Here is a 576,716-nt window from a genome sequence, read left to right on the forward strand (position 1 = left end):
TATGATTGCCAAGTTGCAAGTATCAAAAAACCTGAATATGACACCTTGCAATCATGAGATTTAAAAATCCAAAATTATATCGTGGCTTCTCTTCATTTGTCTTCTGGGTTTTAAACCTTTAGAGTGTACACCTCTGAGTTAACCTGAATTAATTACAAGGACCAGGAGGTTTTTTGGAGTGAAAAGCTATCTGACAGCAAGAGTGGGGAGGGGTTCAGCAAAAAAGTCCCTATTATTGTGAAGCTTGTTTGGCAACATAGAGGTATCTATTTTCTTTTCCACCAACTGTAGCTACTGTTGTATTCGTAATCCTCCAAAGGGCACAAGGAAGGAAGGAGATCTGATCGCCAGGGGAGAGGACAGCATGTTGCCTCTAACTATTGGGAGGCACAGTGGGAATGTTCTTCTTCAAAACCTCCTGATTCACCTGCTGAGATGAAGTCTTGACCTGAACTTTTATTTATACTGAATTCTTCCTAAAGATAGAATAATGCCACGAAATAATGTGCTTTATGGAAGCAAGAAACAAAGAAATCACACCAGGGGCATGATCAATTATAATAATCCATATAAAGTCATCTCAGACTGATTCAGCATTTGTTAAGTGCTGGGTTCAGAAACACATGAAAATATCAAGGAAATAAAAACATGGAGGAAGAATTTATACAAGCGAATATCTTAAATCTATCTGAGACATATCTTACATTTTGACAAAAAAAATGTCAGTAGGAATTAAAATGAATTCCTTATGTACCTCCTGAAGTCTTATTAGATGGCTTCTTTCACAATATAAAATAGAGGTCAAAACAGGCTTGCTGGATCCATTGTACATAATCTGCAAGGGCATATTCACTCCACCACAGTATTTATGTCACTTTCTATAGACTGCAAATGCTGCAAATTCCAGAGTAAATGTACTGGCCATGTGTTACAAATGTCAACTTTTTAACCAGTGTTCATATTTTGCAGTTTAAATAGCATTCGTCTTTTACTTCCTTTGTATTATTTACAAGATCTGAAGAATAAAAGTGATATATTTGCGCTCTGTTGACATTAAGATCCATTTTTCCAAGAATGGGAGTGGCAATTATTTGCACAAATCAGCCAAATGGATATTTAAATAAAGATAATTACCAGATCTGAGGCCAAAAATGACCATGCTATTGTACTGTAGAATTCATATTTATTCAAGTAAATTTTAAAATAAATCCCAAATGTATTCAAATCGGCTTCCATTAGGCTGGTGAAAACTGGTAATAAACTGATGTGATAAAAATGTTGTAGGTCTGAAGGAAACAGAGTTACTCCAACACACACTGAACCAAGTAGGAGCACATTATGGATCAATATATCACAAAGTCACTGGTGCAGCTATTTCCATACGACACCAAAACAAGACAAGGAAATCGCCTGTAATTTATGTGGCTTCAAGCCTTTGCAATATGAAAGTGCTCTGAGACTGATTTTTGCCGTCATCCAGCTCATTTGTACACGATAATACGATGCCCTCACGTGCATCCAGGTGGTAGGTGCCCCGTAACCCACCACCAGCAAAGACTGCGTATCTTAGCCTGAACATTCGGGGTTTGTACGCTTGACTTGCCGCCCAGTCCACCCATTCAGCAGCAGGCTGAGGATGTAGAAGAGCTGGGAGGAAAACCACTGCGGCTAGATGGAGCTGGAAGCCCTGCTCAGGGTGGACACCGCGCGGAGACAGCGTGGAGACCATACGTGTTATTGCCCCGAAGGCCCTAGGGGAACGTTCAATAGACACGTTCACCACCAATTCTGAAGCAAGGGGAGCAGGGTCTCTTGCTGTAAAGCCAGGCACGGCGCCAGCCTCTTCTCCCCGTGATTCCAGTTTGGAAGCAGGCTCATTCCCCTCACCCAAATCCAGTCGCTACCCACATCCTCGCCACGCTCGCCAGGCCAAAGACGGTCGTGACCGCGGGTCCCCCCCACAGCGCCGGGGACCGAGCAGTAATAGAGCTCACCGCAGCTCTACTTTCAACTTCCCTTTACCGCGGACCGGCAGCCTCAGCGCGTACAAACCGGAGGCGCCAGCCTGGATAAGGCGCCGCCGCGGTTCGGCCCCATCTTTTGCCCTGCGCATGGGTCCTGCCCCCCCCCCCAACCCAGCCGGACCAGTGAGATCCGGAACGATCCGGAACGATCCGGAACGAGCGGGAGGTGAAGGAGGTGGCTCTCGCCTGTGGCCGCCTTCGCCTCTGACGGCGGTGACAGCCCGCAGCTGCCTCATCCCTACGCCCCCGCCACGTTCAAAACTTTGAAAAACTCCACAGAAACGACCGAATTCAGCATAGCCAAACCGGAGCGGGGAGCCGCGGTGCCGAACTTCAGCGTCCTGACTTACCCCCGCAACAGCTCCGTATAAATACCAACACCATGTGCGAATCCTGTCACAAACATGTGGTGATCTGCCTCTCCCGTAGCAACAGGAAAGGAGTTCCCCGCTCATCTCCCCCGTCCGTTTAATTTTAAGCGAGTTTGCTAAGTTTGAGGACGTCCCCGGGAATCCTGGGGCTTATCCTTACCTCAGAGCTTTACCTCGGGCAGTGTCCTTAACCACCGAGCCCTTCGCCTGCCGTGGCTGTGGTGGATAACGAACCTTTTACACGCATGTTTGGAACGAGTTATTTGGAGGGACCTTTCCCAAACAGTAAGGTTGGACCCAACACCAGTTTAAAAGCGCTGAATCGTGGCCGAGGCATTTTTATTTTTCAGGCCTAGAGGTGCAAAGCAAGCTGTGGGGGTTTTTTCCCCCCCAAAAAAGACACAATAAGCCACAGAAACTTGTATCTCTCCAATCAGGAACACCATGACTATCTAAACTACATCTGATTGGCCTCTTTAAAATGCTGGGAGTCATATAATGTCCCCATATTTTTGTATTCTATAGTTTATAGAATAAACTGGTATGATACGCTGAGAAAATATGTGCATTATACCATGTATTCTGAAACTGCTCCAGTAGCTGGAGATATTAATAGACACAAGCATAGGCTAAGATAAAACATGAAATCATTTTCCTTTTGCTAGTAAAAATAAGTAAATTATGTATCATTTAGGAAGTGCTATAGAAGCAGACTGCATGATCTTCAGAAAAAGAGAACAAAATGCTCATTGAAGCGAAGCTTATTTATCACTTTATCTTGCAACCTGACACAGTACATGCTCAATCTATTTAATTACAGGAACGGAAAAACATCAGAAAGATTTGTACACATAACAGCAATGTTTCCAGTCCTACCTTGGTCGTGACAATGCACAGACAATCCATTCTGTAAATCTCCACGGGAGTATATGTAAATCATAAAAACAAATCAGCAAGGGTGAGGAAAGGCTTTTTGAACAGCATGAACAGAACCGGAGGCTTGAATCTGCACAGCCTGCTTTTCCAAGTGGGGCCCTCATAAGAAACTCGAGTCCTCCTCCACAATGCTAAAGGCAGTCATGATGCTCACAGGGATCAGAAAACCCACTAGAAATCGTCTCAAGCAAAACTTCCAGGTGGCTTATCAGGCTTGATTGCTGCATTGTTCAATCTGTGATCAAAATACTCTGTTGAATAGTATGCAGCGCTCTAAATGGGAAGATGAGAACCACAACAAGCACAAAAGAGCAAAAGCATCACATTTCAGCTCTGGCTCTCGTTTCACTATTCTGATCTGCTGTTTCAGTATACCCATAAGATTTCCTTTGCCAAGTCTCTCTCTCTCTCTCCTCTCTCTCCTCTCTCTCTCTCTCTCTCTCTGCTTCCCTGTCTTTTTTTTCTCCCCCCTCTCTCTCTCCCTCTCCCTCCTCTTTTCTACCAACTCCGAGCAGGCACAACACATACAACTATCTGGCCCATCTATCAAAGCACTGTCACTTCTCTGCCAAAACAACTGCTTTTGGTTGTAACGGTTTTTATTAAGAGCATGATTCCTACAAGCGTATATTACTTGAAGTGCATGATTGAAACATTAAGGTGTATGCGATAGCTCATGCGTCACATCTACAATCACTCAGAATTACTAGGTCAGACTCTGATTCAGGAAGTGAATATAAATAACAGCTGGATAAGGAGAACTTTCAGAAAGTATAAAAAAAACAGTCGAGGAAAAAACAGCAATTGCAGATTTATACATGCACGCAGCTCTGTGAAGCACAACGATATATTTTACGATCCATAGAAAAAAAACACACTATATATATATACAAAGGTGGAGAGGTGCATCCTTTTTCCACCTATGAAAAATACATCAAAATTTTAATTAAAAGAGTTCACCCCAAATAGCAGAGTTTAAAAACTCCTTAAGCTCTCTCCCAAACTTTTTCTGCCTCTTTGACAGATCCACAGACTTAACTTATTTTATGTTAGGTATCCTTTACTAAGAGTTTCATAAATCTTAAGAAAACTATTTAACCCCCAAATCCCTAAACCCCTACCTTTCTTGCAGTGATGCTGGTGCAGAGCTTGCCTTTCAGGTGTCTTACATGAATCATTCTGAGTTAAAAAGCTTACTGTCAGCTCTTAAAGTTGTCCCTCTCTTACAGATAGAGAAAGAGAGAGAGCAGAGAAAGAGGGAGGGAGAGAAAAAGAGACACAGAAGGAGAAAGATATGTAAAATGAAAGCTCTGGCCAAAGAGAGAGGAAAATCAATGCTCCTATTCACTGGAAAAAAAAATACAGCCAACTGGACTGTTGACAGCAACAAGAGGAAACGTCTAGACACCCATACATTACAATTCACCTTTTCAACACACTGGACAGCACAATTCCCCCGGGGTGCTTTGCTGAGGATCTCTCATTCTCTCTCAGAGCTAAAATATGTTTTCAATAAAATAAGCCGTTTCGAGAAAATAAAAAGATATTTAAGAATCATCTCTCTTCCATAAATTACTTGGGTTATAACCCTAATATTCTCATGATTGCTAAAGCAGCAAGAGGTTCAGTAAATGACACACATTATTTTGCCAAAATGAGGTCACTGCTACCAAAGTTACAAAATCCATAGTGAATCAGATATGTGGTCAGAGAGCAACCAACCCTCCCCCAACTATTAAAGTCTTGGAGGATATAACATCTTAAAGAGAAACTCTCCAGAGCACTTATGATTTTCTCTAAAGCTTTAACTCACTCTGAGCAACCTCATGTGTGCAAAACAAACTTGATTTGTATTTACACACTGCAGAGGAACCTACATGTTTTCTCCCTGCTGTTCTTTACTCCAGTAGCCAAACAGTCAGACAATTTTATTAAGCTACAGATTATATGAATCATGGAACTTTTCAAACATCCTTCAAGTCACTACCAATTAACTGTCCACTGAACAGCTAATTAATTCATTAAGATGATCTAACCAAAGCCATGCTTGTGTTCTGGGTATGATAGAGTAAAAGGGTGTCCAGTCAAATCTGTAATCAGGGGAGATTTTAACACTTAAATGTAAAACCTCCAACAATTCCTTCCCTTGTTCTCTGATTCAAGCTGATCTAGTAAGGTGTGAAATATTTCCACACAAGTAATTACTTAATGACTTGGTTGTAAAATTTCATATCATACTACAAGTTGGCAGATGGGGGTATATTTTCAAACAGCTCTCCAAGGGCATGATCTGTAAATGTTTCTATTTGCAAGTAGCTCTACTCCAGTGAGTTCCTCACAGTGAATTCATGATCCTATTTACAGTTTTTATGAAAAACAGTGGGTATGAACTATTTGAGGTTGCTTATGTGAGCAAAATGACTTGAGTGTGTGTTTTGGAAAACCAGGCTTTATGAGTGTACCCCAAAGTTTCCTTCTGCAGCCTAGTTTTGGGGTGTAAATACTGCACTAAATCCTATGCCATCACCTCCTTCTGTAAAATGCTGCAGTCAGCATTTAGGCAGGATTTGCCTGTGTACTACCCAAGTTGAGTACATCGTTAAGTGGTGGACCCCCAGAAATACAGCCACGTACATTTTACCATCAGAATCTCCAGAGGAGATCTATGCTTTTGGGGGCAGAGACCACAACACCATCCTTCCACAGGCTCATTATGACTGTCAGGGGTCTTGGTCACAGTTTCTAAAATACGTCTGTCAATGACTACACAAAGCAGTGACTCTGGTACCATAGCATGGTAGTAGATGACTGACTCAATGGGCAAGGATACAATCTCTTGTTTTCTCTAACCTTCCATTCCTAACGCAAAACAGCTTCCAGCACTGGATTTTTCATTACATCAGATATAGCAGGGGTACTAGAGAACAACAGTAAAGAAACAATGAAATCTTTGGGCCGTAACACAAAAGGTGCAGTTGCTCCATTTTCTTCCTCCAACTGGATGGTTTTTCCATTCACTTTGTCTCCACAAACATTTTTGAATTCTTCGAGCTGCTTTCCCCTTCATTACCAACATCCCCTTCTTTCCTAATTTTTGAAGATCATTTTGATGCTTATTTGTAGTTTTTCTCTGCTCTTCCAACGTTGATGTTATCTGTAAATATGATTATGATTGAAATGCACTGTACAATGACTTGACCCAAAAAACAAGCAAATTAAGAAACAGCCATATGGGGTGAAAAGAGATGATTTATAGTTGCTTGTGTAGTTGATTTAGATGGCCAAAAATATCCTTTGGGATGAGCGCTGACTCTCAGGAAGCCTTAATACAGGAAGAATAACAGCTACTTCCCACTGTGATACCAGTGGCTCTGCAGACCAGCATATGAGAACCTCTTAGCTAGGTGACCGCTTCCTTCTACTCTAATCCTACTAAGATCTCCTATTAAATCACACAATTGGAGATTCATGGTAGAAATGTGATGTCTGTATAATACAATAGTGTAGACTGGACAATTTAATCTTCCTTTCTGGCCTTAAAAACCTTAATTTACTGTATCGAGGTATTTCTTCCACTTGTATAACCAAAGCATAGGAATTAATTTAGAACCAGAGCCTGTACATCCAACTGAAGTGAATATTTTGTAAAAGTGAGCTTGTGTAAAACCAGAAACAATAAGGATTTCATGATCTTTTAAAATCTTTCATGACACTGCCTTTTAAAAATTCCTTCGAATTTTTTTGAAACCCAGATATTATGCTGCAAAGAACAGTAAAGAGAAATTGATTGTTTATAAAAGCAAAACTAATTTCATTATTACCTCTAATTCAAGAACCAGAAATTGAAAAAAGTACTATAAACACTATATAACATATACTTAAGAAAGGAGGCATCTACCAGACTGTTAACACAGCCTTAGTAATGTCAACATTTGCAAATTTACCCAGTGACTGTTTAGAGCTCTAAGCACCTACACAGAGAACACATAAACAAACGCATCCTCTTACAAGTGTGAAGAAAGATTTATTTTCTCCTAATGGATCTTAAATTGTGTACTGTGGAGTACTTGTTGATGGTATCAAATTGCCAGTCATTCACATGAGGTTAGCTTCTCCTTCTTGTTTTCAGGTCCTATATTGCACCCAAACAAACTACAAATATATTAAATACTTTCCTGATTACTTCTCTCCTAGGAGGGCAATTGATGTAGTTATGAAATTATGTCTCTTATAGTCAGAGCTCATTTATACTGAACCCAATTTCGTTTACACTCAAACTCAATTCCAGCTAAGTTGCTGTGCATCACAACTGGTTAGTTGGTAGGTCACAACTGGGAAAAAGTTATCTGAGTAATAATATGCTAGAAAGGACATACTCATGAGACAGGCTCTCTATTAGGATTGTTTTGTGCAAAAAAAATGAGAAACTACTAATTTAGCACATCCTCGTGGTTTATATATTCAAAGTCTAAGACTTAATAAGATATGGAGTCAGGAACTATACTACAAATGAAATGTCAGAATAAATCCTGCTTCAGCCACAAAGAGAAGTTAATACAAATTCCAGAAGGCGTCAAGTTCTGCATACTTTACTTGCAGAGAATTTTAATGCAGTTCCCAGGCCGAACCAGTGGCCCATGAGTGCTAGTGTTAATTTAAAGAGCAAGAGATTAGCTATTCTGCCTCTTCTGACTGCAGCAGCCCTAACAGCAGTGCAGCTGCAACCAGCCTAGGGTTCATGAGAGTCTCAGGCAGAAGTTAAAGCAAGAACAACTCCTTTCTCCCATACAAAACAAAGTTCATTGCTGTTTAGTACAATCAATGTTGGCCTGGAGCCCTAGCCAATTTTTCTAGCTAGTAGCTTTATCTGTGAAAAGAAATAGATAATTTTCTTTTCCATAGGGTATCATAGGTCTCAGTTCAACCAGACCTGGCTGTTCTGAAGCCTGCAGATAGACAGTAAAATAGGCATAGGAGAAGTGAACACTAAGCATGTAGCTCCTCTCCTTCAGTACAAAGAGTCAGCACCTGGAGGAGCCACTTTAGCCCCAGGCTCAACAGCTGCCAAGGTTTCTTTTCTGCTCCACATCTGTGGACAGGATTCCTTCTCTTCCTGCCCCAAGCAGGTGACCAGTATCTGCTTTTATTCAGTACATGGGAGCTTAAACCAGCTTAGACAATCCCATGCTGCCCCAGCGCTCAGAGAAGAATTAAAAAATGATGTCTGTCTTCTAATGGAAAATATGCACTTTGGAGGACAACTGTGTGCGGTTTGCCTCAGAAGGTGCTCAGGAAACTAGGTTGGCCACCTCCCTTCCTCTCCAGAAATCAGTGTAATTATCAGATGACAGGATAATTCAGGGTGGGAAGGACCTCAAGGGGCTTCTAGTCCAACGTAGTCTAGCTTAGCAGGCTCAGCAATGAGGTCCAGTCAGGTTATCCTGGGCTTTATTGAGTCTTGTCTTGAAAATCTCCAAGGATGAGGACTGCACAACATCTCTAATAGTCCCTTTCCCACACTCCTCACCACTTGAAAGGCCTGAGAGAAGAGCTGGGAGTGGAGTGTGAATGTAGGGCTGTAGGAAGCACACATTTACAATCACGAGCTGTGGAGCAGAGGGTATAGAAAGGTCCTTGAGCCATCCTACAGTTCTGAAAGGCCTTAGATAAACTAGCCCTTTGAAAACGCTGCAGCCTTTAATATAAAATTTCTGTCTAATATTTCATGTATCTATTATATCCCATACAAGACCATAACTGTTTTCTTCTGCCTCCCCAAATCCCTTTTTCAGAATGAAACAAAAGTGCTTCAGTTAAATATGCTACACTAGCTTTATGTGGGCTAGGATGCTCAGCAGTAGAAACACACAATACTTAAGGGCAATACTTCCTGAAGTGGCTCTCAGCTCTTAAAATCCATGGTGAATTAAGAGTTCTTTTTAATTCTTGAGCATTCTGCCTGGAGAAGTAAATCTAAGACCCAAATGGTCATCAGCAACTACAAAGCTCCGGTGCATATGTTTAAACATGTAGCCAGTCCTAAATAGCTATATGTCACTGTCATAGCAGCGTGCTACTGACAGTCAAGCACAATGACCTGAAAAAGAAATCAGACAAAATGACTCTTTCAAAGGAACGGACACACAACAGTAAATTCAAAGAAATTAAAACAAAGTATCTGCTATCTGCTATCCCATGGTATAGGGAACTGAAGAAAATACCACTCACAACTCTGAATTTCTTAGTGTTTGGCAATGGAGCTGCAAATTTTTGGAGGGTATTTTTGTGCACATGTGCTGGAGAGTTACAAGCTATATGAAAATATTAGTATATAGAATTGTTGAGAAACATGGAGTAGAGAAATTATTCTTTGAAACTGGTGAAAGATCCAGCATATCTCATGATTTATGTAACAGGACAACAATGAATGAAGTACATATATCAAGCCTTTGATAACTCCTTGCACTGATGAGATAATTTCATCCATAAATAAGAGGGCCAGTTTCAATGAGAGTATAAGATCCTGCAGTACACATTTGATCTTTGGATTTGCCAGATACTAACCACCCTTTGCAACTGGGCCATCTACTTCAGTTTTATACTACAAAGAGAATATATTGGTCCCATACCTGAAATACTGAATGCTTTCATATCTGAAAGGATTTCACATCTGCCTTTCCAAACAAAGGATCTCAAGGACATTCAAAGACTCATAAAATCAGCAGATTTTGACTAAAGGAGCCAGTTCTGCTGATCTCACAATGAATTATACTTCAGCTCTCAAGTCCTATATGGTACAAAAGTTTTCTGATCAACTGGGAACACAGTGATACAAGAATATCAGAAAGATGTGATAGACAATTAGTTCTTTTGATCCTGAAAACATATCCTGAAAACATGATAAAATCTCTCTAGAACAGAGAAACCATTCTAGAAATGTACATATAGCCAATGGGAAGGTTTTGGACAATCTGCAAGTTTTTACTGTTTAAAAAAAAAAACTTTTTGAAGTCTACAAGGTATCAAATAAACATGCCAACTCAGTTAATGTCTGTTTTCTTTTCATGATATTTCCGGTTTGCTAACAGTAAAAGAAAACTTAATAATTTTCTTTACTTAGAAAAGAAAAAAATACACAATTACTTCAAGGCTGAAACTTTGCATTATAATATCTAAGCCCAAGAGAATTGTTCCAGCCAAGTTGTGAACCTATGAAAATAATGGAGATGTTATAATGAAACACTTAAACATATATAACTTAATTGCAAACAGCAAGACTCTTCTAAAGAGAATGGAAAAAATATTCTCTTTACTGCAGCCACGAAGTCGTATTGCTTCATGTATTATTCAGCATACATTTATAATAGGTATCATTAAACTGTCTCTATACAAATCATCCCTTTGCTGGCATTCATATTCTTCCTTAATGATTCCACACCAAAAAGAACATGCACTGAGAGGCGGAAAACACCTTGAATATAATTAACTGACTAACTGTGCAACACCTTGGACTTTGAAAACACCCTGAAGTGAAAACATCTTGAGATCAGCATAAAAGTCATCAGCCCTCTAGAACTGTCACCAATTAACATCATTTCTACAAATGGAATAAAACATAAATCTTGTCTAGGATAGCAAGAAATCCATAAGACCAATAATATACAACAATAAATTGTATATATAAGCCTCATTCAAATGCACTAACATACAAGCAGTCATTAAGCAGCAAAGAGTGTAGGAGCTCAGAGTTAATATTGTCTACACATTCACCTGCAGAAAAACTTTGTTAAATACAAATTTTATTATCCATCATAAAATAGTGGACCATACCTTTGTCTTCATGTCTACTGCATAATTTTCAAAAGTCTGGTTCTCCTTTTTGGGTACATCACATTGTCCAGACCCTTCTGATCCATTGGAAGCTGCAGACTAAAGGGAAAAATCAATAAAGTAGTCGGTACATGCACTATAATTCTATTATTCCTAAATGTAAAGATTATCAGAGATACAGAAGGGTACCCTGAGTTCAGACAAGCATCAGGTCACTCCTACATAAGATTTTCACTTCAATATTTTGTCATATAAAAATTTCTGGGTTTAGTCTTATAGCCATTCTTGCGGAACTCTGTGAAAATCTTCATAGGCCAGATCTACAAGATGATGTTTATCATAATCTCTAGCTGACTTCAGAAGTTCAGGGTGCTCTGCAGATCTCAGCATCAGAACATAAATATGAGGAAGGAAATCAGTGCCCAGCTGATGGGTTTTCATCTAGAATAGTTGCAGGAATAGTTCTGGTAATGGCACCAACTGAATTATGTGGTTTGTTGTCTCATTTTTAATTCATGACATTCTTTTAAATGATGTATTTCTGAAAGTTTCATATTTGTGTAGTGACCATATCTGAAAATCTTTTAAATTAAAAAGCTGTAGGGTGGGCATTCTTTTTTTAAACTTTATCTACATAGAATTACATCTGATATTGTTCACAGAAAACTATCATAAAAGACACAGTATTTTTTGAAAAATATCCTCAGTAGAAGGTACAGTAAAAGGCTACATTTGGTGGTTTTTGTTCTTTTTTTTTTTTTTTCACTTTTCCTTCTGGAAATCTAATACATTACTGTAGATTTTGCATTGATGCAACAGATATTTTAAATTACATCTCTGTTTACAATGCTCTGCCCTGCAAAAATGTGTTTGAAGAGTTACCCTTTGAATGAAACATGACTATCACCACTATCTTGGATCTCAGAAAATTTCTGGACACTTTGCAAGATCACAGATAGGAAAGCAGAGTGAATTCAGAGCCAATGTCTTGTATCTATCAGCACGGAGCATCCAAGACACTGTGAGTGATCTAGGCCCATTCTTTTTCAGTCTACACATCGGGAGCACAGTCAATTTTAACACAACAGGCAAGAAGTGGTTAGCATTTTAAATAGACCAACCACTGCCAGTGTGATTTAGAAAACAACAAACCGATGCCACAGAAACAGCCAAATCACATGCACATGTGCAAATGTTTTCTCCTCTGATACTAGCTTGTTTATTTAGAGCTCAGTCCAGTAAAGGACCGAATGCTGGCTACAGTCCAGCAAACTACTTAGACACGTGCTTAACTTCAGTGGAACCAATAGTATTAGTCTTGTGTTCCAGTTAAGAATGTGTTTAAATTCTCTATTGGATCAGGCCCAGACAACTCAGCGCTACATAGGGTTGAGTGCATGGACTCCATGCATGTCCTCTCTAAAGTTTTAACTCCTCTAATACGCTCGCAGTCATGGAGAACCATGTATTCCTTTGTGGGTTTTGTTTCTTATCACAGAGGAGTGTTGCAGTATCCCCCAGTTGCAGTCTGGAAGGGAGGAAGGAAGAGCAAAGCAATCTGCCCAAACTCTTACAGGAGAGCAAGGAACTGAACCCAGGTCTCACAGTGCTGAACATTGTATTTTGCCTTAGAGCACACAAAAAAATCCCAACAGCTCCTTAACTGTGCTCTTTCAAAAGGGGAAAATGGATTATGCAAGGAGGGAAGAAGCATATATAAACATTTTCACAGAATCATAGAATCATAGAATCAGTAAGGTTGGAAGGGACCTCTGGAGATCATCTAGTCCAACCCCCCTGCTCAGCAGGGTCACCTACAGCATGGTAGACAGGGTTGCAGCCAGGCGGGTCTTGAAGATCTCCAGAGAAGGAGACTCCACAACCTCTCTGGGCAACCTGGTCCAGGGCTCCGTCACTCTCACAGGGAAGAAATTCCCCCTCACGCTCAGGCCGAACTTCCTGTGGTTCAATTTCTGCCCATTGCCTCTTGTCCTGTCACACGGGACAACTGAAAAGAGTTTGTCCCTGTCCCCTTGACACCCTCCCTTCAGATACATGTACACATTGATCAGATCCCCCCTCAGGCTTCTCTTCCCCACGCTGAACAGGCCCAGCTCTCGCAGCCGTTCCTCGTAGGGCAGGTGCTCCAGCCCTCTGATCATCCTTGTAGCCCTACACTGGACTCTCTCCAGTAGCTCCATGTGTGTCTTGTCCTGGGGAGCCCAGAAAAATAAAGAGAGGGGGCAGGAGCAGCACAGGCAAGGGGCTGAGGGGCAGAACGAACCACCCCCACCCCTGGCCAGGGACCTGGAGCACAGCACGGTGGCAAATGCTGGTAGAAGTGTCCAAAGCAAGAGCCCCTCACCACTCTGGGAGAGGGATTGGGGGAAAAAAGGGCCTTAGGAGAGGATGGTTTCAATCCATCGACCTCTGGGTTATGGGCCCAGCACGCTTCCGCTGCACCACTCTGCTTCCCTTCATCTTTGCTTTCTTTGAATATCTGATGTAAATATTTTCCATTGTTATTATTTACAGGCAACCATATAAGCTATGCAAATCAATATATTATCTGTTTGCTGTAATCATCCAGACCACACTCTGCCTGATCCTAAAATGAGCTTAGCTAGCTCCTGCAATTCCTTAAAGGGAGACTTGACAATTTTCAACAGAAACTACAGACTACATAGTAACATTTATCAAATGAGTGCAGCTGCAAAATTGGATAAGGTACAACTTCAGTTTGTTTATATTTTACCATTTTTCCTCAAATTTGTCACCATTAGTTGATTCCAGTATTTTGAAAGAATATAAAACAATGTCTTGTGAAATGGTATAAAATATTTCAATTGTTTCCCTTAGGGAAATGGGTCACAGATTAATTGTGAAGAGCAGTAAACCAAGGACATTAGGAAGATACAAACAGCTCAAGGAAGAGCAATAATAATAAATCTAGAACATCTCTCTGTTCCAGTGTATTAAGGTTCAATATGCATTAGCAAAATAATATATGGCTCCCAAACTTGAGCAAAGTACATATTAGCAATTCATCTGAAAACCAATAGTCATTTAGCTTTGTGTTTGGAATAAGCTAGACAGCACAGTGCAAGAGGCAAAAAGGATATTTGCTCTGTCTTGAGATGTTTGTTAAAACGTGGCACTCTTGGGGTCTGAGTCTCTTCGCCTTACTCTTGACTTAGTAAGATCCACTCTAACTAAAAGCCTTTGTTGTCTAAAATTATTTGTATACAATATATCCAAAAGTTGCCTGCTGATGCGAAAACAAAAACAAGCAGGCAAAAAACAACAAAACAAAAAACATTTAGCAGCACCTCAATATTCTTGAACTCTGCAACTCACCATGAGAAGTAGGACTGATACCCCTAGAGTGATACAGTACAAATACAGAGGAGCAGGACTCATGCAGTATACTTGTACCTAGTTATAGGAGGATCTAGAAATAATGACTTTAAGTTTGAATTAGAAACGCTAATAAAAGTCTAAACTTTTTATTTGTTGTCTGTATCTAGAAGGCTGGTATTTAGAATAACTCCATCTTTGCAAAAGAAAATATTATCTTATTCCCCTCCAGCTGGTCAGCAAAGAGATGAGATTTTACAAGCAAATGTTGCAAAAGTAGATTAAAGCATAATTTGATAACTTTGTTCACATGCCTAGCAACCATGAGAATCACAGATCATACCAAAAACAATCTTCCAATTTTATGTATAATTAATGCTAATCTATTTAGATTATAATTAACATGGACTATTTAGACTGTAATGTCTTCGGGGCAATGTCTCTTTCATTGTGCAAACTTACAGCATAATTTAAATGTTTATTAATAAAATAGTAATCACATTAGCTACCTTGTTAATTTTATCTAATTTTAACAATGCTCAGCTACTGCTTTTCTGTGCTTATAATGCATCTTTCCTGTAGCTTATTAGGACATGCACAATTGTCACAGTCAACTGTCAACAAAATTCTTGCTGATATTTTTTGCCAAAGTACACAGCAATGAATTATGAAAGATTTGTCACTGGTTCCACTTTCAGCAGGCAGCCTGTTCTAGTTCATGTTTCAGCCAGGAACCAGCCAGAAGGAGCATCTGCCCTCGCAGGCAATTATGGCATATGAGGCTTCCAAGACTTCCTTTAGGAGGTCTCTCTGTAGAAGCCAAATTCTGTAACAGTGGACGACTCCTCCAGTCTATTTATATAGCTCCAGAATTTACACCTAATATAACAATATGAGGTACTTGTAACTATTCGGAGCAGTTACCGCATGTTTACCTCTAGGAATGAAGACTAACTTTGGAAACACTTTGATTAATAAAAAATATAAGAAACACACATGCAAACTGTATTCTGCTCTGCCATGCTCTTGGATGTTCCTGCCAGGACCCTGAGTTTATTTGCACACACACCTATATGAGATATTTCCAAGGGCACATATGCCGCTTTATGGCTAGAAAAGGCTGATCAGCTTTGCAAAGTGACCAAGAGCACTGGTACGAGTGTGAGGGAGCTACTGCCCACTAGTCTAAATAAATCTGCAACTACCTTAGGGTCCTACAGCAGACAGCATAGGGAGCGCTGTGCTGTGCGTGTGATCTGAGGCTTCTTTTGGCCCTTTGTATCAAGAAAGGTTGCTTTGTTCCAGCCCCATGAGAAGTTATAGATAAATGCCAGTTTGCCCCAAAGTATTTACTTCAAAAGAGGAAAAGTATATAAAAAAAGAGATCTGTTAACTTGTGGATGCCAGCGTCTGTCAACAAATCTATCATCCTGGTAATCAAATGCTCCCAGGAATATATACTGCTGAGAGATACTGCTTTTATTTAATTAACTTTTTAGAAAATAGTCATTTTACAAATCATTAGAACATTTTAAAAGCTACAGGGGAAAAGTAAAATACAAGGTAACATATGCTGGTATTATCCATTTCACAGTACGCTGATGAAAATTAATTCATTTAGCAGCTATCCTAGAGTAGAGAAGCAACCTGAGATGAACTGAGATGCACAGTATGATACTAATATGAGCAAACAACCCAGCACACCTCTACACTAGGTTACAGCCAACTCCACTAGTGATCTACTCAAGCCACGTGTGAACTAAAACTGGATGAAAGTCAAGTTCATCTTTTGCAACATGCCAGCAACAGTAGGAGTACCTTCTGTATCCATGATCTGTCCATCAAAGACTGCACATTTTCGTTGAACCTAGGCAGAGCTGACAAGCTCTCATAAATGTGTTGTGAGCACCTCAGTTTGGGTTTCTTGACGCTGGCAGTCTTAAAGCCTCCCAAAAAGTTGCAGCTTTTGGACAATTTGTGGGAAATAAAGTGCCACTGGGGACTTGAAGAGTTTTTTCTGCAACACCATGCAGAGAAAAAAATCCTAGATGCCATAAGGCATGCTTTCCATGTCTCTTGCTGTCATTATTACAGGAAGGAATCTCATTCAGCAAATTTTTGGCAAGAATTAACTTTTACTCATATCACAGATGACTCAAAACTCACACAACCTTAGACCAGGTCATGCTAGAAACTAAAATCAGGAGTATAATCCTGCTGAAATCAGGCAGAGTTTCACTTCAGCTAGGCCAAAATTTCATTTCAGAGATAATATAATGGGGCTCAACATTGTGGGCTTCTTGCTCACAGAATCCTTTAAAAAAGATGCCTAATTAAGTATTTCTGAAACTCATTGCAAAAGCATAGTTCTTTATCCCCAGTCTAATGATTTAGTAATCAAAAATAATTTTGTTTCTGTTTCCATGCTAGGGTGTCTGGTTCATTATTTGAAGACAAAGTTTTGCTCCAATCCACATTGCATCAGTTTGGTCCTAACAACAATCCTAAATTAGGGTAATGTTGCAGATTGCTACAAGGTCTCAAAGCTAACCCTGTGAGAATTTCACTGCACTAAAATGAATTGAGATGACTAATAAATGAGAATTGAGAAAAGGAAAATATGCATGTGGGTATGAATTCTACTGTACAAATCTCACCAAAAGTGTTTGAATTTTTAATAAAAATTCTTATATTTACAAATAAACACAAATATCACAATAATAATTATTTTACCATGGGATTTTTATCACTACACTTTAGCTAATAGGGATTCAACCTTTTGAAATATGATATGACAGACTTAGTGTTAGAGCTCAAAAACACTTGTGTGGCTGCAGGCTTAAGTTTCAGAAAAGTTAGGATCTGATTTACTACTGCCCCTACCCTCCTAAAAACAAGTCTTACTCTTGGAGTGTTTCCAGATACCAGAATGTCACTAGTGAAGTTTTCATTTACTGGTCCCCAATACAGATTTGTCCTGCAGTCTAAAGATGGATGGTAGTCCCTTTGGGTAGGCTAACACCATGCTTACACTCAAGCGTCATCCCTCTAATTGACCATGTCACATAAATATTCAGTTGCAATCTGACTCAAGCAAAACAACTGACTTTCCAAGCAGGAAATTCAGGCAGGGCAAAGTGACTAGCTCCCTAAGAGCTTTTCTCCTCCCACTCCAGACAATTCAGATGAAGCTGGTTAGGGTCAGTTGGCTCCACAAACTCAAGCCTTGTGATTAAGAGACACACCCAGGAGTTTCATTTTGCAGATCTAGGCTCCATCTCCGGTATCAGTCTTGCAGAACTCTACTTTCAGCTGGAATACAAAAATAAGCCACTCGTTTCTCCTTTTCCAGGGAGCAGAGTATCGCTAAGGTCGCAGACTGGTGGAGGATGCCAAGTGCAGTGGTTCATGCAAAGGGAGAGATTATGACACTGTAAAGCTATGAAAGTCCTTGCAAACACAAGCCTTACAAGGGCAGTTGCTCAGGTACAGTCCCTCTCTTGCTGAGATCTGACACACCAAATACAAGTGGTCGGAAGATCAAAGGATTTGTTGCCCTGCTGCATGTGCCAGAAAGGAAAACTGGGCAAACAGCATTGCTAAGATGAGACCCACTGCAAGGAGGAAGGGAGAGTGATGCACAGACCAGCAGCATAAGAATGAGATTCAAAGCATGAAATTAGACAGATTGGTTATATTTTTCAGGCAAAAATCCTCTCTTGCCCAAGCTCCATGCCAAGCAGCAATCCATACAAGAAATTGAGTCAATTAACTTATGTATGGCTGAGTTCTTATTCTGATTCTGACTGTTTTCCAAAGCATTCTCAGCAACAGCATTAGCAGGCTTTGTAAGGAAAATTCACATTCCTCCTAACATGATGATGAACGAGACAAAAACTTTAAACAAATAAATGTATTTCTCCCAGCTCACGGGAATTCAGTCAGATCCAGAGTCTCACTCTTCTGATTCCTTACCTTTCAGGCATCAGTCTGCACTTTGCTGGACATAAAAAATGAGATGAAACATGAAGACTAATTTGGGATATTAAAGATCTATTTCGTTCAAATAAAACAGAACCCATTACTGGAGTCTCCTAGAGGCAGGAGAAAAAGGACTAGAAAAATTAAAAGGCTGAACATAATTAATGAATGCTCGTTTAGAACTGGCTATCATACAACATCTTGGAAGCTAAATTTACAGCTGTAGAGGGCAGGCTGCCTGCAGAAATGGACTCTGGAATGAACTCCATGTGCACTGTGTCAAGCTGGGGGGGGAAGATAGGGAACTGAGCTTACAGGGAGGTCCCTTCAAGCATGGAGTGATCACATCTGCCAAAAGCCCATCTGAGCTGAAAGGTCAGCTGCAGAAAGAATAACATGTTAAGGCACATGGTTTGATTCCAGTTGTGCCCATCTGCATACATTTATTCATTAGCTTCAGTGGAGTCTCTCCACATTTAAGCCCATTTTACTCAAATCACAGTCTTGCCCTGAAAATATAAGCAGACCACAGCTGGAAGCAAATGCAAACACTAGGAAACAGAAAACAGAAAGTAAGTCATTAATTATGAGAGAAAACATGACTAAAGATTTTAAATTAAGTAATAATTGCATATTTTAATTAGTAATGATAATGTTTATTTTACTTACATAGAAGTAAAATTCTGGATACATAAATTCCAACCTACATATTTCAGTTTCCATAACAACTTGATACAGTTATTCTTGTGTCATTTTTATTGCATCAGTGCTGGTTTTTTAAACAACCAAAAAAACCTCGACTGATTTTGTTGCTATGATAACACAATATTTTTTAATTATTCTTTTCTTTTTTCAGTTCTTCAGGAGACCTGTATGCTGTCCTTTCCCTGCAAAAATGTTCACACCACAGCATGAGAATTTCACTACCAGTTCTGGGGCTCAATGCTGCATTTGCCCTAAGTCTCAAGAATATGTTTAGCTATTCTGCTCAGGCAGTGATCCTGCTACTTTGCTAGTCCCCCTCAGGATATTAGTCAGGATTCAGGATATTAATAGGAGATCCTCCCTCTGCCAACAGGTGCATTTTCTGCTGAAAACCAGTAGCAAATTAAATGAGCACTAGACTTTTTGGAAAGTTGCAGAGCTATAGTTAGATTTTAGGCAACAGTGACAGAAAAGCGAGCTGCAGAGATGCAAGACATGTAAGTAAATCACTGCAATGCTCTCTCATGCACACTTGTGTCATGGGTAGTGAGTGAGGCTTCAGTTTTAGCTAGGAATGGATTCTTAAACTCGTAGGAGTTCCAAGGATTTGGATCACATGTTATTAAAAATCATACAACCAACCTCCTCCTCCTTTCCAGATAGCAGTGTGGTATGAGTGAGCCATACAGCTTGCCAGAGCCTGCTACTGCCCATTCACCTTTCCTAGCTCTGCACCCCCACAAATGGACCCATTTCAATTCAATTGCGATTACGTAACCGCTAATGTTGCATTTCTAGCTGTTGTCTGTAACAGCCATGATGAGAGCTACTGTACTAATTAATAACAATTACATTATGGTACAAGATGAGAAGCTGCTTGGCAACCATTGTTCCATACAGCTGGCATGGAGGGACGTCAGATTAGCGACAGTAGGGCATTTAAGAATGTAAGGTTAGAGTTTTGATGGAAAAGAGCTAGTGCAATAGCTGTTGTGTCAAATCCCGCAGCTACTCCTGTGGACTGCCTTGGCCTTTGGGGGCAGAACTTCAATTATGCCAACTAAATAGCCTCTACTTCAGTCAGCAGAGCTGTGACAGCTGCTTTTAGAGAACTGTCTCCCACCTAGTACCCAAGAAGAGCAAGAGTGTTGACATGTGTGTTACCACACAGAAGATCACAGAATCACAGAATGATTGAGGTTGGAAGGGACCTCTGGAGATCATCTAGTCCAACCCTCCTGCTCAAGCAGGTTCACCTACAGCATGTTAGACAGGATCACATCTAGGTGGGTTTTGAATCTCTCCAGAGACGGAGACTCCACAAACTCTCTGAGCAACCTGCACAGTATTTTGCAAAGAAGGCCGTTTCTCTCTTTTTGTTAGTGGGAGTTAGTGGGATCATACTGTTCTTCATTTAAAAAGTATATATATTATGTTAAAGCAAATGTATATATATTTTATTATACACACACACACACATATATGAACAAATACAGTTATAATAACCCAAAATAGGAGGAACATCCCACAGTGCTAGGTACTGCATAATAACTTTGTAGGAAATATATATAAATAAAAATATCACTCAAATGATGTGATTGAATTCTGATTTATCTCAAGATGTACTGCAGGTTCATGTCAAATCCAAGAAGAGAATCCAGGTCTCCTGTCTCCACCACAGGCCCATACAGTCGCTTCCTATTTAAAAACATCTCCACAGAAATTACAGAGGAGGAAAATACTCCCATTTCACATGAGATTAATTGAAACTCATTTTGTGCCTGCTTTTGTCAGAAGTGGTGAATTTAAGTGAGTCTATAGCAGTAATAAAACCAGTCCAATTTTTTAGAATAGGACTGATATGCCATAAAATGATACTTAGGAAGACCAAAGGATTTTTACACTAATGCAAGGATATAAAGGCAGTATTAAAGGCAAGAAAAAACAAAAATCAAAACCCTAGAGAATATTGTAATGACTTTTACTTCTCAAGATAGTTTTGCTTGAAGCAGTCTAAACTTTAGTATAAAAGAATATTTGTTCAGGCCAGAGCCATAGGGAGGAGATGTAAGTGGCAGGCTGCTTTGCCAAGTCATGGCTCTTGAGCTACAGTACTTATGCTGACATGCAAAAGTACTTCAGCTAAACAAAACCTTTGGCAAAATACAGTGCTATTTCTCTTCATTCAGCATCCCTCCTACACAGCATTACAAATTGCTTTGCGTTCATATATATAAAAGGAAAAGGACTCCAAAGGTAAGTTAAGTGGAATGACTCAGGTTATTAAACTGCAGAATATGTCATCATTCTCCCTAAATGTTGATAAACAGATGACGATGTAAAGTGAAAGGGAAAACAAACATTCCCTAAATACTTTCCAGAGGGTTGAGATTCCTTGGAGTTGCCAGAGAATTCTTTTGTAGTAGCTGTAATGAGCCAAATGTTGGGTAAGGATCTTTCACCGCCTAATGGAGAGATGGCATAAACCTGTGCTTGCACAGGAGGACTTTAACGCTAGCCACTGATCAAGGTTATTACAAAATTATGGACCGTACAGGGATTTCAGCTTCTGTGAGCTTGGGGTTGTAAAAGCATAGGAGTGTAAAGGACAGCTGTAACAGCTCTAAATAAACATCACTGGCAACTGCCTTACGAGAAAAGGAGCAGATGTACCAGGCAATGCCAAGGCACAGGTGGTGGGGAGGAGGTCTACACAGTCCATGCAATAATGCTCCTGCCATGCATACCACCGTATGCACACCATACTGTTCACGCATGTCCCTCTTTGTTTCCTATAGGGAGCAGGAATTTACCATGGCTGCCAGCTAAAGCTGATATTCCTTCATTTGAGAAACAGTGCCCCTCTCACAGCACACTGACACCAAGGTTCAGATGATACTATCAGAATGGGAGCCTAGATGAGGTAATAAATACAGTCTCATTAAAACAGTACTCTGACTTTATAGCACCTTACACTAAAGCTGCCTGCTACTTTATGCATTTGAAATGCATCTAGGCAAGTTAGGGGCCTCATTTCTCCATTTCGTTGTGATGAGTCTACTATCAAGTTGCCTGAGGTGGAGGTGTACATACAGACTTGGAAGAATGCTAGATGAAAAGCTTATTTGAAAATATTTTCAGTGTTGCCAAATATTTGCTTGAAACATCCCCAATCCCAACCTGTATGCACTTGTTAAACTGAATTAAAAAAAAAAAGAAAGAAAGAAAGAAAGAAAAAACAAGAAAAACAAGAAAAAAACCTTTCCTTGAGAGAAGGAAAGAACAGAGATCATGCAGGGAAATGGTTTGAGGCCTTTCTGGAAGAAGAGATTGATTATAGCGAGAAACTGCACCTCTGCGACCTCATTTCTCATTAGTGGGGGCCTAGAAATGGCACTTCAGATTCCAATAGTGGTCAAATTCAGAAGTTTCATAAAAACATTGATGTCTTTCGATGTCAACAACAGACATTTCTGCCTATTTTTTTACATCTTATTACCTTATTGCTACCAGTTCAGCTTTGGATTTCACTAGTTTATACCCAAAGTTGAAGTTAAAAATGATCTTACTGATACAACTGGGTTCATAACAGGAGCCCCTACAAGCCATGGTGAATTTTAATGCTATTCATTGGAAGACTATTTAGAAGGTTATTAGCAAAAATTAAGTTTCTACTATTAAGAAAATATCTGCAACTAGTGGTGTCATTCCACAATTCGGAAACACCACCCCATGTGTTTTCTCAGCTATGGTTAACTAAGAATCTTCCTGCATGTATTTGTGACCAACAGCCTGGTCACAATTCACAAGGACAATTCAAGCCTTTGACATCTTTTGTCTGGACTGCAAAAAAACATGGTTAAGCTGGGCCCAAAGTCTCTTGGTTTTTTGAAGTTCACTACAATTTATAGTACACAGCTACTACGTAGCTGCAACATCTCCCCCACTACTCAGGATGGGCAAGGATGTCGGACCAATTCTCCTCACTCTCTGATGGCTTTCCACAGAGCAGTGAAACAAAACAAAGATTTTTGGGGCGTTCTTTTCCAGGATACAGTGAAGGCAGAATTACTAAATGCCTTCTGTGCTTCAGTCTTCACTCTTAAGGGCAGCCCTCGTAACATGAGGGAGAAAGTCTGGAGAAGGGAAGACTTTCCTTTGGTTGAGGAGGGTAGGATTAAGATCTTCTGGGCAGGCTAGACATCCACGAATCCATGGGCCCTGATGGGATGCACCCATGGATACTGAGGGAGCTGGCAGATGTTGTTGCCAGGCCACTCTCCATCATCTTTGAAAGGTTCTGGAGATCTGGAGAGGTGCCTGAGGACTGGAAGAAAGCCAGTGTCACTCCAGTCTTCAAGAAGGGCAAGAAGGAGGACCCAGGCAACTACAGGTCCATCACCCCTCACCTCCATTCCTGGAAAGGTGATGGAACAGCTCATTCTGGGTGTCATCTCCAGGCATATGGAGGAGAAAGTGATCAGGAGTAGCCAGCATGGAATCACCAAGGGGAAATCCTGCTTAAACAATCTGATAGCCTTCTACGATGGAATGACTGGCTGGGTAGATGAGGGCAGAGCAGTGGGCGTTATGTACCTTGACTTCAGCAAGGCTTTTGACACTGTCTCCCATAACATCCTCCTAGAGAAGCTCAGGAAGTGTAGGTTAGATGAGTGGACAGTGAGGTGGATTGAGAACTGGCTGAAAGGCAGAGCTCAGAGGGTCATCACCAGTGGCGTGGAGTCTAGTTGGAGGCCTGTGGCTAGTGGCGTCCCCCAGGGATCAGTACTGGGTCCCATCCTCTTCAACTTCTTCATCAATGACCTGGATGAGGGGACAGAGTGCTTCCTCAGAAAGTTTGCTGAGGATCCCAAGCTGGGAGGAGTGGCTGATCCACCTGAGGGCTGTGCTGCCATTCAGAGAGACCTGGACAGGCTGGAGAGCTGGGCGAAGAGGAACCTCCTGACGTTCAACAAGGGCAAGTGCAGGGTCTTGCACCTAGGGAAAAATAATCCTAGGCACCAGGACAAGCTGGGGGCTGACCTCCTGGAGAGCAGCTCTGCAGAGAAGGACCTGGGAGTGCTGGTGGATGACAGACTGACCATGAGGCAGCAATGTGCCCTTGTGGCCAAGAAGATCAATGGTCTCCTGGGCTGCATTGGGAAGAGTGTTGCCAGCAGGTGGAGGGAGGTGATCCTGCCCCTCCACTCAGCCCTGGGGAGGCCTCATCTCGAGTCCTGTGTCCAGTTCTGGGCTCCCCAGGACAAGACACACATGGAGCTACTGGAGAGAGTCCAACGCAGGGCTACAAGGATGATCAGAGGGCTGGAGCACCTGCCCTACGAGGAACGGCTGCGAGAGCTGGGCCTCTTCAGTGTGGGGAAGAGAAGACTGAGGGGGGAATCTGATCAATGTGTACAAGTACCTGAAGGGAGGGTGTAAAGGGGACAAGGACAAACTCTTTTCAGTTGTCCCATGTGACAGGACAAGAGGCAATGGGCAGAAATTGAAGCACAGGAAGTTCGGCCCGAGCGTGAGGGGGAATTTCTTCCCTGTGAGAGTGATGGAGCCCTGGACCAGGTTGCCCAGAGAGGTTGTGGAGTCTCCTTCTCTGGAGATCTTCAAGGCCTGCCTGGCTGCAACCCTGTCTAACATACTCTTGGTGACCCTGCTTGAGCAGGGGGGTTGGACTAGATGATCTCCAGAGGTCCCTTCCAACCTTACTGATTCTATGATGCCAAAAAGATCTCCACAAATTGCAAGTGAAGGGCAACATATGACAATTTTAATTCTCAAACAGAATTGTCCACTTTAAGGGTAAAGTTATGTGTCTGCAAGGCATATTTCCTGGGCAAGAAACAATAACAAGGAAGCCAACCAAGAAATAAAGTGATCTGAATTAAGAAACAGCATTAAAAAATACACCCATAAGTGCAGAGATTGACTGTGTCAGGTGACCATTTACTCAGCATCTTGGATACTGAAAGCACTACTTATAGATTTGCTTTCAAATGACCCAGCAAAGATACATTTGGGTACTCTGGGAGCATTTAATGTATAGGATAGCCCAAAAAAAGAATAATGATTACGTAAGTAGAGGCATATGTCTTTTAAGAATCTTCCTGCTCCTTAGAAAGAGGCAAAGTTATGAACAGCAAATTATTTTGCTACCCTAGAAAATAAAACAGATGTTGTTAATTTGCAGACTGAAAATTCTGAAATAGTTTATTCAAGATAATTGAAATTTGTTGGGTTTTTTCTGACCATTAAAGAAATCACTCTATCATCTTCAGTATTAAAATGAAAAACTTTAAATTCCCTATTCAAAGAAACATTTCATTTTGAAAGGGAATTTTTGGTTTTTTTTAATTCCATTTCGGGGTGATGAGTTTAAAAACATCCTCACAGCAATTTGAGAGAATTTCACTTTCAATGATGTGCTTTGCAGTCCTTTTAATTGTATTTAAAAAATACCAGAACACACAGATCAAACTTTTACTGTAGTTCTTATTTTAGTACTTCATTAAAACAATAATAGCCTAGTAATTATCATTACTGTTTCCACCAGACTATTAGTTTCAACAGCCTCTTTCTAAGACAGTGAATTTCAGATCCACTACCTTTTTTACTCCTGAATTAATTTTTTTTTCACCTTGATGCCACAGCTGTTTATCTGTTCTCAGAAAGCCTTTAAGGCAGACACTTGCACTGCATGAAAGTGCTGGGATATATAAAAAAAAAAAAAATGCAGCAAATCAGGTAGGCTCCCCAGAACTGGAGAACTTCAGAAACCTTGGTCGTTTTGGTTTGTCCTTTCAGCAAAGAAACTTTATGTAGCTTTGACAATGGACTGAACAGCACCAACAGGGTTATCACTGTGTACTAACAAGGCTGACATCCTGATAGAAAAGCAGAAAGAAGCACGTTTTATAAGCCAAGCAGAGATTGGCATAATCATTCACATGTACAGAGAGTCATTAGTGGGCTCAGCATTTTTCCCCCATCAGCATTGTCTAGGTCTATGCAGGCTGATGAAAGCATGAGTTTCAGCTAACCTGACAGGCTCAAAATATCTCATGTTTAAAAAAATAAAAACTTGAGTTTCATAACTCATCTGCAAAATCTATTTTCTCAGTTTTAGGGGAATAAGCAGTAATAACGCTTGTTTATTCCAAGATGAGGTTGCAGAGACCCAGCCACAGATTACATCTCCTTTGTACTAGCACATAGAGTCTCTGCTCCACCAAAGTTACAATAGAACCTGGGTAAACATGAGCAAACAGTGGGACAAAATTGTTCAGCAGCGGGAGAATAGCCATGTAAGGGATGATCATGGTTGCCATGACTGCAACCTCCTTTCTTTTGGGGCAGAGGAGAATTTTAAAGATGAAATAAAATAGTCTTTATGAAGGGCTCCTATAGGTTGGAGATGGCAATACCAGGAATGTTCCTCATGGAAAAAATAATGAAGAGCTGATGAAGCAGAGGTGGAGGTCAATAGGAAGTCAACAGGAGAAGATATGTAGAGTAGAGACATAGCATGATAGGCCTTAAAAGTAGGATAAATGTGTTTTTAATGGTTAGAAAGATAAGCACAGAAGTGATCTCCATAGAAGGCTGTTTGGATGGATAAATGGATCGAGACTACATAGGAGAAGGAAACTTGTTTGTAAAGGCTCTTTCAGCAAGAAGGGGAACAGTTAAGAGTGAAATCACTCCTTCACAGAACATGCAGGACGAGCCAAATGCTTTATTTATAATCCACCTAAATCTTAAAATGGAAAAGAAGTGGTAGTCGGTCTCATCTCCGTCCTCTAAACGGGTGAATTTCACTATAACCTGTTAAAAGACTAAAGTGATGCAAGTGATAGGTAAAACAGAGACAAATGTATAAAATATACAAGATGAAAATGCATAAAATCCTGTGGTTTGAGTCATGTCATTTGTAACTGTATCATAGCTCTAGTGTAAAGAAAAATGGGATTCTCAAGTTGACATTTTCCTCAATTTCCCAGGTTGTTGCCTTTGGGATTGTTGTTACTATTTGTTAAAACCTGCAAGTACCTGTCTCAGTTCCTGAAAAAATAAACAAACCAGGAAATATATTTTCCCTTACACATGTATTTCTCTTACTGAGCAGAGATATATGCACCTACCAAAGCAATCATTCCCACAGTGATACTTACACAATCCAGAAGTCTTGGGGTGATATCTTTATTCTTGGGAACTATTTAAGAAGCATTTTAATGAAGAAGCATTTGTAGCCTGCAACACGTAATGGGCTCTTAAACCTCTCTGTGGAGACCTGTGTCCTTTGCACATGGAGGGCAGTGAATTCTCTTGCCTAGCTGCTCAGTTTGGTAGATGATCAGAGTTAATAAATCTGTAAGTGAGACAAATTGCTCTGATATATTTTTAGAGTGAAACTTAGCTAGAGTAGATTCATCTCTGAATATTAATTTTATAGAACTCTTACAGTTTTAAAGGGCGTATTTTTTGATTCATTTGTTTTTCCAGTGATTAAAATATAACTTAGAAACAACGAATTAAATCACATATAAGTTGGAGGAACTACTAGCTTGTGTTAGAAGTCTGTTGGGACGTTCTAATATTTTTAAGCATGTGATTTTTTTGGCAGATTACTAAGACAGCAGTCTGTGTTAAAACGTAGTGTGTTTTAGAAAAAAAGAATAATGTGTTCAAACTGCAAGAGCCTTTTTTAGGTGATATTCTCCTATTATCTTCTACTGCTAGATCTACCACTCTCTTATTTTTGGCCTTGGTACACAGGAGTGGAATTTACTCAATAGGCTGACCATAAAGCTTGTCACAGTGGAGATCCATTGCTTAATTAAAAGTGTGACTAATTTTGTATGCTTGTTAATATTCAGACATATTTTCATTGGGGAAAATTATTATTCCTGGCCCCTAGCAGCTGTTCTGGTCTGTTCCCAATCCTTTGCAGATGTAATAACAAATCCCAGATCAGAAAACTGCCGAGAGGTTGTTTGATAGCCATATTATATAAGTATGAAAAAAAATAAAAACAAACATGCTGTCATAGATGTGACTCTTTCACAATTGCTGATCTAGTTTAGTTTCTTTAATGCAGAAATCCCAGTTGTGCTCTCCACACCGCCAATATAAATAGATAATAATTTTAAAATTACACTAAAAATTTCCCTGACAAAATTTCTCAGTGAGACCCGTAAACTCTTATGCAAGGCACACCGACACAAGTTGTGATGTTAAAATGGGAGTGAGAAGCAACAAACGGGAAAGCTTTGAATGTGATCCCCTCTAAGTCTACACAAACTTGAGCAGAGGGCAGAAGCAGAGCAACATCTGTCTCCGAGGCTTGGCCAAGATGATGGAGAACCTCTGTACTGAGTGACGTGACATGCGCATCACCCTGCTCTCAACATTGTGCCCTCAATGAGAAAACTCTCGTTCTGCAGAAATTTGGAAACACAGAGAATGCTGTATTCCGGACCATTTCCGTCCACAGGATGACACTGTTTTACATATATACAACTTCTTACTTTGAAGTGGAAACATTAGCCTGACCACATTGAAACACACTGAGAAGCAACTCTAAAGTGACATTTAACAGACGTGCTGGCACTCAGGTTATTGACAAGCTACAGAACAAATAACAAATTTATAAATAGAGACTCAGCATGGGTACCCAGTATGGGGCTGAAGCTCGGCTTTAATAATACAATGACTTTGCAGTTACCCATTTCCAAACATTAGTCAAACCACTGGAAAAAGCAGATGTATAAAATAATCTCTAGAAGTAAAGCATACCTTTTTATTCATGTACAGAAAATAAAATTGCTACAATATTGTGTAAAGATCGCCCTAAGGAGCCAGACTTCAGCATTATTATTAAACAATATGTAATTACGGTTGTTATACACTCCTGGGTGCAAAAGGGACACAACTGTAACAAACCCAGAACCAAGACGTCATCTATACTATGGGTTACTCTACCCCTTAAAAAGACTTCTGCTCTCCTGAAAAGGAACTAAGTGCCAAATAGAATTACAAGTGAATTGGCTCTGATACAAAGTCAACCCACAGACACAAACTGCATTTGATCTGAAAAAAGTATACTGTAGGAGCTAAATCTAGTCAAGGAACAGACAGATAAAATTGAATATTTTGAATCCTTCTAATGAAACATTATGGTTGATCATACCTAATGACTCTTGTGAATTAAGTGTAATCACTTCAACAGAATCAGATCAGCTCCTGGGAGTAAACCAAGACTTATAAATTAAAGCTGTACCTGGATACAAACAAAGAAAACGAACAAAAATTTAGATAGGCAACTGAATTTTTATACGTACATATAGAAGGGTCTTACAGGTCCAAGTTTTTTAGACAAGCTGCTAGTGTGAAACAGATTAATGGTTTGATAGTTATTTCAGGCTGAAGAATTTTTAAGTAGGGTTTTACTGCTGGAACTTTTAACAAGGAAGCACTTACTTAAACTAAGGACAGAGAAGTAATTACAATGTTTATAATAGCTGGGTACAAGGATAGCAGGCATTCCTGAAGCAGGCAGGAATGGGAGGATTCATTCTGCCTCCTGCAATTGTTTGTCTTTGCAAAATGAGCCTCTAAATATAAGAAATGCATGGAAAAACAGGAATTAAATGAACTCCAAGAACTGGAATCTTTGGGGACCATCTCAGAGCAATGATCTTGTCCCACTGTGCTGAATGCAGATTGTGCATGTGAGATTGGTGTGCGATGACCAAGTTTGCACAGTAATTGCAAATGATTGCAGTTCAATATGCTAGACATATCTGCACCAGATGCCCTATATGTTAACAGTCTTTTCGTGCTATGATACAAGGACAAGCAGATCTGTGTCTATAAGATTTATATGTAAGACTGACAGCAGTGTTCTTTTTCTTCATCTCAATTTTCTATCTGAATAAGGGTCAAAACACTGCTGACCAGAAATAAGTAGCACTGGAGACCAAACTAATGAAAACAGAGGTTAAAACAAGGGTAAATTTATGTCTTTTAATGAGCATCTGGAGCTGAGCACAAGCAGCTTGTAGCTGTAGCTTCAAGCAGTATTACAACTGTTATAGCTAAAGAGCAATTCAATTTTTGTTTTACCAGATGGATACCTCCATCTAGGTACTTTTATGATCTCCATTATTGTATTTTCTAAGCATCTCACAGTTTTAATTGTATTTATCTACACAACATTTAAGTGCAAGGCATCCTTTATCTAGTGACTTTTTAACGCAATGCAGAGAGTCCTGGGAAGGGAGAACCTTTTCTCCCAAGCAAGTGACCCATTTGCTAAGCCGAAGAGCCAGGCTCAGATCTGTACATCCACTCTCTGACTCCAGTTAACTGCTATTCTCAGCTACACACTTGCAAAACTTTGCTGAAAGAGATGGTGACTACCTCTTCCCCAGCATTATCTTTAACTAGGTAGGGCAAGAACAGTCTCCTGAGTAGCAGAAAATCTGAATTTAAACCCTCAAGCTGAATCCATATCTTTCTAGGAGAAATTTCCTAGGAGTGAGAAGAAAAAAAGTCTCTTTCCTGCAACAGGGACAATTTGGAGCCCTAATTTCAGGAAAGGGCTTCAAGCTGTTAATGCTGGTTTTACCCTGCTTGGTCCAAGAAAGTAATGAAGCTCTTTGGCAAAAGCCAGGCTGTAAACAAACCCTGTCTTCATGATTTTCCATCAGCAGATTGGGCACATCCCCAATCAGCATGCGAGCTGTGATGAATGCTTTGCTGAATGTTTATAAATAAGGTAATACTGAGTTTCCTAGCACTGAATGCTTTCTCTGCTTCTAGTCCAAAGAAATTAAGATTAGACTTGCAAAACATCTAAAATGCCCATTATATATACTTGTCCTTTTTCTTACTTTTCCCTGGGCATCTGCTCCTAGTGCCCCTTGGAGACTAGGTAACAGGCTACATGGGCAAGATAATAATTGCTTCATTTAAGCCAGTGTGGGTGTTTTATTACTGCAGCTTGAAATGACTCAGTTTAAAAGTAGCTGAGATCCTCAGACCTTGGAAGGCATGTTATCTTTGTAGTGTCAGCTTTCCACAGCCACATTCTCAAGGTAGCTGTCCAAAAAGGATCTTGTCTGGATCATACCAATCAGCTACATGCCTAAGCACTGTCAGGATTCACACACTAACTGACGGTGATGTACCCTTGCAACCTACTTAATTAGGTGTACTCAGAAACGCTTCCCATCACAAACCACTAACCCTTCCCCTTCCATGCAGTATGCTTGTGGTTCTGGTCTTCCCATAAACAAGCGGGCTTTAAACTAGGTGTGTGTGGGAGGGTATCATACAGACAGGGTAGACACCAAAACACAAGTTGGGTTGGGGGGCCTGCAGTGGGTGCATGCAGCTGGGGATGTGCGTCTGGGACATGGCTATGGGAGACGCCCGTACACCCTTCCTGGAAAACCTGCAGGCATGATCACCTCTCTGAAATGCCTGTACACCAATGCACGCAGCATGGGGAACAAACAGGAGGAGCTGGAGATCTGTGTGCGATTGCAGGGCCTTGATCTCATTGCAATCACGGAGACATGGAGGGATAGCTCACATGACTGGAATGCTGCCCTGGATGGATATGTGCTTTTTAGGAAAGACAGGCCAGGGAGGCGAGGTGGTGGAGTTGCTCTTTATGTGAGTAAGCAACTGGAATGCATCGAGCTCTGCCTAAGGGTGGAGGAGGAGGAAGCAGTTGAGACCTTATGGGTAAAGATCAAAGGGCAGGCCAACATGGGGGGACACTGTTGTGGGTGTCTACTACAGGCCACCTGACCAGAAAGAGAAAGTTGATGAGACCTTCTATAGACAGCTGGAGGTAGCCTCAAGATCACAGGCCCTGGTTCTCATGGGGAACTTTAACCACCCTGACGTCTGCTGTAAGAACTACACAGCAAGGCACAAACAGTCCAGGAGGCTCCTGCAATGCATGGATGATAACTTCTTGTCACAAAAGGTGGAGGAGCCTACGAGGAAAGGTATCCTGCTGGACCTTGTCCTTACCAACAGAGAGGGACTGGTTAGTGATGTGAAGGTTGGGGGCAGCCTTGGCTGCAGTGACCACGAGATGATGGGGTTCAGGATCCGGCAGGAAAGAAGTAAGGCAACAAGCAGGATTGCAACCCTGGACTTCAGGAGAGAGGACTTTGGGCTCTTCAGAGACCTAATTGGTGGAATCTCGTGGGTTAAGGTCCTAGAAGGAAGAAGAGTTCAGGAGAGCTGATTAATATTCAAACATCACTTCCTCCAAGCTCAAGAGCGGTGCATCCCTATGAGTAAGAAGTGCAGCAAAAGGGGCAGGAGACCTGCCTGGGTGAGCAAGGAGCTCTTGGCCAAATTCAGACAGAAGAAGAAAATACACAGACTGTGGAAGGGGGAACAGGCTACTTGGGAGAATTACAGGAATGCAGTCAGAGTATGTAGAGATGCTGCAAGGAAGGCTAAGGCCTGGTTGGAATTGAGGCTGGCAAGGAAAGTCAAGGGCAACAGGAAGGGCTTCTTCAAATACATCAGCAGCAAGAGGATGACTTGGAAAAATGTGGGCCCACTACTGAATGGGGTGGGGGCCCTGGTGACAAGGGATACGGAGAAGGCAGAATTACTGAATGCCTTCTGTGCTTCAGTCTTCACTCTTAAGGGCAGCCCTCGTGAATCCCAGAGCCTGGATGTGAGGGAGAAAGTCTGAAAAAGGGACTTTCCTTTGGTTGAGGAGGAAAGGATTAGAGACCTTCTGGGCAGGCTAGACATTCACAAATCCATGGGCCCAGATGGGATGCACCCACGGGTACTGAGGGAGCTGGCAGATGTTGTTGCCAGGCCACTCTCCATCATCTTTTAAATGTCCTGGAGAACTGGAGAGGTGCCTGAGGACTGGAAGAAAGCCAGTGTCACTCCAGTCTTCAAGAAGGGCAAGAAGGAGGACCCAGGCAACTCTAGGCCAGTCAGCCTCACCTCCATTCCTGGAAAGGTGATGGAACAGCTCATTCTGGAGGCCATCTCCAGGCATATTGAGGAGAAAGTGATCAGGAGTAGCCAGCATGGAATCACCAAGGGGAAATCCTGCTTAACCAACCTGATAGCCTTCTCTGATGGAATGACTGGCTGGGTAGATGAGGGAAGAGCAGTGGACGCTGAGTACCTTGACTTCAGCAAGGCTTTTGACACTGTCTCCCATAACATCCTCCTAGGCAAGTTCAGGAAGTGTGGGTTAGATGAGTGGACAGTGAGTTGGACTGAGAACTGGCTGAAAGGCAGAGCTCAGAGAGTCATTGTCAGTGGCGTGGAGTCTGCTTGGAGGCCTGTGGCTAGTGGCGTACGCCAGGGCTCAGTACTGGGTCCCATCCTCTTCAGCTTCTTCATCAATGACCTGGATGAGGGGACAGAGTGCCTCCTCAGAAAGTTTGCTGAGGATCCCAAGCTGGGAGGAGTGGCTGATCCACCTGAGGGCTGTGCTGCCATTCAGAGAGATCTGGACAGGCTGGAGAGCTTGGCGAAGAGGAACCTCCTGACGTTCAACAAGGGCAAGTGCAGGGTCTTGCACCTATGGAGAAATAACCCTAGGCACCAGTACAAGCTGGGGGCTGACCCACTGGAGAGCAGCTCTGCAGAGAAGGACCTGGGAGAGCTGATGGACAAGTTGAGCATGAGCCAGCAATGTGCCCTTGTGGCCAGGAAGACCAATGGTCTCCTGGGGTGCATCAGGAAGAGTGTTGCCAGCAGGTGGAGGGAGATGGTCCTGCCCCTCCACTCAGCCCTGCTGAGGCCTCATCTCGAGTCCTGTGTCCAGTTCTGGGCTCCCCAGTACAAGACACACATGGAGCTACTGGAGAGAGTCCAGCGTAGGGCTACAAGGATGATCAGAGGGCTGGAGCACCTGCCCTATGAGCAAAGGCTGCGAGAGCTGGGCCTCTTCAGCGTGGGGAAGAGAAGACTGAGGGGGGATCTGATCAATGTGTACAAGTACCTGAAGGGAAGGTGTCAAGGGGACGAGGACAAACTCTTTTCACTTGTCCCATGTGACAGAACAAGTGGCAATGGGCAGAAACTGAAGCACAGGAAGTTCGGCCCAAGCGTGAGGGGGAATTTCTTCCCTGTGAGAGTGACGGAGCCCTGGACCAGGTTGCCCAGAGAGGTTGTGGAGTCTCCTTCTCTGGGGAACTTTAAGGCCCGCCTGGCTGCAACCCTGTCTACCATGCTGTAGGTGACCCTGCTGAGCAGGGAGGTTGGACTAGATGATCTCCAGAGGTCCCTTCCAACGTTACTGATTCTATGATTCTATGAAGAGTTTGAGAAATATGAACTCATAGCTGCTGTAGTAGAGACCTACACATTAGACGTTTGAAGTGGGGATTTTACGCGTTTCTGTTGACCTCTCCCACTTCCAGATTCAAAAGTATGCAATGGTGACCACGGGAAGGTGGAGGAGGCTTGAGGGAAAATTAGGGAGAGCGGCTTTTCACTTACAAGCCTTCAGCCTTGCCATTTGGGCACTTGCTAAGGATGGAGATTTCCATCCTTGGGTATGCCAAATAAAGCTTAATATACCATACCTAAACACTGATCAGAGCAGGACCAAAGAGAGACTTCTTTCCAGGTAATCACTTTAAGCACTAGGCTATAGAATCAGATACAGTATCAGTACTCTGTCTCAATAAATATTTAATTACTCCATATAAACTGGAATCATCCCAACAAGTAAGAGCAGAAGAATATCTGCTAGCGTAATGTATAGTGCACTCTCATGGTAAGAGAAGCACTATCAACTCCTATCAAGCCAAGTAGGGAACTGGTTATGGTTTTCCTACATCCTTGGAAAACGCCCTAACCAAGCAGCCTCCTCATAAGGAAAACTGTATCAGCAGTGCCTTTACACACACATTGCGGGAGAAGTCTTGCTATCTCCTTGCTTACAGAAAGGGATTTATGATTATGAACTGCAATTAAGGTAAGGTATCTACATCCTTTTGAGGCAGATTTTAAGGAAATGATATCTTGTTCCATCTCTGGAATTTCTTATATGTTAGCTTATAGGTGTTTTCTGACATTTGTGGGCCTTAATATTGGACATCAATTTGTTCCCATGTAACACGTTAGAAGACAGGGTCCATAACTAGTGCCTGGACAAGGCTAGGTACCTCAGGCACTGCAATTCCTGTCCCCCCTTTCTGACTCCATTCTTAAGTCCTCCTCTCGTGGCCTCACACATGGTCCTTCAGAAAGCACACAGAACAATAGAGAATTAAAGCCTACAGTTCCCAAGTCCAAGATTAGCATTTTCACCAGCAAACAAATCTTGCAAAGTAGTTTCCAGGGAAACTATATATATGTGTGTGTATATGTATATATACACACACATACACATATACAAACACACATATATTTGTGTGTGTGTGTGTGCATGTATTTATGTACCCAAATACATACAATGTCTGCACTTTCAAGACTACCTACCTTCCACAGTTCTGCAAAGATTTTTGTTTGGTAATTAGAACGTTCCAAGCCTCTAACCACAGTTCTTTTCAGAAGAGTCTACACCAACTATGTATTTTCTCTCCACAGGCTAGATTTTTCATTAGGACCCAGGATTTGTTGTTACTTGGGCATTTACCTAAAACGATGATTGTACTGAGGAAAAGCAGGTCACACAGGTCATTTGAAATGAGTGAGAGGAAGAAAAGAAGAGAAACTGGAAGCTCCTGTTATTATATGTGATAAGGTAAACACATGTTTAAGTGCTTTTTGGAACAGGGATGAATAAACTGTTCTCCGTGTCTACTAGGAAGTAGACAAGAAATAATGAGTTCTAATTAGAGTGAGCAATATCCCTGTTTGTCATTAGGAAAGACTTTCGAGTAGTGAAGGAATAAGTTACATGGAGGAGTCGTGGACTCTCCATCATGAGAGGTTTTAAAGACCAGATTATGCAAACATATGTCAGTAAGAGTTCAAATGCAGTTGACCTGCCTTGAGGCAGGAGTACGGACAAGAGGATTTCTTTAGATCTCTTTCAGAGCTATATTCTGGGTTCCTACAACATGACTAATACAGAGGAGTTTTTCATTTATTACCTGATATGTCACATTCCCTGCCTGCTATGTGAATACATAAAACAAATAAGAGCATTCACAAGTAGAGTTCAGCAAAGCTTTTTTTAGTGAATAGTGATTTTGCCTCAAAAATAAGTTCATTGATTCTGACAATATCTACCAATTTCAGTTGATTTTGTCAAGCAGGATTTACTAGAGGGAAAAAAACAGGGATAAATTCACACATGCACACAAAAAGTCTGTATATGTCCTCTTTCTTCCTTTTTCACTAACACTCTCCCACTGAAATTATTTTTGTCTATGGCATTTACAGATCTGCCAGATACATTACCACATATATTTACTTTCTGTACTAGGTGAAATGAGAAAATAATATGATGGTAGGAGAAATTTCATTTTGCATCTGGAAATATCAACATCATCTATTATGCTAATGAACAACAAAACTGTTAATGGTGGAGCAAAAATCAAGGGCATGGGTTTTAAATATACAGATTAGAGGTCATAAACCAGGCTGTGCCAAAATGTCCATTGATTTCATCAGGGTTAGGAGTTCATTTAGGGTCGACACCTGAACAGCAAGGAGTTTAACTGGAAGCACACAGGTAAAGAGCGAGGGAAGAGTTAAAACGCAGCAGTGACTAACGCTGAGCTCTAGCAAGTGTTTTGTTAGTGCCATTTTGACAGTAGATGTGGGATAGTATGTGGGATCATTCACACTAATAATTTTGATACAATTTTTGATATAATTTTTGATTTGGTTGTGATATACATGGTGAGCTAATATATTCCCCTGACTTTTCACTTGCCTTCACTAATGCCAGTCCAAATTACAGTCCCTCAGTCTGGGGGATGGCTTTCTTCTGAGGCATTAAGCTTCCCTGAGAATGGTAAGAGGATCAGGACCCTTTCTTCTCTCTTAATTGCTGAAGATCCTATCGCAGTAAGCTGTAAGATCTAGTATTAGCTTATTACAAACTGATAGGGTGAGGACAGACACCTGATGAGAAGGTTTAGAGGCCAGTCATCCCTGTAAAACCAAGGGAGTATTGCAATCAACAATCTAAAAAGTTTTCTATTACTTAAAAGACTACATTTTGGAAAAGCAAGTATGTCAATACAAATGTGGGGCCATAGAATACTTGACCTGGACATTGAAGGCTTCACTCATTTTTCAATAAACAATTAAGATTTGAAGATAAAAAAATAAAGAGAACCAATTTATATGGAAAAAATAATATATAGACAGTCAAGGAAGGTTTCATTTAGAAGTAAGGCACAAAAGAGAGGCAACCTCTGGACTGAATGATCATCCATGGGCTTTTATTACAGAGATAAGACTGTATTAGAGAATGTAGGGGGTGAGGGTTCCACATTTGGAGCACATAATTGAGGACAGAGAAAAAGAAAGTACAATTCGATCATGTTGCATATGGAATAGGCCATGAATAAGAACTTGTGTGATATATTAGGTTATGGAGTTACGCTTTCATAGAGCAATTTCTCATAGAAAGCAATGTACTGCATGAGATTTGTACAGCATCTGGTACATTCAGCATGTGCTAATCAGTTCTGATTCTAAACTGCCAAGAGCATATAGCGCTGTCAAAAGAAGAAAACAAAAGCCTACGCTACTAGTCTGGTGTGCCTAAAGTTGGATCCTTAAAAGCATGCCCAGGTATGGACTGAAAACTTTGTGCTGCCATTATATTGACGGAGTTTGTGGGTAGGCAGCAACTTTGAAAATGAGGGCACTTTGGACTCTGACCATCAGCACCCAGGTTTGGAAAGATTATTCTAATTTCTAATAGTTTTCTATTGTTTTGCTTTGCTTCAGAGTGTCATTTTCCTAATACCAGCAAAGTCTGGAGATAGCTCTATATTTCTATTAATATCAATGTGAAATTTTAAGGTTAAATTCCCTTGGATAGGAGTAGCAGCATATCCTTTAGAGAACAAGGATGTTAAGAAAGATGGGGTTGAGGGTCAAATACTTTGATGAGGCTGGAATGAAAAGAGTATGTGTGATCCACTGTCTTTCTGAGACACTTCAAAAGATAACACGCTGGAATATACTTTCACCTTTTTAAAGCATATTGTTTTGTCTAAAAAAAAGAGAAGCAAGGTTAGCTATCTGTGTCTTCGGTCTAGGATTCAAATTTTAAATCATTCATGGGATATACCCTATATTGATGTTTAGTCTCATTTGTTCTGATTTCACTCAAAATCTGAACAGTTGTTCTCATTAATTCTGAATGCTTCTTTTGCTAATTAATTTTTACAATAATCTTCTTCATGTCTTCAGAGACTTTTTTTCTAGCTGCCTGTAATTCTGATTTATCTTTTTAGAGAGTCACATATAAAATGTTATGTAGAACTAAAATTGGTTTCTGAATTTTTTTACATTTTTTAAAAAAGAGGAAAGTCCTTACTAATAAATTATCCCACCTACGGAAAGCGCTTTGGAATAACTCAAGAACAGAACATTGCTTGGTTTCTTCGGACGTGCAAACATGTGGTTGCCAGGCAGTTAGTTTAGACCATTGATTTAGTTAATAGTTAATAATCTGGAAGCAGATAGAGGCAAACTGCAACCTATGATGTCAAAAAAAAAGACTTCAGATCCTTCCACTGGCTGCAGAAAGAAAGGCAAAGGTGTGTAACCATCTTTTACTTATCTCTTCCTCCTACAAAGATTATTTCAGTTGATGGCTCTGTGCACTTGGTCTATGGAAAAGTTCTGGCTTAATGTCAGCTCCACACATATGAAAGGTCTGATTACAATTTTTAGATAAGATACTATCACTGGAGTATTAATAATTTCAGCTTTTATTAGCAAGTGAAGGACATTTATTCTCTTTTGGGACTAATCACAGACACTAAGAATAAAGTAAAATATAGGCAGGATAAATAAAAAGAAATTTTTTATTCTCCTTTTGACAGATGGCAGTTGGAAGGAAGATGAATTCAGTGACATATTCAAGGTCAGAAAGATAACACTACACGTTTTCCATATCCTAATCTAATTCCTTAATTAGGACCATTCTTTCAATCTTATAAATCATGGCATTGCATTTTTAAGGCTTGAGCCAACTGCCATGTATTTTAAGTAATCATCTGTTAACATACCTCTTGTTTTTCCTGCAGATTTTCATGTCCTGTAGCAGGAGAGGTGGTCTTCTCCCATTTCTCTGCAACTTCGTTTGCTTCTTCTATTTTTTGCTCATAGCTTTTCTGGGAATTTAGCAGTGTCACTTCATAAAACTCTTGAATATCTGTTTGTAAAGAGGAACAAGTGCAAGACATTACTTGATATGTTGCCTTTAGAATCCCCTGTGTTTATCTTTGCCTGATATATATTTACACATTTTCAGAAGATGCATGATAATGATAAAAACATATTACATTTCTAGTAGAAAGCACCAAATACACTTTTTTCCTGAAATATCAATGAGATTCTTGAAAAATATTCTTATTTTAAAAATACACACATTTCAAAGAAATGTATGAGAAGAGAATCAAAGAACATATCACACTCACAAATGAATAGTAAGGCTAGAACAGACCATTATACAGGGATAAGTAATTCAAATAATTTTGATGAGTAAACTAGAAGTCTGCAGATAAGAGAAGTGCTTTCCCTCCTTGAGGCAAGATTTTAGCCATAGTCATATACAAGGGGAGCCATGTGGTCTAACAGATATATTTGACTCACTAAAGAAAAAAAAAAAACTCATATTATTTTCATTAGGAACGACAGACAGGCTTTCTGCTAGACCACAAAGATAGAAAACAGTTTCAGGGAGAAAGATTACATCTCTCTAGACACCCCTTGGGACTTCAAAGGAGGGGCTGGTTGTAAAAATTACCATGCTTTCAAGAGTGGCTCTCTCTAATGAGCGCTACCTAGGGCATAAACAGTGCAGGAAGGCATGAACCTCGACAGGTAGCTGTCGAGAAAGCTGCAGCGAGTCAAGCAGAGGAGAGAGAGAAACCTTTCCAATCTTAGGTGAGCTGATGAAAGGGAAAAAATCGAGCTTATCGTACTTGCACAGTGTCTTTCACAAACACTTGCGACTATGTTCGTTCTTTTTGATTTTGTGAAGAAACGCTTTGTTTGCACACTACCTTATATTAGGTTGAGTTAAAAGTAACCCCAGACAACCAAAAGTCGCTTCTTAATAAAGGCTGTGATGAGTGTGTACCTCAAGAACTGAGACACACTAACAGCAGCCCTAGCCTCCCAGGACACTCCGGCATGTCTGAAAGGAAAGAGTACGTGCCTAGGCAAAGCTTCACGAGCCAGAAGAGAAAAAAGTTCCCGCATTAACCACAGAGTTTATCTGGCAAGCAGGAAAATATTGGGGTTGTGTCTGAACTTCAAAAACAACCAGGGATTTTTCAGATAGTTAGATCATGGGTTAGATCCCACGTCTGAGCCAGGAATACATTGTTTCGAGCTATAAAAAATACCCTACTTTGGAAGTACTTCTTCATTTGTTCTTATATGTTGTCTCATACATGACACAAATAGAAATATTTGCAGGATTTATATTTCAAGTGACTAAGAACATTTATCTCTGCCAGTAAAATTAAGAGCTACTTTTAAAATGAAAAGCTATAGGATAGCTGCAATGAGAATGCAGGTGTGGGGCATTTTTTCCATCATTTGAATGTTCAGAGTAGAGCTGCAAACATTTGTAATATATGGTTTGATGCCAGGTCAATTTATATTGTAACCACAAGTAAAACATGCCAGACTAGTATGTGATTACCTCTAGATAAATATTCGGTAGGAATAAACTAGAAATTGCCCTGTGGCACTGGCGTTGAGCTGGCATAGCCAGAGTTATCGCAGTATTAATTGGGTTGACAGTAGTCAGTCAGGGAAGAGCAAACCAGAGCTTTCAGCCTGACTTTAAAGACTATCTTGCCCTAGTGGGTTCATTAAAAATAATGTGTGAACCATATGTGCATGCGTGTGCATGTGTGCAAAATAAATATAAAAAAGGCAGTCTCTTTTCAAAGGTCTTCATCTTTTCTGAGACAACCGTATGTTTCTTTCACTAGAATAATGATCACTGGTGCGCCGAGAAGAGCTTTTCAGCATACTTATGGAGCTGCACAACCTCAGAAAGCACAGAGGAGTCGCTTAGTTGGTCGCTTTGCTATTCCATAAGCTAAAATCGCAATTTCTATGGAAGAGCAATAACTTGCAGTCAATCAAGGTTAGCATAAAATAGGGTCTACAATTTGCTCTGAGTAAAACCTGCTGCTCTATCCTGTGATCTACATTATATCACAGGAGGAATCAATTAGCAGGAGGAAGAAAGCAGGCGAATACTACTGAGGGTGGGAGAAGAGGTGCAAGGGCCGTGATGGGATCGAGTAGTTATGAAATCATGTTTGGAGCTGAAGCCATGAAAGATAGTTGTGAGAACACCGCAATCACCCTGTAAAACGATCAAAACGTAGTCTGTGTTCTTTTGGGGGCCTGCAGGAAGATAATTCAACCAAAAGACCAGCATCTTACACAGATGAAATTGTATTTGTTGGTACTGTCTTCCCTCCCTCCCGTGGAAACAAGTTCAGATTTCATGCAGAAATGGCAGTATTACTACTGATGAACTTAGTAAGCACAAAACCTCTCTCTCGGTTTGGTACCAGAGGAACTGTTCTACTCTCTGTATCACTCCAAACGTTTTGTCAAGCAATGAATTTATGCTTGTTTAAAGTGTCTGTGAATCTCACTGGATTTTCAGTCCAAGTGAATTTGTTCATTTGCTTGTTAGGAGATTACTTACTTTATTTAATAAACTCCACTTGCTGTTCCCTTAGCCTAGCCCAAATGTTTTGGCAATTTTGCTGCATAAATTGCGGAAGAGAATTCTACATATTCTAATGTGAAGCAAACATAAAGATACCGTGGTAGATTTTATTTTGGATAGTTCTAACACTGAGGAAACAGGAAAATAAATTTTCACTACCTCAGCACTGTATAAAAAACCATCAGTATTGCTTTATAAACGACTGTGGAGTACACCATTCCTGCAAGTGACGGTATTCTGCAGATGAATTCCAAGAACCTCCTCTCCTGTTTTACACACCTTGGCAAGCAGCAGCTAACCTTTATAGATATGCTAGGTAGCAATTTCTCCGGTTAAAATTGGATCCACTTCTCAGTGTAAAGTACCACATTTTTTTTTTTTTTTAATTTAACCATTTAGGCTGAAATCTGAGTTGTGCTCACTCTTCATCTCACTTAAAAAAAAAAAAAGGAAAAAGAAAAAAAATTTAAACCAAAATAATTTAGAAAAAGAATAAGACTGGGAGAAGACGCAATGTCTTACACAGAGGAGAGACCTTTCTTTCAGGCAGCAGTTATGCAGAAAAAAAATAACGCATGATCAGACAAAGCTGAATAGGCTGTCTAAACTGTGTCATTTCCTGACTTTCGAATGATTGATTCTGCAACCCTAGGACCATTATTTCAGTACAGGTTTTGTTCCAATTTTTATGCATCACAATATGCATTCATTATAGGAAAATGTTACAACCCTCATAGCAAAGGGGTTAAATAATATGAAAAGAAAAAAATTTAGAATAGCCTAAACCACTTTCTGTCTTCTGTGACCATGAGCTTTTGCTAGCATTCTAATGAGGAAAAATAAGATAAAGCAATACAGTTCTTCATTCATCTCTAAGCACTTCAGCACCAGAAAGATAGAGGTAAATTGAAGGGAATTCAGACAAAGATGATTAAAGGTCTGAGAGGACTAACTTTTGAGGAAAGATTAAAGGACAAGAATAATAATAGCGTACACTTTTATATTTCCTTCCGTTTCAAAGCAAAACAAGCATTAAGAGCCCTATAATGTTGGCTAACAAAATTGCACAAGGCCTCAAAGACAGGCAAAACCAACAGAGTTGAAGTGTGGAGGCCTGCAAGTGATGACCCCAGGTGTCAATCCCTTTGCAATCAGTGATACAGCGGCTTCAGAATGGCCGGTGGAATCAGGACAATGTTATTCCTTTAAAAAGGAAGAAAAAACTCCTCATAGAAGGCGGGAAGGGTAGATGTGCCTGCACTAGCAAAGCTGGGATAGATTCCTGGCACACAAGGAATGGTGCAGGAACCTGTCACTCCTGCAAGCTTCCTCCTTTATTTCATGGTGGTTTAAAGATAGTCAAAAGAGATGATCAGTTTTCGCTCCTATTTATGCATCTTGCTGCCCTCTTCAGTACTGACCCTGGTCCTTAGCTATGTGAGTCAGGGTAGTCTGGCTGGTAGCCTGAAGGCTGGATCAACGATCAAGTGTGTAACTTTGTCATCTCCATGATTTTCACATGAGCAGGGAAGCACTAGTAGGTGCCAAACGCATCACAGTACTTATATTCAGGCATTGAACCGTTAAGACACGTACATAGCAGTGCAGTGAGCAGGTGGGATTACCCCAGCGTAACTCCTACACACCAGCTGACCTGTAGCTGCACTTTAGATGTGCCTAAATGACGCAAAGGGTTAAGAAGAGGGAATATCGCAAGATGGGTTTTCCAACTGATAGAGTGCAACATGCAGAGAGGCTCAGCTCGAGCTTGTGCAGTTCTACCAGACTGCTGCACAGTGGGGACAGACTTGCAAAGTGTCAAAAGTTGTCTGGATTCAAAAAAAAATGAGAGGCCTAACAAAAACCACAACAGATATGGACAGAAAAATCTTGGTGTTTCTTTTGCATTTCTAAAGATGGGAGAGGAAGAGGAAAGGCTGTGTTGCAGTAACAAACCAGCTGATGCCAGTCTTCCTGATGCCATCTATATTTTATAGAACACAAACAATTAAGCTTAAAAGGATAATCTTGTACATCACTTGGCTTGAAGTTGTACTGTGTGTGGCAGCAAATGCTAGCTAGTTCCCTGGTGATTCGACTATACATGTGACCACTTGTAACAGAACAGTGTAAACAATTATACTCATCAGATCTTATCCAAAGTCCACCAAATTTATGGACACCTACCCACCACAGCATGTTTTGACCTCCAGGAAGAGAATGTACCATGATAACGGCCATTCCAAAATCTGGCACGTTCATCCTTGCTTAGCAGGGAGAATTTCTTTTTGACATAGATCTTGCTGCTACCCTTATTCACTACATATAGATGACATCTTGAAACCATTTAGAAATGGCACCAATATTCTGGTACCTGCAGGTATTGCCTGTTGTTTTTTTCAAGATAGCTGTATATTTTTGCAATTAACTGTAACATCATTAACAGTGTAGAATGTCGTTACTGGGAAGCAAGCTCTCTCTTCTATAGACCCATACTTCTATAGACTCATATCAGAGAACTGGGACTTATATTCTGTAGGATAATTTTTTTTTTCTTTTTCCTCTTCTTCTAGCGGTCCTCAGCTCTGGAATGCATCCTGTGCTGTGCCAGTGCCTTGACTTGCTTTGCAGTAAAACTCCCATCTGTTTTTCCAGGGCATTCAGGGACAAGGTGGAATGGGGATCTAAGACAACATGCAAACACAAGCTGTTTCCTTTCCAGGCAATTTGGGGCAGCCTTTTCGCCAGTATGTAGGATAGAGCCTGAAATGTACCTTCCAGTGTTGTGTAACCCAGCACAAATGGCTACTGTCTGGCAGAGCTCTGCAAATCAAAATACAATCAGTTGTCCGGGGTCCTTGTTACAAGTCCTTTTTCTTTTTATTAACTAAGGGAACATAACAGCAAACATCTAAATGGCATCATTTATATCCTGGGGAGCAGATTATGCTGGGTCAGCTTCAGCCATCTGGTCTGAATTATTAGGTGGGAGTAAGGAGGATTGTGCAGGATGTTGTTCAAGAAGCAAAACTGATTCATAAGTAGCAGGGAAGTGATCAGAGATTGAACCAGTCTGCCAGTAGCGAGCCATGCCCATGGAAACCATCCAAAGAGAGGTTAGATAACATACTTCATTGAACACAACTATGTTTTGTGGCTTTTTTGAGCAAAATGTTTCCATAATGAGTTAAATAGCATTGTTCAGGATAGATTAAATACAAAGCAATGGAAGCAAATGACTTAACTTGAAATCAGATGAAATTTTGACCAAACTAAAACCATGGTGTAAACACTCTGGGAGGGATGGCAGACCGCCAGTTATCAAGCTGGTACATAGCTTTATGAATCTGAGGAGCCCAAACTTGCCCCTATTAGCCTCCCTTGGTACAGCAGCAGCCAAAAATGTCTTTCCGTCTTCAGCTTTATCTCATTTCAAGGGCTCCACTTACATTTGCCTTGGATCTGCATTAACAGAAATGATGTGAGATAAAAGAAAATCTGAGAGTTTACCATTTTCAGCTGGTAGAGGAAACATCAAGATATGCTAAGTCAAAAGGTTTTGGTGCAAGAGAAACCATAAGCTTCTGATGCACAAGAAATGTGGGTATCAAACCAACAATGAGCATTACTGCTGAAGGAAACAAAAGGTCATCTATCATATGAAGGCAGTGAAACAGTGCTGAGGTCTTCTGTCAAATGTCTACAATTGACAAAGGTTCCTAAATCTATTAAAAGCAGCATACTCCAGTGGAAGTACCAAATTGAGTAGTAAGAAATACAATTTCTGTTATTTATCTGTCTGGATTCTTAAGTTTGGACAAATCTCTTCTGGTTAGACTAGATCACCTTCTGAGGTTCCTCTCAACAAGAAATATCCTATGAATCTATGATCTTTTGCATATGTAGACTGTAAATTCTTTCAGGCAGGAAAAATTATTCTGCAGGTACAGAGCTCAGCAAAACAAGATCATTTAACAAAGAAGCTCTGAAGCATTCTATAGGCTGTAATAAATCACTGAAAAGTTATTCAGTACTAACTTTTATGATAGTTAGTTTTATATATATATATAAAACAACTTCTGCACTTTGGGATGTACTGTACAATAGTGTCATTATTGTTTTTGTAATACACTCAAAATAAAATCAGAGCTTTCCTAAACTGCTTGGCGAGGAATCTCTGCTTCAGAGGCAGTTGCCCAAAACCAAAACAGGATAAAGTATTCAACACAGATCACTGAGCACAGAAAAGACAAAATAATTGCTGCAGCCCTTTCTGTGTGAATGACATTTATGTTAACAAGAAAAGCTAGAAAACAATACCTCATAAAATAAAGTCAGTATTTAAACTTGTTTGGTGATGATATTGATTGTATTTCTACAGTTTTGCCTATATATTCTAATTTCTTACTCATAAATAAGCATTGACAATACATTATACTTAACATCTGTGTTTGCTAATTATGTTTTCTATAGAGCAAGAAAAGAAAGTGCTAGAGAGGTTCAATACATGCGTAGAAGCACAATGTAAAGTAAGCTTAACAGATTAAATTGTTAAACACAGCACTCTGCACTGCTCATTTTGTTTCTGAAGCTTAAGTTGCAGAAAAGCCAAGCAACAAACCCAAAATCCTGCAGTGATGTTTCATTTCAGCCACACTAAGCAAGTGCCTGCAGATCAATGCAGAGCTTGCAGGAATCAGGGCAGGCTCAGGAGCTCACACCGGCTGCTTTGCGCCTACTGCTGTTGGCTGAAGCATCATGAACAGCCAGGCATATAACTGAACCTGATTTTTCCACCAGAAAACTATGAAAACACAAAGTGCTGTTAATATGATTAAGTGTTCAAAAGTGACAGCTAAGGAGATGCTAAGAGGCCAAAGAAAGGTTGCATGGGCTTCAGAATAGACCTTTCATAAAATGACAAGGTTTTCTTTGAAAAATGATAGTCTGTATCAAGTTCTTCTCCTATAAACTTATACATGAAAATACTGCGTATTGCTCTGCATGTGGCATTCTGAAACTGTAAAGTTATTTATGAAAGACAATAATATGTACCTTTGGGAAGATACTTTATTCAGTGCATTCAGGGTTGGATCCAAAGCCAGTAGTGGAACGATTTTCCCCTGTGTCAGTGCAGCATTTAGCAGTTATTACTGTTCTTTTCTGATCCTTTCAGAGAACCATGCAGCCCCACTGTGGGTCACAGAAGCTATGAACAGGCTTTCTTCTGAGTGGTCCAAAACACACACTCAAGCAACTCTAATAGAGTTCAATATTTGAACACTGTTCAATTATATCATTTGTTTCTCATGTGATTTTTGTCTGTTGGAAGTGCTCAAGATATGATTCCTTTAAACAGCAATAATTAAGAAAAGTTGTCAAAGTTTAACTGTAAAATAGATTTTCAAAACTGTGGGTATATTTTCATATCTGAGGCAGCAGTAATAGGAAGAAATTCAGATTACATATTTCTTCTGCCTTTTCTTAATTTTGGGAAGGAACCAGCTGCAAAGTCAATTTCCCATAGAACATGGAGGGGAGGAAGCACAAAAGGGTGCATCGTTCTACAATACTTTCTAAATCAGATTAGCTTTATATGCACTTTTCCACTACAGCCTCAAACAAATAGGTTGGGAGTAGGTGTGGTATATAAATGAGCTAGTGCTTATAGCATACATTGGGAATTTCAGGATTTGCGGTAGCTGCAGGCACTGCAGTCCAGCCAGGGGCCACCTCCATCTCCTATGTAGCACTCAGCTTACTGAAACTCTCAGGAACCCAAAGAGTTGGTTAACCACCTTGCCCCCATCAGCGGTTTGGCCCCAGTGCACACAGCCGAATGAGCAGCTGGCACTTTGCAGAAGGCAAAGGATGTTTGCAGCTGATGGCATTTGACCAGATATGCAGCTGCGAGTTGCTAGCCCAGGTTAACAGTGCTGGCTAGTGGCTTCACACTACATGTGCCAGCAGTTCCTCTGGAGAGATCTGAAGCACCCTTAGGAATAGCATAGAAACCTGGGGGGAGGTTAGAAACAGAGCAATTAGGTCACCACCACTTCTGGTGGCCAGGTAGGTTACAGGATTAATCATAGCTGTACGTAGGTTCAACTCCCTGACTGCAATTCCTCCGACATGGTCCCCAAATCATTAGGCTTCTTTGGTGAAAGCAATTTGTTTGTATAAAGAACTTATGAACACCATCTTATGAACAGAAGAGGAGAGGGAGAGGAGGGAACACATATATCTCCTCTAACAGTTGTCAGCACGAGGAGATGAATGCGTCCATGTAACTGAGAGCTTTCAGACACGCAGCAACACAGGACCAACGTGTCCGTCTCCATATCACAAAGGCCACCACAGCTCCAATGCAGGCACAAGGCACCAGAAGCTTGGCAGAAACCTGGTAGGCTCTTTCACATTGGTTTTAAACATGAGGCTGATATCATGAGGGCATCCCTCCAGTTTGCCTGACACAGTGCCCTACCTGCCGTCCGAGGCTAGGAAAAGGCCAGCAGGGGAACAGATTTTCTAATTCACCTGGCTCCCCATTCAAATTCCAATAATCTGACCTTTCAAAGATACTTGCATACTTTGCCTTCTGACACTTGCAGTCACATGGCAAAATTACAGCTCTGCTGTTATGGCACAGCCTGACAACAAATTCAGCATACATTGCTTCTGCATCAGCCACTCTTTACTGTGCCTTCCTATTTACCACAGGTTGCCAGCATCAGGTCCTCCTTTTCCCATTCTAGTTTGGACCCCCATACCATGCAAAATATGTCATCATGAAGCAGCTACCTGCACAGGGCTTGTACTTCAGGGCTTCCTTTAATCCTTTATTCCTCTTTCTTGACCTTCATAAATGCCTTGCTTCCATATACAAGAATTGACTTGCAAATAGAAGACACACTTGTGCAATTGGTGTTCTCCATGCTGAGAATAGACTGAACATGTAGCATGTTGGGATGGACTAATGTCACCTCCAAACACATGAAATGTCACACATTACTGTCATGTCTTTCCCTCTTTCCCCCCCTTTTTTCCTCACTGGGTCTGCTATTGAACAAGTGTAGGAATCCCAGATACTTCCCAGTGTTAAGGAATCCTTAACACTGATGAGCCATATCTGAAAAATGCAATAAATGGCAAATTGGCTTATTCTTGTGTAAGATTTTAGGGAATGGTTTATTAGGAACTGTCAAGAGCAAGAAATCCAAACCAGGCACACTTTTCCAAAGCACTAAAACACTGTAAGAGCATTTTTAGGAAAACCCAACAACAGTCTGTAAAAATATAATAATAATTGCTTACTAGCCTTTTCCTTCTACCTACAAAGGAGCATCTTCATACCCAACCCCTTTTTCCTTAATATTCTTTAATATAAATCTTAGAAAAAACATTAAAACATAGTTGTGTTTTGATATATTTTCTCAGTTCCTTCACCTACCCAGGACAACTTTTTCCCTTCTTTAATCTCTCCACTTCAAGGTCTCATCCAGGAACATCTTTCCCTCTGTCCCTCTTTTATCCTTTCACTGTGAACACTGTAAGTCTCTTTTTTCTGGGACTATACATGCCTGGACAGCCCAGGGCCCTGCTTTTTAACAGGACATCACTCTGTTCTCACTTTTGTGTATCCAACTTTTGGTACCACAGCACAAAACTCCTGTTTGTCCAGTCTGTGGTGTCATGTGCCAGTTGCCCATCAGGTAACATAAGAGGCACTAAGCTGCAACTCAACTTTAATTTTTGGTGAGACACCTTCAGAAGCTGCAACCAACCAACTAAAGCTGCAGCCTCCATCTTCCTCCTCTGCCTGTGCTACCAGTGCAGCGGGTCGACTGCCCACCAGCCAGGCTAACCAGGGCCAGCGGCATGCAGAAGGACCACGGCCATGCAACGGGAAAACACAGTGTGTCAAACAGGCTGCGAGGAATGGAGATTAAAAGTGTAAAGTCGCATGCATAAAACTCGAGAGACTTGTCCTTTTCTGCCCAGTTATATTTAATTATAAAGATGACAAAAGAAAGCAAGCCAAAGATAGGCGGAGAAAGAATAGAGGTCCACATAATTTAAAACCAACCTATCCCTTTGATATGTGCCTAAGCTGCAAAAAAAGCAAGAACACATGTATGAAACTGGGTTAACTATATTCTAAGTCTCACCACTTCAGCTGTCTTTTTCTTCCCCTTCATTTTGCTGGTGGGAAGTGTAATGTAAGTGGTAAAAACATGGAAATGAGAACTTCAGGCTGTGGATTCTATTTGCAGCTTTTCCACTGATTTGCTGTGCGACCTCAGGCAAATCAGCCTCTCTGCACTTCAGCCTAACCTTGTGTAAAATTGAGATACGAATGCTTTGACTTACCTATAGGCTCACAGTGGGGTGTTACACAGCTTAATTAATTAACGACTGTAAACCACTTTGAATGAATGCTTCTATACAAGTTTAAATTATGGGTTGCACTTTTATAAACTCTGGCTTATGACCCTTCAATGCATTTGCCACAATGTCTAGTAAAATCCTTAAGATTGCTACTCTGATGTAATAAATTATGACTTAAATAAACCCTTTCACTGGAGCGACTTTATTCTGTAACTTTCGTTATCTACACTTAACATTTACACCCATTGCATTAATTGGTCTAACCTTGTATTGCAGGTTTCCATGAAACATCAGAAGACTTCACTGGTCATGCTTGAATTTGTTTCACTTTGCATTCTCATGGGTTCAGTAAGAGCTAAGAGACTTCATGTAAATTCATTTACATTTGCTGATCTCCATCTGCAGAAGAAAATCTTGCCTACCTTACACAAGTACATGCAGTCTGGAATCTCTTTATTACTCTCATTATCTTCTTTCTCATGTAATTGATTGATTAACGGAGTTGGTGCAACTTTTTTTTAATGTCAGTAATTCAGATTTTCATTCAACATAAAGGAATGTATTTACTCATTAAATACTTTTCAAGTTTTCTTTCTGTAACTTCTACAGGAAAGAAATTCTGTGATACATATCTTGAAGAGGGCTTCTTGCCCCACTCAAAAAAAATTTTTCCAGTAGGCATCAGAACAGCAGGAGGAAATGTTTTTTAAAATTTTTCCCAAATTCACCATGTGCTATATCAAGCTTGAGCTTTATCATGAGAAGATTAATGTTGTGAGTATAGTACTGTGATTATTAACAAAATACAATTTTTCAAGATAAATCATTCGTAAAGATTTACTGCAGCATCTTTAAAAGAGTCTGACAGAAAAACTCAGGGAAGCAGAAAGGGATATGCTAATTAAAAGGTATTATTTAAATGCTAATGAAAGAAGTGACCCACATCTCATGAATTAGAATATCATATCCCAGTGCCCTACCACGGAAAACGAAGAAAAAAATAAATATAACTGCTTATAATAGTGGGCTGCTCACAGAAGAAGATCCCAGCTCAGCTTAAGGCATAGCAATAGCTCCCACCAGCCAACTTAGGCTGCAGAAATGCTAAAGCATACTGGTTTAGGAATGGACAGACAAGGCCAACATTATCAAACTCCTGACACTAAAACAGTCGGCAAGTTAAATATAGGCTGAAAACTTCAGGGATTCCTATCAACTCTTGCTATGAATTGGGATTTTTTTTTGGAGATAAAGTGAGTTTGTCATATTTGCTGCAAAGGCTGGCCTGGATATCGTGGATGCTGACAGCTGGAACAGCAGAGATTATTTTCCACTCGTATGTGCTAAGTCCTTTGTTAGAAGGCACAGAAGTGCAGAACAACCCGTGACTTGCAGAGTGACGGGAACTCATCGCACATTCCCAGGGGCAGCGCCACGCTGGCAGGCGCACGGACTCCTGCTCTATTCTCATTTTGCAAATGCTGCCTGATTCTCCAGCATCCGAGGGTGGGATTCAAGTAACATAAAGGTGGGCAGTTTCAGTGCCCTAAACATCTGCTGCTATTACAGATCCCCAGAGGGTAGGTAGTTATGACACAGGACTTCCAGAGATCTGGAGACACCTCTCTGGAGATGCAGATGAAGTTTCGACATGACACTTTTATTTAGGCATCTGAATCAAGAACCTAATCTTGAGCCATTAGTCTCCTTGGTAGAGGGTGAACCACAGCCACTGCAAAGACTCCATCAACTGTGTTGACAGGACCTCTATTTATGACCACGGGAGCTTACACAGTGCACGTGTGGACACCTAAGCGCAAGCGTCCTGATCTGGAACTGGATCTCAGTCTGAGTGTCCCTCATGTAAAAAAGCCATTCTGAAACCCTGAGTGGACCCCACAGATTTTGTGGCACTTCCTCCCTTCTAGTGAGGAATTGCTCTTGGGCTAAGGCATGGGGGTTGTGTTTGCATTATTTTTCCTGTATTTATTGATTTGTTCTCTGTGTTAGTTGATAAAGATTTAGGACATGTTTTGGTGTTGCAGGTCATCTCTTTCCATAGCTCCCCAGCCATACAAGATTAGCTTTTAAAGAACTTGCCTTTTAATCAACCTTCTGAAAGCATCAGCATCTCAGTAAAGAAGACTGAATGCAATTAATTATCTATGAATTGTTTCAAAAAAAAATTTATGGACAATCATTTCAAATGAATGATTTCAAGTCCAAGCTAGAGTCTGAGTACAGGAAAGACAGTGTATGTGCACTTATAGAAGTCTGCTGCTAATTCTTTCTGCTGTTAAAACACTAAGCTGTGGAGTGGAGCACGAATAGCCATCATAAGAATGGGGAGACAGTATGCAGTATTGTAGCATGATGCAAATATTGATGCAAAAATTACTTTTGGTTCTTAAAAAACAAAGCATGTAGATATCACTTCCCTGTAACAACACATAGAGATGGAAGAAAAGGTTGGCACTTAATTTGAGCATTGAGAATTGTCTAGAAAACAGACTTAATAGCGACTCTGCCACTAACTCGCTGTATTGCCCTTGGTAATTCACTTAATGTGTTATAAGTACTTATTTAGTGCACAGTAAGGTTGCGAAGATCAATTTGTTAGTATTTCTATCACGCTTTGATGATATCAGGCATGATAGGCTAAGCCGTCTTATTATGTTCCTTTTGGTATGCTTGCCTTAATAAAAAGCCAGGCATTGTTCTAACATGATAATGATATTCTAACAGTTCTTAGAATGGTAAATCATGTCATCAAGTGCAATTCAATTTATTATTTAAAATCATGTCAGGAAGTGAACTTCATTATTTAAAATTAAGAGGAAAGATTTCAAATGACACCTTGGATGTAAGAAAAGAATTAATAAATACTAATTATCTGAAATAAATTATTGAGAAGTTCTCTAAAGGCAGACAAACATAATGAGGACTTGCAAATGTGTCTCTAGACAGCAGGTTCAAAAATCGCTATATGCAGGTTGCAAATTTTTAAAGTAAAAACAGGTGTTTTTATTATCCTCCGTTGACACTAACAGAGGTGGACCTTTTATACCTACAGCACCAAACATTTCCCAGAAGTGTAGAGAGAGGGTTGGGAAGAGCAGATAAAAAATACACAGAAACCTATGGAGAAACAGGCAGGTATTCTCTGTTGCCAAGGGGGACACTGGCGTTCACCATTATTGGTAAAGTCTTTCCAGTAGTCTCTTCAAGACTACTTCCATCTGAAACTGGCAGTAGCCTGGGAGTTAGGAGGTTCATCCCAGTGGCAGTAACGTATGTTTGAATCTCCTCAGATTTTGGCTTAGTCTTTACCTTAAATTCCCCAGGCGAATACTCTCACCGCTAAGCTCTCTCGAGGCATAAATGCAGCACTGTTGACTGAAGGAAAGAGGCAACTGCCACATGGGCTCTCACTCTTGCAGGTTGTGTTAGGCATGCTCAGACCTTCCTGTGGGCATGGGCTGCTGTGTGAGCCCCACCAGGGTGGAAGCTGTTCTCAGCACATGAAGAGACAGAGTGTGTTCACGTGCATGCAGATGTTCAACGCTTGTACTCATTTCTAACTCTACGTGAGCCCTAGGTAGACACTTAAACCCTTTTTGTGCTCCAGTGTCTCAAAAGTGAACATCTCAAAGGGATAATGTGCAAACAAATGTATCGGTGATTATGAGGCCAAGCTTTAGCAATGGAACCCAGCTTGGATTTAATTCACCTGTTTATTTTGAGATGTGATGGCTGTTTTAACTTGAAGGTCTATTGTAACTAATAAAAATTGGGCATATCATGTGGAAGCCAGCCCTTGGCAGAGAGCTGAGATAGACGATGGCTGCTGTGGTCTTGCCAGGAGGTCTGCAGGTGCTATTCAACAGCATAATGGCAAGTGCCAAGTATTCACAAAAATAAGGGGGGGTGGATGGGAGTTTGAGATTTTTTTCAAAATTTTGCAACCCGTCCATACGTAGGGCAACCTGTCCTTGGTGTTGTGAGAAGCTGATTTCTCCCAGTTAGACTCTGTCAAATCATGGCATGAGTCAGGCAGCAAGTAATCCATAGAGATATTTACAAACCCAGGTCAGAGCAAGTCAGACAACAGGAGAAAATTTTGTACTCTAACAAGGGATCTAACAGTGACTTTGACTGCAAACAACGAAGCTGAAGAATGGCATTATGCCTGTATATTTAATTTACTTATAATTTCTCTTACTGTTCAGCATTGTAAATAGAGGAGCTGCACAGTGGTGGGAAAGAACATGCCAGGTGGTTATAGGCTCAGAATTAGCATTTTGTATATATTATGGCCTTACCAATGCAATGTTAATTAAGGTTCAACTGACAAAGAGTGGCCTGCAAGTGTACAAGTTCTTCCGAGTAATGAGAATTTCTTACACAAAGTAAAAGTGCCACAGTGTTGTGTTCAATATGGAAATCTGGGCTTCATTCAATGAATGCATGCAGAGCGCTCCACTGTTAATGGAGAATATGCAATTAAAGCACCCTCTCAAGCCACCTGCATGCAGGGCCACCTAACAGACATTACAGAAAGTAGTGCCTTTCGATGGACTACTATTCTCAGCGGTTTGTTTCTCAAAAAAAAAAAAAAAAAAAAAAAGCCGCAGCTGAATGTTCATGGTGGTGAGCCAAATGCAGAGTGACATAATCCCAGTCATTAAGTCATAGGAACAAGCTTGGCTGATCAATCAACGAAACCCGAATGGCTGCTCAGCGGCTTAACTGACGTGACGGAAAAGTAAAGTAGCTACTCACAAGTTTTCTAGCCTCAAGACCAAGCAGAAAACCCTACATCTTTCTAGTGCAATCCCAGGAGGATCTACCAAGAGAAGATGATCCATTTGCCTCCCTACAAGGTTAGCACCGCTAGAGCCGGCAGCTGAAGAAGAAAGGGCGCTGTAGTTACTGCACTTTCCAGCCCAAGAAATTAATAAAGGGGAAGTCATCAAAGCTTTGCATTAATATGCCATTGCTGCCTTGCTGCAGTGGAGCAGCAGGAATAGATCCTACTCCGCTGTCCTGGAGGCGCACCAGAGGTGGGCATCTCTGCACAAGAGGTGGGGAGAAATGCCTGGAGGCAGCAAGCGTTTGATCTACAGCAGCTATATCTGCCTGTGCGTGTTAGAGCACTAAGAAATTTCAACCGAAAGGCCTAACTGGAAAGATAGTTCCTTAACGAGCAGTGACGGGGAGGATCTGCTTTTATATTTATCAGAATTTCACGCTGTCAGTGGAGAAAAGCAGGCTTTTACACAGACTTTGGTGCTTACAAAGAACCCCTGAAGGCCCCTACAAATTTTGGGAGGGTGATACTCCATGGGAAACAGTCATGGACTGCAAGAGAAGAGTCTGGCACAACGCAGAGCAGCCACAGGTGATTTCGGGTTTCTGAATGATTGGAGAAGTGATGGATTTATCCCACTAAGACAAGGGTCTAGAGGTCTAGGTTTAAATTTCTAGAGAAATTTAAAACTGATAAGAGGCGACGGTGGGGGGGGAGGTTGTTTTAAGTTAATCACAACATAACCTAGTCCGATCACATCCACAGCCTATTTTTGAGGTGAAATACTTCACAAGAAAAACACATAATAAATAATTCCATGAATGACAGACACTTTCACATGAACATTTGGTATGATAAACATAATATTATCTTAGGGCTCAATTATAGCAGCTATTTGTGCACGTAAGTAATATTATCAGCCTGAACTCATTTTTATAAGCTGAAATCCTTAAAATGTTTTCTACTCACTGAAGCAGACTAACCTATGGTTTTCAAGATAAATTTTAAGGGTTTGGATTATAGCAGCTCCTTTTAACAGGAGTCAGCATTTGTGCAAAGGGTTTGCAATGCATAAACTCATTATAATAGATAAGTAAATCTTGTTTTGTTCTTTGATCAGAATCTTGTTTTGCTCTGTGGAAGCACATCATGTTAGGAATCCATACCGAGAAGACAGCGGCGTCTGGGTAAAACTATAGAGAATCTTTATATTATGCCTTAGGTTAATGTACACTGAAAAGCATTTGTATGCAGAAGCGATGCAGCCAACCCTGCCACTAGTGAAAGGGTCGCAAAGCTGTTCTACTTAGATTAAAAGTAAGAGTAAATAGTCTTTTTGTTGCTATACGTACAGCATGGAAGAACTCATCTATAAAGGGGCCAGAGTGAAAAAATTAAGCATGCACAGTGGATTGAAGGAAATTGGACATGAAAAGATTGTAACTGATAACAAGAATGACAATTATTTAATTAAAACTGGATTCTGCTATTCCAAAGCTTCAAGTGTCACTGTTACAGCAGCAGCCACATAAAACTAAGAACATCTGAAATTGAGCTAAGACAAAATTAAATCAAACACTGACAAAAAGAATAGAGAGTCAACTGAGTGGATCAGAGAATCAGTAAGGTTGGAAGGGACCTCTGGAGATCATCTAGTCCAACCTCCCCGCTCAGCAGGGTCACCTACAGCATGGTAGACAGGGTTGCAGCCAGGCGGGTCTTGAAGATCTCCAGAGAAGGAGACTCCACAACCTCTCTGGGCAACCTGGTCCAGGGCTCTGTCTCTCTCACAGGGAAGAAATTCCCCCTCACGCTCAGGCAGAACTTCCTGTGCTTCAGTTTCTGCCCATTGCCTCTTGTCCTGTCACACGGGACAAGTGAAAAGAGTTTGTCCCCGTCCCCTTGACACCCTCCCTTCAGGTACTTGTACACATTGATAAGATCCCCCCTCAGCCTTCTCTTCCCCACGCTGAAGAGGCCCAGCTCTCGCAGCCGTTCCTCATAGGGCAGGTGCTCCAGCCCTCTGATCATCTTTGTAGCCCTACACTGGACTCTCTCCAGTAGCTCCATGTGTGTCTTGTCCTGGGGAGCCCAGAACTGGACACAGAACTCGAGATGAGGCCTCCCCAGGGCTGCATAGAGGGGCAGGGTCACTTCTCTTTCCTATTGTTCGTACTACAAATCTGCAGATGTTTTATTATATTTTGCCTAAAACTGGTGAAGAGCTTGGCCATTAGTGAGCTTAGGGTATGGGAAAAACTGTTTATTAAAAATACCTGTGTGCCGTAATGCTTCATTCCCTTCCTTCGTCATTATTTAAGACTCAATTCAAAATCTCCAAAACTCTTGGTGTTAACGTGCCTTTAATATTTTAGATCGTGTTCATTATGAATAAGCTTCTTCTACAATAATGTGGTCTAAAGTACAAGCTGTCAAAAATCGTTGTTAAATATAAACTGACAGCATTGGAAATACGCTCAGCTGAACAATAGCAAAGTTTAGGTACAAGATACTATTAACAGTTCATGATCTTTCATATATACCGTTCATTTATTAGAACCTGTGGCCTATGAGATGGAGTCAGTTCATGTTTAAAAAGAGATTTTTCTTTAACAGCTTTCTCGAAGCGCCCTGTCAGTGACCGTCCATAACTCAAACAACACTCTGCCACGCAATGGAAGTATTCAATGAGATGATTCAATCTCACATGGTTTTGATTTGTTAGGAAATACCTGCAAAATAGCTCTCACTCTCCCAAAAATCGCACTAATCTTTTGTGCATCCACTGGAGGCAAAATTGTTTCATTTTTTTGCAAACTCATCTGCCAGTTAAGAGTCCTGAGCTGTCTGAGGTCTTTTTTTTTCTTCCATTTTTTTTTTTTTTTTTTTTTTTTTTTTTTAGTTTGGAGACTGTATTCATCTCTAGTCAGCCAAATAATAAACATTTGAAATAGGGCTTTACAGATGTTTCCAAAATGTTTTTCTACAGACAGACCACAAACATATCCTCAAAGACTCAATCATAGACTTAGCTGTCTGGAAAATGGAAATTCATCATCACATGTAATGTTTTTTTCTTGCCACAAATGGCACCAAAAATTTTGTCTCCCCAAGCAGTCCTGAGAATAGTAGAAAATCAAAACCTATGGGAACAAAAATGTAATTTTTTGCTGTCTCACTGTCCAGCAGGTGGGCTGCTCAATGCCCTGCAATTCCCTGTCGCCTCTTCGGCAGGGTGGTAGGAGCCGTAGGTATAGCCAATGCACTGGGTAGCCAGTTACCCGGCCAGTGATGGGGGAAATCGGGATCCCACCAGGCAGCCAGCATGGTAGCACACTATTTAGTGGAAGAGAAAGCAGTGGGGTGAGTGCATAGGTAGGTGCCTGCTTGAGCTGGAAAGAAATAAAGCCAAGTCCCCTGCAAGCAGCTGGGTCATCTGGATCCTGCATAATCAGCATTTTATACCAGAAAAGCTTTCCTCCCTGAAAATTCCCTGTAGCTCTGCTCTCTGCTATTGGCCTCTCCTGGAACTTGTTCTCTATGAAAATATGAGATCTTCATTCCTAGTGCTATGAGCACTTTTGCACAAAAACATGCGTTAAAAAAAATGGATTAAAACATGAGTAAATAGTCTTTTTGTTGCTATAGACTTTTGTAATTGTATTTGGACAGTTGCTCAGTCTTTGAAATGACATCCCTGAACACTGATACAGACTGATTAGTGTATGGTACAAAACCATAGGAAATTAATTTTTTCTTATTTCCGAAACTATTTTCTCTAGTATTACATTTCTTGCTTTCCTTATGTGAGATACATTACTTACATGCCTAACTGAGATTTTCAATTTATAACCTCCCTAACTGCATAGTCTGACACTGGAATCACAAGCTACAGAAACTGAAGGCTAAATCTATGGAAAAGGAGCACTAAAACTCATGCACAATTGGAGCTCTCCAGAAATGCAGCAGGAAACTGAGCGAGCAAGAGTTTGTCAAGCAGAGACAAGAACAGGTAGCTCTTCTTCTGATTATTTCAGTATCAGATGTGCTAGATTTGCTCATTAGCTTGTGACTGAGGAAGAGAAAAATCATTTATCAGAATATGCTACACAAAAATGAAGACTACTGAGCTCCCGGGGGGGGGGGGGGGAAGGGGGAAATGAAACTATTGGGAGAGATCCATTTCATAAGAGAACTCAAAAGAAAGAGGAAATAGTTGAATAATTTATACCAGATTTGATACTGTTGATTCAAATGTGCAATTTTGGAGGGCTTGTGGAATTCCTAATTTTGGAGATCAGATTGTATTGGGAATATAAATCCCAAATCTGAGAAGAAAGAATGTGAGGAATTCCTTATCCAAACCCTGGAAAAAGAGAGAACATTTCCAAGACTTAGAACACAAGGAAAGCAGAGCACAGGCTTCACAAGGAAAAGACACAGCGGACTGGATTACAGAACCTCTCGGGAGGAATCTGCGACTTGCAAATGGAGCCAATCTGCAAAACCAGCGTGGAGAACGGACAAAAAGCACGGTCCTGAACCAGACGTCTCTTCTTTGGAACGAGCTTCCATATTTGCAAGAAACAGAAGCCAGAATGTACTAAAAAGAAGTAAATTGCTGTCATGGACTTGTTCAGGAGGCACTTACCTCCAGTACCTGCAGTGAGCTATCATTGATCAGTTGAATAGGGTTTTGGCTAGTTTAATGTGATTTTACAGGAGACCATCTGCAGAGAAAACATGCTCTCAGTGAATACAGACAAGTAAATGCAGATTGATGTGAAACCTGGGGGCGGGGAGAAAAAGCAGAAATACTCTGACAAAACACTCCATGATGATAACTCCAGAAGTTTTAGATCTATGTGGTTATTAAAATGTTTGTCTATGCTGGAAATGTTTATGTACTAATTTGGAACGACTGTTCTCACTATATAGAAAATATTATTGGAAAATATAAAAATTAAATATATCTATGCATATACATATACATGTATAAAAGACCATATGTATAAAATATTGGGCCTGGCATACCTTTTGTAGTAATGACAAATATTGGCTCTCAATTTGATTGTTTTGAGTTTAAGTGCTTTGCAAAAATTTAACTGCATTATCCTGAATCTAGACCATCCACAATTTAATGGATTTGTGGAAAAAGTTATCAAAAAATCTTAAGAGATACTTAAAAAAAAGCTGGAGAATTAAATTTAGATTTCCATCTGGCATGCCTAATTTACAAAGCAGTATCTTTAATTCTGGGCCTCAGAAGTACTAACCATGTTATATGTGGGGAGAAAGGCCCAGAGCAATTTGCTCAGAACAAGATGCGTAAAACAAGGCAGAGCTAGAACTGAAGTTTTTGGCTGAGTTATTACCTTCATATCCCATGTCTCAAAGAGAAATGGTATCAGTCAGATAATTTCTATGATTATTTTAGAGTATTTTTTCTGAGTTTAATGCTTTGGTTGAGTAGTAATAGCAAGTGAAACCACTCCAAAAATTTAAGACTACTGTTTGTTTGTTACTGTTCTTCTTCAAAACAGGGCTATCTGGCAGCATACCAAACATAATTAAAAAGATATTCACGTCTCTTTTTTTATACCACCATGAAAATAAATTTTAATACTCAATAATGTGTCAGATCACACACCTGTGAGTCCAGTCCCGATTCCGACAGTGATCTGAGTGTGATCAGTCAGAGACGCGCTGGGGGAAGGAGTAAGGCATGTTCAATAGGCAGAGGGGGCATAATCTGTACCCATCCGGCTCTCTGCTGGTGGCAGGCTCAAGCCACGAGGCGCTAGATTGCAAATCCCTTTCCTCAGTAATAATTCTGGGTATTTGATGTATATGTAAAATATTCAGTCTTTTTTTGTTTAAGTTTTTAGCTTGAACTTCTTTCCGTGGCCACTCTCCAGTATAAAAAGAAACACTTCCATAGTTTCTCATTTTTCAGTTTCTAAGTATGTTAAATATCCTGGTTTTATGCCAGAAGGAAAAAAGAATAAAGGCATCCAACCTCCTTCTCGTGGCTTTGCATCCTTTGGCCCATTCCCTTTTATTTGTCTCTTTCCTAAATTAAAAATTGTAATTCATTTAATCACTTCTTATATCAGTGTTTCACTGCCCTTCATCATACACCTCATTCAGCTCTATCATACTCCTAGAGCTCTGCTATCTCATTTTGCCATAAAATGGCAGTTCCTGAACAGTATTAAAATTGGCTTCACCAACTGTTCTATGTAAAAAGGTTTATAGCACTCTTTGTGTTGTTTACTGTCCCATTCCTTAGGAATTCTCACATCATGTCAACCTTTTTTTATTACAAATATGCATGGAGCAGAACTTTTCATTGTTCTGTCTACAAGGATGTCACATCCCTGCCTATTAAAAACATACTCCTCATGACATTTATCTTCTTTTTATTGTGACATAGATTATATTATTCAGATAAACCAGACACATTCGGAATATCAAGGTTCAGCTAAAACACTGCCTGGCAAAGGGGAAATTAGCTGTCAGGAAGGGACCTTACAAAGATCAGAAGCAAATCAAATTACCAAGAGGGGAAGAGAAGACATGGGAAGAAACAAAGAACAAAGCATGAAAATAAATTAACAAGATGAAGCTCAAAATACTTCTTATATTCCGTCTTTGCTTTTCCAGTGAAGAACTAAAAAAACTGAGAATTTGGATTCTCTCTCTTTACATATGCGAGCTTATTTCATTTCTAGATCACTGTTTCTTGTCTATCCCGATCTGATAATGGGGCTATCGATTCATCATCACCTCTTTGCTGCTGAAGGTGTCCATAACATGGGTGGAGCAATCTGCATTCAGTACAAAGTGAGAAGATAGCCATATATGCCAAAGACTCTTCTATTGGAAGTCATTGCTTTTGCTGGCCTATCGGGGGATCAAGCACTGACAAACCCAAAATTTATCTTAGGTCATGTCACATGCAGAAACATTAGCAGATTATGCCTCACCTATTTAAACAATATGGTTTGGGAATGGTTAAGGAAATTTGAATCTGCATTAATGATTTAGGTTCATCTACTAAATGATGTCCCTCAGACAGAAATACTGGGTCCCATCCTCTTCAACTTCTTTATCAATGACCTGGATGAGGGGACAGAGTGCCTCCTCAGCAAGTTTGCTGAGGATCCCAAGCTGGGAGGAGTGGCTGATCCACCTGAGGGCTGTGCTGCCATTCAGAGAGATCTGGACAGGCTGGAGAGCTGGGCAGAGAGGAACCTCCTGAGGTTCAACAAGGGCAAGTGCAGAGTCCTGCACCTAGGGAGAAATAACCCCAGGCACCAGTACAAGCTGGGGGCTGACAGGAGAGCAGCTCTGCAGAGAAGGACCTGGGAGTGCTGGTGGATGACAGACTGACCATGAGCCAGCAATGTGCCCTTGTGGCCAGGAAGGCCAATGGTCTCCTGGGGTGCATTGGGAAGACTGTTGCCAGCAGGTGGAGGGAGGTGATCCTGCCCCTCTACTCAGCCCTGGGGAGGCCTCATCTCGAGTACTGTATCCAGTTCTGGGCTCCCCACTACAAGAGAGACATGGAGCTACTGGAGAGAGTCCAGTGTAGGGCTACAAAGATGATCAGAGGGCTGGAGCACCTGCCCTATGAGGAACGGTTGCAAGAGCTGGGCCTCTTCAGCGTGGGGAAGAGAAGACTGAGGGGGGATCTTATCAATGTGTACAAGTACCTGAAGGGAGGATGTCAAGGGGACGGGGACAAACTCTTTTCAGTTGTCCCGTGTGACAGGACAAGAGGCAATGGGCAGAAACTGAAGCACAGGAAGTTCCACCTGACCGTGAGGGGGAATTTCTTCCCTGTGAGAGTGACAGAGCACTGGACCAGGTTGCCCAGAGAGGTGGTGGAGTCTCCTTCTCTGGAGATCTTCAAGGCCCGCCTGGATGCAACCCTGTCTACCATGCTGTAGGTGCCCCTGCTGAGCAGGGAGGTTGGACTAGATGATCTCCAGAGGTCCCTTCCAACCTTACTGATTCTGTGATTCTATGATACTGAGTTTAATTAAAACAGTAAAAATGTTCAAACTTAGCCCATGCCTGAGACGTTGGCAAAGCCGCAATGACAAAATCTCTATGGCTGTAGGCAAGTGCACACAAGTTTTACTTCACACATGTGAACAGATCTGTTAAAAACAAACAGATCAGCACAGTTTTAAGCTAAGCACAGCTGTACATCACTGCAGAACTGGGTCAAAGTATGAAACTCCCACTGAGTTTAAAAATTGGCAAATACTTTGCCAATCCTGAAAAACACCTTTAGCCTGATAATTTTCACTGAGGAAAAAAAGAAAAAAAGAAAAGAAAAGAAAAACTAGCAAAAGTGTTAAAGAGAGTTCATACGTTTTGACATTTCTACCAACACAAATAAATAAAAGCTATAAATGTCAAGTGTTCATAACACTGAGAGATGCATGTGTGTTCTTCATCTTATCCACAGTGATTCTTGGTTAGTGCTTTTTCCATTATTTATTTTTCCAGTCCAATTTACTCTCCAAAATATGCTGAGCTTTACTAGAATCCTAAGCATGAATTTCAATTTTTTTCACTTCAGAAAGGTAGATAAGAGAAGTGGATAGGGGACCTGTCTGTTTACTTGCCATTTGAAATGCAGATAGAAGTCATGCAGTTACAGATAAAGACAGTCCCTCCTTACCACACCGAGTAGCAGCAGTTAATTGTAATGCATCGTGAAGCATATGCATTCTCAAGAAACAGGCACATTAATCACAGGAAATGTCATTAGGCAGAATAACAAACACTGGTCAATAAAACCCAGATGGCTTTTTTGGTCTGTGGATTAGAAAGGGATGACTTAACTTTAAAAAAAATCAAAAGGACTTATGATTCAGTTTTAATGGCAATTTTTTTCTTTAATTTCAAAATTTAGACTCTTTCGCTCTGACTTTAGTCAGAATTCATGTGCTGTATTCCTGAATCCATTCCAGAGGTTTTGACTCTAATTCCTTTGTTCTGTCTAATCAGGGACTCCCTTCTTCTTTCAAACCCTCCGTGAAACCCATTCCTCCTGAAAGTCCATATCGTTCAGAGGTACGGCACAGTGATGTTCAACCTTGATGAGACTTTCTACGGTCTGAGAGCCTCTGAACTAAAGCATCCAGAGCATGCGGCTGGATCAATGCCATGAGTACAGTATGAAACTGAGGGCCTCTGCAATGAAATAGGGATGTGTTGCAAGATTCCCATCAACATTTGATCACGTTCAGACTCAGATCCAGACTTTTTGGATGATTCTGGATAGAATCATCTTAGGAAAAGAATTATTTGAATTGCACCTAAGACAAAGGGCAAGGTTTTACACTGATTATATTCCTCCATGAACAAAAAGGGATTCTGGGCCTGAAATAAACCTTTCAAGGTGCATGTCATCTATCTAGCTTGTTCTCATGCTCTGGGTAGCTTGTGCTTACTCAACTGAACTGCAGAATCTTTTTCTGAAAAGAGTCATGGTTTTCAAGCTGCACATAATGTCCCCAGTGTTCAGGTGCTGTTCCCCACATTTGGAGGGCAGGTAGACTGATGTACCAGTTACAACCCACCGGTGCAGGAACCAGTCACTCAGAGGTCATTTGCTGTAACTGGTCACGCTACAGAGACTGTTCTTGAACTGCTGTGCAAAACCCACTTGTTTCTCCCACCTGATTCAGGTCCAGGAGAAGCTGTGACAAACACTAAATTACCAAACAAATAATGTGATATAAATCAGAGAGAAAAGTGCTTAGCAGTCGGTGACATTCAACTTGCTAGTTTCTAGGAGACGCCTGGCCTCACCTTAGTTATATCATCAATACTACAAATCTGAGATGAACAGAGTTACAGAGTGGGTTGGGGAGAGGAAGAAAAGGAGAAAGACAGAGTGTTACAGGCTTGAACCTGTTCCTCATCTGTGCCTAGAATGAAGGCAAGTTCATTCCAGTGTCCCTCAGATCACTAGTCCTTGACCAGGGCCCTGTTGGGATAGGTGATTAAAAAGAAGATCCTTGTTTGAAACAGAAAAGATCACAGGCTTGCTGACAGCCAGGGAATACAAGAAATACCAGTTAACATGAAAAGGAACTGCCTTGGCACATTATCAGCTTGTCAAGGTTTTTGCAAGGCATCACAAGAAAGACAGACTTCTAAAATGACTTGCTGCTGGTTTAGAAAGTTCCTTCCAAACGTGAGGGTAAGCATGAGAAAGGTGATGATTTGAAGATGTAATGACAAGAGGAAGGGGGCTGGCATTATCAGCCCATCAAAGATGGAAGCTGACATTTAGAAACGAACAGGAGATGACAAGCCATGTGGGGATGAGACAAGAAGAATGCTGAAAATGAAAACAAGATTATGTTTTATAAACAGAGATAGGGAAACTAATAAAAGAATGCAGGATGGAGGTGATAGTGTCAATGCACTGGGGTAGGAAAATGCCTCTGCATGTGAATTTTGAATCAGATTGAACAAAAGAAAGTTATATTTGTCGAAGCTGCAGAAAAGAATCCTGCGGTCAGTGAGAGGATGAGCTCGAGGACAAGAATTTTAGCTATGTTACAGTTACAAAAAGCCCATATATTTAGCAGAAAGTATGCAGAGGGCAAGATCCAGCCAAACTGAAGGGAGGAAAGCCCACTGCTGTGACCTTGCCACAAAAAGAAACCAAAAGAGACAGCAATGGAAGATGTTAACAGTAGTTTCACGTGTTTGTGCTTACTTGAATTGATATATACATTTCAGTCAAACCTGCCAGAGAAACAATGAAGACCATTGTCTGGACAGAATAAAATAGACCTGGAGTAGAAAAGCAAGTCTGTGAGCCATCAACATGGATATGAAAACATGAATTTGTGTTTGTGGATTAGAATATGAAGAAATAAGGTAAAAAGGAGTAAAAGAAGATTAATGGGAAGGTCTCTTCACAGAAAACTGGAGGAGGTCGGAAGATGACAAAATGTGGTCCAAAATGTGATCCAAAATGTGACAAATGTGATTCAAAATTTAACAAAATATGACAGGGTGACAAAACGAGACTCAGAAGGAGAAGTTAACGTCACTAAGGAGGACGAACATCCTCCCTGAGAAAAGGGTACGGCCAATGGTATCAAGAGCAGCTGACAGGTCAGTGAAGGTAGAGGCATATACATAGGTCTGGCTTGGTAAGATCCATTGAAACTTTGGAGAAGGCAGGTCAGGGAATACAGGCAGGATTAGAGAAAATCTAAATCAGAATTAGAAGAGAAAGTTTTATTTTAAGGCAAAATCTCTCACTTCATCTGTTCTGTGTTCTTTCATGGTTTTGGCTTCATACACATATAATTTCCCACTTCTATAACTCCTAGAAAGTGTATAGATAAAGAAATATCAGTTTTGAGGTCCTGTCACCAGATAAATGCTACTGAATGGTTGTCATATGACTATGCCACATATGTCAGGACTCCCTATAGAAACACTGCGACTACAGTGGTCAGCTAGTGGCAATGTCTTCCTACTCCAGGTGAGGATATCCCCAAGATAAGCCTTATGTTCATAAGGGAGAGGGCTGAGAGCTTGGTTCTGTGCTATAAAGTCAGGCGAAGAAAGCTGGCAATGTGCTTTGCTCATGCTGTCGCCGCTTGTGAGAGACATGGAGCTACTGGAGAGAGTCCAGTGTAGGGCTACAAAGATGATCAGAGGGCTGGAGCACCTGCCCTATGAGGAACGGCTGCGAGAGCTGGGCCTCTTCAGCGTGGGGAAGAGAAGACTGAGGGGGGATCTGATCAATGTGTACAAGTACCTGAAGGGAGGGTGTCAAGGGGATGGGGACAAACTCTTTTCAGTTGTCCCGTGTGACAGGACAAGAGGCAATGGGCAGACACTGAAGCACAGGGAATTTCTTCCCTGTGAGAGTGACGGAGCCCTGGACCAGGTTGCCCAGAGAGGTTGTGGAGTCTCCTTCTCTGGAGATCTTCAAGGCCCGCCTGGCTGCAATCCTGTCTACCATGCTGTAGGTGACCCTGCTGAGCAGGGAGGTTGGACTAGATGATCTCCAGAGGTCCCTTCCAACCTTACTGATTTTATGAGTCTATGATTGTGCTTTCAGCTCTGGAGCTCCCTGGTTCAATATGCAAAGTGTCGTTCCAAGAGAGAGGTTGTCACAGTTGCTGTGCTGCTTCTCTGTGCTGCAGCACCTCAGTGGATAAAGCAGAATCTGTCTTCTAGATTTGTTGCAATTATACCTTTTAGGGGAAAATTGCTAATACAATTCCAATTAAAACCGAAGATTGGCTTTAATAGCTAAATCTTTGTCCTCTTACCTAACTTAATTTGTGAGATTATCTTCTTTTTTTCTGTTAGTCCCACTTTCTTAATCGATTCCTCTAGTGTTGATGGGTTTTCTTTTAATTGAATATGCTCAGGACCACAGTTTCAGTAAAAAAGGAGAGAAACCTTTACCTCTCTGAACATATGCAGAGAGCTTCAGTTACAGTGAAATAACTAATACACACTCATTAAACTGGCATTTAACTCAATGTCTCAATGGGTGTAGTTCCCATTTACAATCATTTAAATGAATAGAGCTGCAAGCTCTGGACCAGTTAATGATGGATGCTAATTAGCAGCAGTTGAACAGAAGAAGCCATCTTAACTAAACAGACAAATCTCTGCACTATAAAATGCCATTGAACTGCCACTTATAATGAAGTTAATTTAAACTCTGTGTTGAACAAGCAATTAACAAAACCAGGCCTCAAGCTTGAAGGAGACACCCAGCTTCCTTCTCCTAATTGCAAAAGGAAGAATAGGTTTTAAGGCGAAATCATCCAGTTCTGAACCTATCATAGACTGGTCATTTAGGTCCCGTTCTTCTCTCACAGTAATTAGCAGTGGAAGTCACTCTGCTCCCAGGTTAGCCTACGTTGCTGATGATAAGCCTGTCACAGAACAGTGGATGCAGACTCCATCTCATGCACAGAAACTTGGATGTTATAGCTCAAGTGATGGAATTTCATCCAGAGAATCTGCTACTGTTCCGTAACTTTCAGCCTTCCTACAACGTCACTTTTCTCCTAAGCTTCATTTTAAGAAACCCTCAAGTGGAGGTTTCTTAGGACATGATGTTAAAAAAATTGGGTATATATACTCAGTCTTTAAGATTTCATTTCTCTCCTAAAACATGACCATCTTCTCTAATCCTTTTAACTTTCTTCTTGCTTGTTTTTTGTGTTTCTGTTTTTTACACCATCTTAATTTCTCCTAGTAATACTGTGGTTTCTGGAAAACTTCATGGGTAGCCGTCAGTGTCTGGTATCACTTTACTCTCTACTTACTTCTTTCACTCTCTTCTCCTCCTCTTCGCTAAGTTTGCTTTTCACAGATCTGTACAAATCTGGCTTGAAGTCAGCCCTGAAGCGCTGTACACAGCCAGAATCAAGCTGCAGCCCTTCCACTCTATTCCTTAGACTGGGAGCAAAACTCCTAGAGTGACGCTGTCAGTGATGCCATCAAGATCTATTCCCAAGCATGTAGCCTGGCCTTCTGACCAAGGCTTAGTAAAATATTCCATTAATGGCACAGGGATAGGACTAGAACTCAGTTCCTTCTCTCAAAGTGTTACTAGATCAACAGGACCATGATGATAAAAGGATATTGGGATTACAATTAGCAGATATGACTCAACATACAGAAATTGCAAGTACTATGAAGAAAAGTTTCTGGGTTGATTTTTCTCTTGAAGACATTTTTTTCTGAGTTTCTGAGCCTTTTAAACTTATCATCCAGTCCCACTCACAGAGAACTTCAGGATTAATGGTTAATGCAGACCTCTAATGAGAAGTTTCCAGAGTTATCATGTTTGTTTTAGTTCTTGTTTCTTGGCGTTAGTTTGTTACTCGGAGGAAGAAAGGACAGACAATTTTGCTTTATAAGATTTGCAAATACAAGCCGGGCAGGTAAGAGCTTCCTCACACTGTCTGAAAAGATCACGGCTGAGAGGAAATACAGAGCATCGCCTCATTGCTAAGCATAAATCTTTTTTGGACTCTCTGCTAACAGTTTGCCATGTGAAAAGCAAACGTAGCTCAACTGAAGTGAACAATATTGTGTTTGTTCACAGCTGTATGCAGAACTAGCAATTGCCTGTCACAGCAAGACAAAGTTCGTGCCAGATGTTACTAGCTCTACTGCAACTGAAAATGAAGTTCTAGATGAAAACAATAACATCTGATTTGAGAAAATATATAGAAGATGTAAGAAGTCAGATTCTCAGTGCTGGGAGCTAACACACACCAGTTTGCAGCAGCTGAAACTCTGGCTCCGCGTCTCTATTTCAGAGGAAAAAATTTGAAAAACTAGATCAGAAACTGATAACTTAGAAGAGGAATGCAAATCAAAAGAGAATGTAAATCAAAGGTTAATAAATTTTGCCACAGGTTACTCTAGTGTTAAAGAAGCTCTCAAAACTTTGAAACAAATGCAAAAGAAGTCTTTGAAGTATCTGAAGATGACTTTCAGTCTGTAAAAAAGCTTATTTTGTACCTATTCAAAGACCTGAACAACTGAGTATGTTTGATACTGAGAATGGGGAAGAGCTGTGTTTCTGCTTGATGGCAGCAAATAGGGAGCTAAAACAAAAAGCAATTTTAAATAGATAAAAAGAAATAAAGAACTGAGGTCCCTTGCTTGTGCAATTCATGCTTAAGATCAGTTAGAATTAAATGATGCATTCTGTTAGAAAATAGAATTTTATGGATTTTTCCATATGCATAATTTGTTATTTCTCCCCAGACATTCCAGGACAGATTACATAGGCAATTTTTAAGTTAATAAACAGAAAACCTTCTCAATACCAATGAGTTCAGGTTCCCACACTCCTGAGAATGTTGAGTAAAAGAGAACTGACCATTTTATATTTTCTAAGCAGAAGATGAAAATAATTATTTTTAGGTGGAACAATATTTGCCATCACAAATTAATTGTAGTAGTAGAGAAAATTCTAGGCACCAATTTGTAAAAGAAAGATGTTTCAGTCTTCTATTTATTTAGGGATAAACTGGTGATTTGATCAACAATGAGGACTAACCAGATGTTTGCTCAGTTACAAATACCTATCAAATCTGGTGTATATTTTTCTCACAGAAAATTGGAAAAAACTCCAAGCCCTTTTGGAAGGGCTAAGTAGAAAATAAATCACGAGGAGAAGGAACAATTAACACTGGTGAAAATAATAAAAAATACGAAGCGGACAGAGATTACAGGCTCAAAAATGTATTGATCGGAGATGAGAGCAGGGACCCTGGATAAAGTACCCCTGCAGCACTTAATGCTCCTGGAAGGTCTCCAGGGATCTGGTGGAGCAGTCAGGGGTGCTCTGCCCAGAGCCCGAGCAAACAAGGCAAGGAAGAAGACCTTATGGTCACCAGGGTCCTCCCATCCTCCTCCTTCTGGCCGCACTGGACACTGCAAAGCCCTTCTGAAGACTGCAGGGTGTTAGAGTCGTGTTGGAACAGGCAGCAAGCCAACCGCCATTTGTGCATCCTCTCCACAGCTCTTGGCTCTTTTTTCATCCTTCCTTTCACTACATTTGCTTATTTACTTGTACTCAATTTTCAGCTAACACAAGCTCCATCTGTCATCTTCCCCACAGCCCATATAAGATGCCTTTAGGTCTAATGCTGTTGTCGCTTATGGCTCGCTCTAAGAAGATGAAAACCCTGTTCACAGCCGAGGTAAGCACTGGGCCTGCATAGAGACTATCCTATATCCTGTTTTCCTTGGTGCTCACTCTACTTCAGCATCCTACGTAACAGTTTCACAGTCATTCTCTGCCAGAGAAATCTGGAGATTACCAAAACCACAAGAGACTCCAAAATGTGTTGTCAAGAACAAAGCTACCTGCTAACCTGCATTTCACCGGCCCCTTTTGAGGACAGGGAATAACACACGGTTTAAACTTTCCCAAGTTGCTCTCTTTATTTCCAAACGGTTACAGCACTGTAATAATTTTTCGGTGCTCTGTTGTTCCACTTGGAGCGTTTCCTTAGTTTGCTCCTGATGCAATTTAATGACAGCTTAGGATCTGACTCTCTTCTTAGACTTCAGCGGCGCTAGACTAAAATTAGTGCAGCACACAGCAAGTCATTTTCATTCTGCCCTCCGCCCAAACCCACACACCTATCAGCGAAGGCTCAGGACCTCAGGTTGTATGGATGTAAAGAAGTACTAGAGAAGAAACAAATTACTATAGCAACCTGTGCTAAAAATGAAAATTTAAATTTTGAGTGGAGAGGGGAAGCACGGGATATTGTTCAAAGAATATAGATCTCAGCCTGTAAACACACATGTTAATCATATGAAAAGTCCCATCTGGGACTACTCGCAATGTCATTACTGCACACACCAGAATTCTGGTTTCTGAGGGTTTTTTTTACATTGCATTGCTCTTTACAAACCTTTTGCTTTTTTTGCTCTTGCGAGGACAAGCATCTTTTGTAGGAAACTTAACATCCTTTTGTTATTTTGTTTGACTCCAGCAGCTAGAGAGTTTACATAAAAACTCAGATCACTTTAAAATGTTATATGCTGTGCTCACTGTTGAAGATATGTTAGCAGGCTCAGAGTCTTTTTTTTTCCAGGTTTTTATGCCTGGAAACAATACCTTTACATTGCCAACGTATTAACATGGTTTTCTTCCAAAGACTATAGTTACCTAGGAGAGTATTTTGGTCACATCGCCTCTGCATTTCTCTGGCCGGTTCTGCTCTCGATTAAAGCCACTTGCACAGCTGCAGGCATGTCAGACAAAGTTTTCCAAGTGCGCATACAGCTGCTTGTTGTCAGCTGCGTGAATTCTTGTCCAGGGAGGTATGAAACGGAGCCAGACACCCAGCCACCTGTTACAATATGTTTTAATAACTAAGGTTGGATGCATCTGCTGTCGAAACAGAAATTCTTGGTTATGTTTTACTATAAAAATGCCCTGGAGATTAGTGCCTGACACGCCGTTATTTCTCTAGGAAGAGCGGATAGATGGAGCTGATCCACTGTGGGTGGAACTGATGAGCAACAGGAAAAGAGTATTAGGTTAACTCTGAGATCAGGTTTGCAGGTATCGGAAACTTAATTCCCTGGAACACTAAAAACCTCCACGGCACTGCACAAACCAGGGGCTGTTTCTTCGTCTCAGCTTCCCAATATGTAAAACGGTGACCTTACTGCTTCCTAAGCGCACTGAGAGATTTGATGCATTAATACAGACGACCCCGCTCGCTCCGTAACGCAGTTACGGCGGTAGAGTCCTGTCCTCCCAGATATTACATACGAGCCTACGGATGCTCAGGTAAACATCACAGCAAGTCTCCCTGCTATCTCTGACTACTCTTAGTGTATAACTTAAGATAAAAACATGGAGTTATCAAAATTCAGAGCATAAGGCTAAATTTCAAGTGTGAGTCAGCCAAATTGATTTCCTGACTGATTGGCATTCATGCATAATTAAAGCTGTTTCTGTTCCAGTAGTTCATACATTTACCAATTATTAGCATTATAGGAGTAAGAATCGCTTCTCCTGGAAAATACCTCCTGAGTCATACAACCAATTCGTCTTTCTCTGCCTCCATCCCATGGGACAGTTAGCAAGAACTAGCACGAGTCAGCGTATAGTCCTTCTGACTTTGCTGCTTTACACCATGTTCAGGATATTTCTACTCTGATGGTATACAAAGCACCTGGTTTGTATGGAAGTGGCAAATTCCTTCTAGAAAACAAGGACAAAATCCACCTGGAGCTGGTTTTCTAGAATGTAACTTTAAAAATACCAGAACTAAATGAAACACATTTTGAGCACTTTTCTTAATGAGTGCATCCATATATGTTTCATGCCTCTGATGGAACAAGTGATTATTCTAACAAAAACTTATACATGACATTTTGGTGAAACAGCATAAAATAAGAAGACCCTAGGATGTAAGCACATTCCAGTCTATCAAGTTTCATACTGCCTAAAAAAAGGAAAGCTCATAAACAAAGGCATGGGATACTTTTTTCTTTTTAACCAAAAATAAAGATTTTAACCCCTCAGCAATTCCACAATTCTTTTCCTGACTCACTTTGTTTGTGCTGTTCAGTGCAGATTCAAGGAGCAGATACTCAATGAAAAGCTTCAGCCATAATTGCAGACAGGCAGTATGGAAAAGCAAGTAACATCATGGCTTTTGAATGCCATGACTGATTAAAATCAAATTAGCAAAAATATAATGTTTCAGAGCTACTTTTGTCTCCGCTTAATATTCTATTTTTCAATATAATGAGAAAATAAATTAAGCCACTTACAGTGAACCAAAACTTCCCTTGTTTCCATGGAAATGTTTAGAAGGCTGATCTGAAGTCAACCAGACTGGTAAATACAAATGCTTTTGTTACCAGCCAGCTTAATCCCCACGGCTGCCTCTTGTGCACACCATCACGCCTGGGAACCTTTTACACTGTGAAACGCTCCTTAGTGACAGCTGATTTCTAATTCGGTGCATGGACTTAGCATGATCCTCTCGAACGAGTGTAACACTGACAGGGGTGGGGAGAGCCACCACGCCTCACACTCGTTACCTAAAAAATTTGGTTGTAACAGTATGTCCTTCTGATATTCTGTAGTTAAAATGATGACCAGGCATCTTTTTATTAAGCTGTTACTTTTTGCCAGTTCTCATTTAACTCCAGCATTTTGCACTGATGCAATGCTTGTCTTCAGTAAAATTGCTTACGCTTTATCCCGGGGAAAGTGAGATCAGAATCAGATCATTTGTGCTTTATTTGTGGAAGAGAGATGGTGGATCACTATTAAAATATCAATACTATTGTTTCCTACAGAAATAGTCTAAGTAATAAATCTGTAATGCACAGCAAGAGTCTTGGCTGTAAGTCTGGTTGCAGGGAAAGGGAATGTAGGTGTCTTCAAGGATTTGTTAAGGGAATTAAATTATCTGAATATCACTACAAAACAACTAATGAAAACCAGTCATTTGTGCCTACGCTAAACTGCAAACTTTATGGGCATATCATTTTTTTTAGCTGTTCAAGACAGGAACCTGGGAAAACAGAAAATGAGAGGCAAGTCCTGCTTGACCAAAGCTTCGGTGCGAGCAGACCTAGTGCCTTGCTGCTACCCAAAGGAGCGGTCCCACTTCTCCATCTCTTCTTTCCCCACACCGCCTTGCCTCCACCCCAACCAGCTTCGTTCCTTGCATTAACTATGGTACTTGCCAGCTCTTTTACTGACAAAATTCAACTCACTAATTTGGCAGGCAATTATGCACTTTTTCTTGGGTTATTTTTCTTCCAACTCAGCAAGGCAAATGAGCCTAGGAAATGACCAGTGAATGCCAGAGCCAACAAGCATGGCCAGAAATGAATGATCACCTTAAGAGCAGAGAACCATTAGTTTGCATCAGTTGTTTATCTGAAATGCGTCCTCACTCATTAAAGCATTCTGTTAAACACGTAAAGTACACATTTAGTCTCTGTTAGTGTCTAAAAATACCTCTGTAACACGCAAAGAGAATGAAAAATGGAAGTCGCAGTTCTACCCGGTGTTTGAGAAATGTTGGGGTTTGGAAGGGAGTACTTTTAATAAATGGGAAGCTCCTCTCCACTGCAACTACTTTAACTCGTTGAGTTAGGTCTGGTTTTAACTTGATCCAATGTACTGCACAAGACTTTCTGTATGTCTTGGACTGCTAAGTCTCTTAGGTGCTCTCGGAAAAATGTTTCGGTTTAGGAAAATACAAGAGTGATGTATGAGTTGATTTCTGGTAATGCCTCACTCAGCATGATCGTTCTTTTTATGTCTATACCACAGATCTTTATCTTAAAAGACTATCATGAGTGGTATAGAACACTTGACTATTTGGTTATTTAAGTAAATGTTACCTTACTGCACCTACAGGTAAATGAGCATTTTCCTATTAAATAACTGAAAAACTCAAAGCATCATGGACAATGATTGTTTTTGCAGCCATCCTTGCACCAAACTCAGATACAGCTAGCATCCACAAGATTTATTTCACAGAATAAGAGGGAAAAGTAGTGGTAAAAATTCTCAGATAAACCATGGATGAGGACTAGATCTACCAACCTGATGCAACAGAATAGATGGCCACCAAGAAAAAACAAGATCCATTAAGCAGTGGATAACTGAAAAAACAAAACAAAACAAAAAACAGAGAACCAGCAGAATAAATGGTTGTGTGTACAAGGATTGAAAGTGGGTAAGCATCTTAAGTCTGGAGGGATTCAAGACAGTGCAGACATATCTGAACAGGATGACTTGTCAAATGTCTGCAGGAGCTAAAAAACACAATTCCTGAAAGTGAAGTAGAATAATGATTTGGGTATTTCTGCTGTGTCACAGGAGACCAAGCTATTTAACATTTGGCACGTTAGAAAATAGCAAAACATGAACTATGTTTACTGTGACTTGACATAGAGCAGAACCCAGCTCTGACAGCAGTTGCACAAGAAACAGCTGGCAAAGAACCTAGATGCCTAAGCAGTCTCGTCTCCTCAGATTATCAGTGTCTCAACTCTTCCATTGAAAATAAAATAAATAGAAGATATAGAAAGGAATTTCTTTCCTGATCAAAGTCTTCTAAGTAGCATAAACAAGAAAAAAAGCTAATATTTCCAGCATGCTGTTACTGCATGCAGAATAAAATTGTGTTTCTTTTAAAATACTTGTCAGAAAAAAAATCTAAAAGATAAGAAGATGCATGTTATTTTAAAATAGCCCACTAATTTATAAATCAATGTCTCTATTGTTAAAATTAGGAAAATAGGAGGACTGAGTGAATCAGAAACTTTCACTAAAACAGAAGATTTTCCCTGAAGCCCCTTTGACAGCCTGAAGTTTGTACACAACAACATAACTCAAGTTTTATATCTTGCATTTGGTTTATAAGTTAAATTTCTACCCTATTTTGAAGTGGTTACTCATGGAACAGGAGTTCAGAGATCAGGTGGATAAAGACCAAATGAGTCATTAAAGTATTGCAGAGATTTGAACAACAAGGAAAGGGAAACTCATACAATGGGCAGGGGATTGCCCACCAGGCTATTTGAGGAGTGAGAGTTCCTATCCTGCACATCCGCTGGGTCCATGAGATCTGTGGATCATTCACACCAAAGACAACATGGGTCCTTGTGTCTCTGGCGAGCTCTCTGGGGCTTAGTATTTCCTGAAAATCTCTAAAGTGCATTTCTCACTAGGAGAGACTGAAAGAACCAGGTTTGTTCAGCTTTAAAGAAAAGTCTGAAAAAGGATCTCACTGCTGCCTCCAAATACCTAATTGCAGGGTGTGGAGAATATGGAGCCAGACTCTTCTCAGACATGCACGGTGAAAACACAGCAGGCAACAAGTACAAATTGGAACACAGGAAATAACTACTCAATATTATAGGAGGAAAAAATCACCATGAAGGTGCTCAAACACTGGAAGAGGGAACAGCTGAAAATGTAGGTAATAAGGCCCTGATCCGATCTAAGTTGGCCCCTCTTTGAGCAATAGTTTGGGCTCTTCAAAGGTTCCTCTCACCTGTATTATTTTGTGATTCCATATCATTAAAGTGAGCAGAAAAATAGTGTAATAAATCTCTTCTTCCTGCCAGTTTCTAGGACAGTAAGCTGGTTTGGAAACCAGCTGTGTTTTACAAGAGCTTTCTAAGACGATACAGCTATAAAGAGCTGCTAGTTTGTCACAGCACCTGCTTCAAAAGAGAGCGGAGATTGCACCAAGCCAATTTGAAACTAATCATTTAAAGCTGAAATTTTGTATTCAGAGTAACTTAGAGAGATGTCTGGAGTGACACCATCAGCATCAGGGCTTCCAACAGAGAAAAATACCCAGGCCAAAAGTAAAAAGCCAATATTCTCCTGTATAAATGTAATGAATGCAGTCAGGTCCGAAAAGCTCATCCAAGGTTAAGAGACTAGGTGGCACAAGTAAGTTGAACGCAGCCTATGGCACTGCTTTCACCACAGTTCTTGCTGCTCAGAATTTTACCACTAGCTTGTCTCTCTGAAAATGCAATTGCATGTCATAATTAGCCTAATCAGCTGCCCTTTTGAAAAAGCACATTCCTGTTACTACCTCTCAGTTAGAGTCTCGTATTCCTGCTGCTTTTCCTGTGCCAGGTTTGGCACGGGTCTCATCCTACAGTGAGCTGACATAAGACCTATATTGGTAGAACACAGGTGAATAATTTTTTGACTATAACTAACTTGGCTCACCGTGGAATTGGATGAGCATCAGAGCTGATACAAGAACAAGGAATTCAGAGAAGACAATGATACTGTCAGAGATGCAGGGAACGACTAAGTTAAAATTTGAAACTGCAGCTTATGACGCTAATAGTGTTCAGTGTCAAATAGCAATTTCAAGAGAGGCCCCTCTAAGCAATACAGAGTGGGACCCTTTCGGTAGTCAGCTAGATGCACTGCAGAATACAAGCTACAGCTGGGAATTGGTTGCCAAAGAGCTGTGCGGGATGGACAGTGGAGAAGTAAAAACCAAGGACACTAATCCCAGGGAGCACAAGTCTCTCAAGCGTTCAAGTAAACATTCAAGTTTAGAGGGACTCGGGACCCATTTAGCCTCGCCTTCATTATCTAGCACTTCAGGGGTTCCCAACAAACCATAGCACTTTTCATCTTAGCGTTAACTACCCACATCAATATCCTGCTCTAAATGATGTAAATGGGAGTTTCATCAGAGTGCAAGAGAGCAGGGATAGATGAATATAGTGACTTGTGGGAACACTGAGAGTCTGCCTGGCTTCTGGCACACAGCCCAGCAATTCGTGTATTCAGAAGAAACCATTAGACCATTTAGCCTGACCTGCTGTATATCACAAGTCATTATATTTCACCATCTCATCCTTGCACTGAGCCCAACAAATATGTATCAGGCACAATAAACTACTGTTCCCTGTAATATTTGCTAGCTTGAATAAATGAGATCTTGTTTTCCAAAAGAATATCAAGTTATTTCCAGTATCCTACAGCCTGTAGTGGAAGGCAGCTTTGAATAACCTGTGAAAGGAAGGGAAACAAGGACCAGAACCACTGGCTTCAGGATCAATGAATGCTGGTAAAAGATGGTGTTTACAAGACCACTATATTTGATTACATTGACTAAGTCACCAGTGGGAATGCTAAGAGGATTGTTTTCAAGAATCCAGATTATGGTTTATGATTCAGTTTACATGGTGCCTGCCTAGCTTATTACAATTTAATTTCAATGCCTGATTAGTATTGCAGCCGTATGCAAGCTGTAGTGATGTATTGTGATTTTGGTGGACTTAAAGATACCCTATAGCAAGGATGCCAGGATTAATATATTCTCTGTCATCAGCCTCATGACTCTCAGACACCCACACTTCTCATTTTCAGTAAACATCTGACTTCTGCCATCCTATGGCTTAGCTTTCTAACAAAGACATGAAGGCCAATGCTTGAGTGCTCAAAGTATGCTTAATATAGAATTTGCAGAATTTGCGACTCTACAAGAGTGACAGTTGCACTAAATCATGAGATGTGGGCCTTATCCCTTCAATAGCTGGCTGGAAGACAGTGTGAATCCTTCATTCTTTTATCTAATTGTCGCTGCAAAGAGACATCAGTAAACACTGAACACAGCATTTTTGCTGTCAAAAATGACCTATTGATTACTCATTTTGCTCATGTGTAGGACTGTGACCATTATTGGCATTATTATAACTTAGACCAGTTGCCCTTGTCTTTCCTATAAAGACTCGGGCTGGGAATTATCTCACCTAACTTTGGAAAAGAATAGCGTAGACAGAAGCAGTTGAATTTGTCACATCAGATTGCTTTCACAGTAAGTGGAGAGAAATGGTCCCTCTGGGACACAAAGCATCTCATCCAAAGGTAGACTGCAGAAAGAGATGGGCAAACAGCAGTCTAGAAGGACCTTTTCTTTTCCACTGCCTATACAGGGAACATGGACTGAGCAGTACAGATGTAGATAAGAGTCCTAAAGTTGAAAGAGAAGAATCCAAGCCAATGTGATTGGAAGTTGGGTCTTGCTTAGCTCTAGACTTTCACCTGGACCACTGTGTCCACTTTTCGGCTTCCTAGCACAGGAAAGACATTGACATACTGGAGGAAGTCCAGGAGAGGCCATCTAAACAGTTAGGGGCTGAAGCACATGGCATCAAAGGAGAGGCTGAGGGAACTAGATTTATTTGGTCTTAAGAAGAAAAAGCAAAGGAAAGATCTCACTGCTGTCTACAGGTAAACTAGGTAGTAGCAGCTGCAGAAAAGATGGAACCAGACTCTTTATACAACTGTAAAGTGATAGGATGAGAGGCAACAGGTACCAGCTGTGTCAAGGGAAATTTCAACTTGAGATAAGGAACAAAAAATTCAAGATGAGGTTGTCAAAACACTGGAATAGGGCACCAGAGCAGTCGTGAAATCTCCTAACTTGCAGACATTCAGATCTCAGCTGGACAAGTTCCTCGGCAACCTGATCTAGTTGACATTGCTTTGCATAAGAGGTGGGACTAGATGATCTCCAGAGTTCACCTCCAGCTAAAATTACTTTGTGACTCTGATTATAGGAGATTTACAGTTTTTCTGAGAAAACTAGAGATTTTCCCATCTGATCTTAGGTTACCTCTCAAAGTATTAGCCTTAAAGGCATGATATTTTAAAACAAACAGACAGACTCCTGTTCACCCATGTGTGATGATCACTAGTACCAAGCTTTTCTCTATTCATGAGAATATTTTTCTTTTTAACTGAAAACTGAAACATCCGTGGAATCCCATCACTTCAGGATATGGTCCCTAAGAATCAAAACTATATTGAATAAATAATGTTATAAGAGTTGGCAACACTAGGGATTTCAATAAGCACTTGGCACTGCAGGTTGCATAGTGCAGTAGTAACACAGCAGAGTTACCTCAGTGCGGTAGCTCTGGTCCTCACTTCGGTCTAGCTGCAGGGTGCAGAATGAATCTACTCTCTTTGACAGGGTGAATTAGTACACGCCGAGCTCAGCAACAGATCTCACAACATTGCCACTGGTATTTTCATACTATTTTACAAGCCACCACACAGGTTTACCCAACACATGCTTTTTGTCTGTGGAGAAGATACAAAAACTTTATGGGCTCCTTGCAGCGGTTTCCATTAATTGATTCCTATTTGCAACAGAATGGCCTTCTCTTGCTGCCTGTTGGGTCTGACAGCTGGCTCATGGTGCCCTTGAAGCGTGTGTAAAAGCTCGAGTTTATTTAAAATACTATCCCCTTTCCTTGGTCTGAGGGGTTGTATGACTGGAGAAGCTCAACATGGGCAATGGAGATGTGCAAAGGAAACATAGTCACTTAGCAGGTCTTAGACTAGGTCCACGAGTGAGCAGAGCTGCGTTTGCAGGCTTTGCGTATGGATCTTTCTCAGTAAGGCCTACAGGCATAATGGGAATATGGTGTTACATGGAATGCAAAAAAAATATTAAAAACCAATTAAAAGCATCACATTTTGTTGAACGCTCAGTATTCCCACTCATAAAACGAGACTATATTCTGCATTCATAATAACTTGAAGCTAATGAAGCACAGCTGCTTTATATGCTTCAGAAGTAGATTAAAACACAACAGGATGTTCAGTAACTACGTTAAAAAAGCAGATTCCTTAATGTAAGTATACCAGTTAATCTGCAGAAGAAACCTTTTGCATGCCGAAACTGGCTCTGCACTCCAGCTACTTTGGTAGTTTCTTTCGACTGACATGTTCTTTTGCATTGTTTTTGAAAAAGTAAAAGCAAGTATGACGGCAGTTAAGCCTTGATCCAAATCCTGTCCTTAACAGTCTGTACGAATGTGCTCTGAGTATGAATTTGCATCCTTTCTTATGCAAAACTCGCACCACAGATGTAATGGGAAAATTCACTTCTACAGGAACTACACAGAGTTATCTAAAATATTGATACTGATTTACAGTGAGTTTATGTTTAAGTCAATGTTATATACTGAAGCTGTAGTTGTTAAAAAAACACAAAAGGACAAAGTATGGTGTTTTCTCAAAATTTTTGAAATAGCTTTAATTTGCAACTCATTTTCCTGACATCAGTGTGGTGCCCAGTATTTACCAAAAATAATACATTTGTTAGTTTTTTTCTTAAAAAGGGGGGGGAATAGAAGGCTACACATTACAAATATTATGAGTAAAGCATTTGAAGCTTTATATTATCATATGAAACAGTCCTGGATTGTAGACATAATACATCTGATATCTGATACTGGCTTTAACTGTTGCAGCTCAGAAACATCGTTTTAAAATAACCTGTGCTATTTTCCAATCATTTTTTTAATCATCTTTCTTTCAATGCTTTTGATGTGCATCATCCACTACTTACGTTACGTCAGATTCTGATCTAGCTGTGGCAGTGTAAATCTCATATTGGTGATGTTATTTAAAGGGTCTATAAACTTACACAGGTCTATTTTAAAACAGAGCTTGGATCCTTGGCTGTATTCATTATCCCTTTTAAACACCTCTGCTTTAAGAACAGGACAACCTGAAGATTTAATTCGGTGTTGCTCTCTATTAAAATGATGAGAATTATGTCCCAGTCCGCCGTAACTAGCGCTTTATTTAGTTTTTACGTCTTTTTTTCCATTAGTAATCCATATAGTTTGCAATTCTATGTATGCTCTTGGTAATGACGTCAATCTGGAGAAGCCCCAGTGAATTCACTGGAGATGCAGGTGTAAAACGGACAAGAAAGAGCAGAAAGAGACCCGGTGTAACACATCTGCCATGCTCGTCTGCCAGACAGGCACACCAACAGCTGTGGTTTATGCACATCTGAAGCAAGACTCAGCTACTCTACAACACGTTATTAGGGATAATGAAGTAGGAGCCTTAGATCCTGGGGGACACAAGGGCGGCGGGTGTTCAATACGCAGAGACACTGAACGAAGTGCTGCGATGAAGAAAAATCCAGAGGGAAACTATAGGGGCTTTCTCTCATGATCACAGGCAGGTAGAGGTGGCATGGCTAAAGGGATGACAGGTCCTCATTCTCCACCCCTCTCCCACCAGTTAATGCCCCTGTAGCAGAGACGGTTGGGAATGGTCTGTATATCCACTGCTCGGACCGTGGCTTTACAGCTGAGTATCAATGCAAACTCAGTGCTGGGCTATAGTCTGCAGTCTATATGCTCCATTCATACGTATATCCCATTCAGCCATTCCTCCAGCAGCTGCAAGCGAGAGCTAGGAATCACTTCTGCATCCTACCTACACCTGAGGGAATGATGAATCAGAGCCCCGGGACTGCTTTGATCCAGCAGGGACTGTGGTGCAAAGCTACAATCATGTTCCCATCATGACAGCTTAATGGTTCGTTGAAATAAGAGTGTTCAGCTCACTATTGTCTTAAAGCAGTGTGGGTGCTCACAGCAGACAGAAACAAATCTATTTCTGTGATTAAAAAAATGAAATATTGAAAGAAAAAATGTTGCAAGAAAAAACAGGCAATTAAAAGTTACATCTTAAATCTGACAAGCCTTTGACTTAGACAGCCTTGCCATAACAAAACCATAAAAGATGCACAAAATGGCTATGGGAACTTCTAGCAGATTAGATACGAGATTTCATTGACGAGAGAGCAAAAACCAACAGATGAATGAAGCTTAGTTCCATAATATTTGGAAAGTCTTTGAAAGTTATTGCACTTTATAAAATGCTAAGTATTATTACCAAAGTCAAGGCAGACAAATCCCACGTGCATCTCCGTTTATGGGAGCGGTCAGATGAGTAACCAGGAAATTAACTTATCAAAAACTAGTAATGGGGAAATGGAAAATTTTCACCGGGGACAATATAATGTTTATAGATGCTCTGATTTAATCTCTGTAGCAGTCCTAGTATCTCTCTCTCCTGCATATTCTTCCACTGCTTTCTATCCTTTTCATTCCCAAGTGGAAGGCAGGCCTGGAAAATAAGTGGCTTGTTCAGTGCCCTAAATATTACACGTTTCTGTGTTTTTCTGAAGTCTCACCAGAGAGCAATAAGAAGGACTACAAATTCATTAGCTGCCCTTCACTCAAAAAGTCCATCATTTCTTTTTATCATTAGAACAGCTGAAGTCAGAAAGGGAGCTCCCATTTCCTATGGTCCAGTGTGGGACTTAGCAGGGTAACAACCTCCTCTCACCGAGAGCCACAGGCAGAAGAGCTGCACACAAGAAATTCAGCAAGCTGCTGCCAGGAGATGGAGGGAAAGATGACCACGAAGGGTGAGAAAGTGCTGAAGACAGCTGAAAGGTATCAAATAGTGGTGAGGAGGCTGGGAGATGGAGTAGTTTGGATCACAGCTCGGAGAGGAGAAGGTAAACGGAGCAGTGGGGAGGAAGGAGGAATATGGCTGCATCGCTGCTCCAGGCTGTATTGACTCTTAAAAATTCACGGCCTACAAGGACAGGCAGTTTGCTCTCTAATGCCCTAGAAACCAGAATTGAAAGTAAAACACTTAACATATTTACAATATTAGAACATCCGGGAGTTCTGGAGATCTGACTCATTTTTTTTTGAACACATAATGATGGCAATACTGTGACATTAACGGCTCCAATTTACTATAATGAGATCCTCACTGGCACATATGGTAGAAGAACACAGCTGCAAACACTTCCATGGGGAATGTTACATGTTTCTTTATTATTTAGGTTGGTTTAATGGCTTAGTCCTGTTTCAGATGAAGATAATGGGAAAAAGAACTCCATCTACTTGATGAGTACGTACCCAGGCTTTATTGAAAAAAAATGATAAAAGGTATTATTAGCCACTTTCATTACTGATCAACATTATCATACCAGAGCATGGAGTAAGCTCCAAATCCATATGAAAGTTTTTAAGTACATTTCGTCCAACTTGATACAGTTGCCATTGATTTTTATATAAGCAGCCCTTAAACATCTGAATGACTTGTCCAAAATTTGATCAAGAGATCCAGTGCTGGATGTAGAACTATGCATATAACCAGATATCAGAAATCAGGCAGGATAATGCTGAGCAGCAACACTTGGTCCCAATACAGCTCCCAGCATTCCCCAAAATTACAGAATTCAGTCATTTGGAGATCCAGGAAAAAAATCTTGTGATATAAAGCTGTAGATAGAATTTAAATTGAAATAATTTATATCCTGTGTTTTATTTTATGCCAGCCTTTAGTGTTACACCATAAAACCTATCCCAACATATACGCAAACACATCAGAATCGCAGAAACATTGCCAACATATTTGGCCTTACGTAGATGCAGCCATTGAAGGACTCCTATCACTGTCACTCTTCCTATGCTAGTCTGCGTGCCTTGCACAGCGTGCCTTGCACTTTGTAACCAGAAGTTCTCTAAAACGAAGCAAAACATCCCTAAAATACCGCAAAGCTCTAATGTAACCCAAAAGAAGATGATGACGAGGAGGTAAGAGGCCGCTGGATATATCGGACGGTGGGAAGTCAAGTCCACTTCGCCCACTGCTTTGACAGCTGCAATTCTCACAGAACCCTTCTGCAGCGTTGAACACAGGGACGTGTTATGATGCTTTTCAAGCAATTCCTTCTGTTAGCTCTGCTTTACAATTCCCACTTAGTAAACTACTGCCGATCCTATTTTCTATCTCTTTTCAAAACAGAGGGATAGGATTTGTCAAAGCAGAAAATAGGTTATGGTTCGGCTGCCCCAGGCTACACTGCAAACCAGACAAAAGACCGCTAAGCTGCCTGTCGCCAAAATCACCCTAATCTAGGAGTACGGCAAGTTAAGTACTCTTCTTCCTATGAAGATTCATTTCACTAGGAAAATATTTATTTGCTTTTCTTAGTTCAAAGTCTGCTATTGACATCACAAAGTTTATTTTACTGTTGTTATAGATCCAAGCTTTAATTTTTTTTTCCTTTAAGTTAATTGGACAACCTCATGTTTTCCAATATAAAGAAGTTTGCCTAACATTTTCCAGAGCATATCCAACCCCAACGATTTTTCCTTTCCCTCTTGTCAGTTAATCAAATGCTAGATACTATGCTTACAAGCGTGCCCAAGCTGCATGCATTTCCCCTGGAGGACACGTGCTGTTGGCTGCCTGTATGTGGGGAACCCATATCAACATCTCCTTGGCCTACGGGCTGCCGCTGAGGCTCTCTGCCTTACATTCAGGGGACAAAAACAAGGAAGCAAAGCCTATGCAACCCTGACTTCTTTGCAATGAAGCCCACAGGGTTGACTCAAGAAGGTTTACCACTCATTCATCATATGATTTAGGAACTTCCCTGCCATCAACACTCAAGAATATCCCCCCCCCCAAAAAAAAAAAGACTTCTGCGCACCTGCACCTCACGGCCTGCTCCCCGTATCTGTGCGTGTCCCCCCCGCATCGTCTTGTCCTCTGCGTACAGCGCACGCACGGTGTGCTGCAGTGTTACAGGTCGTGGTGTTGCTGAGAAGCAGGAAGAACTGCGGTTTTAAGTGTACAAAAATAAAAGAAGGGGAACATAGATTAGGTTTTCTTGACTCTCTGGTCTTCAGCATTTAATGTCTCAAAATAATTGTGCTGCTCATCTGTGCCTCACAGGATGTGTCACATTGCTAAAATTTAAAAGACAAATTCCACCCTGTGGATTTGGTGAGTGAAATGGTCTGTTTGGCAGTGGCTAGGCAACGCTTTCAGAAACAAACATTACGTGTACCCTAGAGGTAATTCTTTATTTATTTTTCTTTTCTGTCGAGAGGAATCTTTTGACCATTTGCTATCTCATATTTTCCTGAATACAAGAGCAGTTTTGCTGCTGCCTCTAGTGAACACACGAAGCTTTGTGGTGCCGCAGTCACGTTTGGGGTGCAGTTTCGAAAGCATCCTCCAAAATGGGTCTGGATTTGTGCAGTGGTACTGCATCCCCCCGCTCCCCAGGTCCCTGAAAGCACTCGGGAGAAATCCAACACGTGCTAATGAACAGCTTTAGCCCACAGCTGCATGGTCACATCCTTGTCTTGGTATGGCATTCAGGGTTTTTTTTTGCATGTGAAATAACACTGAAATGGGAGGAACACATACAAACAAGTGTGACCTAGTAAACATGGGAGGGTTGCCATTAATTAATAAATGGTACATTAAAGTATGTGTGATATTAATTTGCCCAGGCCCCTAGTGATATTCTACTGTTCATTTTTGATACTAACAAGGACTACTAATTGCTGAATAATACAAAAGTCTCTACACAGCTATCAGATGTTAATGACCTTTCCTTACCACTGAGCAAGAGCTGAACCACAGGCTACAGGCCACACACGCATATTAATTCCCTAAACTATCCAGTCCCTTGTAAAAGTTGTAATCAAACAAGGCACCATAGAAACAACTGAAAATCTCCATAGATAGCACAAACAACACAAAGGGCTCCAAGTGGGAATCCTGAATTGCAGGTGGAGCCCATGAAGACTCTGAGGGCAATTAATGGGCCTCACTATCACATACGGTGGGAAAACCAGACGACCTCCGCAGAATTTAGTGGATCCAAGACAGAAAGCAGAAGCGGAAAGAGGGCCAGGATTATCATAGCATCATAGAATCGAGGACAATTGAAAAGAGTTTGTCGCCGTCCCCTTGACACCCTCCCTTCAGGTACTTGTACACATTGATAAGATCCCCCCTCAGGCTTCTCTTGCCCAGGCTAAACAGTCTCTGTAACAACAGGAGAGGGGTCATGTTAGACCCCCTAAATCTCAAAGGGATCTGAACCTGATCCAGGAGCAAGGAGGAGAGGGCTGAGGAAGAATTTTAGCGTCTCTCAGCAGGAAGACACCTCCATTTATGAACCAAGTTTTGTCTGGAAGACCCTGCCTGATGGCAGAAAAGTAAAGCTGTATTTCTGTAAGGGATACAGCCTACGTTTGCCAAAGAGGCAAAGAGGTCAAACTTGGACGATAGTTAAGGGCAGAGCCCCATTACAGCGCCAAAGATCATGTCTTGACCGCCACATCATTATGGCATATTACCCAGTCTAACTGTAAAGAAGCCAGTTTGTAGAAAAGCTCCAACTAAGGATCTCAGCACAGATTCCTCTACCCTCACCCTTGTCAAGACAACATAGCCGGCTCTAAGCGCTGTGCTACTGGGCCACACTCATACAGGTGACCAAGTTACCCCAGCAGCTCTGCAAACAGCCTGCAGCGTACGGTCTGTGCTTCTGCTCAGGCGGAAATTTGTCTGTCATGGGCATCGACCACCTCCCTCTTAGGGCTTTTTCACAATCATACGTATTAGTCTTGCCCACAAGATGTTTTTCTTGCCTATATTCACCTTTACACCTAGCTACGCCCCTCCATCACCCTAAGTGTATTATTTTTCTTCCTTGCTATTTACTGCCTTCAGGTTTTTGTAGAATGTTGCTCTTTCCAACTTGAGTCACTGCCAAGCCATATAAAATACATTTTTAATCTTTCTTGTTTAAGAAATTCTCTCCAGTTCTTTCTCTTTTAACAACACTTTTCTCTGAATTCCCTCCCATTCATCCATGTCAGTTTGCCATAGATATGCCCAAGCCAGAGATACTGTTCCACCTGTGCCATATACAGCTGGAACATAACCTCCCTGGAAGATAATGTTTTTGCCTCTGTGTGTAGCCCCAAAATCACATTCTTTACTGCCAATATAAGCCTACGTCTAATTGGTTTCCCTCTGCTATCTCTAGGGGATTTTTTTCATTTCTAGTGCACTCTAAGTATATCTCTCCTGCAGAATAGCTGAATCTTAGATTATTTTTTCCTCGGATGTATGAGACTGCATTTTCCAAGTTGGATCTTTTCTATTACTATTATTGCCTATTTCTAACCTTTACCTCCCCTTCTACCAGTTGTTAATCTTGTTAATCTTCTTGGCTCTTTGCAAGAAAATCTTGTGCTCCTTTAGAGACACAGCATAAACTGAGCAGAGAGCAAGCCTGGGAACACACTGTGCCTTGAAGTTGACAGTTTGTTCCCTTGTGAGAGGCATCTGTTAGCATGTATAGATAAACGGCAAATTATTTTCCTCCCATGCTTGCTCCTTGCTTCTGGTTAGTATGGAAGGAAACAGAGGAATATAGCTGAAGGTCCCTCTGCCTTCCCTCACTCCCCATGGCACCTAACCCATCTGTGAGAAGGGAACAGAGCTGCCCCACGGATGCTAGTCCTCCTCCCCTCAACTACATATGCTCCCTCTCATATCTGCACGGAGGAGGAGACCATCTTGCCCCAAGCTAACATGCTGCTTACAGCTCCTTACGGTTCACTAGGGAAGCAGCTCTGCAAAAATAAACCAAGCAGAGATCCCAGCGGTCTCTCCAGGACTCCTTCCCGTTTATCTTTTCTCCCTCTGTTTATCACCTTTCTTGCCAGTTTCAGGCCGCGGAGCAGCGCTCACAGCCAAGAAAAATTCTTAAACTTCTTTTTGTGATTCAATGAATCCAAAGCTCTCTTTTGTGAGATAAGTTTTACAGAAAGTTCACTATTTCTATACAGCCTCCCACCGGAGTCAATAAGGTGCAGATGTTTTATTATCTTCATGTTGCCATCTAATTCTCATCAGCTGACGCTTAGTGTTTTAGATAGACATGTTGAATATACCAATTTCAAGAGTTACTTGTATACTTTCACTCTCTTTCTCCCTATCTTTCAACCCAAGGAATAGAGATTTCTCTTGGCAGTTGTTTTCAGGATGGGTCAGACAGCATTGTGTTCACAATACACCAAAAAATGCAGACAAGGAAAAGTTATGAAGTCTAAATTGTCAAAGCACATTAATTCCAAACACCCAGTATTAAACTTTTATCTGTTTGAATTTTTGTGTGATTTTTGAAATCTCACATCATTCCAGGACAAAAGGTAACAAGTACAGATGAGGAGAACAACATACAAGTCATGTCAAGGACCTCCCTTTGATTTCTATCAACTTCATAAAGCTTTTAGGAGTATTTCAGAATTTTTCCCAGAAAGGTTAATATGAAATTTTCTAAAGATTGTTATTTATTTTTGGCACCAAATGTGAGAGTCCTTCAACATGATTCTGAAGGCTACAGGGGTCTTCTAACCTATGGTTCCTGTAGGAGTTCTGGCAGATCTCAACTTCCAACAGTAGACCCCAGCTGTTTGATCAGGTAGTACGAACAGGGATGCCACCGGAGTCAAATGTACCTTTCTGGGTCGTGTTGCCACTATTACTGATGAGAAGGAAGAAGAGCAAGTGTAGGTCTGCTGCAACATTGGGGACAACCCCTAAAAGTGGAGGAGTGGGGGCAGAGCTTAAAGAAGCTGGAGAAAGGAAAGGAAAAGAGTAAAGTTGAAGCCAAGAAGTGTGCTCTGGGCAGAAAAATATCGTACTGCAGGTCCAGACCAAGTACTGCCAGGTTTTTTTCCCTCTGAATTTCAGCCATTCTTGGCTCCTTGTCGCAGGCACAATGCCACCCTGAAATGAGAGCTAACAACATACAACTACTCAAAATGCTAACATGCTGAAGAGAAATACTCAGCTATTTCTACAGATGAACGTGATGCGTGAACGCATCTAACATCAGCACTTTGGAACTGCCTTTCATATCCCTGGGGAAGAAGAATTGCCAGTGAAACCGTCAGGTGTCAGACATCTGGGAATAAGAAGTATGCTATTAATCCCCTAAGAAAACAAACAACAAAAAAATCTCCCTTCTTGCGACAGTAACATGAAGCAAAAAGTATACATAAATATATGTAATATACAGACATACAAACATGCACAGGATCAGACAGTAATGGTTTGCTTTTATAATAAAAAGTGAGGTGTAATAGTGAAAAGAAGAAGGTTAATGAAATTACAAGCATTACTTGGGAAGTGGATGCAGGGAGAGAAAAGAGTGGTCATTTTTCTCTTTTTTCTGATGTCATGAAGGAAAAGATTAACAGAAGATAGAAACAAAAAATCTGTGTGATCATTTTTGATCGCTTATTTGTAGCTGAGTTATGTCTGATGTGCCCCTTAACGCCAGAGCTGGTCATAAATAAAGATTTGCACTCTAAAAGGGGGAGAGAGAGAATGGTAGTATATCAGATGGAGATCGTGAGTCAGGGCAGGATTTATCTGAACAAATGTGGGCATCTATAGTGTGGCCGTGTCCAAGAGAAGCACCTCAAGGGCACAGTTCCTCTCTGTGTGACATACACACCTGAAACGTGGTGGCTGCCTCACCTTGAAAATGGGTCTTTCTCCCTACTGACAATAAAGAAGGTTCCTGCTAGATATTTTATCTGTATCTAAACTGTCTAAAGTTAGCCAGAATGCATACAGACCCCATGTAATTAAATGTCGTGTGGTAGACGACACATGGAGCCAGTGGAAGAGCCAGGAATATTCCCTGGGTCATTCAGGGCTGGTCAGAGAGGTGCTAATTTGTGATTACGAGCCAGCTGTAGGGCAGGGCCAAGGGCAGGAGCAGCAACACGGCACAGACAGGGACTTTCTCTCACCCTGCATCCACGGTAGCTGCGAGAGGGTAGAATAAAGGGAGGAAGAAACACTTGCCCTTTTACAAAACTTGTATTGAAGCTTTACTAAACCTTTCCCCATTCTTCCTTCCCCACCTGCTTGTGGGAAAGGAGGACACCTGAAGCATAAGAGGAATAAGGAAGAGGAGTAGGAAGCTGCAGCTGAGCTCAGGGGTAGGAATCAGGGCTAGATGAAAGAGTGAAGGCTAACAAATGGTTTGGGATTCAATGCAATATTTATTTGACTGGACCAGACTGAAGCAACCTCAAAATAAATCCTAATCCCAGTTCATCATTTTAACCATAAAAGCTGTCTTTCGGCTGTGGACTGTGGCATGCTATGTATTGCCCACATCCATCATTAAATCCTGAAACTTCCCAGGGTCTCTAAGATAAGAGGGACAGCTGTTTGGATGCAAGTGTTACACATCCTGGATACTGCCAAAGGTATTACAGTGCCCTTCTATAAATCACTTGTTCATTCTCCCCTGGAACACTGTGTTCAATTCTCATCACTCAATCTCAAGAAAAATTTAGCCATATTAGAGAAGGGAAGGTTCAGGGCAACAAGACCGATTTGAGAAGAGAATGAAAAGGTTTGGACTATTTATTTCAAGGGAAAAGAAATTAGAAGAGACACAGAGAAATACATAAAATGATGGCTGAAATGGAGAAGACAGATCAGATCAGTCTCATCATCTTAACTAATAACAGATTTGAGATGATAGTTGGTGAGCCCACATGGAAGTGTGGGCTGCAGAAATGGATCTTATGGTGATCCCTTCTCCTTCTCCTTCCTCTACCCCCTCCCCTTCCAATCCCCCTATTCTCTTTTTCCTTCCTTCCTCCATTCCTAGGTTAGTTTTCTGCCAGACTGAGGACTAAACTCCCTGCCTGCACAGCTACCCAGGGTCGACTGCTAACAGAAGAAGGAGAACAGGAATGTGGCTGGGAATGAACAGCCCCTCTAGAAACAACATAGATATAGATTGGCTTAAGCCATCACGAAATCCCATTGCAGGTCCTCCAGAACTGAGTCAACAGTATTGACCAATAAAAAATCCCCAGATTGGTTGGCTCTCAAAGAAGAATCAGACCTGAAAGCTTCCATATCTTTCCGCGAGCAGACTGTGAATAGCCAGAACCCTCTGTGTGACTCTAAAAATGGGACTATTCCAGGGAGCAGGCAGTACTGCAGCCTTTCTGCGTTTCAGGGAAGGGAGCGCTCTAGCACTAGTACAGTTCTGCAAGGCAAAGTTGTAAGCACGGAGGAAAGAAAACTCCGGTATTCATAGCAGAGCTGTTAGTTCCTGTCTTCACAAGTTCCCAGATTCCTTTGCAACTTAACAGAAATTAAAACTATTACCCTCTTGGCTGCGGAACAAAGCCATTGCCGGATTCTCCTGACTCACATGAACCCATCACATGCGCATTCCCCGTAACTGAAAGTGTTATTTCTGAAATTGAGTATTGTTTTCCGCCACACACACACTAAGCAGGATTGAACTGTGGAACACGTTGCTACAAGACACGGCTGAAACCAAGATTTTGTCTGAGTAAAGCAGAGGGTTCTTTGGGGTGTGGGAGTTTTTTTGTTTGGTTGTCTGTTTTGCAGTGTGGAGAGTAAAAAAAAAAACTATTTGTTTGATTTTTAAGTATATTTTAAGAAATAATATCAGTCTCCATGACTCAGGTCTTACACACTGATAGCTAGGAGGAAAATATCTATAAGGTACACTATACCTTAACTGTGTACTGTATGATTTCTGACAATTTTTGCTGAAAAGCAGTTGATATTTTGGCAGAGGATCTGAGATACGAGACTGGACTGCATAGACCATTGCACTGATTCAGGATGGCGGTTTCTGTATTCTTATTGAAGATAATGTTGCTAACAAGACAAATAAAATTCTTGTACAGATCTTTAGATCAGCAGAATATTTTTCAGCTTCCAAGAACAAGTTTAGTCAGCAAGCTGTTTTCATAATGAAGAATAGCATAAGCTTACAGGACTTCCTGATATCTTGCAAATAACTTCAATCTTGCACCCAAATCATTAATATAAAATAAAGCAAAATAACACAAAAGTTATTTGAAATTAAATATGAAACTGCAAATTGAGTAGTTCTTTTTAAAAGTCATTATTCATTTATTTGATGCTTAAGGAACTATGCAATTCGTCTTTCACAGACAGAGTTATGCTTCCTATCCTTCCTGATTTCCTGTGTTGAGATTCTCTACCAATTTGTTTTTCTTCTCTCTGCAGTTCTTTTCTTGCTATTCTTTTTTAGATTTGCCCAAATAATTTTATTTTCCACACTTATTTATAACATCATATGTTAAGTAATTTAGTTTTTCTGAGGAAAGTCTAAGTAACTTTACATCTGAGAACCATTTCTTTTGAGAACAGCAGGACAAAGCATGAAAAGAGGTTAAAATGATCCTGCTCAGCATACCTGAATTGCTCAATATCACAGTGAGTTGCACTGATTTTAATGTGTCTCCACCTGGGAAGAAAATGATGTGATAATTTAGTATTACATCCCATGTGCATTAACACAGATTTCCTGAACAGGCATACTCAGAGGTTGTTGTCATAGACTCAGCAGAATTAAAAAGAGCAGAAACTGAAGAACCAGCATGGTGACTTCTAAGCAGGATAGTTAAGAGAAGCAGAAGGCAATTCAGTCTGGATGGACACGCTAAATTATTATCCAATTCTCAACAAGTCCATTACTTTGTCTTTTGAGGAGTAATACAGAAATCTACTTAAAGTTATGCTGCACAGAGTTCAGGGATCTCAGAAGAGGAAAATCTAAATGATCTTCCCGGAGACTATTTCAGTCCCTTGTGTAAGAAAAGATAAATTGTGGAAGATTTGGAAATTTTTTCCTGCAAATGAATTTCTAGCTGCACAGCTATAAGCACCCAAATGTTTTATTTTGTGTTGGGTCATATTCCACTGGGAAAGGAGAAATCTAACTGGATAACAACTTTCACAGATAGGCTATATTACCAGGTTTCCTGGAGCAGCCACTGAGCATAGAAAAATTTGATTGAAAGAAATGCCTTACTGAGAGACAGTTGAAGAGTTTGTTCTGTCAAAAAAGACCCCTCATTCTTTTATTCGGAAAGATACATACAGCAACAATAAACTGAGTATTAATGAATGCTAATTTACCAAAGAAAGGGCATAACAAGAAGCAATGCCCAGAAGGTGTAACCAGGCAACTTCAAATCAGAAATAAGACATGCATTTTAACCAGGAGAATGATTAACCAAGAAAGTAATGATTACTGAGAAAGTTGATGATTCTCTCTGCTTTGGTATATTGAAGCCAAGACTAAATGCCTTTTTGGCAAACATGCTTTACCCAAACATAAACACTGCTGGGCTTAGTAAAGGCTATTGCATAAAATGCAATTGCCCATGATATATGGGCCATCAGACCAGATGAGCTAATGGTCCCTTGTGGCTTTCTACTTTATAAGTCTATTAACTAGAATTTTGGATTTATAGAATAGAGGGCCAGAAGGAACAACGGTGATTGAGTTTGTACAATCAGTTCCCATGGACTCAATCATGTTCTTTCTGGAATTGCTGGCAAAAAAAAAAAACATTGTACGGGCAGTACTTGCCATAAATCACAACAGAAAAAGGCCCTTGTAAATGAGGGTGAGGAGGCTGACAGGTGAGGAAAAAGCACTTGATAATGGTTAAACCTACAAGCATGCAGGAATTTGTTTCTCTGTCAGTGTTCAGACAATTTAGACTCTTAATTTCACCTGTCCTGATGGAAGCAGAGATCTCTGCTGTGACCTACTGTGAAATAACAAGCACAAACTTTGCCAAATATAAACCCACATTGCATTTCCTGTCCCAATTCTACCACAACCAACCAACCTGAAATTTGACATGCTTCATCTTATCTAATAGGACATTTTATCTGGAAAATACAACCTGATCAAAAAGAAATCTCTCTCAGGTTTAGGAACAGCATAGTTGACCTGTCTGTTACCCCTCACTGTAAATACATATTTTTAACATGCCCTAACATTTCCTTTAATGCCAACTCTCAGTATGGCTTTACCTACAAACGTCAACTCTTCTGTAGTGTTTAAAATGCAGCCAATTTAAAGAAACAAACCACAGCCTGGGGCACCCGTGGAAAAACTCTGACTGCAAATAGTCTTTAGGATGGACAGAGAGATCTGCCTTTGTAGAGCTGAAAGCAGGATCCAAGCCCAAATGCTGCCTATGTGTTCTCCATGCTCACCTTCATCTATTTCTAACAGTGCCAGCAGTAGTGGCAGAGCTACCACTGTCTCCTCTATATTTCCACAGTCCACATTGTCTCCTGGACACTTTGAAATAGGTGTATATACCACTTCTGGATGGCAAAGACAAGGTAGTAGCTGGCAGATTTTAGCACTGGACAATAGGTCCAACTTGGAAATAGAAGAAATAAAGACAGATCAGGAACACAAAGGAAAAAAAAAGAGGCATGTAGACATGGGAGAGTATTTTGGGATGAATGAAAAGCCATCTCAGCTTGGTTCAAAGATGGGAATAAGAATGAAGGAGACCTCTCATTGCAAAGGTGACATGGCTCTGCTCCCTTGAAGTTCCTGGTATTACGGCCCTTGGGTTCCCAGTGCTGTGGGCAGCAGGACTAGTGAGACCCAGTTTCCTATAGATGTGTTCAGCATGCCTGCACCCTTCTGAAATAAACTACTCCTTTCTGCTCAACAAAACAACACGTGGTAATAATTCTGCCTGGTAATAGCTCTCTGTAGTATGTCCTTTGCTACAAAACTCCTGGTTCCTGTTCTCTAAAGAAAGAATAGCAAAAAATTTTTCCCAACCTCCCAGAGTTTTGGTTCATTTGTAACCTTGTAGCCTGGTAATATGGCATTAACATTGTTATTAACAGGCCTTAAGCACTGTACTGAGTTTGCAAGACCTCAAACTCAGGTCTGAGGCTTGCCAGGCTTGCTCTGACCAAACCTTTCTTGACCTACCTGCAACCTTGTTTTACTTGGGTTAGCTGTGACAACAATTTCTCTAATTGACCAGGTGTCTATAGGTAATTTGTTTCATTTTTCTTTTCCTTTGTACGGTACAACTTTAGTTTTATATAGATAGCAGTAACAAGCTGTTATTCTGTGTGGAATGAGATATTTATGACTCTAACACAATGATGCAGTGCAGAGAAACACAGGCCTGACAAGCAGAAGCCTTGAGAAGTGGGGACACAGGATGCACCACGAAGGAGTACAGGCATGGGGTGATAAGAGTCAGGGCACAGGCAACCCCACAGCTATAAACAACTCACCCACGGTAAAAAAAAATGCAGACCTGGAGCTGAACAAACCCGATTTTAGGGACAAAAAAGAGAACTGAGAAATAGTATCTAACATACAGAAAATGAACCAGCTATAATAAATACACATGTGACATAGAGATGCAGAGCAGTGAAGAGCAAAGGTGTAAAGGTATGCTAGCGAATAAAAAAAATGACTGAAAGTGGACCCTCGCAGGAGGAAAAAGAAATTGTCAGCATGAACATTCATATTCCTCCCAGAGAAGGACTCTACATGCCAATGATTGACCAGAACATCACCACGCCACAACTACCAAAAGCACACTTTAAGATTGCTAAATAAATCAAATCAATTATTTCAAAATTAATGCTCAGTAACAGGTGACTTTTGCCTACAGATTTACTACCTTATGCATTTTGTACCTACAGTCAAAATCCTTTCACACACAGGATCTTGACCAGGAAGGGCAGATAGAACAACATCTCTGTAAGGAGCAAAGCTATTTATCATCTCAAGTTTCCATCTCTGCTACTTGCTGTTTTCCCAAGGGCCCACAAGGATTCCAGCCTGCTCACCAACCTCAAGATGACGATTAGAGGGAGAGGAAAGTCTCACTTTGTTTCCTTGCCCTGAAGTTGTTGGGGTTTCCACTTAGTCAATGTAAGACTAGAGACACAGACAGAAAGCAGTACAGCATACTTGCTCATTTCTAGTGTCTGCCTTGCTACAAATTCAGAAATGTTCATTTTAGGGTCTACAAGCTAGTACATAAGTTAATGTAGAGATTATTCATTTCTGTATATTAGCATGATTCTATGATTACGTGTACCTTTAGGAGCAGAAGAGAGATGGTTAAGATCAGAATTATCTCTTCTTACCCTAAAGGGCCGACCTCAAAATCTGTATCTGGTCCAGCTTTTACAACACTGACCTTTCTGTTGCTAAAAAAAAGGGACAGAAATAATGGCATTCCTATTTTCCCACTGCCTTTTACCTTGGATAGTTTCTAAATTCTTTCCTTCCTTCATTACAATAAACCAAACAGTTGCTATGCCCCAAGTGACATCAAACAGCTCCCCCCTCCCTTTTTTTTAGACGAAGGAAAGCAGCATCTCACCAAGCTCAGAAGCCTGAAAGAGCTCTTAGATCTGAGTGAAAATAAAGCAAGTTTCATATGTAATCTTTGACTTCCCCCATGAAAATTTTAATGGATATGCCCAGACATGAGCAGTGAAATAGCTGAAGTAGTAGAAACACAAATATCATTACAGGAATCCCACTAAAAGAAATAGGGTCACTTCATGCATCTCAGAGCCTGAAGAAAAAAGCACAAACACGTTCATACATGGAACACTCTGCCGAATCTATATTAGAAATGTGCTTTCCCCTTTTTGATGAAACTGAAGTAGAGCAGCTTGCTGGAGGACCTTGGGAGAAGTACAACTTGGTAAAGCCCTCCCTGCCACAGCAGCTCCTCGCTGCAGCTTTCACTTCATGTAAAGCTCTGAACTGCTCCTAGCTACCTCCTCTGCCAGAAGATCATGTTCAACTTACCTGGCTAATTTTCCTCCTTGCCTTGCAGTTAAAACTTTCTCAAGAGGAAAGTCAACTCTTTCCTGCACTTAAAGACCAAGTTTAATTCATCTGTTGCAGAACAGTATATGGAATATAAATAACCCCTGGCTGGTAAAGATGCAAAAGCGATTCACGCTTGAGGGTTATTAAGACAACCCCCTTGCAAAAACCTTTGGCCATCAGTAAATGAGTCAGTAAATCTCAATCAGGAGCTAAACAGTCATTTTAGGGAACCAACTGTGATCGCAAAAGCTCCTACTTATGTTACAGCACAAGTGAACTGGGAATTAGGAGCAATAGTAATACTACCTTCAGCAGAAAAATCTCAAAGCACTGCACAGATATTACTGGATGAAATCCCATAGTGTGCTAATAAGATAGATGCTGTCCACCTCTAATGGCAGACTGGAAAATAGCACACAGCAGTTACACATCTTGCTGAAGTCTCAAAATAAGCTGGCAGAGGAAAGCAGAAGTGAACCAAGAGCTTTCAGTCTCCTGCTCCAGTCACTGCTGCCGGTGGGACAATGAAGAATAAAAGTTTCAGAGTTATGCTGTGGCCACAAAGATGACAGTCAGCCAGTTGTCCTGCTAGTGTGAACACGTAAGCATGCACCTGATAGTTATATGCAGAACCCCTTAGATTTCAGACGGGACTCTTCATTTGGAGGAAGTTAGATGGGTTAAAAAAAGGTTCAAAACATTCACTCATCTACTGTGCAAATCACTTCTGCAGACTTGTGATATTCCTCTTTCAAGAGAAACACCAGAGCAGCTCCCTCTCTGCTTTGTCAGAAAAATAATTAATTCACAAAATTGATACTCTTCTGTTTTAAACAAGTAACTTTAATAATCAATTTTCAACATTTCAAAACAACATTTTAACTCAAAGAATCATTATACTTTTCACAAACCAAGATGTTAACAATATGTATCATTTCTTCATTTAAGACAGAAAGGCTAGGGCTTGTGACTTGCAAGTTCATCAAGACTGCAAGTTCATATATCTACATACAAACAGAATTATTTGCTCAAGAAAATGGAAAAACATAAATTGCATGGAACATTAGATTTCTCTGTGCCACCATACAGTCGCCTAAAAATGAGAAATGTTGTTTTAATGCCTTCTAGGCAGCTCATGGACTACACTGTCTCCAGCTTTCACTCCAGAAGAAATATGCAGCTTAAAAGACTTTAGGAATGAGAAAGCTCATACACGTGCTGAGTGATTCCCTATAAAATATGGCCTACTAAGGACTTGGGAAAGATGGAGCTGACTTTCTGAAGAATTTCCATTTAGTACTCTGTCACACATCAATGGCATCTTATAAATATCTGCTTCCTTATATCTCCGTGATTCAAATGAATAATGTTCAAGAAGTATGTCTTTCCCTCCTCTTCAGGGTGTTTTTTTCTGCTGCTGGTACTTCTAAATTATGTTATAGGACCTTATTCAATAATACACAACTCTTTTCTGAGGTGAGAAATAGTTCACGGACAAAAATATGAAGGCTGGTCTTTATGTCCACATTCTTTATAGTGGAAATAATGAGTTCTCCTGGATGTTGAAAAGCACCATGGTGCATCTGATGCAGCAAACTGGAGTGGGCAAGAGCAGTCATAAGGTCCAGGCTGATGATTCAAGCTGAACTGTGAAAAATACCAGAGCAGAGGGAAAACCTGTCAAAGAATAAAAATGATAAGTACATTCAAAATTAAGCACAAAATTTTATTCTCTTAACTAAATAAAGCCAATTATTAGGTAATCAACATATAAAAGATGCTAAATAGGAGATACTTGTCAAAATGATGCATACTTTGTATTTACTACCGGTAACTAAACATCACAAGGTGCTGAGACATGCTTGACCAGTGCAGTTGTGAACTCTTACATCTTATAAGACTCAAGAGTGCTGGGTGACTCCCAGCTGCAATCATTCCCTCTTTGAATGGACTTATGCAGCCAAAGAAGATTAAACTTTCTCTGCTGCTTCCTTTGAGCTGACTTGGAAACACCACAGCCAGATTTCGTCACCCCACCTTCACAAGTAGTCAAGTTTTCTCTATATGAATTTGGGAAGACAGAATTGGAAAAAAAAAAAAATCTTGTGATACTGTGATATTTCCTGATCTGGGTCAAAACTATGGAGGTGCAGTGCATGAGAATGAAAAAGAGAATTAGTAATGTTGACTGTTCTTTATGAAAAACTGACTGGGTAAAAGTCTGAATTTCCTTCAAAGATGACTTTAGAGACTACCAAATCCATAGTCTGTCTCTCCATACTGGCCACATCCAAAGCTACTCAATTCAAATAGGGAACTCAACTCAGGGAAATATTTATGTATTTAAGTAGCTGACTAATGCTTGTAAGTCTGCAAAGGAGTATTTTTGTCATTTTGAAATAGCTCTAATCCTTCTCTCTTCCTTTTAAATCTTCACCAGCCATTTCAAAAGCAATATATATTTTTTTGTGTACTTCTCTCTGGCCAGTAGACCTTGAAATCAATGCTATTCAGTCAGCAAAACAGAGACAAACCCCCTCCCCCCCCCTTTTTTTTTTTTTTAGTTAAAGCTCTTTCCATCTGGATCACTCATTTCGCATTCTCAGGTAAAGTTCAGGCAATAACTGCCTAGCCCACTGCATGATAAGCAGCAGATCGTTCACAGGCATGCAGCCTCAGGAGCTGTGATGTGTGCGGCGAAGCTCCCGCAAGGCCAGGAGAGAGGAAGGGCTCAACCCCATGGAGGCCTGCAGCAGGGCCACTGCTTTTTCTAACCTACCTGCTCACTCTTTAGTCTTTTCTCTGCCTACTGAACTGGAGTTTGGCTTTATAAGTCATCTGAATCTTAACTATGCATGGCATGGGAGAGAACTACTTCTGCTCTAAGCACAGCAACTCCATGGATGGAGGAGGAAACATGAACTGTTTCTCTGGGCTTCTAAGAGTATAAGATGTCTCCTCTGAGAGCGGGTGAATTTGGCCCCAAATGAAGGAAAGTTTCCATACAACACTGTGTCACATGTCTGTAGTTATCCCAAGTTGCAAACTCAGCTCCCACTTTGAGAACTGAATAAATCTTAGAAAGAAGTAGGAGACTGGGTGACACCAGTGTAACTGCCTTTTGGAAATACTGTCAAATAATCCTGTCTGCTAACACATCCTTACTATAACTACAATCATGTTTAAAATAAACACACCTGGCTTCCTCTGGACCAAAACTATTCTAAACAGAGCTTCCCACAATACCGTAAGAACAGCAAGAGCCATCTGCTTTTCCCATGGGATTTGGGAAGAAACCTTGGCCAAATTAACATTAAAAGGAGTTTTACAAAAGCATTCTTAACATTTTATTACTATCAAATTAATTAGTACGGAGTATGAACAGACAATTTATAAAACAATTAAATCTTTGGCTTCTCTGCCTGCATTTGCCAATACAGAATCTGATTATTGACAGTTTTGATTCAGTGGTATGGGCACTGAACCATTAAAAATCACAAGTTAAAAAAATCACACAGGAGAGCTATGATATAGAAGTGCCTTTGATTACTGTACTTGAGGTTATGACTTTTTTTAAAGTTGTCCATGGAAGTTCTGTAGAACATCTCTGAAGGAGCATATCTTTCCCTTTCTCTTCAGTCCAATAAAAAGATATGAATTTGGCAAGCCTGTAAACCTCATTACTGGTATTTCCAGTAATTGTTCTTAATAAGATGTCAGACCTGCAAGCAAATAATAAAAATCAAAAAAGAAAGCAGAAATAACGTTTCCTGGAAGATGTTCCTCTAATTCTAGGAAGATTCAAACTTTGCATGTGGTCCTTTCTAAGAAGTGAATAGGATGTCATGCAAATGTTTATATAAAGTGTGCTGCACGACTGGATCTAATAAAGTTGAATTTGCTTAAAAAGTGAGCTTACTGATTTAGTTTAGAGGGAGGCAAAAAAGGGCCCAGAGTTAAAAGCTTCTGTTGAGCAAATGCAGAAGGCAAACGCTTAGATTTCTTAAAACAAGGACTGAACAGAAGAGTATAGTATGCAATTCTTATCAGAGAACATAAAAGAAAGATCAAAACAAATTACACCCTAGGAAGGAAATAACCTCAAGGATATGTGTGTGTATTGCCTGGGTGATGAGAAATACAAAGGAAAGAGTTATGTTTGGATTTGTGGTACAAACAACCACGAGATACTCTCAAAGCTGAACTGCTGATGCCACCTGTTTACAAGGGATGAGAAAGAAGGATGCTACAGAGCACATATTAGTCAGAGGGACGGGGCAAAAAAAAATGCATGTTAACAGTCTGCTTTGAGACAGGAAAAAAGAAATATTAAAAGTTGTAAGAGTGAGATAGAAAAGTGAAAAAGGTAAGGTTTGAGATTTGTTGCTTGTGAAGACTGCAGTTGCAAATATACCTCTGGAGAGCACGTCAAAATCTTCTGGCACATGTGTGCATTGGTAGCTATAGCTCTAGAAAGAGCGCCAGGTAAACAGCTTAGCTTAAATATGGAGCAACAGCAAAGAACAGTACAGAGCAGAAGGGAATGAAAAAATTGGATGCATAGCAATAAATCATTCACGAAAATAAAGTATCTTTCAAACGAATCATTGCCAAATTGGTAACCACGATAAACAGAACTAACAGAGATATTTACAATAAATTATTCCTCATAGGTCATAAATAAGAGTAACGATTTTTTTCTGAGAAAAATGAGTAATGTATATCACTAAGCTATATCAGGAGTACTAAAGCTGTCTTTTTAGGAAGGAGCTGCATGACTACTGTGAGTCTTAGTTTCCTGTTCACGTTAAGAAAAAATATTTAAGCTGCACTCACTGAACAAAATTACAGATGCCTTCAAATATCCTTACATATTTAAGTATTTAATCTTTGCAATATCTCTAATAAAATAGATGTTTCTTTGTCGCCCCATTTTATGTAGGAGAAACATCTTTGAAAATCTTAGTTTTTAAAAGTGGCTTTGTTTCTTCCAGGAGGTGCTGGAAGCTGCATAAAATCCTGTAGAGATGCCTTTGCAGGTGCAGCTTTGTAGATGCAGACACAAATGTGAGATTTTCAGCATTTTGATTATTGCTGCCGGTCCAGCCAAAATTCACCACTGGCTTCAAAATGTGGATGCAATTAAGTAAAGGAACAAAAACATATCTGTAAATTTCCAGTCCAGTCAGAGGCTCCTTCAAAGTTTAGCCTGGAGAAAAGAGGCCCTGCTTGTGACTGCACACCACGAGCGCTTGGCTGTGCTGAGAGCAGAATTTGCAAGTTCTTGGCACTTCACCTGCAGCTCAATCTACTGATGGATGCTGCTTTTCTGAGCCAGTTTTCCAAGGCAAGGGGAAGGAAGGCAATGGGCTTATTTTTTACTTGGCATTTTGGCAGAGAAAAGTGTATAGAATAATTTGAAAAATTTGCAGCAAGCATACAAAATTTACCCGTAGCTTTTGACCAAAGAATAACTGGATGATCTTAATACTAGACTGAGAAGCTCTGTAAAGAAGAATATAAAAATAACATATCTAGATGGATGAACTTTGATGTTCTTAGGGACATACTATTTCTTCAAGAATGATTTGAAAAATAAGTCATCTGGACCTTAATTAAATTTTTAGAAGTCATGAAATGAAGATGGGCTGGCAAGCAGCGAGAGAGAGAACAAAAGAAAGCGAGCCAGCTTCTGCTCCCAAAATACACGCACACAAATCTGCTTGGGCTTGCTGGGTATTCTGCTTGAGCGCTGAGGGCAGAAGATGAATCTTAAGTGGGATAATGTTTGATCAAGCTTATTTTCAGTAAAAAAAAAAATAAAACAAAGTCATAAAAGAATTATATTATAAGCTTAATATTACTTGTACCAGCAGGACTAGACAGGGCAGGACTATTGCATGTTACAGATATATAGAGCACACACGAAAATAAGCGTCTTATTGCTGGAAAAATACCTCTAAAAGTGCGGTGTGGTACAGCTCTCATGAGACAGACAACGGGAACACTTACATTGCTTTATTGATTTGTGGACTGGATAGGCTCATCAAGACTTTGAAACTTAGGATAAAACCTAATCGACTGGCGAAAAGCAGAAACAGGCAACAATATTCACAGGAATAGTCATAGAATAAAGCACAGTGAATAAAGATGTGGGAATGAGACTTCACAGATTGATATGTAATGCTGAAGAAACACTAGTGAACGTAATTTAGTACATACAACAATTGTAATTCTGCAAGTATTCAACAATAATGAAAGTTCAGGAGAGGAAATATTTGCAGTAGTTGACAACAGTGTAGCAGTTACAGGGGAAAAGATTAAAACAAGTCTGGTTGAATGTCTCCTTCACAAAAATGATCCTCCATGAGAAAATTTAGAAAAAGAGCTCAATAAAATGATTGAAACCACAGGATAAGTTTGCCCAGGAATATTGTTCCAACAGCTCCATTAGGATGTTTTAAAGAACTGCTTATTTTGCTTATCATATTCTTTGTCAAAGAGAATTTTCCATCTCAGAGAATTATTATACCCTCACTATCTATCTGTTCCCCAGCTGAACATCTGACTGGTCCTCCAGTGCCATGGCACCTGTGCAATATGAGGGAAAAACACTGTTATATCAGAATTCTAATCTACTTGTCCCACAAGTAGAATTTTTTGCCCATTTTGTGCTCACCCAATTAGAGCAAGTAATACTCCAACTCTTTTGCATTTCTCAGAAATGGAAAGCAGCCTTAAATGCAGCTTAACTAGCTGATTAATCTGAATTTATAGCTAGTTCGCTTCGTTAGTGTCTTTGCATGGCTGGAGGATAGCTGTGAGGGAATGGAAGCTGGCCTGCTTCCTACTGACGTAAACGATGACCCCAGGCATAAGGCAGTGCTGGGTCTGGGATCTGCTCGTAACAAAATCCGGTGTCTGTGGAGGACTCAGTACCATTCCCGGCTGCACATACCTGTGTTGAAATCTCTGTTCGAAGGGATTTATGACCCTTGTTCTGCTAACAAACCTTGGGCCAGATTTTCAAAGGCAAGTGATAGGGCTAGTGGGGTTTACCAACGCACACGTAAACCTTAGGAATTCAACTCCCACCAAGAGTCAATGCGTGCGAAAATGTTTTATAGATCCTAGTAGGTGCTCTCCGGCCAGTATAAGTGTCCAAACACCTTTGCCAGTCTGCACTGAGGGCCAGATGAGATAGCTACAAGACAACATATACGACAATGGTTTCACACATGGTAAAAACATCTGGAAGATATAAATATATAAGATGTCTAAGATTTGGTCTACAAATCCACTTGAGTTAAACCGAAAGGGCATCTAGGGACCTAAATATTTTTGTGCATCTGGCTTAAAACTCCTATTTTTTGCCAAAGTTCTTTCTCATAACAAGAACAAAGTGACTGCAAATATACTACTTAAAGACAATCTGTTCTAGATTGTTTCTCAACTGTGTGTGAAATATCAGGTTAGTTAATAATAGATCAAGTTTGTGCGTACTCTGTCTTGTCTCGAGACCATTTCTGGAATCCAGCCTGAACTAGGTTGAGCAGTCACACCATCACTGCTTCCAGGTGCTCCAAAAGTGGTGAGATGTTTTCTAGCCCATTTAGTAGTGAACAGCTGCTCAAGGAAGCACATTGCAATCAGTGGTGACACTTTTTAGATAAGATGCAAAACTAAAAAGCTGATCCATTTGTTTAGCCTAGAGTAAACTTCAGAAAGAATTCAGGTCAGTGCTTCATCCAAGTTCCTGAAGCTCTTCCAGAAAATTTAACCCAAGATCTTTATCCTCGACTTTCCAGCATCTTCTAGAAGGGCAAACTAGTGGTCTTATGCTAAGTTTTGAACTTGACTAGGCACCTTATTTTCTGCCAGCTCCTTCTAAAGCAGAGAACTATAGGCAGGCAATTTTGCCTGTGATGCAACCAGCTTTAATCTTTAGCATTCATGAAAGACAGAATCAGGAGAAATAAAGTATTATCCCAGATGGAAAAGACACCGCTAGAAGTCTTCGTCACTAAGCATGTGCTTGGTTAACCTGATTACAACTTCTGAAAACTGTTGACTCAGTATACATCCCCATTTTAACAGGCACAGGGTCAAAGCCACATGCGCTGACAAGAGTGAGATATGAAAAACGCTACGCAACCTTCCCCATGACGTGATTCAAAAGGGCAAATCTGTCCAATGTAACTTGAAAACCAGCACTAGTAAGCACAGACATGACCAACTCGCAGACAGCTCTATCTCAGGACAGATAAAATAGGAAGTGTTCAAAAGCCAATGTTCGCCAAATAGTATCATGTTTTTTTCAGCTGATGCACCCCAGTTATTGAATACAGTGGAAAACAGGTAATTGAAGGTACAGTTGCAGGTTAGTTATGGGAAATGATGACATTTTAAATAGTGGATAAAAACTGAATTGCTTTTAGGAAAATTAACTTTAATTAATTTATTTAAATTAAATCTTCCCACATACGAATTTTAGCAGAGCTTTAAGCTTTCTTGAGAAAGATGCTGGCAGAGGCATAGGTTTCATTTTACTTGTTTCAGTCTGTAGCGAAAGCACTGAAAGGCATGGGGGAGAACACAAGCACAGTATATTACTGAAGGGCATTTGAAGAGTGAAAGCGTAGCCACTTTGCTCCTTGTATAGCTTTGACTTACAATGTACAGAAGGATGCAATCAGAATTGTGAATATAATGCTAATAGGCTCACTAAAGATAGGGGACGGATGAAGGGAAGAAAAAGTGAACACAGGAAGGAAAATTCAATAGCAGAGTAAAAATATAGTAACTGGTTTGAAAAGAGCTGTGCTTTTTGTGGGGCATGCATATGTGGGTGGAATGTCTACCATCAGAAAGCGTTTCAAGCTGATTAAAATATTTCCAGATTTTCTGTGTCCTCTAAATGACCAAAAATATCAAGAGCTCATATATTTGAAGCATTCAGTAGCACATGCACACACAGAACAAAAATAAGTTAGCACAGGCCTGATGCTGCAAGGTATTAAATGTTTGCTAAGAGTCACATGAATACAGACTGATACTAGCGCTGACTGCAGTGTTGTCTATGACGACTAATTCTGTACTCAGTGAAGTTTGTTCTGCATTTGTATCATCATAAGAGGAGAACAGAATTCACTGCACTATTATTCCCAGCTACAACCAGAGAATGACAATATCAGCTCAAAGACACTGGCTTGCACCAAAAATAAATATCCATAGCCTGGACATGCACAAAAAGGCACAGGTAAAAACTGACTGCAATGCCTAGATTGACATGAAGAACTGACTTTGAGATTCCTCTCATCAGTCTTAAAACAGATGAGCCATCCTACCCTATCTATATCATATCAAGTATTGACTCCAAAGCCATCACAATTATACTTCTGCTGCTTCCAGAAAGCAGGGACATGCAGCTAGGGGACTGCAGTGGGCTGATTTTTCTGCTCATAGGGAGGTCACATATTTCAAGGAAGAAAAGGCAAGGAAGTAAATAAGAAGTTATCTTGTCCACAGGAGGTCAGCAGAGCTCCCAAGTGCAAGTTCAGTGGGAGCTTACGGTCAAACCTACTTATCAGTATAGACATATTCCCCAAAATGTGGGAAAAGGGGATCTGGGATGGAGGCAGTCTGCCCAAGAAGTACTGCTTGGTTCACTAGCAATACTGAATAATTTGTCTGGGATTCTTCCAAACACATCACCCTCTCCATAAGCTCAAACAGTGTATTTAACTCTGGTATACATCAGAGGAAAGGGTCAAACAACAACAAAAAACAACTCACAAACTCCAAACCTGGTTTTTAATACTAAGAACTAGCTTGAAGAAGGAAATGCAGTTTTTACTAGGACTGGTCAAAGAGGTGAAATTCTAATTAAAGAGAAAACAATTGTGAAATAGTGCCTATTTTACTGAAAAAAGTTATTGACATTTTGTTGTAAGATTCAAAATAGAATTGTATTTTTTTGGTTTTCAGATTTTTCAAATTGTTGAGAATTTTCTGTTTCATTTCTAGTTATATTTTACTACATAAAAATGTGTCAAGACTCCCAACTGTCAAGATTCTCTTCTCCTCATAGCATTGCATACCGAAAGGTGCAAATGAAAGTTTGACTTTTTCCATGCTTTTTACATAAAACTTATCAAATAAATAGAATGCTTTCACAATTTTAAATGAAACATTTTATTTTGACCTTATGACTATGAAACATTTCATGTTAGCTCTTCTGAAATTAGATTTTTTTGAATTTTCACACCTTTGTTTTGCTTCCGGATGAGATACAATTCTAAAGTTATTCAATCTTTCACAAAATGGAACCTCCTAACTCAGAGAACCACTTTTACAATAGCTCTTCCCAACCCTCCACAGTTCCTATAGCATAGGCTATAACAGACTCTACTCAGACTTGAATTTCTCTGGAGATCTTCAAGGCCCGCCTGGATGCAGCCCTGTTTAACATGCTCTATGTGACCCTGCTGAGCAGGGAGGTTGGACTAGATGATCTCCAGAGGTCCCTTCCAACCTTACTGATTCTATGATTCTCCAGGAAGCAACCTCCTTACAGTTGCAAAAAAAGAACCTAGGAAATGTAAGAATAAACAGTTTCTTGCAGTCTCAAAGGAGTAAGCAGGCAAGTAACTAGTCAACTTACTTTCACAACCCTTCCTGTGGTAGGCAAGTATTATGGTCTCCAAAAGTTTCAATGAGACTAATCAGTCTGAAGGCATGTGGCAGAGGCCAATATGACACATAATGACAGGTAAAAGCAGGATTTTACAAGCTAACTGCCACCCTTCAACTCTGTATGGGATGACTGTAAGAGAAGAGGAAAGTGAGGCTCATTCTCACAACCGGGGCTGATTATGTTCCATCTACTTGGTGTGGATTATGAAAAATGATAACACAGATGCCAAGAAGTCTTAAGAGTATGCAATATGTTCCTCTTCTGCAATTGCAAACAACCTTTATCGAAAAATCCACTTTTATCTCCCAAACGCCTTTTACCCACTGTAAAAAAAAAAAAAAACAAAAACAAAAACAAAAAAACAAAAAGAAAACAATCTGATGTGATGTGACACACTGTAAGCAAACAAAAATGGAAACAAGTGTGATTTGCACACAGAACTCAGTTAAAAGCAAATGCAGATCTTTGGCTTTCACTAAACTTGTGCCCAGTTAAGACATAGTTGCCTCAGAAAGGTTAGATGCAAGGATTTGTAGCAGAAATTACAAAAAGGTACAAGATAGAAAGAATCTTTTTTACATCTTTGCCTATCCTATTGTTTTGGGGGATAACCTATATCCCTACTTCATTTTATTTTGTCACGGCCTTGTCTATTCAAAACTTCCAGACATCCAGCAGCCCAGTCAGACTAGAAGCTGCAATGAGGCCCCCATAATCTTTTCAGCAGGTAGACAGTGATCCCAGAAGACAGTTTCCATCCAGCCTCTTTTGGGAAGCTAAGCATTGCTTCTGAAGCTTATCCAGTTTCTGGCAAGATCTGAAGCAGGCATCAGTCAAACACACCAAGCTGTAGAGATCTACAAGATAACTTTAGACTCAAGAATATCCGTGTAGAGAGAAGATTAATCTCATTCTGAGATGGAAAAGACTGCGTGACTCACACCTTAAAAGATCTTATTCCTTTCCATAGATAATAAAAGGACTGTTAGACAACTAGCTCAGAGGAAGTCAATGCCAACCTCCAAAATCTGGAAAGACGAACCTTACTCTGCATTACGATTTCAAAATCCATCAGTCTCCAGTAAAACTTATATCTTGTTAAGAAGATCCTCTCTCCCTTCACTATTCATCATTGTTCCACTCTATCCAAAGATAATTAGACCACTTACACACACATGGATGTATGCCTATATATATGCATGTGTATATATATATATGTATATATACATACAGTCACTTTTCACTCTCCATTTGTACTATGGCAAATTCTGCTTCCTTTCAAATAAAAACAGGAAAAGTCTGAGAAAAGTAAGTTGTCTTAATTGAGATGATAGGTACAAAAATTCTCATGACCTCTCCTCATTTATGCATTTCCTTTTCATTGATTTGACTTTCCTGATTTCCCAGTACCCTTCATCAAGATGCTAACAGTCCTATTTCCAGAAATCTCTCCTAGTCCTATTTTTTTGTGTTACAGTTGTCTAGAAAAAAGTCTGTAAGGCTTAGTCACCCCAAATCTATAACTCCATCTACACTGGTTAATCACTATCCTAAGTGGTCTCAGAGAGCTGCATGCCTCTGTGTAATTTAGATGTTTGTATGAAACATGTTTTATAGAACGATGCACAGCTTTAAAATATAATGTAATCAAATATAAAATACTCCATGGATTGAGACACTGAATCAAAGAGAAGGTGACCTTCATTAAGTCAAAGAGCTATTGACTAGCCAGTCAACTACAGGAGATGATACTTTGATTTAACATACTAAGACCACTCATTTCAGCTAAATGAGTGAAAAGAGTACTTTAAATTTAAAGCATGAGGCAAAAAGAAGTACATACGTTTTGAAGGTAAAGACTAAATCTGTTCAAGACTCTCTGAGAGACTTCTTAAAGGAAATCACCTCTGTTAAGCTAATGTGTTCTGCCACATTAGCTTTGATGGATGTAACCTGAAACATAAGACATGTAAGGATAGAAGAATTCCTTAGAAGGTAGGAATCAGGAAAGCATTTAGAACAAATCTGCAAGAAAAAGGGAGACAGAGACCTTTCTGATCTAACTTTTGTGTAAGAAGAGCAAGTCTGTTTTTATTTCTTCACTTATATTTCTATGTAGTCCATTTCATAATACAGTTTTATTTGCACTTTATCCTAGGGCATTCTTCCCTAAGAATGCAACTTCAGGCACTGGGACATCTTCGGTGTCGTAGGAAAGGAACAAGCATCTCAAAATGACATAGCAAGGAAGAAAGCACTCTGACACGTAGAAAGACGACAGGAAGCACACCTAAAACAGGAGAATCCCAGTAGGCTTCTTTTCACCACAAGCCTCTTCCAGGTTCATGCATCCCTATTTGCAGATTTTTCCGAACCTCCCATGACTTTTTAGCAATGTCTGTATGACTTCCACAAAACTTCAGAAGGTAACTCTTCCCACTGTGCACAGATCTGTCTTTTCCACTACTGAGAATCTGAATCTATTCTTTCACTGGCTAATTCCTCTGCAAAGAGTAATGACATCCCTTCAAAAAGATGAAATACCACACCTAGTGGCAATTAAGAGTATGAGGAGCTATCTAAAGTGTGCACGCTTCATGCCTATCTATACCAACTTAGCTTGAGCAGTAATTCAGCTGAGGAACGGGCAAATATATAAATGTACCTACACACAGATAAATCTGGAAAATGTCAGTCTTACACTTCAGAAAGGATTTGGAAGAAGGAATAAAGAAAAAGCTGCTGTATCCTGCTAACAGCTTGCATGTAAGTCAGCACAGACATCTCATGGACCACTGTTTCCTGACATAAAGAACAGAAACCTTGTGACAGTTCAGTGAGAAAAGCCCAGTGGAGACTGTTCTACCTTGTTTGGACTTTAGAGAAAACACGTATGTGTTCAAGACTTTGAGTAATTCAAAATCCAGATGTAATCAAACTTACCTTCAGTGTTGACAGCAACGTGCTTAGAATGATAGAATTATTGATTTTGCAGGAATACATGTTTTCCATTAGAGAAAAAAAAAACAGTTGTTTCTTTTTAAGAAGAAGATAAGAGTTGGCGGTTATTAACCTTGCATTAATAAAAATAGAAATGGACCAAGAGAGGGGAATACTTTCCTCAGGTATAATGAGTGTTAATTTAGAAGTTTAATGATCTGGTACAATGATTCTCTGAATTCAAGAAAGGCATGTGGTATCCAGCTGGCCAAGAGTGATTTTGACTGTGTGCCACCACAAATGTAGAATCTCATTTAATGTCTGTGGAACTGCACCAAATCATGAATAAAAGTTTTACATCGATCATCTAGTGCAAAATAGCTGCTTGGTTTCAGGTTTTTGAGTTGATTTTCACATGTTGCAGCTGACAACTAGATACCTTTCCCAATGTCAAAACCTGACCTTATTTCCTGCCCATTCTGGTCCTGACTGAATGAGCACTGAGGTGTTGAAACTTGATCTGATTTCTGACTTTCTGCTGTAAATGAACAGTAACAGAGATTTAGTAATTGGGAGTAGAGGTGCTTTTACCTCAAGAGAGAAGGAAAATGTACCTGGCATACAAAGACTATCATTTGATTAAATTAATAAAAATACTGCAGAAAAATCTTCCAGACTGGAGAATAAATCAAGACCATCAAGTCATAAATTAAACCTGTTTTTCTGCTTTTGGGTTTCCTTTTTTACAGGGTTCTAATTTGTGAAAACAAAAAATGGGTGTAAAGTTCCCACTGACACGTATTCTGTCTGTTCATGCTTAGAACATGAAGTAATTTTAATATGATACCTTTTTTCGTTGGTCTTAATGTACTGCCATGAGAAAACTGGTCAACAGTTTTGCCCCCTCAAGAGCCAGATGTCCCTATTAGTTTGCATAGACTATGACTTCCAGTTTGTCCTCTTCATTTCCATAGAACTGAAAAAGAAAGGAATATCAACTTTCTCACTTGATGATACACTGTCTCCATGAATATATCTTTCATAGGCCTTTTCTCCATTTACTAAATTCATAACAATTTACAGCTGCAAAGAGATTTGTGTTTCAGCGTAATTACCAGAAAAGTGCACTGACACTGTTTACTATTAAATATTGTGCAACTTAGTAAAAGGATGCACTTACCAGGAGCTTATGTTTGCAGACGGAGGAATGTCTTTGATCCCTGTTACATGGTCCAGGTGGATCGGGATGCCTAATCTTGAGCATCCAAGGACATCGCATGCAACAGAAGCTGGTAGTGGAGACTGGGAGATGGTTCCATGTCTGGTTGCTTTCTCTGTGAAGCTATCTTGAAAATGAAGAGATTTCTTTTGCTTTTTTATCACCATCTTGCAAAAAGCACAGATGCAACTATTGGCAGAATTTCTCTTCCAGAGTATTATGATGTTAATATAAGAGTGAATTTTGGATGTACTTTATTTTGTTTCTGGCTTCCTGTCTTTCAGGCTTACTTAAATCCTAATCTAACCAATTCCCATAAGTAGACAACGGGAATGAAAAGAAGAGCAATATAACATCTTGTTTTACTAGGAGTTTTCTGTTCTGTTTATTTATGTTCATCCCCTAGATTTCTTCACTAAGAATCAACCGATTAAAGATGTGTTGTTTAAAAACAGAGAGGCTTAAGTGACATATTTCCTTTGAATATGATTTGTTTGGATGTTATAATCAAGCATTCACACAGACAGATCTCTCCTTTGTCATTCCACAGGTCTGTATTGACTAAGTCGCCAGTAAAATGTCTTGAGTAGATTAACTGTGGGAAGAGAAATCTAAGAAAGAAACCAATGATATAAACATGACGTACAGAAAACATCCATAGCTGTACAGATCTGATTGTGTTACCACATCTCTACTGAACTATCCACTTAGGATCTCAGGAACTTATTTCTTCGAAAATACTTACCTTCTCCTGATTCCTCCCAACGCAGCAAGTCAGTTGCCTTCACCAGCATGATGCCCACACCCACGCACGAGCACCTACGCCCACCTCATTTCTTTTCCACTATAATGTTGCCCTTCCCTCTTAACTTCACCTGGGAAAGATTTTTGTATTCAAGCAATCCAGCACTAAACCACTAGAAGTTTTAATTCTTAGTAGGGCTACACATGAAACAAATGAAACAGGGTGAAGATCAGATGAAACGCAGTCATCCTGACTGGGAGGAAAAGTAAAGAAGCTGATTTTAACAAACATACCAGATTGATTATGCCACAAGATGATAGCTAGGGATAGCAGAACATTTCTCATGGTCAAAATGATATCTAGTGGCACAGGAAGGAGTCAAATTCAGAGGACTTTACTGAAGAACAAGCTCCAGGGGGTTGCCAGTGTGGACCAGGAGACCAGGAGGCTGGTTGCAGAAGTACATTGAACACCATTCAGCAGGACACAGCCTGACTTTGCATTGTCCCTTTTATCTCAATGCACGGTTAGTGCTCCATAACTGCGTTGAAAACAGCATTTACAGGCATATATCTGATAAAAATTTCATTTCTCAACACTCAAAAACAATGGTTAATTTCCACAAGATACAGCTATTTGGTATATTTATAAGCATAGTTTGATTTAGATTTTGTGAAAACCTGGACAACCACTTCATCCTTTTGTACACCTTCTTTAGAGCTTGTCTCTTCTGGAACTGTTTTTCCTTACATTATACTGCAAGTTCCTTTAGTCAGCAGCTTTCAAAGTCATTTGGGTGACTGGTACGTTTTAAAATTTGAGTTACGACCTTCACAGATTAAGAAACAGAGCAAGCCAATGATAGAAGGTTTCTAGAGTCACATAGCCACTTTTGAAAATTTAAGGAGTTTTTTTTTTCCAGAAAATTCTTGGATGTCTTTGGTGTATAGCCAGTAAAATAAATCAGAGAAATACACATATTTATAATTCATAATTACATCAAAAAATAACAGACAAGCATAAGTTAGACATTTCTGCATTTTATTTTGCTTGGAAAAAATGTAGAATAGCCGATCAAATTTAATTAAGTCAAATTACTTAACCTAAAGTAAAGGAGACGATTGAAAATTCGAGTTTCAGAACACAGGCAGAATGGCAAAAACATGATATTCACTGGCTAGTTCAGTCCGTAACACATACTTGTAAACAAGTGGGTAGGTAGAACTGCATTCCTCCAAACAGGAAACCATTTGTCAGCTATTGCCTAGTTCAGTGATATATAAAATGACTTTAATTTTAGCAAAGGAATTTTAAAAGAACCTGAAAGTCTGTCAGGGCTCTGCTTCCTTCAGCATTTAAGCAGCCTTATAAAATGAGGTTCTATAGCATATGGTGTGGACATAAAAATCCATATAAAAATCTTCCCTGATTAGCACAGTGGCACAGTCTTGGGAAGGAGTAAACACAACTTACTGACGAATTTGCCAGGAACGAGACTGAAATATGGACTGAGCAGCACTGCTGAGGGGTGCCAACGTCGCCGGCTGAACAGACTCGGTGGGTCTGAAGCAAGCGCTGGGAATGACCCTGCGGGGAGGTGTCCAGGAGAGGGGAAAAACTTGAAAGCACGAACTGGAAAGGCCCAGGGCTTGTAGCGTTTCTAACCTGGGTGGCAGGGAGCAGGTCCAGTACGGAGGTATGGCCAGAGAAGAGCTGGTTAGAAAATATGAAAGCAAGGAACACTATGGTTTGCTTTCATTCGATTTCTTCAATAATATTGGGTCTAGTCATCTCAAGTCATATTTTCAAATATACTTAAGAGTGGTGGGCAGCTTTTAAAAACCCTACTGGATGACCTATGTGAGCATTTAGATGTCTCAACGCCTGAACAAATTTGGAGTCTGCTTTTCCTGAACTTCATTTTTTCAGTTGTAAAACCAGGTCAATGGTAGCAGAAGACCTTTCAGAAGACCTTTCAGGCTACTATTTTTGGTCTAATTTCATCAGTCCTATCAAAAGTTATGAATGGCATGGGAATGAGAGGCAGACTAACAGATCAGCACATATACTGGCAGTACAGATTCGCAAGCTCTGCTTTCTTAGGAATGTAGCCTTAAAAATTGTTTTGTGTTTTAGCCTTAAAATGAAACATCACTTTTGCTTTAAGGATTGATATGTCTTTCCTTAGTGGGAGGGAGTCGATTTTTTGAAAATACATTTAGCTATATTCTATCAGGAAGTATAGTATTTTAAGGAAAAAGCAAAATTCTTGGTTTAGAAAATGTTGACTTAAATTTTTCATAATGTTTTCTTCTTTTTCAGCCAGCAATCATTGCCAAAACTGAACTGAATTTATAAATCATTTTGGTTTTCAAACTTTATTTTCAAAAGAAAAGAAAAAAAATCATTGAAAAAATTCACCGAGGTCTAACGAGGATTTCTGAAAACCCTCTACACAAGTTTAGGATCAGTTTAAGATCTATTCCATTTCAGTATAAGCAATCATCCTTCAGCTCTGCTCTAGATTGGGTCAATAACCTAGTAACTTCTCTGTCAACCCCTATCAGAGGCAGAGATGCAAGTTGTTCATGGGTCGTCTATGCAATGTGCAGGTATACTTGTGGAACGTGTAGGGGCTCCTACATGTTCTGTAGACCAGTTCAGACCTGAAATGATGCCTAATGAAACCACCATTGACATGATTCGCCCACTGATCAGGCATCGGAAGGCTGCTGTGCGATGCTACAGACTTTCCATGACAGGTAAATTGCTTTTCTTGTCCTTTCCCCGCAGCTTTCCTGACATATCAGGGCTTGTGCAAGAATTTCAGTTTCAGTGAAGACTTGCAGGCAAGCAAACAGCAATAAATTAAAACTGTCAAGAACAGAGTCAGCCGTAAGCGCAGGCGGCTGCCCACGGCATCAGCCCCAAGAAGACCTTTTGGGGTCCTTGCGGTACTTGTTGGAATTCCAGACAATTCCCCGGTACAAAGTCAACGACTGGGCACTGACAGCAGGGCATAAAACCAAACTAAAGCAGAAAGCATGAAAAAATATGGAGAAATAAATAAAGAAAAAATACAAAAAGCAAAGAGAAAGGAAAACTGTGAAAAGAAATGAAAGTCAAAAGGAGCAAGAGAACCAGAGGGAAGACTACAAAACAGCAACTGGCTGACTTTGGTAAGCCCGAGAATAACCTACCCGACCCACAGAATACAATGCACTGCAATGCAGCGCACTTTGCAGTTCAGTTGAAGTATTCTGAGTGTTTTCCGATGCCAAGGAACTTAGAGTTGACTCTACACACGGCAGCATTTGAAATAAACAGTTTTGGCTACACTTTAGAGCTGTTCCTTATTTGCCACAACTTGCCACAAAAGGAGCGCGTCTCCTTTTAAAAGCAAGAGAAATTGGAAATACATAAACAAGTGCAACATCCTGACTCAGGAGGGAAAATCCTGCTACCTGCTATACCATCTGGAGCCATCAAAAGGTGAAGAAATCCGAACATTTCTGGACCGCAGATGTGTTTGATCAAAGTCACAGTTTCTTTGTTACATAATTAGAAAAAAAGAGGTGTGCTTTCAGGCAATCCCCTCCTCGACTCCCAAAAGACTTGCCTTTTCTTGCTCCTTCTACAAACTCTGCCTCACTTGCATTCTTAGACCATCACTGCAATAACATTATTACTGCTGCTATTTAAAATGTCCACACTGAAGCGCACTGAAACTCAGAAAGGGACGCATGTATGTATGGGATTGCTTCATAGCTTACAAGAGTTTTGCAAGGTGCTTAATGGCACTTCTTTCCTTAAGATAGCGTATGGCTAAGCCTTTCTACTTTCTGTTTGCTATGTAACCATGCACGTTTGCAGCTTCGTCAGGGGGATGACGATAAATAAGCATTTACATCATCTATCGTGTTACAGTGGGCAAACGTAAGTTAAAAAACACGCAGTAAAGGAAATCTCAAGAGAACCAACTGTTCTTTCCAGATGTCCTGAGTATTTCCCTTATCTTTACGAGCAAGGAGTCCACCCGAGCAGAATTTTGCAATTTCCATGCTTAGACTTTCACAGGCTTATTCAGAGAAATTCAGAACTTCTGTTTGTCTACACTTCTTGTTCTAACAGACACAAAGAAGGCTGACCATAAAAATAAGCGAAAGCAAGAAAACATATATACTATGACATGATTTAAATTATGTTATAACCTGCAATTTAGCACAGCGTTGCATAATATTGTCCCAGAAGTCACTGAGAGACCAGAGAATATGTTCTAGCATAGTCAGATTAGAATCAATTGGTGTAATGTGACCTTGCAATTCACGTTTTATGCAAACAATACCCATTTGACAGTTTCAATGCAATAAAAAGCTAATGAAATCAAAAATTTTCAGTATTAATCTCTATATTCATGTTTGCTTTTGTTAGCTAAGAGCTAGTGTACATCCTAAAACCACGCTTTTAAGAATCCCAAAGGGTAGCTAACTAACGCTTCTGACTCCAAATATGCCAACATCCAGAAGGAACTACATGATGGTCTGTGTTTCTTTTTAATACTTGATCAAAGATGAACAAGAATTTGCTAACAAGAGTTACCCTAGAATTACCCTATCACTAGGTTTACATCACTGTTTAGAAAAAATACACAATGTCATTATATCATCCCAGGATCAAGCTGGGAAAAGCTACCAGAAGCCCTTTAGAGAGTAAATTGACCCTATCCAAAAAATCTCTTAATTTTTTGATTCACCTCAATTAAATGTCTGCTGCGTGGAAAGTTTCGCTCTTCGATTCAGCGAGCAGCTGCACCACCCGGCGAGTGCCGAGAAGCGACGCAGGCACAAACAGGCTGCAGCAAAGCCGACAAGGAGAGGGACCACTAATAACATTTCTAAAGAGCAAGCAGTGATGGGACTCAGCAGCTCCTCTGCAATGGGCCTGCTTTTGCTCAATGTATATGGCCACGCACCAGGAAGCAAGGAAAATCAATTTCTTATTGTTCGGGTTCAGAGAAGCTATTCTAAAAATAAGCCAAAAGAGCATTTAGGCGCTTACACTTCTGCAGGAGAATTCCTTTGTCCTCTTCTGCAAAACCAGGTTTGACTGGGGAAAATGTAGCTGCTTTATGCACAAAATGTGCAGTATATTGCAAAATGCATACGCAGGAAGGCGTTTTATGGAGAAATATAGTCATACATTTTACTTTCCGTACATAGAGCGTGGACAATTCTTTGCCAGATTATATCACTGCGACCACACTGAAATAATTTGAAATGCACCAGTGAACAGAAGGAAAAATTGGCCTGTTCTCTGGGTAATGTATTTACTTCGGCTCTGAAGCTAGGTGAAAAGAGCAATCTTTCTTCTAAAGTCTTCTTGAATAGAAACTTCATTGCACTCACCTAGCTGAAATGTAACTTAGGTTGATGGTGCCACCTGGTGACAAGTCTCACCCGCTGTTCCCATAACTTGTCAAGCGAGCATAAATTCATAGGCTACAAATCTGCCCGTGGAAAGCAGCCCCCTCCCCTAAAAACTGCATCAGCTGCGATAATGACTCACCCTAAAGAGCACAGGGGGTTGTACACACAGGAGGAGAGAGAAAGAAAAACAATCAATAGGAAAGAAAATACTTATTAGCAGGCTTTCGTTTTAGGAACTAACACACAGTTTGAGTTATTAGATTGTGAAGGGGATGTATTTAATATTTCATGAAGGGAAAAGGGAGAAAATGAGAACGATTTATTTGAATCTTTGGAGTGGGGTCGGGGGGTTGGTCTACCTCAAAAGCCTGTTCTCTGCAGCAGTGAGTGTGTGAGGCTATAGCAGTACACAGCAGGATTTTACAACCCCTGTGACTACTGTCCCTAAACGAAAATAAGCCTTTGGACAACAGGCCTTAGTGCCTTCTCTTTGCTCCTTCCCTGTCAGTAATAACTTACAAGAAATATTAATTCCAGAGCCATAAATTGCCACGCGTGTCTCTCCCAGTGGTGCAATATGACCACGACAATCTAAGAAGACGGTCTCCATGTGGAAGGTCAGCTCTCACTCCACGTCCCCAAGGTAAATCAGGATTTATACTATACAAATAACTGGTACGTGATGGAAGAAGCACCTGGGCCAAGGAGAGTGGCAAGGAGGGTCGGGCAGAGCAGGGCTTTGGAGAGTGGGGCTAGCAACGTTGCTCAGACAGAGGCAATGTTGGGGAATGTGAATCCTGGCCAAAATCTGGGTTACGGATCGCAGCAATGATTTCTCTGTAGCTCAGTCTGTATGCAAAATATAACTTCTCAACAATCATTGTACAACCATAATCTTTATTCCATCGTGATAAAACTTACAGGTGAAATTAGTCACTTTGGAGTCTCATAGCAAGCTTCATTTCTACCCAGCCACTACTATATCCTATTTAATTCTTAAACTGGCTAACCCACATAGCTTCAGCAGCATTTCGTAAGGGAACAAGAAAACACTGGACAACCTTAACTGTATTAACAATATTGTGTGCTCTTGAATAGAGAAAAAATGTATTTCTCCTTCATCTGCAAGACCCTTTTCAGACTGGGACTTCCCTTCCATGGACTCCAATTAAGGACTTCCTTAATTTAACAATATAGGAATATCTCAGCTGAATTATGGACATTCTATCGGTAGCCTCTTCCACATAATACAGTGACACGCTCCATATGCAAACCGTGCAAGTATCCATATGCTTAATTTGTATGAATATTTAACTAAACTGGCATAATAAATATGTCTAGTTAGATACTTACAGTAAGTGTGCAGCTGTCTGGAAGGAGGTACAAAATTCTGGATGATGGTGAAATCCAAACTGCAGCTGTCATTAATCAAGGCTTTGCCCTTGAACATTCATCACTGCAATACCGCTCTGACAAAGTGGACTTTTACTGCCCTTTGGAAGATTTTACTTCCTTAAAATAGTTCAGGTTCTCTAATGGTGCAAATACTTTAAAGGCCACTGTTTACTTGTTTGCTCTTAACAAAAAAAAAAAGCATCGGAAAGATAATCAAAATGTTATACAACACTACAATTATCTATAAAATACTACATATTTAAATGTTGTACTTTTGCAAGGTATGTAGAAAATCCCTATTGAAAGTATTCATGTTGAATGGAAACGAGTGAGGCTCCTTGAGTCAATGAACTGAATATAATGCAATCAAGAAATATTTGATAGTTAGGTGGAATGAAGATTTTTAAGATATTGAAAATGAAGTATAAATAGAGCTTTAGCCAAGCCCAGGTTCTATTTCTAAAGTTAAGCCATTCATTACACCCTTTGATCTGAAAAGAGCGGTGACTGTCAGAATTATTCCCCACTAGACTGACACTTAAGGAAGGGTTTGTATCAGCTCAGTGAAGGAAATCAGGACCATCCAGAAGGAAACCATTTCATATGGTGAATGTGTCCAATACCCATACTGAGGCTTTGCACTAGTTAGAATATGAACCATCTTTCTTCTTACCACAGTCCACTCCTTTTAAAAGGTGAATTAGATCTTTCCAAATAAACTGCTTTTTCTGTAGTAGTCATATACGAGCCTTATTTCACATGCATTGACTTATTGCTAACCACGAATTCTTTGGACAAGCAAATGACATGACATCAGTCCATAGGGACTAATAGCCAGCACCTAGTTGGATCCATTCAAAATCAAATTTAGTCACAAGAACAAAGTACTTCAGCAAGGCCACTGCTACCCAGCATATTATTTAGGTTGGATGAAAGATGATACAGTCGAACAGGATCAATGGCGCCAACTTGCAACATCTGAGGAGGTGTCTGAAGGTGTACTCTGACAAGGCTCACACACTACACACAATAACATCTCTGTCAACACCTCCAAATGCTCTTCAGCTCATCATTCAGATTGTAAACTCAGCGAGCAGACACACAGGGTATGCCTACAGCAGTAAATGAATGTGTTTGGGACCATCTTCGAGCACTTACCCTGACTTCATACTTAAAAGATCTCTTAACCTGCAGAACATGGCAGCAACATCCATGGATTTATGAGGAATGCTTTCTAGGCTGAGAGTTGTTTGGAAAAATGCTAGTTGGATGGACCAAAAACCTTATCAGAAACCATTTGAGCAATTGTACTGTATAGATGATTGAGCCCCCCTGCCTGGGAACAGTCCTGTTCTAATTCACTAACAAAGGCAGATCCAAATAGCTCTCAAATGTCAGCAAATTTTCAGAGTAGTTTACTGGACGGTGAGAGCGTGCACAGGGGCACTTAGTTAACTTGCTGCAAATCCACACAGCTTGCCTTGCAGTGACTTTGTCAGGTAGCCATACTCAAAGTGAGCTACCAGGAATTTACTGACAGTGCTTTTCTCTGCATTTGTGAGTCAGCCGCTTGTATATACTGCTTGTACAAAGACCTGTGCCCTTTTATTGGATGCAGTTTTATTAGAAGATCATTCAGTTTAGAATGAACAGAGATCCCTCGTCACCTTCAGTTACACCATCACCCACTCCGAATTCACTCGCATTGCCATTGACAGCCTTTTAGGATGCAACTCACAACTCGTACCCAACTACAGCGAACTCTAAATTTTTGCTACACCACAAAAGCTGTACTTGAAAGAAAAACACTGTAATTGAAAGAAAAACACCGTAATTTTAGCCAAAAATTATTCTACACCTGTTGTTTAGTGAAGGCCTACCCAAAAACTTTTTCTTTGCCCAATGCTTGTCAAATACTTGTCCGGCTTAGGAAGAAGTGTAACAGTTTGCGACACTGCTTTAGTATTTCAGTAGAGGCACAGATAGTAACAAGCAATAAGTACTGGGCCTGTGATGGACAACTACCATGTCTCTCATGTCCGGGAAGGCAATGAAGTGGAATCAGAATACTCCCCAAGGCTCTTTTGCAGCAAAAGGAAGTGGCCTGCTATAGCAACTACCTCAAACCGTAACACTTCCCCGGTCATCATTGGTTGGCTATTTCTGTACTACTGTTTTTCAAACAGATGATGAGGACTGGCACTGAGGAACCTAGAGGAAGTCGATAATTTGAATGAATAACAATCCTAAAAAATGCATTACAGAATTCTGAGGAGAAAATTTCTATGTAGGAACATCCATATTTCCTATCCTTTGGCAAGTCTTCCGTGATGATGCATGTGTTTGCCTTCCACGATGACACAAGTCCTGTTCCAGAGGAAGTTTCTTCCAGAAACTTTCACATCAAACTTATTTGAGTGCAAAGTTTTGCAGAATGTAAATTCTGCAAGACAGAAAAAATCTTGTAGTTCTTGTGTTTAGCCTTCAAAGCAGCACTGGATGAGAGCACTTTGCCAACACAGGCTCTCACATACTTAGTGTGTCCATATGACATAACTCTTACCACAAATTACTTACAAGTTTATTTGAATATGTAATCTTCTTTGCAAATGTGCTTATTTCACTGAGAATTGAGTATAGGTGTCCTAACATTCCTGTGCCTCCACCGCTAACCCTTTACTTACCCACCCACACCACCTAGCAAAAGTTCAGGCGTGACCCTTCTGTTTACCAAGAGGATCTGCATCACTTTAGAGTTATCTTGATTTAATGCCAATTCCCCATTTAAATGCATGATGTGCCTGGCATAATATATCTCATCATTACTGCACTGTTACTGTATCAGCAGAAGGCCAACCGAGTTCACTTCCTGGACCTCTTGATAATTAAACAGAAGCAAACCTCCAAGGCAACAGAGTACAAAGAGGGAAGTGCAGCAATCCTCTGGTGGCACAGCCTTATTGTAGAGACCTTGACCACAATCTAGGGAAGCTCAAATTCAAGAGGACAATGCTGAGGGTACACTGGTGTCATTCTGGGGCTGAGGAGCAATATGTGATTCCCTCAGAGAGGTACAAATCCCTCCCTACCTCAACTACACAGGCCCAAGGTGCGAATGTAATAAAGTGATGAAGATGGTTGATCCAAAATCTCAGTTTTAAATTTACTAACTGGTTCTACTGATTTTCTCTTTCAGCTGAAAAAAAAAAAAAAAAAAAGAAACAATCTTGAAAGAAAAGGTCACAAATGACATAAGATATAACAGAAATTGCTGCTTGACAGTAAGTCCCAAGCCAGAAAGTATTACATGATAAACAAACCACATAGTAAAACTAGACAGAAAATGCTTGTCCTTTACCTTCCCCAGAGTCTTGACAAAGACTTAACCTAACTAAAGTATTGGATGTTCTTATCCAATGTTTACAATTCCCTTTTTAGGTTACTCTGACAATTTTTATGGTCCTAGGCAAGTAGTCAATGAAAGAATGCATATATTTTCATTTGGATGGAATAACAATGGGAATCTTTATGTTGCCAACAATTCCAGACAACTCCAGGCACCTCACTTAATCCCCGGGAATCACTGATGAATCTTTCAAGAAATCTGGTCTTTCCCACTGATATGCAATTTCTGCACTATACCCAAGACCAGTTCTTGGGTTGGTGCTTCCTATGTCTCCTATGTTCCTATGTCAGACTCACCCTATAAAACATACTGAAAATTGTGCAAAAAATAGCCATTGCACAGCTAGCTATAACGCCACAACTAAAGATGGTTCTTCATTCTTTGCGAGTGCCTTTCTAGACAAATCAAGCTATTTGAGAAGCAATGCCAGCTTTAGACAAAAATAGAGATTTGTTAAAGCAGGTATAACTGCACTATTTGTTTTTACTTTTCTCATATGTTTGTCAAAGTTATTATTATTCTGTTTTGCTTTAGTTCTTGGTCAATTTAGTCAAAATGCCATAATTCAGTTAAACTAACAAAGGCTTCTAAGCTTAGGCAGACAGGATCTCCTGCTTTTAGAGACATCACCTCTTTCCGTTGCCTGTAGCGAATTAGAACTAATAGAAAAGTAGGAATTAAACAAAATCAGTGGAAGCTCATTCACAAGTAGTTGGGATAACAGCAAGTTTGATAAGTATATAAGTACAATTATATAAGCAATAAGTATAATTATATAAGTAATATAAGATCTATTTTTAGTTTTGCATTCCCACCAAAATATTGATAACACTCACCACACTGGAGTTCATGAGGACACTTCACTCAATCATAATCACCTAGATTTCATGTTATGAACAAGTACCACCAGTAGTAAGACTGGCAGTAAAAAGTTTCATAGATGGCCACTCCACTCATAGATAGACATAAATTTGTCCAAACTCATAGATAAATAATTACCAGCAATTAACAGATTTGTAAAAATAATGATTTATCTTAATGCAAAAAACAGAGAGCTACAACTTTATTAATAATTGGTATGTGAACAATAGCTAATCCTCCCCTCCTCTTTTCATATGTTCCCATTTCCAATTGCTGCCCTCCATTTTTTGCCCATTATTGCTATATGTGGATATTCTATCTTGTCTACCACACGGAAGATAAAATCTTGAGAAGAACAAGACCATAACCAGATCTAAATTCTCTCCAAAAGGATGAGTTAGGACAAGGCCTTCCATTATAAATTGAGCTTGATAGTCTCAAAACTAGAAGAATGATCTCATGGTATGATGTAAGTTTTTGATTCCTCTGTAAAGCTCGCTGTTCGGTCACAAGTGTCCAGCGTTGTCTTGGCCGGTCACTAAAGCCTTTGTTCAGCCCAGCTGGGTATTGCAATGCGTAAGCAGAAAGTCCCAGCAGAGCCCTGGAGAGCTGGGAGAAATCTCTAACCAAAGCCAGACTCCTTCAGAGGCTCAGGTGTTATTTAGACATGGACATTGGGTGTCTCCGCCTCACCAAACATGTGCTGAGATGCTGTGCTTAGGTGCCAAATGCAGACACTGAACTGCAGGTGGCCACAGGGTGAGGTAGAACTGAGCACACGAACACCTAAAGCTTTTTTTAATGAAATTGGGACACCAGTATCTCCCTACTCCATGGGCCTGCTGTGAAGCTATAGCCTTCAGGAAAAAGAGACACTTCTCTTAAGACAGGATAAATCACTCAAACTCTATGTGCCTCTTACAAATGTAGGTAGCAAGCCATGAAAATCAACATTGACCTGATATAATATATCCAATTTAGAAAGCTTAACCTTGTGTTATTATGGAAAAATTAACAGTCGAAAGGAGGATTTCTAATTCCCCATCTGATAAGAATCTAAATAGAAAAGTAGCTGGAGTTCCTGTTAATAAACACCTTGCTATAATTATAAGATAAGCAAAGGAATTAGGCATTCTTATCATAATAAATTACCATGCAGAAAATGTAATAAAATCTATCAGTGTCTATATATATTCTACTATGATGATCTGGCCTTTTTATAGTACTATCTATTGTAAAATAGAATGCATGCAAATTAGTTATGTGAAGAGAGTTTTTTTAAGGTTAAGTAGAGCACCTACATTTCTACAATTATTTTACCTTTGGAATGCCTGTCCTAATTATTCAAAGAGGGGGAAAGAGATCAAATCAGCATTATAGCAAGTTTTGTATGATCACTCTCACATGAATTTAGTAAATGGTCAAAAAGGCCAGGTAGAAGAGCTCAGAAAAGAAAAGAAAAGAAAAAAGAAAAGAAAAGGAAAGGAAAGGAAAGGAAAGGAAAGGAAAGGAAAGGAAAGGAAAGGAAAGGAAAGGAAAGGAAAGGAAAGGAAAAACAAGCAATGCTTTGCACAACTGCAATGCCTCTCATCCAAGGACTTCAGCGCATTTGATAAATATTAATTAACTCCCATACTGCTCTTTTGAAGTAGGCAAGGGATATATTTAATATCACTTCATTTGCTACTGAAATGCATTCCCCTCCTTCCATTTTTAAGTAGGATGCAGCAGCTGTTCAACAACACACATGAATATTAAACAGTTTTAGAGAAAAAGTAAGGAATACTTAATCCAAAAGAAATCCCAGAGGGTTTTACATAGGTAGAAAGCAATTACTTAAAGCAACAGCCTCCAAACTCTGTAGGTGACTCTGTTCTTCTTCAGCCACCTTCATTTAAAATTTAAATTTGCTGTGGCTATTAATAATATTTGAGGATCTTGCAGGCAGCCTGTGGCCTCTGAGCCACAAAGAGAGGAACATTCATGTAAAATCTGAGTCAGAATTTGTAGAACCTTATTTTTATTCTGACAAAATGAGCTAGGAGGACTGAACTGACCACAGCAGAGCAGGATCTTGGCTGAATGCAAAAATGAATGTCTGGTTCAGAAGATTCAGTAATAAAGTCCTCAGTTATTCCTTCCTCTCAAAGATTGTCTATCTGATGAGACCTTATTTTCAATACACCCCAACCAGTGTGGACTACAGTACTCGGGAGCAATAGTCATCATCTAGCTTAGAGCTTCTTGCCCTTTGCTTTGGGGGGGCTCCATCACAGGAGGATAAATATAAGATAAGCAAAAGAATTTGGCTTTCTAATCATAAGGCTTGGTTGAGGGTCTCCTGCCAGTGTGGAGAACTGACAGCCTGGAAGTCACTGCACTGGGGAAACTACAGTTTGCACTACATCATCTGAGCTTTTATGTCCTGCGTTATGGTGAACTCTCTTTACGATCTTGGGGAGCATCGTCTCCTTAATATCCAGGTGTCTCAGCATTAAGAGGAAATAAGTTCTTGCCTTGACAGTGAAGACGATTAGATAAGTTTCAGACAAGTAATAGGACAAAATTCACCTAACAGACACTCAAAATTGTTACAGTGAAGTTGCTGTCTGTGCAGCAGAAAGCGATTAGAAGGAGACAGTTTTATTATGAAATATCACCCATTGCTTTGTGTTGTGATAAAACGAGAGACAAACAAGGTCAGCATTTGTACCGTACCTAAGTTCATACTTACAGATTTCTTTACTCTTTCAACACAATCTGTTGGAATGGGTGAAGAAGTGTAACAGGCATTTTCCCAAGGAAAACTTTCAGAGTCATCCCTGTAAGTATGTCCTTTAGATACATTTTGTGTACCTTACACACAATTTCTACAAGTTTTTCCTAAACTGTATTTGAGGACTTTAACCAGCTAGCCCATTGTGACAGGCTACATAATAGATTTGGTTAGTTTTATATCCAATCTATGTTAGCACTTACCATTTCAGTATCAGGATTATAGTGGTTTTCTAGCTTAATTTGTACATAGCTATCAACCAGAAATAATTCTGGTAGACAAGCTAAACATTCAACTTAATTGAAGAAAAAGTCTTTGTTTTTCCTTCCAATTAACAAATGAGGTCACTAGATGGCCCTTTTAGGGTCATCAAGTTAGGCTTCTTAGGCTTAACTTCCCTTGCATGCTTTACTACAAAGCTAAAAATCCTTACTATTGCCATCACAGGACTAATTTGCCCACACTGGCACTCTCAGATGACGAAAATGCCTCCAACAGAAGCCTAAAATATGCAGACACACAATTTTTTCCTGAATCAAGTCTCCAATACTCACGTGTGACAGCAGAGCTGGAACCACACTTTGTTAGCGATAAGCTGTGGAGCGACAGGAGAGGGGCTTTCTTTTGGCATGCATTAATCAATCCATTCCCCTAAAAAGACTTTCATTTTTAGAAAAGCCATGTGTCTCTTACTGAACAATATTAAATCCATTTCAAATCAATTCTACTGAGTGTCCTACTGAATACCTGTCACCAGGTATTCAACCTGGGCACCAACGTAATGTTAACCAGAATTTTATGCTAGTTAAAACTCGATACAGCAGAGGATGAAGATACCTTCATTCTCCTCTCTAAAGCTGAATAGGAACAAACCTTAGGATACCCAGTTTGACCATACTGGGCAGTACTTTGTTTGACCTAACAACAACTCGCCATGGGGCCAGAACTCCCATGGTTTTGCAGATGGCTTCGCAAAAGAGAAAGCAAATCTTACTGTTTTCCAAATTCCTGAGCACTGCTCCTGAGCACGAAACTATTCCACATCCTGACCTTGCACTGAAGAGTTTTGTATTTAGTTCAAACATATTGCACAAAACTACAGTCTGATCAAGTCTAGGCATCTGGATTAGGTTTTGGTTGGTGCCTTTACAACATCAGCACCTTGGAATTCAATCCATTTCTAGGGAGCGTATGTACTATGATCCTAAATGGGCTTATTAGTTTCTGTGTGTAGCAAACTGTCCATGCTACATTACTGAATGTAATTGTCTTTACTCCAAATGGAGCATATCTACTAACACATCAGTGAAGTTTGGCTTGACTTTATCTGTTCCTGACCTTCTGTATATTCTCCATATCCTTGGAATTAATGATATACTAGCAATATGAGGCTGATGATATTTTGATAGCTAATGAATTCACATGAACAGATGTTGAACAAGAGATGTAGCGCTCTTGCTTGTTTTAGCATCATGGCTCATAGAAAAATTTTTCTTAGTAATTCCAAAAGATAGTGTTTAACTCCTGGAATAGCATTAAAAAATCTTGAATTAGAATTGAAATCACTGGGAACTCACAGGTACTCATGGGATAACCTTCCTGAAGTAAAAGAATACCTATCAGACCCCTTATATAGCAATGTTGTCTCAGACCTCACAAAAGCCAAGTAATCCATAAAGTTTGAGAAGAAAACACAATGCTTATTGTGTGCAAAATAACATGATGTGAATTAAAACTAACAGATATGTATATTTGAAACCAGTGTTACCACAAGATGTCACTCTAAACTTTATTTAGAGAAAGGTTTTGACTAAAGTTAGGAAAATTACTTTTTTTCCAAGTATGTTTATTTCCTTCAAAATCGTATTTCCAAAACTTACAACATAAAATTAATTGCCTTTAAGGAAAAAATTACAACCTAAAAAACATGAGAAATACAGTCCATCACTCCAAAATGCATCAGCAAATCCTCTGGGAACATAGAACAAACGAGAAAAGAAACCAAGTCCGTCCAGGTTAGATTTCCATGACCCTTCCCAGAATTACATGCTTGTGAAAGGTATGAGGTGAAGATCCTATTTCCATGGCTATGGGATGTTGCTGCTCCATCTGATTTTATCACATTGCTCCACAGAATTTTAGAAGGAAAAAGTCTGAAGGTAAGTTGCCTATCAAATGACTAAGAGAATAAAAAGGAGCAGTCTTTTGCTTTTGGACAAAGGTTAAAAAAGAATGAAATTACAGTTTTATATTACACTATAACACTGGAGATTCAAACTAACTCAAGGAAAAGCAAGGCTTATGAGAAAATAACCAGGACGCAGTGCAACTCTGGGTCCATCACTCTGCCTCATTGTTTGCCAGCAGGTGGGTTTTCTCCTTCTATTTATTATCTGTTTGGAAACGTACTCCCCCAAACAGCCCTCCGGCTACCTACGTGTACCCAGGTGCTGGGAAGACAGTGGCTATGATAAACTCCCCACTAGACCTGAATTTTGCAGACTGATTTACTGAAAAAAAAAGGAAAATATTTCTACATATACATATATATATATATATATATATATATCCAGAATTCACCTACAGCTTATCCTCTAGGAGGGATAAAGCGACATGGGGACTCTCGATTCACGGTCGCTGCCTACATGCCATGGAGGCAGCGGGGCTGGCAGAGGTCAATCAGCAAAGCAGCTTCAGAGCCGGGAACCGAAAACAAGTGTGAGCCAAGCAGGCAAAGACACCCACTCTTGCACCATCTGCTTTGACACTGCTATCACCAGCTGCACATCAAAACGGATGGTGATCCTCATCCCAGCCCCTCCAAGAAATACATCTCAAATCATCACTTCTTTCGCAGAACAGTCTAATTCAAACAGTGGGAGGGCAAAAATCAGACCCACGGGAGTACCCCTGGGAGCAGCATCAGCATCTCCATTAGTGCAGGCAGCAAAGGCCTGTGCAAAGTGGCTGAGCTTGGACCTCACTTTAAAGCCATGTCAACATCATCACGTGATGCAATCAAGAGAGAGAGACTCTGTTTATTATCCTTAAAGTCTAGGATATAACCACATAAACTTAAGTTGGAAACACTGATACGGTTGTAAGGTTAATGCTCCAGAGGTAGAAAGTGTCACAATTAAAGCTGGACCCCGTTATGCATGTGCTTGCAGATGCAATTTCTTAAGTAGATGATCATGTACTGGTTTTCTCTCTTCTCTCACATTTTATCCAATATAACTGCTTCAGGGATACTGTCTGCCCAACCTTTGTGCCATTCCTCGCAGCAGCTAGAAGGCTGAGAAGGGTAAGAAGGTTTCTTCAAGGCATTTTTGCTCAAGAGCATTCAGTACCACACTGGGCAAGGGAATTCTACTCCTGACTCTTACAGAGACTCTCGGTGATGATAAGTAAGTCACGTATACTGCATTTTTTCAAACCAGTTAGGCATGTTTCAATTTTTAATATGGCCATTCTGGCTGGAATAGTGACACTCCCTGATGCAGCTGGAGCTGCAGTCAGATATGTGCTGCAAAAAGTTGCGTGTGGTGACATATCAGGTCAGAAGTGTCTCCAATCAGGCCTCTAAAATAGGTAAGATATTTTTACTTCTATTTCTCAGGGCTTCGGCATCACCTGTGTAGAATGCACCTACAAGCAGCTCATCACATGCGGTGAGAAAACAATGTTATTAAACTAAAGTTAAATATTTTCTCATGGGCACCACCTCTTTTGCATATTGAATGAAGAAAGATTTCTGAAGGAAAACAGTCTGAAGTCAAATAATTAAGATATATCGCACTAGATATACATAAGTGTATTGAGCTAAACTTGCAGAAGCTACCTTAATTATAGCACTGCCAAACTTCTGACCACAGTTTTTATTATTTTTTATATATCATCGCACACATCATTTGTATGTTTCCACACACATAACATAGATTTCCTTGCTAATTCCAATCCATTGCAATAGCAATTTTTTATTTCTAATATCTGTGATTTTACGCAGTAGTGTCTTACTCAACTACACCAGTAGAAATTCAGAACCAGACAATTTTGATGACAAAATGGAGACAGGAAAGACCAAATGAAAGACACTATTCAGACTTCTATAAAAAGATCTTCAAATCTCAGAACTGTCTCAGTGACAGGTCAGAGTGATGGAGCCCAAAAGCAGGTGCTAAAAATGGACAACTCCACGACTGAATAAACAGAAGATGGGGATGAACACCACAGGTTTCAGGATTTCTTGTCAGGACCTATTTTACTACCCAACAACTCTCCAAAGTACAGAAGCAGATGTGAGCAAACTACAGTATAAGTTTGAGATAAATACGATATCTGCAGTTACATCTTTTTTCTTTAAGATTAGCTAGTCTGCTTTTGTGCATCTTACTGTTCAGTGCCCAATCTTGACTGTACGTAAATCAGAGGGTGTTTATCACTAAGCTCTGATGCTGGAAGCACCTCATTGACTATAATTTTGAAGATAAAAAAAGAGAGTATTGCAATTCTGGAACAGCCAGAGGCTGCACCAGGCAAGAAATTTGGCTCATTTCTAACAGCATTGCATAAGCTATAACAATCTTCAAGGCTAACATATTGCTGTGATTTTTAAAATTACCAAACAGCTTCTTAAAAAGTTATATTTACTAAGCAAAAATCGCATTATAGTTTAGCCTAAAATGACTCTATAGACCAAAATATTAGAGGAGAACAGCTCTGGTATTTTAGAGACAAAAATAAACACTAGGATTACTGATGGAACAGCTTGGTCTAGAGTATTTTCTTCCATTTTATTAGTAGACATACAAACTACATTAGCAGGATATAAATCCAGTCTTTCCCTACTTAATGCAAAAATTCATCTATCTCTTAGTCCCTTTATTTTTCCTCAGCTTGAAAAAGGAGAATGCATAATTAGAAATAAAAACAGATTATCTCAATGCATCTCATAATAATTTGTCTCCAGCTCTCATCACAAACCAATAATAAAGGGCTATCTCTGGTTAATGCAAAGAGAAAGATAAGCTTCACACTGGGAGAGCAGCCATACAGCAACAGCTGCTGCAACTGCGTTTTATTAATTATAATTACACATTCAATCCATATGGCCATGACATACTTTACAAAAGAAAACACTACAGGAACAAAAACAGCCTTTATTCCTTCTTGGCTATTGAAATCTAACAAGCTCAACACTTAGCACATTGCTCATATTAAAAATTGTTCAAATGGTTTAACTCCAATGCCCAATTTTTGCGCTTAAAATGAGAAAAGTCCATAAAGCTTCTGAATCCCTTCTCTGAGAGGTAAATGTTCTCATTCATTGGTTAACAGGCAGCAAAACATCAGCAGAGGGTTGCATTAGGATTACAAGAGATTATGTATTACCTAGGTTGTAGCAGTCCTGTAATCGGTTTCTTCTTGTACACAGATAGGCTGAGAATCAAAATACAGACCTAGGCTGGGATTCAGAATTTTTCAGAGTCCATCAGCATTCACATCCAGACTTTTGGTTCAATTTGTTAAGGAAAAGGTCAACAGCAAGGATGAGATCCTAATCAAAATTCCCACAGGTTTAAGAGGCATTGGAGCTTTGCTTTTGGTTCAGGTCTTTTCTGGTAATTAACAAGCTTTTAGTATTTAAAATCTTTCAAACAAAAACTGATGTGGGATACTTACACAAGATTTGTGCATCTTTGCACGAAGGCAGAAAATATCCAAATTATTTGAACTCCTTGTGGCACTTTCTCCTGGTGCTACTCACATCTCCAGGCTGGTTAGCAAAGACACAGAGCCATGCCCTGGCTCTGTTTGCTCCTCATATATAACTGGTAAGGCGTCACTGTAACACCCAGGAAGTCCCAATAGCAAAAGCAGGACTTCTGAGAGTTTTTGGAAGTACAGAAAGATTCCTGTTCCTCCTTTACAGACACAGCTACAAAACACTGGACAATGTTTTAGACCTCAGTGAAATTATCCTCTGGGAACATCTTTAACCTGACTTTCCTATAATAATGTGAGGTCTGTCCTTTTTCTGTATGGCCACCTAATAATAATTCTGTATGGCTGGTTGTCACCTACTTTGAACCCTGTGTCCAATGTCAACGAAACTTGACGGAAGTGAAAAAGTCTCAGTTCCTGTAAATTTCATAAAATGTAATGATTAAGTAGAAGAAGGGAAAAATCCAAACTAATGCCTTCAGAGAGAGATTACCTCGTGAACAGCAGATTTCTGCTCTGTCTAGCCTGTCACTGCCTCATCAGCACATTTGTAGCTCAAAACCGTCTGCAGCACCTACCACCCCAGCTTGCACTCAGGACACACATGAAGGATCTGCAGATAATTTGGGGGAGAGATAAAGAGCCAGAGAGAACGGAAGATACTGCAAGGGAAATTTCACATCACAGTGGGAGCAAATATGGCGGTGGGATACAAATCTACAAGAAACCTGGTTGCATTAGATCTGCTATTTGTAGGACAAATTGTTCACACTGTACGTGATACCAGACTTTCACTGGAGAACTGCAAGGGTTATTTCCCTCAGCTGGCTGCGACCCAACCCACAGCTCATAAAAAAAGATTACACGACTCCAAATCATCCCAAAGATCTAGCACTGCTACCTTTAGCTCTTTTGAGAGAAAGCACAAATCTGCTTACTAAGAGAATTGGACTTCAAGAATAAAAGCAGCTGCAGCTGTCTTCAGGCAAAACAAAAGCTGCCCTTGAATTTAAATTTCAGTTCTGCTGTAATTTATGCTGCAACAAAGAAAGATGCCAGTTTGGGAAAGTAGGACTCTGTGAGGAGTAATAACAGGCTTCCCCATTGTCAGAGATGTCATTCGAGCGCTTCTCAAATGTGACAAAGCACTGAAGGGCTTTTGCACACTTCTTTGCTCCTCAACATTTGTAATAGTCAGAAATGGTTTAAATATTTTTAGATGTGTCTATAGAAAAATCTTTGTTTCTCAGTTGGGTAAAGTCTGAATATAAATTTCTGGACGACTCACTCTAATGCATGATCCAAGGCAGCCCAAGTCAATGGGAGTTTTTCTATTGACTTAGCGAACGTTGGATTCAGGCCCTCAGCAGGAGAATTGCCTAATGTTACTGGGCCAGATGCAGACTTGGCTACACTGGATTAACTCCTTTGGGATTCAGTGGAGTTATACCAGATAGAAACAGCTTGATACAGTCAGAAAGCAGCTCACTGAGATCATCTTTAGTGAACAACGACATAAGGGATCAGCAACCTCGCATCCAAGAGCAGTTGAAGTAGCTAAACCTGCCAAACCCCAAAACGGGGTAAAACACCTATTGAGAGCAAGCTTGGTGAGGGTGACTAAGTAATACCCAGTTGTTCTTTCCTGCTGAAAGGTTTCCCAGTATAGCAATTTATTTAATGTCCTTTGGGTTCTTAAAATGCGTACACAGCAATACCTGCTGAAACACAACTCTTTCAGCGGCTTGAGAGCGACTGGTACTAGCCAAGGTTACCACCACTTCACAAAGGCGATTGCCAATCACATTCTTCATTTTGAAATCCTCAGCTCTAACAATTTTATGAGCAGCCTTGTGAAACGTGGTGTCTCCTTGTTTTCTGTACTCCCGTGAAGGTATCCATGTTCATTTGAAGGAGGAAATACCTTGCTAGCTTTGGTGGCTGTGGAGAAAAGCCCGAAAATACGACTTCAGTGTTTCTTAAAGACTTGGATTGTACAAGCAACTGCTTCTACACATTATTTTGCAGATTGTTTCTGTGCTTTTTATGCAAATCTCATAGAGACTTTAACACTGGAGGCCAGCGGTACCATCTATGACTAACACTGGATTTTTCAAGGTGTTGCATTATCCTGGCTTTCCTCTGACTTCCATGCTCACTCCTCAGCGCCTGCTTTGGTGCATCCTCCTTCTCCAGCCCAGAACCGTGTTGCAGGTCTCCTGTTCTTCTCACCGTTTATCCTGCTCTTAAACACATCTAATTCCCCCATCTTGATCCATCTCTTTCCACTGGTCTCAGATTTCCTTCTGTCACAATTTAAATGATTTTCCTTAAACTTAACATGCCTAATTAAATTCCTTGTTTCTACCCTCCTCTTCTGTGGGTATGGGCAACAGCATTAATCTATTTCCCAGCATTAAATCCTACAAATGTGTGTGTATGTGTGTGTGGGGGGGGAGGTTATAATTAATTGACATACATGGTTAAGTCTATCAAAATTTTGCCCCCTTTTAATTCTTAGCATTTTCCTTTTGTCACAGGTGCATTTTTCAATATCCCAACATTATTCCTATGACAGCTTCCTCTCCACTTGCTTTAATGTCTAACTATCCTGAAGTTTATACAAAGTTTTCCCATGGAAGTTTTCTTCCTAGCTCTTCTTTCTGAAATACTTGTCCATACACCCTTACATAAGCATTACTTAAAATTTCCATAACATTTATGGAACATTTCCATAACATTTATTATAACATTTCCATAGTTCCACACACTCAAAATTCTCTTTAAGGCTTCAGGTAAAAACTTTCCCCAGGAAAAAAAAAACAAACAAGCAAAAAAAAAAAAACAAACAAAAAACCAAAGATGAACCCAATTTTGAGAGAGACATACTTTAATGGTTTCAAAATATTGTAACAATAATTAAAGCAAATGGAGCCTGCTTACGCTCTCTTAGAGTGGCGAATGGCTGTATTTTATGCCTTCCTTATTATCTCAGCTGTCTTATAGCACCTTCCAGTAAAATAGAGGGTTGCAAGATATAACTAGCTTCTTGGTCATTCAGATACCAATATAACACTGCCACTTAATTTAAAAAATATTTAATAGAAAATAATACGTGATTGCAGAATAATATGATCTCCTTCATGACTTGATTTAAAAGACATAGTGACTCTTTTAAAATGGGTTGTTACAATAGAGTTTATTTGTTGAGATGAATGAGCTGAAGAGTAAAACCAATATCACATCCTAAGTCTCTAAATATCAGCTGTGTCACAGATGACCAGTGAATTACGTAATCCTCACCACAGTGTTTACCGCAGCAACTTTTAAGACAGGCAGATTTATAATATCTACATTAGTGCGTAGATATACTCAAATACCATATGAAAAGAGATGATGATGGAGATTTTAGCTGAAAATATGCCAGTTTAAAATACAGGCAAAGTTACACAAGCATGAGAAAAAAAGATAAGACACGGTTTAAAAGACCCCAGGAAACACGTCACCCTCTAGAGACTGGGTTTATCCAAATTTTAGAAAAAGCTACAGAGATTAGATTTTACCTAATACTGCATAAGATGATTATAGCTATTTGTGGCACTTTAATTCCTGCTAGAAACAAAATTATGTTTTATAGAGATGTATCAGGAAAAAAAAAAACTCACATAAACCTCTTTCATCCATTCTCTTTCCAGAGAATGGCCTTTTAAGCTCTAAAATGATGCACTTTTCTTAATAAAATGAAGACTAGATTAATATATAGCAGAGGTTTTTACAAATCTATTGTACTAAACTGTATGTATTGCATTATAAGTCCTGATTAAGTGTCATAAAGAACAGAACTAAAAAAAAAAAAAAAATGCTTAGTAGTTTTTTACGTGTCCAGAAGACTAGGAATTTTTAGTTTCTTATTACTGTTGCTGCTGCTGTTATTACTACTCTATTTCATGGCTTTCCTCTTTTATCTCTACAATCTGCCCTGCGATGAGACAATCCAGACAAACAAGGCATTTGGATTTCAGCAGGTTTTGTTGAAGGTCAGTTTAATTCTCCCTTCCTTGTAGAGTTACTTCTAAAAATATGCACTCGTATCACACCGTGTGCTACGATTTGCGAGGACCCAGTTGTTTTCATGCCGTCTAGCTATGGATGCCCCTGTCAAAAGCAAAAAATCTTTGTGTGTTCATCATAACGGCAGCGCGAGAACTTACAGTCTCTCCGTGCCATCAGCTAATGGTGCCACCCTTTTTGCGAAAATAATTCGGAATTGATTTAGAGAAACGTTGACATCTAGGTAGGACTTCTTCCCCTTTCACTCCATTTCCACCCACTTCATCACTAACAGATTTTTTTTTTCCTTTTTCTCCTCCATCCTCCTTTTAGAAAAATAGGGCTAGATTTTCAAAGCGTTGTGTTTGAGCCATCCGAGTCTTACGGGACTCCAGAGGCTGCAGTTCCACAGGTCACTTTGAAAAGGAGCCTCTTAGCAACCCCCTCAGCATTAACTATACACAGCAGCCCTAATAAGAAGTCTAGCAACAAGAACAGCCTGAAGGGAGAAGGAGATGCTTTTGATCCAGAATTAAAATCTAAAAGGCCAATGCATCAATAAACCTTCAGCAAATCACTTAGTAAATCACATTACTTCAATATTTGCAGTCACCTTTAGCATGCGTAGAATATATTCATGAAAAATACTGAATCTCTAGAAAATTTTCCAGTATCACATCTTGTGTGTTAATCCCAACATTTAATATTTATGAAACAAATTGAGGATTAGAAAAGGTCATGTGACTACTGAGAGACTATGCTCAAACGTGGTTGCATGAATCAAATCACACAAGCATAAATTTGAGAGCAAAAGGAGCTAGGTAATACTCCAGCTTAGATGCTCAGATTTGAAGCGTTTTTCTAACTGCGTTTATTCTTCTTTACCAGTTCTTGTTACACTAAATTTAAAGATAACCTATGGATTTTTAAACAAATTTGGAAGTTAACTAGAACTGAACACAATACAGTCACTTAAAGGACAGGAATGATTACAACAGCTGAATTTGGTCCTAGAGAAATGCAATTCCACCCAAGCAGTAGGACCAAAAAAACCTGAATTTTGCACATAAAATAATGTTAATTTTATGCCTGGTAGGAACATGCACATCTGCATCCAAACTAATGCTTCTGTACAAAAATCAGATTTTTCATTCACTGTTACAGTCTAAATAACCAAAAGGTCAATCAGTCATGGATAAAAACAGGTGCTGGGAAAGTGTTGAACATTCAGTCTCTGAGTATTACCCAAAATTGCACACCTGCAAGATCAGCAGACATTTTGTAAATATGAAAGACAAAGGAAGATGAGCAGTACAGAACTTTGACGGTGAGTGGAAGAAAATATGACACGAAGCTAAAATAGATGTCACAGAAGTGGGTTTTTCTAAAACAGTGTTTATACAAGAACCTCGCTGATTGTGTAACAACAGCATATTCCACACTTAAAATACTGATGAGAGGTCATGTTTCTGTACTACTGCAGAATCTAGACGAACCAGAGAGCGAATCATCTGTACTAATGACAGACTTTGAACATCTTGCAATTCCCAGATCTCTTTAATAAAAAGAATTGCTGAAGGACAAGGAAAAGATATCCAAAGGCCTACAAATTAAAATTCTTTGGATTCAACCTAAATGTAGCTATAATTACTTGTTCATTTCTCAAATATGTAATGCATCAAAAAATATTACAGTGTAGCCACATACGAAGAACACACATTGATAGACTACTTTGAAGGATTATTTCAAAGTACTACAAAAGTAAATGAACAACTAACACTGTTTCGGAGATTTGCATGTTTCTTCAATACATACTTCAATATTCATGGTTATCTGCATAAAAATAATATAGGAAACTTCCCTTTTTTTTTTTTTAAGTTTAAATCTTCTTGTAAGTATTTGGTAAAACTGCTATGAATTTATGTGCTTTTTTTTATAATACGTAGCCTTTAAAAATTATCTAGGATTTATAAAATAAAGCTTACCACTGAAGAAGCTGAGCAAAATTACAAGTAAAATAGCACGGACATTAATTACTTCCATTTGCAGGAAATGGAGACTGGTAACATACATTTTTCATAAATGCTACAGAAATTACTGAAACTATTCCCAGACCTCCTTCCTCTTCATAGTAATACTGCAATATTGATGTGCTTCTACTTTTATGATGTATAATCAATTTTTTTTCTCTAACAGCTACAGAATGTAGCTCTGCAATGAGCAAAACTAATTCCGGCTTCAAACCACCACAATTTTAAGGTATATTTGTTTCTTAGTGCAAATGGCTGTAGAAATGCTCTCTTCTGTAGCAGAGTAGTCCTGGACCGAATTTACAGATGGTTGTGAAGGAATAAAATTTAGGGGCCAATGCAACGTGAGCGAGGTGGCAGAGTGAGGTGGAGCAGGAATGACACATGGTCAGTACTGCCACCTCCACTGCCTGGCAGCACATGGACTGCACTGGGTAAGGCACAAAAGGGAAGCAACAGCACACATCGTAAACATCTTATGGTATAGTTCAATATGAGTTCAAGATTGTGAAAGCATTATTTTATATACAATATTCTCTGCAACATCAGATGCACTGGGAACATTCTTCAGAAGTTCCACTGTGTCCTTGAGCATTTTCCGTGACTAATTTCTGAGTTCCCTTGACTGACACTTCTCATAAAAACAATGCAAAAGCCACATAGAGACTTTACATATTTTGTCCCAGCAAAGTCAATGAAACTTTGGCTGTTTACTAATGTGGAGGTGGGGTTTCACGTTCAACTTCGCATGAACAATAATATCAGTAATTTTCACAAAACAAAGGAAAGCAGCAAGGTTTAGGAGTAACCAATCAATGTCCTACTTTGCATGACTTTTTGTTACTCTTTCTCCACTATAAATAAGGAAATGCCATTGAAATACCTGGACAACAAGTTCACCCATAAAGAACCTGGAAGGATCTCCTCAATGTGCTCTTGCATTGTCAACACAAGTTAGATAGAGACCAATAAGAAGAAAGTTACTGGGTCTGGCCTTCAAAAGCATGCATCCAGCTTTAAACATTAGTACCTACCTAGAAGTGCTTGAAATAAGCTGCTCTTAAAGATGCCCATCACCTTTCTGATGGCTTTTTTCAGTTGTTGTTCTTCTGGCTTCCTTAGTTTTTTACAATATTCTTCCAGCAGCGCTAAAGCTCGGTCAGTATCTAAACAAGGAACAAAAACAGTCTTTTATTGACTCAGGAAAGCATTCAAATGCTAAGCCCACATGTCTAAAGGCCTCGTTCATGTGTAGCAAACGCTTACACCAAGTGGTGTTGCATTCTGTCGCTGACTGTACACCATGAACAGCATTACAATACAGGCAAAATGGAAAGATTAACTGAACACCAAAATAGGAAGACTATTGCATATCTGAGATATCTCTGCAAAGGGAAAATAATCTTTCAAGTGACATGTACAACAAGTGTTAACTTTTATTTAGCTAAAACTAGCTGGAAGCTGTGTGTTTTTAACCAAATTACAACTTGCAGAAGCCACAAAATTATAGACAGTAATCATTATGGATATCCAGGCAGGAAAATTGGCCTTAAAACATATTTGGAGAAGACCTCTGAATCATGGTTAGAACACAAGGCTTATTTTCCTCTTCTCTGAATAGCAAATGTTTATCTGAAAGGCAGGTCTCCAAGAGGGATCGTACAAAACCAAATATCATCTTTTTATATATAAGAAGGTGCAGGAAGATGGAGAGTCAAACCTCCCCTTTCCTTCTCCCTAGCCTAGCTAACTTCCAGAGATGTCCACATACATATATACGTATGACACGGAATGTCTGCATACACTTTTGTAATCACACTGTCCCCTAGATTTGCAATAAAACTCCCAAATGGTAAAAAAAAAAAAAAAAGGACACATTAACAACTACAATGAAACAAGTGCCTCAGTCTAAATATCTTACAGTAGAGTTCAATAAAAGTGTCATTATATCGGCATTAGTAAGACTCGTTAACTAGATTAAACTCAATGAAGTATTGTCAAAATGCTTGCACAGGCAGAACAGACTGCTTTTATCTTTCTTTTTCTCTCAATCTTTCGGAGGAAGCTTCTTTTTCACTACATGGAAATTGATCCTCTTTGTTCATCCAATGATCTTGAACAAGGTTCAGCACTTGATGGGCCTTGTGTTGTGACAATTAAAGGAGTTCACAGCATGTGAAGAGACAAGCTGTGTATTCCGTATATTGACAATATTCTCAAATTATTAAAAAGAGAGATGCTTAATAATTAATGTTTAAGATGTGATTTCTCCTCTCTGTCCTCTCAGAAATGTTAGCTGATCACATGCATTTTATCAGAGAAACAAAAAAAAAAACATATAACGAATAAAAAAGGAATGAGAACTAAATATATATTTTTTCTTGTATGTATGTTCAGCAGTGAGGAAGATTTTGGAGCAGTGAAGACAACGTTTTACTGAAAGAGCTCGCAGATCTCTGCTGCAGTCCCACCTTGAGGGATTCTAGAGCGGGAAGCCCACTGCTCTACAAAAGCTGCCACTGTGGGAGAAAGGTTTTAGGCAATTGCCTTGCCTCTTTGGTTAAAGTTGGTAGTGCAGTTAAGACCCACTTGTAATCTAGAGGGAGAGATCAGCTCTTTCAAAGGCTTGTTTGGAGCACCTGGACACCTGAGCAGCTCCAAGAGGGAGAAAGCAAAGTGCTTTTAACAGTTTGTTCTGCCAAACCAGACCAATCCACTGTTTTGTTGCTACCAAAATCAAAAACACAGCCTCAAAACAAGGTTCTGGGTCCAAGTATGGTACTTCTGACATGAAATTGTTGGGAATACAGAAAAAATTCTATGCACAAGCTTGGTCTCACCTCTCTTGAAAACCCCAGCCATGCCAGACCTTTTACAGAGCCTGTCCAGCCTGCCTATGTGCCTGTGCTTTTGACTATATACTCAAGAGTTCTGCCTCCCTTTTACAAAAGAATCAGTTAATAGTTAATTGATTGATTGGAATCGGGCATCCACCTTCACCACCAATGCAGACAGTCATTCTTACGTTAGCTCTCTGATGCAACATATGCATGATTATTTATACTAAAGTGAAATAGCAGAGAGTGGAAGAAAACTACTGCAAAGTACCTAGTCCTGGGGCTACTTTTCAGAATCACTTATTCCATCCTAGAAGTGTATGGTTCTTTTTTAAAAGACAGTTACAAACACTTAGAATTAGCATCCTTTTATTTTTATAATGAGTAGTTTTTATTTTAATTCAAATTATTGTTTTTTAATTCAGCACAATGAAAAAAAGCCTACTCTGGGTTGACCCCAGAGCAGTCCGAAACCCTAAAACTGCACTGAACTGAACAGTTACAGAGCACAGCTCTAGTGTTAACTCTAAATCCTGGCTAAATCCCGGATCAAGTAATTATCTGTCTGCCTGATTTTCTTCTCCAGCTTTAATAGGATTCATTATTTTTCACTTCATATCCTTACATAGAGTTGCAGTTTTTCCCCCTGCAACTGCACTCGGTAATAGATTGAGTTTTCCAAATAGTCTGTGAGGTGTTGCACATGCCGGCATAAAGATCACACATGGAGGGAGCAGGAGGCAGATGTCAGCAGTACCACTAAATACAATTACACCGGGCCTCCGAGGGGCTCTGCAGGTTCATGAAGCTGACAGGAAATTCCCTGGCCACCTCCAGCCAGCTCTGCTTTTGCTGAAAGCTACCACTGGTGTTAGGCTATCAAGTGGAAATGTATCTTGGCCAAGAATATTGCAGTGTGTCAGGGCAGCTGTGCAACCACTGTTCCTGGAGCACTCCTGAAAAGCCAAGATGCTTACGGAGACTATTAGACTGTCTAGTCATTTGGCAGTAGAATAGGCATTCAAAAAGCAATTTTCAGCCTTTTGGTCAAACCGTCTTGATTATAAACTACTTGAGACTGGATCTTCACATGAATTTGCACTGTACTTAGCACAACGGGGCTTAGTCCTGTTCTGCACCTCTGCATGGCAAAGCTCAGTGCTTCTGCACGGCAATCACAAAGAAATATGAAAGAATGCAATAATACGGCTATGTTTGAGGAATATTAAGTACTTCCTCCAAGATGATAGCTGTCTTCAACTCTCAGTTACGCCCACAACAGATGAGGACATCCAGTACATTGTCGTTTAGGCTATCTGAAAGCTATGAAGTTTAAGTAGCACCAGGCTGGAAGAACAAACTGCCTGGACTGCAGTGCTATACTTAAATTTAAGTACATTCCCAGCCACACAAATCAAACACAAGTTTCTGACACTGAATCCCAACAGATTCCTCTCACCAAGGGCAATGGCAGACTAGTGGTTTTCAAGAAAGACTGGACCACCGTATATGTGGGATAACAATAGTCACCGGACTACAGTTAATTTTTGGCAGTCAAAATACATCCTGTACCTTACAGTCAGACCATGTCAAGAAACGCAACCAAGAAATCTTCATTCCATTGTTCCAGTACTCTTCAGTGCTTATGCCAAAACGTAATTCAAGCAAGATCAAAAATCTACTAAACAAACAATCTAATATTTGAAGTTTGGAACCTCAGTGTCTTAAGTAGGTCCGCTGTCTACTAACGAAAGACCACTGAAAAATAAATACCAGCTATACTCCATGGCGTCTGCTGGACACAGTTCTAACTTTTCTTACTGCTGCTTTGGATACCATGACACCACTGTTAAATTAATACACTAATCCAAAATGTTAAATAAAACCAAGCATAATATTGATTGGCGTCTACCTGTACAAAGACTCCAATGACTGATCCTATTGGCTTTGAAAGATCACTTTGGTGGGAACCACTCAGATATATAGAGTCCTACAGAAACTCACATATATTCTAGACAGTATCTGCATTACTATTTTCTTTAGATAAGAAACAAACTCATCACATCTTAATACCATAGGAAGAAAAATTTCTTTCAGGATAAAATAGACTTCATCGTCCTACAGTATATTGTCCAAGAGATTACCAGTTAAGCCAAGCTAGCTATCAATTCTGTAAATTTTATCACTTTTTCGTTACATAAATGTTTTATCGGGTTCATAAATGTTCATGATTTATGTTACTGATCAGAGAATGAAAAATTTCTACAATATAGCAAATCAGAGATATATGTGATATTGACAGAAAACTGCAAATGAGTAACTTTGATTATTAGATTTCTTTGGGAATCCACTTCCTCCCTCAAACAATCTAAAATTTTATCTTACAAAAAATGATTTAATTCTTTTTCTTACAGAATGAGCTTTGCTTAATATAATGCATTAATTTCTGATAGATTCAAAAAGACCCTTTCCTTGGAGTTATTATTCTAGATGTGATCATTAGAGAATAATCTACACTTTAAAGTCCCCAGACAGATTTTTATGCAATGTAGATGTATTTTACATTTACACAAAATTACACTAAAATGTAATTTTAAAGCTGCCTAAGTAGACAGCTTCATCACAAACCAAAACATTTGTTGTATCAGTGCTCATACAACTGAGGAAATAAAAAATAAAATGATTTTTGCACAGATAGATAATTATGAACGGGAAACAACAAACTGGAAATCCTAATGGATTTATGTACGCAAAAACTGAATTACAAGCCTATATGGAGCACACACACTACACTGGCATTCTTGTGACATCTCCTCAACTGCTGAGTGAGTACAGAAATGTGTGTAAGTACTATGAAATAAGAATGTCATTATTTTAAATTCATTTTACACCAGTATAAGCAATGACACAGCTACAGCACAAGACAGGAATAAACTCCATAGTATCCTTTGAAATATCTGTACATTAGTTTGACCCTTTACACCTAATGCTCAAATACGCTTAAGCAAAACGGAAACATCCCTGGGAATTTTGCTTGCCTGAAGGCAGCAAGGTTGGAATTCTCTTGCAAGCCATCTGGGCTCATCTAAATACACTTGTTTCAGCACATGAAGTATAGTACCAATATACCAATTCAAACAACACAACTCTGTTGGTGTAGGGGCAGTTATATTGACTAAAAGGTTTCTGATACATGCTGTGTCCTCATACCGGACAGAGATTTTCTAAGTGTGACCTTCTACATTGATAGACCTTCTATACTGATAGAGTACAGAAGACTTCAGTCCTAAAGCTTTTCCCAGCAAAAGCTTTCTGTACCTAACAGTTTCCCCAGTAAAGCATTTCAATCAGGTCCAAGAAAACTTCCACCGCAAATCCTTTAGGACCTACTAAAGGAAAACATAAAGAACGTGCTCCTTGCACTTCTCCACCAGCCAACCAACAGTCATCTACTGGCATATTAGCGCAAGGCTGGGATACTGGTCAGGAAAATAGTACAGATCCTAATGCTGTGCCGAGAAAAGGAAGTGGGGAGGCTGAAGATACGTATCTCTAGAAATGTTGTTGATCAACATAAATAACGGGGGCTTTTTTCATGTCAGATTATTTTAAACCACTCCTGCATTGCCACTAACGCAGCAGTGCCAGCCTTTGGCACATCACGCAGTGTGCTATCTGTGGGAAGCTATAGCATGCAGGGAACTCTTTTACTGAGTATTTCCCAGATGTTACCAACCCATTTAGCCTTTAGATCAACTAAATATAGTGGGTCTGAAGATAATTTCTGGATACCTATGAATTCCAATAATTAAACTGAATAAGATTTGTCTAATAAGACTAATTCAAGCTACACAAGAAAACTCATTCAAAAACCAGTCTCTGAAAAACTCCATTTTCAAAACTCTTCAAACTAGGGTATCTTGAACAATGATGAACCAAAGCAAAGAAGCAGATGAGGGAAGAGGTATATAATTCTGGCAGAGCTGCTGCGGTCCTCCATGGAGGTATGATACTGTCATCCAACCCCTGCTGTGAATCAGGGTAGCTCAGAAGATGGAGAGAAACTCAGCTGGTACTGGAAATTACTGCCTTGCACGTGCAAGAAATCGCAGTGAACTGATCAGCCTGCACCACCACAAGGTAGTATTAGGGTAGCTACTGCCTCTCAGGAAACATCAGATTTGCTCAGAGGCCTCAAATAGCTTATTGATAAATTTAGGGTCGTATTTGCATTTCTTTTCTCCTATCGGCATCAGAGTTGCTGAACTAAAAGACTGGGGTGCAACAGTGTTGTGAAATATTGGCTTAAAATAAATGACAAATATTACTGTTTCATCAGTGAGAAGTGTTTAATGTTAGGTAACCTAATGGGCTTAATAAGATGAAGGTTTTACTTCAATTTGTTGGGTTTTTATAATTATGTCTGCTCCTTCTCCTAAAAAGGATTTTGACCATTTTCTGACTAGTGAAGCCTTTGGCATAGGTGACTTTTTAAAAAGAATGCCAATACATTTCAAGAGAGTCTTTTTTCCAGCTTTTGGAGAACCAGAATTGGGAGAATGTAGGGCACTAAAGCTGGAAAAGTCATGAAGAATGGGGGAGGAAAAAAGCAGCAGCCAAAATAGAAGTGAGAAATGCAAGCAGAACACCAGGAAGGAGAGCAAAGAAGTTTCCTCAGTGAACTTTGATATCTGTAAAAGAATCTCAAACACTACTTTTACTCTTGGTCTTAAAATATTAATTTAGATGACTGGCGATAAACAAAAAAAAGCTAGAGATCTGAGCAAGCACTGTTTCCTGCCTCAACTATTTTAAGATCTCTTCATTTGATCCTCAGCTCTGGAAAGATAAAAAATTTGAATTGTTACAGACCACAGGGAGGGGATCCACTATTTTCTAAGAAATTTTGAAGGAACTTGCATGGGGCCTGATCCAAGCCTAAGCCATCAGTAAGTCATTTACCATCCCTTGTCTTCACAAATAACAGCAAATACAGAGATAACTCCTATTAGCCCACAGTGCCTTTTTTGTAGACCTGGTCTTTACAACTCCTACGTGAGATTGTATTTTAAAATCTGAATTTCTCATTTATAAACAGAAGCCAATTAAATTTTAGAAAGAAACACAGTGTACCGAGATGGCTGAGAAAAAAACAAGTTACAGGCTACAGTGCTTTAAAGGGCTTGAGGACTATGGGAAGACAACAATGATCATAAAAATCTATATTTACAGATAAGTATGAGATGCAAAAAAATCTAGTAGATCGCACAGAAGGACATCAGATAAGGAATATTTGGCCTTACGCAAACCAGAAACCTCTCGGCATCACTAGCCCTTCATACCCGCAACAGGACATTAATGAACTACCTAGCAAAGGCAGCATATGGGTTATGTAACCTTTAAGAAACATAAGGCATGACGTATGTGACAACTACTATCACCGCGTGTGAAGAATATTCACATCAAACAAGCAAAAAGACTGCAAATAGCAGTTCCTGAGAACCCGTGTGGCAAGCACACTGATCTTCTGTCCTGCTAAGGAGACCAAGTGGATAGAAAAGGGGGGGTTAACCGTTTAGTTTTAAGTGATTATCAAGTAGGCCTCTTTCTGTGGTTTTAGTCTTTAAGGAATCGGATCAGCAGACACGGAGAGTGTCACAAAGCTCAGGTTAGCACGCGAAGGTTAATCTTTAGTCAGCAGGCAGAGTTCTTCAGGAAATTATATTTAAAGTTAGGGTTACACTCTCAATTGCTCTGCAGAGAAACAACACACTGTTAACAGTAAGAAGCATAACCTCCCCAAAATAACCTTAACCTATGCTAATTGTCTTCACAGACCGCCTACCTGTAAAACACAAATTTAGGAAAAGTTTAGTTGTGAAGTCATTCTAGACCTTGATGTTGTTAGCAGCCAAGACATGTGCCAGATACTCTGTTTGTAACCGTCATCCATGCATAATAGCAAATTTTACAGAGCAAGGCAGCATTCTGTGCTCAGGTATATTAAGGGAAAACCAGGAATCCAAATAGCAAGCAAAGCTAGAGTAAGAAGGACAAGCAACTGCCTGTTAAACTATGGTAACATGCAACTGTGTTGCTGCAGATCTCTGCACTTCAAATAGTCACTGCAAAAGAGGGCAGTCAAACTGCTGAAGTTGTACAACAGTGTCTTTTCACAGAACATTAGTGGAAACGATGCAACGAACAGGGCTAAGGCTGTGCAAGTAGCAATCCTTAGCAGAGCATTAGCTATGCTATGATCTGCCAACAGTCTTCTGAGCCACTGAAACTACAAAAAAAAAAAAAAATAAAAAAAAAAAAAGAAAAACAAAAAACCCTGAAGGGACTTTTCCAGAGTTTTCTGGTTTACCTCCCTGCTGTGCAGAAGGATCTGGACTTATTTATCATCCCATAAATGTTTGTCTGACCTCTCTGGCAACCTCTTACAACCAGCCCACAAACTCCCTCACTACCTAATTTCAGTGCTTTAAGTTCTAATATTTTTCTTCTAATAGATAATTTCTATCTTTTCTGTTGTAAATGAGGACAATTATTTCTTGTTTTCCAGGTGTGGATGTATTAAGGCATTTGCCATCAAGGGACCACCATTCCCTTTAAAACCTCTTCTGTATCAGGCAATAGCTGTGTTGCCTCTCTCTGCTCAGGCTCTTCTTCATCAAGCTACTAGTGTCAGCCCCTGCAACTCTTGTACATGGTTTACATTTCTGAAACTACTTCTTCTCTTCTGAAGTTCTGAAGAAAGCAATTTATCCTAAAGCACAGTCTCTAAATTCCAGCTGAAGACCCAGGAATGCCACAGAGTGTAGACTGGTAGATGAAGCTGAATAGAAAGAACTGTGAGCTCTAAGAAATATGAATGACACACACAAATAATCAGGGAATAAATGGAAAAAGAGCGCTTAGGTTGTTTTTCATTTGTTTGTTAAAAATCAGTCTGAGTATGGAAAACTAGATCTTTATGAAAATTTTAAAGATCAATGATGAATAACTATGCAAGCTTATTATTTGCATATTTTTGCACTTGATTTTACAACATGAAACTATATATTTACACTGCGGCATTTAAATTCTTTCTAAACATATTTGTCTAAACTCAACTAAATTTACTTACCAAAGTAATATGATACCTACATAAATATCACTTGGTGACTCGATCAGCATAAAATCACAAGAACCTTTTCTTCAACATTTCTGCTTACTCTGAAAGCAAAGCTGCAATCGTACTTTACTGCTTCTAGATCCACCTGAGCAGATGGGAATATCTGACCCTGCAGTTCCAATAGTTACCCCTCCTCTATTCTCTCCTTCCTGTAAGGTACAATTAACCCTTGAAAAAAAAACTTGAATATTTAGTATGTAATCTGTTTGTCTTACGTGTTACCCTTGGCTATCACACAGTAAAAAGTCCACTTATTCCTGCACTATCAGTGGCTCATTTTGGGACCCGTGGCCCCTGGGTTCTTCATACAGAATCTCTTCTTCTTTCCAGGAACCACAGAAGGGCTTTGGCAACTGCTCTGGTTAGCTGCTAATCCCACCTGGGCCGTTCTTTTTTCAACAGAGCTTTTTTTTTCCAGCCATGTTGAAGGTAATACAGGGCCTGCTTATTATTGATCCTTTCTCAGATTTCTTGTCCTGGCTGCACGGATTGTATCTCAGATACTACAGCAAGCAGATGGACTTGAAAGCCCTTTTGTCTGCAGCTTCTGAAATAAGAGAAACCCTATAAATACAATTATCTTCACTTGAGCTTCTTGTTCATGCCACTTGAGCCTGTTCATGCCTGAATGATAAATTTTAGGTGTGAAATGCTAATATTACATCAACAATGCAAACATGAAAACAGAATGAAAAACGGAGCCACAACCCCCCAAAACAGTAGAGGACCAAATTAAAGCTTCTTATTTAGGCAGGAGAATAAACATATGTTAACAATCCCATAAAAATTAGAGTCCTGCTTTGAAGAGCATACAATCTAATTGTGTATAATATACAACACTAGTGGAACTTGAAGTAAAACTAGGAGTTATACACTCATTACAGCTGTAGTGTATTTTTTTCTATAAGAGAACAGTAATATATTAAAATTAACATAGAAGTAAAGATTGGAATGAGGCAGAAAATTAACCAAAAAAGGTCTGTTCTGGAATAAATAATTTCCAAACTCATACAAATATGAATGTACAAATATATTTGTACAAATAAACGTATTTATTTCCAAAATATGCAATATGACTTACATTTTCCCAGATTCGTTCTGGAATTTTTCCTTTAAGTACCTTTGTATCATACCACAGTCTCTGAGTTGATAAACAAAACGCATTCGTCCAGACAACAACAGAAAAGGAATTTTACGTTTCAGCCATCAAACAGTTGAATTTATGCAAAGTTTGCTTGGGGGGTTGTTTGGATTTTTTGTTAAAGCACGGATCAGCAAGCACCTGCAAGACAGGGTTATAGGAGTGCACAACACCTGGGCCTAAAGTTGAAGGTCTCTTCAACTATTCCACTTTTGCAATAATGCAATGCACACCGTACAGAAAAGCACTGTCAAATGTAAAATGCTGGTTTCTACTTGTCATAAAATCGTTTTCCAGGAAAGTCTACCTGATTTCCATTCTCTGATAAATATGTTTTGAAGGGAAGAATACTTCTTCATCCCTAAAGTGAAGACAGATTAAGGGCATTTACACTAATGTATCTTTGCGAAGAGAATTTATTGCCACAGAAAGATCCTCTGAACAACAAACGTTAAAAAGAAAAGTTTCTTCAGCTGTTTTGTCTGTTGCCTGCTACTGTCATACCCAAACAGGTCAAGGTAGCTTGGCTGGCTATTTCTGAAATGAATATTGTATTAAAAATGCAATCTTTATAATGATGCTTGGGACTGTTTTAAACTACAGTAAATACAACAAGATGCCATCATAAAAAGGAGCTTAAATACTTGTGAGAATCAAGCCCTGTCCAAAATAAGAAAATCTGAGTAAGGCAGTAATTCTCATTCTGCTGAAACAGGAACTATAAAATCACCTTTTATCACATTTGGCCACCAGTTACAAATTCAGCTTTTTTGCTATGGTCACCCTCTGACATCAAACTTTGCCATCTGGCCCAGATTCAGAAGGACAGATGGGAGGGCCAGAGGAAAAACATGCTTATAAAGCAAGATACCATTGCTTCTGCTGAGTGCAGTATGCATTTAAAAGGAATGGGGGAGTGGATGCACAGCTGCCTCTTGTCTCCGTTTCAACATTATGGGTGCATCCAGTTCTACACACTAACAGTAAAAATATTTACAAGGCCTCTTCCCCACAAGAAATTAATAGGTAGTTTTAATTTACAGAACTCACTCTCATAAAGATCTCAGGTAAGAAGGTGCCAGTTTCTCACTAAAACTTGCATGAAAAACAGACTTATACGGTCTGAAGAAGGTGAGTTAGGAATGCAGCTACACTATGTTCACTGCACAGTCTAAGGGGAGAGATAACAGGAAGATAGAAGAAGATAGTTCAGATCTTAGGTGGGTTAAAATGCACCTGAAGCTGAATCTCTCTTCTGGCAAAAGCAGCCCCCCAGGATGACAAGATGGGCTCCCTACTTAGGTGAGGCAATTAAAATGGGATGAATCTGTACTAGAGATCTGACAAATACCAGAACAACAGTTGAACGGGGGGGGGGCTGGAATAAATTTCTCTATTTGTAGTGCAGATTCCTTTTATCTTTGCAGCCTGCATTAATATAACAAAGACTTGCTGTGTATTATGTCTGCTTCTACAGTCCATTTTGCGTGCAAAATATCCCACCGTTTCAGTAAGTTTCTCATAGAGAAACTGTATGATTGGAAAAGATTACTGCAATGAAAGCAGGTACACCTTTAAATCAAAAGTTTAAGGCAAAAGTTGGGAAAGTTTAGAGAATTTCTTCCACACATTTGTTTAACTCCCAGACTATAATTGTTCTTTTCACAGTCAGTCTATGAACATAACCATCAGCTCAGCTTTGCACTGCTCCTAGTCAGTTCACTGTAAAAACTGACAGCGAGCGTAACAGAACTTACAGTGAAAAATGAGGCTTTTAGCCATGTATTTATTTGGCAATATCTATACAGCAAAACCTGTAATAGCGATGATTTATTAGAAGGAAAAGGAAAATAAAAATCTCTTACTTTAACAGGTACTGCATTTCCTACTTAATAGGGTATAAGGAACACATACATAACTAGATTCACTACCATTTTTGAACCAAGTATCAAAAGTTACAGGCCTAAATCTGAATTTTGTTATTTAAAACGAAGTTACTAGATTAATAGATAATCTCTATTCAGGGCACAAAAAACTCCAATGCATTAACAGGAACTAGCTTTGTCTGGTCCTTTATGAACTTTGCTTTAAAAATTCTTATAGTCATTTTTAGACCTTTTCCTTTCAACAGATCAGCCACCTAAAATTAGCATTGTCATTACAAAATCTAGCACTTCATGAAACATATCTAACAGAAGATTTTTATAGATGGCATAGGAGTAGTCCACATTGGATCACATTGAGACTTTTTAATTTTTGGTGTTGATTAATAAAACATGTCCTTGAAAGCATTTTTTAATCTAAGACATAAGAGGAAAAAAATGGTAGTCAAATAAAAACAGAATCACTGTCTTTATAAACTAACTCTAAGATAGAGTGGGTCAAGACAATATTAATGGCGGCCCACAGGTTGCATCTGGCTCAAGAGACAGTTGCAGAGAGGGAAAATAGGATGAAGGCAGTGCATAAAATCCAGTATTCAAGGATCTCCTACTGCCTAGGCATAAAATGATGGTGAAGTTAAGGGTGACAAGAGGGTTACACTAGAAGCTCATGGGTAGCCAGGCATTTAGATGTTAGGATTCCTGCTATGCCCATGTGAATCACAAGCAGGGATCCAAAACTGGAATCTGTTCATCCACCACAGTATGGATTTAATTAGCTCTTTCCGTCACTCTGATGTCACTGTGAAATACATGAATGAATAGTAATAATATTTTGGGCTCTTCGGTATTTTGTAAATGAATACAAAATACACACAATTGCAAATTTAAATACAGTCCCTTACAGTTAACAGAAAACAACTCGGTAAGTAATTCAGGGAAGGAGGGAGAATAAATCTAAAAACATACAGAAAGCTGACTTTACTTATTAAGATTCTTCTGTTATAGTACTATTTTATTTTACAGAGAAGCTTTCTTTAAGAAGCTCCATAAATTTGGTATTAATAGTTGTACTGAAACATATCCTAGTTTGTTTGTGAAAGTACAAATTAAGAGAAAATAATGTATCGACTTCTCAAATGTCTTCATTTTATATTGTCTCCACATGGAAAAATGTCCAACAAATTATTTTGTAACTAAAAACCAAGTTTATAGTTTGATTTAAAATTTTAAGTGTACTTAAAACAAATGAAAGATGAGGAACCAAAAAAGCCAAAGAGACAAGTCATTTGTTTAATCATGTAACAGCAGTGCAAATACCCATACAATGTCTCATCCCTTATCTAAAGGAAGCACATTCCACTCCTGTGGGGTACTTCATCCTCCCTTTCCAGCCTTGATTTTTTTTTTTTTTTTTGTTGAGATTGTCAGCAAGCATGCCAGCTTTGTCAATATTCTTAGGAATGCAGAGCCTTATTTGCCTCCAGAAATGGAGGCAACAAACTCATTTCACTCCAGTACATCACACAAAAACAATCACATACTGACACAAACACAATCATAACAAATACCAAGCCTCTTTCTCCACTTCCATAAGAAATCAGTGCTTTCTCCAGGTTATATGCTTTTACTATTAATAAAACTGTTTTTTTTCCTGACAAGCAGGACTGGACTTTAAGAAGAAAGACGGTAGACACTGCTTTAAACAGGTAATGCAAAGTGTAAAGTAGGTCTAAAGCTATATGAAATCTGGAGACCAGTAATGGAAGAGAGAGCTCTTTTTACAGCAATTCTCAAACCATCAATCTTTCTAAAGAACAGTTAATGTAACTGGCCAATTCCAGTTCCAAAGAATGCGGTTTTGGGGAATAGCTTTCAGTGACAAATATCAGGATATTTTAAAGCTAGGTTTTAGAGGCTTCTCTGTCTTGATACTGGTTGTAGGAGAACAATTTGATCAAATCCAAAATAACAACAGACAGAGAAGGAGCGCTGAAAAGGAGAGAGATAATCACGTTCTTACTGCTGCCATTGAAATACATACTTTTGTACAGCCTAGAAGAGAGTATCCCACTGGGATTTCTACAGATTACATGGACTGGGAAGAGAGAATATATGAAATCCTAAATATGTAATTTAGGAGTTCATGCCAGAACGCCAGAGAGGGCAAATAAATAAATAAATAAATAAAATAAGAAAGAAACTAGTTAGATACAAAGTGCTGTCAAAAGCAAAAGCATAAAGCAAACAAATGTGGTGGGAAGCATAGAGAAAAATCCCCTCAATCTCCTTTGGTCACAACAACATTAGGGATTATTTATAACAATAGCAGATTTTTTTTCTAATGGAAGTGTTTTTCAAGTTGCCAGCATGCTTTTGATTAAATTTAGAAAGTTTAAGTCTACACCATGGATCAGACAAATTAAGTAACTGAAGCTAATAGTAGAGTTGCTGATTTGCCAACATTTTTAATCCTTTAATTTTCATGCTTAAACACATTTTAACACCATCTTTTTAATACTTGAACACACTCACACTGGCAACTTTAATACACTGACGACATGATAAGCTGAAGTATTTCAAGGAAGACATTTGGGTCTCTTATTGATGTTAAATTTTAAAACTGCCAAGCACATATCCTTGCAAGACAGATGTAGAAATTAAAGTCTAAGATCTACATTAAGACTGAACTAGACTGTCTTGAAACAAACAGGAAATCCACAGATTTTTAAGGCCAGAAGGGACCGCTATGATTGCCAAACTAACTTCCTGCACAAAAGAGTCCATAAAATTTCACTCCAAAATTGCTGCAGCAAGTATTTTGTAACTGAATTACAGCTAAACATCCAGCTCAGAAACATTCTTACTGAAAATCACATAATTCAGACTCAAGACTTAAAATCTAAAAAGACATTGTTTAAAATTTCACGCTGCAACATACAATACATACAATACGTAAGCCTCATAGTAGAGCAGGGTGACATGTTTATAGCAAACCAGGATGAATTATAAGGATATTCATATTCATTAGGGATGATACATCTCCATACATGTTCCCATTTTACTGTGCATAATTATAAATAATTACATCATTGATGATATGATTTATTAAACCACTTCATGGTTTTGAAAAATTGTTTCTACACTACCATCTGTTAAAATACAGTCACAAAATCCCATTCATTGTATCTAGTGTGAAAATAATTATAGTAATCTGTGTGTTTTTACTGTTATTTACATAGTAAATGTTGATTCATAACTCATACAGAAGGGATATTCCTACAAGGAAAAGAATAAGAAGTCTGATTCTATTCTCACATCTGTTATGTAACATTCACTTCTGTTCTTTCCCCCATGTTTTGGTATTATCAGATCAGGAGCTTCAAGTTCTGGATAGATGAGCTGAATGGAAAAGGATCATTTGCCATTTATTCTATTAGCATATTCTGAAATCTTAAACAACATCCTAAATCAGTGTCATGTTTGCAGGGAAACAGAAATAACCTAAGGTCTACAAGTGTTTTACACCTTCATACGTTCCCCAATTCTTGTTTGAACACTGGAAATCACATTTTCCAAAGTTCTAATCACAAACTGGAGGACAAAACAAGTAAAATGTAAGACTGGTTGTCATTTTTCAAATGCTGCCATACTACAGGCATAAATGTATTACTTTTATATTGTATTAAGGCATAGAATTCTAAGTTAGCAAAAATCACATTAAAAATACATTCAAATCACCTTCATATTGGAAAATACAACTCTTGAAAATTTTATTTAAAGTTGGCCTTGAAATTTTGTTTTGTTAATTATTTATGCTGCTACTGATGGCTAATGTTTATCCGCCAAACACGTAAAGACTAGACAATAGCCTAAAACTATGTTTTAAAAAATCATTAGCATTTGTAAGAGAGGTTTCTAACGATATTAAATGTCAAGATTTTCTCTTGGTGTCTGCTTAAGACCTCTGATGCCTGATTTTTTTTAAATATGCATTTAAGGCCAAATTAGATATGACAAGTCTTAAAACATGACACAAACATGCTTTTTAAATAGATTATTATAAGTGCCTAGATTTTGCTCCCATTTTCAACGCAAAAGAAAAACAATTTCAATCCCCCATTCAAACACTTTTAATTTCAATTTGTAAATATGAAAAAACTACAATCTAACAAAATGTAGATGCAAAAATGAGATATGAAGCTTCATAGCCCACCTTTCTTCTTGACTGGCATTCTTCTTCCTACTTCTGTTACTGCTTGCAAGCACTTATTTACAGGTATTAACGATGTACCAGAGGAACACTCTGCGAGGTCTATCTATTGCAAAACACTTTTACAGTTCAGTTATGAAATGCAGCTTCAATCTTCATTTCTACCAGTACTTGCCGTTTTCCTGCACTGAGCCTCCGATGCTTCCGACAAATAAGAAAAAAGGGGGAAAAAAGAAGCTTTTTGAATTTTTTTAAGAGAGGTTTTCAATTTCTTTAAAATATATTTGAATCTATAAAAATACAAGAGAAAATGTTCCTTGGCAGTATAAAACCCTATTATAACTCCTCTTCTGGCAGCAAATTTTGAAAATTAAAAGATTTTATGCAATACAATTAAGGCACAGTCCATCTCTAGGCAGCTGTCTTAATACTTCACCTTTACATGCTCAAAAGCATATTATTCGCAGGACAAAAACTCCCAAATAATCCAAATAAGGAGGAAGACAAAAACAATCCAAAGTGACTCTTTAAACTTCTTTCACTTCTTGAATGAATTTTGCTAGCTATGTATTAGGTGACTACACAGCAGACTGAAAAGGTCCCTTTTTCCTCACCAGACAACAGCCTTCAAATATCACCCTCTTACCCAACAGAAGTCACCGGCCAGTCACTTTCATTTTTATTATATCCAAGCCACCCAGCCTTACGGTCTTTAACGTCCCTCTGATCCTCCCATGTATTAAAAGAGAGGATTGGAAAGAAGGAAAGCAATCCCTTGACCTGGAATTATTAAAGTGACAGTGCTGCTCACTGGGCACTTTGGCAAAGCAGATTGCTTTATAGAGGAGTACTTCATGCCATTTCTTCCCTTGAAAAGCAGTCACCTCGTGAAAGAGGAGTAAGGAGAGTTAGGAACAGAGCTTCACAAAAGGTTCATTTTCAGGGGTAATGGAGTATTAATGAAACAAAAAAGCAAGCCATGAGATCAGTCCAGAGTTTCCCACTCAGAGGCACAGCTGCTTGCCTTCAGTACGAGCCTCTCTCTCCCCCTTTTTCTGGAAAAAAAAACACACAAAAAGAGAGAAACAGAAAAGGGATAGATTTTCCTCATTTAGCTCGATAAGAAGAAGTATGAAAACGGTGCGCGAGCTCCAAACGCTTGCCTTCCCGCCCGGGGAGCTGCGATGCACATGGCAGGACTTTGCATCCTCTTCTTTGGGAGACGGCCACGGCATTTGGGTGTGTTTGGGGGGGGTGGGGGTGGGGGAGAAGCTCTGCCGCGCTCTTTCACGCTCACAGCTGGGATCTGCCTCTGCCTCCCCTCCCGCCTGGCTCTCCCGCTCCAGAGGGGGCTGCCTGGCGCTCTGTGAGGCGGGACAAGGCGGAGGGGGGCGGCTGGAGGGGACGAGGACGGGCTGCAGGTAAGCTGGGGGGGGTACGGAAGGAGAAGGACGGTTTTCCCCGGGTGGCAGCGGCAGAGAAGGGGCTGGGGCAGGGGGGAAGAAGGGGCGAAGGCAGCTGCACCCGGTGAGGGCTGGATCGGGGCAGGATGGGGGAGCGCAAAGGAGCTGGCAGAGGGGGCGACAAGGCAGGGCCGCGCCTGAGGGGAGCGGGGCGGGAAAGGGCCCGGCGCGGCGGCAGGCAGCGCCCGCCGGCCAGGATGGTAAGAGAGGGTCAGCGGGTTACCCCGAGGGCTGAGCCTCCCCCCATCGAAGGCTCCTCGCTCCGCTAGGGGGAGTCCCCGCGTCCCGGCCTCCTCCGGCTGCACGATCGCCGCTCAGCCCCGTCGCCATGGAGGGGCCGCCACCGCCGCCATCCGCCTCCCTTAGCAACCAGCACCCGGGCCGGGCGCTTGACCCGCCGCCCGCAGCCAATCGGGAGCCGCCGTGCTGCGCCGGCGGGGAAGGCCCAATCAAAAGCGCCCTCTGAAGGCCCGGGTCATGTGGGCGGGCTAAGATGGCGGCGCCCGTGGAGGGCGCGTGAGGTGGGAGGGGCCATGTTGTAGGTGGCGGCGAGGCCGCCGCGGCCGTTGGGGCCTGCTCGGTAAGGGGCGGAGGGGAGGGGAGGGGAGGGGAGGAAAGGAGCAGCCGCTGGGGCCGCGCTGGGCACCGGGGAAGGTCGCGCCGGGGGCAACACGGCCCCGGGGCTGGAAACACCCCTGTAAGCGAAGGGGGCGGGAGGGTGGTGCTGAGCCCTTCGGTGCTGTGCGCTCGGAGCGGGTGTCAGAGGCCGCCGCGACCCCCGCGCTGCGGCCCCGTTCCGTGAGCCTCCTGCAGCCTTCGTGTCCATAGCTGTCTGCGACCGGACCGTGTCCTTCACCGCCAGAAACTTGGCTCTGAAAAAAATAAGACCGTTGTGATTGCGTAATATAAATGTTTATTTGACTTACGCTGCGTAGCTTTGGTTACGTGTGTCTGTTCGCTTGTTCCTTACGATCCAGGGCTGCAAGATGACGGGAAGAGAGTTTCTGGAGTTAAATTCTGCACAGCAAAGTCTACGCTTGGAAAGATTAAAGCAGATGGAAATCATGCTGAAGTTGCTTGAAGGGCTTCCCAAAAAAGATCAGTAAGTGCTGGTAAAATAAACGAAGCTAAGAACATCAAACACTTTAGGTCTTATAGGGGCTTTTCTCTCCTCATACTCTTGTATTGCAAGTCTTCCATGGAGTTACAAAAGCACTGAATTGCAAACATGCTTATTATTGACCACAATATAAAACTTGCTTTGTGTTTCTAAATATGGTTGGCGCACTGTTATCCCTGGTTCTGTTCAGCTGGTTTCTGACATGTGCTCCCCAGTGCTTAAGGTTCTGGGATGGCTGATCAGCCCTAACTGGTTCTGAGTATTGTTACTGCCCTGTGCTAAAGCTAATAAATATCTCGGAAAACTGTACGGTTGGAGAGCACAAGGCAGATACCTGTGTGGCTCTGCAGGAGTCATGTTGTATTCAGCATAACCAGGTAAGCATAAGGCTACCTGTTTCAGCATCTCCTTCTACAGTGCTCCTCTCCTTTCAGGAATTTGATGCTGAGGTGTTGTAAGAGTCAGCAGGCTTGTTACCAGAGGATCTGTGCTGCACAAAACCAGCTAAGTGCCTTCCAGCACCTTACAAACAATATTTCTGTGTTTTGTGATTCTGCATTTGCATGCAGAACCATACTGCAGCTCTGCTGCTTCTGTAAGGGCTGTTTGCGCATCTGCATCTTGGATAGATTTGGCATGAATTATTTAGTTACAGGAAGTGTTTTCTTAATGGGACCAAATTGCTGGATAAGCAAACTATAGATAGTAACAAAGGGCCTTCCCACACAGCTGGAAAAAAGCAGAATGTTTTATCCCACGTTACGGCCAGAGGTGCCTCTTTGCGTAGGCTCTGCTGGGCTAGCAGTTTGTAACACTTCTTCCCCAGAACAGTGAGGGAGCTGAAGCGGAAGCAGACACATCAGTGGTGATGTGGTAGTGTCTTGATGGATAGAACCTGTTGTATGTAAGGTCTGGTAAGCCTGGGAGAGAAGCAGCTGCCAGAGGTGCATATGGGCCTTTATTTGAAACTGCTTCACTGCTTCGGCAGGACTTGCACTTTGTATATCCAGAAGGGAGGTCACCAATGGCTAGAAGGAAAGAGGAAGCATACTGGAGTCAAATTAATGGAACTCTTGTTTGTTGTTCACCAAAGCTTACCTCTCCCCCTTTTTTTAATACAAGGAAACTAGTATTAAAAAAAAATCACTTTTTAAAAATTTATTTATTGCAGTGTAGTACCTCTACAGATTAGTAAGCCTGACTAGATTCTGTTGGTTCTGGTGCATTAATGTGCTTTATTTTGGATTCTCAAATACACTGCAAAATTTTAATCTCAGCCCTCCACATGTATGTATATGCACATGTGCATTCCACAGCCTATGGCTGTAAGTATGCCGTTAAAACAAAATGACTATGTTGCAGAAACTACTCTGGGGGACATTCAGTGAATGAAATACAGTGCTGTGATGACACTGACCTGAAGGCAAATAGGCCTGTTTTTTTTCTTCTTATTTATTTATTTATTTTAAGACTCCTAAATAAGAGCAAGAGAGATGTTTGGCCAAATTCTTTTGCTATATCATCTTAAATTGTTGCTAGCTTATTTTCATGTCTGAAAATATGATATGTATGAAGAATTAAAGTCTTTCCCTATTCAGATTAAGAAGTAATTGATACCATTGATTTCAGATGCTTTTAATGTTTAGGTTTTTTCAGAATAAGCAGCTAAATCTGTGAAGTCTTTTTTTATATGGTTTGTCAATGATTAGTATTACTTTAAGCATTAGAATGTAAAAATGTTTGAAATAGGTGGATTTTTAAAATCATTTATTTTAATTGCTGAATGTTTTAGAGATGTCTTATTTGATTTGCAAATAAGTATGACATTTGGTCTAGGATACATTTTGTGAGCAGTTAAGGATTTTGTTGTCTGCAGAGCTTTAGCCGTAAATCCAACTTATGACGTACTTTGACAACATGCTTTTAGCATAATAATATTGGCACAGCTTCAAAATCAGAGTGCCTTCCAGTTAATTGCTTGCCTGGCAATAGTTCCTATTCTGGGAACTTCAGATTTGTGGAAATCGAAGACTAAAGCAAAGAGTTGTTTCCGCTAATCAACAGATTGTGCCAGGTATAATGCTAAAGATAAGAGCAGTCAACTTACAGAAGGAAGTCAAATGAAATAAATCACAAACTGCTAATCAGGCTTGTGAAACAGGCATTCTTTTTCATTCTTTCTCTTGCTTTAGCTACTGTGATGGGACATACTCCAGTGAGAACTGTTGGTCAAAATAATAAATCCAGCCTATCTCTGACCAGACTGTATTCTATTCTGCTATCCCAGTATTATAGATGACCGGCTACTCCAAACTACTTTAAAAAATGTAATCATTATCAGAATTCAGTCTCTCTTACTGTTATAGAAAATCAGGCTCACCAGCCATCATAGCAGAATCCAAATCTAGGTTCCCACTGAGACAGTAGTTCAAAGCCAAATCAAAGCAAAATAAGTTTTAATGGCACATGTACAGTGCCATTTGCAGCTCGAGCTGGGTGCCTCCAAAGAGGGACCCCTCCCACTGCTTCTTAGTTCTACTTACGCCATTACAACCTGCTCACAAAAACCCCCTTGTCCATAGTCTGACTGTTAACCAGTCCCACAACTTTTACTCCTTTTCTTGTGGTCCATTGGTGCTCTCTGTTGCTGGGAGAGGTTTTTCTAGGTTCTCTCTGCAACAGTTGTAGGTGATGGTTAAAAAACTTCTTTGTTCTGTAAAAGCAGGCTTCAGCAGGCTTTGGCTACGACTTTGGCTGCAGCTTTGGTGATAGTCTAAGGCTTCGGTAAATTTAGCTACTAATGCTAAGCGATTAATTCTAGAAGGCACCAGTCCAACCTTCTTTAACAATCCTGTCTTTGTTTTTATTAAGCATTCCTGCTAATACTTTAAGCAGAGTTCTCAAAGTCTTTTGAGGCATATTAGCACTTTCCATACTATTATGATTGTAAGTAATAGACATAACATGGTTAAATTTAACACCGCTACTGCTGTGTGAAAGGGATGATTATAAATCCCTGTTGTTGTTGTTGACCATCCAAGAAGAGTTTCCCACCAATAACATTCTCCATCTTTTTCACTCTTTACAAGACATGGCATATCTCTTTTGTGTCATGATGAACAGTGATCAGAGGTTTTTGTCCATTATTCTGGATGTGTTCTAGCAGCTGACACAGGTCATCATGTTGTAGTAGTCTTTTCACCAATGCTAGATTCATTCCAGCGGGAGTTGGCAATACATCTTGACTCAATTTATAGTTAGATTGGAGCAATTGATAAGACACAACAGGAGCTGAATACTTAAAGTTGCATCCAATAATTTTAGTGAAGTTGCTAGCACAAATATTTGAATGATTACTTGTATTTACTGTAATATTATCTATAAAAATAAGATCGCAGAAGGTTCTCATACAAACGTGTCCTTTTCCAATATATACAAGTACAGTTTCAGGAGTTTTATGGGGATGTATTTCAAAATGACATACGTTTTGTTCAGTGCCAAGATAAATAACTTGGGCTTTGATGGTGTTACCTTCACAAATAAATCCTTGTTGTTCCTGTGCAACTCATGCTTTAACATCAACAGTTTGTCACTTGTTTCCATTTTGTTAGACCCACGCTCTCTGCTCTAATGGATGGAGCATTGTTCCGTTTGATTTAATCCCAGTGCCATGATTGAGTATATCATGTATAGAAGGAGCACTTTGGCACCTACATCATTTAAGGTTTCCAGTCCTGTTCCTGTGATACTGTTTACATCTTTCCTTGTTCATTATGGAGGGGTGAAGGTGTGCTCATGCAACTGTACTGACCATCTTGCATAGGACGTAATTAGAAATGGTGAATAGGTCAGTTTGATTGTGGAGATGATAGTTTGCGTTGATAGCTCTACTCGTCTAAGAGACTATAATAGATTAAATAACACTTGTTGTTGGCTCATATATTTAAGTAAAGGTCCTGCCTTTGCTATTGTGAGAGTCACTTTGCTCAAGGGTGTCATTTTTGATTGATTCAAGCTAACGCAGGAGACTGGGGCTTCTATTTCTCTCTTGGCGGATATAGATATACAACACTTGGTCAATTTTACACTGTTTTTCACAATAAAAATTTTACACGGTTTTCACAGCATTTGCTTTTAGTTTCTGTCAATACCTTTTCATGTAAATTAACTGACATACAACAAAAGGTTAAATTGAATTCATTTGCTCTTATCTCCGAATAATTAAACCAAACTTGGTTTCCTTTGGTATTATTTTCAGAATAACTTTGTGTACTGTAATCATCTTGTTTTATTAATTGTATCCATTTGGAACTTGTGGACGGAAACAATTTTAGGCATATCCATGGAGCATGTGTGGTTGTCTTTGTTGCTCCATAGTGACACCCACTGTACTCGCCTCTGGGTCTGGCACTCGTTTCATGTATGAATGGTGAATTCAGTTCTCTTTTGCTAGAATTTTAACAGCATAATAAGAACTTTAGAATGCAATATAGGGTCTTTTCCATTTTGGTTCTGATATAGTTTTTTGTGAGAATGCTTTTATCGATAATCTCCACCTTGTTATCATATACTTCAATGTCTGATGGTACTGGCTGAAAACATTGAGCCTGATTTTGTGAAACCCTAAACTACTTCTGTAAAGCTAATATGTGTTCTTGTTCATCTCCATCTAATAAACTGGTTTTAGTGGGGATATAGGTCCCTCATATTGCTAAATGCCTCTTGAAGAGGATTTTTGCTGATGTTAGTCCTATGGGTTGTCATGGAGCATTTCAAACATCTGATAGAGCTAAGTTCAATGCGTCTGGCCATTTTAGACTAGTGTGTGTGCAAATTCGTGCTATTTTTTCTTTTAATGTTCTATTCATTGTTTCTACTTGTCCTGAAGATTGTGGGTGATTTAAGTTATATAATTCTATATAATTGATTGATTGCTGTAAAATGGGTGCCTCTGTCTGAATCAGTGACTTCTGGAATCCCATATTTGGTTATGATTTCTTTTAATAAGGCTTTTATGACCCCTCCTGGTCAGACTTTGTTGTTCAAAAAGCTTCTACCCAGCCTGATAACTGATCTACTATTACTAATAAGTGTTCATATCCATTGGCAGTGGAGCCTTTGAAAAGGGAAGTAGGCCTATGGCTGCCCTCTCAGTTCCAAATTTTGTTTTTTGTCAGAATTTTTGGCAAGTGGGACAACTATTAGTCATATTTTTTGCAGCAGCATAAATTCCTGGAGCTACCCATACTTTTTGCACTTGGTTAGCTAGGCTTCTACTCCTCTGTGGGCTTTATCACAAAGCCATCTAGCCACTGTAATGATACATATTTTTGGTAGAATTGATTTTCCTCCAGTTGTCCATATTCCTTTGTCATCTTGTTTTGCTTCCCACTTTTCCCATTTCTCTTCTTATATAGAGCAGTCGTCTTTGGTTTTGGGGTCTGTTTAATTCAGCCATTCACTCTAGTTCTCCGTTGGAATTGTAACCATGCATTCTTTTAAAGGTTGCTGGGCTGCAGCTTTTGCAGTAGCATTGGCTAAGGCATTTCCTTTGCTAATTTCTGTCATGTCTTTTGTGTGGACTGGGCAGTGTATTAAAGCAATTTATTTAGGCAGTTGAACTGATTCCAGCAAATTGCATATTTCTTCTCCATTCACTACTTTCTTTCCCAAATATGTGAAAAATCCTTGTTTTTTCCTTAATGTTCCAGTTGCATGACATTCTCCAACAGCTTGTAGGGAGTCGGTGTAGATGTTGATTGGTTTTTCTGGTCTGAGGTGTGCTGCATGTGCCAACCCGACTAGTTCTGCTCCTTGCACACGCATGCATGTGGGAAGCAGTTTGGCCTCTATTACTCCTTCCTGGCTGACTACAGCATACCCAGTTCATCGTTGTCTGTGCAGGTAGTAGGATGAGTCTTCTATAAATAGAACTAGATCTAGGTTTTCCAAAAGAACATCAGTTAAATTAGTTCTTGATTTACTTGAAGTGTGCATTGCCTGCTCGTATTGATGGTGTTTCTCACTATCATCAGATGGAGATGTTAAGGTTGCTGGATTCACTGAATGATTGAGGCTGGAAGGGACCTCTCGAGATCATCTAGTCCAACACCTCTGCTCAAGCAGGGTCACCTAGAGCATGTTAGACAGGATTGCGTCCAGGCAGGTTTTGAATATCTCCAGAGAAGGAGACTCCACAACCTCTCTGGGCAACCTGTTCTAGTACTCTGTAACACTTTCAGTAAAGAAAGTTTTCCTCATATTCAGGTAGAACTTCTTGTTTTTCAATTTGTACCCATTGCCTCTTTTTCTGTCACATAGGACATCTGAAGAGAGTCCAGCCCCATCTTCTTGACAACCCCCCTCCCCTTAAGGAATACACATTTGTACTCAATTTGTACACATTGATAAGATCCCCTCTCAGTCTTCCCTTCCCCAGGCTGAAGAGGCCCAGCTCCAGACCTCTTGCTCCTTATCCTTTCTTCGTAAGAGATGTTTCAGTTCTCTAATCATCTTTGTAACCCTATGCTGAACTCTCTCCAGTAGCTCCATGTGTGTCTTGTCCTGGGGAGCCCAGAACTGGACACAGGACTCCAGACGAGGCCTCCTCAGGGCTGAGGAGAGGGGTAGGATCACCTCCCTCCACCTGCTGGCAACAGTCTTCCTAATGCACCCCAGGAGACCATTGGCCTTCTTGGCCACAAGGGCGCATTGTTGGCTCATGCTCAACTTGTCATCCACCAGCACTCCCAGGCCCTTCTCTGCAGAGCTGCTTTCCAGCAGGTCAGCCCCCAGCCTGTACTGGTGCCTAGGGTTGTTTCTCCCTAGGTGCAGGACTCTGCACTTGCCCTTGTTGAACCTCACGAGGTTCCTCTCCACCCACTTCTGTAGCCTGTCTGGGTCCCTCTGAATGGGTCCCTCTGAATGGCAGCACAGCCCTCGGGTGGATCAGCCACTCCTCCCAGCTTGGTACCCTCAGCAAACCTGCTGAGGAGCCACTCTGTACCTTCATCCAGGTTGTTGATGAAGAAGTTGAACAGAATGGGACTCAGTACTGAGCCCTGGCAGCACTGATAGCAACAGGCCTCCAACTGGGCTCTACGCCACTGATGATGACCCTCTGAGCTCTGCCTTTCAGCCAGTTCTCAATCCACCTCACTGTCCACTCATCTAACCCACACTTCCTGAGCTTGCCTAGGAGGATGTTATGGGAGACAATGTCAAAAGCCTTGCTGAAGTCAAGGTACTCAGCGTCCCCTGCTCTCCCCTCATCTACCCAGCCAGTCATTCCATCAGAGAAGGCTATCAGATTGGTCAAGCAGGATTTCCCCTTGGTGAATCCATGCTGGCTATTCCTGATCACCTTCTTCTCCTCCGTATGTCTGGAGATGGCATCCAGAATGAGCTGTTCCATCACCTTTCCAGGGATGGAGGTGAGGCTGACCGGCCTAGAGTTGCCTGGGTCCTCCTTCTTGCCCTTCTTGAAGACTGGAGTGACACTGGCTTTCTTCCAGTCCTCAGGCACCTCTCCGGTTCTCCAGGACCTTTCAAAGCTGATGGAGAGTGGCCTGGCAACAATATCTGCCAGCTCCCTCAGGACCCGTGGGTGCATCCCATCAGGGCCCATGGATTTGTGGATGTCAAGTTTGCCTAGAAGATCTCTAACTTGATTCTCCTCATCCAAGCGAAAGTCTGCTTTTTTCCAGAATGCAATGTATGAATGCAATTCAATGTACTGCATCTTCTTAAGACTACATTATCTGCCATCGGGAGCATCAGTTCCTATTTGTGTGCCTGTTGTGGGGATAATGCTTGGGTTGCATGTTGTTTTAGCAGCATCTCCACTTCCTGTGAGACATAAACTGCTGTAAGGTATCCCAGAACGAAGAGACGGCTTTTCTCTACTATTGCCGCTGTTGCTGCCACTGATTTGATGCAGGCTGGTGCCCTTGCTTCAACAGAATCTGGTGGAACAGAACAGTATGCTGCCTGTCTCTGGTGGGATCCTAATTTTTGTGTTATTCCTCTGCTGGCAATTCCCTTATGTTCATGTACATACAAATTGGAGGGCTTTGTATAATCTGGGAGCCCAAGAGCAAGTGCAGGTGCCAAAGCTCCTTTCACAGTTGCTCTTTCAGGCTGCATGCAGTCGGTTCTGCCTCTTCGTTCTTTGTTGCCTCTGTCAAGCGGGTTGTTAATTCTCTCCACCCAGGAATCCATGGTCCATAAAATCCCACAACTCCAAGAAATCCATGTAACTGTTTCTTTGTTACCGGACCGGGGAGTTTTTATTATAGCATCTACTCTTTCTGGGTCTACTAGTCATTGCCCTTCTTTTAGAATGAACTCTTAAGTATTTTACCGCTTTTTGATACAGCTGTAGTTTAGATGGTGATGCACAGTGACATTTTTCTGCTTAAGCAGTACATAAATGTACAGTGTCTATTGCACAGGTATTTTCATCTGTCCTTGCTATCAGCAAGTCATTTACATATTGCATTAGAGCTGATCCCCTTGGTAATTTGATATCGTTTAAATCATTCCTCAATATTTGTGGAAAAAATGGTGGGAGACCCTGTGAACCTTTAGGGGAGGTGTGTCCATGTTAGTTGTTGCCCTTTCCATGTAAAGGCAAATATGAATTGGCTATTTTGATCAAGTGGGATACTAGAAGAAAAGAAGCGGTGATTAAATCAATTATGGTAAGACATTTTGCCCAATGCGGTATTTGTAAAAGTATAGTGAAAGAATCATATACCACTGGGTGAGGAGTCATTGTGGGTTGATTGATAGTCTGCAGATCTTGTACAAAGTGATATTCCGGATCCCCATCATCTAATTTATTCTTTTTTACAGAGAGTATGGGAGTATTATATGGTAAAACACATACCCCCTGGGCTAAAGATCAGTCTATTTGGTTTTATATGTTTTTCTTGGCTTTTGGGGGAATCGGATACTGTTTTATAGCTGGCAGGGTTTCTCACTTTGTTTTTATGACCACAGGTAGGGTTGAAATTAATAAGCCAACGTCAGTACTATGAAACTCCAGTTTTACTCCTTAGTGCTGTTGGTACTGACTTTAACACTTCGGGTACTTTCACTCTGGAGTTCGGCCTTTCGGTTATCACGCTCATCCCCATAATTACTAAGTCCGTTCCCTCAGACGATAAGTGCAATTCTACAACTAGAGTTTGCAAAAGATCCCTTCCTAGCAAACATGCTGGAGATCTCCAGCTAATACAAACTTCCTCCATACACTTCTGTTTCCTATTGTTACTAATAAGGGTTTTACTTAAATTTCTCTCCTCTCATCCTTTTATCCTTTCGAGATAAAATTTAAAGGAGATAATGTGGCTCTCATATCCACTAAAAATTTGACTGCTTGCCCTTCTGCTTTTCCTATTATATGTCCCTTCTGATCCAACTGAACACTCCACATACTAAAAATCCTTAATTCCTTCATCTCCCAAGAGTTGTTGGAACGTCTTTCCCCTTGTCATTGTGAACAATTTCTTTCCTGCCCTAACTCTTCATGATGGTAATTTCCTTCTCTCGTCCAGCCTCATGGCCGGAGGGGGGCATTCTCGTTGTAAATGTCCTGAATTCCCACAATAATAACACTCTCTCCCTTCACTCCGTTCCCTTGTTTGCTGGCCTTGGCCTGAACCCCGAGCTTGGCCTTCATCTTCCTTGACCCCTTTCACTTGCAGATTTCTTACTAGAGCTGCTGCCAGTAAACTTGCTTCCTGTTCTTTTGCTTTCTTTTACTTGCTCAGCCTTCTGTTTTTCTTCTCACCCACCATAAACAAGTACTGCAAAATCTGTTGTAGTCTCCCTTTGCCAGCCTGGCATAGGCTCTTTAAAATGCTTTGTAGATCAAGTGGGCACTGATACACAAAAAACACTAATTGGGAGTGCATCACTGAAGTTTTATGGGGTCATTCCCCCATATTTTAGCAGGGCTTGCTGAATTTGTCACTGGGGTGTTCGTCTAGCCGCTGTTTACGTTCTTGTACTTCAGTCCAATTTACTCTTAACTCACTGTATGCCCTGGTTGCCTCTATTAAATTTTGGAGTCCTGTTTGGCACATGGCACTATCCCCTGCATTATTATAATCCCAATTTGGATCATTTGCTGGCCAGGGATTTCTATTCCCTTCCAGCTAGTTCTACATCCTTATTGATTATTCTGACCAGAAGAGCAAGACAAAATGATTCCCTCAGAAGAATTTGGGTATCTCCCCAGCTTGGATTGTATCCCGTGCATATGTTAGAAAACAGGTAGGTGCACCACTCAGCATCCTCACTTCACCTTGGTATTTTACTTCCCCACAAAGCTAGGGCAGCCTGGCCAGGGCTCCAGGGCTGGTTAGTAACCACATGCAGCACGGCAGGAGGAGGGTTGGCCCTTCCCAGTTCCTCTGGCTGTGAGGGGAAGGACTAGTCAGCATGTTAGAGACCATAGGATAGAGTCCAGCAGCTGGTAAAGTAGAGGGAGGATGGGGAGAAGGAATGACAGACAGATTGTCAGGCATATTGTCAGGTGGAGTAGAAGTTTTTGGAGCGCAGTCCGGCATGCTAGTATCTGCCAGCACAAGTGTTACCTTTGGCGGGGCTCCTTTCCTCCCTACCATTTATCTCGAATGCTCCTGTGCGCGATTATCCCAAACAGACCAGCAGCCCATCTGAGCTGGAGACCTACCTTCTAGGCGATATCGCAGAAAAGTTAATGATTCCTGATCGAAAGTCCTTTATGGTGGCCACCGTTGCTCTGGATTACCATCTTTTGTTGCGAACGGCTGATCTCCCTGACGTAGTGTAACTGCGCGCCTTTTTGACAAGCCGGCTGTTCCATCAGTCCCTTCCCCAATTTTCCGGACCTGGGCTAAGGGCATCTCTTTCTCCACGCCAGGCACGTTTCCCATTGCCTAGTGCACCTAGTGCCGATCAGGCTAAACACCTTTTGAAAAGCTGCAGCAGGGGAGGGACATGAACTCACCTCTATACTTCCTACCAGAAGGGACTTGAACTCCCTCTGAAGCTCTTTACCAAGAGGGACTCAAACCCCCTCTAATCTCATGATCACTTTGGGAACCGCACTGGGACCCTAGTCTTTGACTGTTAGGACTGCTGTGCCTTTGCAGCAGGAGGCTTTACCAGCTGACGGGTGCCCCTTTTGGTTCCTAGGGCGTAGGCACTCACAGTACCTTGGTGGTAGTCTAAAGCTTCAGTAAATTTAGCTACTAACGCTAGGCGATTAATTCTGGACAGCACCAGTCCAACCTTCTTTAACGCTTGTCAAGGAGAAAATAGAAGCTTCAGTTCTGTAAACTACTGTGTAGAACTTCTGTAGCCCTTAACTAGCATAACTTCTAGCAAGGCAGGACCTTTTATCCATGTGTTCTGTGCAGAGCAAGAAATGCTCTCAGCCCTTTAGGCTGCAGAACCATTAGAGATGGTCCACCAGCAGCTGCAGAGGCCTTTATTGAAAGATCTCTGTTACCATAGTTGTCCCACCTGGTCTATTCTATAAGCTCTTACTTTGAACCCAAATCTATACTTTTGGGTAAGCAGGCTGATTACTGGAGATAGCTAGGATTTGGTGATGTTTTAGTTATTTTTGAGAAAAATGGTGGTCAGGAGATATTATTTCATAAAGTTTCCATTAGTCTTAGCAAGAATCTTGTAGAAAAGGCTTTGCAGATCCAAGATGCAGTTCTCACCAACACACTGTAATCTGTACCTGGGCAGTTAACCTCAAATGTGGGAGACCCAACCTCGAGTTCCCCAGGCAGTTTATATAAATTTATGCTCTTTCTAGAATAGAAATAGAAAATACTGAAGATTTTTTACAAAATGAACTGACATTTTTCTGATATGGAAAGAATAACGAACAGTTTATACAAGTGAAACACTCAGCCAGAGACTTGCAAGACTGACCTTCTAGCTTGGTGTTCTAAACAATGGTGCATAATGTGTGTATTCACATGAAATTCCTGCTTCAAATCCTGTGGGTTTTTTTCCCGACAAACCATTACTGTTATTTTTCCGTCCAGCACTATGGTAGTAATACTAGCTTAGTATTAGCCCTCATATTAGCCCTAGTAAATAAGGGCTTAATGTTTGGGACTCCATTGTACTGGATGCTGTACAAATATTTCGAAATCACACCTTTAATAATAGAACATGGGTAGTAACCCAAACGTGTGGGTGGAGGAGAGGAAGGAGGCTGGAGATCAGGCTGCCAGTGAGGCAGTTAAAGAAATAAGCCAATGTGCAACTCTGATTCAGTTCAGAAGTCATTCTAGTGATCGGTTAATGTATCTTTTGTTTACAGAGTATTTATTTAATATAAGCTTCACTGTTGGCTTAGTTTCTAACAATCTTATTTAGCTTGTGTGTTCGTATTTGTTGAAACTTGTCTCTTGGCTTAGGAATGTCAGAAGAAATTGGCTGATGTGGGCAGACAAAAGGAAGACGGAGAAAAAAATGTGAATTGGGAAAAAGGGCAGAGAGCTTAAATTTTTCTTATCGTGTGGTTCACTCTAACTTACATTACGTGTTCCCTTCATGTGGGTGGGCATACTTGCATTTTGCAGCTAAGATTGCTTCAGCTATTTTTGCCTTTATGTTTTGCCTTGTTACAGTATTTATAATGTAAACTTGGAGGCAAGCATTGGATTTTTATCTGCCATAGAGACATTAGCCTATTTTGGGAGATACCACAGGGTAAGTAACTTCTGTGTCTGCTCTGCTGATAAAAGTTTGGAGTACTAGCGCTCAGCAGAGGTTGAAGACCCATGACATCGGTTAGTCTGGGAGGAGATGTTTTGGGTACATAGATGGGCCACACTCAGCTGAAATAAAATGTGCTGGAAACAAACTTTACCCTTTCCTTTTCCGCTTGCTTGACGGTAGTACATGGGTATATTTGTGTGCACGCAAGTGCATACGTGCATGTACGCACACTCTTCTTGTTCTGACTTTTCCTTGTGCTCTTCCCGTCTGTATCACTGTATTTAAAGCAACAGGATGGATACCTAGCAGCAAACGGCTATTAAGAGGGGAGGAAACTCCCTTTGCTCCAGTAACAGGCTTGCTTTGTGTTGAGGCTTTTGAGCTTCAACAGTTGCGCAGTTTTTATTTCATTCCCTCAGCAGAATGGATGACGGTTGCAAAGACCCATATGGTTTAAAATAGCAGATATTTCACATTAATATTTCTGCTTTATTTCCACATAAAAGGATATGGACCACTTAATTATGTAAGGAATCTCATCACTCCAGCCTTGAAACAGGAGACTGAATTACATCTACCCTTTCCTGTCACCTTGTTATTTAGCTCTTGCTAATAATTCTTTCTTGAATTGAGCAGCACTGTAAAGTAGAAGATATTAATGTTGTTTCATTTCTGAGGCTTGTGTAATTCAGGCGTATAGCAAAGGATGCTGTACTGCTTGCTTTCAAAAGTGGTTAAACGCCATTTTGGATCTGCAAGTGTCACATCTGTTACCTCTTATTGTAGAATATTCAGAAATAAATTATAGCATTGAGTAAACCAAACTCTTTTATGGTTCTCAATTACCAAAGTTATCTTTCTTTTCTTTAATTTTTGCAGGAACCTTTTTAATCATGGATCATACTTCCTGGCAGGAAATTCAAGCATATGCGGCTTAACAGCAAATAATTTCTTCAGACGCACCCTAAATATCACAAAGGCTCCCTTTATATCTGCTTTGCCAATGGCCGTTATACCATTTTTATCAACAGCAGCAGTTTATGAAGTTTTTTTGCGTCAGCCTTTATTTTTAGGTAAAATTTTATTATTCCTTGTTTTTAAAGGGCTTTGCTTTCTCTGCATGATGTAACACTAGAGAACATTTTCCTCTTTGAACAGCAGTGATCTTAAAGTGTTCTTCAGACCCTGCCTTGCAAAGCAAGGTTTTCAAGATCACAACAGCTCAGCTAGTGCATTGGGAGGCAGTGAGTTCTTTAAGTTGTGGGTGGGAAAGATGATACTTCTCTGTGTGTGTGTGTTAAAAAGGAAGTTTTTCTGTGATATGTATCACTGATACTTTCTAGCATTCTTCATCTGAGAAGTCATGTAAAATTTTTATTTAAACTGCAACAAAGTAGTTGAACTTCTGCCATCTCTATCATTTAATTCAAAGGTCAATTATAAAGCAATAAATTACTTATGGATTGGAATGACACAGTAATTTTTGCCCTTTCTAATTTCCTGAATGCCTGTTCAGCATGGCCATTTCTCTTAAGTGGCTGTTTCCACAACGTTGCAAGTAGCTTAAGGCTGATGTTTAGGAACTATGTAAATATTGACAATGTCATATTTTGTTTTGTCATGCAGGTGACCTGAACTGTGAGGTCTGTGCTGTGGTCAGAGGAGGATTAATAGGCGCTGTTGTGGGTGGTCTCTATCCTTTTCTTGTGGCTCTTCCTGTGAATGCAAGCCTTGCAGCCAGGTATGTCTTACTAATTTGCAGTGAGTGAAATGGATTTATGGCGTCAAATCTTGGTTTTCAGTTTCAATTCTGCAGATTTTCATCCTGTGCATACCTATCTTGTAGGCGCTTAGTACAGGGAGAGGGATTTACGTTAAAATAACTCATTTAATCACAGAGCAAAGTTCATAAAAGCTGTGCAAGCCTCTGAAGTGGAATGAAATCTTCAAACTGAGACATACTGTAAAGCGTGTGTTCAGCTGCAACCTTAAAACCTACCCATGATGCACACAGATGTGTTAAAATTTAACCAGCAGAAAGTGGGGAAGATTGCTGCTAGTGCGGTTTGGCTGGACAGCTGAGAGACACTGTGGCTTCAGAGCAGCAGCCAGTACCCAAATGCTATGGAAGGTGTGATTTTGCAGGTTTGGTTGAGTCACAGCGAGGGAAGTTAGAGCTGTTGTCCCAGTAGGTGATCAGCTGCATTGCAGGAGATATTTTATAGAATTTATCAAGAGAGAGAATTCAAAATATCCATGCAGTCTTACAGTTAGAATTTTAAGTATAAAACAGTATATAGTTTCACATAGCATACTTGCAGGCATATTTACAGTGAAACAATGACATATTTACAAATGTATAGCTCTTATTTTTCACTCAGTATCTGAAAGGCTAGTCATACACTTCCTGTAAAAGAAATTCAACTTGTCTAACAATTAGAAAAATTTATATAAGATCTTTTAAATAGCAGATGGACCATAACATAGCACTAAATATTTATGAACCATAAGAGTATTGCCTAATAAACAGAACGGTGACCAAGAGCTATTAACCGCACCTCTGTGGCTCCAGACAAACATCTCCATTTCTGTCATCCCACTTTCCAAATACGTTTTCTCTAAAGTAGTCAAAGGAATAATAGCTTGTGAGGTAGTTCGTCAGTGTAGTAGTTTAATGTTGTGGGGAGTAAGAACTGATGTAAGTTCAGGTTGTCTTTCCAAAGTGCTGTAACAGTAATGTAACAGTACCACCAGCTAAATTTAACTTGGAGGAAGGAGCAGGTGAATATCTGTACTACAATAACTTTTAATTACTGTTTTTATCCGTTTAAATATTAGTATTTATCATTAAAGTTTTTACCACTGTTTATGTTGTTTAGGTATTCTTCAGCTCCCTTGCCAGGGAAAGAGAATCTATTACGCTTCTGGCACAGAGCTTCTCAACCTGTCTTTAAAAAGATGAGTTTTGGTATACTTATACAGGCCCTAACTGGAATTTACCTTGCCACTAAACATCATGGAATATATCTCAAAGTGCTGCAGCAGATAAAACCTAGCAGGGATCCTGAAGAGCTTGAAGCCTGAAGCTGAACAATAAAAAATTCCTAGTTGCCTTGGACAGGTGACCATAATAAACAAAGAAAGAAGTTGTTGCTTGCTGCCTTTTTTTCTTTTTTTAATAGAAAGACAAAATTAAGACTCCATATCAATATTCTTCTCAGCTCTACACTTAAATGCAAATTAAGGTTTTTTTGTTTTTTAGTTTATTTTTCTTTACCATGTCCTACTTGGTATATACAACTTAATAATACATTTATAAGAATAGGTATTTTTCTTTGGAAATGGAAATAAGTAGTCTCACTATTTAAAGTGATACTACATCTTCTGGAAGCTGTAAATGAGGATTATTGAAAAGGGGCATTTTTCAACATAATGGAAACCACAATAACTTGTAAAAAAGGAGAAGGAGATTCAGTTAAGGTTTTTCTAGCAATTACTCAGAATCTGAGTATTTTCTCCCTGAGCTTTCCACCATTCTGCTAGCTTCTAGTTTTCTTTATGCTCTGACCACAACATTACCCTGTTTAGACTGTTTCACGGGACCCACTTATATGCTGTTGAGAACACTGTTACCACAGAGCAGTCAAAAATGATCCTTTTGTGTCTCTGACTTCCCCTGCTAGGAAGAGGTAGTAGGGTTTGGACAAGTTCTGGATGCATGTTATTTGCTAGGCATGAATTACTGATGACTAGGAGAAGCAGTCTCTTTCGTAGAGCTACCGCAACTTACTTCTTGATATCACTCCTATGTAAGTAAGTGTGCAAGTAGGTATACTGTCAAGAAAATGAACAAGCACACGCTTGCAGAATTGCACAGAATTACCAGAATGAGACTGTGTGTGTAAGCTTTGTTATGCACAGTTAGTTTAGCTTTCCTGAGTCCAAAGTATCCCACTGTCATGGTGCTGTGATACCAGACTGCATCTAAACAGGTATCTGGGCCTTGCGTCACCCCCGGTTGTACAAATTCTCATGGAGCAAGTATTTGAAAGACAGGGAAGGATGCTGTCTGCAGGAGAAGTCATGTCATTAGACTTTAACCAACAGAATCACTTACCTTTGGCAATAAAAACTTACTTAAAAAGACTAAGGCTATTACTTTGCAATCGTATATCGACGAACAAAAATGAACAGTTTGGTAAATACGAATATTTAACAAGATATAGTTAAAACATTAAAAAATAACGGCTAGAGTGTTTTTACAGAATGTTTTCAAAACCATCTTCCATTCTGTGTGCTATTTTTGATATCAAGTGATAATTATTTTCTGAGTAGTCAAAAACGCAAGCTGTGTTACTTAATGAGCTGATTCAAGCTGCATTTTTTTAGATCTTAAGCTCTTGAAAAGAGTGAAAAGTTGAGCATTTTGTGTATAACAGGAAGAAATTCATATTCCTCAGCATCTCTCAATGCAAAGCCTAATAATTACTTCCAGCAGAACTGATGAATACATAAGCTGCAAGGTTTTTTTTGGTTTTTTTTGTTTGTTTGTTTGTTTTTGTTTGATTTTTTTTTTAAGTGTTCATATTTTAGGTCATGGCACAGTGGTACAGGCCAGCTACAATCCTTAGGTAAGGAGCTTAAAATCAAGTCCCCCAAAAAATTTTTTTTAAAGGAAACATTTCAATTTACTCCCTGTGTACTTCCACTTAAAACAACAAACTCAAGACTAAGTGAAAGAAAAAGGACTGAAAGTCTTTAAAAATTCATCAGAGGGGCAAGATGCTGTCAGTAACTTCTAGTATGCATGTATATGAAGCAGTGCTTTCAAAGAGTTGAACTAGTATGTTTCCACCTCAATTTCATGGACTGGATACAACATACTTTGTTTTACAACTCTGAAGAAGTCAAAAAACAAGCTTTTACCAGTTCTTGGTAAACTCTTTCCCGCCAACTCTTAACAAACTCATCACAAACACTGCCTCCCTGTTTGAAAAAACTCTGGGTTAGAACAAATCTGTTGTATCTTTTCTTCTACCATTATAGCAGAAATAAACTAGTCACAGACTAGTAATGGCTTTTACTGCATTCTTAGAAGAATGCATGTGTCTAGCACATAAACTATAGTGACGGACTTTGACTACTAGAAGTCTGAACTACTTCCAAAAGGATGCCGAGACTGGCTCTAGTTAAGAATCACGACATACTTTGAAAAGCACCAGTTCTGTCGTCTATTGCCTGTTTTGGTCATTAATCTCAACATTACGATCTATTACAGAGCAGGTGCCTCTGCACATCATAATAAAGAAAAACACATTCTTACAAGTCCACTGCATGACTCCCTGCTGTTTTTTCTCCCCCTCAAGTCCCACTCCTGGCATGCTCCTGCCACAAAGTAAAGGCAAAATTACCTAACCAAATCTTCATCTCATATTTCATTTAAACTGAGTGAAAAATATCTAAAATCAGCTTTAATCTATGTGCAGTTGTATAAAAGTTTTCTTTAAACACAGAGCCTATTTGAATGTCTATCATACTTAATAAATATACTTGAGGCTTTTAGAGCCTAACAACAAATGTAGCATTATAAATGGAGTATTGTTGATTCTAGCAGAAAATTCTCTTTAACTACAAACTTTGGAGAATGTATTATTTTTAAAAACTAGATTTTACAAAAGTCCTCTGTGTTTTACAAAAGCTTTCAGTGTTTCACAGGGAAAACTGACTCTGTCAATTAACATCAGAAATCTGGTAACTCAGAAGTGCTAACAGATGCCAAATTTTGTGAAATGTTCTCCACATTTAGTTTGATACCATCTCTCCAGGCAGTTAGAAATTGCAGAAACACTGTTCCTTCCCTGCCCCAAGATGCTGCTACTGTTTCAAGAAGAGAGAGAGAAAAGTTAATTTACCATGCTACTAAGATTCACAGTACCAGAATCAAACGTTAAACAACTAATGGAGTACTGAGAATGATTTTTTTTTTTCCTAGCTACTAAGAAGTCTTCAAGTCAGAGTGGAGAAATACTGGAAAATAAAATAGTGTAGCCATGCAGTTTAACACAGTTTTTGGTTCTGTGATATGTTTAATTTAATAAACAAATTCTGATGCTCTAGCAGGGTATTCTCTACAACTGGAAGCCAAGAAGGAGAACGTGCCAGTATTCCTTTGAACTGTCCTTTGAACATTAAATTTTTAAGCATTCTTCTAGCTGATTTTTTTAAGCTACAGACTACTTTTATTGGAATACTTGATTTCAGAAAGACAACTAGCAAGCTATTTTAAACTCTGCTATCTACAAAAAAAATGCATTTGAGACTTTCACAGAAAATTAAGACAGCATCATATTGCTCACTCTGGAATGTTAAAAATGCTATGTCCCTTCAGAACCCTCAAACCTTTTGTTACAGCCATCCCTGTTGTTTAATGTGGAAAAAAAATCTAATGAAAGAGTATGGTTTAACTATTAGCTAGGCATCAATATTAGGAACCTAGGAATGGAACAGAAAGGAGGAAGATGCCAATGAAACATGGAACTAGTTACAGAGAAACTCTACTCTTCCATGGTTTATTGATCAAATACATCTACATTAATAAAACATTAAAAGAGAGAAGCCAATGTAAAATAAAAAGAATGGTGATACTCTGGGAAGTGCAACTCCATCCAGTTCAAGGAATGATTTTTTTTTTTAATGCTCACCACAAAAGTTAATTTGAAAGACAGATGAGTAAAAACGTGGTTTCTCCTGGGTACCCTGCTCCATTTTGTCTTGTTTTCCAATGTATGACCCACACAGATAGCAGTAAGAGCATTTTTCCCTTTCTGATTCCCATTTTGTGCAATGAACCACTTCATCAAAGGCAGGCATTAATAAGAAAAAGATGAAAAAATATTTGAGCCCATAAACTGAAAGATCAACAAGTCTGATTTTATTTCGATACTGTATTCTTATCTGGATGGCACATAATTACAAAGAAACAATTACAATATTTTTTCAAGTATTAAGTTGTATCATTTCAAGGCTTCCACTTCAAAAAGCTACATTAATAATACGCTATACAAATAGTACAGTTGGTTAGCATTTCCAATAACTTCCTCTCCTCTATTTGGTTTAAATATGATTCAGTAGGCACTAGAAATGCCTGCAGCCACTTACTTTATCGGGACTTGACCTTCTTGTACCAGTATACCTAATTTTCATGTCATAAAATCAGCTACTCTCAGACACAGCTATTAGATAGTTTTATGACTAAGTGATGTGCAGGTTCCTAACAGAGACCAAAACTGAGTCTCTGACTCCCGTCACTTAGCAGTGATACAAAAGAAAAGAATGCATATTTAAGTTAAGTTAAAACACACTTCTACTCTGAAGTAACCATAGAAATGTTATTGTAACATCCCATACATGTTACATTACTGTTTGTCTTTTAATCAAGCATGTTAAACTTTATAAATAAAGCATGTTTGCTAAGTCTGAGCTAGGTTGATTCAACCAAGCTCAGTCCAGCTCCATTATTTCCATTTTGCATATCAGTTAGTACCGGTCTTGATAGTTAACTCCGATTCATGTGGCATTTGTACAACCCATCAATTACAGCAGGGTTACACAATCTAAGACTGAAACTTTAAGTCCTGTTGATGCCACAGAGGTGTTACATAACGTACATCCCACCAACTCTCTTCTGTGCTGGCACTGTACTCTGTGAACTGACAGAATTCTGAATACACTGCAGAAAAACCTGTTTGATAGGATACTGTCTTTTGAAAAAAAAAATATCCTGGACGACATTAAATGATCTCAGCATTCAACTTTTTTTTTAATTTTTGAAAGAGCAAAGACAGTAAAAGCCCTGTTACCTCTTTATTCTCATTTCTTATACTACCTTTTAAAATAAAGCAGGAAATGTGGCCAGCAGCTGGTCCCGTCTCTTCTGCCCCAACACAGCTGAATCCACTTTAGCATAAAGAAAAACAAGGATGCTAAATACACATATACTTTATCAAACAGTGACGTTTCACAAAGAAAAATCAAACTCATCTTCTATTGGTGTACATTTCTATGGGTCTAGTACCAATAAAGCAAAATACTGGGGGAAAATGCTTCCCCTTCTACTTAGCCTTAAACACAAGATTTAAGGCTCTAAGAAATATGATTTCAGTAACATTAAATGCAGTATTTTTTAAAGAAGTTTAGAAACAAAACTGTTTTAAATAAATCTATTCTTTGTGAAACCTCACTTTACATATTATTTTCACAGTCCTTCTTCCCCCAGCTGACATACATATAAACAACTTAAACATTATAATACAACTGAAAAAGACAACCCACTCATCTTTCATGATGGATAAAAACACTGACTAGTACAAGAAAACACGCACTACTGTTTATCAAATTATTTTTCCTCCTATCAGTTAATTATCAAGCATTTTCAAATCATTAATCTCAAGATACATATTTGTTTATCGCGAAGTTGTGCTTAATTATATAAAGTCATAGATTTCTGGATACTGTAAGAGGCAAATTTAAGATCTCTACAGTAAAATTAAGCACATGCATATACATGCAATATCTTTAAAATTTAAAGCTATTTTGAAGTAACATAGTAATTTCAGTGTGCATGGGCATAGAGATTACTCATAGTAAGCTAAAGTAATGAGTTACTCCGATGCACTGCATTCTTCAAACCGCAATTCTCATTAGAGTTCCATGCAAAAAAGAGACACTTCTGCACTAGGATTCCACTGTACAGATGTAACCGGTATTTAGGTTTTGTTAAATCAGGCAAAATTCTGCAGCATGAATTAAAACAAGCTAGAAAAGGATTTTAAAAGATACTGTGCATTCCTAATACTAGATGTAGTATTTATACCAGTAGGTCACAAATTCTTTTTTTTTTCTCAAAAAAAAATTTTTTAAAAAGCAATTTATTTATACTTTTGGGAACTTCCCCAATGATAAAAGACTGCAAGCATCACATTGCACTTACTACCTTTCACCTAATCAGATATAAAATAGCAAATTTCCATTTCAAATGGCATTAGCATTTATTTCGTAATTCAAAACATAGCCGATATATTAGCTACTATGTTCGTATTACAAAAGGAGAAGAGGAAAACAGCTAATTAGAATGATGCGATTGTAATTTTCACTTAGTTATCATCCAGAGCTAGAAACATTTTGGCAGAGTAGGCCAAATAGTCCAAGGACTAGAAAAACCATTTCCTGAACCAGTCATCAGGAGACTGGAATAAGCAAAGCAAGCTTTCTGTTACTGCATTATGGGAATATATTGATCCTTACCAGGTTGCGAGGTGGAAAACGACTGTTCTTTAACCCCTACACAACGGAGCCTGGCAGGGCAAGCACCTAAAAGAGAAACTGTCAGAGAGGTTTTAATAGTAATGTATAACTGAGATGCATTACAATTTTATATGCATGCTTTCCTTTGCCGATCATTACTATTTTCTCAAGTCTGTCCAGTGACGACATCTTAAGGAAGTTTTGGGTTGGTTTGGTTTTCTAAGCAAGCATTTTCGGCTCCTCAGGATAAGTAGGCTAGACATTATCTAACTCAAGACTGGGTAGACAGCGTTATTTTTACTAGCAACCGAGAAGTGGAACTGAGCAACCTTCATGCATCAGGCCGGCATGAGCTTTTCGCCCAAGTGCTGCAAACGGGGCTCCGGAGGCACCGCCGCATGTATACGCACGCGTCGGTCCGCACGACGGTCAGCGCATGGCCGTACGCAGCTCTGCACGATTCTTAGGCCAAGCAGACTCAGACCACTACTGTCCGCGCACCAGATTTACATGACCTTTAACCAAGGCTGCCATCTGGCTCCCAATATGCCGATGAAGAGATTTAATTTTTGTTTTGGTACCCTGACTGCTTAAGCACCAGGCTCCCTGCTCTGCATCTCCCCCGGTACCACCCCGTCACCACTGTACTTTTTTCTTTTTTTTCTTTTATTTTTCTTTTTCTGCCTCCGCACCATCGCCTGCTTCCTCCGCCACACCGCGAGGCCCCCAGGGCCGAGCACCCCGCGAGTTACTTGCAGCCGGCTACTGGACCCTACATTTTGCAGGCGGCGGCGGCGCGCCGTGCGCAAGCGGAGCAGAACTCCACCGACACCCGGTCCCGCTCCACGTGCAGGCAGATCCCGCCGGCGGCCGCCCACTCCTCCTGCGGCTCCCCCGCCGCCTCCTCCAGCCTCGGAGGCCGGGAGCTGGGCAGGGCGTAGTCGTGGTCGCCGCTCTCGCCGCCGGGCTGCGGGTGCGGGTGGTGCTGGCGGTGCTGCTGCGGCGGGCGGCGGGGGCCGGCCGCCTCCCTGAAGAGGCTGGTGCCGAGCTGCAGCCCGCCGGCGCGGACCCCGGCCAGGCGGCCCAGGAGCTGCCCCAGGGCGCTCTGGTTAGCCAGCACGGCCCGCAGGTAGCTGCTCTCCCGCTCCAGCTCCCGCAGGCGGCGGCTCAGGCCGCGGTTGCGGTCCCGCAGCTGCCGGTTCTCGGCGGCCAGGCCCTGGAGGCGGCTCTCCAGCCCCAGCACGTACTGCTTCTTCTTCAGCCGGTTCAGCCGCGCCGCCGCCGCCGCCTTCAGCCGGCTCCCCGCCCCGCCGCTCCTCCGCCCGGCCGCCGCCGGCCGCGCCTCCGGCTCGCCGCAGAAGCAGCCGCTCAGCTCGGCGTCCAGGTCCCAGTCCGGCCGCGCGGCCTCCAGCAGGTCGCCCAGCTCCAGCCCCGGGAACCAGTCCTCCTGCTCCCACGCCGCCGGCGGGCCCCCGGCCGCCGCCTCCGGATCCGGATCCGTCTCCTCCCGCCGCGGCGGCGGCGGCGGCAGCAGCTGCTGTTTAGCCCGCGCCGCGCCCGGATCCCCCTCGCCGGCGAGCGGCCGCGCGGCGCCGGAGGGGCTCGCTCCGCCCGAGGGGGCCGCCGGCAGCTGCGCCAGGCTGTGGCGCATGGCGGCGGCGGCGCGAGGCGGCGGCGGCGCTGCCGCGGTGCCTGTCGGGAAGCGGGAGGACGGGGCGGGAGGGGAGCGGAGCGGAGCCGAGCGGAGCCGAGCGGGCGCCGCGCGACTGCGCCCGCGCGCGGGAAAGTGGCGACGGCTCTGAGGCGACCGTTGGCGGCTCTGAGGCGACCGTTGGCGGCCGTGGAGGGGGGGCTCATTTCCACGCTGCTTTCACGGTCTGACTGGAGACTGGTGAATCTCCTTATGCCCCTTGCATGGTGAGCATGCCCACCAAATATCTATATGTGTGTGTGTGTGTGTGTATATATATATGTGTGTGTATATACACACACACACACACACACATATACATATATATATATATATAAAAGTGCCTCCGTAAAAATAGGAGTTAAATGACACGTATAAGAGCCAGGAGTAAAACGAAAGTTTTTGTTATTTTTTCTGCTACTTACTTAGGGACTATGTCTGGTTCAGCAAGTCCTTCAGATGAAAATGATCGCAAGCTGGGAGATCCCCTGGGTGTCTAATTTTGACCACTCCGTGTACTGGGTGCAGCAGAGGTTTGCAACACAGCACAGCTGTTTTGTAGATGCTTAAGACCAGCAAGTAACCAGCTAAAATGTTGAGTTACTCCAAATGTTACCCATGGTAAATTTTATCCATGGTAAAAATGTAGAGAATTCTTGAGCTGAATACAGCCTATATGTGGGATATCAGTCAGCCTTTTCTTTTTCTTTCTTTTCTTTTTTCCTTTTTTTTTTTTTTTTTTTTTTTTTTGGTTGCTTGGGGTTTTTTTTGATGGACTTAGTCTGGGGAGCAGCTGCAAGACCAGTAGTTGAAACTCAGCAGCTGCCAAAGACCTCCTGCCTGGCTGGAGGAGGTGCAGGAGAGAGTAGGAAGCCTCCCCAGTCCCCTAGGTTGGCAAGAAAGGGAAATATTTTTGAGAAAATTGCACAAGATTATAGGGTGTTGGTCTGGCATTACTGCTGTTTTCTCTACAGAAAACACCTAGTGCTCAGATAAACTGGCAGAACATCTAGAACTTAAATCTGTTTCAAAAACCCATCAAAATAACCCCAAAGACCCATCAGTTTCTTTTGAATAGAACAGGGATATAAATACTGCTATAATTTTAAATGAGACAAAGACAACTAGAAAAATTACAAAAGTGTGTCTGAGCATTAGGTAATTAATTGTATGATTTTATTGTTTTGGCCTGGTTTTGTTTGTTATTCCCTTTCTTTTTTTGTATTAACTGCAAGTTGCTATTTATACCATAGGTGTTTCAAGGTAGAATTTCTCGGAGCCTCAAAGATACCGGTTAATTGCCCAACCTCTTTTGAACTTCAAGGGAGAATCGGAGAGTAACAGTCTGAGGTTTTGTTCTTCTGTTTGTCTAGGAAAATAATGCATCTTTGACTGCAAAAACTGAAAATCTGTGATACAGGATAGGTTAGGACCAACTAAAACAAACCAAACTCATATTTGCAGATTTTCCACACTAATCCCTCCTCTCACACCCTTTGACTAGTCCAGCAAGCCCTGTTTGGATTTAACAGTGTAGCAATCTTACTTGTTTAAAACTATTAAAAAAAAAGAGAGATAACGGTTAGTCCCTAATGGAAGAATTTAAGCTTGTTAAGTACATAGATACAAATCTGTTAGATTGTCCCAGTGAAGAAGAATAAAAAAGCAGTGGTGTAGGGCATCTGCTGACACTGGAACAGAGGAGAAAGATGAAGTTACCCGATAAAATGACGGAGTTTGACATTCAGCTCTTTTTCTTTAGTCAGTAAGTCCTGACTGTGTTTTTTGTAAGCATCAAACTGCAGCCATAGTTCGCCATATACCTGTTTGCTGCTTTCTAGCTGCTGTTGGAGCTCTTGGACCTTCAGATCACCATTTGCTGCTGCTGCTTCTTTCACAAAGCGCTCTTCTGCTAGCTGCCTAGCTTTCTCTGCAGTCTCCAGCTTCTTCCTCAGCTGCTGAATTTCCTTTTGTTTCTCTTGCAGAGCTTTGCCCCTCTCCAGGGCTAGGTTCAGGAGTTCCTCCTTCTCCCGATATGCCCTTTCCAACTTCGCCTCTAACTCACTGCCCTGAGCCCTCTGCTGACTTTCTTCCTGCTCTACCTGTGCAACAGTTTGCTGATGCTTCTCTTGAAGACATTGCAGCTGTTTTTTTAATGAATCAACTTCCCTGGCGTAAGCGCTTGCTTGTTGAGTCTGAGCTTCTAGCATCTCCTTTTCTCGCTCCTGGGCTCTGTGTCTCTCGTAAGCACATTTCTCCTGTAAGGAATCTAACTGCTGAGAGAGCTCTCTTGCTTGGAAAGCGAGCTGGAGCACTTCAGCTTCTTTCTCCCTCACGGTCTGGCTGAAGAGAGTTTCATTCTCCTGCCTCAGACGCTTATTCTCCTCCCACAGTTGCATATTCTGTTTCTTATGTTCATCCTTGAAGCTGATCATTTTTTCATGGTTGTCAGCCAGGTCCATGAAACGCTCCTCCAAACACTGAATCCGTTGGGTCTGGGCTTTCAGTTTCACAGCATCCTCAGTCCTCAGCTCTTCCAGCTTCATGTTGAGCTGCTCCAGGCCTTTGCAGCGTTTGTGTGCGTCATCTGCTCTTCTCTTCAGTATGCAGATAAGGTGATACTGTTCCTCTATGCGTGTATGTAGCATAGCCTTCTCACTCTTCTCCTCTTCAGGGATCCCACAGAATTTCCACAGGCCCTTATTCAGGTCTTCCGTGTCTTTCTCCATCTCTGGATCATTTGTGGGGCTGGCCCTCCTAGAGTCTCTCTTACCTTCAGCCACGGAGCAACTGTCCCTCACAAAGATGAAAAGAAGTTTATATTGACCATTGACATTCAGTGCATCTCAGCTGTCCCCAGTGGTTCTCCTCTGTGTCCCAACGCACTCCACTAAACAAGCAGAGTTTCTCTAGAACGTTGTTGTATCACCGGTGGAGACCGGGGCGTTCTGAAGCCAACAGCAATCTGCAGCCAGTGCTCAGTCCTGCCGCAGCCCTAGCCCCTGCAAACAGAGCTGCCAACTTCACGTGCATTTGGAGTTAGGCAGGCTGAAGAGAAGGATGCCAGACTTGATGATGTGAAAGCAAAGAAAATAGGCTTACTATTTATGTAAGCCTATTCATTTGTTGGTTACTAGCTTTTGTAATTATTCCTTCTCAATGCACTGCTGTTGTAGCTACAAGAAGTACTATTATACTTAGGTAAAAAGCCAGTAAGTGATGTAAATAATTCCCTAAACAGTCCTCTTCCTCTGCCCTTCTTTTCTCCGATCTACCTAGTATTATTAAAGCAAGTAAAACAGGTCTGTCTGTCTGTCTTCTGACCCTCAGAGGTCAGTCTTCTAACCAATTTACACGTTTTAATGATGTGTTATATTTCTCATTTAAAATAACTGGATAGCCTTGCCTTGTCCTTAGGGATTTGTAATTAAGAGATCTACACAATGCTAATAATTATTGAATGCATTGTGATATAAAGACTTGGTGCCTGGAAAAATAGTTTATAATTTGAGTTTTGACAGGGATTCACTGGATTATTTTAGGCACGTAATTGTAAAAGTCTGTCTTCTCATCTAGAAGATAGGGTAAATATTCATATTATGGTAGCCTCAAAATCAGTACTGGTGCCTAATAATGCTGCATGTTACCGAGATGTATGAAAAGTTAGTCTAGACCTGATCTACATTTTTTTCATTCAGACACAGACCTAGAAATAGGCAGCATGTAAAGTAGTAAGCTGATAAACAGCTTTTATAAACATCTTGAGTTTTAACTGGAGGTAGAATGGGATATCCAACAGAGCCATCTTAGAGAAAGGTACAGAGGAAAAATGAAAAATACAGCAGAAGTAAATTCAAGCTAGGGCAAAGCCTGTGAAGTAGAGGGTATAGTGCAAGGATCCAGTCTATAGTTGCAGAACTGCATAGAGGTGACTTTCAGTAGGGATACCACTTCTAGATACGCCATCCTGCACTCCTCTGCTGCTGCTCCTACTTTCTTTGGCTCCTGCCAAAGTAGTTGGAAAGAATGGGGGGGGGCAAACAGTTTATGCTGTCTAGTGGAAACATTAATAAAGAGAAGGAATTAAGAGGAGAAAAAAGTTATCTTACCAGGTGTTTTCTTTTCTCTGTTTGTTGCCACTCGTACTGTGGGGTTTCTGTCTCCATGGTGATATGACTCCAGGCACTCCAGAGCTGATGCCTTCATCTGCCCTGCTTGGAAAAGGTCCAGCTGGAGCTGGGCCAATCCTAGAACAGCGACAGTAATAACTAGGAGTGTTTTTTAGCAAACAAATGATGTGAACACCCTCAAAATAACCTAGGTTCTGTAAAAAGAACAGGATTTCCAGAAATACAAAGATCTCCCCTCTCTTGGCCTGCATGGTGTGTGGCAGAGGATATCACGTCTCAGAACGTGCTAAATATCCACAGGCTAAAACTAAAGACATGGCCCTTGCCCTAACAAACTTACAATGTGATTCAGGGGTTAATGAAAGTCTGGCAGATATGATGGGGAAGGGAAAAACAAATGCAGCTGGAGGGGAAAATCAGGTCCAGATTTTGCTGATTCCTCTGTCTCGTTTGCTTCTTATCATTTTCCAAAGAGGGCACAGTACTGGATCTTAAATGGGAGTGATGTGGGTCACCAAACCAAATAAGGTTTGTAGGCTTACTTGCAGAAATGGGAGGTAGAGAAAGAAATGGGGATTTTTTTTTCCAGATACACAGCATGAAAGCAGAGCTATGAATGAGCAAAGGAGGAAATGGTTGTGTTTCTCTCTCTCTCTCTTTTTTTTTTTTTTTTTTTTTTTTTTTTTTTTTTTAGCAGAAATGAATGCATATAATGGCATTCTATGAGTTTCACTGCTTTTTTCATAAAGATGAATTGGAATGAGAGCAGAGCTATTAATTTATCGAACTGTACTTTAGTGAGCATCAGTTACATCTTAACTATGTGATTTTAGAATGTTGGCTTTGGATGTCTCTAAAGCCTTTTGACTGCAGAGAGAATGAAAAGAAACTAGTTTCCTAAAACTTTATCTTGGTCAGCTGCACAAACTTGTATTTCTCTATTAGAGTATCTGTTACCAATCTGGAGCATCCCACAGTAGATAGGAATTATTATGAAGTTGATGGAGAACGATATTTATTACACAAGCTATGTTCAGAGGAATATAAAAAAAAACAGTAAATAAATATTGTTAAATATACATTTTCAGTTATTTTAGTTGGGTATTTTCAATATAAAATTTCTGCTGGCTTACACATTTAGATCCAATGATTGTCTTCAATTGTTTTTTAATAAATCAGTATAATATCCTTTAGCAGGAGGTAGAATTTTATTTTTTCTGCTCTGTAGTTAAAAATACGGTTTCCACTGATAATGCCGCTTTGTTTGTAACCCCTCCTTACAATGAAGTTCCTCTCACCAGGACAGCTTTGACTTTTCTTGTGTATTACAATACACCATAAAACAGTAAAAAGATGATAAGCACAGCTGCTGAAGATCTGTAGCTTGATAAAGACTCTACTGAAGGCTAACGGTGATAATAATACAGTTTTAAAATACATAGTGTTATTGTTAAGTGCTAGTATACTTTCCAAAGATACTGCTGTGACTGCCTCTGCTGACCCCCTGTACGTTTGGAAGTAATATAAGGGAGGCTCGTATTTGTTGATGTGATGACTATCCTTGTGTACTGGCCAAAAATAGCCTCTATTTTCTGCACATCTTGTAAACAGCTATTAAACAAATTTAAGAGACTGAATTTTTTGTACTAGAGGACCTGTTTTGGTTATTGAGTTCAGTGTCTTGGTTTTCTGAATGACTACATAATGCTGCTATGTCATTACTTAGTCATCTTACTAATTACAGGTGCACAAGTAAAGCTTGTGTTCAGGTAACTTTTCAAAATTTAAACTAAGTTTTGATATATTTAGTGTAGTAGTAACCACATGATATTAGCCTGCAACTCTAGAGCCTCAAACCCTGTCCCAACTCTAAAGTCCCAAAGCTATTTTAAGACAGTAAAATATTTATATTTCACAGGAGGAAAACAAAGAAACACACACATACTAACCTATTAAATTGGAGGTCATGCTCATAGCAAAGTACTTTTCCAGGTGAAGCTGAATTAATGTAAATAGTGAATACAAAGTGTCTCTTGGTCAGATACACAAAAATCACTATTTTATGAATAGAGAATAATACATGTACTATGCTTCAGAACAAAATACATCTTTACTTAAATGATGTAACAGTTACATGGCTTTTGTATTCTTAAATAGCCAACCCGGAAAGAGTGGTGCCTCTGGAAAAGTGAAGTCTGTACCAGCCACCAATCTCAACCAGAACACCTTGGTTATGGTTTATAACATCAGTTAGTCTATATATTTACTTTTGTATAATTAAGTTCAGCAACCGAGTTGGATGTGATCTGCTCCCTTTTTCCTCTCTGCTCTAAGGAAATACTGTATTTTACCAGCTTCTAGACCTATGCAGTTGCAGCAAATAAATGTGCATTTATTTTAAAAGTTTTTCCTCTTCATTTTTTAATATTCTGTACTGAATTGCTAATACAAAATACTTGAGTTTTAATTAAGCATCGAATTCCTATGTAGCTTTAATAGACTGCTTTTATTAAAAAAACAAAAAAAAAAAATCCAAAACAATGTAATACATTTTGTATTTTATGCATTTAAGCTTTCATTACTGGCATGCATTTCTACAGGTGACAAATTCCAGTCCATTTCATATACTACAAAGCTATCTAAAACAGGACTACCAGAATCCCAGCAATCTCCTAACGGTGGCGCTGAAGAGCAGATAAATTACTTCTTGCCCAAAAAACAAGCCAACAGATACAGGTACAGATACAGGTACAGATAATGAGTATGTTTTATGAGATAAATAGCCATCATATTTGTCATCATTAAAACTGGCATTTTTGGATGCTTTGGAGTAGCATTTAAACAAAACGTTTGACCTCAATGTCTTCAGCATTTAAGAGTAAGATTAATATACTAGCAAAGTGATTAATACATACGTAATCAGACTCTTTATGACTCTGATTCGTCATTGGAATTAACAGTCCTCTACACCCAACCTCAACAGTACCACTTCACAGAATGCTTCTTTCATCATGGAAGGTACTTTCACATCTTAGAAATGTAAAACTACAGGTAAAGGTGGGTTGGTTTGTTTTTTCATGAATTCTCCAGCAGTTCATACTGGAGAGATCTGACATAGCATTGAAGAGCTGTGCACTCACACAAATGAGCATGGACCAACCCCCAATCTTCTGCTATCTTACTAATAATACCTCACAATCCTAGTGATGTGCAGAAAGAGTTGCCCTTTGTTTTTTTGCTGGCAATTTAGATCAAGGAATCAGAAGCGCTTCATTTAGGCAATACAAGCATCCAAATATCACAGCTACCTCTACCACCAAATTCTGTAAGTGCATTCTTTCTTAAATTCATTTTCAGTAAATAAAAAAAATAAAATAACTCCCAAAATTTATATAATAATTTGCAGGCAGCAGTTTAATTCGAAACATGAAGTGACATGCACAAAACAGAACAGCAAGAGAACAGACATCATCAAAAGAATGACTGTGTTAAGTTTCTCCCTCCTCCCTTTAATTTTATTCCCAAGGTTTCTTTTTGGTACTAGCAATTAAAAAGCTGCTTTATTTTGTCAATTTTGCAACCATTAGCATCCTGAGAGGTAGTGTATCTTCTATCCATGTGTTGGGTGAGTTCATCATCTTCTCCCACAGGGCAGTTTCAGCTGAAGTAGAATCCATCCAATCTACTGTAGTTCCATAGCTTTTGCCTAGAAAAATGTCAGAGTTAAGAGAAACATTTAATCACTTAATATGCTTCAAAGTCGAGAGCAGATAATAAAATCTGCCTCTCTACTAAAAAAGGCCTAGTACTTTCAACATCCAATTCTGCATTTTTACACTTCAGCAAGTAAAATGTAATTAAGAACAATTTTGCACAGAAACATCATCATCTTTTTCCTTTTTTTGATGTGTGTTACTATTTTTCTTATTTTATCACAAGCCCAAGAAGAAAGGTAAGACAGGGTACCAAATAAAGGGGTTTGGGCTTCAGTCAGATGCTTATCTTCTGCATAGATGGAACAATATATAAGGGCTTAATATCTGAGAGGAATTAAAAATAAAATAGGCCACTGATTTTGATACTGAAATGTAAGGTTGGCTACTTAAAAATTCAGTCTGAGACTTCCTCCCCTGTTTTTTATTTTAGGTTATGCATGATTCATTAGCAAGAAGTTCCTTTGGGAAAAGTCATTTTTTCCTCACATTTGCTTGAAAAGACTCCAAACACATCCCTCCCCGAGACCAAAGAGGGCAATGAAAGGGACAAACTATAATGATTGAGAACACATACAACCTTTCCATTTATCCACCTTCTTATACCGTCCTCTATGCTAAAAGCTTTTTTGCATTTATAGTAGTGGTATTTTTCATCTTTCCTCTATTCCTTTCAATGTCTCCAAATTTTATCAGGCATTCTCTATCTGTTCTTTTATCTCCACTCAGTATTGTCTCTACATCATGTATCCTGTTTTGCATGTGTAAATTTGTGAAAGGTTGTCAAGATTTTAGATGCACATATCACATACTCTGTGCTTCAAGGGGTACCAGGTACTATGAATGGACAAACACAGGTTTATTTCTAAGATCTCTTCTAACTTGTCGATCATCCTAACCATCATAATACTTCTTCTATTTATATTACAGGATCCAGGCTGAGGAACAGATAAATTAATGAAACTGTAGTAAATAAATAGCTGCAAGGCTGTTCAGTGATCTTTGCAAAAAGAGAAGAAACAGAAAGGTAAGAAAAGGAAACAGACTGTATTTTGTAAAGAAAGGATTGCTCTATCAAGAGCCCAGTACCTGTTCCAAGACCTATCCTGAGACCTCCTAAAAAGTGGTTGGCTAGCTTGTTGTGATCCCAGACCGTGAGTTCTACACAGGCTTCTTTCAAGTCTTCCGGTCTAAAGCCATCGTAGACCATGGTGTGGTTGAATACTGGGTTTGTAGTTTTTGACACTGTTCTTGTTTTCTGGCGACTTTTCCTGCTAGTATCTGGAAGAATGGTACTTCAGAAGAGAAAGCACTGTCAGTTTACACTTGGTCAGCACAGACTGCATTAAACACTGAATAGAAGAAAGCTACTGATTAACACTCTTTGCGAGTTATAACGCAACTGAAGATAAGATGCTTTAGCATCATGGAGATAAGTCAAAGATTGCATTTTCAGTCCCTTCCAAGAAGTACTGGCAGGATGTTCCCAACCACGTGCTTCAAACTATGGAAATGAAGTCAAGGGGGGAGGAAACACAAGAGAGTTTATTTGTTGGATCATCAACAGTGATGGTGAAACCTTTCTGTTGCTGCCAGAGATCTCCCAACCATCTTGCTACTCTTCTCTCTTTACATTTTAATGTGTTTGTGGAAAGGCAGGAATAAGAAATACAAATGTGCTTCTCATTTCTGCCTCCTACTATGATTTGCTAAGCTAAACTATACTCTCGCAATAACTTTTTTTGCTTAAGTGCAGCTAAAAGCAGATATAAGATCTCACTTAGTTTTGACCAGCCATTCAACTAAGCAGCCGAGGAAACAAAATGAAAGTATAAGGACTATGAAGGAAATTCTCTCAGTACATTATAAGGGTGGTATACCCTTAATGCATTGAAGTTAAGTCCTGCAGAACTTAAAATAAAATAAAAATACAAAATGGAAAGTAATCAGGTGTTCTTTAATTTAAATTTTAAAAATATGAAGGGAGGATTAGAAAGCATTATTAGGCCACCACATATTATGATCTTAACCAGTTGTTACCACTTAATAAAAGAGTTGAGCTTGTTGTCCCTCCGAAGAGGAAGGTCACGGCACTCCTTCAGCCAGATGTGCACCTCACCGGTGGATGGAATCCTCTTTCCTTAAAAAGAAAACATACAGCAAATATACAGCAGTACTGAATACTTCCTCCCAATACAGTATTTGGTAAAAACTATCTGTACAGTGAATGAAAGGCAAACAAAACTGAGAATAAAACTCCTAAATAAGAAATCTTTCAAACTTTGGAAAAAAAATTATCATGAAAATTGAGGGCAAGCCTTTCCAAATTCATTTTGGAGACTGGATTACAAAACTGGTCATTTCTTCTGTAATAACAATAAAAGTGACAAAATGGCCTTGGATCCTAAAGTGAATTAATGACTAGATTGACTTAACTCTCAAGATGAATTTATGCTTTTATATTAAAAAATATGGCTGAATTTGTTGAAAAATGCTATTTTTAAAAAAGAAAAAAGAAAACAAGACTAAAATCTCCCAAAGGGCTGACAAGCCCAAAGAAGTAACACATACCTCCAACAGGCTGTGGGACGTACTGGAGAGCTAGTTTCATCTCCCCTCTGTTTTCTAATTCAAGAGCCATTGTTGAAGCCTGAAATAATAAACAAATAAATATATTATAAAACCCAAACCTTGCAGCTCACACTCAGAGTTTATTTGGCAAAGCCTTCCCACAGAAACAAGCTTGACTTCTACAAGAATTTTTTTTTCTTGTTTTCTTATCCTTCAATTTTGCCTCAGTTTACAGGATGCGAGAGATTTTAAAGCAAGCCTAAGCAGTTGACAGTGCTACACTGGACACGTATTCTCATTAGACATGCTGTATATTCAGAGAGCAAGTGCCTTTACACATCTGTTGCAGCAACATGACAACCGAAAAGTAGCTTGAAATTCCTACTCCTTAGGCTTTGAGAAATTTCTGATTACTCTTAAAATAGCCGGCTACTTACTACACTAATAAAAACCCCAGAATTGTAATACCCCCTCACCAAAGAGGTATTTCTGATTGTAAGGAAAAAAAATCCTACTTTAAAGACGTGCAACCATAGAACACAAGGCCTTAATAAACAATCACTTGGTCTCGTACTTATACGGTGAAAAATACAAACCAAATAGTCCAGCTTTAGTAACGTACCCTTGGCTTAAGTGGAAACCAGTTGATTTGTTTGTTTATTTTATCATTCCAGTCCCAGGTTCCTAAATCTAGCTCCACTTCACCAAGGAAACTATTCCTCCCAAAGGTATCATTGTGCCAGACAGAGATATTGAGCCTTTGGTTCTTTAGGACAGCCTTCTCAATTTTATACTGCAAGGAGGGAGAAAGGAAGAAAAACAAAACAAAACATTAAAACAAGTGAGAGTTTCATCAAAGCCATGCCTGAAAGTGGTAAGATTGGAGAAAATATGCCTGGATTTATACAACTAATCATTTCTTCATTTCAATACAAAACGCTTTTTATGTTTTAATCTTTATTTCAAACATTTTAACTTCATACTTGGGTTTGTTTGTAAACATTACAGAACAATGAAGATTGCCATATTCTATTCAGAACACACTATATAGTTACTATCGGTGGAAGGAAATAGGTACTTTCATGGAGCAATGCATCTCATTCTGATAAACAGACGTGTTTTGACAGCATCTGGACTTGCACTGAAAAGTTAAAGTTCTTAATATTTCATGCATATCACCTAGGTTTTTTTCTAGTAATAGTTTGATAAATACCCGCAGTATTTCATTATAGACTGGATTGAAAGTTTTCTTTTTCACAGAGGTCTTCCGTTTGCCCAGCCTGTATTTTTCTGGAAGCAGGTAAGTCTTTACATACCTAAAATTTAAACAGACTGGTAAAAATATTAAGAATATACCCTTCCAACTTCCCCGTCCAAATACACAACTCAGTAAAAAATAAAATACAATGGTTTTATAAAGTAAACTAAATCCATTCAACTAGTTATTATGTTGTTCAGCTTGTGCCATTTAAGAAATGGAAGAAATGGATTAAAAATTATAAAAATAATTCTTATTTTTCCAAAGTGGAGCATAACTTTTCTCTGCCAGGTGAATCTCTTGGAATGTCTCCTCAACCCATGCAAATGCACAGTGTTTAAATACAGTATGCCTAGTTTTAACATTTATAGGCTATTATTCTACTGGACACATTTCAAAGCAAGATTTACCATATAGAAAGTTAAATTTAAAACCTAAAAGTAGAGTTTCATATTCTTAAAAGTTTGACCTTCTAAAGGTAATATATGCACTAATTACAGTGGCAATTCTACATTTATGTCGGGGGGACAACAACTGTGGAAAGCATGTTATAGCCTCTTTGTTCATTTATTTGGTTGTTTAATCCAACAAGTGGTAGTGACTGAAAAAAATCCATTTCTTCATTTATAAGAAACTTTCATCGGGAAAAACACATATAGTGTAGTTATACTTACGGGTCTGAACGCTGTTGCTTAACATCTGCCACTGCCAAGTCTTTACACTGGCAAATAAAAATGTGGAGCTCATTCAGCTGTTCTACATAATCAATAGCAAACTGAATGTTTCCCTTCACATCAACATTGCCAAAATCTCCACTGTAGATGCTCATTAGACTTCCGCTCACCTGTATCATACAACAGGAGGAAAAAATTTCTAAGGTTTTGAATTTGGCCAGATACTTCAAGATCAAGGTAGAAGTTCTGCTCAGAATTCAGACAGTAAAGAAATCAGCTGTGTCCTTTTAAGATGAAATTAAGAAACGTAAGGGAGACTGATAAAAGCTGCTCAGTAAGCAGATTAACAAAGGATATTATTTGTAAGTCTTAAAGGTGTTAGGCCAAACTTGCTATAAAAATGTGAACGTGTTTATGACATTAAGATAGAAGGAAAATTACAGGATGCTCCACAACTGGTGACTGCCTGTGATCAGACATTTTAAGTATCTCTTCAGCTGATCTTGCTCAGAGAAAGCAGAGCCTAGACTTAAAGTCTAGACTTAAGGGGACAAGCCTTCTGAAAATAACAACAAAAAGATTAGGAATAAAGTCTTTATAAGATTGAATTAGGTGCCTAAATAAAGTATATTTGAAAATCAAATCCTAGATGGAGTGAAAAAGAAGGGCATACATTTTTTTTTAAACATCATTATCCTTCCTCCAAATTTTTCTTTTCCCATAAAGCTCACAAGCTAATGATTTTTGGTTGACCAGTCACTGACTTAATCACCATCCCATACCAGTACTGTCTCCTCCTTTCACTTACTCCTTTTTTCTCTTGCTCCATTTCTTAACATCTGCTTTGTGTACATTGTCCCTCATTTTGAGCTCTCAGGGTAAAAGCCATCTTTTTGTTCAGTTTTTCTAGAGTCCACGGCACAGGGGAGTCCTGAACAGGCTCCAGTATATGACTATAGTAAACATGAAATATGATCTATCCAATACTTCTTAAGAGGGACCAATAATCTAACACTTTAAGAAAAGTAGAAACAATTGGTTCCATTTATATACCATAGAAGTGGCTTTGGACATTTTGATTTTTGTTTTGTTTTTTAAGAACTCCATGCAAGGATTCATGTGGCAGACAGAAGGAAGGAAGGAGACAAAGATGCCAAGGAAGGAAAGATAAAAGGAATGAGAAAGCAGGTGGAACACTGCTGAAAAGATTAGTGTAAGCAAAGTACCATTATAACAAGGCTTTGGTTTACATACAGAGGATAAGGAGGCCATGCCAGAAGAGCCGCTAAGATTGGTTAGAGAGCTGGGACTCTTCTTGATTCTGCCAAAGGAGTAACTGCTTTCTGATGCCGTATCTGTCTCTCTGTCATCACTCTACAAAAACATCACAGAAAGAAAGTCTGCGGAGGCACCATGGAGTCACAAGGAACATTTTAAAAATATAAAGCAGGATTTTAATAATGCAGATTGGGACTTGCTAAAAACCTGAATTTAAATTCCCTAGCACTGAAACATTAGTAATTACTAAGTTCTTAAAAAGCTCACTCACTTGGAAAAAAAAAGTTCAAAGGGAATTTTTCAGATGGAAAGTCTTTTTTTTTTTTTTTCAAAAAAAAAGGAGTAATGCAACTAGCCTCTTCTTTAAAAGCCCCAAATAGCAATGGAAAATAAAAAGTGAATTTTATTGAGACAATTAAACTCAACTTCACTACACCATGAGTAAAATTTTGCAAATGGTAATGCTCAGATCTTTCACCAGTCCCTTTCTGCTATATAGAAAATACTATCAATTCTCAAGTCTCTATTAAAGACAGTTAGTTGAGAGGTAACATGCAAAGTAGAAGAGCACTGCATACAATAAATGGCTTTCGAAAAACCCCTTTATTACAAGACAGCGAGTAGAGCCCTGCTTTTTTGCATCAGGAAACTATAGGGTTTACTTGATCAGATTGTGCTCACAACCTCACTCCATCTCTGTTTCTCCTGGTACAAAAGACACAGTGCTTCTTCAACTTCCATGTGTGCTTTGCAGTCTTCCTACACAAACTGTTATCCCCTCATATTCCAACTGTGAACATGTGACAAGGCTTCCCCCCTCCTCCATACAGTTCTGAGCGGCTGTCGCACACCTCCTACTAGCAGATGCAAATAGTAAACAGTATTTTCTACACACATTAAAAGAATATTTATAGAAATATGTCTAACAAACATTTTAAATAAGTCTTCTATAATGTTTATAAACATTTATTGAGCCTAGCTTTTTTAGCTACATCTATACTAAGTAAAAGCAGGCCAGGATTGTTCCCCAATCTGGAGGCCAAAGACAAGGCCCGACTAACCTCTACCCTGCCTAGATCAAGGCTCCTTGAGAGAAACATTGTCTTGGAGAGTGCTATTATTTGGAAGTATCCAAAATAAAACCAGGAGTGAAGTAACAGTTAAATAATGATGATGATCAGGATTTTGTGCTTATCCCTTGTTCAGTCCTGTTGCATGCACACTTTGCAGGGCAGGAAATCCTATCTCTGCTGTAGAGGAGGGACGTATGGTTTGTCTAAGACCATTTTAGCTGTTGTCCACACAGCAGAGTCGGGACTGAACCCAGTTCTGCTCACTTGGAGCTATGCCCTTAATTTACTCATCAAAGCTTGCTCCTTGGATGGAAGCAGTCAAAGGTCTTGTGTTTGAGGAAAGGCACAAAGTTCAGAGACACGGAATTATGCAGCACCGAGGTGACAGCATGCCTCCAGAATGCACTATGCCCTTAATTGTTTTTCTAAGTTAACTCACAATTTTAAATAAGTATATTGTTAGTATTTGCAAGTAAAGAACCCTGATTTTTTTAGGCTGTTATCTCCTTTGAGCAGAAGGATAAGACATTGGCACACTAAGAGAGACAGGTTTATTTTTTTTTCAGTTAGAAAGTTTTATTATCAGAAGAATATACCATTTTAAAAATAATTTCAGAACTGAACCAACACATAGCAACAACAGTTAATTTCACCATGATTACATGGTGTATACAATGCTTATTTCCATCTATTATTTCTATCAGATTGATGTTATCTATTCAGTAGTTTCATACTTGTTATTGACCTGATGGTACATAGGTGATGATAAAGGCAGAACCAGCTCGTGTGAATAAACCTTTATGTTAGGGAAAGGCAATCTTCAAAAAGAACACAATTTATCCTTTTAGTGAAATATTAAAAATTACTTCAAATTAAATTTTAGAATAGTTAATTATTGCTAGTGTACTTTTATTTAATTTAAAAAATAAATATGAAAAGAAGTGTAAATAAAATATGTAAACCAGACGGCCTGTCTTGAGTTAACAAGCTAACAGCAGAGGATGTATTATAAGACAGTATTAAGAATAATCATATTTTTAAAGACAAATTCTGGGGACAGAATAAAGAGATTTAGGTACTGACAATTTCTTAGAATATCAAAAGGGATCATCCTAAAACAGTTTCTACTGCGACCAAGTTGACTATGTACAGTCTATTGTCTTTTCAGTATTTGCCAGACTGTTTCATTCAGAAGCCGCATCAGTCAGTTTTTTAAACTGGCTTCTTCCAGAAGCTTTAACTGGTTATTTTTAAGATGCCCAGCCATGTATTTCAAACTTGCTTTGTATCCCACTTCTAACATTTTGAGCTACTAATCTTTTGATTTGTCCATGGTGCAATGCCCTACAGAAGTTTTCCTCGTATAGTTCGCACTATAAAGGGCATTAGAAGGAGATAATTTTACAAAATCTTTATTTAAAGAGATGTAATTCGTAGATACAAAATGGCTTAGTTTGTGCACTAAAGTAAGATTAGATAAAACTGTAACATTGTATTTTGGATATTTCAAACTTTCAGAGGAAGAGCAGGGAGCACAGTACTGAAACTGACCCTTCAGTCCTTTCAGCCACTTGTTTTTAGAGAAAATATTGACACTTCTGCTGACTGCAGTTACAGCTATAAGGACAGAGGTAAGCAGTATAACCATTCCTCTGGTTAATAGCACAGACATTTCGTATGGCATCTCTGACCCAAGTTCCTGTGTCACAGCTAATACTGTGTCCACTAATCCATATCCATCATTGACAGGACTTAAGTGTTTAAAGCACTAGTGGAAGACAGCATCTGTAACTTTGATTTGCTGACAGCTTAGAGGGCAGGAGATGGGAGTTTCTTGTGCACAATTGCCACAGAAATTCACATTCATACCACTTACTACAGTGCATAAGAAAAATGGAAGAACCTATTGCATTATCTAAATTCAACAGTGTTGAAGTATTTCCTGTTCTCTAGAGCTTCCCATTTCCTGTGACCAGTGGAGAGTATCTATTCAGATATATTCTGCCTATCTACTTCAGATGTTCACGTTAGGAGGTTGGTGCTTGGTCCATTTACAGCCTCCACATCTCTATCCACTGACTGTTCAGAGAATCACAGACAAGGCAGTTCATATTGCTTAACACCCTCAAACCTCACTGTTAGATTGGGAATAAGCTCTGAGGTCACACTCAGATCTCCCAGGCCCCTCACCATGCTCCTTTTTTAAAATGAAGTATACAGACTAAGCTGAGGCGACTTTAAAAGGCATAGTATGTTGTCAAAAGTTCTAAGATTACTTATGGAGAGAAAGACAGCTTGGTACCTGAACCCACACCCCTAAACAGAATGTCAAGCGAATACATCTCTGAGAAGGCTCATCAGATAGTGCCATTATATGTAGTCCTACAAGCTTATTTTAGGCTGTAAATAATGTACGCTCTGAAAAAAAAAGAAAAAAAAGCTTCAACCTCTGAGATAAAACATGCTCCAATGTAGACCTGTACAGTAGGAATAAATCTCTAGTTAACTAAAAATTCTGAAAGATGAATCAACCACAGGCTCTAGCTGTACTACAAACTCATTATCCAAAAGCAAACTGGTTTGGCAGATCCTGAAAAGTACTATCTGGCAAACGCATAATGCCACAGTAAAGGAAAAATTTAGTCACATTATTTCAAATACAGAACTTGCCTCTTCCTGTAGGAATGATGGGACTGACTTGCTCAGTCCTTTGAGTTTTTCAGGATTCGAAAACAGCTTATCGGGCTGTGAAGGCACTGTGGAAACTAAAGAGCAGCAACAATTCAAAGTTTCAAAAATAAATTTATACATCAAAACAGTGAGATTCCATAGCAGGGAATGGTTAGAAACAAACAACTTCAGAAGAAACACATGCACATGCACAACAAGTTTACAACTTAGATGCAAGATTCTTTTCATTGGACTCACAGAAGCTAGGACAGTCTAGTCTGACATCTGTAAAACTGGCCACAGTGCTTTGTCTCGCAAAAGCAGTGTTCACGTTGCTTGACATAATGCACAAACCCACGTGCTGCAAGAAAATTCTGATCTAATGCAATTAAAAAAAAATCAGTTTATCTTCCAGCTTTTCCTCCTAGAACAAGGATAAGTGTACTTATACACTAACCATACATTGACATTAGAGTTGACATTAGAGTCATCATAAGGCTCTTGGTAAAAAGTTAGTATACAAGCCAACTGCTCTCTTATTTACTTAGTCTCATTAATGGCAATAGGAATAGTTGTGTAAATGAAGCAGTGTTTAGACCTGAACAAGGAAGTTCCAAATATTCCTAGGTAGCTATATAACAAAATATTCCAAGATAACTAGATAATACATATCCCATTGATGAGGCAATATCTTGCAGCAGATCTCTTCAACTTTTGTACAGCTCCACTGAACTTCACTTTTGCATTCATTGTTCGTTTCACTGTACAGAGCTTAAGCGCACAAGCCAGCCTTGCAAAAATCCTGTCTGCAGTAAACCCACAATTCTCAGAATTTTCCATGCTGTAACCCCACTCATATTTAGCAGTACATTAAAACTCCACATATTAAAGGCATTTGCACTGTATGCACATTGCAAAATGCACCACTGCTCAGTATCTGCTGACAGAGAATTCTTTGGCAACAACGGCCAGCTATGATGGTACTCATCTATTGTATAAATTTAAACATGGCACACCTGACGGGATTGTTTGCAAGGCGTAAGTTAAGGTCTTCCAAAGTTTTTTGCATTGAAGCTCTAAATGTGTCAGTTACTGTCAGTGTGCAGTTAGATGCAGTTTCCCATTTGGCAAGCATTTAGTCTAGATGTATAACTTGTTAGTTATTACCAAAAATGGATTTTTAATTTATTAGTTTAAATATCAGTAGAGAAATCTCTCCACTGTCTGGTGAAAGAATCCTGTTACTCACTTCCTGCTGCATTTTCACTCCTCTCTTGATGCTGATCAGGTTTCAAATCTGCTCAGCGCAGTATTGACAACAGTCACTCAGTAGCACAAACAGCTTTGCAATGTTATAAATAGTATCAATATATTTTACGTGTGGAAAGTCTCAGCTTTCCCAAGACCCCGTATTTTTCTGTTTTGCATCACTCTCTGAGGAGCTGGATCATAACAAAGGGAATAAGAGTGTACAAGCTAAGTGAATCAAAAACATGAATGGTATTTTCAAGAGACCTTGCCTCATTCTGCTTGCACAGTTAACAGTTTGACTGTGTTGGCCGTTTTTTCAAAACTGCACCTTCAATGAATTTAACTTTAAAAAAAGCCACATTTTCAGCTAAGTAACTTAAATACGGTACATAAATCCTGTTAGCATGTTGGACACTGTGTATCCTATTATACTACAGACCACTAACTCACAGAATGCTTGGAAGCATCTGAAAGATGGTAGTAAATCCTACTATGCACAACTCATTTTTAAAATAGTAGTGCAACAACACAATAAAGAATTGTGCGTTTATTTTCCACCATACTCAGTTATTGATGGTTTTCCAGTGTGTTCATCCTGACATGTTCTTGGAACAGGTTTGCTTTGCTTTGCTTAGATTTGGAATTCCTAAAAGAGGACAGGCACATCAGTAGCTTTATGCACATACCTATGTGTGACCAACAAATTTAACACCAAGGCATCTGTAATGCACTAGGAGATCACTGGTATCAACAGTACCTGATCCAGTGACTCATCTATTGCTCAAGGTAAGTAATTCTACTTTGCTGGATTGAGACTGGAATTTGGAGGGGTTCATTTTCAACAGATGCATTCTGAAGGGTGTTCTGTATGAGCAAAAGTTATTCTGCACCTTATAATGCAACCAATGAGCAGACAAATTCAACATTTAAATGGGCTTGGTCTTTCAACTGAGCTAATGTTCAATGCTCTCAATGATTTCAGCAGTCTTTTCATATGCAAAATGTTCAAAGACTGAAATAGTACACTGGTAGATGGCACAGAGTTTCTACAGGAAACTAGCAGGACATAATGTTAGTATTCAACTTAAGGATAAAATAATATGACAAAATTCTACAAAAGCATGTAAGTCATGCTGAAGCTAAACAAATCTACAAGAACACAATTCTTAAGTTTGGAAAAAAATCTTTCACTAGAAAACAGAACATTGAAAAAAGAATAAACTTCCATGCAGACACAAGATATATTTACCATCTTCAGCACTAAGAGCTAATTCTTCCTTTGGAATATTTATTTTTCCTTTATCTGTGCAGGAAAAAAGTAACACATAGTTAGAAAGCTTGCTGTTCAGTATGATAAAACAGACTGCAGTGGTAGCCACAGAGTTAGTAGGAGTGAGGGTAAAAAAAAAACAAACAAAAACCAGCAGTATCATTGGCACAGTTGAATTCAAGTAATGCTTTCTTCTTAGTACATTACTTCAAGTCTGCCTCCAAGAGGGGATCTCCTATGTAACCACTGACACAGTTTCTATCAGTGTTGTTGTAACAGTATTAGTACATCTATACCTAAAACCTAGGAACTAGTTAGAAGCATGCAATAGTGTAAGTAGTATTAGAGGAACAATTTGTCCACAACAGCCAACACCTTTCAAAATCTACACCTCTAGATTTCAGTTTATAAATATACATTCAGTTTATGTCTTCTCCACTAGTCACGGGGGGAAAAAAAAACACTGAAAACACTGATGGGCAGGATAAAGGGAAAGAGGAACAACAACAACAAAAATCTTAGGGGGCTACAGATGGAGGCCTAAATTTAACTCTAAACACAGTCCCATCTCACTGTATTATCTTAAGGCACATTTGGTTATATTAACTGCTAGAATACACAGGTGAAACTAATAGACTAAGCAGAGCTTTTCATACTTCTATTGTCTATTAATTTGACCCATGCAAGCAGTGTAGAGAGAAGGGCAGTTCTTGCTCATTACTGGTTTGCGTATTTGTCAATATTTTTGCTATATAAGGCTTTCTCACTATCCAAGAAACAGTTCACCAGTGATTAAAATAATGCATTTTTTCCTGCTTCCAATGTTGTTTCAAAATGAACATGAAGAACTGAAAACAAAACTGTATGAGAAAATAAGACATTTTTCAGTACTAACTCTATACTGCTTATTGAGAAGCAAAAGTAAGGCAAAAATATGGATTTCACTTTTAAAGTATTTTGTGTGCTTGTTCAGAAAGTGATTTTCCCGCCAAGGTTCAGTGTCAAGGTATTTAAACGCTATTTGGCAAAGCTGTGTGGAAGAACAGCATTAACATGTTTAAGCCAAACTGGGGAGTCAAAGGAGACACAGACAACTTTGTGCTCACTTGAGGTGGCTGATGGAATGTCCTCTAGACTTTTGGAAGGCATTTTCCTATCTGCACTCCTTTTCAAAGCCATCAAAACAGGGTTTAATTCTTCTTCTGAACCTGTTACGAGACAAAACACATGAACACTGCACACACAGATGTGCCATTTTAAACAGCTCACTAAGAAAACAACTGATTTCTTACAGAATCTGTTCTGACCTTTAGCAAACATAGCGAACATTCAATGAAAATAGAAAATAAATCAGTATCATAGACTGAGGGATGTATTATGTTCAGTTACTCTGAAATTAGAGACATGGGAACAAAAAATTAGCCTAGGCTTTAAGATACAGTCTTCTAAAAATAAGTATTTTTAAGGACCTACTGAAAGAGATATCTAACTGTTTTAGCTTAAAATGATTTAAAATGGAAATCAAAGCAAAGTGAACTGATTATAAAGTTTATGGGAACCAGGTTTAGCATCCAATATTCCTGAAGGGTTTGATTCCATGATGGCAACAGGTAACTTCTCATTACCAGATCATTTTTGTAGACACATATTTTAAGTGATCAGATATTTGTGATCAAACATGTAGTAAAAATGATACACCAAAGGGATTCAGGATAACTGGAATTGGATTCATGCCATTCAGTCAATATTAATCCCATCTCTAGCTTTAGGCTTTAAAATGCCTACATTAAGAATTGGCTCACCCTAAACTCTCTCAGCCATCTGTGGAGAGATACAGGTTGGCTGATTTGCGCTCCATAGATACTTTTGTCTATACTCAGTAATAAGGGAGTTTAGGGCAATATGACACCCACGTACCTTAAAAATAGATGGAATAAACTCAGGTTGTAGCTATTTTGTTCTGAATCAGCACTAAAAAGAATTTAATAGTTTTGGTTTTCCTCTGTGCAAATTTGTCTTTTTAATTTTCTCCCCTGTGAAAATCACATTCTATTTCAATACTTGAACAACAGCCATAAGAAATCAGCTCTGGAGAGATTCAGATTCCTGAAATCAGCATGTATTTGTCTCCAAGGATAGTATCAAGACAGATCTAGCTCCTTCAAAATTCTTTTTTCAGACTCTTTCTTCTTCCTATTCCACTTTTCTCCCCCACCAACCAACCAGCTAGGCCTTATGGACAGTAATACTTTAAACTTTGGTTTAAAACAAAATCTGTTTTATTCTTCCTCATCTGTTATACAGATCAGAGTTCTCACTGACTCCCATTGGCATCTAACTTACATAAAATGCTGAAGAATTAGTCAGAAAGCCTTTCAAAATTCACAAGTTTCTCAATTTCTCCATGTGAGGAAAATATTCCCAATTTAGCCTTTTTAGTTTCTCAGGAGCAGAGTATCTCCTCTACCGTAACATATTCAATGCCTGCTATACTATATACATGGACTAGAGCTGTCATTTAAGCAAATAATGAGAATCCTGATAAAGACAGCACTTCATCCTTACAACCATATATTCTAGTGCAACAGGCAGCAATACTAAATTAAAATAGCACAGAGTTCTCTCTGGAACAAAAGATTTTGGTATTGTCTTCAGCCATTCCACTAAATAAAGAATGAAGTCAGTCAGCCACTGTTTTGGGTGGAGGGTTTTTTTTCTTTTTTCTTTTCTTTTTTTTTTTTTTTTTTTTTTTTTTTTGATGTTTAAAAGAAATACCAATATATGAGCAATACAATGATACAAAATCAAAAGAGATGTCATGGGTGAAGAAGAAAAGGGCAAAGCATGAAGGCATGCAATTGAGTAATGTTATGAAACTCCTCTAATCAAAAAAAGCTTACCCAATGCAGTATATGCTTATCAAAACACTTTCCAATTAAGAAACAAATAGTTGTTGCCCTCACTCCCCCCCAAAAATATCCAAAGCATTACATTAAGAAATAAGTATCGAAGACTTTTAGTTCACATATTTCAAGTTGGCTATTAGAAAAACTGTAGCCAAGTTTAACAACCAAACACTTTGACTTTTAGAAATTAAAACAGCTCACGAGTTGAACTTCTGGTCCAAGAGTGAGAATCAGAGTTTTCATCTGAAAACTCAGAACCCAAACTGGAGCTGCCACCTTCCTCTTCATTGTCATGAGGAGATGTTAGGCAGAGTTGTGTTGCTTCCGGCTTGGGGGAGTTATTTTCATCTTTAAGAGGTGTGCTTGCTCTTCTGAATTTCAACGGTACTTTTAATTCTGGATTATTTTCAGAAGCAACCAAGGACGTGCTTTCGCCTGTCTTTATGTTTTCATTTATCTTGAACAACTTGATTGAAATTGTCTTGGCCTCTCTTTCCAAGGGGGGAACATCTATTGGAGCCATATTTCTCTGGTCCCTTCCCCTATGAAGTGTAACATTTCTTTTAGGGAGATCAGAAGCTTCAACTTCATTTACTACATCATCAATTACCGAAGCTTTGCCATTTTGTTTCAAAGTTTCCTTCCTGATACCAATTTTCATCTGTGTATGATAGGTACTTAAAGCATTATGATAAGGCTCTGCCATTGTCATAGGCAGAGTACCATCTCTGCATGCAGACATAGGACTCTGAAAATTTCCTTGTACACGTAACTCTTTGGATACTGGAGATGAATATTCAGGTGCTTCCTTAAGAGGCTTTTCCAGGGAACTACTAACTTCACAGAAGTTTCCATGAGTTGAAACAGAAGTTTTTTTGATTGTTTCTTTTATTTCTTGAGGATGATCTCCCTCTTGTTGGTATGGAACACGCATACTTCGAACAATCAGTATTTTCTCCTGCATTTTCCTATCTATACTTTTCAGCACAGGAGCAGGCACATTAGAGACCTCTGTAAAAAGCTTCTGCAAATTAATATCAAATATTTCATATTCAGCATTGCTTGGAGCAACAGACCTTTCTACGGTCTCACTGACTTCCTGAGGTGACTCTGCATCATTCCGAGAGGTCACACTTCCAAATGGCGGCTCAGCAGTCCTAGGAACTGCCCTGTCTGAACCCGTTGGTCCAGGAGGTGAAGTTTCAGGGGCCTCCTTCAGCAACTTCTCCAAAGCAGAACTGAACCCACTGGTCTTGGATGGAGCAACAGACCTTTCTACGGTCTCAATGACTTCCTGAGGTGACTCTGCATCATGCCGAGAGGTCACACTTCCAAATGGCGGCTCAGCAGTCCTAGGAACTGCCCTGTCTGAACCCGTTAGTCCAGGAGGTGAAGTTTCAGGGGCCTCCTTCAGCAGCTTCTCCAAAGCAGAACTGAACCCACGGGTCTTGGATGGAGCAACAGACCTTTCTACGGTCTCACTGACTTCCTGAGGTGACTCTGCATCATGCTGAGAGGTCACACTTCCAAATGGCGGCTCAGCAGTCCTAGGAACTGCTCTGTCTGAACCCATTGGTCCAGGAGGTGAAGTTTCAGGGGCCTCCTTCAGCAACTTCTCCAAAGCAGAACTGAACCCACTGGTCTTGGATGGAGCAACAGACCTTTCTACGGTCTCAATGACTTCCTGAGGTGACTCTGCATCATGCCGAGAGGTCACACTTCCAAATGGCGGCTCAGCAGTCCTAGGAACTGCTCTGTCTGAACCCGTTGGTCCAGGAGGTGAAGTTTCAGGGGCCTCCTTCAGCAACTTCTCCAAAGCAGAACTGAACCCACGGGTCTTGGATGGAGCAACAGACCTTTCTACGGTCTCACTGACTTCCTGAGGCGACTCTGCATCATTCCGAGAGGTCACACTTCCAAATGGCGGCTCAGCAGTCCTAGGAACTGCCCTGTCTGAACCCCTTGGTCCAGGAGGTGAAGTTTCAGGGGCCTCCTTCAGCAGCTTTTCCAAAGCAGAACTGAACCCATGGGACTTGGATGGAGCAACAGACCTTTCTACGGTCTCACTGACTTCCTGAGGTGACTCTGCATCATGCCGAGAGGTCACACTTCCAAATGGCGGCTCAGCAGTCCTAGGAACTGCCCTGTCTGAACCCGTTGGTCCAGGAGGTGAAGTTTCAGGGGCCTCCTTCAGCAGCTTCTCCAAAGCAGAACTGAACCCACGGGTCTTGGATGGAGCAACAGACCTTTCTACGGTCTCACTGACTTCCTGAGGTGACTCTGCATCATTCCGAGAGGTCACACTTCCAAATGGCGGCTCAGCAGTCCTAGGAACTGCCCTGTCTGAACCCGTTGGTCCAGGAGGTGAAGTTTCAGGGGCCTCCTTCAGCAGCTTCTCCGAAGCAGAACTGAACCCATGGGACTTGGATGGAGCAACAGACCTTTCTACGGTCTCAGTGACTTCCTGAGGTGACTCTGCATCATTCCGAGAGGTCACACTTCCAAATGGCGGCTCAGCAGTCCTAGGAACTGCCCTGTCTGAACCCCTTGGTCCAGGAGGTGAAGTTTCAGGGGCCTCCTTCAGCAACTTCTCCAAAGCAGAACTGAACCCACGGGTCTTGGATGGAGCAACAGACCTTTTTATGGTCTCATTTACCTCTTCTGGATGAGCAATATCCTGTTGGCCTTTTGAGTCTACACCGCAAATTGTTTGTGATATACTATTCATTGCATCAGATATTTGCATTCTCCTCCCTCTAGATTCAGAAGGTTGATCTGCAAAGGCTTCTCCGAGCAGTTTCTGCAAACCAGCTTTATGTTCATTATGTTCATGATTTGCCTGCACTCTTTTTTTCACAGTTTCGTTCACATCACACTGTTGGTGAAAATACTCCCAATGTTGAAAGCCAACTGGTTTTCCTCTCTTCATGGAGAGTTTCTGTAAACCAGGATTAAATGTGTTTTGATGTTCTTTTGATGAAACAATACTTTTTTCTACATACTCTTTAGCTTCTTGCTCTGGAACACCTACTTTTACCTTGAGTTTTGAGATAAATGCTTTTTTGACCTGTTGGATAGACTCTATATTTTTTGTTTGTGTCACATTCAGATCTTTAAGGGTAGGAGATTTTAATGGAAGTTCACATACTGCAGAATCTAATTTCTCTGTTTTTTCTTTCTCAGATGCTTGGGTTTGCTGTTGAATTAACTCTTGTTTGCTCAGGTTACTTCTGCCTTTTTTATCTTCCTTCGATTCTCTTTGATAGGCTATTAAACTAGTATTATTTGACAAAGAAACATTTCCCTCATCAATGCTACTCTGTAATTTCACTCCAGTATCCCAGAAATTTCTCAAACTCTGAAACTGTGAAGGATTTGAATTTTGATTCTTGGACTTTTCATTCATTTTTTCTTTTAAAGACAAAACCTTGAAGTTAGGCTTCTCTTGGGAACCAGAAACACCTTTTCCTTGAAACATTTCTTTCTCATCTTTATATTTGCTTTCTGGGGAGGATGAAGTCACACCAACTCTTGGCTGTAAGTTACTGCTTTTTGGCAGTTTTGTACCTTCATGAACTTCACTATCAGATGGAAGTATTCTTTCTAGTTTTTCAGCTACACAGCCTGGCTCAAACTCAAAAGAGTTTTGATGTTCATTTCTTGAAGCCTGGCTTTCATCACTTAGTCCAGTTCTTTGTAACATATTGTTGCTTTGATCATCCAATCTATTATGTAAGTATACTGCAGCAGGCTTCATTTTGTCACTTTCTTTGAGGCCTTTTAACATGCTGCCATCTGATGCGCTAATATTGATACCAGCTTCTTTCTCTCCATGACTGGGGATAGTTTTTTCCCCTTCCCAGAATGCTCTTATCTCCCTTATTCTTCTTTTTTCTCTAATTGCCTTCTCTGATTCACACCTCTGAGGTGGTTGCTTGTATTCTTGATGCTCCAAGAGGCTTGATTTTTGATTTTGTTGCATTATGTCTTGATCACATTCTTTCTTTTCAGTTCTTCTACAGTCAAACCCAGTTGGTGATTTGTCATTTTCTTTCTCATTCTTTTCCTCTTGCTTAGGCTTCCTCCTCTCTTTTATCAGCTGTGTGTCTTCCAGAATACACGCTGGAGGTGAAACACTCTTCACTTTTTCAGTCTTTCCAAATGGTAATTCTTCCGTAACTTGTGTTTTTTCTTCTATTCTAAGCCCACTATGTTCTGTAGTAAGAACTGCTGTTTTGGTTGAGAAGTCCACATCCTCTTCGGGTTCCCTGCCTCGCAATCTGGCTGATCCAGTTTTCCTATCCCCAGCACCAGAACGTCTTTTAAACCAATCTAATACTTTTGATATGGACTCATCAGATGCTTTCACAAGTTCAGCAGCATGTTTGTCAGGCCTGAAAGTGGTTTTAGCATCTTGTTCCTCAACAAGATCAAGCTTACCTTGTTGAAGACCTGTAGAATTGGTATTTGACACTTCACGTGCTTCTGACTTAGCAGAAAGCAAATGTTGCTCTGCAATATAAAAGAATTTATCAGAGTTAGGAATTAAGCATAAGACTCAAAATCCATCTCAAAAATATCTCTCAGTTTTTACTCTTTCAAGCAGAGAAAAAGAGTTCTCTGTCCTTGTGTTTCTGGGAAGAACCATACTGCAGGTAATGAACTGGAAAAATAATTCTTGCATTGAGATATCCTCTTGGAAGAAGTCGTATTACTTTCTTCGTGTGTTTTTTTTTTTGGGGGGGGGGAGGAAGAGGAAAGAGGAGGGGTTAATCTCTAATATAAAGGAAATAGCAAAATGGAAGGAGGGGGGAAAAAAGGCATATTTGTGTTTAGTCACAACTGCATTACTACCAAGGACAGTCAACAACAATACACCAAAAATTCTTCAGTTCTCATGTAGACAGAACTACTACATCTTAAGACAGAAATTTTGACAAAGTGCCATCACTTCACCTTCATCATCTATGATAAATATGCCTAGCTAGGATCTGATCTGATTGTTAATTCTTAAAAATACCAATAGAAGATCTTCTAAAAATACTGATTACATTAGAGTATTAGAATATAAACAAGTGGATTAAAATAGTAGTTCTGTAGTATATAGCACATTCCTATTATTCCTGTTTCCTAGTTAATAATTTCTAGACACTAATGATTTGAACAGTAATGAATTTGGACTACATGCTTTTGTATTCTGTTCATTAATCCTATCAGTTCTCTTACCGGGTAAGTTTTTTAGTGACTTTGCTTGATGGCTCAAGAATTGGTTTGATTTGTTTTCAAGTGTCTCATTGACAATCAGTTCTTTATTATTATTTGGCAGCACAGTGGTGGAGGGCTTCCTTGGAGTTTCAAGTTTCTTAGAAGGAATTGTCTTTGTCTGCAAGGTTTCACTAGCCAGAAAGACTGACCTATTAGTATCAGAAGGACTGGATGTCGATGTATCTTTTTGTAAATGATCTATTTCATTTGCTTGTAAAGCTGATGAATAGGTGCCCAAAGGCTTTACAGCAGAAATTTGTTTATTCCCAAGTGAATCTGACCTAATATCATCATTTTCACTACTCTTAATTTCATCAGATTCTAACAACTGAAACTCCCCTATTTCTCTTCCATGATGCAGCTGTGGGCTTTGTGGAGGCTCTCCTTTACCTATGCTTGAAGAGAACCTGACTTGTTTTAGTTTTTCCACTGAAATTTGTGAGGAATCTTCTGCTTCTTCCATAGGGGAGTTTTTTTCAGCTTCTCCTTCAAAAATAGTTGAAGTAGGAAGACCACTCTTAGTCTGAGAATCAAGCATCTGATTAACACGAAGAACTTCAGAATCGGTGGAACTTGAACTTGAACTGCGCTTCAGAATGCCCCTAGGTGGTGTACCAATGCCATTAACCCTGTCAGTCCTTTTAGGCGGTTTTGGAACAATGTCTTCTTTTTGTGACACTGGATCTGTTGCTTTCTGAAATAATTTTCTAGCTTTTGGGACAGGAGGCTTAACTAGACTTCTCTGTGATTGATTAGTAGGTTCTACAGAAGACTTAGGCTTCTCTGTTTCGTTGTTTAGCAAGTTTGGTTTAGGTTGGTTCTCTTTTGAAGGGGACAAAATTTCTGCAGAAATTAGAGAAGAAATAATGGGTTTACATGACATTCATCTACATAAACAGAGGGGTATGACACTGAGTAGATCTAGAATACAGCAATTATATTGATTTGTTAAAACACTTGACAACAAAACATATGAAGAAATTCAATATATATGTTGATTTCAATTGTATATAACAAAGTCTTGACAGATAAAAATCCTCTAGTTAGTCAATATTTCTATGACAATAAACATTTAATGATTCTAAAAATAAGGAGCACAGTATCAATACAATTCCTGCCAGGGAAAAACTCTGCAGGGGAAGGCAACTTTTGAATACACAAATATTCCTTCAGGTTCAGAACATAAACAACACTGTGCAGAGATGAGCAGGCTATTTTCACCTTCAGATGGAACAAGCTAAAACACAGAAGTGATCTACCAGTAAGTGTATGATTTTTTTTTCTTAATGTGCAAGTCTTTTCCTTTATTATCAAGCTTCGTAACAGAAACAGTGATTTTCACATATGAGCCTGTAAATTAGAACTGCAGTTTCAAAAGCCTGAATTATGGTATGTCACCTCCCATATCCTACCTAGCTGCAGAGCAAGATTCTGAAGGAAGCAGAACTGAGAAAATCAAGCAAAAAATGAACAAAGACAGATAGCTAGGTTTAACCCTTATTTGGTAGGGCCAATAGGAACAATGACTAAAGATTATAAAGGCAGTTACACCAAAATCAAGGAAATTTCTCTGTTCTCTGTGTTTCAGGACAAACTAGCCTCTCAAATACAGTGCTTAATGTAGACTAGAAGTGTGGGCAAGTGAAAGAAAGCAAAAGACATTTACTTACATGAACCAGCCTAACTATACATGTTTTGCATGAGGTTTGAAATGAACTATTTGAAAATTCTAAGTTGCACAGTTAAGATACCAAAATCTGTTTCATCTTACAATAAGAAGTGACAAAAGGAAAAATCATATCTATATCCACCATGATGACATTCACATGCATATGAAACACAAATAAAAATATTTACCCTTCTTTGATAGCTGAGGTAGACTAACTGGTCCATTTTCTGATTCCCCATTGTTTGGGTTCTCACCTGATGAAGTGGAATTAAATGGATTTCTCCTTTGCTAAAAAAAAATATATATATATATATATAGACATTATAATTGGAGTCAAAATATTATACCAAATACAGTCTTGAAAAAATAAATGGAAGTGCAGTCACTTCCTCTGCTTCACTACCCTGTCAGCAGAGTCTAAAAGCATGCCTCTTAAATGGGATACATGACAAGAAGCCTAAACAATTAAAACCAATGAACTGTCAGAAATGCTAGCAGTAGCCTAATCCCGCTCTTTCTGAAGCCACCAACAGCAGACATATGCCAACACTTAAAGACACTTGAGAATCCCAAATTGTTCTAAATTAGATAATTTTCTCTCTCCTTCTGTGACTTTAGAGATATTGGAACAGAGCAAGACAATTTTTTTCGTGGCTGAGGAGGTTGTAAACAAGGTCAAATATTCACAGCCATTAATTATAGTTACAACAGCACTTTAGCATTGAACTTCTAGTGGTTTCCATTATCTCACCCAGCACTAAAAATATTCAACTTTTCCAATTTATGATCTTTCTTTTCTCAATTTTCTAATTATCTTTACCACACAAATTGTAGATAATTTTTCTATATTCAATATATCATACCTTTACTGGTGAGACTGGTGCCTTCCCAGATTGTCCCTGTGGTTTGTCTAACACAGAGGTTATTGTTTTAGAACTGCAAGGGAAAAATATGTATTATGGTCAGCAACCACGACATTAAGTCTAACATCACCCCCACCTCTTAAAAAAAAAAAAAAAAAAAAAAAAAAAAACAGAAACCCAACAGAGATTCACTTGCACATAGTTTACTCTCAGTGCCAATAGGGTATATTTTTCCATTCAGTTTATTCTCATCATATTTAGAAGCAGGCTTCCCTCTTTCCATGGCAAGGGGATATTCTTGCTGCTTTGCTTCCTTGCAAAAATGTATTTGCTTTTGAAAGAACTTAGTATAACTACTACCTGACAGGACAGAAATCATCATTCTGATATCCTTTAGGCTTTTAAGCAAACTTTATTGAAACACAGCCACTCTCAAAATCAGACCAGTATTAACATCTCTGTCCTTCTCATACATTAGTACTTCTAGGACTGGAGTTTATGCGGAGGAAAGTGCTAAAATACAATGAAAATAAGGAGTTTTACAAGGTGTACAAGCCAGAAAAAACAGAAGACCACCACTACAGCTATACCAAAGATGTGACAGGCCTCAAAGACAGTTAGATCCCTTCAGTGGTACAGATTATATGCTATTCCTTCAATTAAGATGCCATCAAACCACTGGTTTTATAAATAAGGAAAATCAGTTATTAATTGTGATCCTAATCAAGTACCTCGCAAACTAGAAAACTTTAAAAAGCTAAAGAGATAGTTCCTACACTATATTAAGAGATGTTTGTCTGTCCTATTTGCAAAACAACGTAAAGTTTTTGCAAAAGACTCAGACTACATTTACACTTTGAGTGTTTTTAAACAACCCAGACATATATGAAAAAGCATCATTTTTTGAAAAAGGATGTGGATTTAAATATGGTCTTTGTACAGTAAAAAATCAATCTTGGACTATCCATTAACCACATTCAGTCTACTAACTTCATATAGAACAATGCTGGCATCAATCACCTTACTTTATTATGATTTTGGGTGTGAGGGGAACAGGATGAGGCAGGAAAAAAGGAATATTCTCCAGGTAGGAAATATGACCTGAGGCTAGGAAGGAAAGCCACTAATACATTTTTTTCAGTATAGACATACAAGGAGACTGATACTGAATACTTCCTTGGTCAACAATCTTTGGCATTAGTGAAAATATTTTTGGATATTGATTGGTAAGTAGCAGAGCCACAAGCCAATGCTTTTGAGGGGAGAGCTGGTATCTTGGGAGGAAAAACAGCTCCCAGCTCTTATGAAGTTCCAGGTTTACACAGGCACCTCCTCCTCACATGGAACAAGCTCTCTCCAGTCAGGTGTTTGGTGATACTCTGCCCTGCTAGGGAGGGAACAACTTTCCCAACACCACCAGGTTTCATCACACAACATCTAAATTGGGAAAGAAATGGTCTCGAAAAGCTGCCAGCTCCTGCGCTGCTAAGTATGTCTGAAAAGTGACATTGTTCCCATTTCACAAATAGAAAAACATAATTAGAGAGAAGAGGATCTTTAGGTCTCGATCATGAACACTACAACCTTTCCCTCATTTTAAACAACGGCAATATGTTATGTATTCTGGGCTGCAAGAAACTGATAAGATATTCTTTTGTCTACAGTTTCTATAGGTGGGGCAGCAACCTTTTAAATTCTCGTTAAATGCACACCACTCCACAGTGTTTTAATACAACGATACTTCAAATTTATCATGGAAGAATTAAGGAGTTGCTATTTTGGCATTATATATTGAAAATCCTGTTCTAAAGAAAGCATGAGCTAGAAAAATCATGATCCTAAAGCTGAGTTTCACAACAAAAGGTCTGAAAACATGAGTTTACCCTCAGCCCATACAGATGGGAAAACAGAACAAAATTCCCAGATGTGCTGCATTGACACAGCTAGTCTGACAGAGTGTATTAAGCCAAGCTAACAAATATACACACATGAAGGAATTATTGCACTACAATTCAGCAAGACCAAGTTCTGAGAGACACAATGCAGAGAAACCCAATACAGCCTGAGCTGAACCAGACCCACATTAGCTCCCTGCAAGCTGCACAGAACTGTCAGACAGGGGACCAAGAGGCAACCAGGCTAAGGCAGCAGTGAAGCTGGAGGAAGGCGTTACAGATTTGCCTGTACTTTCAATAGAGTCTGCTCAATTCAACCTCACTTTCAAACAAATAAGCCCCCCTAGGATCATTCAGAAGGCTAGAAAGTCTGGGGCAGAAATTCCTATCTGGAGGAAGTAAAGTTATTGTGATTTAACTGTGCTCCATAGAAATGGCCTTATTCAGGTACCCCAGCACCCCTATTATTCCAGAAAAGAAAAACAGACTGTAACAAAGTAACATGAATTTTAAGAATTAGAGCTTTGGTGCAAATTTTCACCCTACAGAACTCTAGGACACTCGTCATCTCTTCAATATGGTCAGCTAAGAATATTTTCTAGCATAGGGAAGAAAAAGAAGTATGAATCATAATCCGAGAGGCAAAACCACTTCAACACTACCCTTTTTCTGGATTCAGCTTGTAGATGTATGGTATCACTAAACAGAGGCAATATTGACAGTGTGGGTGAGGCACACCATGATACTCATTCTGTGCTAGGTTACACCTTCAAAGACACTTCACACACCCAGCCCGTGAAGGCTCTGGAATGCAAGAAAAGCATTATGGGGATATAACACCAAAGAAAAAAAACTGTTCATAGCTTCATTACTGGAGTTAGATATTTGGGGTATGGGGATGAAGATTACTATCCTAATTTTAAGGTTATAATTGTAGGCTGATTTTCTGTTGTGCCTAAGGTAATACTCTGACCTGATAGTGGTTGAAGAGGCCACAAAGCTGAATTTGACCTCAGCAGTTCACAGACATAAATCTCCCACCAGAACCACACTGTCTTCACATTCAGTAAGAACTTTTTTGGTTTAAGAACGGGATCCAAAGCAAACAGCATCTGGTTAATTTGCTCTCACATACCTTCTGGGTCCAACCCTGAGGTCCAGCTGCTTGGTTCATGCAAAGTCTGCAGGCCAGTGCTGTCCAGAAGCCCACTTTTAAGGGAAGGAGGGGAAATAAAACAAAAAATCCCCACAACCCCACCTACAAACCTACCCTTAAATTAACACTTGAAAATCCGAAGCGCCCAAATCATCTGTATGATTTGGACACTGGAAACTGTTAATTCGCTTTATGTGACAGCAAACTCCAGAATGATGCTCAGTTTCATCCTTTTAGTTCTAGCCGTGTTGAGACTATTGCTTTGCAAGAAGAAGAGTCAAAAGGAATAACTCCTAGCAGCTCTGCTGCCCTAAAGACTGAACCAAATGCTTGCAATGGCTCCTTCCCACTCTAACTGGTGGGGCTATTGCTTTCCCAGCACACTGTTTCCCCTCAGTTCCTAATCAGATGCTGTCATTAGAGAGAGGCATATGGCCATGTCAGGTCAATATAAAGAAAACAGAAAAAGAGTATTTTAGAAATATAAGGTCCCTCCTGCAATTTCCCACATAAATTACTACACAGGATAATCTTAGTTATAGTGAAATAAACCCTAGCTGAAGTTATAAGCAATGTATTGTACACAGTGCTACCACATTTGCATGCTTCAGCTTTGCACATTTCAGAAGCCAGCAGAGACATTTAATCAAGTATTTATGCAAAGTAAATGCAAATAATAATGTCTGATCCACATATTGCAGGTGCCTTTTTAAAATCTACCTCCAACAGTTTCACTATCAATCCTGGACTGTGTCAGCTTACTTCAGCAGGAACATCTTGAGCTATTGGCTGGAGGATGAGCACACATGAATAAAGCATACAGGCTGATGAATTTCTGGTGTAATTTGGAGCAAAGGCCAGAGAGGGGTCCAGGACACTGGACAATATTATCATGCTTCACATGCGTTGGAATCTCAAGTTAAAGACCATGATTAAGTCAGTGACTTTTAGAGCACACTGTCTACATTCGGCAGAGCAGAGAGAAAAGAGAGAGAAAAAAAGAAAAGCCAGACTGTAGTTTGATAATGCTTTCTCAGAAGCACAAATCTGAGCTTATTTGATGAACTTGTTCTTAAACCTTATCATTTTATATTTTTTTTCCTGAAGAGATCATCTTAGCAGTTGTCCATAAATTTCTTACTGCTCACAAATCACACACAGTTTGTTGTGTTGTGATAGTAGGAGTAACATTATAAAGTTGTACTTATTTTAGAGTATAACTTTTTTTCCGTAGTATCCAAGATGACATGCAAAACATTAATTATATATATGTATTTACTAACATTTATTAATTTAAAAACAAATAGCAGCATGTCTTGTGATGCCCATAAATAAATAGCTCAGTAACAAACTTCTAAAGGTAAAAGCCAACTGTTATAAACTACGTCCAGTAACAACTAATTGTAGCAGCATTATTGGCCAACATTTTTGGGAGGGCCTTAAGTTTCCTCTTGTGATGAGCCACTTTAATCATCACTATAGAACAACTTCATTTTGGGGGGAAGACTGTAACAAAGGAGTCTATGTTTGATTTTTTTCAACAAGATTTCACATGAGGGTAAGATAACACTCAGAGTTCACTGAAAATGATTTGTAAAGGATAAGAGCAGTAACACAAGCCAGATTCGTTAAGACTTACACCAACCTTTGGTGCCATTCATCGTGAGGGTGCGTGCCCAGTTTGCAGACCATGAAAGTGAAAGATGGAACTGCTACAAGGTATTGTACAAATGCATAGTAGGAGACAAGCCTTGCTGCGAAGAAAAAAGAGATGATGCACAGAGAAGGGCTTAGAAGACAAGTGAGAAAGTGAAAGGTTACAGAACTGATCAACAGTACAACCAGAAGTCAAACAGTCATCCTAAAAAGTAACTCTGGCTTTTAACTGACTCTATTCACTGAAAGCACAAACAGTAGCTACCTTTGTTACAACCTGGCCCCGGTTTCAATGATTTCTTGTTTCCTCAAACTAGAAGATTATCATTTTCCTTTTTCAAATGCAGGTTTTTAGAAAGCTTTTCATACTGCCAGATAAATTACTGTATGTACGTATTTTAAAGAGAAAAATATTTCCCTTTACCTCAGAAATAAATTCAGTACATTTCTGATCAAAATGGAGCTGTTAGGGATGTTTATAGACTTAAGATGGAATGATTTAAAACAAAATCCTCTTCAGTCCAGAAACTACTTCTCATACAGCTTTCCTGCAACAACTAGACCCATTCAGTCATGCTCAAGCAGACTGTCTTGCATCACTCTGAAAGGAAGCTTCTCCTTATAGAAGGACATTTATTTTTCCTGGTAGAATCAGATTTATTTTTCCTCAAATATCCAGAGGTTCTAGTTCTTCCCACAAGTTCAAAGCTCAGGCTGAATCAACAGTCTGTTCTCCTTGAGTGACTGAATGAAGAGATGCAGAAGTTACTGTCCCCAAATTAGTGACTGTGAAGGACTCAGTGTGGCCAGCAGTTCGAAACAGTAAATTCTGCTCTCACCTGTGGAGGCAGGTTAACTGTGACACAAGAATATGCGTGGGACCATTCTACACATCTTTGGCAATTTTATCATTGTAGAAGTAAGTCAAAGTTAGCTGCATTCAAACACACTTACAAATTCAAACACAGGTAGCAATGCATAACTACGATTTGTCGATCTTTCAGAGGCGTGAATTCCTCAGGCCTTTTCTGAGGAAATATTTGAAGCTCTTTGAAATCAGAAAAAAGACAATATTTTCGAAGAAACTTACAGCTATTTCCCAGGTTCCACCAGTCCTGATGTTCATATGCTAAATGTGCTTGAATTGACAACTTACCTTGAACTAGATTTTACTTCTTCTTCTTCTTGATGTTCCGCAACACCACATAGTTTTGGTGGTATGAAGACTTCTTTATTGACATTGCTCACCCAGCTGTTCTTTGCTTTGTTTGATTTATTCTGATTCACTTCAGCTAAAACACGAAACAAGAATATAGTTGTCTCCTATATGTTCACATAGGATTCCACAACAAGCAAGTACAATTATTTACATCAGTCCTGCAACTATTTCATAAGTCCACTATACTTATGTACACAGTCTGATGATTTCTGAAGAATAATTTTTTTTAATACTAGAAATTTTGCAAACTACAGTAAATACTACATTTAACTGCTTTTGGTATAACATTGGTTTTAGACCTTAAAAGTGATCCTGAATGAGGAAGATTCCTACAATAACTTAGATAAAGACTGATCCTGTAGTTCTTGCAGTTAGACACACACAGAAAATTCAGTGACATGTCATGAGGAAACACATACAATAAAAACATCAAGAAAATTGAAATAAAAAAGTTGAAGTGCAGTAAATGAAGTCAACCACTCCCTCCCATAGCAGTAAATTGGAAGGTGGTCATAGTTTTCATTTAAACAGATGGCTCATTCTTTATTGATAGAGTTAACACAAGAAGGTAAAGTATAAATAAATAAATAAAGCAAACAAATAAAACCCAGAGACCCACATTCATTCGTATACTTGTATAGCGACCATATAATTGTATTTCTTTTCAGAATGGAACAGAACCTTCTTTCAGAGCCAAAACATTAATGATATATTTATTCCTCTATCACTTTCTGTACTTCTGCAATAGTTTAGAAGTCAAGATATGCTCAGTGTGTGTAAGATTTTTATTCCCACTTCTGCTATCTATAACTGCAAGCAAAAACATTTGGATTTTTAACAAGTCATTGGAACGAAACAATTGTGCAGTTCTGAATGTACCAATGTGCTCCTTTGTATAAGTAATAAGACTGGGCGTAATTATCATTCCTTAAAGATAACATGGCTTCAGGTACTTTCCTCTAAGCCATAGGTAAGAGTTGCTGTAAAATCTAAGCCAAACACTAGCTAGAATTTTACAGCTGATTTTCATAACCTTCCATACCGAAGACAGGCAAACCCACAAACCCACTGCTCTAACCACCTGCATATTTCTGTATTCATTTTCATTTCAGTTTTTTTCATGATAAGTTAAAATCCCCAAACCTCCCCACAGCGATCTCAAGCTGACCAAACTACCATTATGAAAACAGTTCCAGCTGCCATAGTCCTAGGCACGTACGCTTCAATGGTTGTAACTACCAGTTCTAATTTATGGTGCCTACCACTGCAATCCATCTGAAGTACTTTTGGTCACCTTAAAAAAATTAACTCTCCGAGGTCTCAAACTGAGCATCCAGAATCTGGAAAATTCATACTGAAAAGGAATTGAGAAATCATTGATTCTTTGCATGATCCAAGGTAACACATAAGGCCTCAGGACTGAAAGTAAGAATGGGATCCAGAACTGGAGGGGGCTTTTAATCCAATGCATAAACACAAGACAGTCGCTCCTACTAGCAGTCAACACCCCAAATTCTCTCTTTGTACATAGCATTGGCTATGTAAGGCTTACAACATAAAATACACAGGAAAACCCTTTTTTGTATAAGTTTTTGCTCATAAAACTATCTTCCTTGGAGATATTCAAAACCCATCTGGACACAATCCTGGGCAATGTGCTCTAGATGCCACTCCTTGAGCAGAGGGGTTGGACTAGATGATTTCCAGATGTCCCTACCAACCTCAACCATTCTGTGATTCTGCGATATTCTTTTTGTATTTCACAAGCAATGATGTCTGAGGTTACCTAAGTAAGAGCATCATCTACACGACAACCTTTCCAAAATAAAATGTAAGGAAAAACATCATAAGCTACATGCTTACCAAGCATGGCAGGCTTCCTTCGCATGGAAGCTCTGATAATATCTGCTCCATGTATCTTATCTCTGTGCCTCTTTGACTTTGCTTCATAAAACCACTGTCCACTCATATTCTTTAACTGGACATCATCTTTGATTTTTTCTGGTAAATGCCTGGTGGGGAGGAAAAAAGAAAAAAAAAGGAGAAAAAAAGGAAAAAGAGAGAGGAGAGAGAGGGAGATTGCTTATTTGTACAAACAGAACAAAAGTCTGCAAAGGGAAATGCTAAATCTGGTGTACATATACAAAAAAGCCAGTATTTTTTCTACTTCTTCATCTTTCTACATTTGTTTAATACAATCACCAAACTGTCTCTTTTATAAATCAGGAGACTGCATCATGATCAAAATCTTTAGGTAAAAGCACTGCTTTTATGATGCTTAAAAGTACAAGGAAAAGGGAAAATCCAAACACATCAGTGACAGACTCTCCGCAGCCTATTCAGATGACAGCTTCTACTTTAAATACAGCATATACTGTTATTCTTACTTACCTGAACTGAAATTAAATTTAAGCATATTTGAGTAGCTTTTATAAAGAGGTATTTCTAACTGGTTTCACTAGCACTCCTCCATGGGCTCTTTATTGCCATGAGAACAATTTTTTGCTTCTCTTAGGAGAAACTCCGATTAGGGCAGCCTTGCTTGCTGCAGGAGAAAAGTTCTCCGCACACTACTAGCAGATTTTGTAAATCCTAACAACGACTGGGCAGAAGAAATGCTACTCATTAAAATACCGGAACACTGCCATTTTGGTTAGCAGCTTGTACAAAATATAAACTGTTCGTATCCACCTCTTCAAAATAGTTCATTTGCTTACATTTCAGGAAGCGTGGCTTAAAATAGCTACTTCTTTTGTCAAAGGCTCTTAACTGTAAACACCAGCATCTTAAACACAAGACATACCTACACCTGCTCTGTGCAAGCTGTACACTAACTGTAGTGGCTGTAGAGCTACCTTCTTTGGCTTCAGGCAGGTCCCTTCGCTTCTAAGTCAGCTGAGTAATTTAGCTCCACAGAAACCAGCAGCTGCCCTTGCTTCTGTGATTCATGTATAATAGTTGCTTAACTAACGCTTTTGTAGTTTAAACTCCATGTGGGTAATACAATGTGTTCCTTTAAAACTTGTGTTGAATTCCTAGCAGGATCAGCTTGGCTCTCCATCCTTCTAAAACCTGAGTTCCTTAACAGTGGATCTTATGAACCAGGACCAAGATCCAGCCTCTCAGCAGACATGACTACACTCTCATGTGGTCAGGCTAAATGGGTATATCCTTCTCTTCCTCTGCAACTTGCTTTGATGTCCTCCAAATGCTGACACTTCCTGCAGCACAGGATCTCCAGTCTGTTTCTCTGCTTTGCCCTGGAAGTGCTTAAAAGATTCTTTTTAAGGTTCCTTCAGCATGTTATTTCCATCCTCTGACCTGCTACTCTCCTTATTCAATTATGGCAGACTACAATGACACTGAGCTGGGGAGGAAATAGCATCAGCTATGTCAACTCTCCAAAAATCTGTTTTGTTCTAAGCCTCTCACATTGAAACATCTCTGGAAAAGCCTCCACTAACTACAGATCTTGATTTCTTCCCCCTGAAGGCTGGTCCTCCGAGATTACAGTTAAGATGAGCTAGCAGGGCAGAATAAGAAATTTGTGCCAAAATTAAGACCAAGGTTGTCTCAGGCTTAGAAGATGCATTTTCAGGCTGTTTATATGGCTCTACTTTCATACACATTCCTCAGAGTGTTCTGAGGTTCCATACTTTCTTTTTGGATACCCCAAAGTCTCTATGTGAACACAAGTCACAAGGGAAGACAGTATCACTCGGGAGAAATAATAAAAGATTGTACAGTTTATTAATCTATAGGTTTCCATCACAAGCACAGTAGATATTTTAAATAATATGAAGCAAGCTTGTAAGGCTTTAAATTCAGTCACCCTACTTTTATGAATCACACTCTATGGAACAAAGAGCTGCTGTGTACAGTTTGAGAGGTTGTTTTCTTTCCTTATTAGGGCACATAACTCAGCATCTGCCTAACATACGACCTGGAGACCAACCTACAGACCAGGAAAGTATACAGAGAGATTTGAGAGTACTTCATAATCAAAAATGAAGTCAAGCTTCACTTGTCTTCTCCATCCATGACTCTTTCTTCAGCAAACAAGCTAACAATACCGCCCAAGGTAGAAAGAAAGACAATTCTACCAGTTACTCAGAGGCTTTAAGGCTAACTACAGTCCCCATTGCTATGTGATGGTGCTATCTTCTAAGGTGCCATCGTCCTTGATGGCCAAGGAAGTCAATGCCAGCTTTACATTGTTCTCAAGTTGAAGAGAAGAATGTTCTAGTCCAATCAAGCAGCTACAGTCACGGTGGTCATTTTATTTTAGGTTGTAGATTTGACCCTGAGATTTTACCAGTCTAGTACAGACAACCATTCAAAGCTAAGACAGGTCATCAGGAGCTGGCCCTAGCCTCCAGGCTAAGAAAGGTCATTCCCTGCTGTTCCTCAGCCTCTCCTTCATCCTTGTGTGGCAAGAAATGAAAAGGCTTATATGAATACATTGGCTACTAGGAGTAGAATACTTAAACTTCTCTTCCAAAGTAGCTGTCAACAGTCAGTTCTTTCTAGGTATAAAACAAGCTCTGTCTTGAATCAGCCACAGGGAGTGGAGGTTGCCAAGCGCTGAGGTCATCACTGTCATTTCTCGTGCCAAAATTCAACAGTCGATAGCAGTACTGGACAACTTAGAATTTAGCCCTCCCTCCTGCTAATAGCCCTGTGCTTCCTCAAGAGCCAAAATACATTCTTCTCATCTGCTGCAGGTCCTCCACGTTGGAGAGGGAACACAGCAGGAGCTTCCCCCTACCCTTAAGCAAATTCATTACTCAGCCATGAGCCAACTCCTCACTACTCATCCAGTTCACGAACACAGCCAGCAGGAATAGTGGTTAATATGACCTGCAAGAACTCTTACACAGCTAATTGCTTCTCCCTTTCGCCTTCTTTCCCATGTGTTATTTGCCTTTTTAGAACAGATGTTCCTTAAGGCTAGAGACTGGTTTTTCAGCTATTTGCACAGCCCCCAGGCCAGCAGAGCTCTGACCACAGCTAGTGCTTCAGGGCAATATGACAATCAATGCCAAGAGAGTTTCTCTAGCAGGAACATACTGAGTCACAGGAGAAGTATTCAATGCCCTCACCTTGTTTGATTCAGCCCTTTACCTTAGATACTGCTAACTCTTTTGCCTTTGTTTTCAATCACTGAAACTAGGGTGTGGTAGGAGAACTTTGCAAGTCAGCTGAAGAAATCAATAAATTGCTGGTAGAAGCGGCTAGTTCAAACCGCAAGGACCACAACCTCTCAGCTAATTTGGGCTGTTTACCTGCTGTCCAATTCTCGGGTCTGCTACTGACAAACTCAACAGAAGTAGGATAGAGAAAGAAGCACGAATTTGTCGTGGCTCTAGACTCTCATTAAATGGCTCTCATTAAACACTTGTAATAACAACTCTCCTTAAATTAACCCTTGGCCAGTGCAGCTGTCCTTTTTGCTGGAAGTGAACCTCCGACACCTGGCTCCCACTCCTGCTTGCTGGCTAGGGAAGATAGTGTACATCAACTCCAAAAGCTCAGCAGGCCTTCCAGAATTCAACAGATAATTAAGCTTGCTAACACAGGCAGAAATTAGGTCTGCGCTTACCCAGTGCTATCTTTAGAAGTGATCAGTCCAGCTGATAGAGTTCATAATTTAAGAAGTGAGGGAAGCTCACTGCAGCAGATTTGCAAGCTGTTTTTTTTTTACCCTCTCTTCTCATCTTGATAGTCTGACCACTTGACCTTTGTTAGCCTGATTTACACCTCTTCTCATCAAGAGAAGTATTTAACCTCTTTTGAGGAGCTAAGAGCAACGTAAACATCATAGCTGTTCCCAGGCTTTCCCCAAACACAAATAGAAAGAGGTAATTTTATTATCAGAAAGACACTAAGCTATTAGCTCTAGCTCTTTTGTTTTGCAAAAACAGCTGCCGGGATTAAAACAGAATCTTTACAGAGGTATTAGAATTCTCAAGTTCTGCTTTAAGCAGACATCAGCAGAAGTACCAAACTGAACTGTGTGGCTGCGTTTCACTGCTATGCATTAGATTTAGATTGTGGTTTCCCTTGAAAAATACAGTGTAAAAGTCAGCCTGTAGCCATTATTTTCCACTGCTGCTTATGCCTCCCGGCATTGCAGTGCTGTACAGGACCAGAAGCTGACAGCAGATTCTGCACCAGCTCTCCCTGTCACCAGAATGGCTAACTAAGCTATGATTACATTATTTGCTCTTGGCAACAAACAAAGTAGTAGGCATCCAGCTTAAGATTCAGAATGCAGGCTCAGTTTGCAAAGTTTGCAATTAGGAAAAATGCAATCATGGCTTTACATATAAAGTAAGCATTTATTCTGAGTCCCTGAGAGGTCTGTTAAAATGCCAGTTACCCTATGTTACAGTTTTCAGAGTGAAACAGCCTGAAGTTATAATAAAGCTAGTGCTTGTTTCTTCTAGAGCAACATTAAACTCAAAGTGAGAGTGCAGTTATAAAATTAACTCTAAAATCCTCCTTTTAAATAAGCTTTGAGTTCTTCCTTTACTTAATATGCTGTTTCCAATATGTCTAGGTGAAGCATTTTTGATGTGGAGAAGACAAAACCTTTCATCTAAGTATGTGCAGTATCACACTGAAGATGCATGCAAAAAAACGTGAGGCACTCTGCAGGCAAACAAACAAAAAACCTACACCTATCAACTGGGCCCTTGCTCCCCACCTCTGTACGGTCTGATAGCCAGCTGAATCACATGGTACCACAGCGAGGCACGAAATCTGCTCTCTCATCTGACCAATCCAAGTAAACTTTTCTATCAGTAAACCCACAACAACTTATCTTGTGCTTTGTAGGCTGGTGTGATAGTTCACTGCATGTGAAGGCAAAGTGATACTATTTCTGTCTCTTTTCTTTTTTTTTTCTTTTTTTTTTATAATAAACAGCATTTAGCAATAGATGCCTGTATTTAACATTGTTCAGCTGCGCCTTCTCAGGGTCTCCTAATTCCCTCTCCTTTACCCCCTTATTCAAAGCTCTTATTATAAACCACCACAGAACAGCAAGATGTGACAACTTCTTTTCATTCCCTTATTCCTCAGCTTAAGCTGAGCTTTTCAGACAGGAGAGTCTGTGCCACGCTGGTGCATGCTAGGACTTCCTGTAGCAAATTAAGAACAACTTAAGATCCACGACTGGCTGAAAGAGATAGAATTTATTAGTGTCTCAAGTACCCAGTTCTAAACATAAGAAAAAACACCTTAGTGGCTGACGGCAAAATGAAGACTTTTTTTAAAGCCTGATACAGTTATCATAGCTATAAGTGCACTTCAAAAACTTCTCTCCTGTAAACGAAATGCCGTGTAGAAGGGGAAAGGAGAGAGAGATTTGAGGAGTTTATCCTCACTTCTATTTACTGCAAACACAACAAAAACCAAACTAGCATAAGACAGACAAAGGATATAGGTTCTGGATCATCTTCCAGACGCTAACAAACAAGATAAAGTTTCTAGAGTACCGCATGCAAGAGTCATTCTAGAGTCATGCGAGAACAGGAAAATTTAGGAGCTGGCATTGTAACTGTCAGGTATGCCAATTCAGTTTTTAACTTCTGTGAGACTGGGAAAGGACTATAAAAGGTTTACAAGGCAAAAGGAGTAACTGTTTAAATACTAAACTCTGTATGAACATGTTTCTTTAGTCTGCATATAATAAAGTATAGAAAAAAAGTCTCTGTTCTAGTACTTGAGAACTACACCCAAAGGATTTATAATGGGCCATTGGGGATACATTGAGTTGGGTATATGGATAGCTACATACATACAAGAGATTCAAAAACTTACTATCTTACTGTTTGATTGGTATATGTGGCAAAGCCATTTAAACTAGTCGAGGGTTTTAGTAGGAAGACTAAAGCAGACCAATGGAATTACGGAACCTCTCCCCATCTCTGTCACCAATCTGATGAGCAACATCCCTTCTAATCCCTGTCTTTGGTGTCTCTTTGTATAGTGAGTTTTTGAGTAGGTAAAAGTAGCCAAGGACATGAGAAAAAAAAGTCAGTCCAGTTCTGTTTTTTGTCCTGTATATATTTCACTTTTGCCCCTACCCTGAGATGTTAGATTTGCTGATAAATTAATCTCAGTTAGCATCTTGCTTTTGGATCCTTAGAGAACTAACTAAGCTATAGCCAGCATGACTCCTTACAACAAACTAGACAGTGACATTTTTTCTGAAGTGGAAAGAGAATTCATGGATGAAGCCAAGCCTGAAGTATCAGAATGACCGAGCTACACACTTGTAGGTGTAGAAAAGGTCAACTGAACGTCTCACACAATCCCAGCTTCTGTGCTGGGCAAGTGCCCATGAAACACACTGGCCAAATTAACCCTGCTGTATATCATTTCCTTGTATATCATTTCCTCATAGAAGATTGACACATTTGGGGCAGACAGATATGTTATCCTTATATTTCCTTTAAATTCTACACACATCTCATCCTCAAGATGGAATCATTCATTTTTACTTACTTTTCTACTATTACACCTGTAGTCAGACTTATCTTCCTATTATTAATTGCACTCTCAATCTTGAAATAAGCTTCATTTTACAAGTATTATATCACATGACTAGGTATTCTCCTGACAGACACAGAACATGTAAGTCTACTTGGGCATTTCTTACCTAGTGGAAGCCTAACTTTAGTACGTTCATGAAATCTGTAGCTTGACTGTTAAGGTTTAAGCATATAGGAGGTAAGCATCTGTCAAGGTCTGCCAGCCTTCACAGTTTCCACTAACTGCAACTGTGTTCATTTCTGTAAGAGCATGTTTGGTTTCTCCGTTTGTTTTAAAGGATTTGCGTGAAGGTTCCCAATGGCTTCCCCTCTCTCTTCACATATAACCAAAACAAACCTGCCAAGGAGGAAAACAAAAACCTTTGCAATGAAGGAACAACTAGTCTGATACACCTTTGGTATCAGAATCAGTCTGAAACAGCAGTACAAGATGACTTAAAGCTGAGATGGACAGATTGATAGAAAGTATGCGCCTTCTATCTGTCCAAACACAAGGACATCACCACTCTACAGTCATTAAAAGCAGGCATATGAAGCATAAAAACAGCCCTAACCGCGTAACAGCCCACAGGATGTATACAAATGACTGTAAACAAGCAGAAGAGCCTGCACCACTGCTTTCTTCACACCACCGGCAAGGACATCTCTGAGAAACTGATGCTGCGTTAAAGAACAGGTTGCATTTTAGGATTTCAAGCTAGCTACAATATCGAGACTAATTTGTTCCAAAGACAAAGGTTTCATTTTGGCCCTCAGGCACAGAACATACAGTCTCAGACACGAGCATGAATTGTACTGCAATAGGGGGACCTCATAAAAGTATGTTTTCTGTTGTAGGGAGAATCATACTTGGTGAGGAAACACTCAATTTAAAGGTTAAGAAAGCTGTATCAGCTCTCAGTTTTTCCCTAAATGCACTCTTCTCCCACTCAAAATAATCAAACCCCTCCCTGCTTCACTAGCTTTACCCAACAAGCACCGTCAAGTCAAATGATCCAAACAATCCCATTACTACTAGACTGGTTAACAATCAATGGTGAGAAGATGAGCCCAGGCCCCACTACAGCTCACTGCCAGTCTGTTACCAAGCCCAAGTCCTAAAAAGACAAGAATTTAATAAGCTGCAAAGGGATATTTTTTTGTCTGTGTTTTGGGGTTTTGTTTGGTTGTTTTTTTTTTAACTCAGTTCCAGAAGAACTGTTGACTCTATTTTATTATTAGCTTCACTTGTTTATTTCTAGACTAATTTGAATTAAAAAAAACACTGAGACCTAACGATGACACCACTCCTACCACAGGAACCTCAGAATCGTGTTGCTAGAGGGGATGTTCTGACAGAATTTTAACATATCTTTAGCTCCAAATTTAGAGAAGTCAGTATTATTGTCCTGATGGCCTTAGTCTAGAACCCAAGCAGGCTTTCCAGAAAGCTTCACTCTGGTTCAGAATGGACGCACACAGCCTACGAGATGTAAATTACTTACATGCACAAGCTGTTGTTCTGTGTACTGGGCAGGACAGAAGGAGATAGCAAGTACAAATACACTGTGCTCTCGCCTTGCCTGTATGCCATGCACACCTTGCTATTTTTTCATCCATTTATATATAGCCATACTTTAATCATGACACTATGCACATATACCAAGACATTTATAAGAAAAAGGGGTTGAGAACTTCTGAAATAAACAATTTTGCAGAAGTTCAGCTTTAAAGAGTCCTAGGTATTGCATGGCCAAGAGGACAAGCAATCCTTTGTAATTATAAAGCTAATATAATTGGTGCATAACTATTAGACTATGCAGACACTGAAACAACAGGTCTGAGCTACGTACTGTCCAACTTATTTGTGTGGATGCCAGCTCAGGTACTGAGGACACACTGAAGACTTCTACGCTTGGAAGATAAAGCCTGGGGCAGAGCAGGAAAAGTGGGTACTTTCTTCAGGAAACAGAGCTTTGACAGCAGCTCTAAGACAGAAGCTCTGAATTCTTATGTGTTCAATCAGCCTTTTAAACTTGGAATTGCATCCATGTTCAAAACCATCTCCACCAAGAACGCTCTCTCTGCTATGCATATCCCATAATGGTTACATTTAACAGGAAAGCATTTCATGAAGATTTTATGGATGTGTTTAGATGAGTCATTGAATGTCATATTCACATTGCAATAGTTAGTCCAGTTCCCCCAGTTCCCACATCGAGCTTCTCCAGTACCCCCAAAAACCTCCAATACTAAAAAAAAAAAAAAAAAGAAAAAAAAAAAACTCAACAAAACAAAACAAAAAAAAACCCCTAAACACAGTTCCTTTTGACATAGTCTACAACAGAAGGAACACTACCTTGCAAAGTGACTGACTACGGTATTTGTTAAAGCTGACTGGGAAAAAAATATATGTATTTACACAAGGGTTTTTAACAAAAGCCCACTCCCACTGAACATCGTGAGAAAGTTAAGTGTACATAACACTCAGCAGAATCAGACCCCTTTCCCTGAAGCTTTCTATGTAGTGCCACATCAACATATTTATTAAAGGGGTTTGGCACATGGCAGTCACCACCCACCACACAAGCAACCCCGCATCAGAATTTCCCTATCATTAGCCTTCTTTAATTTACAGAACAAATAAACAATCCCAAGCACGGCCCATGACAGCATTTCCAAGAGGTTCTGCTGGGAAGACAAGACTTGGGAGCCACAGTGAGGAACCCTGCCACAGAGGCAACCACAACAGTTTTCTGTCTCAGACACACTGGTGCCAGGGACAAGCCACTGCACCACAGATGAGTCTCCCAACCACAATCCAGAGCTTCAGATACTGGCGTATTTCTGTCCCATGTTACCGTCACCAGAAAGGGCTCTGAACTGTGCTGATTCTGAACTACAAAACCACAAAAAGAGTTAGGGGCTACACTGAAGCTGCTGCTAGGAAATTCAGTTACGTGCTTAGACCATTCACTTGTTTGGTGTTTGCTAGGATACTAGCAAAAAAAACAGTAACGATAACAGAACAACAACAACAAAAAAACCCCAAAACATAAAAACCTCCACTCAGTTCTTCACTTTATGCCATTATCCCCCTTCCCAGCAACACTGCTATTCAGGGCTGGCAGCTCCTCCTGCGGAAATGAAGCAAAGAGAGTCATCCTCTTGTCACAGAAAAAAAGAAGGATGTAATGTTTTTCCATTTCCCCGCACCATACCCTCTTTTATCGGAGATTTCTTCATCTGCCTGTTGCCTGTAGGAAGAAAACATCTCCCCTTTCCTCTCCGGGACAGGGCTGGGTCACAGGGGAAGCAGATGCACTGCTCCCCAAACCATCCGCCTGATTCAGGCCAGCACAAGAGGAGCTGCAGGAGCAGCTGAACGCCTGTTGCAACCCTCACAAAAACCAAGAGTTAAAGCAGACAGCCTAAAGAGGCTGCATGGGCCTGTCTAATAGGCAGAGCTTTACTGTGGATGAGCAGTAGTGCGACGTGTTAGCAGAAAAGGGATCTCATCAGGTGATCTGTAAAATTCCACCAAGAAGTTGCTCAAAGAGGAGTCTGTAGTGTTACCAGTTTGTCTGTGCTCCAGGAATGCAGCACACGGATTCCACAGATGAACAGATTACTTCAACGCCCTTCAAACCTCAGAATTTCTTTCTAGCAGGAAAAAGACCACATTAAAAAGACTTTCATTATATGCACATACAGGTAACACCTTGTCAGGGTGTGACGTTTAGATGATGACATTCAGCCCCAGCTTTTGGAATCTTCCAGGTCTGCAAGGCTGTAATATTCAAACTAAATAATTATATTGCTTTGGCTGGAGATACAATTCAGGTAATTTTTTTTAAGATCTGTTATATAAAAAGCAAGTTTAACATGTCATATCAAAAAAATCAGTTGCAGATACATGCTCCCAACTTCTGAAAAGTTAGTATATTCAGAAACCAGAACAGTGATGTTATTGTAGAAACAAGTATGCTGATTACAGGATACTACAACCTGCAGTTCTTTGCGTTTTCTTCTACCACACCCTCTTGAACTAGAATTACAAGGCAAAATCAAAATTATGCAGACAAAAAAACTTGTCCACAGAACTTTTCAGACCACTACTAACAGCTGGATTTGCTGCACCAGGGAGTATTCCTTTTCCCAGACACTATTTTCAAATTCATGTCTACAATTACTTTTCTTGAGCACTTTCAGACCTGGCACTGCTGTTTCCACCGCTTTTCCTCCCATCTCAAGGTATCTGCATTACTTCAAGCCAGAATTAAAGCCCATATTTCTGTATGCACAACAGAGACAAGAAAATTTTGACCTTTCAGCATCTAAGGATACTTTTTCATTCTTCTGCTGCTTCTCATTCTGGGATAATCTCCTTCACACAAGGAAGAAGACAGACTGATAAAATCAGTCTTGACCAGTTACCTATCTGTATTAGCTGAAACCACAGTTAAGCTGCTATTTGAACTGGTAAGATAACTTACCCCAAAATCACCTGGGCAATGCTGCTTTCAATGCATACATCTATAATAACGGCAATTACCCTAACAGTAGCTCTAGGAAAACCTCCTAGTACATAAAACATTCCAAATACATATTTCCAAACTCTTTGCTCCAACACCACAGGGAACATATAAAGCAGTATTCTGCGCTAATCAGGGATTGCAAGGACTGCTGTCAGCATGGAGTACAGTGCTGGTACCTCGTCTGGCTTCAGCTCCAATGCTCCACAGGCATTTCAGGCAACTTCTTCACTCAGACATATCACTGGCTGCACCTACGCTGACATTTTGATCTGGGGCACTAATTCTCTTCCTAAAAACAAATCCCCCAGTCACCTCCACTTACTTACTACACACTGGTTCAGTTTTCAGATTTTGATGCTTACAGACTAAATCCTTTTCTGCAGAAACTAAGCTAGGAGCTCTTTCAGATGCACGCCTAGCATGCTTGGACCCTTACGGGGTTGTAAGGGTCCAAATCAGCAACCAGTCTTCTCGACAGCACTGAACCATTTGCATGGTATGGATGTTTCATCCGGGGACTACACTAAATTCAGCCCAGTGTAAAAAACTCCAAACTGTATGTAGTGTGGGATATGGGGGTCCCAAGAACAACTCCCATGATCTAAATAACTTGGTATACCATTTGTGTGCATCTTCCCTGAACAGCCAAGGGTGCTTGATCCCTTACCTGACTCTCTCTTCTTCAGCTCTTTTAAGCTCTGCATCCCGTTGCAACACCTTCAGTATTGCCTCTTGCTCTTCCTCTGTTAGGAAGCTTAGGTCAATCATCTTGACAAGGCAGGCGGAAAGTGTCCAGGAAAATCTTAAATCTTGCTGAGGAGGATAGTCTTGTAGTCCCTTTTAAAGGTATAGAAGAACAGAAGTCTTTTTCAGCAAGCACTGAAAAACCTGGACAAGGTTACAGTCAGCAGCATGAAGAATCCCAAATTTTGCTTTCTTGCAGTTGAATATGTGCATGCTTCCCTAGAGGAGAGACTTTTGGTAAGGTGTTGCATTCCTGCTTGCCATTTCAATGATGTCCTCTCAGCTCCGCTTCCTGGAGTAACAGTTCACTGACCCAGCACATTCAGTGTTTCAGAGCAGCCAAAGCATCCCCTAAAAGAGAGAGAGAGAGAAAAAAGAGATAAAGAGACAAAGAAGAACAAGCTGTAATATCAGAGATCAGGGAAGTAGTTTATGTATGCACTTTTTAAATTAAAATAAACAAGTTTTTCTCTGAGATTAAACTACTTTGTGAAGTTCAAATGGTCACTTCAAGTCAAACCTGTTTTACAGGCTTCTGAACAAAGTGGTCATGAAAAAATATTCCTGCCAAATATAGTGACTCACACTCTAAAAGACAGAATCAAGTGTCATTCAAGTACAAAAATTTAAAAATAAATGATAATTGCATTTTAGGTTTTCCTTTAAGTCAGCAGAACAATTTGGAAGAGGCAGAGAAGAAAATCAAGAACAGCTACCACGCAACCATGTAAAGTTTAAAATGTCTACACACAGGCATTCAGATTATATTCAGAAGTATACGTGAAATCTCTGTGTCTGTGGTTATCATACATAAAAGACAAAAGCCAGGTATCTCTGAATGAAAGTTCAGTGTTGCTTGTAAAGATTTTTAAAGCAGAGGTGGACAGAGTGAGGTAGCCCAACATGAAGCTACTGTACACCTGTGAACATACTATGAACACTTGTGATGTTCACCTTCTGCCAGTGTAGACTTGGACCATGTTCCTGAACTCTCTTCACAAGGGCTTGAAGTTGGGTTTTGTTTATTTAAACAAAGATCGACCTCAAAAACACATTTGGGCTAAAAATCATGAGCTTTCCATGCCGGTTTACTTATCATTTGCACATTTCTAGCACATTTCTAGCACATTACGTTTGACTAGTCACCAACACAGAACGAAAGAATCATCCCACAAGTACAAGCCACTGAACTTTTGGACTCAACTCCACTCCTACAGAATTGCTTGCCTTGGCCTCCACACCTGTTTTCCTACTCTAAGTCCTCAAAGGCTCCTTTCCCCTTCCAGGAGATCGGAAGGGCAGCAGTCAACACTAGCCCTGGAGGAAAAATCCTAAGGAAGTTGGCAGAACTCTGCCAAATGCAATATGTTCCGGCAACGAGATGGGAGGAGGCTGGGAATGTGTTAGAGGAATTTACATGCTCTAATCTGAGACTTAGGGAGTGTGTCCTCAACTAGTGCAATGCCTCTTTCTGCAGGACTTTGTCTATTTGCAACAAAAACATCTCACTTATAACAGTTTCCTGTATTCTTCTTCAAACTGCAACAGCTTGAAGAGACTATTTTCCTCAGACACTTATTCATAGCATTTTACCACTGATAATGTATAATTATGTCATGAATATGATCCCACATAGAGCCTAATCACTGTTGTATGGAACATAAAAGCAAAACAATTTCTACAGAAGCATCCTGAGTATGCAGAATCAGAAATCATGCAGTTATATGAAGACTTATTGCTTTTTTCAAATCAACTTGCACCTATGAGTAGTAATTTCAAACACTGTTTTGCCTCTATTTTATAGACCATGGTTCCAGACCAAAAAAAAAAAAAAAAAGCAGAGACACAGAGATGACAAGATAATCCCTGACGAGGAGCAAAAGCTAAAACCTTCTGCCAAAAATCAGAGGAACGAAGGGAGAAGGAAAAGTCAGCTGGATCTATACGAGACTCTCTGTTAGTGCCTCAGAGTAACTGCACCATGGACGTAACAGAGCCCAAGAGGGAAAATGGCACAAATTCAATAAAGAAGAATCCTCAGTGTCAAAGCTGGTGGGAGACAGAAGAGAAACAGACCACCTTTGTGTCCGTTTCTCTTCATTAGGCAGCTATCACAACAACCTTTTAGATCTGTGCATGTCCTAAGCTTTAGGTCCTTGCCGTACAGCAGACAGGCTGCCTTCACAGCAGGGATCTCATGAGCACCATTCGTACCACCAGTCATTATGCTTGCTTCTGTGGCCACAAAATCTATTGGCAATGCCACTACTCAAAGGGAAATTTTCAACTCTAAAGATAACAGCATTTCTTGTAGATTGGGAAGGTATCTTCAGTCCCCTTAATGCCTATCTCTTAAAAAACAAACAAACAAACTTCTGAATGTTGTTATATTCAGCTGTTATATTTACCTTCTCCATGACCTTCAAAGCAATTTTGTTCCATGAGGTTTACGTAGCAGCCAATACTTCAAACAACCTATCTGTAACTTTTGCCTTTTAAAATAAATTTAGAGAATGTCAGTTTATCCTGCAGTTATACATAAGTGCTTACTACAGAGTCACCAACAAACACAAAAATCCTGAATTTTCGGAAAATCTAGTATGTCACTTCTTCAGTTAATAAACAGATAGGGATGTCAGTTTTGACTGTCATGTGTGGAAACACTCTTCTTAACATCTCATACACCAGTGTGATTCTGCAGTATTAATTCAAAGCCCTGCATGTTGACTGACTGGCAGGTGCACTTCTGCCAACAGGCACCAAAAATTATGTTGCACAAAACCTGAACAGTTCTAAAATGGAATTGTCAAAGTTATAGTCTGGTCAATCAGGCAAGTTTCTTCCCTCAGGTAAATCAGGTATGTAAGAAAGCTATTGTAGGACTGACATCTTATGAGGTCTTTTTCTTGTTTTTAAAAGAAGGCTGAGAGAGGAGTGTTAGGTTGTCTCATAGTTTAAACTGAAGATCTAAAAGAAATAGCTGGACAGCATTCACAAAACAAGCTGCATGTTTCCTCCACATCTCACAGTATTCAAATTAACAAAAATAATGGAAGCAGAACTTCAATTCTCCCCAACTGAGTAACACCTTGCAAGAGTTGATTGTCCATACAGGTCTCTGAAAGGCCAAAATCATCATTCAATAGAGCAATTTCTGCAAGTGAGTTCAAACTCCCACTTTGTTTTTAGGCAGGTGCAAGATACCACCTGCCCTAACAGGCTCTCAACCAAACTTCTCCTAGCAGACATGATACAATATTGTTCCATGACTAAACATTAGTTTCACACAATTGCTTTTGCTAAGTATAACATGCTTCCTATGTCTGGCTTAACTGGATCATATTCTCCTACCACCACTTCAGCAGAGACTCCTGTGTGAATTCTGTTTCACTGATCCACTTGCATTTATCCTGTATTCAGATTTACATGGTATTCACTTAGTTGGTTTTTTCTCCTACCCTAGTTTATGACAAAAAAAAAAAACTGTGCAGAATTAAGTAGTGCAGCTGAGACCCTTCTAGGCTCCCTGGTAAAGGAAACGATGTGATGCTTCAGTTAAGACATGTCTGAGTACTTGAAAAAATGGCCCTTGATCTCACCAGATAAGCAGTTAAAAGAAACTAGCAATAATCAGATTTTTTCTTCTTTAATATGTACCATCCATATAGTGCAAACTCTGTAAAACACTTCACTATGATAAGAAATCTTTAGTCATTGGCACCATACCAGTTACAAACTGAAACTAGGGTAGTTTTTAGTCTCAGCATAAAGAAGAAAACTTCTTTCAGTGTGAGTGTCCTTGGCCAAGCCTGTAACACCTGTTGATACAAGCTAGTGCAAGACTGGCTTTCTGCAAAAGATTGCAAACATTGATTCCAAGCACAGAAAGTGAAAACTGCTGGCTGGGAGGACAATATTTGTTATAGGTCTAAGCCCAAATTTCAAAAATCAATAGCCTGCCCCATGCCAAATGCCCCTCACTGCCAATTTTAATTCATTTGCTTTCCTTTTTTGACAAATACTTTTTCTTAAAGTTTGTATCCATGCCAAAAAAAATGAAGAGTCTCAGGATTTCTTTTGGAACTACTATAAGTTCAGTGGAATGTTTTTTTCTCAGGAAAAGTTTTCAGACCTTAAGTGTCAAATAAGACTTAAAGATCCACATTGACTAATCTAGACTGACTAAATCATAGAAATGGATAGAAATACCATACTGACTGGTCCCTGGGGAAAACCTGTCACCTTACGTTGCAGAGTAACATTTGTGAGTCTTTGTTGTGATTTTTTTCTTAAATCTTAAATTCAAATGAAGCTACATGAAAAACTTCCCTCTCAAAAAGCTTTCTCATCTTTATTACAAATAGAAGCCTGAAATCATGTTTTATGTAATTCATGCATCAAAGCTTCTACAGCTTTTGGCAAAAAAAGAAACAAAAAGATGGCTTGAAATGGGAGTTTTTTCCACTCATAAGCCACTCAGAGCTTCTGAGTGCTTTAGGCCCAGCTATCATCCAACACATTTCTCCTATAGAATTTCTAAAAAAAATTCTTTAGCAGTTATAGTTCTTCATTCATTTAATTAAAATTTTACATTTTTCTAGAACATAATCAAGTTATGAAAGAAAAACGACCTTGTTCACAAATGATGTTGTTCGCTCTACGCAGAGCTCTGTTTTTCCCCTCCTCCTGCCTTCTCCCATATACAAAAAGGGAATTGTAACTGTAATCCTGTGTTCCAAACATTAAGGAGTACCATAATCACTGCTTAGATTTTGAAGTTTTCCCTCAGCGGATACATATGGGCTGTAATGAGGGAGAGGCAAGAGGCTGGCGTAGTTTGACATGACTGGCAGATTAAGTTCAACAGGAAGATCAGAAACTGAACAGCAAAACCCCACAGTCAGCAGCTCCATCCAAGCCAACTAGGCTTCCTTTTACATGCACCAGCCGAGTAAGGTCCTGAATGTACAATGCAAAACTGTTTTTCAAGTGCTCCTTGTACAGCAGAGCTAAGCCCACCAGAGCACTGCTTGGAAGCCGATGCCTTCTAACGAGAGGGAGAAGGTCGCAGCCCGTCCTGCACTTTTGACTGGTTTTGCATCTGTATCTGTGCCAACTTCTTCTGATTGAACAAGCAATTACTCTGCAGGCTTGGCCGATGAGCAACTCTCACCTTATACGCTGTCATCCCATAAAACGTTCAATTACAAGTAACCATAACCTCTTAAAAACGAGAGGGTTTGGTCTTACGCATCTGAAAGCTACACATTTTCCTAACGTTATTCCTTCAGTGCTACAACATATCGGCACTAGCAGCCAGGAAGAGTTGGAAGTCAAGACTTAAGGCAACAGGAAGCTGAGGAAGACAGATAAACAGAAGTGTGCAATACAACAGTTTGCCTCTGCAGAAAAACTCATTATTCTCAGAAAAGAGGCAATTAAGTTTGTCCTTAACACCTACGCCTAGGAAGTAATAACTTTTTTTTGGAGGGGTGGGGGGGAGCAAGGAAGCCAAGTGAGAACTTCAGGTGTAATGAAAGCTTTACAGAATTGGCCTCTGTCGCTCTGGGAGGTCTGATTAGGTATTACCGTGCCTCTAACAAGGAGACGGACAAGCTACAGCCCTGCACAAACTGCCTCCTTCTCTGAACGAGTTTTATTTTCCACTGAAATTTATGCAATACAATTACAGGAAACTCAGCACTGTCCCAAGCTTACAGAATATAATTTCTGTATAAATACATGAGAGGCAAATCTCATGGAAGGAAAAGATCTAATTAAATGCCACTGTTGGCAAAAACACAGATAGTCTAAGCCAGCCATTAATATATGTGCAGAAGATCAGAAGACGGAGGAAATATAACAGACTGCAGTTTGAGTAATGGAGACAGAAAGCAACTTCCAAGAGGGACTTAAGTCATCATTTGAGAGGGTTTATAACATGATTGCCTGTAACTGCAATGGGAACTCAAAAAGCCAAGGCCTGTTGTCATTTTAATTCTTGCTGGGGCAGAAAGGAAGAGGAATCATCCAGTAAGATAGAATCATCCAGTAAGATACGTATATCTGTAGCCAATCCATCCGTTACTGTATCTCTCAAGAGCTGTTACCACAGCATTTTCAAAATGATAAAAATCTGTACATAGCATATTGTATTTCCAATAGTCTCAGAGATTACTGTAAAGAACAGGATTTGACAGCATATGTTTAGTCAATGGGAGGCAGAGAAATTCTTATTTAGGTGGTCGTGAACAGCAGGGTGTTTGTAAGAACAGGGACCACTGAGGGAGTGGGGGATATTTATGATGAGGAAACACTGAAATTGCTCTTACAAACACAAAAATGTTTTGTTTTATGCAGGTAATAAACCCAAATGCTTTCCTATGCAATATTAACATTATAGTTAAGGGAATTAAAGGGAAATTATAGTACCAGATAGCTGCTGAAAACGGCCACAATGGAGGGGAAAAAAATGATGCACAACAAGCCTTATTCTTGCTCACTGTTACCAACACGATCCACATTGTTTTTAACCTGTAAAATAGCTGCAATCTTAAAATATTTTTACTGACAGCATTATATAATGATCTTCAGTAAGCTGGAAGAGAAAGTTTCACGTTACGAATAGGAATATTCCAGACCATTTGACATTAGTATCTGTTGGTTTTGAGGGAAACGAAACTAGAGTAGTTCATGTGTTTTAGAAAAATTCCACCCTTCTCCAGGAATACCTGCTTTGTCGGTCATACAGTGATTTAGATTTACTGTTGTTTGATAAGAAATCAAGACTTTCACAAGTTTGAGACTAAACAGGCAAATACACTGTTTTTAGAGGGCAAAATGCTAATAACTAAAAGAAGAAAATGAAAGTTAGCAATTGAAAATTGGAGGAGGAAAGAACAATTTGTTTTGGTATAATCCCTCTAATAAAGTTTGACACCTTGCCATGTCTTTCATAGGGCTTGGATATTACTCGGCAGCAGTTCCCAAGAATGTCAGTCTCTACACTTGCTTCGGTATACAATCATTGGGCAAGTGGTTTTAAAAGGATATGGTCTCAGGAAAAAAAAAGATGTTCATAAATCAAAGAGAAATACACCTAAAAAAGGAGATCATAACTGTATTTTTCCCTGTGACTATTTTTTGTCAAACTAACTATAGCCATCATGCCATTTATTTCACATTGGCAAAGGCATAAAACTATGCAAGAAATTATTTAATTCTATACTTAGCAACTTCAAGATTACTTTAACATAAAGATTCCAGCAAGATAACATCATCAGTAACAACAGCGTATCTCATTGTACTTCTGAGGCTCTCCAGTTCTTATTGGATTTCCTTGCATGTAATATCATCAGCACCTGCGGATTATTTGAATTAATAATACAGTTCATTTGCAAGAACTTGATTATCCTAGACACTTTTTTTTTTTTAATCAGCAGCCACAATACAGAGAATATATTCCCAGCACAAGGGACTTGAAATACGAAGTAGAAGATGGCTCAGTCGCCTGGATCTCTGCTGTTCTCATCTCCCCTTACAGAGGAAGGAGAGTCCCTCTGAAAACTTCAGAAGGTGGTCAGCTCACAAGACTCAAGCTTCCACCGCAACCTCCTCATTCTTCATGTCTGCACTGACATTAGAGCTACACTAGGCCCAGCTTAAAAGGGTGTTTTTATGTCTTGTTTTGAAAACAGATTTCAAAAAACATTTAAGAGAGTTTGGAAGCAGTCTCATTCTAGTTTGTGGTGCTGGATTCCCTGCACTAGGCCAATGAGCACTGTTTCTTGACCCAAGTCAAACAAAATGAAACAAACAAAAAAACCCTCATACGCACTACGGAAGCCCAATACTTTTTCCACAAAGGAAAACCAAACTAAAACAAAAGAAAGTCAGAAGACTAGAGTGGCTTCGTTTGAGTTGTGGGATGTGTTTCTTATACTAATTCCCTTGATACAGACGGTCAAAAATAGCACTGTGGAACTGATAAAAAACCTGCTATTAAAAGTTACAATGTTCCCAATATAGAGGAATCTACAATTTCAGATATTGGAAACTTCAGCAGAACTACTCCCTTACTTCTTTGCTCTGCTAATTTTAACAGGTACTTGCATCCTTTTCATCTAGGACTGTTCTGGAAATTGCACCACTCAAGAATGAAAGCGTGCAAAACAGTGTAGCTAATTAACAAGTGATTCGCATCAGAGGCTACTGGGAAGTGAGACACTTCCTGCATCTTTGTTTTCATATAAAAAAAGATTATCTAGCTGAAAATCCTGAGCAGCAGTTTACACAGTCAGAGTGTAGTCCAAGCTATTTGCTAATACAGAAGTCTTCCTCACAAGCGGACTCAGGTACAATGAATTTTTTGTTACAAATAACAAACATAGAATTGCATTCAATACTCACTTAAATTTAATCATCTTTGGAAGTGCCTAGTTGAGCCAGGACAGCCACTATCCCTGTCACATAGACTTTCTCCTCACTATAGGGAGGAGGGGGAAAAAATTAGGAATCCGAGGGTAGACAAGCTGCCTCTCTTATGCATCACTTAGATCTGTCTTATAGCAGTGTCAGCCAGCTGCTGAGGTCGTGGGTGGCAGCACACTTCCTCTGCAGCAGGATTCACAACATAGCTTTGTGATACAGGTTGAGCGCAAACCTACGAAATTGGGAGGATTTTACATCATCTTTGCCTCCCCAAGGGGAGGCCCTTCATTTCACAACTTTGCCAACATGGCTTTGCTTTTAGCCCAACACGAAATTGAGATCATGCAGAAAGTTGCTAATGGCCACTCCACATTCTCAGACATGATTAACTGCATAGCAAGTGGCTGTGGGAAGCAAAATCATCCCTGACTCACCTAACTCACCCTATTTAATTTGTTACTGCAGGCCCCCTACTTTTCCATTGTGGAAATGAACCAGCAAATGAACCAAACCCTTCGGCTGTCCTTTCTCACAAGATGACTGAGTAACCACAGGCCTTGGACATTCACTCCTGCATGCTTTTTAGAATAAAATTACCCCACTTAATAAGTGACATAATCTGAAGACTACCAAAAAAGCTTGTGTAAAATTAATCCGCTCCCGGCTACAGTAACTGAGGCATACACCTACCTGAAAACAGGAATTTACACAGAATCCAATTACCAGCAGAAATCAGGTGCTAGAGGAGAAAGAATATTCTTTAGGAGTCCTGCAGTCATAGAGCCGTAAGCGACATAAGGAGAAAATTGGGAAAAAGAGCACTTCAGTTTACAGAGAAGTCAAAATCAAAATGCTTAACAAAAAATCTAGCCCATAGCCTGTAAATAGAACACAGCTGGAATCAGGTTTCATGTCTGTGAAGTTTCATGTCAGTGATCAAAAATAACTTATGTTTTGCAAGGAAGTTTTTTTTTTTCTTAATACATACATTAAAAAAGCTTACTATAGCTCCCTATCAAGAGGAAGACCACTCATCCTTCAGTGCTCAATGATGTTCTCCTGGATGTCCTCATAACATAGGTATTTTACTTGTTAGCAGCTCATTCTGGCCAGGAAGTTGAAATCAGCAAGCAGCATCATCAGTCCTCCTTAATTGCGATATTAAATTGCAAGAATAACAGTAAGTCTATCAGGCATGAAAACTTCACTCACAAGATTGTTTGTGCTACTGGACTGGGCTATATCATGCAAAACCTAGTCTTTTCCTTGACTGATACATGTTTAATTAAATACTTACGGCCAGATCCAAGCAGAGCACTCAGGCACCTAAATACAAGGTAGCTGGCTCTAGGCACAGAGCTGGCCCTGTGATGCAAGAAACCTAGATGGGTACAGTGACAGCTAAACCCAGCTGTTATGCTGGGTGAAGAGCAGGGAACAGTCAGTCTCAATAGCAGCCTAGGGTTGCAGTGGATAAGGCGTAATGTCAAACTGTGCTGTACGAACAGGATTTGCCATATAAAGTCTGCTGAATAGCAGGGGAATAGAAATGGGAAGAAGAGTGGAAGGGAAGGTTGTGACTGAAATTGTTTCTCAGACACAAGCACCAAAATCAGGAAACTGGTGTTTGTGAGGCCAGGGTTCATTGTATACTGCCTGAACACTGCCCAAACTGAACACGACTATTTAATTTTTCAGGAGTGGCTCATTCTTTAAGAAGATAGCTATGCAATGTATTAGCTCATTTTTGTGTAAAGGCTACAGCACACACCCAGAAAGTGGATAAAACAAGAGCCCCTGGAAAGCTCTTTACCCAGGAGAATTCAAACTCAGCTTCCCTTACTTATCAACCTAAGCAGCAGTCTCAGAAAGTTTCACTTAGGTTACTTCTAACCTTTCCTAAAGCTGTACCACCAAGGATTAAACCACCTAGCTCACAGACCAATTACTAGTTTGAGGTTATCTCACAGCCTTGCAAAGCAGAAACAAGAACCCCGTTCTACCCTCTCTCAGTCAGGCCACCATGTTACACCTCAAGATCCCTCTTCTTACTTCTCCTCTGTCCAGGCAGCCCTGTAGTTCTGGCTCCACGTTAGTCCAGGTCTAGTAGGGGTGACAGGGCAGAGGGAACAGAAAGAGTAACCCCAGGTTATTTATTTTTAATTCCTGTCTCCTAATCTCCAGACAGGTATTCTAATTTCTATAAAACAAGAAAAATTTAATAGTATTTCTACTTACAGTATACAAGACTTCAAACATAAAAGCAACACAACTCAAAGTGCTATATAATCATCTATGCACCTAGGTGGGATATAGGCTACCTGCGAACTTGGTTCAGCAAAGGCAGTGACAGTTTTGAGTGGGCAGGACAAGAAGATCAAGGGCTCACTGCTTAGGGTTGTTTGACAGATTTCTGTCTAGGATGGAGAGACGTACATTTTTGATAAGGTGCCTACAGTGCAACTACATGGCTTTTCTGGATATCACCCTTAATTCTTCATAATGGATGTGCTATTTTGAAGGCCATTTTTTGAAGCATGTGGCCTACTTAAATAGAGCAGAATAGCATGGGGGGAGCTTTTAAGATCTAAAAGCTGATAGTCTAAAACTATTTCTAATACAGGAATTCTCAAATACCCTGACGTGTTTCTGGAGCTCCAGTCACATGGCTGAGGTTACATAATCTTACACTAGCCCATCATGCCTGTACAACAAAAAATCACTGTCAACTTAGCAGCCAGTCAAAAGCAGGTTCTTAATAACACTGGGCTGACAATTTCATCTAAGTTTACTATTATGCAGTTTGATCCTTTTGTAGAACAAAAGCATCTAGTAATGACTCTAGGATGTTGTTCTGCTAGTTACTCTGCACATAAGCATCTCCTAGGTTCTTACTTTTTAGAGAGAGGGGAGATTATACATATAAAGTAAGGTACACATATATATACACGTACACAGATACATGTGTGTATATGTCTGTATATATATATACATACATACATATATATATATATATACACACACACAGAATTTCCTTGATGGGAGAAAGGAGGAAAAGAAGAATTTACATTTACAGAATTTATACTACAGTGGAAAAGCAGTGTAACTAGCTAGAGGAAAAGAATTTTTGTCAAGTAGTTTGTTCATTCGGTACAAATGCAGAAGGTAAAGAACAGGATTTAGTTCAAGAGTAGTTTGGCATGATCATCCAGAAGAAGAGCTATAAAATAAAAAGGAGGAGAAGTACTCATTTCCATCACCCCCAACCACTATCTCTTTCCATTGACACCCTCAATGCAATAAACAGAGTCAGGTTACATATAGCAAGGAAATCTTATACAATGAAGTAAGAATCTAGCACAGCCAGTTGCTGTTCCCAGGTGAATCTGAATGACTCTCTACCACAAGAATGAAGCATGAAAAGGTCTGCTAAGAATCAGCCCTAAGTTACTTAATGCCCCAGTAGGCTAAAGAACTGGAGACTGCTAATGCAGCAAACACTACATCATCTGCTTGACATACAGCAGTATTTCAATGTTCTAGCTTTGGAAGACTGAACTTAGGAACTTCCTTAAATGGACTTGTTAAAGTTAAATAAGCTGACCTTAAATGCAATATTTGGTGGACTTTAAGCACAAGAAGGTTACCTACTGCTTTCAGCAGTTATCTGTTAGTCAGCCATCTCAGATGAAGAGCACTTACTGTGCAGAACAACAAATTCTTTATTATACTGTAAAAGAAATCACTAATAAATGAAGACACAGAACAGAGCCATCACTTCTAATTAGAGAAACATAAAATTAAATTGTTTTTTTCCTACTGAGTGACTAAGAATCACTTTTAAGCTTCCCTGCAGATAATTTTTTTCTTTATAGGTCTGTTTGTGAAGTCAGTTTTATATTAAAAAAAAAAAAGCATTGGGTACCTTTATTCTATTCAGCACTGGCAAAGCAAACTCCGTCTGTCCGAGTGCAGGAAACGCAATACAGAGCAGAAAACAATTCCTTTGACTCACTGTTTAGCTTCCTGGTTAATCTTTGTTGCTAGATGCACGAGTTAATACCCCGCCTTCCGCGCTCGCATCAAAGGTTTTCTCCAGCCACCGCACCGGAGCAGCGCAGCTGCCCGGGAACCCGGCTAGTGCCTCCTTCAGCGTTAACAGGAGTCTCCTTCACAACGCAGATCTGTCCATGGTCTCTCTCTGCCCGGTGCTTTCGAGGAAAAAAATACTTTTTTTAGCACCGATTTTTGGGGGTAATGGGTTATTCGGCAGCGCTGTTTACTCCGGCCTTTGACAGTGCCGGAGAACAGGAGCAGAATGACCTGTTTCACTGAAGTTTAAGAGCCTGACAGAGATACTGATAACACACTATTTTGGAGTGCGAGAGGTGCCGGAGGAACATCCCCTGAACGTGAGGCGCGTCCAAGGACGGTTTCAAACAGGTTCAAGGACAGGCTCAGTACCCAGAGCGGAGGCGGGCTGCACCCGCAAAGCAGAAGCCAGCTAACCAAGATAATTAGTACCTGCTTGTCTCAAACCCAGGCGTAAGCTCACAAAACGAGGCTGACCAGGGACTGCATATAAACATTTTGTAAGTTTTGTATTGTAATAGTATACTATGAAATACTAATAACATTTTATATATATTACTATTATTGATTATATCATATATTTATATACTATATTGTATTACTATATACTATTATATTGCGATATTATCTATTTGTTATATTATTTATCTGCCCGTGCACACACCTCTGCTACGTTCTGCTACGACGCTCCGACGGAGCGGCCATTCCAGGGGCCCCCGGGCAGCGCGGCGCGGCCCCCTCCTCCCGCCGCGGCGCTCGTCTGACGGGAGCGGGCGAAGGCGGCGCGCGGCGGCCCCGGCCCGCGGCCGTTGGCGCCAATGGCGGCGCCGCGTCCCTCAGAGCGGCGCCGCCCTCCGCCTCGCCCTCCTCCGCCTCGCCCTCCTCCGCCTCCCCCTCCTCCGCCTCCTCCTCCTGCTGCTGCTGCACCCGCCGTCGCCGCCGTCCCGCCGGCCGCAGCGGTTTACCTTGCTAGCTGAAAACAGCTATTTCACGCGAAATCCGCTCAGGGAATTTAGGCCTGACTAAGTTGCCTGGAGGTGAAATGGCGGGTGTTGCACTTCTGAACTTCACCCGTCGCTATAAATGACCAGAGGTGTGTGGAAAGACGCCTGTTTGCAGTAAAGATGCAAGCAGTGATAACAGAGGCTTTGGCCATCTGTCCAGGAAGCCGTTCTGGGTGTTTTCTATGTACTTAAAAACATCGGCACGAAATACACATGCGGCGACGTGGGTAGGATGTTTCCGCAGCGTGCGGGAGCGTCTTTCCTTCGAAATACGCCTTGTTCAGTGGCCAGGGGCTTTCTGCTGAAGCTGGAGTCCTGCCAGAAGGCAACAGCACAGTCCCCCCATCAGTCGGAAAGTTTTCGTGATGGTCTATGTATATTCTTCTCAAGACGTGTATATTCTATTTTAATTCTGGATTGTGGCGCGCCAAAGCTCTCGCAGATGGTCCCTGGAGTGCCCCGGAGTGCAGCCTGCTTGCAAAACCAGCCCGCAAATTGCCTGTCCAGACACGCGTCCCTCGGGGTTTGCTCAGCGGGTTTCCCGCTTGTGGGCGCTTGGCCCGGTGACCTACCCATTGCGATCGCGGTTTGAATCAATTTGCTCCAAAAATCCTAGCTCGACAGCACTGACTTCCTACCTGTCGCAACCTGCTCCATTTCACCTACTGCTTAAACTTGTGTATGGTGAAATAATCAAAAGCTTTTTAGGGACAATTTAGTATATATGGTGCTTCTATCAAAATTTAGTAAATTACTTACATTTTCAACCCCACAGATTTTATGTGTGGCTTGCTCTTCCTGCCTAAAAGTGTAGGCACTGCAGTATGTTTTATGCATTACCTGGTAAAATTCTGGGATTTAATAAAGCTTTTCAGTCCACAGGGATCAGAGTAAATCAGAGAATGTAGGAAAGCTTAGAACTGTTACTCACTGTAATGATTTTCGTTCAACTGCCTCTTATCTACATTTCCTGTTTATTCAGCTTAATGTAGTATACTAAGCTACTCAAACCCACACTAAACTCCTGATAGGTACAGATGAAGAAACATAACCCAGTACATTAAATAGAAGTGGGGGCCCTTTTGGCACTCTTGGTGCATGAGATGTATTCTCCTATTGTATTAATATTTCTTACTGTGCTTTCTCTCACAGCAGTCCCAAAGAAGAAAAAAAGGAAGGTAACAATAAGATTGAGACTTTTTAGACCAGATACGCTATATTGGTTGCAAACCATGTGCGCATCTGGCCTCTACTGGATGCAGCTGGAACTGATGGATCTAGTGTACTACCACTCTAACCACTTCCCCCTTAAATAAAGGAGTTTGGACATAGGCGTAGGGAACAAACTCTTCATGTTCTGCCCTTGCTGCTAGGAAGATCCAAGTGGCAGAGGCATCCAGCATAGTGACAGCAACAAAGTCACAGTGGTCATGAAGCTGCAAAATGGTGTACCTGGTGTGTGCTATATCAGTTAAAATACATATCTATTCTCTTCCACAGCCATTTAGTTTAGTGAACATTTTCTTGAAATAGATTCAAGTGAAATTTGTGGCACTACGTAGGTATGCAGGTGCTTAAAAAATGTGAAAATACCTATTCCAGCTTAGACCAGAAGTTCCTCTGGTGCAGTATGCTGTTGCCAATTTGTGGCTTGAGTGTTTACAATAAAGAACAAACTAAAAATACCTGAATGATGTGAATGGCAAGGACCCTCAGACTGTTCCTTAGTAACTCCAGATGGAAAGAGCCTACAACCACTACACAGCCTATCCCCACAGTTCCTCTGCCCCGGGGTAGTAGGCTCTCTGAATAGTCTGGTTTGTTGTGTAAGCACAGAGTGGCTGATTTTGATGTGAACTGAGCCTGAGCACTCTGAAGATGGTACTGAGAGGACGAAAACTAGGGCTGGAATGATAGGCCTGTGCTCTTGAGGAAGGGATTACATAATGTTATTTATCCCATCTTCTTTGCCTCCAACCCTCTTCTTCATTTTTCTTGCACATAGTCCCAGGATTCTTAAGTTCGCAGTGCACTGAAGAGATACCAGCATGTTTTTGATTGCTGTGTAACACAAAGTGCCAAGATATCTTTAGAAAAAAAAATGCAGATATCTTTATGTAGTAGCATTCTTATCAGATTCTGAAAGTGGATCATCTTTCCTCTTTCTCCTTTTACCTCTAATTCAGCATTCTTTTTCTCTACCCGTTATCCAAAGCAGATAGGAAGTCATCCCTTCTTCTCCCTGCAAGAGAATTAACAGACAATAACTTTCAGTGAAGAAAATACAGCCAATTGATGTGACTCCCCTTCCAGACAGAATCTCAGTCTCCTTTGAGTTCTCAGCTACTCCCTGTTGTGAACTAACATTAATCACAGCTAACTCATCAGTCACTAATTTCTTCTCTGTAGTCATCATTTCCCTGGCTGGTGGCTGTGACCACATCACCCCTTGCTCCACTTCTGTCAGTTTGCTCTTTTTTCTCTACAGCTTAAACAAAAACTGAGTCTTCTGGTCTGTTCCAACCATATGTAGGACATGTCTATCTTGTGCGATGGAGTATTGAGAACGAGCTCTTGCTGCTCCCTTAGGGACATGTCTAAGGTCAAGCTGGGAAGTCAATCCATGGGTGTGGGTCATGATCAGCCCAGTGATTGCTGGGCAGGTCCACTGTGATGAGGCTGGACTGAGGTCCAGCTGGGAAGGGAATTCAAAGGTTGGCATCCAGTTCAATGGGGTCCATGGCCAGGCACGGTTGTGAGGGAGCTAAACACAGACATACCTATAATGTAACTTACAGACAGGGACTGAACGCCCAAGGCTGAGCTGAAATGGGGGTCCTAGGCCCATGGGCAGAGAGTGTGAATGGAGGCTCCAGATGAAGCTAGTCAGGGCCATTAGGACCTACCAACACACTCCATACCATGACAGCTTTTTCCAAGGCTGGTATGTCTAAGCCATGGAGTGCATGGCAGAGAATTTAGCCAGGATCAATAAAGTGATGTACCAGAACAATGTGTTGCAGCTGGGGAAACCCAGGATTCGGGGACCAACTGCTGCATGTCTAAGCCGAGCTACTGGGAGATCCATAGTGTATCTGCAGAGGTGGGAGGGTATGCATGAGTGTGTGGGAGCAGGGAGCTGTATATCGGGAGCTGGAGTGGGACTACAGGCCATGGGAGTTCGTATGTCCAGGTGCCACTCAACTAGGAGATGGGGGATCCAGGGACAGCTGCTGGGTAGACTGTCTCAGCCCAGTTACTGGAAGGATCCACACTGTATACATTCCCCTCAAAGGACCTTCATCCTGGTTCACCAGAGAGGAGAACAGGATAAGGCTATTGGTGCTGCTTGTGTTTGTGTGAGTGTTGAGTATTTCTGTCAGTGTGTGACCAACTGTGCCTATATATGATTACAGTATACACGTTTGTGTGTACTGTATATTGGGAATAAGTGCTCAGCCCTGCTCGTAGCTGGACCTGGGAATACGGAGGTGTAGCAGCCTCAACTGTGTCAGGCTACTGGATTCAGCAGCCCCTAACAGGCACAATTCACTTTTTTTCTGCAGAAAAGATGATGGGAAAAATGGTGAGAAAATGTAATTCGTCCTGAAATTTTCATGTGAAATTAACTTTTAATTTTCAAACATAGATTTACCAGATTTTAAAATGGATTTTTTTAAATGGAAATTTCCATGGAAAACCTGAAAGTTTCAGCTGTGAAAAAAAGAGAATCTTCTGAAAGCCACTTTGCCCTGACAATATGCATCTATTGCATCCATTGCAATATGCAGTTCACCCTGATTTAGCCTCATCTGTGGATGAGGCATTTTATCAAGTCCCAGTCCTATGGCAGACAATGTTGGAATATGATTTCTTTATGTGCTGAGTGTATGGGGTACTATTTCTGACCTCTCTGCCATCTTACCAACAGAGGGTGTTTCTTTGCATTTTTAAGAAATAAGTCTTCAAGAATGTTAAAAATCCTTTAAAAGCTCTTTTTTAATATAGCAAGAAAGTATATACCACAGGTATAAACTGTAAAAGGAAATGGGTAGTGTGGGTAATTTAGCTGTATACGGAGCTCCCTGTGGTAAAGAAGAGATTGTCTTGATAATAATGAAGATTAAGCATGCACAGATAGGATCTGATAGTTTTATCTCCTCCTTTGCCCCTAGACAAAACAAACATAAGACTTGCTGCCACTGCATGTCCTTAAATTTGACTTAGTATCCAGCATTGCCAGAGACTGTTCTGGATGCCCAACTGACAATGAAATACGAAGCCTTAATTTGCTGCTTGAATTCTATGAGGTGAAAAGGAGTCTGAATAAACTGCAATTTTCTGTAAGGACTAATCAATATATTAGGAAAGACAGGCCAGGAAGGCGAGGTGGTGGAGTTGCTCTTTATGTGAGAGAGCAGCTGGAATGCATTGAGCTCTGCCTAGGGGCAGAGGAGGAGGAAGCATTTGAGACCTTGTGGGTAAAGATCAAAGGGCAGGCCGTCATGGGGGGCACTGTTGTGGGTGTCTACTACTGGCCACCTGACCAGGAAGAGAAAGTTGATGAGGCCTTCTATAGACAGCTGGAGGTAGCCTCAAGATCACAGGCCCTGGTTCTCATGGGGGACTTCAACCACCCTGATATCTGCTGGAAGGACTACACAGCTAGGAACAAACAGTCCAGGAGGATCCTGCAATGCATTGATGATAACTTCTTGTCACAAATGGTGGAAGAGCCTACGAGGACGGGTGTCCTGCTGGACCTTGTCCTTACCAACAGAGAGGACTGGTTAGTGGTGTGAAGGTTGGGGGCAGCCTTGGCTGCAGTGACCACGAGATAGTGGAGTTCAGGATTCTGCAGGAAAGAAGTAAGGCAACAAGCAGGACTGCAACCCTGGACTTCAGGAGAGTGGACTTTGGGCTCTTCAGAGACCTAATTGGTGGAGTCTCATGGGTTAAGGCCCTAGAAGGAAGGGGGGGTCCAGGAGAGCTGGCTAGTATTCAAACATCACTTCCTCCATGCTCAAGAACGGTGCATCCCTATGAGTAAGAAGTGCAGCAAAAGGGGCAGGAGACCTGCCTGGGTGAGCAAGGAGCTCCTGGCCAAATTCAGACAGAAGAAGAAAGTACACAGAATGTGAAAGAAGGGACAGGCTACTTGGGAGAATTATAGGAATGCAGTCAAGAGTATGTAGAGATGTTGCGAGGAAGGTTAAGGCCCAGCTGGAATTGAGTCTTGCAAGGGATGTCAAGGACAACAGGAAGGGCTTCTTCAAATACATCAGCAGCAAGAGGAGGACTCCAGACATATGGAGGAAAAGAAGGTGATCAGGAGTAGCCAGCATGGATTCACGAAGGGGAAATCCTGCTTGACCTATCTGATAGCCTTCTCTGATGGAGTGACTGGCTGGGTAGATGAGGGGAGAGCAGTGGGCGTTGTGTACCTTGTCTTCAGCAAGGCTTTTGACATTGTCTCCCATAACATTCTCCTAGGCAAGCTCAGAAAGTGTGGGTTAGACAAGTGGACAGTGAGGTGGATTGGGCGCTGGCTGAAAGGCAGAGCTCAGAGGATCATCACCAGTGGCGTGGAGTCTAGTTGGAGGCCTGTTGCTAGTGGTGTCCCCCAGGGCTCAGTACTGAGTCCCATTCTGTTCAATTTCATCAATGACCTGGATGAGGGGACAGAGTGCCTCCTCAGAAAGTTTGCTGATGATCTCAAGCTGGGAGGAGTGGCGGACACACCTGAGGGCTGTGCTGCCCTTCAGAGAGACCTGGACAGGCTGGAGAGCTGGGCAGAGAGAGGAACCTCATGAGGTTCAACAAGGGCAAGTGCAGGGTCCTGCACCTGGGGAAAAATAACCCTAGGCACCAGTACAAGCTGGGGTCTGACCTTCTGGAGAGCAGCTCTGCAGAGAAGGACCTGGGAGTGCTGGTGGATGACAAGTTGACCATGAGCCAGCAATGTGCCCTTGTGGCCAAGAAGGCCAATGGTCTTCCTGGGCTGCATTGGGAAGAGTGTTGCCAGCAGGTGGGGGGAGGTGATCCTGCCCCTCTCCTCAGCCCTGCTGAGGCCTCATCTCGAGTCCTGTGTCCAGTTCTGGGCTCCCCAGGACAAGACACATGGAGCTACTGGAGAGAGTCCAGCATAGGGCTACAAAGATGATCAGAGGGCTGGAGCACCTGCCCTCTGAGGAACAGCTGCGAGATCTGGGCCTCTTCAGCCTGGGGAAGAGAAGACTGAGGGGGGATCTGATCAATGTGTACAAGTACCTGAAGGGAGGGTGTCAAGGGGATGGGGACAAACTCTTTTCAGTTGTCCCGTGTGACAGGACAAGAGGCAATGGGCAGAAACTGAAGCACAGGAAGTTCGGCCCGACCGTGAGGGGGAATTTCCTCCCTGTGAGAGTGACGGAGCCCTGGACCAGGTTGCCCCGAGAGGTTGTGGAGTCTCCTTCTCTGGAGATCTTCAAGGCCCGCTTGGCTGTAACCCTGTCTAACCTGCTCTAGGTGACCCTGCTGAGCAGGGAGGTTGGACTAGATGATCTCCAGAGGTCCCTTCCAACCTTACTGATTCTGTGATTCTATGATAACAGTGGTGCAAAACAGAATTAGTGCAAAATGGGTTTTTCAGACTTTCTAATGGGGTAGCCTGTCCGGACAGCCCCACTGAGATGAGTATTCTACCTTTTTGTTTTGCAGCATCCAAGAAGATGAAAAGAAAAACTGTTCCTCTCTGCCCCCCGGCCTCTGGCGTAAATACCTCTACAGCCAAAAAGGATGAAAAAAACCTATCCCCCAAAATTTCTGAAACTGGAACATATGCGTGAGTCTTATTTAATCCATCATGGGTAGGATTATCAATGCAAGTTAATATCTCTACAATCAAACCAACCTGTTCACCGTTCCTAAGTATGTCCTATGCAGGACGGTCAGCACGGTTGCATAGGATCTCACCTCTCCAAAATGAACAAGGAGAGATGTGACCAGTATCATAGGAACAGGATTAGAAGTCTTAAATAATATAGATGCCAAAGTGCTTGTAAATAAACTAAGCACAACAAGTGATTTGCACAAATTAGAACTTCCATTTTAGTCTTCTCTATCAGCACTGGGAACTAACCAATGGCTCTTATCTGATATATTGCCTCAGTGGGAAAGAATTAATGAAAGACACCACCAATTGTGGATGCAGTTGGTGTTGCCCAAGGTAATGATTCTCTACCTCTTACTTATATCCAAGGTCAACTGTGGATGCAATCTACTGTAGCAGCAATTATAAGCGAAGGTGAAGAGGGCACCTTACCTACTGAAATTCAAAAGGTAATTTGGGATAATGCAACTAAATTTGAAAAGGAATTCCAAAGTTGGTTGTATATATTAAATTGAGATTTATGCTGGACTCTCTCCAGTAGCTCCATGTCTCTCTTGTACTGGGGAGCCCAGAACTGGACACAGGACTCGAGATGAGGCCTCAGCAGGGCTGAGGAGAGGGGCAGCATCACTTCCCTCCACCTGCTGGCAACATTCTTCCTAATGTACCCCAGGAGACCATTGGCTTTCTTGGCCACAAGGGCACCTTGCTGGCTCATGGTCAACTTGTCATCCACCAGCACTCCCAGGCCCTTCTCTGCAGAGCTGCTCTCCAGAAGGTCAGACCCCAGCTTGTACTGGTGCCTAGGGTTATTTTTCCCTAGGTGCAGGACCCTGCACTTGCCCTTGTTGAACCTCATGAGGTTCCTCTCTCCACCCAGCTCTCCAGCCTGTCCAGGTCTCTCTGAAGAGAGAATCAGTAGCTTCCCAGGCAAGTGGAAGTCTGTTAAAGGTATATTGTACTCCCTCCCAAATGAAAGCAAACTATCTTTATCCTCCTCCTGCAAGGGGACCATAAAGAACATATTTTTCACATCTAGCGCCACCATCCATTGGTGTGCAGCTGCTTGCAATGTAGCTGTTAAGTTTGCAATATTTGGTGCAGCAGCAGTTAGTGGGGCTGCATTAGCATAATCAATTGCCAGATGCCACTTCTGGTCTGCTTTCCAGACTGGCCAGATGGGTGACTTATATGGGGAGTGGGTTCTGGAGATAATTTGTCATTTCTCCAAATCAGCTATGACTTCAGAAATTTTCATGCCACACATGCTGTAGCCTCCCCATTTCTACCAGGATTGGGGTCAATGTTTGAGTTGAAGGACCACATGCTGCAATCCGGTAGGCACCAGGTTTGTCCACATCAAAACCTAAAATATTTTCATTGTGATCTTTAATTCTGAAGTGAGTAGTGGACATGCGCTTCTCGCCTGGGAACCATAAACTGATCTTGGCTGTTTGGTACACAAAACTTGCTCCGTTCACACCAGTAATTTTAACTCTTTGGTGTCCAGACTGAAAACTCAGCTTCTCGGCATCTTGTTGTGTTAGTATTTAAATCTGTGCTCTTATATCTATTAACAACTTTGCTAATATTGAAGACCAACTAGAATCAAGATATATGGGCCATTATCACTTATTCATTGATAAGCCTCCGCTTGTCAGACAGGCAGACCCAATTGCATTCCGGGCCATACTCATTTTTTTGCTTCATGCCCTGCAATTCCTCCCTAAGGAGGCAGAAGAGATTGTCTCTCTCTCTCTGGGAGCTGGTGCCGGAGTAGCCGACATCCACTCCCCCCTTTCGCTGTTAATTGCGTTTCTGAACTGCTTCCGTCATACTCAGGGTAGTGCCAGTAGGCTGACCTTGAATCGCAGCTCTGGGAAGACTTATTGGGCCATAGTTCATTTCTCCAATCTTGAGATTCTATTTGCGGGTTTTGGGGTTTTTCCCTTTGATCTGGTTTCCATCCCCTATTTCACAGGTTTCACCCTACAATCTCTCCCATGGGGATTCAGGTTTAGTTTTTCAGCTGTGGGAGCGTCCCAGCCTATTTCACAGCTGAAATGCCATGCATTAATTCCACCCATGTAGGGAGGTGCCTATGGGGGTGGTTGTCACCTCGGCTTTCATTTTATTCTGTGTCTCTTCTGATCTCATCCTGTTTTGCAAGTAAATAGGGTTTAAGAATTGCCAGGTCTCCTCTAATTAGAGGTTTTAACATTGCAAAATCTACTGTAGCAAGTGGCTTTTGTGACAGCTGTACAGAGCTCACTTAAGATATTCTATGGGGATTATGGAAAGTTCACCTTGCTCCATGGTGTCTGTTCGCCCAGCCCAATAAGCTACTTGACTGGTGATCAGGTCCTAAATTTAAGAAAACTTCTGGACCCCAACAGCTATTTGCTTCGTCTTCATTCAGCATTATTTGGTCACTGCCACTTAGGCAGTCTCACCAGAAGTATTCATTTTCAGTTTCACCTGGTTTTCTGCTGTATCTCTTGCAAATTTGTCAATAGTAACAGATTCCAGAGAGTGGTTTGCACAGTATATTGTAGAGCATCACCCCAAGGTCCCTCGGTTTGTTCTGGTTTAACAGTGGGTCTAGCTTCATATTCAGGGGGATGTAAAGAGAACAAAGGATCATCTTCTACTGGCTCGTTATTATCAGGATCACCCCAGATGTTTCCATCCCAATCTTCAGAGGATACTATCAGTTTCCTAATCTGTACAGTGTCACGCAGGCACTGATAGATCCTCAGTCACTCACTGAGGATCCATCACGGGTAAGGAATCTCTTGACCTCGAAGAGTAACCTTGAGAGGCATCCCTACTCAATGGGAGATTCTGCCATGCAGCCTACTGCCATGCAGGGGAACCCAACAGGCCGACTGGCAGTCATGTTTGCATACCAGCCGAATCTGGGTGAGCGCATGCTTAATTAACCCTTGGCTATATGCTGTTTATGGTGAGATCAAGTTAGGAAAAGCACATCAGGTTGGGGCAGGGGCAGCACATCACCACATCTTCTCGTAAAAGTTATTTCCTTTTTTTTTTTCTTTGCTCATATTTTACCTATTTTAAAACTGTTTCAAAGCAACATGACAGATCCTTTTTCTAAATTGAAAGTATAAGGTACGTTATTTATATATGAAAACATAAAAAGGTTGTATTTGGTTCAATTCAACTGGCTAAAGGTTTCAGTTTCCATTTTAGTTACAAAAGATCCAAAGATGGTCATTTCTCTTGTGCCTTAAAACAAATATTGCTTCACCATAGATGATCAGATAAGTTCTCAAAATATATAAAGATAATTCTGCGATGTCTGACAGTGTTATATTCCCTTCAAAGAGACAGGAGGCCTGCAGTGGGGCAGCTCTCCCAGAGCAGGTCTCCCTGCTCTCTGTCATCAGATGAATAGTTCGGTGAATGAGGACAGTAACAGTAACATGAATACTGTTCACCTGGACTTCAGCAAAGCCTGCAACATCCTGTACACATCTGAATTACAAAAAACAAAACAAAACAAAATAAACAAACAAAAAAAAAAACCTCTGGACCCAGACTCTTTTCAGTAAACAACTGAAACAACTGACTGAGATCAGCTATAGGCTGCCTTAAGTATTGCTTCCTAGAAACATTAGAGTTTCTATTCCATTTGCCAAGTCAGTGGGAAAGTTGAAGGAAAGCAAAGGAAACCTGGCATCAGGATGGGGATAGAATTAGATCTAGTTGTCTGAAGTGAACTTGCAAAAAGTTTTCTCTTGGAGCATGACCTTCTATTGCCCATTATGAAGTGACACTGAGATGAAAACCTAATTCTCTGAGCTGTACCTTTTAGGCATAATCTGCATTTTTGAGATTTCTTTCCTGCAGGGCACAAGGCCGCTCCTCCAGATTCTAGAAAGTAAATTCCCATCTTGCAAGAAAACAACCCCCCTACAGACAAATACACTGTAGAATCACCGGACCACCTCATGGAATTAAAGGTCAGGATAAGATACGCAGCCCTTTCTAGCTCCCTACCTCCATACACACATTGCTCAAACACTGCAAGAATAGCAGATCCGTACACACCACAACATCTCTGCCTCGGCCAGGGGCTTGTCAAGAGGCCTCAAACCCAAGGCAGCACCACATGGGCTTCTGTTCAACAAGCAATTTTATTATTTTGGTCAGTTGATTGCCCTGGCTCCGTGGAACATAGACAGCCTGCTGTCTGTGTGCTGTCTGCACTTTCCTTGTCTGTCTGGCTTTCCCGTTCTTCACTTTCTGCACTCAGAGGTGCTCTGCTCCCCAGTGACCTCTTAGTTGCTCTGAACAATTTTCAGCTCTGGCCAGTTGTCTCTGAGGACCTGAGTACCTGCCTGGGGCACACTGCAGCTCCTGGAGAGTTGAAATGACACAGGCAGCCACATCAATGACTGTCAAAGGCGAGGACAGACTGGTCATGCCTTCCCTGGCTGTCTGGGAGTGCATCACTTGAGAAAGCTGGAAAGCTTTCCCTCGCCTCACTCCTGGAGGAGGGTGGGAAGGGTGAGAGATGAATGGCTGGTTTTGCACACTGTCACTGCAAACCCTCAGCCTTTTGCATGTATTCAGCAAGAGAAATTCTCTCCTGGGACCAACAGTCCCTCCATTAGGAGACTTCCATGCCCTTAGAAGCAGGAAGGAGGATTCTTGTACCTCAACAAGTTGGCCAAACCTGTGCAAACACCTAGTTTCTCATGACCCTGAAAACTTTTCCCAGCTGTTATCCAAAAAACATTCTGAATTTATCAGGCTTCTCTGTCTGGACATGCAAGGGCACTGAGTTCATATTCACCTGGCATAAAGTCATACAAAGGCCAAGGTCTGGGGCAGGACACCAGAGAGAAGGGGTGCTGCAGGGCAGCAGAAGGCAGTGGTCTTTCCTGTAAAGGAAAGAGTGGAATGCAGGAAGGGCAATCGTAACCTACCTGTACTCAGAAGACTCATATCCTTCTCTCTCAGCTATTGGGTATGTGCATTTTCCAGGAGAACACCTACTCCTGCAATGCAAATACATAAACATCAATACACTTCCCATAGTAGCCCTAATTTGCAGTCTAGTTTCTGCCTAATCTTGGACAATTGATGATAGGCTTTGGGGAGCAGGGGAAGGTTATAAATATCAGCTGTAGAAAAAGTGGAGATTGCCCTTTGCTGTATGTTGCAGGGAGGAATAGAAGAGAATATCAGCCTTGTCTCTTACCAGTTAATCTGATGGCTGGAGTCTGCATCCCCCAATACAAGCTATAGAAATAGGTCATAAGGGGGTCATAGACACTTTCCAGAAGCTCTGACACGTTTCCGGTCTAGGGAAAACAGAGAAACAGGAGTTCGTTGGCTCAAAAGGCCCTTCCATTGACCTTTGGCAAGGAGACTGGATGAACCAGGAGGTAAAGAAAAGTGCTGGAGGCTGCAAGGGACTGACCATTCCCATCATTGCCATGCTAGGTACTGCTCTACCACTTCCTTGATGGAACTTCCAGTCTCTGGGCCAAGAAGAAGTCACTGCTACCAGTCAAATTCACCATGGGCCACAGCTGTCACTGCGAGATAGCTATTCAATCCCATCCCCTTGGGAGAAGTGCCAGATCTGAGGAGGCAGGAACAGATTGGACAGAAGTAGTCAACAAACACTTGGAGGCAGATCTGAGACCTGACCACTGTGCATTCTGAGGACACTGTCCTGCACTTCATACTGAAAACTGTTGGAATAGGTTGAGCAAAGACGTGTGCAGCTATGCAGAGAGTTGGCAGGAAGGGTAGTATTGTTCTGCTATTGCCATGCATCACTCTCTTTATGAACAAAGTGGAAGGTGGCTTTTACATTGCAAACTCCCAGGTCTGAGTCCTAAAAGTGGAACAGAATTCTGGCCCAAGTAGTTTTGGCTTCTTTGCTGAACAAAGGTCTCCACTTCCTCTTGGCAGAGGAGGTCAGATTCCATACAAGATAAAGGCTAAGGAACGATGGACAGCCTCATCCTGCAACCAGGATGCAACCCAACCATCAGGGTGATCTACGACCCCAAAACAAACATCTCCTGACCAGCCAAATGCTTGCAGCTGAACCCAACATCTCCTGAGAACAGTTCTTTGCAATTTGTCCAAGTCCAGAGGATCACAAGAATCCATTTATTTGAAAGACAGCCCTCTGGAATCAAGAGATGGTTGCCTTGTGCCCATTCTTTCCTTGTCCCTTGCTCAGCTTCTTGCCTACTGAGCTATAAGGAGTTAGACTTTTGGTCTCTGAGGTCCTCAGCAATTTTACTGGGAGCTGACAGATAGCCAAAAGCCTGGAAGCTCTTGGATTCCAAAGTTCCCAGACTCAGAGCCACTTGGCAGCCTCACACATTTCTCAGGCTTTGGGGCTTTCAGCCAGGGATAGCCCTTCAGGTAGCCAGTAAGGGAGCTGTAAATGGTAAGTTTCTATTTTCCTAAGAAAAAAACCCTCTCATTCCAAAGGCCCAAAATCAAATCAAATTCTTGATTCAAACTGGTGCCACTCGGTGGAGGAACTCATGCTCAGAAGCCTCTGCTGTGGTCTGTCATATCATTTCATGGGTACCTCCTATGTCAGAGAAAGTAAACTCCTGGCATTTGTGGGGATCAGTGAAGCAAGTCTTCCAGACTGTAGAGACCATGGAGAGAAAGAGGCATTTCAAGGTACAAACCCTCATATCCAAGACAGAAGCTCAAAAGACCCATATTACAAGAGTTAAGCAAAAGAGACCTTCCAAGTAGCTCTTCCTCTCCAATGACAATGAAGGAAACCGGGAGCTAGATCAGATATAGAGACTTATTGCAAAGTAAGGTGACGCTCTCCCTTAGTGTCCATACTTTCTTCACTTCTTGCCAAGAAGAATCCAAAGATGAAGACATCTCCCTGGGGATCAGGAGTCATCACCCCAAATCTCCTCAGTTTCCCTTCAGCCTTTGCCATGAATAAGGCTTTTCCCTAAGCCCAAACAGTCCTCATCTGTACTTACCCACATCATTCCTTTCGAATGACCTCACAGACTACTGGGACGAGTTACTTACCGCTCTTCACTTAAAGCATCAAAGAAAGTCTTGGTATACAGGGGAATGTCTCTGAAGGTGATTCTAGCATCCTTCTCTTTCAGCTGCACCACCACCTTCAGTACTGACACCGCCACTGACAAATTCCTGTGATCTTGGAAGAGGTGATGTTCTTGATGGCCCTCATTAACACCTCCAGAACAACTTTCTTATGCTTTCTCAGCTGTCAAAGCAGAAGGCACGCAAGAGCTTCTCACTATTCATACCTCTGGCAGCTGCTTTGCCATTTCTCTTAAGAGCAGAATTTGCTAGAAAACATTCCAGAGCACACCTTAGCCCAAGCATATACATTCTGCCCCCGACTGTGCACTTGCAGACAGCACTTTACCAGGACCTTTCTAGTTAGAGGCTGTCTTTAGTGAGCGCAAGCTCATTCTCACCTTCTCAGGTGCTCTACTGCCAGATTTCGCAGGCTTCTCACTGCCATCTGGTGGACAGTGCTCAGTGCTGCTGGTGTCCATGGAATCATCAAGGCCCACAGGACAGGCTAAAGCAGCTTCCTTTCCTGAAGTACTGGGGCCTTCATCAGCTAAAAAGAGCAACCTGACTATTAGCATCAATAGATAGATCCTGACCACTCATAGCATGGGAATAACAACATTCATGGATTCCAGCACTGATGTCGCACCTTCTTCTAGGATCTTCCTGGAGAAAGAGATGTCTGAGATGGCAGTTTCCAAAGATAACTGCACTCAATGCTTCCTTTCCGACCTTCTGTCTCACATAACCAAGATCCTCAGTGGATTTGCTGATGGAGAATCCAGCCATGGGAAGACAGCATTTGCAATGGCCAGTGTGATCACATCAGCTTGGAGTAGGACACAACACAGTAAGACAATAAGGTAGCAGACTATGAGCTTCCAATAGTCAACTGCTGTGATGCAGATGGTCTTCTTCAGCAATTCAGGACAGCCTCCCCAGGCATACATGACAGAGAGATTCCCCTTTAGGCCCTTGACAGCTTAGAGTCACCCCCACAAGAGGGAAAGAAGACCTCCCTAAGGCTCTTACCTAGACAGCAGACACGTCCCTTCATGGTAAGTTTGGGGATTTTCAAGAAAAGCTGATGTTCTCTGTCTCCTGAGAATTCCTGTCCATTTCTCAGCAATGCACTTCCCAAGAACAATATTTAATACCTTGATGGAAAGTCTGATTAAAAAAAAAGAAACAAAAAACAGATTCAGAGCACTTGAGACTGTGTTGAGACCAGAACTAAGGAAGATCAGCCACCTTTTTGAGGCAGTCATTAACTTCTAAGCCCCATTGTACACCCATGAAAGAACACTTTGTAATCCTGAAGCACATCAATCTAAAAGGAAACTGGTATGATAATCCACTTTGATGCACCTAAGCTCACTGAACACATGGGAAAGCCCCTGATACCTTGACTCCTTTGATGCTGGAGGGTTCTTCTGATTATCATATGGAAAGACTTCCCAGCAGACAGTAACATCTTTCTTCATGTCCTTGAAGAGTGTGTGTATTATCAGAATACCATCCCATGCAAAAGATGCACAATGAAATCTCCCAAACTGGGGAAATGGATTATAATGGGTAGGAATGACCATTCCGTAGCTGCATCACCACTTGTGGGTACCTTGAACAGACCAGGAATAAGGGAACAGGAGGCCCAGCACAGACTGGCATGCAAAGCCAAGAGGTACTTTGTTCTCTACCATTCATATAAGCAAAGTTTCTCAGGCTTCACAGAAAGCCAGTACCCCAACCTACATTTGGAAACCTTCTGCAGCCACTTTCTCTGGACACAGAGAAATTTGGTTCTGGTTTCCTAAGGAAATTGTTAAACATGTCCATACCAGAAATCCTGTCTGTGGAGCACAGAAACCTCTCTCATAGAAAGAACAGCTATGTTTAAGGCTATCAAACTGAAGGAGCTGAAGGAGTAGAAGTATGTCCTGCCATGTCCTCTGATGCTACCAAGTGGTTCAACTCAGCTGAAGACCAGGGAGCTATCTCCAGTCATGTCTGGCAAGGCAGAAATGATCCTGCTTTCTTCAAACCCAAATAACACAGAGACTTTCAATTCAAAAACATTTCCATAGGGAAATAAAGCCATCCAACAAGGCATGCCCACAAAAGAACTGTAACAAAGCAAACAAAAAAAACAAGCCCAAATGAACAGAGACTAGCTGAAATAGCAGAGCTCTGTGAGAGTGACACATAATAAACCAACAGGAGAGTTTTGATTATGCTCAGAGCACCAGTTCCCAGACCTTCTGTGATCCTACTACAGATTTTTCCTCACTAGTGCCACACAAGGTTTTATTCAGACTAGCCCCCTGCTTTTCCAAAAGAATATGGAATCCCGTTCATGGGCATAATAGACAACACCCAGGCTTTCTAAGAAAGTGGAGAAAAGCCTGACGAGACAAACAAACGCTAGACAAACAAACATACAGGCAAAAGTTCATTTGGTGAAGCAAGCTAAAGCCCTTCATCTCTGCCCATTCTGCTCATCACCTGCAAGGACAGGAGTCCTCTCCATGTGTCACAATCAACTGGCTTGTCTTGGACTCTTCCTGGGGACAAAGGCATCTCCTTTCCAAGAATGTCACTGATTTGCTTCAGAAGCACTGGAAATAGCTGTGGATGCAGGAGTGGAAGTTTCCTAGGTCTACAGGGTGGACACCTGCTCAAAGACGGCACAAGTTACCTAGGAAGATATGCCATTACAACCAACCAGTTGGGAAAAAGAGCTTTTGCCACCATGTATCTGGCCTGTTTGCCTTCTTGCCTGCCTGCTTGCCTGCTCTCATCTGGAACTCTGACTTCTGCTGCAGCCTTGCAGATGGGCAACAATAAGATTTTGCAGCTTCTCACAGTGATATAATTGAGAATGATCCAGCAAAGCACATGTCAGGCTTCTGCATGTGGATTTGCAAGTGCCTGTGTAACAAGACAGTGCCTTACCCCTGGCTTTCACTTAACAGGATGCTCAGCCAAAGAGGGGTCAGAAATGTGCCTGTCAGGTAATGTACCGTGAGAGGCTCCAAAGCACCCTGATTACTGTCTCATCAGGGCAGTTCCTTGGTGTTTTCTGCACTCTTTAGTTTGTTCATTAGCAACTGGAGCACTTCAATCACAAAGAAGCCTCTCACAAAAGTCCTCCACAACTTTACTGTATCACTGCAGGTAAACAAAAGCTTACACGTGATTCCTTGTGCTCTTGGACCTACTAGGCTTCAGAGGCTCCTAGATTTGTGCAAGGTCTTTCAAAATCAAGAGTGAACAGTGCATCTCTGAGGACACCCATGTCATCCATTGCAAAAGCAGCAACCCTTCTTCAGGGCAGCCTCCATCACTCCATGTCATTCACCAACAGAACGGCCAGCATCACCCTTCTGGAAGTGAACTTAAAGCTCTCCAAGTTGCTGACACCTTGAAGGATGCAGCTGACTTTTCAGACACTCTGGATCAGGACCAGCTTGAGCTCTAAGTCCTGAGGATCAGAAAAAAAGACAAGATGATACAGATGAGGAGCCATTCAAAGGACTAAAGATTAACATGATTAACATGACTGCCAAAAGATTAGCACCAAAACCAAAGCTCTCCTTAAAGTCCTGTGCAGGGAAGAAACTGCATCCTCCAGAAGCCCACAGAACATGGCCTTTGTGTCTGTTTCAGAAGAAGATCTCTCTGTGGGTTCTAGGAAGAAGTGGCCTACCTGAAAGCAGAAAGGAGCTACTCAAAAGAGAGACCCCCCGACTCTTGTCTGAGGCAGTGGGGAAAGCAAATCTGCAACAATGGAAATTGGAAATGTGTGAAGGGGAAGGACAAGGAGTATAGCTTACTCTGTTAGCATTAGTGGGGCTGGGAAAATGATGCCCTGCCTCTGTGAGGTGCAAGAAGAAAGAGTGAGAGGCAGTGAAAAACAGAACACTGGCATGGAAGAACTGGGCAGCAATCCAGATTACCACTAACACTACAAGTCCAAAAGAGACTCATCTTGACGACTCTGTTCTACTCTGTTGCATGGGGAGCAACTGGCCCTGGGATACTGCTTGTGCTTAGGGTCTCTGGCATCTCAGGTAAGTCCCCCAAAACACAAAAAACAACACAGGCATATGTAAAGGGGATACAGGAACAGGTTTGAAACTGGAGATCCAGGGCTCTTGTTGAGAGGGGATTTTTCCAAACAGATGCTCTGTCTCAGTAAGCTGCGGTTCAGAAGAGAGCAGGAGCTGGCTCGGGCTGATAGCTCAGTCAATTAGCATTCAGAGCTCCTATCTGTGAGCTGATTCAGTACTGGCACAGGATGTTCTCCACATTATCTGTCTTGACCTGAGAAAGAAGCTGCTGCTTGGGTGCATGGAGTGCTGTTTGGCTGTAGACAAGCATGAGAGCAGCACATGTCTTCGCTCTCTTCTCCTTTTGGTGCCCCTGGGCAATCTGAAAAGCCATGAGGAACCATAGCATCATAGAATCAGTAAGGTTGGAAGGGACCTCTGGAGATCATCTAGTCCAACCTCCCTGCTCAGCAGGGGCACCTGGAGCATGGTAGACAGGGTTACAGCCAGGCGGGCCTTGAAGATCTCCAGAGAAGGAGACTCCACAACCTCTCGGGGCAACCTGGTCCAGTGCTCCCTCACTCTCACAGGGAGGAAATTCCCCCTCACAGTCAGGCCGTGAAAGGCTTTCCCTTTTATCTGAGGGAAAAGGGCCCATTTGATGTGCCATTACATGGATACATGTTGAATGGGGAACAAATAGGAGCAACTGGAAGTCCATGCACAGTTTTGGAGCTATGATGTCATTGGGATGACTGAGAGACAGTGCGATGGCTCATATGACTAGAGTGCTGCAGGCCCCTTACAGTTAACAGGCCAGAAAGGAAGGGTGGGGGGGTTGTGGTCTGTGTGAAGGAGTGGCTGGAGTACATGACATTTTGCCCTGGGACAGTTAACAAGCCAGTTGAGAGTTTATGGGTAAAGATCAGCAGACAGACTAACATGGGAGACATTGTGGCAGGTGTTGGCTATAGGGTTCCTGATCAAAAAGATAAAGTAGTTGAAGCCTTCTTTAGAGACCTGGAGAAAGCCTCATAATCACAGGCACTTGGTACACATGGGAGACTTTAATTGCCCCTATAGTTCTTGAAAAGACAACATGGCTGAGCATAAGCAATCCAGGAAATGTCTACAGTAGATTGAGGACAATTTCTGGATACAGACGATCAGTGAGCTGACTACGGTAGGCATTCTGCCTGGACCTCTTACTTATAAGTGAGGAAGAAGTCAGGGATGCAAATGTCAAAGGTAACCTTGGCCGCAGTGACCACAGGATGGTGAATTCAAGATCAAGAGAGATGTATGTATGCCAAATAATAGAATCACAACCCTGAAATGAAGGAGAGTGGATTACAGCCTGTTAAGAGCCACACTTGTCAGGATCCCATGGGACGTGGCCCTGAAATAGAAAGAGAGCCAAAAGAGCTGGTTGATCTTCAAGCTCACCCTTTAAAGCAAAAGAACAGTCCATTTTGATCTGTGGAAAGGCAAACAAATATGGCTGAAGGCTGGCATGGGCAAAGAAGGTAATCATGTCTGAGCTCCGACACAGAACGGAAGCACACAGAAGGTGTGTGCAGGAATGTGCAACCTGGGAAGAATATACTGCAGATACTGTCTGTTCATGGAATGATGGAAGTAAGAAACTCAAGAGTTTAGTTGGAGGTAAAACCAGTGAGGATATGAAAGATAACATGAAAGGCTTCTATTGGCAGCAAAATAGGAAGCAATTAGCAACAGAAGGAAGACCGAAAAATCTGGAGACATTGCTCATGGGAAAAGGGAAGCTAGTGACAAAGATGATGGGGGAAAAAAAAACAGAGATAATTAATGTGTTCTCTGCCTCAGTATTTACTAGTAGGATTTTCTCTTGGGCATCCAAGATCCCTGAGCCTAGTGGAAGAGACTGGGAGAGCAATGCATTGCCTATAGTAGATTGACTTAATGATGACTATAAAGCGAATAAGAAATAGCACAAGCCCGTGCAACCAGATGAGCTGCATTCAAGGGTGCTGAAGGCCTGGGCAATGCCAGTATGAGCATTTCACAGTTCTCTTCCTTCCTGTTCAATGCTGTGCTTATGTATCAGGTGATTACTGTGTCCTGATGGCATTATTGGATGCATAATATAGGAGAAGGAAATTAGAAGTGACTAGTTTTTTATTGTTTGGGGGTTTTGGTTGGTTGTGTTTGCTTTCTCATGTGAACTATTATGTAGAGCTGCTGCATGAATGTAAAAAGCTTCTTCCTACTGGCTTACTGGTATAGATGTTTTTATTACATCCTAATTTTCCTGAGAAACATACATATTTTTAGATGTCAAGCTCTCTGGAGCCAGAACCTATTTTCTTCTTCTATTTATAAAGCGCAATGGCCAACAAAGTCCCAATTCCTGCCTAAAGCAGTAACAGACAGAACCAGGACAAAATCCAGCCCTGAACCATTGCAATGCTGACGCATGGGTCCGATCAGCGCTCCCACCACTGCTGCTTCGGCTAGTACCCCCCACCCTGCTCCCCCTCCACCCTGAAATTTTCACTTGTTACCTTGAGTTACAGGTCTGGGGCCTGATGCTGTTTTTTCCTGGCTGAGTGGCTTCCTAAGCTGCTTCCCCCTTCCCCCCATCTCTCTCTCTCTTTTTTTTTTTTTAATTTTTTTTTGCCGAACTCCCTCGGATCCAGGAGGCTGAAACCCTGAGGTGAAGGCCTGGGGTGGGGAGGAGGGTCCCCGCTCAGGTGGGAGGAGAGCAGCCAGCAGCTCCGAACCCTGTATCAAGGCACCTCTGCGAAGCCTGATAGGGGCAATTAAGCCTGGAGTGGGGAGAGGATCTGAAGGACCCTGTGAGGGTTTTGGGGGGCTGGTTTTTTTTGGGGGGAGAGGGGGCCGTTGTCCTTCAGCTGCAGCCGCCGCGCGCGGCCGCCAGGGGGAGGAGCGGCCGCCGGCAACGCACCGCGCGGCGGCGGCGGGAAGGCGGAGGGGGGAGGGGCGCCTGTTGCCGTGGCGACCGGCGGCCGTTGGCGGCGCCGAGGCGGGAGGGGCGCGCGGTAGGGCCTGACTGACGAACCGCGGCCGGAGCGGGGCTGGGGGCGGCCGCGGGGTGTGTGTGTGCAGGGCGGGGGGCAGCGGGGCGCAGTGCGCTGGGGGGATGAGTGGTGGGAAGGGAGGGAGCCGTGTGTGGGGCCGGTTTCTGCCTGTCACGGAGTAACGGCAGCGTGATTATTGAGAAAGTGCTGGTAGCCATAGCATGGTTCTGTCCAGAGTTATGCCTCATGATTTATTCATAAGGGAGAAGGTAAATAAATCTTGGTCCTTGTTACGTGGTTTCCTGCTGGTGTAAAATCTGCAGTCAGTTCTCAGGTGCCCCCCAGACATGCTTCGTTCTCACTCATCTGTGTGTATTTCCTGTGGTTTGCAAAATCTAACAAATCTGTTACTGTAGTATGTTCCTTACCTTGTTCTACAGTTTGGAAGCTTGCTTGCTGCTCCCAGCATAGGAAGGGTTTCATAAATATGTCATGGAAACTCATATGGGGCTTGGGATTCAAAAAACAAACGTTTGCAAGATACTGCTGCTCAAAATGTTAGTTCTGTTTGTATCCAATTTTAAGTAGGGGATTAGATTATCCATTTAGTGGAAGGGCCAGCGATAATGAGTAAAAGTCAGGGATTGCTATAGTGATCTGCTATTTCCAAGGAAAATCAGTAAAATATATGTTTGAATGAAAGTGGAATCAATATCACCCCAGTTAATTCTGGAAAATCTATTATGCACTCATGCATTTGGCCTGGAAATTTCAAAAGGTAGTTAAATACCTAACTCCTTGTCTTACTGAATGTTTTTACTTAGTTCACATAGCCTTTTTTTGAAAATCTCCATCTTACAACATTCAAGTGTTCACAGTTTTTAAAGTCCTTGTGAAAAATACTGTAATGAAGCCAAACTTGTATTGGTATCTGTAAATTTTGTGGGCATATTAAGGACTTGCATACATTCAAACTAAAAGGGCTTCTTTTCAGATGGTAAATGTTAATGAGTTTTATTGCTGTCATATGGTCATACTCTGGCAGAGGCGTGATTGTCATGAAGCTTCATAGCAGAAATATCTTACTCATGTAGCAGCCATGAAAACTTTTATCTTGAACTTCTGAAGTGTTCCAGATCACTGCTGGTGAGATCCAGAATTTTCCAGATCTTTATGAATGGAGTTAGCCCTAGCTGCGATTTAAATAGTTTAGTGGTGCAAGGACTGAGTGACAGCTCTAAAATACTGTTCCTGTGAGTGTGAGTGTGTCTTTAGCAGCAGCATGGACAAAATCTGTCTGCACAAGTAGATCTCCAAAATAGTGGAAAGAAAAATTCTGCTGGATAAAACATTATGAATAAGACATTCAAAGATGTAAGGAGCTTCATTGGTACCTAGATCCCAGTGATATGGTTATCCTCTCTTTCATTCACCTTGTGGAGCTGCTGGTCATTGAGCATTCCTTTTGAATACTTTTCTGCAATACACTCTTGAACATAATGCCATCTCTTAGCACTCTCACTTGTTCTATCAGTGGACATCAACTACTGATCTAGTGTACATGGATGAACAGGAAGTCCCTTTGTGCATAGCTGACATTGCCTTGTTTAAGGGTATGGTGAATGCAGTGAGAAAGCATGCAAAAGTGTATGGATTAGGCTGCATCCCTTATTAGTTGGTTTAACTTAATTCCTTTGATTTTAGATTTATTTGGCAGGCTTACTATGTTGCTTTCCACAATGGCTTTTATTTCCATATGTTAATTTTAATAGGAAAAGCATCTGGCCTACTGTATATTTAGTTGTGGAACAAGTTAGTAGCAGTCTTATCTATTAGTATGATAATTGTGAAAATTAAGAACTTGAACAGCAAGGCAGTTTAATATGAAAACAAGTTATATATAGTTTTTCTACTTGTTCAGTAATAAAACCTCCTTTGTTAAATCAGCTAATCTGGATTTGACGTTTGATTATCTGACCACTAAAAGGGGCTTTTTTATTTTACGTAATATATGCTACCAGTTTCGTTGCAGAATTATTCATTGTCAGTTGAATTCTGAGGTTGGTAGTTGTGACAACATGCCCAGGGAATACTGCTGACATGCATATCCCTTCAGAAAGTGGTTTTGTTCCAGCTCTGACAATGAAAACTGATATCAGAGTTGCAGTGAATGGGGAATATTCATAGTTCTAGGAGAAGAGATGCATATTAACAAGTGGACTGGCTAAAACAAGCCAGATAAACAAACAGAGACAAAGGACTAGTAAAGCAACAGCAGCTTGTTTGATTTGTGAGAATGTAAAATACAAACCCACAGCAAGGAATGCAGTTCGTAACTAGCGATAGAGGCCCTCTGTTCATGAACACATATCTATTCAGGACAACATTTCAGGATATGCCAAAAGCATGTGCCTGAGTGCTGTCCTGAGCAGGAGTGTTGTTGTCAATAAAACGTTTTGTTTATTTCAGAACTGTTCAGAATTTGTCACAAGTGACAAAGACTGGTGAGCATATGAGGATCATTAATTTCTCTTGTTTTTTCTTCTTTTCTGCTTGACCTCCTCTCCCTTTAGATGTAACTTCCTGCAGAAGCACAACTTAAAGCATGGAAGAGAAGAAGAAAGAGGAGAAAACAGAAGAGGATCTTGCAGAACCTAGATCAGCTTTCTTCGAAGCCTTATTAGAATTTCAGTAGGTTTAATGTATTTAACTTTTTACTCATACAGAATATATTTCATGGATAAATTAGACAGAAAAATGAACTTAACCAGTTCAGAACCTGAACTGATTGCCATGTAGACTGACAATTGTTTACTCTTCTTTTGTGTTCTTGTTTTGATTTTCAAGCCTATTTCAGAAATGTACACTTTTCAAACTTTTACCTGTGATAAAGCATTTAAGTGAGTCAGTTTTTATATTATTATGTTATAACTTAGGAAAATGAGTTTTATTGAAAACAAAACTTTTTTGGCTAATAGTGACAGCTATTTCGTCAATATACTCTGCAGGGGCAAGTTCATATTTGATCATGCTTTCCAGGATTCTTTACTTTTCATACAGGTAGGTAGTCACTAGTTGGAATATTGAGACCAACAGTTCCTTTCATGCAGTTGAGAGTGGAGCACGAAGAAAATTGTCATGTGCAGTAAACTCTCAGACTGCAATGTGTCATTCTGACCTTAAGAAGTAGCAGAGCTTCTGGGGTGCCCCAGATTGTCCCCAAAACCTCTAAAAGACTATAATCACAAAAAATTTACTGTAGGGAATCACCAGAAGAGAAAGAATCATCCTTTTTTTTTTAATCTCACATCATGTATGAAAAGTTCTCAGCTGACAACTTAACGATGGAAAAACAGCTCCATTAAGATCAGTATCTGGCACGTCTTTCTACACTCATTGCAGAGGCTTCTGCTGCACCTGTACATATTTCCAAACTGTGTTCTCATTGTGCTCTGCCTGAAAAAAGAATTCTGAATGAAAGTGAAAAGCATGTTTAAAAATTATCTTGGAGAGAGCTTTGATCAAGCAGGAACAACCAGTCTCTGCTTTCTGTCCTTTACCTATGTTGATCCAAAGGGAACGTGATCAGCCGTGACAGAGGTACAACAATTTCCCATGGACCTTGCTGCTTCTCAGAGGCCCGTCTTCAAAACATACCACATAGAAATGATTTTCCAAATAGCAGTTGTCAGCATTTCTCCCATGATTTCTCTAGATTTATATTCCAAATGGTATTCAAGCTACTGTTTGCCTCTGTCAATACTTAAGATCAGTAATGAATCATTAAGAGGCTGGAAATAGAAACATAAAATCTTTAACAATCAGAATAATTTTGCATCATCTGATGAGCTGGTTTCCTGGACAAGATTGTCATGCATTCAGCTTAATAATGTATGCCTTCTTTGCTTCAGTCTTCACTGCTAAGGGCAGCCCTCATGAATCCCGGAGCCTGGACATGAGGGAGAAAGTCCAGAGAAGGGAAGACTTTCATTTGGTTGAGGAGGAAAGGATTAGAGACCTTCTGGGCAGGTTAGACATCCACAAATCCATGGGCCCGAATGGGATGCACCCATAGGAACTGAGGGAGCTGGCAGATGTTGTTGCCAGGCTGCTCTCCATCATCTTTGAAAGGTCCTGGAGAACCGGAGAGGTGCCTGAGGACTGGAAGAAAGACAGTGTCACTCCAGTCTTCAGGAAGGGCAAGAAGGAGGACCCAGGCAACTCTAGGCCGGTCAGCCTCACCTCCATCCCTGGAAAGGTGATGGAACAGCTCATTCTGGGTGTCATCTCCAGGCATATGGAGGAGAAGAAGGTGATCAGGAGTAGCCAGCATGCATTCACCACGGGGAAATCCTGCTTGACCAATCCGATAGCCTTCTCTGATGGAGTGACTGGCTGGGTAGATGAGGGGAGAGCAGTGGGCGTTATGTACCTTGTCTTCAGCAAGGCTTTTGACACTGTCTCCTGTAACATCCTCCTAGAGAAGCTGAGGAAGTGTGGGTTAGACAAGTGGACAGTGAGGTGGATTGAGAACTGGCTGAAAGAGCTCAGAGGGTCATCACCAGTGGCGTGGAGTCTGCTTGGAGGCCTGTTGCTAGTGGCGTCCCCCAGGGCTCAGGACTGGGTCCCATCCTGTTCAAGTTCTTCATCAACGACCTGGATGAGGGGACAGAGTGCCTCCTCAGAAAGTTTGCTGATGATCCCAAGCTGGGAGGAGTGGCTGATACACCAGAGGGCTGTGCTTCCCTTCAGAGAGACCTGGACAGGCTGGAGAGCTGGGCGGAGAGAGGAACCTCCTGAGGTTCAACAAGGGCAAGTGCAGGGTCCTGCACCTAGGGAAAAATAACCCTAGGCAGCAGTACAAGCTGGGGGCTGACCTTCTGGAGAGCAGCTCTGCAGAGAAGGACCTGGGAGTGCTGGTGGATGACAAGTTGAGCATGAGCCAGCAATGTGCCCTTGTGGCCAGGAAGGCCAATGGTCTCCTGGGGTGCATTGGGAAGAGTGTTGCCAGCAGGTGGGGGGAGGTGATCCTGCCCCTCTCCTCAGCCCTGCTGAGGCCTCATCTCGAGTCCTGTGTCCAGTTCTGTGCTCCCCAGGACAAGACACACATGGAGCTACTGGAGAGAGTCCAGTGTAGGGCTACAAAGATGATCAGAGGGCTGGAGCACCTGCCCTCTGAGGAACAGCTGCGAGATCTGGGCCTCTTCAGCGTGGGGAAGAGAAGACTGAGGGGGGATCTGATCAATGTGTACAAGTACCTGAAGGGAGGGTGTCAAGGGGATGGGGACAAACTTTTCAGTTGTCCCGTGTGACAGGACAAGAGGCAATGGGCAGAAATTGAAGCACAGGAAGTTCGGCCCGAGCGTGAGGGGGAATTTCTTCCCTGTGAGCACTGGACCAGGTTGCCCCGAGAGGTTGTGGAGTCTCCTTCTCTGGAGGTATTCAAGGCCCGCCTGGCTGCAACCCTGTCTAACCTGCTCTAGGTGCCCCTGCTGAGCAGGGAGGTTGGACTAGATGATCTCCAGAGGTCCCTTCCAAACTTACAGATTCTATGATTTATCTCCACATAATCAGAGCATCACTAGTCTGCATATAATTGGATGTAAGCAGGTGATCATATTAGAGGGAGTTGAAGGAGTTTTTACCAAGAGATTGTAGGTACATCTGGCTAAAATCATATTATTTCTATCCACATGCAGATGGTAAGTTTGTAATAAGCAGCTCCTGATCATGCAGTTCGCCTGCTACATACATTGTTCAGTTGTTGTAAGTGAATAGGATTACTTTCCTGGCTTGTCTGTCTCTGAACCAGTAAATGTTCCTACTCTCCTCCTCCTAATTGCAGTCAGAGCTCTGTGAAATCATGTCAAAATGTATAGGCACGATATAGTATTACAGGTGTGGGCTTTGTGAAGTCACCGCCATAGCTGAGCAAAGCTATGTTCAGAGCTTCTAACAGGATACATCCAGCCAGTCACTGCCAGGGTTATCTCTATATCCAGTTCATACACCAGGTGATGAATGCTAAAACTGGATCCCCAAATGGGGGCCTGACTCACGTAATGGCAGCTGTACCCTTAAATTACTACCTTCCATTACAGTTAAAAATTAAAATTTTAGAGATGAGAAAATTTCTCGGAGAAAATTTCATTGCAAAATGCTGATATTGGGAGAAAAAAAATGGATTTTTACCAACTTTTTTGACTTTGAAAATAATGGAGGGAAAACTTACCTTCTTATTTTCTGTGCTTGGGATTAAGAGGGGAATAGAAGTTACAGAACTATTTATTGTTAGGCATATTCCAATATCCAGACAAATGACTCATTTTTCTGAAATTTTTTCCACTGAAATATATGCAGTACTGACAGAGGATAAGTAATTTCTAGATCAACAGAAGGTGGAAAGAAAAAATACTGCTTTTTCTTTTCTTTTTTCCTCTTTCAGTCTTTCTCCACCTCTATAAATCTAAAGCATCTCAGCTGCATTTTCTTTTTTGGACAAAAAAAGCATAATAATACAAATGGAATTGTGTATCACATTTATCTTTAGAATTTATCAAGCATATAATATTTATTTAACTTCCATTCCCGCTTTTCCTCTTGTACATTAATGAGAGGTTCCTGTTCACAAAAAGTTCACTATTTTGCACTTCTGATATAATTTTCTGTTTCAGGGCTGGGTAGGAACAACACTTACCTTGCCCTAGTTACAAGCCACAGATGACTGACAAAATAGTCTTGGTACTGGGATGGAGTTCCTGTGTGGTGAAATGTTGCATCTAGTATACACAGTTGAGAAAAAATGGTATCAAAAATATCATCAGTCTAGCTGTTTTGTAACATTTTGAATCTGATAAATACCATAGAAGAATCATCTAAACAGGAAAGGTCCAACGTAGAGGTGCCAACAAAACAGTGTAGATTTATTCTACTCATGTATATTTTTGAAATTAACAAAATGATAGACATCCTCTACAAGTTAATGTAAAATCTTATGATAGCAGAAATTAAGACCAGCATCAGTATTCAGTCCTAAGATTGATTAAAATGGCAGGTATTTTGCCTGCCAAAAATGGAAATGTAAAATGGAGGTTACAACGTATGGCAAAGCTTTCACCTGTACTAAGTAATACTTTTTTGCTGTAGCCATCACCTTCCTACTTCCAGCATAGCCTTTCTAACTAATATCCTTAATAGAAGACCTGAAGAATACACTGGCAAGCAGACGATACAGTAGTGGTAACCTTAATTTACATGACTAAATCCCTTAAATATCCAAACTTAGCCAGGAAGAAAAAGAAGTACAATTTCAAAACAACTTAATATGAAAGGGAGGGTCAAAACTAAAAAGAAGACAAATCAAGGAACAATAGCTCTTGAAGCAGTAAAAGATGTGATAGTTGCAATACTTGCCTCTGTTGTTCACTATGGTGAATGAATTCCAGGAAGAGATATGAGAAAGATTATATATGATTTTGGAAATAGACACTATTTGCAATCCAATGTATTGATCTTAGAAGTGAGATACTGATTCTAGAAGTGAGATCTATGTTTATTGGAAAAAAAAAAAAAAAGGATAACAAGTAATCTATGAGAACTGTGAAAGCTGTGAGCTAGTTCATTAGCTTAAATGTATAAATATACTTCAAGGAAACTACTCAGCCTGCAGTCCCTATTCTCTTAGAGCTTCTTGAAGGCTAACAAGTTATTGGAGAAAGTTTTCAGAAGAACTGATTCCCATTAAGTATCTGGATTGGGATTTGTCCGACCTATGTTTGAGTGAGTTGCCTAGGTTTCTTTTACAGTGAGTGATGAGAAATAAATATTTCTGAAGCACAGATCATCTCCTAAAAGACACTGCTAAAATAGATCAGCTAAACCACAGTCAGAAGTGAGAGAAACTGCTTGTTAGCTACAAAGAAATCATGGGGCAACTAGTTTAGATGCAAATAAGTACATTGCAGGTGCTTTAAATTTAGTAAGAGATGAATTGACGTGATGAAGACTTTCATACTTCAGAGTGGAACACCATTCAAAATACGGCCGTTCAGCAGGAGGAGGTTGGTTTCTTGCACTTGAAAACTTGTTCCTACATTCGAATTCTAAAATACGGTGCTAGGTACTAGGCATGTTGCGTTGTAATGAAGTAGCATACAAAGTGCTGTGCTGTTATGTTTGTTAACATGAATTTGTTAATAATTTTCCTTCCTCCTTTTCTTGTAAAAAGAAAAAAATACTGTGATAAAGGATGCAGTTCAATATGCCAGTGCAGCAGAGAAACCCATGAAATTCAGATATTTTGGAAAACTATGTAGCCATCCCTAGCTACAAACAGAGGAGGAATATGTTTGGTAGGGGAGAAACAGCAAACCTGTGGATGCTTTATATCCTTTCCCACCTGCAAAAGCAGTAGAGAAGACTTTCCCAAGAGTGAGTAAGAATGGATGAAACCATTGAGTACGGCCATTCTGTATCACTGTGTGTAGTCTGGGGGAATGACTGCAAGAGTGACTTCAGGCAGAACTACTGAATGATTCCTTCTTTTGAGTACTGCATTTTCTATAGAAAGCAAACAGTTTTGTGGTGCTTTGGTGCAATCCTTCAGCAGATAATGCATGTTTTGCAGGTGTCTCAGCTGGTTCTGCAGGGACCGCATGGTATACACTGGTGGGACATTCAAGAAAACTACAAATCAGACATTTACGGAGTTTCCTATCTCCCACTTTAAAGTCTGCTAGCTGGTTGCAGGTCTCATGCTTGCATAGTCATAATTGCAAAACCTAGGTTCATTCTCCACTTTTGTTACTCTCTCATAATCTGTAGAAACTTTGGAAGCTTATTTTTGGTTAAGTCTTGAGTTCTAGAAGAACTGAAATGGCTCAAGGCTGAAGGGGCAGTGCTGGAATTCCAGCTAATGGTCCCTTTCTAAGACCAATTTATCTGCCAGGGGAGCTGTTCATTTTGTTGCAGACTATAACCATGCAGAAATAAGATAATCAGGGAGTCTTTTTCTCAGTATGAGATGAGATCGAAACTAATGTGAAGGTCCAGCTATATCTGGTAAATCATTTTTTATGTGCAGTAAGAAGACAGCAGCACCTGTCCAATTAGTGAAGCAATATGAAATGGAAGACAGAAGAACATTAAACAATATTTATGCCTAATTTATCTTAAATAATCCAGCTCTTCTGTTTTTGTAAGAATTTCTCTTACTTTACTCTTTCTCCATAGAATTCAGATAAAAGAAGAAACAATTGATCAGGTTTTGCTTGATCTGAAACAAGTGGAAGAAAAGAACAAAGAATACCATGAAAGAGTAAGTTACCATACATCTTTCTCTCATCATATTTTACATGTGGTGATTTAATTCAAAAATTAGATTGAATTCTTTCAGTCCAAATTCTGTAACTGTAGTCAATGCTGTGAATCCCGTGCAGTCAATGAAACTAGAGTTAGTGAATCACTTTACATGCTTAAAAGTTAAAGTGGTGTCTAAACTATATGTAACACACAAAATTATGTGAATTTTATATATCTATATATATACACGTTATTAGCAGATATAGCTGAGATCTGACTAAAAAGGACCTTTCTGATTCATTTCTGAGGTAATGGAATTGCACAGGTATCTATGAGGTCTTAGTTATTCTTGCAAACTTAGTTATAATGAAAATTGAACAAAGAAGAAAGCACTGCACTTTCTAGGCATGTCCAGGCCCAGTTTTTAGCAGTGCATGATGAAGGGTCGCTTGTGGATTAACAGTTTTGTTAGGAGTAATTTTTAAAGCAAGGTTATGATCACTGGTAACACTGGAGTAACAATTTAAAGATCCATTTAATACAGCATCTGAGGACTGAGAGCAGTGGATTTTGACTACGGATACGTATGCAGTCACATAGTGAAATGAATTAAAATCTCTCAAAAATCCTTAAGCTGGATCATGCTGGTCACACAGTTTTCCAGCTTGTACTTCCCATGGCAGTGAAACAGTGAAACGATCAGTGAATGTCTCTCTGCCCTTCTCATGCCTCATGTTTGCTTTTACTAATGCTCATCTGTTTAGCTTTCCATGGTGTGCCTTGGAGTCTTGAAGTCTTGGCTCTTCTTTCTGCAGACATGCAATCTCCTGTGGCTGTTACCCCAATTTGCATCTAGTTCATGGTCTCTAAAGGACTTGTTCATATTTTCAGACTTTGCAGAGTTCTTAAAGCACTTGAAGCATGCCTTTTTGCTTAATTTAGCCATGTTCTGACAACCCCTTGGGCTTCCCTCTTTGTTTCATGCTTTATATTTCTGAGTGGTTTAGAGTTAATCCTTTTAGAAGTGGGGAAGGTTTGAGACTCTCTCTGCTGCATTGTTATTGTTATTCTTTGTCTGGTATGGTTGTTTGCTCTTTTGTCCTTTGGGAGCAAACATACAGGATCAATAATTTCAAATAATATGAGCATCATGAGCACATGATGGTCATGGCAAGAGAATGTAAGCACAACTGTGGATACTTCATCTTGTTGGCCTGAGGCAGAGCTTTTAATTGCAGCTCTGACAAGTCTCTCTGCTGTGGTTATAGGCAAGGGGCTGCATTGTCTAATGTCCTGGGTTATCATTTCTATGTCAAAGATGCTAAATTTTCATGGGGAATATTGAAGTGAAGTTGATAACTCTTAGAAATAATTATTGCTAGTAAAACAACCCACAAGTAGTGTTCTTTCCAGGCAATAGAGGACTGTTCATGTGATGTACCAAATAGAATAAGGCCATCATTTGTCTCTCATTTCCTTGTCATAATGGGCTTGAAGTTACAGAGACTTGTAACTGATCTCTTCCCTCCAGCCTTTTCCAATAAGAAGAATAGCTCTTTTCAGCTGAATATTTTGGCAGTGCATCCTGGCACTAACCCAAATCTGACTTTTCTTTATTACTTAAGTTTGTAACTTATACAGCTAATTAGAAAACACTTTAAATGTGCCTTTCCTACTGTTGTTCTTTCACAGAATGACCGTTTGAAGGACGAACAGCAGGCACGCATCAGGCGTATCCTAAGAAAGCTAGAAGAAGAGGAGAAACAACAAGACCAAAAGGAGATTGTAACTAGGGATGACGTTGAAGAGTCACTGAAAGCAAAATGGCAGTATATTAAGGACAAGGAACAACTTCTGAAAGGTGTGTTGTGAGATGTGGAAGTGTGGTGTGCTGTTTACACTGTTGAGATTGAGTAGATTTTTGAGATTTCTGAGGGCTTGGAAGTAAATCTGCTAACTAAATTGGATTAAAATTAAGTAAAAGTGTATATTTTATTGAAGCAGATCTCATATATTAGACTCCATTTTGTGCCTTCCAAGTGATGTGTATTACTGTGGAAGCACAGATGCTTCATATTTTCCATTAAGTTGAATGTCTTGAAAGCCTCATGCATTGGCTCTACTGGAAGATAAAAAAAATTGATGGCAGCAAAAATGATTGTTTTCGATTGCTCAGAGTTCTGGCTGCCATCCCTGTGATTCCCAGTGGGAATGAAGTCACACTGTCTTTGGTTACAGTGTTTCAGTGAGAACTGTTGTCTCTTGTTGGCAGAATAAGATCCAAGTTGTTTTCATCAATGATGGTAGTGGCCCTTGACACTATGTGAGGCCATTGTATTGCAGTGTATTGTAGGGTAGAAGAACCACCCCTCTATCTTCAGTCCCAGTGAAAGTGCCTTTATTAAAAAAAAAATTATGAAAACGTAACAATCACCTCAAGCAACTTACAAAGAACTCCTGATGTTCTTTCTTTAACAGATCTGCGCTTCCAGATAGAAGAAACAGACCAAAAACTTTTAGCAAAGCGGGCTGAGAGGGATTATTGGTTGGAGTACAAAAATGTAGGAAGTAAAACACAGGCCAACAAGATTAAGAATCTGGAAAAAGACATCAAGGAAATTAAAGATGACCTTCACAGGGCCACAGGTCAGTTTATAGCTAGTATAATATAAATCTGATAGCTCTTTGTGTATAACCTGCATGAATTAATTAAATTACGAATTAAATTTGAGGCCAAGCTAATTACAGTTATTTCTGTCAACAGATCTCTGCACCTAAGTGCACTACATAACCGTGTAAGATGGAATAACTGTCTCTCTTTCTCCTATCCCCGTGAAATTGCCTTTACTAAATAAATTGATGAAGTTGCAGATATTATGAATACCCAATTAAAGAAATTGATAATTCTGTCTTCAGAGAAACCATTTTTTAAAAATATACTGTGAAGGACAGCAGATTTCTAAAAATCAGGCTACCTGTATTTGGATACCTACATAAAGGTCTTCCTGGAGCCTAAGCTTAGTAGTCATACTGGAGATGTTGACTGTTCTTACTGCTTTTCATCATGCTAAAGCACTTCACATGTTGAAAACTTTTTTGAGGGAGAAGTAGTATGAGCTCATTCTTGGAGTAGTCTTTTGAATTGAACACACATACTGGTAAATTCAGTACTAATGGGGAGCTTTGTGGCCAATGACCTGAATTTTACCTCCTAGTTGCATAGTCCCATGTGTGAGGTGCAGTAAAATTTCAGCGCAGATATATACAAATCTTGGGAACTATTTCAATTCTGACAGTAGAACAGATTTAAGAGCTGGCATGTTCTGGTGCTGAATGATTTTACAAAGCCACTAGATTCTTTTTACTACTGCAGTATTTTAAAACCATTTAAATTTAGCTATTTTGTGACCTGAACTATTCAAAGGAAAAAGAAGTCCTGATTTTCTTCCGTTAAGACCCTCTCAATATTCATGACCACTGCCAAGCAGCTGGTTGTAACAGGCAGTGACACTGCTCTAAGGGTCTCTGTATATTCTGTGCCAACCATTACCAGGCATCAAGTACTGAGGATAACATCCAGTTAGCTATCTTTTGGTCTCTAGAAACATATTTCATCATTATTAAGATCTGCATTAAGTATTCTGCATTGCCAGCTAACTTGCCAGATATCTAAGCCTGTATTTAAGGAAAAGTTGGTATTTTTCATTATGCACATTCCCTGTTTTCAGTCTGTTTAAACTTTGCTTCATAGCCGCTGATACATGAAATGAAAAGGAAAATGGACTCTTACATTGAATGCCAGAGTGAACCATTAGGAACACTCAGTCTGACCTTCTGCATATCACAGGCTGCAGAGACAAAAGTCTGTGGTTAAACTGAAGTATGCTTATAGAAAGGTTGTCAGAGAGGTACATATAGCAGTTGTGTAATTAGCATACTGCAAAACTGTGTTACCTATAGTGGATGTTAACATACTATTTTACTCAAGTTCCTAAAATGAAACTTAAAAATTGGCTGGAGAACATAATTTTATAGTGGACAACCAACCATCTCACAAAGTTCCAGTGTGATGCTGCAGCAAATTGGGTGTGTTCAGTCCTCGACAGTTAACAAGCTAAGGGAGTAAAGTGTAGGGAAAGGAGTTTCTTTAGGTGCTGTTAAAGGCCTTGGCCGTGGGATAGTTCATGTGGTCTAAAGATGGCGTTTTAAACAAAGGTGTTGGATTGGAGAGGCACAATAAGTAAGACATATGCTTAGATGAGGTCTGGAGAAAGTGTTGCAGAGATAGACTTGCTAGGGAAAAAAATAGCCTCCATAGAAAAAGTGAGTATGTGTGTCCCCATCTCTCATTACATCTCAGGTTGTTTAGCTGTCTGCAAGAGGATGAAAAGTTGATTTAATTGTAGTGTGTAAGTACTTCCAGTTCGTTTTGCTAAGTTCAGTTGGTGCATTGATTAAGGTAGGCCAGCTTGCATACTGTTAGATTAAGAACTGATGCAGCTACCTTTCACATTTGACCGCTGACGATTCCGCAGTGTCCGTGCCCAGATGCTTATTTACAGCCAGGTAAGGCAGTAAATAGGCAGTGCTCAACACAAGTCCAGAGCTGGGCTGAGTTTCAAGTCTGAAACAAGTGTGAAGCATCTTTTTTGAAAGAAAAGCACCACAACCTTAATAAATCTCTTCACAAGGAGAAAATGCTAAGCAGTAGTAGGCTATTTAGAATAGCACAAAAGTAGCAGAAGGGAAGGATGAAATAACTAAATAGCAAGTGACTGGAACTTGAAACCAAACGATTTGAATTAGACATAAGACTCACATCTCTCTTTCATGACTCCTGAGACTCTGCTATTGAAAGAATCAAGATTGAGTGTTAAGATACAGATACTTTAGCAGGGAATAACTCTGTTTATAAGCTGTTGTAGTTGCCAGTGCATAAGCTAGGTCAGATTTCTAGTTTTGTAGTTAACACTACTATCCTTTGGGTTTGGGACAGTTTCTGCAGACAAGGATGCCTGACCTCGTGGGTTATATTTCTTCCGCTGGGGTGTTATTACATATGCACATGATGCTGGCTGAGAAGTTCCAGTTTAGGAACAACATGGCAATTGGTTATTTGTTGGCAGGGTTACACAGATGCCATATAGTGATTTCTTGTTTTCTTTGGTTTGTTTTTGAAGAATATTATACAAATGCTTTGAAAACACTAAAAGAAAAAAATGACAGCCTGGTTGAGACGCAAGTGAAGAAAAGTAAAGAACAGGCCCCTGAGGTATTCTTTCTGCCTTTTTCAGAATGCTAACTGAATCTTACTGTTTCATGTACCCTGTATTAATAGTTAACTTAACTGGAATTAAGATTTTGAACTTTTCCAATAAATGGAGAGTAAAATACCCTGTAAATACTCTTACTAAATACTGCATTGTTTATTGTTATAAACATACTGTGTCTGTTTTTTACATAATACTAAAAATGAGTAAAGTTGAGGGAGTTTTACAAAGGAAGTAGAGGAAACGGGCTCTGTGCAGTGACATGGCTTGTTCAAGAACATCTTGCTTTTGCCATGACCTTTATGTTGATGTTTGCATAGACTTGGAAAACCAGTAAGTAAGTAACATATGAAGAGATTGTCTACCTGGAAATAGACACTGATTTGAAAAATACAGAAGAATTGTGTTTTTCACTTCACAGGCAAATCTTGAAATTGCCAAAATAGTGTAGTCTAAAGTAAAACTTAGAATTATTTCAGTTATGTGAGCAGATAATCCAAAGGAATATCTGCTTATAGTGATCTGCTGTGGTTTCTTCCAAAACCTGTTTGGGTTTTTTGGTAGATAAAGGTTTGGTTGCTCAAAACAGGAAGATTTCAGCAGTAGAGGGAATTGAGCAGATCTTGTTAAACAGAAGAAAAATTCCTAATTCAAATATAGGAAATGATAAAATACTGGTAAATTGTTTGTCCTACAAACTGCACTAGGCTGGATGATGGAGACAAAACAGCTGGCCTTGTAGACTAAATCTCTCTAATCCCTCAGGGGATGTTACAGTCTGTTGTGTGGATGTTTCTGGATTATTTCCTACTAAACAGCAGAAAATGCTTCTTTTTAGTGTACAGCACTGTCAAAGGCCTGCCTTCAGATGAGATGATCTTAAATTCTATTTTCTCAGCATGCTGTAAAACAGATAGACAAAAGCAGTTGCAGGGACATTGAAGAAAATGAATGGCTAAAACAAGAGGTAAGAGGATCACCTGTTTTCAGTTTATAATGACAGTTAAGGTTTGAAGTGAGCAACGGCTCACAGTCACAGTTCTGTTTCCAGTGATAGGCCTCTGAAGATATTCATGAGGAAAAGGAGAGCGATCCTGTAATTAATCTGTAACTATAAGTAAGTAGTGAGAAGTGTAAGAGGCAGATAAAGGTAGGTGACCAGCTCTTTCACACATTCAGAACCCATTTTCCTGTAAGACCCATTTTCCAGAGGAGTGTCTCTAATGGACAGAGCTGTGCCAGTAGAGGGTTCTAGTAAAGATGTGAAAGAACCAGAGAGGCCTTCACTTTGCCTGAAAATATATCACTACATTCCTCTACCAAGTGTACAGTCTTGCTGATAAAAGTGCACTCTTCCTAGGAATGTACTGCTGAAATAGTTACTAGGAAAGCTTTCTAATATGAATGTAGGCTTTCTTGTCTTTCTAAGATTACCTTTTTCATTTTTCACAAAAGGTGAAAATACACCAAAAGGAGATAAGTGATCTGAAAGCCTCTATTTTCCTCCTGGAAGAAGAAAATATTGGTCTAGTAATGAAACTGCTTGATCTCAGACTTCAGAATCTGAGAGTACCCAGGTAAAATGATACCTTTACAGACTCAGAGATTATTATTATTTTTATTATTTTTAAAGGTAGCACCTGCTTCTAGAGCTATTTGGGCTCTCCAGCAACCCTCCAAGGTAGTTTCCTAGTTGCAGGGAGGCAGGATTTGGCTGAGTACTGTGGGACTTGTATCACTGAAGGATGACAGTGACATTGTAACTCTGTAAACACCACCTCCATAAACAGATCAAGTTAACAGGATCTGTTAACAATACAGATCCTCCTAGCTACACTCATTTTCTTTTGGAGGAGATACAGTTTGGGCTTGGAAACAGATTTTTATACCTTTTTATTATAACTGACTCAGACCCAGCTTCTCAACCCAATTGCTGAGTAATAGGTTTGTCCTTTATTGTTGGCAAAATGTTAGAAGGTGTGAAGATTGATATGCAAATATATAGGGTTTTGCAATCTCAAGTAAGACAGGTGATGTGCAGTATGGAGCAGAAGTAAGAAAGAGGCCTTGAGATGGTTCTCTCTGTAGAGGTGTCTGTGGTATTAGTTTATTTTTTTTATTGAAATGTTTTAGCTTGTGCCCTAGGGAAGGATTAATTTAGCTGCAAAATGTCATCACTAATTGTATCAAAAGCACAGTGTAACAATGGAAATGATCCCTTTTTTTTTTCACAGTCCCAACTCAATGATTTCAGCTATATTGCAAAAAAAGCTCCATCTTGCAAGTAAGAAGTAACCGTTTTTCTCTTCTCCACAAACTTAGCCTGCCCTTAAGTGAGGACTACCAACTTGTATCTTGGAGTGACTGGAGACTATAACATTTGTTTTCTTTTAGTCTCATGAATGTAGTTGAGTTAAGGCATTAAGGATAAAAAAGCCAGTGTATTAGCCAGTAAGCTACCTGGCTGCCTACATTGCATTTTTTAACTATTGTGCTATTTTGCATTTGTGGTTAAGCAGCAAATGGCTTTCAGAAGCCCTGGCCAACTGAAAAGATTGTGCAAGACAATTTAGAGAGAAAATTAGAACTCCAATATGAATTTCACTTTATTTATTTTTTTTTAATTTTGTAGGCATTTGTTTCTTACCCAGGCAGCTGGTTTGCAAAATGAATTACCTAAGGATGGAATGAAAGGATTAGAGCATGGAGAACATGAAGGTAATTCACACGCCAGCAGTTCGTAAGAACTGATAAATTACAGAACATTTAACTGCCCTTCATTTCTTAAGTTTTTCCTCAGTCTTGGTTACACGGTAAGCACTTAGTTTCTGACTTAAATGCAGCCTCACAGCAACGATACACTGTAGTATGAGTTAGGAAGAGAACAACACAATTCTTAATACACTCTTAAAGCTGAAATCAGTGTTTTCTATTGTTGAGTGTAATTACTCATTATCACATCATCATAACTTCCTTATTATACGTTGTCCCAGAAAGCATACTCTTGAACACTGCACAGGCTTCTACTTGAAGTGTATGCACTTGTTACAGTCATTCAGCTCATACAGATACACTAAAGTTAATTTAAATGAGTCCCTAGCAGAGCAGATGAAGCTATATGGAACTCAGCCTGAAAATCTTGGTAAGTAATACTGATCTTTGGGCTGTATATATACTGATAGGTATGCCCAGGAGAAGGACATACCTTTAGGCAAGAAGACCACATCAGTGTGTTTATCCATTCAGAGTGGTTCCTGTGGCTTCCATAATATCACAGGTTTTCTCTTACATCTTTTTGTGGGTAGAAGAAAGAGAAAGAAAAGACAAAATCAAATTGAGGAGATAAGTTGCAAACATTGAAACCATACCATCAGAAATACGTGAACAAGTCTGTTGAAGTTCTGATCAGTTCTAGCCGTATGTGGGCCTTTCTGGAGCCATCAGGCATCAACAAGCATGTTGGCCTAATCTTTTGAATTAGGCATATTTTCTTTGAACAGTTTAGCTCTATTGCTTGTTCTAGACCTTTACAGTAGTTAAAAAGACAAATAGCTCTTGTTCCAGTAAGCTCAGCTAAAGTCACTGTCGCAAGGAACCATATAATTTGGCGGCATATGTACAGAATTGTTTGTCATTGCAAGAATTAGACCACTGCAAATGTGAGCTATTCAGGAGAGTTATGAGTAGGCCAGCTGTGTCTCAGGAATTTAACTCTATATACATATATTTGACACACAAACTGATGTAGAAAAAACGTATGCTTTTTTTATTTGCTATCTTTCCTATTTTTTAAATCATACACAGCTAGGTAGAATTCAAGTTGAATGTCCCACAGACTCATCACTTCTAACTTTGGATAAATTTCAGTCTCTGATGTTGATCAGAAATTGCAAACAGAAATGAACACAGAAAATGAGTGAGAAAAAGTCAACATTCAGATTGGATTGTTAATTAAAAATCCTACTAGAGCTGTTCATAACATCTCACTGGACAAGCCACATTAAAGGTTACAGGCAATGCGCATTTTGAGTACTCTGATCTTCATGAAGTTTAGCAATTACACAGCATTGTTCTTTTCTTTCAAAAGCAAAGACAGATGGAGATGAAAATCTTAGAAATACCTCAGTCCCCCATCAAAAAGAAAATGTCTTTTCAAAATTCCCATCTGAAACAGAGAATGAGAAGTCTCAAGACAGCTATGAGGAGCTATGGGAAGATGCATTCGCTCCAACTCTTAGTAGCTTGTTGTATGAAGATGAAAAAGATTTCCAGGTATGAATTAAAGTAATGGGTTCACTGACATGAACTTACTTCAGTCTGGATAATGAACTGCTGCTAGCAATGGTCCTATCCCCAGGGTTGTTAGGACACAAAAAAAAAAAAAAAAAAAAAAAAAGTCTTTAAAATAATTTATGATTCAGTTGCTTAATCATGGGCATCTACTGCTATTTGAGATGAAGGACACTCCCCATCTTTCAGATGTGTGGCCAAAAGAGCAAAAGAGCATAGGTTCTGCATCAGGTAGGCCAGCCTCGTGTGGAGGCCATTTCTGATAGCATGGGACACAAATATTTAGGCAGCTGAACAGTGTCCTAGGAATCAACATATTTAAGTGTCAGAATGAAATTCCCCATGGAAAGAGCTCTGAACGTCACCAAGTGACAGTTACGAAGGTACTGCCTGCACAGAAGCTCATTTGCTTGGATGTTGATCCTTTTAGAACTTACGTTGCATAGTAGCGATAAAGGATCAACTGGTCAGTGTAGAGGCTGAGAAAGTGTTTTCTATCAAAACACATAAAATAATGGAAGACAATTTAAAAGGCTTCTTTTCTAGAAATTGGCATTAGTTTGAGTCATATTCTGCAACTTGTGTTTGGAGAAGTCATCCTGTTGCCCTGCTTAGAGACTGCTTTAAGGAGTCACTCTGTCCTGGAGTGTCATTATACAGAAAAATTGAACATCTAACAGAATTTGTCCAGGTGTTTGTTCCTGTTTATGTGTTGCCTTGGGAGAGGAAAATTAACTCTTGCTACAGAGTCCACCCCACTGGCACAGATGCTCCTGAGATTCTTGCACTTTATAACAACTATTGCAAACCCACAGCATCTTACGCCAACAGTGGACTTGCTTTGGCAGCTAATTTGAAAGCACGTTCTAAATACGACTGAGGTGATTCAATTGCAGTTTTCCTTCTTCCCTCTCCTTGGCTATGTGATCTTGCTCCTGCCCTTATGGAATTCTAGTGCACGTTTCTAGTGCAATTTTCGGTTGGGTTAGTGACTTGAATTGGCTCAGAGCTCTAGAGAAGCAGCACAAACATGCTGAAAATACATAGCTGACTTGGACCTTTCTCTCTCCTAACAGTAGTGAGCTGTTGGATTAGCTTTATCCTTCTCACAGATCTAACCTTGAGAGCAGAATTTTGTCTTTACAGTAAGTAAGTGATAATAGTGAAAATACATAGGAAAAGAAGGGCACAGGAGCCCTACCAGCTTCCTAAGCTAAGCTGGTAGGGCTGACGGTTTGAAAAGAAGCATCTCTTTACTTGTAAACAGAGCCTATTACAGAAATCATTGAACATGGCAACCCCAGGATACGCTCTAGGTGACCCTGCTGAGTGGGGAGGTTGGAGCAGATGATCTCCAGAGGTCCCTTCCAGCCTTACTGATCCTATGATCGCATTTTTTACAGTTGCTTTGAAGAAGAAAACAGCTGTCTTTTGAAACACTGCCTCTTTTCTGTATAATTGTAGAATAATGTTCTCTCTTCTTAAGGAATACTTAAAATTGGGTCCTCTGGAGACAAAGCTAATGTGTGTGGTTGGAAGAGCCATGCCTATTCATAAAGAATCACAAGAAATGCCTAGCAAGAGCCACTTTGAAGATGGTTTTATCAGTAAATCAGACAGGCACATCACAGCTCAGATGATCAAATCCTTATCTAAGGAAAAGGTTGGTTAAAAATAGACAACCTGTGCTGTTAATGTAGAAATGTAACATTCTTAGTTCATTAAATATTTACTCTGTTCATAAAGGAGTGTGTGGCATTGTGCTTTGTGACCAGAATATTACGATTCACACTTTAGAAGTTTAATTAGAGGTATGTCTGTGTCCCCATGGCTGGAAAGATGATTCTTTCCTCACCACTGCAAGCCTCAGTGGTGACTCTTGCACAGTTCCTTGGGCTTCTCAATCCGAGTTCATGTTCACAACATGAACACGGCTTATGGCATTGATTCTGTGATTTTTTTTCCACTCATACTGCACATTCTGGAAGCCCTATCTGGGGTACAGAATACACTTTCCAACAGGCGTAAGTAGGCTTCTGACCTATGCATTTCCCTCCTTAGGAACTTTCTGTAATATTGAATATTCTGATTTAAACTGTAGATGGGTTAATCAATCAAGTGCCTTTTTTTATCTTTTTATTTTTTTGTTAAACCAGCATATACCCACATGATAGCTTATCTCATACTTCAGTGAAAACTTTTGTATGTCTCAAGAGAACTCAGATATTCCTGCCCATCAGGTGTCTCCTTGCAAGTGAGTCAAACTGTTGTCCTCGCTCCACTGACTATCACTGTCTGGACCCAAGGAGCCATCTAAAGGTTGGAGCCTTGATTTCAGACTGAACCATACATGCCCTGCCCTGTAGTAACTAGATGAGGTTGGATGGAGCTGCTGTGGCCGGAGTGCAGGGGCATCGCCATACAGATTGAGGTGACCCCAAGCAGCCACAGCAAGAGATGAGGACACTCACCTGTGCGGTGCTAATGGTTTAAGGCTAGCAGAAACCTCCCCTTGGCTATGCTGTGTGGTTTTTTTTGACTGAAGCACAAGCCAAATGAAATGGCTTACTAGCAGGAAGATTAGTTCTGCTCAGTGATTACTTTTGCCTTTTCATTTAGCCACAGATTAGACTACTGCTTGTGCTGAGCAGCTTTTCAAAGAAAGGCCTCTCCTTCCTCCCACTGCTCCCCAGAGGGCATTTACCTTTTCTTAGCAGTGTATATGTAGGCCCAGTTACAGGCTCCCCTTAGCTTATGCCCGGAAACCACGCCACCACATGCAGGCATGTGGCATGACAACATGCACTTGTACCTCAGAAAAAGTAAGTTTGTGTCTTGAAATCAGTGTTCAGCCTGTGTGGGTGAGAGGGAGTTAAAAAGAAATCTGGAACATGCTAATTAGGGTGCAAGCCACAGGCAGCCTGCACAGGCTAGAAGCAACAGCCTGTAGCAAAATTTATTTAGTGAAGTGTCCCAAATCCCCTTGACTTCCATGGGATTAGCATTAAGGCCAGCCTGAGGCTTTTATATGGAGAACAATTAGGTCTTCGACAAATGAGACATCTGGATCTGATAATTTTGTTACTGGCAAAAATCTCTCAGAAGTGAGCAACGTTTGTAAAACAGTGGGCTGGTCAGTACATTTTCCGGCAGCGTGGCCAGCATTTCCAACGCCTGCTTAAGCAATGGGAGGCATCGGTCACGGCGCCAGTTAGTGCAAAACTTACCGCCCCACAGTTGGCCGTAAGGTCTCAGCGTTCTGAAATAGTTGCTCTCTGTCACTGCGTTTCTGTTGTGCGAGACAAGCATAGGGCATCACTTGGGCTACAGGACACAGGAAAAAAAAAAAGAAAAAAGAAAAAAGAATCCATCTGTCCACACAGCTACAATCCAAGCAAAAGCTCTGTTGCATCAGAGTTACATTTTTAATTGGCACTTACACAACTCCTTAAGAAACTTGCAGTTTTTATAGGGAAAAAAAAAAAAAAAAACACAAGTATTGGCTGGATTCAAAGTTAAAGAAATATGAGTGGCACCCCAGTTACACGTTAAGCACCCTGTAATAAAAAACAATTTTAACAGCATTGAAGTGCATGTGCTGGAACTGAGTAACATCAACCCATTAAATGCCTGAGCAAGTACAACCGAGTGGGATGTTGTGCACGGCTCGCCTGTGCTGACAGACGTGATTAAGGGAGCTGCTTACCTCAGCACATTACTGGGTTGAATTGTTGCTCAGAGAGGTCTGAGCAGTTTCGCTGTGAAATCAAGGGTTACATTATCGTCTGGCTGTTTAAGTACGATTTCTCCCCAGCCTGCGCTGCAGCGAATATATGTTACTTAACTCTTGGTCTGTTTTTTGAGACGTTTGCAGTCCCTGATGCAGCTGAGTTATATAACCTGGCAGTCCCGTCACAGGCCCAGACATGCATGTTTTTGGAAGTGAGGGTAGGAGAGTTGGTCTGCAGCGCGGGCACTCGTTTGGCTACTCTCCCGAAGCTAATAAAGTATTTCTGCTTCCTAAAAGGAGTTTGCCAGAACAAGGCCAAGACAGAAGCTAATGGCCTTAAAAGTCATACTGCAGTGACAAGTAAGGAACAGAGCATCTAATGGTGCTAGCAGCTAAGCCGCTGACGTTTTGTAGATGGATAATCCTCTGAAATGACCTTCCCTTGGGTTTCCAGTCCACTGTCGGCGGAAGACCATTTCTTTGCAATACTTGCACTCCAGAACTTGTGCTCTGCAGATTATCACAAACATTTGATGATGTTTTAGGAAAAATTGCTTCACAACAATATACTGTGCTTTATAAAAATCAGCAGAAACTGTTTTCATGCCATGGCCCGTGAAGCATTTCCACTGGGTCAGAGAAAGCTGGTATTTGACACGGTGCTGGCTCTCTCCCTCGCTTTCACTCGTTAAAGTGCAGCAAGAGGTCACAATTATAATCAAATACACAGCTTAGCTGGCACAGGGAAAGTTCAGTTTTAAATACAGTAAGTCCAAGATCCATGCTATGAAAATAAGTCAGAGACTCCAGAGACGCCTTGTGTACCACAGCTGCAGAGTATCTAGAGCAACACGGCTGCATCCAGCGCATCGTCAGTAGCATTCATCAGATCACACAACGGAACTGAGAAATTTGGCTGCTTGTTCCAAGGCTTTTCATCTTTGCCAAAGGAAATTTCATCAGCAGCAAGGCAAGAGAAGAAATAAGAAATGTGTTTTACTCAACTCATACTGAAATCTTGGGCAAATCATCTCCCACAAGTAAAATGCAGGTAGTATTTACTCAGCTTTTAGATGCAGAAGGGTGCCAAGAGGGTTCTGTTCTCATTCTCTTGATCTAGCCAGGACATAGCATACTGATCAGCTAATTCTCATCATTTTCCAGTTTTGACATAGAAGCAGAAACATCTAAAACTCAGACTTTTCTTGTTGGGCAAATTCAGTTAAAGCTGTCAAGACTATTTCTGCTTTCCACCGTGCAGCTGCTAAGGTCAAAAGCTTGTCAAGAGGCCAAGGAGAAAGTTTATTTACATGTGCTCTCGTTAACATTGGTTTTGCTTCTGTATTCAGCAAGTTTCTTCCCTACCCCTCACAGGATCTTCTGTCTTCTGCTACCAGCAGCATTTATTGTCTCTCTAGTATTTTGGTACCAGATACTTACTTTTCTGCCCCAATCCCCCTTTATCCCAACGATGTTTAATTCTTTTACCTCATCCCCAAGCCTCTACCTGCACTCTGAAAAGAGGCACCATTTGTTCAACAGAAGGTGCGAGTTTTGCTACGTCCCTCCTCCTTGCTGAAGACCTGTTTAGCAGCTCGGTGCTGTGGCTTTTTCCTCATACGACTTATCCCAATAGCTGGTTAGACAGACCGTCTGATGCCACATAAGCAGACAGCTTTATGTATCTTCTGAGGTACCATCTGTGTCAATTTATTGCAGGCAGCAGTTTAATTTCTGACTTTGGGGAAACAAAAGAACAGCTTGAGAGTTCTGATTTACCTCCAGGTGAACGTTCTACATTTGGGCTTTTAGGAACTGCATGCATTCACGAGCTGCTCAGGTTCTTGGTTTGGCAAAAGCAACTGCCCTAAGAAATAAATCGCACAGTCATTCTGTTTTCATTTAAGATAAAACTCACTCTGTGATGAAAAAAAAAAAATCATTGTGGTTCTGCCCTCTAAAAGCACCACATCCTCCACTGCTTATTAAGAGTAGGCAGCTTTCCCAAGTTATTGAATTTAGAATAGCAAACTCTATTAAGCCAATTTTGAAGAGAATCAAGTTTTCATATCCCCTTCAAAACTGAAAAGTGCCTGTAATTCAAAAGAAATACATCTGTGAGCTGTATTTTTCAGTTAATATACAACTGTTATTCTAGCAGTATCAAAAGCAGAAATCTTTATTGGGAACAATGTAGCAGGGGAAAATAATTCTCAGGAAAATTCTCAAGACAGTTTTTCTCTGAAGAATAAATTAAAAGCAAGCTTTATTAAGCAAGGCCTCCAACAAGGTTTTAGCTTGGTCAGCAGTTGTATTTAAAAAAAACCACGACGACAGTAAGGGATAACAGAAGCAGTATTAGTGATCCCTACAGAAGAGCCCATTTTTTGGCACTAGGATGGTTTGCAACCTGTGGCACCACGAGGTGTTTCTGAAGCACTTCCGAAGGATCGTAAAGGATCTTTGAAAGCAGATCTGTCATCAGTGACCACTAGACTTAACAAAACTGACGGACTGAAACTACTGTGCAGAGCATCAGGACCCTAATTAGATAACGCGGTTGATGTTTGTTGTTTTATATCTCAGCACACTGGGAGATGGAGGAGGATCAACAAGGTCTCCCTTGATCTTTTACACAAGCTGTTAACTGTGTTGCAGCACAGCGGACCCTCTGGCAGTTGACCAGTTCCGTTACCAGTGCACAGAGAGGTACAGCTTTCTCAAAATGACCCTAGCTTCAGAGCTTGTGCTCTTGATATTCAGGCTACAAGCAAAAACTGAAAGGAAGATGCTCTTTGCAATATACTCCCAAATTCAAAGTCTGAGTTGTACTCTCTACTTGAGAAGAGCGGAGTTCGCTTCTATCACAATTCCATGTAGTGAAAAGTAGCAAGCGGCTCAAAGCTTCTCTGGCACCACCTTAAGCTGGAAGCCTTGGGGCAAGGTGCTTTTTTTTTTTTTTTTTTTTTTTGGGGGGGTGAATATCACAGAATCAGTAAGGTTGGAAGGGACCTCTGGAGATCATTTAGTCCAACCCCCCTGCTCAAGCAGGGTCACCTAGAACATGTTAGACAAGGCTGCAGCAACAAGGACCCTCCCCCCCACCCCTGGCTGACGCCTGGGCTTGAACCAGGGACCTTTAGATTTTTAGTCTAATGCTCTTCTAGCTGAACTGAATCTCTCTGCATCTCACCCAATTATGACCAGTGCAAGTTTACTACCATGAATGAATATTCTGAAAGAAATAGAAGATAGTGAAATATCATTTTAAGTAAAGAAGCCAGCTCTTGAGACAATTCACTGCGATGGAACTGAGGCAGTCCCGTACAGCACCACAGGAAGAAAGATGCTACACGCGTCATTCGCGGATTCACAGGGCTGTGCTTCCTGTAACACAAGATGCACATATGAAATAAATTTGGTATTTTATTAAGTAAACAAAGCAATCAGTGCACATTTTAAGCAGCAAAAAGAAAAGAAGCACCTTAGACTTTCATACCGTAACAAAAGTTCTGTGGAAGCTGCATTTTATTTGAAAATCCACCCATTTTCGCTAACATACATTTTAATATTTTAAACAAAAATAGAATCTGCAGAGACAATGCAGCAAGTATGCTTAATTCATGTACAGAATTGCTTTCATATCACTGACTATCCTTCTGAATACCCCTCTCCACCCAAAAGTTACGATGTATTTACACAAAGCACCGATCAACAGTGCTACTTTAATTCATTAACTAGAATCCCACAACACATATGTAAGGAAGCTACTTCCTTTTTTTTTTTTTTTTTTTTTTTTCTTTTTTTTAACTTTTTAAAAGGTACATGATCATAAACATGGCACTAGCCAAATGAAAAAACTCCCCCCCACCCCCATAATACATTTTTTTTTAAACAGAAAAGAAGGAAAGTCTTAAAGTGAAAGCAATTCCTCACATTCATTTTGGAAAGGCCTTATAATGTCAAATGTAAAAATAATGACATGCCAAGCACAAAGCAATAAAGTTCCTTCCCAATGCACTGATGCTGAATTAAAAATGTAGTGCTTCTTCTAGTCAGTTAACTGTTCCCTTGCAAAATCCTAGGCACAGAATTGACTATAAGGATTAATGCATTTTACAGCTCTTCCCTAATTCCCATATATACTGAGAAATCATTAGATTCAGATCTTTAAAATATTTAGTGCTCTGTATGTCAGCTGAAAAGCATTCTGAATCAGATTCATTCTTTGTGGATAAAAATCAGACATACTGTATACATCCATACTCATTTTCATAAGGAGTTTTTTTGATACAATATTAATGTTAAATTGATAATCATAAATAAATACAAACAATAATACATAAGGAATGTCTACTGCAAACTGAATATATAATTTTTAAAAAAAGTTAATTTCCATTACTGCTGTGCCTACATTTGTGAGGACTGAAGAAAAGGTAACTGCAGAATTAAGAGTTAGGATTTGACCCTCCCCTCCCCAAAGTCTTATTTTAAGTTATGGTAAAGGACATCTCCATTCCAGACAGCATTTCCAAATATAAATCTTAATTTCCAGAATAAAGGCTTCTCTTTGCATGTTACTGGTTATGGATATTATTAGAAGCTGAAAGTATTGATGTATTAGTCACCAGGACAAGACACAGATCTTAGTCTTAATTCATGGCAATTCTTGGCTTCATACTGCGTATTGATGCTTTCCTATGGAGTTGTCCCAGGTTCCTTCATTGGTCTTCATCATTTTACTGCATCGTTTAATGGAAGAGGAGACTCAAAGACTGAAGTTCATTTTCTTCTGGAAGTAGGGTTTACTGGTGAGCACGTCTTTTTGAAACTGTTCCTTTCTTTTCCATCTAAACAGTTACATAAACTGAATCTGTAAAGATTAAAAAATCCTCGTGTTAACTTTAGAGTCAGCATAACTAGAGGATGTCATTATAAACCTATGTTTTCTTCACAAATTTCCATTCTTCAAATGCACAAACTACCAGTAGTTTGGAAGTTTTGAATAAGAACACAAAATTAGGGTCAGGAAAACAACCAAAAGCCACAAGGGCATTTTTCCAACTATACTAGCTTTTGGAACATGTTTGCATTAAGCTGTTTTGTAAAGCAATGAAAAAAAATCTATGTATCCATACAAGATTGTCACCAGCTGTAATATAATGCACAATTCAACATGATTGTAAGAACCACCCAAGGTCACATTTCTCTCTGATCTGGAGGAAGTATAAGAAAAGCAGACTGCTCCGTGCAGCGAAAGGCTATGCATTACACTGTTCAAGTATTTCACGGTCTCACTTGTTCTAGTACATAATCCTCCACATGCCCAACTGATAAACACACGAACACTGAAAAGATTTCCAGTGCACACTGTACCAAAACAGTTAACTCTTACACACGTGAAACCAAATACCTGCTTGGGCATAAAGTCAATTCTCTGATTAAGCACTCGGGTTAAGCGTGTGACTGAACTGTCAGAAGCAGCCAGGCATCTGCTGCTGAACGTGAACCCCAACCGTTTGCCTGATGAAACGGTAAATACTGGGTAACAGCAGTTCACTCCCCCTGCCTGCAGCAAGTACTAGGCGTTCCAGGTCTTGCAGCTCGGCAAGGAACTCTCAGGCTTCATTTCCAATGGACTGAAGCAAAATACTAGTTTACTTGATCAGGCCTTTAAACTGTTGCAGTTAAGTATATGAAGTTTCCAAGCCACTTCCACAATGCTTCCAACTCAACATGACTTCTTTTAATTAATATTATTGACTAGAGCTGTTTCTAAAAAAAATAAAGCTTGAATTAGAACTTTCATCTGCGTTTCATATCACCAAAACCAGCATCTCCCCAGAATAACAGACAATACCTAAGTTGTTCTACAAGAAATCCTGGAGAGAGAGCTCTGCAAAGGGATCCTTTCCTGAGGCTCTGTGAGGACTCTGACTGGAAGGGCTGGATGCTGCAGACAGCTAGTAGGAAAGACGACAGAGAAAGGGAAAGAAAAAGAAAAAAGGTCTCAGAATGACAGAATATGAAAGCTGAAAGTGTAATGAAAGGACAAGGGGAGGTTAAGAGGCAAACTGGGCAGAAATCAACTATTAAAAACAAGGTGTTTGGTCATATGGAAAGACAGAAAAGCCTCTTCAATGGTTGGTGTAATGTAGAAACAAGCTGGACATGTCCCTCTTGAAAGGAAACTGGTTGGGTTTTTGCCAAACAAGCCAATAACCTTGCACCTTCACAGCAGCTGTCTTCCAAAGATTATACCAAACACCCTCCCTGCTCCACCCCTAGGTAGGTACTGGCACAGAGAGACGGGGCTGGGGGCCTGGCCAGAGCGTGGCAGCCTGCCAGATGCCTGCACCATAAGAAACGGCCTCCTCTCCGTAATTTCTTTCCCCCTCCAAACACACCGCGTATAAAAAGAGGCTGAAAGGTAGCTAACAGCGCTCATTTTGCGGACTAGCAGGGGCAGGTTTAGCTCAGCTGGTTAGAGCGTGGTGCTGCTAATGCCAAGGTGGCGAGTTCAATCCCCGTATGGGCTACGCTGAGGGTTGGACTAAGGTTGGACCTCCAGAGGTCCCTTCCAACCTCACCGTTCTATGATTGTATGAATACAGCATGTATTTTGGGGGTAGAGAAAATAGAGGAGGAAGTTTGACAACCGCTGTTTTTTTTTTAGGTGAGAACAGAAGGTTCAGATTAATTATTTCTGCATTTTAACAAAAATCATGCCCTATAGCCAAGTGTTTAAAGCACCCAGACCACAGATTCAGCTATTTAAAGCACATGACAATTTATGATGTAGGAGCACACACTTCATATATGTGAAAGACAGCTAGCAGTAAGCATGGATAGTGGCACTTCAGCTGCTGCTGGAAGTGACCAATGATCTGCAAGCTGTTGTAGCAGGAGGAGCTATTTTTTTGTTTTCTTTTTAAAGCCCCTTTTCCTCTTTGTCAGTGCTTTCTCAGATAGAAAGGGTGCTTTACTAAATCAGCTTTGCCCTCTCCCCTCATAGAGCTTGCATGTCTTTGCAGTTACAAATAAAGAAGTCCATTTTTTTTCCCTTTTTTGGTTCCACTATCTTGACAGTTTATTTGTAAGAGTCACTAGTAACCATTGCATACTTACACCTCAGGCCCACTGAAAAAACACTGTATGAAGACTTATTTCCATTGGAAACACTGAATGTCTGCCAACCTATATATGACGGGGAACATGCTTATGGGAACTGCCTGCAAAAGTGCCCAGAACATAAATACTGCCATTGCGAATTAAAACTTTCACATTAATGTTTGTACCCCAGAAATCACAGGGGGGGATGGAGAGCTTACTTCGGATCCATACTCCCAATCTGGATTGAAATCTTTGTGCTCTACCCCCAGAATCTCCTTCCTATGGGGCACTCGGATCCAGTCCCCATAAGCAGATTATGAAGAGCCATGAGACAGAATGGGAAGTGCTTGAGAAGCAGTTTAGGGATGTCAGAAGGTCCCCTTTCCAACTCGGTTCTGCACCCGTGCCCCACCGCTCTCCAGGATTTGAAAGAGACTTTGAGAAAGCCTAATAGAGCCACAGCTTTGGCAAGGCATGCCTGCTGTGACACCATTTCATAACACATTCCTCCTCTTTGTGGTGAGATCACTGAAAAGCTACAGATTTAAAAACCCTGTTCAATTGAGCTGGCAAATCCCCAATCGGTATCAAGTCCAAAGTAATGTCCCAGTTTGAAAGCAGTGTGGAAGACTGGTAGGTTTAAAGCTCTGTCAGTTACTAGCGCTAGCATGTAAACCAGAAATAGAGGTGAAATTTCAGGAAGCCTCTTCAGGTTAAATACTGCAAAAAATGACAATACCTCTTCCTAGATACCTCAAATTCAGATGTAGGATCCTACAGGAAATACATATTTTAACAAGATTCTGCTCATTAGAAAAAATCCTGAAGAGTACAGTTAAATATGATTTCTCACATTGTACCTTGTATCTGTCAGGACTTTCCTAGAATACTTAGTGCGACTAAGTTACTTTAGTTGAGTACATCTAAGACTGCTTATAAATATTTTTAAAAACTACAACCTACCTTGGTGGTTTGCTCAGGAGAAGCATGTTTAAGATTACTGCACTGGCCACCAGTTTCTCTAGAGCTAGCAGGATCAGAACTGTGGATGTGGCCCCCTCCCTGCCCAGCGCACGTGTCATTTGAAACGTGATGTACCACGCTGGACCAGACCACCAAAGCTTAGTCTCCTCTCCAACAGTGGTCACTTCTCACTGCTTCCAGCAAAGGCAAAAAACTCCCCAGAATCAGTCAAAGTAACATAAAATAACCAGTCCATTAAGTGTATTCTTGACTCAGATCACTAGCTAGGTACTGGTTTCTCATTAAACATGTCTGTCAGGCTCTTTTAGCATATGTTTTGAGATTATAGGTGTTCCTTTTAGCACATTAAAGTCTGCTTTCTGGCATCAGTCTGTCCTGAAGCTAACAGCACGTTCTTCCACAGTTTCAAAGCAGCTTACTCCTTTGAGCATTTACAATGATGTTAACAACTACAGTGTTACAATTTATAAAGGTGTCAGCAATAAGATAGTTTAAGTCTATTTTAAGATTTATAACGTTCACTTCCACTCTTAAGGCTCTGTCCATTCTATGCAGTCACATCTGCATTTGTTACAGCCAAAGGTATAACACAGATTTGTCATTTTTATATCATTTTCTGTTAGTTACCGTATCAATGTTGGCAGAGCTGACCGTGCAAGTACTACAATTGTCCAGTACAACACTCAGGTCTTACAAAGGCTAATTTATATTCCAATTAACTGTACATCATTCAAGTTTGGCTTGTCTGAACTATTCTGCATTTGCTGCACTGTATTATATCTGCTATCATTCTGCCTATTTTTCAGTTTTGTGGTGAAATCAATGGTCCAAACAATCACCCCTGATTTCCCTGTTTTTCCCCTCATTCAACTAAAATAATTTAGTCACACTGCACAGACCATTCTCGTTGTTCTGGGTAGCACCATATATTTCATGACGAAGCAAGCCTGCTATTTTGCCATGATAAAAACAATTATTACTGACTTTAATATGCAAGGTAAGTGATTTCAAAGAAAAAAAATATAAATGATCTTTAAAAAAAAGTTAAGCATGCAGTAAATTCAATGTAATAATATAGTAATGCTTCTCAGTGACCATAGATTGGTAAATCCTATCTCTGTGTAAGGAGAGCAGTTTTGGTTTTATTTAACATGCTTTATTGACATTAGACCTCTGAACACTTAACACCTGCAAGAATGTAAGCTGGCTGTCTCAGGAGAAACATTCCAGGTCACACAGTAAATGCTGAACCAAACAAACTGTGCTTTCAATAAAATTAATTTTTATAATAATCAAACCTGTTGTGACAGTCAATTAAGATTCAACCTAGACCAAGCCCTGCAATGTCAAATGAAGCAGAAAGCCTCACCTAACTGTTCAAACCTACCTTTCTCTTCACAACTGACTAACTTGGTGAGCCAAGTAGGCAGAAGTTTTTTAAAGGGACATTTCCAAACCGACCTTCTGGGCTTTGTAGAAAATGCCTGTTCTTGAGGATCTCACTTGCTCTCCAGTTACTAAGTGCGGAAAGCACTGAGGTTTTTCCTTGAAACATTATAAAAGCCCATAAAAATAGAAATACCAAGTCACTTACCTGAAGTGACAGTAAACGTGCAATACAAGTCTCAGAAGTCCAAGAGGAAGTAAACGGAAAACTATTTCTAGCTCAAGAAATCCGGCAGCATCCCTTTTAGGTAAAGCCTTTTTTAGTGCATCCACAAGGCTCTGTTTTAGGGAAGAAGCTGGACATTACTGCCCACTGGCAGCATGCAGCACCACCACTGACACAGGGTCAAATTAAGGCACTGGAAAAGGTTTGAGGTTGACCCTTCCAAATTACTGACTCAGTTCTTTCTCCTCCACAGGGGGTCCAAAAAAGAAAAAGATGAACCCAGGTCACCAGAAATCAATATAGTAATAAGACAGTAACTGAGGAGACTTAATTAAAAAAAAAATCTGTTAGAGGGAATTTATATGCTTTAATTTGGGTATTTAAATAAGGTTTAGTTCAGAAGGGAAGAACCTACATTACTTACGCAATTAGCTGGCAATACCATGTGCAAAGTAAAGTTCAAGTTCCATACCACTGAATTCAGACACAAGTCCTACAGTGCACATACATATTTTTCCCTTAAACACACACATTTGTGCACCCCCTCTCCCCAAATATACATTCCTTTAAACAGCTATCTGTGGTCAAAAATAAGTTCTTAAGATCATGATGCAGTTCCCATACTTCGTGATTTAATAAAATCATAAAGTATACTATGAACTTTTGTCAAAGTTCATGTAACTGGCAAGCAAAAGTACACATGATTAATACCGGAGTTTCAACCTGCCCTCTGAACTTGACTCTACTCTAACTACACATCAGACACAACTATCTCAAACTCTTAATGATCTGAATGTTTTCTGAAAATAGTATGGAAGTGTGCAAGTTTTTGATGATCTCTTCCTACAAAAAAGCCCCCAAAACTATTTTCATGTTGTTACAGCAGAAAAAAAAAAAAAAAAAAAGAGCTTCAAGTTTGCAAGACAAGAAAAAGTATGAATTCAAACGTCAATATTCAAAAAGGCTGGATCTTATCAAGTTTCAAAGCTAAACATCACAGTGCCCCTTCAACACACTCTTATTCTAGAAGGTAAGTTATGAATCTATAAGCAATTTATCATGAGAAGCAGAAGAGCATGCAGTTTAAGGAACACATCATTTAACACAACACACTTTAGCTACTGGTATCTTCACCAGGCTGTAAATTCGATCTTCTGCAAAAATGAGGAATATAACGTCCTTTTGAGAATACAATGCTTAAAACTAGATCATTGTGGTGTAAGACTGAGGAACAGCCAGTAGCAGCAATGCAGGTGTGAGGCTGAAGTTTTCCAGTTTGATATGATCTTTCCATACCCAACTATAACATTTGTAGACTTACAAAAGTTGTATGTCCTATTTGACCCCTGCAATAGGCTGTAATACAAACACACAGCTTACACAAAGATTTTTCTTTACAGAAGTGCCAGATTTCATTACTTTGTATTTGTAAAAGTATTAGTTTATGACAGGTTAGGGGACTAGTGCCAGATACAATTCAGAAAAAGCTGCAATAACATAATCTCACATAAAGCCAGTCTTACAAGAAAAGCAGCAGAGAACATGAACTTTGGGGAAGACTCTCTTCAGCAAACAGCAAGTGTATGTGTAGTATTATCCTTTTGCTAAAGCACAGAGAAAGGCAATCATGCTCCCAGAATCATACTACTGGGGTGGGGGGAGTCTCAAGAAGCTTTCTTTTTGCTTTTATAGAACAAACTTTATGCCACCAGCCTGGAAACAAGCAGCAAAGAACTAAGCATTCCATAATCTAGCAGGCTTGTCCAATACATTTCTTCAACACAAAAAAACACTATTTTTTTTTCTTTCTTTTTTCTTTTTCTTTTTTCTTTTTTTTTTTTTTGAAGACATCTGGTCCAGGTATGATTTGTTTCTAGTTATTAAGTATACACACCTGTGCTCCTGGTACAGGGCCAAAAGGGTTTGGTGGTCTCATGACTGGCTGACTGTATATTAAAGTGGGCTGTGTCATTACTGGTATGCCTCCCATCTGTGATGGCTAAAAAATAAAAATAAAACAAAACATCTGATCACACATAGCATTAATACACCACAAGTACTGAAGGAGAGTAAGGGGAAGAAGGAAATGGTAAATGGGTGAAGAGTCTTGTTCATATTTGATATATGCAACCATAAGACATTCCTAAGGTATTCTCCAAATAAAGTTACTAGATAGAAAATTACAGCCTTTTTAAGGAATATTCACATTAATGACTGAGTCCATTTAACCTTCTGCTGCCACCTCCTGCTCCAAGAACATTTGTAACACTAAAACGCCTCGATACAAGCCTTTGTGCTGGTCCTTGTGGCCCCAAACTGATGTCTGACAACACTTCCATTTCCAGGTCTTTGAGAGCACAAGATGACAGTTTTATGAGTGTCAAAGCAGAGTTGACTGAGACCTTGAGAAAACTTAGAAATGATACGCATGTACTGTAAGTAAATGATATGTAAAAATAATGTTAATTCATTATGCAACAAAGCTAAAGTGCTACTGAGACTGTGGCTGTGCCGCATTAAGAGTTTATCACATATTCATGGTCTTAGAAGTAAGGTTTAATTTCACTTAAACTCTCATCTCTGCTGCTGCTTTTGGCGTTCCACCCAGACTTAGGTTGATGTTCAGCAGCACCGCTGCAAATGGTCCCCATTCCAAACAGGTTTTCCTTGTCAAATCCTAGTACTCCTTTTATCATGCCAAGCAGCTGTTCCAATAGCCATATGGTGAACTCATTCAAAGTGACCCTGACAAAAATATCCTACAAAAATTAAGTTAAAATAACTGCTAGCACAACGAAGCAATGGCCAGGCAATACTCAAGTCAGCAACGGTACTCATCAGATGGTCTGCCCAGGCAGGCCCTCACTGACAGGAAAGTGTGCTACTCTATCTCTGTTTAGAGGTGGTCAAGTCTAGAACGCTATGGTACATACTATTGCTTTGGGGAAAAAAAAGATATATCCACAAAGGCTGCAAGATGGATAAAAATATCAGAGAACACTAGTGTTAAGTGCCTTGAATCAAGCTTGTGTGAACCAGGGCAGTTTTTAGATGAGCTCTAAAGCCCACTGGTGTTGGCAGGTCGCTCCTCAAGGGCCAATGTCATCCTGCTGCTCACGTTGTGAGCTTTTGCACAAGTAATAGAAACTCAAGAGCCACAGTGCTATGGCTTCTCTCAATTCCAGTTTCCATTTTATATTAGAATTTAAATCTCATGGTGATAGCTGCTTTAGGAAATACACAGGATTAGTTTTTAAACACAGATGTTAGGTTCCCCAGTCTTATTACAGAATTTCTTATGAAAACAACACAATCCACAGCTGAATCAAAACAACTGAGGAAGTGCTCTTCAGGTCTTCAGTGCAAAGTTGTGCAGGTTAAATTTGAATTAACACTGAAGGTAGTTTAAAATAACCACCTTGACTTTGCACAGATCATAGCACAGCAGTTGATGGATGGGTAGCAGAAAACAACAGACACTCCAAATAGACCCTCAAGAGCTTTTGTTGTTCACTTCCTATGCAAGCTACAAATGATAAACCTAAGTTGATCATTGAAGCATTTTTAGCTCATCTTTATTATATAGATTTGCAAACCATTTAACAGAACGATTGTTCTGAGAAAATTCTCTTCCCCTTTATTCACCCAGCACAGCTCTGCTACATCAATACCACTACATCAATAAGGAAGAGTTAGAGCACATTATTTCAGAAATATATATATATATATTTAAAATAACATCAAGACTTTGAACAGCTATTTAGAGCAACAGACAGCAAGGCTGGGTCCAAGTAAAAGAACTTTTGGTATCAGTGGTTCAGAAAGAGATGCAATTCTCAGCTGACACCACTACACGACAGTGTCACAAACTTGCAGTTTCATGGCATTTATCATTACAAGTTAAGTTTTGCTGGGATTAGGAGCAAGTATCTAAGGATGGTTTCACTTCACCAGTAAAATATTCCTGTTGTGAATGTAGCTGTATTTACATAGTACACTTATTTCTACACCAAAAAAGCCCATGAAGAATAGATACAGTCTAAATAAGAAAGAAGTTAATGAAAGACTAGGTGAGAAAAGAATAGGCAGACTTGAATTTCAGATATAAACCAGACTACACTACTGCAGAAAACTAGGATTTAATAATTTAGTGAGGAATAAACCAATAGAGCCGAAATTCAGACTTGAGCAAAATAGTTTGGAGAAATGACTGCCAGCACACTTGATGTTCTCCATACTCCAAGCACTCAAATCATACAAAGGAAGTTCTACTTACCATCCCATAGCCCATCATTCCTGTTGGTGTCGTAGCAGGGTATGCCATTACAGGTGGTGCCTAGTGCAAAAAGAAACCGTGATGAACTGAAAGAAGGGGTCAGCTGCATACCGATAACACCCCGCTTTTAAGAATCAGCTGCAGCGCTTCATAAATTACAAATATAGCAGAGCGAATTTACACTTAATAGAATTTGAAGTCTTGTATTAAAATGCATCCAAATTATTTCAGATTAAGTACAATACCTAAACTAAAGCCTCTGGAAGATCTTGACAAATGTAAAATTATAGATTTACTGTTATTATGTTAGGATTCTGGCTGACTAATCTAAATTGACAACTACAGTTCTCTCAGTATTTAGTTTAAGGGCATAGTATGATACGTCTAGAGAAATACTTTAGAAAAGATTCAAGAATGGGAAGTATGTCTTGAAGCACAGGAGATACGCATTTAACTTTCAAAATCAGAACTAATGGTGCACAAAGCATCTTAAGAGATCAAATTTTAAAGACCTAAAGGCCCAATTACCATTGCTTTTGCAGGTATTACAGGAGTTCTCTTTTTAGGCAGTAGGTACATGCTATGGGGATTTTCCTACCATGCTTCAGCACAACTGCAACTCTAACATCTAACGGTTGGAATGGTAACATGCTTCACTTGTCTCTTGTTCAACCTCAAATAAATCTAGATGATAGGATAAATAATTAGTTCTAAAGCTATGGTGGTATCACTCACTAAAGTCAAAGGAGACACAGCTCCAGCAACAGTTTATATCTAGGTTGAACATGTGAATCTGCTCCTTTACATTCCTTCTCATCCACCCAGTACAGCAGTTAGTACACTCAATTCAAATAGGTTAAAAGTCCTCTTAATATTTTGCAGGTATGTTTCTATTAACCTCAACCTAAGTTAGCTTTTAGAAAGTTGCAAAAAAAAAAAATTGTCAACAGAAATCTGAACCTGCATTTTGAAAACAATTTAGCAACGTATATGTAAAACAGCTGATAACTCTTAGAAAGAAGCTGTAGAAAAATATATTAAAGACACTTCTTCACATCATAGCCATATTCTTTGTTTTTCAATCTTATCTTCCACTTTCTAAATTAGTATACACTTTTACAAGGATAAAAAAGTTATCTTAGACTGTAATTTGGTGAAGTATTCAGGTAACTTGCTGCTGTTTATCCACACTCCACTTCGTGTTAGACTATTATTTTTAAAGATGAGACTAACTTCCACATTCTTTGCTGTTGAGAATACAGTTCATAAAAGGACAAACAAAGATATCTTTTGGAATACGCAGCTTTGTGGTACAGGGAAAGATACAAACAGGGAATCAACAGAATATTCGTAATATTAGATCAATGAAGCAGATAAACTTCAAGAATAGATCATTAGCAAAGCTGCTTCTGAATTCAGTTCTAATGTATCAGCTGCCTTTTCACAGAGGGCAGCCAATATTGCCAACATTAATTGCTATCAAAATAGATAATTTTTGATCAAGTATCATCTAGACTGTTTACTATCTAAGCATTTCTTATTTTTTTTTAATGTTTCTTCGGGTACCCACACCTACATACAAAACATACTGACTAAAAACTTTTTGAATACTTGAGTATGGACCTACCGTCCTTTATTTACAGAGATACCCTGAAATGAAAACAGAATACAGGGAAAGACCAATATCACTGTTGTCACAATGAAAAAAGCCTCTTGATGTGAAGGACTAAATTCCTCAGATAGCAAGCCCAAGTTATTTATTGCTTATCATTTGTAAACTGTCAGCATGGATTTACTTATTTTAGATGAACACAAACGATATATTGGTCTCTCCCCACTAAAAAAGAAATTCAAGATCTACCACAAATGTGGATCAAGTGCCAAGAATAACAGAAGCCTGTGAGATTTCATGCAGTTATTCAAACACAAACATCTTATCTCCATTCAAAATTCACCAAGTGCATTAAAGGCAGCACAGACACATACCCCAGCTATCTGCCAGCAAATGGTACAGTTTAAAGCAAGGAAAAATAATTTTGGTATTTCCCATGCCATCATTCGAGTCAAGAGCCTGCAGAACACCTATGAAGATCATATATGCTAGGAAAAGCTCAAATTTTCGGCACACCAAAGATTTTTAAAATGAGAAATGTGTAAATAGCAAGAAGGTTATGAGATTCTGCTACAGCAGTGGTTAATATCAGCATGCCAGTTGATTGCAAAAAGGCTATGGGTTGTTTCACTTACGTATTGTGGAAAATGCATGCCATTCTGTATTTCCCAGGGAAAACAATTACATAATGCAATAACACTGGATTAGAAGCAAATACTTACACAACAGAATATACACAGATAGCATTTTAGTTCACAAATACATTAAATGTCTACCCCAACATATTTTTGTAATTCATTTACTGAAGCAACACACATTTTGCGATACTGTCATGGTTAACAGGTCTGAAATTGTTTTGCATAGTCCATTTATTTGGTATATGCCTTTTTTTTCCAAAGACAAGAAAGCCTTGTTTTCAAAAGCATATGTAGGAAGCAGCAACAGCTCCAGAATAAATAGACCAGCAGAGCAAAACAAAGTTTTATTTTTGTCTTCCTAATTACTTTTATTTCAAGAGTTTTGAATAAAAAAAAAAAAGGTTTTGCAGGAAGAGAAAAGCCTCAACAGTATCTCTAAACAATAAAAGCTGTTAGAGGTAATGACTTGTCACAAGAAGATGTATTTATAAGACAAATTATTGAACAGATCAAGCACACAGTAAATTCAAACCACCAGTCAATAAGCAGGTGAGTAAATTATGGTTTCTACAACATCTACCCATATTTCAGTGATGTCCCCAAACATTTCCCCCCACATAAGAGATTTTAGCTAGTAATGGCCACTCTATAGGGAAGCAGCAGCAGCAGATCTGGAAAGATAGCTTTCTCTTTCCAAATCCGCAATATTATATTAAATTGCCAGTTCAGCCTCCCTCACTCATTTGCAGTCAGATGCAACAGATCCCAGGGAACTTTGTTACATGTTCTGTCAATGTACAAAACACGTACATTCTTCAGGTAATCAGTGAATGTGTGAGTAGGATTCACATATAGAAAATGTTCCATCAGCATTGTGAAAACTACTCAAGTAAACGCTTACCCTTCCTTTTAACAGGTACATTAAGAACAGATTGTGTCAGGAAAAATGCAACAAAACCCCTCACCAATATGACATGTTATAAGTAATATAAAATAGGAAAAGTTCAGTTGATGACCAAACTGACAAGTATTAAAAATAAGTCCACATATCAATGCTGGAAAGCAGTAGTTAAAGAAAGCTATCCCACATCACTACAGACACCACTACTGGTATCAGAAGATAAATCTCTTGCCCCTCTCTCTACCCAGAGCAAGCTAACTCTTGTCATGTAATACAGGTTTAACACAGCCCAATGTACCTTAAGAACATGCTTTTCACACTTCCACTCATCTACACTGAAAAGTAGACCACTAGAATTCCAGTTTTATGTCAGTTTAGCGAAATACAAAGGGAGCTATCTTACCTAAAGATAAGATGTTCAAGTACTACTCTCAAGTTTCCACTGAACTTAACGTGTTGCATTGTAAACTATTTACTCTAACTGCACATCTGAGAAAAACAAATCCAAGCAGTACTTATCTCAAACTGACCATTTACTCATTTTGTCTTCACTTTTTTACTGCAACTACAGAGAGTCTCCAAACTTGTTACATAGCAGTCTGTATATTTAAATCACAGAACTCAGCATTTTAAAATGCATATTTGCTTACCAATGTTGGTGCATTCCACGCAGTGGTAGGTGCAATTTTGGGTTGCCAGTTGGAACCACCTGTTAGTTTCTTTTCACCTGGTTGAGTCCAATTTACATCACTTCAAATAAAATTAAGAATTGTTAGAAAACACTGGATTTGCTTTAAAATCTCCCTCAGATAAATACTAAGCATTTCCTCTTGGAAACATGACATCATTCTTTGTCAGTGAAGAAGCTCATTTAAGAAAGGCATTAAAAAAAAGTGTCTTATGATGACTTGTTTTGGCTAAATTAAGTTGTCCAACACGACCACTTCAGTTTCATCTAAGCTCAATCAAGTTCCCCAGAACTTTCTCAAGTTAGTTAACCTAGCTCGTTTTTCTTAGGTACAGGTAAGTTATTCAGGAGTAACTACATACTAGATTTCTGAATGATTTCAAAGTAGACTCAGACTGTACTCATAGACCTGAAATATGCTGATCACATTCTCATCTTTCCTGCTAGAGCAATTGTTCACTGCAGTAGTTCCCCAGGGACAGCTGTTATTGAATAGGCTCTGCTTTGAAATTTATTTTTCTAGTGGTCAACTACAAGTCTGAGGCTGTGATTCCACAATCATTAATACAGCTCTAAACACACCCAGATCATACAGAAGTACTCTTATTTAAAAGATGCACTACAACTACATACAACTACAATGAAGTATTTTGATGAACTGTTTTACTAAATATATACAAAGCCTCAAGGGAATGGGAGCCAGGAGTCAAGACACCTTGTCTGTTATCACTGTCACCACCACTCAGCCTAGGCTCACTTTCAAACAACGGTCAACAGTTCACTGTATCTTATCTGAAAAAGGAAAACACTATTCCAATCAGGTGCTTTGAAGGTTAACATAAGATTATCATTTATTGGTCTGAACCCATACTTTCATAAAATTTTACTATCAAAAAGTCAAAATTTGCAAGCTTTGATTAAGAATACTCACTTTTTAGTAGTTCCATTTCCAATGCCCAAATCTGTGACAAAGTAGAAAAAGATATTATTAAAATTCTATTCATTCAAAATAATTAAGTATTTATCTGTTAGTGTTTAATACTTACTGCCTACAAGATTGGCTAAAGATGAATCCAGATCATCTGACACTAATTTGTTAGGTGGTACTTTGGCAACTGGAAGACTCTGGTTTTGAGAGGCCACTGTTGGTTTTAGGAGACCACCTAATTCATCAAAACCTTTGAATGACAAACAAAATAATTCCAGTTAGGTTTAGCTCAGTTGGTTAGAGCGTGGTGCTAATAATGCCAAGGTCATGGGTTCAATCCCCGTATGGGTCACTTGTTTCCCTGCTGTGCAGAGGGGCTGGACTAGATGATCTCCAGAGGTCCCTTCCAACCTTACTGACTCTATGATTTTATGACTTAAACCATAAGCAGCCCATGAATGATGTCACATTCAGTTAAAGAGAAAGCAAGCTCAGAAGAAAGGTTAAAATATGAAACTTAATCTAGTAATGCTACAATACACAAGAGAATTAAAACAATTAAGCCTCTGGATAAAAGAGATTTACTGAAGAAAGGAATAGCTATTTTTAGATTTCATTTTAACTAGTCTACATACATTCAACTGATTTACATGCAATAGATTCATTACAACAAAGCAATCAAAATGCAAAAAAAAAAAAAAAAAAAAAAAGACCTAAAGAACTTAAGTCTTATCAGAATGTATGTCTTTTCTTTTTGCAGATGTCAGGTTTGCCCAGAGTTCAATGTCAAAAAACAGTATCAAAAGACCAGACAGCATCTACTTTCCAGATGTTCAAAAGGACAAAAAGAGTACTCAATATGTTTGTTATTTTAATTAACTGGGTAAATTTCACAATTTATCTTACATGACCATTTTCTGAAAATAATCTCGGCACTCAAAAAATAAGGCATAGTAAATGTTGCACAGCTGTAGAAAATTAAAAAGCAGCTTTAACTACCTCTTATGATCACATTTTACAAATAATTTCAGTTGACAGCACATATAAACAAAGAAGCTATTCACTGTATAAAGATTTACACACATAAAAGATTTAAGTGAAGGATATCAACGTAAACTTTTCAGCACAATTCATGTAGGAGCAGTCAGTAAGGAAATGTTATTTGATTATCAAGTAAAAAATATGGATGAGGAATGCTGCTATTGACCTTTTATGTCAGCTTTCCTTTCCTCAGTTTGAACATGGTCACAGCAGTATGAGTAAATACAAATTAATACAAAAAGCTTTATACCTCAAGAATAAGAGAAAGGACATATGTCATCTATTTGAATATCTTACCACCAGAATCTAGAACCACATTAGAAGACTTGTTTCCAAATACAGACTCAAAGTCAACATTAAGGCCAGCTGATGCCTGTGGTTGAGCAACAGGAGAAGGAGTGAACCCTGGCGGGGAAAAAAAGATAAAAGGTTAATTGTTTTTTATACAACATTTACCATAAATCCACCTTCCTTATGCAAGACAAATCAAAAAAGATGCAATTAAAGTACTGCAGAAAGTTTAGAAATACCTCAAAGGCCCAGACTACTCCCTGACATGTAAAGGCATATAGGGAAAGAGCTGGAAGCAGTTCATTCAAAATTATTCCTCCAAAGAAAGTTTTTGTTTGAAGAAACAGGACAGATGAACTACAAAAGGCTCTCTCCCCTTCTCCCTTCCCCTTCCATTGCTAAGTCTCTAGTCTAGCTGTTCATATAATCCTCATTCTTTCTCCACCTACTCACAATAAATCTATTAGAAAAATAATCACTTTGCCTCTGTAGAAAAAGAAGCACGCTGAGTTTACAATCTTTTTCAAAACTACCTGCCTGAATATTATTCCTGCCCTCTCTTATATTAAAGGAACAGCTCTCCTTCTTTGATACATCCGGAGCAAGATCCACACAATGGCAAGATGCCTCACTAATACGTAACAACTAGTCATGACTTCCATTATATACTGCTAATACCAATATATTAGTTTAAATTATTAATTTAAATCAATCACAATTAATTTTATAACTAGGCTTTTTGGACCCACATTTTGCAGAAGACCATGTTTAGCAATGAAGTTTTTAGTAATATGGCAAGATAGTGGAAGTTTTACCTCCCATTCTTGCCAAAACTTACTCAATTTGTCTCCTTCTGTGCATCTGTAACACAGATGTAATCTGCTGGTCAAGTATTCTCCAAATACTACACATCTCTCTTCCTCCAATACTCTGAAAACATTGTACAGCAAAGCACTAGCTGCTTTACACTAATACCACACCAAAAGCTGGTGGTACAGCAATATGAAAATGAACACTATTTGTTTCTAAAAATCTCATTTTTTGATTTTTATATATACACATGCACACAAGTCTATGCACACCTGCATAGAACATGTAAAACACCTTGATAGTTAGACACTTTCAGTTGTAGCTATTCCTTCATATGGAAAGCATCAAAAAACACGATGCAATCTGAAACGCAGCTTTTCTAGTTTCTAACACACACTGATGGTACAAAGAAATAAAAGGATCACAATTACTTTAACAGTAAAATATTTCAGTGGGCAGAAACAGCCAAAGAATATCTTTGGTGTTTATTTTAGCTTGCTGTGACAGCATCTCATTTCAGCCTTACCATTTTCATGCAATAAACTGCATTTCACCTAAAAATTAGTAAGTATAGGATGCTTTCTTGAATATGAACTTCACAGAACCACCAAATTTGGATTACCTGCTCCTTCCAATACTATTTGTCTCAAAGAAACATGCAACTCAGCTTGAAGGCAACCACCTCTAAGCCCTTGAACAATTTACCTTTTATTAAATATAAGTCATAGAACAATGCATAGCAAGATAAAGGAAGTAGTAATGTGAGAAAAGATAGAGGATAAACAAACGAGTACCTTTATAGCAAGTATACTATAAAGTTGCAGCAAACCATCTCAGAGACTATGAACTGCAGAGAATTCCTTAGAAAAATCACATCTGTATAAACAGAAATTCTTGACTTACAATAGCTCACATCTTTCTTCAGAAAACTGAAGACTTAACTACCACAAACTAATACTCTGCTCTCATATTTTAGGATGTTCAAGCTGTATGGAGATAACTAGGTAAGATAAGCCAGAGGACAAAGCAATACATGGGACTCAAATGAGTCAGTCATGTGAAGAGAACAAATCCTCCTCCTCACTATCTACCACCAATCCAGAGCATGTTGTCTAACATGAGTATTTCACAAGGTGCAAAATAAAAGCACTATTTTTAGCCCTGAAGTCAGTATTTTTAAAGGGAGTTCTACTGAGAGAACAAAATAACAGGATCAACAGGTAGCAATCATTCTAATTTTTGGACATGCAAACTAAAGAATCACAGTATTCAATCACTTCATTAAATTAGTGTCTTTGAATAAAAGCTAGCTAAACCAAAATGATGCCCTTAAGCATCAACTCCTGCACAAATCACACAGGATATTCCTAAACCTTGCATAGCAGTAAAGTTAATAAGCCATCTAAACTAGATTGAACAGGGAGTGTTACCTGCCAAGGCCACCTAACAAACATCAACATGGTATCCCTGAATCAGCATCGTACTGGATTACTGCACAGCCTTTACCAAGCTGCACAAATAACCTCTAAGTTAATGCAGCTGACATCTTTAAACAGTGCACTAAATACAAAGCTTTCCAACAGAACAGGAGAGATGCAATGTATCAACAAAAATGCCAAAAGCAGTGAGAACATCCAAAACATTATCTTAAGGCAGAGTAAGGTGAGAAGATATTTGTAACATGAAAGTCCTTCATTTGGTATGAATAGTATGTAAACTAGATGAGACCTCAAAATGAAGATACTTGTTTTACATTTAGGCTACATAAGCATTAGTTTAGTACATAGTGGGAAAAAAAAATACATCATTTGTAACACACCTCACAGCATTACATGAATCAAAATTAGAGCCAACATGACAAATGTACTTCTGTAGCTAACAAGTACATCTACTAGCTCTAGGTACACAACACATTCAAACATCTGTGTTTGTGGTAAGACTGTATCCCATTACCTACCTCCAAATAGACCAGCTACAGAAGAAGGCTCATTGCAGAAATGAGAAGCATTAGGGTAAGCTTGAGGACCACAAAAAGAATCTGACAAGGCATATCACACAAGAGAGAAAGCCAGGAAAGGAGAAGAGGGAGAGTTACAGAAAGAGAACCAAGATATACTGTTTATTTGCTATTCCCCAAAAAAAAAAAAAAAAAAAAAAAAAAAAAAAAAATTAATTTCACCTTAAAGTCAGTCTATAAAAACCACATATGCTCAAATGACATGGAAGCAAAAGAACCAAATTAATACATCAGACATACAGTAAGAAACAAGTTCACATCATCTGACACAAAAGGGAAAAAGTATGGTTTCAAAATTACAGCTATAATAGGATATTTTTTTTTTCCAAAGCAAATGCCATGTTTTACACCAGGGAGACAAGTGTAAAAGCTTCAAGGCATTTTTCTTATACCTGAAGTATAACGATACAGCCCAAGAGTGGATTCATATTTGGTTGCCACAAAAGGATTTAGTTCAGTAAATGGATTGTAATGATCTAAAGAACCAGAAAGAATTATTTTAAATCCATATTCGCATTACCATAGCACTTTTGGGGGCTAGAAATTGAAACTGCACTAACATTTCACAGATCAGTCTGTCAGTAAAAAAAAAAAAAAATCACAGTAACTTGTTACGTAGTCTAAAAAACGAGACTTTGGAAGGCCATCTTTTATTCACTTTTTATTCAGGCCATCCACCTCCAGTCACTTTGAGGCTGTAGTCTGAAGAACACTGTGCAAAGCTGTGGGCTTCACAAAACCCCACCTGGATGCTTGTTCACAGCCCTTCCCGGCCACAGCTTTTTGTGCAACTACCGAACGAACTGACTGAATAACCCTACCGACCTTCCTCTCTGTCCCACCAAACCTGTCCTCCACTACTCAAAAACCCCACTCACCCACCCTAAAAAAAACCCCAAAAACACAAAACACTCTTGCATCCAAAATTATTATTCCATGTTTGCACACAGCCATACAACTTTCACTGCAAGCATGGGAAAGATAATAATCCTGTCTGTGCTTCTATTATGTAGTAGTACCAGCTTAAAGCATTTTTAAGTTACTGCCTCAACCAGCTAACGTTCCCCGCGAATTCAGGAGAGAAGCACCCAGCATGGATTTCTCATGCACTGAAGGCTCTCGTCTCTCTCTCCACTAAGCAAAGATGAGCAAGGAAACTAGCCAGCCAGGGTGACCAAATTTAGGTGGCATGAACCCAAGTTCTGTCTTACGGGAGCCTGGAGTCTTCCGACAGCAATTCTAACAAGGTTCAAACTGCAAAACGAAAACCGTTTTGGTGCAGCAAGACAAGACTGTCTTCAAATCCAACCTCACTTGCCAGGTCTGTTTATGTAATTAATCCGGTATTTACTCTAAGAAAGCCAGCAGCTCTTCATACTGAAAAGTAATCCAGTTACTGTGTACTCTCACCAACAGAGATTTTAGACGGATCTACAATTACAGCCATGCTGAAACACCCCAAAACCCAGTTTAACATTTTTAAAAAGGTGAGTCTTTAGGTGATTGCCTATTAGGTGAAGAGTTTGAGCAGACCATATACCAGAAAAAAGTATGGCTTTTGATTAGTTTTTGTTGCTATCACAGGGGGAAAAAAAGAAAAAAAATCTACCAAAAAAGTTGGACTAAGCTCCTATGTCTAAAGAGAATTTTATAACCCAAGGAATATTGAAGGCAGCATTTTCTTTCCTCTTTCTCCTTCAAACACAAGAGACTTTCACTGTGTAAAAACCTCTACTGTAACTTTAAGTTTCTTTACATGTCCCAAGAATATGTATAGCAAGAACACCAGCTAGGTACTCAAGCAAGAATTTTAATACTACATTTATGGCACAATTACTAAATCAAGTTCTAAAATAGAACAAAACTAGTCCCAAATGACTAGGTTCTAGTTTCTGAGAAGTCCCAAAATTATACTTTAGAAACTCATATAACTTAAAAAAAAAAAATAAGAAAATAAGAAATCAGTTTAAAATGGTACTTTACCAACAAACATTTCATGTGTGGGTGTCCTACTGGTGAAAGTGGATACATCAGAAGACACAGACAGATGAGCAGCATCGTTAGTTTTTGTAAGGAAAGGATTTAGGTTTGGAATGGCATCATCAACACTATCAACAGTAGCAGAAAAAGGATCTGTTCAATTCCAGACAGCAAGAGAAAGAAGAAAAGGGAGATTTAGTTACATGTTGCTTCTCAGATCTAGAGGAGTAAGAAGAGTTTTAGAGAGTGTAGGAAGTAGTTTTTTCTTGATAGCTCTAAATTTGGGATGACCTAGTTCAATTTAAAATTGTCCAGAATTATCCATTCTCTGCTCAGGAAAAATACTATGAGTTTTAACTAGTTATTTAAATTAATATCATCTTGGTCTTATAAGGCATGCTTTTTCCACAGTATATTTTATAAAGAAAAAGAACATGTTATCTCTTGGTAGACAAAATCAGTTCTTGCTTTGCTCATTTGTACCCTGATACTCAAAACAAATTCTCTGCATCAGTGAGCATCTCCTAGCGTAACAGGATACCAAATGCTAAATGAGCCTTCTAGGCAACATCATGCTACAGATATCTAAAAATAAATATCTCTATCTCATATTTTAAAGATTATTTAATAGAAATAACAGAATTATTAAAATAACATGTTAACATATAAAATAAATATAAAATTGAGCTGTTAATCTGTACATTTCCTTCCACTAATCTCAGAACTGTGTTTATGGATTTTTTTTACTGTATTTCATTAAACACTATGAAGTTTTCTATAGCTAAGAATACACTGAGGTATCATGACAAAAATACATTCCTACTTGTAGCATCAGCAGCAACAAAATTGTTATAGGAACGCCATTAGCTGCGAGTAAAGAGTCTCTCCTTCCCAAGGGACAACAGTTAATGAGTAATCCAACGCTCCTTATCAAAGGCTCTCAGACAGTACAGGGGAAGGAAGAAAACAGACTGATGTGAAAGACTTCCAGAGGTATATAGGAGAGTTCCAAGTTTTCCTGGGGATGAATATCATTGCCGAGCTACAATAGATACTCCCAAGATCCAGTAAATAAATAAGATAGGAGAGGCAGCCAGAATCACTTAACTGAGAAAAAGCAGTGTGGTTTAGCTGCCTGGCTTTGTTGCACATGAATCCTAATCCTAAACAAAAACTCCCTAATGAGATTAGCAAGAATTACATACAGCCCCCTACATGACTTTGCATTAACACAGTGCAAGAACTGCAACTTACTATTCTGGGAAATGCCACTATACAGGATTGTTTGAGTAACAGCTGTATGAGAGATTCCTTAAAGTAGTTTGGTTCCCCCTTCTCCACCCCCCCACCGCCCACTTTGCTAGGCAGTTTAGCGATTTCATCCACAGCTCTTGCAAATACTACCATGATGTAGTTAGCAGCTTCAAGCTGCAAGTTATATTTCCCTGCCTAAATCTAACCTCTTGGTTCTCAGCTGGAAATCTCACACAACCTGATAAGAGATAGCCTTCAGTCACCTGTAAGCCCTAAAGAAAATGAAATCTTGAAGCCATAAACACGGTTTTCTTTGCAGGCTTATATCTACTTTGATTTTCTGTAAGCTCAAGTTACCTTACACAATGAAGTGCTGACTTTAGACCCCAGATTGTCTGGCTACATCTCAAGAATAACTGAAGTAGCTTGTAAGTCATTCAGCTGGCAGCATGAAGACGGCCAACGCTGAGCAAAGGATAAGCACCATATGCTAATACTGTACTGCACTACACAAGGGCAGTACCATACCAGGTATTGCTTTAGGTACGGTTTAAAGGCTAGTATTACTGCACCTACTGCACTTGTGGACATGCCAAACATCTGCCATTGACTCCTTGCTTATAGGTATTACTTTTAATTTTTTTTTTTTTTTTTTTTTTTTTTTTTTTTTTTTTTTTTTGCTATGAATGCTATTTTAGAAGCTATAGAACAACCAGCTCTGACAAAAGTCAGTTTATCTTTCAAGCAGTCCTTGTTGTTTTGGTTGCTGCTTCACATTCTTCTGATTTTCCATTTAACAGACAAAATCCAAAAACAGATAACTCAAGCTGTGATTATTTCTAAGTGGATCTATTTGTTTTTGTTTGGAAGTTTAGGTACAAGTTGGTAACTGGCAGATATACCAATTCAAATACAGAAGACATGGTCTTCAAACAATCCAAATAAACAACTCTGATAAAATAATATGAAAAAAGTTAAAAAAAAAAAAAAAAAAAAAAAAAAAAAAAACAGAAAGTTTTACTGTATTTTTTTGAAACTACTATCCACTGGAATTACTTTACATATACACTCCACAGGAAAATTACAAGATACTCTGATCTCAAAGCTGGATATGGAATTTCTAATTTTGGCTAGCAGCACCGTGCACTACAACTCTAAGAGCATAACTTACACGAGCATCATGATGTTCTAAAGCATTTTCAGATTCTCCACAGAGAAGAGTATGTCTCCTGACATACTGGTTCTAGCTAATATGTTTAATTTTGTCTGGGTCTCAAATTTCCCAAGCTCATGACAAAGAATATTTAAAAATGAATTGGGCTTGGGTAATTTATATCCTTGCATACACAGATTAAGAAAATACTCTCTCTCCTACCAGCAATCCCTCAAATTTTCTAAAGTCAAAGCTTATCCTTGAAAATGCATATCATCTGTACATCAGCGGGAATTGCTCAGCACCTTCAGGTTATAATGAGCCATTAATGATTCAGGTGTGTTTAAAACAGTCATTTGAATTTTGCAAACTCCTACCTTTAACTTATCCAATTAGAAGGATTTTATCCAGGAGAATGACAAAGCATTTTTCTCCGCAACTCTTACAGTTTGGGAAATAAAAGTAAATTGAAAATAGGCAACTATATAACTCAACACATTCTCTGGGAGTCTAAACTCTTGAGCATTAAGGTTTTTTGAAGCAGAAATCTAAAGGAAGCAACCCAAATATAATGCCCTTCTAACAGTACATCCTGCTATTACACTCCTAAGGCTTGCTACATAAAATTATTAAATAGTAACTCATTGTAGGCTTACATTCCATTGCAAGTCTATACGTACCCAGTTTGATACTCTTAAAAAGTCACCATATACATCAAATACAAAATCATCATGTCAGAAAATTACCTAAGGGAGGGATGCTGCGCAGTGGTTAGAGCACAGGACTGGAAATAGTTCAGGTTCCATTCTTGGCTCTGCCACTGACTTGCCGTATGACTTCTGACAAGTCAGTTAATTGCTCAGATCTCCCCATCTGCAAAATGTGGAAAGCACTTCTTATCTACCTCACCTATGTGAAATGAGTGTTCACGTTTGTAAAACTGAATAGATTTTTCTGGGGAGGATGAAAGGTAATACAAAAAGAGTACTCCTAGAATTTTAACCTAAAACTTCAGGAGACAGTCTGAAACCTTCATGACTAGTTAAATCTTAGAAGTTTTATCTTAGAAGTAAATCTTAGTAGTATGTCACTAGTAAGCAGATACATCAACAACTGAAGTGTTTTTTTTTTTTTTTAAACAGGAATAATTTGTATCTCTGGGGAAAAAAAAAGACTTTGACTGAATTTCAGGTTGTCAATAAAGAAATGCTAGATTGCGACATGATCTTTGTGAAGGTTACTTTCCCTTTTAGTCACCCCCCTCCTCCCATCAGATGATTAAAATAGTCCAAAACAGAAGATATTCCAGAAAGCAGACAAGATAAGCTAAAACATCTTTCTCCATTTCTAAACGCTAAGCCTCTTAAACATTGAAATTTGTATGCATAACTCTCCACTACATCCTTCTCAAAGAGATGCTTTTATTCATTTTTGAAGCTATGACTTATATTAATATTGCCCCATCACTGAAAATTCTGTGCAGCTTCCCTACAAAAAAATATGAAAAGGTACACAAAGTACAAGGACACAAAAATAAGTAGGAAAGCAGAATACATACATTGCTTATTATGACGATCTTAGCTAACCAGAAAGATGTTTGGAAAAGCACAATATAGCTCATAAAACAAAGCAGTGAAGGGAAGTTTCAGAAAACAGTCTTATTCCTATGCCTATGCGACTTCGATTGCCAGCAACTCAATTTTTACGTCACAAAAGAAAGTGTTTTAGCAAACTTCTGATTTACAGAAAACAGTCTGAAAATAGTAAAATAGTTAACTTTGGAACTGTGTGGCTAAGTGCCATTAACGTAGAAAAGTAAAAAGAAACGTCTTAAAGACATCATTAATCCTTCACCAGTATAAAAACAGTGCAAGCAACCAGTATGTCACCTATACCCACAGTATTCCAGAACATTGCAAAGCAGCAAAGAAAAAGCGGAAGCTTTGAGTAAATGACTAATGCTTTAACAGTGCTTGAATGAATAATTTTGTTAATGACTTTTCAGAACACTCTTGCCTCACCTCCCTCCTTTACAGTCTTGCCTGTATCAGTAAGATCACCTAACACACAATTTATCCTTACAACAAAGCAAAATGGTAATCTAGCTACTCTGGGAAAAAAAGTCGGATAAGAGATTTTAAAAAAAAAAAAAACTTCATCTCTTCACTTACAGATCCAGCATATCTGTTTTCTAATTTATTTCTGTAGTTAATTAACATACTTTATCCAAAATTTTCTGCTATATTTCAAAGAGTTGCCTTTGTTTTCAATATGTAATTGTTGATTTTTTTTAAAAAAAATTTCTATTTGTACTTGCCAAGTAATTGCCTCCTTTATCAGCTCGTCTATTACTACCTGCAACACTGTTTACTTTTTTGGTCTAAAACAAGTCAAGTCTGTGCATTTAAAAATTCTGTACTCAAATTCAGTATGCCACATGGGCTGACAGACATCACAGAACTATAACTTCTCACAGCTAAGTTTCTCTATATGACTCACTTCTGAGGTTGACTCAGTCAACAACTAAATACATTTTTACCAATTATTCTCAGACCAAAACTCTTCGTAACCACTTCAGGTGTCTGCATTATTTTAATCTGTACCTGGATTTGTTTTTCTCCATTCCCCTGATCCACTCATATATTGAATTCAGCAAAGACAAGCTAAGGTTTCCAATAAATTTTCTGTTTTTAACAAAGAAATAGCCCCTACACTAGGGGAAACATTCAGGGGAGTACAGCCGTAATAGCTAGCACCCACATCCAATTTACAATCCTTACCTCCCCAGGTACTTCCTACTTGTGGAGCAGCAGATATAGGATGCACAGATGGATGAAAAGTTGGCTGCAAATCAAGCAGATCATTTGGCAGCTTTGATGTGCTATAAAGACAAATTAAGATAACTGTTTGAACTTCATGAAATAATTTTCAATACAAAGAAAATGCTAATGACTGGCAACCACTATGAAAGCTTTGCTACACATTTAATGAATATGACTAAGCTAAATTAAAGAAAGTTTGCTGAACTTTACATTTTTAGCTTTGTAGAAAAGGAATTAATTTATCAGGCTAAGTTCTCTGTCATGCTAAGTAACTTCTGCCAAAGCAGTCTAAGACTCAAACATAACCAGCCATCTCACCTTCCTCTCTCTCTAACCCCAGGGCTAGAGCATCTTAAGTTCAGTGATCTTCAACAGCTTGTAAAGCAATTTTATGAAACCACTAAAGTATGTTAAAATTAGAGTGATGGATCTTTAATGAGTTCTACCACCAAAATGTTACATCTAAATTCATACATCTTTCCACTTTCAACCACTGCCGAGAAACTGCCTCACATTCACCACCTATTAAAAAAAAAAAAAGGCAGGAAGGTAAGATGCCTTCAGACACTATGCTAACTGGTATACTGAGATTGACTGAGTCAAGTGAATGACAATGTTTAAATGCATCTTTGGGAACTACTAAAAAGTAAACTGAAGTTCAAGAACATCACAAAAAAATAAAAAGTGACATATGAAAAGTGAAGTAACTGCTGCAATGATGTCAAGAGTCAAACAAACAATTAAATAGCTTGCAAAGTGTTAACCTCATACTTCAAATGCTCCTTAGCAAAGAAAAAAAAAATGGAAGTACTGCCATCTGCCCAGAACTTCATTAGCACATTGAATAAATCCAAGCTTGTACATGCATCTGCCACACAATTCTAGGTACATAATATGGATATTTAGTTGGTATTTGAAGCAATGACATGCAAGATTTTAATCTACATAACACAGTATAACACTGTAATGAATGATTACTTTTTGTATTTATCATATGATAATAGACTTGTTGATCTCTAGAGGTCCCTTCCAATCTTACTGATTCTGTGCGATTCTGTAATCATCATTATGGATAGAAGCTGAATCACTGTGGTATCCAAGCACCTTTCAAAATAACACTGTGACAAAAGCCTAATGGTCTGAGGAACAACTCTAAAAGGGACATTCTAGATCCTAGTGCAATCTGTTTGAGGATTCTATCACTTGTATCATCCACGTTTTAATACCCCATTTCAACAGGGATTGAAATCATTTTGCAACCACTGCTAAAAAGCATCATGGTACAGGCACAGCCCTCTAATGTGAATATTGGGCTCATGACAATGGGTAAAGCTTGCTCAATTTATGGTAGGACACGTTCCATCAACGTCAAGAAACCAAATTAATTACTCAAATGCACTTCAGGTTCAGAGGAGCTTCTGCTGTTATCCGTTCGTTTGATCCCAATAGCCATACTGCCAGTAACTAGTTTTAAACATGAAGACAAACGGGCATTTTGTTTTTTAAAAAAATCATTCTGTTACTTCAAAATAGAGAAGCGAGATTTTTGATTTGCAAAGTTTTCTGTGAAAAGAGTACACTGTAGAATCCTACTAAAGCAGATAAAGTAATTTTAAAAGCTTAAAAAGCTTTTCAGCTGCTGCCTATGTCTCCACAATGTAGCATTTCTGGCTGTTTAAAGAAGCTTCATCAGAATCCTGTATTTCAGACCTCTAAAGCACGATTAGAGCAAGATCACCTAACTCAAGGTTACAAGTTCAATGGAGTTATCAGAACATTTCAAATATTTGTGCCTCTAACAAGCAGCGTTACAAACCAAATTTTTAGAAAGTCTTTCAGTTACTAACACTGCCAGATTCTCTATCATCTGACACAAATTTTCTACAAATTATTTATTTTCTATATCCTTGGTGTCAAGTAATTTCCTACAATCATTTTCTAACAGAGAAAGGAGGCTACCAAAGTGCAGACTACTTTAAAGAACAGCAGAAAGTATGAGGAGGCAAGCAGATTCTTATGTAAGCTCTAAGGGGACAAGTAAGCATTCTTTCAGCAGATTTAAGATGAAATCAAAACCAAAATATGCTTCTGGAAAGCCATTTCCTTTCATACTGATAGAAGCACTGTACTCTATTATTTGACTGGGGTTTTACAGAAGGAAGCTCACACACTCCAATCAACAGTTCCTGCCAGTCAAAGATCAGGATTACTGCGGAGTACTCTTGCCCTATCCTTGCAAGTCCTTCCAGACAGATGTTCCAGATGCAACTTACACTGCAAAACTTGCCTGTATTCATTCAAATCTTGTTTCAGGCTTTTCCCTTTCTTAAAAAAGAAAAAATCTACCAAGAAGATTTGTATCACTCTGCTTTTAAATACCTAGAAATGAAACAAAGTTCAACATTACCTTTAAGCCCTCCCATACCAAACATTTGACTTCTCCCAAATTATCTTGAAAGGTTCTCTGGGGACAAGATAGGTATTATTTTCCAGTTCCAACTGATGGCTCACATACTAAGAACAGCTAAAAGGGCTGTCAGTTGATTTTTACCAGAAACTAAACTGTAAAGGGAGGATGAAAACACACTTTCTACATTGTTATTTATTACAATGGGATAGTCTCTCCCATCAACTTTACAAAAAAGTATCACTTCCAATAAACGAGCTCTACACAGAAACAACCTTTTCCAAAGTAAGCTCCACAGCAGACATTTAAAGGAAGCATCGGCTAAATCACTGTTAAAACATACCTGTTTGAAGAGCTCGGAGTAGAAAAAATATCAATGGCTGGTGTAGTCATTATGCTTCCTGCTGCAGTCGATACAGGAGAAGCTGCAGTTGTTAACGAGGTATGAGATTTCTTTGCAAGTTCTTTTAGACGTTGTTCCTGTTGGGAAAATGAGTTGGGCTAAGAAAGCCAGCAACATTTATGTATCATAGAATCAGTAAGGTTGGAAGGGACCTCTGGAGATCATCTAGTCCAACCCCCCTGCTCTAGCAGGGTCACCGAGAGCATGGCAGACAGGGTTGCATCCAGGTAGGCCTTGAAGATCTCCAGAGAAGGAGACTCCACAACCTCTCTGGGCAACCCATGCCAGGGCTCTGTCACTCTCACAGGGAAGAAATTCCCCCTCACGCTCAGGCGGAACTTCCTGTGCTTCAATTTATGCCCATTGCCTCTTGTCCTGTCACATGGGACAACTGAAAAGTTTGTCCCCATCCCCTTGACACCCTCCCTTCAGGTACTTACAGACATTGATAAGATCCCCCCTCAGTCTTCTCTTGATGTTGAAGTTAAGTAAAACAAAATGGAAGAATTCATTTTTACTTATTCCACATAGAGAAGTGTCACTTGCATATAAAAGGTAAGGTACAGGAGTCAGTGATGCCATGTATCCTCCAGAAACTGTTTCAGACATTTAAAAGTTGTATGATGTATGAATGTAGGATCCTACTTCCAGTCCTTTGCCAATACTACACATTCAGTAGAAATACTCCAGGCTCTTCTGCTGCTTCCCCTAGGAGTTTTCCTAAACTATTAGTAAGAGCACAGAAACAATATTTTCAATTAAAAACCCAGTATGCCTACCTTTAAAGCTTTTAAACGAGCCTGTTCTTCCTCTAACGCAGCTTGTTTTTCCCTTTCATCAACTTTTGTAAGGGACAGGCCAGTGCTTGCAAGGGAAGAGACTGCATTGGAAAGGGTAGTAGCCCTAAAGTAATTTGACAGGAAAAAAGCTGGCTGTTAATTGGTGACACGTGACAGGAACATAAGAAATAGTTTACCTGTATCCACCCTCCTGCCCAGTTTCCTTCTGAACTCTTTAGAATACTAGCTATAGAGTTTATCTTGCATTGTACAACGAAGTGGTAAACAATACACTGTATGAACTGCAAAATAAAAATTCAAAGAGGACAGGCTATCTCCTCTTTTGTATTACTGGATTTCAGGTCCCTGCTCCCCTGCCCTTAAGTATTTCCCCTCCAAGCTGCATCACAAAAACCTCACATTTGAAGCTCTCTTTCCCTGTTAACCTATGAAACTATTTAAATGTAATTGTAGATGCACAGGAATCTTTGATAATCTATGCTCTAATTCATGCTGCTAATTTAACAGGTTTAAGAGACTATAAATGCAACAAGTATACCCTAGAGTAGAAGTTTGCAAGAAAGTGCAAAAACATATATAAAATCTTAATTTTCAAAACAAGTTAAAATAACCTTACCAAAAAAAAAAAAATCAAATATTCAGAAAACTAGTTAAGTGTTGCTAAATCCTAAAATTGTCACTATCATAACAGCGTAACAATATTACTCCTTTATTGTTTAAACATATGATAAAGAAATGCTATTTAACTTTGCAAGTCTTCTGCCCCCTAGTATTAAGCCTTTTTACGTAACAGTCAGTTGCGGAGAGGATTTCTCTACGTTTCACTTTGTATTTTAACAAATGTTCAAAATCAGCAAATGCCTTTCACCACATACTTTTATCACTTCATTCCCCCATTACTTTAAACATCAATTCTCAATTTAAGGATTTATGGAAGCATTTTCCTTCTTCTGAAGAACTAGAGATGAGATATTAGAATTTAAGAACATGCATACATGTTGTGTACTTTATACAAATCTAATTACCACTAAAAAATGAAGATTCTCAGGCAGTCAGTTTCTCTTCAGAAGTTCAAGATTAGATCTTAAAAGTTTAACTACTGTTCTAAAGCAAGTGTTTGCAACTCTAGATTCTAGTTCGGTTGACCTGAAAAAAGTTGTCTTAAGTACTCGTGAAGAGATACAGTAACTGGCTACTCCAGCATTGCTAATGCAATACAATCTTTATTGCAATAGAACCTACACAAATCTTAGTTTACGATGGAATCCCAAAATAATGGATTTAGCATTCGATTCAACAATTGTTTAAAAGAACAAGGGCATAGGCACCTGCTTGCAGCTGTGGAATCTTTGATTTTCTTTCCTTCAAGAGAAGCTAAATGTTGTTCCAGAGCATCAAGAAGGCTACTTGGTGCCTGAGGAAAAAAACATAGGAAATAGATATGAAGAATCTAAGACAAAGTCCAGACTTCAAGAGACTGCAACTGAAGGATAACTGGCACAGCAGCTTAGAACACTGACATCGTGTTTTGGCATCCAGCATATATTCAATTATTTGAAATATCGGGTGATGTACCTGATCATCACTACCTTACTGATAATGAGCCATTATGACACAGAATAAGTATTGAAATATGTCAGGAGATGTTAAAAAGAAACAGCTAGAAAAGAGCATACAAACAATCAAAAGATCAGAAGTAGTCAATATTTTCAATATACTAAAAAGGAAATTGTGTCTAAAGTAATTTCTACATGCATACTCTGCACAGTGACCTTCACAAGTGATTTAAATAGGCATGCAGCCAAAGAGAGCAAATTTGCTAAAAATCATAGCTCCATAACATCACATAAAAGCTTCATTATGTGAACTCACAGATACAAATTGTCTTCAAGCATGATGTAAATTAACTTGACTGAGAATCAGTTAGAGTATGACAAAAATGATCTATAATACTTTCCAATAAGATCATTGCATATGAAAGCCTGGCTCTGAAAGGGACTGGATTTAATTACAAACTTTGAAACAAGATGGTGACAACATTCGCAAGAGTGCTTAAGCATATGCTATAGTGCCAAGTCTTTCTGATTATGCAACCCCCAAATAGCCATGTACTGACAAATGCATAATAGGTTTATCTACCTGGGAAAGATCTGGTATGTCTCCTCTGTCAATTCCAACTTGCTGTAAGAAAACAAATGAACTTTAGAACCTGTTTGCATTTGTTAAAGGCAGAGATGCTCAAAAAGCAAACAACATTAAGATGAAATCATGCAAAAGCACAAGCCTTTGTGTATACATTTTAGATCTCCACCATGTGAACTCTAAAATGGTTGGTTATAATAAATTCTTCTATTAAAGGCATAAATGTTTGAAGTAGGCTTGGTATAGAGGTATTTTAACAGATACTAAACACTAATTGCCTTAACAACAAAAAGTACCACGTGCTTCAGAATTGTGATCCAGAGAACTTCGTCTATCGTACAATTTACGGGATAAGTTACCAGAACTACTGATATACAGCATTTATTTGCTAATAGAAAGCACCTTTAAAGCTTTTTGAAACAGTTTTACTTAACAGTTATTGCTCTTTCCTGAAGAGCGTATCAAATACAAAACACTGCAGTGTGAATGTACATTTTCTCAATAGAAAGATAAACACTATCCACTCAAAGAACAGACGGTGAACCAAGCTTTACTAATTTAACATTTTGCAATAAAGTCATGAGTAACTTTAGCAGAATAAGTACAGAAGCACATCTCACCTGAGAAATTATGTAACTCTGGAATATTATTTCAACAATGCTTCAGAAACAAATACACAAGCTAGATATTTTTAAAAATATTTTGTGAAGTAATGGATTTTTCTATGCTGGCAAATCATTGTACAAACATACCTATAAGAGCTAGCCAGGGGACAGCTTCAAAACCAAATACTGCAATATATTCAGTTACTTATTTGTTAAACTGTTATTTCACCTAAGAATTAACATTGCAAGATAAGGGATTTCAAACTAGACTACAACTAGAACCATAAAGAGAGAACCACTACATATTTACTCTTCTTGTTTATAGTAAGGTTCTTTTTCAAGAATTGCCCACAATTATTATGTAACAAGGGAAATAATAAAATACCTATGTATATGTCCTTCTTAAGCATCAGATAAACTGAGTAGATATTTTGTTTTCTACACAATCCCCAAAAGAATGAATCACTGGGATACAGATTAGTAAAAATTACCCCTGATGAAATGAAATCAGACGGCCTGAAAGGAAACAGTACCTGCTTTATCAGAAAATAAGCACTTAATATGCTGTTTAAGATGAGGGGCAAAGTTTGGCTAAGGTTTACCTCTGCAACTTTGAGGAACTCTGAGATCCGCGTCATTCTAGTGAGGAACTTTTTATATATATCAAGGCCTTCTTTGCACTGGTTCTTTTTCATATCAAAGTATTTTTCTATAAACGATAAAAATATTCACATTAAATAAGAATTTAAGCATCCTGCATTGCAACCTACGTGTATTTCCAAGTAGAAGAGACAAACTGAGACAAATATGAGACAGACAAACAGAACACATGTTCAGATTTTTGTCCTGTTAACTGTGGAAATTCCAGTCTGTCAATCATGAGCTACTGATACCCATGGAGTTACACCCTACCTGCCAGGTACTAGATGTCACATAAGAGTAAGCACCCTAGCAGGGACAGATTACCCCAAGAGACTTGAATTTATTCTCTTGAAAAAAAATTACAGACTAACACTCACAAACCTACTCTATTCCAGCAGCCACATATCAGGCAAGGTATCTGGATAACTTCTGCAAGACTGATGCTCTCATTACAATCTGATCTACAATAAAGAGCAATAGGTTACAGAACACTGAATGCTGAAAGACTATTTGGACATAAAGCTTTGCTCAAAACAGGAGTCAAAGCAACTGAAGAGAAGGTCTTATTACTGAGGCAAAACAACTAGACAGTGGCTTGGGATTAGAAGCCTGACTGTCCTTCGCTGACTAATCCTGGATTTCACTTTCTACACTGAAAGCACTGGGTAATAACAGTAAGCAGATAGCTGTACCAATCACAGAATATAACTAAAGCAAACAAATCCACAGGACATTTTTAATTTAGTTTTATTATTTGCAGCTGTAGATTTCCCTACGCTTCCAGTGTGTGCAAATGAAAGCCCCTGAAGCCTGAATTTGTAACTTCCCCCATTATACAAATTTTAGAAATTAAACATTACAACATTAAACTTTTGGTAGCCAAGCATTTGCAAATGCTGCAATTGCAAATCCATAAGTGATCATACCTAATTCCAATTCAAAAAGAACAGACATCTTGTTTTTAAAGAAAAACATTGGTTTCAGCCAGATAAATAAAATAGTACAAAAAAAAGTGAGTAAAATCTTGAACTCACTTTGTTTTTAGAATTTACTTATTCCTGTATAAAATGCAATTGGAAAAAAGCCTAAAACAAATCTGCCTTGGAAAATACAGTATTATTTTGATGTTTTGCAATATAATTAATTCAATTTCTGGAAAGAGAGTAGCTATTCACAGTAGTTTACTGAACACTCCCCTCCTCAAACTTCAGCATTACAGAAAGCAGTTATATTTACCCAAAAGGTTAATAATTCCTTCGTTATAAGCTGCAAACAGTCTAATGGCATCTTTGAAGAGGAGCATGAAGGCAGCATTAATTACACCATTTGTAAGTTCATTGCTATTGACCTAGGAAGATTAGAAAAAAAGTTAATTCAACTGAACTGATCCTTTACCAGAAAACTCTTAGCAGAATGCTCTATCCCAAGGCATGCTTTCCAATCATTTCAGACTATTAATAGAAAGTAGCAGCAGAGCAAACCAACAGAGGATCTCTCAGCAGAGGACGAACCAATGTTAACCAATGTTAGTATTAACTAATATAACTAAAAGATAGTGGGATATAAATAATCAACACAATTAGAACAATTCTCACAGACTGTAAACAATTAACACTCAGCATGAAGCATTCCCTCTAGTGAGCATCATATTTTCGTCAGATGTTTGGCTTATTTCCATAAAAAATGCATTTTTTTGCACTTTAAGTTAATTAGATAACATGGACATAAATGGATGAAAATGGAATAAAGTTTTGAAGATGTTTAAATATTTTTTTCTAAGCTTGTTCAAATTTATACAAAGTTGATAGTATGCTTGATGTGTACACACTGCTAAACTTACATTGAAATCAAGTAGTGCATCCATTTGATTTTGTATAATTGGTACAGTTTTTAGGAGTTTTTCTGTGTTCATTGTTCTCATCACTCCATCAGCCCTGTTGTGCAAAACAGAAGGAAATTAACTGGATTTTGAAGAAAAATTTTTGTGAGAAACAGAATGCAGAAAAAATAGTTCATTGGAGAAAACACTTAAATCATGGCCACAGGAAACAGGCCTTTTGAGGCTTAAAAAAGCTATCTGGCCAACACAATTGTAATAATTGCAGAATACGAGAGTAACAACTTTTATTTGACAAAAACATCATTCTAAAATGATTTTTTTTTCTGAGAGGAAAAAAGTGATAGCACTCAAAAGCAAAACAGAGCTAAGACTGATGGTAAGGTGATACTTCAGCTTTGAGCTATGATGATGAGGTGAAGAAAAAGGCTTACTTTAAGCAAATACATAAAATCCCTAACAAAACCCTTTCAGATAGGCACCAAGATTTTTTAGGAAATTTTTACCTATGCTGTTCTCATTATTATTTCATGACTGTCTGGATTATTTTCTTTTAAATCAAAAGCAACTAAAAGCAAACAAATGTGACAATACTTTCTCAAAAAAACAAAACAAAACAAAAGCTTATAGATACTATGTAACCCTTCCTTTTAACTGCAGACTCCCAGTATTTGCTTGTTTTCAATTGTTCAGATTGAATAGGCTAATAATATTACTTGGCTCTGTATTTGGGTGTGTGGGGGGGGGGGGGATATTGAAATATCCAGAAAAATGCAATGATCCTGTAAGAGACTTTTTTTTTTTTTTAATCACTGAGATGACTAAAACTGCTTTCTGTAGGACACAGACTGCCTTATATGACCATGAGCACAGCAAATCAAGCGTTTCCTGGAAATGGAAAGCTCATAGTTGATCTGCACGGAAAAGGCTGTGGCTGTTCTCCAAGCTGGAGGGCAACAGGGTGCAGGCTGCGTTCAGCTTTCTGCTGGTGCAGTGAACTCCCTCCTGACAGCACACAGGGGCTGCAGCAGACCTAATGCTACAAGGCAGACGCGCAACACATGATAAAACCTGCTATTTGGGAACAGACAGATTGCCACCACCAGAACAGTTAATCCTGCCTGCTCAAAGAGCCTCCAGGCACACACTGGGGGCTAAGATAACTCACCTCAGTCAGCTCCGACATCTACCTGTAACAGCTGTGGTGGTCTCAAGTGTGTTCACCTGACTACAAACATATCTCTATGTGGAAAAAGTTGTTAGGACTCCACCCATCAGGACAAGTGAAACAAGACCACTTGCTCTTCTTTTACTCTACCACTGCAGTTCAAGACAAAAGGGACTTTCGAGTATCGGCAGAGTCAGAAGGGATTTATGGGTTCTCTCAGGCCAACTTCAAATGCCTTTGCAACACTAATACAAGATATTATTACGGATGCTACTACTGCAGTTAATTCACTAAACAGTTTTAAGTTGAAATTCCCTTGTTGGGGAGCTAAGAATTAAGTTTTAGCATCAACATGAATTAACCTGTGCATGGATGATAAAGGATGCTCAAATGCAAAACAAACTTTAAAAAATGCTGGATATGAGCAGAAGTAATGCACAAAGAACAAAAAAAAAAAAAAAAAAAAAAAAAAAAAAAAAAAAAAAAAGATCAATCATGACCAGACCAGTACATGTTCCTGACAAATGAGATGACCTGATTAATTTCATCATCCACTGTAAGTGGTCTGCACTATTTTTTTCTTAAACACAAAATACTTACCTGTTCTCAAATGACCAACCCATCTTATGGGAGCTCGTTTCAGAGGAAAATACATAAGATAGACTTCAAGATAAGTAAGTAAAATGCAGTTCTTACCCTCTTTTTACTTTTGTGAAGTCAAAAGCCACCTGTCTATAGGAAACTGCCTTTTCATTCAGATACCTACTATACCGCCTGATAAATGTTGACATGTCATACCCTAAAAAAAGAAAGTAGTTCAAAAGCTCATTATTCAGTCAATTAAAGAACAAAACCTTATTTTAAATTAAATCCAAGTTATTAAAGTAAGACAGTTGGAATATGTTTTTGCTTGATTTTTTTAAAATAACTCATCTGTGTTAAGAATTTGGTCATTGTCAGAACATACATGATACCATGTCAAACATACAATACAGAAAGTATCCAGATCTGAAAGAACTATGTAAAAATCTACTTCACTTCCTAAGGAAATTACTTCCAAAAGCAAAACAAAGCATTTATGTAAGTTTTTTTTTATACTAGGATAGACATTATTACAAAAAAAATTTCGTATCTGAAGCAGTCTGAATCAACTCCAGAACATATGCTCTCATTTGCTCTCATTAAAAGATTAACGACATCGATGCGAACATGAAAACCTGATGGCAATTTGACTACATTAGGACAGCAGCAATAAACTGACAGTTATCAAAAATATTTCCTATGCATGCAGGCCAAAATTACTATTCAGGCCTTCTATCTTATAAGAAAAGTATTTAAATTAAGACAAAGATCTGTTCCTAATCTATACTCAGAATATGAAAGATAAGGCTCAGTGAGGCAATTTGGTACACCGTTAAAACAGAAAAGGCTGCTGTCCCCAGGTAAACGCTCAGTGCACATGCTTCAGTACAGTGGTGGCAAAAATCAGGACCAGCTACATCGGAAGTAAAGAAAACAAGAAATAACTTCAGAAAAAGACAGCTATATATATGATCACAATTGCACTTAGCTGCTGTGTAACAATTTGGAAGGGTATTTCAGTTGAAAAATCTGAACCTAAGAGAAATTTATTTACCTGCGGAATTAGACTCAAAGATGGGCAGAACGGTCTGTGGACAATTTTGAAAGAAGTTCTTGTCAACAACAGTTCTTGTCTCGCTGACATAACTTAGCTGATATTTGTTTGGTGCATTTTGAAATTTAACTTACTAATCAAAATATTTCTCCAAGTGGACAAATCACTTCAGAAATAACAGGAATAGTAAGTCATATCTGTGTAACTAATAAGCTGGAAGCATTTCTAGTAGGCTTTTATAAAAGAGGCAACAAATTTCTCCAGTAGATAACTTTTGTCATGCCATAAAAGCATTGTAAATGAAGAAATACAACTCTGAGCAAAGTACACAAAGAAAAATTACTTAAATTACATGGTCCATAGTTAGTTAATTGTATTTACCCTTCCCCAGTATATTAGTGACTTGTAACGAAAAAAAGTTACCTTACCTTGCAATCCACTTTTGTCTAGGAAATTGCTCAAATTAAACAATGTGTTTCTGGACGCCAGATACTGGATAAAACGCTAGATAGAAGAAAAAATGTGAATCTTTTTAATGTTTAACTGGTGAACTGGAATTGACATAACAGCACTTGAAATTCTTATTATCCAGCTTATGAAATGTAACTTTCATATATTAAGACTCATTCCAAATCTGGAAACTATTAAAAAGACTCAGCTGAATTTGCATGTTATGCTGGTTATTTTTAGTGTAAAAATCTGAGCAAATCAATGTCACACAGGTATTTGATGAATGCAAAATAAAGACTTCTGACAGACTTTGTTTATATTAAGCCAGAATACGGTACTAAAAGCTTCCTAAAAAAATAAAGCAAACAAAAACACATTCCAACACTCCCACCCCCAAACGAAGTGCCCACAGTTGGTATCATTTGCCATGGAATCTTTGTTTTTTAATCATCATGTAATCCTAGAAGTACTTACCTCTAATATACGGCAAAAATTTTAAAAATACAAGGTGATACGAAGGTCCATGTAAAGCATTACCAGTACAATATCACGCTCAGTACATCTCACATGAGTTACACAGCTTACTTATCTAAAAATAATTAGTTGAAATCTAAAACGTTAAGTCCTATTTCCATTTGACCTGAGTGGATAGGCCAAAAAACAGTAACGCAGTTTCCAGTTCATCCCTGGAGGTTTTAAGTTATCTATGCTCTGAAGACAAATCATGAATTAATATGTCTTTGTTACCTGCAGTGTATTCTTTCATTTCATTCTTCCATATTATGTTTATTTGTAAAAACTTTCTTTTTTAGAAAGCATAAAGCTTGCACAAAACCTGTCTCTGATACAAATCTTTATTTTGAACTCAGAATTATATTTCGCTGAATGACCGATGCTATTCTGATCTAGTAAAGATCACTTCAGATCACTAGCTAACTAAAGTTAGCATGAAAAATAATTGTCTTACACACCATTGGATAGGGAGCTGCTACAAAAATAAAAACATCCACTTGCTTCTTCAAACAAATTTGGCAAAGCGAAATTTGTTTGGCAGTTTTATTTTTCACGTGGGAAGTATTTCAGGCAGTGATCCTGTGAAATACCTTCAATTACTATAGAGTGTACCAGTATCAGTCCAAACCACAACAAGTACAGCAAAGTGTACAAATAGACTGTACCTTAAGAAAGTCAACTGCTCTAATGATCATACTTAATGCCAAAACGAAAAGTCTGCCCTCTTGTGGCTTATTTAGCTTCCAAGAAGAGATCTGTTATATATCTAGAAGACCAAAGTATTCTGCAATCACCTGCAAAACTGACTTAAAAAAAAAAAAAAAAAAACCTTGAAAAATAAAATCCCAAACCCTCTGGAGGCAGGCAGTTACATGACCCGTAACAACTCTGAACCGAATACAAACTAAAATAAAGGATTTTGGTCCTACTTGTAATTTTCTAAAACCGTCCCTCTTTAACCATATAAGAAATAAATACCCTCTGGGCAGGCAGTAAATACTTTTAGCTACATAAGTCATTTCTATTTTTTGTTTCATCATCTACAATGGAGACATCTTGACTATTTAATAACGTTTTCATTTTTTCTTTTTAAATAAGCATTCAGTGTTTAGCAGACTCCCCATAGTTAAACGGTAGTTCAATCAGTAGTTCAACCGAAGGATTTCTAGACATATGGAAATCGCTTTTATTTCCAACAATGACAAATGTTTTTCATGAAAAACAAGCAGTGCAAGGAACACTGACTGCCTGAAGGATGACTGAAAGAAAAGAAAGACTGCATTAATCTGAAAGTTAAATTTACAAGGCACTTCAAAAATCTGTAAGCTCTCCAGAGCATGTGGCAGCTAAAACAGAGGTTACTGCACCTATGCAACCCCCAAATTTAGTCTTACCCATTGAAAAATATTTTCCTTCCTTTTAACCCCAAGTTTTGCACAAAGACAACTTTGGTGTATATAGCTTAATTCTCTCTGTAAGAAGTCTGCAGCAGTTGTGAAACACTTGTTCTGCTGAGCTTTTCACACTTTTGCTTAGGATTTGAAAGCTGCTCTTTACTATTATGCAAATGTGTGGCCCGTGTTCCTTTTAAAAGAGAGTGTATTTTCTTACCTACTAAGGACTACTACCTCTGTGAAACAGTGTTTTGAACACCAGTGCAGTCTTGTTTTCAAAGTCAGCTTCTCACATGTAAGCAAGCAAGTGTCCAAGAACACTACATTTTGCAAGTTCAGATTTCAAAATCTGGTTTCATTTTGAGCGCCAGAATTGCAAATTAAGTACTCTGCAAAACTGAACTCCTATTCTGCCAAAGTCCACTGGAAACAAAAACAAAAATCTACCTTTGGATAACATCTAAATGTGAATCAGCTCATAAAATCAGAAGTTTAGTCTATTAAGTAACAGTTATTTTTCAAAATTATAAAGAAAAAAGGTCTATATAAAGTATCCTGTGTACAAGAGATTACACCAGGGCCAACTTTGTTTCAAGCTGAAGAACAAACTTGCTTTGCAAGCCTGCAAAGAGAAAGACTAGCTATCTACTCCTAAAATAACCGGTTCTCCACTGAAGTGGGTGATCAGATCCTTTTACAATGGGAAACAGCTCAGGGTTCAACTAACTGGAACTATCAAGACCAAACTTTAGTTTTAAAATAGACATTCCAAGAAAAGCGCAAAGGAACACATACAGTTTGAATCTTGGAAAAATACCCTTCTTCTCTAAGAGGAAGGAAAAGAATTGCTCATATGAATCCCAACAGCTTCAGCTCATTTTTCATCCAATGTTAAAAATACAGCTCTGTGGTACAGTTTACTTCATGACATCTTTCAGATGCACAAGGTTTGTATTGCCTGCCAAGTTTAGGACAGGAAAGATGGGTCCTTCCGTTCCCCCCCCCCCCCCCCCCAGTGGATCGGAGGTTGAAATACTTCATTCTTTACAGACTGAAAAGAGATAATTTTTGAGTGGAGGCAAATACTGCACATGCTTCTCCCTCAAAGTCTAAACGGCATCATAAGAAAAGAAAGGCAACTCCTTGCAAATATCAGCACTTCTGCTTTCCTACATTCTCCATTAGATAATCCACACACAGAATTGGATTTTTCTTAGCCTTCCTTTATGCCAAGTACCTGCTATGGACAGTTACCAAGTTCACATCCATTCAAAAAAAATGAAAAATAATGTTAAACACATATAGAAATGTTGAAATTAATCTCAAGTGGAAATATTTAAATCTAGAACATATATTACATTGTTCTCAGTAAAAATGAATTGCTAAGAAAGCCAGAAAGGTATAGCTTATTTAAACACACAAAATCCAAATAGTCACTATACATGGCATAATATTTCAAAAACTAAGGTCTCACAGGAATTCAAGTTGTGGAACAGAACATAAGCCTATCGCTTTTTAAGAAAATCTTTTAAAATCATTCTAGAGTATTTGAGTATGATGAGCTTCCAAGTAATGACAAACAGCTCAGAAGCTAGCAGATTTTCCCTCATTGCAAGAAGTTTGGTGGTTGGAATAGAGGAAGGAAGACAGAAAATCAGTTACAAATTGAGTTATTTGGAAGGAAATAGTCTGGATTAGCCAGAACATAAATCTAAAATTTGTTTTTCATTTTCAGGTTTCAGAATCCCGTTCAAGTTAAGTTCTCAGTTTTTTTTCCTTCATAATAATAAAATAATGCCACAGAAAAGGATACCTCCAAGCATACAATTCTGCATTCAGAATAACATCCAGTTTTGATCTGACCATTATGGACTTTAGAGTGAGAACAAACTAAGCAAACATACAGTAAACCCCATTCACATGCAGAGCTAGGCGAAAAGACAAAAATAACGATTTTCTTAAAGAGATAATTTGTAGAAGCATTTAGAACCATTTCACATTTAGAAGCATGAAGTGTTGTAACTATTCTCAAGTATATAATTTCCGTATTACCTCATTTCCATACACCATTAGATGATGGGTTGTGATGAGAGATTTGAAGACCACTACCCAGCTACTGTTGGTAGTTCTTTCAAACAAACTGTCTGCCAGTTGGGGGATGTTCACATTCATCTCATTTGTGCACTGGATTAAATCTGAAAGAGATTTTTTTTTTTTTTTTAATAATTGTGACTTCTGTGAAGGAAAAAAATCAATGACAAAAAAAATGTGATGCTCATTTATAAAGTAATATCTTCTATTAGAGCTGGAGGACTTTCCAGTAAAAGAAATTAAATTATCAAAAAGCATGGCAGTGATGGTCTACTAGAACCTCGTGATACAAATTCCATTTTCCTTGCTGCCAAAATTCCAATTCCTAATTGTTTTTGCAGTTGCCTTAAAAGGTCCTGGAACAGAAGTATCTTAATATTTTGCACTATCTTAGACTAACTCCAACTCCCAGCTTTCAGATGATATGAGCATTAAATGCTTAAAGAATTCTTATATGCTATTATCTAATTAAGTCTTGTTGGAAGATTGTGACTAGAATTAATGTTAATATATGAAATTCCAGCTTTCTGGCCTTCTAATGAACCAGTAAGCCTTTCTAGCTGTTGGTTCCAAGTAATAAGAAAAGTGAATACAAGCTACAAGGAAACCATCCAATTATTGTTCAGTGTGGACTTTTGGCAGACAACGTCTGCAGACTCTTCAGACAGTTGGCAAAAAAGCTATGATCTCTAGACCCTTTCTACCTTCCTACTAGATTTGCTACATCACAACCATGAAGAAGCACGCTTATAAGACATCCAGTCTAATATCTTATTTAGAAACGTTGACAAAGGAAACACGTTATGCTACAGTAGCAAGCACAACAGAAGCAGATACTAAAATCCAAAAAGTGGTATAATACAAGTTGCTTGCATTTAAAAAGAAGCTTGAACTTGGTTGAATGCAAGTATTGATGTCATTTTACTATTCCTAAAATAAAACAGTAATTTTGACTCAAGCTAGTAACTCTACCAAAAGCCATAGCTCAATGAAGATCTGCAAAAGCCCTTCGTCTACCTAGTCCATAGTGTGCTAAGACTGCAACTGAAAACTTACCTGTTTAATCTTAAGTCAAACGTTTAATCTTTGAAGATAAAGCTTTATATCCTGCTACGAACAACCACTCATCACGAAGAATTCCAAGAAAGACAGGACTCTTCCTGCAGCAACAGCAGCAGATAATGAACGGCTACCAAACACAAAACTAGTACGGACAGAACTGAAAACGATGGTATTTACAAGTTTAATTGCTAAAGGAAGTGAACAGGAAATGATTTCCACATTTAAAATATGATGAGATGGAAAGATTAGCCATTCCTTGATCTACAAGGAAAATGGTGATGACTACAGGCATTCATAACCTCAATTTTAAGTTGCAGTTATCTATCATTGGATGATGATTTCTGGTTGTTAAGACAATGCTAGGATATTACTCAGCAAGAGACACGCTCCGAGCTGGATCATTAGAACTTAACTGTACAGCTTCTTGATCTTCAAGTCTTCCCACTTAAGTAATAACAAACAATTTTGTGCAAGGCTATCTGGCAGAAATGCGTATTAAAGGCATACATCATAGGATGTCAATTCATACATTTCAGCTTAAGTGTTGCAATGCATATTAGAAACTGAGAACTTCCATTCTTAAATGCAACATTTTCCAACTATAAAAAAATGAGACATGCCTTGAGAAAAATCACTAACTAAAATCAAAAAAAAAACATATACTGTAGTTGATACCGCACAACGGACAACTTATTTTCTAAAGCATTGGACTTTAAAATCATGCTTTGCTTTCTGTTGCAACGTGTAGAAGAAAACAGGCTCTGTAACACAGTAAAAGTCCTTCACAGAACTGATGATTGTTTACGCGCAAAGTGTATGAACGCACTTGTGGGGTGGGGAATGAGGCAGAAGGTACTTAAGGAGGGAGAAACAGGAGACAACTGCTAGAACATAGGCAAGAACAGAGGTATATAGATAAGTCTAACCTTCAATAGAAAGAAATGAACTTGTAAATACAAGTGAGGCAAAGAGTCACTGATACCTTTGTTGCTATGAAAGAAGTTTAGCAAAACAAGAAGTTTGTTACTGTATAAAATGCAGGTTGAACAAATTCACAGAAGTTTTAAACGAATGATGGGTTTTTTTCATCAACACAATGCTAATTAACCTAATATGCCCTGATACCCCACAGCGCCTACATGATACAGACTTCAAAACATTACATCCATCTAAAAGATTCTTTGGAAGTATTTGCTGTAATTTGCAAGTACTGCTAATTAGGCAAAGAAATATGTACAGCTAAATCTGAATAAAATCAGCAACTGAACACTAACGAGGGCATGAGAAGCATAATACAGGCATAGCAGAAGAGAAGCCAGGAGTCCTGCATCCCATACTGCTGCACAGCCAGTTCAGGAAGACCGTCACGAACAGACTTTGTTTATTTGTCCTGCCCCACAGACACCCTCCATTAAGGATGGAACAGTAAGATGACAAACATAATTGTTTTCATATCCTACACATTACACAACATGTCTCACACTCACCTATCAAAACACCAGTTTTGAAACTTAAGTGCCCAAAGCAATGTATCTCAAGACTGCCAGTTACTGGGTACGTATGAGCAATAACATGGGCAGGTATATAACAATATCTAAGGGCAAGGCCCTAAAGGGAATTCCTTTAACTTTAGTAAAAGAAAAGTCGGGGGGGGGGGGTCTGGGTGAAAGCATGACTGCTTTCAGGGCTGTTTCACCTATGATCTTCCTGTTGCAGGGAGAAGGAAGAGGGATGATTATTGTCCCCCTCATCAACGCCACAAAAAGAAAAGTTACTCTTCCTTGCACTTGACCTTCTGCATCAATTTCAAAAAAGCCTCATAGGACACTACTTTTTGGCTAAGAAGTACAAACCACCTTCAAATCTAAAAACAAGGTCTGCAACTTCCCTAGCATAAGACACTCAGCAGAGAGATACAAAATCAATTATAGCTTCAACAAAAGCAGCAGTTAGCAGCAAAAATTTTAGGCACAGCTTGCAGCTAGATGGGACAGCTGTACAGGAGCAGCTTAGACCTCAGTGAATGAATGGTCATGTCCACAGATGAGAGTCCAGAGGAAGGCCACGAAGGTGACGAGGGCCCAGAGCACATGACGTACAAGAAGAAGCTGAAGGAGCTGGGTTTGTTCAGCCTGCAGAAGAGAAAACTAAAAGCAGAGGGGAGGGATTTAAATGCTATCTTCAACTACCTGCTAGGTAGAAAGTCAGATATTTCTTGGAGGGCCAAAGCAAAAGGATGAGAGGTGGCAGACAGGGTGCAGCACTGGAAATTCTGACCAGATTAAGTTGATAACAAAGAAAAACCCACCCACCTTCACACTGAAAGTGGCCAGACACTGGAAGCGGGGCCCAGAGAGTCCAAAATCCCCATCCATAGAAATATTTACAACAACTAGACATGGCCATAACTAACCTGATCTTTTAAGTTCTCCCTGGTTTGAGCAGTGGGATTAATTAAAACGATCTTCTGAGGTGCCTTCCAACTTAAATTAGTCTATGATTTCATATGCTGTAGATGGAAAGAGAATAAGAAAAATGAAGACAAGCAAAACGTGAACTGAATTACAAGGCCAGGTAAAGTCAAGAAGAGTAAGCCGACAGAAAACCTTTTTGATGTTTCAAAGCCTTAGAACTTCTTAAATAGTTTAGAAGACTTTGATTTTGAAGAATTCCAGTTTGCTTAACTACACTAAAATACTACACTGAATTTCAGCAGAGGTTTCAAAATCACAAGATTTTCTTAAATACTTCTAGTTTGTTTTTTAAATAGAAGATACTGTATCATATTTTCATGCAGCAGTCAGTGATTTTCATGTAATCACTTGGAAAAAAGCTCTAAAAACAAAGACAACTAAAAAGCAAGAATGATTTTAGCGTGATATTTTCTGTAACACTGAATGTGTGTAATTGCACCCATACTGAAGTGATTCTTTAAATTTGCTGAAGTAGCACAAATTGTTAAGTATTGTACTGTAAAATATTGTAGGTGAAAAATATATATATTCTGTGCTCCCAACCAAGAAACCTACATGTTCAGACTTCATTACTAGAAAGAACTCTACATGATATATTGTTTTTAAGTATTACACAATCAATAGTCATTAGGTCAGAGAAGTATGAAGAGGAAAAGCATAGCAGGACTAGAGATTCATATCAAAGAAATAATAAGATAAGATATACACAGACCAGCTACTATCAAGATGTTCAAGTATAGCATCTACTCCACACTCAGTATGTAACTGTATTAGTCAATCCACGGTGAGTGATCACACACTTCTTGAGCCACGGCAAACCCAAAGTAGTAGGCTAAATAATTACAGAGGCCTCACCCACAAATTATAAAGAACGTGTGCGCTCAACACGTGCCTGTGACCTAATTCCTCAAGCAGACCCTCATTCTACACTAAGCATCCTTGTAAAACAAAGGTATGAAAAACTACTATTGTTTGTTTCCCAACAAAGAAAAGCAAGCAACTTGAAATAGCTTTAATGAATGTTTCCTTGCAGAATCTTACCAATATTAAATCCCAGTAAATTTACAAGCAAGTCTGGATCGAAAAAAAAAAAATTCAAAAGCAAACCTTTTAGTTTATATCATTCGCAGTATCTGGAAAAGTAGACTGAAAAGAAAGCCAGAGTTTTGTACTTTATGTATGTATAGTATCTGATCGTTTCCAGTGGTTTAGCTCTACCCCTCACCTGGAACAATATTTCTATTCATCAGTATCAACCTGAAAACATTTCCTCGATCATTTCTTCCAGGCCAAAGCGTGTCCCACACCACTAAGTGCTCCAAAATATGTCAAGTAACTTATAGATCCCCATGTGGATAATGGTTGTTTTTCATCTTTTATCAGAGTAAAGATGTTATCTAAAATGAACAAATAATGGGTTATCTCCTCTAACATGCTGACAGAACAGAATCTTTAGAATGCTACAGACTAAGCAGTATCCACCCAGTAAGCAGGTGATTGGAATATTGATCATTCAAGATCAATAAGCGCTCACTGCCAGTACTGAAACACAGTCTATTCTCCAATAAAAATCAAAGTGGGAGAGTAAGTTAAATGACACCCCAGCTAATTAATTCCATGTTTGTATATAACCTCAGATACAAAGAAAAATCTTTCAGTCCTGCATGTATTAAGTTTTGGTCAAATAGCATACAAAAATAAGCCTGAAAGTACCAAACTGTTTTGTTCAAGTCAAGTGCTTATTTTTCACATATATGGCTCACTAAATCCAAATTCATGTTTGTTTGCTGACACAATTACGTAAGACAAAAATAGAAGTCGTCCCCCTCTGTGAGTATGACTGAGCACTGGGAACAACCAGAGAGGTTCTGGAGTCTCCATCCTTGGAGAGGTTCAGAAAGCCACCTGGACATAGTCCTGGGCAATGTGCTCTAGGTGACCCTACCTGAGGAGGGGGGTTGGACTAGGTGGTCTCCAGAGGTTTGTTCCCCCCCCCCCCCGCCCCCAAGACAAGCAGTTCAGTTTACTATTGCTCTTGCTTAATAGATCCAATTTCCACAATGAAATCGCCCAGTATGTTAAGCAGCAGTTGATTTTGCTTGGCTGGTATATTTTCTATTTTGTCCGATTGGAGGTACTACTGTTATAAAAATCTGTGTCTCTCCTCCCCTCCCAAGTAGCTTCTCATGGACCTCACAGGATTCGATCTGTGTTTGACAACCACCCACTGCTGCAAAGTGGTGTCAAAATGCAACGTTGCAGCTTACTGCAAGATTCATGTGGAAATGGACACTGAAACAATAAAGGGGCAAAATCTCCCTTAATGCATATTTCAAATTCAGAAATGAACAAATACCAGCAATACAAGGCATAGACACAGAAATAATCCTTCACCACATTATACGAACACTTGATCTCTCCCAAATCAACATAAAAATCAACACGCAAAATACTACTGTAAAAGACACTCTAGTGATGATCAAGTACACCATGTTAACAGCTTGACCTTATCTAAACAGTCAGAATACGGATATATTCAGCTTTAAGTCCAATAGGAATGTCAAATTTGTTCCTATTTATTCTGTGATCTTCCACAAACACACACTTACACAGCTATGCCAAATAAGAAGTCCTACATACAATCATGTGTTTTTTTTTTTTTTTTTTTTTTTTTGAAATTTTACTATTCAAATGAAGTTATGCACTCTATTAAAATAAACAAAGAGCTAATTTCTTTTACCATAACCTTTGGACAGACGTACATGTTAGATTCTTTGCCCTACCACAAGGTATTGTCAAAGTTTAAGGTTCATTCTGAACAGACTACACTCCCCCCAACACAGTACATGTAGCTTTGTCTCAGATAACGTCAGTGACCAGACAAGGAAAATGCTATGAAAGATAAGACTATTTCCAAATTATATGCAAAAAACCCCCCAAAAAAATTTATAAATTCACAAATGAAGGCTTTCAATAAAAATTCTTAATATCCTATTCTTCTTAAAATAGTTAGAATCCAAATATTTTGAAAACCAAACTGCCAGAAGTTCCAACATGCTAGGAGGACGAAAAGTGAAATTATCCAAACTCTGAAGTTATCAGGAAGTTTTCATTTGCCTTACACTTCCTCTTTCTTAGCAGGATGAAAGCAAAGATATATTAGAATTTAAATATGTATTGATGGAGCCAAAACTATAAGCCACATATGCATCAGATCAAGTTCATTTGTAAATTTACAGCTAAAAAGCTTTTTTTAAAAAAAAAAAAAAAAAAAAAAAAAAAAAACACAAAGGAAGTGTAAAACATTTCTTGAACAAGTTCAGTAATTATTCTTACGAACTCACGTCAACATACAGGAGTTCAATAAATACAATGTATTTAACATATGGATTAGCTTTCAAACTAAACAGTTAACACACCGATGTCTTGCATTCCAGTTGCATGAGGAAAGGTTTGTGGCTAATCATTAATAGTAGAACACACAATGTCTATACTTAAAATAATTCTACCCAAGAGCTCTTATTTAATCGATATTTCTGCCTTTCATCTAAGACTGTACTAATGGAGTTTAGTTAAGCTCTGGAATCAAAAAAGTTATTCTTTCTCCCCCCACCCCTTGTATGGGAAAAAATTTCTCTAGCAGACAGAGCATTCAAAGCTAAGACATTTGCATTTCATTATCCTTAAAAAAAAAAAAGTCACATACAGGGGGGGGGGAAAAAATCTTGGTGTTTCTACTTAACAAGTGAAATAGCAGAGCATGCACCTACAGCATTATATGACTTCAATTGAATTCTCTTCTCTAGCTGTCTAGATTTCAGTTAGTATCTTCTCACTTCCAAAGCATAACACCTTCCTGTGTGACAGGGTCTTATTCTCTGTGTTCATATTTCTCACTTTATCTGAGTATTTGATCACTGGAACAAAGTGAGAAACGTGAAGTGTTCCCTCATCTGGTTAGTGTTCAAATTAGATGCAAATGCTTTATACAGAATCTATTACAGTTTTATAGGTAGGGCACTACAAAGGGGTAGAAAATATAAATTACAATTTCAAAAGCAGCAACATGAATGTTTCCCACATGATGGCACAGAGAATAGCAACAGCTTTTACTCTCAACATTTTCAAAATTGTGAAATATTTCAGAAGATTAGAAGTTTGTAAATTTGTCCCAAATTGGGTAATAATCAGAAGTGAGCAGATTTATGCTGTTAGGAAGTTGGCCACTAGGAAATAAAAAATTCCTCTATTTTTTGTGTTAATACAGTTAAAGCATGCACTATTGGTGTTTAAAGTTCAATTCACTTCTAATTCTAAACAAATGTTAGGGGTTTAGAATTAAAAGTCCCTCAAAAAAAAAAAAAAAAAAAAAAAGAAAGAAAGAAAGAAAGAAAGAAAGAAAGAAAGAAAGAAAAGAAAAAACACATCTGACAACTGATACTCTCCTATTGATTTTAAATATTCCTGTTGCAAGTTTTGGCAAGGCATGCATATCTGCTAGATCTTTCCTTTCCAGAAGGATGTTCATACAACAGTGAAAATAGATGTTATTGAAGGAAAATGCACAGAGGATTCAGTGTACCTCTTCAAGATTCACATAACATTTGACAGCAAAGCTTGACTGAGGAAGAAACTAAGTTTATGTACACTTTCCAGTAGCAGCAAGTTTTTTCATGGTCGATTTTTATGTTGTCACTTCCTGATCTAAACATTCCTTTTTAACACAGTGTTTTATATGACTTTTAACATAACATTCTTTTTAACCTAATTTTAACCTAACCTCCTTATACTAGATAATTTTTTTTCTAGTTACAATCTTTTAGTAAACCTCTCAAAAAACCCACATCACTGAATCCTTCCAATGTCAATAACAGATCAGCTTCCTATCTTGCATAGGAGGCAAATCTAGATAGCCCTTTGATGTCCCAAATCTAATGCAAAGCATCAAGGAATAGGGGTTTTCAACTAGCTGTTGATGACAATAATGATTTGGATTATGCAGGTTATTTGTTCACTCACCTTGACAAGCCTTTCATGAAGGTAACACGTGCTCAGATATTTCTCAGGAGTTTAATTTTATCCCGTTAAAAAAGTTTCCAAAAGATTTAGATAAAAATGAACAATTCAACTTAAAATGACTTCACAAGTATGTCCCAGTTCTATTTAAATGAGTTATAAATTCTAGCAAAATCCCTGAAAATATTTACATCACATTTGACACAAACTATTTAATCAATACTCAAACACTAAAAGATTTAATCATGCCATTACAGGATTCTGGGCATTTAGAAAAGCACCACAGGAAACCAGAAATATTCAAATAGTAATAAATGCTTAACTAGGCATCTAAGGTCTAGTACAGATCTTAAATCTAGATTTAAGATCTATTTTGACAGAACAACCATTTTGCCAAGTGTGAACCCTGCTATTTTAAAATCTTGTTCTACACATTCCAATTTACTTCTTAAACATAGGTGTGTGTGTGTGTGTGCGCGCGCGCACGTGTAAAGTTTCTAAACAATTTCCCAAGTCTTCTGTAGAACACATCCTTATTTAAATGTGAGAGAAAGGATTAGAAAAGTTTCTGTATGCAAATACGTAGCTTTCATTAGGGAATCAAACAATTCATCTAAAAACAATAATCAAAATAGATTTGAAACTGAATTCAAGCATGCAACACAGACAATTTTGAGACTGATTTCCTCCTCAAAGATACACATTTGGTAACTGCATTTGCAAGCAAAGTTTGTGCCAAAACAAAGCAACTCTGAGCAGCATACTTAAGTGAGCTAAAGAGGAAAAGAGAATAATGGTAAATATTTCAATCTGAGCCGGTAAGTGACATTTTATCTTCCAGAAGGATGTTATATAACCAATATGTATTCTAGAACTGAGCGAATACTCAATTAATTTTGCAGTTACCAGAAAATATCTGCATTAGTAGTTTAAGACAAAATATGCCACAAACAGCATTTGTTCTGAAACTAGTTTTCTTTCTATTCTCAGCAAATCTACTTGTACCAAACTGATTTACAAGAGGGAGTTCAAAGAAATACTTAATTTGTGGAAGAGTTGAAGAAAACCAAGACAACCCTCTCTGTTCAAAGCTTTCCATGTTTAACGAAGAATATGATTTTATCTTACGTTAGACAAGGAGAATAAAAAGGCATAAGACATCTTTAATATGACAGAGTAACTTGTTCTACAGCCAAAAACTTATATTTTCATTTCATCAAGTTGCACCTTATCTTTTCATCTGATTGAAAGATAACTAACATGTTCTTTCTCTTACCTATAACTGTACCATTTTCTAACTGCAATCCTTCAAGATCACTTGCAGTCTCTATCAATAACCCTGTGAACACAGCGTTATTGCCTCAGGTAGTATTGCCTCTGATAGTCTAATGTACTCCTGTGGCAACTCTGACTAATCTTTACTACTTATACTTGAGAACTGTAAAACAGAGTTTCTGAAAAAGTTAATCCCAGGCTAAACCTAGAGTTGAAATGGGTTCAGCCAAATAGCTACTCCAACGAGCTCTTCTCTGAGCAAGACTAGTTTTGAACTACATCCATCAGCAAAAGCATCATTGAAACTGGATAAAAGTAAGTTTTAAGATAAATGAAGAATAGGTCACAAAACACGTAAGCCCCAGACAGAACTTGACTTTTTTAAATGGTTCCTCTTAATACCTTTCAAATTACTAATCTGATCCAAGATTTGTAACAATTATTCAACCTTCCCCACAATTTCAAACGTCAGCTAAGCTATTGTGTTCATATCCAACTTCCTAAAAGGGAGCTGAATAATTTCCCATACTACTTTCTGCTTTTAAACTTACTGAATACCGCCACTGCACTATCAAAGCTAACATCAAAATACGGCTAAACTTTGCCACAGCTTCAACCACACATCATAGATATAATTCTCTAATTTAAAGCATGTTTGTCTTATTTCCCAAGAAACAGTTACAGACACAGTTACACAAGAGTAAGCACACCAGCATGGCAAAAAGTTGTAATAGTTTAGAGGCTGAATATAACAACACTACTATCCAACTATCATTTCTCTTATCTGCTAGTCTAATCAGATACATTTCTCCTTGAGAAGGAAAAAAAAAGAAAAAAAAAAGTCATTTCATTCATCCCTATAACATCCCATTATGTCTTCAGACAAGAAAAGTTACTGGTATCCTTTCAAGTTTAACCAGCAAAATAACCAGCAAAATATAATAGCACAATGAAGAAAGTAATTACACATACTTAGGATCACAGAATCATATAATAATTTAGAGTGGGCAGAACCTCTGAAAATCATCTGCTCCAGCCTGCTGCTTGAAACTGGTCCAATGAGACTAACGAGGTTTTCTAAGCTCTGCTGAGCTTTGACTAAACCAACAGGTTGTTGAGTCTTGAATCCATCTGAGGAGTAAGTTTCTCATAATGCCATCTACTTGCAGTACCGTTAACAGCAACAACTAGTTTTGATCACATTTATAATTCTACCTCTCCTTTTTAAACAAGAAAAAGACCAATAAGCTCTGGATTGAACAGACGCCTAGGTCTTGGCTACAAACCAACTCATTTCTTCACTCCCCTCAGATTTCTGATCTGCAAGTTTAATACAAACCATAGCTTACACTTGAATCAAGTTAATACATTGCATACTTTTGTGTTTAGACCAACACAAGTTCATAAAACCAAGCTAGGACATCACATGAACAGGTGAAATAGGAGAATCATGAGTGGGGAAGCAAGAATGAGCCACTAGAGGCAGTAACTGCTTCTGCCGCCGGAAGAATTACTCAGGTAACCCCAGCTTAGATTATCCCTTCTCTCTTTTTCCCCTCAACTAATTTCCCCTTTTTATTGCTTCAAACGCTAGCTACTTTATTTTCACAGCCCCTCACAATCTAGGGTCAGCCTATCTATCACATCCCAATCACTATCCAGTCACAGAAATCAATGAAGTTTGGAAAGGTGCTCGCTCAGCTTTGCAGTTTTCGTGCCTGCTCTCAGACTTCATACACACGTAACAGTTTCATGAACCAGCTCACCGACACAAAATCAGGCTGTCTCATCCCTGTCCTGATCTGCTAACAACCACCCACTTTCATTGCTTACCTTATGCCAGCATTGGTGTATTGCTTTCCAAACCATATTAATTTGTCAGGAAAGAGGAAAACTGATACAAGTACGAAAGAACTGGATACTTTTTCCATAGTCTTGCAAGACCAAAACAGCCCACAGAAGGGCCTCACAACTGGCAAAAACACACTATGGAGTAGGAAATGATCAAATGCAGAAGTGAGAAGGATTGTCTAAATTAAGCATTCCTTAACATCATTCCCTACTAAAAAATATATCCCTTTCCTCTTGCAAGAATAACTAATAAATATCTGGTCACAATTAACTGTTGTGAAGCTTAAATCAAAACGGCCTGTTAATGTTTGAGTCATTTCAGCTACAATTCACCTCCCCCACTTTCTTTAAAAGTTCTTAAATGAATAACCATTAGTGATTCCATGCATTTCTGGAAAAGAACTGTTTTGACAGAGTGAGTTACACCTTCTCTAAGGATTTTTGCCATTATTGTTTTTTTCAGCACAACTTTACTAGCATGCCAATTTATAGAGCGACTTATAAGCTCTTTTCAGTATGAAAATACACTGCTTTATTACAATTCTATCACACAGACAATTCTTTTATAAATATATTGAGGTTCTTACATGTAGTGAAGTCATGCTCAACGAATACAAGCTACAAAAGTCGCAGTAAAAGGAGTCTGTCACCACAGTTATAGTGGTCATGAATATGAAACAATGATTCCCAACTAACTTTGATGGTTTCTATCAGCCTAAAACATATCTAAAGCAGAGAGTCTGTAGCTCATTCAAACCGTTTCAGCTGAGGATGAGAGTGTCTAACTTTGAATCATTTCATACTTTAAAGTGGTAATATTGCCCTCCCTCTACACACTCAAATTATATGAAGAAAATGGTCGATTCTGAAGACCTCTCAAAAATTAGATTAGAATCTCTCTCAAGTGCAGTATTATTTATCTGAGATACGTATATAAAATTTGACAAAATTAAGTATCTGTACATCTGTACACATTATGGTCCAACTTGGCAAACTGAATATACACTCTTCATTCAGTTTTGCTCCTTTGCAAGTGATTGACAACATGACATTCTACCTCGACAAAACTCTAAAGAGAAAATATCAAATTCAACCTTGTTTTTTAGTATAAAAACATGACACTTATTTTTGAGGTGTGGGGGGAACCTATCCGCATGAGTGATAGGTGACTATAATGCACAGTTTTCTACCAAACTTTGTTGTCAACAAAAACACAAAAATAAAAAACCCTTACCTGCTTAAGTAATCTCTAACATAAGCAATATTTCCAATGAAAGCTTTTCAGATAGCCAAACATTTTTCTTCTGCTAAAGTGTTACCTTTGCAAAAAGTTCAAGATCCTATCAATACTGTATTACTCTTACAAAGCAAGAGTTTAAGTTCTCTCTCTAAACAAGTCTCAGGTTAACTAATGCCTCACCAGCCTAAAGCTGAGAAATATTTAAGGCCTGCTTAAACTACAGAATGGTTTTGCTCCATGTTCAATTCCTACAGTACCTTTTAAGAGTATTTTACCATGAAAGCTATTTCAAAATAAATACTAGTCACTCTCCACACATTGGCATGTTACTCCCATTGAAAAATATCTGTAAGCTTAGACCCTTCATCTCATCCTAACAAGCTTAATAACAAGCCTATGAGTCATACTGTAAAGGTTATTTTCGACTACAAGATGAAAAACACTAGCATGACCACCTTGCACATGCAGTGCTTTCAAACTGGGTATTTAACCCAGTGGTGTACTTAAACAGGGGGGAGAGAAGATATTCCTTTTTAGTGATAATACGCTAGTTTCTAGAACAACGCAATTAAAAGTAAAATTAGGAACAGTTATTTGTTCAAGATTAAGTCAGCAATTTCAGAACATTAAGTGCAAACATTGGGGGATGCATCCACTTCTTAAGCTCTAACGTGCTAGAAAGCAGGCACATACTCTGTGGGTTCTGCACAAACAGCACTCTTTGGAAATAGATTAGGACAGATGTCAGAAGAGCTATTTTGACTGGGCAGGCTTTGATTACAAATGATAGTCATCTAATTTGATACACAAATATTCAAGTATCCTACATAATACAGGGTTGGTAGTTATATGCAGTTGTTGGAGGGAAGCACAGGGAATTACATTACGTGGAAGCATTTCTGCTTTGATAAAGACTAATTACTTTGAAAATTATACACCTTTAACACTTTTATCTCCTATGAAAACAGGGAGCTACTTCAAGCAAATAGTCTGTATACGTGGAGCTCATCCTATGGTTTTACACTTAGGTGCCGAGAGAGCACACATACCATGGTCTATCTCTGACAAAGATGGTGCCCAAAGCACCTGTTTCTGTGTACTCTAAGTTTTTGGTTACAGTAGGCAGTTACAGCCCTTTCTTCCTGTGGCAAAGAACCTTAACCTATCATACCTTCATATAATAACAAGTCTTGGTGATGGAAACGTGTTAGAAACAAGCAAACCTTCCAGAGCGCGTTTCAATGCCTCCTCAACTTCATGCAAAGCATGAAGTAATCACTACGCCCTTACCCGAGGGCTTGTTCTCAGTGGTACAGTAACACGACCGTAGCATAACCGATTGGAACAGAGAAACTGTTTTGTCAACAGCAGACACACTGCAGAACAAAGTCCTCACTGAGTACAACTCCATAGTAGTTTTGAAGCAAGGCAGGTTGTATCTCTTCAGGGAGAGAGGTCTTTAACATGACTAAATTTTACTTCATCATCTAGCCTGCCTGAATCCTGTTCAGAACATTTGGCCTCAACTTGAAGCACTAAGTTCCACAGCTGATGATGACACTATCTGGGATAAAGTTAAATGGATTTTCTTCAAACCGTCTAGTCCTGCAGTCCACCTGGTCCATGTGGAATCCAGATTAGCTTCTTTTGGACACAATTTTCAAATTTAAAGTACCTCCTCTGCCACCTTGCAACACCCTGGCTTCCTTAATTCTGCATTACAGAAAAGAAAATGGAAAACATGCCTGACAATGCATAGCATATTGTACCAGCAAATACCCCTAGCATAGTTTCTAAACTCAAATATTTGCATTTTCTACATATATAAAGTCTTCACACTGTTACAGTATAGATGCCTTCTGGATGTTTAACATTCACATCACTTCATTCTAAAAGATTCAGCACAAAAAAAAACCCTTGTCATAATGGTGCACCATCATTCCATAACATGATAAAACAGAAAACACTGGATGTGCATGCAAATCTGATTTCCTTATGATGCCTCATTAAACAGATTTTCAGGCTAGAAAGTTCTCCTTTTTTTAAGATCTAATCATATAGATAATTCATATTTCTCTTCTTGAACAGCATGGCTGCATCTTTTAGTTTAACAGACAAAATGAAGATAAAAATAATCAGAGTCGTGAGACCTGATGTTTTGCTACTTCAGTACTTATGCCATGCCTCAAGCTCAAAAATCTTACTCATTCTAGTGAAGTTGTTTGGGATATCTGTTAGTCTCTTCCCATGTTAAAACCAGAATTTCAGGGTTCCATTTTCTTCTAAATAGTATCTGATTCAGAATAACAACAGCATATTTCACCTGAACTCCTGCAAGCTGCAATGAAAGGCACATCTGAGTGAAAAGAGTTATGCCGCTGTATTAGCCTGCCTCCATCAGCACTGAAAGAAACTACAGATGAAGACACATATATCCACCTCCCTACAGCAAAGTGTTTTGGTCAGACCATGAACTTTTCTACATCAAAGGTTTTTCAGTTTCTGGAAAGCACTTGTGCCGAAGCACATCTACTGTGGAACCTCCCAGATTCTGTAAAGCCTACAGCATACAGAGTAGTCCTACACTGATGGCCTCAGCAAACTGGAAATTATATAGCAAAATAAATTCAATGTAATTTAAGTTGTACAACGTAATTGTAAAAATATTTAAATACATGGTAGGACACATTTCTTTTCAGTGGAATAGTATTTATGCTAGGTCCTTTTGCCCCTGCAGAATTTTGTTGCAAAAAGTTTGTATTAACTCATACTACTGAGAGTGTAAAAATCTGAAGAGAGGACCATGGCTTGTATATTGCAAATGAACTTATTCTGCAGATACTAAGTTCCTATATATGAACTATAAGATCGATCTATCTATCTATATATATAGTTCCTATACATGTGTCCTATAAAAAGTGAAATCTGTGCACCTAACACCAAAGAAATTAAGCCATACTGTAAAATAGCATGATTAACAAGTCATGCTCGCTGAATGTCACAGAAACACAAAAGTTGCTTTAAGCAATTTGGGTTCATTCCAGTATAGTGCATATCAAATTATTACTATTTGTAGTATTTATTACAAGAGAGTACTACTTTTTAGTAGTAAGATTATCACCCATTGGAGCAGAACTCCTCAGACTGTAGGCTTCAGCCCAGAGTCAGACACGAGTAAGCCTTACACACATCATGCAGATGAGCAATATTTCGTATTTTGTGTGAAAACTCCTATTATTTTGCAGCTCTCTTAGGAAGCACCTGCAGCATGCTTCCATAGCTCCCTGACAGATCATTCCTTGCTGTTGGGATGACTAAACAGAAGTTAACTAGTCAATGAAAACTGTAGCTGTTAAGAGTTTGCAAGTCACGACAGAATTAGCCAAACAACGGAAAAGGGGAAAAAGGGAGTAAAGGGGGAAAAAAAAATAAGATAATTAAAAAAAAACAATGTTGCTGATTAGTGGCATTGCTAATAAGTAATAGGAAAAAAAAATCCTGTAGATTCTATAAAAGAAGCAGGTCAATCATAAACCAGTAACCCTCAAGATTTTACCATGTGAATCTCTCCACTCACAACACAGGTTTGCACAAGAAAAATAAAAACACTTTTCAGAACTTGCTGCAAAGCTTTCATTACCAAATCTCAGCTGACAGACCAAGGAAGAAAGTAATTTAAATGATGTCACAATCTTTTTCTTAAAATAAAAAAGCCATGGCAAATGGCTTCATTTGCATATGCAAATGAGTAGATACACAAACTTCCAATATTTACCATTTAATGAAAATTGAACACCAACCTTCTCCTACAAAGTACCTGGTAGGAAATCACACAAGCTAGCACAAGTTTACACAGACAGGTACTTTGGTTTAGCACCTCAGATCAAACAGGCTGGTTTGTACTCTCCAATATTCAACAAAACAGTCCAAATATGCATTTTATAGACTACATGTGAGACTGAAAAACTGAAAGAGAAGTAGCCAACTTTGCAATGCAGTGTGACAACTAAGAGGATAATAAAGTCTAAAATGAATTCTAGACATAAATTATTAAATAGGTTGCTTTCCATCCATTCTCTGCTCTTTTCCCTAAATCCCATAAGGAGTTTCTTCATGTGAAGGGACACCTACACATCAGCCATCTATACCTAACTTCTGTCTATTCCTAAGGGGGAATTATTTTCAATATTCTCAGCAGGAATAAGAGAAAGAAGTTTAACATCAAACTTTAAGCTGTTCCTTCTGTGCTAGCGTATTTGGTGACTTATGCTACGTTCTAGTTCTACTAAAGTGTCACTACTACCAATTTATTTTTTACTAGCTAAAATTCAAAGACACTCAGATCTCAAGTACTTCTTGCAGTCATTTTAAGACAAGCCCCGCCAACTTCATAGCACCTATTCTACATTTTGCACCTAAAGGAAGCGAACTACGTTTCTCTGATGTTTCTCATTGACAGTACTGTTCATATCTTTACTTTTGGCAAAGACCAGGTTTTGACATGAACAGTAACAAACTAGATAAAATAGAGGAGATCAAAGAAAAGAAATAATCACTCCCGCCATCAAAACATAGGTATCTTCATAAAATGTTTAAACTGACACTCATGCACTGCAAGCACACAGCTCTGCCATGGAGAAAGGCAGTCAATACAGAACAGCTAAAATCCTCCAAGCTATAATTAGAAATGTTGAAAATGCCTGCCTAATTTAGCCCTTACTTCCCTCTTCAATTGAGACTACCATCTCCCATGAGATATTTGGAGCTCCCTGAGCAAACAAAACTCATCTGGGCTCATCCAAGTAGTTTCACTGCACATTTAAACAGCACCCTTTTTAACAAGGGCACAACAGCTAAAAAATTAAAACTATCCTTTCTAGCTCATCTCAAAGCTGTTTAGAATAGCAGTTTTAAAATGTATTGTGATTTAAGCTAGGGTGAAGCAGAAGCAGTCTTCACTGGGCATAGAGGATGAAAACAAGGTTTCATTTTTTAGCATCATATATTAAGCTTTACTAATTTTAAAAAAAGTTAAGGGAAACCTACCCTGTTATGATAACATAAATATCATATCTAAATCAGTTCTTCTCATCTCTCAATTTTAAAAGAATCTTTCATCAGCATTTCTTTAGTAATGGTGTTGCCAAGTTTCATAAACATTTACAAGGAGCAAACATGGAGCTTTAAACCCTTTAAGATCAAAACTAGATGAGTAGCTGAAGCTGTAAACAGCAAGATCTCTTCCACATCACATGGCCTCCGGACTGGAATTTCTGTATTTGCTGTGCACTAAGACATGTCCCTGTCACAAAGACCCTCTACAGTAAACAAAAGACGAGAGCAGAAACAAGCACTGTAGTATCTTGTGTCAGTCTTACTACATCCCAAAGGGCTGCACACATTCCTGTCTACAATTGCTCCTCATTAACAGTTTTAACGAAAGGAAGAAAGCATCTCCTCAGATCTGGTCTATTCTATTTAGAGATAACCAATCCAGAAGAAAGTCTCCTCATAAAATGAATGCCTGTAAACCAAAAACAAATCTGGAAATGTCAGAGTTTCAAACTTGTAACACTGCAATTCCAAACACAGGAAGTTCAAGGGTCCACAATGTTCCATGGTATCTAAGAACTAACAGGAGAGCTTCTCTGGATTTTATCCACTCATACTCCAAATTAGAGCATTAAAACAAACTTTACATATTCCATACTTTTAATAGGACAGTAAGCTGCTAGAAAATTACGTTGAATTTTAATCTAATTGTTCGATAGACTTAATGCTGCTACTGTTGCAGCAAAGAATTCTAACTGGATCAGGAAGAATGTTTGAGCTAGTTCCCTATTAACTAATTAAAAAACTTTAAACAGAAGTCCATATTCAGACCATCAGTTTTCTCCCCAAACACAGTATAATGTGCTTTTCCCTGTTTTTCAAATGCTTTGCAGCTAGGAGTTGTGCATCTTGGGCTTCTCCATCAAGAGAGCAAATCAAAAGCAACAGTTTATTATGCATTTCATACTCTTGAAAGTTTCTCATTTCATACTCTTGCCTACACATAGGGCAAAAGTGCTCATACTTTGTTTCCATTGCCTTCTCTTTCATTCTCATGATTAGAATCCACTTGAAATAGATTTTTGATACTTTAGGTTTAATTCTGCAATGTTACACAGTGACATCTACAACTAAAAGGCAAAGACTCCAGAGAGAAGTAACTGCTGTTGAATTTAAAATAGATTAGTAATATACTGCAGAAAAATTTACAAAAAATGAATTCCAATTCACTAATCTGAATGGAAGATAGTTAATGAGATTAGAGCATGTCTTTATCAGTGAAAGCGAAGTCACATGCACTGTCATCCTGAGAATTAATCTAAAATTAAAATATACCTAAGAATTCTTATATATTTCTTTATAGTAAAGAAACTTACTTTGTCTCAAGAGAATGAAAAAGAGTGCAAGCGTATTTTTTGGAATGGTATTTTGTCTTGTTTGACCGCAATATTATGATTTGAGCAGTAGTATTTGTAGCTCATAATGAATAAAAAGTACTTGTAAGCAAAATTTTAGGGATGAAATCCAGGTATTTACCAACTGAGATAATCTACTATGCAAATATTAAATGCAAATACCCCTGGTAAGACAAAAAAAGAACATCTGCATTTTATAAATTAGATTAAGCTAAGCTAGCCTTACATAAATTCAAAAATTAATGAAGAACTGTTTTGTTAACTACAGCTCTATATAGCTGCTAAACAAAGTGGAGTAAGTATTCCTAACAGAGACTGATTTTTAAATGAAAGGGGCTTTTCTTAAGCATGTCATAACAGTGTGTTTGCTAAATTATGAGCATCAATGGTTTCCGGCAAATAGAGAAACAGACTATTAAACCCAATCAAATTACATTGCTATTCACAGTATGGTGGCTTAACCACAAGAGTTGAAACAACTTTTAACATTTCACACCAAAAACAAAGTCAGGCGAAGGAGGCACAAAGACCTGTGGATCAGGAAAGTTCATGAAGTTTGAAGTAGGTTGCAATCAGGGCTGCAACTATTGCGGCAGTACTAAGTGGAAGAAGAGAGTAAATCAAATTCAGACTAAAGTGTGACCCGATTTCCAATTAAATACTGACCCACTTATCAGCAAAAATACAGATACCAATCAAATTAAGTACCACTTCCAACAAGTTCAGCTGAATCGCTGACGTGATTCCTGAACATAAGCTTCTTTTTTTTTTTGGAGGGTGGGGGCATAATACATAACAAACCTAAACCTAAAACAAAAAGCACACACCTGAAATACAAAGGACAAGTACAGAAGTATTAGCACATCATATTAGTTGCTCTTTATCCACCTCAAAAGCAAGGTACAAGCAGCCCTTACGGATGTCAAAGAACATGAAGATACATTTTTGTTTGAGGGCTACAACATTGAGTCTTCTAATTTGGCAGGTATTACTATAACCAAAAAGTTATAGACAATTAGAGTTTCTATAAGTGGATTTACTGCCAGGTTAAAGGTGCAGTAAATCTACTAAGTATTTAAAACATATATTTACTTATGTTTGAAACCTGAGTGTAGTTTCATTCATTCTGGATCCTGAGTTACAATTTAGCACTGTAACTTCAGGAAATGGTACTATGCACCAGAATACCAGTGATTTTTTTTCTCTTGAGCTAAACTAACTGAGGAATGATACACATTTCATTGCTGCTTTTTAACTGACTTGATAAAAACCTGGTTTTAGAAGCTAAATGGGGGGCAGAGAAGGAAGAAAGCATTTTATACATTAAGTGTTTCAAGAGGAAATAAGTGACAAAAATTATACTCGAGTATTGATACTTTTCCATTCAATTGTATTAAATTAACTATTAAAATTGACAGAAGTTACAAACAACAGACACATGTTCATATTGCAGTGAACAGTTGGCAGCTGGAATAGTTAGGCTACATGCTACTGCAAGTACCTTATTTAGAGTAAATACATAGAATACCAGGGTGCAGTTTCAACCAGTGAAAACTTATCACTTCCTTCATAGGTAAAAGATTCACCGCCACTAGAATGAAGGCTTTTAAGAACATATGAGAATTACATTGCAAAGACTCTGCTTGGGAGGAAGTAATAAAAAACCACATTAAGTGAAGATTTCAGAAGTGTCTTTTTTAAGAGAATGAGTGGAAAGGGGAAAAAGAGCAGCTGATGTGGAGAGATCTTCATGAAATCAAAACAGATACGGAAGAAAATTATGCAGGGGTGCTCAGAATTAGCACAAAATGTACCTTACTATAATTTTTAAATTATTTTATAGACCTTGGGTAGGTTAAGACATGAATCCAAATAAAACCACAGGATTTTGCGATGGATGACAGCCAAAGTTCCTAATCCTGCTTTTGTGCCACTACAGGCTTGTTCCCTCTAGCTCCAGGCTAAGAATTGAAATCTCAAGTTACTTTTGGTATAATCTTGTCATTTTGCACCTTCTGTTTTCAAATCAAACTTACAAAAACCTAATTTACTCATGTTTAATATTGTAAATGATCCAGATAAGCACCACATTAACAAAACTTCTTTATCAAAACATCATAGGGAGATTTAGTCACAATTGAGCATTTCAGTAATTAGTCTTTTCATAAAGCTTTAAGTCATTTTCACAGATAAACAGTACAACACAGTTTTACTTCAGTTTCCTCATTCCTCAGCCCTCAGTGTCTGATTGGCCATATACCACTCATAACTTGGATTTGCCATTAATAGATTTGAGTACCACAAGTTAACATCAAATTTGCTAACAATATTTTAAGGTTTAAGAACTATAAGCTGATTGATATATCTCTAATAGGAAGCCAAAGGTGAAATGCAAGTGCAACAGTATTTCTGCCCCATTTGAATTTAAGAGTACAACAGTTATTAACAAGTTCACACCTAACAGACTCAGAATCATACTTCAAAGTGGACAGAACTGACAGAGCAAAAAAACCACCAAACTCAACAATTTTGTAATTAACATCAATCATTTCTTTCTGCTTTCTTGTAGCTTTCTGGTTAGTTATTTCTTGCTTATTTCTAACCCAGTGCAGATATAATAGTCTGTAATAAAATTTCTCTCCTACCTCAATCTGTGCAAGGTAACAGTCAAATTACAACTACCTTGAAAGGTTAAGACTTTAGCTGTTAGGAGATCTGAAGAGTCAAGCTCTCATACTGATGAATATATAAACAATTATTTGGCACAAAGCAAAGTTTTCACTGCTGCATCTAAAAAAGAGTTAGCCGAGAGACTCTCAAGTAAGAAAGCATATTTGAAATTATTGGTTTAAATGTATATTAGGAACTATTTGGAAATGATCGGTACGCTACAGGACATCAAGATTTTAAACAAAGTCATTTATAATATGTATTTGATTGCTTCTCAAGCATTTAAGAAACAGCTCCTGCAGGTTTTACACAAGATACAAATGCACGTATCGGACTATAGTATCTTGGCCTTTTAATACTCAAGCACCAACTGCTCTTTCAAATGGTGAAAACACTTTAAAGATATTGAGAAACAAATTTATTATGAGGCTGGCAAGCCTTCTTAGAAATAGTAAATGCAAATCATATTCCTGCTTCAGAAAATGCATGCAGTACTTTCTACGGAGAGCAAGATGTCAACACTTTATAAGTGAACTTCCCCAACATGCCATCAGCATCACCTGCTAATATAGTCTACTTATCAAATACTTCACATAGGGCTCTGTACACAAAACAGAAAAGGGAAATTTTGAACTCCACACTGGGTAAATCACATCTTTTGTATTATTACGCAAAATAATGTTACTTTGTGAACTAAGTGACTAAGAACAATTTAAAACTCTCACATCTACAGACTGAAAACTGACCTTAAAATTAGAAGCTTAAAGATTGAAATAGATCATTAGGTCACAGTCTGGCCTGCAAAAGAATGCCTTTGAAAGCATCTACACACATACACAGAGAATCAGTAAGGTTGGAAGGGACCTCTGGAGATCATCTAGTCCAACCTCCCAAAGATTTCCTGGTGTTGGTTCCACTGGGGCTTGAACCCAGCATCTTCAGCATGTAAAGCAGATGTGATAACCACTACACTTTACTAAGCATCACTTTTATAAAAGATGTGAAAGATGGCTGCCCCGTTAAAAATCATAGTAAGAGCGACAGCTCAAAGTTATATGACCGCTGAATAACCGCAGCTGATGCAAAACAATGGCAGTATGAAGATTCACAGTAAGCTGATTGCAGGTGTCCTATAGCTTATCCTTCGTAGTTCCTGCCTCTTACTTCATCTGAAGTAGAATACTGCTGCAGGCTAAAGAAAATAAAACAACAGCTGCAGAACTAAATGGCTATTCTTTCTGCAAATGAGCAGCTGTGATAGAAAATTGGCCCTCTGGCAGTCTAGGAGTATGATAGTTTTTGTACTCTACTAAAAGGTACAAGTGAATATTCGAAAAATATTCTAGTATAAAGTTTTGAAAAGTTAGCTAACAAAGAAAATCTAAAGGAAGCATGAGAGAATACATAAAAAAAGATGAGTACTTTAAGAAAATCTTAATAATGGAATTATCTATATTTGAAATAATTACAGATACACAGGCCAGTTCTAAGCACATATGACCACAAGTTGCCTCCAGAAATCAACTATAAACTGGGAAGTAAAAACCAAGAGAAACTTCAGGTAAACTTGCCAAATAGAAAACACGAAGTTGATAAAGTACTGCGATACTACAGAAGGAACAAAGACAATCTATATCTACTGGAGAACACAGCAGCACTTGAAGACACTAAGAGTTAACTTACTGAATCATTGAAATAACCCAGTTTTGTTTCAGTATTAGAAGTCAGACTAGCACCTGAGGCACTGAATTCCCCAGCTTTACTACAAATCTGTTGTAGGACACAGGGAAAAGCATTAGAAGTCTTTGTCTTCAAGACAAGTCTCCAAGAACTCCTCTGTTTACCCTCTTGCTTGAAAACAGAAGCTGTCCCCAACAGGAATATCATAAAGTAAGTCTAATTTTTTTTTTTTTTTGCACTAATCTTGCCTATAAACAAAATTGAAAAAGCTGACATGAACTATTAAATGAAAAAATGAACTGCAGTTCAGTTTACACTAGTTTCTCACAAACATCTACACAGCACAAGGCAGGTTTACTACCTTCTTTAAAAATACGGATTTTCCTCACAATAAGTAGTGAAGGAAGTTACACTCTAGCATAACTATTGAGATATTTCCTGGTAAGTATTGATAATTACAGGATTGCAACTTCCTCTCAAGCCACCCATCCACATTCTCCTTTAAAGAGCGCAACTCCATTTGGCACTAGCTTAGATAAGGTTACTATACCAGACTCCTTCAAGAAATCCAACCCTAAAAAAGTTTTACATCAAAGCTTTTTTAACACATGCATGCACATGTACACAAAGATTTTTATGCTACTCAGCTCCATTGACCTGACCTACTGAAACTTCCTCCTTCTCATCATTCATTTACCTTCTGCTTTTTCTGATATTACTTACACACACAAGCAGTGGTTTGTCCACCTAGAATTATGTGAAAAGTGAAATCTGATAACAAGTTTTCCAGCATTACGTACATTCTCCAGTGCTTGCTCTTTGCACTGCTATACAGTACTGAATTCAGGTAACAAAAATTAAACATTAAAGAAAGTGTTGTAAAAACTTCAGTATACAAAACTTTTCTCAAAGCAGTTCTGAGCTGTCACTGCTCAGAGATGTGAAAAATGGGAAAAAGTCCTAGTGAAACTAGGTTTTCTGTAAAAGAAATTTCATGAACGATGCTTTGCGTAGTTTCAAGACCATTAATCATGTCTGATTACTGCAAAATCAAGTAATCTAAATCACCATGATTACAAAAACAGTACCTAGACTTCCAAACAGAAGCCTCGTCCCAACTATAAAACTGGAACTCCAGAAGAGGAGAAAAGAGTATAGCCTAATGTAAAGATATGACCACAAGGCAACTGCTACCTATCATAGGCCAAGTCTACTTGTAAAACAGAATTCTAATTCTTTCTCCCTTAAATTTAACAAGCAACAAAGCTTCATAATTGATGAGAAGGGATGTAATTTAGAGTAGATTATATTTTTTCTCATTCTAAGTCAAGATTTTTTATTTCTAAATTCTTTGATAATTAAGGAGCATACAGAGGGAATATACACATACAGGACTGGGATCTCTTAAATTCTAGAACTCCATAAACAGATAAGAGTAAGATAAATTAAAACAGGAATGCTCATGAGTACTTATTTTGGATGCCCTCTAACCATATGAGTTGAGATAATGTGAGGCTGAGCTACTTAATATGTTCATAATGCTTAAGCCTTTATATCAGTAAAAAGACAGTCACAGATTCTGAGATCTGTATCAGCAATATGTATACTACATGAACAAGAAATTAAGCCATTGTCACAGAAAAGCCTATGAAACTAAGGCTTGATTGTGGGACAATCTCACAAAATCTGGCTCATCTACTTGTCCAGAACACAGCTTTTCAGAATGAAGTAATATTTAACAGTCATGATCAACATAAACACACTAGAAAAAATATTCAAGAAGCATGTTGCCTATGAAAGACTTGTGTATTAATAGTAATTCATGGTTAGAAGTCAATTTTTAGGGCTTATCTACTAGTTAGAGGGTTTAAATTGTTTGCAAAAGGAAAATATGTGCAAGTTACTCAGAGGTGGGGTTTGAGTCACAACTTCTGAAGGAGAAAAAAAAGCATTTATTTTTAAACTTACAATCATAAACAGCATGAACAAAGAAAACTTTCAAAATATGAAAGTGTGTGTCATTTCCTGATGTCAGGAACAGACACTCCCAACAAACTTAGTAGGGGCAGCATACAAAACTTGATCTATCCTAGATCTCTTTTTACTGATTAAAAAAAGTGACCAGTAATAAAAACAATGAATTCTGTGAGAAAAAAGCATTGAACTGGGACTTTTTACGGTCCATAACAGTAGAAGACTCCCACTTGCAGTAGAGAATGCGCTTAAATGCAGACAAAGGGAAACACAGAAATAGTTTTCTCATACAGCAACTACCCAAAAGCTTTCAAAGTAAGTTCAAAGCGTATTAAGCATCTTTCTATGATAACATCCTATAAGTCTCAGTTAGTAAGTCCCCTAGCAACCACGTCATAAATATATCATTATATATACACATGTGAGTTAGAAGAGCAGGTGCCTGGTCAGTTTGATCTTCCCTTCCCTAAGGTTTATATGGTGAAATAATTCAGATGCTAAAAGCCCTATTACTCAAACTGTAATTTTTGTGCTATTCCACATGAAAGAGGAACGAGAGATGGGAAGAGTCTTAAAAAGGATTCTCCAGAAAGCACACCTTCTGTTGTTTGAGATCTAGTAGCACCACCTCATACATAAGCCATACAACAAGTTTCCGCCCTCCCCTACATGAAACTAAAGTTATTTACAATCTAAAGTCCTCCTCAGTCTTCTGACACCCAGGGCTGACACAAAAAGAAAATCAAAGATAATCATTTACTACTCACTGTTCAGGTAAGAGATTAAATGAAAGAAGAAATATCAGGAAGAAACTGAAGCAGCTGTTGTATGGTTAGCCTAAAAAATGGATCATATCACTTTCAGTTACTCACAGATCAAGAATTTCTTAAACCTTTAAGACAGACATGTTTTGGTGGAAAGAATGAATAACTACAGTACATGCAATCCAAGTACTATCATCTGGTCTTGTTATTTTGACATACAGGGACTTATAAGAAAAAAAAAGGGACATGTGAAGACCCAAGCCCTTTCCTCACAGATGTGGGTGGGAGGTAAGGAGAAAGCACGCATACAAAAGGCGTATCTACAGTTCTCCCTCCTTTATCTTTCTTTATAGGTGGGAAAAAGTTAATGGGGAGTTCATTAAGGTTCATTATAAATACACGTGAGCTAATCAGGTATTCAAGACAGGCACATCCTTAGTCCTGTGACTTACACCCTAGTGGAAGACAAAGTACCATGAACTTGAGTGCTTATCATTCTCTTCATAGTCACCTGGATAGAATGGGGTTGTGAGAAGTCCTTTTAAAGCTTTCTCATCTTGGATCTATTTTTAATAGATGCTGAAAAGTGGATGATCCCTATACAGGAGGTTAACCTAAGATACTGAAGGTCTAAAGGAGTCCTCCTATGCCCATTTTTCCATTGGAAGGAAACAGACTAGAAAGGATAAGACTAACATACTTAGAAAGAGAGATTAGTCCCTCAGACACTCATTTCACATGTTCTTCTACGTGGAAGAGTTACAAGAGCAATGAAGAAGCATTTTTCTTTTCTAGCAGACTATCTGTAGAGAATTAAGGTTACTAATCAGCTGTTCCTTCCTGAACCTTCAGCATCTCCTGTACAGAACGGAGGAGTGCTGTCCTAGCAGCCAAGACAGATGAGCTCGGTTAATAAGGAAATTCCAGCCCATTCCCCTCCGCTCGGCCTCCGCAGTTCTTCCTCTCTGAAGACTGGACACGGGGCAAGTGCCTTCGCTCAGAGGCTCACGCCGCTCAACACCCGTTGTGCAGGGAAGCGCTGGACAAGGCCCCTTCTGGAGAGGGGCTCCACTAAGCAGCCTCTCCCCAGTGCCTCTTGTCCCCCCCCCCCAACGCTGCCCCCCAAACGAGAGGCGCCCGAGGCTGAAGCACACGCGGCTCCTCGCCTCAGGGCGCTCCGCGTCGCCGGGAGGCCGCGGGGAGGCGAGGCAGCTCCTCAGCGCTCCTCCAGCACCCCGGCAGCTGCCGGGCGGCCCCTCTCCTCGGCGGGGGGAGCGCCTCGTCCTCCGCCGCCCCTCCCCGCCACGCATCCACGCAGGTACTCACAGTCCAGGTGCTTCTTCTTGGGCCCCATGACCTCGTGGGTCGTGGCCTTGCAGACGGTCTTCGAGACAGCCGAGCCGGTCACGCTGTGCTGCGCCGCCGTGATGCGGTCGGTGAGGCTTTGGCCGGACATGGTGGACGCTGGCGGCGAGCGCGGCTCCGCTGCCTCCTCGGGGACCGCGACGGGACAGGACGGCAGGACTAGCCGGGGGATGGAGCTTGCACGGCTGCCTCACCCCGCCGCGCCGCAGGCGGCCCCCGCTCCGCCCTCAGGGACGGACCTGTCACCCGAGGAGGGACCCCTCCTCCTCCTCCTCCTCCTCCTCCTCCCACCCCCCTCCCCCAGCCGCCGTCCCCTCCCCCTCGCGCCTTCCGCTCGCCCGGGGACAGGGGGACACACACTGGGCGCCGCAGGAAAATGGCGGCCGCACAGCTCCTCCTCGGATCTTTCCGGGCCGCCCGCGTCACGTGACCGGCGCCCCGCCCCCACGTGACACGCCCCGCCCCGCCCCTCCGCGCCGCGCCGCGCCTTGCGGGACGCTCCTCCCTCCTTGGCGCCACAACCCGGAGCGGCGTGTTAGGGGGTCGGGGCGGGGGAGGGGGAGAGTCACGTGGTGCGGCGCGCGCTGCGCGGGCGTCAGGGGCCGTTGAGCAACGACGGTTGGGCCGCGCTTGGCGCGGGGCTCGGCGCTGACCGTCGGCCCGCGGGTGTGGCGGGCTGTGGCTGGCCTCGCCCTCGACGGCGGGAGGTCGATCGGCAAAGACATCCCAAAGCCGGGTGACGCCTGTAGGCGACACTGTTCTTTCCCGTTCCCGCCAAACAGATTTGGTCAGTGCAGATATCGATGGGTTTGTGTGGGTGTCCGTGGGGTGGAGTAAAATATTAAAAAGGCTGTTAAAAGTTTCTGCAAGAAGTGAGAGGTTTCCATTCCAAAGGAAGTTCTTCTGTTTCTCAACTTGGAAAGTTTTGTGCAAACTCTTAGTGCCAGCTTACACAAGGAATGTGTAAAGAAAAAAGTCTGTTCAAAGGCTAGGAGGAGTTTCAGGCTATGTGGTTGCTGTGATCGTGCTTCTCCTCAGTGCTTGCTTTTTATTTGAAAGCTTGCCAATTTTTTTTTCAAACATAGGGCAAGCATAAGTTTTTTTTTCCCAAGACCTTTCACAAACGACCTCCCACCATTTTCTTATTCAGCTACTCTGTTAATGCTTCTCAGGGCTATTTGGTCTGGGTCCTTGCCTTGTTCAGATTTTGGACAAGTTATTTAATGTTTTTGTTCATGAAAAGCAACTGCTACTTAACATGTCTTTTGTAGTCCTGGTACCTGTATGACTGAAACACGATGGTTGACAGTGAGGTTGAGTAGTTGCCTCCTACTGCACATTGCTAAAGTGCAGCCACAGCCACCCAACAACCTACAACTTCCCTTACTTGTTTCAAGGTACTGCTACCCTTTTTCCAAACAGCTGTGAACAGTCCAGCAAAACCAAAGGATTCCAGCAGACAAGTGTTTCTCCTCTCCCAGAAGTGCCCCCTGTGAAGTTCCTCATGGAATCGTCCCTCATCCTTGAAACCACTGAAATATTTATTAGGCATCTTAAATAGAAGCAGTATACAGATGATACCCAGCTCCTTCTCTTTGACAGCGCATATAAGTAGGATTATCTCTTTTTATAATGCATGATGAAAATCAGTGTCAGGCGAAGGACGTCTGGGTGAAGCTGAACCCAAGCAATGCTGCTGCTGTGTATGTAGAGGGAAGGCTGCACTTGTAGAACACGTTGCCTCTGTAATGCCAGGCTCTTTGAAGATACTGCCATGTTTGTATTTTTTGGCTCCTTCTGAACTGTTTCTAGATCCCCAAATATCCATACTGGGGAGATAAATCACTATGGTATGCAAGATACACGCTTGAGAAGGCTGTTGTATCAGACAGCTTTACTCTAAACACCAAGAGACTGCTAAAGGCTATTGATACAGCAGAACATTTAACTGTGAATACATCATCATCGTTTTGTATTGTTTCCAAATTATACAATAAATCAGAGGTTAAAATTTCAAACTGATAGTAGTTTTGGTGCTAATTTCAACTAGGATCAGAATTTCGACCTCACTTCAAGGACTCCTGCTTTCTTTTTGGAAAAGTTCCATGGAATTGGCCAAAGTAATCTAGGATCTGCCTCTTCATCTTTAATTATGCCCACTGCTTTCTCTTGGAACACTGAAACTATCTAAACAGAGGAAACTTGTGACTGTAGGAGTTACTGAGAGCAGATTTAGACAATACATGTCATTCGTTAGGGGAAAGAAGTGACCTAAGTCTTCAGGGTCCAAAACCAAAAATGAATTTAGCCTTAATTTCTCTCTTTAGCTCTTCGTATGCATAGAAACCTCACAGTTTAATCCTACTCAGTTAAAAATTCTACCCATTATTTTTGTTCATAACAGAAATGAGAGAGAGACATCATGGGAGAGCTCTTTGTTACTTTGTTTGTTACTTTTTAATTGCTTGGGAGGCACTTGATATCATTGTGATGAGGAGCTTGGAGCATTGTGATAGATAATATCTGAGTGCCTCCCAAAGATTTGGAAATTGAAATCAAAATATTAATCTCTTTTCCTTTCCCACCTGAAGAAAACAAGTTTGATTACTTTATAACTCGTTTGTTTTTGTTTGTGTGTCTGGGTGTGCTTGAGAATGAAAGCAGAAAGTACATATTTGAAGAAGAACTAATGCTGATATGAGTCCTATATTTAGCAAAGTAGCAAACCTAAACAACATTCTTTTCTCTTGTGAAGATTTCTTCCAGAGTCTGGATCCACCTCCTGTGAGAATGCCATATCTAGCATTCACGAGTTCCCCGAAGTGTCAGTGTTTCTTTGGCATCTTAGCTGTCCTGGAGGGACAGGCAGGCTGACAGGGCTGTTTTTCCCTGTGTGTGTGTACTGTACAGTGCTGAAAGTCTTGTCTCAACTTGACCTCTTAAGTTATTATGTATATCATTTTCCTGCAGCGTTGTCATTTCTATGCTGTGTGGTATCTGCGAGACTGTAATGCCCAGAATCTAGCTATGTGCTTTGGTTCCCACAGTGCTTCTGGCTTTCATGCCTTCCTTCATGTGTTTTGCAAACACTCAGCAAACTATTAGGAAAGCTATGATTTCAGAGGCGTTATTAATTGGGTCTAGCTTCAGATTTAAAACAGGTGTTTTGGCTGAATGTCAGACCTGTGAGAAATCAACTATTCTGGGGCACACAACTTGTGAGGCATGGAATGGCGCACTTGGTAATGAACTGTAGCAAACTCATTACCAAGGCTTCTGAGGCATATCTGGAAACAACAACAAAAAAAGAGAGAGTAGCCATGAACTGGGAAGTGTACAGCACTGAGAAACAATGTCAAAGAGGCAAAACAATTGAAGAAATAAGGCTGGACCAACAGAACAGGGGAGAAATTACTGAGAAAGATGGCAGGAGGTGCAGTGATGGGGCAAAGAGGCAAGCAGGAAGAAAGCCAGAGGCAGTGAAACCATCTGGATAAGATCAGGAAACAATGCCGTAAAAACGGTTTGGAAGCATGCTATAGTCAAGTCGTTACCTGTGATCCATTTGAATGACAACCATCAATTAACTTGCTGTTAATGGATATTTTATTTATATATATATATATAAAATATATATGGATGGTATAATATAATGGATAATATTTTGACCATATTTTAAAGAAAAGTGAATTTGCTGTCAGCCTCACGGGTTCTGCATCTGTTTAAGTCAGAGAGAAAAGATACAGGAGAAAAGATAGAAGAAAGGATAGGCTGTTGGAAACAGATAGCAAAATATTTGCTCTTTGGCTTCCCAAATGTAGCCAGGTACAGACATGACATATGCGTGTATCCATGGCCTCTTAGGACCATACGGTTCAGTTATAACATACCTCAGAATAACGTAGAACTGCAAGACAGAACACAGACCACTCCCTGATTGCATAGGGCCTTTTGTAATGGAGGTGGGTTATTAATATTACAGTTTTAGGCTACTGATGCACTTTTGAGTAGCCTAATTCGGCCTGTTATAGTAGTGCCCATTTAATTACAGCATAATAAATTTAAAACCATTTTTAAAGAGTTCTGCAAAGATTGGTGTAATTTTACATCTCTATGAAAGACAATACTCCAGCTTGAATATAATAAGAATCCACTATAATTTGCATTGCCATAACAACTTCATCAAAGTACTTTATGGTCAATAATTAACTTACCCTTGTAACACTTCTAGGAAGAAGATAAGCATATTCCTAAGAAACTGAGACATAGAAAGATTACAGTCAAAGTGACACTTCCTAGTGACATCGTGGAGTAGCCCAGGCATGTGGTTCTCGTTACTTAATCATGCTGCCAACATAGGTAGCCAACAGAGGTATGAACAGTGACCAGATTACAGCTGGGAAGAGGAGGAGGCAGAAATAGGAGCTTGGGAATAGTGCAAAATAGCCACAATGCACAACAGCATTAGGCTATTTTTTTTTTAGTTGATACCCATTTTCACCCCTCTTAATATACTTGTTTACGCCTCTTACCTTTTTATTCCCCACACATAACATAGTAGCCCACTAAGCTCTTCTTTCTATTTCTCTTGTAGCCAATTTGTATGAAATTGTGTTTCTGATTCCTCAGATTTTCAGTAGTCAGCTCCTTCCTTTCAGTCCTAGTGATCATTATTCCATGCTCAATTCATTCTTGCTTCAAATACTTCATTTTTTTACCTAAGCACCCCCTGAGCCTGTCCAAAGTGCTCCGGCTGAAATCACATACTAACTCCTACTTTTTTTCCGGTAGGTCCCCACAGTCATCACATCTAGTTCACACCTCTTGTCCTTACAAAACCAACATGCTCAAGTTCATACTGAATCAGATTTCTCCTTTTTACTTCTCTCCCCTCTTTCTGGAAGTGGTGCCAGCTTGACGTTTCTTTTGCTCCTCTCATCTTTCCCCTTTTGTGCTTTTATGCAAGATCAATACCAACGTTCTTCATCATACATGCTACTCTGAGCTCTGCAGCTTGTTCCACCTGTTCATGCATCTGCAGTTAACTTGTAGTGGAATTGCTCTACTCTTCTCCAAAAAGAAGATGGCTTTGTCAAAGGAGAAAGCAATTGCCCAAGAGCTAACATAATTTTGACATGAGAGAAGTGGATAGGGAGGTGAAAAGTGAGAAGGGGAGTGATCTGAACTTGTTTTACTGCATTCACTCAGAAGTAGGGTGTTTGGGTGGGAGCTCCTGTGCCATATGAGAAGATCTAAGTAGAGGTGAAAACCAAACATGATGCTTCTGAATTCTGTTTTGTGTTACAACACCTTTCTCTCCTTACCCTGACATGAAACTCACGCAAAAGGGATTGCATCATTAATGCTGCACACAAACGCCTTCAGAACCAGGATTGCTACCTGTAAAACAAATGCACATAACAAATGCCTTTTGGAGTGCGAGACAGAAAGGAAACAAGCTGACCTACCTTTTGTTCCCACTTTCTAGTGGCTGTGTCAAACACTGACACCTTTGAAGAGTTAGAGTTGTGCTGTGGCCTGTATGTGCAGTGCATCACCCATCAGCAAGCATCCCTAATGCACTCTTGCTGCTCTTTCCTAAAACCTCTTAAAAAAAATAAAATAACCAGCATCTGTCAGCAGTGGGTACTCTCACATTAACTCACTCAGATACTACAAGGAAAAATCAACTCTTACAGCTTTATCAAAGTAAGTGTATTTCCTCAAAATTTATGGGAGACCATCTTTGACACAGGAAAAACAAGTAATGCAGTGCCAGCTAGTGACACCATCTCCATCTTTTCTCCCTAGTCTTATCCAGAAAACCTAGGGCTTTGCTGCCAAATACTCTTCTCATTGTCATACCAGACTGGCAGTGTTCATGGGACTTGGCAGGAGATAACGTTTGATAAGAATCCTTCTCTGGGCACTTCTGAGAGGACACTGTCATTCATTTCCCTCCCCTGCCAGCTCACAAGAACCGAGTCAGCGGAGTGAGTGCAGGAGGAACTCCATTCCTTTTAAGCATATGCAACTTGGAAGCAACTGCTATCATTTTCTTCAGTCACCTTTGAGCCAAGTGCAAACATAATGCACCTCAGCCCTACGGGAATATTTTTAAGGAAAGTTATACGCAAATGAAAATGCAGGGTATGAATGAAACAGCCACTTCAGCCTGCTGCCAAGCTATAATTAGTACTTATACTCACACACTTGCATGCACATATGTGCAGCACAGCTTAATAGAATCCCCCATTAATGTAGAGGCTCATGTGCTTGGGTTCTGTGTCTGGGAAAGCTTTACACCCACATGAATTCTGATGTAGAGCTGAAACAAAAATGTTGATGCTGGCAATGCCAACCATACAGAGTAAATAGCTGGGTCCAGCCCTGCCAATGCTGACATGAATGGGGCTTCTCACCCAGAAGAAAACCTATGTGTGAAAGTATTCTCAGGGCTAGGCCTGTAGAGCAAAAGTAAATCCTGCTTCTCTTCCTCAAATGAATAAATCCATTTATGCCAATGAGTTGGTTTCAAGCCTTGTATATGTATGTTCCACTCCCCGGTCTTTATGTGAGATCTGAATCTTGCGACTGGAATGAGTCAGGCTATCAGTGTTTGGCTGTGTGCTTCTGGGGTCAGAGACTGCATTACGTGTGGGCAGACTTCATGCTGATTAAATCAAACTGCTGCACTGAAAGGGGCATTAACTAAATGCTTCTGAACATTTTGATGGTGAATAACGTATTCTGAATCTTAAGAGAGGATTTGCCCTAGATCATTCAATATACACAAGTATATAAATAAAAGTGCTTTCCTTCCATTCAGTGAAATGGAGGAAATGCATAAAAAAAAGAAATGAACTAGATATTTAAAATTGCTTTGTTTTTAATGATCTGAGAAAAAAAAATATTAGTAATATAGAGGTGATTACTCTCACTGTCTCTTTCATCCTGTTTCTTACTGTTATTTCTTAGAGCCCAAGGAGGAATATTTTTTGAGCAGCAGTGGTGCAGGGTTGTCTTGATAATGTGCTTCAACCATGACCTCTGTCTAGTAACTGGATTATAGGCTCTCCTGATTCCCTTCACTGAGGCATGGGACATATGTAGGCCAGATGTGAATGGCAGGGACATGCCATATAATCACAACATGAGCAGCCACCTTTTTGTCAGCACTTGGGCCAAGTGTGATGCCACACTGGAAGGCCAAAGGCAGAAGAATACGTACTTCCAGTTCAACCTAGTGTAGTGCTTTCTCTCTGGCTCCCCAGCGTTTGCAGATGAGGTTGAGGTATCAGAGAGAAGATGAGGTGATACACTGAGAACAAGTGAGTTTCCAGCACCGCAGCAGAGGAATAGGAGAGGGGCTAAGACTGAAACACCCTTGCTAGTCTCCTGGTAAATCCATATCAGTTTAGGATTACAAGTGAATCTGGAAACAAACTTTTATGACTTGTGAAAAAGATGCTTACTCTGTTGGAAGTTTTGTGATGCGAACCTTTCCACTGACAACTGGCCAGAGGCCAACAAATTCAGTTTCCATAGATAACAACATCACCAGAAAATGGTCATTTTTATCTGAACCCAAGAACAAAGAATAGTAGGGGATCTGTATCTCATTATTCATGTGCCCACCTAGTCAACTCCTTCCTTTTGGCCACTTTTTATATGTGTTCCAGTAATCAGTTGAGCTCTCCCTTGTCTTTTTACAGTGTCCCTTTTCATTGGAAAGCCTGGCATGTTAGCAGTGCTTGCTTCTGTAGGAATAAAAAAGGAGTAATGATCCAAAAGAAAGGATTATAGTCTTTCAAATTGCACTGGTATATTCTCAAGTAAAACACTAACCCTGCATATGCTGATATTCACTTTTAACATTCTGCTAGGCCTCTTCATTGCTAAAGACCTTATGTATCATAACAGCAACTGAAACCTAGGAATAAGCACAATAACAGGACACTGATGAACATTCTGTGCACCTGTATATTTTAGCTCTCACAACCCAAAAAATAGCAGAAGAAAAAGGCAAAAATGAGTATCAGATGCATTGAACTGATTTGGAGTACACAATTCGGTGGCAGGAAATGGGAGAAGATAAGTAGTTTGTGCAACAGCTTGTTGACCTGAAAGATTGGATGCTTAAAGGAACATTTAAATAAGAGCAGCTGTAAAGAAAACAGAGTAGCACAGGCAGGTAAAACCACAAATCAAATACTTTGCAGGGCCGTATTTCATCACATACAGTACACTTTCAGATGTGATATTCTGTTCCTATTGAATCTGTGGCAAAATACCCACTAACTACAAACAGAGTAGGTTTTGTCTCTGTACGCTAAGAGTACAGTCAGTGCAGCATAGAAAGAAATTGTGCAGGTGAGGAGTAAGCACTGTAAATTCAGTGCTTTGTTTATCTTAATACTTATATTTTCAAATTAACATAACGTTTTGCTCTTGCTACATTATAACAATCATTTTTTTAGGTCCACAGTTTTTTTAAAGTTTGATGGTGGGGGTGCTAAATGCTAATAAAATGTATTTCGTAAACATATTTTAAAACAGTTAAAGCATTTGGAAACATTATAAACACTCTTTCCAAAACAGAATTCTTTGGTATCATGTTAAGTTCTCTTCAGTAAAGTTTTTTAAAAACTTGCTATTCTCTTTCTGTTTTCTCTCCTCTGTTTCATTTTGTTCTGTTTACTGAGATCTGTCCAAATTTGTATTTTCAAGGCTTAATTCTGAAATGGGAGCTGACAGATCTTTGTAATTGTCTGGCATCTCAGCATTATGGTATGTATCTGAGTGTGGGTCTGCATGGATGTGAAAATGAATGTCATAAAAAAAACACTGAACTTCTTGCACAATAAATTAATTTTTCATCAAAATTAGTAAAGTTGCCAGCTGTGTATGTGTAGTATTTTTAAATCAGATAAAAATAGGACTGCTGTATTCTTTAATTAGCATAACTGAAAGTTAGCCAAATCGGCTTCGGACACAGCAGGAGACGTACAGTTTGTCCTGATTTTGTGGGGAATGAAAAATGTAATACTTGGCACATGAACTAACTATGCTAACCAAAAATATTATTAAAACATACTCAACTAAATGAAATATGTTGGTTTACCAGAGATTAGTCCACATATTTTAACGGAACAGAGAAGCACAGTTTTAAAGTTGTGGACTACCGAAAAACAAAAAAAGTAAGGAATTTGATTATTGCTGACATTAAAATGAAAATTCTGAGAAAAACTGCTTATATTTTAAAATCAGTAAACTCATTTTGCCAAATCCTGGCAGTCTTTTGACACAGAGTAACACGGTGGTGTTACCACCTACAAATAGGTCTGTTGACTTGGGAATTCAGTCTTTTGTTGCAAATTGAAATTGCAAAGCATTTCAACTTGAGTGAGCATTTTCAAATGTTAGGAGGTTAAAAGCCACCTTTTTCTTAATTTCTTTGTGCCCAGTTGTATCAGGTGAGTCTAACAAAATTAGAGGTCTAACTTTGGGAAAAATTGTTTATTAAATAGCAACCAACTGAATAAACATCATACAAATGTTGATTTCCTTTAGTCTAGATGTAGTCCCTGCCTGTGTATGATGGGACTGCAGACTGACTTGCTAAGTGGATACTTTCTTCTGCAAGTTGGACAGAATTCTGAGAGAGAATAAGCCTTTGCAATTGCTGTCATTCTCAAAACCACATCCTTAAGCAGAGATACTCTCAAGAGCCATGAGAATCTTATGAAAGACACTTTTGAAAATCCCATAAGAAAGTCTCTGATGAAATCAGATACGGGCTTCAACCCAGTGCTGTACAAAAGGTAAAACTGATTCTTTGCAAAGTAGTAACAACTGAATCCAAGGAGGTTCACCTTTAGGAAGACATTGCTACTCTCCCTGCAAAGGTTTACTGCTTTAAATTGCAATTTGAATTTCTGCCAGTGAGGTTATAAAGGACATGCAAAAAATTAGTGCATATGGCAGCTACTCTCCGTATTCACTTTTTCCTAGACAGCCCAACTCAGTTTAGGAGCAACTAAACTCCTCCTTTAGGAGCATGCTCAGTGATGGAAGAGTGCAGAAAACCCTGCCTAGACATGTTTTTTTTTTTGGGTAGACAGAGCACAGAAGCTTTTTGCAAGCAGTCTCTGTAAGAGTAAAAAAGAAACGGAAACGAAACAGCTCACTCTCTTTCCTTAGAAAAGGTGTTTCCATTCTGAAGCATGCAGTTAAGTGGTGTGATGATGCCTGCTCAACAATTGCTCATGCAAGAGTTAGCTTCTATGTGTCCTCAGTCGACTATATTATTTAGACTGTCAAGGCCATACTTTCAGCAACAGAAAAAAAAGATCTCATTTCCACAGGTGTGCATTCTATGAAAGTGTGATATGCTGACAGCCAGCTAGGGAATTTACAATTTACTAGCCTTTTCTATCTTTAGAAATGCTTGCCATTCTTTTCAAGAACTCCATTATGCAGATTGCCTCATTCAGAAACGTGACATTTTACTACTTTAGAGGAAACAGTTACCTGAAGAACTTTTCCAAAATGCATCACAGAATGTATGTTTCAATGTTTCTGTAAAGCAGATCATTTCATTTCCTGGAAAGAACAGCTCATCATTTCATAGGAATGCCTTCCCCCTGCACAAATGGTTTGCCTGTAAAAGATATTCTCCTTTAGAAATAGAGCATGAGCAGTCTTAGGCAGTGGTTTCTGACACTCCATGGGGTCATAGAAGTTTTGAGTGAGATTGTGATCCTAGCAGAAATTAAATCATTTAAATAGTTCCTGGGGCCTGTAGGCCAGATTGAAGGTGAGCTTGCGATCAGGAAGAATTGCCTAAAGGCCAGTTGGTCTTGTACCAGCTTCCATCTTTTAAGACTTTGATGACTGTACACATCACACTGTTTTTAAGATGCATCTGATGGTCTCAGTTAATGACAACTATGATAGACTATGTTACAGACAAGAAACGAGACGAGAGACACAAAGACAAGAAAGGCCCTCAAAACTTCCCTTTTCTCAAGTCAGAGCTATTGATTCATTTTTCAGCTCAATCCACAGAGCCGTGACCTCCTTAGGTGGGAGACATTTGTTAGGCACCCTTCCTCACAGATCCTCAGATGTCTTTTCTATCCCAACCCCGTATCTCATTGGTGTGAGGAGATGGGATGGCTCAGTCACTAGACATGCTTTCTACCACTTCTCCCTGATACACAGTGAAAGTGGAATGCATCCAGGTTCTTTGGCAGGCAAAGGGATGTGTGGGAGCGTTTCTGCCCTTAGGGATTTGCTAAAGGTCTCGTGAGTAGATGGGAGCATAGCTGAAAACACAGACCTGATTCCAAGGCTCTGCAAAAAAACCCTGGTCAGTGCTGTCTCTTAAAAAAAACACAGCAGAGGAATGTAAACATGTGTTTGGCCAGTAAAAGAGCTGTTACATAAATGTTAATTATTGAAGAGGATTTCCTATGAGTACAGGGCTTTTGACACAGCTTTGATCCCATGCAGGGTAGAAGCCTCAGGAGTCACTTGCTTTGCCTTAGAACTGCATTGACACTTCTCTGAGCCCTAAGAAGCTGCAAGGGCATTTGCTGCAGCACAGGAACAGAAGAAGCTTTGATGATTGAAACTAAAGCTAGCGCAGCGTTGTGCTGGAGCAACCCTCTGTTTAATTAAAAAGTTTCATCAGTCAGAACATGTGAGTATCTAGCTGTGATCCCTGGATGCCGCACACATGAAAAAATGCAGGAAAAAGTATTTCTCTTGAGCCTCCCGAACACTCTCCTGTTCCCTTAACCTAGCTTAAACCAGCCATAAAAATCAATCTCATCTGCTCACTCAGCAGTTATCTTCTCACCAGATTTGAATGCCTTCCTGTGGCCTCCCCTCACCTCCTGCATCTTACAGGAGCTATTCATTTTTCTTTGCCAGGCCTTATACAATTCAGGCTACCCCTACACAGCACACTGTATCAACCTACTAAGTAGGTAGGTGTAGTAAGGAGATGGATTGCTGATTAGTGTTTACTGCAACATAGTTAGTTTTCATTGTATGATGTAAATGAGCCCTTAGGTTATACCTATTTCCTTGATGCCACTTCTTCCATCTTGTTCTGCTTCCTGTGCTACTTTTGTGCTTTCCTCTTTCCCCCTTTACCATCCCTTCCAAAGCTGTTTACCCATTGCTCCTCTTAAACCCCTAACCCTGATCTGCACTTTGCTCCTCTTCTTGTGAGACACGCTGTTCCCTTAATGAACAGCAGGTGAAATAGTTAGTAAAAAAGATCTAAACCAAAGCCATCCATGTGGCCTAGCATAGGCTAAATAGCCCCTTTTTGTCACCTAACTGTCAAGTCCTTTCCAGCCTTCTTCCTCTGTCCTATGCAGTCCTATCAGACCCATGATACGACATCCGTGTTCAGAAATCCAGTCATAGTAGGCTCTTTGCACTTTGATCAGCCTTCTGACTGGGTCTTTAATCCTGTACACGATAACATATCATCCACCTCAAACCTCTAGTAATAAATCAGATCTGAGGGGAAAAAAACCCACCCAACAGGCTGAGGAATCATGGCTCCAGGCTCCCACAAAAATCACAAGAACCAGGGACATCCTTAGGCTTTATTTGCTGTGAATAAGCCTTTTAGTGAAGGGGGTGACTCACCATGTCTAAAGGGAAGCCTGCCCTCGAGTCTTCAGGGGTGAAGGGACCAGAGGTCTAGTTCAGTAACCAGCCTGTCAGCGTTGCTGGTGGTTTAAGCAGCGCTGTGACATTGCTCTGTTCTTCGCGCCGTCGCCTTTGTGCACGCAGCATTTGTGCTGCTGTGTGAGGAAGCTAGCCAGGGAACCTACCTGGCTGAAAAAATAACAGTATCTCTTTTTTTAAGCGTTACTTTTTCAGTCGGATTAGAGTTCCCTGATGCAGTTTGTCATGTGCCAACGCAGAGTCCGAGTGACGCGAGGGTGGGGATGTGCAGGCAGCAGTGGGAATTTGGGATGTAAGAACTGTGCAAGCAATCTTCAGCAGTCCAGTAACAGAATATTGAGTATTGTTGCTGCTTTGGGACTGAAACCTTGTCTTCCTTGCCTATTAAACTCCTATTATACATGATGCTCTGTAAATAATGCCTTTTGAAACTATTACAAGGCTAGTTTAAGAGAGACAAATGCAGTTACTGAATTTTCACTGTGATTTATCTCCCAGTCCTCGCAGTCTCCTGCAACTGATCATCTCATTTATGTATTTAGCAAATGGAAAAGAGAACACTGCACTTCCCCCCCCCTTTCTTAACAAAATAATAAAGTGACAATTCGGCCCTTTAAAATGACAAAGCAAGGCAACAGAACCTCTGCTCAGTCTTTAAAAGGTTTCAGATACTGAGAAAGGGATGAGACATTTAAAAATACCCTCAAGCAATCTTTTAATTGAGGGAATAATATATATATATCAGAATTCTGGTATCTGACATAGTGGTATCTGAATGGCTGAATGGGAGTTCTGTACTTGCATCAGGGATAATTTGTCATCACAAAGTAGCTCTAAACTTTGATTTTGTTAAGATATCAGTGTTCAAAACAGCATTTTTATGCCAAGTAATAAAATGTGAATTACAGCCCTAAAGAACTTGAAGCATATTTATTTGCAGTAAATATACGTCCCTGAAGGAGCTAAGAATGGTTTGTTGATAATATTGATCCTGAAATAAAGAAACTTACCTATGGCAGAGGGCTGACCTTTCCAAAGAAGCAATTCTGAGTGCAGTTTGTACATACAAAGCACGCCACAAATTACGTATCCTTAGGCCATGACTTCTAGCTGGGAGACTTTCTAGTGATGTAATAGCAGATTCTAAAAGGGAGCCAAGGCCTCAGCAGTATTTAATATTGACCCATGAGCTTTTATCACAGATGAGCATGATTTCCTGATACCTTTGACATCCAGGAAAGAAGGGTGACTGAGAGACCTATAAATCTCAAAGTCCTGTTTCAGGCTAATAGACATAATAGAGCAAAGGAGAGAGAATTATGGCAACGTAGCATTTGCATGGTCAAAGTGCTACAGTCATAATAACTTCCAAAATACCCTTGTAAAGTTAGGGAGTAAAGGTTATTATCTCCGTATAGATGCTTGCCAAAGGTAAGATTTCTTGGAAATTATTTTAAGTAATGTTAAACTCCTCAATTCTTCCCTAGAAACTAATAAAAAGTGACAAACTAAGTCTGTAGTAGAAGTAAAGATAGATCTTGAGACTTCCCGGGTTTCAAGCTCATACCACCTTGCAAGCATCAAAGTCTCCCATACCAGACATACCTTGAAGCTATGTTAAAAGCTAGGTTTCGTTTTATGCAGAGAGAAACAGTTGTCTGGAATTTATTCCTTGCAAATTGTCCTTCAGTTGGCTTCTCCCTGAGCAGAAGTAAGTCTTGTTTCTACTTCTGATAATAAGCCACAAGTTAAAACAAGCAGGTTTCTTTTGAATGCCAATCAGCTATTACTATACAATTTTTTATCAGATCTAAAGGAACCTGACCTTAACCCTAGGACACTACATCATACAGTCACACCTTTCACATGGGAAAGAGGAAGAAGGGGGGCGGGAGAATCCATATCCTACTTTGCTGCCCAGATGTGACTACAGGTATTTAAAAACATAATTATGGAATAGACCGAGCTCTTTCAAACTGATTGGGTATCTCAACTCCTCAGTCCATTTCTGAGTGCTGTAAACATTACTAGTCATGTAGCAAGAAAGCAATTAAGCCACAGCATTGCTACCTAGTAACTCAATAATGTGAAGACAGATTGAAGCCGTGCCTAGTTCAGCAAGCCAATACCAACCTATGGAGCCTTTACACCTTAGCAGTAGGTGACTGCGTAGAGGTGATTCCGCAAGTGATGAGTTTGTGTTGTCACAGGTGTTCGTCCCTCAATCTGCCCCTTTCTGCATGTTGTGGGAAGCAGACAGACCAGAGCCCAGAATTACCATGTGTAGGAAGCCAAGATCAGAGGATACTTCTCAAAGCTATTAGCTCTTGTGTTGAGATCTTACAAAATTTTATAAAGCATAGAGATTTTTAAAACAAATTTCATGGTAATTTGGATTTGAGTCATGATTTTTTAAGATCTGAGCTGCTGATAGTGCTTCTTTTAATGTGCTTTGCATAGTCCCACAAGCTTACTTCTAGCTAGTTGTAGACTTAAGTGCATAGTTTGTAATAGCAGAGTATAACGGGTTTCCTGATAGCTGTTAGGTCTCAAAAGTCATGTCAGGCAGGCACTGCTTGCCTCTCCATAATTATTTTTGTTGAGAACAAAGGAAGAGCTTTAGGCCAATGTGCATCGCACTTCCCACGGCTGATGGCATTCCCCCACTCTCCTCAATGCAATATTTTCAGCAGTGTTAAGAGTGATTTCAGAATACAGCACTGCTATTTTTAAAATGGCTCTTACCGTAAGACTTCAGCACAGCATCACGTTGGCTGTCAATACAATCTCTTTTTCATATTCTGCTCACACTTTTCATTGTAACATTCTAAGCAATTGCAAAACACTTTACAAACATTAACTAATTAATCTCTCACAACACCCCGAGAGGTAGGCAAATGTGTATTATTATTTTTTCTTCTCTGATGGGGAAATCAAGACATGGTGATTAAAGGCAATATTCTCTCCTTTGTTTCTACTCTTGGAAAAAAGCCAAATTTATTTGATTCTGCCTGAAGGTAGAAGAGGAAAGTCAGGGTGCGGGGGCAGGTCTGGGACAAACTCTTACCATTCCTTGCAGCCTGTGAAAAGCAGCTGTGCTGCAATCTTTGGAGGTCAGGTCTCTGTGAGATTTTGGAGATGATAAAAGGAAGTAAGGGAGAGTTTTGTGACAGTATGAATTTTCCATCAGTCTGAGTGAATAACGTTGCTACTTCAAGGTTGCAGCTGTTCACTGCAGAGACAGGAGCTGACCAGTTATTGACACGGGGCTTATAAGGAAGTCTCTATTTACAGAGGCGGTGAGGTGGCCGTAAGAAGTGACAGGGCATCTTGTAGGGTTCGCTGAATTTACGTGGACCTTGCTTATTGTGGGAGAGGAGAAGCTTCTGGTAAAGGAGCAAGGAGCAGCAGGATTGTGGAAGGGCTGCTGTGACACCACTGTGTCCTCCTTGCTCTTGCTGTGGTTGAAGTGTTCTGGTGCACGAAGGCATTTCTGGAGGGAAAGGCCAATCTCTTAGGAAAGGGAAAATTACGCTGATTAAATCAAGCAGAATTTGGAATGCATTTTCAAAGACTGTAACTCCCAGCGAACAAAATATGTAATCTAAGTACAGGAAACAAAAATAGAGCCTCTAACTTAATAGAAGAATGTATCCTAGTGAGTGAATGTCATAGTGATAGATAGCTATCTTCCTCCTACCCCTAGGACAAGGCATTCCGTGTGGGAGCTGAATGGGCTTCCACTAGAGAATTACGAATCCTATTTTGGATCAAGCAACTCCTATACTTAAAATTGGCTGATTAGATCTCCAAAACAGCTGGCACCTTACAGAAGGTCTGTGTTCTTGTAGTTAAATTTATGTCACAAACCACTCTTCCTCTACCCAGCTGTCTGTCTCAGTAATGACTCCAATTTCCGGAAAAGGAAGGACATGCCTCTATCCATCATTTACTTAAGACTCAATTCACCTTTCACTGTCATTCCAGAGGAGCAGAGAGAGAAATATGTGGTTACTCTGAACTCTTCTACATTCTATAATTTTGTTTGGGGTTTAGAAAACAAGGTGATAGATGTCTTCTAAATGTCATGGATAAGATAGATCCGTGGATAAGATAGATCTCTCCTTAACCTACCATTTTCTGTTAAAGTCTCCCTGTCTGTTTGTTGTCTGTTCTTGTTTCTTATATTCATTGTGTACTTGAGGGCTGAGGCCTCCTGGTGTGTAAAGCACTGACAACTCTGTGGCAGGGGTTCCTGATTTTGGCTTCTCCGCTCTACCAACACTGTTATAGTAACAATGCTAAGCACTATTAAAACACAAAGCAAAGAGGATCCAGTTACCATTCTTTTATCTCTGTGTCCACTTCTTGTAACCTAGAGAATCATCTAGTCCAATTTTAAGTATGGAGAGCGAAATTTCTTCTCCATGTTTTCTCATTCACTAAGGACTGTAGTTCTTGGCTTAGCACAAGGCACAATTTTTCAAAGTCTCATACACTCAGTGTGAGAGGTGTACTGTTGTACTTCTCTTTGCTTCATGACAGCCAGGCATGTATTTGCATTTGCAGTACGCATTATTCTCCATCGCAGTGAGATGGAGAAGGTGATCTTGTCGGTGAATCCGATCTGCTAAATCACTGTGTTTCCTAGATAGGGCCACACAGCATAGTGGGTTATGATGGAATAGCAAGAGGGCACTACTCCCCAGTGTGGTTAGATACACCCTTCTGCCAGCACAGACTTGTCACAGTCAGATACATTGAAGAAGAGGACATCTGAGGGCTTCTCAGGTTTTCAGCATGGTCCCAGAAGGTGTACCCATCCCTCACATGTAAGTAAAGACACTGAAAACAGCTTTGTCACTGCCTGTAGCCAAAGTATTTTGAGTGTCTGGGAACCAAGAATGAAGTATTAACATTCAGTGTGATCAGAAGACCACTTCTCAGCATGAGCAGATCCACTAAGGTAATCATCACTGCAGAGTAAGCCAAAGCGATCTCAGACTGCCTTAGATTACTTGCCTTAGCCTTATCCATGCACTTGCAAGCACATTGCAGAGGTCAGTGTGGCTGATTGTGTATTCAGTTGTGCTGCTTCTTGCCATGTCCCTGCAACTTCTGGAGAGACATCTGATGGTCCTTACACTGCTGTGAGCTGATCTTAGCCTGGTATCCTGTTTCCTATGTTATATTCTGAGCTAATTCCACTGCCCACCATGGACAGAAATTGTAAAATCCTCCCTTGAGCAGTGAACATGAGTATGTTCATGGAGCAGTTCAAGATGTTTTCTTCACTTCTGCTATTTCTGCAAAAAGAGGCCTAGCACACAAACATATCCAGTTTGCTGGACTGCATTCTTTCCCAGAATGTCTTCCTGAGGCTGCACTTTTTTCTTCACAATTTTATTCACATTTGCCCCATCTGAGGTGATGCTAGATTGTGAGACTTCCTCATGTACCTCCTTCTGGCTCTGACCAAGCTAGCCTTTTGCATTAGCAGGATGAGAAAGCTTGGCTGGAGATTTCCCAAAGGCTATGAAGCCTCTTTCTACCCCCTCCTGCTGTCATTCTGCTTCTGCAAAGAACAGCACAGCTGCTTCAGCGGTGGTGAGTGCTGTTAGGGTCCTTTGCTCTTTGTCTCCCTTCAATTTCTTACCTTTACATTTTTAGTCTCTTGTCTCCATCTTTTCCCTTTTTTTCATTCATTGTTCCCTATAGTCATTTTGTTTCTCCTTTTCTGCTCCTTTTCTCTTTCTTCAACCCTCCTCCATTTCTCAGGGAAGGCTTTGAAGTTGTTTCAGGCATGGACAACTCTGTCCCTAAAGTGCAGAAACAAAATTGACAGTGGCCAGACTGTTGTATGAAGAATTATTTTCTTGTGTTTATTCCACACTTGGCCTCTCCTAGCTTCATTTGATGGCCCCATGGTCTTGCTTTGGATGAGATAGTGAAGAGTGGCCTAAGGAGCTTGCTATCTTGCTGAGAGCACACTGACATGAAGGTTTGTGGGATAGAGGAAGGGGGATAAAGACAAGGCTCAAGTAAAAGCACTCATGCAACTGAGAAAAAGACAACTTGCTTTCTAGTTAGTTTATAGTATTATATGTGTATGCAGTGTTCTGTATGAAATAGCTATATATTTGTAGCGGGCCAGTCTTATGCCATTTAAAGAGCTGCTTAAATAAAAGACTCCAACATGAAAGCACTTAATTCTGTCTGAAACCACATTTTGTATTCACCTTCAATTGCTGTTAGAGACCTATCATTTTTACAGCGAATGTTAATGACTGCTGAGGTGCCCAAGATGAGCTATTCCCAGGGCCATATAACCTGCACAGGGCTACTGATCTTGATAACATAAGATACCAGCAAATGCGGTTGAATATGCTATCTTGAGATCTCCAAGATGCAGCTTTTAATGGGTGCTGGTACTCAGCTGCCAAAAAGCCATAGGTACAGGAAAGACAGATCATGTTCTGCTAATGGTACACTGGGGTGTAGCCAAGTACAAAAGAAGCTGAACAAAAGCCACAGCCAGGCCTTTGAAAGTAAAACTGTGTGAAATATTTGCTTCTGTGAAAAATACTCCAACTGCTATTTGTGTCAATCTTCCTGCAAAATCATTTGCTTCAATGGCTTTTTTTCCCCCATTTTTTGACACAAAATGTACAATCTGAATGGCTGCTAAAATGGTGAGGTAGCTTTTCTTAGGTCATTTAAAGAGGAGACCTAAGTGTTATTGGTGGGATTTTGTCACACAGTGAAAAGAATATAAGATTTTTCTGGTTCCTTAATGGTACAGCCTCTTGGAATACTATTAGTAAATTGTGTTGTCATTGCTTTTCTCAGAAAGGGAAGAGGCTGCATTATGAGCCAGCCAGAAAAATAAAGCCAAGTTGGTTATCTCACATAGCTTTCAACATCTTTAAAGAGCCAGTTCCCTTGTGGCCAAGATTTTCCAAAGATACTGATGATTTGAATGCACTAACATCTCTGCTATCTGGATGTCCTCCCTGAAGTACCTCAGGAAGCCATATTTTGGAAAAAACTATGCTCCTAGACTGTGAACTGAGCCTGCTTCTGTTTTCATAATGTAAATTGGAAACATCAAAAATTATAGAAGCTTTTGAAAATCTGGCAAAGTTAATCTGTACATTTATAGTTACTATGAAAGTTTTAAAAAGACTGTGCAAAGTTGTTTGCATTATCAGAATCCACTTACATTAATCCTGAGCTCCTCCTCATTGCTGTATTTAGATGTGGATTTAAATAAGCATATAAGATCCCATTTAACATAAATATGAGAGTACTTTAGCGGCATTATCAATAGTGGCTTTAGCTTATTTTCTACGGTAGATATCAGTAATAACTTCCTTCTCCCATTAACTTCCTAACCCCTCAATAAAACATGAGAGAATTAAATTCTTCTTTGTTGCCAATTTGAACAGGAAACATTTACTGCTGGTGCATAATAAGTATTTCTCATATGCAAATTTGCTTATTTGCTGCCCCAAACTTCTTGTTAAGGAAAGAGGTAATGATTTTTCTTAAAGTTTGCCCTGAGAGCTATTTAAATTAACAAGATGCTAAGTGCTTTACAGAGGAGGGTCTTTAATTTCCTCAGCTGGTACAGCTGGAAAATCCACATGTATTTATTCTGTGCACAGACTATGCTGGGATAGATAAGTATCTTTGCTATGTAAAATATATTGTTACTTTCTTAACATGTATCAACATGTTGGGTCAGATAAGAAGGCTAATGAAATGTTTTGGATAAAAGTATGCTCTTTTTTATAGTATTTAAAATGTAACTTTGATATGTGCTTGTAAGGTTGTATTGCTGGAGTAACGTGCAGTAGAGCTGATGTCTCTCTGAGTCTGCTTTAATTTATGGTAGGGGTCAAACTGGCTTTAATTGCTCTTAGGATCAAAAGTTATAGAGCTGGCATATGTCTGCTATTTGTGTCACCCCTGTTGCTCCAAAAGTCAATGGAGCTCAATGGTCCGAGCCTGTTACGTATAACATACACTTGTCACAGGAGACAGAGATAGAAAAGATTTCTCTCTAGCTTCCCTGGTCCGAGGCATCTGGATCTGCATTATGTGACGGTGGTTTTGCCTCCATGTATTTCTTTGCAAAACTCCACAAGCAGTGGAATTTCTAGATTTTCATTAAAGAATTCAAACCCAGATGTGGGCTGTTCTTGCTTGAGATGTCAGAAGTGAAAACAGCTTTTCATAGCTTCACTTGCTGCAGTGAGAGAAAGAGTAAAAAAGGAATAATTTGAACACTAGGAAATTACCCCCAAGTGGAACAGTGGATATGTTCACAAGGACTTTTGCATATAAACAAATGAAAATGTCACCACTTTCACACAGCTAAACTTGAAAGGAACATGCCAAGATCAAATAGCAGCTGTACCCACTGGAGCTGGAACGGAAACAATCTGATCCACTTCATTTGCTACTTAACAAACAAGAAGCTTGCCTGATAAAAACACTCTTAAGCCTTTCAAGCTCTGTGGTAGATACAAGATAGCTCCCCAGCAGCTTTACAGGAGCAGGCTTCACTAGGGGAGCATGTAGACTGACTTTTGCTGAGCAGTGGGTTTGGCATCTGCTAAACAGATCAGAGAGCACAGACATGAGGAAAGGGCCCTGCTCTGCATGCCGAACACACAGGCTGACGAAACCTTGTAAGGCAAGATATCTGTTTTATTTCCATCCTGCATGTGGAGACAGAAAGCTGCCATCTTCACTGCACTTGTCATTAACATGGATGAAATGGGGTTTGTCTCTGTCCTCATTTCCGCTATTGTAAAGCTGAAGTAATTCTTACGACTTAGGGGTGCCTTCCAGTGCATGAGTACTTACTAGCATTTAACTGTTTAGGACCTTAAGCAGAGTTGTTGATATCAACAGCAGCCTGTTGACCAGCTATTAGATGAGGAATTTGAATATTAATTTGAAATACACAGTTTTTGAATTTGAAATAACACACTGATCTTCTCCTTACAGTGGTGCAGTGTGCTCTGGTTTTAATCATATATGTTCATTGCATTTTATATGAACTAGGCCTCTGAGACAGAGGTCATTTCACTTGTGTAGAGGCATCACAGTCCATTTGCTTGAGAGTTTGTTTGATTGTTGTTTATCTTTTAAAAACCTGGAAGTCAGTGTTCTCCCTTCTTTGCCTCACTGGAGAATTTTTCAGAGGTTTCAGCTAAATAAATACAAGGCATGGGATCTTGGAAGAGATAGGATATTTTTCAAAGGGTGTATCACAAATTGGAGTTAATGGATAACAATCACAAAATGAGATTACTTTTCTATGTTTTAAACAATGGATAAAATACTTCGACTTGTTAAGACTCTTTTTTTGTGTGTGTGTCTTTATATAAGGCCTTTGCAAGTTCTCCAGACTCTTTTCCAGGATACTGTAAAACATAAAAATAAAAACTCTTTTTAGGTCTTCTGTATTCATCATAAACAAAGAATGACATAAGTCTTAAAAGCATTCAGGTGACCTAAGTGATCAACCAAGATCACTGAGGAAAGCTAGTCATAATACACAGTCTTTTTTTTTTTTTTATCATTACAATTGCATATGCACAGCAAGTCAGTGTGTGCCTTAGCAAAACTGGATGAGAGGAATCCACCAACTTAAAAGGAAGATTTCATTACACACGAAGAGGAAAAACCTGTTCAAGTAAACGGTTTCATTTGCATATAACAGTGAATTAGATTCCTTCAAAAGCTCCTCAAAGGAGTGTGGCATTATGAAGCCTTTCATCAGAGGCACCAGACTGGGCCCTTCTTCAGACTACTTCAGAAGAAAAGAACAAACATCCTCCTTTCACTGAACCGGATGTTTTCTGAAGGTGGAACAAGGTATCCACTGTAACTCAAAGGGAGGAAGGATCACATAACACCAGGCATAAATGCAGAGTTACCAGTTTTTTCAGTCTTTATTATTACTACTTTTTTAAACAGGAAGCTTTTCCACATCCCTGTTAGAGCTATGAAGATCTCTGGTTTTCCTCTACTGACATTTGCACCAAGCTTCCAAACAAAGTCATCATGTGCTTAACAGAGAGAGTGGCTGCTAGAACATTTGTCTCTCATAATAGTCCTATGGCAAGTACAGAAGTGGTGTACATGGAAACATATTTATTGAAAGTATATGATGTATTTTTAGGTTCTCTTTTAAGGTAATTTAGTGTCTGGAAAGCTAGGAAGAAAGCAAGTTCCCTGTATACTGCCATTAGCTTCTCTGTAGACTTCAGTTTTGGAACTCCAGTGTGGGCCAGTTTAATCTAAACTTCTTTGGAGCAGTCAGAAATCCAGGCTGGTATTGAAGCATTTTTCTTATGGGACTATGCAGGCATTGGTTATTGGTGTCTTCTTCCTTTAATTCAAAGTTCAATTGTTACTCAACAGAAAACAAAATCTTTCTATGGACTTCTTTCCACTTTTGATCACTCTCCAAAATTAAATAGAGACTGATACTCTTCTATAGACTCATAGAATCAGTAAGGTTGGAAGGGACCTCTGGAGATCATCTAGTCCAACCCCCCTGCTCAGCAGGGTCACCTAGAGCATGTTAGACAGGGTTGCAGCCAGGCAGGCCTCAAATCTCTCCGGAGAAGGAGACTCCACAACCTCTCTGGGCAACCTGGTCCAGGGCTCTATCACTCTCACAGTGAAGAAGTTCCTATAGAATGATGTAAAACACCATGGAAAGGGGCTTTTTTCTCTAGCAAACTGCATATATTTCAAGAAGGAGTCTTTGTAACATCCTATTCTTTGGTTTTAATGGTTTTACATGTTTTGCCTGCATATGCAAAAATACTTAGAGTAAGATGTTGTTTTACACATTGCAGAAATTTATTTTTTTTCCTTCATGGCCAAGAAAAAAAAAATGATCTGCTTGAGGGATTAGTGAAAAAGAATTTGAAGGTTTTCACTTCCTGGTGAATGGCTGTTAGACTCCAAGTTGTAATGATTTCATGGCTGGTCAAAAGCATATTGAAAAATGTTTCTCAGTTGCAGTCCTGTTTTCCTAGATGGGAAGCCCCCGTTGCAGACCTCATAATGCCTGGCATTAGCTATGCTCTTTGGTAGGCATTTCCAGGCTAATAGACTGCAAACTGAATGGCTAGGAGATGACCTACCTCTTTACCTGTAGAGGATATGACAAAAACCAAGAACTATATAAACAACAGCAATGCAAGCTTTAACGTGTCTTCCATCCCACACATTTCAGTTGTTATCCAGAGAGATTATCTTTCAGGAAGAAAAGATAATTTCATTAATACACTGATTGAATATTGGCCTCTCTACTAAGATGCTGGTGTGTCCTGGAACAATGATAGTGATACCCATCTGCTAGAAGTGAGACACAGTTCATTTTGTAGAAGCTGGTAACAATCACTATATTATTAAAGAAAGTGCCTACTTAAACCTCTGCTAGCTATCGTGGGGGAAATGCAAGTACTAAACTCAGCACTCTGTATTACATTCCTGGAGCTAAGCACTTACCTCTTAACCTATGATGAATATCGCAACATGCAAGTGTCTTTCTATGCCTGGACCATAACCCAGATACACTGGAGTTGTATGAATCTCTCGATTGACCTCAGTGGATATTAGGCTAGAACCAAACTGTGAACTTCACTTGGATGAGTCACCAGGTGGACCAGTAGAATGAGAAAGGTGGGTGGAAGAATGATCCATAATAACTGAGATTATTAGTAGTCAGTTACAAACTCAAGTCATTATTTTCAGATGATGATGAACAAGGTTCCTAAGGCTATACAAGACCCAGGCTGCAGCAACAGAATGAAGCTGCAAACAAATTAGAAGTGATGACTTGAACCAAATTAGTGCAGTTTCCCAGGCAGTCACAGCATCCCACAGCATCAAGTGCTGTGAAGGACTGTGGTATCAAAAGGAGAGACTGGACCAAGAAGGACAGATAAAGAACAGACTTGTGGCTCAGCTGGTTTCAGAAGATAATCACAAACTTTCTGAAAGCCAATTTAAGTGCTATAGGCCATACCAGAGCACAGTCTATTTTCTCTTTTAAGCCCTTTGCCAGGAAATACACTCCTACATTCAAGAGGTTATTGCATTAAACAGAAATGACTAAGGCTCAGATTCTGAGTTCCAGCTCAATGCTGAATGTTACCTCATTTGCCAAGCAGACCTTAAATACCAAGAAAGGTATTCAAAAAGTGAGCTTTTAGTTCACACAATTATATTTTTAGCTGAGCCTCCTTCTTATCAGAATGAGTTAAAGCTTCACTGAGCCTAAGATGGAGGAAAGCTGAGCTGCTACAGTGCATGACTTTACTGAGAAGAATCAAATGGGTGAGAAACTGGTGATGCTGGGCACGATGCAGCAATCCTTTCTCTAACGCAGAGCAATGCCCAAGTGTTGCAGACAGAATCTATTGGAAAACACAAAATATCCAATGTATTCACAGATATTTTAATGAATTTGTTTTACTTTGGCTTCTGGAATCAGAGTTATTTGCAAACAGTTGGATAAGGAACAGATCTTTTTTTTTTTTTTTTTTTTTTTTTTTTTTTCATTGTTCTCCTGTTTTAAAAATTTCCATCATTCAATTAGGGAGCCCAAACAATGTCTTGGACAAAAATGACATATTCATTGCAAAACAAACAAAAATAAACACAAGCCCTGTGTTTTTTTCCATTAAAATATTTTTTTTCCAGCTGGTTATCCTAGAATAAATCCTAATGGACAAAAGGCACAGCAATTTCTATCTCTGTAAACTCAAGGTAAAATCCTAGGGGTTGAGAAGGCAAAGCTGATCTTGCCCAGGTACCTCCAAGTGAAGATCCCTTTTGCAGTGACAACAAAGCCCTAAGCAATCTACTGCACAACATAAGTAATGAATAGTGAACTGCATGAAGAAATGTTTCTCAGGTAAGCCATAGGCTGAGAATTATTGATTTACTCACTAGCTTCTGATGCATTCCACAGCTTTTTAAAGATTGCCTAACCAAAAACAATATCACATTCGTTGTGCATTTTACCCAGAACTTTTAGCGTGTCTAGAAAAAAACTGTGCTGCTCTAAATACCTTCTTTTGAATGAAACATGAGGCCTTCACCATTTTTAATCATTACGACTACAGCACTTTTCACAGAAGTAGGGTGTTACCCTCTGAGACATGGCTACATTCCAACTCAGATGTTTTTCTTTCTTCCTGAATTTTCTCTGTAGTTTCAGCTGGATGACGTATTCCTCACTTCCCCTCCTTTGTGTAACTCCCGTGGCACAGAATGGGAAAGGCTGCTCTGTTTCCCACCACAGATACTGCCTGCTACTGAAGTGCAACTAAAAGGGATGTCTGTGCAAAGAAACCATATTCATACCCTTTAATGCATTTACTTAAGAGAAGCTGCATACCTAACAGGCAGACTTTGTCCACAGTTTATTAAGCACTCTGATATTCATGTTAGTTAACCGTACTGCAGAAATGGGGAGCGTTATTATCCTGAGGATTGTTAGTTTACCATTCTTCAGCTGAAAAACAGTTTCTACCTTGTCTAGAAAGTGAGAGAGATGACTACAATAGTTGACGAGCTGTTAAACTCCAAATTAAAAAAAAGAGAGAGAGAGAGAGAGGCAATTCTACAGCATAATAGAGAAGAAAAACTGTGGAGGAACAAAACAGGTAGCCTTGTAAATGATTTGTCTTCATGATACATAGAAGAAGCCTCAAAAGATTGAAAAGGAATCCACTCTGGAGTCCACTCTCCTCTTTTATATTAAACCTTCTGCTTATGTCTTGATTATGAAATTCTCTAAAACCTCTTTCTCTGCAGTATGCCAATAACTGGTGCATTTTGCAAACAAAGCCTAGCATAAGCTGAAATCCAATTTTGCATCCTGCAGGAAAAACCCTTATCTTTGTTGGCCAAGTTAAAGTGCCTTCCCTGAAGTGGAACATGCACAACTGAAGCACTGAGGGATCCAGGTGAAGAATGAGTGAGAACCAAAATAAAGAGAACTTTTAAAGTATCAGCAGTTCTTGCAGAACTCCATAATCAGAATATCCGAGGATCTTATAATGCAATCTGAGCATCCAGTCATTCTCACAATACTGCCCTAAGACAGAATTAAGACTATTTCTCTTTTAATAGGCACGAAACTGAGACAGGCAAACCTTTCCCAAAGGTCTCTCAAAGGGTTGGGCTTGCATTTTTCCACTATACCACATCATTCCTGCCTAACATTGCCACAGATCTTGACCTAGAATAAGCTTTATTGATATTTCAGCAACCCTGAACTTACAAAAGAAGGATGAAGAAGCACTCAGGAAACTTTTCAGGGCCTAAGAACCTATTCAGTAAAACCAGGGCAAAGTCAGTCTCCATATTGCTATTTCATAGTAAATCCGCTTCATCCCCAAATCTTATTCCTTCACTAGATTTTTATTACCTTTCAAGATTTTTTACATACTGTAAAGAGAGACATAGCCCTAATTCCCTGAGGATAATTTCTAAATTTGCTTCCAAGAAATTCAGGGGCAATACCCCAAGATCTAAACGTTCAAACTTTTGAACAACTCAGACCTGACATTTGTGGCTTAGGCCCATCACTGCTCTGAAACTTAGAAAGTTATTCCCATTCCACTGAAGTGACTTTAATTTTAAAAGCAGTTCTCCTGGCAGGCTGCTCTCTCCTCAGTCCATTACGTAAAGTAAACTATTGACATATGCAGACCAGTTGAGGCCATTTTCTCCGTTAAATTCAAACCTTGTTTTAAAAGTGCAATTTTAACATGTTGTTCTTTCTGAAATATTCCACAATATGTGCTTTCACGTTTGGTTATATAACATAACATTCTTTTATAATAATAAAGCACAGTGTATTTTGGAATTGTTCACAGACTGAAGCAGTTTAGCAAATGGGACAGATCCAGATGTGAAAACGTTCTGTGGCTTGGCTAGACATGTTACTAAACCTTTGAGTCAGACGTCCAAATGACGCTCAGGATGAATTTAGATTTCCTTTCTGAAAGGGACCTTGTGTTTTTCTAGTATACGCAGGGAGATTCGGAGGTTCCTATTTCTGATGCTGGGTTCTGCAGTTTAACACATCATGTCATAAACACCAAACTGAGTATTAATTCAGTAATATCTTATGTTTGTTTGTAAGCTTCATTTAGGCTCTTACATAGTCTGCTAATGCTCTTGATACAGGAGAATACATCATTAAAAAATAATATTGAAACCAATGACTTCAAGCTAAAGAGGCAGAGATGACTATCTGATGAGAACTCAGGAAAAAAAAAATCCTCTTTGGTAGTTTTTCATGTATGGGCTAATTCATATGACTTTCCCAAATTGGTATGTGAGTACTAAAACATAAGTATTTGAGAATCTGCTATTCTAACAGAATAACTAAAATAATTTGTAGGTATATAAGGCTTTTCTATTTCAACAAGCTCGTGAAGGCATGTGACTTAGGCAGGACTATTGCTATACAGCACCCTGTTGGGTGAAAGCAGGCAGTCACTTGCTGGGAGTGACAGGGGATTTTGCCAGGGGACACCTCCTTTCTTATGAAGGTATTTTCATGACCCTGTGGAACAGAAGGCAGCTCAGGCCAAAGCTGTGGTCTGCATCTCCAAATACACATTTGAGAACATTTCCACAGCATTGCCAAGGATGTGACATCATTGACATAAGTCTTGGCGCAGGGGATCTCTTCTCCAGGTACCAACCATTTTCTTCTCCTTCTCCTTTATCACTGTTGCTATCAGCTTGAATGGGTCTCAATGCAATGAAATCAGCTGCACATTCAATTGCTGCAGGGCACTGCTTCGCCTTGGCCTTGTACTGTTATCTGCACAAGTTTACATATAGGGCCTTACAAGTTAGATCTCCCAGAATTTACATATGTCAGTCCCATATTGTTTCTGTACAAGGAGAAATTCTACGGATTCTTGGAATGTCACTGCTGTGCCACTGGGATGCTTTCAGAGTCCGGCCTTCATTGCTCTGATCTGTCACTGAATCAGTTCCCTGGCATTTGACTTATCTTCTGCTAGGGAAAGATGGAGGATTAAAAGGTCTCCACTAGGACCAAATACTCCTCTTCAGCTGGCTTATTTCAATCTCAGATTCTGCTCTGAATCAGTCAGGACCTATCCTGCTATTTCAACAGGGTTTCCGCTGGTATAAAACAATGGGTCTGTGTGAACATGTGCTGCTCTGGATTTATATCACATCGAAATCAAAGCAGTCGTAATGTCATCAGCTTGCAGGAATAGAGTGGTGAGTTCATCCACAATAGTTAGTTTAAATCTGCCTATTTTAAGCCAACTTCGATGGAAAAAGTCTGGGCCGACTGCCTTTGAGTTTGCTATTTTCTGTTGTTTGTTGTTCTGTTTCCTGTTATTATTAATGATATCCCATCATTATCCAAATACTTTCTAACCACAGGAATTGGTGCAGCTACAAGTTCCCTTTTTATTTCTCCCCTTCACCCAGTAACTTACAAATCTCTGCTTATAGAGACCAAATGACACAAAATGCTTTCAACCTTTCCCTCTGAATAGGTATGATACAGTCATTTACTCTGCTGCCAAAGACTTCAGCTTTACTACCTCATACCATTTATTCTTTTAGCTATTCACACAACTCTTATTTACTTATTCAAAGGAGAGATCCTTGTGCAATTCAATTTATCGTGCTGATGAGATCCTAATTCAAATGTTGAACTTTATCTTTCTTTATCAAAGTAACTTCATTAAAGTTACTATTTTTAAAACACGCTTATCTTCATCCACTATCCACAGCTGAGTGACATCTGGATGGGAAATGACAGACAACTTAAAATCACATTCCATTTCTGCTTTATTTGCAGCTATAATGGCCACATGCATAGAATGGCCACCTGTCCTTATGAGCAGTGAAGGATACGTATATTAACGCCTGCACTCAACTTTGCAGTCCTGAAAGCTTTCTTTGTAGAGAAACAACCCTGGGACATTTCATGCACTTATATGGTATTTTGTAGCCCTAGTATTTTAGAGCCAAAGGAAATGTACATGTCCAAGAGAATTTGCTGGATACACAGACAGTATTCTTGGAACTGGGTTTAACTGAAATCATCAGGGAAATCACTTTGTTGCTTTCCTTATGCTAGTATATCCACTGTAAAATGCAAAGTGAGCCTCCATCCAGAGTGCAAACTTTTCCGCTCTTTCTGAAAGCAACAATCTCACATACGATGGATTGATGAGCAGCACATGCACACACACTTTCGTTCTCTTTGTACTTTATCTTGGGGAAATCTCACACTTAAACATATATTCATCTATCAGTTCATTGTGGGAGACTTCCTGTTCTACTCCAGATTTGCCTCAAGGATTGGGAATAATAACCTAGCATCGGTGTGAACAGTTAAATTAGGCACCTGAAGTGCCTTTTGTAGCCAGTGAAGAGAAACAGGCATTTTTAGCAACTAAGGTTAGGGATCTTTTTGATCCAACCTGATATATGTTAGACAGCTCCCTTGGATGAAGCAAATTGCACCCTAAACTCCACTAAATGGACCTCCATTGGCTAGAAAGGGAGCTTGAGTGATTGGCTCAGATGTGGACATATGTTATAGTGATATCTGAATTTCATCCTGTTTCTATCCAGAAGAAAACAGAAGTTCCTGTTAAATATCTATCAGCCCAGTTCATTGTTCCCTTTCAGATTCCTCCTCCTGGCTTGCCTTGGCCCCGACGCCTAGAAAATACTTGGCAGTATGTACAGTCTTGCTGACTAACGCAGTTTCATTGTTTCCTTGCTCTCCATACAGGTCCGCTGGTTTTTGTCCTGCATTTAGATTGTGAAGCTGCTTGCCCACGTGTATGTTGTGCATACCTCAACTGTTCCCGAGCCATCAAAGTACAATCAACAAATAACAACCAGATAAACAAATTTTGAAAAATTAGTGTAAATAACTTTTCACAAAAGCTTTCCTGTGGAGATTTCCACTGTCTTCTTTCATAAATACAAATATTGTGCTCCTTTTGATACAAATTCTTTAGTCTTCTGGTTTTGATTCCTCCATGCTTCAAGTTGAAAAATTTCAGCTGGGTTCTGAAGTGGTTGCACTACTGCGAGCATGTGGGGTTTTTTTTTTTGTAAAATTATCTTACTGTGTGTTTGTAGATTACACATTGTAGGCAAAAAAGTCAACAGCTTTTTGAATGTGCCTAAGGACAGTAGAAAACTCCCAGGTTGTAACAGGTTTCTACCACCTGTTGCTCAGATAGGATGAGTTACACTTAAAGCAGATATTGGTGAGAGAAGATTTATTGGTAATATCTCTTTTATTAAACTGGCTGGTATAGCTAGAAAAATTAGACAACTTTCCAAAACATAGACCCTTCTTATGTCTCATGCCGTAGAAACAGCAAACAGATGAAACACATGAGAAAAGCTTAATATACAGCCAAGCCGTTACCAGTGCATTTACCCTAGAAAGAACACACACAATACTACATTAATAATCTAAAAATTACTTTTTACTGAAGCATATTATTCTATGTAAGTAGATGATAAGAGTTTTTAAGGACCTACTATCCCATCCTCAAACAACCCTCTACTTCTCTACATTTGAAACTAGAGAGTCATCTATATAGACGCAATTTCTTTGAGTTGTTTTATGCTGTGTTTCATTTTCTCTGTTTTATCACCAGAGAAATCCAACTGAGGAAATAATAAGTAAAATAATTAAAGCACTGTAAGATAATAATTAATTATAATGTAAATATATCTGTTTGAAAGGCAAGAAATAACTAATCATCAAACTTTTTTTTTTTCCCAAATACAAGAAAATTGAGCACTATGAGGAGGCAAAACCCAGCTGATCAGGGAACTAATTCAGGTATCTGTCACCGTTAAGTACCATGCATCCATGCCCGCTTAAAGTTAAAGCATGTGTCAGTGTACTCGATAGCTGGACACAGCTGCTCAGAAATGGGTACAGATGGCTATAGGGGATTATCAGGAATAGGAATCCTTGCAAGGTCCATCTCCTGCAAAGTGAAACCAGGCAATGTTCCTTCTGAACTCTGTTAAACCTGTTGTAGGCCACCTCAACAGCTTTATTTTGTCTTGTGTGCTCTGTTCTTCTGGAGAACTGTTTTTCTGCTCCCCACTAAACATACCTTACATGTTGGGAAGTGCTGTCAGTTTGGAATGATGCCTGAAAGCTTTTGCAGGCAGACAGGAAGGTTTTATTCCGATAAAGCAGTGACTTCAATAATATCAATTCTCAGAGTTAAAAAAGGGGGGGGAGGGGGAATACCTGTTGGAATGGAAATAACCGTCCTCTTTCCAAGGACAAGAGATGTGTCTAATAGTTTTTCTAACTCTCTTTTGCACTCTGCAGCAGCAACTTTGCTATAGTCATTATTTTTTTTTCCGTGGAGGAGGACCTACTCTTCAGCTTGGTGTTTTGTCATCCACACAAGTAACTTTTAGAAGAGGCGGTGACTTTATCTGATGTTAGTCATCTCATTGTAGTGATTGCTGCTGCTTTAAATCTGTTGATCCTGACATGCTAGTAACATATGTTCATGACTTGATTACAGTTCCAGGCAGTGTCACTTTTCTCCTCTCTGCTAACATTTTAATCTGATGCAATGTCTGTGCAGCATTTTGAATTAGTCACCTTTATGTAACACAACACTGTTCCAAAGAGCAAATCTTTCTGAATTTATATGTAAAAATTGCCAGACCCTATTTAGGATCCTGTTTAGTAGGATCCACTCAACAGGGGCCTGTTCACATCAGATATGAATTTGGTCGAAGAGTAACTAAGGACTGCAATATTAAGCCCTTAGATGGCCTTTTTTTTTTTTTTTTTCCTACTGTGAGATTAACAGAAATTTAATCTTACCTTATACTGCATCCCTTCCCTACACATTTAGTAAAGTACATAGGACAGAAGTCATCCCACCCTAAAGTAAATGTCTAAAATAGGGTAGATGAATTCTCCATCTACAGTGCCTTCTCCTCTGATTGCACATGGACCCCAAGGTGATCAGCTGAGATGGAGTCACCTCCTCTATAGACACTGGACACTGGGGAGAGATGAATCCTATCTATATTACCTCAAAATTGTGAGTTGTTAAAAATGTGCTTTTTTTAAATAATTGGGTGCAACTCCATGTTCCAGCACACAGTATGTACGCTGATAACTGGTGTGGGACAGTTACCTCTTCCTACTGCCAACAAGTGTTGTTTGTCCCTATAGCTCAGGTAGCAAAGTTTTGAGCTATTTAGCAGATGGGTCAAGATTCATGATGATTCTGCATGTCCCGTATTTGTTTCTTTCTTATTCCCTGAGAGACTAAGGAAAGACATTAAAGGCTGTCACAGATGAGCACTGTTATTCTAAAATAAGCACGTACCAGAATTAAGGATATTAATTGTTCACCTATAGCATATATGCTAGGATGCTACCTTTACTTACATAATTACATACTATTTTATCACTCAGGAACCTTTCCTCAGTCAGGGCACAGACTGATTTCATAAGTGGAGAGAATTAGGTCAACTTTCCATCTGGCATTGGCTTAGCTTTCCAACCTATATACATGACATTTTGCATTGGATATATAGGAAATGTAATGGAAAGCTGGCTATGAATCCTATGCATAGTGTAGGCAGAAAGTGAGGCCAACAGTGAAGGAGGAGAACATAGTGCAGAGAAATGAGGCTATTTCATACAATCATAGAATCAGTAAGGTTGGAAGGGACCTCTGGAGATCATCTGGTCCAACCTCCCTGCTCAGCAGGGGCACCTAGAGCATGGCAGACAGGGTTGCATCCAGGTGGGCCTTGAAGATCTCCAGAGAAGGAGACTCCACAACCTCTCGGGGCAACCTGGTCCAGTGCTCCGTCACTCTCACAGGGAAGAAATTCCCCCTCACGCTTAGGCAGAACTTCCTGTGCTTCAATTTCTGCTCATTGCCTCTTGTCCTGTCACACGGGACAACTGAAAAGAGTTTGTCCCCGTCCCCTTGACACCCTCCCTTCAGGTACTTACACACGTTGATAAGATCCCCCCTCAGTCTTCTCTTCCCCAGGCTGAAGAGGCCCAGATCTCGCAGCCGTTCCTCATAGGGCAGGTGCTCCAGCCCTCTGATCATCTTTGTAGCCCTGCGCTGGATTATTTCCAGTAGCTCCATGTGTGTCTTGTAGTGGGGAGCCCAGAACTGGACACAGGACTTGAGATGAGGCCTCAGCAGGGCTGAGTAGAGGGGCAGGATCACCTCCCTCCACCTGCTGGCAACACTCTTCCCAATGCACCCCAGGAGACCACTGGCCTTCCTGGCCACAAGGGCACACTGCTGGCTCATGGTCAACCTGTCATCCACCAGCACTCCCAGGTCCTTCTCTGCAGAGCTGCTCTCCAGCAGGTCAGACCCCAGCTTGTACTGGTGCCTAGGGCTATTTTTCCCTAGGTGCAGGACTCTGCACGTGTCCTTGTTTCTTAGCATCAGTTTTCTTCACAAAGAATGCTGGGAAACTAGAGAATGGAAGCAACTCCCTTAGAGTATGAGAGCAAAAAAAAGAGGCTATTAGCAAAGACTAAGGTATCTAGAAGGAAATTATAGGAGTGTAAGATAAATGGCAGCATGACTCAGGAACCATGGATATTCATTGTAGAACTTTGAAGGAGTCTGGGATCCAGTGAAATACTAATGAAATTACATAGCTCGCTTGTAAACGCTCATCCAGTGATTTAGCACTGAGAGGACAGAGGAAGTGATTCTGTGTCCAGGAATTCCAATATTGTTTCCTGAGAGGGGCACCAGCAGTATGTGCTGATGTATGCTTAACCATCCATTGCTTTCTTAGGTGTAGAACAGAGGAACTGACAGTCCCGTGGTTGCTCTAGTAGGGCCAAACACAGTATAGAGCATCCCCTTATCAGTGCTGAGCCATGCTTGCAAATCTGTATAGCGCAGATGTTCCTGATCTTATCTACTGTAATGTTTCTGACAGTAGCCATGTTTAGGAGATTCAGAAGATGTGCTGCAGCAAGCAGATGTAGGAAAATGCATCCCATCTGACAGATACATTGCAGACCCCAATTATAAATCTTAAATCTGAAGTGTGACATTTTGTATTCTTTCCTAAAACCTATTTTGGCCTTAGCAATGGTAAGTCTGCATAACCTTGGAATGCATATACATGTCTAACTTTTTACTGAATCATCTTTAAGTATTGGTGAAAATGATATATAGTGGATATGAGTCTTCTATCTAATAATGTGCAAAGTTTTCATTCTGCTTCACTTTGAATGTTCTCCTGGGCTACATTCTCCAGCTACATCCTCCCAGCTGAGACTGGGAATTCCTGTGCCTGCCCAGGAAGCCCCAAGTGATTCAAAATCAGTATGGTCTCTAGATCATTCCTGTTTAAAAACAAGAGGAAAAGCTTTTCAAAGAGCTCTAAAAGCCTTTGAAACCTTTCTCTGAAGTTTCTGAAGCTTTTCTCAAAAAAAAAAAAAAAAAAAAAAAAAAAACTAAAAGACTACAGCTGAACACAATTTCCTTGATCCACAGCAGAGCTCTCCCAGTGCTAACCGTATAAAACTACCTCCTTTACCTAGCAGTTAACTTCCTTTTCCTTGTCTGTGTTCCAGGATAAGTATCTGGCATGTAAATAATGTCCACTGCCCTTGTGTCCTGTAAGTCTACTTTTACCCCTCCAGCTTGGGGCTCCTGGAGCTTCTTCCCTCAGCCACATATCATAGCCACATGTTGTAGGCTCCATAGATCAACTGCCCATCTCCCACCCAGTCTGCTGACAGATGTTCTCCTCCAGAGCCAGCTGCTGGTGGAAGAAGTGAACAACTTCTGGCTGAAAACCCCTGCCATAAATTGCTGCCTCTGTTCTCTTTCTGCCCTTGTAAAAAACCAACTCCACAGCTCTCTGCTGATAAAGCTGTGGGAATGCTTCCTAACCCATTTGAGTGGAAAACAATCAAATTAGCTTAGTTTAAGTAATTCATTTTTGGCAATCTAGGTCACTTTGTCTGAGATAGATTAAGAAGTGTTTACATGAACAACGCAGCTTACAGCTATGAGAGGTCAGACACCCACAGAAGAGAGGCAGTGAAGAACATTTGGGAGTGATAACTTCTTCCACTGTCACTGCTGAATCTGGAGGAGGTTATCAGGTCTAAAACTGCCTACTATACAGAAAGAATTTGAGTAGCTGATGTACACAGCAACTGGCTAAAATTTGCTTTAGTACCTGAGATCCAAGCTGAGCCGAGATACAAATAAAAGGGAATTATAAGCTAGGTAGATGATCATGATATGATAGATCCGCACACATCTTCTAACAAGGGAAATTATGACTCACTCTTACTTTACAGTACTTTGGATCCATCACTAAAACAGGAAGTGAAGAAAAAAGCAGGTGATGAGAGTTGAGTTTGCAGTTTTTGAATAGGTTCTTGCCAGGGAGTAACAAGGGAACCAAGCTGTCTCTGAGAAGTAAAATACTATCACAAGTCAGCAACTGGAGAAATCAGTGGCTGCTCCACCCATGTTCATCATGGCCAAGAGTTAACACTGCATAGCTGAAGGTTTCACCGTAGAAGCCAAAGAATTGAATATGGCGTTGCCACTGTGCTGAATGACAGGGAGTGTCCTGGGTCTCACTTTTTGATGTCTTACTGCAGTGCTTGAACTTTTGCTTTGAAGAATTTACACATAAAACAAATGAATGGTTGTGCAAACAGAAGGTACACAGACTGTCACCTGCTCTGTCACTAATGCCAGAAGCAATGCTGTTCCCATATCTGTTCTTGTGGGAAAGATTAAACAAGAGAATAAATCCTTTTTTTTTTTACTTGCCGTTGTTTTGGAAAAGGAGAAACACCATAAAATGGACATCAATAAAGCATTTTATTTCCAAACGAAAATCTTACTTATATAATAAGAACTTGTATTATTATGTGTAAAATTACCATCTGGGAACTCTTCATATAATATTCCTTGTTTTGGGGGGTGTCCATGGATTTATTTATTTATTTATTTATCACTAAGTTGGAAAAGAGGTGGCAAGTAGGGAGGAAAACCTGCAGACTAGTCAGTATTATTAAGGAAGGAGAAACCTGAATACACAATAAGGATTTTCTGAAGGGCTTATTCTGGAATAATGTGCTGAGCTTGGCCACTGTGTTTAAAAAATAGTACAGCTGAAAGAAAAGGTTTGATAGATGAGCAGTGAAAATCACCAGAGAATAAAAAACATAGTTTATTAAAAAAATGCTGAAATTGTTAATTTTAGAAATGGGACAAAGAAGGGAACACTATGATAAAGTGTTTAAAATGAATGCTCAAAAGAGGCACACTGGGATTCTGTCATCCATGTTCTTTTCATGAGAAATCATTACTAAAAAATAGCAGTGAGTTTGAAAGTGAAAGACGGAAATACTGTTTCAATATGCTACTGCCTTTTAACTTCTATTCAGTTAAAAGTGAAGGTATTTGGGTGAGAGCTTAGAAGGGTCAAAGAAAGGACTGGGGATTTTCATGAAGAATGTAAACAACCCTAGTTAAAGGAACGGGGATCAAACTATTGTATAGGAGGAATATAGGAGGAAACCCTAACGTTTCATGGCCTAAGCCAATTTGTAACTGATATTGTTAGGGAGAAACCACTTACCCCAAGTATTCATGAACCTAGTTTTATAGGATCTCACCATTACCAAGGAGAGGATACTTAACTGAATGAATCAGTGTTCAGCTCCAATGTGGCAATGCCTATGCAAGTACCAACACTTGGGTGGCCATCACGATTAAAGATGGTGCACAGCTGCCAGAAAGATCTAGACGTCTATATTGAATCACCATGTTTGACTTTGAGTGCCTACAGCATGAAATAGTGGGATCTGCTTAGTCTTGATATGGTGTTTGAAAATTTTTTGTAAAAGATCTTCTCCAGACCTTTATTTAAAGTGTCTTGTGCTCTTGAGTAGGTATTACCTGGGAAAATGTTGGGTGTAATAAAACCTTTGTCACTAGATGCCTGTGAAATTGTACATTCTCTAAACAAAAACCCAGCTCACTTATGGTAGAATTTGATGGGATTATTTAATTTCCTTCTAGCTTTTTTTTTCTTGACAAACTTAAATAAATTAATGTCCCAGTTTAGCACAGTGTTAAACTCTATAGGACTACAGCATGTAATTACAGCTGAGCAGGTGCTAAAATGGTGTGCTACATAACTGTATTTGCATATGCATTTAAAGTTAACGGCTGCGAATTGGAGAATTTAAAGCAAAGTACAATTTATGGTTTTTGTATTGGACACACTTTCATTATTTCTCATCTTAGAAACAAGGTAGATAATTCTGTCTGTTCTGTTCTGTCTGATCATTTGTGGCAGCTGGCTATATTCTAGTATCTATTTAAAGAATAAACCCATGCCAATATAAGCCATAGTAATTGCTAGGATTATATTAGAAAACAGAGATATGTGAATTATTTTCTTTACTTAAATACCTTTTGAGACATCCCCTTCTGTAGATCTTGTCGTGAGTTTTTGTAATGAATTTATTACTTTTTTTCTTCAGTGCTTTGCAGTTTTCTATGAATCAATACCATAGTGGCTAGGAAACGAACATGAAAAAAAGAGGAAGGAAGAAGATCCTGACCAGCAGCCTGACTGACAGTGCTTGTTTAGGTACTGTAGGAATCTGTTATATGAATGTGTGTGTCATTAAGATATCACATCTTCTTTTATGGTGAAGTGCCATTCCCTGAATAAAACAAAACAAAAGCTTGAAATAGGCTGATCTCCAGTTCTCCTCTGTAGTTTATAGTCCAAGATGTAGGCAGGGCTCCTCCAAGAAAGATATGAAAATACAGTTCTAGTATTACCTCTTCCATGCCTCTGTATTGCACTGAAATTTGAGTTTATCAAAGTGATCATCTTAGAGGTGGTTTTAGCTTTATGGAGCAATTGTGGGAATAACATTAAATTGTGTTTCACTGTGAGGACTGAGAAATTTAGGATTTTAACTCACTGTCACAAACAGATTAAAAATGGCAGTAGGGGCTGATGCCTACAATATTAACACAGATTTCAGTGTCCTCCACTGCCCAACATTAGAACTTGCCCAGTCCCTGCATGAACTGGTTCTGGGTACCAAAATGGCAGGAAACTACTTTAGGAAACAAACAAACAAACAAACAAACAACAACAACAACAACAACAACAACAACAACAAAAAGTGAAAGATTTCTGCTGATTTAGTGCCTGGACTGACTCTCACCAAGGGTCAGATAAGCATGAGAGTTGGCTCTAGGACCAGAGTGGGAACATATAGCTGGGGGAGGACGATCAGGGCTGTGACAATTAGTCTGGCTGAAATTGTCACAGAGTTGTGACCAGAAAGAGTCAGACTTAAGCTGTAGGTAGTAACTCTTTAGGGCAGTCCAGCTTTCACCTGGCTGTATTCTTGGATCAGAGCCCTAAGGCTGTGGATAGACATCTTCTTCTGGACTCAGCTGAGCTACTTGCTTGTCTCCACCCTCCTCCTACCACCAAAAAGGTACTGTTGCCTGAAATCTGCCAGTGGAGCTGCTTATGTGAATACTCCTTAACCACCTTCCATCATAGTAAGCCAAGACCCTTAATATTAAATCAATTAAGCTAACCATACTATTTGAGACTGAAACGTGTTGGAAGGCAACAGGGGACAGTAACCTCCAGACAAGGAAGAGCGCAAGAGGTTCGGCTGGGTACACAGGGTACACATGGCAAGCACTCCTGTGGTCACAGCTGTTTACAATATCCATGTTTGTTTATACCCTCAAAGAGCATGGGTGTTTTAGCTTAAAGAAAAAAGGGGAAAAAAGGAAAAGAGAGACTACAAGGTGGTTTGATTACAAAATTTACTTTTTACAAGAAAGAACTATCATTTTTCTTTAGTTTAGTGGAGAAAGATATAACACGAAGAAATGATTAAAAGCTGGAGCCAGGCAAATTTCATATGAGAAAAAAGGCACAATTGTTAAACTGTAAGAGTGATTAACCACTGGAACAGACTACCAAGGGAAGCAGTACATTTTCCATTTCTTCAAGTTTTCAGCTCAGGACTGGATGCCTTTGTGGAAAATACTGTCAATAAACATGAGGTTTTTGGGCTCAACACTAAGGAACTTGGTAAAATTCTGTTGTGCTTATTAAACAGGAGATCAAACTGGATGATATAATATCCCTTCTTAAAAATCTATGACGTGTAAATGAAACAGCTATTGAGCTCTACATTGGAAATGAATAGGATGCATATTTATACACTTTTTCTTGTCAGTGGCTTATGGCAACATTCCAGCTGGAATATTGCAGCTCCTGATGGTCTGGTGTCCAGGCCAGCATCCCACTCATGCTGAACTCTCCTTTGAGATCAGCCTATCTCCATCTGAAGCCCCTTAGCTAAAATTTGCTCCAGTTCAACATTCTTTGTGTCTAAGTCAGATCATGTTCTTCTTCTACAGAACTTCTAAAGAAGTATACTTCAGTACTCAGTGAAAGGTAAGTAGAAAGAAGCATATTTAGTTAGCTACCATACACGCTACATGTGAATGAAGTCTGAGGAACAAGCTTTTCATACAGTTTTAAATGTACAATTTTCTCAGCCCATCATGTCAAAAGCTCTTTGTGTCCCTAAAAAAAAATCTTTATTTTTTTCCTGAAAATAACAGAGTAGCTCTTATAACAGCATTTTCCATCAGTAGGGTCCAAAGTCCATTAGTGAGGAAGTGAGCATTATTATTTCCTTCAGTTTTAAACATGGAGTGAAAAGGAAGTGAGTTGTTCATAGCTAGTCAGAAACCCGTGACACCACCTGTCTACTTCTCAGTAAGCATCTGACAAGATTACAAGTATACAAGGGTTTTTATTTTATTACAAGAAACTCAAATAATTTTCTTAAAAGGGTTTTATGTTTTTTATTAGATAATAACTATTGAAAAAGCAGGCTGAGAGATTCTCTGTTGCGTTATTTTGCTAGCAGCTCAATCTGGCTCTGATGATTTCCCTCAAATACAGTTGGACAGCAGACAGTACAGTTAAAAGCTGTACACATTTCTAGTACTTTACGTAGTGTCATTTCCATCAATTTAACAGCTCCTTTAAACATAGTGAAGATGTTAAGAGTCAATCTGTAGCCAGTAATGTGAATAATATGCAGCCCAATGGCAAGTGCATAATATCAGGTGGGAACACAGTAGATGCGAGGTACCCAGTGCTCAGCCTGAAATTCAACATGCAGCTGTGCAGCTACTGTGCAAGCCCAAAACTAGGTGCCTACATGGCATCCGAGAATGTATGTGAATTACACTGATTAATGTACAGTTGATGAGATGTAGCTGATTAAGAGCAGCTAGCATGTACACACTCAGATTGCCTGTGCATTTGGCTATGCCATTTTTAAAGCAAGCTTTCCGTTTGGGGCTGAGCTGAAACAGAAGGCAGGCTATTCTCATCGTTGCTTTTACAAAATGACAACACTGCTCTAAGTAAGAACCACAGCAAACAGCTAAGGACAGCCACAGCGCACAGAAAGGATCTGAAGGCTATACAGTTTTTCACAGTGTTTTTTTTTTTTTTTTTTTTTTTTTCCCCCATCAGCTAACTTTTTAAACTGCTTCCCAGGATTAAGCCAGAATACTCGCTGTGCATACATTTAACTTGCAATTTCTCAAGAATTATCAGAAATATGTAGCTGACCTGAGCTCAAATCTTACCTTGGCTGTGGAGGTAAAGGAAACAGGCCAATGACACTTCCTCCTGCTTCTGTTGCAATTTAATCTGAGACTATTCTAATTTATGTTCTACTAATCCTAGTTAATTCAGAGGTTGCTTCCTGTTGTCTGCCCAAACCTGGAACATGCGTGTATAGATGGAAGCTCAAGAGGCTTCACTGGTCCCACAGAGGATCAGTTCTGCATAAATATTCCTGACTGACACTTCTATAACCTTAAAGATCTCCATATACAGCACTTGCCTCCCCCAAGCAACCAGTTCCTACTCACTGCCTAGTCTTACTGTTGTCGTAAGAGTTCTCCTAATACATAAACTGAATCTTCTCTGCTGTAACTAGAGCCCCAGTTCACCAGGTGAACTTGAGCAAATGCAAGGAAGAGGACAGGAGAGTATGGCTGGCAATGCAGGCTCACAACTGATTTAAGACAATCCAAGCCCTCTCTGCTGCTCAGTCCTCGTGCACCTCTCTGCCACATCTTCTCTCTGTTCCTGGCTCTAGTACTTATGAAGTCAAAAATGACTTTGTATTCTTTTGGGTTTAGTTTGCAACCTGATCCAATCCCACTTCTGGCTCATGGTAGATCTAAATAGTTACCAATGTCAGTCCAAGGAGTGGGCACATGGGAGCAGCCCCTAACCGTGTGGTTTCAGGGGTGGCTTTAATGTGGCTCAGATGATGTTTTGTCTCAGAAAAGCGTTTCCTTTGTTGTGCCTTTCACCCACCCAGTGTGGCTGCCTGGCTGCTAGAAAGGACACAGCAGGTCACAGGAGTGTGTATTGGGTCTGGGGCATAGCTCGTTAGGTGCCTTTGCCTTTTGTACTGCTAAGGGCCTTCTATTTGCAACTCTGTAGCCTACTTTCCACTCCCAGCTCTGTATCCTTTCACCCAGGCTGCCCAGGCAGTGTTTCCCAGAGCCTCTAGGGCAGTATTTTTCCCTTGTTTTTCTCATGCTGTTGTTCTCCAGCTGTTAGTCTCATGACCTTGCACCTGCAAACCCCGATAGTTTTGCTAGCAGGTTCTCATGGGAAGTGATTGCCACCACCGTGAGAATCACTTCTTCTTCTCCCTTTTTCCTATGCTTTGTTACAGCTTTTAGTTTACATTACAGGGGGCATGAAGCTAAACAACCATCCAGCATGCAGTGCCTGCAACATAAGTGATTCCAGTCAACAGGGAGTTTTAGCAGGTCCTAATGAAAACTACACAGTTACTATGGGAAAAATACGACGGGAGTTCCCTGGAGAGGAGTCCCAGAGGGGATGCTTATCTGGGAACCCACCTCCCCCTTCTTTCTTTCTCTCTCTCTCTCTTTTGCTTTTTTCACTCTTAGAGTAAATGCAGGCCCTCAGCTACAGATCCTGCTAATGAATCCTTGGGTATGTGAACTCTTCTCAACATCCTATGCGCAACAGGAATGGTATGGGAGTCAGGAATCACTCTGGCAGCCCCCTTGCTTTAGCAACAACACAGTCTTAGCTTGGTTTTGCATCCTATAAATCCTATAAATAACAGCCTGGTTACATCGTGGTTTAACTGGAGGGAGAGTGGCAGAGGAATGGAAACATGCTTTTTGGTGGCAGTTGGCCCTTACATTGGATTAGAATAGTGTGAAACCATACTCTGAAGTGGGAAGAAGGCTTGCTTTTTGAAAAGAGTTAGCAGTTTACAGGGAGTGGTGTCAGCAGAGGAATGGTTCAGGAATAGAGCTGGCAGTCACTACAGAGACAGGTAGATCCTCAGCCTGGGAGTGGGGTTTGTGGGAGGAGAAAGAGCTACAGCAACTGCAAGTGGCAGAAGCCCATAGGTGCTGTTCCAGCACCTGCTGGCGTGTGCTGTTGCTCACCTTGCACTGGTGGTAAATCTGTGCCTGTAGCACGTTACTTTGTAATTTTTCTGGTGTAACTACAGAAAAATTAAACTGAAATATGATCTGAGAGAATAAGCCAGTTACAGAAATATAGATTAACCATTTTTTTTTCAAGCAAACCATTCCTTCACCATGCAGCTAAAGAAATCCTCAGTTTAAGAGGAAAAAAAAAATGATGTCTCTGAGGCATTTCTAAATCATCAGATTTTGTTGCAACTAAGCATTGCACTGGTGTCTAGCATTGCAAGTAACTTCTGGAGATGATGCCAACAGAGTCCTCATAGCTTTGCATGTTTCATTGGAAAGTATTTTGGGCTAAACATTGAGCGTGGCTGTTTCAATAGAAAAATATTTAAGGGAAAGTGTATTGTCATAGTAAATAATGTAACAAAATAGAGTGGGGCATGGGAAAAAGGCAAAAGTTATAAACAGAAAAATGGCAAAAGTCATATCTGGCAAAATTGTATTCAGCTAGACATGTATTTTTCACATCAGTCACTTTTTTGCCAACTGATGCTTGCAAGAACAGACAATGCAGTATAAAATGCTGAATCTCTAACTTCTTTAACTTCTCCACAGATTGTCTATGAAACAGGGATGTTTAAGACAATTCCCTGATGTTAAGGACAGAGCCAGACGATGAGTAGTCTGCCCAAGGCACCAAAAGGTAATGGAAGCATGAGGTTTCTCTGGATGGTCCTGACCTGCTACATCTTTCCCAAGACGAGTGCAAATCTTGGTTGGGAACATCCTTGCAGTCTTTCTTGGAAAGATGTGGAGAAAATTCTAGGGAGGGAGTTGCCCATACTTCTGTTCACCGTACAGACAGGGAAGGTGAAATACACTTTATCTGAACTTTAGAGAACTATTTCAGATTATTTCATGCTTTTGTAATATATTTAGTACTTTACCATTCTGAGATGGCCAGTAGGATGGACATTAGGCCTTATCATATAGAAAATCTTTAATTGTTGCTGATACAGGCATATCATGCCAAACCAACAGCTGGAATGCCTGTTGGTGATGAATGTTGCATTGCTACTGGATCTTGTCCCAGTGCCAATGTGAGACTGCAGATCTCCCACATTTCTGCCATAAACTGGGGTTTGAAATCCCTTTGTAAACATGTTTCATATAGTCTAAATGTGCCTTTCTGGCTCAGCAAGTTCCTTCACATACAGAACAACTTTTTCGGGAAGAAAGGTCACTTTAAAATGGGCTAAAGGCTCTGTTCACATGCGCTATGGGTCCATGAGGATTTATTTGGTGATGATGCTGGCTTAAGCAATCCTGACTCTTTTTCTCCCACCTCCTTCTCTTCCCACTAATTGTTCATGTGCCACCTCCTGCACTGTGCCAGCAGAACTGTTCATACAGAATGAACAAATAAGGGAACTGATCTAATACAACTGGGCAAAATAGAGAAATTTTGTTTCCTTCAACTAGATCATTTGACCTCTATGATTCATTATGCAGCTATATAAATCACCTCCGGGCACAGAACAGGGGGCAGGTGGAAGTATTAGAAAATTAGTTGGATGGGAAGAAATAAGGCTGCCAAAACAACACTATTGCTGACCAAGAAACCACAGGCTGAGGTTAGGTTTACTAACTCTAACTGCATGTTGTTGCGCCTCCATCACAGCCTGTCAGCAGGACAGCAGAGATGCTAGAGCAGCATATAAAGTCCTCTATCTTGGGTCAAACTCCTTCATCCTTGAAGATAAACTGAGAATTAGAGCCCACAAGGAAGTTACAGGAGATAGCTGTGCTGGTTTAATAGCTCATCACTACCATGCAAAGATCTTTTGTTTCTTGCCCATCTCTCACTTCTAGATTCATGTTCTACCCTTCCCTTGTTCCATGAGTTTGCTGATGTCTGTTTTCGTTCATTAGTTAAAGAAAAAAGATCAAATTACTTGCTTGATCAGTTTTCTGCTGGGTTACTCAGTGAACTTGCTCATTGATAGCCTGATGAAAAGCAGAGCCCCTGGAAGGTAAGTAGTAGAAAACTAGAAATAGTAACACAGGAGAAGTTTTAAAAATGGGCGTAGGTGAGAAATCCTTCTTTCAGTGGTGTTGAGCTGTTAGATAAACTCAGCTGTGTTATCTTCCGATTCAAATACACCTTCCATTTTTATGCAGGTTTTTAGCTCTAGCAGAAGGATAAAATATATGGCTCTTCTTAAATGTGTGAGCTATTTCCTACTTTCAGTGCATGAATCAGCTAAAGATTTGACCTATTAATCTTTCAAAAGCAAGTCGGGAGAGACTGCAGCCTTTTCTGGCTGTTACACCCCCATTATGCAAAAGTTATACTATGAGTTTCTGTGTTAATGCTCTTTCAATGGTTTCTAAATTTGCTGAGCTCGTAAGTCAAAAAATCTATCTTAGCTGTCAGACTTACAAACTCAACTGGTGTTCTGAAAATCCATCTGTGTTTCCAGGCTCTTAATAAAAATACCAGTAAAACAGCCCCTTGTAATTGTAACTTAACTGACAGAGCTCTTGACAATGCATGAAGCAGAACAGAATCCACTTCAGTTGCCATGGCTGCTTTCCCACCGAGCTAACAAAATTACAAATTTGCTTTTGCCAGTCAATTCAACAACTCTGACCTATAAGCACTTAGGAAACAGTGAAGATGAATATGAATAAACACTTTTTATACAATGGACACTGATATCAGCTAATTTAGGAGCAAGGCTATCTTGTATGTAAATAAAATAACTGTTGTCTAAAGCAGCAGACTATTGGGGCAGCAAAAAGGCTGGGGCCCCACTGTAAATGCTGGAGCTCTAAAGACACCATTAGCTGCACTACTGAGCAATGGGAGAGGTTGAGGGCAACACTGGCTGCCTGGGGAAAACATCTCTCCAGCCTTTTCCATTTCCTATGTGGCAAGCTTAGTTTTCTTGGGATCTGCTCCTCGATCTGTCTGCCTGATAGTTCTCTGTTTTAAGTATCATCCTTTCCTTTCTCTTTTCTCAGCAGCAGCATAGCCCAGTCCCTTCATCTTTGGGATGGCAAAATTCATTATTGTCTACACAGCTGAGAAAATCTGAACTAACTCTGGTCAAGAGGTTAGTCTCTTTAAACCACCATTCCTTACATTCTTTCTTAAGTAGCCACTACTGTATACTCTTTCAGAAAAAATACAGGGCTACCTGAACAATCTGATTGCCAAAATCACCATCAGAAGAATGTAGGAGGTAGGAGTCTTAGTGCTTTATACTGGGTACTTGAAGCATATTAGAGAAATGACAGGGAAGATGTTCTGGTGGACCTGTTACAAACAGGAAAGAACTGGTCAAAGATAGGAAGGTACAGCATTGGCTGCAGCAAACAAGACCATGAAGTAAAAAACCTTGAGAGAAGTGAGCAAGGCAAATAGCAGAACCACAATTTGGAACAGTTAGCAGTGTGCCCTTGTGCAAAGAAAGTTAACCATGTACTGGGCTGTTATTAGCAAGACTGTAGCCAGTAAGTTGAGGGAAGTGGTTCTTCCCCTCTATTTGGCACTTCTGAGACCATATCTGGAGCACAGTGAACAGTTGTGGCCTCTCCAGTACAAGGAAGACATTGATATACTGGAATGAGCCCAGCAGAGGGCCACCAAGCTGGACAGAGGACTACAGCTCATGATGTATGAAGAGAACCTGAAAGGACTGCATCTATTCAGTCTTAAGGAGAGAAGGCTAAGGATCTTTCTGCTGTCTACAGCTGCCTAATGGGAGGATGTAGAGAAGACAGAACCAGACTCTTCTCAGAGAAGACAGCAACAGGCACAAATTGGAACACGAGAATTTCCAACTTGATATAATGAAAAAAAAAATTACCATGATGCTGGTCAAACACTGGAACAGGAACCAGAGTAGCTGCAAAATCTCCTGCCTTTGAGATATTCAGAACTGGACACAGTGAGGCCCTGAGCAGCCTGCTCTAACTGGCCCTGCTTTGAGAAGTGGGTTAGACTAGATGGCTTCTCTAGATCCCCTCGAACCTGCATGATCCTCATTCTACAAAGAACTGTAGCTTGAAGAGAATGAATCACAAAAATGAGTCTGATTTGCTTTCTCCCACACATATAAGAAGTATTTCTATGTCCATGTATGATTCAGAAATATTCTTACATGCTGAAAGAAACAGCCCACCTCTTTTTATGCTCCATGTCTAGAGATGTTTTTATCTTGACTATTGCAAGAACTCACATTTGGCAAAATTCTCCCATGTATGTCATAACTAGCCCTTTCCAAGTATATACTCTATGCTCTTCAAGAACTGTTAAATCATCATTACTTAAAACTCACTGCAGAATTTTTTCTCAATATTTTATTGTTCTCTTCTTTTTCTATACTATTTCATGAGCCCTATTACTCCTTAGTTAATCTGTGTATGATGTTTATATAGCACTATCATTCTAATTAAACAACTCAAAAAAAAATTAATATAAAAAATAATTAATATAAATATTTAATAATTAATTATTAAATATTAATAATAAATTATTAATAATAATTATTATATAATTATATAATTAATAATAATTATTATAATTATATAATAATAATTATTAATTATTAATAAATTATTAATAATAAATAATAATAAAATAATTAATATAAAAAAATAATTAAACAACTCAAAAAAAAAAACTCAAAAGTTTTAATATATATATTTTCACAGTATCCCCTGGTACATAATGAATGCTATTGCCATAATGGAGCAGAGAAACTGAGGTGCGGAAAAGTTCGGAAGCTTTCCAAAGGCCGAGCAAAAACTGAAGCAGATTCTGTGAACTTTCAAGCTAGTGTTTAACCACAATTCTTTAAATAGAAGCTTGAAGTGCAGTATGCTGTTGGGAAACTTGTCTCCCATGGAACACCAGCCGTTCATGCCTTCTGAGAAAGGAAAAAAGGCACGTGGTTTAGACCAAGAGCTGTCTAGAGAGGCCAGCAGGATTGTCACCTAGTGAAATAAATCACCTAGAATCTAGAGTAGGTAGGAGAAGGCAGAGATCAGTCTGGGTCCAGCAAGCTAGTGACAGAGACTGAATGCTTCTACTGATGATTCCGGCCTATGTTCAGGCCAAGAAATACAGGTCGGTTGTGGCTTTCACTGTCCTGATGTTTTGGATGAGCCAGTGCAATGCTGTGGAATTGAATGTGTAGCTGGCCACCTGGAGGCCACCAGCTAAGAGCCGTTGTCTTTTCCCTGCTAGCTCAAGGGCATTCATGGCATGAATTAGAAACTTTATCACTGAAAATTGTCCTTAACCTTCCTTTAACATATCTGCAGCACTGTCATGGCTTAGTCTTAATAAGAATCTAAGAATATCCAGTAATATTTTAAAATCAAGCCTATTCATTATATGTCTTGACAAATGCATAGATTTTTTTTTATCACAACCTTATCTTGGAGCACAAATTTGGGCAGTTGTGACCATCCAGAGCATTTATTAATTGTTGCGAGTGACAGCCTTTTGCGATGTATTTTGTAATGTTCCACTGGAGCCCAACAGCAGAGAAGGGAGACGATTTACTGCCGAGAACTCCACAATCTGCACAGCATCGTAAGCACATTTCTTCTCGTTTATCTCGGGAGTTTTTTCCGGAGCAGATTTTAGATACAGGGCATGGTTGCGCTCCCTCGGTGCCGTCGGAGGCACCACTGTGAGACTGGGACGCCTCCCTCGGAGAGCCACAGACTTGCGCCCGCCCTTCCGGAGAAGCGGACGAGACTGCCCCGGCGGCCTGACGGCTTTTCCCTCACTCGGTGGAGGCGCCGCGTAACGGCCGCCGGCGCGCGCGCCGGTGGTGGGGGGGAGGGGCGCGCTTTTTCAGCAGTGTGGCAGCGGCGGCGCGCCACGGCCGTCGGCGGCGCGGCGGCTGCTTTACGGCACGCGCGGCGGGCTGGGCGGCCGCGCTTTGCGGCTGCGTGGCGGTGGGCGGGGAAGATGTCTGAGCGGGGAGAGGCGCCGGCGGCCGCGGCGTCGGCGGGAGCGGGCGGCGAGATGCCGGCCAAGAAGCAGAAGCTGAGCAGCGACGAGAACAGCAACCCCGGGGACCTGTCCGGCGACGAGAACGTGAGGCCGGGCGGTGGCCGAGGCGGTCGGCGGCGGCGGCGGGAGCGCTGAGGCGGCGGCGGGGCCTCGCGGTGGCGGGAGCGCGGAGGCGGCGGCGGCGCGGCCGCGCAGCCCCGCTCTAAGGGCGGCTCAGCTCCCTCGGCTGCCCCGAGCCCGAGGGGCCCGCCGAGAGGAACCCCCGGCGGCCCAGGCCCCCGGCGAGGAAACCGGCTCGCTGGAGGGAGGCCGCGGTGGGCGAGGCCGGCGTGGGGCTGAGTGAGAGGCGCCCGCTTTTCCTCCACGTGGGTGGGGACGACAGGGAGTTTGAGGCCCCAGCTGTAAGCGTTTTGTGGCGCCTGCTGCTGCCCCGAGGCTGTTTTAAAACGTCAAGATTTCCTCCCCACCGCCAAAAAAAAAAAAAAAAAAAAAATTCTTCTGTCTTGCAGTTTTGTGTTGTGTGTCTGCACCGTCATGTTGTAGAGTAATGTGTTCAGCGTAAATTCATGTGTGCAGCCCTTTGGTGAATGAAGAATAGGAGATAATGTTTTTAAGCTTTTGTCAGCAGAAGAAAGCTGCAGGGGATGAGGACTGTAATCACTAATTTGAGCTAAAATCTAATGTTCAGAACAAAGGTAACACGACTGATATAGAATAGCTTAATATCGGAAAGATAAACTTTAAATGATTGCTAGATTTCTCAGATAATGTAGTTGCTGGAGAAAGAGCTGTTATTCTGGTTTCAGCTTTATGCAATGCTTTTTTTCTTTTTCCAGTTAGAGCACTTGTCCAGAAAGTGAGGGATCTGGACCCTGCTCCCCCATAACCTGCAGAAGTGCTACCTGTGAGGGATACACAGGTCTGAGGTACTCTGTACCCCTGCTACAGAATCTTTTACTGCACAGCAGTGCTCAGCAGCCAGTCCTACAGGCAGTGCGTTTGTGAATGAGTGTAATTGTGGATGTGAGCATAATTCAGAGGCAGGGCATTTGGGTTTGCTTTGGTGTCTGCTGCAGGTTAGCAGTGACCTAGGGATATGGGCTTTTTGGTTACTGAAGATATGACCCACCTCAAAAGTGAAAGGTCTGTGTTTCCCAGAGCTTGTTACTGAGCTCTGCTATTCCTGTAAGGCCTAGATTCTGCTTACAACTTAGCCTGACAGTATTGATTTGGAGAAAGTGTTTATGCTCTGCAGGTATACTGGGTGCAAATCTGTTGGTTATGTTGTGATTGTATGGTACCCTATACTGATATATAGGGACTTTTATTTAGTCTGCTAGCTATGCTCTGCCAATTAAATAGTCGTCTTATATCAACAATATTTTACTAGCCCAGAGAAAGCTTCCGTCTTCTGAAGTGTTACGACTTTTTACCAGTGAGTATACTTGGGAGAGTAGAATTTGGGGTGCTCTCAAATTTGGTAGGAGAAGACACTGGAAAACATAGAAACTGCGAAGCTCAGATAAGTGTATTTAGATGAGGGTTGACTCTTTAGGGATGAAGAGTGAAGGGAATGATGCCAGCTTTGGGCAATTCACTTATAGCCTTATGTGTGCTCTTTCCTCCTTTTCTTTGCTCTCGGATGTCCTGATTGTCAAAGTTGTTGGGCAACTGAAGACCATCACATCTGTCCTTCTCCCTGTTTGCCATGATACAGATATGCAGCTGGGAGAAAACGTAAATGTTTGGTGGGAACTGTTGTATTAATATTTATAATTGATCTTATATTTCTAATGGAGTTTCTGGTGCAACTTCACATTATGCTTTATCTCTTCCGGTGACAGGCTGTAGTACACTTTCGTCTCCCTTAGTTCAGATCTAGTAATCACATGGCTTAGGATGTGTGGTTTTTACCCTACTGCTCTGGTGGAAAAATAAACAAACTCACTTGTTAGAAAAGTGTCATTAGTTCAACAGGCTGAACTTACTCATACAGAACTACAGGGTTGCGAGTTACAATGCAGATGAAGTTGAAGTGAGCAGTGATGGGTGAGGAAGAGAAGGGGAAAGTCTTTTTCACTGGTGTCCTGCAGTTAGACTGCAGTTGAAATTGTAGCTTCTGTTAACTGTCCAAAGTTGATCTAAAACCACTCAGTGATTGAATTGGTTGTTTTGCCCCTCTGTTTCTTTACATCTCCCCTCCTTTTCCTTGTTTCTGGCTGTTAATGGTTGGAGGGCAAGTTGAATTGGCTTGCTAATCAGACAGGAAACTAATTTTATTTATTTTATTTTTTTAATTGCCTTTTAGTCAAATTGGGTATCAATAGGAAAGAGCAGGAGGGGAGAGTGGGGCTTCCTCTTCTGGTGGCAGTGCTGACTTACCGCAGAGCTCAGTGTGTGACGCTGCTGAAGGGATACAGAAGTCTCCCAGAATGGTTAGATTCTTGACATGACTAACCATAATGTTTTTACATAAACAGTCTCTTCATTCCATATACTTCAGAAATGCTCATTTCATCTACGTCAAAGATGTCTTCCAGGGAAAGCAACTACTTTATTTTTAGATACTTTCTTAAGAACAGCTTCCTATATTCTGAAGAAACTTCACTAGTTCACAGTTCACATACGTGCTTCTTGGACCGACCCTTTTGTGACTCATGTTCTGGTTCTAGCGAGGAATGGTATTTTGTTAATATGTTTATTTACATGAATCTAAATAAACCCAAGTCTTAGGAGATCTTCTGCCCTTATGAGGGAGAAGGAAAAGTGAAAAAGCCAAGTCCTGTAATGTTACTTGAATTTGTACATCGGTTAATGATATCTATATTACATTCTGTATAATTTGAACACTTTCAGGATGATGCTGTTAGTATTGAAAGCGGTACTAATACTGAACGCCCTGACACCCCAACAAATACTCCTAATGCACCAGGAAGAAAAAGCTGGGGAAAAGGAAAGTGGAAGTCAAAGAAGTGCAAATATTCCTTCAAATGTGTAAATAGCTTAAAGGTATGTATATGTAAACTTAAACACGGGAAACTGGATACCATTTGTCCCCAGTGATGTTAATGTTGATTATGAAACAGTGTCAAGACTGATATTTTAAAATATCTTTATATAATTATGTTCCATGCTCATCTGAAGAAAGTACCTTGCTTGTTTTGAATAAACAAAGTTAAAGAATACTGAGAAATAGAAATCAGTAAAAAGTGATGTAATTGACCTGATTTTTGCAGAGCTTTACAAAGCTATACATGATATTTTATAATTATGTATTTGGCACTGCAGTTACTTGAAATAATGAAACAAATTGAAATAAAAATAGCCTGTGACAGCTTGATGCAGAGCACTGGCCTAATACAGACTTCAGACGTTTTCTACCAGTTGAAATGTATTTAAAAATAAAGACCCTTAAACCTTGGAGTAACTTTTTCCTCGCGCTTACTGGAACAAGTACTTTATGTCATCTAGCAATTAACATAAATGCTGTATGGTGTAATCGGTTTAACTTACCAAAATGTGATCCTGTGTTTACACCTGATCTAAGTTGCACATATTCTCACGTAATACCTGGTGGTATTGAGGGATGTGGCCCCGTTACCTTTATCCCGTTCTTGTGTTCTGGGGTGGGTTTTTTTGTTTTTGTTTTTTTTTGTTGTTGTTGTTTTTTTTTCTTCCTTTCTGCACTGGTCATGGAGAACTAAATGAGTTGGTTTCAGTTTGATTTCCTTGCATTAGCAAGATGTTGTTCTTTCATTCTCTGGTCTTGTGTGGGAGATACTCACATGTAAAAAGATGTAACTATGCCATCTATTGCAATCTTTGTAAAAACTTCTAATAGGAAACATTAAGTCTGGAACAAGATGGGAGCTTTGTTAAACTTTATATATAGCTAACAAGAGGGTGCACGCGGTTCTATCATGGGTATTTCCTGCAGAGTTACTTTAAGAGATTTCGTCATTCTCCCTAACTTAACTCTTGAGCTGTGCTGATGTTGCTGTTCCTCAACTTATGCCTCAGGCTACTTCACTGAAATCACAAGGTAGCTGAGCAGAAGGGGATGAGAGATCTGGAGCATGGAAACCTCCTAAAGTAGCTTTGCCACTGGAGAAATTACGATACGAAGTTATACTGTCAAAAGTGTCTGGAAAGTAGGTTGATCTCTGTGCCTTTTTTTTGATGTCTTTCAATGCGGAGGAGGAAGGGAAGTTCTTTCATTTTCATGTAGGTAGACAGTTGCTCCTGTTATTCGCGTGAATCGCCCCCACAGACAGTGTGCTTTTTGTGGTGTCATGTCATGCTTCTAACACAGGCGTAGGCCTCTCTGTACCCAAACATTCAGCAGCTTATGAGTTTCACTACCCACATTCAATTTCTATCAGCAAACCAACTATCCTTAAATGGTTAATACTCTTCTGGAAAAACAGAAGACACCTATGCCCCAACTTTAACAAGGCCCCGCTGTAGGACGACCCAAAGGACCACCTTCTGGAGTTAATTTTCTCTAATTTTCTTTTTCCTGTTCTTTCATACTGATTTTGTAGATACTATGGAGATGAACTGTAACAACTGAATGTTGTAAAGGGGTTGGGAAAGACATTTGTGACTCTGGATGTCACATCTTGTGTCACACAGTTTATATTATCCTTGAGCTATGCAGTAAAGTGTATATTAAAATTAATGAAAAATCAACACAATTTAAAGGTGTGGAAATTTATTCTTTAAGGATGTTTGGATTCTATTTTCGCTTTCTAGCTTTTTTCCCTCCTCCCCCCCCCTTTTTTTGTTTCCTTAAGGAGAAAATAGTAAAAAGAAGTATGTCTGTTATTGACTGCTTTGAATGTTAAATGGTTATGATTCAGTCTGAAAAATGCAGTGCTTGCTAAATACGTTTTTTTTTTTTTTTTTTTTTAATACTATTGCGGAAGTTACTTTAGCTGAAATGTAAGTACCAGGAAAACAAACAAACAACCCCATTGCAAATAATAGGAGATCAAAAACTGCTTTATTATTGCCGTTTACAGTACTAAAATACTGTCGTATGAACTGAAGAGTAATCATCTTTACTTTTCATGGGCTGAATAGAAAGCTAGTTTATAAATGAGCATATACAGCTAACTGAAGCACATGCTCACATACGTCTATATATGTTCTACTTAAAGATCTTCCAACAAAGAACAACTGTGTGTATTCCACTTTGATACGTTCTCTTTAAAATAACGCCATTATTTGCCCCGCACTTTGCTTTTGTTTAGGGTCTGGCTCAGTAGCTGTTTGCGGTCAGATTTCTCAGCTTCTACTAACTGTCCACTGAGCGGGGAATCAGTAGCAGACCACAAGCGAGGAAGGTTCTAGCTTGTTGCCATGAAAAAAAGAAGTAATTGTGATGGCTTGCTTCCACTGCAAGTACTGGAAATGTGCATATAGTCAGTTAGTGCCTTGTTAGCAGAGAGAGTAACAAATTATTAAGATCTGGTCAGGTAGTTGTGATTATCTTCTTGCTGCCATAGTATTCATATAACTGCTTCCACCTTGAAAACAGGTCTATTCTTACTCTGCCGGAACCTGAGATGGAGTTCAGCAAGTATAGGCAAAACTATCTCTTATATATTTGCCCTAAGAGTGCTACTGTAAAAATTATAGGTCTGTCGCTCCTCTGTCTCCTTCTTACTTGAGGCACTTGAGCACTTTGGGTGTTGTGCCTTTTATTTATGCTGATGTGAAGGTGGCATTTCACATTTCTCCTCTTCTTAGATAGTGTTTGGGTTATACTATTCTTTTATGCAAATCAGTGATCAGATTTGCAAGACAGATCTGATATTACAGGATAACCGTAATGTGCGCACCTAACAGCATAGTATTTTTAAAACCTGCTTCATTATTTAGCAATTGGAACAAAGATTAGGCTGGACAAGTATTATCAGAAGTGCTTACATGCTGCCTCTTACCAGTGAGGGTGATGGTAGCTTAAACTAGGTAAGCAAAACTTCTTCTGATACGCTAGTGGCATCCTGCAAAAGCCTCCGTCTCTCTCCTTCATCCCGTACAGAACAGAAAAACTATACTGTGTATAATCAGGCTCTTGGGATGTTGTAGCACATTAGATTACTTATACCATCCACACTACATTCCTAATACAAAGACATTTGTCCTAGAAAGTGATTTTTCTAGGGAAATAGGTTATGTCTTTGAAAAGACTTAGTACTTTAGGAATTTATTCAAATACAGAAATAATATACTTCTTTATTGTACATCTCTGCTTATCTCATATCATCCTAGACTGGGTTCCATATAGAAAATTAACTTGTTGCAGCTTGTCCTAGAAAAATAACCCATACTGGAGGTGGGGGAGAAATCTTAGATGCAAAGCTTTTTCTTCCTTCTGTTCGTATGTCTCATCTCACAAAACTAGTTGGGAACAGGGCACATGAGTGAGAACAAGATTATTCTTGAAAAACAGGTGCTCCTGTGGTAGACAAACTGCTGCTGTATCTCTAATAAAACTGCATGAATCCATGGATTTTGCATGTGTGTTGCCTTTTTATAGCTGATCAAATGCCCTCTTTATTCACCAGAATGAACTTGCATACAAACATTCAGAAACGCCTCATTATTAGTAGAATACTTTTTTTTTATGTTAATCACCCATTTCTTATTTAACCTCTCAGTCACACTCTCCAAGGAAGACTTAAATACACTCAAGAAAAGCCTGCAAAATAAAATTCAAAAGTGTATTGAACTGTCATACACAAGTTCGTGATTTTGAGATTTTATGGCATACAATTTTGTCATTGTTCATCTCTATTAAACTGTAATTCCATACAAGTGCTGAATACTTCCTTATTTTCGTCTGTCACACAATGTCTAATGATTTTACTACCTTCTTGTTTGATAATATCCCTTTTCTCCCTTCACACAAACCAGCCAGTTCGTGTTTTGATGGATAATACTTTTAGTTAAACTTGGAAAAATTCTTATTAATCTATATTGAACTTTGACTTCTATTTCAGAAATACAGGAGGGCCTTTTCTCCGAAAGATTTCTTTCTTCTACTTTCTAGCTTTTTTTTAGCTTTACTTCTGGAAGTAGTAACATGTGATGCTTTTCTCAGTAAATACTGGCTCTTTCAAATCCGTCCAGACTTCCTTGCTTTTTTAGTAGGTTTCTTTTGAATGGTGTTGGACTTTTTTCTCTCCTCAGATTTATCTTATGGTTCTTGGATAGGCCAGAGCTACCAAGGCTAATGATTCTGGTTGTTTCTGAAGAACTATAATTTGAAGAGTGTTCAGTAGCTGTCATGAGACACTTCCTGCATGCTTGTCCCAGACAATCCCCTGTGGGGAGGCACTTTAATGAACATTACTCTTACTGAAAACATCCTGCCAAGGCAGGCCAAAATACTGTTATCAATTATTAAAAAGCACTGCCCTGTTCATCACAATTTATAAATATAGCTGCTTTTTTTTTTTTTTTTTTTTTTTTTTTTTTTTTCCTTCCTTTAAACTGATGTGAGCTGTATAAAAAAAAATGCTAGGCACTTATCTGGAAACTTTTTTGAAGGAGATCTGAAAACACTTTGTAGATAAGAATTTTGCAGACGTGCTGGAATTAGTTCGATGTAACCCTTCTCCACTCTTACACTAGTATAATTCTTCTCCATCCATACAGCCTCACTGAGGAGACTTGTTAATCTTCCCATAGTTGTAATTATAACAATATAAAAAGTGCATAAACCTGCCTTGTTAGGCAATGTTGCTTTATCAAAGGTTTCAAAGCGAAGTAAGTGTAGAGCTACAGATATAACTCAGCAGTTCTGCCAACTTCTCGCCATAACTGTGAGACAAGAGTTCTTTTCCTTCACTTTTTAAAAGTTTGACAAATAAAGTATTCCTTTAATTTCCTTTAAGAAACCCAAGATAAAATGTGATGTTGCAAAACTGCACTTTTCTATCTAAAACTGCTCTTTCACTACCTGAAATTATACTGGATGTGAACTTAGTAGTTTGAAGAGGAAAACATACTAATTAAGCTGTTAACCTCCACAGCTCAATTTCACATATATATGTCTATGGGTTTCATATTTTTAATCTTACTTTACAGGAGGACCATGGTCAGCCGTTGTTTGGAGTCCAGTTTAACTGGCACAGTAAAGAGGGAGATCCTCTTGTTTTTGCCACTGTAGGCAGCAACAGAGTGAGTAATCTTTTGGTTTTAGCCATAAGCTCTCCCCTAGTGGTTTTATTTGCATTCTTTTTTCCAGCCAGTTGTTTTACCTGTGTTTGATAGTGACACAATACAGAAAGCTTTCATGGGAAAAGCTTCACATAGAAAACTTTGTTTCTGAGGTATGCAATGTCTGTTACCTGGGAGAGGTGAAACTACTTGATTGTTGTATCATGTCATGCTTTAGCTATTTGGGAATTAGCCTGTATGGTAATTAAAATTACATCCATAGGGTAAGGGAGACAGGTGCATAAATATGTATTCTCACTAAAATTCCTCTTCTTAGGTGTTACTATTTCCAAAAGATTATATGCTCTAAAATTGGATGGGAAGTGGCAATGATGCCAGTGAGCTTGACAACTAAATTGATGGCCTGATTGAGGTGAATTTATAGGTTCTTCCTGAACAAGGATCTACGTCATTTCAGTTGCAAAAATAACTCCTGAAGTGCACTCTATATATATAATTGTGAATAAACAAGAAGCCTTCAATTTCCAGGTTAGTTCCACCTGGCAGTTACCAAAAGTGCTAACCTAGGATTATACCAGATATCAACGGTTTATTAAAAGACCAAAATCCGAATAGAGATGGCTACAATAATTAGTAGTTTTAGGAGCTAGAACTAGAACTTTATAGAGACAATTCAATTAGTAACTCAAAATACCTGGGAAGCACACTAACAAGTCCTAGCGTGATGCTTTACTGAAGTAACTGTGAGTATTCTTTTATTGAACCACTTCCCTGTGATGCAGACAAACAGATAATGGATGAGATCTAAACCATAAAAACATAGTACCTCTTATCATCAGAAAGTCTATATTCAGTTGCATGTGATTTTCACTGGAAGTATCATAAGTAAGTAGTAATCTCTCTCCCTCCCCCTCTCCCTCCCTCCCCCCCCCCCCCTTTTTTCCCCAGGTTACTTTATATGAATGCCATTCCCAAGGAGAAATACGTTTGCTACAGTCCTATGTAGATGCTGATGTATCCTTTTAAATTAAAAAAAAAAAAAGAAAAGGGGGGGGGCAGAAACACTCATTTGCTGCTGCTTTATTAAAATTGAAAAGGCTTCATAAGAAACAGAATTTGAAGGTTTTGTCTGTAATTTAATACTTTACTCATATGGCACATTCCTCCAAGCCTACTACTTTTCCACATCTGAGAATTCCACCTGTTGAAGTAAGAGTAGAAATGCAGACTCATGGAACATACTATATTAAAATATTTGAAAACTGGTTTTCCATCATCTTAATCTCCCCAGTCGTAATATTTGTGCAATGTTTTATGTTAACTGTTTTACAGTATTCTCAGCTTCTCTCTGAATTGGAACTGGTATTAAAGCCTAAGAATTTCTCATACTCTGAAGTGGTAATAGCTTGTGTTGATCAGTCACAGTTCACAAGTGTTGACTTGTGAACTGTATCTTGATTTACACTTATTTTCTTCCTGGTCTTTGAATGTTACAGAGAAAGAGGTTGAGAAGTGATGCCAAAAAAAGATGTTCCATGTGTATTGTGGAACAGAAAAGAGGAAATTGGGGTATTTAGAAAAGGGGGTGGATCTAATATTTACAGGTGTATCATTAAATATTTATTTTTCTATTATGGTCCTATTACAGAGCCCTGGGTACTTTTACAAAACAGCATCAAGCTTGTTTTGTTAAAAAAAAAATGTTTAAAAAAAGCACTCCTTTTTCTTAAAAAAACAAAACAAAATTCCTGTTACTTCTGTGTTCCTTAATGTGCAGCCTTGTAGGCAGATGAAAATTTCTACACCTGTGCATGGACATATGATAGCAATACAAGCCATCCTCTTCTGGCTGTGGCAGGGTCCAGGGGTATTATTAGGATAATTAATCCTATTACAATGCAGTGCATAAAGGTGAGTGTTCAGAGCTTCAAGATACACCTTGCATTTTAGTAAGATGTGTAACACCTAAATACATGTGAACTTGAGAAATGATAACTTTGTCTCTGAATTCTATCCCAGCACTATGTAGGCCATGGAAATGCAATCAATGAACTGAAATTCCATCCAAGAGATCCGAATCTCCTTTTATCTGTAAGCAAAGGTGAGGAAAAATACCTCTTGTTTTTGTATAAATCAGAGTACTTTGGTTTGTATTTTTGATCTTGAAGGTGGCCGAAACCTCTCAAATCCAAATTGATGAATGCTACTGAACAAGTTAACCCTGAAAGTCTAGAGCAAATCTTGCTCTTAAAGGTTATATATAATACAGATGTTAAATTCATGGCCTACAGTAAAAATAACTGTAGCACAAAGGGATTGTGGGCAGTGCTGCTGAGTGTTGGGGTTGCTCTTTCCTTTCTAACAGCCATTTGGGTTATTTCTTTTCCCAATTATTGAATCATGTTGCCATCTAGTGGACATGTGTTATTGTTGCAGACAGCATTCGTCACTGGTCATGGGGAAAACTTACCCTCTTTCAGAAGGAACTCGGACTTTAAAGGGAATTTGTGTAAAAAGGGTATTAGTGAAGGGATAAGTAAGGATTTTTGTATGATGTTGTACAGTCTTGTTTGGAATGTCTAAACAATCACAACTTCGTAATCTTGACTATTTTCTTAAGTAACGGAGCACTTGATCTGTCACAAGAGCAAACCTTGAGTAATCACAGAAGAGTTGGGTCGGAAGGGACTTCTGGAGACTGTCTAGTCCAACACCCCCTGCTGCAGTAGGGACACCTAGAGCACGTTGCCTAGGACCAAGTCGGGTTGGATTTTGATTATCTCCAAGAACGGAGACTCAACAATTTCTTGGGGCAATGTTTTTCAGTGTTCAGCCACTCTCACAATGAAAAAAAAAATGTTTTCTTTTGTTCAAGAGGAGTTTCCTGTCCTTTAGTTTGTGCCTGTTGCCTCTTATCCTGTTACTGGGCATCATGGAGAAGAGTTTGGCTCCATCCTCTTTACACCCTCCCTTCAGATACTTACACACATTGACAAAGATTTGCCCTCAGTTTTCTTTTCCAGGCTGACCAGGCCCAGCTCTCAGAGCCTTTCCTCATAAGAGAGATGCTCCAGCCCCTAATCATCCTAATAGTCGTTAGCTGGACTTGCTCCCATAGCTGCATGTCTCCTCTGTATTGGGGAGCCCAGGGCTGAACACTGTACTGCAGTTGTGGCCTCACCAGGACAGAGTAGAGGGGCAGGATCACCTCCACCGACCTGCTGGCAATGCTCTTCCTAATGCTCCCCAGGATACCGTGGGCCTTCTTGGCCGCAAAGGCACATTGCTGGTTCATGGTCGACTTGTCCACCAAGACACCCAGGTCCTTCTTTACAGAACTGCTCTCCAGCTGATCAGCCCTGTGCCGGTACTGATGCATGGCGTTATTCCTCCCCTGGTGCAGGACTTTGCGCTTGCCTTTGTTGAATTTCATGAGGTTTGAGGTTTCTCTCTGCCCATCGCTCCAGGGTGTCAAGGTCCCTCTGAATGACAGCAGAGCCCTCTGGTGTATCAAGCATTCCTCCCAGTTTTGTATCCTCTGCAAACTTGTTGAGGATGCAGCTGGTCCTGTTGTCCAGGTTATTAATGAAGTTGTTAATCAGCCTTGGCCCAAATTATTGAGCTCAGGGTGACACCAGTAGTGACTGGTCTCCAGCTGGAGTAGATGCTGCTGATCACAACCCTCTAAGCTCAGCAGTTCAGACAGTTCTCAGTCCACCTTACCACTTACCTAGCCAATATTTTATCAGCTTGTCTATGAAATTAGTATCTATGAATACTAGGACTAGAAATGTTAACATAAGGGGACTTTTGACTTTGGCATTGAAGGGGACTTTTGACTTTGGCACTGAACAGCTGTTCAGTGTTACTGGTAAGGCTACACGAGTATAGCAGTTGGGAATCTGTGATTCTTAAAACTGTCTAGTTTTTGGTGTGGTTCTGTGCTGTGTGTTTGTAAGTTAGAATTTTCTGAGTTCTGCATATTTGCTAAGTTCTTTTTCTAATAGCATTTTGACATCAGCCATAGTACTAGGACTTCTAACATGCAATCTCTGGACCAGGTGCTATCTTCAAGAGGGCACAAGGCAGGAGAGTGCTGGGGTCTCAGAACTGCTTGGCTGAGAGATCAGTAGAAAGGAAGGAAAATTTGTAGGACTATGTGGCATCCCTGTTGATTTAGCTGTAATTTAGTGCAGTGTGCTTGTAGAGTTTAAATGGAAAGTGTGCTAGATGTTCCCATTTCTAAGAGCAATGAGCAATGTGCTAGAGGTCCTGCATTAGAAATTGTTAAAACTTTCTTTGAACAAGTGGATTAGTCATGTTGACTTGGAAGTATATATTGTTTACAGAAATCATTCCATTCCTGTCCCTATAGTTTATAATTCATAAAGAATAATATTTTAAAGATTAAAAAATGGAAAAATCCAAGCTTTCTGAACACTGATGTAAGAACAGCTGAAAGGAATTTAACATTTTTTTTGAAATATAAAATTGTCTTTGAGCTAAGACTGAATAAAGACATACTTGTCCAAGATCAGACTCTGCTTTTCAGGTGATATAAGACCTAAAAATATCTTTGATAGAAACTGTTCCTGGGGTGGGGGGTAGGAATGGACATGCTTTCTCAGTTACAGATTTAACTCTTAACACTATTTAGTTGTAACAGCAAATCTAGTGATGCAGTCTTCTTGTTCCTAACAATTAGATTCTACGTGGCTTTTTTGATGTTTACATGGGTATGTATAATTGAAAGTGGTGAAGCTGAAGTATATTATTCATATGTGCGTATAAAAAGCAGCATGTAATTTTATTTGTTCTTTATAGATCATGCATTGAGACTGTGGAACATCCAGACAGACACGCTGGTTGCAATATTTGGAGGAGTAGAAGGGCACAGGGATGAGGTGTTAAGTGCAGTAAGTGGAAGACTGTGGGGCAGTGATTTAGATTTACAAAGGGTAGTAAGTCCACAATATGCAACTTTTTATCCTTCTGTGCACTGTTTTTGATATGCCTAATAAAACTGAAGTGCATAAGCAATGTTTTAAGTGGATAGACAAGCGTAATTCTGAGGTGGCTTGATTGATCTGGCCACCTCAATAAACAGGACAGGAGTTCACTTTTTGTATCTGTTCCAGTAGCTAGTTGTCTCACAGTGCAGCCTAGAAGTAAATAAAATAGAGCTCAGTGGGGCTAGAAGGAGTAAAAAGTTTTCATTATGGTCCCACTTTTGAAGTTCTTGAGGTCTTACCAAGCAAAAGCAGCAAGAACAAATAAACCTTGAGAGATATAGTAGTGAAGGAAAGAAGCTTTTTCAGGTGAGCTGTGGTACTTTTCAGTAGCTATGAACATATACCCAACAAATACCAGCGAGAATAGTTAACTTCTAATATGTTCTTCTTGTTTCCATTGCTGCTGTATGACCTGAAAGATGAGGTGTATATCTATATGAAACATGATGTTGTATTCTCCTGTAGTTGTAAATAGTCATCGGCCATGTATTAGCTTTGGAATTCTGCCAAGGTTGTTCCATAAAATGAAACCAAGGGAATTTACTTAAGGGGAATACTAGCAGTAGATTCATTGTCTGTCAGTGCTGTTGAATATGCCTTTTTCCCCCCTTGTGCAAGAGTAAACAGAATTACTGTGCTTCTTTACAGTCAGCAGGATTAAGTCATTCTTAGTATTTTTCCATTTGAATTATGTAATTTTATTGTTTTCTCTACACAGAAAATGATATTTTGACCATGTTTTGCATATGTGGAAGTAAAATCTGAGTTACTATAATGCCATTTAGGCTGAGGGTGCTCAAAATTATTTCATATACATAGGATTATGATCTTCTTGGTGAAAAAATCATGTCCTGTGGGATGGATCACTCTCTGAAACTCTGGAGAATTAATTCCAAGAGAATGATAAATGCCATCAAAGAGTCTTATGAGTACAATCCAAATAAAACCAACAGGTAGGTAGTCTTCATCTTCTTGGCTGTCTTTGCAAAATATTAATTTTCTCATCAATAGTCTAGATTAAATCCTCTTGAAATAGGATTGTTCTCAGGAATTATGAGTGACCTGGAGATGGTGCTGGATACTGAATCTCTCTGGAAGAAGACTTGTCTTGTTGATGTTATGCCTTAGCAGGATTTTACTGAAGTCAAAGTCCTGACTAGAAAATGTCTGAGACCTTTATTTTTATCAATTGTAATTAAAAGCCGATATCTCATTGTGTTTCAATACATGTTAATGGCTTTTCTTCTTCCCACCTCAGAATTTCTAGGAGGGAAGCAAATCAGTGTAATGAGATACAGTAAATAATTCAGCTTTATATTCTCAAATGAACATAACTATGGGTAACTATTCCTAATTATTGTATGTTTATCTGACTTTGTAGCTGGGACAAAATGTTTACGTAATAGTAACTTTCATTTTCATGATTCTCTGATCTGACCTCAGAGACGAGTAAATTTTCAAGTAAATGTGGCAATTAGATACATGACAGATAAATCTTCCTTTATGAGATTAATCTACCTTTTAATTAACTTCTAGTTAGACTGTTGAGAGAATTTAAGACTCTGAAACACACTTGAACATGTTCAGCAGTGAGACTACCATTGAAAGTACTCTTGCTATTTTTTGGTAATGCTACCAAATGTTAAATAATGTTCCTTAGAGTGGTTTTTATATTTAACAATTCAGATGTTGCAGGAGGAGCATCAGGGAAACTGAGTTATCTTAATTAGTTCTGAGGTGTTTGCCAAGTGGAGTTGTATTCAGTATCCACTTGCTTAGCACTGTCATGTAAACTTGAGCCTTTGGGGAAAACAGCTATTTCATTAAGAATGAGGATGAAGACATGGATTGTTCCTATTCTAAACAACCGTACAAAATCTATTTTGTTATAAAATTTGCGGGGGAGCGGCAAAAGATAGTCTTGTCATTTTAACATCAAGGTATGTTAAATGTCTCTATTAAGAATTAGACTTGTTCTTCTGTGTCTCTCTGGACCTCACTTGGCACTTTTCTCCGTAGGCCTTTTATTTCTCAGAAAATTCACTTTCCTGACTTTTCTACCAGAGACATACATAGGAACTATGTTGACTGTGTGCGATGGTTGGGAGACCTAATTCTTTCCAAGGTAAGGTGGCAGCTTTTCTAGCTATGTTACTCTTGTTTGTTCTGAGGATCTTCAACAGTTTAAGTTCTATTAGAAATTCAGTGGTAGGTTAACTTACTGTGCCTAGTCAGGTGGTTTTACTGAATGTATTGTGAATTTTGTCAACTGTTGGGATATCTGGATAAGCAACTTGTATCTAAAAATCTTTACTATCTACAGCTGTAGCTCTGTTAAAGAGTACAGGGATACCAACTAAACACGGTTTGCGTGGAATGTACAATAAAAAATACGTAATACTGATCAGGCATCTTGTAACTGAGGGGAGAAATGAGGGTTCTCTGAGTGGAGTAACTTTGATCTGTGTGACAGCAATAGTAACATTTGCTTGCAGATACTGAACTGGGTAGGTGTCACTGCCTCTCTGCCAGAAATTGTTGCGTGCATGGTCCCATTGGCAGAAGGGATTGGATGAGAAATCCTCGAGTCCTAGGTTAACTTAAATTGCTCATGAAAATGTGTCAGAGTGCATCTGGTTGACTTCCTTTGAGATGGGTGAGGGAGGGCTCATGCAATCCTGTTATCTGGCAGAGCTGTGAGGGCAGCAATTTCCCAGTGACGGACAGTGACAAATTGTTGGTGATGTGGCTGTGATCTAAAGTCAGACGTGAGATTTTCAGTTTTACTTCTTTAATGTCCTTGGGGAAGCTGTGAGATGGAGTGTTTGGTTAAAATTATAGTTAGACTGAATATGCAATATAAGTTGTAAAAACAGACAATTTTCACTGTTTCCCCTCCCAGTCTTGTGAAAATGCCATTGTGTGCTGGAAACCTGGCAAAATGGAAGATGATATAGATAAAATCAAGCCCAGTGAGTCAAACGTGACCATACTTGGGAGATTTGATTATAGCCAATGTGATATATGGTACATGAGGTTTTCCATGGATTTCTGGCAAAAGGTACGTATGAGCTTTGATTTAGCTGTATTTGAAGGGGACTAGATTTTCAGCGATTCCATGTATATATGCAAGGGAAGAGTCTTTATTGCCTCCTGTGCTGAGATGTCATGCTTAAGAAGCAGAGTAATTTGGTACAAGGAGCTTTGCATGAAACTAGTGACACTCTGAATGTTTGGTTTTGGTTCTATTTGCTGGGAAAGTTCAACCACAGAATCACAGAATGGTTCAGGTTGGAAGGGCCCTCTGGAGATCATCTAGTCCAACCCCTCTGCTCAAGCAGGGTCACCTAGAGCATGTTAGACAGGGTTGCATCCAGGCAGGCTTTGACTATTTCCAGAGGAGGAGACTCCACAACCTCTCTGGGCAACCTGTGCCAGTGCTGTCACTCTCACAGTAAAAGTCTTCCTTATATTCAGGCAGAACTTCCTGTGTTTCAGTTTGTGCTAGTTGCCTTTTGTCCTGTTACTTGGCAGCACTGAAAAGAGTCCAACCCTCCAAAACATTATTTTCCAAAGATTTATTTTCCACTAAAGATTAACTTATCAAAATCTACAGATGGGTCATAAAGTAGGAAAAAGGAGGCAAATTTTGTAGTATTTCACACCTCTTCAGCAACCTTACTAAGTCATCTTCAAACATATATTCACAATTTATCAGCTACAGAGCCTTTATAAAATTCTAGCTTCGATTCTTTGAAATAATACTTCAAAACTTACATATCCTCTGCTTTCTTTCAAAGATGCTTGCTCTGGGCAATCAGGTTGGCAAACTTTATGTTTGGGATTTAGAAATAGAGGATCCTCATAAAGCCAAGTGAGTACTCAATTTTTTATTTTATTTTGAGACTACCGTGAGACAAAGCATTTTTTTTCCTTTTCCGATAACTACAGAAATTCTTGCATAGTAATAGGAACTGTCTGTTCTAGCTACTAAGCAAATAAACATTTTGAGCCCCTGAAGGTTAAACATTTATTACTTTACTATTCTATTGTTTGTTTTAAGATAGTGCCAAGAAGCCCCAGATGGGTTGGGGCCACATTGTGCTTGGCTCTCTATGTAGATAGAGTAAAAGAAAGTTTGTTCCTCTAAGAGCTTACAAACTAATTAGGTGGAGAATTTAAAAGCAATTAAGAGAAGTGCCAACTGAATGTAGCACATGAGAAAGAAGGAACAGGTGAGAGGGCTAGAGTAATGAGAGTACATAGGTTAGCTGTAAGCCTGATGTGGAGGAAGCAGTATGGCCTTACAGTTCCTCACCTGCTTGGCCAGGAGACTTACTGCATGTTTCTGTGTATTTTTAAACATATGATGTTCCTGGAAACATTACAGTCTTTAATCACACAATTATACTATTTTATTTGTAGCCAAATAATATTCAAATAAAAAAGAAATCTGTTTTGAAAATCCTAAATAAAGTGATTCAATATACTTCTGCTTAACACTTAAGTGAATATTGGATGATGAGAAAATTGGGTGGCAGCGAATGAGCAGCAAATTGCTGTTTTCCCAAATCCAGATTTGCAATACAAAATACACCTTGAAGGGTGTAATCCTGTTGCCCTTCTAATCCCACCTAACACACATATGTAAGAGTTTGGTGGAACAGCAGTACATGACATAGTAGCAAGCACAGATTGAACACTGCAGCTGAATTCATTTTCCTTTTCTTGTTTTTTTTTTGTTTTTTTTTTTTTTTATTATTATTATTATAGGTGTACAACTCTTACTCATCCTAAATGTGTTGCTGCGATTCGACAAACCAGTTTTAGCAGAGATAGTAGTATCCTTATAGCTGTGTGTGATGATGCCAGTATCTGGCGCTGGGACAGACTACGATAAGTTACTTTTTCTTATTCAAAGTAGAAAATATATTTTCAAATTATAATATAGTCTGTTAACTTGCTAGTATGGTAGATGCATTTAGCGTAGACTTTCTCTGAGGTTCAGCAGGCTGAAGCTGAACTTAGTGATGTTTACATTCTGTGTAATGTTCTGCTTGAACTCCGCTGCTTTTAATAAAAAGAAGTATTTTTGTAAAGGTTTTTTGAATCGTCAATTTTAATTATTTCCTTCAATGAGTTTTCAGTTGTGGTCTGGGAAATTAAACTGTGTACAGCTAGCACATAAATATATAGTAATATGATAGAAATTTGGTATATATATGCTTGCAGCTGTCTTCTAATATCCCTTTTTATGTTAAACAAAAACCTAATGAAGCTATTGAATATTATCCAGGGACCACACAAAGGAAATATTGCACTTAGGAATGTAGTATAAATAAATGTTAAATCACTACTAAAAAAATTTGAACTCATCCCTCTCCTTAAATTAGTTACATTGAAGTTGATTCAGTTTTAATAATTTCAGATTGGAATGTACTTCTCACTGTTTCTGTTGTTGATTAACGGAAAAATGTCACTGTTTTTCTGGGAGTTTTTTTTTCTTTGGTAGCAATCATTGCTCTACTGTTTAGATTCTGGCTGTTTAGTTACTGGGATTATTTTACATCAAAGTTAGTTATTGAAATATTTTTAAATTGCCTCTGTCAGTATTGCTGAATATCCTCACAAATGTTTTACTTGCTTCAGCAATAACAAATTCTAAAAGCAACACTGCTTCATATAGGTTTAAAATATGTACAATTACTGTTTTCTGTGTAAGTGGTCCAAGACATTGCACAAGAGCCATGAGTACTTTCAAAGAGGTGGGAGGGAAATGTTAATAACATGTACTAATACGGAACTGTTTATGCCTTTTTTTCTGCTGCCCTCCTCTTATCCTTCCCCATATCATATTAATTGAAAAGAATGTATTAGGATATTGCATAAAAACAAGCACACTATCTCTAGCAATGCACTAATGCTTTTTTTGATCAGTAGGATGAGTTAAAAAGTAGTCCTCTCTGCTACTAATTTTAAGTGCACATCTGGCTTTCCTCTCTGAGGTTACTGCTTTTGCCTGTTTGTTACAGTTCTGGGTTTTTAAGTGCTCTGTTTAGATGAACTCTACCTGTTCAGTTTGGAGTAATGACTAAGCCATTTCTAATATTTTATCTTTAGGAATCTGCAAAAAATGAGATCTAGAGCTGCCAAGTAGTTTACAACTGGTAGTGTATGACGTACAATGGAAAGCACGAGGGAGCTGAGACAGCGCCTTTGAAGTGCACAGTATCTTGGATTCTGTACACTTTCTTTTTTGCACAAGCAAAAGTTTCTGGCCTGAATGGCTGGAGGCAGAAGACTGAGCTGCCAAACTGAACGTAAATTAGCTGAAGAGAGGGAGACAGGTGAGAAGGAAGCTTGGAGGCAGTTTTTATCATCTGTTTTTTCTGAATCTACTGAACTGCTAGTACAGCATAAACTAGAACGTATGCAACAGTGATGGACCTTATGGGTACCTCATAGGGAACTGTATGGAAACTGTGGCGTTGGCAAAGTTGGAGAAGCTGTGGGGTAGGAAGGTGGCTAGGAGAACACTGGAAGAGGCAGAGGGAGGGCCCAGGCTTCCTGCAGGCTTCAAAGAAACTGCTTTGCTCAGCTGAGCAAAACCTCACTTGCAACGCTTGTGTTGGAGGATGATGTTTGTCGGAGTCTGTGAAAATACAGACTGTAATGTGTTTGGGGGTTTGTTTACTCTTTGGGATTTCAAAGGTGATCTTGGCTGAGGGCTAGTTTGAATGTTTCTTTACTATTCTAGCATATTACTTCACAGACAAGCTGTAAGCAGGGTCAGCAGCAAAAACCAGCCTTGGTGCCTCAAGGCTATGCAACAAGGGTCCCATAAAAGGCAAGGTTTTTGATTATGATCTTTGCAAGAAGATATATAAAAGGCCTTGTTTCCATTGGTAGGCGGAGACTATGTTGGCAAGGCTTACAGTGACTGTTGCCACCATGTGCTTTCTCCGATAGCTATAAAAATAAAGCTTTTGTTCTGACATAACCACAAAATTATGGAAAATTTCTTTGACACCATGTCTTCTTTGTCTTCCTATATTCTTAAGCATTTAGAAAAAGCCTGCAGTTGAGAGTGAAATGGGATAGAATAGAGGTAGGGACTTTCAGTCATGGTGATTTTCTTGGGTTATAAGTGGTGTGCCCTGAAAAGGGAGCTGCTTTGTTTCTGAGAAGAAGGAAGGGTGGTGTCTGACTGGAGACCCAACCCAGCTAGGGTCAGCTTTAACTTCTGTATTACCTTCTGAACAGTCCAATGATTCTTTACTTAAAAATGTAGAAAAACGTTCCAGCAAGTTTGCTCTGAGGAACCAGCATGGATCTGAAAGATTTAAGCTGTTAATGTGTGGGAGAACTAGCAAGTGTTAACTGGCAAATACATCGCTGAAGCAAGCCATAGGGAAGAAGAAATTCTGCTTTATGCAGTCAGCCCTACCTGCCTTTAGGATATAAAATCAAGACAATGTTGGCTGTAAACGATACCTTGAATATGTACTGCAAGGGAATAGACTTTCCTCTCTTGAGCTTTATGGGTCTGAATGTTGGAAAGTTGTGTATTTGGTTGTCTTTTTTTTTCTTTTTTTTTTCCCTCAAGTTGCTTATTTTTAGAATACAAAGGAGGGGTAAATAGACTGCTTATGTTTATAGACTGCTTATGTTTACGGTGTCTCTTCTGGAGGCTATAGTACTAATGGAGCCCTATCGACTGCAAAAGAATGTGTAGGGGAAGAGAGTTTAATATTCTCTAAAGCCTTTAACCTATATATTATATTAATATATACTATATAGTATATCACAATACTATATACACAAATATACTTTTGTGTAATCTGAAACTGTGCTGACCAACATATCTTGAGATATGTTCCCGAAGTTCTTCAGCAGAGTGTTCTTTGACCCTAAAGCTGTAAAAGGCTGAGAAGCCTACCAAAAATGTCCTGAAAGATGCACGTGTTTTTCCCAGTGTCTGCAACCCATCTGTAGTTCTCTTCTTCGTCAAATTATATAATCAGCTGCTTCTGTGCCCTGTTTTAGCAAAATGCAGATGAGCTAGAGGTAAAGTTGGCCTCTGCCTGCCTGCCTTTCTCTGCCTACTGATTGACAGTTGCACTACAGCCATGAAACTTTTTCAGGAGGCAACAAGTGTTACAGATGCCTGTTCTATATAAAAAGTGAAAATTGCTCTTTCTTTCAACCGTTGCACACTGAGTATAACCAAAGAGATTCATCTTTCTTCCTTTTTTAAGGGGGAAAAAAAAAAGAGTTGGAGAGAGGAGACACCTTCTAAAGGTTCCTGTCTTACTCTCCACCAACATTCAGAGGCTTACAAGTTGGCTAAATGTTTGGCTTAAACTACAAAACTAATTTTAGGCAGAAACTTGCCTAGAGTCATCAGGACCTTTCTTTTTTTTTCTTTCTTTAGCATAGCTGGAAGTAGAAAACAGGTTCCTGGTTGTTAGATTGGTAGTTAAGTTAAAATGGGTTATTCTTAGCCAGAGACTGATGTCCTATTTGTAAAGGTTTTACTCATTTGGACATGATTGAATAAAAATGTTACTGTAATGCAAGTCAAGTTCTTCTTGAGACTTCTTTTCTTTAAGTGCAAAGAACTTCACACAAATATCAAATTACCGTTCTCCAGTATACATAGCAGTGCATATTTTCTTCAGTGTATTTTCTGCTCTCCTGATTTTTTTCACTGCCCTTTATCTTAGGGGGCTCTGGTTTCCATAGTGTGCCATGCCTGAGAGTCAAGAAATATGTTCTCTTTAATAGGTTTACAAGTTCTACAGGGAAGTTTTCAGGGAAACTGAGAGCCCCTATCTGTCTGGATAAGAGAGACAGAATATGCTCCAGAGAAAGAGTTGGTTTGTTATAACTTAGCTGCTTTAACAAAAACAAGTCAAAAAAAAAAAAATCAACTATATAATTTTTACTCTTTTCATAAATTTTTATGTATGTTTCTGCATAAACCAGTATCAGCGTATATACTTGCTGTTTTCCATATTCCTGCATTTGCCAACTGACAGTCCCAGTTGGATCCTTATGATGATGAGGTGAGTGCACATTCAGAAACAGATAAGGCCTTCCTGAAAACAAACTTTGCCCTGTTCTGGCAAATGGTTCATGTTGACTCAGAGGAATAACGATAAGGAAAGTGTCCCAAAACAGAGGTGACTAAGTATTACTGTCATGGTTTGAGTCTTCCATGTCAGGGCATGTCTGACCTCTAGCTAATGTTCAATTTATTCTTTTTGGTTTTAAGCGTCTTCTATTAAAGTTTCACTTTTCTTGCCTAGTGGTAAGAAACTCAATACCACATGAAAATATATTCTAAGTATAGCAGGACTTTTAAAAAATTAATCTATATTATATAAGGGTTATAATTTTAGTTTTTGCATCCCCAGAATACTGGGGGGAGAGTAATTTGTTTTGCAAAAAAAGTAAAATAGATACAAAGGCAGACCAAAAGTGCAGGTGCATTTTTTGTTTCTCTTCAGGCTTATTCCTGATCTACTACTATATAATCCTATTCTCCTATTAAAAACAATGTGGGGAAGGACAAAAGATCACTGGGAGATACATATTATGTTGAATAGGAGCATTTGCCTGTTCATCATGAAGCAGTAGTACAAAGTTTAATTGCTTCCATGGTATATTCCTTTCATCTTCTGAAGTATGCAAAGAATCATAGAATCAGTAAGTTTGGAAGGGTCCTCTGGAGATCATCTGGTCCAACCTCCCGCTCAGCAGGGTCACCTACAACATGTTAGACAGGGTTGCATCCAAGCGGGCCTTGAAGATCTCCAGAGAAGGAGACTCCACAACCTCTCTGGGCAGCCTGGCCCAGGGCTCTGTCACTGTCACAGGGAAGAAATTCCCCTTCATGCTAAGGGGGGAAAACTTCCTGTGCTTCAGTTTCTGCCCATTGCCTCTTGTCCTGTCACACGGGACAAATGAAAAGAGTTTGTCCCCGTCCCCTTGACACCCTCCCTTCAGGTACTTGTACACATTGATAAGATCCCCCCTCAGGCTTCTCTTCCCCACGCTGAACAGGCCCAGCTCTCGCAGCCGTTCCTCGTAGGGCAGGTGCTCCAGCCCTCTGATCATCTTTGTAGCCCTGTGCTGGACTCCCTCCAGTAGCTCCATGTGTGTCTTGTCCTGGGGAGCCCAGAACTGGACACAGTACCTGAGATGAGGCCTCACCACTAAAACACAATTTATCCTGAAACAGGAAAATGCAGCAGAAGGCTTATTCCATTCCTCAACAAGAAAGTACTCCTCCAGCCTAATAAACCAGCAAATCTTATTTTCCCCTGTAAAAAGAAAGTAAATCCCTTGGGATAGATTCTATGTCCCATTCATTCTAATTGCTTCTGAAAGCACATACATGCGTGTCCTGAGTTTGATGTTTACTCTGCAGATTAATAAAAGGATTCCTGAGCGCTGCTCTTAGCAGTACAGACTGAGGCCTAAAGAAGGCAGTGAGGATCTCTGCCTTTTCGGGAGCCTTTGTCACCTGGGCCCTTTCCCCATACAGCAAAAGGTCTTTTCCTTTGGGATACAAGATAGATTATGCATTTGGGTCACCTGTAGTCCAATAATCCATTTGATGTGAGCTCTCTGTTTTTTGAAGTGCAGTGTGTTATTGTATTTGCAGTTTTTCTCATGCAGTTTAACTGGACTCCCAGTTTGTTTTCGAATTACCCACAAGAGTTCCAGACTCTTTGGACAAAATAGACAAACACAAGAGCTAAGCAAAAGTTTGTGAACTTCTGTCACAAGTAATTGGTTTTTTACCTTGAAAGTCCAGACAAGGTGAAGTGTTGGTTGATATACTCAGACTTTTAATTTAGACATTCATTAGGATTAACATTCATTAGGATTTTATTTTCCTCTATGTCACAAAGAAATTACTAGCAAAGATTTTTGATATCTCTCAGGGGCACCTACAGCACGTTGCCCAGGACTGTGTCCAGACAGGTTTTGAAGGCTGAAGGATGAAGCTCTGAGGATGAAGACTCAACAAATGCTTGGGGCAACTTGTTCCAGTGCTCAGGACCCTAACAGTAAAGAAGTTTTTCCTTTTGTTCAGATGGAACTTCCTGTGTTTCAGTTTGTGCCCGTTGCATCTTGTCCTATTGCTGGGCACCACTGAGAAGAGTCTTGACACCCTCCCTTTAGATACTTTTGTACACTGGTAAGATTCACCCTCAGTCTTCTCCAGGCTGAACATGCCCAACTCTCTGAGTTTTTCCTCATAGGAGATATGCTCCAGCCTCTAATCAGCCTACTGCTCCTTCACTGGACTTGTTCCTGTAGCTCCATGTCTCTCTTGTATTGGGGAGTCCAGAACTGGACACTACTCCAGATGTGGCCTCACAAGAGTTGAGCAGTGGGGGAGGATCACTTCCCCTGACCTGCTAGCAATGCTCTTCCTACTGCACCTCAGAATACCGTTGGCCTTCCTGGCCAGAAGGGCACATTACTGCCTTGCAGTAAACATGTCCACAAGGACACCCAGGAGCTCTGCAGAACTGCTGTCGAGCTGATCAGCGCCCGCCATGTACTGAGGCATGGTGTCGTTCCACTCCCACTGCAGGACTTGGCATTTGCCTTTGTTCAGCTTCATGAGGGTCCTCTCTGCCCATTTTTCCAGCTTACAAAGTCCCACTGAATGGCAGTACAGGCCTCTACTGTATCAGGCACTCCTCCCAGTTTGATATCATCAGCAAACTTGCTGAGGGGGCACTCTGTCCCTTCATCTGGGTCATGGATAGAGAAGCAGAACATGACTGGACCCAATCTTGACCCCGGGAGGACACCGCTGGCAGCAGGCCTCCAACGAGGTTTTGACCCACTCATCACTACCCTCGGAGCTCTGCCATTCAGCCAGTTCTCATCCCACCTCACTGCCTGCTCCTCTAAACCCATACTTTCTCCACTTGCCTAAGACAATGTTATGAGAGACACTGTCAAAAGCCTCACTGAAGTCCACGAACACAGTACCCACTGCTCTCCCTTCATCTACGCAGCCACTCATTCCATCACAGACGGTGAGCACGTTGGCTAAATGTGACATCCCCCTTGTGAGTCCATGCTGACCACTGATCACCTTCTCCTTTTCATGCTTAGAGATGGCCTCCAGCATGAGCTACTCCAGCTCCTTTGTAGGGATGGAGGTGAAGCTGACTGGCCTGTAGTTCCCGAGTCCTCCCTCTTGCCCTGCCTCAAGACTGGAGTGACACTGGCTTTCCTCCAGTCCTCGGGCACCTCTCCTGATCACTAGGACCTTTCAAAGAAGATGGAGAGGGGACTTGCAATGATGTCCGCCAGCTCCCTCAGCACTTACAGGTGCATCCCACCAGGGCCCATAGACTTGTGGATGTCTCATTTCATTGAGAGATCCCTAAGCCGATGCTCCTCCCCCTAGGGAAAGTCTGCCTTTCTCCAGACTTTCTCCCTCCTCTCCAGGCCCTGGCATTCCGGAGGGCTGCTCTTAGCAGTACAGACTGAGGCCTAAAGAAGGCAGTGAGGACATCTGCCTTTTCGGGAGCCTTTGTCACCTGGGCCCTTTCCCCATACAGCAGCAGCCCCACAGTTCCCCTAGTCTTCCTTTTGTTACTGATGCATTTAAAGAAGCCCTTCTTGTTGTCCTTGACATCCCTCACCAGCTGAAACTCCAAATGGGCCTTGGCCTTCCGAGCCTCAGCCCCGCATAATTGGAGAAGATCCCTGTATTCCTCCCAGGTTGTCTGTCCCTGCTTCCACCTTCTGTACACCTACTGCGCTCAGAGGCTAAAGAATAGCTATTGCTTCTGCTGTCCCTGTGGTGGGCAATGGACCTGCGAGAGACACCCAAACCCAAAGACCCCTCCCCATTCAGGCAACAGAACAAACCATGGCAGTGGTGACAGTTCACGGGAGTTGGAACGACCAGAACCTTGGGAAGACCAGAGGCTGGTGAGCCAGGAATAAAAGGTGCCTATGGGAGGAGGAAAGGAGAAGGAGGAATAGGGAGAACCTACCAGACTGGCTTTTACATAAAACCTGTCGGTATGGCCAGGCCAAAAGTAGCACTGCACAAGGGCGGAGGGCTGGAAGAACAGCCTGCTGCCCTGCCCTTGCTTGGGATGAACTCAAGAGACAGAGAGAGAGAGAGAGAAATAAGAAAGAAGGCCCCAGGACTTGTCACAGCAACGTCTCACGCCTGAGCTTCCCATCAGAGAGGAGAGGCAATTCCGGTTAAGTATGTTGAAGGGATTAAGGCTGATTCCACACAAGTCATTCTGGGATAGCACCCACGGGATTTGCAAGAGACCTAACTTTCCTAAGGACTGTCGATAAATACCAAGGACTATCCAAGACAGGCTACTCCAGCCGGTGGCAGGCAGCAGCAGGCTTTATTTGCCATTCAGCCTCTGGAGAGGGGCTGCTCTTTGGATGTTTGCGCCTAAAAGCTTGAGGGTGTGAAACATACTTGTGTGGAGATCTTGTATTCTGAAAAGAATGACAGAAAATGAATGGGTGAGTGAATCTTCTCTCCAGCGCCAGGCAGCCCAGAAGAAAGCAGGAGAACGGCAAAGAAATATTACGCTCCCATGACAAGCCATAACCTCTAGGCTCTGCTTCTGCTGAAGTTTCCGTGGTCTCCGTGACATGACCCAAGCCGCCTGCCTCCAAGGCAGTGACAAAGCAATCGCAGCTCATCAGCCTGGGGCTAAGTAAGGCAGGAGCTGAGTCCTTTGCCTAAGCAGCCGTGACAGGAGGACTGGACCTGAGTGAGGGAAAAAGAGTCAACATATGGCAGACTCTAAATATGCTTTCGGAGTTGTACATGCACATATTTGGAAAGAAAGAGGGCTTTTATCAGCACAGGGGCCTGAGATTAAAAAGACCTCCCATCTTCAGGAACTACTTGAAAGTATTTAGAAACGAGCTGTACTAGCTATAATGCATTGCAAAGCACATCAGACTGGGAGTTCTGCTCCAGAAACAAGGAATGAATTAGCAGATAAAGTGGCAAAAAAACGCTGCAGAAACAGGCATCCTAGCTCTAATACCCAACAAAGAAATAATCTTCCTGGATACCCCACCAAAATATAAAAGAAAAGATTTTAAGTTAATAGAGTCCTTGAAAGCTAAGGAACGAGTAAACGGATGGGCCATTACAGCTATAGGGTAGGTGTAATGAGGGAAATTGCTAAAAGAGAGCATGAAAAGGTACATGGGGAGTGGAAAATTTATTAAAACATCTCCAAAAAACTATTATGAGTACAGCAATGACAGAAATTATTAGATCTATTACACAAAAATGTGAGACTTGTCATAAAATACTAACACCAAGTTAATTTTTGGAGTAACCAAAGGGGGAGATTCTCCTGGAGATTACTGGCAAATAGACTTTACTGAGTTACCCAGGTGAGAAGGATATAGATATATTTTGGTCCTAGCTGACACATTTGCAGGGTGGCCTGAAGCTTTTCCTTGTCATGTCAATAAAGCAAGAGAAGTAGTTAAGATCCTACTAAAAGAAATTGTTCTGTGGTTTGGTATTCCCCTGGGAATGTTGTCAGATACAGGGTCTCACTTTATTGCTAAGGCTATGGAACAATTAAGCAGGAGATTAGTTGTAACATGGGATCTTCATACCCCTTACAGACCACAGTCGAGTGGGAAAATAGTTATAACCAAATGAATTATACCTTTGAGCTACAACTTGGAAAGATCTGCCAGGAAACAGCAATGCCTTGGGTACAAGCATTACCTTTAGCATTACCAAGAATTAGGATCCAGCCTCGTAGAAGAGGTAACCTGAGCCCATATAAATTGTTGTATGGAAGGCCTTACCAAGCCCCCGTATACCAGGTATACCCGCCTTATAGGAAGAACGGATATAATTATTTGATGTCTCTGGGAAATGGTGCTGGGTTCAAGCCCCAGTGGAACCAGCACCAGGAAATCATTGGGAGGTTGGACTAGATGATCTCCAGAGGTCTCTTCCAACCCTACTGATTCTGTGAATCTGTGAGAGCAAAGTACCTTACAGGAACCTCGAAGATGTGGGGCAACTGATCGACCACTGGAATTAGATGCACCAGCACATCCGTTCCAGCCTGGGGATTGGGTCTATATTAAGTCATGGGATTCAGAGCCACTAACTGAAAAGTGGAAAGGACTGTTTCAAGTTCTCCTGACAACTTACACCGCTGTTAAGGTTTGGGGCAAGGGACCGTGAATCCATTATTCTAGAGTTAAGAAGGTTCTCTGCCCTTGGATAGTAGAACAACAGTCTTCTCTTAAGTTAAGGAGGAACTATGATTGACCTCTGGGGTTTACTTGCATTAATATTGGTAGCCATGAGGCAAGCTTGGCAAACCTTATGTTGGGACCAAAATTTACATCTGATCCTAGCTCAAAATATCACTCAAATATTACAAAAGAATGATTGTTGGATATGTACCCAAATATCCCAAAGCGGTAATCCACAAGGAATAGCCTTAATTGGAATAGATTTAAGTGACTCACAAATGCAAGAAAAGGAGACAGAGTGGAATCATACGAGTAAGCGGACTTTCGCCTCTGATCCACTCATATATTTAAGTCTTTCTGCAGTCTCGCGGGATGAAAATGATACAGTCTGTATAACTGTAAATGATGGGTCTTATGATGACCCCAGTTATGGCTATTGTAATAATGATTCATATATACTAAAAGAAATGAGTAAGATGGTTACGAGTAAACTTGGTCATGTTACAGGGATAGTAACTCCGCATGGTTTAGGATGGTATTGGCTGTGTGGTGACAAGGCCTACAAAGCCTTACCCTTACATCAAGATGAGACCCGTCTGTGCGCTAGGAGTTTTGGTCTCTAATATAGCCATAACTGATGAATTGCACCAACAAGGTGGATGGGTTAGGACCTTCCTCAAAAGAACTAAAAGGGTTGCTAATGCCATCGCAGACCGACCCACAGGATTCCGTAGTTTTGTTAGACGGTTCTTCCCGCGGTTGGGAGTAAGTGAATTGGAGAAAACAATTGCCAACATCTCAGCAACAATAGAGAATATTGAAAATAAAACTCTAGATACAATACGAGCTCTGCAGGCCACAGTATGTAGTCGATCACAAGTCATTTTACAAAATCAAATGGCCTTAGGTTTATTACTAGCTTCGCAGGGAGGGGTCTGCACAGTTATAAATACAAGCTGTTGCATGTATGTGGCCCAAAGCGGAAGGATTTCTGCAGACTTGGACAAAATTTGGGAACAAACTAAGGTTTTACATGAAGTCATAAGGTATGATACCCCCTGGAGATTCACAGATATATGGAAAAAGCTTACCTCAGGGCTACCCACTTGGACTTCGCTAAGAAATCTCTTTGCTATTGTAGTAACTATAGTACTTTAGCCTGTATTTTGATTCAGTTTTGTAGCTGTTGTAACCAAATGTGTTTCAAAGTCAGGTATGAAATAATTTGAAACTTTGGATTTGTAAGTCCAGAGTCTCAAGAAAAGGGGGAAGTTGATACATTAGGCCTTGGAGACAGTTCCATTTTTACCAAAAGTTCCATTTTTGCCTTTTTTGTGATCCCTTTTGTCTATTAACCTGACAGTGCGTTTTGTGAAACTTAAAAGCCAGCAGACAGCACAAAGATCATGGCTGTGAGGCAGGTGAGAGGTGGGAGAGGAGTCATTCTGGTCTGGAAGGTGCTGGAACATTCTGGTCTGGAGGCGCTAATGACTGGAACATTGTGCAGGAGGCTTGGAGACAGCGAAGCTGCAGTAACCACACATGATCAGAAGATAAGTTCAACTAAAGGACACCCTTGAGCGATACTCCTGTCAACGCCGAAGACCACCAGAGACCCCCACAGAAGACCCCAAGACCTCAAGGCACATGTGTAATCACAATGTGAATATTTTAATTAGTTCCAGGAAGTATTATGAATATGTAAAGCAGTTCCAAGAAATCTAATGAATATGCATGAGATAGGGTTAAAAAAGGTTTGTTTGGTGCGACGTGTGGCATGCACGTCAGCCGGAACGATCACCCGGGCATCCAGCGCTGCAATACAGAATGTCTGCTTTCTAAAACTTCCAAATAAGTTTTAGAGAGTTTTATTTGGGCCGGATTTTACAGCAACGCATCCCACCAGGGCCCATGGACTTGTGGATGTCTCATTTCATTGAGAGATCCCTAAGCCGATGCTCCTCCCCCTAGGGAAAGTCTGCCTTTCTCCAGACTTTCTCCCTCCTCTCCAGGCCCTGGGATTCCTGAGCGCTGCTCTTAGCAGTACAGACTGAGGCCTAAAGGCGGCAGTGAGGATCTCTGCCTTTTCGGGAGCCTTTGTCACCTGGGCCCTTTCCCCATACAGCAGCAGCCCCACAGTTCCCCTAGTCTTCCTTTTGTTACTGATGCATTTAAAGAAGCCCTTCTTGTTGTCCTTGACATCCCTCACCAGCTGAAACTCCAAATGGGCCTTGGCCTTCCCAGCCTCAGCCCCGCATAATTGGAGAAGATCCCTGTATTCCTCCCAGGTTGTCTGTCCCTGCTTCCACCTTCTGTACACCTACTGCGCTCAGAGGCTAAAGAATAGCTATTGCTTCTGCTGTCCCTGTGGTGGGCAATGGACCTGCGAGAGACACCCAAACCCAAAGACCCCTCCCCATTCAGGCAACAGAACAAACCATGGCAGTGGTGACAGTTCACGGGAGTTGGAACGACCAGAACCTTGGGAAGACCAGAGGCTGGTGAGCCAGGAATAAAAGGTGCCTATGGGAGGAGGAAAGGAGAAGGAGGAATAGGGAGAACCTACCAGACTGGCTTTTACATAAAACCTGTCGGTATGGCCAGGCCAAAAGTAGCACTGCACAAGGGCGGAGGGCTGGAAGAACAGCCTGCTGCCCTGCCCTTGCTTGGGATGAACTCAAGAGACAGAAAGAGAGGTCTCCATGCAGGTCTCCTGCCCCCTTTGCTCGACTTCTTCCTCACTGGGAAAGATGATCCTTGAGTATCAGCCAGGCTTCTTGGACTCCATTTGCTTTTACAGCCCTGTCCCATGCAATTCTTCCCAGCAGGTCCCTGAAGAGCCCAAGGCCTGCTCTCCACAAGTGCACCGTTGTGATGGTGCTTTGTGCCCTGGTCCCTCCTCGCAGGACCCTCAACTCCACCATCTCATGGCCACTGCAGCCAAGGTTGCCCCCAACCTTCACGTCTCCAGCCAGACCCTCCTCCTTCCTAAGGATGAGGTCCAGCAGAGACCCTCCCTTCTGTGCCCTGTCTCAGGAAGTTATCATCGAGGCCCTCCAGGAACCTCTGGGATTGGCTGGGCCTCGCCATCTTGTCCCTCCAGCAGATACCACGCTTGTTAAAACCGGCAATGTGGGCAAGTCACACACCGCAAAGGTGGTGGTGATTTTCTCCACGGATCTCGTATTTCTCAGAAAGCTCCCTTTCCTGACTTTTCTGCCAGAGACATCCACTGGAGCAGCGCTGGCTCCACCACTTCAAGCTCCCAGGCCTGCGCCTGCTCCACATTAAGGCCCCCTGAGGATTTCATCCTGGTTCAGAGCTCACCCAGACACCCAGAGCCTCTCCCTTCGCCAGGGGGAGCTCCCATGAAGCACAGCAGCTACTGAGCTGTCCCCGACACCCCTCGCGCGGGATGCCCGCGAAGGGAAGGCTGCGCCGCCCCAACGCGGCCGCCGCCGCCGCCCCCGCGGAAGCCTCGCGCAGCGCCGCCGCGGAACTGCAGCTCCCAGGGTGCACCGCGCGGCCGAGGGGCGCGGCCGCCTGCGCGGCGCCGCGCGGGGCCTCACGGGAGATGCAGTTCGCTGCCGCGCCCGCCCCGCGCCCGGCGCCCAGGGCGCGCGGCAGAGGCGGCCCCAACGGCCCCAACGGCCGCAACGGCCCCAGCGGCCCCAACGGCCGTTTCCCCGCGGCTCGAGCGCCGCGTCCTCTCGCCGCGCCGCTGCTCTGCCCCTGGGCAGCCCACCGTGATTTTGCGTTAGTGGAAGGTTTCCAGTGGAGTCGAAGGGGATGGCAGTAGAGCTGTTTAGCTGTAATTTTCCTGGAGGCATGTGTGAGACACGTGCCTGATGAAAACCAGCACATGAGAGGGGGAATTTGTTGGCCTGGCTGTGTCTTCTGTTGTAGGTAAATAGGACACTGCAGTCCTTGCATGATGCTTGCATATGATTCGTTGCTGGAAACTAGCCTGTGCCATTAGGTATTCAGAGTTACACCTCCTGGCCTCAGAGGCCAAACCCCTCCCCCCCACCCCAAAAGCTATTGCCTCTGCTGTGCCTGTGGAGGGCAGTGTGCTTGTGAGAGAAAACCTGTGTCCTTCTCCTCCCTATGCAGTCCTCAGCAGAGCTCCTGGCCAAGTTTGGTTTGTGGAGTCGGTCGGTTCCTTCTGCACAACTTGCAGGCAGGATGTTGGGAGAGGTTAACTGTGTTCCGCTTTGAGGCACCAGATTTCAACAGACCAGGTGGCCAGCTAGTCTCTGGCGATTGCCTTTGTAGTCAGCGGAGAGAAAGCCAGGCTCCTGAGTTCAAAACAAGGGCTTTCCTCCTCCACTGAGTATGGGAAGTCGCTTTGAGAAACTAGTGTGCCAAAGGGGTGCAACTTCTGTTGGCGTCTTCTTGGGCTTAGTCTGAAATGGGACTTCCAGCTCACCACTCCTGGGATCACCTTCTAAGAGTCTGAACCCCTCATGGTTCGCAGGGCAGCAAACTGCAGCTCCCGTCAGCTCCGTGCTGCCCTGTGCCTGAACCTGGCCCAGGTTCAGCAAGCTACTCCAAAGAGCTCCAGCTGCGTTTCTGGAAGCGCTGGTACAGGGCTTTCCATTCTGACGGAGTGCCGGGGGAATACGGCACATACTTAGTCCACTTGGGTGGAAGCTGTCCACTTCCCAACGTGCTTGTGTCAATGAGAGAGGGGATTTTCCCAAGAGGGATGGCCATTTCCCCTCCTCTCCAAAGATGATAGTGCCGTTAGTGTGATCATTTTTGATGTGAATGAGCTAGCTGGTTTTGCCTGGAGTAAAATGAACCAATTTCTCTGTGAATTGCCCTATGGATACAACAGCAGTGATACAACAGTCAGAAGCATCTTGCCGATAACATGATCTGTACTCACATGGAGGCCTTGCTTAGTGTCAAATAGCAGACATGTTTAAGGGGCCCCAAATTCTGAGAGGGGTCCCTCTCCCTGCATGAATTTCAGCTGCCGACCTGTACAATCCAATTCTCTCTTCAGCTGGACAAAGCACACGGGTGGCAGCAGTGCTTACGACTGCCCTTTTCCCTGTGTGTGTAGGGAAGTTCTGGATGACGCAGATGGAAGTGTCTTTCTACACCCAGATTTGCAGCAGGGATGGGAAGCCCTCACTGCACTCCCAAGAGAGTGCTCTGAGCCAGGAGCTGCTTTTCTGAAGCAGTGGGTATTGCTCCTTTCCATTTTGTGCAAACAAGATAGATATTCACCGGAGCAACTGGAGAGATGAAGAGTGGAGAGAGCTGGTTTTCAGCTTCTGCTGCACGCGCTGGGTATTCCTCCGAGGTTAAATAGGTGATGGGCCCCTTTCAGCATGGACATTTGAAGGCAGAGAGCATACACAGAGAAACTAAAGTAGTGGACATCTTTTATATGTGGAAAGTACTGCCTTAGAGCAGTAGCATTCTTCTGAAGAGCTTGCCACAACTTCAGATACCTGCAGTGAGCTTACTGATGTAATTTGTACTTTCATGCTTTGGTCAGTGAGTTTTTAAATGAGGAGAAAGAAGTAGGTACCTCCTTTTTACGGAGATTAGTATCTGTGAATAATGCCTTTGAGGTAGCCCATGTGCATGTTATTAACTTGGTGTTTAGTGGACAAAGCTCTTAAGTTTTACTCCTGGGCCTCTCCCTTCTCCAGGTGGAGCTTACATGAAGGACAGCAGTTACTGAGCTGCCCCCAGACACTCGTTGTAACTGGAGTTGCTCCTTGGCCACACGGGCTCTCCACAAAGGGAAGGCTGAGCCCTCCCCCATCCCTCTGCACCAACGCAGTGGCCGCCACCACAAAAACCTCACAAAGATGTTAGTATAAAAACAAAAAAGCTGTTAGTATGGCCAGGCCAAAAGTAGCACTGCACAAGGGCAGAAGGCTGGAAAAACAGCCTGCTGCCCTGCCCTTGCTTGGGATGAACTCAAGAGACAGAGAGAGAAAAATAAGAAAGAAGGCCCCAGGACTTGTCATAGCAACGTCTCACGCCTGAGCTTCCCATCAGAGAGGAGAGGCAATTCCGGTTAAGTATGTTGAAGGGATTAAGGCTGATTCCACACAAGTCATTCTGGGATAGCACCCACGGGATTTGCAAGAGACCTAACTTTCCTAAGGACTGTCGATAAATACCAAGGACTATCCAAGACAGGCTACTCCAGCCGGTGGCAGGCAGCAGCAGGCTTTATTTGCCATTCAGCCTCTGGAGAGGGGCTGCTCTTTGGATGTTTGCACCTAAAAGCTTGAGGGTGTGAAACATACTTGCGTGGAGATCTTGTATTCTGAAAAGAATGACAGAAAATGAATGGGTGAGTGAATCTTCTCTCCAGCGCCAGGCAGCCCAGAAGAAAGCAGGAGAACGGCAAAGAAATATTACGCTCCCATGACAAGCCATAACCTCTAGGCTCTGCTTCTGCTGAAGTTTGTGGTCTCCGTGACATGACCCAAGCCGCCTGCCTCCAAGGCAGTGACAAAGCAATCGCAGCTCATCAGCCTGGGGCTAAGTAAGGCAGGAGCTGAGTCCTTTGCCTAGGCAGGCAGTGCCCCTGCTCTGGGTGCTCTGCGAGAGGAGGGACAAAGTACTGGGTTTGAAAAGGCAGAACTCGACCGCTGACACTGCTGCAGCAGCCAGCAGCTGCCTCGGACTGGGCTGTGCATTGCAGCCTTACGATGACTGCTCCACCGCCCCAGGGGCGGCAGGGATGTCTGGTTCAAGGCCACAGGTTCCAAAGCCGGCTTCTGTGGCAGGGAGAGAAAGTGTCTCCCCAGAGGGCTGCCTGGAGAGGAGGGAAGGGTGCTGGAAGAAGAAGAGGGGGAAGCATCAGCACCATTGACAGGAGATTTACCAGAAGAACAGCTGCTCTTTATCTCCCTGTTACTCTGGCTTTGTGGTCTTCTTCCTCTGTTGTCTGCTGGAGCTCACTGCACATCCAGATGGTCTTAATGCTCTCTTTTGTCCTGCCTGTGCTCTCCTGCCAGTACCTGTATCGCAGCGGGGCTTCGCTTCTCTGGAGCGGTTTCCTCACCTGCACTCCTTGGACCAGAAGGCGGCTGCAAGAGCAGGGGAAAGCAGAGGAAAATAAAAGGAAACAACCAACCAGACTCTCTCATTGGGCTGTGAACTGCCCTGCCCCTGTGTGCCCACAGCCCCTGGGCTGGGGGAAACACATACACCTTCCCGCGTGGACCCACAACCTGCAGGTTGTATTTCTGTCAAGGCTGCACAGAGGCACCGAGAGCTGGGGTCTAATGCAGGTCATTGCTGTGTCTTAAGCAATCAGAGGCAGGGGCAGCAAGCTCCAGAGCTCAGCAGTTTGCATTCCTGCCTCTTCTGGCGGGTTACTTCTACTCCACCTGTCCAGGTCTGTGCTGGAGCTGGGGACCACTTACTCTTTCAAGGGCTTCTCCCGCACGTCTGCATTTTTCCCTTTTGCGGGTGGGTGAGGCAAGAAAACACGCTGCTTTGTCTTATCCGCTGATTCCTTTGTGCTGTGAAGGAGCCACGTGTTTCTGTGGTGTTGCTCCTCCACCGGCTTTCCTGGGCCTGCTTGCTTTTGCCCAGATGCTCTTGAAGAGAATCTATTCAGGAAGAATCAAAAAGGCGCGTGGATTTACATGATGTCCACACTGAAGCACAGGCCCCTGCTCCAGTCACTTCCCACCACACCTGATCCAAAAGGCACAGAGCAGCACAGAACAGGACTGGACTCACCACTTCCCTCTGCACCCCCACCAAACTTACGCCTTTGCCCGCTGCTCCAGTCTGGTGGACTCCGGCACCTGCCTGAGGTGTGCAGCCAACAGTCGTCTGGGCATCAGCTCGACCTCCTGTAGAAGTAAGATGAAAGTGTTACCCTCTCGCCTCACTCCAGCACTCTGAAGCCACAGCAGTCAAGGAGCTAGCAATGGAAAGAGCTAAGTCGGGCAACACCCCACAGCGTCTCGTCCTGCCTCAGACAGCCCAAACAGTAGCAATCTCTGCAGGCCTAGGCACGTCCGCAAGAGCGGGAGAACCCAAGCAATCCCCCCCACCCAACACACACACACAGCCTTCCGTGCTATGTCGCTCTGCAATGATGCTTTCACTCCAGTTTCCATTTGGCCCCTCTGTCTTTGTCTGCTATCACTCACTGCTTTATAAGCACACGACGCAACGGCCATTTGCGTAGCTCAGACTAGCAGCTGAAGCTGCAGTAGAATTGGGCAGGTCTCACACAGTGATCTCATGACCCGCCCTGCCAATGGGCCTCACTGCCAAGTGCCTCAACTGCTGCTTCTGCAGAAACAGGGAGCCTAGAAATGTGTGTTCAAGAACACGAAAGTCTTTATGGCAGCAGGAGACTCCATTTCTGATGGCTTTGCCTGCTACATGGCCGCTGGGAACTCCTAATGGCTTTGACAAAAGAAGTTACCAGGCAGAGGGTTAATTTTTCTTTCCAAACCCAGTTCTTACAGAGCTTTCCTGCATAGCATTCATCTCCTGCTCTGGTCGTTCGTTTCTGGCCCCCAGATTCAGCTCCGGCTCTTTCTTGCTTTTCAGCCTCTCTGCTGCGGTTCGCAACTATTAGGTGAGAAAGAGAGCCCTCTTCAGGCTGGCGAGTCCCCACAGCAACTAGCGCGGGCTCAAAGGCATCAAGGCAGTGTCGAGTCATTCTCCGGACAGTCCTTCCCACGGACTCCTTTACCCAGTCAACTCAACCTGAAAGGCTTCACCCTTCAGCCGTGAAGCCAACGGAAACGTTCCCCCCATTTGAGGGGGGCTGCACAGTAAGGCCTCATTCTGCAGTTGTAGAAAGCAGATTTACACCTATGCAGTTTCTTCTGCAACATATTTCTGATCAAGCTAATCGAGAGATGATCCATGTATGGCCTCAGCAGAGCACACTGCTCTTTGCGCTCTATTTTGAAGGAGAGCTTCCCCCACCCAGTGATGAACGGGCAAGCCCAAGAGACAACAGCTGCCTGCCAAGCACTTCGAACCCTCACATTGCACAATGAGTTTGGTACCTTCAAAACTCACCTTCCCCTGGGGAAAGAAAGGCTCTTTGTCAGAATGACTTACAACGCTTGCAGTACCTGGGCCCCGTGGGTATCATTCCTTGCCCTCTGTGCCTCGTACTCTGCCCAGTCGGCCAATGCTTGCTTTTCCTTCCTTCGGGTAGAGGCTAAGAGGGATTTTCTTACATTCCACTCTGCAGCGATGTTGTCCGCTTTCTGGAAGAACACAAAATGCAACAGCCCACAGCATTAGTCTCCTCTCTGTGGTGGAAGGGATTTATCTGTTGCCCTGCTTTCTGCCCTCTGTCTTCGGCCTTTTGGCCAGTACGGTTTAGTCCTGCTGGCAGGAAGGAAAATCCCTTCTGCTCTCTCCAGGGATGCAGAAGATCAACAAAAGCGACGCATTCCGAGCCCATAGAAGCCAAGCAGTTCCCAGATAAAGTGTTCTTATGCTTTTCACAAACAAATGGACGTGAAGAGCACAGTGCAAACCCAGCGACCCCTGGAGCTGTTACAGGGAGACCCCAAAGCAGGGAGTGAAAGTGAGTACCTCTAGGGAGACTTTTAGGAAAGACTCTCCATCCAAATAAGCTTTCCTACAACGGAAGGTGATGCTACAAACAGAAGGAAATGTACAGCAGATACCTCTATTGCTTCCATAAAATGCTCAGACGCAAGGGGCTCAGTTCTGGGTTTGCCTTCAACAGTCTTTTTGCTGGCCTCTTCCCTCCAGGAGCTTCTCTGAAGTTCAGGCAGCCTCCTGAAAAGACACAGCAGGAGGGGTTTCCGTGAGAGCAGGACAAGTGAGCACAAGCCACGCTGTTGCTGGAAATGGCAGCTCCTGGAGATAACAGGATGCTTCCTTCCCTCCAGGCAGTTACATGGAAGATCACTGGGTGGCAATTCAGAGAGCATGGGGACATCTCCTCCCTCTCAGGACATGCTGATAGAGCCTGAACATTGGTGTCATAGCACAAACACAGCAGGGTCATTTCAATCCAAACACCCTGAGAAAACGACCCTCAGTGCTGCAACAATTCCTTCCTGCCAGCTGCCCATGGGACCTGATCAGCAGAAGGAGACTCCGGAGGAAAACGAAGCGGACCAAAGGGAAGCCTGTTGCACACAGGCTCTCCCACAGGAAAGTTGAATTCCGTGTGACGCATGCTAACTATCTTTCAGAGTGCTCACGGGAGTCGTGTCCAAGGAAGCCTCTCCCTTGCACAAGTACAAAGGCCCAGGGTGCCCCGCCACCATCTCCAAGAGAGTCTCACCTAACTGTGGGCTCTCTTCTCTTGCTTTTCTCCCACAGTCCTTCCTTCAGATCGACTGCCCTTCTTCTCGCAGCACCATCGAGCACAAGAGCCGGAAGGACTCCTGTAAGCAGGAAACACCACCACCACTCTTGGAGCAACATCTTGGGGAGGATTTGAGGGAGAAGGACGTGCAGATATGCTCCACACAGTCCTCAGAACAGCTCTCAGGAGTGCTCTCAGGAGTCAGCTCGGGCATTACCTTTTCTGTTAGTCTTCTCCGGAAAATAATCTTCTCCCTGCTGCTGCTGCTGCTGCTGCTCCTCCTCCTCGTCATCATCAATAGCTCTTTTCTGGAGGGATTTCACAAGTAATTCTCCACGTTCTGTCTTAAACTGCAACCTGGAAAGAGGAAGACAACACCAGTTTGCATGAAGGGCACCGCGGTCCCTTTGCCGCTTTGATGAACCAGCTCGTCTTGCCACAGAGCTAGCCTAGAAGTACTGTGGAGGCCCTTGTTTTCAAAAGCAGCACGTTCAACACCCTGGGGGGCTGCAGTAGGAAAGCAAGCGGCAGAGGAAGGGAGCCTGGAGCCTGCAGAGGCAGGAGGGGCTTCGCCTTTGCCAAGGCAGCACTTCTGTACACTTGGAGGCAGAGAAGCTGCTGTTTAGGGTACACGTTAGTCACTGAATTGGCTGGCCACGTAAAGAGCAAATATTGTTCCCTGCTACGTCAAGTGAAGACACTTCCCTTCCAAAGCGAGCAAGACCAAGAGCAAGCGCAGAGCGTGCCCGGAAATACAGTGATATCCAGCAGGAGCCGAGAAGCTGCTCACTTCAGCAGGCAAGGGCTACAGAGCAGAGATACTCACTGGGGAAACAGGATGTCAGCTTCGGGAAGAGTGACCGGAACGTCGGGTGCTGCCTGGGGGATGACCCAATTCACCATCCTTTTCCTCTGCAACAGGGAAAGAGAGAGGCGAGATGACCCCGAGGCAAGCACTGTGTTGCTAACAAAGGCAGCAAACCTTTCAGCTGCTGAAAGAGGCAGCCGGCTTGACACAGCTCTCCGCCAGAGCGCTCGTTCCTTAGCTGAAGGCCCCTCCGTACAAAGAGCAGACACGCTACGGCTAAGACCTCGTCCCGCCTCGTAATACTGCCAGGCTTTGGGCAAGGGTAAGAGTCAGAAGCCTCACCCAGGAGAAAATCTCTTGAATAATGCCTGGGGAAGTCAGCGGAGGCCAGCGCAGGCTAAGCCATTTTGGTAGCCTGTTTTCTGCCTCCCAGGCTTGGCCTGCCTGGGTTTGTCTGCACTCTTCTTGAGCTCAGAATGAATGGTTCAGATGGGCCTTTATCTCCAAAGTCTTCCCTGACTTTCAGCAGGCTGCGCCTGCAGCGTGAAGGAAGAGACACAGGCCAACGGCCTCTCCTCCTTGGCGCAGCGTCCAGGAGCCGAGCGCCAAACATCCAATAGGGGCAGGTGGAGCAACGAGGGGTCCTGGTCAAGGAAACCACGGTAGCAGCACAGGCAGCAGAAGGATTTGGGTGCAGCAGAGAGTGAAACTGCTGAGCTGCCCGTCACATAACTGCAGCCAGGCCAGAGGACAACCGCATTCAAAAAGCAGTGGGATCCCCAGGTGCCAAGGGGCACCAAGCCATGGATTCCCCGCAGGTGGGGAGGAAGGGTAATGGGAAGGATCACGGACAACTGGCCGGGTTCTCCTATTCCTTTCCCTGAGCATTCAGGGACAGGATGCTGGGCTGGACTGATCCTTGGGTTGACTCCGCACAGCTATTTCTCACGTTCTACATGTGGCCAAGGCAACTGACTACACGAGAAGAAATCTATGGAGCACCTGGCTGGGTATACCCAACGTCGAGGCCAAGTGGCCAGACAAGTCCTGGCTGGCCACTGGCCACCAGTTCAATAGGCCTCTGAGATTCAGTCTGCAGTCCTGTAAGTAGCCCTGCCAAAACAGTAAGACTTACGGTGGTAAGCACTTCCTTGAGGTATCCCAGCTCATCCACGCTGAAAGCAAACTCTTCGTAAAACCGCATTTTCACTTTCTTTCCCCTTATAGAAAGAACACCCACGTTCCGGAAAGAAAAATCAACATTCAGTCCTTGCGACACGCAGCGAGAGAGGAACAGCAGAGTCTCTCTTATACAGTTCTTCACAGCTTCCCGCAGATATTTGGTCGCCAAGGCTAGCTTGCCATAGTCCAGAGAGACAACTGGCACAAAATCTGCGAAGCAACAGAAGAGGAGGGAAGTAACTCACACAGCAAAGACACAAGCTCCCTTCAAGGGTCAGCAGCTTTCAGGCGCCCGGGGCAATGCCTTGCCCCAGAGCGGCCTTGGGGAGTCCAGGAGCTGCGGTAAGGCCGTCCTAAGCGTGCCCGCACGCCCTGCACTCAACGTTGGAGGGACTTAGTAGGTCCTGGGGATGTTTCTGATTAAGAAGCAAAATGGCAGAGCTGCACAACCCCTTCCCCCCACCATTGTGTTAGTCGGAGCACCCCAAGGCCCCAGGAATTTCTCTGCAAACGTGGCAGCTGCCAGGGTGGGTAGCCCTGCACTGGTAGCCCTCTCCCGAGGCTGCCTACAGCTGATGTAGCCCCACTTTGAGCTAGCAGAGGCAGTAACAGCCACCCTGCGCTCTGCAGTTTGCCCTGACGGGTCAATAGTCCGGTGCTGCTTGGCAGCTGGACCTGGTGAAGGAGCTCTCTTTGGAGCCAGCCTCCCTAGACAGTGTTATGAGGCACCCCACGCCTGTTGCAAAGGAAGACAAGATTTTCGGGCGTCTTCTTACCAGCAATGTTTCGTCTAACGCAGTGCAGGCCGTGAAACTTCTCCACAGTGTGGGACAGTTCAAAGAGAGGCCTGTCGAGAGGCAGACGCTCCTCCTTTCCCACACGCAGCTCTTGCCTAAGAACACCGAATGTGCCCAGTCCGGTCACGTGGATACCCTAGAGGCAGAAGGGAAACAAGGCACAAGGGTAAGAATCTGAGGCAGGAAAGCTAAAGCAGGCCGCAGAAGAGCACAGTTACTGGGGCATTTCAGCAAGCTTTCCCAGGTTTTTGTTCTCCCTCCCTCTTCCCCCAAAAGACTTGCTGAAGGTCACAGTGGCACAAGCACCCTGCAGGCAGAGGAGCTGCGAGGGGCTTCCAACAGCTGTGATACGTCCTGGAAAAAGGCTCGGGTTCTTTGCGAGGTCTTTCCCCCCAGGCAGTGGGGAACAGAGAAGCCTGAGACAGCACGGACCACTGGAACCTTCCAGAGCCGGACTTGGCTTTGTCCTGCACTTTCTCTGCTTACAGGGACTCTGATCTGTGGCACCCCCCTAAACTGCATTTCGGAGTAGAAGACGACGGCCCGGAAGGAAAAGGGGGAGAAGAGTAATTGCACTTAGCGGCATTGGTGAGGGAGGGAGGTGAGGCTAGCAGGAGGCTCAGGGTGCGAGGGGAGAAAGAAGGCACAAAGGTCACCTTTTTCTGGGACAACGCTTGCCGAATGGCAAAGGACACGTGATCCCAAATTTCCACGACCTCTGCAGAGCAAGTGAAAGACACGGCATGCGCTAAGTCAGCAAGCTCTCACAACCACTCAAGCACGTTTCTAACCAGCACGGTCCCTGATGATGGTGCCATCCAACGCCCGCCCCTGCTCCTCAGAGTAAACCCACCCCAGACAGGAGCTGCACGCCTGAGCTTTTCACTCATTTAAGACCTCCGGCCTTATTCGAACCCCAGGGGAAGTCTGGCACTGAAGCCGATACTGCAAGTGGTTCGCACACACGGACACAGACACAGCTCTGCTGCCACTGGGCACTTAAAAGGAGACGGTGTCTCGGAGTTTGATATCTGGGCCAGCAATGTGGAAGTACAAGATGACTCCGGAAACTTGGCAGCCAGTTTCCATCAAAGCTAGAGGCCCACCCCTGCAGCCATGGAGGCTTTGGAATCCGGAGGCTTCTCACATGCCATGGCCACTTGGGCCCCCATTTGATCCCTGGAGAGACAGACTCTAGGCTTCCAGCCGAGCAGCTCCAACTCTTTTAACTAAGCAGGAGCCTGGCTTGGCCGGTCCCCACTTTGGAGCAAGCCGGCACTCTGCAGACCCAGCAGCTTCTAAGTCGGCAAGAAGTCAGTGGCAGAGCTTAGACAAGAACCGAGGCACGGTGACTGCCCGTCGTGTTGCCTCCCTCAGAACAACTGGTCAGGTCTCATGTTGTAGCCCCCAGCCAACCATTCAGTCCCTGCGCCAAGGATGAGACAGCCATTCCCACGGTTAAGTCTTGTGAGAAGAGCACTCATGAAATAGCTCCTGAGGGCCTCACCTCCGGTCGTGTGGGTCATGAGTGCTGGAAACAAGTATCTCTCAGGCCCCGTGAGGGCACCTTGCATGGGCCATAAAAAGAAAGGCATGGTTGCTATGCCCTGACTCTAACCAAACACTAGGTTAGTAGCTGGACCTGGAAGGTCAGAGAGATTTCTCTCTCTTGGCCTCTTGGCCACACCTCCTCCACAACCGCCTCTACGCTGGACAAATCGGCCCTCCAGCACTACTCCACCGCCTCCTTTCTCCTTCCCACTGCAAAGCAGCTCCGCAGGAGAAAAGCAGCTGCAGGAGCACCAGCCAGCACCTGGCACCTCCCAGCAGCGTTCAGGCAGGCGAGGGGAGCAGGGCTGGGCCGTGACTGGTGTCACTAGGTCACAGCTGACACCACTGTTACCCCACTCCTCTGTCACAGGAGGGGCTGGCTGCAGCCTTCCCACCACCACCAGGAGCCCCAGCCAGGCTGTGTCTTCAGCTGGCCAGGGGAGCTGCCCTGGGCTCCCATCTGGGCAGCTGCCTCCTCCCTGAGGAGGTCCCTGGGCCAAGGAGAACCGCAGCCTGCTGTCACTGGGCCGAGGCTCACTACCGAGCGCCTGGAGACTGAGCCAAGGGCAGGAGACTTTGCTGCAGCTTCTGGGAGTGGAGGACACAGTTGATCTCCCCGCTGGATGCGTTACTACACAGGATGGCTTATAGGCTCAGGGAAGGAGCTCTCGACTGCAATTTGATGTTTCCCTCCTCAGAGCTCAAACAAAGATCACAGGCTGCTGAATGAGCAGAAAGGCTTCCTTCCCCCACAGCAGCAGTGACTTCCTTCCAGCACAGTCAGCTCCAAAGGTGCTTAGGCAAATCCCTCATGAACATCCACTTCCAAGGGTCTCCAGTGAGTGAGAGAGCTAAAGAGCACAGCAGAACATTCATTTCTGAACTATAATACTTTTACGCAAGAAAGCTCTCATGGAACGGATGCATTTTAGTTTTCATTGCAAACCAGTTGCTTTGTACAGGTAGCACATGAAGCCTTGTTGCGGGCGAGCCGGCAACTCCAACTGGCTCGTACGTGCTTCCTCTCATGGGGCTTCAGAGCAGCTGCTGCTGCAGGAACCCAGACCAGTGGATGAGGCACACAGAGGACAGGCACGCAATCCATTCTGAGGAATTATGACCCTCCCGGGTTCCCCATCAGTTACTCCAGAGCATTTCAAGAGCGCCAGGCCCTCTACTCTCTTGGGGGTTAAACAATACTCCAGAAAGGACACCTTCCCTTCTCTCTCCTCTGTGCTATGGTGGGGCACCGAAACAATGATGTCACGAAGAAATAACTTCTCCTGCTTTTTCTCTCACCTCTAACCTCCTAGGGGGCTGCCCCAGAATTGCAGAGAAAAACAGAGTACTGGGCGTGGCATTCCTACTTTCTGCATCAAGCCACACTCTTTCAACAGTCCTCCCAGAATGTTCATCTTAAGCAAGCCTGCTCCACGGGCAAAGACAGAGGCCACATGTGGAACCACCACACAAATGTATTTGCCACCCACCTACCAACAGATGGAGACAGGTGCTACACAAGAAAGAGGAACATGGTGACTGCTGAGGCTCAGCCTAATTGTCATTTGCTTGGAAATGAAAGTGGGTACAACAATGTTGCGCAAATGTATCTCCTAAAAGGATGATAAGGTGGGCCCTGGGCTTAGGAAAGGTAGCACTGCCGCGACTACAGGCCTCATCTCTTCCTTAAGGCTACTGCTCACCTCAGCTTTTTCTAGGCAGACATGAGATTAGGGCTCTATCACCTCAAGGTACGAGAGGGTGGGTGTGTGCCTGGTGGTTTTGAGGGATCTGCAGAGCATGCAGGAGTGAGCAGCTGATCTTGCAGAAGTCACCAGAGGTACCCCCTTGCCCTGATAGATGCATACTCCATCTGAACAACGGACTGAGGAAACTGAGTTTCCCAGCTTTTATTTAGCCACCTCTTGGATTCATCTGAGTGCCTCAGCATTGGCTCCTAAAACTCTAATCACCACTGCAAAGTGTCATTTACGTTGTCCCAGGTCAGAACACATCGCCCTAGTTCAACAAGGCACCTGCAGTGCGACACTCCTACCTCTTTGCTCAGATTCTTCATTTAAGCCTTTACACCATGGAAGTGTCGCAAAGGGATTCTTACACGTGCAACTGTCACCATTCAGACACCCAAGATGCAGGTCACGGTGCTGTAGCGAGTGTGATCCTTCACACTCACGAGCATTATGGCACTCATCCTGTAGAGGAGCTGACAGTTGGATCTGGACACACCTCTGCCTGAGGCAAGAGGGAGGTGCCTTTGCTGGAAAAGCCGACTGCCTTCAAGGCAGAAGTCACGCTTCTCAACTTCTTCTCCAAACCCGCTGATGTTTGAACCTGACAAGCACTTTCCTGGAACTCAGCTGTAGCGTGAATATCACCGAATCGCAGAATGGTTTGAGGTTGGAAGGGACTGCTGGAGAGCATCCAGTCCAGCCCCCCTGCTACAGCTGGGCACCGAGAGCATGTTGACCGGGACTGTGTCCAGATGGCTTTTGAGTAACTCCAAGGTGGAGACTCCACAAACACTCTGGGCTACCTGTTCCAGTGCTCAGCCACCCTCACAGTAAAGCAGCTTTCCTTTTGTTCAGGTGGAACTTCCTGTGTTTCAGTCTGTGCCCATTGCCTCTCATCCGACCGGTGGGCACCACTGAGAAGAGTCTGGCCCGATCCCCTTGACACCCCTGCCCATGCCAGATATTTATACAGGTCGACAAGATCTGACCTCAGCCTTCTCTTCTGCAGGCTGAAGAGGCCCAGCTCTCACAGCCTGTCCTCGTAGGAGAGATGCTCCAGCCCCTGATCATCCTGGCAGCCCTTTGCTGCACTCGCTCCCATAGCCCCATGTCTCTCGTACTTTGGGGAGCCCAGAACTGCACACAGGATTCCGGATGTGGCCTCCCCAGCGCTGAGCAGAAGGGGAGGATCACTTCCCCTGACCTGCTGGCAATGCTCTTCCTAAGGTAACCCAGGGTATCACGGGCCTTCTTGGCCATAAAGGCACATTGCTGGCTCATGGTCAGCTTGTTGTCCACCAGGACTCCCGGTCCTTCTCTGCAGAGCTGCTCTCCCACAGGCCAGCCCCCAGCCTGTACTGCTGCACGGCGTTATTCCTCCCTCGGCACTTCCCTGTATTCAACTGCATGAGATTCCCCTCTGCCCATCTCTCCAGCCCTCCAGTGTATCAGCGACTCCTCCCCGTTTGGTGTCATCAGCAAACTTGCTGAGCGGGCACTCTGTCCCTTCGTCCAGGTCATGGACGGACGGGACATGAGGTAACAGGCACAAACCAAAATACAGGAACTTCTACCTGAATATAAGGAAGAACCTGTTTAGTGTGAAGTGAGAGAGCACTGGAACAGGTTGCCCAGAGAGACTGGGAGTCTTCTTCTCTGGAGGGAATCAAAACCCGCCTGAACATGATCCTGCCTAATGTGCTCTAGGCGACCCTGCTTGAGCAGGGGGCTTCAACTAGATTACCCCCAGAGGTCCCTTCCAACCTCAACCATTCTGTGATTCTGTGATGGACAAGCTGAACATGACTGGACCCAGACTTGACCCCGGGAGGACACTGCTGGCAGCAGGCCTCCAACAAGATTTTGACCCACTCATCACTACCCTCGGAGCTCTGCCATTCAGCCAGTTCTCATCCCACCTCACTGCCTGCTCCTCTAAACCCATACTTTCTCTGCTTGCCTAAGACAATGTTATGAGAGACACTGTCAAAAGCCTCACTGAAGTCCACGTACGCAATACCCACTATTCTCCCTTCATCTATACAGCCACTCATTCCATCACAGACGGTGAGCACGTTGGCTAAATGTGACATCCCCCTTGTGAGTCCATGCTGACCACTGATCGCCTTCTTCTCCTTTTCATGCTTAGAGATGGCCTCCAGGATGAGCTGCTCCATCTCCTTTCTAGGGATGGAGGTGAAGCTGACTGGCCTGTAGTTCCCGAGTCCTCCCTCTTGCCCTGCCTCAAGACTGGAGTGAAACTGGCTTTCCTCCAGTCCTCGGGCACCTCTCCTGATCACTAGGACCTTTCAAAGAAGACGGAGAGGGGACTTCCAATGATGTCCGCCAGCTCCCTCAGCACTTACAGGTGCATCCCACCAGGGCCCATAGACTTGCGGACGTCCCATTTGCTTGAGAGATCCCTAAGCCGATGCTCCTCCCCCAAGGGAAAGTCTGCCTTTCTCCAGACTTTCTCCCTCCTCTCCAGGCCCTGGCATTCCGGAGGGCTGCTCTTAGCAGCACAGACTGAGGCCTAAAGAAGGCAGTGAGGACCTCTGCCTTTTCGGGAGCCTTTGTCACCTGGGCCCTTTCCCCATGCAGCAGCAGCCCCACAGTTCCCTCAGTCTTCCTTTTGTTACTGATGCATTTAAAGGAATCCTTTGTGTTGTCCTTGACATCCCTCACCAGCTGAAACTCCAAATGGGCCTTGGCCTTCCGAGCCTCAGCCCCGCATAATTGGAGAAGATCCCTGTATTCCTCCCAGGTTGTCTCTCCCTGCTTCCACACTCTGTACACTGTACGCTTCTGTTTGAGTTTTAGCAAGAACTCCTTGTTCATCCACGCAGGTCTCCTGCCCCCTTTGCTTGACTTCTTCCTCACTGGGAAAGATGATCCTTGAGTATCAGCCAGGCTTCTTGGACTCCATTTGCTTTTACAGCCCTGTCCCATGCAATTCTTCCCAGCAGGTCCCTGAAGAGCCCAAGGCCTGCTCTCCTCAACTGCACCGTTGTGATGGTGCTTTGTGCCCTAGTCCCTCCTCGCAGGACCCTCAACTCCACCATCTCATGGCCACTGCAGCCAAGGTTGCCCCCAACCTTCATGTCTCCAGCCAGACCCTCCTCCTTCCTAAGGATGAGGTCCAGCAGAGACCCTCCCTTCTGTGCCCTGTCTCAGGAAGTTATCATCGAGGCCCTCCAGGAACCTCTGGGATTGGCTGGGCCTCGCCATGTTGTCCCTCCAGCAGATACCACGCTTGTTAAAACCGGCAATGTGGGCAAGTCACACACCGCAAAGGTGGTGGTGATTTTCTCCACGGATCTCGTATTTATTTCTCAGAAAGCTCCCTTTCCTGACTTTTCTGCCAGAGACATCCACTGGAGCAGCGCTGGCTCCACCACTTCAAGCTCCCAGGCCTGTGCCTGCTCCACATTAAGGCCCCCTGAGGATTTCATCCTGGTTCAGAGCTCACCCAGACACCCAGAGCCTCTCCCTTCGCCAGGGGGAGCTCCCATGAAGCACAGCAGCTACTGAGCTGTCCCCGACACCCCTCGCGCGGGATGCCCGCGAAGGGAAGGCTGCGCCGCCCCAACGCGGCCGCCGCCGCCGCCCCCGCGGAAGCCTCGCGCAGCGCCGCCGCGCAACTGCAGCTCCCAGGGTGCACCGCGCGGCCGAGGGGCGCGGCCGCCTGCGCGGCGCCGCGCGGGGCCTCACGGGAGATGCAGTTCGCTGCCGCGCCCGCCCCGCGCCCGGCGCCCAGGGCGCGCGGCAGAGGCGGCGCGGCCCCAGCGGCCCCAACGGCCGCAACGGCCGCAACGGCCGTTTCCCCGCGGCTCGAGCGCCGCGTCCTCTCGCCGCGCCGCTGCTCTGCCCCTGGGCAGCCCACCGTGATTTTCGTTAGTGGAAGGTTTCCAGTGGAGTCGAAGGGGATGGCAGTAGAGCTGTTTAGCTGTAATTTTCCTGGAGGCATGTGTGAGACACGTGCCTGATGAAAACCAGCACATGAGAGGGGGAATTTGTTGGCCTGGCTGTGTCTTCTGTTGTAGGTAAATAGGACACTGCAGTCCTTGCATGATGCTTGCATATGATTCGTTGCTGGAAACTAGCCTGTGCCATTAGGTATTCAGAGTTACACCTCCTGGCCTCAGAGGCCAAACCCCTCCCCCCCCCCAAAAGCTATTGCCTCTGCTGTGCCTGTGGAGGGCAGTGTGCTTGTGAGAGAAAACCTGTGTCCTTCTCCTCCCTATGCAGTCCTCAGCAGAGCTCCTGGCCAAGTTTGGTTTGTGGAGTCGGTCGGTTCCTTCTGCACAACTTGCAGGCAGGATGTTGGGAGAGGTTAACTGCGTTCCACTTTGAGGCACCAGATTTCAACAGACCAGGTGGCCAGCTAGTCTCTGGCGATTGCCTTTGTAGTCAGCAGAGAGAAAGCCAGGCTCCTGAGTTCAAAACAAGGGCTTTCCTCCTCCACTGAGTATGGGAAGTCGCTTTGAGAAACTAGTGTGCCAAAGGGGTGCAACTTCTGTTGGCGTCTTCTTGGGCTTAGTCTGAAATGGGACTTCCAGCTCACCACTCCTGGGATCACCTTCTAAGAGTCTGAACCCCTCATGGTTCGCAGGGCAGCAAACTGCAGCTCCCATCAGCTCCGTGCTGCCCTGTGCCTGAACCTGGCCCAGGTTCAGCAAGCTACTCCAAAGAGCTCCAGCTGCGTTTCTGGAAGCGCTGGTACAGGGCTTTCCATTCTGACGGAGTGCCGGGGGAATACGGCACATACTTAGATAGCTGTCCACTTCCCAACGTGCTTGTGTCAATGAGAGAGGGGATTTTCCCAAGAGGGATGGCCATTTCCCCTCCTCTCCAAAGCTGGTAGTGCCGTTAGTGTGATCATTTTTGATGTGAATGAGCTAGCTGGTTTTGCCTGGAGTAAAATGAACCAATTTCTCTGTGAATTGCCCTATGGATACAACAGCAGTGATAAACAGTCAGAAGTATCTTGCCGATAACATGATCTGTACTCACATGGAGGCCTTGCTTAGTGTCAAATAGCAGACATGTTTAAGGGGCCCCAAATTCTGAGAGGGGTCCCTCTCCCTGCTTGAATTTCAGCTGCCGGCCTCTACAATCCAATTCTCTCTTCAGCTGGACAAAGCACACGGGTGGCAGCAGTGCTTACGACTGCCCTTTTCCCTGTGTGTGTAGGGAAGTTCTGGATGACGCAGATGCAAGTGTCTTTCTACACCCAGATTTGCAGCAGGGATGGGAAGCCCTCACTGCACTCCCAAGAGAGTGCTCTGAGCCAGGAGCTGCTTTTCTGAAGCAGTGGGTATTGCTCCTTTCCATTTTATGCAAACAAGATAGATATTCACCGGAGCAACTGGAGAGATGAAGAGTGGAGAGCGCTGGTTTTTCAGCTTCTGCTGCACGCGCTGGGTATTCCTCCGAGGTTAAATAGGTGATGGGCCCCTTTCAGCATGGACGTTTGAAGGCAGAGAGCATACACAGAGAAACTAAAGTAGTGGACATCTTTTATATGTGGAAAGTACTGCCTTAGAGCAGTAGCATTCTTCTGAAGAGCTTGCCACAACTTCAGATACCTGCAGTGAGGTTAGTGACGTAATTCATACTTTTCATGCTTTGGTCAGTGAGTTTTTAAATGAGGAGAAAGAAGTAGGTACCTCCTTTTTATGGAGATTAGTATCTGTGAATAATGCCTTTGAGGTAGCCCATGTGCATGTTATTAACTTGTTGGTTAATAGACAAAGCTTTAAGAAGTAGCTTGAATAATTCGACTGTTACTTTTCATTTTATTTCTTTTCTGATATTTTGAGTCATTGGGGAGCATATTCAGGTGTGAGCTCTGGCCTTTTGTCTCTTCTTTAGGATTGTTAATGAGTCCTGTCCTGAAGAGATGTTGATTAAAATGCATAAACTGGAATTACTGACTGTCTTTTCTGTCAGAGGGAATTTTCATCAGTCTCTCCCTGTTAATTGTTTCCTTGGCTCCTTAATCTTGTTCTCTTGTTTATTATGGCTCAGTTACAGCATGAACGTATTCTAAAGTGTAAAATCAAAATGGACCTAATGCTTGTAAAGATTTGTATTAAATATTTGCTTTTATTTTTTAAAACTAAGTGAAAGAGCTTGGAGAGAAGGTGTATACTTTTATTTTCTCAATGAAAGTTCATGTGAAAAAATTGACAAAAAAAAAAACATTTTCAAAGCATTTAAAGATGTCTTACTCTCCTGTCATTAAATCTGTGGTTAAATGTGGTTAGATCTAGTTTTTATTTTTTTGTGGTAGATAGGGTCAGCAGCATTGTGTGCTGAAACTGCTCTGTTGAAATTCCCTGTTTTCAGTTGCTTGTTTCTTTAACCAGATACTGGCACCTTGGAAAGAGAGGAAAAAAATGTGTTCTGATAATATGTTACAGGTAGTTTTGTCTTATGTGTCTTAGAAATACTTAAAATTGAATAAGAAGAAGAAGAAGAAAAAAAAAAGATAGGGATTTGTGAACTGTGTAAGGAATGGTGCCTGGCAGAGATACGGATAAAATAGGAAACCAAAAGTCAGTGGAAAATGAGATAAGCAAGACAGAGACTAAGATACAGAAAGAGATGGCAGTGAGTAACTGAGAAAGATTAGGAGCTTTGAAAGGCTCCTGGAGGCAGGTTCTGGATGTACAAAGAAACTGAGAGTGGTTATGACTAAAGGACTTAAGGAAATGGGGGAGAACTGGTTAGACAGAAAGTGGGCAAGGCGACTTCTCAGCACTGAAGATAGGACTGGAAAGGGAACCTGGGCAGAGACAGAAGAGGGGACTGAGCCTGAGGAGAATGAGCAGCTGTTTCCATCCACTGGTAGGTTTTTCCTTTTATTCTGGTAGAGAGCACAAGGTTCTGTCAGTTATCACCTCTTTACCTGTGTAAATGCCTGTGAAATGCAAAGGTAGATTTCTCTATCTTCTTTCAGTGCCACATAGCACTGAAATTTCAAGTCTTTTATTGCTGTCAGAGCCTTTCCCTTTTTTTTGCAAAAGTTGTTTGCAAAAGATGTTGAGAGGATGGCAGTTGCAGGAAGAGAAGGAATGATAGCAAACTGTCCATAGCAAAGACTCTTTGTTTTTTCCCCTCGGAAACTAGGCTTTGTTCGTATTTGTGCCACAGAGTTCATATGTGACGCTAACCTGGTCGTTAAACCATTATGCAGGAATCTCTGAAAAGTTTGATGTAAGCCTGGAAATCTCGTTGGTGGAAGTTCATGCTGAAGTCAGTGAGGGTTGTTCTCTGACCACCGTGTGCTGACTAATGGTAAGTACTCTGAAGTGGCACCAGTCATCAGTTTACATAGTAAACATACAAGATGTGCGCACTTCTTTAAGGTAAACTTCCAGAATGTGAACAATATCCAAGAAGACAAAATCATTTTTTTTGGTAATGCAGCATCAAATACTGTTACATCAATTCTCTCAGTTTAGTTTTTTGCATATGTCAGTATATTTAATTAGACATCGTCTGTGATTAACTTTCTTTCTTAGTGTTTATCTCTCTAATTTTTCTAATGCAGATTTTATTTGCTCTGTAACAGCGAGGTCCCCTAATTGCTTTGACTAAGTCGATTGCCAGTTTTACCTTGATATAAGCATTTTGTATCTATCTTTTTACTTTCATATCAATATCAACTTTAATTTCTAGATATGCGAACGAAGGCATTAAATTTTCACTGCTCTTCAGTACTCAAAGAAGTTAGTCATGTTTGAATCCAGAAAACAGATTAAAGGATGGCTGCATTGAGTGAGACCAAAACATCCTATTTCTGGCAATGTCTAGTAAGAGTAATGTAATAGCGTAGAAGAACAGGGCAAATAGAGCAATATTTTCAGGTGTTAGCTCTGAAGTTCAGATTTACAACAAGAGGCTGTGATTTTGTACTTAAGCTTTGATGCATTTTCTTTTGAATTTTTATAATGTTAGTAAACACATGCAGAATTCCTGCAACTATGGCAGGTAACATCTGCACAATGTGTAGAAATATCTCCTTTTTCTACCCAATAATTTGATCAGTGATATTTCTTGAAAACAATCAATGAATGATTGTTTTGTTTTACGCCACTCCTGATAGTACAGACTTTTGTTATAGCCATGCTACACTTTCTCTTTGAGGCTGAAGTGCTCACTAATTTAGTCACTGCTTGTACCAAAGACACCTTCATACTGGAGTTAGATTTACAATTCTATGAACTTTCAAAAAACTTTAAGAAAACGTGTGCTGCTTTCCACCTTCCATTGCTTGGCTGTGAGGCTGTCCTAAGCGATAGGCTGTGCCACAGTCAGTAGTTGAATAATTTCACACTGGAAATTTTTAGCTCTGACTGCATGGCTGCTCAGGTGAAGCATAAACAACGCTCACCTGCAGCTGGCCACACGGCCGGGGAAGAAAGTGCTCCCAGGGCGTGCAGAGCATAGGGCAGCAGCACGGGCTTGGCTTGCAGGGCTTATGATCAATACAGCGCGATGTCTGTAAATGCAAACATACAAGATGACAAAGCAACTGAATGAAGACTATATGTATTTTTTTTTCTTCGACAGTATCTTCTGCTAAAACTTCAATTTCAATACATCGTCGTCAGAAAGCCCCTAGCAGGGCTCGCCCTGACCCGAGCACTGCGCTCCCTGGTTGCGCGTGGACTGGCGAGGGCAAGCGGTGAGGCGAACTACATCTCCCATCGGGCCCCGCTCGGCCCCGCGCAGCGCCGCAGCGGCGCGAGCGCGCGGTGCATCGCGGGAGCTGTAGTCTTGCGCCGGCGCACCCGCGGTGCAGCTCCGGAAGTGATTCTGCGGCCGCCTGGGGGTCGGGGGCGCGGTGGTTTCCGGGAGTCGGCACTCATGGAGGCTCTGAAGCAGCCAAGCGTCTGAGGGCCTCGGCGGCTGCCGCCGCCATGTTCGGCTGCCTGGTGGCGGGGAGGCTGGTGAGCGCTGCCTGTGCCGCGGGCTTTACCCTCAGCCGCAGAGCTGCCGCGTGGGTCTTGCTCTTCCCCTCGCCCAAGTTCCTCTCGGGGCCGGCCCCAGGCCGAGGGCAGCTTGCAGCCCCTGTCGTGCCTGCCCCATGAGTCTGCTGGCTCCTGCCCTTTGTTCCCCGAGGCAGCTGCACTGTGGAGCCTCATTGCCGGCATCCTTCCTGAAGGCAGTCACTCTCCTGTCTGTTTGCACAGGCCTTTGAGGTCCTGAGTCAGCTTCGAGCAAGCTGGAAGCTTAAAAGAAGCTTTCCATGGCCAGGCTGTATGTTGGCTGCAAGGATGTGGCACCTGGGGTAAAAAAGGGAGGGTTTCTTTGTGCTGTAGCGTTTAGCCATCCTGAAAAGTCTACTGTCTGAAAGCCTGTTGTGTTTCCTATGTGAACAGGTTTCCATGACTGTTAGAGCTGTGCCAGCCGGGTGGTCAAGAGCCACAGCTGACAGACTTGGCAAGCTCTGCTGCACCCTGTCTTCCTCCTAGGCAGATGGGGAGCAAAGGTATTCTGATGCTGTAGTCCTGAGTGGGATGTGCAGTCAGTGTAGCTGATGAGGTCTTGTGATTCCTTTATAGCAGCATTTTGTAAAATTACTGAGTTTGCCTTTCATCTGAGTGTTTGCTACTTTAGGTTAGTGCATTCCCCATGTCTTTGTTACATTCCATCTTGGGTGTAGTTCTGAAAGGGGAAGATCACAGTTACAGTTGAAAGAAAGAGAACAAAATCCTTACTAACATTGTTTTTTATTTATTTATTTTGGATTTTTTTGTTTTGTCCTAGGTGCAGGCAGCCCCTCAACAAGTGGCTGAGGACAAGTTTGTCTTTGACATACCGGACTATGAAAACATCAACCACATTGTGGTGTTCATGCTGGGAACTCTGCCATTTCCTGAAGGAATGGGAGGATCTGTCTATTTTTGTTATCCAGACCAGAATGGGATGGCAGTGTGGCAACTGCTTGGATTTGTCACTAATGAGAAGCCAAGTGCCATCTTCAAAATTTCTGGTCTCAAATCTGGTAAGATTAATAAAACGTAGCAGTCAGTGGAATGAGTGTGTTGTTGTGTGCCTGAGGGACTAAATGTTGAGAGGCGTTGATCAAAGGGGTGCTAGAAAAGCCAAACTGCTGTGTTTTTTCTGGTAGTCCCCAGGAGACAGGAGGAGTGGTTGGTGGGCTTTGTGGAAGTCTGGCTGTTCATTAATGCTCCTGGAGGAGTTTCTCACTTGTTTTCCTTTGTCCACAGTGTTGATTTGTAACTTTATTGTAACAGTGTTGGCGTACAGGTTGCAATGCTTTTGTATTGGGAAGCTGAGGAAGAGCAACTGTGCGCCTTCTGTGCTATGGTTTTAGGCATTTGGCTGGAAATGCCTGTGATATTTTCTTGTGCCTCCTGTTGTCAAGGCATTGCATTTGCTGTAGTGCAGAGCTGTCTTTTCTAGTGAGTATTTGCTACAATGACTCTGGAAAGCTAGTGTTACCTAGTTCTGCTACCGTGGGCTCTGTGATGCCTCAGTTCAGAGTATCATCTCTGGAAGACAGTTTTCCAAATGCTTTTTATTCTTGATGTACACCTGGTAAAGATATGGGAGTCAGAAAAGACTAGTGCTACATGAAATATTTTTTTTTCTTTTTTTGATTATGTGGGTTTTTTCCATGCATGCTGTCAAAATGAAGTACCCCCAAAGCACACCTTGTTTTCTAATGAAGGAATGGGTATGCCAGTCATGCAATTTGTAGAACTATTGTGATAAAGTAATATGCATTTTTTATAGGTGTAAGCATTGTTTACAACCTTTAGTTTCTATTTAGATAACCATAGAAGATGCTACGAGAAAAGGTATGTATTCAGCAGATGGTATGCTTTCTTTTTAATGAGTCCTAGATAGTAATCTGACATAAGGGAAGGGCTTTCCAGGTACAGGGCAAAATAATTTCTGGTCATGCATGTGACTCAGAACATGTAACAGTTGTGTGAAAACTTCATTTTTGTGGTTTTTGTGTCCCAAAGTTGTGGATTAAGTGAAACAGAGTGAAGTGTAGAACCTACTTTATTCCCTTGGTTACTGAAGTTTTTCTTGTGCTGGAGTTTTTTTGTTACATATGTCTTCAGAGTGCTTTGTAGCAAAAAATATTTGCAGATGCTTTTGAAGAATAGCACCTTTAGGCATTATTTCCAAGTGAATATTAGTTTGCTTTTGTTTGTATACTCCTGTCTTGTAAATGTGGCTTCAGTCCCTTGAATTTTCTCTACATTGTTTTTTATGTCTGGTTTGGTTGAAATGTTGAGATAATTGCTATAATTCCTGTTGGGAACAGAAAAGTTGCAAATGACTACATTTGAGGAACAAATCTGTGACACAGCTGAATGCATTGGCTGTGCCCTGTAGCAGGGCTGTGTTTCACCTGGAGAAAGCTCTGCCTTATTGTTGTCTACTGGTTGTCTGGCTCCAGAGTCAGTATAAGCTTTAGTTTCCCTGCCTGTAAACAATTGTCTGTTGAAGAGGACTGTGTAGAAAGGGGAGACATGAGAGTGTGATCTTAGAAAGTAGGAACCATCCTATTGAAATCTGTTTTGCGTTTGAATATCTCAGGTTAATTTCTTGAATGTGACAAATGTCATGTCATATCTGCATCAAGTGGATGAGTTGCCAGGATGTCTCCTGATTCAGAGTATTTGTTTTCAAGCATAACTGCATAATTACTTTTTCTGAGAGAAAGTGACAAGTAAATTTTTAAGTGAGGCTTATGAGAAGCATGGAGATTGGGCAGATGTTCCTAAAATGGAAAGGTTAGGCTAAAATAATAAAGCTAAGAGGTAATTTGGACAATTAATAGCAGAATTAAGTTGATTTGGCCTTTACTTCTGGGGGAAAAAAAGAAAAGAAATAGTAATAAGGAGTGTTTTATTACACTTCTACAAGTTCTTGTCAACTATTCTAGCTTGTAAATGGAAGTCAGCTTTTTGTCGCTTATGTTGAGAATAGCTGCATTAAAAATGATGGAAGAAGCTTTACATAATTTTTTTATAAAATGGCTCCAAGTATGTATTATGCCATTAGCTTGCTTGCTGGATGTTACATAGTTGTATTGATTCTTGTGCTGCAGAGTAAAAATGCTACAGCCTCAAAATTCTGCAGAGTGATATGTTTGCTTGCTTAATCCCATGTTGAGCAGAACCAATTCATGCTTTCAGTAAACTATGGCATTACTTTTAAGTTCTCTATGAAGCAGTGGCTATAGGAAGATTCCTCTTTCAGGCTGTGTGATGAGCAGAAGAGGGCTACAGTGTTTCTGAAGTGGGCAGGTTTGGTCAGTTGAAGGGGTCTAGCATTTTATTGTAAGTTGTGAAAGGTTAACTGTAGAATTTTTCACTTGGATGTGAAGTTTATGCTTTGTATCTAGAATTCCGTAGTACTTTACAGGTTTTGCCATATGTATGACTTGCCCACACTGCCAGTCATTGTAATGACTAGTTGTGCTGTAATAATACCATAACTACATATAATTTATTGAAGACTTTTGGCCTGTGCAGATCACATGGAATGGCATTGCCACAGCTTGTTTAGTTTTCTTCTTCCTCCTTTCCCATGCTCACTTATGAAAGCCACTACATAGGAACATTGCAATATTATCAAGGTTGTTTTGCTAAATGAGCTAAAGAGGGGATTACTTTTGCGAAATACACTCTTCTTGTTTGGTGTGAGTAGGACAACAACATGAAAAGCTGGTTTGAGGAGTTCATGAGGTTCTACTCTGTCCATTTCTCCAGCCTGTCAAGGTCCCTCTGAATGGCAGCACAGCCCACATTTGTATCACCCTTTCCTCTAGGCCCGAACTGCTGCCCTACAGCGTAAGTCCCATACATTCTAGTAGTGCTTCTTTGAATGGGATTTATACATTCTTTTCTGACTACTTTATGTGCTATTTTGCCAATCAAATGTAGATGAATTCCATTTGACTGCCCATAGAGAAGGGGCTAGAAAAGCTCTTTACCTCACAGTTGTAAAGTTTATTTTCTTAATCGTGACTGGAAGTGTGATATGAATGGAAAACACAGTCTAAGAATCTGTACAGACTTAAACAGTACAGACTGAGTTCAAACAGCAATGGCATTTCTCAAAAGGCTTCTAAATAACTTTTTAGGAGACTAACTCTTCTTCCTGGCCTTATGTTAAAATAGTGTTTTAATAGCACAGTGAGTGTTTTACTGCTAAAGTGCCACTGGATATCAATTCTAGAATGTGGAGTACAGTAAGAAAACTTAGATCAGAATTGAAAGACTTTCTTACTAGTGTGAATTTTACATCAGAAGTGAAGGAGAAGAGGACGGTAGCCTTCTGATGCAAGGTATTAGGATAGTGCAAATAGTTTCTGCCGTCTTTTTGTGGGGGGGGGGCTTTGTTTTTAATGCGCAACAGATTCTCTTATACATTTACATTAATGTTAAATATTAGAGTGCATCTCATGAATTGGACTAATTCTTCTTTTCTTGAGATTGATTTGGCAGACTAAATCTCGTGAGAGTAGAAGAGAGAGGTGATGCAGAAGGGGTTTTAAGCTAGTGTATTCCTGAGTACATGGAGGACTGAAATGTGGCTTCAATTGAAAGGGCTATTGAATTTTGGATGTGAGTTCTGTATGGGTTTGATGTTGGCTTCCTTCATGGTAGAGCTTTGTATCTCTGCAGAAGAATTGTTGGGGTTTTGAGATCCTCAGTCTTTTGAACTTCAGTTTCATTCTTTAAACTTATGCTTTTCTTGCTGGCTGAGTTCTTCGCTGTGGAGCTGAGTCAGGTGGTGCTTCACATTCCAGTCAGACTTCATTGCAGCTCAAGGTAGTGCTTACAGGTCTGTAGGATAACTTTTGACTAGTTTTGCTTTCTCTAGCTAGTAAAAGGCTAGAGAGTGGTGCTAAAGCATTGCTTCTATGTTAGGAGAACACTGGTCTATTGTGTTAGCTCAAACTTACCTGATGTTAGTATTTGCTTACTAATAGCATTGTGCCCCCTTAACGCCTATCTTTTTCCTACTTTTTCCTTGTTGGATACTGACAAAGAAAAGTGAGGAATTGCGGTGACTGTAAGCAATTGTTACTGTTTGTAGAATCTGTAGCTGAAGTTGGGACTGAAAGTGCTGGTTAAAACTCAGTTGAAAAAGATCAGAAGTGATGATGAGGGCTGGGATGATGCCTGTATAAGAGTTTTGCAATTTGTAGGTGTGTTTTCAGCCTATTTTGTTATTTTCTCTGTGAGTTTTGCAAAACTGGAGACATTTTTGTTTCACAGCTGTTGAGATGTGACCTTTGCTGTAGTTGGTGGCAATTTTGAGCAGTTTGATTGTACGTGGGGCTGCACACTTTGCTGTAGGGACAACTTAAAGTCAGAGTGATCTTCAAAGAACAGCCCTTAATTATCACTGTCCTAAGACATTCACTAGCACATCATTTGAATGAGTGAATCAAAAAATTGTGCAGCAGTGCTAAATGTGTTTTCTGTAGTCATTATGATGGGAGTTAAAAGATTGGCTTCTGTAAAGAAAGGTATTGCTGTGTCTTTTACTCACAGATCATATTTGCTATTGTACTTGGGATCAATTTCCATCATAGGAGGCTTTGAAAGTTGTTTGTTTGCTTTTCTATTCTTAGAAAATTTCTTAAGACCTGCTATATTTTAAATTTACTTATTCACTAGTCTGTCTATTGTGTGTTTATGTGCTTATGTGTACTTGCACATATGTTTGGACATGCGCTTTTCTTCCGGATTTCTGTGATTGGGAGACCTCTCTGGTCGTAGGGGAGAGTACCTTATACAGAAGAAATATGATTTAAGTAAAACTGTCCTTGTGTGTGTACCAAGTCTAATATTTATGCTGTTTATGATATTTTTAGGGAAAGGAAGCCAACACCCTTTTGGTGCCATGAACCTCCCTCAAACGCCAACGGTAGCCCAGATTGGAATCTCAGTGGAACTGCTGGAGAGTTTGGCCCAACAGACTCCTGTTGCAAGTGCTGCTGTATCATCAGTAGATTCATTCACTGAGGTAACTTGGGCATTCTGTTTCAAGAAATCCTCTGGAGTACTAAAGTTTAAAAACTGAGCCTCTGAAGATCTTTTTTTTTTCCTTTTTTTTCTTTTTTTCTTTTTTTTTTCTTTTTTTCCCCTAAGCTGTTATAGGTGATTACAGAATCATAACTAACCTAATTTGTTGTCTAATCGTTTGGATGCTGTGGTGTTTTGAGATGACATTGTATTGCCCTGAAAGAATATGTCTCCTGCAGAAGATTTTAGATTTTTTTTTCTTCTCTGTTCAGTGGAATCAGGTAACTTTACATTTGTGAGGCTTCCTCTTAGGAGCAGATGCCTACTGTTTCTCACACATACTTAGTCTCTGATTTATAGATGTTGGAACTTCAGACTATAGACCTTCAGGGATGGTCAAAAACTACTCAAAAGGTAACACAGGCTTGAGCGTAGATGCATGTAGAAATGTAATGGTACTATTTACAGTTGAGAAATCCTTTTAATGTAGTTTTTCAGAATTACAAAATGATGCAGTCTGCCACAGAAGGTTGTATTTTTTTTCCTGCAGGCCAGGACTTGGGCTGCAACATTAGGACTTGGGCTGCAACATTAGCCATTTTTACTCAGCCGGTCTGATAATTTGAACCTCTGGAAATCCTCAGCCAGTAACAGTAGTCACCGAGCCATCTAACAGCAGTACTCAATGCGAGCTAGATCTGCATGGCAATACTTGATTTCCCTAATAGTGTTCTGGATGAAACTGGTGTCTGCAAATAACACATCAGATCACTGTATGATTCTTCTGAATAGTTACTTTTGTCTTGAAAAGGCAAGAAGATGTCTTTGAAATCCTGTTAGGCAGGTGTGTTTTGAGTTTAGGCTTTGATCTTCTCTAAGTTCAAATCAATGTTCCCAGAACCTCTGATGGCTCTGGCATCATCTTTTAACACTTAAGTCAAAGAGAGGCTTTGTTTGAGGCATTTTTTTTCTTGCTTGCTTTTCATTCAGACACTTATTCAAGTAGACTGGTAATTGAACAGAAATTCTGATAATAAAGCTGATAATAAAGCAGACCGACAGCTGTTTGTATATATTAGGGTTAATCGAGGTTTTTTGGCTTATTGGGGTAAATGACATCTAAATGTTATTTCTGATGCTACCGATTTTTATAATGGCATTAGTTAGGTCACCAATTAATAATGTGCAATTTGAAGTCATTTGCAAGCTGGCTGTTGGATTTTCCTAGCAATAATGTGTAAAGAAAAGAAACACCTCATGATTATATGTCACTTTGCAAATGTGATTTCCAGTTAGATGGATTTTTCCCTGTTAAAACAGGATAGTATTTTAACTGAAATTTTACATTGTTTTCAAGGAATGTAGTTCATCTAAGGGTTTGAAATGATTACGCTTGTAGAGAAAATTTATGAAGGTGTTATGAAGGAAATATTTGAAGGAATGGGTAGAAGAGGAAGATGATACAGATGATTTGGGGAGATGGGAACTCAGTTTGTGAATGGCTAAATGACTTTTTTCAAATCTTGATATCAGCTATTTGGAACTGCTACTTTGTAGCAATAAAAATAGATTCTATTAAAACCAGAATCATTTGTCACTATTCTAAATTAAGCAATTGTTCTTCCACTGTATTTTAAGAAGGCTTATAAAGATATGATATACTGTACATAGTTACAGAAAGTGGGACAAAAAAGTAGAATTTTGTGTGAGAGTAGAGCGAGACTGAGGATACATTGCTTGGGTTCTAGGACATCATCTCCTTTTTCCACATTCTCTTTGCATCAAAGTAGGTGGTGAGAAGTTCAAGAGTACTGACACATTGCTCCAGGCTCTGTATTTCTCCACCTTTTTTACTCTGAACATAGTTTGTTTCCCACTGAAACTACCCGTATTTGCGTGTGTGTGTGTGTGTGTGCGCGCGCGTGTGTGTATATACATATATATATACAAAAAATCTTTAAACCCTAATGAATAGGGGAAAGAGGAAAGGAGATACCATACAGTAACTTCTTTGTAAGCTAACGAAGAATTTCCAGCTCTCCAATCTTCCTCACGTAAGTCTGGTTGATTCTTGACTAAAATCTCTCAATCCATTTTCATCGCTTGTACTTCCTCATTCCCACATTTTTTGCTATATATCTTTCTCATGTTTTTCTCGGCAAGAACATGTGGTAGAGTATCAACCCTTCTGTGATTAAAAACTCAAGGAAGTTTCATTGTTGCTGGAGTCTGGCTCCTGTCTTGGCAGGCATCTCTGGAAATTGTCATGTAACAAAGCGGATCACTGCAGGCTTTTCAGCTGGTTTAGCAGCTAGTGTTTTGCTATGACCAGGACTTTGCCACTTTGTCCCAATGTAGAGTTCTCCCAAAGGTTTAATTTAGGGGAGACGAGTAGTAGTCACTGTGTCACTAGTTAGTCACAGGATTTTACTGAGATTAAATCTCCAGATGAATCAGGGAAAAATGTTCTTCCTAAAGATCCTTTATCCAGTTAGATAAGATTGGGCAGGGAGAGCAGAAATTGAAGATTCCAAGATGATTTCTTGATGGTAGAAGGATCTGAGGACAAGACAGAGCTAGGATGTTTTGATCCCTTCAGGTCACCAGGGAGGTCTGTATTAATATATTCCTCTCCCCACTGTGTGGAATAACAATGCTAATTTTACTTCATGTGAGCTTTTAGTATCAGTTAAACTTTTGCATGAAAATTTAAATTGGGGAAAAAAAACTCTTAAAAGTAACAGTAAAATGTTTCTTTTATTTCAGTTCACTCAGAAGATGTTGGATAACTTCTATAATTTTGCTTCCTCATTTGCTGTTACTCAGGCACAGATGACTCCAAATCCTTCTGAAGCTTTCATTCCTGCAAATGTAGTTCTGAAATGGTAATGGAAATGATCTCAAGCACTTTTTTTTTTCTCTCCTCATCAAAATGGCTAGTTTCGAGGTATTAAATTACTGTCATACTATATGGTGAAATAATGCAAAAATATTTAAGTGTTACAGATTTGCTACTGTTTATCTGAAAGAGATGTTCTGTCCACTGTTTTTATATTTACTTGTCTCAGTGTCTTCATATAATGATTTTTATTGGAAAAATACTATGCCTATGAGTTTTGCTCCTTTTAGAAATGTAATCTGTATCATATAGGGATTTTGCAGTGTTGCTGATTCTGTAAATCCTACTCAAGCTTGGGAAGACAGAACATGCTACATGTCTCAGTTTGTGCTTGTTTGTTACGCTTGATCTCTTTCTAGACATAGTTCCAGCATAGTCTGTGAGTCTTAAGTGTGTGAGAGAGGTGGAGAAAACATGTTCCCAGCTGGCCTGATTGTACCACCAACAAACCTTGAGCACAGATGAAAAAGTCTCTTAAGAACTGTTTCTCAGGGAATAATTTCAGAAATAACTCATTATGGGGATAGCACATGTAGTCTGGTGAACTGCAGCCAGTCTTTAGAATGTCTGAAAAAAATCTTGCCTACAGTTTATTTCTCTTTAACCATCTCTACAGTATTAACCTAACCGGTGGTTTTAAAACAGTATTTTGGGCTCTCTGAATTCAGTTTGTTCATTAGTGTGGATCAGCATCGACATACAAGCACTTAGCGGAAGCAGTAGGTTTCCTTTGTGCAATTGATGCAGAACACTCTTTAATAGAAAGTAATTCTTAATCTCTGTTTTTTGACGCTGGGGATTGTTGTTGCTGTTTTTGTTTTATGACAATATTTTGTGCCTAGGCACTCTGTGAATATCATAGAATCAGTAAGGTTGGAAGGGACCTCTGGAAATCATCTAGTCCAATCTCCATGCTCAGCAGGGGCACCTAGAGCATGTTAGACAGGGTTACATCCAGGCGGGCCTTAAAGTTCCCTAGAGAAGGAGACTCCACCACCTCTCTGGGCAACCTGGTCCAGGGCTCTGACACTCTCACAGGGAAGAAATTCCCCCTCACGGTCAGGCAGAACTTCCTGTGCTTCAATTTCTGCCCATTGCCTCTTGTCCTGTCACACGGGACAACTGAAAAGAGTTTGTCCCCATCCCCTTGACACCCTCCCTTCAGGTACTTGTACACATTTGATCAGATCCCCCCTCAGTCTTCTCTTCCCCACGCTGAAGAGGCCCAGCTCTTGCAGCTGTTCCTCATAGGGCAGGTGCTCCAGCCCTCTGATCATCTTTGTAGCCCTGTGCTGGACTCTCTCCAGTAGCTCCATGTGTGTCTTGTAGTGGGGAGCCCAGAACTGGACACAATATAGGTGGGTAAGATCTCTGCTGACAAAAAAACAAAAGGAAGACAGCCTAAACAAGCAGAGTAATGACTGCTCCTTCCTTGGATAATGCTGAATTTGCTTTTGTTTGTTTTAAGCAATAAAACTGTGTGAAGCATAGAACCACAGAATAGTTGAGGTTGAAAGGATCCTCTAGAGATCTAGTCTAACCCCCCTGCTATAGCAGAGGCACCTAGATCATGTTTCCAGGGCTATGTCCAGATGGCTTTTCAACATCCCCAAGGAAGGAGCCACTACAGCCTTTCTGGGCAACCTGTTCCAGTGCTCTGTCACCCTCACAGTAAAAAAGTTTTCCCTCATATTCAGATGGAACTTCCTGGCATTTCAGTTTGTGCCTGTTGCCTTTTGTTCTGTTGCTGGGTATTACTGAAAAGAGTCTGGCCTCTTTCTCTCTACACTCTCCCTTCAGGTATTTGTACATGTTCATAAGATCCCCCTCAGCCTTCTTTTCTCCAGGCTGAACGACTCCTATGAGAGATGCTCAGCCACTAATCACCCTAGTAGCCCTCTGCTGGACTTGCCCCAGCAGTGGCTCCTTCTGTCTCGCATACTGGGGAACCCAGCACAGGACACAATACTCCAGATTTACCAGATCTGAATAGAGGGGGAGGATCACCTCCCTTGACTTGCTGTCAGTGCTTTTTCTATTGCCACTCAGGATACCATTGACCTTCTTGGCCATAAGAGCACATTGCTGGCTTGTGATCAGCCTACATAACTCTAATAAACCAAACAATTGTCTTAAATTTGAATATACAAATCTCTTAATGTGACTAGTCACCAAAACCCCTACATTTTTTTGGCTCTGTCATTTTAATATATTCAGTTATAGTTTATAGTATGTAGAGTGTCTTAGGTCTCTACAGTGCAGTGACTGCAGTAGAAATTCACTGTCTTGTCTTAGAAATAGTCATTAGTCTGTCTTTTGTTTTTAATTTGAGTAGATTTAAAACCCTTCAAAGTCTCTTCTCTCAATTGAATTGGAAATTGCAGCATGCAGGAGATTTTGTTGTTGTTCTTGTGTTTGTTTCATTAGTAGTACCTTTTGATACATTGCAGCTTGGGTAGTAAGGATTAAAAAGGGTTTTCAGACTTCTGCAGCGCAAAACCTGTAGCTTATTTACTAGAAAAGATGCATATTGTATGCTTTCCCTCGTCCTTCACCTCATGTAGGTCAATAATGAATGTTAATATTCAGTTTCCTTGTGTTTTGTTTGTTTTTGCTGGTAAGGAAAGTGAAATAAGGATAGGATGCGTGCATACTTGATTCTACGATGCATTAGAGGATAACTCTTTCTTATTAGATTTTACTGGAAAGTTACCTTTCATAATGAATGTGGAGTTGGATAGTAGGTGAGGGATGATAAAAAAAAAAAAAAATGAGGACTACACTAGTCTTGAGATTTCTATTAGAATTACAAGGCAAAATGATGCATAGCCATGACTACAGAATTGTATGCAGTCAGCTTTCCCTTAGCTGCAAGCAGGTTAAGTGTAGCCTGCCAGTAAGCCATCTGTGAGCGGAGACTATGGTTTCTTCAGGCCTCAATGAGTCTGGTGAGCTTGCTAGCTCATGTCCAGTGCCCTGTGAACTGAATGGTGCTGCATCCAACTGTAAACTAGATTGAGCAGTGCTGGAGGGGATGGTATGGTGATACTCGAACCGGACTCAGAAGCAATGATGTTACCTTGTTTTTTTGTCCCCCAGTTATTTATTGTATCCCTAAATGGAATGAGATTTTCTTGTTCTGTTTTTGCTGAGTAGGTTTCTGGGATATATGTGGCTTGAATACTGTGAGATGGACAATCCTTAAGCTAGTGTTTTCTAACTGCCAAAACTTTGATTTCGTAGGCCAAATCATGTCATGTATGGAAAAAAGCCAGCTGGCTTACAGTTTTGCTAAGGTGGAATAAATTACCTCAGTGATTTTTTTTTTCCAATGAAATACATACATACAGGTCTTGCTGTGAATGTTCCTGATGCAGGGTTGGAAAGCAGGATTTTACATCAATGTATTGTAAATTATAAGGCATTTCATGGTGAGGATTAGATGCAGTTTTCTTGTTCTCTGCACGGTTTACATGATTTGTATCATTTTGAAGCCACTCTAATTTTGACATCTTTTGTTTCTTCTAGGTATGAGAACTTCCAGAGACGTCTGACACAGAACCCTCTCTTTTGGAAAACATAAGCTTAAATCATGGCATTTGAAGTGCTTTCTAAAGAGTATTATCTGAAAGATGCAGCAATTATCTCCACTAAAGTTTTTTTGGGAAAAAACGATTAGTCTGAATAGACAACCTTGTAGCTTTTGTAATACTCTCAAAAATTATTTAAAATTAAAATCCATGAAAACTACTTGCTTATGCCTTTTTCTTTTAAATTGAAGTATGTGACGTCAGCAAGAAGTTAGTGGTGCATATGCGTATTTAGAAATAGTCTTCTGCAACTGTATGTAAAATAGAAGGAATTAAAAGATGAATGACGGCAGCGTGGTTTCATATTTGTGGTGTGAAGTTTTCTGGTGGTGGTGAGCTGTAAACAAAAGAAAGTAATATCTATCTTTACCTCATTCTTAAGCATGATCAAGCTACTGATTGAATACATTGATTTTTGTGGCTAGTACTTAAGCTGTAAGTTTTCACATTTCATAGACAACTGAGATTCCTGTCCCCATGAATGTGTACTGTACCATATAAATGGTACAACTGTATTTACTACTTTTTCTCATTAAGACACTTGACCTCAATCTCAGGGTAGCTGTTTTTAATTTTTCCTGTGTGAAAGTGTAGTGAAGAGAAATCTTCTGGGACTCTTCCACCACTACATGCCAAATAGCATTGAAATGGGTGTTATGGGCCAGTTAAGAAGTGAAGGTTTGTATTTTGTAATCCCAGAGTGTTCAATGAGATGAGTTGGATTACTGGTGGTGGAGGTATTTGATTAATTCTTACTTCTTTTCAACTTTCTCTAATTATAAAGAATAATGTGGAGGAGAAAAATTAGAATAATGCTTCTTAGTATAAGCCCTTCAGATAGTATCATGAAACAACAAATAGGCCTTTTTTGGTTTTGTTTCCATCCCAGGGGCAAAATGAATGCAGTAAGAACCATTGTCTTTATTCATTCAGTCAGGGAAGAGGCAGCATACTCCACCACTACCAGAAGTTGCAGCCAAATTTTCTTCTCTAGAGGTAACTGTAAGGTCCACAAATGCAGTGAATGGGCTGAGCCTCAGCCTGGGAGCAGCAAGTTGTGGTTCTTGGTACACAGCCTTCCTTGAGGAGGGGGCAGCTCCCCAAAATGACCAGTTCAGGGCAGAGCCTGGCAGAGGCCCCTGATGAGGGAGGCTGTAGCCTGTCTTGTGACATATGGGTGGAGGTGACAGATTAGCTCTGTCCTGGTGATGCAAGCCACTGCCCAGCCTTGCTCCCCTCGACTACCTGCACACTGCTGGGAGGTGCCAAGTTCTGTTTTTTCTCTTGAAGAGCAACTTTGCAGTGTGAAGGAGAATAGGGGCAGGGGAATAGTGTTGGAGGGCCATTCTGTCCACTGCAGAGAGGGATATAACATAGATGGAAGGTAGGAACATTGATATAATGGGGCTGTTGTTTCCAGTGCTCAAGATACTTGCTCCTGATTGTAAGGCTTTCAGGAGCTATTTTGACAGTGGTCTCTTAGTGCAAACTATTAGAAACTGCTATTGCAATCTGGGGGCCTGAGGTAGGTGAGTGTGCAGGACTGATGGCCGCAATCAAACGCTTGACTAATTTTCCTGTTCAGTGGGTTGCACTGACCAAACTGAGTTTGAGCTGAAGAAAGTCATGTTTAAAGAAGGTGAAAGTGTCCTACAGCTCCTGCTGTGCTTGAGAGTGATGGCTTGAGTAAAATTCAAGGATTAGGGAGGAATTTCTTTCTCTCAATGAAATCTGTGTTTCGGTGGAGGAGTCAAGGCTCTCTTGTCTGGTTTCATCCCACCACATCTTCTTGTACCTCCACACTGGTAGCACTGGGTGCCAGAATGGGCTGTCTGGGGACCTTTTGTCTTGTTAAACGACAGTCGGCTACTGGAACGGATGACCATGTACCAGTTCAGAGGCTTGTGTTTTAACTGCCCAAGGATTTTGCAGGGTTATACAGGCTTATCTATGCTAACATAAATATTCCTAGTAAGAAGACAGATTGAAATGTTCCAATTTCTCTTGCACTCTTGCATGCAGGTTGTTGTGTATAAATGACTGACAGAAATGCAGAATTTCATTAAAAGGTCCTGAGAATAGCTTTAGCTCCTCCAGAACAAACAGACCACCAAACGACTGTTAATAACACTGCCTTTAGTTAGATTCAGATGACTGAGGCATGAAGAATTTGATTTCTTTATTTTGAGGGGATTTTTTTTCTAAATAACCTCCTTTCTGTTCTAGCCATCAGCTGGGCATACCTAGAGGACAAGACTCCAGCACCCAAACCTGCTGTATTTACTAATAAATCTGTGGGGTCTTGAAGGTGGTCAAAGTAATCTTCAGATGTGTTGTGCAGCTCTTCCATATTACATCTTAATTAGAAATATTTTTTGGTCTGTACCTTAGTCTCTAAAATACTGAATGCAGGGAGTGTGGGCACAGTTACAACCACCTTATCATGGGACCTGGATTCAACTAGATAACTCTGTGGAAAGCTTTGAGCCTGGAAGTTGCTGAACTTGAATGTAGTTTGTACCTCTCTTCACTCCTCTTGCTGTTTTCTAAATTATATATATATAAAGGGTTTTGCTCTGCTATGCTGAGTTAGTCTTACGCCATTTCTTTTGTTGGGACATAGTGAAGAACTGTGTGCTACAGACCGTCTTTTTCACTTGCTCCATAGAACTGGAGTTTTTCCTATCTGAGGAAGAAAAATAATAATGAAATTCTCCAAACTATTTGTTGGATTTCCATACTGTAGTTGAAACTTGAAAGGAGCTCTTATCAGCATATATTTATCCATTTTTATGGTGCTACAACTGGTGCTTTGATAGGATTTCAATAGCTATTGAACTGGTCAGGCATGACTTGTCTGCCTACCTGGCCTCGACATTGGGTACACTCAACCAGGTGCTCTGTAGATTTCTCTCATGTAGTCACTTGCCTTGGCAACATGTAGAATGTGGAAAATAGCTGTGTGGAGTCAACCCAAGGATTGATCCAGCCCAGCATCCTGTCCCTGAATGCTCAGGGAAAAGGGTAGGAGAACCCGGCCAATTGACAGTGGTACTTTCCATAATCCTTCCTCCCCCTCCATGGGGAATCCATGGCTTGGTGCCCCTTGGCACCTGGGGATCCCACTGCTTTTTGAATGCGGTTGTCCTCTGGCCTGGCTGCAGTTATGTGACAGGCAGCTCAGCAGTTTCACTCTCTGCTGCACCAAAATCCTCCTGGTGCCTGATTGAGAACTTACTCATGATAATTTCCCGGGATGCCCCTGAGTTCTAGTGTTAGAACTTGGGAGTGATCTGTCCTCCTGTTTCTTCCTGCTGGTCCTGAATTTGTATACCTTTGTCACCTGTTGGATGTGTTCTGCCCTCTGTGTTAAGGTAGAGGGCTATTGTCAACATACCGACGGTGGTGCATAGGTTTGATCATGCTTATTGTCTTGCTGTGTAGCTCTTCTCATTAGGTTTCTACATGCATCTGTGTCTGGGCTCTGCTACTTGCTACTGTTGAAGGGGGCAGGTGGTTGTTCCCTGCCTTCTGTTGCAGAACCAAGAGACTGCAGTTGCTGATGAGCTGCCTGTATCCCTGGGACTTCATTCCTGGCACTGTTGTCACTAGGCTGATGGTTATTGTACGGCCATGGAAAAATCCAGAGAGCAGCACCTGAAGGTCTCAACTAAGTGGGGGCTCTAATGGGCTTGGTGCTCTCCTTTGGCTTCATAACAGTAGGTAACTAAGCAAAGCGATGGAGTGGGATATCATTAATCCCATTTTCTAGGCCATTAGCAGAGGCTCAGAAAGGCTGAAGGCCTGTGGAGAGCAGAAACATTGTGTTGCTGTAGCTCTGTTGGTCTAATTCCACTGCAAATTTTGCCTGTGACTCTGTGACCCTGCTGGGAAGAAAGGCGGCTTTTCTGTCCTTAGGTGTACATCTACGCTTCGCTTGCCATGGCAATGCTTAGAGGTAACCGTTGCAACGCAGTAGTTTTCCCTACCTGTCAATCTGGGCCTGTTTTGAGGCCTGCCCTTTCAGATGTGTTTAGAAAGCGGAAAGAGGAAAGCAGTCAGCACTTGGCTGAAGGATTTGCCCAAAGCGAGACAAGACAGTTGTCGTCTGTAGGGTTTCTGAACCAGGGCCTCTTTTTTTTTTTTTTTTTTTTTTTTTTTTTTTTTTTTTTTTTTTTAACTGTAGTTTCCTTGACCAGGACCCCCAGTTGCTCCATCTGTACCTATTGGGTGTTTGGCACTATGTTCTTAGACACTGCGCCAAGAAGGAAAGACTGTTTTGTCTTTCCTGTGTCTGTTCCTTCATGCTAGAGGTGCAGAGGAGACTTTGGGAACAATCCAAACCCAGACAGACAACACCTGTGAGGTAGAAAAGCAGGCTACCAAAATGGCTTAGCCTGTGTTTCCTTCTGCTGTCAAGTTGCCTCTGTTAGTCAAGAAATTTTTCTCCTAGTTTTCTGCCTTTGTCAGCAACACAATCATTTCTTTAGAATCATCTTACCTGCCTCTTTCCCTGTTGCAGAAGTCAGGTGTGATTGATTGAGTTATATCCTAGAAAGCTCCATTTGTTGGGTCCATTCTAACAGTGTCATTGTGTTTTCCAGTAAGTTTTCTTCTGCAGTCATTGGCTAATGAAGTGAACAGCTTCATAGCTCATGCTACGTAGTATTATATTGCTAGAATTTGTCTGCAGCTCATGAAGTTATTTGAGGAAAGACTCTTTGAAATGGAATGACTCACAGTTCACTTGAAGATTGGATCTGTATTTGTGAAATTTCCAAATTTCTTTTGTGAGAATTAAATGACTAAAATGTATCCTAAATGAACCCTTCTTTGGGTCAACGTGTATAGGAAAACTGATTTCTTGGCAAAGAAAAAGCCTATTTATAGTGCAGTCAGCAAAGGTAGGTCTTGGGTCCCACATTGCAAAGTATCTCTGTTCGTGACTCAGCTGATGGAGTCTTTTCTTTAGAGATGCTATGACGTTAGTCAAAGAATGTGTGCAAGTGAGTACAGGGTAAAATCAACATGAAAACATTCTTGGCAAATCGGAGAGCAAGAGACCTGCATGTGCTCTAGGTGTGCTGTGAATAAGAGATGAGAGATGGTCTCAAACTGGAGCAGGGAGGGTTTGTATTAGACTCTGCTTCTAACAGTGAGAGTAGCAAGAGCTTGGAGGAGTGTCATGGATCCCCTCCTGCCTCTGCAGGCTCCAGGCTCCCTTCCTCTGTCGCTTGCTTTCCTACTGCAGCCCTCCAGGGTGTTGCATGTGCTGCTTTTGAAAACAAGGGCCTCCACAGTACTTCTAAGCCGGCTCTGTGGCAAGATGAGTTGGTTCATCAAAGTGGCAAAAGGACAATGGTGCCCTTTATGCAAACTGGTGGTGTCTTCGTGTTTCCAGGCGGCAGTTTAAAGTGGCACCTACATCAGATATGAAAACTACTACTGAGAAACTTATCAAGCCCTCCCAGGAGAAAAAACAGAGAAGATTATTTTCCAGAGAAGACTAACAGAAAAGGTAAGGCCAGGATTAACTCCTGAAGGGTTTTGTGCCTTTTCTCCCAGTCCTCAGTGCTAGCTGCTCAAAGCTGAGGTTAAAAGGCCATGTGTGGCATAGGATAATAAAGCTACTGTAGCTCTCTTTTGCCTTGTTGGTGAATCCCCTTGGGTGAGACTTTCTGGAGCCCACTGGCTACTGCAAACTCTTCTTTTGGTGGTTTGTGCACCTGGGAGTAAATGTAAAGGGAGATCCCTCAAAGTGCTGAATACCAAATCAGCCTTGAACTGGAAGTAGTGGAGGTGTTTTTCTCTCTCTCATGGAATCAGTTTGTTTTCTTTTGGGAGGAAACACTGTCTGGAAATGATTTTAGAAAAGGCTCCTTACCTGTGCCAGAACTGAGCTCTGTGTTACAAGCTGGGAATTCCAGCCTCTTTCTTAGTTATTAACTAACTTCCCTGGAAGAATGCCTGTGAGTTGAATGTGTCGAAAACATGTATTTGTGCAGATGAAGCTGATACAGAGATCCAATACTCTATGAAATAAAACTACTTCTCCAAAAAAGAGTCTGTTAGGTCTCGCAGCCAACTTTTTGCAACAGAAGCTATACAAAGAACAGAAATGAAGTAATACCAACAGGAATAAATTGATTTGCAGAAATGAAGTGTTGGACAAGTTCCTGTATCAAAAAGGGCATAAAGACTAGCAGTGACAGGGAATTAACTGTCTGAATTGTTTTTGAGACAAGATTGATCATATCTGCATGTCCTTCTCATTGGAATCCTCACCAAGAAGCTCTTTCAAGAGGTGCTTCATGCTCACAGGAGTTCTTCTGGCTCTTGATTTGAAGGAAGGACAAGAAAAACAGGAGAAGACAATGCTCAGGTGACACTCTTCGAGGAATGGTAGAGGGTAACACTGTTGTAATGTTGTCATTGGCTTGGATACAAGAGGCTTGTGTCATGTCACAGAGACCACTGAATCTTCATCAGAAGCAGAGCCAAGAAGGTATGGGCTGAAATGGGCATGTAGTATTTCTTTGTCTTTCTCCTAATACCTAAAACTTAACATCTTTCTTTTTAATTCCTCAGCACTCTGGAGAAGATCTACCAACAGGGCAAGTACAAAGTGTATTGCAAGTTATGCATATCAGATATGAACAATATTGGAATGAAGAATATCTTATGATACACTAGATACAACTCTAGATCCTGCACATCACTTCTTAAGTTTTCCTCTGTGAAGGAGTTAGTTCATTCTTTGAATTCTTTAATGTTGTAATAATAGGATCAGCAATATGCCTTATTATCTGTTTATCACTACTGAATGACAGTGAAGTTTTTATATTTATGCACGTATTCATTAGGATTTACACTACAATTATGTTTATTTAAAGCAAATTTCAAGTTTGGGATTTTATTTATTTATTTATTTATTTAGCTTCCTGTGACAGGATATGAAATACTGAACAAGCAGCATGTAAGCCTTGGAGGACTGCAAAAAGGCAGCTCAGGACATAGGGACCCAGTTTCTATGCTCACAGGACACTTCTCTGAAGCTAGTGCCATAACTGTTCAACTGTAACTATGTTATTTTTGGCTCAGGGAAGCTCCTATGCTCTATTTCTTGGCCTCTCCTAGGTGTCAAAGCACAGGTTATCTGAGTCAGACAGAAATAAATCATTCTCAGCTTGCCTGGGAACAGTGTTCTGCATTTTCTACAGAAGCCATTCTTTTAAATCTTATTCTGCTGTCTTCTGGTGTTCACACACACACATTTTCATGCATACTTTAATCTTAGTCTTAATCATACCAATTTTAATATTTCTGTTACAAGACTTGACAAAACCTCCCCCCTATTCACTCTGCCAATGTGCTGCTCTGGCATCTGAAATCTGTAGGGGAATGTTGGGGTCATGGACAGTTTCCACTGCTGGACAGTGGTCCTCAGCCATCCCACCACAACTTGGCCAGGCCCAGCATACTGTCCCTCTTGGTTCCAGTGGGGGCCTATCACTAGGGAGGTTACCAGAGCTCCTCTCTATGTTACCCTCTTTGCAGATGTAGAACTGTTAGCAACAGGTGGTGTTGCTTTTTCAAATGCTAAAAATATCCTTATAAATGCAAAATAAAGACCCCTGCTGCCTGTTACCAGCTGGAGAAGACTACCTATGCTTTGCAATGTATTTGTGGGAATTGTGAATGGAAGATATATTAAAAAATCCTGGTGCTAGCCCACTGTTATTTGTATGGATGAAATAGAATAAGTATTTCTGTTTGATTCACTTGTCTTCAGCAGGAAGCCCAGGTTTGAGAAGTACTGAGACACTAGTGCAAAACTACCCCAGTCCCAGGCCTCAATTTGGAACCTTGGCAGGTGAATTTACCACTTGCTAGTTCTTTTCTCCAGCTGGCCATGAAGAAGTGGAATAAAAAAAAATGTTTTAAAGCTTGAGGTGTTGCAAATTAGTGGGGATTGGCCAAGCACTGGAGTCACTGAGGCAGGAGGAGAAATCAACTAACTAGGCAAGAGCTCATCTTACACTGCCAATTTGCTACAGACCCATAAGGCTACACCATGTCTAAAGGGCACAGGGCAGGCCTGAGCTCAGCATGGCTGTCATGCACTCTTGAGGCATGAGATCCTGTTTTTGTGTTTTCATCTAATTCTCTATGTAGTATTTGCCTAAAACTTGTTGAATTTTCTGTGCAAGGACAGCAACAGAGCTGTTACAGTGTGGCAGCCCCGTGCCAAAAGCTGACCTCAGCCTGTGGTGAGGTCCTAGAACATGCCTGTGACAATGTGATCTCCACTTGATCTCCATCCTCAGGTCAGTGGCTTAGTGCCATTTAGGTAAAGCAAAATGACATGAGGCAAGCATATTCCCTTTGTGCAATAATTCAAATGTATTTTCCACTCAATATTAACTGGTATCAGTACAACACACACACAATTATATTATATATAGAGGACATCTGAGAAGAAGGTAGACATTTCTGGATAAAGGAAAGGCATGAATAAGAGGAAGAAATTCCAGCCAAGCTGAGTCCAGACTGATATGAAACCTCACTCATAAATCAGTGCCTGATGTATCAGGCCACATACTGGGATACTGCTTGAATGCACAGATTGGAAGCATCTATGAGTCTCAGAACATGGGTGCATTAAGGTCTGGACACTTAATAAGCAGGATTTTTGGACAGTAATTTCATGTTTTCTATGTAAAGGGTGATTGTTTTGTATTATGAGCTTGGTCTGTTCAAACTAGTTACACTTGCAACAGCAACAATAACCTTTATGTAGGACAGTGGCTGGGTAGGTATCTTTTTTTTTTTCTTTCCTCCTTCCCTAACTACCTTTCTCTCTTTTTGCCAGTGTTTGTTCCTCTTCAAGTCAACTCAGTCTCTGTAAACTGGTATTGCTGACAATTTTTATGTTGTCCTGATACTTTAGGAGTTCTTACAGCTTTTTGTAATGCTAGTTATTCAGGAAGTCAGAGAATAATTTAGGTTTGAGGAGATTGTTGGAATTTACCTGCTCCAAACTTCTGCTCAGAGCAGGACTATCTTCAGTCGGATCAGATGTTCAGGATCTTGTCCAGCCAAGATCTGAATATCCCCAAGGATGGAGATTCAACCCACTCCCTTATTCCAGTGTTTGGCCACCTACACAGTGAATTTTTTTCCTGATATTAAAGTTTTTATTGATATAACTTGCACTTGTTGCATCTTGTATTCTCACTGTGCACCTTTATGCTGAGTCTTGCTCCGTTTTACCTTTAACCTTTTCAGGAGTGCTGAAGATAAAAGTTAGTTTCTCCCCTTCTCTTTTTCTTCTCCAGCCCAAGGAAGCTTAGCCCTTAGTCTCCCCTCAGCCCTGGCCTTCACAGGACTCACTCTAGTATGTGAATGTTTTCCTTTTATGTGGTAGCCCGGTGCTGGATATAGCAGTACAGATGTGATCTCACAAGTACTGAACAGTTCGGATAATCGCTTCCCTTGACTTGCTGGCTATATTCCTAATAACGCAATTCAGGATGCAGTTGGCCTTCTTTGCCAACAGGACACACTACCAATTCATGTCCAGCTTGTTGTCCACCAAAAGCTCCAGGTCTTTCTCTGCAAAGCTGCTTTCTAGTCAGTACTCAGTATCTCAGTGTTGCGCTGGGCTATCTCCTCCCAGGGGCAGGACTTTGCCGTTGTTGAAGGTCCCTGAGCCCATTCCTCCAGCCTGTCTGAATCCCTCTCCATAGTAACTCTGATCTCTGCTGTATCCCCCTCCTCAAGTTTTGTAGACCGCAAGCTTTCTGAGCGTGCACTCTGTACCATCATCCATGTTAATAAAGATTTGGAACAGTATTGGCCTCAGTACTGACTCATGAGAAACACCACTAGTAGCCAGTTGGAACAGCAACTAGTAACTTTAGTAAGGAGAAATCAGTAAACCAGTTGGACTTAAAATGACCATGCATCTTTGACCCTGACAATACAGGCAGTTTTCCACTTACTTTATAGCCCACTTCATCCACTTCATATCCCTCCAATTTTGCTACAAGGAGACTATTGGAAACTTGATAAAATCATAATAAATGCTACCTACGGCTATTGCCTTGTCTGTGCTACCAGTTATCTTGTTACAGAAGGCAGTCAGGTTGGTCAGACGTGACATTGCACTTCATGAATTCATTCTGTCTGTTCCCAGTCACCTTCTTGTCTATCATGTGACTAGACAGAGTTTCCAGGAGGATTTGCTCCAAAGCCTTCTCAGAGACTAAGGTTAGGCAGACTGGCTTGTGGTTCCCCTAGCTAATGCCATACTGATGCCATGGCCTTGTATGTCTTCAGGCTTAAGTGCTCCCTAATTATGTTTTCCTCTCTTGTGGGTTGTGTTTAACTCCTACAGATTCTGCCACTAGCCACCGGGACCTGGGAGGCATGAGAGCTGGCTTCAACAATAAAGGCTAAGGTGAAAAGGCTTTAAGCACTTAAGCCTTCCTTGTATCTTTATTATAGGTTACAAACCTATCAAACATATTTTCTTTAGCCTTTATTTTGCAGCTGACATGCTTGGAGAAGGCCTTCTCACTGCCTTTCACATCCCTTGATAGTTCCTACTCCATCTGAGCTTTGGCTTTCCTGACTCCATCGCTGCACACTTACACAATGTCTTTGTGTCTCCCAGGTAGCCTGTCCATGTTTCTACCCTCTCTGTACTCTGGAAAGACTGAAAATAAGTAGGATGAGTTCCTCAAATCTGTTCTACATGGGATTGGAATTAGGACTGCATTGGTTTAGGCCAAAGGTTCATCTCCACCAGGATCCTACCTCTGACCGTTATGAAAGCTGATGTTTATGCAGAATTAGAGCAGGTATACAGCAATAATTCTTCCCCAGCCTCCAAGAATTTACATTGTACAGACTTCTTATACTACATCTTTGTGTTTAACAGCCTCACATCATTTTTCAATGAATTTGTGCAGGTGCTTTCTGAACCCTTGCACAGGTCTAATATTCAAAACACCTTTTGAAAGAGAGCTTCACAGGAAAAAAACTCCATAAAAAGCGTGTTGCTTTTTTTTTTTTTTTTTTTTTTTTTTTTTTAATTTACTGCCCTTTTCTGTATGTTCCCCATGTCTTATACAGGAAGAGACAGTAAATGATGGGCCTTTTATTTTCCCTCTCCAGGTCATTATTGAGTTCACGAGCCTATGTCATATTCCTCTTCATTTTTTTTTTCAGCCTGAGAAGTCCTAGTCTATATAGTCATTCTTCTGTGCAGAAATTATTGCATATCTTTGATCATCCTTGTCATGTCTTGTTCACAAAGAAGTTGAGGCTTTCTTCCTGCTTTCCCAGGGCCAGAGATCCTTTTTCCCCTCTGCTGTTTGACATTAAATGCAGAAGGACCTGAAAAAAAAATCTCCATCAGATTCATAATGTTTCAGCCAACTACAGCTACCTGACTATGTATTTTATTAGATCAAGGCCGAACAAGCTACCCACGGTCCATTTCCCCAGGATCCACTGGAAGGAAGCAGTCAGCCCTGTAGCCAATTCTAGTTGCCAGCTCTTGAGAAAATTCATCCAGTCTTGATCCTGGTTCTGATGAAGTGGGAGTAGAACCACTGAGCTGGATCAGCAGTCGGATACTAGCCAGATCTGTCACAGGTGGGTGTTTCTGCCACTGCAGGAAGGTGGCAAAGCTCTGTCAGTCTGTTAAAAACATAGTCGCCTTCTCTACCTTCTAGAGTTAGTGGCTCTCGTAAGATTGAAATTGTCCTCCAGAGGAGGATCACTGTTTGCTACGGAAGGTAGGGAGTGCAGCCCTTCTAACAGAGGTGCCCCCATTACAAGTGGGAGGAATCCAGTTATTCCTCCAGCTAAGGATGATCTAGCAATGATAGATTTAGCTATGATGCAACAGATTAATTTGGGAAGAATATGCCTAGCTCTTAAAATTTCTTCTATTCCTCACACAACTTTTTGGGATCCAGGTTCCGTGGAGGTCTCACTAGTCCTTGCTGCCTTTAAGATCTTTGAGTCATTACGGAGAGGTACTGAATATTTATCTGTGAAGTCAAAAGTTTTAGGACTGAGACCAAACTTACACTTTTAGGCAAATGACACTTTCTGTCCAGCAGATGGTGATAAAATACCAGTATTTAGCCTATCAAGCACAAACTATGACAAAACTTAAGAGACTGGCTTTGATTGTGTCCCAGGGAAAAACTGCTCAGTTCAAATAGTTTACACTATTTGAGTACACAGTGAGGATAGAAGCAGTATATGAATTTATTCATGACAAGTAATTAACCACTCATAAGTGAACTATACATTCAAGATGAAAATTGGTTATATAGCAGATAAACCATAATGCTGGACACTTGCAGAAAGTTACTAAACACCAACAAAGTTCTAGACACTCTTCTGCAAGTAATCACAAGAAATTCTGGTCTCTCCCCCACTGTCACACACATGCACATCCCTCTGGGACATGTGGGTCACACCAACTTCTTCCTGAAATCCTGTCCAAGTGATTAACTTGCTATTTGCGTTCAGAATTTAAAATAAACTTCACAACATTTTTTTTTGTAGATCAGTTCCACTGTGTAAAGATTTTTTGATGATATCTCTATTTAAAATCTTCTAAGTTACACGACCGATGTGAAATCTGCACTCTCTGAGTGTTCCTCCAAGCATAGCTCTTCTTAAACACTTCAAACAGCCACATCTGACTTCTCCAAAGTTATTAAAATAGTTTAATTCTGTTTCATCTGATGATGCACTGCCTCCTATCTATATGCATGAATATAAAGGAAATAGCATACAGCTGCATAAGGAGAAAGTTTACATTAATTTATAGTGTAAGCAAGATACTCATTCTCGGGATTGGGCTGCTTGATGGGTGACAGACAAAGGTGCTGTTCAGATATTCTTTTCTGGATCCAAATGTGGTGGCTCCAAAGGTTTCTGTTCTCTGCCTACACTTAGCTGCTTGTCACTCCTGTGGTGGCTTTTTGCCTCTTCACGTTGCCTCTTAGGCATTCCCCAATCTGTTTTGATCAAGATAAGCTGGGTTAGTTTAAACACATTAAATATTAGATGGTGATTTGACTGTGCTTTGAGCCTCTAACTTTCGGATATCCTCCCTGGCACTCATTTCTGTCTTCACTCACGACTGCAGACAACCTCTCTCTCTTTGTGGTGCTGCCCTAGATGCCCAGGAGCTCCCTCCGTGTTTCGAAGCAGGACAAGTGCTTTTCGTTCAGTGTCACCATGCTAGATACAACGGGAACGAGAACAGTGGCAGTAAGAGCCAAGGTGCACATGGATTCAGGACTTGCTTTTGCTATTTATGTACGCGTGAATAACTCCACAAAGGGCAGGTGTAACCAGATGAAGCACTTACTTACTTACCCTCATTATTGTACACAACCTGAAGGGAAAAATGCTTCCTACTAATGCTGGAGAAAGGGCGTAGGGCTGAAGGAAGCACACTTCTTGGGCATCAGTGATGGGGAGTGTTACGTGTCTCTGGACACATCCTTCAATGAAGTTTGCCAGTATAAACCCAGGGATATCATCTGTGCATGTGTTTCCTTCCAAAAAGGAGTGCTTGTGCTGTCATGAAGATTTATAATTAGTAACCTGCAATATCACAGTGCTCAGCACCAAACAGAACCGTTATGGTGGATGTTTACTGGACACAGAAAGGGGCAGTCAGAGTTCAGGACTGCTTTCATGATCCTTCCCATGAAGACACTTTCTTTTCCTTTTTTTCCCCTTGTTCTCCAGCCAATCCTGCTAAGCAATCCCTCAGCTAGCTCATTATAATAACTTAGTTCTGTTTTAAACTCCTTTTAAAATGTGGGTCTGTATTTCAAGTACAACTAATATTATTTAAACAGTGGCATGCATCAGTCCACTGGCAAAGTAGGAAAGGCCCAACCAACCAACTAACATTTATAATCTCCCCTAGGAATAAAAGACGATTTTTCCCCCTCATCTGATAAATCCTTGTCATGTCAAAGATGTTGTAATTGATCTTTGTCATTAAATTCAATAATGCCCAAATTTACAGATCTACCCTCTTTCAAGCTAATGTAGATAAATGAGGTTCATGGTAAAATATTGACTTTTACTTGACACCTATGCACCTCAGCACTTTATGTGTTTGATTAACATACAAGCAAGGCTGTAAAATCAAATAAATGAATGCAAGGAGTAATGTTTTATTCTCCTTAAATGATATATGAGACTCAGCTATTTATAGCGAGGCATTGGGAGAGAAATGTAAAGCTAAGCCATTTCTAGGAATGCTGATACAGGAGATTCAGTGAAAAATTGATATTCGTATAAGGAAACTTCTGTAGGGAAAGTCAGAACACCATGTAATGGTGTAAAGCTCATTTGTCTGTGCCTTGATCATGGTATCTAGCTAGTGCAGTCAACAATTACATAAGAAACATTTTGGAGAAATAAGACATATGTTTTTAACTCTTAGTGACTCGAATGTCTTGCTAAGGGCTGTGCTTGATCATCTGTACGGATATCTTTAAAACAAAATTTTATATTTCTCTGCAGGCAATACTATGGCTCAGCCACGAATATTGGACTTATTAAAGAGGCTTATTCAGGAGAGATGATTATGCAGGAGCCCAGACTGGGCAGTCACACTGATTCTCTCTTTTCTCAGAGTCTCTTTTTCTGTGCACTGAGCTGGCACATGCAAATCGGAGAAGGTGTATGCTAATGTTATGACGTTGCTAAACTATTAAGAGTGGACAAAAATAATTTAAGAAAGGATCCCATCAGAGACATGATTCTCTTTAAAGAGAAATTTATCCATAGCTGGGGGAACTGTCCCAGAGCTACAAGAGTTTTCAAACCACCTAACTTTAGCACAGGCAAAATACCAACTCTTTTCAGACTTACTCTCTCACTATTTTGACCCATGCAAAGCACAGATTCTCAAGTGGTGCAAACTGCCAAAGGTCCATTGACATCAAGAGAAAATCTTCATCAAATGTAAAGGATTCTGTGTTTCTGCAAAGATTGTGTATCAACTATTTTCCTGGCAGGTACAAAAACATGAAAAATGGGACTAATGTAATCACAGACTATTCATCTATTTTCCTTACCAGTAGATTCATTTTGGAAAGAGCAAGATTTAGACAGCAGTCAAAGAATCCCCTTCTGCTTTCCTTTGAAGGAGGAAAAGGTTCTTCAGACACAATGGGGAACCTGACCGGAATAGTTCTCCAATTGCAGGAATCCTGGGACAGAACACTATGGGGATACCCCTTTTTCAGAACAAAAGCAATTATTGCAGAAACTTAATTTCCTTCCAGAACAGTGTCAATTTTCAGGAATAGAATCTCTTCAATTTTGGAATAAGGAGTCCGTAAGGGAAGACTCTATAGAATAGCAGTCATCCACCTGTGTGTTTTGGTGGGTCTGTATTTACACGGGTCAGAAAAAGCTGGAACAAAATGCAGTACTGGCACTGTTTCTTTCAGCCTCCTCAGTCATGCGGCTACCCTGGCCCCGTGTTCCAGAGTAGCTTTCCTGGCCAATTTTCTCAAACTGCCAAGCTCTGGAATGAGGGGATTCTACTTAAAATTCCTCTCAAATAAAGATTTTTAAAAAGGAGGAAAGTCTCTGGAAGGAAGTAGCTCACAAAGTCTCTGCTAGAATCCATTCTGCAGACGGAAGTCCTTGTAAAGTCTTCCCGAAAGAGGTTTCTGTCTGTCATGGTGTTTCTTCTGTGGAGTTTTCTGCTTGATGGATTCACAGCTATTTCAAAAGGCAAGGGACTTGACTTTAGTAGGAAAGTACAATATCTTGAAATGTCACAGGATTCAGTACTGTTTTCCCTTTTGAGCTTAGTAATGAGATATTACATAAGCAGAGCTTGGAAGACTTGAGTTTGTTGCCAGCTCTGTAACAAACATCTGGGGAATCTTAGGGCAGCTGCATGGGGTGGGATCCACTAGCTCTACCAAATGTAGACATCTACAAAGTCACTTGAGACTATCTTTATAATTAATGGAGGGAAATAGATGCTATCATCTGAGATATTCTAGACATCTGCTGTAGGATGTGATACACAAATAAAATACCCGTTTTTTCCCACTTATTACAAAGACAACTCAGGACAACTAGGTCAGGTATAGATGTCTGAAGAGTAGATATCTAGAATTAGGTGAATTAGGCTGAAACCCGTTCTAATCTTAGACTGTATCTTTTAATTGTGAACCACGAAGAGGGGGATGAAGGGATGTGAAAATGGATCAAATACTCTCCTAGACAGATGTGCTTCAGATCAGGAGATCTGGATGCTCTGAAAAGGATTATGTCCTCTTCTATCACCCGTAAATGTTCAACAGATTTTGAAAACTTTTTAAAAATTGCCCTTGGATAGAAAAGTGAAAGTCTTCACACACTTCACACACACTTCACACAGTTTCTTTGTCTCAAGGTCATCATGAATTAATTTTGGAGATCCATGGACTCAGTTGCCTATGTCCAATCAATTATGGCAGGTAATTAAGCTATTCATTTTAACTTCACTGCTGCACTCCAATGTCCTTGTGACTCTGATACACTGGCTGTTTTTTTTTTTTTTTCAGTAGAAAATTTGACTAGGTAGTTATGCATTATTTTGATAAGGGAATTTGTGGAATGGTGTCCTGTGAATATGTTGCGTGAAAAGTTATTGCGATGTGTTCATTGAATAGAAACATTCCTCTCCTCTTTCTAATGTTCTCCTTCTACCTAGCTTTTGATTCTTTAGAGCTGTATAGTATTATGAATATGCAGTTCTCTATAAGTAACTCATGTTCCTTGTGCATTTGTAGCTCTGGTATTTCTTATCTCCTCATGCCCTTTGACAAATTTACACTGAGAAAATTATTGAGATAATTACAGCTATCATCCTTATTTTATAAATTAAGACACAAAAAGTTTTTTATTGGCTTCAGTGAGCTTTGTATCAAGTGTGTCAGTCAAAGTTTCACAGCATGTGTGACACATCTGAGGAAAGAATCCAGAACACCTAAATCTTACTGAGTGTATGGAAATAAATACAGATCATTAGGATTAATTAAGATCGCAGGCTGCACTCAGTCTTGTGTGGTCTTTGCTTTCTGTTTTAGATCATCAATATCCACTACTGCCATTGGCATTTTAGTCTGGACCAACACACAACTTTGTAAGGCTCATCACTGCTACAGTACTGAGACATGCATTCACTTCAATGGGTGCATTAATGCTTGTGTCCCTAGTTACAGTAACACCCACAAACAGGATAGCACTCCAGTTCCATGGGAAAACATGGCTGAGACAGAAAGCTCCCTGAGCCTAGCTTTGTAGGCACAAGCACCAGCTGATCTCCTCACCCTCTGGGTCCTGCTGACTTCTAGCTGCACAGTCAGTGGTGTCCTGGCTCCCTTGGAAGCTAATCTGCTGCAGTTGCAAAAGTTTCTTCACATCTAGGTGACCCTTCTGCAGAGCATCCAGAAAATGCAAGAGAAGTGGCAGTGTGAGCTGAAGGAGTATAGAAATAATGCCCTCCGAGGTCACTAGATCCACCAGATGCTGAGACCCAGGGGAGTGCTTTTCCTGGGCTGTTAAAGCCAGGCTGCCATGGTTTGGTCCTCAGGTCCAGTGTGTAATGATGCACGCTCATACACTAATTCACAATGCAGACGTGGCTGGCTCTACAGATCAGCATGGACAGGGAACAGTACCTTCGGTGGCAACCACAAAAACATCCACAGCAATCACATAAACAACAGTACAGGCAGCCACTCCTGTTCCCTTCTCGGAGACTGCTGTCTGCTAGTGACCTAAGAGGATGTCAGGCTCATGGCTGGCACTCAGACCTCTTTTTGTGCTAGTCCCAGAACTTGAAGGTCACTAGTGGATCCTGTACACACACACACACAGAGTTCACTGGGAAGAGGATTTAATTAAACGATAAGACACTGCTGTGACTAGGTGAGGGATTGGCCAGGTAAGGATACTAACTAGCAATAGGTTTACACGCAGCCAGCCCCTTTTATCTCCTTTCTCCTCTATTTTCACACACTTATTCCTGCCCAGTACACCTTGTTCCCTCGCTTTCTCCATCTTTGATCCTTCCTCTAAACATCTCATAATGTTTTGTACCTTCCCACAGTCCCTTTAAGATGTCCCCTAAGGAGTTTTTCACAGTCAAAAAAATCTCTTTGCTCCATCCCAAAATTCTTTCCTCATGCTTCCTCTAAGGAGTCCTATGCCCCTTTAGGTAATGACCTCTTTTAGTACCCTCAGCATTCCAGCCAGTTTTCTATGGCTGACTCATCGTGGAGGATTTTGCAGTAAGGATGATGATTAATTCTCCTCTGAAATCTCAGGAGCAGCCAATTCAAAGAGCTCCATTAGGCTACTGGGGTTCCTCCACCTGCTGTTATTCTGTCCTCACTGGGTCTTTGTTTAAAGTGATTAGGCTTCAGTCAGATAACCTAATAGGTGCTTAAGTTACGTTACTGGAAAATGCTCTCTTACTGTGTTCCCATTTGATTTCAATTTATACATTTTCTTTTATTTCTCACTATGAAGTTCAATTAACCATTTTTATAAACACTAGAAAGTGGCCTAGCCGACAGTGTACCAAGATATTTGGAGCCAGATTCTTCCTGATGCAAAGTGGCACAGGTCAGCTGAAGTCAATAATTGTGCAGTTTCGATCACATGTGAATGTGTTCTCCGATGCCTGATGCTTTAATGTTTGCTTTTTTATAGATGCAAGCAACAATTACAATTTGCTTGAGGACTAGGAAACTGCTAGAAAGTCCTGGATTTGTAACTTGTCTGTTTTCCAATGAAAACTATTAGGAAAATGGACACCTCTCATATTTATATTCTATGAAGTTTCAAAGACTTGTAGGGATTATATACAACTTATCTAACAGAGGAATCCACTGAGAATGTTTTTACTGAGCTTGGTAGAATTGCTTCTCAAGTGAAGTTCCTTGTACATCTTGAGAAGTAGGTCCAGATCTGAGCTTATAAAGTGTAATAATAGAAAACAGACATAAAGATCTGCTTGTGGAATATGTAGAAGATAACTAGAAATGAAGGACTCCAAATGAAAATATTGTTAACCAAGACAGATCCCCTTTAAAAAAAAATACATTAAATATTTAGTAAGCATTCTCTCAGTCACACAAAGTTTAGCAATACAAGGTGAGGAGTATGGTAGTTTCCCAGAAATTGTCTGTATAGACATATATACTTTACTCAGAACTACTTATCTCAAGAAATATGACATCTAAATTATGATGAATTATAAGAATTTCCTAAAACCATGTGAAGTAATATTTCTGTATCCTTCTCTCTGCAGTGCTAAATATTCATAGAGATCCTAAATATTACACTAATCCATTAATAAATGGATTAGTACAGTATGATTAGAAATAATGACTCTTTCTGTTCATTCAGGATGCCTCCTGGTCCCTTGGCACAGAGAAGCGATGCTTGGTGGACATATAGAAACACCATTTGTCTGTAACACAGGTTTGCTGGGTCCCTGCACCTGCTCTGCCACACACAGAATCACAGTAGGTTGGAAGGGACCTCGGGAGGTCATGAAGTCCAAACCTTTACTCAGAGGTGGTCCAGCTACATCAGGCTGCTCAGGGCCCTCTTCATTCTGAGACTTGAATATCTCTAAGGATGGAGATTCAGCAACCTCTCTGGCCCCCTGTTCCAGTGCTTGTCCACAGCCTGATGAAATGTTTTTCCTTGTACCCCACCACACTTTTTCATGTTTCTACTTGCATTCATAGCCTCTTGTGCTGTGACTGTGCACCTATGAGAAAAGTCTGCTTCTATCTTCTCTACACTTCTCCATTAGCTACCTGTAGGCCTCAATAATACCTCCCTTTTGCCTTCTCTTCTAAGGCTGAACAAACCCGTTTCTCTCAAAATGCCATTTCTCATTCATTTCCTTTGAGACTTTGAGATTATTTAGCCTCATTCTACCTTTCTCTTTATATAAAATAGGAAAAATACTATTTCTATACCTCAGCAAGGGGTGGAGTTCTGAGGATAAATTCCTGGTAGGTTGTTTTGTTATTGTAACAATGGATTCATATGGAAATATCATTATTAAACAGTGAATCAGCTTTGGTAGAAGCTATTGTCCATAAAGCAAGAGTCTGGCAAGGACATTTGCTTTATGAACTGAAGCAACATCTGCTCAGGCTCCAAACTGTCATCTTGCTGTTTTTCTGTGGAGATTCAGGGCAAAATATTTTGTGTGCGTGTGTGTGTTTGCATGTATTCTTCAAGGCAAATATGTTTTTCTTCTGAGTTCCACAGGTTTAACAGAGGTACAGGTGTTTTGTCATAGGATTGGGGATGGGATGGGTAAGAAAGCAGGTTTCTACTTGTCCAGGTTGGCAGCTTTTCAATAGACAGAAAACTCAATTGATACAACAGTCCACCTTCCCTGAACAATCGTCTGGCTTTACAACATCACCTGGACATATAATAAAATCACCTCCCTGAGGCCTGACTTATCTTCACTTTGATTTTCATCTGTTACATGCAGCTCCATTGACCACTGCTACTCCCAGAGAACAAACATCAGCTCACAACAGGTTGGGTCCTTAGGACACAGCAGTTTACCCAAAGTGATTCACTTACGTGTTGCACTAGGATTCATTCACATACTGTCAATGTTCATGATCTTCTGAACATGTTGCTATCTAGAAGGGAATTTATTTCTGATACAGCAAAGATGGTTCCTTCTCACCCTAAGACTGGAGCACACAAGAATAAAATCCAGATGGCAGTATTCAATTAAGTATTCTCTCAGCTCACTGGGTATGCAGATGAAAGATGGTGGTTGGAGAGAAGTGTGAAAGTGAGTAGCTGCTATTCTAAGTTGCTATTCTATCATGTCTACTACCATCTGATCCCAAATCTGAGAATGTTTCAGCATATTGCAGTTTCCCTTAATATGGAGATGTTGAATTTGTATCACAACAGGTAAAGATTAGGCTGTATTAAGATTATTAAGGTTAAAGAAAATCCTTCACTTTGCTACTGGAAAAGATAATTATGGGACAGTTATGCATGTATCAGACTCTAAATAATGGCATAAAACCAAAATAAATTGTTATGTAAATCTGTTTATAGCTTAGGTGAAAGTTAGTAGAAAGCATCTTTCTCACAGACCTCTAGCAACAATCTGGTCCAGCCAGATTCTCCCATATGCGGGTGTTTTCTTTGTGGACATTTTTCTTCTCCATTCCCTCTGGTACCTTTCTGCAAGTGATGCCTAAATATCAGGAGGGTTAAACAGCAATAGCCACCTTCTCATGTCATTTCTCATTTCATAAACTATTATTATAGCCTTCTTCTTTTGACTTTTTTTCAAACTATTTTCTATCACAATTTCTCCTTATACTGAAGCCATTCTACTCTTCCCTCTATCCCTGTTCATTTCTTAATTTACCTCTGATCTATCTGAGATGAAGTGAAGGCCCAGTACTGAAAACATATTTTTAGCATCCATTGATTAAAGGAGAGCAAGAACACCTCAACATCTCCCAGGACTGGGCTTTAGCTGCCCCAGTTTGGACAGAATAAGTTCACTTTAAACTAAAAAGAAAAAATGAAAAAAGAAAGAAAAGATCCAAGTGAATAACATCAGCTTCATCATGACCCCATTAAGGTTAATAAAATGTTAAAATGAGACAGTGCTCACCCACTGTTTTATCTTTAGTTCATTGCTTTTTTCTACTAGCAGTGCATCAATAACCTGCAGTATATTCTAACTGATTGAATAAAAAGTTATATTTAATTGGGAAATCAATGAGCAGGAATAGGGTAGTGGGGTCATATAGATTGTATCATCCTGACCAATCTAACTCACTTGCCCTTTGAGCTGGTCTTTCATCATTATATTTCACTTGCCAATTCCTCAACGGTCTTAATTATGGGCACAGCAATTTATCTTCAAATATCACACTACAGTGAAATCTATGCATCAATAAATACAGCTCAAAAGTTGTTTTCCACACTGCTGGAGAGTTAATTGCTTCTATGGTTAAAGCAAACGTGGTAATTCTTTACATTTGTGGTGCTTTTCAATGTCTTCAAATGACTAGAGACCATTGAGAAAGCCTAAATTAAAGAAAAACATTGATTTTGAACATGAAGATTGGTTCCGAGCAATTTTTGACACTATCTGAGCAGCGCATTCTTTCCTGTGCTGTAGTCCAAGAATGGCAAAGAAATAACAGAGGACACTCCCAAAATCACAGCTAGCTTAGTCAGAAGGATTTGCTGGCTGTTCATGTTAGACCTACTTCTTTTGAAACACCAGCTGTATGCAGAGGAAGGGGTGAATACCACATTTGCAAATTTAGCCCAGTCTAGGCAAAAAAGCTTTTCCATCCAGGAAAGAGCAATTTTAGTGCTCTCCTTGTGTTTGTCCCTTCCCAAGCAGGGCTGTTCTGTAACACCACTTGGAAAGCACAGGGTGCAAGTGGTCCTTGAAAAATCAGTCTGTGAGCAAGAGGAGCAGAGAAGCGCAAGTCATTAGTTGGGCTAGGTGGCTTCCTTGCAGGCTTTTGTGGAGTGACCATAGCCAACTTTCCAGGCCATATAAAGCATCTGTGTTTTAATTGTGCTGTCTGTGTTTGCGTGCAGTGGCTGTGCTCCCTGAATCCCAAACTGTTTATGAGATACAGCCTTGGTTTCTGTATTGGCAGCTAGCCTCAGTCTGATTTCTGAATGGTTGACAGTATTTTCCTCACTTATATTAGGCAACCCAAGGCCCTCCTAGGAAAGATTCTGGCATCTCTGAGAGGAAAGATTTTTCTTCTGCCTTATCCAGGGTAGATGGGATGGCAGCAGGTCTGGGACCACCAGTTCTCTGTTCCAGGTGAGCTTCTCTCCCAAGAATCTCTGCAGGACTGCTTGAAAAACCAGCAGAAGCGAAGTAAGGTGCACGGGTCCTGCAGCCCATGAGAGGGTCCACTCCATGCTGCAGTGTGGATGCAAACAGTGAAACTAATTCTGGGGCAAAAGCGCCTAAGTGTGGTCCCCATATCCTTGTAACCCCAACTCGTTGTCTCCAAAGATGATAATGGTCCCTTTTCTGAATGCTTGAGGTTCCTATTTCAATAGCAGGTAAGAAATTATTTTTTTTTTCAATTCACAGATGTCTCAGCTTCTAATCAACAATATATTCAGCAGGATTTGCTTGATTTGCCTGTGACTAACTGAATATACATTGGTTCCATTTGCTGCTACATTCCAATATCTGGGGCCGTATCAATGCCATATGAGTGTATGGCAATTAAGTGAATCAAGGTCAAACACCAAGCCTAAATCGAGGCTTCATCTTCACTATATTCAAAAAAAGTCTTACCAGGCAGAGCATCTGTTATTTTGCTTTTTCTTCAACTAAAATGTCAGTCTTGCAGCTGAGGAACTTCTCCTGACAAATGTTTAATGAAAACAGGCACATGCCTGTGAAAAGTTTCAGTCTTGAAGCTCCGGCTTTTTCTCACAAAATCTTTTTTTGTTGAGACATTTTCAACAAGCTGTAAAGTGCAGCTCTGAAATATCTGGGCAAATGCATTATCTTCTGGGGAGTATTTCTTCTGCTGGTTGTAGCATACTCGGAGCTAGTGTTAGAGGGGCACCAAGAGTGCCAGGTTCTGGGCAAGATGTGTAGAAATAATCTGTCTAGTTGAAAAATACTTCTTCAAATAAACGTGCTCTACAATCTCCAAAGTCTAAGGGATTGAACATTTGACTGCAAGAAGCTTATACTCTGAGCCAGTTAGAGTGTACCTATTAAACAACAGTGCCATTGAATTTATAAGTATCCTGAAGACAAATTGATTATATCTACATTAGACATAATGGAAATGAAGCTACTATAATTGAGCATTATCACAAGTTTTGATTTTCTTGGTTTAGAAATCAAATGTCTCATCTTCTGCTTGGAAGGTCATCTTGAAAAGCTATTGGCCTACACAGGGATACTGACAAAAGGAATATGCATTAAAAAAAAGACAATGTGCTGTGTTTACCTCAAACCCTACCAGCTCCCAAGACTTGTCACAAAAAATAACTCCGTCACAACAGACTAAGTTCTCAGAAAGAAATACTGGAGTTCATTTAAGAGCTTGTCTGGGAACAGCAAATTTGTGTTCATCCCTTTTCCTGACTGCCCTGTGCAGAAGGCCATTTCTAGGCAGACCGAGGGAAGGATTCGTGGTCTACCTACATCCAGGCAGCCCATCTGGGGAGGGCTAAGTGACCAAGCGGAGACCTCAGGAAAGGTTTCTGCTTCTGCCTTGGCTGTGTTAGGGCTCGGTTCCTGATTTAGGCATCTCAGGCACCTGTAGCTGGCTGTATGACTGTCCTCCCATGTTTCTTAAACATTTCAGTGCCCACTTTGCTACGAGGAAAACGGCAGGCGAGGTGTCCCTTCAATGCCGGCAGAGAAAGAGCAGCGCTCGAGAACTCTGGTGGGATTGTTGCATAATAGTCTAACACGTGTGTAAAAGCAATGAACCGAGACGGTTGGATTAGGATTGCTTGCATCTGTATAGGCATTTCCTGGCATTTAAGTATTTGAGGCAAAAACATCATTCTTTTAATGCTACATTTTACTAATGCAAATGTAATTTTTGCTGTGAGTTTTATGGCAATGAGATTCATGTTTCTCAGGAACTCAGCAAACTCTAAGGCTTTCTTTTGTTCTGTTTTCTCTGAGCCCCTACATTTCAGATGGAATGCAATTGAGATATTAGTTCCCTAGACAGGTTGATGTTGTACAACACAAAGATTTACTAGATTATTTCTTAGAGTGATGTTCCAGCACTGCTAGCTCCAAACACTGCAATATTGGATCAGCACTGCTGTTTGCAAATACTAAGTAGTTATAAATAAACAAAACAATAAATAAATAAAAATCTTAACAAGGTCTTTTATTCTTTATCTTAGTTTTAAGCATTAAGGAACATTTGGAACTTACTTTTAAACTATTTTCCTAAGCAGGAAAGTTGGAAATATACTTGTTTTGGGTGGAGAAGGAAGGTGATGGCTGAGATGCTGATGAAATAACATTACTGTGGGAACTGGAGCTTTAAGAAAGAAATTAAATATTGTAAGCTCCATGATAAAAATAGGTGAACTGGCGATACTGGCATCACATACCAGTGAAATGTTATTGGAACTAGAAATTACGTTGTTTATTGCCTTATATCTTTGCCATTGCATTCAAGGAAGTACTAGAAACCCACCTTTCTAACTTTGGAAAGCCTTTTAATGGAATTTTCACACATACTAACAACATGCAGGGCTTACTTCTCATTATGCTCATTACCATATCTAGAAAGAACATTAAAACTAACTGTTATGGAGGCACTAATAATGTTGAATTTCTTCCCTACTACAGCCACAGTGCTTGGCCAAGCAGGTTAACACCTGTGCTTGCATCTTTAAGGGAAAGGTTTGAAAGCTCTGAGGGCTGAGTATTGTCTGCAAAAACATAAAACAAATATGAAACCTATCACAAAATAGACATATGCAGATTTAACCACTCTACTTGCAGATGACTTAATGGAGCTTACCATGCAGAATGGGATAGTCCACAGAAAATTAGGTAGCTGGTCTAAAAATGGAGGCATAATATTTACCATGTAAAAATACAAATTTTCATCTAGAATTTCAAATGTCTCTCAAAGTTTTTATCCTTTTCTGAATATTTATGCCAGAATAAATAGGGTGCTGTTCACAGTCTCCTACTTTGACCTCTATGTTCGTGTGGGCCTGAAGAAGTAGGGGATATTACAGCTTTTGGAGGATCTTGTAGTCAGCGTATTGTCCTTAGCCCACTAGTTGAGGATCATTTTCTACATGAAGAATGTATTTTTTTTTTGCAGGTAGTGGAGGGAAAGACTGAGTAAAAAGTTAAATGAAAGATGTATGGCTTTTAGGCAGTGAGAGAGCCAACCACCCTGCCCTGCCTCATTATTCAGTGTTGCCACATGTCCTCATCTCAGATCTTCTCCCAGATTGCACAGCTCTGGCTGATACATGGATTGCAAACAAGTGCATACTTTTGGTTGGTCCACTGTCTCTGCACACAGAAATTACTTACTGAAATGCTACATCATCACACACTTTTCTTGATCTTTTCTAGCAGAGAAGAACACACATTCCCTGTTTTTATTCTTTTTTTTTAGGCACAGGATCTTGTTCTATCTGTTTTATGGAACTCTGAAAAACAGTCAGGTTTGAAGGCTTTGCGCAGATATTGGAGCTATTATCTACATTCATTTTGTCTTGCTGATGGGGATTTGGCTAGATTATCTCCCCTCAACACACAAACCCTAACTGTATGTTTTTTTTATGCACATCACTGATGTGGTGTTGATAGATCATCCTACAAAAGCTGGAAGAGATTGTCTTATGACTTTGCCCTGAGCAATTGACCTTTCTCAAACTGAAGCTTCAACTTTGTGAATGTTGCTTTAGTGTTTTCTTTGTAAGATAATCTCCTTCGTGAGTAAAGAGCTGCATAGTTGTATATTGCAACACTTTCTGTCTACAAAGAATCCCATCTTCAGGAAATAACAATGGTTAAATGTTCATTTCTTTTACAGAAGGTAGATCTGATTACTCGCCAGTCAACTCACTGTTTTTCTTGAGGTCTTCTCTGCTAGTCACAGGCAGTAAAACAGAACAATATTATAAAGAATATCACTGTAGCCAGTGAATAGAGAAATAATTTTAGGAAGAGGTCACCTTTGTATCCAGATGTAGATATCTAAAGAATTCCACATTTAATTAAAGATGTTGCTAAAATGTAACAGCAGGTACACATGAAAAAGAACTGAACAAATGTTTTTCTCCTCTTTTCATGGCATGGATAAAGCAGGACTCCTGCTTCACTGGAATATTTCCTGAGTCTGTTTTCAAGTGCTGATGCGGTTTGCTCAGTCATGGCCAGCTTGGTCACCCTTTATTCATGCCAAGGTGGACGTGCTCATGTAATAGTTCCAGTGATGTCAATAATGTTGACGTGACTTGCTTGTAATGTACAGTAAAGGAAAAATGAGAGTCAGAACATAGATACGGCAGAGCAGAGAAAAAATAGTCCTTAACTATGATTGAAGAAGTGATGGATCGGCATCATACAATTTTTCATGCATTTGAATCCGAGAGTAAGCAGAACCATTATTCACCTTAAGAAAATGAACAAAAAATACACAAAGTCCACTCACAATAGGGAAAAGAGAAGCTTGTACATATGGCAGGTTCGTATGTAAACCTTCATTTAAGTTTATGTCTTTTTTCTGAGAATGGCTATGTAAAAGAAAAAAAAAAAAAGGAGTAGGCATGACTTTAAATCATCAGGAATCTTTAAAGCAAATAATCATCTAGGAAGGTGAGGAAGATGGTGGTGGTGATGGGAAGTAGTATAACATCTTTGAATAGCTTCTGTGAAAGAATTAGTTTTATTAGGAACAAAAAATGTTTATTCCTGCTTCTGCAGACTATACTAAAATCTTGCTCCAGTTCCTCCATATGTAAAACGAGAATATGCTCTCTCTCAAATGAAACAGTGCCATGTCCTTCATTTGTCTTAATTACACAGAAATTTTCCACAATTAGCCAAATTCATGCAACATACCTACTTCTTGTGCCCTTTGGAAAATTGGAGCTGCAGCAATTGCTGTTACTAAGAGATGAAAGGATGCAGGCCTCCTCCAAAAGATCATGAAAAGTTTTGCCATTGCTGAGACATTTTCACTAGTGTATTATTTTTCCTTTTTCCCCAGCTCTCATAGTCCATGTCACTTGAGTCAGGGATATTAAATATAAAAATCTTTGGGCAACAGCAGATGGCATGTCATTCCAAACTTGAGTAATGAATTTTGGAGCTGCTCTGCTCCTTGACCTGTGAGGTCATTTATTTTTATTTCCCAGAAGTCCCATAAATTTGTCAATTGGAATCAGGTCAGACCTTTTGTTGGGCCATTAAGGGAAATTGATTTTTGTAGGGAAGCAGCAGTTTTTTGTGAGGACGTGGGAATCCTCATAGTGTACACAAGTAGACATACAGAGCAAAGAGAATAATGATAAATGTGTTACCGCTCTAATGGCATGGCATATCATGCCATTAATGCGGGGACAAAACAGGGAAAAGGAAGCATGAGTCAGTGGCTAGGTCCCTCTTGCTCCCAAAGAACAAAGCTGCTACAGCTCCTAAAATGTAGCTTACTTTCTGCAGGTATCAGCTGTGGCCAATGAAGATAGTGTAGGCTTGAGGCTCTTTTGTCTCCTCCATATACTCTTCTCTGCCGCAGCTTGTGTGGGTGGGTATACAGGGATATTTCGAGGTAGTCTGATTGGGACTATCAAGGGTTTGTATGTGTGTGAGTGTGTGTATGTGTGTGCAAAAGAAAGGGCTGAAATGGAGAACAGAGAGTTATCTCAATTCCCACCTTTTCCTTTACTGGACAGGAAAAGCAAAGCCCAAGCTAACCCTCTTTTGTGTTGCAAAGCTGCTAGAAGTCAGGCAAGGAAGTGATTTCAGTACACCAGCCCACACTGGCCTTCTGGGAAAATTGTGTGGATTTTGACTGTCATTATTCATCCTGCTAAGACAGGAGCCTGCCCCTCGGGAGGCCGGGGTCCAGATGGATCTGGACAAAGCTTAGCATTATAGATCTCTCTTTTCCAGTGCTTGGACCTCCCTCCTGTTCCACGACCAAGCCAATCAGCTGCACGTGGGACTGCAGAGCAGGAGACCAGTGGTCCCAATGACTGTCATAGTCCCTGGGGTCACCCTTCACTGCTGTCCGTCCTCTCCCATGGCCAGACACACTGGCGGTGACCATGACCAGCACAGAAACTTGGGAGATCTCGATTATGATACTAAGACACAAAGTGGCCAGGTTTTCCCTAAAATGGCTAAAATGGAGAGAGCGAAAAAAAAAAGGGGAAATTCTGGAGCTGTTTGACATCAGGCTGCAACACAGAAAGAAACTGTGTCCTGGAAGAAACTTAAGTGTGGCTGGGATACTTCCTGAGCTGGAAAAACAGCTGGTTAGCTTATATGCAAGGAATTAGGACGCAAGGACACAGAATACTGTATCAGGGAAGTAAACTTCTACTTAGTTCTATACGAAGGCTTTAAGAGGCATTGATTTTGTATTAAATTTACAGTCCCCCCCTTTTTTTTCCCACAAAGGTGATCTCTCCCCTGTGAAGCAATTAGCTATTAAAAATCAGTTTCATCACTGTCCTCATGATTCATTTGTGTTCATTGCAGAAAGCAAGTGAAGTCCCTTATGGAAAAAGGCCTATAAAATTTTATAGTCATCTGCAGAAAGAACATAACTCTGTATAATTTGTGTGGCATAGCTCACCTCTTGTGTAGCACTGGGTACACTTACAGAGCTATCCATTAGGAGAGCTGTCGTGGTGGCTCTTCAATAGTCTGAGCTGAGTATGGCTGCTTTGGGGAGGTGCTGTGATAAAGGTATATCGTAGTCTGTGAATGGAGATGCTCAGAAGACGTCTCCAGAGACAGACTGTTGTTCTGCACTGGGAAACTCTTGCACTGCATTTTCAGAAAGTAGTGTGCAATGTTAAAAATATTAACCCATTACAGATAAGGTAAAGGAAACAGTTATTAGGTTGCATCAAACTGTTCTGTTTCTGAGAAAAATATCTAACTTCTGCCACTGCTTTGCCTCCAGACAAAATAAAGAAGACACCCAGGTCAAAGGTATAGTTAAAGTCACATTTGACTACATGAAAGAAAACGATGATGGTGGTATGGCAGCTTCCCAAATGAATTATTTTTCTCATTGCTCCAGGTCCAGTATCAGCACTTCTGTCATCATTACTGTAAATAAGCAGAGATGCAATTTGCAAATAAAAAAAAGGCTATATCTGAATAAAACATCTGTCTCTCACGTATCAGTGAATGTGTACAACCAGCTAAATTATCTAATCATCTGGCACACCAATCAACCGGGCCTTGCTAAAGGTCTTGTGATCAAATTGCCAGATGTTATGATAATGTGTAGAGTACTGAAGTCAGGGAAGGTACCCTAATGAACATAGCATGATGTAGGATATTCTTCACCTACACCTTTAGAGCCATATTGTGCAAATTCCTTATACAGATCAACAGTTACTAACCCTCTGCAACAGTGATCTTCATCTGTGATCTGGTATCTATGCAGCACATCCAAAACATCCATGCAATGAAGACCATTGCGAGCACGTTTAGATTTGTTATACAGGCATCTGCACTTCCATTTGGACCAGAAATTAAAAAGCTGAAAGCCTAAGAGTGAACAACAGAATCTCAAGCTGAGATAACTTGCATTAATTTAATTTATTATTGAACGAAGATTTTGATAGGCATCTTAAGTGGACGAACAGAGAAGAGAAAAAGTTTGAAAAAAATCATTCCAGTTCAAACATTAGTGGTAGTACAAAGTCAAATGGAAGATAAAGAACATGAGGTCAAAGAGAAAAAGAAAAAAAAGAGAGAAGAAAGGCCTTCAGGCTATTGCAGAAACCCATGATGCTTGCAGTTCTGGTCACTCCTTTCATTGATACAGTAGATCAAAAAAAGGTATCTAGAATGGTAGCAAGCATGGTCAAAGGTATTGAATGGATGTAGTTTTTTGCATCACAGAAGAACATAAGAGATTGCTGAAAGCGAGATCACTGAGTGAGGATGCAATAGAGGGCTAAAAAACAAGGAAGGACAAGGAGAATAAGAGTAAACGATAACGAGTGTCTGCCTTCTGTAGCACAAGAGCTAAGGGAGCACCCAATAAAATTGCCAGGTAGCAGATTCAAAAACAACACCAGGCAGTGATTTTTTTTTACAAAGAGCATTGGAGATCATTGCCCCAAGTTATTTCAGATGCCAACCAATACAAAGAACTAAAAAAAGTGATAAAATGAACTCATGGAAAATGGATCTTTCAATGTCTGTTAAACAACAGGTTATGAATGAAGAAAACAATGTAAGAATTCCTTGTATCATTAAAGTGGAGAAGATACACGGGGGAAGGATCACTTTAGATTTGCTTTGTCTTTTTCTAAGCATCCTATCTACTTTCGGTGAAAGACCTTTGGTATGACCTACTATTGCTAATCCCAGGTTCATAATAGCACTGTGCATGCAGAAGAGTTCCAGAACAGGCTGGGTGCAATATGTGCCTGGCCCTTATTACAGCCGCTGTGCTCAGTCCATCTTTTCAAACTTGTTCTTTCCCAGCCTCAGTAATAGCAGGGAAGCATGTGCTGAGGTTTTTCTTAACTATTGTATGAGATGACATTTCCCATACATAGTGTTTAAGAGTAGGGCAACTTTTCAGCTGAAATGTTCTTATACAAGCAGTTTTTTTTTAACTTCATAGCTTTATTTTGACCCCTTCTGAAGCTGTATCTGATCATCTGTTAATAATACAGGCATTAGGCTAAATCATGTTGTACTTCTCAGGCTGAAACCACTACAACAGTCAAGAAATGCTAAGTGACTCTCAATCCTGGAATGCTCTGGTATATGACTTTGGGTTTGGAGGTTTCAGCAAGTGTCTGGATGCACTGATTGCTCTCAAAGAGGAGATATTAAAAGAAATTTGTACATTCCAGATAAATTAATGGTTTCTAGGAATTACATTTTTTCTAAAAGATTAACCTCTTTGCTATAGTTCATATTTTTGAAGGCTAGTATGCTTTGTTTTCTCTAACAGCAAGCCTAATACTTCTATAAACTCTTCAGATCCTTTTTGAGTTTTCTTGCATGTTCATTCTTACTTGTTTTGGTCAGTAATACATCTCTCAAGTAAGAAACACTGCCATTTAACTTTCAGCAGACCAGACTTTTATGGTCTGAAGCACTGGAGCTTAGTAATTTGGAAGATACTTAAACTAACATTCATTTCAGCACATCCCATACTACTTGACTGCTACTTCCTAAATAGAAAATGAACTGCAAATTCCACCCTATTATTTTTCTTGATTCCCAGTAAGTCATTGTTTCTTTCTGTTTATTAATTTTATTTAGACTAACTGATACCGGTATTAACTATCGTACAGGACAGCGTATAGTGTGGTACCACAGATACACTTACCAGATAGTACCAGAGACAAATCTAAGACCTAATTCTGTAAAATCTCCATTTTTAAAGGAGCTTTCTTACTGTACTGTTCTGAATAACATAGGGTGTGATTCATTTTAATTCATCAGGTATCCACCATGTAGCTATCTACACCTGAGCTAGTCACTCTGGGTTCCCTTTATGGTCAATCATCAGAAAAGTGTACTTGCAGGCCATGCTTCACAAGGACAAATTTCCCTATGATTATCAAAGCAGCCTGAAACGTGGCTACATTGTGGACATCTGCACTTGGTCAGGCAAATCGTACCTTAGTTCCTCACTAGCTTACGAGAATTACTAAATGTTACAGAATTAGATGTGTGACTGTCTGATGGGACAGAATTTCTGTAACTATTAGGAAGCTAACTCCAGAACTGATGAGGATTAGAGAGAGAAGGGTGAACTGGTATCACCCTCACTGGTCTTCAGGCTAAATGTCTCTGAACCTTTTTCTTCTTTTCTTGTGGTTTTTGTCTTATTGAATTCAGATTCCTTTTATTGCTGTCCTCTGTATTTTCTTCAGAGGTTTAGATCTTTCCTTAAGCGAAAAACTGGAGAAAACCCTCCAGCTGAAGCCATCTCAGTGGTGCATGTTCTGCAAGAGTATCTTCCTGCTTATATCTCTTATTTCTGTTTGCCTTGGTCATGCCATTGTTGACTTCGTGATGCGCTATAATATACGGGTCATTCCCTGAAGAACTGTGTTGTAACCAGCTGTTCTCCTTTCGCATATGTGTTGTTGATTACTCTTGCCTGGGTGGAGCACCTAATCTCACAAGGCATTGCAGTCTCTTCTTTTTCCTGACCATTTCCCCAGTTTTTAAAGATCTTTTTCAATAATAATCTTCCCGTCCAATGGACCAGCAGTTCCTTCTAATTTAGTGTCATATTACCCAAGACCTGAAGATGGTCCTTACTATACAGCCCTGGTACCAAGTCGAGTTAGATGCTTGTCATGAAGTCTACTTTTAAGTAGAAAAGTTCCTGAAAAGAAAAAAAGAAAATTAGCCTCAGATTTATGTCAAAACTCTAAAGACTTGTCCCAGATCTAAATCTGGATAAATGGACGAATTGGTTATTCGTATTCGAAATACTTCTACTCCACCGTAATCTGGGAAAAGGCACATTATAACTTGGCTCTACATTTTCCTCTTTTGGTTTAGATCCATCTTTAATCGAAAATATATATTAAGTAATGTTTTCAGTAGAAAAGACTACATTATATATAGGACAACAGAGGACTCAGAAAATGGGTTCTTCAGGAACATCATGTTTTCTGGCTCTGCAATATGCTAACTTGAACCAAAGTATGTCTTCCTTTTGCACAGCATTTCTAAAAGAGAGGTCTAATTTTAAGTAACTGGCATTATTTTGTTGTAAACTGAATATGGATTTTGAGTAAATGGTATTCTAATTCAATTTTCTTTAAATCTATTAGAAAACTTTTATGATAATAAAGTCCTTGCTTGACTGAATTAATTTAATTCAAAATGATTTAAATTGCCAATGCTAATAATAATTTAAATCAGTAAATGGTGAGCCTTGATTTAAATTATATATTATAATCTTGTTTTGAATTTATAATTATTTTATCAAAGACAAGTTAGTCCGTGCTAATAACCGTTAAGGTTTTGAGAATGAATAGATCTTTAAAATAAATTTGGTATTTTTCTGGTAAGTAAGACAATATTTGTGTATGTACATATATATATGTACACATCATATACACACAGGTATATATATACATATATGCACTCATACATATATATATATGGATTTTTGCATGAGTCTACAAATAGTAATATAGCTTAACATACACTGATTATGATCCTTACTTCTCATATTTTTACTGTCCTTTAAGACAATGAATGCTGCATTTTCTTTTTATTAGATGATTAATGTTTCTTGTTTCTTGTGCAATTTGTGTCAAATTACGTTTAAATGGAAATTAAAATTCAATTAAATGCACAAAACATTTTAATGATTTATTTAATAAAACTCTTCAGTGAGCTGGACATCAGGAAAAAATAATGAAAAATGTTTCATATCTAAAATGAATTGTTTAATAAACAAATTAAGTATTGCCATTAATTAGGTAAAAAAAAAAAAACTTCTTATTTCTGGTCATCATGCCCTTCAAGATTTGAAAACTATTGGATCTCATCAGCTCTTATCATATTTTTCATCCTAAACCAGAGGAAATATTCTACTTTTCCATCCGTATTTTGAAGGAAATAAGTTATTGAACTGATTTAGTTATTAAACTAAAACTAAGAAAATGTTCCCTTTTCACTTGGAAAAGAGAATCCAAAAGCCAAAATATCTTAGAACTTCAGCAAGCTCTGGTTTCGGGTAAAGAGACAGTAACTTCAATCAGTTCAGCAGACTGCCTTTCTTTCAAAGTATCAGCAGTAAACACTTAAGCTTGATTTAAATGAATTTAATTTAATAGACTTTAGTCTTTACTTTAGACCGATTCGCTGGCTGGGCAATGAGCTTAATATGATGAGCGCTACAACGAGTATAACATCTTTGAGTGGGAGCTAGAGCGTCCAGCTGGTCTGGAGTGCAACAGCAAGCACGGAAATACCTGCAAAATTCAGAGCAACCTGACTTTTAAAAAGTTGCTTCGGCGGCACTTCAGTCCAGCCGGCCTCAGCCGTCGCCTGCTCAAAGGCTCGCTGCAGGGCTCTCGGGTCAGCGCGGCAGCCGCTTGCTCGGGTGCTGCTGGCCTGGAGCTAAGCTTATCGCCAGTGGAAAGCAGAAGCTTGAGACAATCCGCTACCTTTCCTTCGGACTTTGGCTTCCGAGGTAAATTCAGGTGAGGATTTCACTTGGGGCATTTTTAAATCCTCATCAGGGTGTGTGTATGTGTATATGTGTGTGTGTGTGGGGGGGGGACAGTGCAAAACAGATGTGTCTGTTGTGCAAGTCTACCTCTTATTTATGTAAATGAATAAACAAGTACAAACAAGTGGCCGGCATTTTGAAGACATTTGTAGGTCAAGTCTGAATTTCTTCAGGTGCTGAGGTAGTGCTTACAGTACATCAAAAACACTTTCACAGTGTTTTTCCCACTTAAAATAATGCTGCAGGTAGACAATCACCTTTCAGTGAGTATCGTCCCTTGAGTAGGATGCAGGGAGGATGAAGTTTAGTTGGTCATCACCTTAACAAGACCCTCTTGTTCTTGAATACCTTGGGATTTCTGTAGCATAACGAATTCTGCTGTAAGAGGACTCTCATTTCAGGCTGCCTGCAGACTCAGGAAGGCTGCACTGCATCATTCACTTCTGGAAGTTTTATTTGTCATTAAGTAAAATAGAAATGATATTTGGGGGTGGGGGGAAGCAGTTGTATGTATACAGTTTTTTTGATAAGACACATTTCTGTGGCAACTTTCATAACTGAAGAGTAAAAATTCACCAAGTCCAGGATTTTGAACTAGTGCAAATTAATTCTTGCTATCCTGTCTCAGAGTCTGTGTTCTCCGAGCCAGAAATAGGAATGCAGGCCAGAAATATCCTTCAGGAGTAGAAGAAATTACTGGAGGGATATTTGTAAGATAAATCAGCGTAATTTTTTCTATACGGGAAACAGAGGAAAGCAACTTCAAAGTGGAACATTTACTAGTAGAGCAAAAGTTTAGTTTCATAATTTGAACCTTATTATGCATTTATTTTGGGGCCCAGAAGCCTGAATTGCTGCCTGCCATTAAAGATACGGTAAATAAAGAGTAACCTCAAAAAGGTACAGAGAACTGATTTAAATGAAATAACCCAATAAATTCTTTAGTATCAGCAAAACTGAAAAAAACCCTAAAGTGCAAGGCAAAAACAAAGAACTGGACTTCCAGCTGCTTACTTCGCTCTTGTTATCAGGTAGCCAGAGATGATGCAGTTCGACTGATGGTTGTGTTTAACGGTATGTGCAGAACTGCTACCTCTCATCACGCCTGCGAAAAGGAGAACCTGCTTTACTGGAGTTTTCTGCGGGTGACCTTATGAGTGGAGTGGCTCTTTCGACAGTGATCACCAAGGAGGGCAGAACGGCACTTATGCTTTAGAGCAGATAGAAATCTAAGGTCTGGCTGCTGGCTAGTTTGTTACCTCTCCTTCTAAGTAATACTTTTTTTTTTTTTTTTTTAATCCTCTCAAAGCCTAATTTTAAGCCCTGAATTTTTGCACAGAAATGTTTCTGGGGATTTAGGTGATGCTGATTGACCTCTGGAGAGTTGCTGTTTGACACCTGCACCCTCCTCACCCTCCCTTCCCTCTGTTTACTTTTAAAATGGTGGCAAATATAACTCTTTGTTGTAGCTCTGAACTTAGCAACTGCAATTTTCTTTGGTTTTCCCTTCTGCACCTTATTTTCGAATCTAATGTCTGGCAGAATGAAATAGGGAACCTTCCAGGTTTTAATCCTGCCTAGTAGACAGGGGAAAAGTTGTTCTATTTCAGTAGTAATCTACTAAAGAAATCTATTGTAGATAAAACAATTATGTCTTTCATTTGTTCTTTTTTTTTCCCTTGAGCTGACACGCAGTTCTTTCTAACTCTATAAAGGTGTTTTATTGCACTTACTAAAAATGTCAAGGATACTAAATAGCAATGCATAATTTACAATAGACTTTGTAGGCAATGGAGTTCTTACAGCCACAGCTTCCTGAAAATATATTTATTACTATTTTACTACCTGCTCTGGTATCCAGGCTCAACTTCCAGTGCATTTGTCTCATTAAAAAAATCAGAAGGAAAGGAGGGACAGGGACTGCTGGTACAAACAAGTGGGTGATTAGTGGACATTTTCCAATTTATCTAAGATAAAAGGATATTGTAAACTTCACTGACACACTGAAAGTTTTAATATTGTAGAAATGCAAGCAGGAAAACATTAAGCCAGAGACTTGCTGCAGCTGAAATGTTGGTATGCTGAAAAAAAAAGTTATCCCAGTCTAGCAAGATTGAAGTGATTTTGGTTCTTAGTTAGAAAGTAAATTGAAGATAGGATACTTTTGTCCAGTTTGAATATCTGGATTGTTTGCCAGAGCGCGTGTTGCTCAGTAATGAAGCACAAGGTTAAGCTGTGAAATTATCATAGCATGATAATATGTCGACGTCAACTTGACAAAAGTGATTTGTGTAGGCATGAACTGTGATATTTTAATGCATTAACCCAGGAGGTGAAGAAGCATCTATGAAAAGAATACCCAGATAGGTAAAATAGTTTGCAAGTGTGTTTGAAGGGCATGGGTCTCAGAGTAATGTTTTTAAGCACCATGTTGCATGTCCTCTGCCAGGCTTTCAGTTACAAAGAATATTGTCTGTCTCTCTGTTGGTTTCTGCTTAAGCAGCATACTCAGCTTTATTACAAATTATTATAATTTTAGTCCCTTTGTTCAGAAATGAACCTACCAAAAGGATAAGTGTTAATTGGGCCCCATTTAATTTTAATTTACTCTAATGTTTGATACTCATATTCTGCACAATCGACCTTTATTTCCCATAGGAAATGTCTCAAATGAAGACAGGAGTCAGCCTGAACAAAGGAATATTGAAGAAACGTGTTCACACTAAAGTCTGCCTTGGCTTCTGGTAGCCCTGCGAAAGCCAGTATGTGCCTGTTTTCATCTGGGTGCACAGCCTAGGCACAACCATTTCGGTCTAGATGTCTTTTCTGAAACAGGATGACAAGATCTGTCTTGTCTTACACTCTTGTTAGTATGGTGATGAGAATGGAGAAATGAAGAGCCTTGAACCTCTTCTCCTCTTCAGAGGCAAATCCTGCTACGAAACAGATGATTTTGCTCACATGAGGGCTTGGCTCTGGCTCCTGGAACAGGAAATGGTGGCACAGCACCCTCTTGGATGGATCACACTCCTGGCTGGCATCATCTTGCAACAGGAACTGAGGATTAGCCAGTCTTTGAGAATGAAACCTTACTATTTTTGACAGCTTTGCTGAAGAACCTGTTACTACACTTGGGACCACTTGAATGTACAATACTAAGTACATTGGTAAGTACTTGCAGGATTGCTGGAAATGGCAAAGAAAGGAAGCTAGATGATATTTATTTCCTGAAGCCATTAACTTTTGCATATTGGGTCTCTTTTTACTTTTATAACAAATCTTGCCTGGTAAAAATGTGCAAGGTAATTTATGTTAAGGTGTGTATTTCCTTTCATTTTTATATCACTTTTTTTTTTTTTTTTTTTTTTTTAAGTCGTGCATTTATAGATATAGCTGGAGACACTGAGGTATGACTATTGGGAACCAATGAGAGCCCCCGTCTACTTGAAAAACGGTGGATCTTTGTGTCTCCCTGGGTATGTCTCACCAGTGCTGGACGCTTGTGAAATCTTACTATCTTAAATTAACATGCTCAAGTTAGATCTTCTGCTGCTTTTTTACATGGGGCTCTGCCACAGACTTTGTGGACTGAGAATAAAATCCCCTTGAAAACACTATTTATTTAGACCTGTAATATGATACTGCATTTGCTAGTAACTGGCCACAGGCTTTGTGCTGAGTTTGCAAGGCCTCAGGACTGAGGCATATCAGACTTACTTTGCCTGAACTTTTCTTGACCTGTCTGAAGCTTTATTTTACTTGCTGTAGCTGTAACAGCAATTTTTCTAATAAACTAGGTGTCTATGGCTAAACCTAATTTACTTTTGTTTGTCTTTGTATGGTTCCACCATGGCTTTATGACTCTAACATAATGATATGGTATAGAGAAATACAAGCCTAGTATGACAGCAGAAGCTTTGAGAAGTGGAGACACAGGATGTGGTATGGAGAAACAACAGCACAGGATGATAGGAGATGCCCCAGGCTTGGCTTTGGAGACCTTACGGCTACAAACAACTCACCAATGGCCAGTGAAAGAAATACAGACCTGAAGCTTGACAAAACTGGTTTTGGGGGAAGAAAAGAGAGCAAAGAAATAGTTTCTGACATATGTAAAGGGCACTATATATAGTAAATCTGGATGTGATACAGAGCTGCAGACTAACAGAGGAAAAGCAAAAGTATGTTAGCAAACGTAAAAAAGACGTCAAGTGGATCCTCATGGGAGGAAGAAGAAACCATCAAAACAAACATCATTTTTCCCCCTTGGAAAGGAATCCAGATGCTGATGACTTGCTGTAATACTCCTTATCCCCACCACCAGAATGAAGTTACCAACGTTAAAAGCCAGTGGAGCAGGGAAAGGGTAGATAACAGCAGGAAAAGATATAGAAACTAACAGCTGTGCATATAACAATTTTAACTGCATTATTATTATTACGGAAACGTTTTCTGCATAGTATTTTCTATAATAATGAGATCTGAATTAATAATGATTAGACTACTATAATTTCAGTTACTCTGACAGTAACTTCTTCACTTTACAAATATAAGATGTGCTTTCTCTGCTCATAAATGAGATTTTGAATGTAACAAAACAAAATAGGTCTTAGAACCTTTAAAAAGATAAAAGCAACTAGACTTTTGCCAAGTATGGCTGAAACAGAAAGTACACACAAAGGCAACACAAGATACACAGCTGACAAAAGTCAGGCTGGAAAAAAAAGAGATAGGAGAAGAATGACCTATTTAAGAGTCCATTCTTTTGTGTTTGGAACTTCTTACGCCCTAATATATCTTACTGTGCCCATATATGATTGATATTGTGATAGCTTAACAAGTAACGCATGTTAGTATGTTATTTGAGCTATGGTCACTCTCCTACTTAGCTGGTATTAATTATACTTTGTTAACATAAAGTAACGCATTTTTGCCTAACCCTGTTTCACTGTGGGATATGAAATGATCTGCCTTGCACTTGCCATGAGTTAGGGGCATGCACACGGTTACCTGGGCTCACATGGTACACACCAACTCACATGCCGACTGTGAGATACAAGTTTTCCTGTCACATCATTGTAACCAAGCAATCAGAAATGCCCTGCAGCAGCAGGAGGGAAATGAATTCCCATATGAAAGGAAATAATCTATATTGTAGCCTACCTACTTATCTGGCTCCTGGTCTAGATACAAATCTAGGTAGTACTGTAGAAATAATCACAAGATCAGTCTTTTGAATGTGAAGCTAGAACAGTTTATTAAAAGCTCCTAGAGCCCTATCAAAGGTATAATGCATTTTTCTTCCCACAAAATAATTTTTTGTTTTGCAAGGAGAGGCAATACATTTCTTTCCCCGTAGCCTGTTGGATTCTTGTTAGAAAATGGTCCTGTCTTTTCAAGGAAGGCAGAGCAGTAAAGATCAGTACTGCAGTACTGTGTAGTAGAGATCAGTTCTCACAACATCTTTCACTGGAAGTTTGTCAGTTCATCAGTGAAGCTCCACAGGAACAGGAAAGACTGACTGGCTCAGGCTGTACAGCAAGTTCTGGGCAGATTCAAGGTTAACGTATTGGATGCCACTCTTTCCCTAAGCATGCTCCTGCCGCTAACAAGAAAAGGCTAGCTCAGAGAGCGGACTGACAACTGCAAGAGGGATGTAGGCAGAATTAAAGTACCTAGTTTCAAAGTTCTGATCAAAGCATCTTGCCAAATCCCCTGTGGCATATTAACTCACTAATCACAGACCTATTTGAATCAAAGGGTTTTTAACTGCAGAGAATAATTTTCCTTTCTCAGGCCAGAACTACTGCTGTCTGAACAGATGAACAGCTAACTCCAGGGTAACCTGACAGGGAACTATATATTGTCCAGCAAAGCCCTTCTGTGAGTTCAGTGTGACAGGTAAGTTACAAGAACTCCAAAATATATACAAAATACATTTTTTTTAAAGTATGATTGCCAAAAGTAATCATTTTTTATTGGGTAGTAAAAGAATTAGAGGCTGCAGCTAGGGACAAGTGGTCCATGCACTCTTCAGATTCACATCCACATGCATCCAGAAAAACATTTTTATTGGTTAGCATCCTAACGACCCTGTTGCAATCATTTTTTTTTCTCCACATCTATCCTCCTCTCTCCTGCTGGTGCATATTCCTCTGCTCCCTTCTGCCTAATGTAAACAATATTTAATGTAACTTGTTTCTCGTGACTATTGACAAGTAGTTGTAGCAAGAGTGTAACTAAAATCCAACAATCTATAGGGAGATTGTTATTTATTCCTTAAAACAGCGTTATTCCTTTCAGGAAAATAAGCTTCAACATTGTGATGGCATGATAAAAAATTCATGTCTTCCTGCTGATGGGTTCCAAATATGAACATATATATGTTAGCACTCTTGCCACCAGAGTCTGTAGCTGTCAATAAATTCTCAGTATGAAGCCTTCCTGTTGAAGTGTATCACTCTGGATGTCAATTATCTGTGATGTCCTTATATCTCATTTCACACTGTTTTTCCTTCTAAATCAAATGAGGCAGCTTTATTTCCAAAGGCTGTTAACTTTACTGGCAGTGGTCCCCCTCTGGAGATATGAGCTTCTCAAGTACTAATTCTCTTCAATTAAGCTGGCTAGATCATGGTGCATTGATCAGGCAATTAATTGATTGCTGAAGACTTTCCTGAAATAGTGAGTCAGCTGTTTTGTATCACTAGCCCTCCCCCCCATTTTTAAACTCACTGTGACTCAGAAATATGGCATTCATTTGAAGTTTGGTGTAAACAGGTATCGTTTGGTGCACGTAGCATCCTGTTGTCTTTGTTTCCCAACTCAAAGGAAAGTGCAGTCTTACTGGTAACATCACAGAAAGCTGACGGAGGTAGGACAGCAAATTGCTCTGTGTCTCTCCAAGTAGTGCAAAAATCAGGAGACCATTATACAGGGCCTAGAGCTGTAAGGCTAATTCAATTTGCTGTATTGTGGTGCTATGTGATGCTTTATCTTCCCTACCGTCATGGGATAACAGCGTCTTGTTTCTTCTGATGCTGCAGGAAGTTATTTCTCATATAGCAACTATTTGTTTACAACAAAATGTTGAATGGTCCTAGGATAAAAAGGGCAATACATAAAACGATATCAGGCTGCAACTAGCTAGAATAATTGCAGATTCTGTCTTTGCATTGTAAGTCGCAAACAAATCAAAAATTAGTAACTTTCAGAGGTGAGATTCAGACAACTGCTATCTGTGAGTTCCAGTGCCAGTCAGATTAACACATTGTGCTTCTGTTCTTCAAAGGTTCAAAGTAAATTTAAAATAACTGGGACTAGAAGTATATTCTCAGTAACAAAAGACTGAAGGGAAAGTTGGTTAAAGAATATACTGCAGTAACTGTTTGAATATCACAGACACCTTGTTTGGAGTTCACTGCAGCCAGTGGGAGACCTTTCATAGTCTTCAGAGGGTTTTGGATTGCTCATGAGCTAGAGAAATGGCAACGTAAATAGTAGTGCTCATATCTATGCTGAAGGCTGCTTATACACACACGCACAGAAAATTAATTCCAGAGTGAAGTCAGATTGATGCCTTACTTCTGCTAGACCCATTAGGAGAAGCAGCTGAATGGTCAAGTTCAGGAATGTATCTATGGCTCAGCACATGCCCATGCTGATACTGGCAAACGTCTTTAGCTGTAGATGGAGCCAAAGACAGGATACAGCCCTTTTTGATAACAACTTATAAATTTAGAAAAAGGTAAACAGAAAATGGACTCTACTTGCCTAGACAATATATTGACACAGTCACACGACCTAGAAGAGGCTAAGGTCCAGCTAGCTCAGCACAGGGGAAGGACAGTTGTGAGTACAAACATGCCCTAAGTGTTTATGGCTGGACACTGAAATGAACTGCCTGACTTTAAATGTTGCTTAGCTCCAATAGCTCCAGTTGTGTATTTCCTGACATTTAGTTGTTCACGTTAGAAAATATTTGTCCTGATCTTGTTTTGTATCAGAGTAAAACTAGCTTAGGAAAAAGAAGCCAGTGTGTTGGTACTGCAACCTCCCTCTTTTTTTCTTGAAGATAGGTAAAAAATACTTAAAGAAGCTGCTGCATTCATTAGTTTATTTTGGTCTTTGCTTTACATAGCCTACCAAATGTGGTAGATATTTCAGAGACTGAAGGTATGTAGTGGGGTCAGATCTAGCTTTCATGCTGGTTGGTGTGAGTAAGAAGTAACTCAGCTGAAGCCTGAAGGTCTTATGGTGATGACAGTCAAGAGTGAATCCTCAGGCTCAAAGGATTTCTGCCCAAGCAAAAATAATTTGAGGGAGATGTAAATGAGCTAACTGTGTATCTCTATTCATCAGATTCTATTGTATAGCTAGAAACAGAGGAATGATGCACTATGTCCATGATTACTGACTGAAGAGCTATGCGTAGCATATACTTTTTCAGGTAGGTATAGGCTTTGTTTCTGGTTAGCATCAGAAAAGAAAGAGGAAGTACACTGAGAAACGTATGAACTTTCAGTAGTTTTGGATGGGAAATGCTGGGAACTGCATCTTGCAAAATTACTGTAGTTTGCTTGTTTTTGTTTGTTTGTGCTTTTTGTTTGTTTTCAGGAGGTTGTTTTTTATAAGTATCCTCACTTCCAGAAACATATTTCTAATTGAACCCAAATTCCAGATCTTTTGTACTCCATTTATCTTTGCCTCAAATATGAAGGAAGTAATGAGGGTTGTTATTGATCTTGTCCTTCTGTTCTGCAAGAGTCAGGAAAATTAATATGAATGAGATTTTAAAGACGGAGACTGTGATGGTGACCTGTCAGCCTGTACTTCTGTGCACGTGGTTTGTATCCATTTTGATTTAAAGCAAATGATTTGATTTGTTCCAAAAGAAAAAAGGCAGAGAATTACGTCCTCTGGGAGGAGAGGGTTACTAGGAGGAGAGGATTACATTACTATCCTCTGTGTCCCTACAGTTACATTCTCAACTAATGACCAGTTTCCCCTAATTGTATATGCATAATACATGCTCCCCTGGCTTTATGTCCTCGTGTTCATCCCCTGCTTTCCTCAGGGGCTTCATTTGTGACCATACATAGTGAAACGTAACCACTGACAGCAACCTTGCCACTCTGCTTCTCCTGCCCTGCTAAACCAGCTTAATGTATTATTGGCATGTGACAGTCTAATCAGTCCTACCTGTCTGTCCAGCTGTATCCTTCACTTGTGACAACCTAATCTAAAAGGAGTAAAAGTAGTTTAAGAAATGACCTGAGTCTAACCAACATTTCAACCTTTGCTATTTTCCTCCCTGGATGAAGAAAAGATTATATATTATCTTAATATATAAGGGGATCTTAATCTTGGATACTTCCAAAACTGTGTTTTGAGCATCTTTTTGATGTTTCCTTCATGATTTCAGAAAGATGACGTATGGAAGCAACTATGTGGTGACTATAAAAATATTTCTGGGCTGACTGAATGCTGACTACAGAGTGCTCAGAAGATGCGTATGTTTGGAGGATGTGTTCCTACCTAAAGAGGTGAAGCTGGGCCCGCTTGTTGACATTACTGAGTTCTTGGATTGTACCAGTCATCAAATACCCTGGATGATATCCACACTTCAAGTGTCCACACCAGAAATATTCACTGCAGTAGATACTGGGAAAGTCCATACAGACAAATAAAAAAGATAAAACAGAAATCCAGGTTCTAGAGGACAGAAGCAGCAGACAGCAGTTGATTCTTTGCATTATGTCTTCATTTTTGATGGGTTGCAGCAGGCTCTGAGCATAAGCTTTCTCATCCACATGTGCTTAGTTTCCTCTGGAGTAGAGCTGCCATGTTTTTGATATATAGTGGTTGGCATGGGTATCCTGTACTGTCCTTGTGGCCCTAAAATAAAACGTAGTACTTTTTTTTTTTGAATTAAAAATGTCAGAAGCAACATGAGAGCTGTATTACAGGCCACCAATGTGGCGTTTTAAAAGCATGATACCGCAGCTATGTGCTGCATGCTCTCAGATATGGCGTGAGAGCCTGTGGGGAAGTTTGAGAACATGGAGCTGGCTGAAGTAATGTTGGAAGACTCCACAAAGTGGAGGGAACCAAACCTATTGTAATCTCGCTCATGCTACTATTTCTCTTGAAGGGGAAGTTCTTCCAGACTGATCTTGGGCTTTAGAGGGAGTTAATTAGGTTGCTCCAAATATAAGCATTTGGGGCCTAGTATCTAAGCTTCCTCTCTGGCTCTCTGCTATTTATTCAGCAGTATCTGCCCACTAAGCTTGGATACTGGCAGATGAAAGTCAATGAAGAACAAAGAGGTAACAAGCAAAGAACAAACAGAAACAGGAACAAAGAACTTACTTTCCCTGGTCCATGCAAAAGATGGTGCACCAGGAGAATTCCCTGGTCTATCACACGTGCAAGAAGGGCTTGCAGACAAGGATCATAGATTGCCAGGAGGACTGGGAGTAGCTGAAATCATCAATGATATTCTAGTCCAGAAAAAAACTAGTCAAACCATGATTGCTCTCCTCATAGCATGCAGAAGGGCAACTGGAAAGTCCTCCATATCCTGTCAACAAATTATTTTGGTCTCATCCTAGGAAAGGGACTCATTGGACCTGATCCAGTTATAGTGGAAGCAGTGAGGCAGGACAGACTCAGCTAAATCCTCCTGCTGTTCTTTAGCAGCAGCTATAGTAATGGGAGCTCCAAAGCTCTTCTCTTTGGGAGGTGAGGGGCAGAAGGACGGATCTAGCTGGGATGTGTGCACTTACCGTTTGTCAGAGGTATAACAAATGTTTTCGTTTTTTTGTTCTGCACTTCTTTCTGTGTGGGGATGCTCAGGTAATCTTCTAAGATCACAGTCTAACACAAAGTGCCAACTGGTTTGTAGTTACTGTGTCCTTACATTAACAAATACGTACTAACAGAGTTAACATGACCTGCTTTCAATGACAATAGCCCTTTCTCTGAGGGCTAAGCTATTTTCATTTACCTTGGATTTGATGTAGCTATTGGAGAACGCTCACTGGTAAAAATCTGTTTAGCATTTTTGTAGCTCAGTTACTTTTTTGAGCAGTTGAAAACAAGACAGAACAGATAACATCTGTAGATGAGCTTGTGAAAAGAAGTAGATTAACCTTAGAGTTTACTTATGGCAGTTGTTACTTCGAGAGATCTTGAAACAAAGATATTTACAAAGCTCAAGGCCTCAGTATTAGCATGTTATTAGCATATATTAACACACAAACATCACTATTGCAATAGTCATACCTGAGACCGTGCTGAAAATATTGTAAAGGAAATACATTTGCTTAGTGAGAAGAAAGATGTCCAGACAAGAATATTATGAAGCCTGGGAAGACTATTCCTATGGTTATTTTACCTATCAGCCAGTGTCACTCTGAGAAGGAAGATAACAGGTGAGATTAGGAAATGTAGGTCTGAAAAGGAAATGAGAATGAAATGTATGGACTGATGCAGTAGAAAGAAGTGCTTAGCTCTGGGAGACTTTTTCCTTTGCAAGGTTAACAGGTTAGAGAGGCTATTCAGGAGAAAATAAGTGATCTGGCATGCTGGAGGAAGAAGCATTTATTGTTATGAAAACTCTCTGAGTCTTAGTACAGAAAAAATGCAATCAACTTCTCCAGAGCTTCTTGTACAGCCTACCTCTCCAACCTCAAGTCAACTTGGACTTCAGTTAGCTGACTTTGCTAAGATATTTTCAAATTTAGACTTCATAAGAATGTGAAAACCTCAGAGAGAAAGAGAAGTGCACAAAAGGTTAACTTTAGAGCTCAGAGGCACTTCAGATTTGCAAATGGCATTGTCATCTTTGCAGAAGTCCTGGAGAGACAAGAAAGAGTAATTAGGGAGAAGTTCAGTGTAGGTGAGGAATAATTAGGTGCTGCTGAGAAATGGCTGATGAGGACAACATGGACTGTGCCGGGGAAAAAGAGCACTGCAGCTCATAAATGAGGTGTACCTGTCATCAGAGATTAGAGTTTAGCTCTAGAGTCTGTTTTTGTAGCAGTCAGTCCATATACTTTTCCCTGTTCTTGAACCCCAGTAGTTTCTGTTTCCTGGAACATTACTACCCCACTAGATGAGCCCTTTCTTCCTAGATGGTAAGAGAGATGGTACCACAGATGACAATGCAGCTGGCCCCAGATTACAACAGGCATTAATACTGCCTTGGTATAAAGAATCTCAAGTTTAACTATAAATGCTGTCTTCCATGCTCTGCTGGCGATTACTGAGCTCTTTGGGGGCTAGTCACTAAAAGAGATCATGAATGCCGTCATACGTACTCTTGAGGTGATGTGAAACCGCATGCAGAAGAAAACTGCAGCCCCACTACTCTCCATATAGGCTCACGCTGAGAAACAGGAGGGAATGAGTAAATTTCATGAACCAGTACCTGAAAGTCCTTGTGCTCGTGCACAATTATTGATATAACATTGTAAGAATACAGTGCTGCCCAATATAGGCCATCTTATCTTACAAATTAGTAGTATTAGTAGTAAATGTGTTAACACTTTTTACTGTGAATGAAGATGACACAATCAACATTATACCCAACCATCATATATTTATTCCATTATATTGTCATACAGAATTAGAATGTGATAAATCCATTTTTTTCCTAATTCTCTATACTGAATTATGCCTAACATACAGATAAGACACCACAGATTTCTCTCATGTCTCAGAAGAGGAGGATTCTCTAATCAGACCACGACAGAAACTTGTGTTTTCCACTGAAAGACAGCAAAAGAAGTTATTTGATGTTCCTGCAGATGCAATAATTGATTTTCTATTTCTCAACCCAACCGACTCCTATAGGATGCCTGGATTTATATTACTGATACAGTAGGAAAAAAAAGAGAAAGAAATAATGTATTCAGACAGTAAAATATAAGAGCAATATGAACACAAGCAAAGCATTAGTTCATTAGAATAGGAACTCTGAGATGTATTTCTGAGTGAAATTCTCCTTTATGGCAAGTCCCCAAAGGTACTAGGCTGACACAAATGACTACTCAAGGCTAATAGTTCTAGTCTAGAGTTACTATTTCCAGCAGGAGTGACCATGGCTGTATTAATGTCTGCAGCTATTTTTTAGATCCTCTAAGCAGGATTCGAACCACAGTGTCAGTGTAATTGAACTCGTAAATCCAAGGGTCAGTTTACCGGAGGAATTTAGCAGTCTGGTGCTTATTAACAGCATGGACTATAGCTGTGGACTCCTAAGTAATGTCTTGTCCTCTGCCACCAATTGCAAAGCCTCCCTGTTTAGTCTGAGGATGTCTGTCTCTGTTCATGTCACCTCTGCTTTCCTCCCCCTCTATTTCCATTGTATGTTATCGCCACAGTCTTGAACACCAGAGATCGTTGGGTTTGAGCTGGGAATCAGGAGAACGAGTCAATGCTGCCAGTTCTTTCTTAGACTTGCATTCTTTTGGTAGTTTTTTCTCTGGCCGGTCTCCTTTTCCTTTCTTGTTTGTTTGGACTGAGAGCACCTTTGCAGAAGAGACTCTCTTCTTATATGTGCCTATAATAATGGGGGGAGAGGGGAATGAAGACACATGGGCCTGCTAAGGTGCTATGTGTAATAGTGACTTAATAAAAATGCTTATAAACTTTTGTTCCAAACAAGCAGGTTGCCACCCACCATGACCTCAGGCATCACCTACCCTGTTTGCTGAATCTTGGTACATCATTTCAAGGCAATTAGGTCATTTTCATGTGGTGTAGTGCTCTGTTGTGCAGTGACATCTAAATCAGGATGGGCTCTGCTCACTGTATACATATATTGCCGTGGTGCTGAAGCTAGTCTAGTCAGTCCTGGTTAGCCTGGTCTAGCTGGAGGAGCTCTGTAACCTGCAGACATGCTGTCTTCCCTAAAAGCCTGAGTAGAGGCTAGATTAGTAAGCAGAGAATTAGTGTGAGGCTGTGGACATCAGGATCCAAGTTTCTGCTGGATCCTATGCATTAGCCAGTAATGCAGTGCAATGCAGGCCTCAACTGAGGCTTGAGGACTGTATGACCAGATTTTTTTGTTTTCCTTTTTTGGTGCTAGCTCTGGTCTGCTCCCAAGAAATGAACACCTGCTCGTGATTTGAATACATGAAGAGTGTTCCTGAAGCATTCCTTTTTGTTTACTTTTAACAGAAACAGCTCTTGTTCATGCTCATGCTCTTGAAGACTGTGAATCAAAGCATGATTGAATGGGGGCAGACAAGAGGGTCACTTCGAAAGCACGCTTCTGATCCCAGCTAAGCACTAACGTCAGTGCCCTAAACGATCTCTGTTCCTTGGCTCCCCATCTCCAAAATGGAGAGAAGTCTCTTCTGCTTGCTAGTAATGAAAAGAGGATAAGGCAATCCTAAAGGAGAAGGGAGCTTGGACGAATCGTGGTGAATAAAGTGATGGCTAAACTCCGTTGTATGAATCAGGTAACTTCTCTTCACTTAACTTATCCAGGGCAAAGAGCCCTGATAGGACCATCCTAGTATCACTGGTGAGAATGCACTAAGATTCTCTGGGTATAATATTATCATCACTATCCTGTCTCCTGTGTATTACTCATGTAGATGGGAAATTGTTCTACCCGTAAGGGCCAAACTGACCTGCCAATATCAAAAAAGAATTTCTACCTCAAGAACACCATTTTCTTTATTAAGGCATTGCAAGTTGTATTGATTTAACAATATTTAATAATGCAAATCAAAAATAATGTTATTTTCATCTTAGAATTATGCATCATGAACACTCAACCTCTTGATTAATCTAGCATTGACATTTAAGCATCGTGATGTCCCTTTAGGAATCTGTGATGTTTTAGGCAATTTCATACTCCTTAATTTACAGTGGGAAGGAAAATGTTTTTTTCTAAACAAGGATCCAAATAAGAAAATGCATACCCATCCATTCTTGTGATAGATGATCCTTCTATTTTCATTATACTTTTATGAGATGAGCTTATTAAAATAAGAAAATAAAGCCAAGCAAATCCGCTGTATGAAATAAAATGCATCACTGCTTTTTTTACTGTCAACACGGAAAAGTTTTTTTCTCTATCAGGCTACCCTGTTTTTCAAATTAAATGTCAAGTATCATGTCTCCTCCAGAGAATTGAGCTATAGAGCAAAGTTTAGATTTGTCAGCTACAGAATTATATTTACCTTAATGCTTATTACATATCAAATTACTGTGCTGTTATATGAATAAATATTGGATTTTAATGTTGTTCCATTCAGAGATTGACAAAAAGAAATTTCACTGCTTTAGTGCAGCTATTAGGCAAGCCAAAAAGGTCATGTATTTAAAGGGAACATTTAGCTAAAAATACAGCTGTCCTTAAAAGAAACAGTATTTTCTTGCCTAGTTATTCAGAGCATTTGTTGTTGTGGGGTTGCATCTGGGAATCTGAGTCCATATTGTGATTCTACTCACAATACTCTTGCAAGATAAAGAGGTGCTAGATTTCTTATTTTACCAAAGGAGGAACTGCAGGGCAAAGACAGGTATTCACAGTAATAAACTGAGACACCTTACTCAAACAGGAGGTTACTCTGTCTGTGCTCAGGGTGATGACCGAACTCTTGCATTTAGCTCCTGTGTTCAAAGCATGGGCTTCACAGGAGAGGGTTGTTTGGCTCAGAGCAGGCTGCGAGTGGCCCACACACTGAGGGTAGGGCAACCGGAGCAGACCCCGAAATAGCCTCTGTTCAGGGCAGAGATGCTTCTGCTATGAATTTGGAAGTGAGCAGGTGGAGGAGCCAACAAAGTAAGCCACCAGAATGCAAAATTCATGATATGACATCTGCTAGAGCCCATAATCTTTGCCATCCCCTCTCTTGACAAGCTTGGTATTCTCTTATTTTTTTTATATTCAGAGGGAGGTATGGAAAAAGATAGTTTTAATACTTTCTCAGTCATCTTCTAGTCCATGGCCTGTCTTGATTAAGGTCTCCTACAAGTCAAAGTAGATGTGAGTACAGAATGAGACACAGTGTTACTTGTCAAAGGTCACACAGAATTGGGAAAAATGAGGAAACGTGATGTTTGCCAGCTGTTCTGATGAACAAACCTCAATCTGCTCTTTTAGGTTTACTGGACCATTTCTGTTGATATAGTCTCATTCAGGGTGCGGGTCTCATAGGAATTAAATTGTCCTTGCTTGCTTAACTTCTAATTTATCTAAGAACATCTATAAATTTTGCTTTATGTTTGCATCTGAAAAAGAGTGTTTTAATCTTGTTACCTCATATTAAATTTTAAGACTTCAAACAGGAGGTCATGATTATTCAGTAATACTCAGATAAAAATTGTGTGGCACTATTCCATCAATATCAGTCTTAATGAGATGTTCAATCTTACCACGTGTGTATCAAGGACACTGTATTTATATGCTAACTTTATAATTCCAGTTAATGCAATTAGTGTAGTGTAGCTAATATAGTTAAAAGTTTTATCAGCAATCATATAATCTCCAGTAGAATAAGTATAAAGGGTTATTAATGCAGTAATTTATTATTAGCAAATAGAAAAGCAATAGACCAATAAACTTAGCCTTACTAGTGTAATGCCTTAGTATTCCAGCACATTTTGTTTTTCTTAGCATGCTTGTGTCAACTTGTTATATTGTGACTACAGGCTGCTGTTGAATTCTGTCTAATGTTATATAAAGAAAGGACTTGACACCCTTTTGAAGATCTCAGTGTCCCTCAGTCAGTTCTGTGGCTGATAATTTTCATTCCCTTTTTTCTCCTTCCTTTTGACAGCCTGCAGCAAGCTCTTATCTGATCAGGATTCCTGTCTGTGAGAATGATCTTTAAATACCTTCAGTTCAAGGACACTGTAGGCTGTCTCTTTCAACTAATATAAGATACCAAAATAGTGAAATTTAATGAGATAGAACATCCAAATTGATTGTCTCAGAAAGAGTACCTGAGAGGGTAATTAAGATGATGTGTCAATCACTTTGTCTTAACAGCTTGTGCCATTATCATGTGACAGTTCTACAGAATGACATGAATGCACTTGGTGACAAAGGACTCATATTTGCACCTTTGATTTAACAAGCAGTCAAAAACCACTAAAGGCCATGGACTTCTTTGCTTGGTTGAGAGGACACATCTTATGTGTTTTTGAACAACTTAAAAAGTATTAATACATCAATTTAAAGACAATTTTTGATTTATTTTTCCATCACAAGTAATAGGGTTTTGAGGCTAGCCTGAACATACTTTAATTCTGCCAGGTACTTTGATACCTGAGAGACACTGAAACGTTCACCATGTTTCAGAATAGTTATCTAGAGGCATAAAGTTGACTCAGATCTATTTGTGTTTCACAATCCAACATCATCCAACAGGAGGCACAATCCAGGTAGAAATCTTATTAGATATGGTGTTTCTTCTTGTTATTCCTCAAACAAACTGAATTTTCTTTTAGACACATTTATATGGTTGAATATAGACTAGTTTGCTGTGTACTTTCGAGTGGTATGAAAGAGCCTGCTGCACAGCTGCTTCATGTTACAAGGGCAACATAAAATTGCTACTTGACACTACTGAGTCTGGACCAGTAACTACGAACCAGGATTTGGGAGCTTTGCCTGAGTTAGGATTGCAAAATGAGATTACAACTGTTTCTGTGTAAAGAGATAGAACAATTGTTTTCCTGCCCTCCTCATTTTTCTGTGTGCATATCTGAACTCTTAATTCAGTGCAGGAAGTAATATATGTGTAGCAGATATGTGGCACCGTCTCTTGTGCTCCTGCTATCACAGTCATTTCTGAATCAAACAGAAGATTACTGGCTACAGGTAATTCTTAGGAAGGAGTTTTAAGCCTTGGCCTTTTTTTTTCTCCTTAGTACTGTAGAATCTACACTTGATTAATTTTAAGACTGTTGAAAAAACAACATGCAGGTCTCTGCTTGTGGGACAAGAGTCCGAGAGAGAAGAGAATGGAATTAGGGAACAGCGTTTTACTGTATATGCTGTTGCATTCGGTACTTTTATATGGATTAAGAAGCTCCCAACATTTAGGGACAGCAAGCAAGAAGATGTAACTGTGAACATAGAAATACCTATGGAAGGGGCTTGTCTAGAGGCAGTGTAAAGGAGAATGGAATTAGCAAGCCATGTAAGTTTAGGCTGGGGTTTAGAAGAAGGTGGTTAATTGTGAGACTCTTAAATGACATTTGAGTTAGGGCCAAACTTCCTGGACAAATTTAAGAGGGACTTTGAGCTATTTTGAGCTATTTTGTAAAACAAGTTATATCACATATCTGCTTGGATAGGGAGATTGGATTTAGCAAGTCAGTCAGAAAAGATGCAGAAGATGTTAGCAAGAATAGAGCCCAGGAGAGTCTCAGAAATTAGGACAAAGCGGGTGAATCTTTTAGAGAGCCCTATAAAATGTGTTCTTAGGCTAATATTAATTTTATAATATGTTAGTTATGCCACATTGTGATGTCTATGGAAACCTGTCAGGATTCAATTTGGGAGCTTTCTATGGTTAATAATAATGACAATAATAAAAGACTGAATTTTTGTAGAGCTGTCCATTCATAAAGACACCAAAAATCTTTATGCTGCTGTGCCTAATGAGAATCACAGACTTGTCAGCCAGTGAAACAGAGCTGTCAGATTATCAGATGTAACCAAAGAGAGAAGCAAGAGTTACCCAATGACATTTAAAATTCCTTTCAAGTAGGCATGGATAGTAAAATGTCAGCAACGGGGTTAGACAAGTTCATAACAAGCCTCATAAATGGGTTACTCTAAATGAGAATGTGGAGGTCTCAATAATAAAACCCGCACACCTGCTTCCTCAAAATGAACCTCTTAATTGAATTTTCTGCTCTTGTCAGCTCCTTTTTGAATGTTTCTCCATCTCTGAGTTGTAACTGTGCCCCCAATCTCAATCTGAGCCATCTGTTCTACTTCTAATATTAACATCCTCTATCATACAGTGTACCATGCCCAGAAAAAAAGAAGAGAGAAGATCACTTCCTCCTGGGAGGAAACCTTGTATTTGAGTAAAAGGTTCAACTGTCACTTTAAACTGACACCTTCCCACACACAAATATGCACCTGCCACATTAGAATATTATTAATAATCCAGCCTTCATGTGTTTGACAAGCCAAACAAAATTAACCAAAAAATGTGCAAAGGTCTAAGAAAGGTGAGAGCAAGTCAACATTCCTTTTCAGAATTACAGTACACAAACTGATTCACAGTAGAAAGTAATTACATTTTAAATGAAGTGTTCTAACTAATTTAACTCCTTGTACACACTGCAAATTACTACTCATTTCCAATTATGCAGACATCTCTTTAGGCTTAGTGAAGTTTGCTGAGTTTTGTTGACTCTTCTTAGTCGCAACCTTCTTGACCTGCAGATCCCCATTCCCCTTCTGTGATGTTGTGGTCCTTCTCTAACTAATACTCTCCGTCTGATCTCAACCACTTTTAGCTGTAAACCCAGACCCACAGGAAACTTGTAGGGGTGGGGGAAAAAGGAGATGGTGGCTGTACTGCTCAACTTCACTTGTAATTGCAGATCCAAGCTGAGTCAGAGAATTGGTATGCCAGTGATAACAGAGCCATAGTGGAAAATAAGGAGTAGACTTGGGATTGGTGAGATGGTCTCTAGAAGGTTAAGGAAGAAAGTTGTAGTGGAGAGTCTTAAGTTGTGACGAAAATTTGAAAATTACCCTGGGAGAATTAGGCTGGAGTGAGCGAAAATAAACAGGAAATAAAACAGGTAGGATCAGGGAGCAGGTCAGAAAGATGAGGTGAGATGTCAGACATTTTTCTAAGGGTCAGGAACCTATAATGAAACATAAGATGTGATCCTGGCTGGAGCAATTTATTTGAAGAAATACTACGTCACCAAAGAACTGAATGGTGTATACTCATGTATGTATATTCAAGCATATGAATGGATTAAGGTTAAAGAAGGTATCTTAACTTGACTGTTGTTAATTTCTGAGTTCCTAAGTTTATGAACAATGATGCATTTTAATAGATATTTCTCATGTCAAAGGAATGTATAGTACCGGGTTAACCAAAAATTACCTATATATTGTATCCTTTCTTTTTTTCTTTGTTCTATGGTTGATTTTTAGTATTAAATTTTTGGTGATTGGCTTCATCTTTTGTGAATGCTGCTATGAACTTATCATTAACCAACACTGAGAATAATGGAATTAAAGAAAAACATTGACACTATCAGAGAAAAGTCAAATCTTCACATTTGAGTTATTCCAAAGGAACGGTGTTTGGAGTGAAGTAAATAGATCTGAAAGTCACTTTTTCTCAGACACATTTTATCTAGAATCTAGAGATTTATTTATTTATTTATTTATTTATTTATTTATTTTGCCTTAGAGAGATTTCAGTGTGACAGGGCCAGAATTGTGATATGAAATTCTAGGAGATTTTGGTGCCCTTATTCAAAATACCTCTCTCATGTTTGTTCACCTTGATTGATCTTTCTGCCCACTCTAGATATTTTCAGTTTGTGTTCCTCAGGGAAGCATGTGTTTATCTAATTCTGCAAACATCACCCAAAACATCAAATGACTCAGGCACTGGATTCCTATTTGCAAACAAAGATTTAGAAGTCCACACGCCATGGATTTTTGTGGAGACTTGAGGCAAAGAGGTACATGAAGGTTGTATCTTTGAACAGCTACTATGTACTAGTGTTTCCTGTGGATGGTGTTTCATTGGCTAAGCTACACTGCAGAAAGGCATGCTTATGGCAACCTAGTTATAGAAAGTATTAGCTGGGTTGCAGTGTTCCCTGCATACTCAATGGTAAGAGACAGTCAGAAAATAGTTCAACCCAGTTGAGATATGAATCTTCAAAGCTTTTCTCTATTGATTAAAGAACAAGTATAAGCTTAGTCCTAAATTGGGTGCCAATAGCTAGATAGAAAGATTCTTGGCCCTATACTAGAATGATGGCATTAGCATTGGGAAATGTCACAAGGAAACTTACTCATTTCAGGCCTGCATTTGCTGTATGCTGTCCACCAGCTGTCAGAAAAGTAAATAACTGTAGGATAGTTGTGCTTTACATTCATACCCCGCTTCACTTCACAACGACTTTGCGGTTCACTTGAGGAATCACTTGTGGGAATCAGCACTTGAGTTTATAGGACACTTATGTGGTTTGGAAAATTTTACCTGAAACCCAAACTTAAACCATTTTAACATCTTTCCACAAGTCCTTCCACACTGTTTGGAAAATGTAGTGTGCTGCCTCAATTAGAGATTTATATTGTATATGTTTATACACACAATTTTAAATGTTTACTAGTGGTATATATAATTTTCTGTGTGAGTCACAAAGTCACATGGATTGCCTTTCTGGGGAAAACTGATCACTCTCCTAGAGGACAGCATGCCTGTGGCCATTCAGTTTGTCCCAAATTAGTGAAATGTTGAGTCCTGACTTTGTCTGCCATTGAAACTCATCTAAAATTGACTAAATTTATCTATTCTACCAGTAGAGTTTGAGATAGAAGAAACAGATTTATTCCTTGGATTCTAGAGTGGCTTCACTTGCATGTTATTGTTATTAAAGAATAAAGGCAATTGTTATTAAAGAATACAGCCATCTGTCAAAGTTGAAAAGAGGTATAGGGTATATTTTCACACCAAACTCCTATCCAGGAGTGTTCTAGTATCTGTGAGGCTCTGGAGATGCAGTGCTTCAAGTAAACTGAAGTTACAAGTAATATTAGGACCTTAGACAAAGAAGCTTTAGTGGAAAAGTTTTGTTTGTCAGAAGAAAATCATCATAGAGAGTAAAAAATAAGCCATTGGTTATTGAACAGAATTGTCGGAATGACAAGTTAAGTTATATTATCTGTGGTCTACTATTGCACAGAATAGAACATACTTGAATAAATCACTTACTTCATCACAAAATGTACTGATTTTAAAAATAGCGTTTTAAACAAAGAATATATCTTTCAAAGTCACATATCTTTGCAAGGGACACTACTGTTGTCAGCTCAGTTTACAGCATCTTCAGGGCCTCCTGTAGGATTGGCTCTGGCATAAGAATCTCACATTATGTGGACAGTCACGAACTATGACCTTTGGTAGGAATAATTAAAAAAAAAAGTCAAACTGGAGAGTGAGACTCAGGGATTTGGAACACATTTCAATCAAGCAGTTCTCAATTCCACTAAACATCCATCAGTCCTGTTGCATCCAGACTGAAAAGATTGTTTTTTCCTTCTGATCTGAACTCTTTCTTCCAATACATTGGTCCCGATGAGCCCTGTACTCCCATAATTCAATAACTGTTGTCTAAAACATGTCTATAGAACAGATAAAATGTTAACAGCTCTTTAAAATCATGTCAGGTATTTGGAAATGTAATCACTACCTTGCAAAGTTAACAGAGCTAAGAATCAATATGTCTGGTTAATAATGAAAATGAGGGTTAGTTAGAAAAAGTGTAACATTTACTGGATCCTGGTATATCCCAGCATGATATGTCTAATCATAGAATCATAGGATCAGTAAGGTTGGAAGAGACCTCTGGAGATCATCTAGTCCAACCTCCCCGCTCAGCAGGGTCACCTAGAGCATGTCAGACAGGGTTGCATCCAGGTGGGCTTTGAATATCTCCAAAGAGACTCCACAACCTCTCTGGGCAACCTGGTCCAGGGCTCTGTCACTCTCGCAGGGAAGAAATTCCCCCTCACATTCAGGCAGAACTTCCTGTGGTTCAACTTCTGCCCATTGCCTCCTGTCCTGTCGCATGGGACAACTGAAAAGAGTTTGTCCCCGTCCCCTCGACACCCTCTCTTCAGGTACTTATACACATTGATAAGATCCCCCCTCAGTCTTCTCTTCCCCAGGCTGAAGAGGCCCAGCTCTCGCAGCCGTTCCTCATAGGGCAGGTGCTCCAGCCCTCTGAGCATCTTTGAAGCCCTACGTTGGACTAAATGTCTAATGATGTCCTAGTCCAAATATGTTATTCTTCCCAGACATGTTATTATTGATATCATGTCTCAAGATAAAAACACATTTATGCTTTCACTATGTGTTTGATTATTCATTTTATGTGTTATAGAATGTCTTGTAAAGAAACTGAACTTCAGCTGTGCATAACTGGTTACAGATACCCGGTATATCATAGATATAGACAGCAAGTAACAGTACATCATATTCAAAGCTATTCAATCTTTCTGAAAGGAATATAATTGTTAGAAAAGAATTTTCTGGAAATTATTGCTTGGAAAGAGAATTTATTGGAGAACATAAAATGGCCACATTTCACACCACAAACTCTCCTGGAGCAAAATAAAATACAACATTAAATAGAGCAGTATCCCTTTATACAAAGAAAACTGTCTAGCATTGGTGTACACATGGTTTCTTTTTTTATAGGAATAACTAGGTTGATGAAGAATATGCGCTAACTTTAGAACAAAAGAGCTACCGCACTGGATTTGACCAACAGACCACCTAATCTTTTATTCTGTTTCTAGCACGATCCAGATGTTTAGAGAAGAGTATAAGAAACAAGCAGTATACAATGGGATACTTCCCACCTTCCAGACATATTGTTTATGGACTTCCTGAGCTGGTGACTATTTTCAGACCATTTGCTTACTGCACCCATTCTCCATGAATTAGTCTAAGGCTTTTAAACACATTAGTGCCTTTCTTCTGGGCCTCCGCAGCATCCTGTGGTAATGAGTTTCACAGTTTTATTATGCATGATGTGAAGAAGTACTGTTGATGGAAAAAGGTATTTCCAGAGGGTGATTCACCCTTCCTGTATTAGTGCAGGATTAATTACCTGCACTAAGAGATGAGAAAGAAGAGTCTCATCTTTCTCCACTGTCATTAGAGTTTTAGTCGAACACTTTACAGTAGAAACCTATATTTTAGATAACTTCAGATAGGGGAGAGTTATCCCAATGTTAGGGTCAGTTTAATTAAAGGTAGTAACTTCTTCAGTAGTTTAACTAGTAACTGGTTAAACATCTTCACCATAATATTTTTCTATAGATTTTTATGATAGGAAATATCATGAAGTTTCCCGCAAAAATGTACTTCAATGAAAAATCACTACATAGCTTTGTTAGCCTGATGGCAAAGGGTTCCCTCTGCCACTTTAAAGCAATTAACTTTGTACACAGATGAGGCCTAAAAGCTCATTAGAAGAAGAAGAAGATTAAGTCCCTTTATTTCTCCCTTTTATTGAAGGCATTTGGCTAATACATATGGATGGTTACCTTATACAAACTTTGCTCTGAAATGGATGGCCAAATTCTTGTTATCTTATCAATTAGAGATTACTAAACAAATCATTTTTCGTGACAAAAACACTCACTAATTTTTAGGAAGTGAGCCATACATTCTGTATCAACTATATTAACAAAGAGGATGTTTTCCTTATGTAAAAGACACAGGTCTGTACTTTGGGAGACAACAAGGCATGCAACAATAATAGTGTACATGTAAGGTTCATGAATTGCTTAAGGAAAGTAGTTGACAGAGCTTTAAAGCTTTCTGTCCACCTATTACCTCAAAAGAGTAATTAAATCATGTAAAACTTATTTTTTAATAGCCCATGGCATCAACTGAAGAAATTATGCTATAATGAATACATATTTTTAAGTCTTGGGATGAAAAATCTAAATAAAATATTCATTTACACAATATGCTGGAACCATTATAGCTCTGCAATAGTTTTTATTTGGCAAAAGCACAGACAACTACTTGGCATTAACTAACTTAGCTTCTGTAATTGTAATCAAGGGAAATCATTGCACCAATGCTCCATTTCTAACAATAAGCTTCACAAAGCTTGTTAATGAAACTCAATATTTAAATCTTTTTTGTTTTTTTGGAGAATAGTTCTGTCCCCTAAAGGCAATAAAAGAGTAGAAGAAAAAAAAAAAAAAAAAAAGAAAAACAGAACCAAATCAAATCCTGTTTTCACTTAAACTTGATTCTCTCCTCTGGATTTGGAAGTGGTATAGAAATAGATACATCGACATTTTGCAGACAGAACTGCACAGGGATGAGAGAAAATGGTTAGCTCATTAATGCAAGACCCGTGAGACCTGAATCTCCTGCTCAGTCTCAGGTTGTTGGTGTCCTAGTACAAATCACTGGTGAATGGCACAGTGCAGAGAAGCTTAAGCTAGCCCTAAAGAACTGGGATGGCCACTGGAAGTAGTAGATCACTGATGGAATAAACAGATTCACCATCTGTTAATAGATTCATTATTCTGCATTACTTCCAGAGGAGGGTGGAACCGCACCTAGAATTCAGTGCCTGAATGAATGCGTTAACTATTGACTTTTATATAAGAGAAGAGACAAGACAAGAAAATTATGTCTGGAGTGGATCTTGAATCAGTAGGCAAGTTGTTAGGCTGTTTGAGGGTTTGTACGTAGAAGCCTGAGAAGTCTTGGAAGAAAGATACGTATAGAGCTACCTAGTCACACCAAGACTGGGCCATTTAAAGCAAACAAAGTGAAATAGTTCTCTGCCTCAAAACTGTGTTGTGAAATAAGAGAAAGACTGATAGTTTTGCAGTTGCTGGGCAAACAGGCATTGTTGTAAGGCAAACAGGTAGACTTCACTCAGAAGTAGCCTTGCTATTTGCTTATGTGCTAGGTACCCATGGTGATTGCCTTTTCTCATTCTCTCTTGGAAAAATTAATCTTTTTCTAAAGCTAGACTTTCTGACAGCAGATGCTCAGGAACCTGGCAGTCACTTTGCTGACCCACCTCATGGACGTCAAGTGAGAGTCAATTAATGGTAATGAAAGTATTTTGAAAGTCTCTGATGAACAATATGCTGTTGTTGTATTCTTGAATGAAATCTATCTGTACAGCTTTGTTTCCAAGGCAGCAATATAAGTCATATTTTCATTGTGTAAATAAAATGTATATCCCTTAAAACAATGTGTTATTCAAGAGACTGTTATCATAAGCTATGATTTCTAGTACAGCTGAATGAACTATTCCGTAGCAAGTGATTTATTTGTTGAATTTCTAGCTCTTTTATTCTTTGTGTGAGTATGGTACATTTTGTACATTTGCAGATAGCTCAGTTTGTGCATTACAGACTACTTATTCTGCATTGTTAAATTATTGATAGTTGCTGTTAAAACTTTCAGCTGTGTATTTGCAGTTTGTGACAGACAGGGGAATACATCTTTGACAAACTGTGGACTTTTACTTTTGTTGCCTCTTCCATTTTAGCTTTTATTTTGGAATGAAGGCCAGCATCATCCTGTGCTGTATTAGCAGATGCACAGCCAGTAGATCAAAGAAAGTGATCATTACCAAGCACTTATTAGAGCACATATGGAAAATTGTGTGCACTTTTGGGTATCCCAGTATAAGAAAGATATTGATGAATTTGTATGATAGCCACCAAGATGTTTGGGGGCTGGAGCACTTGGCCTGGGAGAAGAGGTTGAGGGATCCGGGCTTTTTCAGTCTGGAGAAGGGATGGCTTCAGGAGCACCTGACAGCACCATGCCTACACCTGTGAGGAAGCTATTCAGAAAACAAGGCCAAGCTCTGAGGTGCCTGGCGGGAAAACATGACAGCGGACATAAATTAAAGCAGAGGAGGTTCTGATCAGACATTAGGAAAGAAAAAAAAATCACTCTGAAGATAAATAACCATTGGAATGGGGGTCCAGAAAGGTGTGTGATCTCCATTTTTGGAGATAAAACTCTGAGTAACCTGGTCTGATTTTAGTGCTGGCCTTGCTGGATAATAGCAGGAATTTATTCTGGAGACAACCTGAGGTCCATTTTAGCCTGAACACTTGTGTGGACCTGCTTTCTGCAGCTTGCACTGTCAGCATATCCTTTTTGTTGCAGAGGGCTTGACAATTGGGTTAGGAAGGATTACTGTTACTTACATATCACTGTGATTTGGGTATGCCTTAGGTGGTAGTGCTAGCTACTTCAGCAGTCCCTACTTCCAGCTGTTTGCTATTATCCATACATAATGCCATTTCTGTGTAGTGAAAATGGAGAACACAATGCAGAGTAAACTCAGAAAAACCTCAAAGAAAGTCCTCATACCTCAGAGGACTGAGGCTTACAGCAGGCTGTGCATCTTCGGGGCTGAACTGTGACTAAGCCGCGTTGTGGTTGCTTCCTCAGTGAGCGACTGTGTTTCTCTGGGGTGAATATTCACTGGCACGGCTTCAGAAAACTTCTGCGAGTATCTGGCTGTGCTGATGTATGATGGGATGTGCCATGCCTTCCCTGGCCAAATTCTCTACTAGTGTATTTCCACTAAAGCCAATGGAGTTAGACCAGCAGGTGGTTTGGTATCTTACAAGTGTATTCATTTTCTAGAAAATATGTGGAAAGCAAATACAAAAGAGCTGAAGCTGAGGTAAAACTCTTTGTTGGTGCTTGGCCATGCAACGTGGTGTCTTGTCAAGCTCTGGGAAGCACTAAAGGCCTTCTGCCAGGTCCAAAAACTCCAGGATCTCATTGACTTCTGATTACATTGTCTGAATTTAAAGTGATGTTTGTGCATGCCAGGCATGTATAAACCACGTAGTTTATGCAACTTAGTCTATCAGTATGCTGCTGATTATCCTCTGTCTCCATTAATGCCGATATATTCAGATATTTGCAAGGAGCTCTAAGCAGCACAGGGAACATGTTGTCTCTAAGACCCGCAGGGTGTGTGTCGTTATTGAGGACCGAACAGATCACGTGGCGCTAAAGGGACTGGGAGACCCAGCACATTTTTAATCACAGGTATGTTTGATGTTAATGGGTGATGAGCCTTCCCTGTCCTGTAGGAGCAACAGCGCAGGCCGGGAGGAAGCCAGGGCGGGCAGCGCAGTGGTCCCAGCCCCACAGTGTGCAGCCCAGGCCGGGGGCAGTCCGCCATGAGCCACCTCTTGAGGCATCGCTGCTGGTTTTCTGCCCGACAACACCTGACCCGTCAGCCACGGGATGAGGGGAGGCAATACTCGATTCTCATTGGCTCAGCTTCCCTCCGCGCCTGGTGATTGGCTGCACCGTGAAGGTGCTCGCAGCCTGCCTTTCTGGAAGGTTCTCCCCACCTGGGCAAGGAGGCAGCCATTAGTGGCCTCGTTACCGGGGGGAATTGGAGGGTAAAGCAAAGCTGAACGTGTCCCAGCCCTGTGCCGAACTACCACAGCTGGGGCTGGCTGTGTTTTGGAACTGAGCACCTATTTGGCATCAAGCTCTGTGCATATGGCGATCTATATATGGATGCTTGTGGTGTCACATAAATAATAACAATTCCTGAAACTGGGAAATGAAACCCTTTTAGTGAAGCGAGTGTGGCCTTTCAGCTAAGTCTGTCAAGGGCAGCAAGGGTCTTTCTGTTCTGTCTATCTTTTCTTCAGACCCATCTGTCATTTCTCTCAGAGTCTGTCCTTTTTCTAAACATATCCAGTTTCCTCAATACCAGGTTGCTTTGGATAATTTGTCTCAATTAGATCCCAGAGCAATTTCCAAAAGCTGGCGTCATTCAGTCTCTGTGCTGGTGGCTACCTATTGGATGAAGTAATGTAGGATGCTATAAAGAAGTTCAAGCATTTAGCTTACTTTTTGTCTATGTCCAAATAGATGGTACCAAAGAGCTGGTATTTACATGGAAGCCCATCTGAAATGCTAATGTGAATCATTAACTCCAGCCTGCAGACTCCATTTAAACTGTTAACTGAACCCTACACTGTTGCAACAAATGAAACCGGAAGCTTTTTTTAATGAGTCTTTTCTTAGTACCAATTAAAACTGTGATTTAATCTTTGGTCTGTATCTTGGTTAATCTAAATACAATTAAAGGATGTCTGTAATTGTCAATCCTTTTCTACAACACCAAACTTTTGCTGTTTGGTTAAGTAATTCTTTCAGGAGACTGCGTAACTTTTAACAAGGCTTCCCAACCTGCTCTTTATGTCCAATAAAACCAGCTGCCTTCTTGTGTCTCTAATGAATGTGCCTTCCTCATCTCATTCCACCACCTCATCACTTTCATTATATTCACCCTTCTTTAACAGGTGGTCTTGCAGATATAATGACATCATTAAGTAGCTCTAAAGCTGCTAGTAAGAAAATACTTATTGAGGGATTCAGAATAATTGTCATGTGAGATAGCTTTGTTGCTATAGATGAATGAACTCCTTACAATATTTGCTAAATTTAACTGTTTCTCCTCTGCTCTATCTGTTCCATCAGTTTCATAGATTTTAGTGTTTTATTGATTTTTATGAATCATGATATGGTTTTGCTCTCTATATAGAGACATTTAAGTCCACTTGAGATATATGGGACACCCATGTGGTGCTGGCAGGTATGACAGAGGTCTCTGGGTAACTCATATCTTGGAGAACCACCTGGAGAGCATGTAAAATATCCTGTGCATCCACAATAGGACTAAGAGTCTGTTTTCAGATGATTGAGTTCCCTCACTTGACTCACACATGACCTTGACTCACATATGACCATACCTTGAAAGGCAATCTGCTTCATTTTCTTACAGATCTGTAAAAAATAGGAAGAAAAAATGCTTTAAAATTGGAAAGCAGACACAATTAATTGCTGTTAAATATTTTTAATATATTTTTTTTTTACTGAAAAGAAAACGATCTGTTGTCAAGCTGTGAAAATGCAAACACAGGCCACAGTTCAGTCACCCTTTAGAGGTACAGAGCAGGAGGAGGAAAAATGAAATGTAGATTCTGAGAATGCAGAAATATGTGGAGACTCATAGATGTAGTTCTCTACATGCTTTGAAGCATACCCCCACAAAGCATCCAGAAGATTTTCTTGGGCTCTTTTTCTCAGTGTAGCAATTTCATTTTGGAGATGGAAAATGAATCCCAAGATAGCTGGATGAAGGTTAGGGGTACTTCAAAGTGTTTAATTGGAGAATGCTATTTAAACATGTTGCAATTAATTGCAAAAACATTAATGGTAGTGAACAAAGTGTACAAAGAAGCTAGTGATCTTGGTGCCCTGTTAGTACTAAGGCCATTTAAACACTGAATCTTTCTTAATATGAGCCATAGCACTCAAAAAAAGGCAGGACAGACCTCATACACCAGTCTGAAAGCTTGATTAACTGCCCTTAACAACGGCTGTGATCTGAAAGGCCAAATTCAAGCACACAGAGGGCATTTTTCCGTTAGATAATGGCAAAGTGCTCATCCCTGTCTGGGTAGGTCAGGGGAGAAGGTGTTAGTCACCATGGGAAATGAAATTGCCGTCATGACTGATACCTAAGTGAAAATTGGCCTGTTTAGAGTTTGGTTCAGTCTGTCGTTAAGAAGCATCAGACAGGCCATTGACATTCTGAGGTTTTGCTGTGGATATTATTGCTGGGCATAATCCGCTGGTGGCTATTGAATAATGTTTCAGATTTACATTTTGCAGTTCACAAAACTATGACATCTCATGTCAATGCAAATAAACCTGTCACAGTCTGATACTGTATTTGAGGCAGTAGATTGAAAATTGATTGTGTGACTTGCCTGAATATAAATCACGTATTTATTTACCCTGAACCATGGACTTACAATTAGTCAATACATATTCATAAAATATGGGTTAGGTAAATTAACATTTGCCCATTGTAAATTACAGCTGAGAATAATTTGCAGTGTCTGGGAAGTTGAGAATGCAGTTCATTTTAAAATTGATTTGATACATTGCATTATTTAACTATTCCCTGAATAATTTCAAGCCATGAATTTAACTTCAACACAAAGTATTGCTGACATGCAGAAGAAATTTGCGTAAAAGAATAACCTTTCTTTTCTATATATTGATGCTCTTTTGCATATATGTTTTAATTGAGCAACTCAGAAAAAGAATTCCTGAAGTTTGGCTCATTTTATCAGCTTTACATTCTTGTTTCAGAGAGACCTAAAACCTCCATAAATTTCCAGTACCCTTTTCCTTGTTGAGTGGCATCTTCCTTCATGATGCATAATAATGTAACAAGTATAATCTCTCAGTTATTGGCCTGTATCTAGATAAACTATGTTACTTATCCTGGTGAAATGTAATTGTTTTGCAGTATGAAAAGGATGGCTATCAGGAGAAAGAACTTCCCATTTTGGCCAAAGATTTTGCTAGGATCAGCATCTGATCCAGTCTCTTTGGCATACTCCTATCTTACAAAAGTTAGAATCCAGTATTTTTTCCTTTATTCTCTGTGATTTGTTTTATTCTCTTTCAGTGCAAGACTCATGAGTTATTTTGTGAAAAAACAGGGAGAAAAAACAATTCAAGCAGACTAGATGAGATCAGAGGCTGGCCAGATGCTGATTCAAGTCAGGCATCTGAACCTAATTATTTTACTTCTTGGCTGAATGCTTTGTCCCACGAACTACTGCACATAAACATGGCCAGTATGCTGATTCCAGCAGCAGTCAATAGCAGTTGCCAAAGGAAAAGTGTAGGAACAGGGCACATATAGTGATATCACTTCAATGTATTTGCCAGTTTTCAGTAATCTGCAGTGTAGAGACTTCCTCAAGCCAGAGATGGTTTCATTTGTATTTGATAGTTCTTATGACATTTCGGCCTGCCTTAAGAGGTGTTTCCTGAATTCTTTATCCCTGATATTTACTATAAACTAAATTTCAGCCCTGATTAGCCTTTCAGAAACTTTCAGAGACCAAAGCTTTTCTGTGAAGGGCTTCTGTATTTATAAATTGAATTTTTTTGGTGAAAAAATTCTGTTGAAGAAAATAACAGCAGCTCTGATACAGAAAACGTGGACTAAATGTGGAAATGTGGTGCACATAGATGAGAATTTCTCATTGAAGAAGTCATGCTTCAGAAGTAGCATTTCTCCTGTGAGAATTTATAATATAATGACCATATTCTGTAAGCTTTTCTTGTGCTGAGTAATTTATTCCTCTTAAATAAGGTACTTGGGTACTGAAGTCAACATAGATAAGGGAAGTGATACTTGGTTTAAGTAAAGGTTTGATACAAGTGCTACAAGCAAGAGGACAGGGCAAGGGTGACCATAGTTTCTGCAACAAAATTGTGGGTTGCAGTTTTTCTTGTGACAAACGTTAATGTCTGTGTGCTTTGTCCTTTTGAGAGTGCAGAAATGTGGAATTTTACAGTAGTGCCATGCAGAACATGAATTTTCTACTTTCTGGCCATGCAACTGAGCAAATACTGGCCAACACAGAGTAATATATTTCCTAAAATTATGCCTTTTTTTTTTTCCTTCACAGCATCAAATTCTTTAAAAAAAAGAGAGAGAGGGAAAATAATGGTTGTGAGATTTTATATCTCAACCCCAAAACAGTTTTGCTGTGAAAAGCTTGAAGAATATAGAGTTACTCTTGAGTCAGAGGGCACTATGTCTATCTTGGCTCTTAGGTTATGTAGAAAGTTTTATACGGAATAATGTTAATTCTTCTGCACTGCCAGTAAATAGAGGAATGAAGAGAAATTTGCCTCTGATATTCTTGAGGTGTTGGTGTTTCAGCAGTACTTTCTCATCTATTTGAAAGTGCCTAGCAACCATGGAAGCCTGTACTCAGATCTTAATTCTAAATATCTACTCACTTTTGCAAAAAAACCTAACAGGTGAATGACTTCTTTTCTGTAACTGAGGACATAGATCTGTTTTTTTCATTTTAATATCATTAAAAAAAAAAATGTTCCTAGCATGCTGCTGCTCTGAAAGACAAATACTGTTGGAAGTCACTCCTGTAATGTGCTGCTCAGGCAGTGCAGTGTGGAAATGGAACAGAGAGTATTACTGGGCTTCTGAAAAGTGTTTTTTTGACTCTATATAAGAGCTTAGACTTGCTTTCGCTGGCTCCCTTGGACAGTATGAGACATTCTGTCCTTTGAGCAGGTACTGGTCAGACATAGCTGAACTTACTGAAGCCAAGTGGGATGCTTCTGTCATATGCCTCATTGCCATTCTCTGAAAAGCCTATTGGTCCCTCTACCACAGCTTTGACTGACATCTGGGAGTTTTTCTCCCTGTTCCTCCCAGTTGTGCTTTCTTGGAAAACTGTAGAGCAGGGCGGACTGCATTCCTGAAGACCGAAGGTGCAGAGTATTGCACTCCCTTCCCATCTCTATGGTGTTAAGTCCAGCCTGTGTTATCAATGAGCAGGGAATGGTGTGACAAAAAGACAGTCTGGAAACCGCCTGAAAGCAATGTGGAGACCTTGATATGGAAGCATCACACAGTTCTCTGGTGTAGAACCCTTCCCACCAATGCATTCCTTTGACTCAAAATGTATCATCTGCTGGAGGTTAAGTTGCTGTACTTAATTTTATTCTTTTAATTGACATCAATTTTTGAAATAGGATTGGCTTGAAACAGAATTTTGCAAGGTTATTTTTATAAAATAGGAAGCCACATTCCAAACTAAGTAATTGTGTTGTTTTAAAAAATGTATGAAAACAACTTTTTTGTTTTCTGGACTGTGGAGTCTATTTTTTATTTATATTTTTATCACTAGAAAACCTCTTTTTTTTTTAATGAATTTAGTATCTGAAAAATACTGATCTTGGTAGACTATCTCTGTGAAATGGGAATAATGCTACTCCTGCACAAGGCAAGCAGTGTTCTGTACATTGACAGTACTGATATTTTGTTCTCTTTCTACATTACACCAGATAGAATAGGTAGAAATTTCCTAATTAGCACAGTAGTGTAAGGCACATACATCTGTAGAGAGCAATCCAAAGAGTGGGGCACTGCTGTTGGTGCCAGATGACATGATTTTCACAGGTTTTCTGTGCAGTGAGCACATAGTAGTGAGCCTAGTTTTTACCAGTGCCAGCTTAAAATGAGACATGAGATTTTGCCTCCACACCCAGACAGCTATGTGGACATGAATTCATAGAACAAGCTTTTAAATTTTGCAACTATCTGGCACATAAATCGAGAGTGAGCCATCAAATAGATACAGCCATAGTTATAACTCAAGAGTGCATGTCAAAGGTGCGTCTATATTAGTGGTTTAGTTTGTGTCTGAAGAGAGATTTTGAAGAAAATTGTGTTTATCCCCTTCTCCTGTCCTTTGATTTACATAGCAGAGTAGTCTTGAAGTGAACAAACTGCATTTCTTTTGGGTGAAAATAGACCACAAGATTACAAGATCACAGAATGGTTGAGGCTGGAAGGGAACTCTGGAGAGCATCTAATCCTCGCCCCCCCCCCACACACACTCAAGTAGGGTCACCTAGAGCACATTGTGCAGGATTGCATCCAGGTGGGTTTTAAATATCTCCAAGGAAGACTTCATAACCTCTCTGGGCAACCTGTTGCAGTGCTCTGCCGTCCTCACAGTAAAGCAGCTTTTCCTTATATTCAGATGGAACTTCCTGTGTTTCAGTTTGCTGTATATGTTCAAGGAGAGTATAACCCCAAATATATTCTCAGAATCACAGAATAATTCAGGTTAGAAGGGACCTTATCTTGAAATGTCTGCTGCTAGTGTTGACTTCGGAGGAACTTTTGCACCAGGTCTTTAGAGGTGATGACTGCACTGTTAAACATTTATTGCAAGGAGTAATTCCTAGTCTCCAAGCCAGGAGATGCAGAGTAGCTTCAAATCACACTCTACAGTGCTCGTTTTCTACAGAGAGAGTTGACTGTATCTACATTGTGTAGTACTTGGTGCAAGTCTCTTCTGAATCCCAATGTTAGCTGTGTGGTTCTAAGAAATAGTTATTAGAATGTCATGTTTTTCAGCTCAAAGAACCTGAAAGTAAGTGATTGCTCTGTCATAGCTTCAAAGTTCACCATTTTGCGACATAGTACTGTCAGTATGTGCTGTATGTGAAAAGGCTGTGCAGACATCTGAGGGAACAAGGCTGGGATAGCATTGCAATAGTGTGGTGTGGATGAACCTAAACTGCTTGAGTATTTTCTATATTGCCTGTAACAGTGAGGTTTTGTGAGGGAAAGACCTAGCTGTTTACCTTTAAGAGAGTGGAAGAACAAATCAGGACATGTGAGGTGGATGACTGGGAGACAGGACCTAAAAAGTAAGTCAGGAGTGTCAGATCTCATCTGACAGTAGTATTGCTCAGTCAGTCTTGTTGCAGAACCTGCCACTCCCAGCAAAGATGCAGCAGAACCCACCATTTCTTTTAGATCCTGTGATCCCTCCAACCTTAAACTGGTTCTTCACACTACAGTATGTTCCTGATCCTCGTGCGGCCCCATTTGTTTATCTGAGAGGTCCAAATCAGTCTGAAAAAACATTTATCTTGGAAACTAATGGGGTGTTCAAAGTGAATTAAACCCTACTTTTCCTACCCAAAACTTTGAAGTTACAGCCTATGCAGGGCTGCCAGCTGCAATTTCTACTCCACTTTTTGTTAGAGCATGTTTATTAGTATGTCTGTTGGTATCTGCACTTTGCGTCTACTGAGAGACTGCCCCTTATCCTAGCATCTTTTAAGGTATTAAAATCCTTTTTTGTAGGTTCATGTCTAAAAAGAGTTAATTGTGCTACCAAAGAACATTCCCAGCTATCAGCCATCCCCTACTTAGTTCCCTAAAGAATCTTTATCTCTGTCATTGTGTTTTTTCGTATTTGCTTCTCACCTAGCAGATCTCTTTGATTTAAATTCATGTAGCTTTGTAGGGTACTATCTGAGAGCTGAATGGAGCTGAATGTTGCTTGTACACAGACACCTATGCAGGCATCATTACTGATCCTGCAGGGAAATGTCGTGTCACTGAAACTCCAGCAGAGATCAATGTGTGAGCAGAACTGCAAAGGAGCAGTGAGATGTGCTAGTAATGTCAGCTTAATTTGGGCCATAGCAGTATTATGAGTGCAGGTGGATGGTTTACTGTGGATGAGGCATATATTATATGAACTTTGTGAACTGGCATTTAATGCTGAGCTTTATTGTTCTCTGTTGTAGTAGAAAGTCTCTTTCCTCTGACAAAAAAGCAAGAGCATGAGAGGTAATAATCTGAATATTAGCTTTTATGTTTTCATTTTCAAAGCATTTAACAGTCAAGAAAAGAGGTGCATTTGGGTTCATTTTAATTGTTGAATGTCCATGAGAAAAGTGGCTTAGGTTTTGGAAACTACTGAGAGCTTTCCTAAAACCTTGCACTTCTACTTTTAAGCAGAAGATATATTTCAGAGAAAATGTCTCTTTTTATGTCACCCCAGTGCTTAGTGCCTGCAACATGAAAAGAAACACCAGTTACAGCTTGCTAAGCAGATGCATGGTTCTGCCTCTTCCTCTTGATCAAATAAAATAGTGCATGTCAGTTATCATCATGGAGTTAATTCCGAGGGATGAGTCTACATGGTCTTTCCTTGATGCTTAAAGTCAGACAGTGTGCAAACTGTAAGTCTAAGTTTATTAGTGTAAGAAGGAAACTGTTAAGTTTTAAGTTGGTTGTTATATACAAAGGAGATTAGCTGAGCTGTAAGGTGCTTTGTATTAAAAAAAAATGAAACTAATTGTTGACCTTTCAGGTGATAGGTAGAAGCTAATGGTGTGATCTAGAGGCTGAATGATAGATAAAATAATGGCAAGATGGATGAAGAAGTATCTGATCGGGTGACTCGTGTGCTACGTAGACCAGAGATCACTGATACAAGCACAAGCTGTGGCAGACTAAGTTTGAAACATTCCTCCAAAGCCCTGAGAGGAAACCCGTCAGCAGATCCAGCTGCCAGCTGGAGAGAGGAGGAGGAACCTGCCTCCTTTGTGTGCCTGGGGCAGAGAAGCTCTGCATGTGGACTCTGGACACTCCTCAAATGAGAGAGTACTCTCAAATCTGTGATGTTTGACTCTTACCATCTGAGTAGTTATCCTCTGCCAGTCACTACTTGTGCAGCCACACTGAGTCACTGATGGCTGCAATAGTGGTGGGTTTGCGCTGTTATTAAAGTTCTCTGTGTTATTAAAACAGCTGCAAAATTAACTGTAATAGTTGTAATATTGTTTTATGTAATAAAGGGTTATATAATTCAATATTCCTCATAATATTCCCTGTGTGGGTTGTCATTGGCTTCAACTGTTAGTCTTTGTGCAAATCTATCTTCTAACTTCCACAGCTTTATCTGCTCTGCAACAATTTCACATTGAGATAAATGAGGCAGCTCACACTTCTGAGATCTCTCTCTTCTAGGCTGTCTGCCCACCAATGCAGAGAGGGTTGAACAGATTACATTGGCTTGTGTTTTTATGTGTTTTTTGGAACATAAGACCTGGAAACTCTTTGAAGAAGAAAGCTAAGAACAAAATATTAGCTGTATTTTTTTAAAAAAAGGAGATATAGAAAGTATATCCTGTAGTTGCTTGCAGCCCAGCCCAGTCCTTGGGTTAAGGTCAGTAACCCAAATGCCCTCAGTCCCAGAATCTATGATTTAAAGCTATTTCAGACATGGTCTGCCAGATACCACATCTCTAATTTGCAGCGTGACATGAATGTGGTGAACAATAATTGACCAGCCATAGTTCTCCTCTTTATTCCTTGTGTGCTTGTTGTGAGGGGAGTTGTTAGAGATGGATACCTGGATTTTAATGCCAGCCTCTTGGCAGGAAGGGAATGTGTGTTGAATATCAGATGTGGTCAGCTGCAGTCAGAATTTGTTTGCTCCATGCTACATCAGGAGCACAAAAGGATTAATAATGAGAAATAATTTGGATTATATTTTCAGAAAGATTAAAATGCAAATGGGGGGGGTCGTAAAATTAAAAAAAAAAAAAGAAAAAGAACAAATAGTTTTCGCATGCACTGAAAAGGGAAATAAATATGATAAAAATTATTTTCCTCACTTTTTCCTCCTGAATTTAGTTTCTGATACAAGCCAGGAACAGCCCCCCTCACCCTCCTCCAGTGACTAGGCAGTCATGTATCTCTGGCTCTATGCAATTATCTTCCTTGTCTGACAGCCAAAAAAGTATAAAGGAGTGAGATACAAAGTACACCCTGTAGGACACATTCGGATCTGGGGAAAGTAAGTTGCACAATTATCTTAACTTTTATGAGAGAATACCAGGATTACATACTGAATGTATGTATGCCCCTATATCTTGTAGAGATATTTTCAGAGATTACGAGTCAGCTTAATAATGGGCAGATCAGCACATTTTTACTTCGGCAACTTTCAGCTTTACTTTCTGATTGAAGGCCAGAAACTTTTAAGCAGATACTATTGAGGTTATTTTAGTGAAGTTTTCCTAATGATGGAGGTGAGGTGGGTGCTACTTTTTAAATGCATTGTCCAAAACCAATGTGAAGGCAGCCATTGTGATCAGAAGGACTATTTTTGGTGACATCCTAGTTTTTGCTATCTTTAGATTAAAAAAAGTAGTACTTTTTTCTCATTAAATGTAACCTACTTGTACAATTCACTCATACTGTGATATATAATATGCATTACTGAGGGAGAAAGTGCACACAAATCTTCCAGAAAAGAAAGCTGTTTTAGTCCCAACTCCTCTTCTGTAAAGAAGAGAAAGGCCACACATTCATTTGGTCAATATAACATCATTTTTCCTTGCATTTACGCTCTTTCCATGATGTGGAAATCAAATGTACTTCTTTGTCTGTGATTTCTACTCAGACTGTTCATGGATGAGCCTGCAATGAGGTGACATAGATGCCTAAGGGAAGGTTTGTTTAAGGACCAAACTCTGTAGTACTGGGTCATATGACAGCTGCCTCCTTAAGCCTTAGAATTGCCTTGGCTGACTTTGGTGTAGTAAAAATGCTGCAGCAGGTCACTGGAAGCAAAAGATACTGTTCAAGCAAAGCAACTGTAACAAGTGACATTGAAACAACTTTTAGTTTGGGCATTCAATTAGATTATGCACAATATAGGACATTAATGAGATACATCTAGAAGTCATGCAGCCCAAGGATTTGTTTAGGCCAGGTCTCAAGTTCATAAATGATAAAAATGTTTCTTTTCCTTAATCACTGGAGAGAGGAAAAAATGAATATGAAAATAAAAATTTGGTAGAAACAAAGATAGGGCAGCCTTAGAGTGTTGTTAACCAAAACTGTCCCAGAGAGATAGATACTGTGTCAATCTAGGGATAGCCTGGAAGCTCTTGAGGAACTGCCAGTTAGAAAACTAAGCACCTCATTGTAGGTGCTGGTGTTTAAAAATGGGTCTCCAAACAATGGAACTTTTTCTTCTCTGTGATTACTGTGGCTCTGCCTAGGTCAGTTCCCATCAGATCTTCACAATTTCTGTGACTTTCTTCAAAGGTTAATGCCTATGATTCTATATTTGTCTCTGGAAGATCTGCCTTTTTGTTCTCAGCATAGCTTAGCTGCTGGATGGGTTATGAAACTTCTTTGCTAAAGTATCTACCAAAACATTAGTTTGTTTCAGTAGTTTCTTTACCTTCTTTTTTTCCTTACCGAAAAAGTTGACTAAATTCAAGTCTTCAACAACAAGGAGACTGATAATTAACCTCCCCAAAACAGTAAGAGTATTTGATAGGAAATCAGTCTAAACAGTGTATAATCTTTTTTTTTTATCTTGAAAGTGAAAATCTCTTTTGTTCCTATTTACAGAGGTGATGCCTGATTTATACCAGACTGATTTCTATGACTTCACTAGAGTTTTTATTAGCTAATACTGATGTAAATTAAAGCAGAGTCCTCTTCTACCATCAAGGACTTTACAGAACCATCATTACTGTTTCATCAAGCAACTGATAGCATACTCTTCAGCTAAGAATAGCTACATCTCTTTCAACCACTTCTAATGCAATTATGAAAGGAAAAAGGTCTTTAAGACAGAGTTTAAATGCATTCCGAAGTGCTGATGTTCTTTGAGTAGTACACGTGAACAAGGCATGAATGATCACACTTCAGAACTAGAAATGTTAAGGTTTTTCACAGTCAATACAGGATTCCAAAATGTATGTTTTCATTTTTCATCTGTAAAGTCATCGTTTGGATTAAACTAAAATAAACATGGAATTTTATTTGTTTATTTCTCTTTTTGCGCTAGCCACTGAATTGGAAAAATGAGTTATTCACTTCACTTAAAAATCAGTTCTAGATATTTTAGGTGGCTTAAACTTTTAATTAAACTGGTCAATGGATATTAAATCATGTTACTGTCTTTGTTGTGGCTTTTTCTGTAAATAGAGTGGGATCTACATCTGTTAATTTTGATCATCTGAGATTTAAATGAATAATTCAAAAAGCAGTCTAGACTCTTTCTATGGTCAGAAGAAGGAAGCAGGCAGCTCAAGAGGGTACCTTGTCTCTTAAGGTAAGAGGAATGAATCATCATCGGAAGGTACCTGTTTCTGTCTGATGACTGTGGAGAAAGAGAAGACAAGCCCAGACTAGATGACTAGCTTTCATTGCCACTTCAGGCAGTGTGAACTCATCCTTAGTATCACTACCGCCTCAGGAGAATTTATATGGAATGTCTTGTGGAATATTTCAATTATTTAGAAATGTTGAAAAATTATTTAAAGGTTTTCACTTCTATTTAAGGTGTATTTATTTTGAATTTGAATGCATGTACTTCAGTTTACCATTCAGCCCTGGTTGGAATTCAGACCTTTGTACTGCTAAAAGCCATGCTCAAATGATGTTCCATCCAAATAAAACTTTAGAATGTTCCCTGTTTTAAAATTTAAATATTTTTTCTGTTTTAATCTTGTTTCATATTTTAATAATATCCTGAATAATTTAACAGCATTTAGGCTAAATAAAACCTGTATGATATGTTTTCTCCTTTGCCATCTGAGACACTACTATGCAAAATAATGTCTATGCTGAACAGAAGACATTTCTCCTGTGACGTGTATAATTTTAATCACAAGACATTTTCTTTTGCAGAGAGCTTAGTGGCTGAAGACAGAAATTTGTGTGAAGGTCTGTCTTAGTTTGATTGATATTCTGTGCAATTATGTTAGTACCATCAATCTGCCCATATTATACTGCTACAGAAATCCTGTTTCTTTGGTGGAGAAGGGGGTGGAGGAAAAGAAGGGTCAGCTGCCAGTCTGGTTTGTAGATATGCTCTAGTAAAGCCTCCTGGGAGTAATATATCTTACATATTTCTCATGCTGAGGTCTTTTAACAAGACTGACAAGATCCAATCAGAAAGCCATGGCCCAACAGGGCTTAGAGAGGCAGTTGTTTTAGACTCTTCCAGCTTATTTATTTTGCCAGAAAAACAGTTCATAAGCATGCATTGAGGATCCTTTGGTTTGTTTAGTCTTAGACTGCAGTAAAATTTTACCAGGAGATGTCAGTAAAATGTATGCCCATTCATGACCTCAGCATAAAAATAACAAGTGTTGGGACCCAATCCTTGGCTGCTCTGACCTGGTGTATGTCAGTAGATTGCTGTAGCGCTGTTTGTATTTACCCACTGATAACATTATTCTGACATTGTTTCATGCCATAGAAGTAGACATTTTTGTTTATCTCTGTTGCCTGTTTTTCTGCTGAACTATTGAATTGAAACAAAGAAACAGCTATTCATCATTATGTTTGGGTAGGAAAATTTCTACTTCTGTGTTTTCCCTAAGGAATTGAAGCTGAAATGTTAAATGTACAGTGATATTTAGAAAATGTGGCCAAACTGACTTTGTGTAATTGCATTCTTGGAATATCAATGGAGTCAATGGCCTAAGAGTGGTGTGAACCTGTTTCCTCCTGGCTTATCAGTCCTTCAGTTACTTTTCTAGAGGCAGGCTGTGCCCGTTTCTGGACTCAGTCCTGTGACATGTCAACATCTCTCTCTGTCAATACTGATAGAATAACAACTATATTTGGAAAGATGACAGACTCATCTTGCTATCTTTATCCTAGTTAATATTTATAAGATTCTGGAAGGAGACAATCATGTAACAAGAGAAAACGTATACAGTGTTAGGCACGCCTAAGAATATTTGCATGTTCTTGTGGCACAGGCTGGATAACACACTAGCTGTGTTCTTGCCTTCCGAATACTCTTCTTGGTTTCCATGACTTGTCACATTTATATCTACAATATCATCATTGCTTTATCAGGCATCTTCTGACATGATTTTTTGATTTTGAACCTCTGTTCTGTTGCATGCTGAGGGCTTCACTGGAGATATTTCAAAATGTTATTATCAAGAGGGAAATATCATATATTATTTTGTATAATGGGTTCTCAAGGAATCTGCTCCTCTTCTAGTGTCATACAAATCTGTAGGAAAATATCAAATCAACACTAGTAAATTCTCAGCTGAAGCAAAAATAATAATGAGAACAGGTAAATAATAAGTGTACATAATAATGAGAATAGGTTAGTAAAAAGCCTTTTGCAAGTGTTCAGGCAGCTGATTGCACATCAGCTCTCTCATGCTGGGAAATGATTATTTCTTCCCAGGTTCTACTAGTCAATGTGGGACTGCATGTTGGCTTAATTATTGACCAGTGTGGTCATCCCATTGTGGGACTTTGACAACATGTTCAGAAGATTCAGATTCACAGACGAGTGGTGGTGCTTCAGATGTTGCTAGATAGGGAGCGTTGGGTTTCTTTAATGCTCTCTTACAAATGAAATTCCAAGGATCAGAAACAAAGTCTTTACTGCTTGAACAACATGCGGCCCAACAACATGAGTTTAACTGTGAACTAGGAATGAGATTTCAGGAGTTAGCTGAAAAGGATATTGTCACAGATTGTAGCTATTTGAAGCTGACCTTGTGACTGCTGGTTCAAAGGTTGGGTTAATATCTTTGTCTCTCTGTTCAGAATCTTAGGCCTCCTCTAATGAGGCTAGAGTAAAAGATGCGCTCATTTGTTTGTGATTTCCAGACTTAACTCTTCTTGTTAGAAATAAGGAATCTTAATTTGTTAGAAGAGGAATCTCTGAGCAAGTCTTCAATTGTCTAATCCTTGTACTGTATCTTAGAAGTCATCAGATAGGGGTCCAGATTTTGATTTCATTTTTATTTCTTTTTACAAATTATCTTAATTGAATTCAACAGACTGACTTCTAATTTGTACCAGAATATCTGAGATCAGAATATCACCTGCTAAGATTATTCCACTTGAGTGCAGTATTTTATTTCCAAACACAGTAAACTCATCCCTATGTATTGATCTTCTCCTGATTTTTAATGTTTTGCTTCCATGGAGAAGAAAAATCATTGCAAGCTTCTTTGTTCCAAATAATTAAAAAAGAAAACCACAGAATGAGATGCTTTTGTATGGTCTCTATAAACCTCTGCTTGCAAGACTGAAACGGCAAATGTAGGGCAAAGGGTGTTAATTCAAAAGAGTCAGTTATGTTTGTGTCAGCGTTTATGACTGTAATTTTTTTAAGATGTTTGGCTCAGAGTATTCTACACATACACACAAACATATTCTGGAAAATAGGCACAAGAAAGAGCAGAAGCAAAAAATAGCTACCATCCATCACAGATTTCCTGTGGCATAGCAAAATTATAAAGCAAAACAGTGTCAGTACAATAGTTCCTTTGGAACATGGATATAAACTGGTGTTAGTAGATGTCATCCTTACATACTCAGGTTACCTTCGTTCCCAGGACTATCTGTCATGATTTAGGAATGTCTTAACCACATTAGAAGATCCATGAATAAGCATATGTTCTTTATGGCTAACATTTGTAGATGTGTGTAACCAAATTTAAACACACGACTAGCTGGCCCTCAAAGCAATTTTACCTTCCTCAAAGCAATTTTACCTTAACCCACTTATGTGTCAAATGGCATGACATAGTCCTGGTGGTGAATTATGTGTATTTGCACTACATCTTCCCTGCATGAAGAGAATGGCTTATTCACACCGGATGAACTTGGAAGCTGATACTTAGTCTATATGAAGTCCATACTCTTATGCCCAGGAAGAGTCTAAAGACTGATTTAGAGAGACTGTCAGGAAAGAAAAAAACAAAAGTGTTAATTTCTTGAAATGCTAATTATTTGCAAATAAACCCCGCTGAAGTTGATAGAAAGTAAGCAATATCCTTGAACAACAGAATGTATGCTTACTTGAAGGCCTAGCATCAATTCAAGAGTTTAACTTTAGTTTCACATCTTTAAAACAGGCCTATTATTTCAGGTTGTAACATGAGTGAGAGACATGACAGTGGAAATCCTTCTTAGAACATTTTTGATAATCTTTTTTTTTTTTTTTTTTTTTTTTTTTAAAGGGGGAATTTCTAAGTACTTGAAAATATTTAAATACTTATTCTCAGAGAGGCTGTAAAATCACCACCCTAGGAGCTTTTGGAGACCTGATTAGACAAAGCCTTGAGCAACCCTGTCTGAAATCAAGGTTGACTCTGTTTTGTAGAGGAGGTTGGATTAGAGACCTCTCAATGTCCCTTGCAATGTGAATGGTTCTATGATCCTATGATTTTATTACTTGTTTTAGTTCAGTGGCTACATCAGTTAAATTTCTCTTCTGTCTTTTTGTGGGCTCCAGGTATCGCTGTCTAAGGTTACAAGCAACAGCTGACATTAATGGAATGAACAGAAGCTGAACATGAGAAATAGATGTAAAATTCCAAGTGTTAAAAAAAGGCTGCTTGCATTGTTCTTTCCATTCATTTTTGGAGAAATGTAGATAAACATTTACCTGTAATCTTACATAAAACACACAAAGGGGTGCACATGAGGGCATAAATTTGGTGTGAGGAGAGAGGATTCTCTCTGGCTTCCTGGTAGCAGGGCTCCAAGTGTCAAATGATTAATCTTTGTCATGGGGAAAGTAAAACTGTGGGGTTTTTGTTGTAAGACTGTAACAATGCAGGTCATTGGGTAACTTGGTCCCCAGGTTTTGTCTCTATATTAGTAAATATAATGGATCAGGGCTCACACTCAGACCTACAAGCCAAATGGTACAACACAGCCTTGTATCCATACACCCAAACTCTTTTTTTCCCCTGTATAATAAGATGGCTGCAGCCAAAATACCTATTGGGAATGGCTCCTGGGCTTGTGCTAATCTCCAAATTCTGCCTGAGCATTTTTGAGGAGATTGCTGTTTACTATGGGCCAAAGTCATGCCAAAGACTGCAATGATTAACACTGTCACCATGTGCTAATGCTGAAGCTGTGACATGACCCTGTTTAGATCATGATTATAGGCACAACTTGTGAGATCTCCAGCAACTGTCAGTTGTAGTGTGCTAATTGTGCAACACTTACATGTGACATGAGGGACAGTAGGAAAAATGCAATTAGGTGAGACAGATAGATAATTTATAATATTCAGCCTTTCCTCATGAGTATTAATTGTAAGGATAACCTGCTTGTAAAACCATCTATTCAGCTATTCAGCATAAAAGACAAGTACAAGACACATGAAAAGTAGTAAATTAAACACACAAAACCACAGACTGTAACATACAGAAATAACGGAGACAATAATAAAGACCAGGACTCTTCAGTCACTGATCACTGGCCAACTGAAGGAGCCACTCAAGCCTAACCTTGAAGAGATTCAGTTAGAATTTTGTAATCGTTGCAAAGAAAGGAAACCAGATTATCCTGATTATTGCAGTCTATCCTGTCTTCTTGTTAAACTCTGTTTCTAGGTGGTTTCTGTGTGACCTTGCTCTCTGTTGTGTGTGTGTGTATGTGGGTGATTTGCTAGTGAACTTCAGGCTGGACTGCTCAGTGAGTAGGAGGAGATCAGAATCTGGAGATACCCAAGGTGGGAACTGGAGGCTGTATAAACGGGGCCTGAGGTCTGGGTCTGGGTCTAGATTCTAGATGGACTCATGGACTGGTCTCAAATTTGAGGGACCCACATAAGTGAGCAAAGATTGAAAACTGACCCATAGAAGGTCCAAGGACAGTATCCCCTAAAGGAATATTCTAACTTTCAGTATCAGCGCTTATATCTTATTAAACCAAAATATACATCCCCCCTGCAAATGGTTATCCTTCCAAGATAACCTGAGGTCCATAGTTCAGTTTTCTGTAGTAGACTTCCACAGGAGTCTCATTTCAGAGGTGGCAAAACTGAATATGTTAGAAGCCCATCACATGCTGAAGCTTTAATGAGATCTGCAGTAAAAATCGGTTCCTGTGTGTCTCACTTGGGGAGATCAGTCCAAATAGTATGTTCAGAGCCAGTTTTATTGAATCAGGATCCACACAGAAGTTACTAGCATTTTCTTTTAACACATCATGCTATCACAGAAGAATAATGGGACAGTCCTAGACTAGATCATAGAGTTGCCATGAGCCTTGTTTAATGGCCTTTAACAAGAATAGTGTCTCTAAAACAGAACAGGAGTCATGCCATGGAGAAAGTGAGCTGTGTTAGTTCCTTGGTGATGCCTTTTTTGACCTCTGAACCAGCTCCCCAAAGATGGGCATGAGTGGAGCTGCCCTACAGTGGCTGCATTTCCTTGGCTGCACACAAACCAATGAGAGTAGCCCTGGCAGAGTTATAAAGATAAGACTTTCCTCTGTCACTGATAATTGGACCCTAAGTAGCAAAAATATATCATACATGGCATTAGCCTTGAAGCAGATGAGTAGCTAAATCATGAGGGATGGTTGCTTCTCTGGTCCTGCCAGATGAAGACAGTAAGGTACAAATTACAGCAATGTAATCTTGCTCAGCTGCCACGTACCCTGCTCTATGAGAGGAAATATTGAGCTGCATCCTCATGTTTAATTATATATGCTAAACTAGCTGGGGAATGTTCAGTAAAGACAACCCTTTCCTCCTCTTTGTATCAAGTTCATTTTTTTCATTTGCCAGAATATTGTACTTCCTCCAAGATTTCTGTAATATATTTTGTTTAATAGAAAGGGAGATAAATCTTTTAGAGTAAAGGGGGCTGTAGCTCTTCCACCCTGAACTACTCATTGAGGACAGCAGTGTGCAGGTTGGGTAATATGGTGACAAGAATGTGGCTACAAAACCTCTCTTTCCACTTCCCCAGTGTAGAGAGTAGCTGGATATGATCTTGCTGTGTTTAACCAGAAGTGCAATGTGACTTGGACAGTCTTACTCATGGTATCTATTATTGTTGAAGCTATCAGAAGGACTGCACCAGAGGGCTGTGCTGCCATTCAGAGAGACCTGAACAGGCTGGAGAGCTGGGCGGGGAAGAACCTCGTGAGGTTCCACAAAGACACGTGCAGGGTCCTGCACCTAGGGAGAAATAACCTCATGCACCAGTACAGGCTGGGGTCTGGCCTGTTGGAAAGCAGGTCTCTGGAGAAGGATCTGGGAGTCCTTGTGGACAACAAGTTGATGGTGAGCCATGAGCCAGCAATGTGCCCTTGTGGCCAAGAAGGGCAATGGTATCCTGGGCTGCAGTAGGAAGACTGTTGCCAGCAGGTCGAGGGAGGTGATCCTGCCCCTCTGCTCAGCCCTGATGAGGCCTCATCTTGTGTCCTGTGTCCAGTTCTGGGCTCCCCAGTGCAAGAGGGACATGGAACTCCTGGAGAGAGTGCAGCGTAGGGCTACGAAGATGATCAGAGGGCTGGAGCATCTGCCCTATGAGGAATGGCTGTGAGAGCTGGGCCTGTTTAGCCTGGAGAAGGGAAGACTGAGAGGGGATCTTATCAATGTGTACAAATACTTTATGTGGGGGTGTCAAGAGGATGGGACTAGTCTCTTTTCAGCAGTGCCAAGTGACAGGACAAGAGGCAATGGGCACAAACTGAAACACAGGAAGTTCTGCCTGAACATGAGGAAAAAAACCTCTTTACTGTGAGAGTGACGGAGTCATGGACTAGGTTGCTCAGAGAGGCTGTGGAGTCTCCTTCTCTGGAGATACTCAAAACCTGCCTGGACATGATTCTATGCAACATACTCTAGGTGACCCTGCTTGAGCTAGGGGGTTTGACTAGATGATCTCCAAAGGTCCCTTCCAACTCAACCGTTCTGTGATTAGGTGATGGTGGCTTCTCTGCAAACTCAGGATGCCTGGGAGTAGCCAATAAATTCACAGTGTTTCTATCAGAATAAAATGCCAGAAAATTTAAGCATTGTGCAGAGAAAGGAAAATCAATTAGATCAATACTAGGTAAAAATATAGTTGTTTTAGTTCAACCAGAGTAAATAATACTGCTGTAAGCACTACAATAGTGGTCCTGTTTTTTTCCTTGTAGAATCTTGGGTATGTGAATAGGGTACAGAGTGATACGCCATGATAGTCATTAAAAGGTCCTCTGGTTAATTCTTTGTTATTGAAGTATTCCATCTGTGATATTAAAAGAGAAAGTTAATGAAATAAATATTTCACAGATAACAGGAAAAAACAATTAAAATTAAAGTGGATAGAAATGTCATAAACACAAACTGTAAAGGGGATGCTACTTCAGAAGGTGGAGAGGCAACCACCTGTCTTGTTAAGAGCAGCAGTTGCCTCACCAAAAAGTCTGAGAGGAGAGTTTTAGTATTGTTTGGAAAATGAATAAATGGTTATTGGATATTTCCTCTGCGTCTTCCTATTTTCCTTTTTTTTTTTTTTTTTTACTCTCTCTCCTGTAAATGAAACCTGTTGTACTTAGTGACCTGATTCATCACTTAAAGATGAGGAAGTATGACTTTGGGGGGAATCAAAGAAAGAGTTTTATTTAATGTTCCCAGGTTTCTTGGTTGGGTTCAAACCATTGTTTACTTGTGACCCTAGAAGTTGAAGCTGGCCTTTGTGGCTGCCAGTCAAGGCTTGGCAGAAGAGTTATACAAATACATCTATGTCTAACGGGTAGCTTTAGCCAACAGTGCAGTTTCCACCCCATATGGTGGCTGGACTAACTGCACAGCCTGTGAATTATTACTGCAGTTCAGCCTGAAGCAGGCTTCTCATTTAGAAGGCACACTAATGGGAGATTTTCCTGTACTGACCTAGGTCAAACTTATCTCAGCTGGAAGTTGTTTCTTTGCATGACTTAAACTCATTTGCAAGCTTTAGAGTACTGTTAGCGCTAATATTATTTTCTTCCTAGCAGGGAATAGTATCAAGCTAGAATTGGCTGACAACTGCGATTTCTACTTACCTGGAAATTTAAGTTTAATTAAACTTTTAATGCTGTTTGGCTTCAGTCTGAGTCAACTGATTTTTTTCTTGTAAGACATTGCTGGTGAACTTGAAGCTCCAAGGATCTTCTGGCTGCTTCCTGGAGTTACTATTCTCTTTAGTCTATAGCATATACACAGTCCCAAAGCACACTCTACCAGGACTCTAGGCTTCCTTCTCTCAGGTCATATCTATAAAAGTGTACTAAAGAGAGCCTAGGCATGAACTCAAACACTGCTCCATGATAATCTATATTGTTCAACTGTTAGCAGAGTTCCTGCCATGGTTTTGGCTCATGCTATCTAGCACTCTTCCAGACAATGCCTGGGCTATTCCCACTAGGCAGAGTGGATAAAGTCATGCTGTTTTGTAGCAAAAGAGGGGTTCACTGTGTCAATGATTGTGCCATGCCACTTGCTCTTGAAGCCAGATATTGGGCCCTATATTTATTAATAAAAACATAACCTCAAAGACTTTGTTTGAATTTGCTGAGAGCTACAAAATATTTAAAGACTGAACAAATTTTTTAAATTAAGTTTTCTTTCACTGGTGTCTATGCTTGGGCAATAGTGAAGCATAGATATAACACTTCTTTAAAAACCCTGCACTTCTATAGTGACTTTGACACTGCAGGTTCTGCAGCATATCCTAATGAAGCATATACATCACTACCAGTGAAATGAAGCACACTGTCAGCTGCAGTGCACCAGTTAATAGTCTGAATGCAGCAGTACTGTGTAATCCACAGGAAACATAAGGTCACATACCTCCTGTGGTTTTTTTTGCTCTTTAGCTTGTGTTTGTCAGTTCAATTTGAAGGTGACAACTAAGAGGACAGTATTGGCTTTACACAATAGTTTTAGGGAATAAAATGGAAAAGAAAATTGCATCCAGCTGAAATTATAAACAAATAGGGTTAGGGAAGCTTTGTGATTTTTCAAGCAGTTCACTCCAAGATGTTCTTGTGAGAAGTGCTGTGGAATGTTTAATAAGCAAATGGTCAGGACCTCAGTTTTACATCTTGTCCAACAGCTGGCTCCTTCAGAAGCAGAGTGCTCCGTCCCACCATGAGCAGGGCACCTGTTCACAGTCGGAAGGAGGAGTGTCGTTCACTGAATCATTGACTTCCAAGCCCTGAGTCGGGCAAGCCTGACTTGACTTAAGGTCAAAAGTCAGTAAAGAAAACAGTGGCGCGGTAGGTAGTGACTGCATACTGCTCCTAACCCTCTGACAGAAAGTCACTGCTAGCTGTGTTGGATAATGAGGATAGTATTTACCTACGTGAACCAAAGTACCTTCTTAATATATACATAACCAATCTGATAAACTGTTGTGTGTTTGCATTTTTACCCCAGAAAAATGAGAGTGATTTGCTGTGCACTGAGCCAAATGTATAGGCTGTGGATATTGCATTTTGATGTATCAGATGGACAACTTTATCTTAAAGATAATTTGAATGAATAATTTAGAATTTCAGCATTGTAAAAGGGTTTTTTGTTTCCTTCCATTTGTGCTTGTCAAAGCAACATCAGCCTCATACAATTTGGCATGGGTTCTTCAAAACACTGCTGGAGATGCTGCTGAAGCTAATAATTCACCTATATCTTGCTGTATAATGAACCAAATATCACTTTTTTTTTTGAGAGAGAGAGACATGCTGCATGAACCAGCCATTGCTGTTTCCTTGTCTGGCTTTCAGCAACAGGAAAACATTTAGAGGCACTCGTGCTGGGTATTGTTCTAATGGCTTGCAGTAGAGAGAAATGGTCATTTAGGTGAAACTTCAATTGAGATCTCAGATCAGGAAGCACTGGGACCTTTGTGATCATTATAAATCTCAAGGTGTTCTCAGAAAAGCAGGGCTGTGAGTATGGTGTGTCTTGACTATTTCTAAATCTGCACAGCCTCTGTGCAGAAAGGTGTCTGCTTAATCTGCTTTCAAATATTCCATTGTGGGAAGTGATAGCACTCCCCAAAGAAATCCAAATAGAATGGTTTGTTACTCTAATCTATGCCTACCACGATTCTCCCCAAAGTCCATCAAGCACCAGGAATTTGCTGGAAAATAGGAATATCAGTTCTTTCTCCAGAATCTGTGGGGTTCAGCATTTCACTGTGAGATGTCCTGGGAAGGTACAGTGATTTCTATTTATGAAATCTCTATATAAATTGATTTTACCTGCTCACACTTATTCTCTTATAGATTTAATTCAGTGTTCTTGTTTCACCCATTGACACCTCACATTCACATCCTCACAAGCACCAAGATGTGTACCCAAGAAGTCTGGCTCGGAGCGTCTGTGAGACAGACCAAAAATAATATCCCATGCCAGCTATTGAGTCTTTGTCATGCTCCTGGGGTTCTTCTTGATTGGCAAAGACAATTAAGATAGTCTTTGGATAAATCATACCCATAACAAATGTTATGTGGTGTTTTTTTGCTTAAGAATATTGCTTGTTTGGTCTCCATAAATCTCAGAGAAGGTAACTGCTCATGGTCTGCTTTTACTTGTTTGTCTAGAATATGTAACTGTTGAACTAACAGGAGAAGAAATCGCATGTGTGATATACTGCAGTTGTGTTGCTGTCTTCCTGGTGTTGAGATGCACTGTCTTTCTCTGGCAGGTCATTTGTGTGGTGCTCTTACCAGAGTACAGGCCTTGTGGGAGTGACACCACCACCTTCCTCAACTTGACGTCTGGGAGCAGTGTCCTGGTTGCAGTGTTCTGATAGTGTTCTTTGCTATCAACACAAGCCACTCTTTTAACACTTGTCTTGCTGCTTCTTCCAACGCCTACACACACTGACTTGCACACATGCACATTTCCATTCATACTGCATGCATACCAAGCTTAATATTCCTGTTACAAATCTCTACAAACCGGTTTCTGGGATCTCTGCTGACAGATTTCAAATGGGAGTAGCTGGCAAAATAAAGAGGTCACATCAGTGTCTTCCGAGGATTTCACTGTGTGGGGCACTTGTCAGATTTAGAACAAGGAAGACTAAGCCTAAAACATTTTCAGCCCCTAGGCAATGAATAAAACATGTTATTGTCTGTGCTAATTGGCTATTTTAAAATGTATGTGTCCAGTTTGGAAATACTGCAGAAAACACCAAAATATGACAAGCAGTTAAATTTCTTATCATTTTATCCTATTCTTGCTTACTACAGCTATGGCGATTTAGATTATAGCTAGCTCTTTTAATCTTTTCTAGCAAATCAATCCTTCCTGCCCTTTAATTATTTTAACTGCTGTTCACTGAACCCCCTTCATTTTTTGCCAATATCTTTTTGACAAATTGCCTACAGATGCCTTCAGTATTCCAGCTACAGTTGCTGCACCAATTCCCAGAAAGACAGCTTATGTATTTGCTCTCAGGTACTGCGACACATGGAATTTAAGACTGCTGTGTTTGTTTGTTTGTTTTGTCATCCAAATTTCTCCACCCTACTCAATATCTAGGATGTGTACTACTTCTGAATCTCACAGTGAATCCCACATTGTTACATGTGTGTATACATGTTCCTTATCACTCTACTCTCTTCTTATTTATTTTCTGCCCTTGGCAGTTCACAAGTTCTTTACTAAATGCTATGTTTATTTTATGTTTTGTTTTAAAGTACCAGTGCCATGAGATCAACCAAAAGACTTTGTCTCAAAGAATTTGCAATCCATGTAGATATGATTAGCTATGATATGATTAGAAAGTAGGAGACGATGTACTGTAGTCCTCGTTTTACAGAGAAGAGGATACAGTCTGGGAGGGTGCTCAGACCCAAGCAAAAGCTTTTACTAAACTACTTTGAAAGGCAAAAGTATTCTAATAGAAATTAACAGATAGTTTCAACAGATAAATCATGGAGATGCCTCATATATTTAAAGTTCAATTTCTGAAAAACATACATTTCTGAAGGAAGAGCACAGACGGTTGAATGAAACTGCTTGGAAAAGCACTAGAAAAATAATAATCAGTCTATGTGTACCTGGCTGCAACATCTGGACCTGGAACAGCTCTTTAAATAGTGGGTTTAATAAAAAGCCTGTTTATTTTAATAAGAATAAAGCACTCTTAGAGTATTACCTTGCATGCACTGTAAGAACTGCTCCACTTCAGTGTTTGCAGGATGAGATTAGGTGATTCTCCCAAGGGCACACAGTGACAGAGAGCTGAGCCAACAACTTCCTCGGGTGGAATTTGGCACCTTCACCCTGCAACCTTTCCTCTGTTAGCCTATTAATTCTGTTCTGGTCATTTAATCTTTTGTAGGCTGGAAGCAGGTTTTGCAGCACAAGGCTTTATACCACCAAAGTCCCATCTGCTTTTTTGAAACAGGGGTTGAGTGCCACTTACATAGTGCAGAAACTTTGTGTTATCCCTACTACAATAAAGGAAATTGCAACTTAGATTATTCATTCTAGAAGATGTTATCCTGCAGCAGATGAGAATGAGTGGAAGAGATAATAGGATTAAAACTAAGTGGCTAAACTGACTTGCTGCTTATTATAACTCCACTTTTCTTCCTCCTCCTGCCCCCCGAGTAAACATCACCACCTTTATCAGCAGTGAAGCTGTTTATCTTGCTAAAGTGCCAAAGTCACAGTTACAGCTTTGAAGAAGAGTTGTTTGAAGAAAAGTAGCATTTACTTTTCTCTTGTTTGCAGCAGCATTAATGGCAGTAATGTATAAGAGCAGGGAAGAATGGTAATCAAATGCTGTAAATACACCTCATTTTCCTCAGTTCTAATAAGGGATGTCCCAGAGTCAATTTGGATGTCCAGACTGGAACTGTACACATCACTTATTCTTGTTTTTTAAGTTCTTATTCTTAGTTATGACTTGATCCTATGAAGATTTTTATTAACATTAATGATGTAAGCACAATGGAAGAGGTTTGATTGTTTGAGAACTTTATTAACAGAGGTATTAAAAATTATTGTCAGTGCAATCTAGTTCATTTCTGGGACCAGAATGACTTTAGAAGATATAGAGAAGATGTGCTGATGTTGAGTATAAAGGGTGTCCTCAGAAAACTTATGTGAAGTGAACCTTTTTGGCAGCAGTTTGAGATAGGATATTTATATGGCTTTTAATGAGGAATGATATAAATGTAAGAGAATAAAATAAATGTAAATGTTTCACCAGTGAGGTATTCCAAATGTGTCATGGGATACACACATACCCCCACACATATGGTTTAAATAAATATGTAAATTGCATTGCGCAGATTGTAAAAAAATATATATTCTTTGTGGCTCTGTTGCTGGTGTCCTTTTTATTTGTTTGCTGCCTTATTCTGCTAGGCTCAGGATACTATGAATATGAAAGATGTATAAACTGCCAGTGAGCTTTTGCTTTCAAGACTGCTTCTTTGATGGTAGTAAAAAATGCCAGCTTTGCTTTTTGATTCGCTTTTCTGTAATATTATTTGTGTGACAAATTGGAAAACAAGTCTAAGAAAAGTACCAAGTATCAATTTTCTGTTATCTGTTCTTAATCTCTTCTGATGGCCCACAGGGCCAATAAACAGTAACAACTTCTAGATCAGATTCTTCCCACAAGCACAATACTCAAAGAAAGTTCTTTTCCCGCACTGGAGCTTTTTCTTTCCTTTTTCTTGTGGTATTTCACTCAGAGCCATGCAGAGACAGGGAACTATTAAGATAAAAATCAAAACCCTCCTGGAGTTAGGCTCCTCTGACACCATCTCTTATAATATTGAATATTTTGTCTTTAACTGGTGCCTTACCAGTTAGCTATCCTCTCAGGTCCGGGATGATTGCTGAAATGTTTATAAAAACACATTTTTCTCTGCATATGATACAAATGCTTTGGAGGAGAGAGGAGTATACTAAGCATGCAGAACAACTGCGAGAGCTGGGCCTCTTTAGCCTGGGCAAAAGACTGAGGGGGGATCTTATCAATGTGTACAAGTACCTGAAGGGAGGGTGTCAAGGGGACAGGGACAAACTCTTTTCAGTTGTCCCGTGTGACAGGACAAGAGGCAATGGGCAGAAATTGAAGCACAGGAAGTTCCGCCTGAGCGTGAGGGGGAATTTCTTCCATGTGAGAGTGACGGAGCCCTGGACCAGGTTGCCCAGAGAGGTTGTGGAGTCTCCTTCTCCAGAGATCTTCAAGGCCCCCCTGGATGTAACCCTGTCTAACATGCTCTAGCTGACCTTGCTTGAGCAGGGAGTTTGGACTAGATGATCTCCAGAGGTCCCTTCCAACCGTACTGATTCTATGATTCTGTGATTCTATGCCTGTGCTGGCCATATAGTTTCTCTTTTTGATGGGAGATGAGTAGCTGAAGACAACGATTCTTGTCCTGAGCAGGGTGTCAAGAGAGGAGACAGGAATTATACTTCGGAAGTGACCTTCTCTGCCATCTGAAAACAGATCACTAACTTAAACTAGAAAGATAATTTATAGAAGGCTGAAGTCAGGTTAGATGGAGTCCACCAGTAGTGGCCTACCTGCAAATTGTCATGGTGTTAATATCTAGCCTGCACTGAATATTCCAGCCCCGGAGACATGAAACTAGACCTAAGTCTTATGCCCCATCCTTTCAAAGCTCTCCAGAGAAATGAATAGGAAAAATACACTTTGTAAGCATATCTACCCCATCAGTGTAGGAGATCTAGATTTCATTTTGCTTGACACATTTTCAGCTTCCTAACTCCTTAAGATATTAGTAAGTCCTTAGTTGTTCTGGACTCCCATTTTATAAACAGAATTATTCATTAGACTGGAAATATTATGCTATGAAAAATTTTGAAGATAAGATTTAATTCAAATGAGAATTTAAGATGTGAATTTTGATTGTGTTCAGTGGTCACTGAATAGCAGCTAGTTTCTATGCCCTCTGCATGTGAATCAATCATAGAATCATACAATCATAGAACAGTAAGGTTGGAAGGGACCTCTGGAGATCATCTAGTCCAACACTCAGCATAGCCCATATAGGATTGGGCCCACGACCTTGGCATTAGCAGCACCGTGCTCTAACCAACTGAGCTAAACCTGCCTCCTCTGTCTTTAATCTTCATTTATGACTAAGAAAAAGGGAAAGCTAAAAGAATCAGGCATAACTCCATCCCCCTCAGGATTTTCTTTCTCAAGAAGTCATTTAACATAGTTTTATCAATGGGAATGGGCTTAGGCTAGGGCAATTCACCTTTGAAAAATCTCAGTTTAATATTTTTAAGGCAACTTTTCCAAAGAATGAAATAAAGGAATTAAAAATAATATTAGCCATATTTTATATAGTCTTATCTTGAATTAGGAAGCCAAGAAAGACATTTTTCAAAATAAGTGCCCAGTTCTGTAACTGTTAATTGAATAAGAAGTTGTCTGGGGTCATTACATCCAGCTGTGTGAGAAAGGACTTGAAAAATGAGATACTAGTAGGATAAAGTTTTATTTTTCGTGCTATCACTTGAGCTATTCTGCCAGTTTTTAGATGTCTTCCCTGCTGTGCAGGAAATTTAGACTAGTTTGTTTGCAACAGGTTTCCTGAGGTTCATATGGTGTCATGGCACAGCAGTGTTTGTATTGCAAGTGAGGTAATAACACTATGGCTTTCTGAAATGTGGCATTTTCACAGGCGAGCTGGGTACTAATGAGGTCCCTGTGGACAGCTGGGTGATTTAAATATTTTAATTCCCATCCATCTCTTTCCTGGAAGCAAGTTGCTTATGATTTCACTGCTGTGGTAGCAGTAAGGACTGCAGTACTACAGAGCAGGAGGAAAGGAAAGGGCTCTTCTGTAGGCAGCAGCTTTGGAAGGACCTTGTGGAATTTCTTCCAAGACTTCCCCTAAGCAAGTTCCCCGACTCTCTTCCTCAAAGGTTTGCTGCCAAACACAAGAAAGAACTAGTCAGTCTATTTAAAATACACAGGACAATCAGTCAACTCAGGGAAAAACAGTCAGCAAAATCTGCTTGTCTCTGTTCATTTTGTATTCACCAGCCCCCCCCCCCCCCAAAAAAAAAAACAAACAAACAAAAAAAATCACCGTAGGAAGGGACATTGCTTTTTTAATTTTCTCCTCTGTCTCAGCTACTATCGTGACCTCTAGCACAGAAGTATAGCTTTTGGCTGTTTGTGTATATGCTAAAGTCCCTGTAGCTTAAGCAGCCCAGAAAGAGTTAGGTTTTATTAACAAAAGAAAATAACAAAAATTTGTCCCAAACAACTGCATAACAGCTCTACTTTTATATGTTCGAGTCCAGCAACTCGAACTTTCTGCTAATGGTCAATGTCACAGCACTGTGCATGTGCAATTTGAAAAGAGAATGCCACATGATGCTTGTTCCTTTTGATATACAAACATTTTAGTTGTTCTACACAGTGAGGTCTCATAAAAAGCACAGCCATAGAATGACATTTTTGTTTTGATTTTTGAAGGGCGAAACTTGCCAGTCAGTCGTCTGATTCCTCTTTCTATAGTTCTTACGTGGTTGTATTGGAGTTGTTATTTTGATTTAGATACATCAGTATGAGAAAGGGCAAAATTATACCAATTGTTGAGGGATTTTTATATTGTGGCACATCTATAATGTGCACAGATTGACAGTAAGGGCAGCAAAATATAATGAAAAAAACAGCAATAATGACCTGACATCACACAAAGCTATATACGACTGTTTCTTCAGGAAGATGTAACATCAGCTCGTACATGCTATTGTGCACAAATATTGCCAGGAATCAGTAAAATATCACTTAAGAGTCTTAAAACAGAGAAATAAGTCTTTCCAATAGAGCAAAAAATCATAATTCCAACAATGATTAAAGTTAGTTCAATTAAAAACACTCCCCGAAACATAGCAGGAAGGTGTCTGAGAGGTGTCAGTTTGAAATTCTCTCCTATCAGAAGACCATTGACGTAAAATCCTTAGCTACAATGAAGCTTAAGGGAAAGGGAAGGGAACAGAATACAATAATTTATAAAACAAAATACCAGTAAGTTCTCCTTCTTCTTAAGTTTGCCAGGTTTTGTGGCAGTAGTTTAAGAACTCAATTTTCTACATGTTAATCTGTTATTTTCATCTTTTTGCTGAGGACTGTTAAAACACAGACTTCCCCCCTTTGAAGAGCAGACAGAGGACAAAATTCTTTCCCCTGATTCTTTCTGCCTGAATCAGAGATGCTGCTCAGCAGCAAAGTGGATGAGGTGCTGGGGCATGTGACATTCCGGGAGGTGGTAATTTTAACAATACATAATAAGCAGTTGGACAGCTGTAGATCAGAGCTCTTTATGTCTGCAACATACTTTTGAATATCATATCCTTACCCTCAGCTAATTTGGTGTGGTCATTTCTGTAATGGTTTTACTTTGCTATACAGCGGTTAACATCATGAAAATTGTGTGAAGCTGCCATAAACTGATACAGAGCGCTCCAGGAGATTACAAAAGTGAGGGGTTTGCATGGGCTGGGATTTTCCTACTGCATGAAATGTAGTTGCAATTGATTTTCATGCGAAGATTGTTTGCCTGGTCCTACTGTGAGGTGGTTTATGTTGAAAATAAGTGGAAAGATTCTGGACCAGGTTTCGTGCTTGTTTCTGCAGACACTCGCTCTTCAGAAGTGGAAAACAATGTGGTGACCCTAGACTATTGTAGAACATCATGAGTCTCCAGGCTGCTCTGGGATTCGTGCTGGATGAACCACCCTTCCTCCAAAGCGCAGGCAGCCCCAAAGAGTGCTCCCAAAGGGAGCTCCCCCCATTTTTAGCCATCTGAAGATTAGCTGTTTAGACTAAATTAGTTATCCAGATTATTTCTGAAGTTCTTTGGGAAAGTTAATCACACTGATAATTCTACTGACCTATTTTAGTCATATTTATAAGAAGATGAATCAGAATTTTGTCTTTCCCAGGATTCTCCTGTACTGAATCTCTTTGTGAGTCTAATGCCTAATATTTATTTTGTCTAGAGAGTTTATACAGTGGTATCTTCAGTAATAGAGTTGATAGATAAAGACACATGAAAGTATATAAAGCTAATAATAAAACAGTAACATAGTGTGAAAATATGCATAGATATACATAGATCAAAGCAGTTCCTTGAAATTTGACAGATTACAGAAAATAAATAACTGAGTTTAGAAGAGAAAAATGAAACAGAAAAATATGAAGAAAATGTCTCAAATTATTTTGTTATATGATCTGTGCTGAGCACCTTGTGTTGTATTCATATTCATGACAATGACATCTGATAATAATGTAATCTGAAAAGCTATAATTAGCTTATATTTTATTGTTCTCAAGGCTATACAGATATATCATGACAGTCCTTTTACCAAAGAGCTTCCAAAATAAAATATAAAATGTAACAGGTAGTTGAGATGAAAAGGTGCCCTACCTCCTCTGCTTGAAAGAAAGTAAAAAATAAATGTCAACAGATTGTGCAAACTCATAGCAGTGATTACATTCATTTTGGATATCATTGTATGAACTACTGCTGTGGTTTGAATGTAAGCATCATGATGGCTTACAGGTTCTGATGAAGAGGTTTTTTTTTTTTTTTTTTTTTTACTTCTGTCTTGTAGCATCACAAAAAAAAGATAAAAGGTAAGTGGAAGATGACTGAGACCTTTGGAGACCAAAGGTAGGAGGTGACCTTCTGATAAAACAGCATATTGGGTAAGTGCATTAAGCAGAAATTATGGAGGGACTGAAATGAAAAAAAGTTATGTTTGATGTGATGGAATGTACAGAATGGAGGAGCTTTGAAGTAGCTGAAAAGAAAGAGGGATTGAAAGTTGATATAAAGGATGAAAGCCAAAAGAAGGGATGTTGCAATAATCAGGGTGGACAATTTTCAAATCTTTGAGAAAACTTTTGGTAGAATAAGCAGCATGCAGGAGACCATAAGGTATTACGCATAGAGAAGCTGCAAGCTCAGACTATAAATACATGCGGGCCATAAAAAATCAAATGAAATAGTGATATAGATGCATCCTTTCCCCCCAAAAATTGACTGTCTTATTGAAACAAGGGAATGTGGATCCTCATACTGTTCCCACTGGAAGTAGCAGCAATTTTCCATTGTACCAGGGGTGCTGGGTCATTGTCCTTTGCGGAGCCCCAAGCTCTGCAGAGAGTGGCTTCATGTCATGCTTGTTGGACGCTGCAAATCTTGGCCATTCAAGAGGATGCAACAGAATCTGAGAACATAAATGCTTTGCTACAGGGAATTTGGCAGTGAATTTTCCTTCTCCTGCAGCTGCTTGTATAGCAGCAAGTAATCTGGGCTATAAATATGACTGGACAACTTTTTATTTGCTTGGTAACTACCAAACATCTAGATACATGGTAAAATGCATGCAATAGCAAGATAGCTACAATTAAAGAGTAAATTATGATGACATACGTTATTTCTCAATGTCTAAACTATAGTTGAAGGTTACATAGCAATTACTTTTGATCTCATTAAGAATAATTAGTAATTACCAAGTACTCTAAGGGAAATGTGATTACTATGGAGCTACCTGGTATTTTCCCAAGGGAACTCTGTCTAGTTACAGAGTATGTATGCCCCATTACTTAAAGCGGCACATAAAAGAGCACTTTATTTATGCAGTACAAGCAAAATTGGCCTGTTAAAAAATGTCTAATAAAACGTTTTGGCAAAGACAAAAGCTTTGCAGTCCATGTGACTATATTGGAGGATGTACATAAACTCCTTTAAATCACCCACTCTTATCTGCCATCTAATATGCCTTTTTTATTTTATAAAGCAAGAGATGCATTAAAACAAAATTAAAAACATGCCAAGCCTCCTCACCTTTTATTGATGCACTGCTCAGAGAATAAAGTAAGATCTGCCAGATGCCTTTTTCTGAGTAGGAAATGCTGGAGGCAGAGTGGAGCAAACTCACGCTAGCTGGCTGACCATATCGTTAATGTGAAGGAGCAAAGACATGTCTGCCTGACTTTGCCAACAGCCTTTAGAAAGCCAAGCAAACGTTGAAGTCCCTGACATTCTCGACAGAAACAAGACGAAAAACCTGTAAGCTGGAATTCCACCCTGGGACATTTGCTGAGAACTGCTGCTGCTGTGAAAAAGACATCTCATACAGAAGTAGGACATAGCTTTTTATATTTGAAAATGCACCGATCACAATCAGAAAGGGAATATTTGATATTGGCAGTTGAACAGCTTAAATGAGGGACAGTGCAAGTATTTATATTGAGGCCCAAGCAATTACGTGTGGATTTTTGTGGTGATCTAGTTGACTGGCTTGTAAGATTTTTTTTCCTACTTTGAGTGTTGAACAATTGCTCTGTTTGATGAGTTTATAAATTTAAAAATTTCATTTAATTACACTTTAGAATACATTAAGTTGAAGTATAGACCATGTCAGTAAAATTGCAACAATTTAGGTTGATGCCGAAAGCACATTTTGAGGAAAATACATTTTGTCAGAATTGGCCCAGCTAGCCCTGGAAGGAAATCTTCCTTCTGAAATACAGAATTATCTGCTTTTCACTTTAAGACATTGTTTACCAACATGCAATAACTGCAAAACATTGAGAAAATCAGAAGTAGTATTTTCCCCTCCTTTTTCACATATTCTGTT

At 40.2% G+C, this 576,716-nt stretch overlaps 9 protein-coding genes across 21 annotated transcripts; 4 read left to right on the top strand and 5 right to left on the bottom strand.

Moving 5' to 3' along the window:
• Nucleotides 1-9,404: 9,404 nt before the first annotated feature.
• Nucleotides 9,405-158,195, bottom strand: LOC134145727 (disks large 1 tumor suppressor protein-like). The gene is made up of 6 exons (XM_062585597.1): nucleotides 158,035-158,195; nucleotides 156,352-157,403; nucleotides 140,129-140,260; nucleotides 39,439-39,584; nucleotides 11,162-11,260; nucleotides 9,405-9,428 (listed from the first exon to the last, which is right to left on the bottom strand). Exons 2-6 carry the CDS (start codon nucleotides 156,368-156,370, stop codon nucleotides 9,405-9,407), a joined length of 420 nt encoding a protein of 139 aa, XP_062441581.1. The 5' UTR covers nucleotides 156,371-157,403; nucleotides 158,035-158,195.
• Nucleotides 158,196-158,297: 102 nt separating this feature from the next.
• TMEM126A (transmembrane protein 126A) lies at nucleotides 158,298-174,821 on the top strand. 2 transcript variants are annotated; one of them, XM_062567374.1, is made up of 5 exons: nucleotides 158,298-158,391; nucleotides 158,789-158,913; nucleotides 172,549-172,742; nucleotides 173,296-173,410; nucleotides 174,549-174,821. In XM_062567374.1, exons 2-5 carry the CDS (start codon nucleotides 158,798-158,800, stop codon nucleotides 174,751-174,753), a joined length of 630 nt encoding a protein of 209 aa, XP_062423358.1. In that variant the 5' UTR covers nucleotides 158,298-158,391; nucleotides 158,789-158,797; the 3' UTR covers nucleotides 174,754-174,821. The 2 variants fall into 2 exon arrangements, with proteins under 2 accessions (XP_062423358.1, XP_062423359.1); XM_062567375.1 differs by lacking the exon at nucleotides 158,298-158,391 and adding an exon at nucleotides 158,410-158,508.
• Nucleotides 174,822-178,578: 3,757 nt separating this feature from the next.
• Nucleotides 178,579-182,623, bottom strand: CREBZF (CREB/ATF bZIP transcription factor). Its single transcript, XM_062567377.1, has 3 exons — nucleotides 181,749-182,623; nucleotides 180,973-181,050; nucleotides 178,579-179,625 (listed from the first exon to the last, which is right to left on the bottom strand). Exons 1-2 carry the CDS (start codon nucleotides 182,621-182,623, stop codon nucleotides 181,002-181,004), a joined length of 924 nt encoding a protein of 307 aa, XP_062423361.1. The 3' UTR covers nucleotides 178,579-179,625; nucleotides 180,973-181,001.
• Nucleotides 182,624-184,377: 1,754 nt separating this feature from the next.
• Nucleotides 184,378-186,628, bottom strand: CCDC89 (coiled-coil domain containing 89). Its single transcript, XM_062585719.1, has 2 exons — nucleotides 186,624-186,628; nucleotides 184,378-185,452 (listed from the first exon to the last, which is right to left on the bottom strand). The coding sequence occupies exons 1-2, from the start codon at nucleotides 186,626-186,628 to the stop codon at nucleotides 184,378-184,380; spliced, it is 1,080 nt and encodes a 359-aa protein (XP_062441703.1).
• A 2,716-nt stretch (nucleotides 186,629-189,344) lies between these two features.
• SYTL2 (synaptotagmin like 2) lies at nucleotides 189,345-246,262 on the bottom strand. Of its 4 annotated transcripts, XM_062567378.1 has the most exons (20): nucleotides 246,188-246,262; nucleotides 232,925-233,352; nucleotides 221,043-221,191; nucleotides 219,117-219,252; nucleotides 213,254-213,326; nucleotides 212,579-212,678; nucleotides 210,683-211,564; nucleotides 209,897-209,968; nucleotides 203,657-203,758; nucleotides 202,530-202,583; nucleotides 201,279-201,326; nucleotides 200,030-200,124; nucleotides 196,263-196,382; nucleotides 195,009-195,178; nucleotides 194,290-194,392; nucleotides 193,699-193,869; nucleotides 193,077-193,155; nucleotides 192,546-192,645; nucleotides 191,595-191,800; nucleotides 189,345-190,498 (listed from the first exon to the last, which is right to left on the bottom strand). In XM_062567378.1, exons 2-20 carry the CDS (start codon nucleotides 233,023-233,025, stop codon nucleotides 190,353-190,355), a joined length of 2,907 nt encoding a protein of 968 aa, XP_062423362.1. In that variant the 5' UTR covers nucleotides 233,026-233,352; nucleotides 246,188-246,262; the 3' UTR covers nucleotides 189,345-190,352. The 4 variants fall into 4 exon arrangements, with proteins under 4 accessions (XP_062423362.1, XP_062423365.1, XP_062423366.1 ...); XM_062567379.1 differs by lacking the exons at nucleotides 189,345-190,498; nucleotides 191,595-191,800 and adding an exon at nucleotides 191,810-192,009; XM_062567381.1 differs by lacking the exons at nucleotides 221,043-221,191; nucleotides 232,925-233,352; nucleotides 246,188-246,262 and adding an exon at nucleotides 217,950-218,058 and having other exon boundaries at nucleotides 219,117-219,201.
• A 21,277-nt stretch (nucleotides 246,263-267,539) lies between these two features.
• On the top strand, nucleotides 267,540-288,082 carry CCDC83 (coiled-coil domain containing 83). Its single transcript, XM_062585852.1, has 11 exons — nucleotides 267,540-267,571; nucleotides 270,124-270,241; nucleotides 276,782-276,866; nucleotides 278,543-278,711; nucleotides 279,329-279,496; nucleotides 282,031-282,122; nucleotides 283,019-283,087; nucleotides 283,576-283,697; nucleotides 284,753-284,838; nucleotides 286,208-286,392; nucleotides 287,897-288,082. The coding sequence occupies exons 2-11, from the start codon at nucleotides 270,156-270,158 to the stop codon at nucleotides 288,080-288,082; spliced, it is 1,248 nt and encodes a 415-aa protein (XP_062441836.1). The 5' UTR covers nucleotides 267,540-267,571; nucleotides 270,124-270,155.
• Nucleotides 288,083-293,650: 5,568 nt separating this feature from the next.
• On the bottom strand, nucleotides 293,651-364,445 carry PICALM (phosphatidylinositol binding clathrin assembly protein). 5 transcript variants are annotated; one of them, XM_062567383.1, is made up of 23 exons: nucleotides 364,148-364,445; nucleotides 336,310-336,452; nucleotides 332,329-332,404; nucleotides 330,961-331,063; nucleotides 329,100-329,193; nucleotides 328,496-328,607; nucleotides 327,220-327,326; nucleotides 326,010-326,051; nucleotides 325,199-325,284; nucleotides 323,850-323,973; nucleotides 323,011-323,147; nucleotides 320,219-320,319; nucleotides 315,035-315,184; nucleotides 312,992-313,072; nucleotides 310,231-310,338; nucleotides 309,011-309,142; nucleotides 308,896-308,926; nucleotides 307,927-308,026; nucleotides 306,373-306,396; nucleotides 304,126-304,185; nucleotides 301,744-301,848; nucleotides 296,001-296,103; nucleotides 293,651-295,013 (listed from the first exon to the last, which is right to left on the bottom strand). In XM_062567383.1, exons 1-22 carry the CDS (start codon nucleotides 364,275-364,277, stop codon nucleotides 296,011-296,013), a joined length of 2,139 nt encoding a protein of 712 aa, XP_062423367.1. In that variant the 5' UTR covers nucleotides 364,278-364,445; the 3' UTR covers nucleotides 293,651-295,013; nucleotides 296,001-296,010. The 5 variants fall into 5 exon arrangements, with proteins under 5 accessions (XP_062423367.1, XP_062423368.1, XP_062423369.1 ...); XM_062567384.1 differs by lacking the exon at nucleotides 306,373-306,396; XM_062567385.1 differs by lacking the exon at nucleotides 296,001-296,103.
• Nucleotides 364,446-413,565: 49,120 nt separating this feature from the next.
• EED (embryonic ectoderm development) lies at nucleotides 413,566-431,915 on the top strand. Of its 3 annotated transcripts, none has more exons than XM_062567388.1 (12): nucleotides 413,566-413,695; nucleotides 416,468-416,620; nucleotides 421,712-421,804; nucleotides 422,753-422,818; nucleotides 423,590-423,715; nucleotides 423,824-423,905; nucleotides 426,629-426,720; nucleotides 427,636-427,769; nucleotides 428,836-428,941; nucleotides 429,719-429,877; nucleotides 430,617-430,690; nucleotides 431,590-431,915. In XM_062567388.1, exons 1-12 carry the CDS (start codon nucleotides 413,567-413,569, stop codon nucleotides 431,714-431,716), a joined length of 1,341 nt encoding a protein of 446 aa, XP_062423372.1. In that variant the 5' UTR covers nucleotide 413,566; the 3' UTR covers nucleotides 431,717-431,915. The 3 variants fall into 3 exon arrangements, with proteins under 3 accessions (XP_062423372.1, XP_062423373.1, XP_062423375.1); XM_062567389.1 differs by lacking the exon at nucleotides 413,566-413,695 and adding an exon at nucleotides 413,807-414,306; XM_062567391.1 differs by lacking the exon at nucleotides 413,566-413,695 and adding an exon at nucleotides 414,552-416,046.
• Nucleotides 431,916-467,322: 35,407 nt separating this feature from the next.
• HIKESHI (heat shock protein nuclear import factor hikeshi) lies at nucleotides 467,323-480,168 on the top strand. Of its 3 annotated transcripts, none has more exons than XR_009958700.1 (5): nucleotides 467,323-467,441; nucleotides 468,262-468,499; nucleotides 473,369-473,520; nucleotides 476,286-476,466; nucleotides 479,947-480,168. XR_009958700.1 is itself a non-coding variant. In XM_062578109.1 (5 exons), exons 1-5 carry the CDS (start codon nucleotides 467,412-467,414, stop codon nucleotides 479,999-480,001), a joined length of 594 nt encoding a protein of 197 aa, XP_062434093.1. In that variant the 5' UTR covers nucleotides 467,323-467,411; the 3' UTR covers nucleotides 480,002-480,168. The 3 variants fall into 3 exon arrangements, 2 of the variants coding, with proteins under 2 accessions (XP_062434093.1, XP_062434106.1); XM_062578109.1 differs by having other exon boundaries at nucleotides 476,286-476,404; XM_062578122.1 differs by lacking the exon at nucleotides 467,323-467,441 and adding an exon at nucleotides 467,914-467,983 and having other exon boundaries at nucleotides 476,286-476,404.
• Nucleotides 480,169-576,716: the final 96,548 nt, after the last annotated feature.

This window comes from Rhea pennata, chromosome 1, assembly GCF_028389875.1.
Source record: "Rhea pennata isolate bPtePen1 chromosome 1, bPtePen1.pri, whole genome shotgun sequence".
Lineage (NCBI taxonomy): Eukaryota > Metazoa > Chordata > Aves > Rheiformes > Rheidae > Rhea > Rhea pennata.

What these genes read in the sequence shown, in the direction of transcription:
- CREBZF (XM_062567377.1), bottom strand. Translation starts at nt 182,623, where the DNA reads ATGCGCCACAGCCTGGCGCAGCTGCCGGCGGCCCCCTCGGGCGGAGCG. An exon ending in GCCGCCGCCGCCTGCAAAAT is followed by an intron (nt 181,051 to 181,748) that starts GTAGGGTCCAGT and finishes CCTCTCTGACAG; the next exon opens with TTTCTCTTTTAGGTGCTTGC.
- CCDC83 (XM_062585852.1), top strand. Translation starts at nt 270,156, where the DNA reads ATGGAAGAGAAGAAGAAAGAGGAGAAAACAGAAGAGGATCTTGCAGAA. An exon ending in CAGAATCTGAGAGTACCCAG is followed by an intron (nt 283,698 to 284,752) that starts GTAAAATGATAC and finishes TTAATTTTGTAG; the next exon opens with GCATTTGTTTCTTACCCAGG. An exon ending in AGAGCATGGAGAACATGAAG is followed by an intron (nt 284,839 to 286,207) that starts GTAATTCACACG and finishes TTCTTTCAAAAG; the next exon opens with CAAAGACAGATGGAGATGAA.
- PICALM (XM_062567383.1), bottom strand. Translation starts at nt 364,277, where the DNA reads ATGTCCGGCCAAAGCCTCACCGACCGCATCACGGCGGCGCAGCACAGC. An exon ending in TAATGGTGTATGGAAATGAG is followed by an intron (nt 332,405 to 336,309) that starts GTAATACGGAAA and finishes TCTTCTATCTAG; the next exon opens with CGTTTTATCCAGTATCTGGC. An exon ending in ACTCCGAGCTCTTCAAACAG is followed by an intron (nt 320,320 to 323,010) that starts GTATGTTTTAAC and finishes TTGTCTTTATAG; the next exon opens with CACATCAAAGCTGCCAAATG.
- TMEM126A (XM_062567374.1), top strand. Translation starts at nt 158,798, where the DNA reads ATGACGGGAAGAGAGTTTCTGGAGTTAAATTCTGCACAGCAAAGTCTA. An exon ending in GGGCTTCCCAAAAAAGATCA is followed by an intron (nt 158,914 to 172,548) that starts GTAAGTGCTGGT and finishes TAATTTTTGCAG; the next exon opens with GAACCTTTTTAATCATGGAT. An exon ending in AATGCAAGCCTTGCAGCCAG is followed by an intron (nt 173,411 to 174,548) that starts GTATGTCTTACT and finishes TATGTTGTTTAG; the next exon opens with GTATTCTTCAGCTCCCTTGC.
- LOC134145727 (XM_062585597.1), bottom strand. An exon ending in ATCTGCAGGAAAAACAAGAG is followed by an intron (nt 11,261 to 39,438) that starts GTATGTTAACAG and finishes TTTTCCCTTTAG; the next exon opens with TCTGCAGCTTCCAATGGATC. An exon ending in CAGTAGACATGAAGACAAAG is followed by an intron (nt 9,429 to 11,161) that starts GTATGGTCCACT and finishes TTTCTTTTTCAG; the next exon opens with GTCATTGTGCTTGACTGTCA.
- SYTL2 (XM_062567378.1), bottom strand. Translation starts at nt 233,025, where the DNA reads ATGATTGACCTAAGCTTCCTAACAGAGGAAGAGCAAGAGGCAATACTG. An exon ending in CGTCCCACAGCCTGTTGGAG is followed by an intron (nt 192,646 to 193,076) that starts GTATGTGTTACT and finishes TTTCTTTTTAAG; the next exon opens with GAAAGAGGATTCCATCCACC. An exon ending in CTCAACTCTTTTATTAAGTG is followed by an intron (nt 191,801 to 192,545) that starts GTAACAACTGGT and finishes TCTCTTCTGAAG; the next exon opens with TACCATTCTTCCAGATACTA.
- HIKESHI (XM_062578109.1), top strand. Translation starts at nt 467,412, where the DNA reads ATGTTCGGCTGCCTGGTGGCGGGGAGGCTG. An exon ending in GCCTGGTGGCGGGGAGGCTG is followed by an intron (nt 467,442 to 468,261) that starts GTGAGCGCTGCC and finishes GTTTTGTCCTAG; the next exon opens with GTGCAGGCAGCCCCTCAACA. An exon ending in GCAAATGTAGTTCTGAAATG is followed by an intron (nt 476,405 to 479,946) that starts GTAATGGAAATG and finishes TGTTTCTTCTAG; the next exon opens with GTATGAGAACTTCCAGAGAC.
- EED (XM_062567388.1), top strand. Translation starts at nt 413,567, where the DNA reads ATGTCTGAGCGGGGAGAGGCGCCGGCGGCCGCGGCGTCGGCGGGAGCG. An exon ending in TTACAATGCAGTGCATAAAG is followed by an intron (nt 423,716 to 423,823) that starts GTGAGTGTTCAG and finishes ATTCTATCCCAG; the next exon opens with CACTATGTAGGCCATGGAAA. An exon ending in GAGGATCCTCATAAAGCCAA is followed by an intron (nt 430,691 to 431,589) that starts GTGAGTACTCAA and finishes TTATTATTATAG; the next exon opens with GTGTACAACTCTTACTCATC.